We start from the raw sequence: 570709 nt of genomic DNA on the forward strand, positions 1-570709 counted from the left end.
GTGGTTCAACAGCCCGTTCCATGGGCCTCCCTAACACTGTCCCTATAGACTGTCCATCCAGAACATGGGCTGCCGTAGTGGGGACATGTGTCCCAGGTCTGCAAGACTAATCTACTGAGACCTATCTGAGAACACCTTCACATGACTTCATCTTGGAGTGACCTGAGACCAGGGATTCAGCTAGTCTCTGGTGTCTTCCGGTCCTGTAGCCTTAGAAGGCTGTGTTTATCCAGTTGCCTGGGGTTGGAGTGTAGAACTTCTCAGGCATCAGCCCGTTGGAGTGCAGGAGGGAACTGTGTATGTGTGCTATACTCATGTGCAGGACCTAGGGTAGATTTACACACACAACGAGCCTCCATTCATGAGATGCACTTTGGACCACAGGCCCATCCTGAGGGTGTCCAGCACCCTGCAGCCAGTGGCCCAGATAGATGGAAAAGTTTGCCTCCCTGTCTTACCTCTTACTGGTGAGTGCCTCTACCCTGCTGTTGCTGCTGCTGCCACAGTCAGACGTCTACAGTTCCAGTGCAAACTGAGGACCAGTGTGACTGACTCTCTAGAGATCCTCCAGACTTTTGGGGTAAGACTGGACCTGCTGAGACACATCCATGGGCTGAGCAGCTACCTGGTTCTCTGCCTCTTCAATGTGTGGACAGTCATTGCTGACTTACCCAGTGTGCTTCGGGTAAGCTAATCTAAAGAACCCCCCTTTTGCCCAGCAGTGGTGGCGCACGCCTTTAATCCCAGCACTCGGGAGGCAGAGGCAGGCAGATTTCTGAGTTCGAGGCCAGCCTGGTCTACAAAGTGAGTTCCAGGACAGCCAGGGCTATACAGAGAAACCCTGTCTCGAGGAAAAAAGAAAAAAGAAAAATGTCCATTCATTCTACTGGTTCTGTTCCTCTAGAGAGCCCTCACTAATACGCCCTCCACAACCAAACCTTTGACCATCTCTCCTTCCAAACCTGTAAATCTGCCCTAGGCCCTGCAGCGAGTGCATAAGCATACACACGTGCGCATGCGTGTATGTGCGCTCATGTGCGTGTTTGCCCGCGCGTGCACACACACACATACAGTTGTGTGCACACAAACACACATGCACACACACACTATCTCAAACTTCACTATCCCAGCTACACCTATTTCTACCGAGGAAGAACAACAAAAGCAAAGGAAGAAACAGCCTGCGGTCATGGTGCCCGAGGCTGAGGCTGAGGGATGCCTCTTTGGACCACAGGCTCATCCCGATGGTGGCTAGGCAGGCCAGGCTTTCCAGGTCTGGTTCTCTGGAGCTGACTCCACTTCTGATGGCCCCTGATTCTCTCTCCAGTCCAAGCCCACAGAGCCTGTTTCTGAGTCGGCAGAGGCCAGAGGACTAAAGGGAGGAGACAGCCAAGCAAGGAACAGTTTTAAAAAACCTTGTGTTGGCCAAACAGGCATGAGGTTGTCAGTTTTCAAGCCCCTGCTCAGTGATGTACATTTTTACAAGGAAACCAAGACCCAGAGATGGGCAGGGATTCACTCCCCGCATGCGTCAAGACAGACCCGGCCTCTATTGATCCTTCAAACCACCTCACCCTTCTTTTTTCAGTGTTTGCACCAAGGCAGGCTGCCCCTCTCTGTCTCCATGCTGTGGGATTTCCCCATCTCAGGCTGCACACGGTTTAAAGGGGGGGGGGGGGAGAAAGCGAAAACGGAAAAAACAAAAACAAAAACAAAAAACAAACAGAAAACAAAAAACAAAAAACAAAAAAAAAAACCCTGCCAGACTATAAATGAATGGGGTGCTACTGCCCCCCTATGGCCACACTGAGGAAGTGCTGGCTAAGTTTTTTTGTTTTGTTTCTGTTTTTGTTTTTTAAAAAAGCAATAAATTGTTTAGCAGGCCAGGCTGGACTGTTCTGATGAGCCAAACTGACCTTGTGTGGAGACTCGCACAATGCCCCAGTGATATATGACACTGAGAGTGTCATTTCTTCCCTGAGCCTCAGTTTCTCCAGTCAAAAGCAGTTGTGTGTGTGTGTGTGTGTGTGTGTGTGTGTGTGTGTGTGTGTGAGGGAATAGATTTCAGGGAATAGATTTCAGCAGTTTTGGCAAGGGTAGGACCAGGGCAGAACAAGGAAGCAGAGATGGGTGTGGCTAGGCCACCTCTCTCATTATTTTTTGAAGTTGTGAATTCAGAGCCAGGCTCTGGGATGTCCCAGTGGTTTTAACACTTGGGCCTCAGTTTCCCCATAGGTGAACAGCACATATCATGTGGCTGTGGTTCACATATGAGAAATGATTAGGCCAATCCATGGGAAGCCTGGCACATAGTAAGCATAGTAGTGCTGTGACCATCAAGGTGTGATAGTGTTAGTGTGTCCTGGCCTCACCCTATACCGGGAATCTGGCCCAAGCCATCCTGCCCCATGGCTTCCATTGGAGATGACTGGGTGCTAACAATGTCCTAGGTGCTCTACCCTCTGCTGCACTCTGGTCCCGACACCGTCCTTGACACCTTTTTGTGACAAAGAATTGGGGATGAGCTAAGAACCCTGCCCCCTGCTCTGTGCTAGGTAGGAATCAGGGATGCAGACCATTGAGGGCATGCACTGGGGTCTCTGTGTCTCCACTCTGGTGGAAGGAGGTGGCCGGGAAGGGTTAAATGATACTTCAGATAAGCCTTTCCACTCTCCAGGGTGACCTCTGCAGGAGGGGAAACTGAGGCAGGGAGGAGGTGATTATTCCTAGGTGTCCCCGGAGTGTCATGCTTTCACGATAGGGCTCCTTCCTCATGAAGTCTCTGGGTTTGCTTGTCAGAAAGGGATAAGGAGAGAGATGAGGAATGTGGTCCTGGGGGAAAGTATTTGGAGACCCAATGTTCTCTTCACTGTCCCCTAGTGCATCTCTGGGAGGGAGCTTGGTCCAATCCTGGCACTAGTTATGACTGGCTGAAACCGAAAAAAGTTGTTCCCTGGGGTCTTGTTAAACTCACTTTTTCCCCCTCCCTGAGGCAGCGGTGGTAGGGGGTTGCTATACCCTGGTAGTAAGTGAGTCCTCCTAGACTCATGGGGTTTGGTAGTCGAGTCCTTATTTGAGCCCACACACCTTATATGCTGTGTGGTAGTAGCAATCAAGTCTACTTGTAGAGCAGATGGAATGTCAAACAGCGTTACCCGCTCCTCATTAAGCATGGCTACATCGTAATTAAATGTTGTCTTGTGTAAGGACTTGCTGAATCCATTCCTCAGAATGGCTGGCTGGCCTCTGCACCCCTGATTGCTACCTAGCACAGAGCAGGCAGGTCCCTCCCCTCCCACTGCGGGGAGTAAAGGAACCATAAAGTAGAAATACTCAGAACCTGTGAAAATATCACGTTTTAAAAAACACCCTAAGCAGCTGCTGGGAGACGCTCATTGGGAGGATGGCGCTGTATCACCTGAAGGGGCTCAGGATATAAGCCCAGGGGTAGGGACCTGGCGAGAAGGCACCAGCACGCAATTCTCACCTGTGCCAGCAGGTGGCGTCAGTTCCCACACTCAGCCGATATGAATGTCAGGGGCGTCCCATTCCAAGGCAGGCTTTCTAGGGTAGGTGTCTGCTCTTAGCTTTCCCCGTCAGGGATCATCTGTGGGCAGCTCCAGGTGGGGCGATGAGCACTCAAGGGAGAGCCTGGGGTTGACAAGGCAGGGGTGCAGGGGCCAGATGGAAGGGATCTGAAGAAAGAGGAGGAGCCTGAGAAACACTTCATTTGTTTAAAATGGACACATAAGGAGCAGGGACAGGGTGGAGTCAGTTAAGTGCTCACCATCTGTGATGGTACACACTTAACATCCCACGCTAGGGAGGCAGAGACAGGGAGGTCTCCAGGGCTCACTGGCCAGCTATTCTAACATAACTAGCAAGCTCCAGGTCCCAGAGAAGGATCTACCTCAAAATAGCAAGGTGGACAACACTGGAGATTGTCCCCTGGGTGCCACATGCACACACCCAACCTGTCCATGCACAGACATGCACACATGCATATCCACACACAAAGCAGCAGAAGAATACATGTTTAAAATCATGAATACCTAAGATCTGGGAGGAAAGAAGACAGGCAGGCAGGCAAATGGGGAGCCCAGGAAGCAAGCCATACAACGGCAGAGAACAGAATATGAAAGCTCTATGTGGCTCCCCACCCCAGACGAACCAATAGTCTTAGTGCCGTGTATGTGCGCGCGCGCACGTGTGCGTGCGTGTGCGTGTGTGTGTGTGTACCAAGAGCCATTCATTACTCTGTGTGAGAGAAAATAGTCACCTAAAAATTTCCCCTAATCCAGAAAGGTCCTGGTCCTTCTAGAGAAAAGCCTCCTTTGGGGCTTGGATGGGTGCCCATGCTGGTTCTAAACTGTGCTCTGCCGTTTCAGCTGCCCTTTGAAATTGACGTTCAGTTGGGGCTTGGTCGCCATGCAGCCCAGGTAGAGCAAGGGAGGCTGATGTCTCCCCAGAACAGGACCAGAGCCAGATGAGAACAGCTGTGTGCCACCTGGAAGGTGGTAGAGGGTTGCAGTGCAGCTTGGGGTGTCCTGCTCCACTCCCCACATTGTGGTGATGCTCTGGACAGCTGGAGAAGGGCCAGATGGCTTGGGGTTCAGGCCTGTGTGTCTGTTTGGACACCGGGTGGGATCCGGATGCCAATCAACTGGCTCTGCCTAGGTTCCTCTGATTCCAGGTTCTGACAGTTTCCTGGAGACCAGCTTTGCAATAGTCCCCTTTCCTCTTCCATCTCCCTCCTTCCTCTCCCTCCTCCCCCCCCCCCTCTGCCTTGTCAGGAGCGTATAAGAAGAGTGGAGAGAGGGTTATAATTGCCCCCCGTGGAATTCACCTGCCGTGAAAGGGTGTTAAATAACGCGCAATTTACATGTCTTCCCTGTAGGAAATTATAGAATCAGAGCTTTCAAATTAGCAATAGATTTTTCTAATTGAATCTGTTTCCTGTAGGGCAGGTGAAGTGAGGAACCACCAGGTATTTCACTCTCCCTAGCAAATGGACTATCAGACAACTGTTGGCGTTCAGTGCTCATAAATACGCAGGGGAAGTTGACGCTGTGTTTGCAGGAGAGAACCCTGCAGAAAGAGACGGGGGTGTGCATTAGTGCCCGAGTGATCACTCTGGTGCCGGGATAGAGGGTGTGTGTGCCCCAAAAAGGAAAGCAGTTTTGGCAAGGGAAGGACCAGGGCAGAACAAGGAAGCGGAGATGGGTATGGCTGGGCCACCTCTCTCATTATTTCTTGAAGTTTTGAGTTCAGAGCCAGGCTCTGGGGTATCCCAGTGGTTTTAATACTTGGGCTTCAGTTTCTCCATAGGTGAACAGCACCTATCATGTGGCTGTGGTTCACATATGAGGAATGGTTAGGCCAATCCATGGAAAGCCTGGCACATAGTAGGCACTAGCAGACTTGGACACATTTTTGTTGAGCAACTCATCATTGTAACATATTTGTACACGCGTGTTCGAAGATGTGTTTCCATACATACTTGAGGACAGAGGGCAACTGTGGGTGTTGGTCCTCGGGTGCCATTTTTCTTGAGGCGGGGTCTCTCACCAGTCTGGAACTTTCTCATAAAGCTAGGCTGGCTGGCTCCCAGGACTCAGAGATCTGCCTGTCTCTGCATCCCCAGCATTGACTGGGGTTGTGAGCATACGGCGGCGTTTCTCGGTGCCTATATAGATGGAATTTAGGTCACGGTCTACTGATTGAACTATCTCCGTGGCTTTGTTATTGTTATCTATTTATTTTGGTCATGTCATGTGTATGGGTGTTTTTCCTACATGTATGTATGTATGTATGTATGTATGCATGTATGTATAGCGTGTGCATGCTTGGTACTCAAGGAGACCATGAGCCATCATGAGCATGCCAGGAATTGAAGTGAGTCCTATGGAAGAACAACTAGCTGTTAACTGCTAAACCATCTCTCCACCTTCCTCTTGGTATTGTTTTTAATCTGTGTTCCTGTAGATTGTCTCTAAGACCCACAAGCCTCGTTTATTCTGACATGGTTTCTCATTTAGAAGTCTGGGCTCCATTTAGCTGTGGCCTCTGTGTATGGATCTTTGCTGAGGCCAGCAAGACGGTATCAAAGACTCAGCTGGGGAAGGACCAGCCTTCTCATGCCAGTCCAGATTCAGCTCCTGGCCTGTTCCTGGCTATGTGTGCCTCTTGTCGTGGCAGCTTTATCCCAGTTAGCCTGGGATCTGGTCTCCTGGCTGGACAGAGGTCACACGCGTCTAGTTCTGCCTGCCATAGAATACAGCTATAGTCTGGCAGCCTTCTGCATGGTGTTCCCAGGTCAGAGTCAGCACAGGCTGGGCAGGTATATGTCACTAGATAGACTGTCCATTTCAAAATCAATCCTGCTCTGGGGAAACTTTCCTGCCAGGGGCTTGTGGAGAAGCAGATCTTCTAACTATGCTGAGAACCAGCGTGGCCAGAAACATTGCCACCATAGGAACCCACTGGGACGGAAGCTAAACAGACCCGGCCACACTGCTAGGAAGACAGAACCTTCCTGGGTAGAGCAGTGGGAAACTGTTCCATTGAAGACAAGCTCAGCGAGGAGAGGAGGGGCTAGGAGAGGGTTTAGTGAGTGAAGGGCTTGCCCGCAAGCATGAGGATCCGAGTTCAAATCCCCAGGGCCTAAATAAAACCACTCACCTCTAATCTCCTTGTTCCCTCAGAGACATGGGAGGTGGGAACAGCATTCCTGAAAGCTCAGAGGCTGGCTAGCCTGGAGTGCACAGCAGGGGACAGCAAGGGGACAGTCTCAAACAAGGTGAAAGATAAGACTGACAACCGAAGTTGTCCTCTGACCTCCACACGGGACACCACACGTCTGTATTCACACACATGGGTGCAGGGGTGTACACGTGCATGCATAGGCACACAGAAAGGGAAACCAAAACATTTCATTTCTAAATGTATCCACAGTGCTTGGGATTTGAACCCAGGGCCTCATGGGTGACAGTGCTCGACCACTGAGCCACACTCCCAGCCTAGAGGGGAAAACTGTCAACTAGACTTCACAGAGCCTCACTGCAACTGGGAAGCAGACACAGGGTCGTGAAAGCTGAAGGGAGATGCTGGGTGATCTCGGTAAAGGAGTCTGAAGAGCTGGCTAGTGCCTGTCACATCCCATGCTCTGCCACACCGGGCTCAGCTCTGTCACCTGTAGGACACCACCAGCTCATGGATGGCTCTATCCTTGACTCTCACTAATGTCCTGCTCCATGATGCATCCCCTTCCCAGGTCCTAATGGCTAAGAGAAAAAGGTTCTCGGGGGAGCCCTAGCAAGTGCTTTTCTCTTCTGCATCCCAGATCCCAGGTGTGGAGCTATGGCCTGGTCCAGAACAGAGATTCGGGGCATTTAGGACGGGTGCCTTACTGGGCTCATAAATGGAGACACGGGGCCTCAAAGTGCACCTTGCCAGAGCTCAGGAGACTAGAGCAGGCAGTGGAATGTGTGTGTGTGTGTGTGTGTGTGTGTGTGTGTGTGTAAGCAGCTACCCAACCCTGGGCCACTTAGGGATGCTGGGCTGAGACCAGTGCTGGGATCTGAGAAATGTCTATAAAAGGGAGGGAAGCCAGGCCTGGTGGCCACACACCTGCAAAGCAATCCCAGCTTCTGGGGTAGGGGTGGGGGGCTGGGGGAACGACTAAGCCAAGGCCCAGAACAGTCCAGATGGCTCAGCAAGACCCACAGCAGCGTCAGGTCAGGCTGGGGTGGAACTCCAGCTTCTTAGCATGTGCCAGGCCTTGGGTTTGAGATCCAGCACCTCCAACCAGAGGAGGTCTAGGAGAAGAAAGAAGAGGGGAAGGAGAGAGGAGGACAAGGGGGAGGAGGAGGAAGAATAAGAAGAAGAGGAGGAAGGGGAAGAGAAGGGGAGGGAGGGGAAGGAGGAGGAGGAGGGAGAAGAGGAGGAGGATAAAGAAGAGAAGGATGGAGAGGAGGAGGAGGGGGAGATGGGAGGAGGGAGAAGAGGAGGGAAGGAAGGAGGTGGAGAAATAAGAGGAAGAAGATGGAGAGGAGGAGGGAGGAGGGGGCCAGTGCTTTGGACACTCAGTGTGTGATTTGTACCTGACACTCACAGTAGGATACAGTTTTCACAACAAGCCCATTTTACAGACAAGAGCACAGGCTACAGGCAAGAGGAATGCAGGCCCAAGGCTGCTAATGGGCAAGCCCACCCAGCCCATCCGTTTCCTTGTCTCTAACTCCCCACTCAGGGACATGACCGCATATGGAAATCTCCCTTAGAGCCCTTTCTTAGGGATTAGCCCTTTCTCCTGGTTCTTCCTCTCATGAAAAGCGCTCTTGTTGTCTCCCACCCCCTGGAAACTCTTAGAAGGGTGCCCACCCCCAGCCCGGCCTTTGTACCAGGCCATAGCCTCCAGGCCCTTTCTCAACCTGGGCCCTGCCCTCCCCTCCCCCCCACCCCCCCATCTCAGGAAGCTGGTGAGGTCATTCCTCTGTCAGCAGGGACTCACAATAGGCCTGGCCTCCTTTCTGTGGAGAAGGGCCTGGGGTAGGGGAGAAGGAGGCAGGGGGCTGCAATTACAGGTTGCACAATGCAGCCTGCGCAGGGGAGGGGTGGGGAGGGGGATGCACCGGGTGGGTGGGCCTTGCCAATTAGCACTGCTGCTGCTGTGGCTGGGGGAGTCAGGGGAGGGGGAGGGGCAGGGACCGGGGCGGCACTGGGACATTCAGACCAGGTAGGCTCTGATGTCCTTTTTCCCTTCAGTGATCTGACACTAGTAAGCTGGAGCACCTACTATGTGCCAGGTTTCATGCTATGCTTCGTCAACAGAGGGAGTGAAGGATGCCCACTCATCTCGACTGGGCAGATGCTATGATGATGCTAGGAATAAACCAAAGAATACACATGGGAGACAAACATGAGTCAGCCATGCTGATGACATGGGTAGGGCTGAGACCTGGAAAGATCTGTTCTAGGCCGGGAAGGGCAAGGGGCGGGATGGAGAGGGCAAAGGCCCTGAGGCAGGGGCATGCCTGCCTGGCAAGTGTGGGAGGTAGAAAGGTGGCTGGCACCATAAGGTGCAGAGTGGAGGAAGAGAGAGGCTGTGGGTGGGTGGGAGGAGGGAAGAGACAAGTTCACGAAAGGCCATCACTTTCCTGCTGCCCGGACCTTAGGAGTGCAGGGTTATTGAGATGGGCACCAATTAAGTGCCTATTGTATGCAGGTACCTCCGACACTCTTTGTACCATTTCCCACGAGCTCTCAGCAAAGCAGCTCAGAGAGGCTAAACAACACAACGGAAGTCACCCAGCACTCTGTGACCCAAGACACGTGTGCCTGCTGGGCTCAAAGGCTTGGCCATGCTCACCCTTTGTCACACACTTCACGAGAGAGCTGAGTGTGGCCAAGAATGACAACAGGGACAGTGGCTTCCTTCCAAAGGCATACTGCAACTGTCCAGTGAATTCCATCTCCACTGTCCATCACGGTCCTGGGACATCATCAGGTTCGGGAAGTGGGCTCAGGACAGAGGCTCTTAGGGCTGCGTGCAGGCTATCCCTGGAAGGAAGGCAGGCAGGGCAACCTTAGCCTTTGTAGACTTCTGCTGCTCCCGCAACCTTTTCATTTCTGCCAGTTCAAAGATCCACTGTCCAGAGTTTTGAAGATTGCTCAGCTGGTAAAGTATTTGCCTTCAACCTAAGAGCTGGAGTTTGTATCTCCAAGCATCCAAGTGAAAAAAAAAAAAAAAAAAAAAAAGAAGCCACCTGTGTTGGGGTGTGAGCTTATAATTCCTGTGCTGGAGATACAAAGATTGTGTCCCCCAAGCTCGCTGGCCAGCCAACCTAGCCTCACCTGCAAGTTTCAGGCTAATGAGAGCCTCTTTCTCAAAAAGGCACATGGGCAGCTCCTGAGAAACAGCTTCTGAGGTTGACCTCTGCTTTCCACGCACTGGCGTGCAAACTTGCGCACGCTCGCGCACGCACACACACACACACACACACACACACACACACACACACACACACACCTCGCTCTCTGTCCTTCAGTACTGTGTCCCAAGGGTACTCCGGGCAGGGACCACTGGAAGAGGCTCTGACCTTATAGGGACTTCTGTGTTTGTGCCCCTCACCTGCTTGTGTGAAGGGTGTTGGTGACCTCATCATGGATTGGATTTAACCAGAGGGCCCAAGGGCAAAGGCCAGCCTGTGTGGCTACTGTAGCAACATTGTCCCCAGCCTACCTAGTCCAGTGACCCAGTAGCATGGGTGCTCTGATGGCACCTCAGTCTTGGGAAATACCAAGGTCCCTTTGAGGGAGGATACCTGGGCCTCACAGACCAATGGGAGGGCCAATGGCTGTGCCTGCTTGAGATGAGGCCAGAAGGCTGCCACCATCCCAAGGGACTCTGGAGTCATCTCTGTCAGGCTCTGGGCAAGCCCTGAAAAGCACGGGGTTCTCTTCTAGTCCCATCCACCCAGGCTCTGTAAAGCCCACGGGTTTCAGTGTCATGTTCTAACCTGTGGATCTCCAGAACTTTAGGATGGAGAATTAAAGGTAGCTAGAGAGTCATGCCAGTCCTTGGGCATCCCTGGGTCTGCTCCAGCGATAACAGACACCAATGACCCCAGCTACTGGGCTGTCTGCTGGCCCAGATTCCCGGACACTCAGTTTGAATAAGAAGGACACTGAATAGGTCAGTGGCTTGACCAGATGCTGTGGCTTGGAGCCCCATATTCTATGTTTTCTGTGTCTGTTGGTGGTTTCCACTCATCTCTGTGGCCAGACAATGCTGTTAGCCAAAGGACAGGGGATGATGGGCTGTGGTTTGCAGAGGACATAGCAATAGTGGTTAGTAGGGAAGATGCTGAGATAAAAGTGACCCAAGGGGCATGGGGCTGGCAAGATTGGGAGTGGTGTGTGTGTGTGTGTGCATGCATACATGTGCATGTGTGTGCATGTGTATCTGTAAACCGTCTTGATGTCTATTGTAGTGCTAAATGTGGGTCCCCAAGACCTGAAGTCTGCACGGAGACCTGTGTCCCTGACCCCAAATTATTTCTGTTTGGGAAATAAAGATGCCAATAGCCAAAAGCTGAGCAGGAGAGACATAGGTGGGGTTTAGATTTCCAAGGCTTGAGGTCAGAGGAGAACCAGGAGAAGAAAAAGATACATGAAGAAGAAGAAGAAGGAGAAGCTGCTATGGGTTAGGTGAGCCATAAAAACATGGCCCTAAGGGCTGGCCAATTGGATTTAAGAACAGCCCAGATAAAACATAGTAAGTAATAACCCGGGGTTATCCTAGCAGCATAGAGGGTAAGGATCTGCCCAGCTCTTTGTGCTATTTAAAGCTTATTGTAAATATAAAGGTTGCATGTGTTTTTTTTTTTGTTTTGTTTTGTTTGTTTTGTTTTTTATCTTGGAACTAAATGGTCAAAGGCAGGGCAGAAACCCCAGACTGGGATTTAAAATTTCTACTATATATACATATGTGTATGTTCACGAGTGCATGTATGCATGCTTCTGCGTGTGTGTGTGTGTGCGCGTGCGCGTGCGTGCATGTGTGAGCGTGTGTCTCTTGGCTGGAGCAGGGTGAGGCAGAGAATCGTCACTACATATCTCCAATAAAGTCATACTGCCTATACCAGTCTCTACCAGCTGCACTCCAGGCAGGAAGAAAACTCTGAGCAGGGTGCAACACCCTAAGAACACAGAGATCTAGAGAGCCTGCTGTCCCTACATAGTGTGAGCTTCACGTGTTAAAGACAAGCCGATTAGGCTGAGGCTCCGGGCTCGGTGGTAGGAGCGGGCAGATACTAGCACCTGGTGCCTGTACATCTCTGGTTCTGTACACATAGCAAATCCTGCTCCAGCCTCTGTTGACAATACAAACACTGGCTTTCCTGAGGGGTACTGTCCCATCCTGCCTGCCCTTCTGCGATAGTGATGGGGGCACGCTTCTTCTGCCTCCTGGGCCCGCAGGTGGCCAGTTGCTTTGAACATGGGCTTCAGATTGGCTGGTTGTGTGGCACCAATGGCTGCAGCCAGAGAGAAGACACTGGGACAAGGTTCCATGGGGGAGACAGGATGGCTGTTTAGCAGAGACGGGCAACAGCTCAGGGAAAGCCTTAACGCTTCTCTGTGGTTTGGGCACAGAGGCTATGTGGCTGTGTCAAAGTTAGAAAGACTTTAGGGACGTTGGAGGTCTGTCCCACAGTCCTGATGGAGGGTGAGCTCCTGTCTGTCTTTCCTTTCCACACAGATAATGGGTGAGGCCAGATATGCACAGGTCATCTGCCTTCCCTGCTGGTCCCCAGTCTAACCTGATCAGTTCCTTCCAGTCTCTTAGGAAGCCGTTCAAAAGACTTAGCCCCTATGATCACCACGGCAGACAGTCATCTACATACAGCCCATTCATTCTTGAGTAGGGCCCTGAGTCAAAGGTTCAGACTTATCCAAGGTCAAACAAGCAAGTGGTATGTGTGGGGATGTTGGGGGGAGGGTCAGGGGGGAGTGATACACAGCCAGGATGTGGACCAGGGACCACCACATTCCAGTGCTGGACTGGGGTGTGAACCCCAGGAAGCTACAGTCATACTTGTGGGACTCTCCCCAACTGAGGGCCACCCTGCCCTGAGACTCCTTCCTCAGTATGCGCTTCAGCTATCCCTGTCGTCTGGATGCTGGTGCTGACCAGTGAGAACTCCCACCCACGATATCACAAACCGCATAGGAGCTTACTCCAAGCTGATGCCTCCATATGAAGCATGCTAACGAGCCTGGGCCCTGCCTGGCTGCCTGGCCTCTCACCAGGCTGGGGTGAAGATCTCGGCAGAGGAGCGGCTCTGCTAAGGCTCCTGGGTCGGGGTGAAGGCCCCAAGGAGAGGGAATATAATAACCAGCTGCCTCCACCACAGTGCCTGTGACTCTCAGAGGCAGGAGAGAGGACTGGGGATGTGCCACTGTGACACCGAGTTCCTTGTTCACCGCCCCCTCCCCACCCCAGCAATGGGGTGTGTGTGTGACCTTTTTCTAGTAATGGTGCAGCCCCCTTCCTGATACGATTCAGAAACCCCTGCCCTCAGTGAACATGGGATCTTTGTTCTCAACACAACAGAGACTCACAAAAATTGTGGCAAGCAAGGGCTAGAAGGACACACCAACTCTGGCTGTCTCTCCCCCCCCCCAACTTCTCTTTCCAGAACTTCTCTTGTGGACGCTTCCTGGTTCTTCTGGCTACCCGTAACCTGCTCTCCAGAGCCTCCACTGTACATGCCAGTCACTTCCAAGTTCCTTGACAAAGCACGGGTCTCTCCTCTGGCTTCCCACCCCCTACCCTGCTTCACCCCACAGGAGCTCTGAGGATCCTGGAGCCTGCCCTTCTCTACCTGTTCCCACCAGCCCCGACCCCACTCACTCCCTCTTTCTTCCCATCACCTGTTCCCTGACCTCCTAGTCTCACTGCTCAACCAGGGGCTCCGCATGCTTGTCTTGTCTTCTCTGGGGCCTAGACCCACCTTTTCCCCCTCCTCGTCAGCAGCATACTGTGGCTATATCACTTTTGTCCAGGTTGGTTCAAAGGCCCTGGGGCATGCTACCTAAGGATCTCTGTTGGGGATCCTGTCTACCTCCCATCTGTAAAGTAGGAAACCTCCCTTTTCTGGACAGACTTGCTCTGTGTTGTGTGATGCTACCTCCTCTGTGGCTCTCCTAGTTTGCCTTCTATTGCTGTGATTTGGGGGAGGAAAGAATTTATTTGCCTTACAGATCTAATCACGGTCCATCCTTGAGGGAGGTTAGGGCAGGGACTCAAGGAACAGAGGCGAGAACCATGGAAGGACGATGCTCACTGGCTTGTGCCCCTTGGTTGGCTCATCGACCTTTCTTATACAGCCCAGGACCACCTGCCTGTGGATGACACCACCCAAGGTGGACTGGGACCTCTTCCATCAATAATTAATCAAGAAAATGCCACACAACCTTGCCAACGGGACAAACTGGTGAGGGCATCTTCTCAATTGATGATTCTTCCCCCGATGATCATATTTTATGTCAAGTTGACAAAAAACAATAGCAAACAAACAAACAAACCATAACCAGTACAAATAATTGGTTGAGGCTGGAAACCTGGCCAATGGGGTTTTCTCCAGCAATCCCATAGTCCAGTGGGATCCTCTCCAGCGACTCTGGCACCTGATGCCAGTGGCTACTGGCATCACTGGGGGCTCAGAGCTGCAGAGCTTTCTTCTTCTGATGCTTTCCTTGAACTCACTGTCCTCCCAGATGGCGGCCTCTTTTCCTAAGCTTCTTCCATGTGGTTCCTTCTCTGGCTATACGTTTTCCTCTGTCCAGTGGCTCTGCGTCCTTGCTGCTGGCTAGGAACTGAGGCAGCCCTAGACAGCTCCCTCCAGCAGACTCCAAGCAGAGTGGCTGTCCCCTCCCCTGACAGGCTACCCCATCCTGGTGCTGTCTGTCCTGGCACTGCCATGTTCTACTGTCACTCCCTAAAGTGGCAGACGGTGAGGAGCTTTGCCAAATGCCTGTGGGGATACAGACAGGGCACTCGGCTGCCCGCCTCCTTCCAAGGGCCTCTGCTGCTTTCTTATTGGGAAATGGAGGAGGAGGGAATTGGGAAGGGCTTGAGACACATCCCCCCCCCCCCATCACCTCCTCCTACTTATCACCAGTCTGCCCAGAAAAAATCAGAATGCATTCATTGGAGGAAGAGGTAAAAGCTCAGAGACAGAGGGACTGGATGCAGGGACCTTAGAGCCTAAGCTAGTCTCTCCTCATCCTATTAGCATAGCTATAGAACAATTTCAAGGCCACTGGGATCTCTGTGGGTCAGATGTCCTCCTGCCCAGCCCCCTCCCCGCCCCCGTGATGCTTCTGAGGGTCAAAGTCAGAATAGGGGCACCAGAAATCAAAACAGCCATTAGGAAGAGTCACCAGTATAAGAACAAGACCTTGAGCAGTGGCAGAACCAAGAACACCCTGTCTCTCATGGTCCTCAGCTGTTAAGTGCTGACCTAGGGTGACTGCTAGTGGGACTTCTCTGGGTACCGCAGCACCTGTGAATCTGGGCTGGGGAATGGGCAGATTCAAAGGGGAAGCTGCCCTGCCTGACCCCAAGTTCCCCAGCTGGTTCCACTTTAGAACTGTAGCGACTTCTCCGGTCTATTCTGTTGAGTCCTTGAGTTTCTACCCACTTTTGAAGCTTTTCCTGCAGACACGTGCCCAGGCTGGGTGTCTGCCCTGCTGGCTCTGGACTGTACAGTGGCCAGACTTGGGTCTGTGCCAGGCTGCTGCAGCTGTTCCGCCTTGGAGTGATGACAGTAGCTGATGGCTTGACAAGTGGCCCTTGGGAGGTGGCATCTCATCTGGGCAGTTGCCCAGCAGGAGGGCCATTTGAGGAGGAGAACAGAGCCCCGAGGGTAGGAGACTCCCAGAATTGACCCAAAGAGATTGGGAAAGTGTGTGTGTGTGTGTCCCATGGGGACCCCATAGAAAGTGTGAGTATAGGATTTGGAGTCTACCTCACGGTGAGCCTTGGCTTGTCACTGGATGGCTCTGAGACTGTCTTCGGACCTGCATAAGTTGAGGTAAGTGCCTTCAAGTCCATGGGCAATGTCTCTTATAGGACAGGTAAGTCCCCTAGGCTCCCCTGGATGTGAAAAGCTGTGTGGTAGACACTGGTGGGGTCTGTGAGCAGGAGTTTCAGGTCTGGCCTGAGTACAGCTGCCGTCTACCCAAAGTGGGTCAGCTCTGTATCTCTGTGCCCAGAGGTCGTCAAACAGACCTTTCAGCCAAGTGTTCTGGTATTCTGGGCCAGCTTTGAGTCTGATCCAGTTGAGCCAGAGCAGAGGGCAGTGTAGAATGGTAAGATTGTGCTAGAGAACCCTGGCCTTGTCAGAGTGCCAAGTGGTCCTTGTGTCCAGTGCCAAGCCCGTATAGTCGCTGCTGGAGCCCTGGGCAGGAATGATGATGGTGCCCTTGGTTTAATCGGAGAGGTTACAGGGATCAATTAGTGATGTCTGCTATGGACACCTGTTGGGTTTGTTTATTTGTTTCTCTTCCTCTCTCCCTTCCTCTTCTCCCTCCTCTTCCCACTCTCTTTCCTTCCCTCTTTCCTCTAGTGCCAGGAGACCTAGGGCTTGATGCAGGCTAAGCAAGCACCAAACACTGCCACAACCCTGGTACCTGCTCTTGGGTTTCTCTGCAGTCCCTGTCTGTGATCTCTCTGGTGCAGGATGAAGCAGAGAACTATAAGAACTCTATGGGGTACAGTAGTTCTAGCAGTGAGTGTTTCTCCAGACAAGGGTTCTAGACTCCCAGGATTGGGGAAGGGTGGGTGTGGTCTACGGGGAGTCCTTAGAAGGTACAAGTGAAGATTTGGAGGCTACTGCCCATGGCCTTGGGTAAGTCCATCCTCCTGGGGCCAGTGTGTCCTCTGCACCCTGGAGTTAAGGATGAGGATTAAGGCCTATGATAGGGACAGCTGAGGAGCTGCTCTGTGGTGGGCGGGACAAGCAGGCTGATTCAGTGGGGATTATGGCGAGCTGAGTGTCTCGTCCATGTGGTACCCATACCCCGTTTCTTTTCCCCTTCACTTCCCACAGCATCACATCAGGAGAACATGGGGTGGCATGGGAGGTTGTGAGGGTCCCCATGCACCCCATTCAACTCTATCACTCAGTCCTCTGACCTCATCTGTAAGGTTGGCATTATCTGTGTGAATCAGAGCTGGGGGCAGCATCAGGGCCCTTGAGAAAACACACATTTTAGCCCTGCCCCCTTGACATCTCAGGGGCTATTTGTTCCTGGAAAAGGAGGGCTTCTACCCTACACGGCTTTCTTTAACCGTGCCTCAGTTTACCTTATCTGTGTAGTGGGGGCTAGCATGGGCTGGAGTGCAAGGGTCTCTTGATTCCCATTTCTGGTGATTCAGATCCAAACCTGTTGCTAGGAACCCTTCAAACTAGAGTTTGGAAGACTACCACATGCCAGTTTGACCCAGCAAGGGCTGCTCTTGGTCTCAGCCAGCTACAGGTTGATGGCACATATCTCTCACCAGAGAAGACACAGACCAAGGACGTGTGGCCAAGTTAGTGAGGGGTAGCTGTAGGGTGGCTGAAGGAGTCCGGGAGCAAACAAACTCAGGAAGATCCCAGAACAGCATTTCAGCCCTGGAGGGGCTTTGGGCACCAGGAATGGAGTCCACAGCAGGTGTGTCTTGCAGGAGAGCAGAGGCACAGGTCTCCATTTGTTGTGGCTCAGCTGGACTTCTCTGGCCTCTCCTGTGTCCTCCTAGCTTTGCTGACCCTCCCTGAATAAGTTCTTTTTACCTCTCTCATTATGGATCAATGGCTGTCTATTAGACCCCATTTCACATTTCGGACACCTCTGGAAGTAGGGTGCTTACTGGGGCCCCCTCCTTGGGGAGTTTTAAGCTCACTGAGTACCTTCTGGGTGGAGGGAATGGAGTCAGGGGTCTGATAGGGACTAGCACAGAGCTGCTGGGACAGGGAGGGCTAGGCAGATCCTGCTGGCTCTCCTGGGGCCCTCCCTGTGGTGCTTGGGGGTGGGGGGAGAGCCTGAGGCAGTTCCGAATCCGTGCCTGGCACACTTGGCACAGACTATGAGACAGGCATCTTATTACAGGTGAGACAACACGAGAGTGCCTGGCCCAGGACCCAGAGGCAGGCTTGAGCCTGTCTGACACCTCAGGCAGGGTTGTCCCCGGCTGGTTCTATTGCCTCCCCCAGAATGGTGGTAGAAGGGACTTCTGGCAGGAGAGGGTGGGACAGCACTGTGCAGTGCAGGGACTGGCTCCAGGGTATTCCTGGTGACTGTCAGTGTTGGATGCCAGGCCAGCCCAGCTGCCCTCTTGGCTCTCAATCCCACTCAAGTCTCAGAGGCTCAGAAAGGGTGGATGCAGTTTCCCAGAGACTCAAGAGGGTTTGTGGCCTATATCATCTACCCTTAATATAGGGTTTAGTTTTGAAGATGATGGAGGATACTGAATCCTCAGTGTGTGTGCATGCGCGCATGCATGCGTGTGCACGTGTATGTGTGCGCATGTGTGTGTGTGAGTGTGTATACCCTCACTAATGAATAATAAACAGGTGGCCAGGTGAGCAGCAGCCAAGGGATGACCAGAAGGGGCCTCCCAGCAAAGACAAAGATGTCTAACACTGAGCACCTCAGCAGTGGCCACTTGACCCATGTGTCCTCCTTTGATCCTCTTGACTGCCCCATTGGCTCACCCTGGAGTGGAGCACAAGAGTAACCAGAGCTGGGGCACTGTGGAGTGCACAGCCTGCCACAAGCTCCTCCCCTTGGTTAAGCATCTTCCTCTAGAAAGAAGGAAAAAATCACTTTCTCCAGAGTCAGTGGGGTCACACGAGGCACAGCAGCCATGTGTGACTGGGGACATTTTGTTCTACTTTTGGAGCCTGCAGGTACTCACAGTCTTTCCCAGAGCAGCCCTGGGATCACTAGACCCCTTGTGCTTTTTCTCTGGAAAGACTGACTCAAGAGCTACCCCACCCAGAACCCAGAATCACTCTACTGCACCTCTCAGGCTGGCTCTCTCTGTCTCTCTCTCTGTCTCTCTCTCCCTCTCTCTCTCCCTCTCTCTCTCTGTCTCTCTCTCGGCCTACAACCCCAGGCACTCTGAAACCTCTTCTTTGCCCTTATTGTGTTCCCCAGCCAGTGTCCCTCACTGGTCAACAGGGAGTAGCAGCCACTTAGCTTCAGAGCGCCACACTATCCAGGGCTCCTTGTTCGGGGGCAGTGTAGTGCCCCTTTTCCTCCAGTTCTGTGTCTTTGCCAGGCCCTGAGGTTGTGATTACGGTTGGTCATGAGTTCTGGCCTGCTCTGGGTTGCTCTCATTTTTCAGAAATGGCTACCGAAGCCTGAGAGTCGAAGTGTTGTAGGGGTTGGCCCAGCCTCACAGCTTCTGGTTTCAAGGAGGCAGGTGTGTGTGTGTGTGTGTGTGTGTGTGTGTGTGTGTGTGTGTGTGTGTGTGTGTGTCTGTGTGTGTAGAAGAGAGACCAAGAGAAGTCTTTGGGGCAGGGCTGGGCTTAGCCAGGACCCTGGACAGCTCAGCTGAGACCCAAAGAACTTGACTGGGAAGGTTGGGGGCTTACAAAGAACAGGAAGGAGTTGCCTATCATCAGAATAGAATAAAAGGGATGGTGGAACAGGACCGTGAGACAGTGGAACAGGGCTGTGAGACGGTGGAACAGGACTGTGAGACGGTGGAACAGGACTGTACCGTGAAGGCTGTCCTCACAACTTGACTCTCTATTAGCTGGACAGGTTTTGAAACCTTTGGGGCACACCCCCCCCCAGTGTTTTTTAGTCCATCAACTGAGGCTTCCTCCCCTTTGTGGAGAGGCTGTCTCTTGCTGGGATCCATGCCAGACTGTTGCAAAAATAAGCTGTCTACAAGGCAGCTGGGAAAGTTCCTTAACAGCCACGGAGGACTCAGACATCATGGAGGGCCTGAGGACAGAAGTACCAACATTCAAAGCCATCCATCAGTGACTTGCAAGTGTGGACTCCAAGGGCATCAGTTGCCAGGACCTGTCTCCTTGTGAGCCATTGGATGTGACCTCTTAGTTTCTGTAGATGACAGGGGTGGCCTCCCGGTCCAGAAATACCCAGCTACTTCTCACCTAGCTTTACATGGGTCACATGAGGTTAGTACTATGGTATTGAGGGGACTCCTGTGGCCTGATGCAATCCTATGTCTGGCTGTCTATCATCTATCTAGTCTTTCTATCATCTATCTATTACCTATCTAATCTATCTAGTCTTTCTATCATCTATCTATTACCTATCTAATCTATCTGTCTAGTACGTGTGTGCACCACAGTGCATATGTGGAAGTCAGAGATGACTTGTGGGGATCAGTTCTCTCCTTCTGCCCACCACGCGGGTCCTTGGGCTTAGCAGCAAACACTGTTCCCAGCTGAGACGTCTAGCTGGCTCACCATGAAATTCTACCTAAAGATGACTACAGGGAGCCCCCAGGGTCTTTCCCCTACTTTGTCCAGTTCTCTGCCATAGCCCTTCCTCCTCAAGATGAGAACATGGAGATTTAGAGAAACAGCAGAATACCCAAGGTCCCAGACAAGTTAGCAAAAATCCGAGGTTAGAATTTAGATCCCCATACTTGGTACCTAAAGCTTATGGTGCAGCAACTGTGACAGGGTTAGGTGACAACTGCCTGCCAAGTGCACTGTCATCGAGGTAGAGTCCGTCGATCAACTGCACTGACAGAGAGATCAAAGTTCTGAGTCCAAGGCTTATTTCAGGAGTTGGGGAGTGGTCACGGCACAGTGAACTAGGCACAGGGAGGGGGAGGGTCAGGACTCCATGGCTATGAGTGCCCTTTCATTCTTGGCCTCTGAGCATGGACGTCTCAGATGAGGCCTGTGTCACAGCATCAGGATCTAGACAGACTGAGGCTAGCAGAAAGAGACAGGAGGTTACTGAGTGGGGTGGAGTCTACCTTCGTTTTCTTTCCTCTCCTTGGGTCTCCAGCACACAGTAGGCACCTAGAAAATGATTCCCTTCAGAAGGAACCTCCCTGGCTGGTTCAGCAGTGGGGATCCGGTGCTGTTTCTTATCACTCTCCATGAACAAGACTAACAAGTGTTAGTTTTCTATTACGCAGAATGTCTGCTGCTGTCTGCCCAGATGGGCTGCTCACTTAGGAGCGAGTCTGTCCTGCCCACTCCATGATCCTCATCCCTGCATCATTTAGAGCCATTCACTAATAATTAGTAGACCCTGTTGATACAGCATCCGATCCTAGGGCCTGACCAGGACTCCTCTCCTGGTTCAGCCTGGACCAGGAGAGGAGTGGAGGTTACCTAAGGCAGGGTGTGTTCAAGCTGAGTGCCTGGGTCTGAGGTGATGCAGGTGATGACGGGTTCTTGGTGGCAAGCTCACACTTGGTTCCAAACAGGCTGAGTGCCAGGCATACAGTGGGTGCTCAATAGATGCACAGTAAGAGATGGTATTCTGGGAACTGAGCTCTGGGAGAAATCCAGCCTTTGGGGGGACAACAGTCACAAGAATGTCTTCTGTCTCTGCTCTTGTCCCCTAAAGGCCATGCCCAGCTGTGCCATTGTTCTTGGCAGGCAGCAGGGAGAGCCTGCTGATGTCCTGAGCTGCAGCCTTGTCTCTCAGGTAGGCAGGGATGTTCTCTGAAGCACAAAGTGGTGTTGTAGTCTTAGGAGGGAAGGGTCTACAGGGTGAGTTATGGGGTCCCACTGGGAGAGAGCTCTGCACCATCAGTTTCTCCTCCTTAGCCTCTTCCTAACCAGACCTACTCCCTGTCTGGGATGCTGGAATGAGTTCTCTCAAAGCACAAGCTTGGTCATAGCAAGGCCTGGCCATAACCTTCAACGGCTCCCTAACACCCTAGCAAACTCCATGGGCTTAGCCAAGCGCCCAAGAACCTTACCTCCATTTCTTTTTCTTCTAGCTCCACAGAGCCTCAGCATCCCACCCTGCCCAGGACCCTGGCCTGTACCAGCCTCTATCTAGAAGGGTTTTTTTCCCCAGCCTGGGCATGATCTTACCCCATGTAGCATCTCCACTTTCAGGAAGCCACCCCAGGTGGCTGTCCCCTCTTCCCACACGTGCCATATCTCCCTCTGCCTCTCTCACAAGACTGGGTTCTCCTTCAGAGCAACCCAAGCCCCAAGTGCCAACTGAGGTGCCCTTGCGGGTCTGACCCTAATCATCTGAGAGAGATGGTAGGCTCTGTGATAAGCAAGTAGAACCCACAAATACTGGTTAAGGGATGTTGGGTGGACTTCCCTCCTAAGTTCCATTGTGGGGAGAGGCCCAGGACAGAGCTAGGCCCTGTGGACTCCTTTTTATCCTGGTCAGGGGTCGGGGGTCTTTGGCCTCTCAAACTTTGCACTGGAGAGACCTCTATGTCTCATTCTCTCTGCCTCCCGGGACAGGGCCTCCTGGAAACCTAGCACTAGGTCCTCTGCCTTCCAGACTGGCTTACCTGCCCGTACTGGGTTTCTAGGTGAGGCCACTGTGGGCCACCCAGGAGACCAGGCTGGGAGACCGGGAGTCAGAAGGGGCTCAACAAGAGGACCCTGGCCTGATCCAGTTGAGGGAGGGGGAGGTGTCCGCATCTCTCTATGGACAGAGACCCCGGTGGCCCCAGGTTGGGGTCCTAACCGCGGAGCGGGTGCCCGGGCACCGAGAAGGAGCCACGCATGCCCCTGCACGCGGTGCCTAGCGCGGCGCGCGGCTCCGGAGGTGAGGGCGCCCCGCCCCGCTCCCCTCTCCAGGCGCTCGGCGGCCGGGGCTAGGGGCTGCGTGGAGAGGGCGCGGGGCGGCCCCTGAGCGGCGGGATGCGGGCTCCCGGCCCGGGAGGGCGCCGAGGCCCCAGGCGCGGCCGGGGCGGCCGGGACCCGGGCGGGAGGGCGCGCGGGGCCGGGGCCCGAGGCCGCGATCGCGCTCCTGCGGGGCCCGGGCGCGCGGGCGGAGCGGCGCGGCGGCGCGCGGGGCCGGGGCGGCGCGGAGCCGGGCGGGGGAGGGGGAGGGGGCGCGGGGAGCCCCCCGCCCCGCGAAGGAGGAGTCTGGCTCCCACTCGCAGCCTCGGCCGCGCGGCGCAGAGGCCCCCGCCCCTGCGCGCCGCCCTCGCGGGAGCCGGGCCCCCGCCGCCCTCCGCGCGCGCTGCTGCTCGCGGCCGCCGAAGAGGAGCCCGGGGCCAGGTAGGACCCGGCCGGGCCGGGAGTGCGAGCGGGGCTGGGCGCGGGCGGCGGGCCGGAGGGGGCGCGGCTGGGACCCTGTCCCCGCACCCGGGGGGCCCCGCGGCGCCCGTAAAGTTACTTTGGCCGCCTCTGCCTTGCCCCGGGCGCGCGGCCCCGGGTCGGCTACCGCCGCTGCGCAGCCAGCGGGGCCGGGGCTGGCGGGAGGGGGCTCGGCCGGGGCCGCGCGGTCAGCGAAACTTTTCCCAGGCTGGTCGACTGCCGCTGACTGCTGTTGGAGTAGCCGGTGGGAGGAGAGGGCTGGTGGGGTGCAAGTGATGATGGGGGTGGTAACAATAGCCACCTCCTGTTGTGGAGAGCCTACTGTGTGCTGCCAGCCTCTGCTGACACTTGGAGGTGAGGGGTGAGAAGGGGACGGATGCTGGTCAAGTGGCTACTTTTGCTGGGTATTGCCGGGAACTTCACTAACACCCATGTGTCGTCCATTCATCCACCCATCTATCAATCCATCATCCTTCCTTCACTCATTCAACACACTTACTGCTCTCTGCTGTGCCCCCTCAGAGGCTTCAGTGACTAATCAGACAGCACCCAGTCCTTCAGGACAGTATTTCATGGAGTGCCCAAGCCGAAAGGTGCCTCTGTGTGTTTATTTTGGGACATGCTACGGGAGAGAGAATTCAAACACAGCCTTCCTGGGTTTAGGCAGGGGCAGAGGAGTGATGTTATGTGAAAGAGACTAGGAGGCCAGTCTTAGGGGTTGGAGACTCCATCCTCTCTTGACCCTCTGGGCCCAGGCTCAGTGGTTCATTGAGGTCAGGACACAGAGCACATTGGACCTGGATGTCCAGCTAGTCTGGCAGGATTGTCTCCTCCTCACTACTGGACTGTCCCCTCTCCTTCAGCATCCTTTCAGAATTGCAGCCCTCCCCCCCCCCACTTCTTCCCCTGAATGGCTGGGAGGAGAACGAACTGTTAACAATTATAAAATTAAACCCGGCGAACAAAAGTGAGGCACCATTGAATGGTTGGGCTCCTTGCCGGTTTATGAATGGTTGTGGCAGACTTGCTAGCAGGGATCAGCTACATTAGGGGGGTGTTGGGGGTGGGGATCAGTCACTAACCATATTAACACCCCAACTAGCCTTGGCCAAAGGAAAATTAAAACAACTTCAGTAGTATTTGGCACATGACTAAAAATGCCTTGGGGGGAGTCTGGACAGGCTTTGGGGTGACTGCTCCATCTCAGCTAGAAGCCAAGGCATTAGGAGACCATCTGGGTAGGGTACCCAGGCAGAGGAGAACACCAGGCTTTGGAGCTGGTGGTCACAGGGAGGCGTCTGGAATGAGTCGAGGCGCAGTCTGCAGGGGACTGCTCTGTGGGAGCATGCATACTAATCTGCGCACCACCCGTCTCCCTGCAAATTGGCTTTCCGAGTGGCAGCCCCTCAACACTTATAAAATCCCCTTTTGCTCAAGATGGATTTCAGTGAAATGGTTGTGTCTCTTCCAATTTCTCTGAGAGTTGGAACAGTGTTAATTGGCTCACGGCCGCTCAAAAGACGACGTTTTAGTCTTGAACATCTATGATCGGTGTGTTTGGAAATGGTTCCGAGTAGGGATGCCTTCTGATTCTGCTCCTCAGCCCAAGGAATTTGGGAAGATCTGGAGAGTGAATTAGATTCCTTCACGTTGATGAGGGTCGGCTCCGAGTGAGGTGTGTGCGTGACGCAGCTGAGGTGTGAGCCCTGTGTGGTGTGGTGTTTACGGATGCTCACTCTCACCCAGACTGATGCCTCAAATTTAGGCACCACTGGACCAGGTCTAGGCTTATGCAGGAGACGGCAAATGAGAGCATTTCTCCAAGGGCCCAGTTTGTATCAGGGAGGAGCCCCCCCCCCCCCCCCGCTAGATCCATGGAGCCCGCACTCAAGTAGAGCAGTTTTATAAAAATATTTGGTACACCCATGGGGCTGCTAAATACTTTATCCATCCAAAGTGTGTCCATTTATTCCCTCTTGAACTTGCTACCGTCCACCCAGGCAGTAGCAGCTGGTTTGTCTGTTCATCGAATACAGGACACATCTTCCTCCACTGTCTGAACAACTAAGGATGGAAGATGGATTTCACTGAAGGAGCACATGGAGAATGGGGTATGGTGGGGGTGGGTGGGATTAGCAGGTCCTGGACCTATGGAAAAGAGGAAGCTATTGCCAAAAGGTAGTCGGCCGCGTTTAATCTCTCTGAATGCCTTCGCTCTTCCAACCTCAGGCCTGTGAGTGATCACGAATAGTGGGGTAGAGGAAATGAATGGGCCAGGCAAGACTTCCAACAAGTAAATATGACACACAGAAAAACATGCAATTAGCGGAGGTTAGTGAATGCCTTTCAAGTCCCCAGTGCAGCAGTTAAGGGTGGAGTTTTCTCCCTCATCCCGGAACTGTCTGTCAAAATCCTTGAAGTGATAACGTGACACGTCTCTCCCACTAACCCTCCCTCACCAGAACAAAAAAAAGGGTCTTTGCATGTGGCCTCCCTACAGTATGTTCCTGTTCCTGAAATTCTTTCCATTCAACCTTTGTCTGCACCTCAGAATTGAAGGGGCCTGTAGCCCTGGCTTCTCTGGGGCTCAGGCCCAGAAATAGGTTCTTAGGCACGTCCTGATCCACAGAACAAAGTTGCTGGCCCCTCAAGGTGAGAGGCAGGCTTGCTCACAGGGTCTTCTTTTGACCACAATGCTTGCACCCTCTGTGGCTAGATACATCTCACACTCAGGGTCCAGGGAGAAAGGCAGGCAAAGATGGTACTTTCTGAAGCAAGGTCCATTTAGCATTGGCTAGACCAAACATGGGGTGGGCCATCCCCTGCATCCCGATGCCTGCTGTGTGACTACCCTCACATCACCACATCTCCTGCTAGCATCGTACAGAGACTGCCACTGATATTGTTCAGGTTGTGTCTGAAGAGGAGATTAAGAAGTGAGAAGCCGAAGCAACTCCTAGGGGAAGAGAGAAAAAGAAACAACCAGAAAGCGAGCCCCTCTTCGGAGGTGGCACCAGGCAGAAGCAATTTCCAGAGTCATTCAGCTCACTGTAGCAGTCTTGGTGACCTGGCTGGCCAGTATGTCCCTGGCACAAATGGTTTCCTTTACTTCAATTTTTTTTTCCTCTAATGAAAGAAGGCTTAATTATGCTCTGTTTCTATTTTTTCAACACTTATGGGGCAACCCCAATTTCATTAAAACAAAACCGAGAACAAACCCGAAAATCAACTGACAAACAAAAAAGACAGACAAACAAACAAACAAACAAACAAAAAAACCCTTAACAAATCAAGATTATATGTTTGCTTGGAACTCAAATAGTGACTGGAGGTTAGAGGTCTTCTTTGTGGGTTTCTCTTCCATGAACTTGGCCAGTAAAATGTCAGAACCTGGTCATTCAACGTATGTGGAAGCTTGCTCACTCTTGTACTCTGTCTCTGACCCTCTGTCTCCCTCTGTCTCTCTGTGTCTCTCTTTCTCTCTCTCCCCTTTCTGGTAGGTTGTGATCTCCAGGTCCCTGCATTTCCTCACTTAACCCTACAGATACCTGCATGATCACCTGCCTATTGCAGCCTCCCCCTGTCATCCCTTCTCCTGTGAGGCCTTGAGGCTGGGCACTGGTGCACGAGGAGGGACTTTGAGCACCACCGGGCTCGTTCCGTTGCTCTGAGGAGAAATGATGTCTGCTTCCCATTTCCAACAGGCTTATCACTCCCTTCCTCTCCATTTCGTCTTCTTGTCTTTTTTTTTTTCTTTTTAATGTACCGAGCTCCAGCCCGCAAAGCTGCAGAATGTACCACACCTGAGAAATGCAAGCCCTTTCCACATGGTGCCTGCTCCCTCCTCTGTAACAAAGTGCTTTTGGACACTCGGGCATCTGTGGGAAAGGTCAGTGTGCTCTCCCCTGACACGCCCACCCCTGGTTTCCTGCGTGGTCGGGGTAGGGGAGTGGAGAATGAAATTGGCCTTTTTGTAGGTTTGTCATTTGGGCACATTAGTTAATTGATTACACTTTAGAAGTTTAATCCTTAATTGTGAATTTCCAAATGAGCACAAAAAAATTAGACCCAAGCTTGTCTCTGAAGCAGCCCCCCACCCCCCAAAACTCCTGAATGGATCCCTGTCGGTGCTGACGTGGTGATTCCTCAGCGGCGTCTAATAGATTTCCACAAGAGCTTCAGTCCACACTTAATTTCTTCAGAAAGCGGATTTGTGTGTCAAGACACTAAGACCTCCGTGCCTCGCCTCCACCTTAGCCACGTATGTCCCCAACACCCTTAAGTACTGAGTGTGAGCTGTGCGTGTGTGAGTGTGTGTGTGAGTGAGATGCAGTGCTGACTATTATACACTTAACCTTGTTTTCTTTGTGTGTGTGTGTGTCTGTGCATGTGTTGGAGCCACTACCCAGCAGCTTCTCGCCACAGCCCTGCAGATGCTCAGGCTCTAAGAGTTCTGTTTTGATAACTAACACACAGCACTGTGTGGAAGGGAAGAAAAAAAATGAAATGGGTCCTCTCTCTGTTCCTTGCATGATTGTGAATCTGCTAGATGATATGGAAGTCCCGAGAACTGCAGTTGTTTATGGAGCAGAGCTCTGGTTTGTAGATGCATTTCTTTCTCTGCCTGGGCTTTGAGGCTTCTGCCCAGATCCAGGTCCCCATCAGTTCGGTGGGAGTGGAGACTGGTCTGGATTTGGAGATGAGGTTGGTGAACCCACCGAATTTGTGTCTCCAGCAAGGGGAATGAGTGAGTAGCTATTTGTGGCAGCCAGGACATGATCCAGTAAGTAGCGCTCTCGATGGTTCCGGAATAAAAGTACATAATTGGAAAAGGAAGCGTCACTGACTTGGGGGAGGGGCAGCGGAGGAGTTAGAAAGGCAGATTTAAAATCTCGTAGTCCTACGTTCAACAGGGGCCTAGCTAAAAGGTTTTTAAGTAGTAAATGCTTTAAAAAGTCACTTGTGGTTGATGCTCTCTGGAGTGCAGGGTCTCTTTTCCCTCCATCTGTGGGTCTTTGCAGTAGCTCAGCTCTTCAACTGCTCTGCCAGGCCTTGGATGCCAGTTGCTGGCCAAGGTTTCTTGTCAATGGAGGGATCCAGTGAATGTAAAGGGAGGCCAGACGCAGGCCCTGTTAGTTATTTCAGGACCTCGAGAGGCAGGCTCTGAGCTGCACCTCCCCTACCCCACGCCACCCTGTCACAGGGCTGTTTCTTTTACCTTCCTTTGAATTCTTCTGCCTTTTAAACTTATTATTATTATTATTTTATTTTTATACCCTCTATGATAATTTCAGTTCAGCATTAGTCAATGACATATTTTTAATGCTCAGACAAAATAAGGAAAGAATATACAGCCGAAAGTGATGTTTGAGCTAGTGTGGAGAGCACGGTTAAAAAAAGAATCCTCCCCAAACCTCCATGCCTTCTACTTAAAAAGAAAATTATTTATTACATTTTAAAATTTGCGTGTATGTGTGTGTACATGCCATGTCACACACAGAGGTCAGAGGACAGCCTATGGGAGTCAGTTCAGGCCTTCCAGAATGTAGAGCTGTGGGGCAGAAATCTGTTCATCAGGCTCAGCTGCAGGTGCCTATACTGGTGGGGCCAGTCACTCCGAACCCCTCAGGACTTTTCTGGTTAGTGTTACCGCCTGTGTGGTTTTTGTTTTTGTTTTGTTTTGTTTTTTGTTTGTTTTTTGTTTTTGCCTGAGGGCAAGGACCACAGGGAATGTTAGTATGTTTTTTGTTTCTTGGTTTTTGTTTTGTTGTTGTTGTTTTTTTTTTCTTCCTGTGACATTTGCTACATTCTAACAAAAGCCCGCACAAGCAGCATCTCTCCAGAGCCTGCTCTGGGTAGCTTTGCTCTGAGCCAGCACCCAGTGTGATCACTGGCATTTTGGGCTGGCTGGTTAAAGGGGTTGGGGGTGCTCCGCTGCCCTGCTAGCTGTGGTCAAGGCATGCGGGAGAGTAGTCCCGGGAAGATCGACTTGGAGTTCTTGTAGCTGCTGCAGCTGTGGTGACTGCTATATCTTGTTCAGCTGTGGGTGGTTGGCTCTTCTAGACTGGGCACCACTATACTGTCCTTGCTTCTGGTTTTTGTTAAAGGTATCCCTGGAAGAGGTACATTGGTGGCTTTCTGAAATGGTTGCCTCTGATTTTGGCCAGAGGCAAACTTTGCCTTCCCAATTTGAACACTTCTGGGACCATGGCACAGGACCTGCAGGCTGGAATCAGCACCGTCCAAGGGTCATAGACTTTGAGAGGCCATGGTGTAGGTCGAGGTGGGGACTTGAATGATGCGGCAAAATAAATGTAGCTCCAGGCAGTTCCAGTCCACTTGTCCAGCATCTTCCACCTGGCTTCACCAGTTAGGATGACCAGGCATCTCAGCTATAGCTGCTCTGTGTGTTTAGGGGACCCTTCTTGGCCTCTCTTCTTTCTGGTCTTTGGTCCATGAAGGTCTGTGAGCTTCAGAGCTGAGTGGAGGTTTCTCTCAGGCCACAGACTCTTTGCCTTTCGTGTGGGAGACCCAGGGCACCTGCTGCTCCTGCTGTCTCTAGGGCCTTGACTACCAGGCAGGTCCTGTATCCCCAGCTCTGCTATAAGACTAGGCCACTGGAGTCCCGCAGCTGGGTGTGCACTGGGCTGAGCAGTGCTCAGCAGTGCTAGAAAAATAGTCAAGAAGTGTGTACTGAGTGTATCTACCTACCTGCTCCAAGAGATAGAGCACTGTGCTGTGCATAGGGATGAGGGAGGAGAGATGGGCTCTGGGGCCCCCTAGGACTTCAGGCAGAGGAGGGAAGTTGTGGTCATTTGAATATCTCTGCTGAAGTCTCAGAAGTTCCCTGCAGAACTCTGGGCTTCATTGGAACCATCTTATCTGAACGGATGAGATGCTGAGTAAGTACCTACAGTGGGCTGGAGCCTCAGTCATGTGAGGGAGATTCAGAATCTGTACATTTGCAGGAAGAGCCCGGATCTAGAGTAGTGAAAGTTCATTTTAAACATGGGCTGTCAGATGCATAGGTTCTAGATGTCCATTCATACATACATACATCCATCTGTCCATCCATCCGCCCATGCATTCATCTATCCATCCACCCATGCATCCATCAGTTCACAGATTCATCCATCCATCTGTCCATCCATCTACCCATGCATGCATGCATCCATCCATCCTTGCACTCACTCATGTGTGCATCCTTCCATCTACCTGTCTATCTATGCACCCATGCATCTATGCATACACCCATCTGTATATCTGTGCATCTATCCATCTATGCATCTAGTTTCCATGCGTACATCCATCATCCACCTTTTTTTAATGTTGGTTCCTAATTTATCTCAGGTGCAGGACCAGGACCAGTTTTGAGGGCTTTGATCAGGGATGCTTTGTGGGCAGTGGGTGGAGGCTCTGATGTAGCCTAGGGAGGCTTGGTAGAACATCATCTCCACAGCCTTGAGCCAGGAAACAGATGGTCAGCCCCAGGGGCAGAGTGTTGTGAGAAGTGCCTGGGTGAAGGCTCTCTGCATAGACCTTGTGGCCATGAAAGTCCCAGTGGCAAATCTGGGGCTGAGGAGTGAAAGGAAAATGTTGTCCTTATATGTTCAGAGTTGCTGGTTTTCCGGGAGGGCAGCAGCTACTCCTAGAGGGCTGGGTATTCCAGAGGGAGTGGGGCAGAGTGAGTTTTGAGTACCCCCGGAGGCCGGTGTAGAGTGGCTGTGGAGAATCTAAAACCAGCAGAGGGCCAGGCAAAGCTGGGGTGCATTTGTAGGAGCCGAAATGGGACCTTTATTCTAGGAGTCAGCTTTCCATTCAGAGGGGTCTCAACATGACCTGCTTCCCGGTGTCCTGGTCAACACCAGAGAAAGGCTGTCTCAGAAGAAGACAAGACTTAAGCCAGTCCCCAAGTGGAGGGAATGTGTCAATTGGTGCTGGACTAGGCCCAGAACTGTCAAACTTGATTTTCTTACTGGGGCTTTATGGAGAGGAAGACAGGGGACTCCTTCCATCCTCTCTATTACTCCAAGGGGAGACTAGCACATACTAGGAAGTCTGTAGGTGATGTGCCCAGCATCCCACAATACAGCATCACCTGAACTCACGCCCTGTGACCTCTTTGCCCCAGAGACCTGTTGACAGGAGGACCATCAGCAATGTTCTGCTTCTGAGGACCATGGCAGGGGGCATGGCTGGGTCACTCACCTCTCCTAATAGGTGACATATTTGTAGATTCTCCTTTTGTGATCATGCAATGTACAGCACCCTCACTGCATGCTACCCCGTTTCTAAGCTCTGTTTTCTGGAGGCAGGCTACTGTCTGAAAACACATTTTCTGTTTATACATGCATTTACCACATATTCCGTGGGAATGGGACCTCTTTACGTTTTCAGTCTTTTCTGGAAAAGACTTTTATTTTTATCTATCTATCTATCTATCTATCTATCTATCTATCATCTATCGAATTTATTTTGCAAAGGGGTCAGGGACAGCAAGTTGGGGGTGGGGATGTATTTGTTAAATAAGGTGAATTCTTTCCTTCCTTCTTTCCTCCCTCCATCTCTTCCTTCTTTCCTTCCTTTCACCCTGCTTCTCTCTGCATCTCACCTCACCCCTAAAGTAGTCCTGGCAAACCCCCTTCCCCCTCTAGGACCTGTGAACTGCTTCTAGGTCACTCCACTGGACAGGGAGCCAGGACTCAAGCCAGTCAATCACCACACCACGCACACATGGTGCTCTGTTTTGGGGACCAGGTGTGAGCGTTTCCTAGCTAAAAGCCATTTCCGGGGAAGCTCTTCTCCCTCAGTGGACTGCGGAGCTGAATGCGGGTATGCTGGCTGCGGCAGCTACAGCCCCATAAACACGAGATGGAAGCTCAGGAGGAGGCACTGGGTTCCGGGTTTCCTTGGTTTCTCTAGGCAGGACCTTCGGTGAGTCCTCTTTATGTGAAGAACAGCATGGCACAGTAGGGTCGCCGCCTGGAACACTCTGCCTGCCTCTTCTCTCCGAATCTTTGGCTGCTAGGCAGCTTTCCCACTGAGGCGTCTCTGCTGACACCTGCTTCGCTGGGGACAGTGTGTGTGTGTGTGCGTGTGTGTGTGTGTGTGTGTGTGTGTGTGTGTGGTGTCCCTGGACTCCCCTTTATCTAAGCCCAGCCCAGTGTGGCCAGCACCCTGATGGGCTGATGGAATGGGGCCAGTATGGGAAGAGGACCAAGGCTCCTCAGACACCCATCCACTGCCAGGCCTGTGCTGGGTGCTAAGGAAGAATTCTGGCCAGATGCTGTCCATCCGTGCATGCATCTGCCAGTGTATCAGTCTCATCTCTCTGTCTATCCCAGCCACCCATCCATCATCCATCCATCCATCCATCCATCTATCCATCCATCCATATTTTCAACATCTTTGAAGCTTTGTGATGGGAGAGGCTAATGTGAGATCAGAACAGCTTGCCTTTATTGAGCACCTGCTGTGTGCCACCAGGCCCTGTGACAAACAGTTTACACAGGTGTCGTCTTGTTTACTAGGTTGTTTACTGAGGTTGGACTATGGGATTATTGTTCTCTTCATTTTGTGGGTGACCAGAAAGCCTATGGAAGTGTAGGACACACTAGTCACAGCTGGTGGCATACAGGGGTGACTCAGGGAGACAAATGCCTTCAACAGATACCAAGGCGTCTCACAGGACCCCAGCAGGAAGGTCCTTGTCCAAGGCCTTGTCTGCTCAGAGGTGAAGGGTGAGTGGCTGGACAGGAGGACAGTGACTCAGATGGGGAGAGCAGGGTGGGGTGGGGGCCAGATGCTTTGGGCTGGGGTTTCAGTTCTCTCTCACCCACTTCTCCTCTCTCTCCTCTCTCTCTCCCTCTTTTTCCTGTTCCCCCTCTCCCCCCTCTCCCCAACTCCTCTCTTTCCCATCCTTCCTTTTAAAATATCTTTTAAAAATGATTTATTTATTTTTATTATTATGTGCATTGATGTTTTGCCTGCGTGTATGTCTGTGTGGGGTTGTCAGATCCACTGGAACTGGAGTTATAGACAGCTGTAAGCTGCCATGTTGGTGCTAGGAATTGAACCTGGGTCCTCAGGGAGAGCAGCCAGGGCTCATAACTGCTGAGTCACAAGGTCTTACGTAGCCTGGAACTTAGTTTAGGGAAGCGTGATTATGACCTCCAGACCGCTTGTCTCTCCCTCTCCCTCTCAGTGCTTGGCTTACAGGTGGATCTCACCACATCTAGCTCTCCTGGTTTTGTTTTTTGTTTTTTTTTTTTGTTTTTTGTTTTTTTTTTTTTGAGATGAGGTCTGAAACTCACAACAATCCTCCTGCCTCAGCCTCCTGCGACTACAGAGGCACCCTACCTTGCCTGACAGGACTGCTGCCCCTTTCTCTCCATGTTTTGAGAGGCAAAGAGATTACTGCTGTTTTATTTTACCTTGTATGGGGATGATTGAGAATTTTTTTTTTAAGAATTAATAACCCGTTTCTCCTTGCACATAATTAAAATGTTCTCCAGTCTCTAATTTTTGTCATTTTTATAATCTAATTTGTTTTTGGAGTGTGTCGATTCCCTTTCCGAGCATAGAACAAGGGGAATTTTTCTTCCTTTAGTATGTTTGGGATCCCAGTGTCCAGGAACCATTTAAACTACATGATTTTCTCCTTGGTTAAATACAGTGCAAATGGGGCCATTGAAGGGATCTTAAAAGACATAACCCAAACAAACAAGGCAAAACAAAACAAAACAAAACACCAACCAAACAAAACAGAAACCAAACCAAGGCAAACCAAAAGCCCCTTCAAGTCACTGCCTGCTCACACAGTTAAAAAAAATTACTATGAACAGGCATGCGGGAACCGCGGTGTCAATAACCAGGCACAGAGCCACCAGGACAGGATGGTGTCTCACTTGCCGGGGCTGTGCCTTCAGGCTCCACACAGCTGGCTCAGAATCTGCTGCAGGGGAGTTTTAGTCCAATAAAATCACACCTTCCCACTGAAAGAAGAGGAAAGAAAGAAAGGAAAAATAAAAAAACAAGCCCCAAACTATAGAATTCTCACTGTGATTAAGCAGGTTCAGAGATTGACAGATCTGGGATTCCTGGGAGCCGGGCGGGGCTCAGTGTGAGGAGGGAGACCCTCTTACTTTAGTTTCCCTCCACCCACCCCTGGGGGCTACCCCTCTGCCTCAGCCTAGGAATTGCGTTCACGGCCACCGCTTGGAAATCCCCTTTCTCTGGGTGCATCTAAAAGATGTCTTGAAGCTAAATTTATGTTGAAGGAGGAATTTTCATCCCGCAGTCCCCACCTGCATGGGCTTGCTGGGGTGCGGCTGTGTGGCTGTGTGGCTATGTGGCTGTGTTTTGGGGTTTTATGTGGAGGGAATCCTTCCTGTTCCCCATATCTGTAAAATAAAAAATTTAACTTCCCTGTTTACAAAATACCAGCCATTGTCTCGTCCCTAGCTCAGCTGCTCTGTAGACTCCGAGAATCTTGTTGGAGGGGAAAAAAATGTCTGAAGTATTTAAACATGTTGGACCATGCACGCATCCGTCCATGGCATCTCGGCTTTTTTTCCCCCCATGGTCCCCTCCCTCCGTTCTCTCTTCTTTTTTACTAAAGTATATTCATCAAACTGCTGAGATGGAAAGATTTGTAATGAGTTTTTGAGCTGTGTGCGACTGTGTTTCCCCCCCCACCTCTCGTCCCCCCCACCCTCCCTCTCCCTCTTTCTAAATCTTCATCTGACATTAAATAAAACAAATCCCAAACAGATTAACTGTCGCATGGTTCTGCTCCGTCTCTTCAGTCTGTTCGCAGGTCTGGCGGGGGACCCGGCGACGGTCGTGGTGGTGGCAGCGGTGGCGCTGGGAGATGCCCACGGAGGTCCATGTGGCGCCCTAGGTGGGATCCTGGCATCCTGAAGGCTGAAGCCCTGGCCCTGCTCCCCTGTGGCCTGGGCATGGCGTTCTCTCAGTCTCACGTGATGGCCTCTCGACGGCACCAACATGGCCGACTCATCATCGAGGTGGACGAATACAGCTCCAATCCCACCCAGGCCTTCACCTTCTACAATATCAACCAGGGCCGCTTCCAGCCACCTCACGTGCAGATGTAAGTGCAGACGCTCAGAGACCGCTGGGTACAGGGACGTGGGTACCTCCTGGCTTCAGGTCCACCCACAAACACACATTCCGGGGCTCGTGGCCCCAAACGGCTCTATGCCAGGGGATCTCCTCGGCTGAAGTTGGGAGGGATCAGAGGGAAGCCCCAGACTGGTGGCCCCAGGGACCCATGTTGGCTCTTCGTCCTGTTTTATTGGACTTGGTGGATGCTGCAGAAATGTTTGAAAAATGATTGTACTGAGAGATCTAAGATTTGATGATGAAACCAGAAGTTGTGAACCCCCAGTCTCCCTTTTGGGATGGGAGCCAGGGTGGGGTGGGAGGGTGGGGTGAGGTGGAGATAGGGGTGGAGGTTGGGGGTTGGTGGGGGTGGGGTGAGAGTGAGAGGTTGGGGTGAGGGTGGGTGGATCTAGAGGCTGAGTTTCGGCTGTACCTAGGGGTGTGGCTCATGACTTGTAGTCTGACTTCCTCCAACAGGGAGACCGAGTCACAGAGAGGGAGAAGGTCTTGCTGTCAGCCCAGCAGTAGGTTAGGACTCTATATCTGGACTAACTCTCCCTTTGTCTGATCCCATGCGTCTAAATTATCGTATGGAGGGGGTTCAGGCTTCAGCACCCTCTCCTCTCAGTTACTCACACCTTCTCGGTGTCTCGGGTGCCTTTCTGCTCTGGGTCACAGTCACCTTGATCTCACACAGAGGGGAGAGAGAGAGACTAATGGCTTCCTACTGACAGAGCAAGGACACAGCAGCTACACAGGGTGACTGGGTGTTGTGGGGTTCCTAGAAACCCCTCTCCAGAGCATTAGGTTATGCCTGGGGGTGTAGACCCCAAGTCTCCTCTAGAGCAGGGGCCCTACTTCTGAGGAGTGAGTGTGTTTATGTGGTCCCAGCATCTGTCACTCAGGGACAGGGTACAATAAACGGGTGTGGTGTGCCCACTCCTTCCTGTGTAGCTTCCTTCAACCCCACGTTCTGTTCTGGGGAGATACTTCCCTGGGAGAAAGGCATTGACCGTGGCTGTTGTGTGGTCTGGAGGGGAACTCTAGTATGGGAATGCCTATTTTCCCAGCAGCCCTTGTTGGCACGATGCTTCTTTTGGTGGGGGTTTCATTCCACATGGTCAGAAGGTGTAGTTTTGGTGGATATCTCTCTGAGCATTGCCTCCTTCTTGGGTGTGTGTGCACACAGCCTGGAGGATTTATATAGGCTAAATGCCCTGTTGAGGGCTCTTCTTGGCCTTTGGAACCTAGCAGCCTGAGGCCTGGCTTGGCCTGCTTAGGCTCTCTCTTTTGTTGGTAGGACTGGAGAGGATACTGAAGTCCCTGATGCTGGACTTGAGCCTGTCCAGTGGGAATGAGGGACAGTCGCAGGCCCTCAGACAGAGCAGCAGGGGCTGCTGATATGTGTTTGTGTTTGTAGGTGCACACATCCTGGCCTGCAAACTGTTGCTCTGTGGGGCTACCGTGGAGGAGCCTTCTGCCTGGGTTGGGTAGACCCATGGGGACCCTAGCCTGAGAAAAAAAGCCATGTGGATAGGATGATGGGAGAGGAAAGCTGAGGAGGGTCTGTCAATTTTGGGGTGTCCAGGAATGACCTTCTGGATAAGGAGGATTCCACTGAGACTGAGGAAGAGGGGATCTTTGGGAAGGGGTGTTAGGGTTCCCTGAGCCAAGCAGAAGGAGTAGAAGGGTGGAGCCACAGGGGATGGGATGAGGAGAAGGTATCTGAGGATTTCAGAGGTGCCAGCTGGGTATGGGGGTCTGTGTAGGAGAGAGGGGCTAGCTTCAGGCCCTGAGGCCAGACTGTCCTGGTGAAGGGCAGAGAGGGACTGATAGAGACAGTGGCTGCTCCCATTTGACCAGTGAACTATGGAGGCCAGTTGCTGCCCCCCCCCCATTTGTTTCTTTGTTCAGGTTCCTTGGAAACAATTAGACAGCTTGTTGATTAGAAAAATAAGCTGATCTCCCTGGGTAGGGCTCATGTCTCTCCATGCCTCAGTTTCCCCAGCTGAAAAGTGCTGTTTGTAGTGGTGTCGACTGCGCGTTTGTCTTCATGCAGTGGAGCCACGTGAGTGGCTGGTGGTCATTGTCTTTGCTTGACTCCAGCCTGGGCGTGGAGCTTAGTGCTTGAAGTGATCTGAGGCAGTTGCCTGCACTCACTGGGCTTGTGCCTCAGGCACCTGCTGAGGAGGAGCAGCAGGTCCTATGAGCGTGTCAGTGTGGGACACATGTAACCCTAAAAGTCGTGGAGAAAAAGCATGGTGGCTTTCTTGTGGTTTGGCTGGTGTCCCTCGTATCTGGACCTCTCTCCTTTGGCCTGCTCTATAGGGATGCCTCCTCAGGCAGTGGGGGCCCTGGATTTCATGAGCAACGGGCCTAATGGCCACAAGGGTGTGGGCAGGGCTTAGCAAGGAGCGCAAGGAGGACTTCCAAAATCTGGGTAGGCCCTGGGGCCACTACCTCCTGTCCCTTCCATTTAGACTCTAGATCTGAGGTCCGTAGACTGTTGGGGGATTTTCCTGGCAAGTGGCCACTAGGCCTCCAGGAGACATATACAGGATGATTGCTGCTCCCTGCCTCGTGATTCATCACTGCCAAGGGCTTTGTCTCTAGGGGTGAGAGAGCAGTGGTCCTATTTAATAAATACACAATTTATATTTAATAATAACAGTGACAGTTCAACGTGGCCTCTGATTGAGCTGATTTACTCAGCTGCCCCTGAGACCCTGCTGGTAACTAGTCTGTCTTTGCCTGAGTGATGACTGTCTGGAGCTGGGGCCTGTAGCTATGGATCCTGGGACTGAGAAACCCCAGGGGCTTCTCAGGAGAGCACTCCAGGCATCAAGACTGTGGGCATGCAGGGGTAGCAGTGGGCAATGAAAGGGAGGGACGGGCTACTGGAGTCTGCCATGAAGTGTCTCTGGGGTGGAGATAATTGGTGTTAAGCAAACAACTCTTCCCCTCTGCCCTTTTGGGGTCACTGGAGATATGGAACTGACCCTTTAAATGTCATCTGGGCCCCTCAGGCTGTGCTGTGAGCTGGAGAATGTAGAGAAAGGATTGGGCGAGCAAGGCTAGGAGGAACCTTCTGTGTCTGTCCCTGTCCTGGCACTTGACTGGGATCGTACCCGATCCACTCTCTGCAGAGGAAAAAACCAGGACTTCTGAAGGGGAGTGCATAGAACCAGGACACCCACTTGGCCCTGTGCACTGAGCAAGGCCTGCTCACTAGCTGAGAGGAAGAGGGCTCAGCCTGGAACTGGGCAGGGGCCAGGGGCAAAGCAGGAGGAGAGGGCTCAGCCCTTTCCTGCATGCCTGGGCCCAGACACAGCAGCTGCTTCTGCTTCTTGAATCTTCCATCCTTCCTCCTGCTTCAGGTCTTGTGTGTGTTTGTGTGTGTATGACTGTGTGTGCATGTGTGCACATGCGTGTGACCATATGTGTGTGCATGTGCACGCATGTGTGCACATGTGTGTGATCAGGTGCATGTGTGCATGTATGTGTATGCTTGCTTGTTTGTGCAAGTGTGTGCATGTGTGTATATGATATATATGCATATTTGCACATGTGTGCCAGTGTGCATGTGTGCACGTGTGCGTGTATGTGTGTGTATGTGTGTGTGTATGCATACACATTGGAGGCCAGAGGTCAGTCTCAGGTGTGCCTCCTCAGGAGCTGTCCATCTGGATTTTGGAGACCTGGATCTTACCGCTAAGGCTAAGTCCATCCTGCCTCCACCTTCCCAGCTGGGATTACAGGCATGAACCTCTGTCTGCTTTTCCTTTCCCTCGGGTCCTAGGGATTGAACTCAGGTTTTTTTTTTTTTTTTTTTTTTTTGCTTCTGAGGCAAATGCTTTCCTGGCTGAGTCCTCTCTGCAGCCCTACCCTCAGATCTTTGCTTAGGCTGTTCCCTGGCTTGTATAGCCCTCGATCCTGTGCACTCCGTAGACATCCTGTGTGTGTCACTCTCCAGGAAAACCTCCAAAGCTCCCTGCCCTGCCCTGCCCCAGATGTAGATACTCTTTTCTACATGGGCTTGGTTGCTAGGCATCTCTGCCCCTGCTGTGCCTGGGCCCTAGTACAGCAAATGGGAAGAAGGAAGGAAAGGGGAGGGAGGATGCATCCTGAGGATCTAGGAGGGTCTGCAGCTCAGAGCTACAGCATGGAGGGCAGCAGAGTGTGCCATCCCAGCTGGAAGGACCAGCAAGCTGAAGGCTGGGAGGAAGCAGGAGGTACAGGCCACCGGATGTGCGTGGGCAGGTTGGCCAGGTCACCTTGGAACCTGCCCGTCTCAGGCAGAGCACCAGACAGAGACAGTCGGGGCAGTTGTGTGGCATGGAGCTGACCACTCACGGCCTGACCCGGTCTCCAGTCACAGGATTCATTTTCAGAATCCTCAAGCAACACAGCCAGTGCTCAGTTCCACGGCTGCATGCATTAGAGGAACCTCAGACTTCAGAGCACCATGTTTTTCTGGGGCAACTGAGGGGCAACACATGAGGCCTTTGTGGGTCCTTGACACCAGGTATGTGCTGTCCAGGATGGCTTTGGGAAACAGTTGAAGGCACTTTACCCACTGAAGCATCTCCCTAACCCCCTGCTTCCGTGGCAGAGACTGTGGGTGAAGTAGCCTCTCCCTGAGCCTCAGTTTTGTCATCTGTAAAAGGGGAATGCCAGCAAGAAACTGGGAAGAAGGTTGAGAGAAGGGGAAGAGAGCAAATGCAGAGACACTGCTCAGTCTATGCTGAGCTCCCAGACGCTGGGAGTGAAGCTTGCTCTCTTTTCTTGCAAGGTTGGGCAAACAGCTTTGCTGCAGAACTGAGCTGGGGAAAGGAGGCTTTAACGCGCTCTCTGGGGATCTCTAGGCTTCTGTCTTCACTGTGCTCAGAAGCCTCAGGGTGCAGGGAAATAAGGTAAAGTTAATTAAAGAGCTCTGGCTCCCACAGCCGCCCCTGTTGATGAGAGCCCTTGGCTGCCTGGTGGCCAGGTCGCCTTCTAAGGAGACCGCTGGATCCCACCGTGCTCCCAGTGTCTTCCCTCTTCCTTTCTCTTGATCTTTTTGAGGTGATCTTTATAACTTTATGGCATCTATAAAGTCTGTGTGTGGTATGTGTATTTGTGTGTGTGTGCATGTATGTGTGTGCTGTGGGTGTGTGCATGTATGTGTTGTATGTGTGTGTGTGTATGTGTAGGATAGGGTGTGGTCTCTGTGTGTGGTATGTATGTGTGTGATATATATGTGTGTGTGCATGTGTGTGTGTTGTGGGTGGGGTGTGTGTATGTGTATGTATGTGTGTGTGTGTGTGCATTTATGTGTGTGGTATGGATGTGTGCGTGTATGTGTTGTGTATGTGTGTGTTTGTGGGGGTGGGGGTGTGTATGTGTATGTATGTGTGATGTGGTGTGTGTATGTGTGTGTGTGGTGTGATGTGTGTATGTGGTGTGTATGTGTGTGTGTATGTGAGGGGGTGCATGTGTGCGTGCGTGATGGGTGGGAGAACAAATGGATTTATTTGGTTTACCCGAGTTCCTGTGTCCAGTGTGATCTGCTGTGGTCCAGTCAGCACTGTCAGGATGGGCAGGTGGAAACCTCCCCTGGCTCCCAGCCTGCTAGACTGCCTTGGAGAGAAGATGCTGAGTCCCAGAGGGCACAGGGAAGGTGAGAATTGCCAGGAGGTTTCCATTCTAGAGCTGTTCATACGCTGCCTCCTTCTGGACACTTCCAGGAACCCAGAGCAGCGGTAGTTTTCTCTGATCCTCAACCCTTCTGCTGCCCCATTACAACTGGGAACCACAGGGTCACATCCTAGTCAAATCGGTAGCTCTTGGTGGGCAGGATCCTAGCCTGTTCATCCCTCTGGTCCTCATTAGGCTTGGAGGGGGGAGGGATCCAATTAGGTCCTCAGGACTTGTGCTAATTGAACACAGGATGTGTGGATGGAAAGAGGAGACAAGAGCCCAGCTCCAACCCAGTACCAGCCCAGCGTCAGCCCAGCGCCTTCCTGGCGGCCCATTACTGGACTCATTTGGAAAATTTCTCTGTCTTCCCAGTCAGCTTAGCTCCAAGCCACTGGGGCTCCATCTAGGCTTAACAACCCCCAGAGGGGACCAAGGGTGCTTCCTCCTGTGGTGCCTGAGGGATGGGGAGAGGCTGGAGTGGTTCCTCCACCTGCTGCAGATCCAGCAGGAGGATGCTTCGTGCACATTAGCATGCTGAACCCATGTCTCTCATAAGGTGTTAATTAAATTTCTTCGAAGTATATTGTCTGAAAAAAAAAAAGGATAATTAGAAAGATGTCTTTAAAAGTATTTATGTAACTGATACGGTACTGCTTTTGGTTTGACGCATAATTAGATTTAAACACGACTCCTCCAGCGGCATACTCGTTTGGAGAGGGCTGCTTGTTGAAATGTCATCGTGTTGTTTTTAAGCGTTGGGAGCCTGGTGAAGTTACCAGGATGCCTGTACGCTCTGTGAAGAACACAGGATGAGTGGCTTATGGTGGGGTCCTCAGCCAGCTGCTGGGGCTCCTGGGAACCGGGATGTAGCTTGTGCTATGCTCTTTTCATTTCTGGAATGTTCTAGCTCAGGTGCAAACCCAGGCCATGGGTTCTGCTTGTGTCTAGGTGACAGTGGCTGAGCTGGATGTAGAAACCTGGTTTTCTGACTGCAGGGGTCTTTGTCTTGCGCAATCCCAGAAGGCTCTTGGTATCAAAATGACCGAAACTATCGCCGGTCTTTTGGGGCCCCTCCTCTGCTGTTCTTCTTGGAGATGGGACTTCTGCATTCTTTGCACTGTGATGAGTGCTGAACTCAGGACCAGTTTTCTTGAATGGATCAGGGATTTCAGACTACACAGTGTCAGCGCGGCAATAGTGCCCCTGGGGGTGAAAGATGGTTTTGAGAGGCTGAAAAAAAAATCTGACTTCTAGCCAAAGCAGAGACAGCTAGCACAGGAGACAGTGTTTCTCCATTGAAATCTCCATAGGCCCAAACGTTGTGAGCAAAGCCGGAAACGCTGCTTTCGTCCAGAACAGCTCGGCTGTAATTGTAGGCGCTGTATGTGGTCATGATGATCAGACACATTCATGGTCGTCCTCTGAGATTCCCATGTTGCTATGACAAAATAAAACCCCCCAAAACTCAAACAACAACAACCAAAAAAAACCCTCAAAAACAAAGAAACCAAAAAATAAAACACAAAAGAAAAGATAAAAGCAGATGAAGCAGCTTAAAACAGGAAGGGTTTATCTCGGCTCACGGTTCGAGGATACAGTCTGTCATGGCAGGGGGAGTGGAGGGTGGGGGATGGGAGGGGAGCATTGTGGCAGGAGCAGGATGCAGCTGGGTCACACTGTGCCAGATGCCAGATGACAACTGCTGCTCACCTCTCCTTTTTAAAAATCAGTCTGGAACTCCAGTGGAGCCCCCTCCATTCAGGATGAAACCTTCAGGGGAAATATCCTTGTAGGCCCTCTCAGGCCTGTGCTTTCATGGCGATCCAAAATTCCACCAAGTAGACAGCAAAGATGAACCCTTACACCACGGGACAGGGGAAGCTGAGGTGTAGGGGACAAGGACATTTTGCTGGGTCCTCTAGAAGGCTCATGTTCAGTTGGACAGTGATTTGATGGGGTGAGGAGCATGGAAGGGCTATATTCTGGAGACCCAGCACCTCACAGGCTCACAACCCTGTGACCCCAGTAACCTGCAGCCTCTTCTCTCCCTACAGGGTGGACCCAGTGCCTCACGATGCCCCAAAGCCACCTGGCTACACACGTTTTGTCTGTGTTTCTGACACTCACTCAAGGACAGATCCCATTCAAATGCCCTACGGCGATGTGCTGATCCACGCTGGGGACTTCACGGAACTGGGGCTCCCAAGCGAGGTGAAGAAGTTCAATGAATGGCTGGGTAGGTCTTGCATGCTGAGCACACTTGGTGTGCTTGGGAGGATGTTATATCTGGAGCTGCCCTCTCCTATCTGGGTCTCATCCCTGCCCTGCCCTGCCCTGCCCTGTCCTGCACCTTCTGGGTCTGGGCCTATCCACCACCTTGGGGAGCCTTCCCTGCCTTCTCAGACCCTTCTCCCGTCCCACCTGGGGCCCCCCTTTCCAACACTGATCTTGACTCTGACTTGTTTGTTAGTCTTCGGTCATGGAGACCCTCCTAAAGGGGCTTGGCTCCCTTGTGTCTGGTCCACATGTGTGTTCAGGCCTGAGTGCCTGGCATAGGTGCTCACAAAGCAACTGGTGAATGAATGAATGAATGAATGAATGAGTGAGCTGGTGAGAGGCGAATGGCTTTCTGGGGACAGTGATGCCAGGGACGGTTCTCTACTCATATGCTTGTGGTTCATCCTCCAGCTAGGACAGCCCTCTGCTCTCACATGGGTGAACCCATGTGGATATAGGCATCTAAGGCTGTGCTTTCTGTGGCCAGCAGCTGGTGTGTAGGCAGAGGCAGAGCCTGACCCTGCAGGTAATGGCGGGCACAACTTTGTCCAGGTGCTTTTTGTTTTCGCTAATAAAGAGATAACCTAGCATGCTCCTCTCCCAACACCTAGGGTAGGGACTTGGCATGTTGTGGAATCTGTGGAAAAGTCACAGTGAGGTGGCTCTGTGTCTGCCTTGGGGAGGGGTGGGCAGATGGATGGCTCCTGGGTAGCCTGGTGCCCAGGCCTGCTGTCCTGGAGAGGAGACTTAGATGTGTTGATCCTTCCCCGTGGGAAGCTCCCCTGTGACTGCGACTGCGGCTGCCAGAATTTACAGTCCTTTGCAGTCCCTGGGTGTGCCACGGTGCAGCTGGCTGGGAGCTGTGGAGCAGGGGCTGGCCATGAGGTGGGTAGCTGCAGCGAGTGAAAGGCCTGGCTCTGCCAGGGGAGACAAATATTTACAAGCAAGGCTTTGCTTCCACTTGGCAAGCTTGGCATTTTAAATATTGATTTTTTTTTTCAAATGGGAAATTTTAATCCAGCCTCATTTGGGCTGGAGACACGTGAAGGCTAGGGTAGGGGAGTGTGTAGCCAAGGCCAGCAACAGCCAGGTGTCTCCCTGGCCATGCTCTGGGCTGCCTTCTTCATGGTTCTTTATGTCCAGGTGAGTGCTTTATTTCTTTGCTATGAGTGACAAAAGATAAGAGGCTCTATTTGGCTGGGTGAGGATCACCGCAGGCCAGACACTTGCCATGTGCCAGGCCCTGTGTGGCAGACTCTTGTTTTGTCGAGATATTTCTCTTCGCACCCTGTCTTGACAGATGAGAATTCACGGACCCTGCAGTGGGGCTTAGATACTTAGCTGAGTGGTCGGTGGGTCTAGGTCACCAAGGGATCAAGGGAGCATGGGAGTGGGCTGTGGCTTTCTCCAGGGAAGGGAAATCTTCAAGGGGGGGGGCTTGGGTTGGAGGCTTGGGCCTTGATAGAAGCGTTGAGAGTCTCAATAGGTGTGGTCAGATGGTTTGGGGGCAAAGCATGGACCCTGAAGTTTTCCCTCCACAGGGTCTCTTTTCCTTGGCTGCCTTGAAGTGTTTGGAGAGCCCAGGACTGTCACTGTATAGGGTGAGCTGCAGACTGGAGAGCAGGGAGATGCCTGCTAGTCTTGATCCAGGGCCAGGGCCAGGGCCAGGGCCAGGGCCAGGGCCAGGAATTAGCCACTTGGTGAAACGGTTATTGGTTTCTCTAGAAGAGAGACTCCCGAGGGCTTGGAGATTCAGACTGGGAGGTGAGAGAGAGAGAGAGAGAGAGAGAGAGAGAGAGAGAGAGAGAGAGAGAGAGAGAGAGAAACAGAGTGCATGTGTATCTAGCACGTGTTTCCTGAGCATCTACTCTGTACCCTCCTGTGCAGAATCACCTCCTTGAGCCCTGATGACAGGAGGGAGCAGCTTTTGTTAGCTCCACTCTGTAGAGTAGAAACGAAGGTCCAGAGAAGCGAGGCAACTCGCCCTAGTTCACACAGCTAGTATGTGGCAGAGTTGGGAATCAAACTCGGGCAGTAGGACTCTGCAGCAAGGCTCTTTGCTGCCTCTCTCTCTTAGGAGTAGTAGCATGTGTGGCTTCACCATTTGCAGCAGACACCCAGGGTCTGCTTCCTGGGCCAGACCGTGGCAGCTGAAGGTCTTTTCTGACCCCAGTTATCCCATTTAGCATGGTGGTCGGGCTCCCTTTGCCTTGTCCACCCCCAAAGACAGATTGGAGGTGGGTGGGAGAGACAGGTGAGCTCTGTGGACTGGAAAAGTGCGGAGTGCGTGTCACAGGTGCTTCTGCGAACTGCAGTTTGCTATATCAAGACTCCCCTAGGACAGGAGGGGGGCAGGCTCAGAGGAGGGAGACTGTGCAGAGGTGAGCTGGCAGGGCTGGCTGTAAATTCATGTCAACCGTTTCTGAAAGTTCAGAGACTCCGTTTCCGAGTGTTGACGTGTGATCTCTGCAGTCAGCCGTCTCTGTAGACAGAGAACAGACCGCCAGAAGAAAGTGTTCTTCTGATTCATCCATAGGAAAGTCAGCATGTGTCAGGTGCAGAGACGGTGGAGAGGAAAGGTCCCCGGCCCTGCTCCGTCTGGTGGGAAGAGGGTTGACAGAGAGAAGCAGGAATCTGCTGAGGATTGACCTGGGGACCCAGGGATGTGGTACTGCAGGTTGGGCGGTCATGGGACATCCTGCAAAGGTGACCTCAGACTAGGTTGGAGGGTGAACAGAGAGTGGAGAAGGCTGTGGGCTAGAGGGGGCATGGTTGCCATAGGCTCTGAGGTGGGTCAGAAAACAAAATGGATGCAATTGAGGAGAGCTGGCAAGGAGGTAGGGCTAGGATTCTAAACGTGATGGAGGCTTTCTGATTTGATAGGGTGTGGCAGGGGGGTCCCCATGGCTTTCCAAAGGCAGATCTGGATAGTGAGTCAGGGCGGCAGCATCACGGGCAGAAACTCTGGAAGGTTCCAGAATTGCCATCTGGGTGGCAGGATCAGGAGATTCCCTTCTTCACGGCCCCGCTTTCTCCCAGTTCCTTCAGGGGAGCGAGCGCTATTCTGCAGCAGGTAAAGTCAGAGCTTCTGGCTCCGAGGAGACCTGGTCTTCCTGGTGGCTGGTGCTGTGTGCCTATCCAGGAGGGATGGATGGACAGCATGGACAAGAGTCCCCCCTGGCTATTCAGCCATCCCAATGTACCCAGAGCCTTTCTTAGCCTGCAGGCTGTGTTACCTCCCACATCCTGGACCTGAACCCCAGGCAGGGTCTTCGCCACCTGCTGGCCTCAGGGATAAGATGTGAAGTTCCATTCCAGGCCAGTTCCTGTTAGACAGGAAGGAGGTGTGAAGCTAGCACAGAGACTCAGTGAGACAGGCTGAGGTACCGCATGCAAGGATGTCTGTGTTTTCCTCAGGACGGGTATCCATCAGTGTCCTTGGAGCGGTGCCGTATTTCTTAACTGTCCCAGTCAGAAGTTAAGAAATGGCTGAGGACATTGCCTCAGGCAACTCCGTGATCAGCAGGCAGCACAGAGTCCCTTCCCTTCCCAAGGTTGGTTAGTTCAGAGTTCCCCGGGTGAAGACACCAGGCGGGATTCCTATTGGGAAAATACCAGCTCATAGCTGGGCTGCCTGGGACTGCCTCCTGGCTCCTGACTGGGGGCACATGGCCTTCATTCCCTTTTGCAGCTTCAGGTCTCAGCCTTGGCATGTCCTAGGGTGAGCAGCCCCTTCCTTCCCATCATCCCAGCCCCCAGCCTCTGCTCTGTGTACCTGGCACCTCACTGACACTCCTGCAGAGTTCTCCCTCCTGTGTTCTGGGTCCCCTTTGTTGCTTTATCATGTCGTTGGAACCCCATCCTGATCCATGGTGTGTGTGTGTGTGTGTGTGTGTGTGTGTGTGTGTGTGTGTGTATGCATGGGGAGGTTCCTTTGTTCTTCCTCTCAACCACAGGCAGTGCCCCAGCTCTTATCCCACCCAGACCAGTGGGATACTTCCAGCTTTCTCCAGGGCCAATGGATAGTTCAGGCTGCCCCAGACCCCTCCTCACAGGCATCACTAGGCCTTTAGGCTTGTCTTTACTTTCCAGAGCTCTGCCCCACCCCCATGCCTTGTAGAGCAAGCTGCATCTTACCACGTAACTAGTGGCTGGTGGCTGCCTGTCTGGATCCTAATGTCATCATCTGTCCTCTTAGCCCGCTGGCCTTCTCCACTCACCTACTGAATGGGTGTGGCGCTGGGTGAGCCAGCCCACCTGGCTCCTGTTCATCCTGTGGGCTCCTGTGGGCCCCTGAAGGCCTGAAGATGGAGACCAGGCTAGCTCAGCCAAGGCTGCTTAGTCTTGAGCATGGAGGCTAAAATCAGAACGAGGTTTGTGGCGGGCACAACGAACCAGCTGATTTAGTCACTCGGCCTCGGGCAAAGGAGGAAGACTGGGAGGGGGGGCTTAATGGAGTGTTTAGAAGTTATAATTAACTTTTCCTGGCACCCTGGCATCGAACGATAGAGAAGACAATATAAAAGGGGGCCAAGGATTTAGTTAAATAGAGCTCCGTCTTCTGCAAGGAAACCCTTAATTAAAATCTGCGAGGGAGGAAGTGGGGGGTTGGTGGGAGGAAGTCTAGATTTACTGCAAACCCGGGGTCTGGATCTCGCCTCATTTGCGATGTCGCTGTGACCGTGCTGAAGGCCCAAGGCCTGCACGTTTCTGTCTCTCTGCAGTTCAAGCGGGTGGAGGTGCAGGAAGGTTGGCCCTGCCAGCCCCCTGTATAGTGGGTTCAGCTCATGGTCTACACAATCTAATTATTCCTGTCGAAAAATGTTTCCGACGATGCTGTAGTTGGATGGTCCTCTTCAGTCACCCCTGATTGGCTGTCTCTGGTTAGGTGGTCCCTGTTGTCCCTCACCTCTTAGGAGGCCAGTCTTGGACTTGGATGGGAGGGGCTCCGTAGCTCACGGCTTCTTGACCTGAGAAGTTGGGCAGATTCCCACTTCCATCTGATTCGTTTAGTTCTTGATTTCTTATCTATCCTCTCTGTGTCTCCACGCCTCAAGACATGAGGCTCTCCACTCCCGAGAGTGCTTCTGATCTGTGTGTGCATCTGGTCCCAACTCCAGCATCTGGCCCTCATCTCTCTCCACTCCCACAATGGCTACCTGGTTGTACTTTATGGCCACTTTAGCCCAGTAGCCGGAGGGCATCTGCACTCGGGGCTCAGGTCCTGTAACTGCCTGTGTGGTAGCATGGTCTGGGCTCTTAGTGCTGGGGTGTCAGGATGGGTGGGCCTTATGCTTATGTCAGGACCCAGAGAACTTGAAGTCACGTCCCTGGAGCCACTTGTGGCTCTGTTCTAAGCAGTTGGTTGACCACCTCCCGTTCATATCAATCAAATGAGAGCCCTGAACCTTGGTTATAAGACTAGAATTTCCTGGTCCCATCCAGGATCCCAGTGCAGCTGGGGTCCACAAGTCTTGTGGTGTCTCCACCCCAGCGTAAGCTAGTAGAGGGGTCTGCCTCTCCCACCTCGCTGTGGAGACAGACAGGGGTCTTCATTCAGCCCAGTGGATTCATCTCCGTGCTCCCTGATATGAAGATTCTATGACAGTAACATGGAAGTTTTCCTTTTCACCCCCGAGGTTGTGACAGCTTACCAAGTGAGAGGGTGGAACCATTTAGTAACTGACAGAAGAAGACTCCAATCAACTCACAGAGTTGTGTTAGCTAACTGAGGCGGGGGCTGCCTAGAAGGACCCTCTGGGAGGGGCTGGAACTGAGAAAGATCTAGCTGTGAACTTTCTGCTGCTGGGAGCCCAGATGCAGGCCACTTGTCTGCAGTCTCTGGAGTTAAACCTTAGCTTCATTGAGGTCACCAAGAGCTTCTGAGGGAGGGACAGGCCACACTGTTCTAGGGATCTCCACTGGCTGCAGGGTGGAGATTGAATACAATGCAGGAGACAGAGCCTGCTGGGCCTGGGAGGCTGCAGTTAGTGCTGGCCAGAGGCCATGGTGGCTCAGACTGACCCAGCAGTGCAGAGGCCCAGGGCCAGGGAGGAGAAACTAAAGGTGAGACAGGAGAAGACTGATGCCTGGTCCTCGCATCAGCAAGGACCATTGATCAGATGCTTGCTAAGAGGGTAAGAGGATAAGATGGGATAAAGTTCCTGTGGGGACACATTAGTTAAAAAAAATAATCTAACCACAGTATGTGCTCAGACTCACAGCAGCTGCCTTTGTAAGCCTGCTCAAGACCAAGCTAGTCAACACTCTAGCACGGGGAGGGAGCTGGGGGGGGGGGGCTTGTTTCTGAAGGCCCCTGTCTGCATGAGGAGACATTTGTCAGCTGCAGGCAGGTGGGAAAGGGAGAGTCATTTTTCTTAGGGGCATGGCCCCTGATAGGTTGTAGTCACTCCAATAGATGGCCCTACTAAATGCATTTGGACAGCACTAGTTGAGCACAAAGGAATAACGAGAAAGCAATCAAGTAAGCAAGCAAGCAAGACAGACAGATGGTCAGACCAACAGACAGAAGGACAGATAGACAGACAGAGGGAGGGAGGGAGGAAGACGGGGGGGGGCACAAAGTTGAGCATAGGGGAATGATAGTGGGGCGATAGAGGAGGTATCATTAAAATTTATTTCATTCCTATATAAATATCTCAAAGAATAAATTTAAAAGAATAGCCGACGTACCTTCTTTTCTTCTTGAAAGCTAACAATAGTGATTGTTGAGTGTGTACCTTAGCTAGATAATTGGGCTCTAGTTCATTCTGTTGCCCACTACATCAGTGTTCAGACATTTTCAGGAGCTGAGACTCAGGAGTGAATATTACAGTTGTTGTAGTTCACTCTTGTTTCTTGTTGATTTATTTAATTTGCTTTTTTTTAAAGGCTTTTAAAAATGTCCCATGTCCACTTTGTCACATGAGGTCATTTTTATAAAAGTATGTGACGTGTGTTTTTTTTTTACCCACCCCCTTTTTTTACAATGCATATTATTCTGTGTGGAGAGGTTTCTGTGAGGTCACAGACAAGTTTGTGGGGTTGGCTTTCCCTCTCTACCTTTATGTGGTTCTGGGGATCAAACTCAAGTTGCCAGGTTGGTATGGCCAATGTCCCAGCCCCATGAACCATTACAGGGACCACTCTTTTTCCCACTGTGGCCTGGCATCCTCTCTGGTAGCTTTGCCGTCAGACTCTGTCAGGCAAGGCTTCTGATGGGGTCGCTGTCACCAGCTTGTGAGAGAGTGACTGATGGGCGGGGCCAGTCTAGACCACTAGAGTGTGCCTCATGCTGTAGGGGTTGGGATTCACTTGAAAAATAATTTTCTATATTCTCTATTTAAAAAAAAACAACAACCGTACAAAGCCAAACTGTATTTTAGGGGCTAAAAGGGAGAAAATTAACTTCTAATAAAGATGAAAGAGCTGAGATCAGAGGTTGTAGTGGGCAATTTTGGCTAGCCATAATTACAGTATTTTCATGTTAATGCATAAGCCCCTTGAAAGGTGTGCTTAAGCGCTAATTACCTATTTACAACAGAATGGTTTCTCAAATGAAATGAGACCGGCAATGGTGTGTGTGTGTGTGTGTGTGTGTGTGTGTGTGTGTGTGTGTACTGTGGTCCACTGTGGTATATTTTATGGTTTTTTTTAAGGACCATAATCTAAAATATCTCTCTTTAAATAACAGCAACAACAATTATAACAAAAATTAAGTTTGAATAAGACAATTGTATTCCTCTAAGAGCTCCGGACTCCCAGCAGTTCTAGTATGGCTTAGGGTTTAGTTTTTGCTTATTTGTATCTTGTCTTATGTCAGAGGGTTTAGGATGTCTTACGAAACCAATAATGGTGTAATAAAAACACTTCAGTGTTCATGATGATTTAAAAACAAGCACCTGAAACCTGAAGTATCAATGCTTGGGCTCTGTGAGTGGAAATTGGGGTTTGAGCTTCCCGGGGTTGGGGTGGGGCACAGTGGAAATGGGGATTTGCCAATGTCGGCCCGTGTGATGTCTCTTTCCACTGACATTTCTCATTTAGTTCTGGGTTCACCTCCAGGGTTCCACCGGTGTCTTTCCCTGTGGGAGGATCTTGGCAAAGGATTTTATGTTTGGATAATCACAAAAGTTTGTTTAGTGTTTTCTAGTGTATAAAACATGTCCCTTTCTGTCACTCATTTTGAGCTTCCTGTCCCCCACACCACCCCCGCTTTCTTTTGGACTGATTGAAGTCCCCTGCTGGTTTGGGAATTCTTTTTTACTGCCTCTACTTGGTTACTCATAACATCTTCACCTCCTATAGATAGTAAAATCAATCAGCGTGCCACCACTGTGCCCACAGATACCAGCCTCGCCCCTCCTGTCACACCCCTTTCTGCTCTGCCCCCTCCTGCCTCCTCCTTGCCACTCTCTCACAGGCATCTTTACTGCCCAGAGATTCCACTTCTTGGCAGTTTTACAGCCCATCCCGATGGTCACCCTTCGTACACATTTTCCAGTTTTCAGGGTCTGTAACTCAGTAGGCACTAGGTGAGCACCTTGTCTGGGTTCGACTCCAGACACGGGGGATTCAGCTGTGAGTCTCTGTGAAGCCAAGGGAGAGGGCAGAGCATGCACAGCCAGAGCTGTGAGAGAGCAAGGTGGTCTGGAGCAGAGAGCATCAGGAGAGTCTAGGACCCACTGAGATGAAGGTGGAGCAGAGTGGGTGGCATGGGTACTGATCCTGTCCTGGCACATTCTGGGCAGGTACAAGGACTAGGAGATCCACTGAGTGGCTGAGGGAACATTCAGGGAAGCCAAGGCCCAGTGAGGGTGGGAATGAAGTCCAGGAAGTGAAAGCTTCAGGCAGGAGGCACTTTGGTGGGCTCGGGCATTGGGTAGTGTTTAGACTGTGGGAGGGTAGGCTCAGACAGGTTGTGGGACTGCAGGGAACCTAAGACTAAAGCTTCTACACGCCGGTAGCCGAGTTTCCATTTCATCTAGTCTATACACACCTCCCTGACTCCACGGTTTGTGCTAGATTCTGAAGGATATAGTGGCAGGAACGGACTGAGACACCCACTCACCCCAGAGGCATTAAGACAAGAGGAAAAGAAGACCAGAGGATGAGAAGACAGAGGAGGGTGATGCTGGGACCAGGTTGGACCATTTTGACTTAAGACCTAACTCATCTGCCTCCTAGTTGTGGCATGGGGGACAGGTGACTGTCCTCTGCAGTGATAAATGTGTTGTTCTTCCGGTTGGAGGATACAGTGTGATCGTGACATGTGGTCTGACCTTCCTTCTCATGTAGGGCTCATCTACACTAGTTAGCTCTTGGTCAGGGAGTGTGTGTTAGTCAATGTTTTCTCAAGACTGACAAGAATACCTGACAAACCCAGCTCCAGGGAGGAGAGTTTCATTCTGGCTCACACTTCCAGGGCACAGTCCATCTAACAGGGAAGGCAGGGTGACCATCATGTGAGGCATCTGGTCATGCTGTGTCCACACTCAGGAAGCAGAGATAAGTGCTGGTGCTCAGCATGCTTTCTTCCCCCCAGGTTGGGACTCCAGCCTAGGGAATGGCACTGCCCAGCCTAGGGAATGGCACTGCTCAGCCTAGGGAATGGCACTGCCCAGCCTAGGGAATGGCACTGCTCAGCCTAGGGAATGGTACTGCCCAGCCTAGGGAATGGTGCTGCCCAGCCTAGAGAATGGCACTGCCCAGCCTAGGGAATGGCACTGCCCAGCCTAGGGAATGGTGCTGCCCAGCCTAGGGAATGGTGCTGCCCAGCCTAGAGAATGGTGCTGTCCAGCCTAGAGAATGGTGCTGCCCATGTTCAGGGTTGGTCCTCCTTCCTCATTTAAACCTCTCTGGACTGCCTTGCAGGCATATTCAGTTATCTCCTAAGTGATTCTGAATTGAGTGAAGTTGGTCGTGCAGATGAACCGTCATGATGTGGACAGAGAACTAGCCAGCTGCTTGTTCAGAGTCGGGAAGTGAATCTTGCTTGGATATGCTTCCTCTTCTGCACAAACATGGAAGGATGTGTTTGGATGTGAAATAAGCCCGTGGGTTTTTAAAATGTCATTTTCATATTGGATCATATTCCAGAACAGGAATAATCAGGAAGCCAGGAAATCCTGGCCAACACGGAGCTAAAGTCTCATGTCCCTGTGCAAGAGCTCTGAAATGCCTGGAAGATTTTCTCTCTCTCAGCGCCCCGCACCAGAATCTGCACCTGGGCTCAGCATCAGCCTCCTGAGAAGCTCTGGGCCTGGCTTCCTCTGGAGAAGGCTGTCACTCAGAGAGGTGGCAGGTGCTGGAGTCCTTGTTCTCAGCATAGTGCTGCCTCTTCTCAGGGGAGAGGTCTGCCATCCCAGTCTATTCACTGTGAGATTGTGTATGTTCTTCTGTATGTGTGTTCCTGTATGTGAGTATGTATGTATGTGTGTTTTCCTGTATGTGCATATGTATGTATGTATGTGTGTGTGTTCCTGTATATGTGTGTATGTATGTATGTGTGTTCCTGTATGTGCATATGTATGTATATATATGTATGTATGTATGTATGTATGTATGAATGTTCCTGTATATGTGTGTATGTATGTATGTATGTGTGTATGTGTATATATATATGTATATACATATATGTACATATATATATATGTGTGTGTGTGTGTTTCTTTGTGTGTGTATGTGTGTATGTGTGTGTATTCCTGTGTGTGAATGAATGTATGTATGTTGTATGTTCCTGGGTGTGTATGAGTGTATGTATGTGTTCCTTTGTGTGTGTATGTATGCATGTGTGTATGCATGTATGTGTTCTTGTGTATATATGTGTATATAAATGTGTTCCTGTATGTTTGTGTATACATTTATATATTTATGTGTGTGTTCCTGTGTGTGTATGTATGTATGTATCTATGTGTGTTTCTGTGTGTGTCTAAGATGCATGTGTATTCCTTTGTGTGTGTGTGTATGTATGTATGTGTGTGTTTCCTTGTGTAAGGTATATGTGTGTTCCTGTGTACGTGTTTCTCTGTGTAAGGTACATGTGTATGTGGCTCCTGTTGTGGGGGTGAATGTTTGTATGTGTTTCTGTGTTTGAAGTGTGTGTATGTGTGTGGGGTTCATGTGTGTGTACATGCTTATGGAGGTGAGAGGTCAGTCTCAGCTGCCATTTCTGACGTGCTCCTCCACCTTGTTTTTTTGAGGCAGGATCTCACTGATCCTCCTGGATCACTGGCCGTGGAGCCCCAAAGATCCTCTGGTCTCTGCCTCCCATACTTCAATTACCAGTTTGAGCCACAATGCCCTGCCCAGCTTCTTGTGTGTGTGTGTGTGTGTGTGTGTGTGTGTGTGTGTGTGTGTATGTGTGTGTGTGTATATGTGTGTGTGTGAACTGTTTCCATGCTTGTGTGTGTGTAGTGTACACTTTACCAATTGAGTCATCCTTCTAGTCCCTGGGTTTTGTTTTAAATCTTTAAAACCATCCGTTTGTTTATATTGTAGAAGGGTGGTCTGAAGGCCATGGCATGCATTGATGTCAAGACTCTCTTCTGCCCCACGAGGGTTTTGGGGGATTAAGTCAGGTGATCAGTCGTGGCTACAAGCCCCTTTACCTACTGAGCCATTTTGCCTGCTTGTGTTGGTTTGTTTTTGAGGCCAAGTCTTAATTTTGCACAAGCTACAGCCCAGCCTATTCTCAAGTGTGCCATCCTCCTGCCTCAGTTGAGATTATAGGCACATACCACTCTGCCTGGCTCTGGCCTTTTGTTTGCCTTCACACTGGCTCATCTCAGACTGTATTATCTGGCTCTCTGCTGGGCAGGTTCCCAGTGAACTCAAGGTTTCTCCTGTAAGACATCAGTGTTGCCCCTACCCCCATCAGGACCACACTTGAGTATCAAGGCCCTAGACTAGCACTTTCCAGAACTTTCTGAGGTAGTAGCAATGCTTTATACCTGCGTTGTTCATGGGAGCCACTGGACTCATGGGGAGTATCAGGCCCTTGAAATCCCAGTGTGACTGAGGAACTAAGTTTTCCATTGTACTTGTTTGTAATCAGTTTGAAATGAAGTAGCCACAGGAGCCCATGCCACCGGACAACACAGATGCACCTGGAGGGATGTGTGGTTACTGTCTTCATTACAGACAGGGAAACGGTTCCATTTAGCAAGATAGCTGTGATAGAGTGAAAAGGAATGGTGTTTTATTTCGTCAACGACAATGAAAGTCAAATCAAATTGAAGTTGCTGATAGGATTTGGGGATTTCAGCCTCCCAGGTTTCCTGTTGAAAAGCACATTTTTCTCCAAAGCCAAGTGGGAGTTCACAGGAGTTTAACAACAATGTCACAGTTCTCAGTCAGTTTCTTGTGTTTTCCTTTCTTCTAATCTGAGATGGGCAGCCCCAGGCCCGAGTAACACTGTCCCTACTTTACGGATGGGAAAACTGGAGACTGGGAGCCCCCATACTTCAGGGTGATGGTCTCTCTACAGAACCATGGACAGTGCCAGCCCTAGTAGGCACTTGATGATGTTATCCCTTAAGTCTAGAAGGCCTTCATTTCATAATCCAACAGTTCTCAACTTTCTGGTGCTGCAGCCCTTTAATACAATTCCTCATGTTGTGGTGACCCCAACCATAAAGTTATTTTCATTGCTACGCCATAACTTCAATTTTGCTATATTTATGAAGTAGTGAAAGTATCTGTGTTTTCCAATGGTCTTAAGTGGCCCCTGTGAAAGGGTTGTTCAGCCACAGAAGGGGTCGGGACCCACAAGTCTTAGCCCATGGTCCAAGTTCCAGGTGCAAGTCCCTTCACAGACACAGGTACTCTGGGCTTCTACCTAGGCCTCCCGCCCTGCCCCCAACAGTAGAACCCATTGAGGTTTCTACACATTGGAAAGGCAGTTGACTCCTGTATGTGGTCACCCCCTCCACATACTCCCTGCTGTGTGACCTTGAGCAGGATGGTGAGCCTCTCTGGAGGGAGAGGCACCGACAGGCCCTCTGTGAGCCTGAATGAGGCGGTTCGGAGGCTTCAGATGCGCAGGCAGGTGCAAGGTAAATGAACTCACCATTTTTGCCTCAGCTGATGTGGTGAGAGACAGGGACAGTGGCCGCAGCTGGGAGTGTGGGAGGGTTGGGATATATTGGAGCTGCTGAGCAGGTGGGGGCTGCTTATTGATGCCATGATTGGCAGAGCCCTGGGACCTTCCCAGGGACACCAACTGCTATGGGGACATGGTACATGAAGCAAGCCCATCACCTCAGTACAGTGGCCCTGAGACCAGGCATGTTCTTTTCAGCCTTGTTGGAAGCCAACCTATAAATTGACCCTGGTGGGGTAACCGACATCCCTTTCACACTGTGTATCTGAAGCCCAGAGTCCCTGAGCACCCCCATACTGTTAGGCCTTGTGGTTTTTGGAGGGAGCTGGGATGTGGCCATGTCTACAAACCCGGCTTGCATCATGTTCAAAATGAGGCCTAAGCTTTTGCGATGGGTTGGGAGATCCCCTCCCTGGCCTTGCCTGTTGGTGTGCCTCCTGGGTAGACCTGAAAAATCTTTACTTCCCTGCCGACGTCTGCCTCCACAGCCTTGAGGCAGCTGTATTGTAGGCTGCTGCAAGATCTGAACATGACAGTCATTAGGGGCTGCGGTGTGTAAATCCTGAGGTCCTCATGCCTCTGATTCTCAGCATGTGGTGTTGGATGCTTTCTGTCTGAGCTGCAGGTTTTTTTCTCTATGAAGGTGGCTGAGGTTGGAAGGGTCAGGGAGCAGCGAATATTCCAGGCTTGGCATGGGCCTGGTGAGGGACAGACGCAGTCGTAGTGACTGCGGTGGTAACTGTATGCACACATCCAGAGAGCCTGGGGTGCGGTTTAGTGGTGGCTTTAATTATTAATACCATCCAAGTGTGTAGCTTCCTTGTTTTTTCAGACATTGAAAAGTTCGGATTTAGCCCTTTGAAATTTGTTTTCAAAGAAAAGCAGATATTTGAAGCACCGAAGTTTGTTCTCTGATTTCTCACAAGGAGAATTTCACACCTTTCTCAGAAAGCGTGAAGCAAATGAGGACCTGCAAGCGTGCAGGGCCCTTTTGAGCTAATTCTGGGCTGGGTTGACAGCCGAGAAGCTGAAGGGGGAGCTGGGAGCTGACAGAGGAGAGCTGGATTCCGTCACATCCCCAACCCTCAAAATAGTCACTCCCCAACTGATACCATCATAGTAGCATTTGAAAAAAATGTATTGAACAGTGCAACAACCCCCTTAAGGTCCCCCCAGAGATTCCTTGCTTGCTGTGTCCTGATACCTGGTGTGAGGGTTAGCTTTGTCAACTTGATACAGCCTAAAATCACTCAGAAGAGGCCTTAATGAGGGTGTTTACATTGGCTTGGTCTAGGGGCGTATATGTGAGAGATTGTTGTAATGACGTTGATTGATGTGAAAGGGCACGGCCCACTGTGGGCGGCACCATTCTCTAAGCAGGAGGGTCTGATCTGGGTAAGAGTAGAGAAATCAAGTTGAGCAGAAGGAAGTCAATGAGTGAGCCTGGCTCCATCCCATTATTTCTGCTCTTGACTGTTGTTGTGACGTGACCAGCTGTTTGAAGTCCCTGCCTTGATTTCCCCACGAGGATGGACTACAATGTGGCATTATAAGCTGAAATAAACACCCCTTACCCCTAAGTTGCTTTCTGTAAGGTTGTTTTGTCACAGTAGAAGCAGTGAAACAGGACAACCTGCTTTGGTGGGACTTGTCTGGTACCCCCCCCCCCAGGCCTGGTTCCACCTCTCCCTTCATCCACTCTGGGCATCGACACTGTTGTCAAATAGGTTGCAATTGTTTCCCCCCTCCAGCCTCTCTTGTATGTGATGCTCTTCTGGGGCACCCCAACCTTTGCAGGGGGAGCTACTGCTTGGCCTTCATTGTTTCTTATGCAGACTCCCCCCCTCCCCGGCCAGAAAAAGGCCTCAGCTGTTTGCTTTTGCCACACTGTCCCCAAAACACTTAGGTGGGGACCTAGTCCTGCTGTCACTGTGAGGTGGCACCTGTAAGGGCCAAGGAAATGACTGTAGAATGAAGGACTGGGTAAACCGAGGCAGCAAGGCGATTTACTTCAGCGTGCCCAAGTGTCTAAGGTAATCATTCACCCTGAAGATGTCCCATTTTACAAAGAAATCTATTGGAAAATTTAAATCATCAACTTTTCTATTGTTTGTTGTGTATGCACGTGTGGGTGCATACATGTGTGGGTGCATGTATGTGTGGGTGCATACATGTGTGGTGCATGCATGTGTGGGTGCATACATGTGTGGGTGCATACATGTGTGGGTGCATACATGTGTGGGTACATGCATGTGTGGTACATGCATGTGTGGGTGCATACATGTGTGGGTGCATGCATGTGTGGGTGCATGCATGTGTGGGTGCATGCATGTGTTTAGAGGCCTGGGTTGGCATCGATGTTTTTGAGACAGTCTCTCACTGAACCTGGGGCTTACTGATTTGGCTAGACTGGGGCCAGCGAGCTCCAGTGAACCTCCTGGTTCCTTGCTAACAAGCGCTGGAGTTATGGACAGGCACCTGGCTTTTATGTGAGTGAGGGGATCTGAACTCAGGTGCCCATGTTTTAGAGCAGGCACTTTTACCTCAGAGCCATCCCCTCAGCCCCCAAAACATTGAGTCTTAATCATGTCCTGATAATTATTTCTGTTGCAGCCATAATGAACTTGGCTTTGGGTGAAACCTTTTCCCTTGTAGGTTGGCTCTAGCTGGGTGGTGTCTTAGGATCCTTTTGAAGCCCTGCACCTTCTGTAACTCCAGGAAGGCGGCAGTCCTGCAGACCTGATTCCCCCCAGGGGATGCTGTGCAACCTTCTGGTGGCGTGGAACCAAGGGCAGCTTTCTCAGAATGGCCTTTCTAGAACTCTGAGTGCCCGACACACTGGAGCTCTTTCTGCTGGGGTCCGGGCTGCTCACCTTTGCCATAATTTAAATCTATAAAAATTTAAATACAAGTTGTGGAAAAGAGCGCACGTCATAGTAGATGACACTTTAACATCTTTGATTTGTAAGTTTTGTTGCTGCTAGTTTTTAGACAGGGCCTCATGTAGCCCAGAATAGTCTCCGTAGCCGAGTAGCTTCCAAGTGCCGGCACTACAGGCTTGTACCACCACATATGGTTTAGGGAGTACTGGGGCTGGGACTCGGGGCTATGTGAGTGTCAGGCAAACACTCTAGCAACTGAACCTCTTCCCTGTCCCCAACTCTGTTTTTTTTTTTTCATTCTGAGTCAGTATATCACTATGTAGCCTAGGGTAGCCTCAAAACTCATGATCCTTCTATCCGAGACTTCCAGGTACCGGTGTTACACCCATGGGCCACCGTATCTGCTCATTTTCTTTCAGTTCACTTTTGTATTTTAAAACGAAGGTCTCATAAAGCTCAGGCAGGCTTCAAACTTGCTGTGTAGTACAGGCTGGCCTTGAGCTCTTAGCCCTCCTGGCTTTACCTCCTAAGTCCTAGGATCACAGGTGGGTATCACCAAGCCTGGCTTGTCTCGTGTTTTAATCAGCATTTTCATCGACATACTTCCGGTGCATCTCTGGCAGTGCCACCACATTGATCCTCTCAAGGGCTCTGTTTCACTCCTCACAGTTACGGATGCTGGGCATCTGAGATCAAGGTTTTAGAAGTTTCTTCTGGGGCTGCTCTCTGCAGCTTGTACATAGTTGTCTTCCTATTAAGCTTTATTTGCATATGTAGCTATTCTGTGTGTGTGTGTGTGATGTATGTACGTGTGCATGCCACGGCTCATGTTGGAGGCTGGGGTTGGAGGATTACTTTCACCTTCTCAAGGGTTGTTCTTTCTTGGAGTCGAGGCAGTGACTCTCTTATTTCTGCCATGTTGTGTACTGTGTGCTAGCCATGTGCTTCCGGTCGGTTCTCCCATCTCTGCAAATTCCAGGGATTGGTCTCAGTTTGTCAGGCTCTCAGGACAAGCGCTGTCCCTGTTGAGTTTCCTGGGCCTGACTATGGCGTCTTCTTGCTATGACCTTGCATGTGCCCCTTAGCCTGTGCCCACTCTCCTCTTCTTGTAAGACCCATGTTTCATGTATTAAATAGCCTCCCCTCCAGGAGCCTTTTTATTTTAATTACCTCTTTAAAGGCCCAGCCCCCAAATGCTCATACTCTCAGGTCCTGGGTTTCTGGGCTTTGACATAGGATTAGACAGCACACAGAGCTGTCAGCATCAGCACCAGAGTCATCTTCTTTCCCAGCACTTTCCCAAAACATCATATGTGCCTTCCCTCAGCAGTGCTTTTCAGCTTGATGCGCTGAGATCCGCACTTCCCCCACCACGCACCCCCTCCACCACGCACCTGCTCTGCAGAACTCAAGTCCACCCCTCTCTCCGGCTGCTTTGAAGACTATCGACTTTGGCTTCTGGTGTTGACTATTGCATTTATCTCCTGAGGCTGCTGTAACAGATTGCCATAACCTGATGAGTTTGACACAACAGGAATTGATCTGTTCCCAGTTCTGGAAGCTGCAAATCTAAAATCTAAATGTCAGCAGGGCCGCTGTTCCCTCCCCAGGGCTCAGGTGGGATGAGGGTGGAGCATCTCACATGGATGTGGCTGTTCACACGCTGTGGCATGGGGATGGAGGGCAGAGGGCAGCCTTGGCTATCAGTCCTCGCTTTCTGCCTTGAGAAGGGTCTTTTTCTTGTTTTCTGTGAGCACATGGATGTGAGCTTCCAGGAAGTCTCCTGTCTCTGTCTCCCAACTCTCTGTAGGAATGTTGGGATTTTAGATGCTCATGACACTGAGCAATCTCTCTAGCCCAGAGCATTCTGGGTGCCTTTATTCCTTATTCTTGCTCAGTTGCACTGGTTGGAGTCTCAAGTGCACTGCTGAACAGGAATAGAGAGAGTAGACACCCTTTGTCCTGTTTCTGGGCTTGCATCTTTTCGTTGTGATGCTTGGTGCTGTAATGACAGGAAACTTACAGACTTTCTTTGTGGAGTGGTACGGTCCCTTTGTTGTTGTCAAGTGCTTCGCATCATGAAGGTACATTGAATTTTGTCAGATGTCTTAATCCATCTGTTCAGAGGATAGCATGGTATGGAGTACTGTGCTGTGTTACATTGACTGCTGTGTATTTTTGGTTTTTTGAGACAGAGTTTCTCTGTGTAGCCCTGGCTGTCCTGGAACTCACTTTGTAGACCAGGCTGGCCTCGAACTCAGAAATCTGCCTGCCTCTGCCTTCTGAGTGCTGGGATTAAGGGCGTGCGCCACCATGCCCAGCTGACTGCTGTGTATTGAGTTAACCTTACAGTTCTGGGATAAATCCAGTTTGATCAGATGTAAATGCTTTCTGTGTGCTACTGGGTTTGGCAATATTTTAAATTTTATTTTATTTAATTTTTAAATCATATATATGCTTATAAATGTATATATGTAAATTGTGTGTGTGTGTGTGTGTGTGTGTGTGTGCAGGTGCCTAAAGAGGCCAGAAGAGGGCACTGGACTCCGTGAGTTGGAGTTGCAGCTGGTTGTGTAGTGCCTGATGCAGGTGATGGGAACCAAACTGAGGTCCTTGGGAAGAGTAGTACTTGCTTTTAAGCACTGAGACTTTTCTCCAGCCCCTGGTAGGGCTACTTAGTAGTATCTTATTGACACTTTGTGTCTACACTCAGAATAGATACAATCTGTAGTTTTCTTGTTATGTCCTTGTTTGATTTAATCTAAGGGCCACACAGTAGACTGGAAAGCGTCTTCTTCTTGTCTGTGTCTTGGAGATGATTGCCAGTGTCTTAGTCAGGGTTCCTATTGCTGTGATGAAACACCAAGACCGAAGAGCAGGCTGGGGAGGAACCTGCCTTTATTTGCTTTACCCTTCCACATCACCGTTCATCATAGAAGGAAGTCAAACAGCGCAGGAGCATGGAAGCAGGAGCTGATGAGAGGCCGTGGAGGGTGCTGCTTACTGGCTTGCTTCTCATGGCTTACTCAGCCTGATTTCTTATAGAACCCAGAGCTGTAAGCCCAGGCTTGGCAGCACTCATGATGGGCTGGGCCCTACCTCATCAATCACTAATTAAGAAAATGCCTTACAGCTATGTCTTATGGAGGCATTTTCTCAAATAAGGTTCCCTCCTCTCAGATAACTCCAGCTTGTGTCAAGTTGAGCTAAGACTAGCCAGCGCCGTCAGGATTGGTGTCAATTTCTCTTGTACTGTGTGCATCACCCGTGAGGCTGACTAGTGCATGGCTTTTGATCTCTACACAATCCTTTCTTCTCTCTAGGAACACTTTCTGTCCTAAGGGCTACTTGATCTGATGTTGGGGCAGCCATTTCAGTGTTCTTTTTGTTATTGATGGGTGGCATATCTTCTTCAATCCTTTCATTGTTACCTTCTTGTTTTTATGTTTTGCATTGAAACTGTCTTCTAGCCTGGCGTGGTGGCTCATGCCTAGAAACTCAAAATCTGGGAGACAGGCAGAGGGAATGTTATGAGTTTGGAGCCAGCCAGAGCTACAGAGTAAGACCCCCTACCCCCCAAACAATCAATCAATCAATCAATCAATCAATCAAGCAAGCAAGTAAGCAAACAAACATCTCTTATAAATAACCTGTAATTGGCTTTTAAAAGTTCTGTTCTTTTATCCCTGCCTTTTGATTGTAGTTTCTAAGCACTTCATATTTAATACAATCGCCCATGAGAGGAGAGGTTTACTATATATCTCAGTCTCCCGCTTGCAAACAGGTATTTTCTAATGAATCATTTCATAGCTGTTCCCTGTCCTGTGGTTTCCCTCACCTGCAGTTATGAGGTATCTTCATGACTCAGCAATCCTCTCAGTAGTGTGGCTGGGCCACGTGCTGGTTCTATCTTAGTTTCCCTGCTGATTTCCATAGCGACTGCATCGACTTACAACAGCAGTGTAGGAGGGCTCTTCTTTTCCATAGTCTCACCAGTATTTCTCATTATTATTGTTGCTTTAAGACAGGATCACTCAAACTTTGTTGTTATTGTTTTCTCTGTGGAGCTTTGGTTATCTTGAAACTTGCTCTGTAGACCTCCAAGATCTCTGTAGACCAGGTTGGCTGCAAACTCAGAGATCCACCTGCCTCTGCCTCCCCTGCCTGGGATTAAAGGTCTCAAATATTATAGCTCTGGTTCTCCTGGGACTCTTAATCCCTTCTCTCTGCCCCCCACCCCCCGTGTGTGTACCACCATGCCCAGATTATTAATTTTTAAAATAGCTGTTCTGACTGGGGTGAGATAGACTCTAAATGGAATTTTAATTTGCATTTCTCTGGTGGCTATTAAAGATGAATGATTTTCACATTTTATGTGTGTGTGAGAGAGAAAACATTGTGTATATGTGTATGCTATATGCACATATGTGCATGCCCGTTCTCATACCTATGCACAACTGCAGAGGCCTGAGGAAGACCTCGAGTGTCGTGATCTTTAACTCTCCACCGCATTCCTCTGAGACAGGGTCTCTCGCTGGCTCTGAAGTTAGGCATCAGCTATCCGCTGTCTCTACTTTATTCATAACTCCAGCAGTATAGACGTGTGTGTGCTCCTGCCCAGCATCTTATGTGGGTGCTGGGAGGGAGGGGTCCTCCTGCTGTGCAGTGAGCACTCCTGCCGCTGAGCCATCTCTCCAACTTGGTTCAAATCCTATCACTGCATATGTCTGTCTTTTCTTTGGGGGAAGTGTTGGTTCAGATCTTTCACCCTTCTATGAACCGGGTTGCTTTGCTGTAGCTATGGTTGGTTTAATCCTCTGGATATCGATTGTCCGTCTGATGAATGATTGGCAATGAGGACTCCTATCCTGTGAACCATCTCTTTACTCTTTTGATTGTTTCCTTCACTGTGAGAGGAGCTATATATTTTGTTGCCCACATCAGAATCTCTTCAGTGTCTCCCCTAGCAGTTTCAAAGCTTTATTCTCGGTATGTAGATGTCTGGTTTGCCATGGGTCTGTCACATTTGTCAAGAATCCAAAGGCTGCAGCTTCATAGGTTGTATTTGGAGCTTTTATTATGCTCCATTGGTTTTCTAGTCTGTCTTTGTGTCAGTGCTTGCCATTGTCATGAGGGCTCTGTAGTGTGGTTTGAAGCCAGGTTTTGTGATACCTCTGGCTGTGTTCTTTTTGCTTAGGGTTGCTTTGGCCATCTGTCTTTTGTGTTTGCATTTGAGTTTTAAGAGTGCCTTTTTTTTAGTTCTGTGAAGAAAGTCATTAAAATCTTTATGAGGATTGCACTGAATCTACCCATTGCTTTTGGTAATATGACCACAGAGCTGGGGGATAACTTTGTAGATGATGTGATTGCTGTGTAGTTCAGATCCTTGATGTCCAATATATGTAAATGCCGAGACAGTATGGTGGTCCATATATTCTCAGGAAGTGGAAGTGGGATCCCTGGAGCAAGTTGGCTAGCTAGGGTAGCTGGATCAGCAAGCTCTGAGTTCCAATGAGAGAGTGTAAGATGGAGAGAGACCAAGGAAGACTTGCCTCAGCCTCTGGCAACTATATATACATGTTTATCTTCACATATATGTGTACCTGCATACATGTCAACACATACATGTACACCATATACATATGCCTGCAATGTTAATGGAATTTTCATGAGAATAGCATTGAATCTGTGCATGGCTGTGGCTAGTGTGGCCATTTAAACAATATTGATCCTCCCAATCCATGAGCATGGGAGGTCTTTCCATCCTCTTGGGTCTTCTTCAGTTTCTTGCTTTGAGATTTCATTGTTGAGATCTTTCCAATGTACAGTTTTTTTTTAGGTATTTTGTTAGGGTTACTGAACAAAATTGTTTTCCTGGTTTTTTTCTTCTTCAGTGCATTTATTACTGGTGTATAGAAAAGTTACTGATTAAAAATCTTTTTTAGACTTATTTATGTGTGTGTGTATGTGTGTGTGTGTGTGTGTGTGTGTGTGTGTGTGTGTGTCTGTGTGTGTGTGTGTGTCTTTGCCATGGTGCATAAATAGAGGTCGGGAACCTGGGTCCTCAGACTTGGCAGTAAGTGCTGTTACCCACTGGGTTCACTTGCCAACCAGAGTTACTGACTTTTGCTTCTTGATTTTTTTGTCCTGCTGGCTTGCTATATTTGTTCACCAGTTTTAAAAGTCCCCTGGTGGAGTATTTGGGCTCCCCTAGGTACAATATATATCAACTCCAAACAGGGGGTAGCATGACTTTCTTGTTTGGTATTTTTATCCTCTTTATTTCTTCTTCTTGATTGATCGCTCTGGCTAAATCTTTAAGTTCCATATTAAGTACAAATGATAGGTGTGAATACTCTTGTCTTGTTCCTTTATGGTTTTAAGGGAATTTTTTTTTTCTGTTTTCAACTAACAGGCACGGTATTGGCTAAACATTGGCTTTGCATAGCTTCAATTATATTGAAGTATGGTTCTTCTTCACTTGGCTTCCCTCCAGCTTTTATCACAAGGGGTTATTGAAGTATGTCATAAAGCCTTTGGCATGGTCACGTGATCTTTGTCCTCGATTCTTTTTAATGTGCTGTATCAAACTTACTCATTTGCATATGTTGAACCATCCTTGTACCCGTGGAAAGAATCGCCTTGGTCACGGTGTATGATCTTCTTATTGTGCTGTTGGATTCAACTTGCAAAGTGTTTTATTAAGAATTTTTGTATCTCAGGGATATTGGTCTACAGTTTTCTTTTATGGTTGTACCGGTATCCAGCTTGGGTATTGTCTTAGCCATTGTTCTACTGCTGTGAAGAGACACCATGCGCATAGCAACTTTTGTTAAGGAAAACATTTAGTTAGGGCTGGCTCACCATTTCAGAGGTTCAGTGCCTTGTTGTCATAGTGAGAAGCATGGCAGTATGCGGGCAGACGTGGAGCTGGAGAAGGAGCTGAGAGTTCTACATCTGGATCCACAGGTAGCAGACAGAAAAGAGAGCCTCTGGGTCTGAATTAGGCTTCTGCAACCTCAAAGCCCATCCCCAGGGATACACGTCCTTTAACAAGGCCACACCTATTCCCCAAAGGCCACACCTCTGAATCCTTCTCAAGTATTGCCACTCCCTAATGACCAAACATTTAAATACATGAGTCTAGGGGGTCATTCCTATTCAGACCACTGTAGGAATCAAGGTAGTGCTGTTTTCTTGGATTGAGATTTGGAAGCACTCCATCCTTTCTGTTCTGTGGAGGAGTTTGAGGCACACTGCGGTTCATTTTTCTTTAAAGACTGAGTGGAATTCATCAGTGAATCCACCCAGTTCTGGCTTTCCTTTGTTGAGAGACTTATTAAAATAACAGTTCCAATCTTATTGCTTATTATCATTCTTTTTAGCAGTTTTTAATCCTCTTGGTTCGATTTTAGAAGATCATGTGTATCTAGAATTTTTCTCATCTTCTAATATAATTTCTCAAAAAGTATTCCTTAAAAGTCCTGTGGTGCCCATCTTTGCAAAGAACCAATTTTTTGATTCCTTGTGTTGTTCCTTTATCCACTATTTATTCCTTTTCTGATATTTGTAATCTCTTTCCTTACTGATTTGGGTATTGGTTTGTTCTTGTTTCTCGAAGATCTGGAGAAACATGACATGTACACAACAGAAAGACACCAGAGTTAAATTACCTGTGGAACAAATGGAACTGGGAGACATTGGTAGAATATTCCAAAGGCACAGGGGACACATTCCTTTAATTTGTGAAAAGAACACTATTTCAAAATGGATCATAATTTACTATAAAGCATCATCATCGCAAATACTAAACATAAAATAGTGTCTTGCGTCAGAAAACAGTGGAACAAAACTGTAACCTGGCAGCAAGAAAAGGGACAGCAATCACCAGAGGATGAGAGGGGCATTTGAATGACTGGTCATCGGGGAGATGAGACCTGTCCCCAAAGAATCAGACTACAGTGGAGACACAACCAACCAGAACTGGCTAAACACTGGCAGTCCTGTGTGTGTGTGCGTGCACGTGTGCCTGTGCGCATGTGCATGTGTGCATTCACGTGTGCACGTGTTTAGGCCAGAGGACAATCTTGGGAGTCACTCTTCAGGAGTCACTAACTTTATTTTTGGAACTGGCCTGCAGCTTGCTAATTCAGCCAGTGAACCCAGGATCCTCTCCAGACTATCTGTGCCTACCCAGTTCTAACATGGGCTCTGGTGATCAAAATCAGGTCCCCCTACTTCTATGAGCATCTTATTGACTGAGCCATATTCCCAGCTCAGCAGAGCCAGTTCTAAGAGGGAAGTTTATATTTATAAGTACATAAACCAACAAGACTATAGAGATCTTAAAAAAAAAATCAACAAAAAACGAACAAAACAAAACCCTTAAGTGTATGACACATCTTGGCTGTGCTGTCTCTAGTGGCTGCCAGACTGGCCCAGTGACAAGTTGTTTAGCTGACCACCCACCTTTGAAACTGGTTCAGAGCAATCCCAGGGTGCAACCCTCAGAATCACAGAGGAACCAGCCAGTACAGGTTCATATTTGACCTAACTTTACATCAGTGTGAACTGTGACACAATTAAGTTTAGTTGTGCTTTGTTTTGTTTTGAGAAGGTCTCACATAGCCCAATCCTTTAGTATTGTCTCCTGCTAGTGTGATAAAATACCCTGAGAGAAGCAACTTAAGGGAGAAAGGTTCAGTTCATTGTTCTCACAATACCAGGTTACATTTATCCATCATTCTGGGAAGTCAAGGCAGGAACTTGAAGCAGTTAGTCACACTACACATCCCATCAGGAGCAGACAGCAATGGATTAACACATGTGTATCTTCTAACTAGTGTGCTTTCTTCAGTCCTATGTAGCTTAGAATCTCCTTCCTAGGAAATGGTATCACCCATGATGGGCAGGTCTTACCGCCTCAATTTATGTAAGCAAGATAAGGCTAACCTGACACTTCTAGATTGTGTCAAGTTGACAGTTAAGCCAACCATCCCACCTAGGCTGGCCTCAGATTCCCTATGTAGCTGAGGATGGCCTTGAACTCCGGATCCTCTTGCATCCAACTCCTGAGTGCTAGAATTACAGGTGTGGTACCACCAAGCCCAGGATTCATTCTGACTTTTGAACAATAGGCAAAGCAGTTAAGAGATCAGTCTGTCTGTGGATGGAGTTATGAAGTAGATGAGGAACTTCTTTCTGGTTTAACTGAAATGGTGTTTGCTTTCTGGTAGTGCCACAAAGTCCCTCAAGTCTTATGACCAAGGCAGTGGCCCCTGCATGGCTCCTCTCCTTCCTGATGCTTACTCCCAGGTCCTGCTTCAAAGCATCTTTTGTTTACGTTCTAGTTTTGAAATTATAATTTGATGACATTTCTCCCTTGCTTTCCTCCCTCCTGACCCTCTCACGTATCCCCCAACTCTCCCTCAAATTCATGGCATCGTTTCATTAATTGTTATTGCATGCATTTATATATATATATATATATATATATATATATATATATATATATATATATATATATATATATACATGTGTATTCCTAAATATAGCCTTGTATGTGTGTTTTTAGGGCTATTTAGCACTGGACAAACAATTGATATGCTCTTTTTTGGTAAAGACTATTATTTCTCCTGCTTCCCTCAATTGCTATAGTTGTGTGTGTGTGTGTGTGTGTGTGTGTGTGTGTGTGTGAGAGAGAGAGAGAGAGAGAGAGAGAGAGAGAGAGAGAGAAGAGAGAGAGTAGGGTTGAGGACTCTTGGCATTTTCCCTGTTCCATTTGGAATGCCCATTGGTGATTGGTCATCTTAGTTCATCTCACGTGTGGGTGGTCATGCTGGTGAGATCTTGTGGGTATCTGATATTACTAGGAGACACAATCTCATAGCAAATTCTCTGATCTCCTGGCCTTAACATTTTTCTCTCCCTCTTCCAGAATATCCCCTGAGGGTTAGGAAGCACTTGTTTCTTTAAGGCACAATTGGGCACTGCTCATTTTAATATTCCTATTTCAGATATCACTGCAATACTTCTTACAGCTAGCAATGTTACTTTAGAAATGGAACCTCTCTGCCCTCATCTTGGGTTTGTTTGGATATGCTCTGTTAAACATCTTGCTTTTCTCAAAAGTGGCTGACTTCTTGTAGTTAGCACAGCGTAGCATCTGTTGAACAGGTGTAGTGATACTGTGTGCATTCGACACATGCACCGAGTGTCTATTGGGTACCAAGCTCCACACTGAGATTTGCCTTACAGCTTGAAATGTCTCTGGATGAAGTAGCAGGAGATGCTGGGTGCAGAGGCAGGAGATGCTGGATGAAGTGGTAGGAGATGCTGGATGCAGTGGTAGGAGATGCTGGATGAAGTGGTAGGAGATGCTGGATGCAGTGGCAGGAGATGCTGGATGAAGTGGTAGGAGATGCTGGATGCAGTGGTAGGAGATGCTGGATGCAGTGGCAGGAGATGCTGGATGAAGTGGTAGGAGATGCTGGATGCAGTGGTAGGAGATGCTGGATGCAGTGGCAGGAGATGCTGGATGAAGTGGTAGGAGATGCTGGATGCAGTGGTAGGAGATGCTGGATGAAGTGGTAGGAGATGCTGGATGAAGTGGTAGGAGATGCTGGATGCAGTGGTAGGAGATGCTGGATGCAGTGGCAGGAGATGCTGGATGAAGTGGTAGGAGATGCTGGATGCAGTGGTAGGAGATGCTGGATGCAGTGGCAGGAGATGCTGGATGCAGTGGCAGGAGATGCTGGATGCAGTGGTAGGAGATGCTGGATGCAGTGGCAGGAGATGCTGGATGAAGTGGCAGGAGATGCTGGATGCAGTGGCAGGAGATGCTGGATGAAGTGGTAGGAGATGCTGGATGCAGTGGCAGGAGATGCTGGATGCAGTGGCAGGAGATGCTGGATGCAGTGGTAGGAGATGCTGGGTTAACTCAGCCTTAACTCAGCCTGCTTTTCCCCTAGAGTGAGGCCTGTATCTATCTGGACTTGGCTTAGATCCGACAGAGTCACCATCCTGAGCCTCACTTCACCCTGTCCTCACCTTGCCCCATCCAGGTCTGGTGTCAGTCCCCCAGATTGGAGAGGGCTTACCTAGGGAAGACATCTTGGAAGGAGCAGTATTGATGGGCATAGCATGAATTAGAAAGAAGAGCTGGAAGGAAGAGGGTCTGAGGTACATGGGTTGACCAATACAGGTGACCCAACCACTTGGATGAGGAGCCAGGGCACAACCATGATAGTATATATATAGCCTCTTGCAAGTGCCACCATCATCAACTATGCTGGTTAGTTTTTTTTAAGTTGACACATTTGGAAACAGGGAACCTCAGTAGAGGGACTGGTCTGTAGGAAAGCCTGTGGTGCATTTTCTTGATTAATGACAGGTGTGGGTAGTGCCACCCCTGGACAGGTGGGACACGGTTGTATAAGAAATCAGGCTGAGCAAGCCAGGGGGACATGCTCGTAAGCAGCACCACTCCAGTGTTTGCTTCAGTTCCTGCCTCCAGGTTCCTGCCCTGCTTGAGTTTCTGCCTTGGCTTCCCTCAGAGAACTGTGACCTAGAATATGTGAGCCAAGCAACTTGCATCCCCCCAGATTACTTTTAGTCTGTGCTTTATCATAGCAACAGAAACCCCAAGAAAGATCCCCCGAGGTCATCACAGGTCTTTTGTGAATGTACTTGGGTACGTATTTTCTGTTAGACCATGGCTTCTGGGGGCACAGGGTCCCATAAACTTCTTTCCCCCGTGGGAAGCCTTACATACGGGTGTAGAGGCATGGGCATCCTTCATCCTGAAGTGGTCCACACTACGGTAGCACTGGAAACACAGTTGATGGCGCCTAGGACTGAATGTCCCTGTTTGAAAAACATTTCCCAGGCAAAACAAATGTTGGGAAGTTAAACATTTGGGCTATTAGCACAGAACAGAAGACGGATCGCATTTGCCTTTTAAATATGGGCACCAGCGTGGCACAGTGGTTCCAGGAGCCTCCCACGCAGGACCCACAGGAGTCGCTGAGGCATGCGGTAGGGCCAGCCTTTGCTTTAGCAGAGCCCCTGCTGTGCTAATACATGTCCATCCACAGTGATGTCTTTGCAGCAGGAAGCTGCAGGTGGGTATGGGTCCCTGAGCCTCTGTGTGCCCTGGGCAATGCTGGAACTTTTTGGAGCCCCTGTTTTAACAACCTCTACTGTCTTGTCTCCCATTTCTGGGCTGAAATCTCCAGAGAACCCCAGGTTGTGATACAATCAATTGAGGATCTGAGCCTTCGGCTTTTCTGTATTTTCTGTGTTTCGATGTTCTGATACCTTGGAATCTCCCTGGGCTGCAGGGACTGTGTCTGCCAGGGTCAGCAGCACGCCTTCCACAGGCAAGCCAAGCACACCACAGCCAACAGACCCTTTGTGGGGTGCTCAGCTGAGACCCCGTTCCATTTGCCTTGAATACCCAGAGTGCCATACGATGAGGAACAGCTCACATGCCCCAGGTCCCCCAGAGACACCAAACTGGTAGCCTTTAGCCTACTCACTTGCCTGTTTGGCTCACATGGTGTGACCCACTGCTGAGGCTCTTAGTCACATTTCTGCTTCACCTTCTGACCGGCTGAGCTCCCCTGTGGGTCCTGGGGTGCCATGGTATGCTTCTTGCTCTTAAGCGACTGAGTGCCTCTCCCCCAATGTACCCCTGTCATATACAGCTGATGGAACACGTCTGGAGAGGGAAAAAGTGTGACTTCCTGTGTTTGCTAGTACATGGTGAGCATCCAGGCTGCAGGCAAGGGTGCTGAAGGCGCTCCTCTTGAGTCAGCCAGCCAATAAGAGGTAGATATGGGATTGGGCTCTGTAGCCTGCTACCCTACTAGGTTGTCTTCCTCTGCAGACTGGAGGATATGGTGTTTGCTTCCAATGAGTGTCAAGATGTATCACATACACATTGCTAATCCTGGCACCTGGCCCTGGGAGGTCACTACAGACAGGACTGTAGGCATAGCCCATGCCTCCCATACCCTGTTCCAGGGCTCTTTTGCCTGTCTGGGTCAGACATGGATCCCATTCTGTTTACACCAACCGGCTCACATGATCCATGCTGTGTACATGGCCCTATGACTTGGCCACCGGCAGCTTGCTGCTGAATCTCAGAGCTAGCTTTTTCCCAGCGTTCCCCTAGACTCTGCGCCACGCTAAGCCGTCTGCTAACTCGAATCTCCCAGACATTGGCAAGCGTTTAAACACAGAACTGTCAACGACGCACTAAAAATGCAATCAGAGATCGTTACACCGTCTCTGCATCCCACCCCCTCCACTGTGTTCTGTGAGACAGGGAATGGGCAGGAAAAAAAAGCAGTAAGTGGGTACTTTCCTGATTGTCATTGTGTTTAGAGCATGCTAAAACCCTGCCGGGCTCAATGTGCCACTCTGGGACCAGCACGGATGGTGTAGAAATGTGTGTGCCTTTCACAGAGTGTGACAGATCAGGCTGTGTGGACCCAGTGCAGCCTGGGATGGCATAGAACAGGTTAGCAATAAAGATTAATAACCTCTTTGGAGGGAGATTAATGTCAGGACTTCACAGGCTCCCACAGGAGTCCCCCAGCATTCTGTGCATCTCAACTTGGCTGCCTTTGGAAGCTTTGCTCGGATGCTCCTGGACTCCATGCCTCTGGTAAGTGAAGAGGAAAACTCACCTGTCACCCTCATCTGCTCTTCTGATTGACAGTTCATGGTCTCTTTATCCACTGAAAAACCCATACCTAGGCAGATACCAGCATCTCAAGAAAGCTGGAGGGGAGTGTAGCTTCTAGGTAGATGGCTTAGTGTCACCATGTTGACATGGTAGGGTGTGCTTACCAGTTCTGAAAAGGCAGGGGTAGAGGCTGCCTTTGAGGTCAAGGGTTGAGGATCAGTACAGCAGAGCACCCTAAAAGGGCCACCTGGGACACCGCCCATTGTGGTGCTATGGAGTCCTTCAAACCACTATGTGTCACTGGGGCGGGCTTTGAGGTTTCAAAGGCCCATGCTAGTCCCAGTCACTGCCTTTGGATCAGAATGTAGAGCTCTCAGCCACTTCTCTAGCACTGTGTCTGCCTGCATGCCGCCGAGCTTCCTGCCATGATTGTAGTGGACTAAGCCTCTGACACTGTAAGCCAGCCCCAGTGAAACGTTTTCTTTTATAAGAGTTGACTTGATCATGGTGTCTCTCCACAGAAGTAGAACACAATAGTTCACTAAACTGCTCTCGCCATTTTTGGGGTCCTAAAAGAACCTGGGAATACAGCAAAGCAGACTAAGTCTTGGGCCTCTAACAGCTTCGACGAACACAGACACCCCCCCCCCCCAGCGTAGCATGCATTCGGACAGGCTGACCAAGGCCTCAGTTGAGACTAAGTCTTGGGCCTCTAACAGAGTACAGCTTCGACAAACACAGCTCCCCCCCCCGCCCCCCCCCCCAGCGTAGCATGCATTTGGACAGGCTGACCAAGGCCTTAGTTGAGACTAAGTCTTGGGCCTCTAACAGAGTACAGCTTCGACAAACACAGCCCCTCCCCCCCAGCGTAGCATGCATTTGGACAGGCTGACCAAGGCCTCAGTTGAGGATGTCAGGCTGGGAAAGTCAGAGAAAAAGAAAAGGCATTGGGACATGCCTGCCACCCTGAGCCTAACTGACTAGCTAAGCCATCCACTCACTCAAGCTGCCCTGGGCTGAGACCTTCCAATGGCTTCCTCTTCTGGTCTCCTGCATTTTCCATTCCTGGCTCCACAGGATGACAGTGTGACCTGGTCCACCTCTGCTTGTGAAACAGCCCCACCCCAGGGGTCGGGCTTCTGTCCGGGCACTGGAAGCAGCTGGGCATGGGGGTACACTCACTTCTCTGTATGCAGGTAGAGGGTGGGAAGGTGGTGCTGTACAGGATGTCTTACCACACTCAGAGATGTTCTGGGTTCTGGGACAGGAAGGCAAACCTGTAACAAGGGGCCACAGCCCTAAAGCAGAGGAGGAGGCTTTATCTAAGTCGGTGATGAGCAGGCCATTGAAGAGCCTTAGTCTGGCCTCCATACTCCCCGTCAGCTAGAGAGCAAGGAGGACCGGAGGAGCCTCACAGATGGGCAATTACATAGATGAAGGGGTAAGTCTGAAAGCCGTCTCCTAAAGGGAAGGAAGGATCCAGGAAGATGGAGACTCTCTTGATGTGAAGGAGACAAGTCAGCGCTACCAGGTGGATTGATCGAGAGGTGTATTCCTCCATCCGCCTCTCCGTTCAGCTCCCGTTGGTCTGTCCATCTTCCTACCCACAATAGCATGCAGGCTCATAAAAATCCATTTATACACCCTACCAACCATCTACCCTTACATGTGCTTCCACACACAGCCTGCCATTTGATCATTCATCTGTTCACCTACTCAGTTACTCTTTCACCCACACACCAATCCACTGATCCCCTCTTCCCCCTTCCCCCTACCTACCCACCCCCATTCACTACTCATCATCACCCACCCAGCCAGCCAGCCAGCCAGCCAGTCAACCACATATCCACCTATTCATCTGTCCGTCCGTCCATCCATCCATCCATCCATCCATCCATCCATCCATCCACATACTTACCCATCTGTCTGTCTGTCTGTCCATCCGTCCATCTGTCCATCCACTCATTCACCCTTCCTCCTACTTACCTCTCAATTCACACACACACACACACACACACACACACACACACGCTGAGGGACAAGGCATGGTGGTTCAGAATGTACCTCCATCCTGTCACAGGAGTGCCAGGATATTTTGTCACCCATGGTTTTTTTTTTTTAGCCACTCCTTTGCTTAGCATGTCTTATGCTTTTAGCAACCCAAATCATCTCCCTCAGATGTCAAAAGGAGAGAGGAATGCTTAGTGTCTGTGGAGATCACAGGCAGCTGGTGAGCTATCAAGTCCAATGAACCTCCCAGACAGATGGACACAGGGCTAGACCTTTGTCGTCTCAGGGATGGGGTGTTGCCTGTGACACCCACCTTGTTGAAGGGAACAGATATTTGAACCTGTCACCCTGGGAAGGTACAGCTCCCTCCTGCTGCCTGGCCTTGGGCATGGGAGGTGGTCCTTTGTGCTCTGTCATAATCCCTGGAGACTGTAGGTCTCAGCTCTCGTTGTCTGCCACTGGTAGAGCTCCTGAGGGGAGCTGACAGCTTCCTGCACACCCAGCCCCCACAGAGTCACTACTGCAGAAGCGTGGAATTGTGCAGTTGGCGTAATTTGCTGATTTACTTAAGTAGCACCCCCAGTTAGAGACATGACAGAAATCCATTAGTGTGGCCCCACCCCCTAGCTTCACCCGCACTGTGAACGGAAGCCAGGATGAATCAGGGATGTAAGCAGCCAGTGGTGGCCACCCCACCCATCCTGCTGGGCTCTCTTGCCACCTCCTGGACCAGTCCTTGTTCTGTGCTCGGGGAAGGACTAATGAGGCTCCCAGGCTGACTCTAGGGTCTTATGATGGCCTTGAAGGACTCTGGGTCAGTGACAAAGAGGCACCGAGTTAGTTGACATCTGCAATGTCACCCCTGCACCTGAGCGGTGGGGCTCCTCCAGTCTCCTATCTTCGGCTCAAGGCCCTCAGATATGGAGTGGACTTAATGATATCTACTTTGGATGGCTCTGTGGGGAATCAAGATCTCGGTGACACTAGGGTGCTGCTCCAGGAGCAGGTGGTCAGTTCAGCTCCTCCCTGCTGCTCTGCCCACTCAGTCCCCACTCAGTCCTCAGCTCTAGTGCAGTGCTCAGCTACAGTGGTGCAGGTGGCTTTGTTCACTAGACTCGTGAGGGAATGGAGATGGGTGGAGCTAACACGCCCACTCCCCCCCCCCCCCCGATTCTGGGATTTTCACCGGGACTAGTTGCAGTAAACCTCAGGATGGGGCTTGGGGACTCCATCTCCCACAGCCTCATTGGTCATCACTTACCTCCCACTGACCCTCCTAGGCCAGGGTGTGGTTACTGTAAGGCCACGAACCCCAAATGGCTGACAGTGGACCACATGTCAAAATGAGTGAACTATACTCTGTGAGATGGTAGGATTCCTCCTGTTCAAGGAGACGGATAATCAGCATTTCATGACTGAGCCAGAATCACCGAATGTTAATAACGACAAGATGATAATAACGAATACGATTGCTTATTTTTAGAAACCAAGAAGAATGAAGTTTTATTGGGAATCTCTCAAATTTTTATTGCTGGCAACAAATTCAATGAAAAAAAAAAAAAAACCAAAGCTGTAGCAAGCTGACTATGTCTGGGGCAGGGGTGGGGCTTGTAGCCTCTAGTTTGCAAACGCTGGCTCAGAGAAGCTCACTTCTTCTTCCTTTGGAATGTTGAAAGTTTTTGTGCATCCAGCGTGGTCTGCAGCACCAGAGATTTCTCACACGGGTGGAGTTCTCATGTGTGAGGAAGCTGTTAGCACATGGCAGGGGTGGGGGGGTGTGGCCACACAGGAGGTTGGAACTGAGTCTTGGGCTCAGACTTGTCCTATCACCATGGTTTTCTAGAGCTGATGATCAGGCTTAGAGACATTGAGTCAGTGTGCAGACCGGGGTTCCTTAGCTGTGCCCTAGCCAGGCTGAGAGTCACTGAACACTCACAGCCCTTTGCCTTGATGGTCAGGCATGTGGTGAAGCAGGTGGTGTAGGACTCAGGTGGGCCTGCTTGGAAAAGTGTATCACTGGCGTCTAGACTGTTCCATTTCATTGCTGTTAGGATGTGGGTTTGTCAGGGGGAGCTGGAGAGTCCTAGCTGGGTATTTCTTTCTTTTTTTTTTTTTTTAATCTCCATGCAGGAGAAGTTATAGCAAAGAACTTCAGGATAAGTCAGCCAGGAACAGAAGGCAATGTTAACATTTTGTGTGTATGGGCATGTGAGTGCAGCAACTACAGAGGCCACCAGAGGGCGTCAGGTCCACTGGGGCTGAAGTTACAGGCAGCTGTGAGCCTCCAGGTGTGAGTGCTGAGAACTGCACACAGGCTCTCAGAAGGGCAGAAGGCCTTGACTGATGCGTCATCTCTCCAGCTCCTAGAAGACATTTTGACAGAGTTAGTTTTAAGTATGGGTATTAGAGAGGAGGGAAGGGAGGGACTTGTAAAAAAAAAAAAAAGCTAGTATACACTACTGTACCCCATGTGTGGCTATGTGCAAGGTAGGGTGAGGGAGGGAGAGAGAAAAGAGGAATGGGGGAGAGGGTGGGTGAGGGAGAGAGAGTGAATTGACCTTAACATATCTCTAAAGGCTTCTAATCTCTCTCTCTCTCTCTCTCTCTCTCTCTCCCCAGAGGGAGCCTTTCTGAAGTCCCCTGGATAGGATTAAGGCTGATAAGGGTAAAGCAGTGGGGTCACGAGGGTCACACAGGGAGCCAAGAGTTGTTTTCACTGTGAACAAAGTTAATCGCCTTGTTAGTGAGATTCCCAGGAAAGCACAGGTCACACGTGGAAAGAAATAAGGTCATATTCCAGGCCTGCGCTCCGGCTTTGAGCACCGCCTGGTGCCACTCTAACATTCTGCTCTGAGATCTGTCTCTGTGAAAGACCGAGGACCTCCTTGATCCTCAGGCAGTGAGAAGCTTCATCTCGACTGAGGTGGGTGAGGGGTTCCTTCCCAGTCCCACAACCCCCTATATTTCACCTTTCCATCTTGCCTGGGTCATGCAGCAGTGAGTGAGCGCAGGGTGTCACATTGTATCACAGATCACAAGGCCCTGAGCCTGAGCTGCCCATCCTGGCTCTCACCTGAGGGCGGGAACAGGCTTCTCCCCAAAATACACATGGCGGCCGCATCTCAGCCCAGTTGTTGATTCTGATTCCTGATCTTTGAGCATCGGCTACCAAGAAGAGAGGCAGAAGACCAAACTTGGTTCTCCTAGGAACACTCACACATTGATTGATTTTGTGTGTGTGTGTGTGTGTGTGTGTGTGTGTGTGTGTGTGTAGACCAGAGGTCAATGTCCGTGTCAGTCATTCCTTAGGCATCTTCTGTCTTGATTTTTTTTTTTTTTTAGACAAGTTCTATCACTAACCTGGAACTCATCAGGTAGGCTAGGCTATGCCAGCAGGTCAGTGAGCCCAGGGACCCACCTCTCTCTATGTCCCCAGGACTGGAGTTACAAGTGTGTGCTACTAGACCTGGATTTAAAAACAACAACAACAATAGCAGCAGCAGTAGCAGCAACAACAGCCACAGCACGGGTTCTGGGGCTAGAGCAAAGCAAACACTTTAAGCTGTCTCCACAGCCCAACATTTTATTTTAAAACTCAAACCAGGGCTTCCAGAGCCATTACAGCTTCCTTCATGCAGCAACCGAGGCAGAGGGCTGGGCAATGTGGGATCTGGGCACTGAATGAGGGCAGGGTGAATGGCATTTTTCTGGGCCAACGGGGAGGATGCCCCGTAGGTGGGCACCGCTGGTCACTCTGAGGCTGTTAGCCTCCTGGGGTTTGTTTGTTTGTTTGTTTGTTTGTTTGTTTGTAACCTGCTGTGTGGTTCTTGGGTCTGAACCTTGCAGATGACATCAGACCATGGTGTGCAAAAGGTTGGGCATTCCAGAACCTTGTATTGACTGCAAATTCCATGCGGATGCTGCTGGGCACTGGGGTTTTCCCTGAGGGCAGCATTTCTGAAGGTTTGAACCGGGTTCTACCAAGAGCTTGCACGTGTAGGCTGAGGAGTGATAGCCTAAGGTGGAGAAAGCTGAGAGACTGGTGGCAGCTGAGGCTGATGGCCCTGGGAGGTTTTCTTCTAGTCAGAGGTAGACAGAAGGGAGGGAAGCAGAGAAAACTGAGGCAGCTTAGGTCCTGGAAGGATGCTGCTCTGTGCACAAGGACTGATGGTCAGTAAAGGCCAGGCAGGCTGAGCCTGGAAAATGATTGGGACACTGCCTTCTCCGATTCAGAGGTCAGGATGGGGCAGTGGGGTACCCCTGCCGAGGGACTCCAGTGATTGTCCCCAGCTATCTCCCTTTGGTGGCCCTGTGGCTTCCACAAGGGCCGCCAGCATCTCTGTGCATGCCCACCCCGCAGGCAGCCTGCCCTATGAGTACAAGATCGTGATTGCGGGCAACCACGAGCTGACCTTCGACCAGGAGTTCATGGCCGACCTCATCAAGCAGGACTTTTATTATTTCCCGTCCGTGTCCAAGCTGAAGCCGGAGAACTATGAGAACGTGCAGTCTCTGCTGACCAACTGCATCTACCTGCAGGACTCAGAGGTCACGGTGCGTGGCTTCCGGATCTACGGCTCCCCGTGGTGAGTGTGATCGGCCCCCACCTTCACCAGCTGTTAGGGCGAGGCAAGCGGGTGGTGGCAACTCCAGTCTCCTACAGGGGCATTGGGACCCAAAGTTGAGGCTCAGGGCTGGTGCAATGAGAACAGGAGGATCTGGGACTTGGTCTTGTCACTCTCACCATCTGTTTGACCTCAGGCAGGCTACTGTCACCCCCTGGGCCTCAGTTTCCCCATCTGGAACCAAGGAAGGGTAATCAAGGAAGGGTAATATCATCTATATTCTCTACATTTATATATATATATATATATATGTTGTCTTACATGCAGGCAGGTGGTATTGTCTCCAACTCACGATAAAGAAATGGAGCTGGGAGAGAGTACGGACCTTCCAAGATGGCACAGCTCAGCAGGGGAGGGCTGCAGCTGCAGGGCTTTCTTTCAAACACGCGCCTCCAGCACGAGGGAATCTTCCCTTTCTGCCTGTCTTCTGTCCTCCCACAGAAAGGCATGTGGTTGTTGGAAAAGACAATTGATCCACATAATTGAGGAAAGGCATCTGGGACCATCAGACGGTCCCATGGGGCACTTTCTTGTATGGGGACAGCAGCTGTTTAAAAAACAAATGCACAGGGAACCCTTATTCTCTTGGAGACAGTGGCTGACTGGGCCATTGCTCTGAACTCACCCTGCTGGGTGGTGCTCGAAGTGACCACGGGTCCAGACTTGCTTTGTGATGGTCACTGTGTCCTTGGCAATGGTAACTGACTATAACAGTGCTGCTGAGGACAGCGATGGTGATGGTGGAGATCTGTGGTGATGGTGATGATGATGTTGGTGTGATGCTTATGATGGTGATGATAACGATGACGATGAAGTTGGTAATGGTGTAGATGATAGTGATGATGGTTATGTTGGTGATGATATTGATGATGATGGCAGTGACGCTGCTGCTGCTGGTGTTGGTGATGATGGCAGTCGCCGGTGAGGCTGGTGGTAGTGATAAGGATCAGGTAATGAACAAGATGGTGGTGATTCTGCTGCCGCCTGTGGCATCATGTCAATAGTCTGTGGGCAGATCTACTGGCCCTTGCGTGGTCACAGGGTGTGAAGTGCTGGCAGGGTGAGAGGAAGCTCCCCAGAGAAGATGGATGACCTCAGCCTCATGGGAGGAGATGGGCGTGGGCAGGGAGGGAGTGGCACTGTGGAGGGCTCTGGGTGAGCTAAGAAAACACAACACATCTGGGGAACCCTGGGCCGTGGTGTTTGGTGTCCCCTGGTGATTTGAGGCCGAGGTGGGGATAGGGCCTGTGTGGATCTTATGAAGCCCCAGGGATGGGAGAGGGGCCAGCCTGACTCATTCTTCTGCCCCAGGAGGAGCCTGCTGTCTCTGCCTGGGGTGGTGATGCTCAAGGGTTCCATGCTCTCCTGCTGCCTCTGAAGGTTTTTGGACACTCAACGATGTGAGGGACTCGAAACCAAGGGCAAGGATGTGAGAAGGAGGCTGAGGCTGCCTGACAGGGTGCAAAGGCTGATCTGAAGCCTGCTCGTGTGAGAAGCTCACCTTGAGCAAAGTCTTGGGTCCTGAGGCCTGAACAATCTGGGCGGGGCAAAATAGGGTGGGGCCATCAGGATGAGAGGCGGAGGTTCCGAGTGTGAGGTCAAGAATCAAGACTGGGTCTCTTTTCCCTGTGGTTTACAACCTGCCCCAACACACACACACACACACACACACACCCCATATACACCATACACACACCACACACACACACTACACACCACACACAAACCATATACACATCACACACATACCTATACACACACACACACACACACACACACACACACACCATATACACCATACACACCACACACACACACACACACACACAGCTCCTTAAAAAGAAGGTTATAAAGGTTAGAGGCATGGCTTAGAGACCAAAACAAACAACCCCCCCCCAAAACCAAGAAACCCTAAGCTTAATTTTAGCCTCACATTTTGTGGGCTGTGTTGCCCTGGGCATCACTGGGTGACCTTCCTATGCCTTAGCCCACTTTCTTACAGAATGGGGTGGCAGTGTGCCCTCCTCCAGTGGTGGCTATAAGGTGTCAGAGGGCTCCCCTGAGCCTATGGCCATTGCCATAAGTGCTCAGAGGATGGAGACCTGCTTTGTTAGTGTGCCCTTCCTTCATGGTCTAGTAAGGAGGGCGAGGGGAATGGAGGAGACACACCACCCAGCAGCCAGGCTCAGGAGAGCTGAGTAACTCAGCGTCAGGGCTCCCTAGGTGTGCACTCCTCTCTCCAGGGAACGGCTCATCAGCCATCACTGAACTAGCCAAGAGGGTGAGGCTTGGGTGAGCCCAGCTGCCAGTTCAATCACTGTCCTGATGCTTGGAGCTCTGGCCACCAGTGGCCCCAGTGTGACCTTCACTGTGGACATGACTGGCCTCTCTAGTCCTGGCTTCCCCCAGGCCTTGCCTTCTTCTTGACCGCAGACCTGTGCCAGCGGAAGCCCAGGCTGGTGAGCAGAGTAAATGAGTAGGGTGTGTGTTGGGGGAGGGGGTAATCAGGAGGCTGTGCTGTGCTCCTGAGAGGGCACGATGGAATCCACGATGTTCCCTCCCCGCTGGATCAGGCTTTAGAACTAGGATAAAGGGAGGGTGGCTCAGGGGGTGGGGCACACACATCCCCAGCCTGGCTGTGCTTACACACCGTGCTTTCCTTGGCCTGATGACACAAACAGCCCCAAGGCCGCTCTGTGTGCAGCATTCTGCTTGTTTCTCTGAAGCTACCTGGGGCTGGAGTCAGGTGGCAGGAGGTGACTGGCTCTGTTTCTGTGGGGCCACAGAATTAGTCCTGGCAGCTGTCCCTTCCCCTCTGTGTGTTGGTGAAGCCCTGTCTCTAGCAGTGTGCCTGAAACACGGGATGCACAGATCAAGGCACCACCAACCACTTTGGGTAACTGTGGCAGCCTCTCTGGACCCACGGTGCCATGGGGAGATGATGTCACTGCAGTATAGCAGGGCTTGAGGTCTGTGTGGCTCTGCCTGGCACGAGGTAAGCACCATCAGTGGCTTGTGATCCTTGTAACTCATGATCTAAGGGGGCATGCTCAGAAGGGGTGAGCCCTATGCCAGATGAGGGGTAGGTTGACAACAACCCCATTCTATAGACAGGCAAGAAGAAGTCCAGGTGGGCACATGGTTCAGCCAGGGTTTTCAAGACAGAAGTGCCCCCAGACTCCTGGCCAACTCCTGGTGAGCTCTACCCTCTCTGGAGTCAGAGTCATGCAGCACTTTCCTAAGTACCATTTGCGTGTCCTAGGGGACATGGAGACCTGAGAATCACTCTCCTGGATCATCAGTAGATGGATCAAGCCGCCCATGAGAATTGCTGAGAACATGGCTCCCACCAAGCCCCATGGACTTGGCAGGAACTCACCATTGCAGTCATTGCTGTCCTGGGTTCCTGCCCTGATGGCAAACCACAGTCAGCAGCTATCTCCTGATTCAGGAAGAAGCCCTGGAAGTTAGGGTCAGCGAAAAGCCCCCATGGAGAGATCTGGGAACTGAAGAGATCACAGAGCTAAGGATGTGGGGAATGGAGTGGTTGTCACAGGCAAAGGCCAGGAGGCTGGACGAGGTGTCAGCCTTGTAGGCACTGTGGCACTACTTCAGACCCTGTATGGGTCACAGTAAGAAACAGAATCCATAGGCTGGGCAGCCAGAGCCTCCACCCCTGGGTCCTTGGCTGGCATCCCTGCCCTACCTTTCTCCCCAAGGTCCTGGAAACCAGGTTTTCCAGAGTAACATCCCTCAGGATCCCTCCAGGGATGGAGTACCTGAGGACCACATGCTTGGGACCTGCTGCCTCCCTGTGGCTCGTTTCCAGGAAAGCTTTGTGGATCCTGCCTCACTCTGCATCAGAAAGATGTTCACCCAGAAAGTGCATCGCTGCTGGGGATGTGCGCCTGTGGGTTACAGGTGACCTCCCCCTCCTATTCCATGGCTTCTGGAGGGCCTGGGGGCAGCCATCACCATGCTTCTGCTAATGAGGCCTCTGTGCATCTTGCCAATACATTCCTGGCCTGGTGATCCAGCCCTGTCACCCAGGAGTCAGGTCCTAGTCCTGCCACTGAGCTGTGGAAGCAGTGGCCAAGCTGAACAGCCTCCCCGAGGTTCATTGTCTGGCTGGTAAATGTGAGGTCTCAGTACGTACATTACTCTTCCAAGGAAGAGAGCCTTAGTGGCTGGTGTCCTAAGGATGCTAGAAACCACACACATGGAAACGGTATAAACCAGCCTTTAAAAATGTATTCATAGCTTCAGAACCTCGTAGCCTAGCTACAGACTCCACCCAGACCTGGTTAGGTGTGTGGGATGAACCCTTCCCCACAACCGTGTCCTAAGATTTGAGGTGAACACGGTCAATTTCTTGGCACCGGTCAGCTACCCTCAGGGCAGCTCATGGTGGGAGAGAGTGATGGATGGTTATTGAATTCAGGTGATTCAAGACAAGCTCCACAGACATACCTGTAGCTTGTCTCCTTTCCAGTCAGTCTGTCATTGAGTCTCCCTTCCCAGATGATTTTGTCGAGCTGGTGATTAAACTAACCAGCACACAGTGAGTGGTAAAGTTATTTCTTCTCTCTCCCCAGTCACATTGGCTGACACGTGGAGTTCAGATGTTTTCCCCAGCTTCAGAGCTGGAACTCTGTCATATACAGGATGGCAGTATGAGAGCCCATGTGGCTTTAACAGGTAGTGATCTGCTTGTCACAGGGGGGTATGCACGCAGGGCTCTGTATGCCAGCAGCGATTCCAGGTAGCCACCACATGCTCCCTGCTTTTACGTGTGTGCCGGGGATCTGAGCTCTTGCTCCTTTCTTATCCACTAGGGCTTTGTCCACTGAATCATTTCTCCAGCCCTCCAATTTCTTTGGCAAAGTCGGTTTGCCAAGTGATGTCCCCTGCCAGCAGTTGCTTACCTGTACCCCTGCCAACACTTTGTAACATAAGGCTGTAGGTTTTCCTTGCTCTAGAGTGGGTGCTGGTGCTGCCGTGAGCCTTGGAGCCTCTCCATGGCTTCTGGCCGCCTACATTCCTCCTCTCTGAAGTACTCAAGTCTTTTGCCTCGTCTGTTATCTGGGGGCAAGGAGAGTCTGTCTTTTGGTTGATTTTAGTGGTGTGGGGATGAAACCCAGAGTCTCAGACACACTAGGCAAGCTCCCTTTACCACTGAGCTGTCCCCCTGGCCAGCTCTGTTCTTTCTCTTTCTTACTGGTTTTTAGAGAGGCTTAGTGTGCTCTGAGCGGAACATGCGTCCTTGGTCACTTGACACTTGACAGATCGCCTTCTGTCTTCTTGCTCTGCCTTCTTACAGAGCCACGAGATGGGCAGAAGCCCTGGACTTGGGTGTGATTAGACGGCTTCACACTTTTCTTCCTGGCAAGTGCTTCCTGTGTCCCGCTGATGGGATCTGTGCTCCCTGGACCCCGGAGATTCTTTCCCTTGCCCAAAAAAGCCTGCTGCTGGCTTTTCAGGCTTGGACACTGGTGTCACTGGAAATGGGGGTACTTGGTGTGAGTGAGCGGGATGTGTGTGGTCCCACTTTGTGTTTTTCCTTGTGGACACTGTTGACAGGCACCGTGGATCTTCTCTGCCATCTTGTCTCCACAAGGGCCTGGGTCAGCCCTAGCCCCTCACTCCACCAGCTCGTTCAGAGTGGGACAGGAGTGTCTTATGTCACCCTAACAACGGGCTTCTTCAGTACCACCTCTGCTCACTGGAACACTTGAGACCAGGGGCTTCTTTTGCACGTAATCTCTCTCTTTCTAACTTCAAAGCCTGACCTGGCACCTGGCTTATGTTGATAGATGTTTCTCGAATAAATGAGTGCACAGGTGGGAGGATTCCAAGCAGTGGGGAGTCTACCATGACCCCTCCCTGGACTATCTGCCTGTATGCGAATCTTTCTGTGGCCTCCTTTTGACCCACGTCACCAACCCCTCACTCCCTAGGTTCCTATTCCACGCTGGACTCTGGACACGTGGCCTGCCCATGCCGCCTCCTGGCTCACCACGCTGCCCACTCTCACTAGTTCCCCGAGACCGAAGGCCAGATGCCTGCCTCCCTGTGCCTTTGACGTGGGTGGGCTCTCTTCCAGCATCTGGAGAGTAAAGATGGGGCAAAAATCTGGGGAAATCCTGCCTTCCTCACGGGCACGTGGTGACTCTGTGGGACTTTTGACACAGTTGCTGGTCCCCAGAACTAGAGCTGGGCATATATGTCCATGACCCAGGGCGGCTCTTGGATGGAAGTAACTGCAGGAAGAGGGAAGAGTCAGCTTTTGCAAAATCCTGCTTCTTCTTCTTTTTTTAATCCTGCATATATACCCTATTCATTTATGGGTTTTGGATGCATTTTTGTTCTCATTTAACTAAAAACGGCCTTGATTTAAAAGAGAGAGAGAGAGAGAGAGAGAGAGAGAGAGAGAGAGAGAGAGAGAGAGAGAGAGAGAGAGAGAAGGGAGTGAGGGGGAGAGCGGAGCTGGCACGTAGCAGGCCCATCTGCTCTAATTACTTGTGGTATTTTGAAAGAAGGGATCTAAACCCGCTGAGACGCTGAACTTAGGGAAGGGGAAGCGGCTTCAGGGCTGCGGGACCTGCGCCCCGGTGGCTGGGCTCAGATACGGATTCTGTGCTTGGCTGGATTGCCTCTCCTGTCAGGGCCGGACCCTGAGACCTAAGGAGGGGACTTGTCTTGTCTCTAGGAGCCAGTTGGGCACTCTACAAGGCTGGACTGAGGACCCAGCCTGCTGTGCCAGTGCCAGCAGCATGGCTGTGGTCAGAACTGTGGCTTTGTGCGACGGCGACACAGAGAGTCTCTGTATCACAGAGAATTCAAAGAGGCCAGATAGATAGATAGATAGAGAGAGACATTGCCTGGCACACAGTTGGAGTCTCATCGTGCTGCTGGCTGGCTGCGGCCACCCAGGGTTGAGAGCACGGATAATAAAGGTTTCTTTTACATAGCTGATAGCTGCAGACAGCACTCTCTGAGCCGAGCACAGAACAGCGAGTGCCTGGTGGCCTCTGGGGGCAAGCTGGGGGTGGGCGCTCATGTCCTCTTTGATGTCCCATTCTCTTACTTTGTACAGTTAAGTAGGCTTGCTGCACAGCCTGGGGCTGGAATGGAGCAGCCTGGGAACACTGTCTGTCTCTGATGGTGCTTAGGGAAAGCCAGTCGGTGTGACAGATGTGTGTCCTACCACAGTCCCCAGGACGATCAGTGAGGTTCCCACTACTCTCTCACTTTAGGGATCAAAGTACTAAGTCTTAGGAAGCAAGCTGACTTGCAATGAAGGAAGTTCCCACAAGGATCAAGGGGAGCTGGATCAGGGAGGGAAGCATGGCGCTCTCAGGACAGCTACAACAAGGTGCTACTAGAATGCCTTTCACCGGGGGAAGAGCATGGTATAGAATCACGTATCATCTGACCAGAATGGGTTCAAGGTCCTGGGTACTAGAGCAAGGAGTCTAGAGTATTGGTCTGAGCATCCTGATGCCCTGAGGGACTGCCCTGAACTGGGCCCCACTACTCTGGCTGTCACAGCGTCAGCTATGGCCGCCTGCTGGTGGGACACAGTGAGTCTTGCTGTATCTATCCATCCCTGCTTATGGCCCTGGCTACATCCCACCTGGCTTCCAGGAGCCCTTGCAGGTGTCTCCTTGTCGGCTAGCTGCTCTGCTGTGTGCAGGCTTGGGACCTTCCATCCGTCCTGTGTGAGTGATGGGCTGGTCCAGGACCTGATGTCCAACTCTTGGTACGACCCTTGCCTTTTCTCTTAACAAAACCTTGACAAACCACATCTGTGGTGCTTTTCTGCTGTGTGAGTGTGTGTGTGTGTGTGTGTGTGTGTGTGTGTGTGTGTGTTAGACTGTCTTTTGACATTAGCGTGTCTATTGTGGTCATGTCTATTGAGACTCAGAGGTCTGGGCAGCTCTGTTAGAAGTCAGAGTCCCGTTTGGTGCATAGCCCAGTGTAGGGGGTTGCCTGCCTCAGTCTGTGAGTGTGCCCAGCAGGAGCCACCTGATGCTCGTGTCTTGGCTTGGGGCATCCTGAGTGAGAACTAGGGACTTGTTGCTGGACGTCTAGGCTCTGCAGTCTCTGGTAGAGGAGCCTGGACTGGAGTCAGGGTGTGAGCTTTGTGGTCTATTTTTATTGAAGCCCTTGGGGGCCCAGCTTGAGGAAGGTTTGTTGAAAGCCCAGTCCTTTCCTGGCTTGGTGGCATCTTGCTGTCTTACTAATGTTAAGGTCCATCCCACTGAAGTCCCCATACAGCATCTGTCATGAGCTGTCCTGGATCTTTGGGTAGCTTTATGAGGTTACGGCCTTCATAGCTTGTTCAGGCAACTGAAGCAGACTTCCTCTCCTCAGGACCCAGACAGGCCCTGAGTGGCTTCCCTCGACCTGCTCTGTTTGTTCTGTGTCCTCAGGGGACAGAGAGGACTATGCTATCTTGTGTTACCAGTGAGTTGGGGATGTACAGGGATGCTGAAAGGACTGGCTGTGATCTCAGACCTGGGAGGAGGCAGGCATGTGGGTCACTCTACTGGGGCGTGTTAGCCTCAGCCGGTGCTGGTATGGGGTAGCCTCCCCCTGACACTGGCCTGGCTCTCTAGTGGGCCCCATGGACGGCAGAATAGGCTGGGCTTCCGCTCCTATCCCTCCTATGGCTGAGTCTTTTCATGCAAACGAGAGAGAGAGGCAGCTGCTGCGCATTGAGCCATGGGGGTGGTCAGCAAGGCCACCTAGTACTATCTGTCATTGTCTGCAGATGGCATGTAGTAAGGAGCCACCTGTCTGTTCAGGAAACTGCCTATATGACCAGCTAGGCTTAAGTCCTTCTCTGGGGGGGGGGGCAGCAGAAGACACAGCTCAGGTCCCCAGAGACCCTGCCTGAAAGTATGTCCACTGCTGTTTCACTACCCCTCCCTCTTCCTGGTTCTCAGTATCCCAGACCTGACACACTATGTCTATGATGGGATCTGAAACAGGAAGTATCCTTGACTTCCAGACCCTTCTGAGCTGATGGCGCACATATCTGTGCACACATGCACATTCAACATACAGGCCTACACACATGTACATATATTCAATAAACACACAAGCCTACCCACACATTTGTGATACACACACATGTCTGCGCGCACACACACACACACACACACACACACACACACATGCACACAAAGACACTCATATACCCACAGGCACAGGTGGACTAGGGAAGTGCACTGTTAAGGACACACACACACACACACACACACACACCACACTTCCTTCCCCTTCTCCCTCCTATCCTTATCTTCTGCTTCTCACCCCCAGCCACTGCCTCTGTACCGCCCCTGTCCTCTCTAGCAGGCTGCTGTGCGCCTGCTCCGTCTCCCCACTCAAGATTAACGTCTGAGACGAATCACTTGCCGTCTCTGCACAGAGTCCCAGCAAAACAAAAGATGAGCGATTCCACACATCGGAAGGGTGGGGGAAATTAATTAAGAATGACAAGGGACCCACTCTACCGCGCTGTGCCTTCTGCTGCTGACGTGGTGGCTGCTGTTGTGGCCCCAGTGGGTGTGTGAGTGACAAGCTTCTGGACACTGGGCAGCTGGTGGGTCCCTGCCCACTCACCATAGCTTTGGGCCATACTGCTTACTACCCCTCCACTTCCCCCCAACCCCTGGCCTCTGCATGCCAGCACCCAGGGACACAGGGGAGACAGCTGATTCAAGTTTCTGCCATAGTAGGAGGGGCTGTCCCCCAGAGGTGGGACATCTGCACTCTAGACCCTGGGCTTGGGAGCTGTGGTCCTATCCCCGGTCTCTCTGAGCCTTGGTTTTCTCTATTGCAAAAGGGGGGTGGGGGGATCACAGCCTAGTTGGGGGTCTGCGCCCAGTGACAAATGGCAGTTTCGTCTGAGACACTACTTAGCTGTGCTGTAGCTGACCCCTTTGGGAGTGGCTTAGGAAAGCCTGTCTTTAAGGGGACCAATGGGAGCATCCTACGGGTAAGTTGACCTGAGTCCACCCCCAGCATCAAGCTTTCTGAGCACCAGAATGCAGGTGGTGACACCAGGATCCAGGTTCCTTCTCGCACAATGGGCACACTCTGCCCCTCCCCCCCAACCCTCCCCCGCCTCCCACCCTGGGCTGGCTGGCTCCTGAGAGGGTGAGGATGATTAGCCAGGGGCAGGCATCCTTGTTAGAGCTGTCATTCTGAAGCTTGACTGGCAGGTCCTAGGGCGGGACTACCACTTGGAGGGTGCAGAGGGGAGAATACTAACCCGGAAGTTCTTCATGCCTGCAGCCTGACAGCGTGCCTGCTGGCTTGTTCCAGTTTGCATTCATCTTTCATCGCCGTTCTTCTTGAACATACCTTCCCTGAGGGCCACCCGGCTCAGTCCTCTTGCCAGGCATAAGAGACACAGGGGCAGATCTGAACACTGTGCTGGAGAAGCCTACAACAGACCATCGAGGTGGGGGTGGGGTGGGGGGGTACCTGTGCGAGAGGAGAGAGGTGATCAGGGGACACTTCTGGAGGAGATGGCTTTTGAGTTGGGCCTTATGAACATGAGCCTTGGTGAGAAGTTAGCGCCTCTGGATGTGGGGTGGCAGGAGACAAAGTCTGGGGGTAGCTACTAGCTTGGGCTGCTTACAGAGCAGAACAGGCACAGTCAGCCTGTTGGGGGAACTTCATGGGAACCTGGGCTGCATTGTCTGAGAGTCAGTTGGGGTAGGTTCAAGGGCCCTGTGTGCCAAACCACCAGGACTGTGTGTGTGTGTGTGTGTGTGTGTGTGTGTGTGTGTGTCTGTTTCCTGGAGACAGTGGGGGAGCCATGGGGGGATTTGGAGGTGACACAGGCAACCTGTGATGGATGCTGCCTCTTCCCTGATCAGCCAGGCTGAAGGCTCCTCCCAGGGAGCCTGTGGGGGCAACTCAGACAAGAAGCTTCTGTGTGGAAGGGAGAGCTGGTGCCTGGCTACCCCCAGGGGCCTCTTTGCATCAACCATTAGCTTGAACACGGGTTGCAGGGGTCTGGGATCCTGGCCCAAACCCTTCTTGCTCCTGTGCGTGCTCAGATATGCTAGCCTTCTCTGTGCTAACACTTTCAGTGCCTGAATGCGAAGCTCCCAGCAGTTTCCTCCCAAGAGTTAACTGAGCAACTAAATACAGAGGGTGTTACCATAGAAGGGTGGTTATTTTTATCGTTTTGGGTTAGAAGAGAGAGCCTGGCTCTGGACCAGCACTCTGGGTACCCAAGTGATGTACTCTGGCTATGTCACTTAGGTATGGCTCTACACCCTAGCTTCTGTGCTTGTGGGAACCATGATGGCAGATATCTCCCTGGGTGGGTGAGGGGCCCCTGAGCTGCCCCTCTGTGGATGCCCCTTCAGTGTCCCATAGGGTCAGTGCTCAAGCATGATCTCTGGCCTGCAAATACTTTGGGGTCAGGCCTCCACTGCCCTACACTCTAGACCCAGGAAATGGGTTTAGCTAGAAGGTCACTGTACCCTGGATGAACCTTGGGGAATATGCCCACTCTGGGGCCTGAAAGCTTGCTCTGGAGAAGCAGAAACTAGGGCCAGGCAGGCTCCATTTCAGCTGCTTGCTATAGAGGAGTGTCTGTAGCCCCATCAGCTGTCAGGGAACCCAACTTCACGCTTCATGGGGACCCTGTAATGATTGGCCATGAGGAGGTCATTTATATTGGCTAAGCGGGCCTAATTAGGTTTGATCTGAAGGTTAGCAGACGCACACAGAAAAGCTGTTAAGGGGTTAACCTCAGAGAGATTACGTTGTATTCAGTGCTCTGTTAAAGTTTGAATTAATTTTTCCCATGGGTTTGCTCACATTCTAATTTTCAACTAAATGAGACATCTGTTTCAGAAAAGGAAAATTTGCTCTCGTTGTCATGGCAACTATCATTCTGTAAGAAAATTATTCCAATGGTTACTTTAGAACAGAAAGACGGAGATTCAGGACATAAAGCCGCCTTCGGCTCAGTCGGAATTCTGATGGACCACCCTCCCTGGTTAAGAGATGCCATGGATGGTGAGCCCGGTGGCAGGTGGAGGTGGAGCCAGGTCCAGATGTTAGGTCACAGTGGAAGCTGGTCCAGGGGCTCTTGGGCACCCCAATATTATGACTTGATCAGTGCACCCCTCAAATAGCACTGGAGACTCCAGAGCAGACTGTACACTGAAGATGGTACCTCCTTTATCTCCTGGGCCTGAAGCAAGTGGTGGTTGCTCTGCCCAGGTCCTGCCCCTAAAGGCCTCAGTCAGGTCCCTGGAGTCTGCTCAGGCCTTGCCAGTTGACACAGCCATTTAGGCCTGCCCAACACCCAGGGAAACCCTCACTGACACTGCCTCAGAAAAATCTTCCAGAAACTTCCCTTCAGGCTCAGCCTCCCTCTGCTTCCCAATGCTAAGGCAGCTAGTAACATCCTGAGGCATTGCCTGTGTGGAAATACTTCCCTGAGGTCCCCGGCTGTCCTCGTCAGTCCTTCTTCCTCCATGTTGCTCCTAGCAGGACACAGCAGCTGCGCTCAGGGTCAAGCCTGGGAGAGATGAAGGGCCAGTGTGGGGCAAAGTCAGTATGGCTGACCCCAGGCCACCAAGAGCTGAAGTCCTGCTGACTGTTGCTCCCAACCAGGAGTAAGGCAGGAGCTTGTGAGGCAGGAGCTCGTCTGAGCCTGCGTGGGGAAGGAACAGCCCAGGGCTCTATGCCCTGCTGAGGTCTGATTGCCCACCATGCTCTGCATGGAGTGCAGAGTGGTGCTGGCCTGAGTGGCTCCTCTGGTTCTCCCCATGAGAGTCAGTGTTCAGTTTTTCCTCCAGAGTCAGGTTCAGTACTGCTGAGAGGAAGCCGGTTGGCGGCGGTGCTCCAGGCTGGCTTCCAGGGTCCGTGGGATATCTGCTGTGTTTTAGAAAGCTACGCCCTGCAGTGGCTCAGAACTAACGGGTACCTTTTCCCGTACTGATGAAACCTTGTTGTATAGGTATTTGATTAGGTTTTTGGAAAATGAAGCCTGTGTTTGGAAGACAGCACCAGACATACACTGCTCCCCATCCTGTCTGTTGCCAGGACATGAGTGGTTTCCACGCTGCTGTGGCCTTTCTGGCCCCTATTCCCACCCCTTCGGCTGCATAGCTCTGAAAATCCTAGGCAGTGATTCAGAAATCTCGAGCGAGGCCCAGGTCTCCAGGGTGCGGCAGGCACAGTCCAAGGAATCCATGAAGAGGAGCTGCCAGTCCCAACCAGGGCCATGACAGAAAAGGACCTTGTGACCAGCGCGTGTTAGGAAGGGGTGGGTGGGGAGGCACAGTTTAGTTAAAACTATCTAGCTGAAGTTTCCCTTCCTGCTTTCAACTTCTCTGAGGTCTCCTCTCCTGCAACCTCACTAGAAATACTCTTGCCAACCATCAAAACTGCAACTTGAAGAACCCTGCTCTAGACAAAGTCTTACACCCAGGCTTGGTGGGTGCCTCCTAGGAGGTGTCCGTGGTGATGGGTGTGATGGGGATGATGGTGGTAGCAGAGGTGATGGGGATAATAATGGTGGTTTTGTTGAGAAATGATGATGAAGGTGATGGTGACAGAGTTGAGGATGATTGCGATGGCCACATGGAGGTGACAGCAGTGACAATGGTGACGATGGACAGAATAGGGCTAGTGAAAGTGATGATGGCTGAGGTGGAGGTGATGGTTGCACCTGGGATGGTGGTTATGGCTGTGCTGATGTGGATGGTGGCGGTGCTGAAGGTGGCTATGGAGGTGACAGATGGTGGAGGTAACAGTAACATGGGGATGGAAGCACAGAGGCAGAGCTCTGAGTCCTCAGAACTCCCGGCACAGGGCTCCTGTGGATTCAGGTATCTTTCTGTCATGGTCACCCTAACTCTCTTAAAACTCACCCCTTGTTCAAGGTCACACAGGTAGCAGGTAGTGGACCATCTTAACCTCAGCCAGTTTGGCTCCAGGCTCCTTAAAGCTGTGTGGAGAGAAAAGGGGAAAGGGAAGGGGGGGGAGGGGAAGGGGTAGAAGAGGAGGAGGGGGAGAAAGGGGGAGGGGGAAAGGGGGAAGAGGGGAGGGGGAGAGGGAGAGGGAAAGGGAGGAAAGGGGAAAGCAGAGTAGAGGGGGAGGGGGAAACGGAGAAAGGGGGAGGGGGAAAGGAGTAGAGGGAAGGGGGAGGGGGAAAGGGAGGAGGGGAAGGGGGAAGGGAGAGGAGGGAAGGGAGAGGAGAAGGGGGAGGAAATGAGGGGGGGGGAGAAGGGCAGAGGGAGAGAGAGAGATGTTTTCCTTCAGGAGAATGCTCAGCTTTCTTCAGATGGACATGAGCAGGCTGGAGTAGGCATGTCTGAAGGAGGAGGCTCCTGACTGAGCCACCTCTGCCCTGTGCTGTTCTTTCAATGGCTGATTCCAGTCTAGCCACTGTCCCCTGATGGACACTTCCCATGTAAGGGAACCCTGTGGGAAAGGTGTCCATTCTGTGGCTGGGTCTTGATCCCTGGTTCTCCCTTTATGCACCTGGAGTGAGAATCATGACCCCCTCTGGCCCAGGGACAGGGCCACCTTCTTCACTGGCGGCTCTTGAGGCTGCTCCAGTGGGCAGAGGAAGCAGGTGGAGCCACACTGCCTCTGAATGCCTGTGGCTTAGCAGTCAGGACTGAGGTGGTGGTGGCTGGTGTGTGCTGCCTGGCTCTGGCAAGCTTTGCTGGAGGTCTGTGTGATGGACCAGCCTCTGCCTTGAGGTGCTGGCTAAGACATAAGGCACCAGAGCTGGTTAGTGCCCTGATTAGGCACCAGAGGGTCCTCAGCCCCACTTACACAGTACTTACCTGCCTTCAGGGCTGGGGTCTGATACAGGAAAAGGACCTTTGACACCCCATCCCCACCCTGAAGTGACCCAGGGTGTCCACCCGTTCTTCACACACCCAGGTCCCTCACTGCAAGCTTGATGATCAGAACAGCAGCCCTGTGTCACCTGGGCATCTTCCCTTCTTGTGTAACACCTAGCAAAGGCCTCAGTCGTACAGGCCAAAGCCTGCACGGATAAGGCTGGGAGTTCTTAAATGGGGTTCTGTGGAACCCCTGCGAATCCTAAGTAGGGGCGTTGGTGTCTGCCATTAGTGTGGAGCCCTTGGGTTTACAGGCAGGGGTGTCAGCCATGTTGGCCAGGAGTAGGATTCAGGTGGCAACTTGGGACCCATGATGGATTGTGAGGGCAGTGTCTGGCCTGATCAACTCACAGCGTATGGTGGTAGGCAAATTAAAGAGCTGGCTGCATCTGCTCCTGGGGTCTGTCTCGCCTAGGTCTGGCTCCATTGACGGCAGCCGGCTGTGGCTGCGAATGCAAAAGTCCCCCAGACTGTCCCAGTTTCATTCAGATTGAGTTGTCAAGCTCGCCCTCATGGCTGCTTAGCCCTGTGACCTGTATCCTTCTCTGTGATTGTGCCATGCTCCTGAGACACCCCCCTAAAGTGCCCATCTTCTCTCCTAGGCAGCCCTGGTTCTATGGCTGGGGATTCAACCTCCCGAGAGGCCAAGCGCTCCTGGAGAAGTGGAATCTCATCCCAGAAGGAGTAGACATCCTTATAACTCATGGACCACCACTGGGTAAGGTCTGGGGTCTCTGGTTTGCCTGGGCTGGGGGCTTTGTAGGAAGGGGTGTCTGGTGTCTGGGGCTGTACGCAATGAGCCCTGGGTTGGTTTGCTGGGTCTAACTTGCTGGGGTGCCACTCTTACCAAGCCAATGTCACCAGGGCTGAGGGCTCTATCTCCCAGTGTTGCTCCTGTCTGGTGCACCCCTACTCTGGTATGAGCTGAGGCTGTGGCTCACCTGTTGCCCTTCTAGAATCCACTGGCTTCCTGCCTGGGGCCCCTCAGCCTGTCCCAGCATGCCCCAGCCTGTCCCAGCCTGTCCCAGCCTGCTCCAGCATGTACCAGCCTGTCCCAGCCTGCCCAGCCTGCCCCCTCTGCTTTCCTTCTAACCTGCCTCCCAGGTCCTTCCTTTTCCTGGTGATGCTGGATCTTGTTTAGCCGCCGTAGCCTCCTCACTGCACTCCAGTCCTGGGTACCTGCTCCTGCCCCATTTTCAGTGGAGGGTGCCCCGAGGTTGGGGCCTCTGCTGGGACAGTACAAGAGGATGGTGACTGGGCTTCTGCTCCTCCCCCACAGGGCCTCCAGGCCAGTGGGCCAAGTCCTTCCTCTGTGGCCTTCCTGCTCTCACCCTAATTCCTGCTCTCCTTTCTTAATTCCTCCATCTTATTTCCTTCCCACTTTCCTGACTTCCTCTTCTCCTCCTCCCCTTCTGTTCTTCTGATTATCTACCTACCCATCTACCCAACCATCCATTCATCCATCCACCCATCCATCTTCCCATCCACTTACCCATCTGTCCATCCATCCATCCATCTGTCCATCCATTTATCCATCTATCCACCCATCCATCCATCCATCCATCCACTCACCCACCATCTCTCCATCCATCCATCCATCCATCCACTCACCCACCATCTCTCCATCTATCCATCCATCCATCCATCCATCCATCCATCCATAAGTCATCGCCTTTGGTCTGCTTGCTCTCCAGATGCCCTGCCCCAGCCACAAAGCACACTGCACACCTGCTTTGGGAATGCCCACGTGCACCATGCCGCAGCAGGTGCTAATGTACTTCATTTCAGGTTGTAGTCATCGGGGTAGCTGGGATGCTAGAGACCCCCACCCCAGTCCTGTCTTAGCCATCACTGCCACTTAAGGATGGGACTATGTGCTTCCAGATTCTAGGGCAGCACTTATGTCTGCTAGATGAAGCCAAGGCACAGAGCTGTGAACCCGTCTGCGAGGTGGAGGAGGAACTATGGAGACTAGGACCTAGCTCTACTAGGAAGCCTGGTCCTACTCACCACCCACTGCATGTCTGTCTCCTTCCCTCCCCTCTCTCCTCCCCCTGCCTGGCTGTGCTCTGGTCTCAGCGCCTCTCTTGTGATGAAGCTTGCTGGGCACACTCAGTAGAAGCTCTCCAACCCTTGCTGGCAGCTCTGGAGCTTCTCTCACCCACCCAAACAGAGAGGGGCCGGCAGAAACCTGATTGCTCACTCAAGTCATTGATTATTTTTCGTTTGTGTAGCCATGGAAAGATAATAAGCCACCACCATATGGGGCAGCTCTGGGAGGCTGGCGGCCAACAGACACAGTGGGCACCACAAGAGGGTGTCTCAGCCAAGAAAACTAGCTTCCTGCTTCTGTGCACCGCCTCCACTCCCATGTATCCCAGGCTGGGCTCAAACTTCTGATGTAGCCAAGGATGACCTTAAACTCATGATATTTCTGCCACTACCTTCTCTGTGCTGGGATCACAGCCATACCCTAACACATATACAGTGCCCCAGAGCTTCATGCCAGATAGGCAACAACAGAGCTAGACCACAGCTTCCGTGGGTTTTGTAGAGAAAGTTTCTGAATGGGAAATTCTCCCTCGGAGGCTATGGAGGCTCCATTTTGCTTCCAGCCACTGGGATACCATGGACTCAGTTTGCCCTTCTACAATTGGGTAGCTCCAAACAGCCCCTGCAGCAGCTGCAGGCTCAGATCTGTAGTGGTTCTATGCACTTGGACCCAGGTGCCTGGCCTCCCGTGGGCTCTTGTAAAAGAGTCTCTTAGCCCTGCCAAGGAAGAGAGATTGTGCCTCCAGGAGCTGCGTTGTGACAGGCTTTTCTCTGAGGCATAGTTCTGGAACTTGCTGTACCGGGAGAGAGGATCTATGCTGGGACTGGGGCATGACTTCAGGTCCCACCCAAGTCTGCGCTAATCGATGCCTGAGGTGCAAGATTCCCGCTGACCCCCTCAACGCCTTGTCTCCCCACACAGGCTTTCTAGACTGGGTCCCCAAGAAGATGCAGCGTGTGGGCTGTGTGGAGCTGCTCAACACAGTCCAGAGGCGGGTCCAGCCACGGCTGCACGTCTTTGGCCACATCCATGAAGGTGAGTAGGTGGGCAGGAGGGCAGGGAATCTCACATGGGATGCCTCTACCAAATCCTGCTCACTAGCTCCCTCTCTGACTTCTGCAAGAAACAGCCCAGCTCTGTGGCCCATGCATAGCCTACTTCACAGGCATTGCTGCTGTGGTTAGCACCTCAATGCTGCTGGCTAGCAGGTGTACTCACTGAAGTGGTGGGGATGTCCGCACCATGGACAGGTGGCTCACAGTCCTGGCTGCTCACACTGCCCCCACCCCCAGCCCATCCCTGCTCATCAGCTTACCTTCTTAGTCCTCAAGTGTTCTTCCTGGAGCCCAGGTTCAACATCTGATGCAAACCCTTGCTGTTTACTGGTCTGCTCACCCTGTCTGTGGGGTTGGACCATGGTACCTGGGACTCCACGCTGCGTTCATCTAGTTCATCTAAGAGTTTTATAACTTGGAAGTAAATAAACCCTGGCCATTTCTTGAGCACCTCTGAGCGCTGTTCTTGGGTGTCAGGAGAGTAGAGCACGTTTGTCTCTGGACATGGTCTCAGATGGCTGGGCAGCAGGCAGCCATCAAAGGCAGAGCACTGGAGCTCCCGGGGAAGCTCAGGAACAGTGAGTTTACAATGCTGGTTGTCTTCCTGGGCTCTCTTATGGGCCTTCAGGGACAACCTATGAAAGGTTGCCAGTGACCCAAACACCACCATGCATATTTGTATCGGCAAAATGGTACTCCAGAGAAGAAAGGGAGAGCGTCCCTTCTGGTGTGAGCCAGAAGAAGGGACTTCAGCAAGCAGAGTTGGTGGAGAGGGCATGTAATAAAAGACAGAAATGTGACAGTGGTCACCATGGTGATTGTGAGGAGAACAGAGATGATAATGAGGAGGAGGATCACAGTGGTAATGATAGTGGTGACAAAGATGGTGGTGGTAGTGACACTCAGAAGATAGTGGGTATGGTAGTGATGTCATGGCAGGGAAACACTTGTAAGGAAGAGGGTCTTGGTGATGGTGATGGTAGTGTGGTGATTGTCACAAGGATGGTGATGACTAGTGTTGATGGAGAGATGATAATGATGGTGTTGACAACAGTGGTCATGAAGAGGTAGTGGTAGTGTTGACGGTGGTGATACTGTAGATAGCGATGATGATGTTACCATGATGGCAGCGATGATGTCATGGTGATGATGGCAGTGCTGGGGATAGCAACAAGGATGGTAGTGATGTAGTTCAGGGCATAGTGCTGCTGCTAGGCATGGGGATGATGATGTCATCATGATGGGGATGAAGATGTCATGATGACATCAGTGCAGTTCGTGGACATAGCACACGAACACACCTGATCATATCTGATGAGATGGTGATACTGGGGACTGTGGAAACCAGGTGCCTATACCTAGTCACATCTACTCTGCTGACAGTGGCCATAGAGACCATGCTGATGACACCTGCTGAGGAAGACGATGTGAGGATAGTGATGACTGACTTGCTATGTGCTTTTCCTGTGATGTGCACTGGCTTAAGCACTGCATTTGGGCGTTGAACTTACTTGGTCCACCTGGCAGGCTCAGAAGGACCTATTATCGCTTCCACTTGACAGATAAAAAGACCCAAGAATGAGAACTGTTGTAGCTTGCCCCAGACATGTCCCACCCGCTATAGCAGAACACCTGTAGCTGCCACAGCCACTCACCAGAAAGCTCCAGATAATGGTCTGACAGGTGCGTGCTTACTTTCCAGGGTATGGCGTCATGGCAGACGGGACCACCACCTATGTGAACGCGTCGGTGTGCACTGTGAACTATCAGCCTGTGAATCCCCCCATAGTCATCGACCTGCCCACACCCCGGAACTCCTGACTGCTACCCACTCCAGTTCTGCCTACCCATGTCAGCTCTGTATGTCTGGCCAAGAGCCTGGATCCCCTAACCCACTTCCTCCCATGCAGAACAGCCTGGACAGTCCATTTGGCCTCGGGACCAGCCAGCAACGAGTAGAATCCTTGGGATAAAAGAAATCGCCTTTGTCAGCTTTCTGCCGCCTGCTGCTGGGACCTTGAACAGTCCCATCAGGGCCACCAGGCTCATCTCTGTGTTCTGTGTGTGCATCTGCCCCTTTTTTCTAGAGCCTAACACACTCACAGCCCTGTCTCACTTGGGAAATGACAGAAGCTCGGTTCGAAAGACACCCTCCGGCTTTGAGAAGCCGCTGCTCTCGGATGGAATTTGGGAAGTTTTATACAAGATGTCTAGCTACCCAAGTGTGTGGCTTGTGAGCCCCAAGGTTGCGGAAGTGTATGGCCTAGGCTCGGGCAGCTCTTCTCTGGCTGGAGGAAAGGAGATAGACTTGTTCCTTACGTGCATGGGTCTTGGGAATGTTCAGGGACATCTCAGGAATTCCGACAGCCCCCGGCCAGGCCTAGAGCAGATGGCTTGGCTTAGTCCCCCATTCCTTCCTCAGGACCCTGCTGCCAATGTGGACAATGGCTGAGTGTCTCCAGCTTCTGGCTCAGAACCTGGATTTGGGGAGGGGAGCTTTGTTCTTCTGGGTGGCCAGAACCTGCTGGTTACTCATCACAGTGAGGCCATCTTAGATCATCTGGGACCACACTACTTTGTAGATCACGATGGCCAGGGGATTCTGTGGGCTGAGACCTATGCCTGGTCATGTACATGCCCCATGTCTGTGGCATGTGTGTGCTTCTCCAAACCTAACCAGGTTGTTAGCATCTACAACGAGCTCCATCCTCCATGTGATTGATTTTTCCTTCCGAGGGTTCCAGGAAGCTTGTCAGTACCACCAGTAACCGGGAGGTGGCGCAGTTACAGAGCCACCCCGGGTGCTGATGGCAGCTCCACCTCTGGCTGCAGCCTTTCTTGAGCTAGGCCTGGGTGAACCCATCTGCAGAGGACAGAGCCAGCGGGCCCTGAGTCAGGGGGAGGCAGAGTCCATCACTGTCTATTTAAAATGCCCATATTTGTTCTTTGTGGACTCTTTTTTGCACTCATTCCGATTCTTAGTAACATGTCACTAAAATAGTATTATTTGTCCCGACTCTTGATGTTTTACACCCTTTATGTCATGCATCAGACACGAGGGCCTCACTTGCTTGGCCTGGTTCCAGCCTTGGGGACCAGATATCCTGGTACCTTTACTCGGTATAATTTTGTTTTATCTACAGACATTCCTGCAAGGTAGGTACTCTTGCCCTGTTACAGAGATGAGTCCACTGAGAGGAGAGGTCACTTGCCTGAGGATGCACAGCACAAAGGGGGCAGCAGTGGGATTTGGGCCTCCATCTCTGGCCTCACACCCTTCCCATCACCACTGGAGTTCTCTCCCTGCAAAGCAGGGCCTGGGTGGAGAGTCTCGCTTCATTTGGAAGGGTCCTTTTCAAAACTGGCTCTTGTTCATTCTCAACCTCGAGTCCCTCAGACCATCAGGAATCCTGAGCTTTTGGCTCAGCATCCCAGCATCCTGTGAGGCCCACTCCCAATTCTTTCTCTGCGGGTGAGTGAGCTGGGCTCTGGGATGCATTCCCAGGCCACCTTTGGTGCCCTACGTTGGCCAGGGGCAACTGTGCCCCACAGGACACAGGGCTGCAGGAATCTTGCTTGGGCCAAGTGGTCCTGGTGTGTGGGACATTTTACAAGGTCTCTCTTCGGTGCCTCAGATGCATGGCGTGTTTGGGGCAGAGAAAAATACATCTCCCATGTGCTTTCTCAGCTCCACAGTTTCTATATGGACCAAGAACTATAAACTTAAAAAAATTTTCCTAGGGCATCTTCAGAATGCGGCATATTTTTATGTGGAGAAGAAAAGCTGTGGAGGCAGCTGTCTTGAAGAGAAAATTCATTGGAAGTCCTCAAGATTTGAAAGATGGCGGCCTGCTCCTCAATCATTTTGGCATAACTTGATTGTGGCTGTAATTTTTTTTGTCAAGCATGTCAGACAATAAAGTCTTTGTAAAAAGAAAAGGCTAAGTCCATCTGGCTGCTCGTCCTGTGGGTGTGTCCCTGAGTTATGAGGGGGCAGAGGGAGGAAGAACTCCAAGACCTAGTGGCTAAAGACCCCCCCCATGTGACTACTCTCTGCTTGTCTCACCCCATCCCACCCCTCATGGGCACAGGGACTACAGACATCATGGGCAGGACTGGATGTCTGAGCTTCTAAACAAAGCATTGTGGTGTGGCCGAAGTGCTGGGTTTTCCTGAATATGACATGGCCAACCCAGCCATAGGAAGGCAAAAGGTTCATGGGTTGCCTAAGAGCAGCATCCTGGTCTCAAAGTCGCTCCCAGCTACAAAACTTCTACCATTTATTGCTAGCTGTCCATCCAACTATTCATCTTTCCACAGTCAAACACTTACCTGATGATTCATACTTTCATATGTCCATCCATCTACTCAGTCAGAAAACAAGCACCCATCCATCTGCCCACCCATCCATCCACCCATCAAGCTATAAAGCCAGACAGCTAGCCATCTATTCGTCCACAGGACTATCCATCTATCTGTGCACCAACAAAGCTGTCCATATATACACTCATCTGACCATACACTATTGATGAAACCATTAATTTACCCAGCCCCCTCAGGATATCACTCTATGTATCCATCTACCCACCCACCCACCCATCAAGTCACCCATCCTTCTGTCCTTCCATCTGTCTTACATAACCCCCCATCCAGCTCTGTATGGACCCCTCCACAGCCATTAACACTTCCCAAAGAGTCTGGCTGGCTTGGATGATGGAAAGGCTGGTGGTGGCTGTAACAGATTTAGGAGGGAAGACTGATAAAGGTAGATGTGAGGATAAAGGCTCCAGAGAGTCCAGGACAGCAGTAGATGTGGCTGCTGGTCACTGGAAGGAGTTGTGGACATAGAACAGGTGTCAAGAAAAAGGGATATGACTGACATCATAAAGCCACGGACCTGGGGCAGAAAAGGCCTGAGGAGTGGCCTGGGGCAGGTGTGCAATAACAATGTCCCCATGACCTCAGACAAGTCCCCTGCCCAGGGACTCATAGGCCTGCAGCATCCTGTCCTGGGACCTTAACTTCTGAATCCTGGTCTGTCTGAGGAACCCCACCAACTTCTACCATAACCACTGGAACCACAGTAGGGTTCCTGCACAGGGCGTGGCCCTCTGAAGCTGTCACCTCACAATGTCACCACACTGCCAGAGCTGCTTCAGTACACAGTCTCTGGGGCCCTCCTTCCTTCCCCCTCTTCCTTCCTTCTCACTTCACACATGGAGAAGGAAGGCACTCTACTACTGAGGTGTACCCCTCTGCAGCCCTGCTGAGACAGTGGCAGGGAACCAGTCTCTGGGGACTCACCAGAGCACGTGGCTGTCTTGGGCCTCCTTTCCCCGCCTCCTAAGGGCTGGAATCACAGGTGACTACCAGGTGCAGGGAGCCGTGGGGGTCAGAACCCTGCTCCTCTTGCTTGTACCATGTGCTTTAACCACCAAGCCATCTCTCTGGCCTCTTGCTGATCCTATTTAAAAATCTCTAAATATTCTAGAAACAAGTCTCTTTTTCCTGTCTCTGGGTTGGTCTTTTTAGTCCCATCCTCAGAGCAAATGTTGAAATTTTTGATGAAGCTTGATTTCCTTCCTTCCTTCCTTCCTTCCTTCCTTCCTTCCTTCCTTCCTTCCTTCCTTCCTCTCTCTCTCTCTCTCTCTCTCTCTCTCTCTCTCTCTCTCTCCTTCTTCTTCTTCCTCTTCTTTTCTCTCTCCCTCCCTCTCCCTCCCCCCCCTCTCTCTCCCTCCCTCCCTCCCTCCCTCCCTTCCTTCCTTCCTTCCTTTCTTTTCTTGTTCTTTGGATATGGTTATCATTTGAGGCAGGTGTTTCCCAGAGCCTCACGTATTGACAGGTGGTCATCAGCCATTGGCTGGACTGGGAGGCAGGGTCTAGGAGGAGGAAGTTAGCTCACTGTAGATATATAGTTGAAGCCGGTCTTGGGAACCCAGCTACGGTCCTCCTTCCTGGCTGCCACAGGTAAGTAACCTCCCTCGGCCATGCCACATGCCCAAAGCAACCAGGCCAATGGACCCTCTCTGAGCGAGTGAGCCAAAATCAACCTTGCTTTCTTAGAAGGGCTCCTTCTTGGGTATTTTGCCCTGTTGAAGAAATGCTGACTCTGCGGGTGATGCTTTCAAACTTGAGGTTGAGTGGATTGTCTCTCACTTATTAGTTCTGCTTCACACCCCTGTGCAGTCCCGGCCTCATCCTTTGGTGTGAGGTGTGCTAAGGTTCACATTTTACACACAGATACTGTTCCTCTAACCCACTGTACTGACTGGTTTTATGTGTCAATTTGAGACAAGAGTCATCAAGGAGGGATGAGCCTCCGTTGAGGAAATGCCTCTATGAGATCCAGCTGTAAGGCATTTTCTCAACTAGGGATCAATGGGGGAGGGCCCAGCCCATGGTGGATAGGGCCATCCTTCTCCTGGGTTCTATAAGCAAGCAGGCTGAACAAGCCAGTAAGCAGCACCCTCTGCATCAGCTCCTGCCTCCAGGATCCTGCCCTGTGTGAGTTCCATTCCTGACTTCCTTTGGTGATGAACAGCAATGTGGAAGTGTAAGTTGAATAAACCCTTTCCTCCCCAACTTGCTTTTTGGTCAAGGTGTTTCATCCCAGCACTAGAAAGCTTAAGATACCCACTGTCTTTGTCCACATTGGAAATCAGCTGGCTGCATCTATGTGGTACATTTCTTGGTTCCCCATTTTGTTCCATCACTCTCTTGCTGACACCATATTCCTAACGACTGCGCTTCCAAATGTACCTTCAGAGGAGCCAATGCGAGCCCTCCATCCTATCTTGTTTTGTTTTTAAACTTTTGAAGGAGGGTAACTTCTTTTCTACAATACATTTCTGGGTTAGCTGGTTGTTTTGTTTTGTTTTGTTTTGTTTTGTTTTTTGTTTTGTTTTTCAAGACAGGGTTTCTCTGTATAGCCCTGGCTGTCCTGGAACTCACTTTGTAGACCAGGCTGTCCTCAAACTCTGAAATCTGCCTGCCTCTGCCTCCCGAGTGCTGGGATTAAAGGTGTGCGCCACCAAGCCCGGCTGGGTTAGCTGGTTCTTGTCTACCAAAAACACTGAGATCCTGGCTGGAACCGTGGAGACTGTGCAGGCCTGGCAATGGCTGAGTGGCTAGGGACACTTGCTTCTCTTGCAGGAGAACAGAGTTCAATTCCCAGACCTACACTGGGTGGTTCACAACCACCTGCAACTCAGGCTCCAGAGGATCCAGTGCCTTCCTCTTCTGGTCTTTGCCAGTGCGCACACACACATGGCAACACAGACACATACTCACACATACAATAATATCAATCTCTTTTTTTTTTGTTTGTTTGTTATTCAAGATAGTGTTTTTCTGTGTAGCCTGGCTGTCCTGAAACTCTCTTTGTAGACCAGGCTGGCCTCAAACTCAGATATTTGAACCCCAAACCCCAACACTATTGCTGATGCCAAGAAATGCTCACAGACAGGAGACTAGTAGGTCTGCCCTCTTGAGAGGTTCTGCCAGCATCTGACTAAGACAGATGCAGAGACTCACAGCCAGCCATCAGACTGAGCTGGGGACCCCAATGGAAGAGTTAGGAGAAAAACTGGAGGAGTGGAAAGGGATTGCAACCCCATAGGAAGAACAATATCAACTAAATGGAGCCCCCAGAGCTTCCAGGGACTAAACTACCAATCAAAGAATACACACGGGGGAAACTCATGTCTCCAAATACATATGTAGCAGAGGATGGCCTTATCTGACATCAGTGAGAGGGGAGGTACTTGGTCCTATAGAGGCTTGTTGCCCCAGTGTAGGGGGATCCTAGAGGGGTGAGGTGTGGGTGGGTGGAGGAGCACCCTCTTAGAGGCACTGGGGAAGGGGTTCGGATGAGGGGGTTGCAGAGGGGAGGCCGGGAAGGGGGACAACATTTGAAATGTAAATAATAATAAATAATTAAATAATAAAAAATAATTTTAAAAAAGGAGAAAAAAACCCTCAGCGATCTGCCTGCCTCTTCCTCCTGAGTACTAGGATTAAAAGTATGTGCTGTCATGCTTGGCTCAATAATACAAATCTTAGGGGAAAAGCACAATTGGGAAAGATGTGTCCATAATACAGTCTTCCCACCCAGAGGCACCACACAGCCTTGCCCTGATTTTGATCTGTGGTCTTGTTTTTCAGTGCTACGTGGTCTACCACTGCACAGGAGGACCTGTGGGGAATTGTAGGTTTCTGTCTACCTGGGCCGCTGGAGGGGGCTGTCCCAAGTGGTATTGTTTGAAAACTCCCGTTGCAGTTGTGAATGCTAACTGGAGGTGCCAGTGACTTTTAATGACCTGATGGCACACTTCCTGGCTAATTCTAGGCACATTTTGACCCTTAGGAGTGTCCTGTGCAGACAACCATGCTGTTGGACAATTCTTTTTTTCTTCACTGTTTTGACTGCTGAGAGACATTTGTGTGTGTGTATGTGCACACCTGTGCATGTGTGCAGATACATGTATGTGCACAGGTGTGCCTGCATGTGTAGGGTGCACATGTGAGTGCACGTGCGTATGTGCATGCATGTAGACCAGAGATCAACCTTGGGTGACTTCCTCAGGTCCTCTCCACCTCATTTTTGAGCCAGGACTCCACTGACCCTGAAGCTCACCCAGCAGGCTAGGTGAGCTAGATGGGATTTACCCATCTCCACTTCCCCAGCGAGATCCCAGGCACAAGCCCCCAAGCCCTGCTTTTAAATGTGGGGGTAGGGAGCCCACACTCAGGTCCTCAAGCCCGGGTGGTGCTCCCTCTTCTGACAGCATGTCCTCCCCGCCTCTGGTCTTATCTTTGATTCCATTTTGATCCCCGTTGACTGATTTGTACTTCTTATACAATTATGCAGTCTGTTTTTAGTGGTTGCTTTACAGTTTGCAGGGACATCTTAAAGCACCCTTGTCTGTCTTTAGATAGTCCTCCTTGTCACTCACAGGAGCAGACCCTACCCTCTCAGCACAAGCTCGGCTCTGTGTCCTCATTCTTTGTGAAGCCATTGTTGTATCTGTTGTACTCAAAGCAATACGTGGCTATAAATTCTGAGACATTACCTTTGAGGACAGTCGTAAGCACACAGGATTTTCTTTTACTTTCAGTTATTTCATTTCTGATGTCCTTCATTTCTTTGAGCCTCTGTGTACTGGCAGGTTTTTGTGTATCAACTTGACCCAAGCTAGAGTCATCGGAGAGGAAAGAGTCTCAGTTGAGGTAATGTCTCCACAAGATCCAGCTGTAAGGCATTTTCTCAATTTAATGATCAATGCAGAAGGGCCTAGCCCATTGTGGGTGGGGACCATCCCTGGGCTGATAGTCCTGGGTTCTATAAGAAAGCAGGCTGAGCAAGCCATGGGGAGCAAGCCAATAAGCAGCACCCCTCCATGGCCTCTGTATCAGCTTCTGCCTCCAGGTTCCTGCCCTGTTTGAGTTCCTGGTCTGGCTTCCTTTGATGATGAACAGTGATGTGGAAGGGTAAATCATATAAATCCTTTTCTCCCCAACTTGCTTTTTGGTCATGGTGTTTTGTCCCAGCAATAAAAACCCTAAGGACACCCTGTAACACTGTTTTTGAAAAACATGTCACCAACTATTAATTTTTTTGTTGTCAAGACAGGGTCTCTATAGCTCATGCTAGCCTTGAATTAATGATTTGTCTCCTGATTACAGGTGTGTGACACTGCCCAGATCCAGCCTTTTAAGTTTTTGGTGCGTGTATGGTATATGTATGTATTTCTGTGTGCATGTAGATAGAGATCAGAGGGTAATGCAGGTGTCGTGCTCCTGCTGTATGTATATATGTATGTATGTATGTATGTATGTATGTATGTATGTATTTTGAGACTCTCTTGGTGAACCTGAGCTTGCAGGTTATCTAGCCTGGCTAGCCAGCAGCCCCAGGAATCCTCCTGCCTGCCTCCCCAGGGCTAGGATCACAGTAGAGCACCATTATGGCTGGCTTTCACATGCTTGTGAAGCAAGCCATCTACCCACTGAGCCATATCTGCAGCTCCTTGCTTTTTTGCCTCTCTATAAAGCTGTGTCCCTGCCTTGGTTAGGTCTTTAGTGAGCTGCGGTGTGTTGGCCCTTATCTTTGGCCATTGTGGTTTCTGGGGAGAGGTGTTCAGGTTTCCCCTCCCTTCTGCGGGAGTGCATCTCTTCTCTTGCACCATGGCTGTGTCTTACGGGATGTTCCTGGGTGAATACTACCGCACCTGTGTTCTTCCCACTGTGGTTCAAGTGTCTTCAACAGGTTTGTGGAGGCTCTCAGCCATTGTATACTCAAATGCACCCATCTGGGTTCTTTTCCTCCCCACTCCCCCCCCCCACCGCACCCCTTTTCCCATCCTGTAGCTCTGGGCCAAGCCTCCCATTGATTTCCGCACTCTTCTCTCTGCATCTATCCACACTGCTGAGTGCCCCATGCCCTTTCATTCTTCCTGTTGGCCAATAATCTGCCATTGTCACTGGGGTCTGCATTTTCAGCATTGTCCCTGAGCCCTCCGTTTTCCCCTCTGCCAGAGTTTTCTGTGTAGTCACGTTTACTGTGTTCTCCTTTTCCATTGCAACAGGCACGCCTGCTGCTTTAACCTTGGTTTCCAAATCCACGTTGCATCTGAAGCGGATGCTTACCCTGCAGACTGTGGGTTTTGGAGGATCAGGTAATATTTTTGCTGAAAGCTGGGGATGTGCGCCAAAGGGGTATCCCCCCAATTCCATGCAGGGACAGGGGATGAATATTCTGGGCGTCATGGGCCACCTGCAGAGCTGCCTACCTCTCCTGTTGCCACACCCTCTTTTTCCCTGAACAGTGGTAGAGTTTCAGCCACCAGAAGGTCAGGAGTTGGCTCTTGGCTCTGAGAAGGGAGCAATAACAGAAACCGTGGGTTCTGAGTTCAAGGTTGTGTGAGAGCCAGTGTGGGGGAAGATAAAGGCCAAGGTGCAGGATAGGAGGAAAGCCAAGGTCTAGGCACAAGGTTGGGCACCCATGACCCCTCACTCGATCCTTCACACTGTGGCTTTAAATAGGTTACTAAAAACAAAAAAACAAAAAAAACAAAAAACAACAACAACAACAACAAAAAACATGCAGGGACCCTTTTGGTTTCTGGGGTTAGAGTGACTCTGACCAGATCTTCTAAGAGCCCAGTGTCTCCTGGTGTCCCAGTGTAAGTGAGGGGCTGCAATGTGACCCGATTGCATGTGTCACATTGCATATGTCACATTGGGCATCTGGCTGGCAGTGCTGGGGAGCTAGGGATATGGCCAAGAAAGCAGGTGTCCCTGAGCCATGAAGTCCAGCACAGTAGATCCCTGGATCCAAGCCACCCAAAATGCAGCGTCACTTTCTTCTTCTCGAGAGGGAACCAGAGGCCGGCCAGTCCTGGTTAGAATAGAGATGTCTACCAAGTGTGGGTGCAACAAGCAGGTCCCCATTCTTACTCTACCAGTCGGGCTTTGTGCCCAGTGTTCCCATGAAGAGTGGAGGGATGAGGGTGGCAGTGTGTGCCCTGCAGCGTAAGGATATCACCTCTGACTGCCTTCCTCAGGGCTCAGGAGAGGAGCCCCAAGCAGTGACCTTAGAGCTGGACCTTGGAAGGAGAGTGGGACTCAGCATTAGAGGGTAGGGGCAGGGATGTTGTTCTATATCCACTGCTGTATAAACACAAGGACCAAAACCAATTTGGGGAGGAAAGGGTTTATTTCATCGTACAGCTCCGAGGTCACACCCCAGCACTGAGGGAAGTCAGGGCAGGAACAGAAGCAGAGGCCACAGAGGAACACTGCCTACTACCTTGCTCCCCCTGCTTTCTTATATGACTTAGGTCCACTGGTCCAGGGGTGGCAGTGCCCACAGTGGGCTGGAGCTGGGCCTTCCCACATCAACCATTAATCGAGAAAATTGATTAGACTACAGACTTGCCTACAGGCCACTCTGGTGGAGGAAGTTTCCCAGTTGAGGTTCCCCCTCCCTCAGATGACTCTAGCTTGGGCCAAGTTGGCAAAACAAACTACACAGGACACACATGGCCTCGGAGCTACAGCTGTCCTCCTATCCAAGACAGAAAGTGGGTGCGCAGAGGCAGCCTTGGCCCTCGAATAATGTGCAGGGGGTGCCCTGCGGGCAGTCGTGAACAAATCCCCAAGAATCCCAAGTTTTAAAACATTTTATTAGTCATAGTTCTTTTAAAGTCTCAAGAGTCATTCCCCACAAAGACTATTTTTATTTGCTCAAATGATTGAGAGCGCCCGAGGCCAGCGGCCGCCCTGTGGTTGCCCAGGGAAGCCTCAGTGAGGGGTTGCCCAGGGAGGCCTCAGTGAGGGTTAGAGCAGGAGCCTGCGTATCCTGAGAGTCTCGTGATGGGTAGGGTAAGGTTCTGAAGCAGCTCTGGGGGAATTCACTAAAGCCCTCCATTGTCTGGTATTGACTAGTCTTGGGGACAGACCCTGATGCCCCATCTGTCCCAAGTGCTGCTCCGCCTGGATGCCTACTGCAGGAAGGCACGCAGGAAGTCATTGTAGGAAATCTTCGAAGACAGTGATTTGTCATAGTACTCGAGCACGTGGAAGAACTCCTCCTCTGACAGATTAATGCTGTACTGCCGCAGCACCTGGGGGCCAGGAGACCGGTGAGCAGTGGTGGCTTCGGGTCAACCCCCTCCTCCTCCATCCACAGGCTCAGGGCGTGGCTCGGCCCTGGCTGAGGATGCAAGGTGCCCATGGCTGTCATCTCTTTCCTCCCAAGGGAAGGGGCCACGCCTTTTTTTTTTTTCCAGGATGAAGGGGACACTCCACGAGCCACCTTGGACCATGAGGTGGTGGAGGAAGCTGGGTGCTGAGGGTGGCAGGACTGGATCTCTGACCCCCACTGCTGTGCCAGCTCTGTAAGCCCCCCACTCTATAGACTTCTCCACAGGAAGAAAGAGATTGCCTCCTGAAGCTGCTCTTGCCTTGTTCACCCTCACAGCCCAGACAAATCCTGTTAGAGATCCCTAGCAATGTGTAGCAATCAGGTTATAGGTCTCTCCTCTGTGGCTGATGTTAGCATTCATTCCTAAAAAGAGATTGTAACATGGGCTGAAAGTCTCCAGGGCACCCTGGATTGAGGCAGTTGGTGGACATTGGGCCCAATGGGAGGAAATCAGAAGAAAAAATCTGTTCCCCACCTCTGGCTCTGCTAGAGATGTTCCCATCTTGCCATCTTGCCTCTCCCTGGGTCCCTGAGAACCTTCTCTTATTCCCCCACCCCATCCTTGATGGACGAAGACATCCCAGGGATGGTCCCAGGGTGCATGGGAAGCTGGAGCAGGGTATGAGTTGGGTTGTGGGTAGGGAGCTGAGGGTGGCAAGCTTCAGAGTTAGCTGGCACCCAAGACTGGCTGGTGCCAAGGGGCACCACTCCAGTGTGTACTGTGGGGTGGAGTGGGGCGGAGTGGGGCTCCCTGTATGGGAAGCCTGTATCAACCTGATAGAACAGAAGAGCAGGTCTGAGGCCTGGATAGGGGCCTCTCAACATATACACACACCCCTAGAAGTTTCCAGAAACCTTTAGGGAGAAGACACTGTAGTGTGCAAGTAAGGGGCAAGCACAGGGTCCCTGTAGAGCGTCCCATGCTGCTGGCCTTTCGTGCTTGCTATGTGCTCCAGGTCCATAGCAGACGAGAGCAGAGAGTCTCACCTTCCTGAAGTCAGCCACACTCAGGAGTCCCGTTCCGTTCTTGTCGTAGGTCTTGAAGGAACGCCGCATGGGCCTCCAGCAGTGAACGATCTTAGGCTGGATCCGTAGCAAGGCCGAGTAAAAGGAAGGTGTCTCCATGCCAGCTTCTTTCTAAAACCGAGATGGAGACTGAGTGTGCGAACTGGGGTGGAGGCACTGCGCCCTGCCTCCTCAGCCAGAGCCTGGCTCTGCTCCGCCTCTCTGTAATGAGGGCTGCTCAGATCTACCACACCTCAGGGATGTTGAGTTCCCATGACCTGGGGTGAGGGTGGGCAGGGGAGGGAGCTGCTTTCTCTCTTCCCGTTCTCAGGTGGGAACCTTGAGGCTGAGAAAGGGGACCATGATCCCAGCTCTGATTCGGCCACAGCAGGTCCCATTCGCAAGGACAGGTCTGTGTGGACAACTAGGCCAATGTCAAAGCCATACAGGGGGTAAGACAATGACTCAGCCTTCTAGGAGGCTGTTAGGATGGAAGGTACTTGAAAAGCCACAGCGTACAACTGCGTGTGGTAAGGAGAAGTCTCTCAATACTGCGCTTATTCCTTTGGGTGCTTACGGGATGAGGACAGGATGTCTCAGGAAGGCTTAGCTGCGACATGGTGCTCCCTAAAACAGACTAGTGAGGTTAAATTGCTTTCAGTTTATATCGCACTCAGCACCTGGGGCAGAGACACTCACGTGCCCTAGAGTCTTACAAGCTGCCAGTCTGCCCACCTGCCAGGGCCCTACGGAACCTGGCTCACCCACACCGATGCCCAACCCAGCCAACCCTGTCACCTGCCTGTCTCTTGACCTGCTTCCGCATGGTGTGCCTGTCCCTGCTGTTGAAGAGATAGTTGAGGGATAGCTGGGACAGGAGGAATCCAGTGAGTGTGTTCTGGGGCAGCTGCCAAGAACCCAATCTCCTTGTGCCACTCAAACCCCTCATTGTGGCCCTCCAGACTCTCTGGGGGGGGGGAGATCTGAGGCTCCCTCTGTTCTGGACAGTGCATCAGAGGGCTCTTCCTCACAGAGACCCTTCAAGCTTGTTTCTAGAAGGGGAAACTGAGGCCAGAGGAGCAGAACCAGACTAGGGAGAGAATTTGCCAAGAGAATCCGAGAAGGACCGGAACAGCCTCTCCTACCTACCCGGCTGGGCTAGCTTATGGTACATTTGGCCGCCTCCTGTGGGTAAGCGGCATCGGATGCTGGATCTCACTGGGAACTTCCTGTGAGCAGCTTCCTGCATGGGTTTTAGAATGGCCCTCTTGCCCCAGTCCCTCTAATAGCTGCCCAGGAAGGTGGGTGGGTGGGAAGGATGAGGTTATTAGCCTCCACTGAGCTATAAGGAGATCGGAACTGGATTTGCTTGCTCCTGGGCCTTGTGTGAGCTATTCAAGCCTGCTCCCCACTCTGCCGCTGAGCACCGTTCCCGGCCCAGCTGAGCTCCAGATCTAGGTCAGACCAACTTGACTCCCTGTTACAGACAATGGAGCCGGAGCATAGAGCACACTTTGTGGCTTCACGCCCTGGAGAAGTTTGAGCGGGCCGAGGGTATGATTGTGAGCTAGAGTGGTGCTGGGTGGGGCTTTGTGACTATTGCACAGCTGAGGGTGAAAGGAGGGGACCAGGGCTGTCCCCCATGCTTGGGTCCTGGTGTCTTCCAGGTCCTTTGAGGGCACAGTTAAGCACTGGTGGTGAGGCAGGGAGACTGCCAGGGAGTTTCAGGCAAGCCTGGGCTATGTACAGCAAGAACCTCGTCTCAGAACGCTTCCGTCCACCAACAGAGAGAGAAAAGACAAAAATAAAGAATGAAAGGAAGGCAGGAAGGACAACCACAGAGGTGGAGTGTGGGGGTGGGGTGGGGTGGTGGTAGTGGTGTGTGTGTGTGTGTGAAAGAGAGAGAGAGAGAGCGCACACACACACACACACACACACACACACACACACACACACGAGCTGCTCAGGCCCCAACCACACTCAGCCCCAGCCCCACCCCTGGCTGTACACTGGCAGCCACGATCTGAAGGTTTAGTTTAGCTCTGGACCCTGGGCCTACTTTGTTCTCTTTCAACCCTCGGGGCACCGTGTGAGAGTTAAGCACTGCCCTACCCTGGATCGTCCAGTGTTTCTGGGACTCTGGGTGGATACCTGCCACCAAAGACTGTTAGACCCCATGCTTCAGCTCCCGGGCTGTATCTCTAGAGCCTGACCCCAGAGTTCCAGAGGCAGAAGACTTCTTTCCGTTACTTTAAGGAATTTAAGCTCCTGAGTCATCTTAATGTCCACAGTTAGCTCTGTCCCCCAGGTCTCATCTTTACCCCCTTTACCCTATCCTACCTGCAGGCCCACACCTTGACACACTACCCTAACTGACCTGGTGGCCACCTTCCCCTGTCCTGACCTTCAGCTAGTCAGAGAATGAAAGCCTAAGGCCTTGGAAGCCAGAGAGACAGATCTGAGGGATTAGGCTCTGACCAGCAGTACTTGGGGACCCCAGGCTCTCCAGGTCCCCCCTGTGCCTCCAAGTGAGGGTTGCTGGGTTCAGGGCCCCTTAGGCTCTGGGCTGGCCCACCTACCATCTTGTCCGCATTCTGGATCCTCATCCTCCGCATCAGAGAGGTCTCCTTGGCCTTCAGCAGCAGGACGCAGCTCTGGATGAAGTCGCAGTAGGCGAACTTGCCGTTGTTCTTCAGGTCGTACTTGACGATGAGCTGCTGGCTCTCCTCCCTGCTGATGTCCAGCTTGAACTTCTCCACGAGCGCTGAGGACCAAGCAGCACAGTTGGTGGGGATGCACTCCTTTCTGCCCCTCACTTAGCGGCCAGCCGGCCCCACCCATAAGTACCCGCAGGTCCCCACCCCCACCCGCCCCCCTGGGGGCGGGGCCACGAACCCAGGAACTCAGCTGCAGAGATGGTCCCCTGCTTGTCCGTGTCTTTCTCCTTGCACTCCCTCAGCAGCTCCCGCCAGCAGCCCTGGATCTGTTTGCGGAGCCGGCTCTCGATGGGCTCGCAGTTCTGTAGGGGTGGGGTGCCCACTGGGGTCTGTGGGGAGAGGGACAGAAGCATTCTTTCAACTGGTGGGTCTCATGGGGACGGTTATCCCCACAGAGAGGACTTGGGACTTGCAGGTCAGCTGTGCAGGTGGCAGAAAGGAAGATAAGTGTACTTTCTCTAGTGGGCCATCTCAAGCCGACACATAATAGTCAACTTTGGAAATATGTAGCTATGTTTTAGAGGACAGCCCTTCTCCTTGGCTTGGGGTCCCTTCCACCCTCAAGGCCAGCCTTTCTCAGGGGTCTCTTCTTAACATTACACTCATTGCCCCCAGATTTTCTGTTTAAAGCCTTTGGGAGCTGCTGGTCGTCTCTCTGCTCAGATCTCCACTGGCCAGCAGCCGAATCCTCCTCAGTGAGGGGAGACTAGCAGGTGGTGGTTTCTAAGGTGCTTCTGACATGTTCTATGCCACCTCTGACGTCTCTGTAGACCATAGTCACTGTCACTCAGATCTGTGACAATATACCTCTGTCCATTTTGAGCTATAGCCAACACCCAAGTGCACATAGTAGGTATACAGGCAGGAGAGAGTGCTGTTGATTCGTTCAACAGTTCAGGGCAATAGGTCAAACTGAGGACTGAGGCCCAGGAAGACACCATAGGCCTCATCTGGCTCAGGTATAAGAACTGGGAATACATTCATCTGTGAGGGTGGCGCCCAAGCTCAGGGGGCTGTCCTTGTCAGAGCCAGGCTTCCTGCCCCTCCCCAACCCTTCCTCAAACTACCCTCCCTTGCCAGAAACTGACAGTGGAGCATCCCCCAGGCTCGTGAACCCAGTTTCTCCATCACCTGCAGCCTGTCAGGAGAAATCCTGGGGCCCCTGTGTGCATGGACCTGCCTGGAGGTGACACAGGGGGCACATGTCAGGATGGGCACTCACACAGGGGTGGCTCCGTGATTTCAACCCCACTCTGGAGTCCCGAGGTGGCGAGTAGAGGTTGGACCTGGTCCCTTGGGAGAACTCAGGGGCGCTGCTTCCCCGCTGGGCCATGGTCGATTCTCCAGAGTCGCCTGCGGCCATGGGCGGCGAGGGCACCCTCTCGATGCTCAACTTGCTGAGGAAGTCCTGGTACTTTAGCCTCCCCTTGGCATTGACAGGCAGCTCGCTCCACAGTCTGTCAAACTAAGGGCAGCAAGTCAGGCCCGGCCCCCAAGGGAGTGTGAACCCAGCCAGGGGCTCTCAGGAGTCTTGGGGGAGTTGGGGTCAAAGGTGAGAGGAGGTGACTGCAGACCAGGGTTCATGCCAACTCAAAAAAGAAAGGAAAAATCCATTTGGTCTCAGGATAGACGGCTCTAGAAGACTGGGAAAAAAAAAAAAAAGGCAAGACAAGAGGATTATTCATGACTTCCGCAGGACATTTTTTAATTGAATTGGGTCCTCAGTGAGCAGTTTAAGGCCATTAAATCTTGTGATTAGTCACAGTGACCGAGCTGTGGTGCATAAAAACATTTTAGGAGAAAATGCAAATCAAAACAGGGACCTCCTGGGGGGGGCCCCAGGGGAAGATGCAGCCTCACTTCTCAGCACACCTGAGTCACAGCAGCTCACGGGTGCCACCAGCCTTCACTCCAGAGGTAAGAAACATCCTTGCAAGAAGAGGAAGAGGCATTTGGAAAACTGGGGAGATGTTTATGGCTTTGCATGGTGGTCGGCGGATGCCACAGACCCTATCAAAACTACACACCATGGCATGGGGCCAGGTGACAAGAGGCCTCCCATGAGTGGCCTTTGGTTACAGGGCCTTAGGGCTCTTGCCCCCCCCCCCACCCAACCACTTGAAAAAAGTCCCCAGCTGATAGAGCTGACTGTCAGCCTCCAGAGGGAAGAGGGACAGAGGCCAGTAGGCTGGGGACAGTTTCCTGCTCTCCTTGTCATCTAGAGGCCTCTAGAAACTTAGTTTGCTGTCCTGTTTTATTTTTTTTTCCCATAGCAAATAAAGTGAGCAGTCTTGGCCACACCAGCCTACTCTTGGGATCAGAAAGGTGGGTGCCTCTCTGGAACTGGAGTTAGGGTACCGTTAGGTCTGCACCACCCTGACGTGTGTGTGTGTGTGTGTGTGCGAGCGTGCACACACACACACTCTCAGGCAGGCAGGCAGCTGCCGTGTGGGGGATTTACAAACAGGGGCTTGCTCGTACCAAGCATATTCCCAGAGGGTGGTGTCTGGAGCTGGGAGGACTGCAAGTCATTGAGAAAATTAAAAACAACCCATGATGGCTAATAAGACTCCACACAGTTGATGAGCATGGAGGTGGACTAGCCCAGGGCTTCTCCAGCTCCAGCAAACAGAATCCCTTGGGGAGTCTGCTAAGCCCTGCCCACGGAGTTCTGATTCAACTTCAGAACCTACAGGAAGATTGGGAAAAAAAATATTGAAAATGTACAAGATTCTGCCAAAAAGCAAATGAAGTGGGTTAGCTCCTACCCCAGAGACTAAAAGGTCCCCAGTGTTCTGCCAAGTAGCCTCTGCTTCACTTTAGGCTAGGCCTGGTCTCTGGACCCCGCCAGCATCTTTTAGAAGCTGTGAGTCTCACAGTGTCCGTCCATCTTGCCACCACACAGACACAGCCTCATCTGCCAGCTGGGATGCTCACTCTCCTGAACCGCTTGGCCTCAGGCCTCCCTTCTGTCTCTTAGCCTCAACTCTTCCATGGTGTTCTGAGGAACTCTCTCTGTCCTCACAAAACCCACATCCTCAAGCTCCCTCTGATCCCGGCTCTGAAGGAAGCTGCTCCTGCGGATGATGGGAGTCTCCTGTGTGTGGCGCAGAGGTGGCTGGCTCCTCTGTGTGCCTTTCAATATGGATACTATGTGTCCCAGGCTCTGGGTTCACCTCTCAGCATGGATATAATGTCTCCCGGGCTCTGGTTTCTCCTCCCCTTGTCTTCTGCTGTCATCTTTGGCCAATGCATTCCTGAAGACAACTGGAAGGTTCCTGCAAACCCCGACTCTTTGTTCTTAATGTGGTTTCTATTGCTGTGATAAAACACCATGACCACTCTTTCAATGTTGAGCCTGGGTTAGCCACTCAGAAGGTTGCTCCTAAGACAGCATGACGGACTGTGATGCCCCTGGAATCTTTTCTCCAAGCACTGTTCTCTCTGCCCATCCTGTTTCCAGACCCTTCTTGAACCATCTGCACGCTCGCCTGCCTTTTGCTCTCCTGTGTCCCTCACCTGACTCTCAGGTGCTCACTGCCACCTCTCCCTGCACTAAGCACTCCTGAAAAGTTGACTTTGTAACTAAATAGGACAACAGTGTAACAGCCCCCAGATAAACTCAGCCTAGCAATGGCTTTCAGAGAAACAATATCACCACATTTATGAAAGAGAAAATCGCCAAGGACAAGCCAAGGCTGACTTGTGTCTTCAGACAGCAGATAGCGGATAGAGATCGGTGGCCATAACTGATCATGTTAAAATCAAGCACTGAAGACATGATTGACAGACAAGGAAAATAAAGTTCCTTGAAATGAAAAATGTGATCATTGAAAAAAAAATACAAAGCAACCAATGTATAGATTAATAACAGGCCTGGGATGGCCAACGAGAGCACTGCGCAGTATGCAGGTGGGCTGGTGAAAGTCTATAACCTAGCAGAAGAGCGCAGCTGGGTCCCACAGAGCACCAACATGCAACTTGAAGAGCAGCAACAGAAAGCAAAAGAGAGCCGAGTGAAAAACTGTCAATTAGCAGTCACCTCGTCTTTGAAAACTTCACCATCTTTTAACCATAAAAATTATCTTTCTGAAAATGCCGAAATAAAGGCATGTTTACATAAAAACTGAGTTTATCCTTTACAGACCCTAATCAAAGGTCTCTGGTGGAACAGGTAAAGAAAGCAACACCAAACAAACACCAGTGGGCTCAGTGGACCATGGGGATTTAATCTGTAGAGAAAAATCACAAGAGAAAGATAAAATACTAGTAACAGTAACATGAAATCCAAGGAGCTCACCGAGTCTCGGCAACTCACTATCCTCATAAACCACAGAACAAGGAAACCTGTTTTTAAAAACGGGAAAACTTAAGGGTAACAGCTAGTTATTGACTAAGAAAGTATGTAACTTTTGCTTTGTTTTTGTTTGGTTGGCTTCCCCCCCCCCCCCAGTCAGGGTTTCTCTGTATAGTCCTGGCTGTCCTGGAACTCACTTTGTAGACCAGGCTGGCCTCGAACTCAGAAATCCGCCTGCCTCTGCCTCCCAAGTACTGGGATTAAAGGCGTGCGCCACCACTGCCTGGCAGTATGTAACTTTTGACAACTATGTTAGAAAAGGTGTTTTTAAAAGCTCAATCCAAATTATGTCAAGAAATTACATTTTTCAAATATAAAGGAAATGAGCATGAGTGTGGTGGGGAAGCTGGGTTCTGTTGATAACAGAAGTAAGTGGAGACAACAGCAACAACAATAAATGTAAATGTGCCAAACACTCCATGTAAAAAGGCAGGGATCACTAGAGAGGATGTTTAAGAATCTGTTTATGTGTTGCTCATAAAGCCTGCATACAGAACAAAAATGTCAGCCATGTAAAAGATTTACAGAAATTTAAATAGAAATACCAAACAGATTCTAAAGGAAAGAAAGGCCCAGAGACCATGCTACTGTCACACTAAATTGACTTTAAGATTAAAAACTATTTTTCTTAGAACTTGATGCATCTAACACCAAGTTGCAGATATCCACATCTCTCAGCTGTTGGTGGACCAAGCTAACCGAGAGAATACTTTTAGCTGAGGCTAAAAGTAACAGCTGGTTTCAATCAGCAGGTGTAGAATGCTTCATAATGCTCCATTCAAAACATACCGTCTAGCTACAAATGACACATTTATAAAGAATGACCACACATCCAATCTCAGATAATTCTAATAACTGATAAGATCCAGTACCATTCTCTAATTAAAATCATGTTCATTTATAAGTTAATAACTCTTTAAAAACACATTCATTCAGGAACAAAAAAAAAAAATCTACCCGTATTTCTAAATCAAAGGACCCAACATGGGAATAAGAGACTAGGAGCTCCATTATAATTTTACAACTATGTATCAAAATTTGGATGCAGCTAAAGTAGTAATTAGACAGAAATGTACAGTTTTAAATGCCTATTATGGAAGGAAGAGCAGCTGAAATTCAAAGCCTGCATCCAACCTATGCCAAGGCAGAGAGAACGAGAGAGAGCAGCAATGCGGCAGAAGCCCAGCAAGCTGAAAGACGATCCTCAGAAAAGATTAAGCAAGCAGGCAGGGCTGTGGTCCTCCTTGGCCTGTTCTGCCCAACACCAGTTCCCAGCTCTGCTGCTGCTCACAGAGCACACCGCCACTTTCACAATTTACACTGTCATATGATGTGGGATTCAGCTTTGGATACTCTCAGCACCTCTCCTGGTCCTCTCTGTCACTGGTCCACCTTGTTCCCTGCCCTTCCTCCCTCTATCTCCACACAGCAGTCAGAGTGCCACTGTTTAAAACCACTGATCAGGCCAACTGGAGAAGGGTAAGGACAGCCCTCTCACACCCCTGAGAAAAGACAAAACTCTCCCAGTTGGCTCCCATCCTACAGGACAGGCTCCAGGCTTGGGCTCATTTCCCACTGCCCACCCCTCAAAGCACTGGACATCTGTGAACGGCCAATCCCATTATAGCCTTTGCCATCCATGTCCCCTCTGCTCCCAGATAACCCTACCTACTAGTCAGGACTTCATTTCAAAGCTACCTTCTCAGAGAGCCTTCCCAGCCCTGCTGGTAACAAGCCTGCCTCCTATTCCCCGTCTGTGCCCTTTTCCTGCCCTTAAAGAAACATATAGCACCATCACTGGATAAGGCACTGTCTGTTTTGCTTAGTATGCTTACTGTCTAAACGTTCTCTGGGAAAGCAGATCCTTTGGGGACAGGGTGGGGCTGCTTTACCCTCAGGCTGCTGGCAGCAAGAGTCAATAAAACCTGCTGCTCCTGATTCGGGGTACCCTTGTCTGCACTGCTCTATTTCCATGGGCTTGCATCCTGTTATCAGGGAGGCCACGCCCCCTGTGGATACCAGGCCATGCCCTCTCAGCTCCCACTGGCTCCTTCCCAACAAGCAGGAGCCTGCACTGCCTCATGAGCCACGCTCCACGGGCCTCCATGTCCCTCCTCTGCTGGAATGATCAATCCTGACTTGTCAACTTGGCAGGGTCTAGAATCACACAGGAGATGAGCCTCTCTAATTTTTTTTGTGTGGAGTTTTCTGGATGAGACTAATTAAGGTGGGAGACACAACTAAGTGTAAGCAGGACCATCCAAGGAGCTGCAGCCCCGAGCTGAATCAAAGGTAGTGAGTGACCAGCTGCCATCTCCCCCTGCTTTCTGGCTGTGCATACAACGTGGCCATCTGCCTCCAGCCTCTGTTGTCGTGTTTCCCCTCCACGACAGACCTCATCTTCAAACCATGAGCCAAAAGGAACCCTTCCTCCCCCAAGTTGCGTTTGTCAGGTATTATGTCACAGTGGCAGGGGAAAAAAATCTGTCTGTTGACAGCAGCCCCACCCTAGCACGTGTGCACAGGTGGGCTTGCTGGCTCTGTACATTTGCCGCACATCAAGGTTGGTGGCTATGTACCCAGAAACCTGCTCAGAGGCCAAGGCTGGAGTCAGGGAACCAGGGATATGGGAACTGTGAGGATGGAGGGAGCTGGAAGGGCCAAGTGGAGCTGGGGAAAGCCTCCTTCTGCTTAGAATCTAGGAGTAGGAGGCAGTAAGAAATGCAGGGGCCAGGGTCCTGGCAGGGGCAGAGAAGGCAGCTGGCTAAGGAGAGAAGAAGGGTGCCAGGAACACGGTGGGAAGCATACAGAGATGCCAACCGACTTTTCTGAGTCACATAGCTGGACAGGTGCACAGCTGGTCAGGTGCAAAGCTACCCAGGTGCACAGCTGGTCAGGTGCAAAGCTACCCAGGTGCACAGCCCTGAGTTATTTTTATTATCTGCAAGCATCTTTCTTACTTGCTAGGGGTGTCTGTTCTGGGGCAGGGGTGGAAATCACAACGTACTGAGAGGTCCTCCATCACGATAAGGCTGAATGCAGACTTTCCCTAACTCCACAGACCTGCCTGTAAGGAGAGGCTGTGGTCTGTCACCTGAAGCAACAGCCAGGCAGACCGAGCTCTGATGGTAGATAGCTAGCAACACATTTCACACAGAGCCCTGACAGCCCATCAGCGCAAACTCAGCACTGGCGCTGTTCTCCCGCCCCTCGGCACCCCCCTCCCCCTCTCTCTTGGAGGGTGGACTGTACCCACAGGTGTCCAAGCCGTGTCCCCTCCCCCCGATCACGGAGCTCGGCACCCCCCTCCCCCTCTCTCTTGGAGGGTGGACTGTACCCACAGGTGTCCAAGCCGTGTCCCCTCCCCCGATCACGGAGCTCGGCACCCCCCTCCCCCTCTCTCTTGGAGGGTGGACTGTACCCACAGGTGTCCAAGCCGTGTCCCCTCCCCCGATCACGGAGCTCTGGAGACCTGGATTCCTCTGTGTGTGAGGTAAGTTTTTATCATGTGGGTGAGCCAGGTCGTGGAAACAAGATGGCGGTTAAGTGGTACTTAGTGCTCTTGAAACCATCGCCAACATGACTGGCATGGCATGCTGCCCCGGGATACAACCCAGAGAGGGAAATTGATGTCAATCATTTCTGTACCAGATGATTGCAGATGCAGGAGACTGGGGAGCTGGGATTCATTTTAACAGCAAAAGGGACACAGAGCTCACCGGGACTGAAATGTTCACAGTTGTTACAGTAACAGAGGCTTCTGTGAGTTTCAGTATGGTTTACAACAAACTAAGACCCCAGCAGGGCGTGCAAGCTCACACAGGTGCTCCCAGCAATGGGGAGGCAGAAGAAGATCAACCCAAGTCCAAGGTCTGTTTTCTCTACAAAGCAAGTTCCAGGTTATTAAGGGCTATCTAGGGGTAGCTTATGGATGAGGGAGAAAGGAAGGAGAACGGAGGAGGAAGGGGAGGGTGAAGGAAGAGAAAGAAGGAGGAAAAGAAAGGGGGAGGGGGAAATTACCTTAAACATTAAGAAAAAAATAAGTGCAGTGCAGGACTGTCTGCTCTGATACCTGCTTGGGTGAGTGGCCGCACTCTTACCTGCTCGTCTGTCAGGATCTGTATGTGGCGGGTGCAGATGGACCTGAACTCGTCTCTGGAAACCGTGTTGCTTTTCAGGGTGTCGAAGTTCTCAAACTCCTGGACAATCGTGTGGTAGTGAGACGCTACTGCCTTCTGCACTCGTGCCACGATGTCTCTGTGGGCTGTTTCTTTGGGGGACATGGGGGGCGGGGCCTTGGGCATGTTCTCTGCCCAGTCGTCAGCAGTCTGCAGAGAACAGAATGAAAACTGATCAGCTGGGTGAACAGGAGGACGCCTCTTGTCTCTGGGTGCAGGGAGGCAACGCTTAATGGGAAAGAGAGGAGAGCAGATGCGTCATGATTTCTAACAACAGGTCAGTCCAGCTGTGTGGAAGTCCAGGCTCACTTGCCAGGAAAGTGGTCCCCAGGGTGACACTCTGCCCTTGGAAGGTGGGCTGAGAAGCCCAAGGGGGCGAATGCACCATAAACTCTCTCCTGTTCCCTCTTGATGACTGTTTCTCTGGGTTCGTTTAACACATCCAAGGGCTGGGGGACTTGGCTGGGTTAGTAAAATGCTAACCACATTAGGTTAGCAAAAGGACTGCCCAGAAAGCTCATCTGTGAGTGGAGCTGTCCAGGGTGCTGGGGAGCCTAGCATTGATGTACAACCTGGGCCAGGATCAGGGATTTCCTGGCGGGAGGCAAAGGCTCATTATAATTATAAGCAAGTGAAGGACTTGCAGTTGGGGCCCTCACAGGAGGACTGAACCCTACGTTCAGTGTATACCACTTCACTATGGGGATAAATGGACTGGATAAATGGACACTCACGAAATATCATCAAAGGGGCTGGGAAAATAGACAGGGACTCTCATTTTATTTGGGGGGCTGGCGGGGCAGGTCAGGACTCTGGGGAGACTGGGCACCATGCTTCAGCCAGGCTTGGGAGACCCAAAAGGTGAAAGTGTGTGTTAGTAAAGGTTTTAGCCTCCTGCAAGGAAGGAAACAGCTTTGACAAGTACCTCCTTGCTGAGTGTGCCAAACCTCCTGAAGCTAGGTAGGCCTGGAGGCAGAAGTTGATGCTCTGCTGGCAAAGGAGACCTGGCCAGTGATAGCCAAAGGGCAAGAGAATCCAATGCTGGCCCTGACCCTGGCCCTGGCCCTGCTGTATCTTGATGACGGTCTTATCACGATCCTTGCTTTGACACTGGCTCTTACTGTGGATACCGGTACTGTGCAAGGCTATCAGCAGACTGACAATGCATGCTCCCAACTAGTATTCCAACTTGGCCACACTTTAAGTAACCCAGCAGTGATGTCTGCACTTTGTTGCTGCTGGGCGGCACCTTTTATGAAACTAGCAAACCCCAACAGCAGCTGGGAGTGTCTCAGGAAGCACAGACCACGCACCTCCACTCGGACCCCAGCCCCGATCACCCACAGGTACCAGAGTCGTCCGCATGCAAGCTCCCCTGCCCTTCCATGGCGGGGGGTGGGGTGGGGTAGGGGGGTGGCGGTCAGCACCCACAGAGCAGAGGGCGGAGCCCTGCCTCCAAGCCCAAAAGCACACTTGAAACACTGTGAGAGCTTAGTATGAGAGAAAGGCAGGCCCGGGGCTAGCCTCTACTGCACTCCTCCTCTGCTGGGCTGGGAGGCCCTTCAAGAAAGTCTTGCCCGTGAGTTGCCTGTCTCCTCCTTTACTGACGGGGAATAAAACTGACCCAACTGTGAGGTGATGGTCGTGAATCAATGACTCTGGGCAGTTGCTTCTCTCCTTCTACCTTTACACGGGCCCCAGTGACTAAATTCGGGTCTCCAGGCTTGAGCTACATTGGCCTCTGTCAGTCTTAAATAGTCAGGCTTCATTTCCTTATTTTGTGACCCATCTATGTAGCCCAGGCTGGCCTCACTCAGCATCCCCATGCCTCAAGCTTCTTTGGGATGGGGTGGCAAATTTGTACCTCCATGCCTTACCTACTATACCCATTTTTAACAAAACCTGCTTCTTGAGATAAGAAAATGGAGAAGAACTCGCTGGAGACATCGCCACTGTTAGACAGACAGGTGGACTAGAAAAGTCTCCAAGTGATTTAGGCAAGTGGTCCAATTTGAATGCAAACTGCAAGAGCCATACCTGCCCCTGAGAGGCACTAGCTGTGACAAGTTACAAGCCCAAGTGAGGAGCGTTCCGATGACAGGCTACTGAACCCAGGGGTGAGAGATCCTGAGAGAAACGGAGCTTCCTGAAAGAAATCCGCATTTACTGCGACTGGGATGAGTGGACAGCGAGGCCATGATCCTGATCGAGAGAGTCGGATTCAAGCCACAAGCCCCATTCAAGTTCCAAAAAAATAAACCCTCTCTGGGGCCTGGGGAGAGAGATCAGAGAGACCGCTCAGTGGGTAAAGTACCTGCCACAGAGGCACACAAGGAACTGAACTAGATCCTCAGGTCTTACCCTAAGAGGAGGGAAGGATGGTGTGCCCCTACAATCCCAGAATGGGGGAAATGGGGACAGGGGCACCCCTGAGGTTCATGGGTCAGCCAGCATAGCATACCATAGACTAATGGATTCTCAGGCCAGTGAGAGATCCTATCTCCAACAAGGTAGATGGCTCCTAAGGAATAATGGCTGAGGTTGTACACACAGTCTCCCTCTCTCCCTCCCCTCCTCCTCTCCACACACACCTTCACTGGATAGATATATGGGGATGGGAATCAATAGACATTTTGACAATTACAACAATGACCGAAATAGACGCTGTCATCACTTCTCAGCCTTTTGGCTAAGGTCAAGTGAAAAATACATTGTCATACACTTTTAGAGAAGGCGTGACCACAAGAGACTGAAGCTGGCTGTACCTGTGACCTAGTGAGAGTCACAGAGCTTGGCTGAGACTCGTCCACCCTGTGTTGGCGGGCATTGGCTTTGCCCACTGGTGACGGAGCATCAGCCCCTTCCATTGGAGCCTTTGATCAAGAGGCCTGTTTGCCTAGACAGCACTATAGACAGCAGTGCGGCTGCCTTATGTAGACGGCTTCAGTGAGGGGCGGAGCTCAAACAAGGCTCATCAGTTTCATCAAAGATGACCCTTTCCCCCTGAGCATCAAAGCGTGACCCTCTATGGCTTCTGCCTCAGCTCCTGGGAGCTCTACATTCAGCCCCCAAGGCCTGCAGCCGCCGCCTGTGCCGACTATTTGCTGACTTCCATCCACGTCAGCTCAAGCCCTGGTCTCACCTCACTCTGATAGTCTCTGGAGCCCATGTTCGGGTATGCTCCTCTGAGCAGGCTCTTTGCCAGATGCATTGGCCTGATCAAGGCCAGACCCTTATGAGCCCCAGGACAAGCTTCACAATGGGCCCTGCATTCTGTGACCTCACCCACCCTGTTCCAGCTGAGGGCTCCTGCTGGCCCAGGGGACACCAGAGCTACCGCACTGCCCCGGGGAACTGCGTACTTTGTCTCCATTTCTCCTCCAGTCTGTGGCATCTTGGAGCCTCACCCACCCATACCCTCCCTCATCAGTTTCCTGTCACACTTCTCTCTGATGCTCTCTCCACTCACTTTTGCTCTCTCACTCTGACTTCGCAGAGAGCAAGGGCCCCTTGTCCTCTGTCTCCCAGGGGGAGAGTTCCCCAGGAGTTAGGGGAGTTATTGGGGGCACAGGGGAACCAAGGAACAAGCAACAGTTATACAATGATGCCTGCATTGTCAGTGGTCTAATGAGGGGGTGGGTGGGATTCTGCCTGCTCTGGGTGGTGGTCGGGGATCGACTATCAGGAGGCAAGGAAACGGAAAAGCAGAAAGACTCTGCTTTAGCCAACTGGAAACTCTGATCATTTCCACGCTAGTGAGAAGGAATGTAACCAAACCAGAAAGCATTCCTGCGGATCCTCTTTAGAAAACAAAAGAGAGAAAATTAACAAGGTATATAAAGCTTCGGCAATAATGAGTAACCTTATGTGCCTGGTTAGGGGCAACGTGCTATTTCTATAGATGCTAGATGGTTCCAAACAAACACTTAGCAAGAGAGCATCTATAATGCAGGAGAATGAATGGAAAGGGACCCACCAGATAGCTGCATAAGGAATAGTCACACGTGCACACCTGTGAGTACTGTCATCCACAAATGTCCCACGTTGCCTACAGTCTGAGTGGCTGTGCCAAGGCAGGGCGCTGACCAGACTCATGTCTTGGATGTTGACCCAGATCCCCTGCTGTCCATCTGTGTAGCTCCATCCAGAAAGCAGTGGTCAGAGTGACCAGTCCCAGCCTCAGGAGTGGATGACACACCCACCTGAACCATCCTCTCAGGGCAAACACACAGTGGGCCTCCACCCTGGGACAGGCAGCCACCTGCTGAGCTCTAGACACACCTACTTCACCTGGGGGCCCAGGTAGGGAATGGCTCTCCATGCTCTGCTCATATGGAACTTAGTGTCTTGGGGGAGAGGCCAAGTCCCCTAGGTAAGGGGGAGAACCCTCAGGAAGAGACATGGCTCTCCTGACACACTATCATGAAGGCACAGAGCCGGAAGAGTGACACATTCTAACCATGTACCGGCCAAGCATGTCCCTCCCACAGCCAGCCAGACAACAGGACACTGTGACGGTGACATCATCCACTCTTACCAGAAAGTTGGGGGTGGAGGAAGGAGGAGGAGGACCTCAAATACTGTCCAAGATGGCACCCAGGGACTGAGTTGGCGGAAAGGGAGATGGGACCCCCGGCTGACGTAGTAACTGCTCACTCCAGCTAGAGATGTGTTTGTCGGTGTACCATAGTTATGTGTACAGTTGCGTGAAGGTCACTCAGAAAGCCCAGAGAAAGCAAGGCCACTGAAAATCCCACCAGCAGGGACCACTGCTGTCACCACCTCTAAAGCACTGGCACGAAGGTCCTCAGGCCACTGGCAACTTCGTGGTACTGTTGCCCCCATATATACACCAATGCCACCCAGAGATCCCATGCAACCGTGGGGGCAGAGCCAGGTTTCTGTGGGCTTTGCGCAGAGCCTGCTGGGCTCTGGCCTTCTGGCTCCCCTACCTCATCTCAGCCCCCAGCAGCCTCATTGAGCGCCCGTAGGAGCCAAGAAAGAACAGATGGCTCGCAGTCTGACGCTTTTGTGCCCCCCATCTGAATGGGGGAAACTGTGCTTTTTTTCCTATAACTAAGAGGGATGTTCTTTCTAATCGGAGAAGACACCACTTCAAATGCAGACACACCTTCCACCAGCAGTCAGCTTTATAGCAAAGGTGCCTGGAAACAGGAATCACGGGATATGGGGACAAAGAGGGGTGTGTGTGTGTGTGCATGCGTGCATGTATGTGTGTGCATGTGTGTGCACATGCGTGCATGTATGTGTGTGCATGTGTGTGTGTGTGCATGCATGCATGGTGTGTGTGTGCATGTGTGTGTGCATGCGTGCATGTATGTGTGTGCATGTGTGTGTGTGTGCATGCATGCATGGTGTGTGTGTGCATGTGTGTGTGCATGCATGCATGGTGTGTGTGTGCATGTGTGTGTGTGTGTGCATGCGTGCGTGCATGTGTGTGTGCACGTGTGTGCGTGCATGCGTGTGTGTATGTGCATGTGTGTGTGCATGTGTGTTTGTGTGCATGTATGTGTGTATGCATGCATGTGCGTGTATGTGTGTGTGTGTGTGGCCTCAGGGTACACTTGAGAAAGAACAGCCCAGCTCCTGGTGACGTTTATACTACTGAAGTACCTACAGTACCAGAGGTGGTGGTAACCTTGCCCTAGAGCAAGCAGATTCAGACAAAGTGGTTTAGAGAGGTCCATTCCAATGTTGCCTTAGAATCCCATTGGTGTCCAAATCTACTACGAAGGTCAGAGCTAGCTCATTCAGCCGTGCTTCATAGAACCGGCTCTGCTGTCAGGACTCAGAGACAACCTACAGCTTTGCCCACAGTTCCCCAAGGTGAGGAGCCCCTGAAAACCTCATCCACTAGAACTCAGCAGGTAGCAAGAGGCTTCTAATTAGAAACAGCACCGGACTCGGCACTTCCTGCTAGAGAAGGTTAGAATTAGTTCCAAAAAAATTGAAAAATTGCTTCATTCGATCAAATATTTTGATTAGCAGGGAAATTAATTGTACCGAGCCTTCATTTATATTTACAGTGGGTAAATGAATCTAAAAATAATAGCCTGTCCAGGAAAAAAAAAAAGCATTGAAAACTTAGATGAAAATGAAGTCTGGGCTCTGGGAGGAGGACGCTCTTGCTCACCAGTGGTGCCTGCTCAACACAGAGGTGGAGGCAGGAAAGGCGGTGCTCACGGCCCAGGGAAGACTCCTGGACAGGTGTCAAGACCTAGGAGGCATGACATCACCACCCCAGGTGCCATCCCGAGTGTCCTGGTGGGGTGGACTGTAAAGTATCCCCACAGGCTCCCGTGTTTGACCATTTGGTCCCCAGCTGGGAGACTGATGGGGGGGGGATGATAGGAAGTGGGACCTAGCTGGAGGAAGTATGTCACTGGCCTCTAGATTCCTAGTCCAGGTTCTTGTCCCCTTCTCTGCTTCCTGGTCCTTGAAGATGTGGGCAAGTTGCTCTCAGCATGGAGCTGTGTGCAGCCTGCTGCCTGCCACCATTCCTCCTCCACCATGGCGGGCTGCAGCCCTTCACATTGTGAGTCAAAATAAATTATTTCCTCCTAAGGTTGCTGATTACAGCTGTGCATGTTGAATTCCTGGCTTCCACAACATCTCTGGGCGGGCCCTGGTAAGCTGCTGGCCGCGCTGCCTTCACAGAGGGCAGGCTAGACCCAGTAGAGTCTCTGAAATCCTCCCACCATACTGAGCGGCTGGGGTTCTGAAAGGTGGGACTTATGGTGTCCTTGGGCTCCCCCTGCCAGTGATAGATCTCACAGCAGTCCCACTCGAGACACACAGTAGGCTTGCATGATGACCCCCTCCCATAGCCAAGCCTCCTTGGGAGAAGAATCAGGAACTCAGCAACACTACAGGGGAGTTGCCAGGAACTGTCCTAGGGCTGTGACTGAGAGCCCAAAACCTCTTGCCCCAGAGGACATTCAGAGATGCCCACAGGGTGGGAACAGAGCTTGCGGCCTTGCCCACAGGGCCTGCTGGCTGCCTCTCCCATTCTCTGTGCCCTGACCACACCTGACGTGTGCTCCCTCCCCAGACTTGGGACTACACAAAGTGCTTCTCCAGTGTCTCTCCCCCTGTGGGTCAGAAAAGCATTCCTGCCTGGGTCCTAACTCTCTTCCCCACTCCCCTGTCTCCTAGCTCTCCGGCTCATTTCAGGCGTGCGGTGGGCACTTACACAGAATCCGCCCAGACCCTGTAAATTCCCATCTCACAAATCCTTCTAGAGTGTGAAATTGACAAAGTTCAGAGAATCAAAGCTGCTCCTTTGGCTCCTTGATGACCCAATAAACTCAGGGGCGAAGTCACTTATAAAAAATGCTAATATAAATTCCCCCACTCAAATAAATTCTACACCCCATCATCGCCAAACATTCAGCACAAACTCGAATAGGTTAGACTATAAATAATAACGCAGTTATTTGGTGTTGGCTGGGCCAAGGATCCTGTAAAGCCGTGTCAACCACAGGGCAAGGAATCTAAGTCTTAAGGGCAGATAGTGGAGCAGCTCTTACTTTACCAAGGGGTAAGGCAAGGATGTAAGTCCCCAAGCTGTGTGATCTTAATCCCAGCCCTGGACAGCTAGCTTTGGGCAGGGAGAGGGGGATGCCATGGCTCTCTGAACCTTGGTTTTCTCCCCTGAAAGATGATGCTGATATAATGTGCCCACCACATGCAGGGTTATAGAGAGGACCAGCGAAGGGATGTGGCTGGCTCATAGCACCTTCCTGATGCTCTCCTGACTGGTGACATTTGATTGTGGTGACAAGATGATGACTGTGGCTGGCCAGACACAATCACCGTGTGAGCAAGTTGCTCTGCCTTCTTAGCACAGTCCAAATTCAGGCTTCCACAGGAGTGACCATGCCCAATTCAAGTGACCGTGCATCGCCCAGTGGGGTCCTCTGAGTGCACCCCCTTGTCTACCGCACACCTGGACCCCAAGATGCCCAGTTTGCTGGATGAGGAACTACGGAGCACTACTCAGCAGAAGGGGAGGGGGGGAATGGACCACTGTATCACAGCCATTCTCAGCAGGACATCCTTGACACAGTGACCCTGGGGTTGGCTCCTGGTATGGCCAGCTGCTGCCAGTGATACCACTGAACTGAACTGAACCCATCTCTGTTACTCAGGAGATCCAAAACTACACTGAGCAGGCAAGATAATGCTCAGTCTTTCACAAAAAGCACTTGGGTGTGGAAAGCTTTTCCGGAGCTGAGGATGGTCAAGAGCATGAGGAGGGGCCCGTCTCTTGCTCGCTTCTTTGTCCTGTAACATTTCTCCTTCCTATTGGATGCTGGAGAGGTCAATCCCTAATGGTGAGGGACACTAGGGTCACCTTCCTCTTCATGGGCCCATTGACCTCTGCAACCATGGGGCTGATCTTCCTGTGTGAGTAGGCTGTGCATGGGAAGTGCCTCAGGCCTGGCTCTCAGGTGGACTCCTGGGCCTCCCCACCGTGGGACTCCAGCCTTGGGTGGGCTCATCTGCCCTGACCCTGCTCTTGTGAAGCACTAACTTACACTGGCCACTCTGGAAGCAGGAGCAGCCTAGAGTAGAGCAGCCACAGTGTGGAGCCAGGACCCAGGATGCTTCTCCTGAGGGAAGGGCTTAGTCCCATGTCCCTGCACAACGGCCACAAGACGTGCGATCGTAAACGTGCCTGAGAAGGGATATTGAGGTTCACTAAGCACGAGAACTGGGTGGAACCAGATGACAGTCTTCATTCTTTCGGTACACTTGAGGTCCCTACTGAGGGAGGGCATGAGTACAGTTCTACAGCCCAAGGATCAAGTAGCCTTGGCTGGGGGTAATCTCTGCTGAATCCCTCCGCGAGGAAGATGCTGGCTTCTTTAATTACACTTCAGTAATCTCTTTTTAATTACTTGTCTCCCCTGTGTCCCTAGAGGGAGAGAATGCCTGGTGTCCCCTTAATGAGCTGAAGTGACTTTACCCAGCCCTACCACTTCTGACTTCTCTTCCCTCCTGGTGATTAAGCTGTAGCAGGCTGAGTGACAAAAGTCTATTCTCCCCCAGTTCCCCAGTCACATGGAGTGGGGAGTCCCTAGCCATTCGAGAGACATTGGGTGGTCTCTGTGTCCCTGCTTCCTGCCCTCGTCTGCGAGTAAAGAGGACAAACTGAACACCCACATGGCACCTTGCTGTGTCCCCCTTCACAGGGGACCTTGTGGTGCTTTAAACCTGTGGTCCCTGACTCGGCTTGTCAGTCTGGTAAACGACAATCTCTTGGTTCACCTGGACTTAGGTATGCTCTCAGCCAGGGGTCTTCGGAACTCTGGGAGATATGCAGGACTGGGGTTTTCGGCTACCTCTCTGGTGTACCCCCGTAGACCAGTCTCACGTTGGTACAGTCACTCCCCGATGAAGGAAGGTGTACAGAGGGTGGGAACAGCTGCCTTTGTGGCCTTGGCTCTTCCCAGTGTTCCCCTGATGAGCACTTTTAACATCACTTCATTGGCCATTCTTCTAGAACCTTCACAGGGTGTTGGGCAAAGTGTGTCTAGAGATAAGGTTGACTCTTGTAAAGAGAGCCCATAATACAGCGGTTCTCAAACTGTGGGTCAAAACACCTTTGGCGGTCACATATCAGATATCCTGCATATCAGATATTTAAATTATGATTCATTCTAGTAGCAAGATTACACCTATGAAGTAACAAAAATATAAGTTTATGGTAGGGTGTCACCAAAGCAAGTTGGCACAGTATTAAAGGGTTGCAGCATTAGGGAGGTTGGGAACCACTGCTGTATCAGCTAAGGTGAGGGGCTCCAAGTGCCTCAGGTAGAGGCCTAGTGGCATTTGCCCCCTGCTGAGTCCGGTGTAAGGACATAATGGCACCCAAGACAGGACACTGCAGATCCCCCCCCCCCCAAAGCGGCCCTCCCCCCAGGTAAGGGCTCTTCCTCTTCTCTTTTGTTGTATTAGCCCGAGCACACCTGGACACTTCCACTTTCCATCAAGTTACTCAAGAACTGTAGGACCCCAAGCCTGGCAGAACCATGACAGCCTTCCCTGCAGGGCTTGCCTCCTCCCACACACCACTGACTCTATGCTGACATGCCTTGATCACTCCTCTCTCTGGGAAGGTCCTTTCCCTCTGAGCCTCCCTCTCACCCAGGCCTGTACCCAGCTTCCTACTTGTTTTGCAGTAGGACACCCTAGTATCAGACACGTGACCTAGGCCTTGTTCCCTGTCCCCTAGGCTGGAGCAAGCACTTTGGAAGGCAGGGAGTATACACTAAGTGATTTATAACTTCCTGTAACTTTAGCTCCAGGAGATCCCACACCTCTAACCACTCTGGTCAGTGTGTATACAGACACCCCAGGCACATACAAATAGACATGATTTTTAAAATTAAAAATAATTTGAAATCAATCACAAGAGTCCTGAAATCCTCTAGCAGACCTCAAACCCTGTTGCAGAGAGTCTGGCTGGAAAGGCTCATGGAGAGGGGTTGGAGAGAAGCCATATTGCCGAGCAGAGAGACAGTCTCAACTCTTCCCTTGAAAGCTATGAGTTCAGGCTAAATAGTGTATGATGAACACAGGTGTTCCCTGGAGCCATATGCACTGTCTACATCCAACCACCTTCAACAATGATGATTTCAGCTGATGTAATATAATACACAGAATTGTTTTAAAAATATCTTATGGGGAGTTGCTTTCGAGATCGATAAAGATATTCCTGCTCTTTCACCCCAGATATTTTTGCTCTGGGATTCCACAAAACGTAGACATAGGGTCTGGGGGTTGTGGGTTGTGAGAACGTGTCTTCTACATACGACAGGGAAGCTGCAGCCATGAGACCTCAAAAATACAGCTGCCCAAACAAGACCTGAATGATTACATCGGTGGACATGCCACTATGGGTGGGGGAATCTCACAAGACTCCACTCCCTAGGTGACAGGGTACAGGCAGTTAATGGCTGCCAAGAGATGGGAAACCAGACTTCTCCAAAGATGAGCTCCATAGGTTATCTAATCCCAAGCAGCCATCACTAAACACATACACACACAAGCAACACCAAATGGACTCAACATGCCTTCTCCCTCTGTCTCTCTTCTGTTTCTGTCTCTGTCTCTATGTATATGCATATACATACATGTAACAATAATTAAAGAAGAAGTCATGAATTTGAGAGGGAGTGGGAAGGACACGAGGTTGAGTAGGGGTGGAAAGGTTGGAAATTATGTAAATATGGTACTTATGAGATTTTCTCAAATTTAAAAAAAGGAACAACAACAAAGTGGGCTGGTGTAGTGACCCACCTATGATATCGCCCCCCCCTCCCAACCCCGGGAGACAGAAACTATGTAAGCTGGCTAGCTAGACTGGCTGACCACCAAGAGACCCAACCATAGGAAGTACAGTGGAGAGAAATTGAGGGCGACATGTGTTATCAACCTCCAGCCACCACGTGTATGCACACACATACACATGTGCTCATATATGCAAGCACGCACACACACACACACACACACACACACACACACACACACACACATATGAACACACTGCATAGACGTTGAAAAGTGTAAAATGTGGACATAGATTTACAAAGGAGAGTGTTTGCTGAAGAATACATCACAGTGGCCAGAGTGGGAATGCTCTAAATGCTCAGGAGTAAGAGCGACAATGGGAAGTTCCTAAAAGTGGAAAAGGCCAAGACACCCAGTTACATCTTCAGCGTCATCTCTACTCTGCATAGCTCCAAATGCATTCAGAACGGGAAAAGCAGTCTTCAGGGAGGCACCTAGGCGTTGGCTTGGAAACTGCCCTCCTAGCAGGCAGGACAGGCTGGGGCAATACTTGGTGGAGCCAATCTGTCCATCTCCCTCACCCTGTCCCATCTGGAGCTCGCTGCTTCCTTGTACTGACAAGTCACGGTCACTGGGGGGGGGGGGGGGGTGTCACATGAGTATTGTCTTTTCTCCGCTTTGTACAACAAACAGTCTTATAGGACGCCAAAAAGCACAATCACGGGGGAGAGCAACGGCCACCATGTGTGAAGATTAAAATCATGCCACAGAGCAGGAGGAGGTCCTTATAACAGCCAGGGGACAGAGGGCCTAACATCACAGCCTGACTTCATTAAAACCAAGGCAAGGTTAATATGGCTGAAAACAGGGCTGGTGGGGCCATGGAGCACCAGGAAGCCTAATGTGCCACCCACAAGAGTGGGCACTGCATAGCCACCTAAGAGACTGCAGGCAGCATCACATGGAGCAGCAGTGTGTGTGCATGCTTGCACATGTGTGTTTACAGACATGCATCCCATATGTGCATATGTATGCATGTGTGCCACAGGACACAGGCACAGGGGGTTGTCTATTGTGGAAAAAAAGAAAACCTACATGCTCCCACAGGAGGATGGGAACACATGCAAGAATACTAGCATGCTCTTGACGGAGTATTTCCATTTAACATGGAGATTAGCTTTATAACAGATTATATGAATGAACTAAAGCTGACATATTAACATGAGTGAGAAAGCTGGGCATGCTGGCTCATGACTGTAATCCCGAGACTGGGAGACTGCGGCAGGGGATCACCCAGTATCTCTGGGCCAGAGTCCTCACTTCTCAAATTGGCCTATTATTAGGAGGTGCCTAACCAGGTGGCTATGACTGAGGACAGTAAACAGCTAGCCCCAGCCAGTGCGAACTCTCTGTGGAGTATCCGCTGCTTCCCTTTGTTCCTCCATCAAGGGCAGGGCCACAGCAACTGTGCCCCCCCCACCCTCTCTCAGTACAGACTGCCCTGTGGAATGGTGTCACCTAGGCTAGAGCTGTTGTCAATGACACAGAGCCACTTACATAGCATAGGAAGCAGCCTGCCTTGCTCTCCAGGGGACTTTCTACCTCCACCTGTGCATCTCTCTCTCAGGACCACCACACCTCCATGTTCCACTCTGCCTAGGGCTCTGCCTGTGTAGCCCTTGCCCCAGCCTCAGTGGGCCTCACTTCTCTGGATGCCAGATCTTGTTCTGAGATCTAAGGTGCTCTGAATGCTAAAGCCAGCAAGTGAAAGCAAACTCCCAGGCTTCTTTAAAGCAAGAAAACACAAAGTAGAGGACACAATTTCCCTCCCAGCACTCCACACAGTCTCATCACGGATTTTCACTTGGGTTGCTTTAACGACGACATTCGAAATCCGGCTGTCCCTGTGAGCTGCTTTGAGGGAGGGCGCCTTACCTCGTCCTGGAAGGTGCTGAAGTTCTCCAGGAAGTATTTCCAGTGTATGTTGGGTGTTAGGTGGAGCCTTAATCTCCTCAAGAAGTAATGATATTGGTTATCCGTTAGCTTTTGGCATACGCTCCGCAGGACATCTCCAAATTCCATAGCCTTCACGAACCCTGTGTCCTCTTTATCCAGTGCAGAGAAGGCCTGAAACATCGCAAAAGCAGAGGAAAAACTGGCAAATGCTCCTGGCCAATGAATGCCCCAGCCTATGCGTGAGGGGCTGTGCCCACGCCACGAGTGGAGCCGTCATCCTGACACTGCGGGTCGAAGTGTGCAGGAATCATGACAAACTGTGGGTCGAGTCGTGCAGCCGTCAACGGCAAAGGTGTAAAAGTGTGCTATAAAAAGTATGCACACACTTCTCCATCTGTCGAAACAAAATCATTCATTCTTATTGCACAGGGAAATATATATCAGGGTGGTAGATTAAGATGCTTTCTTTTAAAGTAAAAATTTAATGTGCCTGCAGCCCACGAGCCCAGCTCTCCTGAGCTCTTTTTTTTTTTTTTTTTTTGTTCTGTGCAAGCTAGGCACACCTTGGTGGAGCAGGGGGTGTATGTAAGCAAAATACCACAGAGCTTTTTCAGGCAGCCATTGAGGCAGCAGGGCACAGCGGGGCACAGCGGGGTACATCGGGACACAGTAGGGCACAGAGGGGGCACAGATGGGCACAGCAGGGCACAGAGGGGCAGTGCCTGGCCTGGGGTTGTTCAGCTAAGTCCTTGTTCTCTCTCGGCTTCGGCACATTCTCTGTCAAGGTGGACCTAGCTGAGGGCGGTTGTGAGTGAGTCTTTGGCTGGGAAGTACAGGGATGTGGGCACCAGGGGCACAGTCGTCTTGGAAGAAGATCCAAGCAAAAGGAGCTTTGTGCTGTCAGGATGCTAGAAGCCATGTGATATGGGGAGATGATACCAGGATGTCCTGGGAACCCAAGAAGCAACGTGAGTCCAGCTACTCCTAGGGTCTGGGCCTGAAGCTCCCTGGGGTCTGTGTATAAACTCAGCCTGCTATGATGTGGAAGCTAAATAGGAAAGGGCTTTGAAATCTACAAAACATTGTGAGGGTATAGTATTGTGATGTTGTCTAGAAACAAGACAGGTGTGTGGCATCTGCAGTGGCTTTTAGCCATGTCTTTGCATGTCCTGTCCCGTCCCCTCTGGTGGCCATCCTGAACCAGCCTCTCTTCCCTACCCTTAGCCTCCACCCACCCCTGCAGCTCACCTGCTGTACTCTCCACTGTAGAACCTTGAGCCACACAAAGAAGAAACCACTGTGGTTCCTCCCTGAGGCCCATGGTCCCTAGCTTCACAAACATCCCAAGAGATGCTAAGCTGTGTCACTTGAGACCCAAAGAATAAGCAACCCTGAACATGAGAGCTCTGTTCCTACATGGTGTTCCAAGGAAGGGCCCATATAAGGAAACTGGGAGACTTGGCCAGTCCTGAGACCAACAAGCCTGAGAACACCAGGCCTCCTGTAGCTCACAGGGATACTGCACCACGAAGCTGCCTTCCCCTTTCCTTCTGGTTAATGACCTTGGATGCTAAGTCCTCACAGAGAGCTAGATATTGGCAGTGCGTGTTTTATAGGAGAGAGGCCAAGTCCTGGCGCATCTCCCAGCTGGCTAGTCCACACCCACCTTTCTGCTTCTTTCCCCATTGCTTCGCCCCTTTTTGGATCCAAGCTCCCACATTAACCCCCTTACACTGAGGGAGTAGGTGGATCTCGTTTACCAAACCAAACCACGTCCAAATTTAAATCTAAATCTAGAGGCGGCCTTGGAAGCCTCTGTGTCTGTGAGGGCTTTATAATCTAATTTAACCTTGGTGGTAAGCAATGTAGTAACACATCTCAGGCAAACACCTCCACAGACCTTTCCCAGAGGAGACAGGGTTCTTTCTACATAGATCACGCTAGTCTGTTACCTGCAGCCATTCTCCTGCCTCAGCCTCCCAAGCGATGTGACAACTGGCATGAGACAGCATGCCTAGCTAGGCTTCCCAGATTTGGAGAAGAGGGCATGGGCTGGTCCCTCTCTGCTTCCAGCCACATTCAGAGCCCTGTGACCTGTGAGGCTATGGCAAATTCACTTACCCTCAGCCTCAGTTTCCCCTCCTGTAGAACAGGAAGAATGACCCCCAACCTGCACACTATGCTCTGGGAGAGATAAAGTCCACGGGGGAGGGGGTGGCACCCCACCAGAGATCCTTGCAGGCAGAGGCGTGGCTGTCTGCAAAGCACTGGAAGCCTCCATCAGCACAGAACCCTCCTGGTGTGGACGCAAGACACTGCTGTGTGTTGTGGGTGGGGTGGGGGAGGGGAGGGGAGGATTCTTCCTCGTGGTTCCTCGTGCACGTGGCCCATGCTGCCTCTAACAATCTGTTAGTCTGAGCCGACTATAGTCACCTTGGGTTGGTATGCCCACCTCAAGCACCCACCTGTGAACCAGGCTGGGGACACACTTTCAGAAGCGTAGTTCCCAACCACTCTTTCCAGAGACACTGTCATGACTCAAGGTACCCCATCAGGCACATGGGGTCACCCATAGGACAGTGGGTAGAACACCCTTCACCTCAGATGATCCATGGCCTCTGGGTGCCCCCCCCCAAACAGTCTCTGTAACACAGCCTGTCCTGTTCAACCTCTTGACGGCCACTTTGATGTCACTCATCCCCATGGGTCACTTGCTTGAGCACACTGAAGGCTCCTGGGTTATATGTGTGTCACCATCATCCAGTTTCTCTGTCCTTTAAAACAAATTATCTTTGTCTAGGAATGTGGGCACCTATGTGTCAAAGTGCAGGTAAGGACATAGCCAGAGGTTCTGGCCTCACCTTACCCCTTGCATAAGACCGGGCGTCTCTGTCTCCTTGGCCTGACCTCTGTGGCCTCAGCTTGCCTGGTGTTTAGTGGACCCACATCAGTGGGCTGGACAGAGCCAGGGCAGCTTTTTGCAGAACAACAGTGGAGACATAGTTGCTCCAATCAGCAATCTCATCTAAACTCAGTAGATGCCCAGGAGACTGGAGAGAGGTAGTGGGGTCACAGGGGTCGGAGCTTGGAGTCCCCCCTTACCCGACCCCCAGGAGAGGGATGGAGATGTGAGTTTTACAAGATGGGGCTCTTTGCAAACTGTCATACCTCCACCAAAGCAGGCTGGGAGGACTCCACCACCTCCTGCATGGTCTTTATCACCTCATCTGGGGTCACCTTAGAGAAGCTGATGGGCGGTGGCGAGCTTTCCTCCTTCTCCTTTGGGCGAGCTTTGCTGGCCCAGCTGATCTCAAGCGCTCTCAGGAATTCGACAGGGTCGATGTGATTGTTATGCACACTGACGTCCAAGCTTCCCCACAAAAGAAAAGAATAGAGTCATTGAGAAAAAAAAAAGTTGCTTATTCATTCAACAAACAGTTGCAGAGGATAGAGGCAGTGTGGGAAAGACAATGATTCAAAGAGGTTGGTGCCCACCCTGCTGGGACATGCCCACAGGTGCTGCTTTCTGATGTGTATACTTAAAATGTCACCACAAGGAGGAACAAAGGAGACTGAGGGATGCCCCAGAGGGGAGGCCACGGGTTGCCCGGTCCTGAAGACACAAGACCTGATGGCTGGGCAATAGGGCTCAGAGCTTCAGAGAGCAAGAGGTAGCAAGGGTTGCTGGGTAAAAGATGGATGCCAGTGCACTGCTGGGGCATTTGTGGGGAGGACAACCTGATGAGGATAGTGGAAATAACGGGGCAGCAGCCAGCTGAGCTACAAGCTGGACAGGGAGTCCCTGACACAGCAGAGGCTTTAACTAGGGGGTGTGCAGGGAGGGGTGAAGTGGGACTCGGAAGGGAAGTATATCAGAGATGGCACACGGCTGGGGGAACTGAGGCAGAGACACTAAATTCTTCCCCAAGCCTGGCTGAAATGAGTTGTCAAGCCAAAAGCTCTCCCAGGGTATTGTGCAAACGCTATCTGGCTTAGTATTTCCTCTATTAAAAATTCCATCTCAGCATATGTCCCCACAAGGACATCCGTGCAGCAACGACAGCCCCTTCACGCCCTCAACTCAGACAGAGAAACAATTCCCTCTAAATTCCGAAAGGATAACTTGAGTTAGGTCTAAGACTTCTCCGTGAGCACTCGGGGGTGTTTGTTAAAGACGCCAGAAGTCTCATGCCTTCATGGTCCCCGCTCCTGGGCTGGGGAGACGGTTCAGATGGGAAAGTGCTTGCCGATAAGAAACAGATTTGATTTTGGTCCTATACCTGTATTTGTTTTTCTTTTCTTTCTTTTTGTTTGTTTGTTTGTTTGTTTTTTAAAGGGCTAAGTGTAGAGATGGAAAAGACATGGATGTGTGAGGCTTGCTAGCACAGCCTACTTGGTGAGTTATAATCCAGTTCTCCGTCTCAAAAAAGAAGAGGTAGGCAGAACATGCATGTGTATGTACACACATGTATGCACCGAAACAAAAGGTTGCTACTAATGTGATTACATTTTTGGGGGGCCCCTGAGTGCCTGCATTTTCTGTCAGTTGGATGGGAGCGAGCATCCAAGGAGAGAAGCTTAGAAGCCGGGGTAGAAGGGAAGTTTCCAGTGACTGGGATGCTTCTAAAGGAGAAGAGAGCCATGCTTTGCAAGCTGCAGCTGCGGAGCAGCCTCGTCTGCCTGCGTTGGCTTGGATCACGTGACAGGGACACAAGGACACAGACAATCAGTGCTGCTTCATGCGCAGGGAGGAGCTGCCAGCTCAGTATTAAGATACAGCAATAAAGCAGACACATGCGAAACTCCTTGCTAGGGCTTAGAAAAGTCTATTTTGGACCTAGGAAAGAATAATCCACACGTAATTACCAATAGCAAGATGTTTATCATCAAGGGGTCTTTGAGGAGGAACAAGCGACTAAGTGATGGATCCTTATTAAGACTTCCATGCGCAGGAAAGTTGATCACCCATTGAAGGGTGGAGAGCAGAGAGTCTGGGGTCTTTCTGTGTGGTTTATAAAAGTATCGAGTCTAACTACACTTTAACAAGACACTCTTGGAACCATTTAACTAATTACTTATCTGTGTCTATTTTCCCATGATTTATTCATTGAACACATGAATTCGTATTCAGCTGGAAATAAATTCAGAGAGAAGACTCTTAAAGGAGAGAACACGTGAGTACTTCAAGATGGTCTGGATGGACCTCCATTCCCACATACATCTACCACAGAACATATGCACACACTCCATACATACACACACACTCCATACAAACACTCCATACATCCCACAAACATGCATACACATACCACACACACATGCATGCATGAGGCAACATACACATTCCATACATAGCATACATGCATATATATATTGCACACATGCATATACTATATATACCACATATACACCCACATGCATACAGACATGATATACCATCGCAGTATTTACTACATATATCATAAACACACATGCATGCACATATCCTATGAAACAGTTACATACTATAATACACAACACACACATATATATAAAATACACTCTATACACATGTACACACAATACAGACACATGTGCAAACACACACACTCAAAGGTTTCTTACACACTGTAGGTTTCTTACAGCTTGCACATAACAAAGCAATGTCTTCAAAACCAGAAAATTATTTTCTTCCTGGATTCCAGATGCACACAAGCTGTATGAGGGACAGTTAAAATGTCCCAGAATGAAACAATTCAGGAAAATATAATTTTGTCTACCTTTCTAGAAAATTACTTCAGGAAGGACTGACCCCAGCGAAGAGAGAATGGAAGCCAGGAAATCAAAGGCTGGGTTGAGTGCAGGCCCCCAGTCCAAAAAGGAGAAACTGAACATAGTAAAAAGTACGAAATACAAAATACATGAGAAAGCTCGAAACCAGGAGGGATGGAGTCTGGGCACCTGGTCAATAACAGGAGCTACGTCAAGAGAACATCCCAAAATCTCAGGAGATAAAAACAGCGTGCCCTAGGACACTGAACACACTGGATGGAGAGAGACGTTTGTCCCAGGGTGGGCTGGGGATTTATCGGCAGTGACAAGGAACCAGGACGCTGAGCAAACGGGAGTAATAATTGCCATGACCCCGGGGAATGTACTACGTAGAAAGGAGAATGACAGCTAACCGTGCTAAGGTGGATTCTGCTTGCGGACCACCCAAGGCCAGGGGCGGCGGCTCATGGTGAGCCGTGCACCAAGCTCTACGTGCTTGTGCAGTAGACACTGGGGAACGAAGCTTGGCGGGAGACAGTGGAGACATGGACTAAAGTCCATGAAAGTCAATGACATAAGTTAGAAAGAAAGAAAGAAAGAAAGAAAGAAAGAAAGAAAGAAAGAAAGAAAGAAAGAAAGAAAGAAAGAAAGAGAGAAAGAGAGAAAGAAAGAAATCAGGAAGTGTAGATCTGAGCTTGTCATCTAGAAAAGGACACATTCTGCTCCAAGGCCATCAGGTAAAAGCCTTGAGCTCCTGATTGTGGGGGTGGGAAGCAGCGGGCCGGCAGGACAGGGGCAGAGGGCTGCAGCTTTCAGTGGGGAAGCCCTGAACTGGGCGCTGAGAGAAGTTAAATCATTGTCAAAGGGGTCTCTTTGCTTGTGGCTGAAGCACACAACAGCAAGCAGCAATGGGAGGTCGCCTCGGGGTCAAGGCTGTGTGAGAAGACTGGGGAGAAGGGAAAAAACCCAGGATACCAGCCTGTTAGCCAGTACAGAGAGGAGCAACCAGGATACCAGCCTGTTAGTACAGAGAGGGGCATACTAGGAGGAAGGAGAGAGGAGGGGAAGAGAGGGAGGGAGGGAGGGAGGGAAGGGGAGGGCAGGCAACCTCTTCAGAAGGCTGATGAGCTCCTCCTCCTTCAAGGGACACCCACATTCCTGTAGCACCTTCTGCACCCTGCAAAGGGCGACGGGCTTGGATTTTTCCATTGCGTTGAACGCCTTGCTGATCTCCTCATAATGGTTCATGAGTTTCTCCCTGGAAGAGATGCCACCTCAGACATGTAAGTCCAGGAGAAAAGCGACTCTCGAGACCCACTCTACTGTGACAACCTGACCCCTCAGCCAAGAGCTATTATGGAAGGTATTTTGCAGGGCTGGAGAGGTGTTTGGGTGAAAAGGCAGGTCCCAGAGAAAAGCTATCAGCCTCCGCCGCCTGTCAACAGCAGCAGGACCACCCTGGAGAACTGCCAACCCTGTTTTCTGTATTAGAGTTGGTACTTTTCAAAGGGAACCAAGAGTTTAACACAAGGACACTGCTGGTAAGAAAATGCCTCTGCCCCTCAATAAATGCTTGTGTGTACCTACTGTGTGACATGTGCTGCTGTGGATGCTGGGCACACAAGGGCCTCAACCAGGCAGCAGAATTAACATGGACGTGGGGGACAAGTCTGGGGATATGGGGAGGATTCGTGCACAGCTCAATTGGTGGGAAAGGAGCTGGAGAGAGGACACACCAAGCCTCACAGTGGCAGTAAATTGTTGTTCTAAATACTGGTCTCATAGGGACACTAGCTGGCCAGCACCAAAGTTGACAGGACTGGAGGAGGACAGTGATCAAGGGCTGTGGACAACGCATCCTGGGACACCTCATCTTGTACTCATTTACAATCTATTGTCCATGTTTTGTAATTTCTAAATGACGTGCTTATACATGCCTAGATGTGGGTGTGTGCATGTGAGGGTGGGTATGTACCCCCTTGGAGGCCAGAAGAGCATGCCAGATGCCCTGGGGCTGGAGTTCTAGGTCGATATGGCTAACCTAGGGTGGGTTCTGGGAGCAGAACTCAGCTGAGCTGTCTCTCAGCCCCGGCTTCACATTCTGGTCAGGTGTGTCCACTTCTAGAAACAGAGCCACCCCACCTGTGCAGAACCCACAGCACAGAAGCCAGCGTCCCAGAGTGTGCTGACACGAAGGATCTTCTTAGTAACCTTGCCAGGGGCCCCAGCCTGCTGGGTACATGAGGACAGAGTGTGGGCTCAGGGTTGACTTTCTTGCAGCCTGTAGTCTAGTCTCTATGGTTTACTTCGGAGGGAGACTCTTCCTGACTTTAATGGACTGAAACAGTATGGAGGGGACTTGCTTGGTAGAGTAGGTGCACCTGAGTTTGATCCCCACCGTCCATGGGAAGAAGACAGGTGTGGTGGCCTGGCTTGCAATCCCAGCACCAGGAAGGCAGAGATAAGCCTATCGCTGGGCCGGGCCTGGCCAGCCAGCCCAGCCTGACCGGCAAGCTCCAGGTCACTGATAGGCCTTGTCTCAAAGGAAACAGAGGATTGAGCTTGAGGCATCTCACCTGAGGCTGGCCTCCACATAGACAGCACACAAACAAAACAAAAACAAACAAACAAACAAAAACATCATGACCAAAATCCAAGTTGGGGAGGTAAGGGTTAATTTGGCTTACACTTCTACATCATGTCCGTCAGTGGAGGAAGTTAGGACAGGAACCCAAGCAAGGCAGGAACCTGGAGGCAGGGGCTGATAGCAGAGGCCATGGACGGGTGCTGCCTACGTGGCTTGCTCAACATGGTTTGTTCAGTCTGCTTTATTATAGAACCCAAGACTACCAGCTCAGGGATAGCCCCACCCACCATGGGCTGGGTCCTTCCTCATTGATCACTAATTGAGAAAGTGCCTCACAGTTGGGTCTCATGGAGGCATTTCCTCAACTCAAGCGCCTTCCTCTCTGATGACTCTAGCTTGTGCCACGTGGACACACCAAGCCAGCAAGTTCTAGCTACCTAGTGTTGGCCCACTAGGTCTAAACTGCATCATCTCTATTCTTGCACATCTCTTGAGCATCTTCCTGCTAAGCCACTGAGGAAAAGGCCTATCCCACGGGGCTCAGGCAGCATCTTGGTTCCTGGTTGTCCCTCGGGGCACAGAATGGGTTCTCGGTTTCCAACAGTGGATCTGTTCTGGTTCTCATCCAGCATTTCCACTTGGCATTTGAGGGATGGCTTCCTAAGCAAGCCTGGAAGTGGACCACTGAACCCAAACTGTCGGAATGCAGGAGGGGGGCAGCCTGCTGTGAGGCACCGGTCAGGTCGGCATTGAGAGAAGCTATGGGGAGAGATCCAGGCCCTTCCCTTGTGGGATTCCCATCTGTAAGGGGCTGGGGAATCTGACATCTAACCCAGGTGAGGCTGCTGGGTGTACCGACAGTAGCTGCCTTGGGATGCTAACAGTGTCCTGTGGAGCCAGCCGCAGGCTGCGTGCAGAGCCCCTGCTTCTCATCACAATTCTCCCTCACTTAGCTCTTCAAAATGAAAGCGGGTGAAAGCGGAGAGAATCAAAACAGTTTTTTGGAGATCCATATTTTTAGAAAATTGAGGCATTCAGCGTTTCTTGGACTGGCTTCTGAGCGGCAATTATTTCCCTTTCAGGGTAAACATGTGCACAGAGTAAATGGGGGCTTGGAGCAGAGACGGACGCATCCCGCCAAACAGAGCTGCTGTTGGCCCACACTGGGCTGCGGCGGCATCCTGGGGGTCACGTCCTCTTCTGGCTCGGGCTGGTGACCCGGTAGTCACCGAGTCCTGCTGACTTCCTTCTCTGCCATGCTTACCTGCTGCTCCCTTCTCCCCATGCCTCCCCAAGTGGGTCTGTGCCAGGTGGCCACTCGCTGGCTTTTCTCCTTCTCAGTCTTGAGAGCAGAATAAAGGCCAGGAGATGAATGTAGGCTCGCTTCGCTGGCAACACGTGCTAGGGCGACTCCTAACAGAGCTAACTCCTTGGGATGGAGGCGAACATCTCCGCCCCTTCAATTCATCTACCAGTGCGATCTGGGTTCATGAAGCCAGTCTGCCTGATGGGCAGTCATTATTTAATGACGCCTGCAAGCCAGGGTTTCCTGCGTGTGCAGGTGTGCGTGGAGGCCAGAGGTGGTGCTGCTAGGTGGTGTGTAGGTCCTCGGGAGCCACCATTTTGTTTTGTTTTGAGGCAGGGTCTCTTGCTGGCCTGCATCTTTCCAGGTTAAGATCAGGTGACCAGTGAGCCCCAGAGGAACCCACTTTTCTCCACCTCTTTGGCCCCGGGGATTACAGGCAGGCGCCACTGTGCCTGGGCTAAGTTTCTTTGTTTTGGAAATGGAGCAGCTTGGGTCTTTGTCTTCTCCAGTGAGACTGTACCACTGAGGCAGGAGGTCACGTGAGTGTGCATGAGTTGTCTGGTCCCAAGGGTCAGAATGTAGTGTGGCACACAGATCTCTACCTCATCCTTGCGCTGTCACCAGCAGAGAGTAGAGAAAGTGCGTGCATACCAGAAGGGCCAAGGGGCCTCATTACTCACACATGGGAGGCTGGGTGGTGGTGGTGGGGGGAGACAGGCATGAAGACCCTCGTGGGTAATGAGGCCAGCCCTGTCTGCTGAAGATAAATTCCACTTTTCATCAGTTTGTGGCGTATTTGATTTATATCAGCCTTGTGTGCATTTTACACTGAGTTTCACAAGCTCAATTGTCTGCCGTTTCCGTGGGTGCGGTAAATTCCACATAATCCAGGGGTGCATTTCACCTGCTTGCCCCGTGTCTCCCTTGTTTCTTCAGCAGCTCCTCTCCCAACACTACCTTGGGTGTCTTGATGGGGGGGGGGAGATACTGATGATGAGAGCTGAGTCCCACCACTTGAAATGGCAAGCAAGGGACAGCTGCACACAGGTAAAAGCAAGAGAAGCCATGTACGCAGTAGCTTGCTTTTACTCAGTGTCTCCCTGTCCTTGCTTAAGCAGAGACATCCTGGCTTCTACATGCAGACATTTCAACCTCTCCTGGCCCAGGGTCCATGGTCACACCCATCCCAGCGTGTGCCTCAATGGTTTCAATAGGCAGACACCAGGTCATACGTATTCCCTGGGGATGGGAGAGTGTTTCCTTGGCTGAGTCACCTGCTCCAACTGCACACAGCTTTGGGCTATCCTTGGGATAAAGTCCTCGAAGCAGAAATGGTGAGTTAAACCACACACCCATCTATTCCTCCACGCATTCATTTAAACGTGTTTATGTGGTGCCTGTGGGCTATCACAGACATTGTATGGTGCCTGCATTCCAGATGGGCCACTGCAGGGTGCAGGCGCCACGCAGTGCCCAACTAGGAAGGGCAATGTTGAACGGGAGGGGGGTGGTGTAAGATACGGAAGAACGTGGTGTGAAAAGTGGCTGTCTCGGGAAAGTCATGGGTAAAGCTTCCTGTACCATGGCTCTTTAGCAGAGCTGGTTTCTAGGTTCAACAGCGTCACATGATATTGTTGCAGCCTTACAAGAGCCCTGTCAGCCCTGTCAGAGCAGCCTTTGCTGTCTGGGTGAATGCAGGCAGAGCCCAGAGGCGGCACCCCACGCTGACACACCCACCTCTCACTGATCTGCTGTAGCTCCTGGATTTCCTCCTGGACCTGCTTGGGCTTCGTGAAGTGACCCAGGAAGTTGAAGTAGTCTTCCTTGTAGGGCCGGTGGACCTTCGGGGAGTATCGAATGCCCAGTCTGTGCAGGAACTCTTGGTACGTGATATAACCCCTTCCCTCGGTGTCATAGCTTTAAAGAAACAAAGACAGTGCTGTCAGCGGGTGGTGTGGAAAGCGAGCTGGCACACAGGGGCCAGGACCACATCGGCCATTTGGGGGGACATCTTCCTTGTCAGGTACAAGCAAGGCCAGGAGATATCACAAACGCAGTCCCAGCCTATGCCTCTGAGCCTCTCTGCACCTAGACTTAACAGGGCCGTTAGGTGATCCCCAGACCCACTGACTTGACAATCAGGGACACACCCTAAGAGAATGGACCCAAAGCACACATCTACCATGCTTTATGGAAACACAGTGGCAAACGCAGAAACTGAACCCCCCCTCTGCACACATTTTTTAGTCGGGTACCTCAGTGTAAATGGAGTTAGACTAAGGGTTAGAAGAAAATCTTTCAGGAAGCATATTCCACCTCGAAGCCTCAATAAAGGAATAGCACTTGATTCAAGGATGTTAAAAGCCCCCCATCTCCACTTTGAAGAGCCGACAATTACACATACCCAGCAAGAGAGCCTAGAAGGGAAACAAGATAAGAACTGTGTGCTTTGTGCCTTTTAAGTCATTTTCTGTTATCAAGATTTTTCTGAATTATAATTCATTAAAAAGGGAATAATGGAGGTTTTATCTCCTGATGCTATTCACATAGAATAGAATTACTTCAATAAAAATTTGAAGGCAAATGGACCATCTTCTTCTTCTTCTTCTTCTTTTTCCTTTTTAAAGCATTTGTTTTTTTTAACAGAAAGGTCTTGGTCTACAGGTAACCAAGGAAAAGGTGAGATCTGTAGACCGTGCTTTTCCTGGACTAATTCAGGAGCTCCAAGGGACAGCATCTTCTAGTTGAGGCACTCGAGCCTGGCTCCCCTGAGGGGATGATGCTGGGTTTGAGAGGCACTGCTCTGGGTGGCACTTGAAGAGATCCCTCCAGAATGGCCACACTGTACCCTGCCTATGAAGGGGAGTCATCTGTTCCTCTGAGAGTGCTCATTCCTCCTCACAGGCATCGCTGTGGGCAGAAGGCCAGCAGCTGGGGCAGGTGTGCCAGCTCTTGTGCGTCCACTTCGCAAAGAATGCCGGGAGTCAAAATGGCGCTCATCCTGCCCCAAGCTAGTGGGCCTGCCTGGATGCCTATAGATGCAATATACAGCACAGGTCCCACTGCACTCTGTGGACTTGCGGCTTCCCTTTAGACCTGCCTCTGACATGGGTGAGGAAGTCACCCTCTGGTGGCTTCTTTCCCTCAGCTGAGGGAGCTTGGGGTATGCTGGTATCTGTAAGCAAGGCCCTGCCAACTTCCAGGAGCAGTGGTAGCCCTTGAGGATAAAGGCTCAAACAGCTGCTTTATATTGGCTCATTATCACTTATGACTGGCCTGAAAGCCTTTCCCAGGTGTGTGTGATCAGTGTGGCCTTCATACCATAAACCAGGAGATTACAGCCTGCCTTTACCTGTGAGTTTTGCATTTTAAACAATGCACATGGGGATTGGAGAGGTAACTCGGTGACTAAGAGCACTGACTGCGTAGGATTATCAGCCCCATATGATGGCTTGGAACCAGCCATAACTCTAGTTCCAGAGGATCTGATGCCCTCTTCTGGCCTCCTCAGGCACCAGGCACACATGTAGGACACACACACATTCATGTAGGCAAAACACCCACATTAAGTAAATCTAAAAAAAATACATTAAACAGAGCAAAGTATCAAAAGGGCTCCTGTCTAACCCCAGGGCTAACCCTCGTCTGACACCAGAGTGATACATCATGGGACTCAAGGAAGACACTCTGGACAATGTTCCCAGGACCCCCAATCCCACAGGAGGCTGCTGACACTCTCAGAGGGCCAACCACCCATCCCTCTCTGTGTTGGTCCATCCCATCCCAGTGAGAGGTTTGGAGTGCAGGGGGGACCTTTTCATCCTCCCAGGTTTAACATTCCATGATCCTGGCTTCCTTTGGACTCTTAGAGGCTTCTGGGGCCTGCATTTGCTGTTGCTATCTGCAAGTCAAGGGTGCTGGGTCCAGGTCATGTCTCCTGTTACAGGCAAGCTTCCTGAGACACCCCTGTGCCTTATCCATTGCTCCTGACTCTCAGATCCCTGAGGCAGGCTTGCCGCAGCTATGTGCCCCTTGTGTGTGTGTGTGTGTGTGCGTGTGCGTGTGTGTGTGTGCGTGTGCGCGTGTGTGCAGACGGTGCACTTCTGAGGCACAGATTTCCCACACAGCTTGCTCTCTGCCGTGACACTTGGGCTGAATGAAAAGGCACTTCTTAATTACTTTATTAATGAAGATGGCAAACAGGCTCTTCTCATCACAGAGACGTGGAAGAGCAGATTGCACAGTCGCAAAAAAAAAAAAAAAAATACTGCGATGAATGTGAATAATCGTAGAGCTAATTCTGCTTACATAACCTCACCCTTCATTATGCAATCCTCTGTGTAACATTAAAAAAAAAAGCCAACTGTCTATAAAGGTTGAATTTTAAAACCACTGAGCAACAGATACGCCAAGGAAAACGTGTCCTGAGCAGAGGCCCCAGGAAAGCTTTTGCATGTACACACAGGAGTGGTCACGAATTCAAGGTATAGGCAGGCGACTCTGCCCATGTGCTATGCAGTGTGATCAGAGTCGCACACGGGATCTGCAGACACACACATCCAGCACTCAGCTTTGCTGAGAGTCTTAGTCCTCTGTGCTATTTAGACAGTGGATTCTTGCATGTATCTCACGAGGACCTTGGAGGACCGTGGCCCCGGAGGTAAAGGGCACGGTCAAGGATATGGAACACAACCTACAGATGACCCAGACCATATGGAAAGGGACCAGGAACCTTGTGCAGCTGGGTTGGGAGGAATTCTCTATGGTGCCATCTTAGAGAGTGGTGTGATGGCCCAAACATCTGCTTTTGGGAATGAAGAGTGGCCAATTTTCTAAGCTGGTGCCCGCTAGGCACACATAGCGAATCTTGACAGCAATAGGTGAGGTGGTCTCTGCTGTAGTTTCATCTTGTGTAGGCCACTTCTGCTCTCCTAAGCATAGCACTCTCGTCATGGGACATAAGGCTACTCTAGTGTCTCATGGAGTTCTTCCCCATTCCGACCTTTGACAGGGTTTCCAGGCTGAGCCTCATGATTGACAGGTCCCCCACAGTGAACCTCTGTTCCCGTGTGTCTGCCCCAGCCAATCTTCTTTCCTAAGGGGCAGGCCCTACTCACTCAGCCTGTCTGTCCTGCACGCCCTGTGCAGACATCAACCAGTCGGCATCTAAGGAGGGCATTGCCTATGATAGAAGCCACCTCACTTCCTGTTAATGGAGAACAGGGGTGACAGCCTAGAGGGTGGCTTCTTTGTCAGAGTTCTTGGTCAGATTTGAAGAATGATATACAACACTCGTACTGTAGAGTACTGCTTTAGGAATGAACATCAACCAGCACTGTGAAGCTCCCAGCATCTGGCTGGGGCCTCCTGGCTGGCTGGTGCACGCATGCTCCTGCGGGTCTCCACAGATGCTTCTGACCCAGCAGCTTTCTACAGCACGCCCTCTCTATGCACATCCACGACATGTTCTCTTCAGTGTCTCCAAATCAGCAGAGTCTCACTGGAGGCCTCAGAAGGCCAGTTACTCCAGGAGAGGCCCCGCCCCGCCCCACCGCTGTGGGCCCTGGGCAGGCTTTTTCCTTAAAAGCTGCACATCCCAAGCTCCTGCCAGAGGCTCTGCTCATGGAGCGCCCTTCACCCATCCATGGCTCTTGGGTTCAGTGGCTGCCAATTCTGATGCAGTGGAGGTGTCCTAGAGCTGGTGAGTGGATACTGAGAGTAGAGCTGCCTTCAGCTGGGAACCTCAGGAGCCAGTCAGAGTCTCCAAATGACCCCAAGACTGAAGGGGAGCACACCTCCCATGTGGTCAGGGGTCCTCGGAGGCTCCTTTGCAGCCTAGCCAAGCAGGGTGCTCCTGGGTGCTCGGGCTCACAGCTCCAGAGCTGGCTTCAGTGGGCAGCTTCCCTCTGTTCCCTGTATGCCAGCCCTGGTGATGGGGAGTGCCCATGCGTGGACCTCCAGCTCTACAGTCCCCACCTCCTGAGTGAGCACCCACAAGAGAGGAGGAAGCTGTGCCCTGGAAGCTGGCTGAGTCTTCCTCGATTCCTGGGAGGATGACACGTCCTCAGGAGCCATCAGGCACAGAGTGGAGTTTGGATGAAGAGGAAAATATGGAGGTAACTGAACCACTGAGATTTGGGGTCAATGTATTAATTTATCTCCACAGCATAAAGCAGGTCCTTCCAGGCTAATCCACAGCTCAAGGAAATGCACTTCAGAGTTGCCAGTGAGTGCTGGGTGAACACTGGGTAGTGAAAGCCTCTTCCATCTAGATCTCATATTCTCATACTCGGGCTGTCAGGGGAAAGCACACCACTTTCCTCTGCTTCCTGCTGCCTCCCTGTTCTGACATCTTTGGGCACACCCAGACTTCCTGGGCTAGAAGGCATCATGTGGGTCCCAGACTTCCTGAGCCCCTTTACGGGAGCAATGGGGTACCCTACCTCCTTTACCCATCAGTCAGCCCTGGGCCGCTCACCTGTCTCACTGCAGCTTTCTAAGGGCAACCTGATGTTAGGAGAGCCAGAGGGGAGGCTACAGATGCCCTGAGAACCCCTGAGAGGGCATCCTCACTGCCCACAGCGGCCTCTGCTGTAAAAACAGAAGGCGGGCTTGTTCTCACCAGCAGCCCTGAGGGGCAAAGCTAGGATGGGAGTTGCTGTGGATGAGGAGGTGACAACCAGTTCACACACCTGATGTCTGCTCCCCTTGAGCTCCCCTGAACAATCAGAACCCTTCCTAATCTGAATTTCCCTTTGGCTGACTGTTGTGCCCTCGGGTGCCTTGTGTTCTCCACACGCATCGCACGGGACCCTCACTGTCTCTGATGGAGCCCAGGGTCCCCGTGGCTGACTGTGTGAGCTGCTCTGGGCATCATCACATCCCAGGCGCTTCTGCCTTCCCACACTGCCTCACAATCCAGGCTGCTAAAGGCTGGCACCACCTCCTCAATCCTCCACGCTTCTCTCCCTTTTCCCCTCCGGTCCTCCTAAACAGCCTGTAGCATTCTCCTACTTGGCACCAAGAGCCCCTGTTGGCCTCCGAGCTCCAGGGTGGTCTCCTGCAGCTCCCTCCCTCCCTGTGTAGCTCAAGGAGGCTTTTACAAGTGGGCATGTCCACATTGTTTTCCTACTGGTCTCTAGGCTCTCAGGACAAGGTCCACTGTGACATGGCCTTCATGGAGTTCAGCTGCCATGCATGGCCACACCACACCTGCTCTCTGGAAGTCCTACTGTCTTCTAGATGCCCTGGTGTCTTAGTTAGGGTTTTATTGCTGTGAAGAGACACCATGATCAAGGCAACTCTTAACAAAGGATGACATTTAATTGGGGCTGGTTCCATCCATCATTGTTATGTCCAGGCAGACATGGTGCTGGAGAAGGAGCTGAGAGTTCCACATTGTGATCCTCGGGCAGCCAGGAGGAGATCGGATTCCACACTGGGCAGAGCCTGAACACAGGAGACCTCAAAGTCCATCTCCACAGTGACACACTTCCTTCAACAAGACCACACCTCCTAATAGTGCCACTCCCTATGGGCCAAGCATTCAAACACATAAGTCTATAGGGGCAAAACCTATTCAAACCACCACATTCTACTCCCAGGTACCCATAGGCTTGTAGCCATAACATAATGCAAAATGCATTCAGTCTAACTTCCGAAGTCCCCATAATCTATCACAGCTTCAACAATGTTTAAAAGTCCAAAGTTCTAAGTCTCTTCTGAGATTCACACACTCTCCTAACTGTATCCCTTATACAAAATCAAGAAAGCAGATCACATACTTCCAACGTATCACGGCACGGGTTATACATCACCGTTCCAAAGTGTTGGGAAGGGAGCACAGTAAGGCAATCCTGAACTAAAGCAAGATCAAAAACCAACTGGGCAAACTCTAAACTCTGCATCTCCATGACTGACACCAAAGTGTTCTTCACATCTCTAACCCCCTTATTCTTTGCTGACTGCAGCACACTTCTTTCTCTTAGGCTGTTCCCAATCTGTGTTTGCAGCTTTTCTGGGTAGGTGTCCCATGGCTCTGTCATCTCTAAACTCTTGTGGGTCTCCAGGCCACTCCAGGCTGCACCTTCATGGCTTCTGGAACACGGCTTCTGCTGCTGCTGTTCTTGGTGGCCAACCCATGGTACAGGCATCTCCAAAACAATGGGGTCTTCTGCTGCAACTGGGCTGCACTTTCACCAATAGCCTCTCATCGGCTGTCTTCATGGTGCCAAGCCTCAAATTCTTTGTATGACCCCTTCAGTCCTAGGCCATCAACTGCCACCGAGGCTGCACCTTCACCCATGGCCTCTCTTGGCCTCTCACAGTGCCAAGCCTCAGCTGCTCTCCATGACTCCTTCATGCCTTCAAAACCAGTACCTCCTGAGTGATTCTTACATATTACCAAGCCCAGCAGCCAACACAAGATACAACCTTGGCTGCCTCATACAATGGCCTTTCTGGGCCTCCATTTAGGGACACCCCTTACATAATCCTGGCTTCAGCACTTTCTTTAGTAATAGAGGGAAGTTCCTTCCTTGATTCTAAAGCCAGAACCACATGACCAAAGCTGCCAAGTTCTGCTGTTTGCTGTGGCTGGAACATGAGCCCTTGTTCAATTAGATCTTCACTAGCTTTCAGTTTTCAATGCTTCCCTATTCGGCCTAAACTTGGCTTTTCTGGAACTAGCTCTAGAGACCAGGCTGGCCTTGACCTCAGAGACTGCATGCCCATGTCTCCCGAGTGCTAGGATTAAAGGCATGTGCCAATCTGGATCAAAAGATGTGTCATCCCACCTCAAGGTCAGGATCAGAAGCCCATGTCTTCCAGCCTCAAGATCCAGATCATGGTGTGCCCTCCATTTCTGAATTATAGTTCATTCCAGACACAATCAAGTTGACAATCTAGAATAGCTATCACAATACTTACTTAGAATAGGTTGCCATGTCCCTTGGGGACCATCTTTTTTATAAAATGAAAGCTTGGCTGAATAGGATCTTGTCCAGAGGTCATTGTTCCCTTAATTTCATTTAATATCTTTAATCTGTTTATCTCCATGAATAGGTTTAGCTCCATTCCACTTCCTGGTGCCACTTTATCTCTTGAACCACACTTTTTGTATTGTTCCGTTGCTTGCTAAGTTTCATCAAAATGTTCTTCGTAAGGTCCAATGAACCCACAGGACAGAGTCTACACTGAGCTGTTTTGAGATCCCCTTTGCCAATGCAATTAATCTAAGTCTCTTCACCTTAGCCTCAGGCAGACTCTTCAAAAGGGCAAAAAGCAGCCATATTCTTTACCAAACTATCATAAAATAATCTCTAGGTAGTATATTAAAATTCTTCTCCTCTGAAGCCTCTTGATCCAGGCCCCCACAGTTCAAATCACCCCCAACATCACTGTCTCCCATGTTCCTACTGGTATGCTCCACTATACCCCACTTAAAGCATGATTTCCTAATCAAAAGTGCCCAAATCTACATTCCTTCAAACAACAGCATGGTCAGACCTATCACAGCAATACCTCAGTCCCTGCTACCAATTTATACCTTAGTTAGGCTTCAATTGCTGTGAACAGGCACCGTGACCAAAGCAACTCTTATAAAGGACATTTAACTGAGGACTGCTTACAGTTTTAGAGGTTCAGTCCATTATTGTTATGGCAGGAAACATGACAACATCCAGGCAGACATGGTGCTGGAGGAGATGCTGAGAGTTCTACATCTTGATCCTTGGGCAGCCAGGAGGAGACTGGATTCCACACTGGGTAGAGCTTGAGCATAGGAGACCTCAAAGCCACACCTCCACAGTGACCCATGTCCTCCAACAAGGCCACATCTCCTAATAGTGCCACTCCGTATGGGCCAAGCATTCAAACACTTGAGTCTATGAGGGACATACCTATTCAAACTGCCACCACACCTGGCTTCCAGCAGCAGCTGTCCTGGAAAGTGACACCCTCCCACGACTCTCCCTGTTCATCCTTATGCACGACCCCTCTGTCCCACTCTGCCATTCCAGGGAGGGTGATCCAGACCAATGGATGGCAGGTGAGCTCGAGAGTCCTGCTGGGACAGTGGTGGTGGCAGCTCCTGCTCACTGACAGCTGGAACTCTAGCAGTTTCTGGGGCAGCACCCAGATATGGCTCATGCTGGGGTGGAGACCACTTTCTGATCTGTAAAAAGCACCCACCCTGATTTCCCCTGGACCCTGACACTAGAGTGTGGGGTTGAGTTTGGGACTGAGTAGCCCCTCCTTCCCCGGTTCCTCCTCCTTGGCTCCTCCTGGTCCCTAAGTAACATGGTCCCCTTTAGGCTTTCAGCTCTTCTGACATCTTTGTTTCTACATGTTAGAAGCCTTGCATGGAGGCGGGGGAAAGTCAGAAAGTGGAAGGTGTCACTCAGTGATCACGACCCCAGTGAGTGTGCAAACACTGATGCATGCCTCCTGGGAACCTGAGGGTCGATCACCACGTACTGAAGAAAGAGGCCATTCAAAGATAGAATCAGAACCCTAAGCTTATAGCTCACTGCACTGTTAGCCCAGAGCTCACGGCACTGTTAGCTCATATTGTTAGCTTACAGCTCACTGCACTATTAGCTCAGAGCTCACCACACTGTTAACATACCGGAGACTTAGGCATCATCACACGGAGATATCATGATGGGACCTGGTTCAAATTAGCTAAGTCTAAAATGTATTTGAAAAAAATGGCCCTTACATCAAATCCTGTTCGGTTTAAGAGCACCCTGGGAAACTGCTCCAAGTTGTCATGGTGAGCTTATTTCCTCAATGAACAACTTTGGCAGCAGCGACTGCCACCTCCTGGCATGGGCCAGACTGCCTCTGCCTCTGCCACCTCTGCTGAAGGAGAACCCTGAGATCTGCTGCAGAGTAAGCAGGGCCTGAACTATGACCTCTGTAAACATCTTCGCTTGGTACTGCTGCTGGGATACCCACTTCTTCAGAAGCCTGAGGTCCAGCGTGTCCACCCACAGCTGCACTTCTACCAGGAAGGAGGGAGGAGGACATGGGATCGGATGCAACCAAAGAAACCCATCTGCAAGCCCCGAGTCCCCCGAGACCCTGGTGAGAAATTGCACTGAATTGGCCAGACACACAAGAGCAGCCCTGTTACTGACAACACTTACTTTTGCCAAAGCTTCTCAAATTCTCTTGGGGTGAGGGGGATGTCAAAGCCATAGAGCGAGTTCTTGATGTCCCTTCGCCGGAGGATGCCGTTGCCCTCATTATCCGTTTCTATGAAATTCTACAACAGAAGATGGTATTCAGTGATGTACAGACCTGGAGACTGTCCACGGCTTTTGGAACACTCTAAGGTACTTCTCTATGTGGTTGTAAGTCTTTCCGTGTCTGAGGTATGGGGGTGTAGGAGCACGCACGTGTGAGAGGCCAGAGGTCAAGCTCGGGTCCCATGCCAAGGTGCTGTTTGCCTTATGTTTTTGAGATGGGATGTGAGGCTCCCTGAGCTAACCCCAGGGATCATCCTGACCACAAGTCCCCCAGGCACTGAGATCACAAACATGGACCACCATGCCTGGCTTTTTAAAATGTGGGTCCTAGGTATTTATGGTTGTTTGTTTGTTTGTTTGTTTGGAGACAGGGTCTCACTATGCAGCCCTGGATGGTCTAGGCCAGATTGTTCTCAAACTCCCAGATATTTACCTGCCTCTGCCTCTGAGTGCTGGGATTATAGGCGTATGCCACCATACCTGTTAAGCGGGTACCAACTGTGTTCTCTCCCCAACATTTAATATTTTTAATGGAACCAGCTAGCCAGATGTATCCATAAAGGCTGGAGAAGCAGCCCAGCAAGGGAGCATCTGACTATATTTACACTAGGGCCTGGGTTCGATCTTGAGCACAGCAAAATTTATTAAGGTGCATTCATAAGTTACAGCAACTAGATGGGTATACAACCGGGACCAGGACAGAAAAACTGACCATTGGTCAGATGAAGTATTCACAGGCTCTGTGGGAAGGATGTAGGGTGGAGATGGAGCTGCTGGTACTGAGGGAAAGGTGGACCAGGGACACCTGATCGCCCTGCAGAAGAGCTGAAGGCAGGCATGCCCACGGTACACACCTGGTCCTCATCTCAATGTGAAGGTTGGCTCTGATCCCTTGAGGAAAACAGGAGAAGAACTTCACTGAGGTCGAGGTGGGATAGCAAAAGCAAAAAGAGCCCAGCAAGCATCTCACAGACAGCCCGACGAAGGAAGAGCCAAATGAAAAGATGTCTGGTCTCCTTAATCACCAACGAAGTGTGAACTGCAACTGAAGGAGACAATCGTACTCCTTCAGGAACGACAAGCTCCAATGTGAGGACACACTGCTGCAGAGGAGAGCCGAGAAGCGACACACCATCTAAGAGACATCTATTTGGTTGCTGCATTGGTGTGTTGCCAGACAGCCTAAGATAATATTCTACTTCTCTGTCCGGATGTAAGATGACCCCTTTAAGTCCCTTTCAATGACATGTTTGGATTCTATGACCCCCTACCCCAGCAGTCACAGCTTAAACACAACCAAGCTATCAGCTAGCTTGGGCCTGGCCTGCAGGAATCTTGGGAGGCACTGCCCTGTCCCATGAGCGTGAGCACAGCCGAGCAAACTGAACCAGCGCAGGCTGTTAGATTTTTAAGAGTGAGGCCAGGGGCAAGCCATTGCCTAGTGCTTGGGACACACGGGTGCAGCTTGTCAGGGCAGACAGCTGTGCACAGACAGCCTACTGTGCCAGGAAGACAGAAGCCCCAAGAACCCTTCCTTCTTCCCTGACACTGTGAGCGAGACATTCAGACGGTGCAAGCGTGCACCAGCAAGCCGTGGCTAAGAACTGGATAAGAACTGGGCCAGGTGGGATTCACCAGTCAAGGCATGCTCAACACTTGAAAATCCTCCAGTGTGATCCATCACACGGACAGAGGAGGAAACAGTTACTGGATCATCTCAGCAGCCGCAGAAGCACATAACAAACCCTGACCTTCCCCGATGACGTCACACTCAGCAAACCGGGATCAGGATGGAGCTTCCCGAGCTACCCAGCCCCAGAGCTGGCAACTGTACTGGGCCGTGAGGACCCAGGAGCTGCCCACTAAAAGCAGAATGGCCTCGGCGGACAGAAATGGGTTAACTCTAGGTCAGAGCAATGTGGAGGAAGATGGAAGGGGGCTAGCCTGTCACCTTGGAGGGAGGACGATGGCAGTGAGGAGGAGGGAGAGGAAAGGAGGGTGCAGCCCTGCCTCGGTGGGCCACAGCATACTTGTTGAGGGGGCAGTGTGGAGAAGAAGCAGGCCCAGGCTTGAGGGAATCCAACAGAACTTGGCCTGAGGCAGGAGCCAAAAAAGAGCCAATGGGAAGGGCAGATGAGAAAACCAGGCACAGCAAGGTGACCCTTAAAGACAGAGGGAGAGAGCACTGCAGCATGCAATTGGGACTGTGGTGGTTTGTATATGCTTGGGCCAGAGAGTGGCACTATTAGGAGGTGTAGCCTTGTTGGAGTGGGTGTGGCCTTGTTGGAGTGGGTGTGGCCTTGCTGGAGTGGGTGTGGCCTTGTTGGAGGAAGTGTGTCACTGTGGGCATGGGCTTTAAGACCCTAGTCCTACTGCCATATCCAGGGATCCACCCCATAATCAGCATCCAAACGCTGACACCATTGCATACACTAGCAAGATTTTATTGAAAGGACCCAGATGTAGCTGTCTCTTTTGAGACTATGCCGGGGCCTAGCAAACACAGAAGTGGATGCTCACAGTCAGCTAATGGATGGATCATAGGGCTCCTAATGGAGGAGCTAGAGAAAGTAGCCAAGGAGCTAAAGGGATCTGCAACCCTTTAGGTGGAACAACATTATGAACTAACCAGTACCCCGGAGCTCTTGACTCTAGCTGCATATATATCAAAAGATGGCCTAGTCGGCCATCACTGGAAAGAGAGGCCCATTGGACTTGCAAACTTTATATGCCCCAGTACAGGGGAACACCAGGGCCAAAAAGGGGGAGTGGGTGGGCAGGGGAGTGGGGGTGGGTGGATATGGGGGACTTTTGGTATAGCATTGGAAATGTAAATGAGCTAAATACCAATAAAAAATGGAAAAAAAAAAAACCCTAGTCCTAGCTGCCTGGAGGCTAGTCTTCTCTTAGAGGCCTGCAGATGAAGGCCTCCTCCCACACCATACCTGCCTGGATGCTGCCATGCTCTCGCCTTGAGGATACTGAACTGAACCTCTGAACCTGTAAGCCAGTCCCAATGAAATGTTATCCTCCTAAGAGCTGCCTTGGTCGTGGTGTCTGTTCACAGCAGTAAAGCCCTAACTAAGACAGCAAGTGGCCTTCTTTTCTGAGGGAGGTCACTGTGTCCATGGTGACCCCACATCCTAGACTCAGGAGAAACTCTGTGCTCATTCCACCCTGTTGTCCCGAGGTTTAGCTGTCCCTGTCCTTGTCGGATTGGCTCTCCATGACAGCACAAGCTATGAGACTGCTCATGGGGGCATGTGTCTTGGAAAGGGACTTCCTGTCATCTTGTGAGAATGTGGAATAACAGCTCCTACAGTGCTGTTGGCTGTGGTGGGAACCATGGATGGCTCTTACCCTGACTCTCCCTTTAAACTTTAAATCTTCCCGAAGCCTGAGCTCTGGTCAGGACTTGCCCACAGGCCCCGAGTTCCACACGGTTCTCGCCAGTGACTCTGAGAGTAAGACCTTCCTTGGGAAGAATTTAGCGGTGTGTCTTTGGGGCTGTTTGTTTGGTTTTTGTCTTTTTTTTTTCCCCTGTCTTTTTATCAACTTACAGATTTTTTTTTCTATTTGGATTAGATATCTAAATGATTTTTCCAGGCCAGTGCTCTTCAGGGACATGGAATTAAAATGATTCATTCTTTTTGGAAAAGTCTCACTCTAGTTTAGATTAATAAAACAATTCAAACATTTGAAAACCATTAAAAAAAAATTGCTGTTCTTTCCCTCCTTCCTCTGCAGTGTGTGATGCGTCTCAGGTTGCTCTCAAACTCACCCTGTAGTTGAGGCTGGCCTTGAACTCCTGATCCTCCTACCTCCACCTCTCTAGAGCTAGGACAATAAGTGTGAGCAACCATACCTGAGTTTCCTTTTTTGTTTTTGAGACACGGACTTCCTATGTAGCTCAGTCTACCTGTGAACTTTCAGGGCTTTCTCTACCTTGGCCTCCAGAACGCTAGAATGACAGGCACATGCCGCCACGAGCAACTTCTTTCCTCCATATCTCTGTGCACAGCTTGCATTCCATAGCGCACAGGGAAGGTCAAAGGATAACTTGGAAGAATCGTTTCTCTCCCCTTCCTCCATGTGGGGTTCAGGGATTGAACTCAGGTCGTCAGACTTGGCAGCAAGCTCCTATTCCCACTGAGCTACCTCACCAGCCCTTTACTGTGTCTTTAAACATCTTTGATAACTGCTCATGTTTCAAGGAAAAAAAATTTCTTCTTTGAGTACATTCTCCTTACTTGTTGAAAGTAGAGATAGAATGTTCTCGGTCTCTATAGTTATGCCAGCTCTATTACTTAGCGATGATAGAAATATCCAAACAACTTCATCATAGCTGCAGTCACTGATGGTGCTTTGGTTAAAGCAAAGCCAAGACAGGTCACTCAGAGTGTTAGGGACCAACACTGAGGGTACCTGGAGCTGTGTCCCCTTCTCCACACTGCTCTGGCAGTGGGGTTATCACAGCGGTCCTGAACTATGGAGGTAGGCTCCCCCCACCCCCTTACCTTGGACAGGTCTGCCCATCTGGTTTTGGCTTTCATGATGAGGTACTGATGAGCCTGCTCACAGGCTAGCTCTGAATCTGCAACTTTCTGTTTACATCTGAAGAGAAGAGAATACACAACCGGGTTTAGAAGTGATGGGTTAGGGCTCTCCTAAGGGCCCCCACCCCCACCCCTACCCCTGATGCTTCAAAGGTGCCATTAAAGTCTGTGGTTTCACATCTGGACCGACTCAGTTCTTACAACACAGTCTCATTTCCCCAACTGCATGCTGGGGTGGGGGAAAGGGGTCTTCTGAAACTTTATTTTCAGATTTAAGAAAAAAATTATCCATAACACGCACCCCTCCCCCCAACCAGCACACGAAGCTCATAGGGCCCATTTCTTCCCCAAGAGTTTGAAAAAGCAGAAGGTGTGTATAATAGGACATTAAGTGCCTTAGGAAGGGGCTTCAGGACCTTTTAGCTCTGATTTTGCAAGTCCCGATTCAACTGAGGTACATAACAAAGCACGGAGGTACATTACAAAGCACGGAGGTCCCTTCTCCCAGCCCCAGCTACTTTTAATTTTCAAGTCTTATTATTTTTCTTATTCCTAGTGATGTATAGGTATGTGGGGGCAGGAAGTGTACGTGAGTGCAGGTTTCCTCAGCGGAGCTGCACGGCATGTGGTTGTGAACTGCCTGACAAAGATGCTGGGACCTGAACTTGGGGCATCCCTAAGAGCAGGCCATATGTTCCTAACCACTGAGACATGACACCCAACCTCTACCATGGCGAATTTTCAAGAGTTAAGCTGTATAGGACTGATAGATGATCCTTATTCCATTATATTTACTTACAGATGAAGGATACTTAAGGTACCTTAGAAAGGCCCTAGATAGGCCTGCATGGGGCACAATGGCTGTGGCTAGACAGAGAAAAATGGATGTCTGGGCTGCTCTGCCCACTAAGCAGATCAGGAAATTGTGGACAGTTGAGATCACAGGTCAGTGGTTGCCTGTAGGACCAATGTCTTGGCCTTGGGCTCTCTCTCTCTCTGGTTCCCAGTATGAACCCTTCTTGCCTCTCCTACTTAATGCTTCTGGTATCCCTGGCTTCACCCCCTCTACCCTCCGAGCAATGCCACGAGTGTCTGGTCTCACCCATGTTTCTTCGACATTTCTCTCCAACTGCCTACTGGCCTCCTCAGAATCACGGAACTTCATGGGTGGCAAAGGATCCGCTGCCCTGCCACCTTGGTCTCTGTGGCTGTGGTCCCCACGGGGGGCCTGGGAAGGGTGGCAGGACCCTGTGGTGTTCTTCCCCCCTGGCTTGTAAGGATGGAAGCCCCGTGAGGTGCTGGGGAGTGGAGGCTTTTTGGCAGCCTCGTCCTGTGTCTCCACTTCCTAATGCTGCACGCTAGCCTGCGGTGCTTTAAGCACGGAGATGAAAGGAGACTGCATCTTGTTTACACAAGTAAACAACCCCCATCTGCCAGCACAGCAGGAGCGACAAACTGGTAAATAATTTATCTGTGCCAATAAATAACACCACCTGTGAAGAGGCGGGATCCTATCAGAAATGCCAGGCACGTGAGCTTATCTGTCCTGCCAGATGTAGTCCCTCACCTGGGCCTATCAGAGGAGGACCTTGAGATGAGACAGGGTAGGTGCAGAGATCAGCCACCCGATCACCTAGAAAAGCTGTCACAAGGAAGGGCCCTCCTCTGTTCTGGGGCTGCATCTCAGATGTAGGTTCTCATGCTGTGACCCACGGCCCACTTCAAACTATCACTCAGAGAACAGCCTGCTGTGCCGACCTGCCCTTGACGACCTTGTGCCCTGGGCAGTCTAGCTCTGGAAGTTATAGAAAGATGGGCCTGTCCCCTACAGATACTTGTCCCCTACAGATACTTACTGCACAGGATCCTGGCCTCCAGCTCAGGCCTTCTGAACTCATTTGCCCTTTTGAAGACACTCTGTGGCCTGTACTTAGACTGGTGTCTGAGAGTTCCCAAGACTGGAGCAGAAGCTACATGTGATGGTGAGCGTGTGATGGTGAGCGTGTGATGGTGAGCGCGTGATGCTGAGCGTGTGATGCTGAGCGTGTGATGCTGAGCATGTGATGGTGAGCGTGTGATGCTGAGCGTGTGATGGAGAGCGTGTGATGCTGAGTGTGTGATGTTGAGCATCTGTAATATCAGCGCTCAGGGGCGGAGACAGGAACACTGTGTGTGTTCCCAGGCTGGCATGAGCTCTACAAAGAGATTCCATCTCAAGACAATAAAAGCTAAAACCCGCACAGGGACTGAACGAATAACAAGCTCATCTCCAATGGCCTTGGGGGTCAAGTGCAGTGAGGAGCATTTGGTACAATGTAGGGAGCCGCCCTCACATTCGCCGTTGCAAGATGGCGCTGACATCCTGTGTTCTAAGTGGTAAACAAATAATCTGCGCATGTGCCAAGGGTAGTTCTCCACTCCATGTGCTCTGCCTTCCCCATGACGACTACTCGGCCGATGGGCTGCAGCCAATCAGGGAGTGACACATCCTAGGCGGAGGATAATTCTCCTTAAAAGGGACGGGGTTTCGCCATTCTCTCTCTTGCTCTCTGGCTCCTGAAGATGTAAGCAATAAAGCTCTTGCTCTCTTGCTCTTGCTCTTGCTCTTGCTCTCTTGCTCTCTTGCTCTCTTGCTCCTAAAGATGTAAGCAATAAAGCTCTTGCTCTTGCTCTTGCTCTCTTGCGCTCTGGCTCCTAAAGATGTAAGCAATAGAGCTCTTGCTCTCTTGCTCTCTGGCTCCTGAAGATGTAAGCAATAAAGCTTTGCCGCAGAAGATTCCGGTTTGTTGCGTCTTTCCTGGCCGTTCGCGAGAACTCGTGTAAGAGTACAACTAAGGCAGCTTGTGATCTCAGGACTGTTAATAGGTTCTGGTACCCCAGGAAGACATAAATGTGCCATCTGCTACAGGCACAGGTATGGCTCAGAGGCTAACACTGCCACTGGGCCCTGCCTCCGGGAGTGTACCAGTGTCCCTGGAGCAGAGCTGCAGTGACTTGCATAACTGGATGAATCGTGTAGCCTCGGGAGGAAGGTTGGAACTATCAAGCTAAAGAAACTAAGAGTGTGAACAGCTGGCAGGGAGAGGCCAACCAGCCAACATGCCTCGAGAATTCTAGCAGGCCCACAGTATCACAGTGCAACAACGCAAATGCCCAGGACATGGCCCCAAATTCTAGTAAGGAAAACCAAGAAAATCTCATCAACTATCAAGATAAAAGATGGACCAGTGAGCGTGATGCTGAAGCCATGAGATCCAACAGTGGCTGCTGTAGCCCAAAGGCCTGCCCGGGAGAAAAGGGTGAGTGGGTCCTTGAGAGGGAGGGCTGGGTACATGGAAGTTCTAAGTAAAGAAACAGAGATGGGGGAGGAGGGGATAGGCAGGTGGGAGGAAGGGGATTCCTAGCACCTACATCAGGCAGATCATAACTACCTGTAATTCCAGCTTCAGGGGACACACACACAAGTAGCACACAGACAGAAGTAAAAATAAATGGCTTAAAAAGAAAGGCAAATCCATAATAAGAAGAGAGCTGTTTGACAAGCTTTGCCATGACCTTGTCTTTCCAGTCCCTCACTGCAGAGTCCGGGGTTTCACTGTCCCTTTAAGACATCTCTGCCACCCCTCTGTAGGGTTTGGTGAGACCACACACCATTCTCAGATGGCTACAGGATGAGAAATGAGACAGGAAGGAGTTTTGGTGTCATCAGAGAGTCAGATGTGGGGCAGTCCCATGGGAGACACAGATCATAGGAATGAAAGTGTGCACACAGTGAACGGTGTCTGAGGACAAATGGAGACCTGGCAGGCTCACTGTGTTGGTTACCCAGCAGGAGGGATTTGAATGCAGTGTCCCTTGATAAGAACCTGCACAGTCTACCTTGTTGACAAGGACCCATGGCAGTCTATGAGTGTGGTGCTGTGTTTAATAGGTGAGTGGGAGACAGGTCCCTGGGCCAAGTCATTCCAACTGATGTCCACAAGGAAAGACACAGTGTGTAGTGTAGCTATGAAGCAAACAGGAGGTCACCTCTCTTCCAAAGAGCAACAAATTCTCAAAGTCAAGGGCAGTGGGGGCTTAAAGAGTAGGGGGCCCAGCCAAGGGGCCCAGGGGTTTCCAGAAATGGATGGGTATCCGGTGGCTCTGTAGAATGGGCAAGGCTCCTCTCTGCCTTTCACCTCTCCTTAGGGTCCTTAGGACACAACACCACCTCAGGGCCCAAGGGGTCTCCCGGCACACCGTCTGGCTGGGAAGTCAGACCTCTCTAGAGCCGTGTCTTGCTTCCAGTCTCAGAGCTGCCTCTCCCAGATGCCTAGAGACCTAGTCCTGTCCTACTAGGATCCAGCCTCTGCTCCCTGAATTCATCTTTTACTCTGGGGCTGCTGACGCATCTTTCTAGAGTACATCTGATTCTTCTGTCCCATGGCATGTAAACCTACCTACCTGCTGGAGAGGGGGAACCCTGCCACCCGCGTGGGGCTGCTTCATACTCAGCTCCCCCCGCACCCCTTCCCACCGTGTCTCACTGTGGAGCCGCACGTCTGCCAGCAACTTCCAAATGTGCTCTGCGATGTTTTACCAGTGTTGTTCTCTGGCCTTTAACAGCCTTCCGTCAGCTGACAGATTCCTACTCACACTTCAGGGTCCCACTCAAGAGTACCCACTTCTGGACACCTGTCTCCACCCTCCTTGTGCCTCAGTGTGGCTCTTTACTCCCACGTCATCTCGGCCTCCAGCCTGAGTTCCTGATGCAGCCTTGAGCCCTGTTCACATTGGGTCACGAAGGCCCACGGCGATGCCCAGCACTGAGTTAACTCACTGCAAATATCCAGTAAGTAAACAGATACAAGCAAGGACAAACCACTAGATGGCTAAGCCTATGCTCTGGTGGTGAAAGTTTCCATGGCCATTCTGCGCACATTTTCCAAAGTATTCTTTGGCAGGATTTTTAAGTTGTCCTTTTAACTTCTGCATCTGCGCGAGCATGTGTCTGTGTTCAGTGCATGTAAGTACAGGTGCCCAAGGTGGCCAAAGATTCAGATCTCTCTGAAGTTGGAGTTACAGGTGGTTGTGAGGAGCCTAATGTAGGTACAGAGAACCAAAGCTGGGTCATCTGTAAGAGCAATACAGGTTCTTAATCTCCCCAGACCCCCAAGGTTTGTTTTTAATGATGGGTATGTATATAGGTGAGTGTATACATGCAGATGCCCCTTTGACGGGGGAGGTATTGGATCTGGAGTTCTGGGTGATGTTCATAGGTAGTGAGTGACCCTAACTCTGATCTCAAGAAGGTCAGAGACACAAATAGTGAACCCAGAGTGGACTGGGACTCTCCTTCTGCCCAGGGTGAGGCCTTGTGGGCTAGGCAACGGGGTAAGGGCGTCACTTTCTGGGACAGGCTGACAGCAGGCCCTGCATCTCCTAAGAAACAGCCATAGATAGGTCTGGGCCTTCCTAAATTCTCACCCATGGCCCAAGTGAACATCGGGAGCTGAGGAGGAGTTGGGGGCACACCCTGTTCATGTGAACAGTTGTTGAGTTTACTTGATGGGACATTTGAACCTTGGTCCCATTCAGCCCCCATCTTCCTTCCCTGGAGTGGCCTCAGACAACAGAGGCTATCCAAAGTTTTCCAATGCTTCAGCCTTGAAAGGCTGAGCAGAAAGTCACGCCCCCAACTCCATGCAGAGACATGGACAAGAGAGTACGTGCATGCACGCATCTGTATGTTTGAGAAAAGGCCTGGTAAGCAGTGAGCTCTGAAGTCACATCCCCACGGTGGAACCATGGGCGTCTTATCTGATTGTTCTGCCTACCACGTGGCGTGCACATGTACAGGTGTGTGCGTGTGTTTTCTAAACTCAGAAAAAGGGGGGAGGAGAGGTGGCTCCAGGGTCATTTTTGTGTGCCACCGTGGCTGCACCAGAACTGCCCGGTCTTCCAGGTGGAGTATCAGGCACGCACCGATGGCTCTGACCACACTGCCTTCTTACCTGATGAGCCTTTGAGGTGCCTCATCTGATTTCCAGGGCCTCTTCTCACACAGGTTCTGGAACTCTCGGAAGTTTAGAGTGACACTAAGTCTCAGGCCCAGGAGGCTGAGGAAGCGCTCAAACTCGAGGTCGACCATGTTGAGCTGTAGGTACTGCAGCAGTCTGTGAAAGTCGTGCATGCTTATAATGCCATCCCTGTCCAAGTCTATTCTAAAGAAGGCGGAGTACACGTCCTAGAAACAAAACACACAGGTCAATGCACTTCCCTTCCTGCCTCTGTGCCACTCACACACACACACACACACACACACACACACACACACACACACACACGTGCGCAGGGACACAGGTGGACTACGGACCTCTCCCGGAAGTGGGAAACTTAAGGCGTTGGGAGAGTGTAGACAGCTTGGGATACCTGCATGTTCTGTGCCTGCACTGTACACGGAGTGAGGAGAGTAGGCGGCGCTTCCTGGAGAAGGCAAAGCTCTCCCTGCCCCTGAAGTGTTTGGAAGGTCTGACCACATTTCTTTTCTGATGAGCAAACCCTAAGGCCAGGCTTCACAGCCAGGAGCCACCTGCGCCAGGGCTCAGTCTGGAAGGCTGGGCAGCAGCCCTTTGCTCTGTCCATGGTGCTGCTCAGAGGCCTTCATGATTGGCATATAAAGAAACAGGTTCAAGAGTCACTGGGTGCTGGTATACCCCAAAGCACTCTAGTTACTCACACCCTCTTACTATCAGTGTAACTTTGGGCAAGGCACCTGACCTTGCCACCCTTCCCCTTCTCACCTATAAAATTGCTAAAGAATGTGCCACACTTTGGAGGCCATTTGGCGTGTTCTGTGAGTATCCTAAAATGCTGTTTGTCACTATGTCTGCTGCTTAAAATCAGAGAGCAAGGGGACTGATACCTGCCTGTGGCCACAATATGCACAGTTCTCTGGCTCACAAAGCTGACATGGTCTTAGCGCCCTGTTCCCAGGGATCCCTTATGCTGCCCTCTCCTGGGAACTTGTCTGGAGTCTTGAAGATCCCACAGTGCTCCCTTCAGGCTATAGCTCCCCAGCAGGAGTTGTTTAGAAACCTGAGGAGCCTGTTTCATGTTAGCATCTAATTAGGTGCTTTGGGTTTTTGTGGCAAGTTTTAGCCAAGATACTTCACTGATTCAGTCACCAGACATTCCTATGTGCAGCAGTCACCATGCTGAACAGCATGGAGATATTTTAGATGAAGCCGGCTCTGCCTTGGAGTCACTGCATGCAGAGGGGAGAGGGCTCTGCCAGTAGGGCTGCAGACTCATCCCCGTTCACTGGTTCCCTCTAGCTCTGGCTCTGAGCCTCTCATACTGCAGACTCACTGTGCAGATGGCCAAAGGCAAACGTCTTGCTCAATCCTCACAGGCCTCTTCCTTGGCAGATGGAAGCTTGCCCTTGCTAGTTGCTCAGAACACATACTCAGAGTCCCAAGTCCTCCTGTTTGTGTCTCATGGATGTGTCACACATCAGCCTTGCTCCCTGCACCTAGAACCTACCCTTCTCGCTCACCTGTCTTTTTTTTTAATTAGGTATTTTCCTCATTTACATTTCCAATACTATCTAAAAAGTCCCCAATACACTCCCCCCCCCACTCCCCTACCCACCCACTGCCACTTTTTGGCCCTGGCGTTCCCCTGTACTGGGGCATATAAAGTTTGCAAGTCCAATGGGCCTCTCTTTCCAGTGATGGCCAACTAGGCCATCTTTTGATACATATGCAGCTAGAGTCAAGAGCTCTGGGGTACTGGTTAGTTCATAATGTTGTTCCACCTAAAGGGTTGCAGATCCCTTTAGCTCCTTGGGTACTTTCTCTAGCTCCTCCATTGGGGGCCCTGTGATCCATCCAATAGCTGACTGTGAGCATCCACTTCTGTGTTTGCTAGGCCCCGGCATTGTCTCACAAGAGACAGCTATATCTGGGTCCTATCAGCAAAATCTTGCTAGTGTATGCAATGGTGTCAGCGTTTGGAAGCTGATTATGGGATGGATCCCTGGATATGGCAGTCTTTGGATGGTCCATCCTTTCATCACAGCTCCAAACTTTATCTCTGTAACTCTTTCCATGGGTGTTTTGTTCCCAATTCTAAGAAGGGGCACAGTGTCCACACTTTGGTATTCGTTCTTCTTGAGTTTCATGCATTTAACAAATTGTATCTTATATCTTGGTTATCCTAAGTTTTTGGGCTAATATCCACTTATCAGTGAGTATATATTGTGTGAGTTCCTTTGTGATTGTGTTACCTCACTCAGGATGATGCCCTCCAGGTCCATCCATTTGCTTAGGAATTTCATAAATTCATTCCTTTTAATAGCTGAGTAGCACTCCATTGTGTAAATGTACCACATTTTCTGTATCCATTCCTCTGTTGAGGGGCATCTGGGATCTTTTCAGCTTCTGGCTATTATAAATAAGGCTGCTATGAACATAGTGGAGCATGTGTCCTTCTTACCGGTTGGAACATCTTCTGGATATATGCCCAGGAGAGGTATTGCGGGATCCTCTGGTAGTATTATGTCCAATTTTCTGAGGAACCGCCAAACTGATTTCCAGAGTGGTTGTACAAGCTTGCAATCCCACCAACAATGAAGGAGTGTTCCTCTTTCTCCACATCCACGCCAGCATCTGCTGTCACCTGAATTTTTGATCTTAGTCATTCTGACTGGTATGAGGTGGAATCTCAGGGTTGTTTTGAGTTGCATTTCCCTGATGATTAAGGATGTTGAACATTTTTTCAGGTGCTTCTCTGCCATTCGGTATTCCTCAGTGAGAATTCTTTGTTCAGTTCTGAGCCCCATTTTTTAATGGGGTTATTTGATTTTCTGGAGTCTACCTTCTTGAGTTCTTTATATATATTGGATATTAGTCCCCTATCTGATTTAGGATAGGTAAAGATCCTTTCCCAGTCTGTTGGTGGTCTTTTTGTCTTATTGACGGTGTCTTTTGCCTTGCAGAAGCTTTGCAACTTTATGAGGTCCCATTTATCGATTCTCGATCTTACAGCACAAGCCATTGCTGTTCTATTCAGGAATTTTTCCCCTGTGCCCATATCTTCGAGGCTTTTCCCTACTTTCTCCTCTATAAGTTTCAGTGCTTCTGGTTTTATGTGGAGTTCCTTAATCCACTTAGATTTGACCTTAGTACAAGGAGATAGGAATGGATCAATTCGCATTCTTCTACATGATAACCGCCAGTTGTGCCAGTACCATTTGTTGAAAATGCTGTCTTTTTTCCACTGAATGGTTTTTGCTCCCTTGTCAAAGATCAAGTGACCATAGGTGTGTGGGTTCATCTCAGGGCCTTCAATTCTGTTCCATTGGTCTACTTGTCTGTCGTTATACCAGTACCATGCAGTTTTTATCATGATTGCTCTGTAGTACAGCTTTAGGTCAGGCATGGTGATTCCACCAGAGGTTCTTTTATCCTTGAGAAGAGTTTTTGCTATCCTAGGTTTTTTGTTGTTCCAGATGAATTTGCAGATTGCCCTTTCTAATTCCTTGAAGAATTGAGTTGGAATTTTGATGGGGATTGCATTGAATCTGTAGATTGCTTTTGGCAAGATAGCCATTTTTACAATGTTGATCCTGCCAATCCATGAGCATGGGAGATCTTTTCATCTTCTGAGATCTTTAGTTTCTTTCTTCCTTCCTTGACCAAGGTATCATTGAGAAGAGTGTTGTTAGTTTCCACGTGTATGTTGGCTTTCTAATATTTATTTTGTTATTGAAGATCAGCCTTAGTCCATGGTGATCTGATAGGATGCATGGGACAATTTCAATATTTTTGTATATGTTGAGGCTTGTTTTGTGACCAATTATGTGGTCAATTTTGGAGAAGGTACCATGAGGTGCTGAGAAGAAGGTATATCCTTTTGTTTTAGGATAAAATGTTCTGTAGATATCTGTCAGATCCATTTGTTTCATGACCTCTGTTAGTTTCACTGTGTCCCTGTTTAGTTTCTGTTTCCATGATCTGTCCATTGGTGAAAGTGGTGTGTTGAAGTCTCCCACTATTATTGTGTGAGGTGCAATGTATGCTTTGAGCTTTACTAAAGTATCTTTAATGAATGTGGCTGCCCTTGTATTTGGAGCATAGATATTCAGAATTGATAGTTCTTCTTGGAGGATTTTACCTTTGATGAGTATGAAATACCCTTCCTTGTCCTTTTTGATGACTTTGGGTTGGAAGTCGATTTTATTAGATATTAGGATGGCTACTCCAGCTTGTTTCTTCCTACCATTTGCTTGGAAAATTGTTTTCCAGCCTTTCATTCTGAGGTAGTGTCTATCTTTTTCTCTGAGATGAGTTTCCTGTAAGCAGCAAAATGTTGGGTCCTGTTTGTGTAGCCAGTCTGTTAGTCTATGTCTTTTTATTGGGGAGTTGAGTCCATTGATATTAAGAGATATTAAGGAAAAGTAATTGTTGCTTCCTTTTATTTTTGTTGTTAGAGTTGGCATTCTGTTCTTGTGGCTGTCTTCTTTTAGGTTTGTTGAGGGATTACCTTCTTGCTTTTTCTAGGACGTGGTTTCCATCCTTGTATTGGTTTTTTTTCTGTTATTATCCTTTGAAGGGCTGGATTCGTGGAAAGATAATGTGTGAATTTGGTTTTGTCGTGGAATACTTTGGTTTCTCCATCTATGGTAATTGAGAGTTTGGCTGGAATTTGTGTTCTCTTAGTTTCTGTATAACATCTGTCCAGGCCCTTCTGGCTTTCATAGTCTCTGGTGAAAAGTCTGGTGTAATTCTGATAGGCTTGCCTTTATATGTTACTTGACCTTTTTCTCTTACTGCTTTTAGTATTCTATCTTTATTTAGTGCATTTGTTGTTCTGATTATTATGTGTCGGGAGGAATTTCTTTTCTGGTCCAGTCTATTTGGAGTTCTGTAGGCTTCTTGTATGTTCATGGGCATCTCTTTCTTTAGGTTTGGGAAGTTTTCTTCTATAATTTTGTTGAAGATATTTGCCGGTTCTTTGAGTTGAAAATCTTCATTCTCATCTACTCCTATTATCCGTAGGTTTGGTCTTCTCATTGTGTCCTGGATTTCCTGGATGTTTTGAGTTAGGATCTTTTTGGATTTTGTATTTTCTTTGATTGTTGTGCCGATGTTCTCTATGGAGTCTTCTGCACCTAAGATTCTCTCTTCCATTTCTTGTATTCTTTTGCTGATGCTCGCATCTATGGTTCCAGATTTCTTTCCTAGGGTTTCTATCTCCAGTGTTGCCTCAATTTGGGTTTTCTTTATTGTGTCTACTTCCCTTTTTAGGCCTTGGATGGTTTTATTCAGTTCCATCACCTGTTTGGTCTGGTTTTCCTGCAATTCTTTAAGGGATTTTTGTGCTTCCTCTTTAATGCCTTCTACCTGTTTAGCAGTGTTCTCCTGTATTTCTTTAAGTGTGTTATTAAAGTCCTTCTTGATGTCCTCTACCATCATCATGAGACATGCTTTTAGATCCAGGTCTAGCTTTTCCGGTGTGTTGGGGTGCCCTGGACTGGGCGAAGTGGGAGTGCTGGGTTCTGATGATGGTGAGTGGTCTTGGTTTCTGTTAGTAAGATTATTACGTTTACCTTTCGCCATCTGGTAATCTCTGGAGGTAGTTGTTATAGTTGTCTCTGTTTAGAGATTGTTCTTCTGGTGATTCTGTTAGCCTCTATCAGCAGACCTGGGAGGCAGGATCTCTCCTCTGAGTCTCAGTGGTCAGAGCACTCTCTGCAGGCAAGCTCTCCTCTTACAGGGAAGGTGCACAGATATCTGGTGTTTGGACCTCCTCCTGGCTGAAGATGAAGGCCCAAAACAGGACCTTTCCCAGAAGCTGTGTTGCTTTGGCGGGTCACAGAAGCTGTCAGCTTGTGTGGTGCACACTCTCACCTGTGCAGACTATGTTCGGTGGAGTCCCAGAACCAAGATGGCTACTGCCAATCTAGATGCAAAAGCCTCCCGGGCCGGGTGGACACCTGTCCTCTGGCCAGGAAGGTGGCCGGATATCTGGGACCTGAAAAGGGTGCTGCCTCAGTAGCTCTGTGGCTCCCGCCTGTCCCAGAAGCTGTCAGCTTCTGTGGTGCACACTCTCACCTGTGCAGACTAAGTTCCTAAGTCCGGCGGAGTCCCGGAACCAAGATGGCTCCCGCAGATCCTGAGGCCAAGGGCTCCTGGGCGGACACCTGTCCTCTGGCCAGGAGGGTGGCCGGATCACCTGAAGTCTTAAGATCCCGTAGCTGGTGTTGTGAGTAGCTGGCAAGTGTCAGCCGACTCTGCGCCCTAGCTACCCCGGTGCTGCTCAGACTGGAAGGGGCTTGTGCCCCTACTCAGGCCGGGTTTTCTGCTTCCCTAACTAATGCAGTCTCAGGTCCCACGTGATTGGATTGGAGTAGACGCTGTGTTCCACTCACCAGAAGTCTTAAGATCCCGTGGCGGGTGTTGTGGGTAGCTGGCGGGTGTCTCGCTCACCTGTCTTAATCCCACCCAAAGCCCTGATCCCTCGGGAACCTAACAGAATCCTGGTCATCAACCTATCTACATCAGGCAATGCCTGTTCTCCAGCCTCTCATGCTGCCCAGCCACTGTGCTCTCCCTTATAGCCCAACTCATTAACCCTCATCTCATTCCCCCACCCGCCCCACCCTCTGATACCCAAGGATGCCCCGGGTCATGTTGGTGAACTCTCTCTCCACAGTCCCAGTGCCTACAAAGCTTATTTCTACCTCACTTGCCTCTGCTTGCATGCTGACTCAAGGAGCACAAGACTGGTGCTCCTATCTGCCTGGCTCCAGCCCCAGCTCCTAGAGCAATGCCCTGCACATTATGTGATGAAGCTTGTTGGGTAAATGAGGCTGAGTATGCTCTGGGTACCTGTGAGGTGCTAAACTCTTGGTGAGGATGGAAGCACAGCCCTCTCACAGTCTGCCAGGGAGTCAAACATGGAGCCAGTAACAGCACTCCAATGTGACGTACACAGCAGCCATGGGTGAGACCAGTCTCCCACCAACCCTCACTGCTGTGCTATAGGTACAACTTAGATGCTGAGGATCCAGTACCCAAAATCCTCACAAGTGTACAAACTTCAGTCTCACAGTCCCCTTCCCCAGCATGACAATCCTGGGTAGCATCACCCAGGACTTGCACCTCAACAGACACACTCTAGTTTCTGGCTATTGCAGCCAACAGCTGTTGGGCTTTGGGTAAGTTTCCATCTCTGACCATCAGCTTCCTCAATTTCTACTTGATAAGGTGGGTAGAGAGTAAAGCAAGTGTTACGCGTGTGCCACCTGGCACGCAATGAGAACCTTCACTGAGTCGCCAACTAAGCAAGCACGGATCACAGTGTGTGGCAAGCAGGTGGTAGTGGTGGTGGGTGGAGAGAGAATGATGGGATTGTGGTTCAATATGCTTACAATGGCACATAGGCTGAGTCCCCAAGAGCCAGCAGATCCATGTGGCTCACATGAGGGGCTTAAAGAGGGCCAGGGAGCATCCCAGAGGACATGGAGCATCCCAGAGGACATGGAGCATCCCCAAGGACAGGGGGCATCCCAGAGGACAGGGAGCATCCCAGAGGACAGGGAGCATCCCAGAGGACAGGGAGCATTCCAAAGGAGTGAAGTTGCCTAGGAAAGGAACAGATAGTGCAAATGAGAAGAGGGCCATGCCAGAGCAGAGCCAGAATGAGGAGTCAGAGTGAACAGGCGGCTGGGCAGAGCCCCGTGTGGGTGGAGCACCCTGCAAGATCAGAATCGGACTGTGCGGTGGAAAACGGAGCATAGAAAGGCAGCTCATGCCATCTTCCTGTGGTCCTGCTTCATTCTGCTCACTGTTTTAAAAAATGGAATGTGGCACAAAAGCCCAGCTCTGCAGATGCAGGCAGAGGCATGCTCCTGCGCCTGCACTTGCCAGCCAGGTGACCAGGTTGAAGGTCAAGGCCATAGGAGCCACAGAGGACCTGGATGTGGCTCCTACCAGGGCATGTCCTCAATTCACCAGAGTCTCTGGTTCTCCTGCCTTCCTCTCTACCCACCTGCTGCCTCCCAGCGGTCTGCCCATTCACCCATATTCCTGAGCAGTTAGGATGGGCCTGCTATTCCCCCCAAAGTCAAGTGCTCTGTTCTCACACAGACAAGATTGCTAAACTCATCTTTCTTCTTCTCTAAACCCTTCCTACTTCTTACCATGGAGTTTGTTGGGACCATTTATCTACGTTGTCCATTGAAGGTCTCATGTGCAGGGAGTCCATTCTTGTGCCCTGCTGTTTGCCTTCCCTTAGAGAGTGTTAGTTCCTGGCCAGCTTGAGCTAGGCTTCTTGTCTGCCTTCTCTTTTCTTTTCTACCAGAATTGGACTTGGGCTTCAGACCTGGAGCAGGGGCCCCTTCATCCTCTGGACTAGTCTGCCTTAAAGGGTCCTGCCTTGTTGTCCCTCCTCAGCACCTAGCCACAGTGTCTATGAGTTGCCACTCCCTGTCTGTGTCTTAGACTCCAGGCAGTGCACCCCAATATTTAGTGCAGACTCTGGAAGGCAGTGAGCATGCATAATTTGGTGCGTAAGCGCAAGTGGGCCCGTGCAGGATTCCAAGTCTGCCGTCCCATGCATGGCCATGCTCCCTAGGAGGGGTTTCTTTATTTCTGCCATCAGTGTTGACTGTGCATCTCAGAGGGCGGGGATCACAGTTAGGCTCCACAACCTAAGGTCAGTGCCTATCTTTCTATGTCCCCTGTAGCTACCAGGCCTGACTGGATACCAGAGCTCATGCACGTGTGAGCTGTGGAGTCGGAGCAGGGTGGAGCCTTAGAGGAGCTACGATGTAGAGAGTTACATGTTACCCGGAAGGATTCCTTCAGTTTCTTAGGGAAAATTCTCAGGCATTCCTCGGCAGATATGAAGTGCTCATCCATGTTCGTTCTTGAGGCCGTGCGGGACTGCAATGGGACAGTTTCCAGTCCGCTCAGCATACAGTCTAAAAGGGAAACAAGTGGGGAGTGTCCGTGAGCTCTGCAGCCACACCTCTGTGACTACCTCACGACCCGCTCCTTCCCTTCTGAAACCTGGTTGAGAGACCCCCATGGGGCATGGCATCCCCATGGGTGCAGCATAGCACTGTTCTGTAAGGGTCTGCCTCCCTCACGTCCCAACGCTTCTTTGGAAGGCTCATATCTCAAAGGGAGCTTGGTTCCCACAACATGGGGACACACGGCACATAGTACCTTTGGCGCATACACCTGCCCCATGCTTCTCTCCTTCCTTGGTCCATCTCCTGATTCCCAAGGCCTCTCCCTTGTCCTTGTTCATTAAGTCAGCAGGCTTTCCTCACCATGTATCCTTGCCACAGGGCACCACTAATAACAGCGAGTCAGGGGAGCACCACAGAGTTCACAGCCTGAGACTATAGAGGGGCTTCTGGTCAGGGGCCGATCTGCACTTAGCAGAGGCTCTGGCACATGGCGAGCATGCGGTGTTTGTGTTTTGAATAATGGAGTAGGAATGAGTGAGTCTAAGCTGTCTCCATCAGCAGTTGGTATGCCCCTAGCAAAGAGGCCTCCTTACCTATCCCTTAACGATGGCAGAGCAACTCGGGAGAGGGGTCTGAGTTAGATCCCTCCAACTACATGAAGAGCTAGAGTTACACACTCCCTTTTGGTGCAAGGAAGTGTATGGTGTACTAGAAATTGGGTTCATGGGGACCCTGGCTGTCCAGACAGCACTCAGGATTGCACAGCTCGACCTTTGACAGCCATTTATAGCCTCATCACTCACCCCATGCTCACCAGGCTGGGGTCATTAGACTATACATTCTAGGACATGGCTGCGGTAACATGTGGGGTCTTTGGGGGGTGGCAGGGTACCCTGACTTCTACTCTCTCCATCTCAAAGTAGGGGCTGATTACTGCTTGGCAGATCATCGGAGCTGATCCCTCCACAATGAGCAACACACACACACACGCACACACAAATACACACATATCCACATACAGACAAACACACACACACACACATATATACACACATAAACATATACATTTGTACACACACACATATACAAACACATACACACACACATATATATATATATACACACAGATACACATACACAAACACACTCAAACATATACACATACAAATACACATATCCACATACACACAAACATATATCCACATACGTACACACACACAAACACACACACATACACACATAAACATATACATTTGCACACATACACATATACAAACACATATCCACATACATACACACACAAACACACACATACACACATAAACATATACATTTGCACACACACATACACATATATACAAACATATCCACATACATACACATATGCACATAAACATATACATTTGCACACATACACACACATATACAAACACATATCCACATACATACACACACAAACACACACACATACTCACATAAACATATATATTTGCACGCACACACCCTAGGGTCACCAGAGTATGACTTTCCCTTCCTGAAGCATCTGGCCCTATAGGGCCTGGTAGAGGAGAGCAACAGCAGGCTACTGAGAGACAGGGAGAGGCCAGGGAGAGGAAGGGACCAGCATGATCCTACCAGAACTCAGGAAGATGCCCAGAGAGGGCTGCACCTGCCCAGCAGATGTTCCTCAGAGCTCTACATCCTTCAGGGGTGGCAAACAGACAGGAGGTGACAACATTCTAAGCTGTCCCTCATGCCCAGGGCCTCACTCCCACACAGGGGTAGCACCTGTCTCTTGGTGTGTAAGAAGGGGTGCTGCTGGGGAAGCTCTCTAGAGGTGATGAAGCCACCCCTCAAAGCCAGTGACAGGGGAAGGACATGTGTCCAGGGTCACTGGAGTCGCTGCCCAACCACCCTGCAGGCTTCTTGCAGCAATGACAAGTGTATCCCTAGGACTCTGTACAGGAAGCTGGTAGCTTTGTCAAGGAGCTGGACTCTGCGAGAAGGTGATGGATGGCCCTGGGGTTTTCAAAGGGCCAGAGGCCCAGCTGTCCCTGCTCTTCTGAGAGACTGAGGAGCAGAAGCACAGGTGGCCAAGTGGGTGACTCAGCTCTGCTTACCTCATGACACAAAATATGCTCCCTAACTTTTTAAGGACCATTTGGGATGGGCCATGACCGGCCTCACTAGTCTTGCTTGGGTTTACCACTGAATCTAGACTGTCTGCATCCCCACCAGTGAAGAGGGAAGAACAACACTTGCCTGTAAGCCGCATTGCTAATCATAGAAAACCATCTTCTGATTTGAGAGAGAAAGAGAGAGAGAGAGAGAGAGAGAGAGAGAGAGAGAGAGAGAGAGAGAGTGTGTGTTTCCCCCAGTATTGCCAGTTTGAGCCCACAGCCTTGTGCCTGCCAGGCAAGAACTCCTACTTGGGCTATATCCCAGCCCTCAGATAGCAATCTTATATGGAGGAAAAGTCTTAAAGACTGTGCTGTGGGTTTTGGGACCATCAACTCTGAGTCTGTAGTCCGTTCACAAAGTCCTATTGAACTTGGTGAAAGGGCTAAAACACAGATAAGATTAGGCAAAGGTGGCTTCTGTCTCTCTGCTGGGGTTGCTGACACAGGAGCCAACTGGCGGCACTGCTAGGAAAAGACCTGTGGTGACACATCAGGCCCCATCGTGGGCGAGACACGCAGACACCTGCCAGCTACCTTCAAATCCCATGGTGAAGTCCTGATAGCTCATGCCTTCTTCGTTCTTGAAGCCTAACTTGGAAGCCAGCATCGCATACTGGCAGTCATTCATAGGCATTCCACTTCTCTCTAGGACCTAGCAGGGACGAGGGCAAGAGGGAGAGAGGCATTAGGGTGGCTGTCCCAGATGCCACTGCTCTTCTGCAAGGCTCTGGCAGCCATTATTACTTGTCTGCCCCCAACCCCGCCCACAGCTGCCGAGGGTGGGGCTGGCCTTCTGTATCCCTAGATAGAGGCACTGGCTTGATTCTTGGGGAGGGGGCTTGTGAGTAAATAAAGGAGGGGGGCTCAGACAGTATGACACATAGACACAGCCAGCTCAGCAGCTCTTCGTCAAGGCCCTGCCAGCTAAGGTACCCGGCTATCTCTTGCCTCTCAAGCGACTTCTGGTCCCCGTAAGCTAGCTTCTTCACACATTTTTCCCCAGACCAAAGGCACAATGAAGGCAGTTTCCAGAGGGAAAGTAAGACTGTCCTCCGGTTTCATCATGACCCACAGAGGAAAGCTGTGCAGCTGTCTGATGGGAGGGCATTTGGAGGCACCAGTTGGCCTCTCCCTGTGAGGGTTCACTCCCTGAAGATGGTTCTGGATCCTTCACTCCAACACAGACACATGCTCCTGTTCCATTTGTGTATATGGCGTGGAGTGGGGAACAAATATGTGTCCCTCGGTGACAAGCACTGGGGCAGAAGTGTTCCCCCAAAGCCACCTTCCTAGGAGGCACTGACTGGCTGAGCTGCTGTGGGCAGATGCCCTTGGCTCCATGGTGGTCATGGACAATCTGGAAGCTGTCTGCCTGGAGGGTGCCTCCCACAGAGAGGTGCTGGGGGTGGGGGTGGTCAGCGCAGGTGAAAGAAGATGTATTCACCTTGCTGCTTACCCGGTGTTGGATGAAGGCTGTAGACTACAGGTTCAGAATGGAGCTGTGCATCTAGCAGGATGGCTGAACTAAGTAGGGACCGAGATAGAAGGCTTGCTGAAAGCTTATTGGGAATTGAATGGTCAAGGTTGTAGGAAGAGGAGTTGCATCTGCAGCCCGGCCACACTGGGACAGTGGATGTGTGACTAGACTGGGGAAACCATGCATGGTGACATGGGAGTATAAAGTTTATTGGAACTCACTCCCAGGAGGGCCCATGGGTCCACAGAGAAGACAATGGCACTCCCAGGAAGGCCCAGGAGTACCAGCTGGACAATGCAATCTGTGTTGTGTTCTTTATGGTGCCCTATACTGGCCAGTACAGGGAAGGGTCCACAGGCCTGATGCCATAGCACAGATATCAGCAGTAGCCAGCTGTGTTCCTGTGTGCCTCACTCTTGGAAGCAGCTGGCATGGGACATCAGGAGGAGGTGGGTACTCTAGTGGACTCGAGCTTGTCATGCCCAGACTCTGTGGAACGTAGACTCCATCTGAAAGTCCCTATGTGGCTCAACAAGCCTGCTCCCAACACTCCCTTAACTCAGACTGAGCCTTGGCAATGAATAGAAGCATTCCAGGAGCCTGGCATTGGCCTTCTTTTCTCAAGATCACACAGCGGGCAGGGGTGGGGTGGGGGGGATGTGGACATGAGTTGACACAGTTGGATTGTTCTGGTGTTGCACAAAGCCCAGAACACAGGGCCAGTGGAGGCCAGTCTGGGGTATAAAGCAGGGTGCAGGGTGGGCCCCACCCCATCCCCCATCCCGTGGGCCCCATCCCCCATCCCATCACCCTCACTGTGAGATGCTGCTCTCTGACTGCATGCCCTGCACTGTGCGAGCTCTCTATGGCACCCAGTGCCTCTCATTTCATCCCCTCAGAAGCTCAGAGAAAGAATCTCTCAGAAGCCTGTACAAACAAATGCTACTGACTTGCCCTGGTCACCTGGCCTGTTTCAGATCGCAAACCACCTCATACCATTGGAGTGAAGAAACTAGGCTGGAGAAAGAGTGGGGCATTAGAAGTGAACTAACTGTACTCACACAGGTCTGCTATGGAACTCTGGTCCTCACACGGGGAAAGCTAACCGGAGTCTTGGAAAATACCTTGTGGCCCCACCAGTTGGGAGACTGCAGGAAGCTGCCAAGGGGCTGTGAACAGGCTCTGTCTCCTGTGTCTGCATCTTCTATCTTCCCAGGAGGCTTCAGAAAGCAGTTTCTCCTCCCCTCCCCTTCAACTGGACACAGTCTGTAGAGCCTTCAGGCTCTGCCTCCTCCTCACTTGGCTGAAGACTTTGAACCCCTTGAACAGCCTAGATTTGGCTCCGTGCACAGGAGCCACCATTTATTTGTGTGTGTCACATGTCCCTTCTGGGATGCAGGAAGAGGATACAGGGAGCTGAAGACAAACAATGGGAAGATGGTGATATATCCTTCCTGGTTGGTGGGGCAGGCCGTGTGTGTGTGTGTGTGTGTGGGTGTGTGTGTGTGTGTGTGTGTGTGTGTGTGTGTATGTGTGTCTTTATGTGTATGCATGTATACACATATGCCTGTGTGTGTGTCTGTATGTGTATGTATATATACACATGTGCCTGTGTGTGTGTGTGTGTGTGTGTGTGTGTGTGTGCATTTATATCTATGTGCATGTGAACCAGCCAGTACACTAACTGCAGGACCAGGAGCTGCAGGCCTGTGGCATTCCTGAGGAGCAGTGTTGAATTCCAAGGCCATCCTTTGACTGGGGATCCCATGCCATCTGTGTCAGTCTCTGCCTGTGTTTCCAGGGCTAGCTCTGGAGGTTCCCGTCGTAGCATGGGGTGCAATGAGTGTTTAGATAGAAAGCTGCAGCCCACACAAAAGCACCCAGAGGCAATGGGGTCTCAGCAATGAATAGATGGGTTACTCACTCTGAAAAATAACCTCATATTTTGAAAACAACCACACATGAATTATTCATTGCAAAGTCCTCCTGCTTAGTCCTTTCACAAAAACATATGCAATGGATGGGAAGAAAATGTCTGCAGGCAAATGTTTCCGAGCCCTGGAGGGTTGTGAAGCACAAGGGAGACACGGGAGCCTTACACAGCCTGGCCAGTGGGCTGGGTGTGCAGTTCCCCGGGGGCAAACAGTACGATGGGACATGCTTGGCCTCGATGGCAGGCTTCTCAGAAGCACTGAGCTCCCCCAAGGCAGTGCCCCTCTCAGCTGCAATGAACACAGCAGCAGATCCAGAAGACTATCATCAACACCTGCCTCCAACTCACGGGCAGCAGGGACTCAGCCACAGCCTTGGGGACAGACTGGAAACCCTGCATCCATCCTGTCTTTTCTGGAAGACTCTGTCCTGAAAGTCCATTGAAAAGTGACAAACTAGTATCAAGTCCTTTCCTTCTTTCTTTCCTTGGTTGTATGTATATGTACACATGTGTGCATGTGTGTACACATGTGTGCATACATAGGTGTGCATCTGTGTTTATACATGTGTGTGTTTGTGTGTGTGTGTGTGTGTGTGTGTGTGTGCTTTGCTTTTACTCACTAAGCAAGGTAGACTAGCTAACCAGCGGGTCCCAGGAATCTACTGGGATTCTAAGAGTGCACCGCTGTGCGTTCTGGTAATCCAATTCAGATCCTCGGGCTTTCAAGACAGGAGCTTTACAACTGAGCTGTCTTGCCAGCACCTCGCCTGACACTTCTAATGCGCCAAATGACCCTGCGTGGAACAGACGTCACTGCAGAGAGCCTTCCTCCAAGCGCCGATAACATACTGACTTGATGTGGGACTTTCGGTGCTCTGAGTGGCGAGTGCCCAGTGGTGGTCGCTGATGGGACCCAGGACTTTCTTGGGGCAGAATGGTCACATCTGCTTATGTGACATGCTTACTGTACCTCTGTGTCATGTTTTCTCTTGAGGACACACTGCCATACAGTTTATCTAGAGGAATACTGCATCAATCCACACACAAAGAAACCCTGAGGCCACTAGGGGACCCTGCAGTCCTTTCTGCCACGCTGTCATCTGTTTAGACAGGGCAAACTCTGCAAGGCATGGCTGTAGCTTTCGGCCTCCTGCAGTCCTGTGCTTCCTGCTCTCTGTTTCCTTGTGCATGTGGGGCGTGTGTCTGTGCAGGCACGAGTGTGTGAGAAGCTGATATGAGTATCTTCCTCGATTCCTTTTCCTTGAGGCAGAGTCTCTTAATCAAACCCAGAGCACACTGATATATAGCCAGTCTTGCCACCCAGCTCCCTTTGAGGTCTCGTGTTTCTGCCTTCTAAGGCAAAAATGACATGTAGCCATGCCCACCCTGAATTCATGTGGGATTTGAATGCCAGCCCTCACTCCTGCGTGGCAAGAGCTTTAACCACCGAGGTGGTAAAGGCTCTAGCCATTAGGCATCCCCTGTTGACACTTCTTGATCCCCTCAGGGGTTGCATCTGAGTCTTCCCAGCATCTTATTCCCTGAGTTTGGGAACTTCCCATGCTGTGGTTGGTACTGGAGACAGGTTCGCAGTAAGTTGGCATTAGGGCTGTGCCTTCCTCTTTCACTCTGCCTGGTGTAATCTGAAGACATCCATGTGTTTCCATTGTAAAAGGGAGACTTCAGACACACAGTTCCAAGCTGATGTGGCTCTGACTTTGCGCCTACGCTCACCTCCAGTGCCTAGTGTCCCACTGTCCTCCAGTCCTGACATTCTTGCTGAGAGTCAGGCAGCTGCTCAGAGCATGGCTCACCCCACTCTGATTTCAGCACCTTGAGTTTATTCTATGTTGGATTTTCTGAGTTTCTTATATTTTTGGTTGTGAGCCTAGCCTTTAATGGCTGAGCCATCTCTCCAGCCCATGAGTTTCTTAAAACCATAAATTTTAGCCTTCCACCAAAACTGTAACGTTCAGCACTTGTACACCCACGTGTATACACACACACACACACACACCCGATTGATTAATTAATTAAAATTAATCCTGATCAGGAATCCTCAAAAATTAGCCATGGTCCCCAAAAACAATGGAGATAATAATAATAATAATAATAATAATAATAATAATAATAATGTAATAATTAGTACAAGGAAAGTCTGGGAAGTTATCACAATTCAGAGGAGCCTCAAGAATGGGTGACTAAGTTTAGCATGGTGTCCTGAATACATTCTGGATAAAGAACCTTAAGTAGGCCGGGCAGTGGTGGCACACACCTTTAATCCCAGCACTTGGGAGACAGAGGCAGGCAGATGTCTGAGTAAAAGGCCAGCCTGGCCTACAGAGTGAATTTCAGAACAGCCAGGGATACACAGAGAAACCCTGTCTCAAAAAACTGGAAACAAAACAAAACAAGAACCTTAAATGGAAAACTAAGGAATAAGGAACTCCAAAACACTAGAGTGAGCTACAAGCAAATCCTCACGAAATGATGTACAAAGGGAGTGCTTTAGGCAGATTGAAAAATGAGTCTAGTTTCAAGCAAAGAGGAGAAGAAAGGGGAGGAGTACATAGTGACAAATATGTTATGGACAGGTTGCACACACACACACACACACACACACACACACACACACAATGTCTCCTGGGATTTTAGATTATATGTAAAATTGAAGTATGTGGTAAACAGTACTATCAAAGAGATTATAAAGTACCATTTGCCATAAAACCCACATCTCTCATCTTAAAGAGAATAAGAAGTAATTTACTCTAAAGCCATTTTGAGTGACCATGCCCCAGAAACACAGTTTCCGTTACCCCAAATTCCACGTTCCTACATGGAGGCAGTTTTGTGAAGATTTAATAATTTTATGGTGGAATGAGAAAGTCGTCAATCAAGGCAACTTTATACGAACAGGGACATCAGAGAAATGGGTATACTGAGATGGGGGGGGGGGGCTATCCTGTAGGCTCCAGATACTACCTGATGACACTCTTTGATTTTGGATTGGTGGAAGGTCATAATCTGCTAAATTAACTGATTCCACAAGGTTCTAATCTATTTGTCACAAGATGTTAGTTCCACACAGAGGTGGGCAAGGAGTGGCTGTCCCAGAAGGCTAGGGCCCAAGCTAAGGTAACCAGCCTCTGGGCCTGCAGCATTCCAACATCTCCGTGGCACTGGATCAGAAGACCAGGAGATTGGCCAACCGGTTTCTGCACTCACAGCTCCTCTCCAGGAGTTTTGTTCATAGCACTAAAGCACCCCATGCTGCTAAGAAGGTGCAAACAGTAAACAGCAAATCAGCACAGGCTTTACAACAGCACCAAAACTGTGTCTGTAATGGGACATGGCAGAACACAGAATAGCAGTATCAGACAAGTAAGCTAACAGCGAGAACTGTCAGAAAAGGAACCACGTGATGTACAGGCTAGAGAAAAGGCTAAGGCACTCAGCTACAGAAAAGAGAGCTGGATGTGTCCATAAGAGACTTGCTGCAGATGCCCAGAGTCTGAAAGTCAGAGAAGAGGGCACCAGCCCGATGATCCTCAAAAGAAAGCAGAGGTAAGCGGGCCTGTACCTGCCGGAGTCCCGCAGACACACAGGAACCTCAGCGCTTTTGAAATCTCTTAGCCTTAGGGTGAATCGTGCAACATTAGCAGAAGCAACATTAGCAGAGCACAAAAGAACCTTGCAAACAAACCCACAGACACTGAACGGGTGCCACACTTCCTTGCACACCTGTGGAATGAGCCGGGGAGACCTCCATAGCAGTACAGGACTTCTAAACAACTCAGGCAGCCCAAGCGATGACCTTAGGAAACTAAGCCTCCTTCCCGCTGACCCTAGATAAGGGTCAGAGAGTCAGTTTGCTGCTGCTGGAGCAGGTTGGGTGTGGCATTATGCTGAATCCTGGAAGGCTCTGTATTCAGCTCATGGAGAGGTCAGGCAGGCAGGCAGGTAACTTGCGAGGCTGGAAGCCAGGAGAATCGTGGTCTGGGCTTTGTGCTAGGAAGCCCATGGCTTATTATCAGCAGACACAGAGCTCTAAGATGGAGAACCTGCCACTAAGCTGGTGGCTATAGATGCACAGAGCAGCCAGGTGGGAACAAGGGTCCAGGCCAGCCTTCACAGCCAGCCCTGCAAGGTCAGCCTTTGCTCTGTAACAGCCCCCTGCTGCTCCTCTTGCTTTCTGAATGGTCATGGGTCTATGAGCTGATCGGTGGACACAGCACTGTGTACGACAATTGCTTCATACGGCTAAGTGTCAGGGATGGGAATGGGTGCTGGGTACACAGGGTACCATCAACAATCTGGGGCAAGGTGCCTTGTGAGTCAGGTGGCTGGTACCCATTTGCCCTGCGGCCTTTGCAACCAGCCTCCCACAGTTGCTCTCATTCTTCAGAGATGTTCTTGCCATGTCTTCAGTGACTGCCTGTCTCCGTCCCAGGTACCTTCTCCATTGCTGTATAAAACACTGACCAAAAGTAACTTAACAGAGGATAGGGTTTATTTGGCTTACCGGTCACAGACCATCATCGGGGAAGACATGGCAGAGACCCAAGGCAGGAGCTTGAAGCTGAAGCCATGGAGGAAGGTTGCTTACTGGCTTGCTCCCACATTCACAGTCAGCTGCCTTTCTTACAAAGCCCATACCCACCTGCCCAGGGATAGTACTACTGCAGCAGGCTGGGCCTCCCTACATTAACAATCAAGACAGTGCCTCACAAACAGGTCCATAGGGCAGTCAGATGGAAGCAACCCCTGAAGTGAGATGCCCTTTTCGGAGGTGTGTCAAGTTGGCAACCAACATCAGCCATCATACCAGGCAACCAGTCCCAAGCCGGGACGCTGGAGCCACCTGAACCTTTTCGCTATCCTACCCCTAATTTCTGAGCATGACTCAACTATGCAGCCCTTAGTTTAAGTATCAGGCCCCAGACATCTTTGGTGTACACGTGGGGCGGTGTGTGGGGGGTGCATGCTAGAGGGTGGGGATACATATATATGCATGTAGAGGCCACAGGTGACCACGAGTTTCTTCTGGTGCCATCTACCTCACTGTTGCTGCTGTTGTACTTTTTCAAAGGTAGAGCCAGAAACTGGTACTTGACAATCAGGCTTGATGGCTATTTCCATCACCATCACCACCACCACCACCACCACCCACCCCACCCCCCAGTGGTGAGATTACAACTGTGTACAAGGATGCCAGGCTTGTTGCCTGGGTGTTGGGGATTGTACTTGGGTCTTCATGCTTGCGTGGCAAACTTACTGACTGAGCCTTCATCCTGACCACTGGACATCTTTTGTTTGTTTTGTGAGGAGAGAGGCAGGAGTGGTTTTCTCTGCTCTCTGACCTTACCTAAAACTCCCAGTTCCCTCTCTCCCACCACCAGCCTCTCCTCTGAGGTCCTACTGAAATGCCACTCCATGTGTCTCAGCTAGCACATGCTAGGAACCTATTATAATGCCTGGCCTGGAGGCAGACATCAGGCAAATAGCAGGCACTCGAGTACATATTATCTTCTTAGAAACGGATTCCACTGCTTTGTAGCCTATCCACATGGACACTACAGCAAATTAACTGAGATGCCTTTCAGAGGGACGGCCAAAGTGCTGCTAGCTGGAGTGCTCGTTGCAGGAATCTTAAGCATCCGTGTAAATTAACTCCTGGAGCCTGTGCAGGGCCCTTCAAGCTGAGACTTTTCTGGCACAAACCTGCTGGTTCCACAACCACCCCACCTCTCCCAGATGCCCTGTCACTCTGTGTGTGTGTGTTTGTGTGTGTCTGTACACTCGCACACGCATGCACGCACACGAGTGTGCGTACTCATTTGTAGGAGACCAAGAAGCTCTGTACTCCCACCCTCCATGGTGTTCCCAGTGCACAGAACCAGGTACATGTGGCCAGCCCAACAGTGCAGCAAGAAAAGCTGTTTGAAAGGTTTAAATACCCAAGCCAAGCCACAGCCATACTGGAAGTACTGTCAGAAGGAATTTGCTAAAGCAGATGATTTGAGGCCCTCAGAGTCCTCCAATGCTGCTGAGTGACACCTGGAAATACAGTGGCTCTGTTGCGCTGCAACCAGCTCCCGTGCAGGGCTATGCTGCTCACCTCTCTTATCTTACATAAACTGGTCTTTTTGGTGGCACCACCTGGGAATTCTTCTACTGTGCAACCAACCCCTTCCCTACCATGAAATAAATGAGCAGCAGCAGTGAATGAAGTGTGTAAGCCAGTAGGATGGAGGACACGGACGAGGGCAGGAAGGAAGCCCCACAGCGGACAGCATTGTACCTTCCGGAATTCCTCTTGGTTGATCTTTACATCAGGTTCCTTGCTGATGCTAAGAAACTGCTTTCTGAATACTGGGTCCTTCTGCTGGATCCGGTGCTTGAGACCGTCAATGACTTCTTCCTTGGTCATGTTGTTGATCTCCGAAGTTTTTTCCCCGGAGGGCTGGGTTCTGAAATCACAAGTAGACACTGTGATCCCCATCAGCTGACACAACATACCTGCTCACTCATCCTGAGTGGACAGGCATGCTCAGAGAGTGGGGCTTCCTTTCTGCGTTTCTCAGCTGCAGAGCCAGGCCTGCAGTCCAGCATCACCATATCTACAGAGAGGACCCTGATGACCATGCATGGTGGCCAGCCAACGGGAAAGGACAGAACCGTCTTCACACTAAGACCCTCAACTTGGAGCTGGAGGGAAATAGATCAAGGCTGGCCAAAAGATTAGTGTTGTCAGCCAGACAGGATCTAGAACTGCCTAGAGACAAGCCACCAGGAACACCTGGGAGGGACTGACTTTGGCATGCCCTTGAAGATTATGTTGACCAGGCTAAATGAGATGGGAAGACCCACGCTAAAAGTGGGCAGCACCATGCCCTGGGCTGGGGGATTGAACTACATAAAAAGGAGACCATGAGCTAACACCTGCATCGTCTTTTCCTGCTTCCAACTGTGGCCAGCTATTTCACCTTCCTGTGGCCTTGACTCTGCCACCACAAAGGAACGGCATGTATGGCTGAAAACAAAATACTTTCCCGTACCGGGGAAACAAAGTCAGGGCCTCCAGAGAGGCTTCAAGCTAGACAAAGCATTTGGGGCCATCTGTGGTAGATCAGAGAAGCCGTGCTTCACCTGCGTAGCTTTGTAGAATCAACTTAATTCACAAGATGTATTATGAGAGGGTGTGCAGTTGGAAGATAATACATTCCCCTCCATCCACAGTCTCCTGGGCCCTTCAGAAAGCACGGGACAGACATAGGACAGTCACAAGGAGCAGAGTTCCGGTCCTCTCTCTGGGAAAGCCTGCTTTATGAACAGATAAACTGCCAGTATTCCTTCGTCTGGCTTTAGGGAGACATGTTGCCAAATATTTAAGCTTTCTCTTAAAAGGCATACCCGTCATTCCATGCCCATGGACCCTGAAATACAGAAATGACAAGGTGGCACTTGCTGGGTGTCCCCACTCCTGCAGGCATGATATGCCAGGAACAAGCAGCTTAAAACCACGTCTTTTCCTTAGACTGATCTGGTGTCTGAATGTCCATCAGTCTGGTCCTCTTTCCAATCCACTCAGTGTGTTCTGGTTGCCAGTTCAGGCAGTTCAACCTGGCTATCATTACAACAGCTCCACCATCCATATTAGAAACTGTTAGCTGTGTTAATGAGCATGCTTTATAATAAATGTTAAGCTATGGGGAAGACTCCCAGTTCTGTGAGAGACAAGACGGGGGAGGAGGGGACATGCAGGCACAGAGCACTTACGCTGTCCGGGAGGTGAAGTCCAAGGTTGTCAACACAGGGACAACCTCAGCAAGTCCCCAGCTCTGTGACTATCCTGCTTCCATTTCTAAAATTAGCAATTGGTTTCAATTACTAGCGAGAGCTCTAACTGCTCTAACGATGCAAGCTAGGGGACTGTCCTCTCTAATTGACCACAACTCTGAAGATACAGAAGCCACATATACTGACAGAGTGTCTACTCCAGCCAGGCCTGTTTTCTTTTTTTTAAACCTTTGCTCATATTTACCTCTCATCCTGCTGGCCCGGCTCCTCAATTTGAAACTGGTCACTTAGCTGAACCTTCGGAGAAGACAGCGGGGGTGTAGGTGGTGGGATACCCACACCAATGGATAACAGAAATTTCTTGTACAGTATCCTTCCTGAGCCGGCTTCTTGGAACTTACTGGAGAATCTAAAGATGAAAAGTTATCAGAGTATGCCCTTTAAAAGACTAACATTGTGAATTTTTTTAAAAATTATGTGTTGATGGGTGTGTCTAGGTACACATCTGTTTGCATTTGAGTGCAGGCACCTGCCGAGGCCAGAGGCACTGGGGACCCTGAAGTAGAGTATTTGTGGTTGTGAGCAGCTTGTTGCTGGTGTTGGGAACTGACCTCAGGTCCTCTGTAAGAACAATAATACCCTTACCCTCTGAGTCACCTCTCCAGCCCAAGGTTAAAAAATTAAATAGCTCAATCTCAAGTGTCCAGGAGAATGAGGAACCTCCACAGGTATTGTACTCACACACATAAATATATACAGAGACACACTTGTACACTTACAAATTTAATAAACAAACAAACAAATAGCAGTAGGAATAGCCAGTGATCCCAGAGATGCAGACAGAACCTGTGTCTCCACGCACTGGGGACACTCCAACTTCTCCATCCATCCTCTTTTAATGGAGGCTCTGACTAAATGACACAGGGTAAATTTTTAGTCCAGCGCTCGTGAGGCCTCAGCAGACAGTGTGTGTTACTGATATTATTCATGAGTGTCACAGAGCAGGCTGTGGGGAAGCAGGGTATGAAGGACCTGTGAACTTACCTTACTAAGTGCTCATTTGATAGATATGGGCAGAATACACGCATGACTTTCCTGAAGTTATTTTTCCCTATGGTCCCCGTGTCCCTAAGGTCGTACGACTGCAGCATGCTGTAAAAGGCCTGGAGGTTCCTGGTGATGCTGTCCAGCACCAATTCCTCTACCTAAGACAGGAAAGAAAGACATCCTCCATTCACTGCACGGGAAACCAGCACGCAGGTGCCCTCAGAGCACACGGGGATGGTGCCCACCAAACAGAAGGCAAATGGTACTTACTGAATCCCAAGCCACAGGCAGAGGTGTCTTGGTGTCTGTAGAAGGGGACATTTTTCTCACCTAAGTGCACGAAAGAAAGTTTATCCTTCCTGAGGCGCAATCAGGAGCACAGGGCTTGGGCTTGAAATCTGGCTCTGCCTGGCTGATTCAGGTTGGAGCAAAATTTATGAAAACAAACTGCATAGATCCTAACAAGGGAGGCTGTGCAGTGTCCTTTAAAATTAGCTAGTGAACTTCACTGTGTTGAATGTCACTGATGGCTCAATGAACGATGACAAACTGCAAAGCCGTCAACATGAACTTATTTGTTGGTAAAGTCAGGTACAGTGTATAAGAGCGTATATCCAAACCCATCACAATGTGCACTTGTAGTCCTGTACTCTTACAAAAGCATCATTTATATTCCAATATAACTGCTTATGATAAAAGAAATTGTGTGTGTGTCTATATACACATCATAGGGTTGGAGGTGTGTGTGCTTATACGTATGATGGGTTTAAGTGTATGTGCACATATATATGACAGGCTTAAGAGTGTGCACATTGTGTACATCTGAAAGGTTTGTGTGTATACACATACATATGACAGGCTTGAGTGTAAATGCATATATATGGTGGGCTTGTGTGCTTGTATATGACAGGCTTAAAAGTGTACACATATAATATAACATGTATACACATATAGATGGTAGATTTGAATGTGTGTACACATATATGACAGGCCTGAATGTGTGTGTGTGTGTATATATATATATATATATATATATATATATATATATATATGGCAAGTGCACTTATGCATGACATGTTTGTGTGTGTGTATACATATATGACAGGTTTTAGTGTGTGTGCAGGCTTATATGGTGGGTTTGAGTACATGTGCACATACATATGACAGATTTGAGTGTGTGTGCCCATGTGTCACAGCCCAGGTTACATCAAGGAGAGACTGTGTCCCCTGCATCACAAAGTCTGCCTACATGTCTTAGTTTGCTTTGGTTTGAAGATATGCAGAGCTGCAGTGACATCCAGAGGTAAGAAGTCCCGAGCACTGGAGCACTGGGCTGAAACAGAACTACACAGGGGTTTGTGAACATTCCTGAAAACTCTACACCTCGCTTTTGAAGCAGGGTTAAGAACCACCAGTGGCTTAGCGTGTGGGCAGTGCTTGTGCAGGAGACACTTGGGCAGTCATCAAAATGACTGAGACTGAATATGTGGAACCAGTGTGTGTGTGTGTGTGTGTGTGTGTGTGTGTGTGTGTGTGTGTGTGTGTGTGTAAAGCCATGGATATATCTATACATTTTGAAGTGTGAAGTACTAAACGTGTGATGGTCTGTGCTCAGCACAGCAGTGTCCCTCCACAGTGAAGGCGAACAGCAAAACATTCTGACAGCAAAGCCATGCATGCAACTGACCTGACTTTTTAAATGATCTGGAAGATTGCCAGTGCTAATGGCTGCCACGGAGCCTCTTCTAATAAAACTTACTATTTTTCAATCAAGAGCAGCAATGACTGCAAGCTACTGCTACGAGCGGCCACCCACGAAACCATGTCAGCTCAGGACATGGGACTTCTTCCCAAATACCTTTCTGTTGTAGTTGTTTACATTTTTTTTTTTTTTGAGACAGGGTCCATAGCACAGGATAGCCCCGAACTCACAGTACTTCTTTTGCCTCAGCCGGTCCAGTGCTGGGGCTACCACAGGGTACTCTCAAGTGCTCTTTTGCAAGACCTGGCTGTAACTGGATCACCTGTCACTTCAGGACTGATTTTTTGTTGTTGTTGTTTTTGTTGTTGTTTTTTTCAGAAATGTCAGGTGACGTCCTTAATACGCTTTAAAAAACAAAACTGAAACCAAACAACAAGCACTTAGCTGTACCTTGAAACCTCGTGGGAATGTGGGGTCGCTGTTTTATCCATCATCTTACACTGTCTTTCGCTGAGCACACTTGACTGCCTGGCTTCGAGAGTTACCCAGCCAAGAGCCTGCTGCTGGGGACCTACCTTAGTGCTGTCATCCAGTACATCCAACAGGGAGTTGACCCTCACTGCTCCAGTGCCCTCGGGGTCAAACGTCTGCTTCAGCTCACTGAATTCTGAGTCGTTTAACTTCGCAACCATGCAGTTTAGAATGTGCCGCAGTTCTTCCCAAGTTATGTGTCCGCTGGGCGTCTGAGCAGGAGAGCGTAAATAACATCAGGAATTTAGAAACTGTATATTCTCAAAGGCAGGAAAAGCTTTGTGCATTCTCAGCATCAGTAAAGCATCAACTTCAGCCAAGCTGGGTCAAGACTTGACAACAGCAGCCAGTGACCACCATGTGACCACATGTGATAAAAGCAGGGGGGAGGTGGGAGCCACTAAGACTTTCTAAGGCTCTTCCCAGAACGACTCCCCTACCAGAAAACAGGCAGGAAATAGTCCAGAGGATTGAGGGCCTTTTAGGAGGCACAGGCCAACCCCTTCCCAGGGGTCTCCACCTTCCAGTCCTGCCTGTTGGCTCAGAATTTCCCAGCATTTCCATGGCAGCTTGCCAATTTACTCAGAATATTAGTCGGATGTGTTTCCTCTATCACCAAAGCCATGGATTATATAGATGGGCAGTTGCTGATAAAGAACTTTCTTCCATCTTACACAAAGCAAACCCTTCTGGTCCTGCACATTCCCACAGAATGGAACACTGTCGCTAAGTTAACTAAAAATGAAAACCAAGAGACCCTGTTTACTGGAAAAGAAGACTACAGGACCCCTAACTCAAAAAGGGACATTCTGAGTGTCACCAGCAGCCATCACTGACTGCCACAGTGTGGTAAATGTGGGTCTAAAAGCTGAGAAGACTGCATGGTTCTTATTTGTTTAATTTATTTTTATATGTGTTTGTGTGAGAGCCCATATGTTTGTGTGTGTGTATGTATGTGTGCATGTATGTGTATATGTGTGTGTATGTATATGTGTGTCTGTGTGTGTATATTTGTGTATGTGTGTGTATTTGTATGTATGTGTATATGTGTGTATGTATGTGTGTGTGTATGTGTGTATGCATGCATGTGTGTATGTGTGTTTATGTATGTGTGTGTGTCTGTGTGTATGTGTGCATGTGTGTACGTATGTATATGTGTGCATGTGTGTATGTATGTGTGTATATATGTATGTGAGTGTGTTTGTGTGTATAAGTGTATATGTGTGTGTGAGTGTGTTTGTGTGTGTGTTTGTGTGTGTGTATATGTGTGGACCTGGTGTCCTTGGTGTCAGATGCCCCAGAAGAGGAGTCATAAGAAGTTGGTTGCTCTGAAAGAGCAGCAAGTGCTTTTGAGCACTGAGCCTTCTTTCTAGCCCCTGAAGGTCTTATCTTTATTAATATTTTCTGTGTACATGTATAGTGCATGTACACATGAGAGTACAGGTATCCTGTGTCATGTGTGAAGTCCAGAGAAGGTTATCAGGTGACCTGATGTCCCTCTACCTTATTGAGACAGGGTCTCTCTCTGAACCTGGAGCCAGGCTGGCTGCCATGGAGTCCCTGAACCCCTGTCTTCTTCTGGATGGCACAAGGGTTAGAGGTGCACAGCCATGCCTGGCTCATTACCAGGGTGATGGAGATCTGTAACTCAGCCTCTCCTGCTTTCACACACTGGGCCACCCCAGGTCTGGAAGTCAGCTTCTCTGAAGTACACTGAACCAAATATGCCTGGTTTGGATTTCGTTTAAAGTGATAATCCGTCTTCAAACATCCAAATTAACAGACAACGTCTTACTGACTTCTGCCATGTGCCCGACATTGTGTGGCCTCCATCACAGATACCAGAACCTTTGCATCACCCCCAAACCAGCCTCCTGAACATCTCTGCCCCCCACTTCAACCAATCCCCACATCTATTCCTTTTCATTCCTGACTGGTACTTTACCAACATGGTACACACTACTTATCTGTGTCTGGGTTATCTCTAGTCTGAACATAACAGCGTTGCTTGCAACATGTATACACGTGTCTTTGTGAGGAAGTGCCTCTGTTTCTCTTGGCTGATACCTAGGAATCACTGGGTCACACGGTTCATCTTTTGATCTTTACAAAACCCAGGACACTCTCCTTCACAGCAGCTGTGCAAGCTTTCATCCCCACAAGCAGCGCATGAGAACTCTAATGTCCTTACATCCTTGTCACTAGGACCCTTTGGATACTGCGTCTTCGTGGACAGGAAGAAGCCACCTGACCGTCTTTCTACTCATTGGCCACACTGAGTGTTAACTTTCCTACCTCCCGTGCGTCTTTCCCAGAGAAGGGTCCAGGTCCTTACCGAACTGATAATTAATAAGGTCTTCTTCAGGGCTGTATAGCGATCCTCTGAGTACTTGAATAACTTCTTGATGATATTTTCCTTGCGAGACCGGTTTCTAGCTTCAGTGCTGCACAGGGGGCAAGAGAAACACAGGAAGAAGAGTGCACCTCGGACTTGTTCTTAGAGCAAGGACTGGCTTCGTGGGGCTCTCTCTTCAAAAAGGGTAGTATATAGGGGCAGGCCTGTTTGCTTAGAGGGAACGCCTGACAGAAGACTGTTCTGAAGAGACGTTGACAGGCATCCATGAGCTGTGGCTCCAATCCTGACCAACCCTAGTCAGACAACTTTCAAATCCAGGAAGGAAACCAAAGATTGCTGGCCAACAGCGCCCTGGGGTCTCACAGCTGAGGGAATGGGAAGCCCCTGCCCTCCAGTGACTATGCCAGGGCCACTTGCCCCCTCAGGACCTCTTGTCCTTTCTTACCACTGACTCTTCACCCTGATGTTCCGTCAACTGTATGAGTGTACTTGGAGGCCATGGCCATCCGCTTTGAGAGCCGAGGCTTCCTTGTAAACTCCCATCAGAGAGGGAGACCCAGCCCCTCGTATGGGACTTTGAAGAAAAATGGCCTATCTAGTCTCACATATTTGAGTGCTTGGTCCCCAGGGGTTGAACTATTTGGGAAGGATTATGAGGCATGGTCTTATTGGAGGAGGTGTGTTGCTGTGGGTGGGTTTCGAGGTTTCAAAAAGCCTGTGTCATTCCCAGTTAGCTCTCTGCCTCCTGCTTGTGAATAAGGATGTGAGTTCTCATCTAGGGCTCCAGCACCTCCATCCCTGCCTGCTTGTTGCCATGCTCCCTCCCATGATGCTCATGGACTCTAATTCTCTGGATCCATGAGCCCCAAACAAATGCTTTTTTAAAAAATAAGTTCCCTTGGTCATAGTGTTTTCTTATAGCAACTGAAAAGTAAGATACTTCAAAAGAAAGCTTGGCTGTAGGCCTCCCATCCCTCACTACCTAACAGACATCCTCTGCTCCCACGAGACAGGGCACGAGATGAGATCATTTACCTGCGGGACCATTCCCATGCCTGCTAGCGATTTGATGCAATGTCTATTCAGCGCTGCAAGAACATACCTACTACCCCTTTTCAGAAATGTACTCACTCTGGCGCTGTGCCTCAGGATCACGTGACTAACGGGAAGAGGTTGTCTCTCGAAAGTGAGTATTGGCACAAGCAGATACTGTGTAAGTCATCCCTATCTGCCTACTATCGAGGATACCAGGCACAGTGACAGGGTGTTCTCCATTGTAAGAAGACCTCTTGTGCATCTTGGCTCCTTACCACAGACTATACGAGGCATCATCACACCCACACGACAATAAAAATGTCCTGTGACATTGGCAAGGGCTTCCTGGGAGGCACAGCTCCCTCACTGGAGGACTGCTGTGTTCAAGCCAATGAAAGCCAGCAAGCCGCTGAGCATGGTGGTAGACACCTATAATCCTACACAGGAGGCTAATGGGTTCAAGGTCAGCCTAGGTGACACAGTGAGACCTTGTCTCTAATGGAAAAAAAAAAAAGGATGTTACAAATATATAAAACTTTAATTTTATTCTGGACAGCCCTACACGAGGTGCTGTCAGAGAAGAAAATTGTAGGAAAATGGAGGTGACTGCTTATGATGTGGGCTCACGTGAGCAGGGCAGAAGGACTCTGGACACTTGGAAAGATGGTAGCCAGTGTGGTCATTAAATATCTGAGTCCTCAGGCAGGGAAGGTCCCAGGGACACAGTTCCAGAATTAACTCTGTGGTGAATTTTTGCTTTACAACGTGTATATATACACATATATACATATATATACACATATATACACATATACACACAGACACACATATATACACATACACACATATATACACATACACACACATATATACATATATACATATATACACACATATATATGTATATGTGTGTATGTACATGTATGTGTATATGTGTATATGTATGTATTTGAATATATATATAATATGTATATATGTGTGTTTTTATATATATGTGTGTGTGTGTGTGTGAGAGAGAAACAACAAAAAATACCTTTTCTGTTTAATTCTTGGTTCATATCAATAAAGATCACACAGTAGTATAAACCAGAGACTCCTTGGAGCTAAAGTCTAAATTCTAAACAGCCGTCTCATTCCTTCTGTTTTATTTTCTGTTTCTGAGTTGCCGCTCCAACTTCCAGTTGGAAGTTACGACAGTCATTAGACAGGCATTAGCAGCAACAAACACCGGGGCCTGAGGGAAGAGAGTGACTGCAGCATACAGCAGAGCCGCAGCAAAGCGGCTTAGTGCATCTTTCCCCTTTCCATAAAACACGCAGCAAGTGTGTGCTTGCACACCGTCTCCCGGGGACACGCTTGGAGCTGAGGGACTCCTGTGAGCAGGTGTGTGTGCTGGAGGGGCCTTGAGCTCTGGGTATGTGGCCCCATTGGTATCACTCAGGCAGGTGTTTGTTTGTTTGTTTTTCTCTGTAGAAATGACTAGGAATGCCATCTCTACCGCTTAGGGAAACTTTAAGCAAGAAAAATGAATGCAAAATCAAACTGTAAAGTGCCAGGAAGACGTTGACAGTCAGTGAAGACAGTTGGCCGTTGAATAAATGAAAATATATAATCTAATACATACCGTGTGAAAAAATAACCTAATACATACTGTGGCTTGTAAACTGGGGTTTAAAGGTACCTGCTTCTTTTTTTCAGGGGAAGTGTCTTACTGACTTCCAACTTCTGCCGCTCATAAATTGCTGTAAGAAACTGCTTCCAGTTGATTTTCGTGCTGGTTTTAAGTCCAAATCTGCATGAAATGAAGACAACAATATTAAAAACAGGGTCCCCCTCCCTGTAATACCATATGGATTAGATACTTAATATGGAGTCAAAACCAGTAGCTATGAATTCTTATGAAGTTTCAAATCTAAGGCAAACAAAGTCATTTTGCAAAATAGCATCAAAGAGTGATTCCTTAAAAGCGAGGAGAAAATCGGGATTGTACCACCCTGTGTCACCATGTTCTGTCAGTGGTGGCGAATTCTGAATGACGACACAAAGGAATTTGGTTAAAATTCTGATGTCCATGAAATAGTCTTTTCAAACTCATTACTTGACGAACTCAATTACCTCGGTTGGCAGGAATAGTGGCTCTTAAAAGTACTGGTGACCTCAACTTGGAGGCCTGTGGCTGTTCACTGAACATAGCAGAGGGGACCGTACAGTGATTTAGGGCAGAGCTTGTAGGCTGGGGTATCCCTCAGTGGAAGGGTATTGAATTAGCATCGCAAGGCCCTGGATTTAATCCCTAGCCCTACAAAATAAACAACAGTAACAATAACAATGAGGGTGGGCCTTGAGATGGACGGGTACCCTTGGTCATACGGGTGGCCCAACCTGGCACATGAACCCTTATAAGTGGAGAAAGCCATGGGCAGGCAGGCAAAGTGTGTGTGGGGGGGGCACATTATCACTCGCCTCTGGGTGTTTTCTTTCATTACTGTCTTCAGAAATGCCTTGAGGACTGTCGGCCCCCACACAGTGTGACAAGAACAACCTGCGGAGTGACTGTCTTTGTCCCTGAGATTTGCAGACCAGAGAAACATCTGACGCTAGCAGGTCAAGATCATGTGCATCTCTCGGCTTGGCCCCAAACCTCCACTTGTGATGAGGTATCCCTCAGTCTGTGGTCACCATCCCCTGCATGGACTACAGCTAAATCCGAAAGGATGCTTCTTTAGGACAAAAAAATGCCTGCGGCATTGTCCCATCAGCTATGGTGCTGTCTGCAGATCTGTCTTCTGCCAGCTCTGCCTTCCTTCCACTTGTGCCATGTGGCAGCAGGCTGAGCCTGTGTGCAGACAACAGTCCACTGCAGAAAGGCCATCAGACATTGGATGACTGGTGCCTGTCTCCACAGAAATCCTCCAAGTGAGAGTGGGGCTTGCTGGCCATAGAGGATTGAGGTGTCAGGGGAGGGTTACGGGTTGGCTTGAGACAGGGAGAGCCAGCCCTCAGAGCCCCCATTCAGGGTTAATTATTTCTGATAATGCTAATTGCATGTTGAACCTATGATTTACACACACACACACACAAATCTTAGTATGTCTTGTTTTGTGCTTTTCCTCTTTGAACAATTTGAACTTCGGGGGACAAGCCACCCAGTCACTTGAATCTCGCCCCATGCCTCACAGCTGCAAAGGGGAGCTCTAGCCAAGCAGTCCTTTGGAAAACAGCTGGACTGCCTCCAGGAGAGCTAGCTGTTCACATTCCACTGTCACTCCAAGGGACACTTCAATCCAGCTGTGAAGAACATGGGAATTGACATCAGATCTGGCTCCCAGGAGGCTCTGTTCCAGCCATGACGGTGTCAGCCATCAAAAGCTCTATGCTGGACCACGGCTCTTCCAGAAATGGTCCAGGCCCACTGGGGACGATGGAGACACCCATCCTAGTAAACTGAGCAGCTAACAAGTTCCAGGCCCCTCTGTTAGACAGCATTGCTGGACTATCCAGATCATAAGGTGTAAGAACCCATTTTAACAGATACTCCTCTCGTTCTATGGTTTAGTTCCCTTAGAGAATCCTATGAATGTATCAACAGTGCCCATGTTCACTTCGGTTTGTGTTTTCTCTAATAGGCTGATGCAGGAAGGCTATAGGTCAGCCTCACGCCATACAGAACTGAACATGACAAAGCTCAACACACATGGTAAATGGAAAGCAAATAAGGAAGGAACACATGCCTACGAGTTGCCCTGTGACCTACCCATGCACACACGTACATGTGTACACATGCATGCGCGTGCACACACACAAGCATGCACCCACACTGTAATGAGAAATGAAAACATCAGTTGTGATCAAGAACAGGCAAATCAAAACAAGAAACTATACTGCTGACTATCAAATTAGCAAGGACTCAAAGCATCCGTGTTAAGTGCCTGCCAAAACGCTCTTGTGAGCCTCCCTTGTAAGAATAAATTAGCACCTTTCTGCGGTGCATTTTAGCAATATGTAATATAAACCTTAAAATGGTTCAAGCCCTTTGACTTGTGGAGATGGCAAGATGCATTTCAGGTTTTTAAAATAGAATTAAAATGTCTCTGATGCAATCTTCTGTGAGAAAACAGACCATAATTATATCTCAGACATTTCCAGCTATGAGTCTCTGTGAGCTTGTATATGCGAGTGTGTATATTCACAGATCCTACAAGAAATAGAAAACGTACTAACAGCAGCTATCCCTGGCTACATCAGCAGTGGCTACCTCTGCCTATATTAGTAGCACTGTTTCTGGCTATATTTGTAGTGGCTGTCGCTAACTCTTATGCGAATAGGTAATCCACTTTCTCCTTTATCGTTTCCTTCTTTTTCCCGTTTGGGACACACGTGACTCTATAAGTAACATGACTAAGCACGGCTTTTAAAAACAGCACGGCTTTTTAAAAATTCTTTCCCTAGAATTTCCATAAACAGCACTAGTAACTTAAGTCATAATGAAAGAGTGCCCTCCACATGGGACTGGAATCAAACCCTGGGTCTTGTGGGCCATCTACCTGTCTCTTGTCCTCTCTCCAGCACTCGGGGACCCTTTACTATCCCAGATGACCCCTACTCTGCATCCCTGAGTCAACATCCTGCCTGCTCCCTGTGTCTTCCCCACCCTAAGAACCAGGGTGGAGACTTGCAGCAGAAGAAACGCCAGATGAATCATATTGTATATGGCATGACGGTGGCTGCTGTCAAAGGAGGCGACACAGGGTGGCAAGAACAGAGCTCAGTCATGGTGGGTCCAGGATCCCAAGAGCTTTGCTAGAAGGACACAGCAGGAATTCCCTACAGAGTGTGGTGCATGCTGCAGCGGTGAGGAGGGCAGGAGGAAGACTCAGAGGTGAGGACAGAACTGCCATGGCTCACACCGCCCCCTCCTCAGTGCCTAAAGCTTCAACTTTGTCCTGATTCCCCTCTCCAGCCACTGTCACCCCTGGGCAGGCTTACCTGTGCCTCCTGCCTGCTGAGCCATCATACAGTCTGGGTGTTGGGGGGTCTACCCCTGCACTGCTGGCCTTGACGCCTGCTTTTCCCAGCTGCAATGGCAATACTGTGGTTTCGTTCTAATGAGCATCCAGAACTTGGTGCGTGAGAAGTAAAACTCTTAGTCTGACCCATTCCCTCTATTGCCTTGCTTGAACTCCACTGAGCTCCCTCCTATACATGGCAGGCTCTTCCCTCTACAGTGGGCCCAGCCTAACTGATGCCCTAAGGGTACACAGGGCCTTCTGCCTGCCCCACTGGCTTCCCAGCTCTGTGCTCTCTCTCAGGCTGACTGCCAAGTGGCCCATCAGTGGGTAGTCCTCTGGCTCCTGTCACGTTTTCTGATAGCTGAGCATGGGATGAGAGGCCCGAGCAGGACAGCATGTATTGCTTGGCTTCACTGTCAGGACAGAGACCATGGTTCTCTGCCAAGGTCCAAGCTCCTTCTGGAGCACTCCTGTACTTGTGGGCTAAAGGAGTCAGCATACACCACAGAATGATCAGAATGCTTCGTGCATGTGAGGATTTGCAGCCCTAACGAAAGTATCCATGGGGTGCTTGGGTAGAACCAAAGTGCAACCAGGTACAACCGGTTCTGGAGATCCATATTAAAAGCCCCAGTATAGTGAATAGATGCCAGAGTTGAGCCTTTTATGTGGAAATTCATGGCCTTTGCCTAGGACACAGACACAGCCTAGCAGTCATTCCAGAGCTCCTGGATCAAGGACAGCCCTGGATACTCACAGAGAGCAAGCTTGCAAAACAGCCAAGGCTACAACTAAGTTTCCTCCCAGCCTGCTCCATGTGGTTCTCAACCTGTGGATCGTGACCCCTTCTCAGGGATTATATATCAGATATTTATGATCCTAACAGAAGGGGGGTGTCACCACAATGTGAGGAGTGTATCAAAGGGTCACAGCATTAGGGAGGTAGAGAACCACTGCTCTAAGGCATCTCATTCAAGCCAGGCAGGTCTGTCTGCCACGGGCCAAGATGACTTCGATAAGAACTGACATCCCAAGCAGTTGGGGTGTCGGCAAATGGGGCTCTGAAGAATGATGGCCATGGGAAGCCACAGGAGCAGCAAGGTCTGTTGGGTAGAGCACGGGTTCACAGAAGTGATGGGTGAGAGCCGAGCCTACTTCTCAGAGGGACCCTAGGGATTACAATCTCATCCTGTAGCTGCTTCCCCATCTCCAAATTAAGCCATGGAGATGGGGCTGTTGGTCAGTGTGGAGCCCTTGCACTGACCGGTGCATGAGGAAGAGCCACAGTGGCAGAATGGGCCCGGGTGGGACAGCAGCTCACACCAGGAAATGGAGGAAGTCCTGCTTCTCTGTGTTTGCCTAGGGTCAGGGAAGACTGTGGCAACTGCTACTGAGAAAAAAGATGTGGGCTGGTTCCTACCATATTTCCACTGAAGTCACTGTTTGGCCAACACAAAAGCTACCTGGGCCTGGGACGATGGCTGTGGATACCTATAACACACGTAGATCCACACAGCCCTGGCATTTCCTTTGCAGCTGTGGACAGAGTGATTGGCAATTTTCCAGTGTCTCACAGCAAAGGTTCCTTCACATGGCAGGACAGCAGTAGAACTTCAAGTGGCATTAGGACTGTTGACCCGCTTGCTTTTGGGGGGAACAAAACTCGAAAGGACTCTGACACAGAGTTTCCTCCGGTGCCACAGCCACCACACTGGACACTTATAAGAATCAAATCACTGTAGGGGACATTTTCAGTATGAGGTGCACTCAGAACTCACCGGGAGTCACAGACAGGCAGGAGGTACCATGCTCCTGTCTTCCCTGGCTGGCAGCTGGCGCCTGTTTCTCTAAGCACTGTCAGTTTATCCTAGGGTTGAAAAGTTACAGGCAGTCTACTGTGTGACAGTTCCTGGGTGAGAAGGTGGGGTGCTCTCGAGGCCCAGGATATACACTAGATAACGTTTTGAGACCTTAACCAATAGGCTAAGAAATCTGGGGTGATGGTGATGGGGTTTTAGACACTGGGAAGATTGGATCTTCCTGAATAACTCACGAGGAGTTCAGGCTGTTGGGCCAGAGTGGCTGCTTATCCTCTGCACAGGCTCGGAAACCCCATCTCCCCTCCTTCCAAGAGCCCCGCCCACACTGAGAAAACTCCCCGCCCACTTGGAGAGAACTCCTGGCTAACAGTCACCACTCCTTGTCTCCGAGTTTCCAGCAACCCACCCTAGAGTGCCTGCTCAGGGGCTCATTTTTTTGAACCTGTATGGACACCATCCCAGTTCCTAGCTGCCATATCATCACGCCTCATCTCATCATGCCTCTATAAAACCCGCTTGCTCTAGCCCAGATGTGTGGCTTCAGTGACCTCCACCTGTGAGATCAGTGAACCTACCTGAGAGCCGCCTCCCAAGAAACCTGTCTTCACCTACTTTTAATCTGGTCTGATCTGGCCTATATCTGCATCACCCCTATACACGGAGGGGGCAGAAAAATGCAATTATGAATATAGACCCATCACTGTGTGCCAGACCAGGCCCACCAGCCACGTCTGCCTATTCTCTAAGATGAGCTCGACCTTGCAAGGTCACAGAGTAAAGGGCTTTGCTTTTGCCACTCTGCGTCTCCTGGACTCTCTCCTGTGAAGTAAGTGCTCTCACATACTGATTACGGTTTTACAGTCACTACATCTAGAAGAATGAAGGAAAAACAGCCCTGGAGGCTGTGGAGAGAGAGACCTGTGAGCTCAAAGGGGAAGAGAGGATGCCAGGAAAATCAAGGGCTCCAGTCCCTGCAAAGTCCCTGCAAAGTGCCTAGGGGGTTGGGATATGGAGGTCTGAGTCCTGTCGGTTGGAATAGTCTCTTTAAAGGCTGCTGGTCCTTGAACCACCCATCACCAACACATGCATGCTTGCATGTGGTGCCCTGGATTGGTCCAGTGATTCTGATCATTTGCATAAGGAAGCCATCGTTGCTGCAGATGGTCTAGGCAGGAGGGAGCCTGCTAACCCAAGACACCCCATGCTGCCTTCCATTTGTTTCAGGTTAAGGGTGACTCTGAATAGAGCAGCTGGGACCACTCAGGGACAGGTGCTTAGTAGGCAGTGAAAGCCAGACAAGACCTGCCCATGTTAAACACAGGCTGAGGTAGTAAGATCAGGACTATTAAGACTATGTCTGGTTTCCCGTGATGCTCTGAGTCTACCTACAGCAGAGAGCAATTAAGGACACCTTTGGTTAAAAGAAAGAGAGGTGTGTTTAGAGGGCTGTAGAGACAACCCTGTGGACAAAGTGACCACAGTACTGTTCCTTGCAGGCACTCATGACTCTCCACTCCCAGCTCAGCCCCAGTGCAGGCTGCTCATCGTGGGATCTGGTAGGGCTTCCCTTCACGAGGGAATGCCATCCTGAGTCTTCAACATTCACCATTTAAACTGGAAAAAAAAAACACAGTTAGGAACAAGTAACTGACAGCTCAGGGCACCAGCATCCTCTCTAAAGCCATAACGGAGAATAAACAAGTTGCCTTTATTCAGTGAATGGGCCACTCCAGACATGATGTACAGAGAATGGTTTGTGCACAGTAGAAATCCACACAGGGAACACAGGTTGGGTCAAATTATGAGCAATCATTTAAGATACGGCAACTCAGACATCAAAACCAAAACCAGCTGGGTAACAGGGCTTGCCTTCAAGCCTGGTAACCCAACCTCATGTGATGGAAGGAGAGACCTGATTCTTGCAAGTTGTCCTTGGACCTCCACACGTGTGCTATGCCATGAGCATGAACACATGTAAAGGTAGGTGTGAGGCACGCGTGCGCACACACACACACACACATGCACGCACACACACATGCATGCACACACATGTGCACACACATGCATGCACACATGCATGCACACACATGTGCACACACATGCACACACACATGCACATACACATGCACACACACACATGCACACACATATGCATGCACACACACGCATGCACACACACAAATGTAAAAAAAAACTATGGATAAGCTATTTTTATAACATTGGGGAGAGAAATGGTAGCTTAATAAACAGCAACTGAAAAATAAATCATCCATTTGGAAAAAAATTAATTTGAACATCCAATTTATATTACAATGGATTGAAGTGTTTAACTTTTAAGAACGAGACATCAGCTAGAGCAGAGCTTTCAGCCCAAGCTGGGCAGGAACGACGAGTGACAAATTTAAATGACAGAAGACAAGGAAGGAAGAGAAGATGGACGAGTTTGATTATACTAAAACACAAACTTGAAAAGACTGAGTAGCACATTAATGGAAAGGAAGAAGCAAGCAGAGAGAGAGAGAGAGCTCTGACGAGGATCGTGTTCTCTTCGGATGCACACGTGGTTATAAAGAACTAAACCTGGAGGTGATAAGGTTCACTTTAACCCCTTCTGTTTGAGCTGACAGCTTATTAGGATGTGAGGAAGATCCCCTCCCAGGGAGGCAGAGTCACAGCAGGCTGGTACCTGGAGGCAGCCAACCTCAGTGTCAGCCCCGCAAAGACAAATTAAGACAATTACGGGGCACCACTTCATGCCTCTTACACGATCAATATTTAAAATGTTAATGTGCAATGCGGGGAGGGAAAGTGAAACTGGATCACTCACAGTGAGTGATGGCAACTCACACTGCTAGGGTGTTGTTCTGCGAGGACAGCTGTGCAGTCCTGCAGAAGCCTCACTTCAGCGCAGCAGAGCGCAAGGCCAGTGGCTTCCCTAGCCTGCAGGAAAGGTCAGCCAGTGTGCAATATGCGCTGCCGTGGCAGACACATGTGTGCCCTGACATGGGGGCTGTTGTGTGAGATCGTCCTCTGGGCCACACACTACCATCTTGAGGAGTTCAGCTGTGCTTTCTTGCAAAAGATCCTCTCAGCTGGGCTTACTGACTGTTTACAGCCTCTCTGGAAAGGGTGGGAGTTTGTGAGACCCTCACCTGTGCATCCCCCCCCCCCCTCCATCACCTATTGTTTGCAACTCTGCCTTAGCTGCACTTGGCCATGGGAAAAGCTAGAGTGTATAAGTCTGGAGAGACTGGGGTGGTGGGGGGGGGTGTGGTTTCCATCTATGTTGGTAAGGGGATGTCCTCATTCCTTCTGGGTAGAGTTGCCTGTTGGGGTAGGCACACCCACGCACCTACATCATGCAACCCCTCACACCTACACTCTAGGAAACCCAGCAAACTCATTCGTTTTGCAGAGTGAACTCTGGCGGTATCAGTATCGTGCCTCTGTCCTTGGGGCCTTAGGAGAAGGGGAGAGACAGCAGGAATGTAAGCAACATGAACACAGAGAGGGGGTGGGGAAGGAGAAGAGAATATCTCCCATCTCCAACATCAACAATCTTACACCAACCCAAACACAAAAACTACTAAAGAAGAACAGCAAACACAGTATCAGTGGCAAAGATCAGAGGAGAAAGACATCAGAGTCTAGAAAATGATAGAAGATCATGAAGCTAAGAGGCAAGCTTTTGAAAAGTTAAACACACTCATGGTTAGCTAGAATAAGGAAAAGAGAACACGCACACACACACACACACACACACACACACACACACACACACACACAGTCTTTCTTGGAAGAAGGAAGCTGCACACTCGATGGCTGTCACAAAAGCTCAATAGATCCCTAGATTATTATGCCCCAAAGAGGGGTGCCCTAAAAACCAGGGTCTTCCCAGACACATGCAACCCTACCATGGCTAAGTTACACAAAGACAGAAAACATAAAAGGATGGCAAAAGCTAGGCACAGTGGTGCATCGTTACAATCTCAGGACTCAGGAAGCTGAGGCAGGAGGATTCTGAGTTTGAGGCCAGCCTGGGAAGCTCTGTGAAAACCTGTCTTTAAAAAACACCTTCTTAAAAAGCTGGCCAGTAGAAGACACCTGGCAAAAACTAGTTAGAAATGTACTACAGTATTTCAATATGTTGCTCTCCAGGGGATTCTGAGTGGGGACCAAAAAACAGTGGAGGGGGGATGCTCAGAAACTCTGGGTCCCTGAAGAAGAGGCTCCACCAGGAGAACACTGTGGCTACCCGCATCCCCAGTGTGTTCATCCCGTGAGCCTGGGGCACTCCTCACTCGGCATGCCTCCCTGGCTGGAATCTTCACCCTCTACTTTGGCATGTTCAGCACCTAGCACAATGCCTGGCAGAGGAAGGTGCTCGGAAAATGTTAGCTGAGTGATATCCCATGTGTTCGTCATGACGCAATAACTTCCAAGAATATGAAGCAAAGGTGTCTAAGACAGCTCTTTCTATTTTTAAAGTCAAAGCAACACCATACGCGTGCCTAGCAACACGTGAAAAAGTCTTATGTGCATTGCCGAGGGTGTGGAGAGATGAAGAGCGTTGGGCAAGGGGGAGGGGCATCTTCCACTTGTTTCTGTGATCTCTATTACATGACAGTTATGATTTTGAGACCAACGAGGGTTCTATATGGCTGCTAGCTATCCAAGAAATAAGTCCTGAGGTCAGTCAGCAACCAAGCTGTTTTTTTGAACCAGGAGCACAGACTGGATGCGGACTGGGCCTAATTTACTTCTTGCTTTGGAAATCTTGGGTCTGGTCGTTCTCCACCATGCATGGTGCCATGAACACGCCCCAGAGTGAACCTCTGCAGTGTGGCGCTGCTCTTCTGTGACTCTCAGCGATCTTCTCAAGAGGACCTCAAAGCAGCCCTTGTCACCGAGAGTTCCACAGGACACTCCATTTGCTTCCATCTCGTTCCCATGAGAGGAGGCTCTTTGGGGGGACTTGGACAAGAAAACAAGACAATGTGACCAGTGTTTTGTCACATTCTCATGTGGGGGGCACAGAGGTTCCTTCCAGAGATCAGCAATCCTGGTTGTCAGCCAAGAGGTAGAGGACACTGGGGCATTTTATCATATCAGAAAGCAAAAGGTTTTCCAAAGACCACAAGGGGCCCAGCAACAGGACACAGTCACCAGCTGGCGAGGAAAGGCCACACCTCCTAAAGCGAACACAAGTGCCTCCCTGTTCAGCAGTCAGTAAGTCCAGGGCTCTCCGGTTTAGGAGAGCAACTGCTGCTAAGGAGGTTATCTGGCGTTGAAAAGACTAAGGCTGTCTGTAGTGGAGGCCCTTGCCTGGCCACGCTTGTCTTGGAAGTCATTGGCCAGATGTTGTGTTTGGACAAGGGCTGCTCCAGCTGTTCCTGCCGCACCCAGAGAGACAGCGAGACCCAGTCCGATGAGCTGAGGGATACAGATCTCTCCCTTTTTTCAGCTTCCTCCCATCTGCAAGGTAAGTTCTTCAGGTTCGGAGAGATAAACCAGGGGAACAATTATCACGGGGTGGTGGTGCAGGAGCCTTGGAAAGGGGGATTAATACGAGCATCTGTAATGCCTTTTCCCCAGAGGAAAACAGGAACCCCAGGTGACTGTGACATCTGGACATAATACATCCAGTGACCCCAGCACTCAGGAGGCTGAGGCAGATAGGATTCAAGTTCAAGGCCACCCTAGGCTATAAAGTGACACCCATCTGAAAATATTAAGGAAGGAGGAGAGAGAAGGAGGAAGGCAGGAAGAGAAAGTAACTGTAATGAATCCGAACATATGAGATACATTTAGATTTGAGGGTTCATAATAAAGAAGGGGTCATTAGGAAAAGATTCCCACTGCTCTCTGCCAAAGAGGCTAGAGAAAGAACCAACCCCTTATTTTGAGAAAATGTAGAAGAAGGACCAAACCAATAGCCTTTTCTTTGCAGTTTGTACCCTGGCTCCCTTGCTGCTGTTTTGATTTGTCTGAGGCAGGAGCAGGCCAACGCACATCTGCGGAACTTCAGTGACAATTCCTGCATTCCACCTTCTTGTAGACAGACCCCCCCCACCCCCGTTTGTGGCTGCATCAGGCCTGAGCTTGTCCCAGGGCTCTCCGGTGAGCTCCCATCTCACCGTGGTAGTGCTGGGTTACAGATACAGGTTACTGAGTCCAGCTTTACAGGGTCCTAGGGATCTGGATTCATGTCCTCATGCTCACATGGCAAGGGCCTTCCCACTGAGCTGTCTCCCCAGTCCCCAACTCTCTGATCTAACTGTGGAGAGGGCACATTCTCATCACAGAAGTACTGTAACACAGCAGAAGAACAAACAGGATATTACCACCTTCTGGTCTCTAGGGATTTAGGTCTGATTGACAGTGACAGCTAACACGAGCAGACAGACAGGCTGCCCACACGTCTCACCAGTCTGTGGAGCTGTCTTGCTTAAAGGAGATAAATAAAACCATATCCATGAGTCTTCGGAGGTGCCAGTTCAGGGTGGGGAGCTACAGGAGGAACGGGGGGAACCACAGACAATGGTACCGTGGGTTATAACGAACAAATCCAGGTTATAAGAAACTCCAAGCAACATTTAGTCTACCCAAGTATGAAAGGAACAGGTAGAAAGGAAGCCTGCTGATTAACAGGGAATCAAGGTACACATATGGTTTTATGTATACTTAACGTAAGCTGCCGTCATTTTGGAAGAAGGGACTTTAATTTAGAAAATACCCCCACTGGACTGCCCTGTGGACAAGTCTGTGGGGCATTTTTCTTGACTGATGTAAGAGGACCAGTTCACTGGGGGTGGCGTCATCCCCCAGGCTATAGGCTGAGCAAGCCATGAGGACCATAGCCTCTGCCTCTGTTCCTGCCTCCAGGTTCCTGCCTGGGCTTTCCTCGGTGATGGAATGTGACCCAGAAGCTTCAGATGAAATAAACCCTTTCTTCCCCAAGTTGCTTCTGGCCATAGTGTCTTATCATAGCAACTAGAAACCCAACTAAGACACGAGGTAAGCCACGGACGGCAATGTGCAGACTCGATTTAGATCCTGACTCTCAGATACTGAGAAAGAGAACAGGAGCCGAGCAGCACGGCGAACCCTAGACAGTTATTTATTAATAACGCTGACAGTCCTGTCTGGTGCGAAGGTTGTCTTGGCGTTATAAAGAGTTGGCATCTTTTGGAGTCGTGCTCAGAAATGAGAGGCTTGAAGTTTATTCTGCCAGACACCAGGGTGGAGGCAGATGAACACAGGCTCAGAGGCAGTGACCAGCCTGGGCTGGTGGCCCTCGGAGCTGGCGAGTGAGCTCAAGGGTGGGCCTGCAGCGCTTTTGTCTCTGCCTTGGCGTATGTAGGGAAATCTCAGAGGCACAGAGTTTAAAGCACTAAATAAAATATAAATAAGGCTCTGTCTGCTGTGTTGTCCCGGCTGACGTCTGGGGGGAAACCTGTCAAGCAACGATTGGATTCTTACCTTCTTATTAACTGGATAAAAATTCTCCTCGGTAGCCTGTATATGAAGGTATCAAGGACAACCTTCAGGTAATTCAGAGAGATGTAGCCACCTTTGGAGGGGTCTCCTGCGCTGAGGGCTTTCTCGATCTTTTCATACGACTTCGAAAACTGCAAGGAATTAAAATTCGAGGGTTGCCTTCAGTCGCGTGAACATCCTGGAGCCTCCCAACCATGCCATGTTTTCGTTTCTGTTAAACCGCAACCTCCTCACATCCCATCTCGGAAAACTGATCAAAAAGGTTACCGTGGCATGTACTGAGCCTCAAATGTTTAATTGATGAGCTCACTACAAACAACAAACACACTGCTCACAGCTGACAAGTTTTCCAGGGAGGGACCGAGAGGACGATAACGTTACCTCTGACTGCAGCGCTAAAAATAATCTGCAGCTCTGCTAGTGTGGCGCATCTTAATATGCTTCCCGTGTTCCCTACCGTGAGCCCACATCATGCACTTCTGATTAAGTCAAGCCATCAGGCTCACAAGCTGGGGGCATTTTATTAAAAACAGAAGTTGCTTTTGTGGTGTGGAAATTGATTAATACGAGGATTACATACACACAATAGATACCGGACACCTTGTAAGTCACGGTTTTAAAGGGGAGGTGATTCCAAGAGAGTAAACCAGTTCTCTTCTGGGACTCCGAAGACCCAGGGACGTTGGTTCAAAGCAGTTTTTCATGACTCATAAAACCACTGTGGACACTGGTCATCATTTGTGGAACATTGCTACTTCTTAGTAGCTGATAACCACATTTCTTTCCAGCCATCTCAGTTTGTCTGGATTCAGTTTTTTCCTGCTAACTGGGAAAACATGGGAAACTGATTAACCACCAGTTTGGTGTAAAAAGGAGCTTTCCTTAAAGGTGTCTGGAACATGGATGAACACACAGAGGAGTATCCTCCATCCAGGGAATAAGAAGTACGTTTAGAGATGCTCCTGAGTGGGCACAGCAGTACTGGGGATCTTTAAATATGGGGAGGGACTAGAGGGCCAGGGTGATGGCTGTTTTTTAATGAATCCCCCTGGCCAGAGTACAATTCCTAACACCCACATAAAGAGCCAGATTCTGTGACCTACACCTGTGATTCCAGCACTCCTACAGTGACGTGGGAGGCCAAAGTCATGAGCCAGAGTCTGGAATACACAACACAGTGATGCACACCACACTGCGTTAATAAGGTGGAGGGAAGAAGCAACTCCCATATTGTCTTCTGACTTACACACACACACACAAACACACACACACAATTTTAAAAATCCTAAAAATATTTATTGATCCAAATCTCTTAGAAAGGGACTAAACTCCCAAGAAAGAATTAACATACTCTTCCTCTAAGCTTTCCTGTGTTTGTTCCATGAGAGGGGGTGTCATCTGAGCCCCTGCCTGGGGGAAGACTCATCCAGAGAACTGACAGCCCTATTTGACATGTCGTATTCATGTATTTGCCAGGCTAATAAAAATCTTTGTTTGTTTGTTTGTTTGTTTGTTTGTTGGAAATTGGGTCTCATTAACTATATAGCCCTGGCTGGTCTAGAATTCACCTTGGAGACCAAGCTGGCCTCGAACTCCCAGATATCTGCCTGCCTCTGCCTCTCTCTCTCTGCCTCTCTCTCTCTCTCTCTCTCTCTGCCTCTCTCTCTCTGCCTCTGCCTCTCTCTCTGCCTCTGCCTCTCTCTCTCTGCCTCTCTCTCTCTCTCCTGCCTCTCTCTTTCTCCTGCCTCTCTCTTCTGCCCCTCTCTCTCCTGCCTCTCTCTCTCCTGCCTCTCTCTTTCTCCTGCCTCTCTCTTCTGCCTCTCTCTCTCCTGCCTCTCTCTCTCTCCTGCCTCCTGCCTCCTGCCTCTGCCTTCTGAGAGTGAGGAGTAAAACCTTATGCTACCACGCTCAGCTAATGGAATGCATTTTAATACTCTGAAGGCGCATGGGCTTCAAGAAGGCTTTTCACGTGGCTTCTGCCGTGACCAGGAGCTTCTAGAAAAGGAATAATACATGAAGTATTTCTAGGTGATGTCTGGAACCTCCAAAAATCCCCGTTTATTAAAAAATGTAAGGCTTCATGTCAGAAAAACACAAGCAATTCAGCAAAGCACACAAAGGAACCAGAGGTAAGGGATACCTCGAGTCCCCAGCTCTGCACACTGAGAGCTCACAATGCAGCCAGAGTTACAAAGATAAATTTACAAACAGGGAATCATGCCACACTTTCAGGCTGGTCAGATGTTTTCCTCACTTAGCAACGTGTGTTGAAACATGGAGTGCACGTCGGAGCCCGTGCACACCTGTCTTGTACTTTTAGGTGACACGTGGCATACCATGACATCAGTGATGGACTGGCAAAAGCTATGCACATTCATGGTGGGACCTGGTAACACAACCCAAATGCCACCACAGGAGAATGTGGAACCTATACAGTGTTCAGAGGACAGACAATGTGGGGGGAGGTGATACACAGCACAGGAGGTAATGACAGACACTGTGCAAAAGGAGGTGACACATATACTGTCCTGGAGAGGTGACAGACACAGTGCAGGAGGAGGTGACACACACACTGTGCAGGAGGAGGTGACACACACACTGTGCAGGAGGAGGTGACACACACACTGTGCAGGAGGAGGTGACACACACACTGTGCAGGAGGAGGTGATGACACAGACACTATGCAGGAGGAGGTGACACACACACTGTGCAGGAGGAGGTGACACACACTCTGTACAGGAGGAGAGGACACCGATACTGTGCAGGAGAAGAGGACACAGACACTGTGCAGGAGGTGATGACAGACACTGTGCAGGAGGAGGTGACACACACTTTGTGCAGAAGGAGGTGATACACACACTGTGCAGAAGGAGGTGACACAGACACTGTGCAGGAGGAGGTGACACACACACTATGCAGGAGGTGACACACACATTGTGCAAGAGGAGGTGATGCAGACACTGTGCAGGAGGAGTTGACACAGACACTGTACAGGAGGAGGTGACACACACACTGTGCAGGAGGAGGTGACACAGACACTGTGCAGGAGGAGAGGACACACACACTGTGCAGGAGGAGAGGACACAGACACTGTACAGGAGGAGGTGATGACAGACACTGTGCAGGAGGAGGTGACACACACTAGGTGCAGGAGGAGGTGACACACAGTCTGTATAGGAGGAGGTGACACAGACACTGTGCAGGAGGAGGTGACACACACTTTGTGCAGGAGGAGGTGACACACACTCTGTACAGGAGGAGGTGACACACACTCTGTACAGAAGGAGGTAACACAGACACTGTGCAGGAAGAGGTGACACACACTTTGTGCAGGAGAAGGTGACATACACTCTGTACAGGAGGAGGTGATACACACTCTGTACAGGAGGAGGTAACACAGACACTGTGCAGGAAGAGGTGACACACACTTTGTGCAGGAGGAGGTGACATATACTCTGTACAGGAGGAGGTGACACACACTCTGTACAGGAAGAGGTGACACACATACTGTACAGGTGACAAAGACACTGTGCAGGAGGAGGTGATGCAGACACTGCAGTGGAAAGTGACGCAGAAACTCTGCACAGTCCTTGACAACTTTAGACTTCAACGTGAAGGTGAAGTGCAGCTGCATTTGAACATGGGTTTATCATATCCTAAGCACAAACAGTAAAAACAAAGCACTCTGCCACTGTGCCAATACACCACAGAGTGGGCAGAGCAGAGCACAGACAAGCACACAACCAGCAAGACAAAGGATGTGGCTTGTGTGGGACATCAACAGATCAGCACCTTTTGTGAAAATGTCATGCAGGAAAAACCAGATTCTTTACAAGGGTAAATCATCAAACAGTAAGAGAGGAGGGGGATGTTAGAGCCGAGGCCGTGACAATAAAAATGACTGTATTACAAGACATAACAAAATCACAAACAACAGTGAGAAGATGGGGTCAGAAGAGCACTAATGAGGGGCTAGGGGGCAGGGGATGGGGCGTGGGAGAATCTCAAAGCAGAGAAACATAAGACGAAAGGATTAACGGGACCTGGAGCAGGTAACATGGTGGCCATCAGGGCAAGATAACCCAATAAGAGGTGGGAACAGTACTGAGAGCGAGGGAGAGGAAGAGAGGAAGAGAGTGGGACAAGGTGTGTGTGGTTTTGTGTTACGACCCAGGATATTCACAGGGTCTGTGAATCCCTGAAGTTAAACATCTAAAGAATGGGCCCATGTTCCAAGAGGTGTTGTCAAAATGTTCCAAGCTAGGACATAGCTCAGCGTGGCTTTTACGTTTCATGGGTCCACAGAAGGACGTATTTGGGATGCCTGAAATCAGCAGCAGGGAGCCATCCGGATCACCTCTGAAGCTTCAGAGCAGCAGCAGAAGCCAGAAGGCAATGGGGGAAACATGCATTCAGTTATGATGAAATGAAACCTAGTGCAGCCATGCACAGCCAGACTCTGCTCAGCTCTAACTGCACAAGGCACATGGCTTCCCAGGTGTGGGTGCAGGAGAAGCGGGAGCACCTGTGAGCCTTTCTTGAGGAAATTACCAGACAATGAAACCCAGCCAGGCCAAAAAAAAAAAAAAATCAGAAATAGAGAGAGAGAAAAATGCCCAGAGCACCGAACTCCATTGGTGACCACCAAATATAGCTGAGGATGAAAGGAAGGCCAGCCATCTGGGGATTGCCGTAACTGTACAGAATATAAATGTTACCAACTCCAAGAACACAACATAGACACCAAGATCTGTGGGGTGGGGGCTGGGCAGAGGAAGCACAGCAAGTGTCAGTCAGTTGTCACTTGTCACCAAGCTCCAAGGCAGCGAGCCAGCCTCTTCGCAAACATCACCACCTCTTCAGCTCTGCCTGATTCTCTCCATCCCTTTCACGGTGTGTTAATGTCCCTTCAGGGACTTAATATGTCGTGTGGGAAACAGACATCCGAAGTTCCAGGGCGTCTTCCTGTCGTTTGTGATTGACAGTACTGAAGGGGGTGGTGACAACTGGGACCCCAGATCTACACTGCTTGGACTTGGGACACATTATGTACCCTCTTTCTGCCTTGGTGTTCTCACAGTGCCTATCATGTGGGGACTGAATTGGCAATTCCAGGGCACCAGGAATTTGGCCTGGTGAGAGACAACCCATGGGCACAGTTAATCTTGATGTCACATGACACTGAGGCTTGATTTACTCCTGGTAAAGTCAAAGACATTTAAATTAATTCAAACCCCACACCTCCACACTCCCACATTCATACCTTACATCTCATACTTCATACTCCCAACACATATGCCATACCTAAACCTACTCACCCTACACCTACTCACTCTATACCCACACACCCTACACACACACCCTACACACACAGCCTATACCCACACATCCTACACCTACACATCTTACAGTCACACCACACACCCATGCCGCTCACACTCACACCCCACGCCTACATATCCCCACGGCCACACCCCATGCTCCCACATAGAATTAGCCTGGTCACTGTCGGCATCATCAGTGCATCCTGAGGAGAGGTCCCAGGCAGTCTGAGGAGTGCAGCTGAGAACAAACCAAATCTGCAGAGTAACACCCCGACAGAAGCGGTCTCTGGGGTGGTCGGCTTGCCTGTGGTCACGCCTCAGCTCTCACCTCTTGGCAAAAGGTCTTCTCCAGGTCATCTAAGGAGTAGTTCTTCCAGACATCCTCAGACGACCCGGTGTCGAGCAGCCTCTTGCCATTTTTGCCTTGTTGAGTCTCCCTTGAGAGTTCTGCTAAGAAAAGACCATGTGTATTATTCACACTGTCAAGGCCATTGCTGGGCCATTTGCTTTTGATCACCACCTACTTGGTAAAAATTAAGATGAGTGAAGGGAGCAAAGGATGGATCATTGCATTCATTACACTGAAATAGGCTGATGAGTGGGGAGAAAGGGAAAGGAAATTAGCCTTCTGTGTGTTACTGTATGCCGGGATAGACCATGAAATGTGGACTAGCCTTCTGTGTGTTACTGTATGCTGGGATAGACCATGAAATGTGGACTAGCCTTCTGTGTGTTACTGTATGCCAGGCTAGACCCTGTGGGCTAAACATGATGAAATTAGAACTGTTTGTGCAGTGGAAGGAAACTATGATCATTCCGTATGGCACCGGCTTCACCAGAGACACGTCAGGAAAACCATCAAAGCCCGAAACCATTCACTGCCAGGCAGGCTCCTTGCAGAGAGCAGTGCAAGGAAATCAAGCAGGGAAAACTTCGACTCACACACAGAAGCAGGAAGCCCGTGCTCGGCCACATCTGTGATCCCAGCGCTCAGCAGGCTGAGGCAGGTGGGTTCTGAGTTCACTGGCAGCCAGAGCAGATGAATATGAATATTCAAAGGCTAGCTATGGAGAGGGGCATACAAAGAACTGAAAAGTATAGTAAATGGATAAAAAGTGTCCAAACCACTCGTAATTAAAAAAAAAATCTACTTACAACAGCAAGGATAAACTACTTATCATGGTGAGGATTAAGAAAAAGGATGAGAACAGGGAGGCTGAGGGGCTCAGGGCTAACGTTTGCACAAGAGGACCTGAGTTCAAATCCCAAGCCAGGAATGGCTCTACACACCTATAACCCAGTTCTGGGGTTTCAGAGAAATGGGCAGGTATCAGGGGCTGAAGTGATAGGGCCCAGGATCAGTGGGTGTTCCTGCAACTAAGACAGAGAGAGACAATAGAGGCAGATAGCTGAATAGTCCTCAACTCACACAGGAGGATATACCTGCACATATGTGTACCTAGACATGTACACCACACACATTTACAAAGAGATACACACATGAACGTGCATGTGTACACACAGAAACATCACACACACACACACACACACACACACACACACACACACACACTGATATAGGGCAATGGCAGGAAGCAGCCCTCACTTGGCATGGAAGCGATTCATGTGCGAACATTTCGAGCTCTGAGCTATAGTGCTCACTGTCTGCACCACAGAGGACCACCCAGCAAAGGTGTGCATGTGAGGACACTTTCTGCAGTGCCAGAGAGAGCCAGATGCAAGTCTCCCAGCGGTGCACACAGGGAGCCCATGGATGTCGCCAAGGCTATGCAACTGTCAAACACAGCTGTCAAAAACAAAGACCTGGGCTGGAGAGATGGCTCAGCCACTAAAAGCCCTTGTTGATTCTGATGAGGACTCAGGTTCAACTCCCAGCACCCGCATGGCAGCTTACAACTGTCCCTAAGTCTAGTTCCAAGGGAACTGATGCTCTCATCTGACATATATGAGGTACACAAATATATATAGCGAAAGACACACACAATAAAGTAAATAAACAGTAAAAAACCAAGAGACACCTGTCTGCGACACAAACATGACAGTTTCTTTGCTATATACTCTTTCATGAGTTAAAGGACACTTAACATAATTTAATTTTCATTTTCTCCTTTATTTTGTATGTCCTGTCTATCCATCATCTACCTATTTATGCATCAGAAAAAAAATAATTTGGGAGGATCTGAGCCAGCAGAGGTGTAGGGTTCGTAGGTGTGTGACCCAGGGTCAGGGGTTTGGGTTTTTTGGCCGGGGGGCAGGGGGGCTGGGAGGTCTTTATGTATCTGGCTTTTGTTCAACAAGCCTGTGAGCTTCTCATAGCAGAAGAAGATGAAGTGTGTCTCAAGTGTAGCCATCTTCTCTCTCGGCGTCGGATGTGAAGAGGCACAAATGGTTCCGCAGATTTATTTCCTAAAATGTCTGCAAATAAGCCACAGCCAAATGAAGCACGCGTGCTTCAGCAACAGCTAACAGGCTGCCATTCATCTGGAATCCCACATCTCATCTCCAAGGGAGGGAAAGGAAAAGAGAGACCCTTCCCCAGGTCCCTGTGAGCTACATTAGAGACAGAGACAGCCTTTCTAAATGAGTCTCACAGTGTCTCAGAACAGACTGGGCTAGGCTCTGATCTAGCTAAGGGGGCTCTGGGTTCCCAGCACGCTCTCTGGTACTTCATCTGATTCTCTACTTTGAGATCCTGGAACTGAAACACACAAGAAAACATATATGCATGCATACAAACATTCACATACTACACACACATGCATGCACACATACACACATACATACCCATGCACAAACACATACACATATACACACATCACATCACATCACATCACATCACATCACATCACATCACATCACATCATCACATCACACACAAAGCCAGGGCAGCCCACATGTCCTCTATTTGAACAAAATGCAAGGTCCTGTGGGCTGCAGAGGGTGGTGAGGCAGGAGGCCTGCCCATGAGGTCTCATCTCCTGAGACACTCTCTCATCCCAGGACTCGTTCTCCTCTTCTGCTCTCTCTCACTTCCCATGATTTTTTTTCTACAGAGTTCGTTTTCTCATTGAGAGGGCTAGGGTGGGACCCAAGTCTTTTCCATACCGGGTAAGATCTACACTACAACATCCAGAGAAGTGCACACATTAAAGGGCTCTAGGCTGCCCCAGGAGCAGCAAACAGAAACTGCCCCTTAACCCACTATGTGACTGCCTCACATGCCCAGACAGATGGTGCTCTTGACATGCCAGGCAGCTACGGAGGCCAGTGTAGCCCAAATTAATAGAAACTGTTGTCCTGTATTCAGAAAAACCAAAGGGAACAACTTCTGGAACTCAGTCCAGAGGTAAGAACAGCACTGAGCCCAGGAACTGCTGTTTCATCAACACGTGAGCATGTTCTAGCAAATTCCATCCCGTAAGTCACAATTCACAGTGGAAGGTCACAGCAGAGGCAGGGTGTGAAGAATCAAGTGGACCCATGCAAACAACCCTTACTAAACTAAATAGGTTATTTTTAAAGAATAATATAAAACAGGCATGCATGCAGGAGTGGGTAGGGAGAAGGGTTCTAGAAGTGGAGGGATTAGGGAGGGGAGTGGGGTGGACAGGATGGAAATCTATTATAAATGTGTATAAAATTGTCAAAGAGGAAGTGAAAATTATTTTAGAAAATAAGTTTAGAAAATTTAGAAAAATTTTATATGTGTGTGTGTGTGTGTGTGTGTGTGTGTTACTATTCTTAATCACAAGACTGAAAATTTAAAACAATGCAAACAGACATGGGTATTATTTCATTTCTTAGACGCCTGAGAATGTCTTCCATAAGCACGACACTCTATTGTATATAAGACTGTTACTGGCAAGGTAAGGATGTCACACCAGAGAATTAGAGGTAACAGAGTGGGGACTGCAGTGTCTCAGGAGGTTTTCCCCAGCGGGAGTTCCCAAGCCTGTAACAGCCAGGACCTTGGACACAAGGGGCAGACCATGCTCAAGAAACATGCCACCCGCTGTGACTGCTCTGCCCGACCTCCTTGGACTACTGTTTCCTCCCTAGCAAAATGAAGGGGGAGGGGTGGCATCTGTCATGAGAGTGCAACACATCAGATGAGTTCACCCTCGTGTGACTCCTTACGGATTCTCAACAGGTATCAGTTGTCCATCAATTAGTAAGAAACTTCTTCAGTAGGCAGAGACCAGAAAGAAGCTTCCAGCCACAACAGGAGCTCTCGGGTGCAAATCAGAAGGGAAAACCACGCCCAGGATGAATTGCAGTGCTATTGGCTACTGACCTCCTGTGAGAGTTGCTGAGAGGACAGATGTTAACTGTTGCCACCACATACCAAAAAAAATGTCTGGGTAAGATCACAGATGTGTTAATTAACTTGACTGTGGTAAATCATTCCACACCACATCAAAACATCATCGGGGTTAAACATAGCTGTTGATTAGTCTCCAATAAAGTTGAGTTAAGTGTTCACAGACTGAGGAGGCAGCTGAGCCCTGTGGTCCCCTTCCTACACTGCCTGATCCACCGAGGTGTGAGCATGCACCCTGCCCCCAAGCGAGCCTCCTTTGCCTAAAGGATTGTGTTCCCTGAAAAAGACCAAAATCAAGCCTTTCTCTCTCAAGTATTGTCAAGTGTTTTGTCAATGCAAAAAGAAAGAGAGAGAGAGAGAGAGAGAGAGAGAGAGAGAGAGAAACATACACAAATCACCACAGACAGGGAGATTAAACTGAAAGGAACACAGAGCAAATAAATATAACAGAAGAAAAGAGTAAAATAAAGATTATATCAAGTAAGAAGGAAGGGTGGGGAAGAAGGAGAGAGGAGGAGGGAAGAAGGAACTGGGGGAAGAAGGGGAAGGAAGGATGGGAGGGGGAAGGGGTGGAGGAAGGAGACTTAAGAAAAAGCAATGTTTTAGGAGAGAAGTCATTTTTAAAAAAAGGTCTAAGGCATATGTAATATGAATAACTGGGAAGAAAATCAAGCAACGGAATAGAACAAGTATTAAATATGGTGACTCACACAATTATCCTGCAATTCAAGCCTTAACACAGGATGGACTTGGGACATCGATCATTGGTGTCTGTGACTGGGTTTTAAATTTGTCTTGGTCTTCATTGTCTGCTTGACTGGGTCTGGAATCACCTAGGAGACACACCTCTGGGCGTTGTCTGTGAAGGAACCTCCAGAGGTATGCCAGGAGGAGGAAAACCCATTCTTAATGTGGGTACCACCAACCCATGGACTGGATCCCCAAACTGAATCAAAAGAAGTCACTAATCACTGGCATTAATTTCTCTCTGCTTCCTATCAGTGGATACAATGTAGCCAGCTGTCTGTTTTCTCTGGTCTCACGCCTTCCACCATGAAGGGCTATATGCCCTCAAATCAGGACCAAAGGAAACCTTTCCTTCGCTAAGTTGCTTCTTTCCCAGTATTTGGTGCTGAGGAATGAGGCCGTTGCTATGATAAGCATGCCTTTGGAAACAGTTCGTGCAAATGCGGAAGTTTGGAACTATCTTGAGATGCTCTAGAGCTGTGAGTGGAGTGTGGGGCTCAGTGGATTGGTCTAGTGAGTGCTTGGAAGAACAGAATTCGAGTAACAGTTCAGATGGTGGGGATGTGCCCGTAAGGATTCAGAGAGGATCACACACACAGGTACCCAGGCAGGCAGGCAGGCAGGCAGGCAGGCAGGCAGGCACACAGGCATGCTGGGAGGCAGGCAGGCAGGCAGGCATGCTAGGAGGCAGGCAGGCAGGCAGGCATGCTAGGAGGCAGGCAGGCAGGCAGGCAGGCAGGCAGGCAGGCACTCGCGCATGCAGCTGCTTCCTACCCACATCCTGAAAATATGAGGCTGAATTCAAGAGTGATGGACTAATTGGTTTGGCAGAGGACATTTTAAGAACATAGTGTTTAGGCTGTGAAATCATTACTGATCCCTGCTCTTACCCAGGGTCACAGTAAGAAGGAACAGAGAGCTGTGGACAAAGCTGTGGGTGAGAGGGTGGAGAGGAAGCAGCTGTAGTCGATTCAGGAAATCGGTACAATAAAGGAGAAGCCTACCGCTCTGCACTGGGACAATGGGCTTTGTCAGCAGGCCCTCACTCATCAGAGTCCAACTTGTGAATATGCAAGTTCATTTGAAAGAAGAGACTTGGGGTGTAGGAATGCCCCGCCCCCAGAACTCCTGTTTGAATCCTTGGCCTATAAGGAGTGGCACTATTAGGAGGTGGCTTTGTTGGAGTGGTTGTGGCCTGTTGGAAGAAATAAGTCACGATGTGGGTGGACTTTGAGGTCTCAGTATCTCAGTTCGCTTCCTGCTGCTCATGGATCCAGCTACCTCTGCAGCATATCTGCCTGCAGGCTGCCATGCTCCCCACCATGATGACAATGGACTAAACCTCTGAAACTGTAAGCCAGCCCCAATTGCATGTTTTCCTTAATAAGAGTTGCCATCATCATGGATTCTCTTCACAGTAATAAAACCCTAACTAAGACCAAGACTGGGCTTGGACTTCCCAGCTGAAGGAGTTCCCTGCCTCAAAACAACTGCCTGCGGCAGTGTTGCCCCAGGTTCAGCCCCAAGGCACACAGAGCCCTCTGTGCTATGGAGAATGGGCCAGACCACATCTGGAGCTGGCATGGATCTTGACACTGTTGGCAGCATGGGGTCGAGTTTGGAGATTTGCAGGAGACTTGCACTCCTGCTACAGAAATTACTGAGGCTGGACAGTGTGCGGCAGAGCTGGATTCGTGGACAGGAGATCCTGAGATGCCACTGTGAAACTAATGCCTAGGTCACAATGGAGCTATCGGGACCATGTTAGGTCTCCAGTGGATTGCCACAGGCATGGGCTGGATCTGGCTCAGGAGAGAGGCTGTATGTGCTTCTGGTGAGGCAGGGGTACCCGTGCCCGCTGGAATCCAGGTAAAACCAGCAGGAGACTCAGATACTGGGCATGGCGTTGCAGGGCCCAGGGCTTGTCTTGCTATGGCCATTCTTGCTTGTTGCTTCTCCAGTCTAACCCTTTGGGAAGGGAACACTTATTCTATCTGTATTGGAAGTATGCAACCTATTTATTTTAGACTTAAAAAAATCTTGAGTCTCAAAGGAAAGTCTGGGCTCTTGACAGTCTTTTAGAAAATTTTAAATTACATTGTATTCATTTTTTTGGTTTTTTGTTTGTTTGTTTTTTGTTTTGGTTTTGGTTTTTGGTTTTTGGTTTTTCAAGACAGGGTTTCTCTGTGTAGCCCTGGCTGTCCTGGAACTCACTTTGTAGACCAGGCTGGCCTCGAACTCAGAAATCCACCTGCCTCTGCCTCCCAAGTGCTGGGATTAAAGGCGTGTACCACCACCACCCGGCCTTATTCATTTTTATTTAGTCATTTTTGCTCATTTATTTTGTATACATGAATGTGTGTGAGAGAGAGAACACGAGAGAAAGTAAGTGTGTGTGTGTTCTCTTCTTCCACCACATGGGTCTCAGAGACTGACCTAGAATCATCAAACTTGTAGCATCCACTTCCCCAAATGATTCCACATCTCAGTGGCCTGAGACTGGGATTTTGAGCAGTGCTGGGGATATTAAAGAGTAGGGGACTTGTGAAGTTAGGCTAAATGAGTGATGGATTGTGTTATGGGATGTCCATGCCCTTCTGAGGCTAATGTGGAATGTTATGATCTAAAAGCAATATGTTTGGATATCAGTGTGACAAGGTGTCTTAGGGTTTTACTGCTGTGACCAAGGCAACTCTTCTAAAGAAAAACATTTAATTGGGGCTGGCTTACAGCTTCAGAGGTTTAGTCCATTATCATCATGGCAGGAAGCATGGCAGCGTGCAGGCAGTATGGTGCTGGAGAAGCAGAGACTTCTATATCTTGATCTACAGGCAGGAGAAAGAAACTGGTGTCACACTGGGTGAAGCCCCTCTCCACAGTGACACACTTCCTTCAACAAGGTGACACCTACCCCAACAAGGCCACATCTCCTAATAGTGTCACTCTCCATGGACCAAGCATTCATATATGAGTCTATGCGGTGGTGGTAGGGAGGGACCATTCCTATTCAAACGACCACACAAGGTACATACTTAGAATTGCTAAGCAACTTGACTATATTCGGAGTCAACTAGCTTTAAAACACTTTAACATTCTTTGATATTCAAAAAAACAAAACTAAACAAAACAGTGTTTGAGATTACTTCAATGGGACAGAAGCCAAAGCAGTGTCCAGAGCCTGCATCCTTTGCAAAAGGGCAATGTGAGAGTCTCTCGGGGCAGCTGCTGCTAAGAGATCCCTGTCTCACAAACTCAGCACATGCTAACCAAGCACAGATTCTGACTAGCAGAACTATATAACAGAAACCCCAGGACAAGCACAAACAAGTGAGCCATACAGTGGCAGCGTAAGAAGTGACATGGGATAAAATACGCTCGACTCACCCAAGTTCCTCAAAATCATTTCGAACACTATGGAGAGAGGAGGGGCGGAGTGAGAGCGAGGGACACAGGGAAGAGAGACGAGGATCAAGGATCCCATCAGTGAAGATGTGGAAAAGGCTCTCGCTCGAGGTGATCGGGCTGAGAACACAAGCCAGTAAGACCAGGGCTTGGTGACATGAAAGTAGAACATAAAAGCTATATGGGAAGTGACACAACGAACCCCAGAGAGCTGATGAGTCGGGTAAAGGCAGCAAAGGGAATGCTGGGCCTTGGCAAAAGCCACACTGTATGGAAAACACAGGCTGCCCAAGGAAAATACGGCTCAGAAACTGGAGAGCAAGCTCGGGAGAGAAGACAGAGACGTGGACAGCAGAGACGGTCCGACATAAGGATACAAGTCACTGTATCCCTGACATGCCAAACCTGGAATATGAAAGACTTATTAAAATATATCAAACTACTACAAAAAAAATCCTTTGAGGAATTAAATTTGCAAATAGAAGATTCACCATGTTCTAGAAAATGTCTGCAGAAGGCTCAAGGCTAAGACATATCCTGCTCTGTTATTGAAACTCAGCGTACTAAGTTCTACAAGAGGCCGGAGAAAGCCAACCATCACTAAGAGGAAGTAAGCAGGCCTCGGGTTCACAGACACAGGGCGGGGACCGGAGCAGGTGGCCTTTAGAAAGAGAAACATGTTATTCTCTCTGTTGTTCCATGCAGCCAAGGTGGAGCCATCATTTCCTTGGGTTTGTGTGTGATTTTTAGCCTGCTGATGTTCCCAAGTGACAGTAAATTCCTTGTAAAAAATAGCCTACGAGCTCATCTTTACAAGAGCTCCCTCGAAACCCCTCTTTGCTATCCAGTGCATGGGAGGGTGCCAGGGTGAGGCTGACGGTGTTTCTTTCTGAGTGGTGCCATGGGTTTGATGGCTTACTCCAGCTTTTGGCTTGTCGGTGAGTGCCCAGTGGGGGCTTCCGGAGATGAAAAGAAATGACAAAATCACGCTCAGCAGTGCCTGGCACCTGAGTCCAAAGAGCAGAGTCCTGGAACCAGCTCGCAGCAATCTGTGTTAGCAGAACCAGGGAGAACAGAGCCTGAGAACAATGGTGGTTCTGGCTTGCTAGGAAGGCAGTGCTCTGTCACAGGTGTGCTCTGAGGGGATTTGCTAAGCCTCATTAAGACAAGACCAGATAATAAGAACAGGTTATAATCCAATCACGGGGGTGACCCCAGGTCAGGGGACAGAGGAAAAACCCCAAGTGACCTGAGTATTCAGTTATGTGACTCAAACATTCTTCCCAAAGAAGTGGGCCACGATTCTGTTCAGGACCGGTAGCAGATGGACAGCTCCAGGCACCATGTTACTGGCCGAGATGGAGACTCTGGGCAGGTGGAGAAGCTTCCCCTTTGAGGACTGCATGCAAACACAGATGCTGGCTTTCTGCATCTAATACAGCCGCAAGCTCCTCTACTCAGTCCCCTCGAATTGGTTTCTTCGCCAAGTATGGAAAAGGCTTCACCACTCAAACTCTTTAAAGGTCAGAAGCAGCAGAAAGAAGGACAAATGACACCCAGGGACAGTCTGTGAGTTCAGGGGGACATCCCAGTTCCAGTCCTGTGCTGACTCCATACACATTTCCTTTGTGAAGCTCATTGTTCTCAGATATACACGTTTCTGTGTGGGTCCATGTGTCCGTGTGTCCGTGTGCGTGTGCGTGTGTTTATTGTTTGTGTGCAGTTACCCACAGAAGCCAGAAGACAGTGTTGGACCCTCTGGAGCTAGAGTTAAAGGCAGATGTGAGGCCCCAGACAGGTTCTGGGAATAGAATTTGGCTTCTCTATAAGAGCAGTATGTGCCTTTAACCACTGCCCACCCCTAGCCCCTTTCTTTCCTCAGCCCTCACAGTTTTCTTATAAATAATGGCATCATGGGTATCTCAGCAGTGGATACATTTTACATATTGGGATATAATTCCTTAGGGAAGACCCACAAAGGAAAACAAACAAACAAACAAACTATAAAACCCTTAGCGACTGCTTGGGAAGTCCTTACCCGCATTGGACAGTAGGTATTTAAAGCTGGCATCATTTTTAACACTGAGATTCTTCAGGAAAGCATTGTAATCCACTGCAGTGGTTTTGTCGATGTTGTACTGTTCCAAGAACCTGAAAGATAGACATTCCCTGAAGTCAGGCAGAGCTGAGGCAAGTCTGGACAGACAGACACATGCTTATTACAAGCTCCGCTTTATATGGGGCCAGCGCAGACTTCAACGTCTTCCTAGCTGCTGCTGCCTTTAACAACATGATCATGGGAAATACTGCTGTTGGGACTCTTAAATGCAGATGGCTGGGGCTGGGGCGATGGTTCAGTCAGCAAAGCACTTGTTATGCTAGGGCAAGGACCAGAGTTCCATCCACAGCACCTACACAAAACAGAACAGCCTGGGTATCTGTCTAGAATCCAGTGACGGAGAGGTGGAAGCAGTTAGACTCCTTGGGTCATGGGTCAACCAGTTTATCCTCCTTGGGAGTTCCAGGTCAGAAAGAGGCCCTGCCTAAAACAAACAAACAAACAAACAAAAACAAACAGAAATAACAAACTGTTTTAAAACAAAAACAAAAACAAAATGAAAACCACATAAATAAAAGGTAGGCAAGCCCTGGGTCTCCAGACGCACACAAGCACATATACATACACAGACTAAACATGCAGACACTTGAGAGAGAACACTATCAGCCTGCAGAGAGACACACAGAGAGAGGGACTGGACGTCCAGGCCCCTTCTTGAGAATTCTCCAGACACAAATCATACACTTTTCTTCTCTTCCTTGTTGGAAGAGGGAGGACAGCAGATCCCAGGACCCAAGAGGCTCCCTCCTCACCAGACAGCAGGAGCAATGAGACCTTCCTGTAAGAAGTACAGAGACAAGGATCTGGCTAGTGAGCAAGTGAGACTCACATTTCTGGAACCAGGAACCCTAGAGTGTGGAGGGTGGGGGGATGGTAAGCAGGTGACTCTTATAACTGACAGAAGCCTATCACCACAGGGGACTGAAACCTTAGCCCACAGACGCACACAGTCTTCAAAGAGCAAATGACAGAGGGAGTCCAGCTGTTCCAGAAGCATTTATGATGTTTACATATAATAAGACTTATGTTTTCTGTTTATTTTGAGACAGGGTCTCGATATGTAACCCAGGCTGGCCTTAAACTTGCTATGTTCTAGCCTTGGTCTCCAAGTGCTGGAGTTATGGGCTTAGAACTACCACACGCAGCTCAGAAGAAGAAAATGGAAACACACACACACACACACACACACACACAACACCTCTGTGTCTCTACAATACACCGAGATAAACGGGCTGCTTTGGTTTGTAATGTGTTTCCTATTATTCAGATCTGTGTGTGATAAACACTTTCTAGATGCTTTCTGGGTTACTACATTTCTAAAAGAATTCACAGTTTTTAAATGTTTGGTTATAGTCTCCCCATATGTGTTGGTTTCTATAATTATCTAATTCCATGCTTTCTCAAAATTTAGTAATTAATACTTAAAGTATTTGTTATTTTTCTGGTTTCCAGATTGCGCAGGGAGCACCGTGGATCCCTTCCCCACTGTTCCTCTCTTCCACTCGATGAAGCTTCCTACTGTCCTAGTAGGAAAACTTATCCAGAGGGATGACGGCTGCCAGATGCTAACTCAGAAACTCCCTAAACAGCCCCTGTCTTCCTCTCAGCCCTGATCCTGTGAAAACATCCCAGAAGTTCCAGACCTGGGAGGAAGTACCTGCCAGTATCTGCCTAAGTCCTGCGAGCCTGCGAGGCTGCTGGCCAGCGTGCTGCTCAAGCAAGGCAGGGGAGCTTGGTGAAGGCTCACCCAACACTGAAGACTCCTTGCAACTGCAGTATCCCAGCAGCCAGGGTCTGCCTACAGGAGAACCCTGGCTTGGGCTAAGGACCTGGAGTCCTAGGTTCAGGAACCTGCTGTATGCATGTGGGGGACAGATGGAAGCCCATGGTAGTATGCCCTGGAGAAAACACTTTAGAGACGAATACTGGCCCTGAACAGAAAGGCAGGGTCTCAAAAGGCTTTCTGCAGGGCTGGGGGGTGGGGAGGGATAGCTCAGTCTGTACAATGTTTGATGTGCCAGTTGAAGATATGACTTTGATCCCCAGAGTCCATAACCACAGAGCTGGGAGATGGACATAGGTGAGTCCTTGGGGCTCACTGGCCAACCACTCTACCCTAAGTAATGAGCCTCACCAGCCAGCCAGTCTACCCCAATCAGTGAGCCTGAGGTCTCACTGAGAAATTCTCCTTCAGAAAACAAGGTGGTCAGTTCTCGAGGAACGGATATGACTGGCCTCTGGCTTCTACAGGCATGTGTATGCACATGCAGGCACACCCATGTCATCACACACACCCCCTCGCAGACATACAATGTCTAAAGGTTGTCATAGAAAGCGCTTAGACGCTAAGCTGTTCTTACAACACTATCCCAGGGACTCCAACTCTAGGCAGCGAGGCCTGGGGTGGGTACACAGCCTGAAGAAAGCAGCAGGCAAGTGGGACTCACAGGAGGCTAAATTTAGAAAGAAGGGGAGGCTCGGGGGGGGGGAGGGATCCCAGTGAACCTTTCCAGCATCGCAACCTGGAAAAACACCTTCCAGGCAACCCTAGCACAGGCTGGCCTTCTACAGTTTGATGGATTACAGGGCTGCTCAGAAATGACTTCACACAGATTTAATAGATTCATAGACCTGATGGTGAGGTCATCTTGGGCCTTGGGTTTTGCACAGGCTGAGAGATACCCAGCAGGTGACTGTCTAGAAGTTGTAACAGGATCCCAGGTCATCAGGACTGGGACGCTGCCCACCGAGATGAACACCTGGCACATGTAAGCATAACACAGGCGTGCTACACACATTATTACATCATGTCTTCATCCCCATGCTGTGGGGTGGGCTTCTCGGTACCTAGCCCATTTCCCACATGTGCATGCATGTATATGGGTACATTTGTGTGTGTGGGTACGTGTGTGTGTGTGTGTGTGTGTGTGTGTGTGTGTGTGTGTGTATACGCACATGCGCATGCATGCATCCATGCATGCGGATGTGTCTGTGTGTTTGTGTGCATGTGTGTATCTGCACAAGCGTGCTGGTGAATATGGTTGGGTGGGCACATGTGTATGGAGACCAGAGGACAAGCCCCTCAGCTATTGTTCCTCACGTGCTATCACCTGCTTTTGTTGTTTTGTCTTGCTGGCTGGAACTCCGCAAGGAGGCTACACTGGCTGGCAGGTGAGGCTCAGAGATCCACCTGTTTCAACCTCACAAACTTTGGGGTTACAAGCACATGCAACCACACCCCCTGTTTCTTTTTTCTTTAATGTGTTTACTGGGATCAAACTCAGGCCCTCTTGCTTGCAGGGCAGGGTCAGCACCCTGTAGTCTGAACTATTTCCCCAGTCCCCCACCCCCTCAACACCTACTTCTTTAAGAGAAAATGGAGTCCTGGTAACACCTTGATGTTCCAGGAATGGGGATCCAAGCACGGCCTTGACTTCAGAGCCTGGATATTCTTACCACACGAAGTGCCCAGTGCAGATCTTAAACAGAAGGAAGACGCTAGACCACACTACTGAAAAAGGCTGTGTGCACCTTGTTCTGAACTGCAAAGGGCAAAGTGGACACCAGGAAAGCCACAGAGTCCCAGTGTCCTCTGGGATTTCCCTCGAGGAAGGCATTAAAGCCCCAGCAGAAATCAGCCTCTGTGTGCGTCCACAGAACCAATTCTATTTCGGAACGTTGTTCAGGGCTGCAGTGACAAAGCACCATTGTTTTTGAGGCTTGAAAGGAATCTCGAATAAAAATTTGCGGAGTACTTTATTATTCAATACTTAAGAGATGGGGAAACAGACAGTAACTTTTTTATATATAGATTTACTAGGTTGGAGACTGCGGTGCCAAACACAAGGTTTATTGTCAAATAAAAGCCCGCTTTGTTTCTGACGGCCTGTTTCAGAAGAGGCCTGCCTCCGCTCTGTAATTGCACGCACAAAATTATTTAATTTGTTTTGTTTGGATCTTATTCTGGACACTTTCCCAGCCAGAAAGGATATAAAAATTAAAACATCTATTATGCCTTTTATATTCTGAGGTAAGTTATAAAGAGGAAGAAAGAAGAACCCATATTTAAGAGTGGGAAGGATCCATTTATTTGTTTTAAGTCTCTGGTTGCAAGCCCCCTTCGGAGCTACCGGCACATGCCCTCTGTGTTTGCTTGCTCTGGGCAAAATCCCTCTGCTGCCTGCAGCCCCGATCTTGTCTACAGGAAAGTTGTCAGAAGCCGCAGTGACCCCCTCCTAACAGTAACCTTTAACTCCAGAGCCTTTAACTTATCTCTCTGCCTCTGCAGAAACAGTAGAGGTTTGGAAGCAGCCTGCAGGGTCCAGGCATCCCTGAACCACTAGGACATGAGCCAAGGTCCACCAATCCCATGACACTAAGCCGCCTATCTACGTATGTGCACACATGAGTGTGTCCATAGTATGTATTAGGTTTTTCCCTATTAATTTACAAGCACAGTGAGAGGCCAACAGGAATAAGTTAAGGGGACAAGACAGCATACACTGTATGGCGGAGGGTACTCAGAACATGGACTGCTTATTTCAGGACTCTCACTGAGCAGTTTTGGACCAGTGAACTGTGGATAACTGAGACCCCAGGAAGCAGAGATAAGGCCCAGGGCGGGTGGAGGCTGTGCTCAGAGAAGAGATTGGGAAAAGGGCAGGAAGAGGGCATCCTCTCAGCTGGGCACTTCAATAAAGAAACACCACGGGGCTCTCCTCCAGCGCGTCCTACTCAAACCTCACACAGAGCAGGAGCCAAGCATCTGGCCACCCCACCCATGAGTGCTGTGCTGCAGCCAGAGTCAGGAGCAGGTGGTGGCATCTGGCAATTGTCAGGAAACAGATAAACACTTTGTGTTAGTCCCTATCCTGTCACAACCTGCTGCCCCCAGGAACAATGTCCTCTAGGGAGAAGAACGTTTGAGCCATTACGTGAAGACTCAAAGATTCCACGGCAGTAGCCCACAGATGAGTGAATTTCAACACTGGTCCCTTCTCCTCTTTGCCCCAGGCCTGGAGTCAAACTCCCAGTGAATTGGAAACACACAGGAGGGGGGCACACACAGGAGAGAATGGTGGCAGGGGACGGAGCAGCAGTAACCCACCCACGCAGATACACAAGCTGGATAGCGGTGCTCACCACTCCCTCCTCAAGGAATAAGAGGGGCTGGGGGCTTTTGAGAATTCATGGTCTCAGGAGGAACGTGGCAGTGTCCAAAATGAAGCCTAGGAGAGAGCTACCGAGGGAGGGAAAGGCCCAGCAACCTGCCACTGTCATTGGATCTTGCCACTCACTTCTCATAATCACCATCCTGCATCCGCAGGCAGAATGTCTCCAGAACGCGCCTCAGCTCCTGGGGCTGCACCAGGCCTGTGTTGTTGACATCCATGACCTGGAAGACTTTCCTGATGCTCCTCATGTTCCGGAAGATCTGCGGAAAAGAAGAGGGATTGGGAAAAGTCAAGAGGCCCGAGGCTAAAACCTCAAATGGCAACCAATGTGGAGAGGCTTTCTTTCTTTCTTTTCTTTTTTTTTTTTACTACTTCTTGTAAAATAAAATAAAATGTTTTCAAAGATTCACCACAGTACACATTGCACAATGACATCTTTGGAAGAAAAAAAAAAACAACGACGAAAGAACATTTTGCATATATTGAGAGTTTGCAAGGCAATTGTCTCAGTAAATGGTCTTAGTAAGTTTGTAAAAAAAAAAAAAAAAAAAAAAAAAAACTCTTTTTAATGTAAAGCAGTAAGTCTCATACACAATTCATTCCATTTTAAGGCTGTATGAAAAACTCTTTTCTGCTAATTGATGCTGAAAAACTAGTCCTGGCATAGCTGGACTTGTGTGATTTTTGCTTTTCATGGCCATATGCGAACTATTTTTACTGCGAGCTGGAAAATCTGACGGTCTATTTCAACCTCTCAATTTTTTAAAATTTTTTTATTTTTTTTTAAAGATACCACAGAAAAGTTTTACAACGATCTCTGAATTCTGCAATGAGTAGCCGTGTGAGATGTTTGGCAGGGTCCTTGAAAAAGATGCAAGGATGGGGAACTGGGTCTCTGTGCCAATTAGACTTCTATGGGGTCATTTGAGTGCTCAGAGCCCTGCCAGCAAGTGCTCCCATCCCACCATGCCCTGCCAGCAAGTGCTCCCGCCCCACCAAGTGCATCTTCAGATATAGTAACTGAGATCCAACAGGGCCTTACTGACTCAACAGCTCATGGCTAGACAACACGATACCATCTTTCAGCTGCAGCCTGTCTTTTCATGACCTTCCCCTGAAGGAAGGCTAGACACGCAAACACAGTTGTCACTAGAGGAGAAGAGCAACTGGGAGTAAGAGTCAGATATGGAGTGGGCAGAGGCATGGGCCTTCAAAGGAATATAAACACTTCTGGCTAGTGTGGTCTGGGAGGCTTCCTGTAGGAGGTGGCACTGAGCCAGCAGGAGTGACTGACTACAGAGGGCACTGCCAGGAAAGAGAGAGAAAGAAGAGAGAAGCCTGGTTCTAGAGGAGCTGATTCCATGGTCAGAGGAACAGATGCAGCCATGTCTAGCCTGGATTCTAAGGAACTTTAGCAAGCCTGGGAGTGGAGAGAAGCACTAGGCAGCAAGTGGGTTCCCCTTTCCTCAAGACTTTCTCCATAGGTTCCTAGGCTGGTGAAGCCTGGCCTATCCATATGACAGTCCCTCTTGCAGCCTCTCCAGGTCTCTTCAGTCTTTGGGCGCTCCTGAGTCAGGAGCTAGGTAGGGTGAGTGCTCTCCTGGAGCCACTTCCAGTCCTTGCCTCTGCCTCACCCTGGCCACTTGTCCTTCCACCCACTGCTTTACCCCTCGTGCTGTGGGTACCAGGGCCACATGAGTCCCCGTGTTTATGCCAACCACCCTTCTGACACCTGAACTCCCTTCCAGAAAACCACCGTTCTTACTCAAGCTTTGTGCTGTGCTAGTACCGACGGCCACTGACCCTGCAAAGCCAAGGTGTCTGTCCCTCTGCTTTCTAGATCACTCCCTCCAAAGCCCAAAGCCCACCAGCCTCTGTCCCTGGGTCCCCTGCTTACAGGTCGCTCTCCTCTGCGATCTCCTTACCTCTTCTTCCTCTGAGCACCCCTCAAATGTGTCATCCCCCCTTCTCCCTACACCTCCTCAACCCTGAATGAATCCTACCCATGGTCTACTCCAAAGTAAGTGTGTGTTGCAGGGGAGGGGGGGATACTTAAATGCAGGCGCTCACAAACCCAAGGATTACCAGATCCCCTAAATCTGGTACAGGCAGTTGTGAGCCGCCTAATATGGATGTTGGGAATCATCCTCCAGTCCCCTGCAAGAGTACTGCAGACTTTCATTGGCTGAGCCAGCTTTTCCGCCCCTTTCCTATGCCCCCACAGGAGGCCTGATGCACCTGGAGAGAAACGTGCTGGTGAGTGCGTCCTGTTCCCTTGACCCTGGCCCCTCATTCCACAGGACTGGGCACTGTATTCTGAGTCTTCTCTGCCATGGTAGTGTATACACACATACATGCACATGCACACATACCACACACACACACATGCACACACAACACATACACACCACACACAGATGCACACACACATACCACACATACATATCACACACACACACACACACACACACAACACATACACACCACACACAGATGCACACACACATACCACACATACATATCACACACACACACACACACACACAACACATACACACCACACACAGATGCACACACACATACCACACATACATATCACACACACACACACACACACACACACACACACTTGGGGTGGGAGAAAACATATGCATTCATGAACATACATATGCACCCATACCCACGACATTCAAATATCCATTTCACCTTTAACATTTTTGTTGACAGTGCTGGGGACAGAGCCCAGGAACTTGCATACACTAGGTGGTGTCCCCACTGAGTCACCTCCAAGCCTATTCCTATCTTTTTCCACTTCCCAGTCTTGAAGTCCTGCCCCACCTTGCCAAGCTGGCTGCTTGCTTTCTGGAGAGCACAGCTGAGTCCAGAGAACACCCAGCTGCCTGTGTGTCACCTGCCAGTGACCTCTCAGATTTCCCAGACTGGAACGGCTCTCCCTCCACCCTCCCACCTCAGGAATGGCAGATCCGCTGCCTTTTCTCTGGTCCTCACTCTAATCCAGCCCATCTGGATAGCCCCTCACACTTCCCTGATCTTCTACAAGCCTCCTCAGAAGGTCACAGGACCCTTTTTGTCCCAGCAGTCCCTCAGAACACATTAGCTACACTGCAGGAGATGCTCCCTGCTGGGCCTGGTCTAAGCGCTAAGTGGAATGTTCATGCTCGGGAAACATTTGCTGGAATAAGTGACTCGATCCTTCCTGGCTGCCTGAGGGAAAAAAGCCATATGCTAGGGAAGCCTTGTGGCCTGGCTGCACGGGTCTCCTCCACCTGACCAGAGCTCTGAGGGCTCTGTCCCAACTAAAAGATGTAGTCCTGGCATTTGCTTGGTGTTGATATGATGACAACCATCACAGGATCCCTAGCTGACAAGTGTGAAGTCACATGCTAAGGACCGTCTTCTAATAACCAGAGCACACAGGTGCCTCTGATCACATCCCAGGCTGGTACTGGAAACCAGACTAAGCCAGCACATCCCTGGGTCTAAAGATGGAACCCTAGATACCCACAGCAATTGCACCCAGGGGCCAGAGAAACTACAGTGCCCGCTCTGCCGCTAAGTCCTTGTCCACTTCTTCTGGGAACGTGGAGGAGGACAGGAGCGACACTCTGCTTTGCAGTCCCATGGCAACCCAGATGGGTCCTCTGCGTGGAGAGCCTCGAGCCGCAAACCTGGCACAGAGCTCTCGCCCACCAGAGGTACCTCTCCAAGTTCCTTATCACTTGTCAGACGCAAGTTTGGCAGCAGCCACAGAAGGGAGCTACAGATGGCGAGACTTCGCAGAGACATCAGAGCGAGGGTCCTGGTGAGGGGGACCGGTCGGTACAGGGTGGGAGAGAACAAGAAAGGAATGAGAAAGTAAGCGGCCAAGGGCCCAGCAACAATGACCAAGTCTATTCACCCTTCCCTGCTCCCACTGCCACCCCTAGCCTGCCATTGTGAGAGACTTCTCTGGTACTGGAATACTACCCTGGATAATCCCAGCCTCTCTCTCTCCTTCTTCCTCTGTCCCAGCTGTGAGCCCAGCCTTAGCCTTGCTTACAGTAGCAAGCCAGTACACACCTCTCCAGTTCTGGTGTTCTGTGCTAGCCAGGCCCCTCCCTGCCTTCACGCACGCCTCAGTCACACTGAGCCTGCTCAGAGGGGAGCCAGAGCACACCTTCAGCCTGTTTTGACCACTCCCCTTGTTTCTCTATTTACCCACTGACAGCCTGTGTCCCAGGCTTACCTCTTGTGTGGAATATGGCCCTGGTCTAGTCTAAAGTGATGTCCTGGGAGCTCAGAACTTCCTGGGCTGAACAGGCTGTAACTGTTGCCCAGAAAGCCCTTCCCTTGCCCTCTGCTCTCCAACGAGCAGGCTTTGCTTTTCTGTTGCCTTGGGAAAATATTCGGACCAAAAGCTACTTAAAGAGGAAAGGGTTTATCTCAGTCTCTATTTCCAGGTCCCAGTCCATCATTGAGGGAAGTCAGGGCAGGAACTGAAGCAGAACCACAGGGAAAAATGCTTACTGGCTTGCTCTCTGGATCATGCTCAGCTGCCTAGGGATGGTGCCGCCCACAGTGGACTGCGTCTTCCCATGTCAGTTATCAGCTAAGACGACTGCTCACAGACATAGCCACCGGCTGATCTGATTCAGACAATTCCTCCATTGAGGTTCCCTCTTCCCAAGTGGCTCTAGGTTGTGCCAAGTTAACAATTAAAAACTAACAAGGGATTTTAGGAAAAGGAATCAAACTTACAAAAAAAAAATGTATTTTTATTAGTTTAAGGAAAAACTAACAAGGGCAGTCTGGTACCTTCGCTCCAACTTTCCTAACCATCCTCCAGTTAGTCACTGTTCCCTGATACTGACCTTGGGTTACTCTGTTTGCCCCCCTTGGGAGAAGAAGGACCATGGCCACCCCCTGCCTGACTCGGTTCTGTTCTAGCCTTTCATAAGTCCCTGGAGTTCTTGGAGGAGGAGGGAGGAGGAGAAGGAGGAGGAGGTACAAATTACAAAAGCGGGGGTGCTGATCCTAGCTGCCCCATCCACACCCAGCATACTTCTCAGAAAGGAAGAGTGTAGACCTCATATCTGCCCCAACACTCACCTTCCTCTGGCTTACCTCTGTGCTGGCCTCCCTCCCTAATGGAAACCTAACTTCCATGTAGGTATGGGAGCCACTGCCCACCGCCCAGTTTGACATACCTGCAAGCTAAACTTGACTTTAGAATTTTTAGACAGTTGTGAGAAAATCAAAAGAAGAATCTTCATGCATGTCATGTGAAGTAACGTGAATTTCAAATTTCGGTATTCACAAACAGATGTGAAGGACTCAGCCATGTCCGTTCATTTCCATATTGCTGGGGCGGCTTTTCCCCACCAGGACCCAGGCAGCAGACAGGAAAGATCCTGGGAACACAAAGACCAGGTACTGTGCAGAGTAAGACCACTGGACACTCTGTTCTCCTTCCCACACCTCTCTTGCAGAGTAGTGAAGCTATTTTGGGGAAGATGCAGCTACAGAGAGTATAAAACATTTAAGCAGACAGCTGAAAGGCAAGTATGGTAGCGTTCCAGGGGCTGAGGCAGTGGAGTGCCACAAGTTTGAGATCAGCCTGGGGTATGTACTATCTTAAGAAAGAAAGAAAGAAAGAAAGAAAGAAAGAGAGAGAGAGGGAGGGAGGGAGGGAGGGAGGGAGGGAGGGAGGGAGGGAGGGGAGAGGGGAGAGGGGAGAGGGGAGGGGGGAGGAGAGGAGAGGAGAGGAGAGGAGAGGAGAGGAGAGGAGAGGAGAGGAGAGGAGAGGAGAGGAGAGGAGAGGAGAGGAGAGGAGAGGAGAACAGAGGAGAACAGAAGAGAACAGAAGAGAACAGAAGAGAAGAGAACAGAAGAGAAGAGAAGGGAAAGAAAGAAAAAAAAACAAAAAACAAAAACAGACAAACAAAAGACCAAGCAGTAATATTTTTGCCACTCTCGGGGGTCCACACCTGTAATCACAGTACTTGGAAGGTACAGCCAGGAGAGCCAGCATTTCATGGGCTATGAAGAAGAAAGACCCAAACATCACTAGTTACAACTTGAAGTCAAGAGTGTGGAAGGTAGATATCCACCTGTGAGGTTGTACCCAGATGCTATCCCCCACTGTTCCCTTCTCACCACTCATTGTCCCATCCCCTGGGAACAGACCTCTTCCCAGCTCCTCCTTAGCTCGCTGAGGCCTTTGCAAAGCAGCATGCAATCAATGGGCCTGAGTTTGTGCTGACCAATAATTTTTCCCCCAAAGGAACAGAATTTAAAGTGCCATATCCTATAAAGCACTTAGATGACTTTTAAGCAGTCAAAGGAGCTGTGGTGGGAACTGCTGATCAGGGTGAAAGGCTCAAGACAAGGTGCTAAGTGACCAAGTAGCATGCTCTCACATTAAGGAACAGAAACCGTCTGGTCTGGACCAGTAAGACACTGTTCAACCCCCCCCCCCCCCATCTAACACAGCAGAAGCCTAGAGGAGAAGAAAGGTTGGAGCGGATGAATGGTGGCTGGTGTGTGAGTTACTTGTCTCGAGGCTACAATAAAACGTCTGACAAACAATGCAGGGAAGGAAATGCTTATTCTGAGCCACAGTGGAAGGTGAGGAAAGTGTGAGGATGCTGGTCACACTGTACCTCTGAGAAGCAGGAGGGCATGAATGTTGGTGATTGGCTGTCTCCTTTCCATTCAGTCCAGGACCCCAGTCCACCGGATGATGCTGCCCACAGTCAAGGTCTTCCTGCCTCATTAATCTAATCCAGACAGGAGCTCATAGGCAGGCAGGCCCATAGGTTATTCCCCAGGTGATACCAGATCCTGTAACGCGCATAACCAATAGTAACCACTAGAGATAGTCAAGGGGGTGGGTAGTGGCTATGTAGGCATAGAGGCGGACAGATTGGTGGGTAATGGCTGGCTGGCTGGACAGATAAATGATGGCTGGGTGGTAGCTGGGGTATGTAGGCATATAGTGTGTAAGTGGATGGATTGGTGGATAATGGTTGGCTGGCTAGACAGATGAATTACAGATAGATGGTGAAGTGGGTAAATAGGTGGATAGGTGGCTAATTGGCTGGCTGGATAGATGTATGGGTAATGGATAGATATGTAGATATATTAATAGAGGAATCTATTGGTGAAGGGACTGATAGGTAAATCTGACTATATGTATGTATTACATATGGATATATAGGTATATAGGTGAATAATTGGTTAGATTAATGGATTGTGGCTAAATTAATAGATAATGGCTGTTTAGTTAGCTGTTGGACAGATGATGGATAAGTGGAGGATGGATGACAGATGAGTGTATGGGTAGGCGGATGGACAGATGGACTGGTAGCTGGGACGATGGACAATGGCTGACTATATGTATGTATGTGTGCATGTATGTATGTTTGTATGTGCATGTATGTATATACGTATGTATTATGGCTTAGGTAGGTAGATAGGTGAACAGATGGATTTGTGGGTAGATTAATAGTGGCTAGCTGCCTGGCTGGCTGGCTGGCTGATGGATGGGTGTGTGGGTGGAATGACAGGTAATGGCTGGCTGACTAGATAAATGGAGGATGGATGGATGATATACAGGCAAGTGGATGTACTGGTGGATAATGGTTGGCTGGCTGGCTGACTGGCCAGATGGATGGATGAGTGAATGGGTGGGTGATGGGCAGGTGATTGAGACACACATAAGGTATAATCTGGGTGATCTAAGGGGATCTTGGAGAGGTGTGTGGCAGACAGGCGTTTTACTTCCATTACGGGGATCTGCCCAGCATCCTCTGGTAGAGGAACTGAGGGAAGGTCTGGAAGAGGGGCCCAGTAATGCAATCTGTCTCCCTGGTGTGGACGGTATGTGCACACCTGAAGTCTCTGGGTTGAGCAGACACCAGGAAAGGTGGCAATCTGTGCTGTGCTGCTCCTCTGGGACTGCAGGTCACATGAGGGTACCAAGCATCAGGGGCATATAGGGTACACCACCAGGCATGGGAGGTGAGGAGGTCAGAGAGGACAGGATTAGGCACCCACACTATTTTGAGGCTCCCCAAACAAGACCTGAGAACACGAGGAACACATGTGAGAGACAGGACAGGCAGAAGCCAGCCCAGGAGGGCATCCTGAGCTGCTATGTGACCGAGACCTCTAACTCCAGGGCCTGCACTGGCCTGGCTTTTGCCTCCATGTGATCCTGCCAAAGGCATCCCTCAGTGACAGAAAGGGGAGCTCTGTGTGGGCCTGCAGAGCAGCGTGAGGAGGAAAATCCAACTGCTTCCTATTTGTCCCCCACTGAGCTGCGACAGTTCCATAAACTGCCTGCAGTGGATGCGTTATTACTCGTTATTACTCTGCGGGGCTTTGTTCCAAATGCTTTGTACACAGTATGAGCTCTGGGAAGAAAAGCCGCAAGCCCAAATAAATACGGCCACCCAGACTTTAGTGTGTGTGAGTGTATGAGTATGAGTGTGTGTGTGTGAGAGAGAGAGAGACAGAGAGACAGAGAGAGAGAGACAGAGAGAGACACACACAGAGAGAGAGAGAGAGAGAGAGAGAGAGAGAGAGAGAGTGACAGACAGACAGACAGAGAAGAGGTATGGAGAGGCCAGAGGACACCTCAAAGTGTCACTACGCAGGAGCCATTCATTTTGGACTTTGAGAAAGGGCCTCTCACTGGCCTGGGACTAGCAGGCCCATGAGCCTGAAGGATCCACCTATCTCTGCTTGGCCAGGACTGGGTCTACACGCACATATCATCCAACCTAGCTGTAAGCACCCAGACTTTCAGGGGCAGAGAACAGAAACTTTGCTTTCTGAAGCCTCGACTCACTCTACCAGCCTGGTTATGAGGAGGCCATTCTAGAACAACACTGGAGACTACTGAATCCTTCCCAGCTCTCTGACCTCCTGGCCAACAGGTCCCTCTGCTGGAGACACCTCCTCCTGCCTAGCTCTGACAGAAGGGGGTCAAGAACTGCATACAAAGAAGCACGGAGGCACACACACACACACATACACACACACACTCATAAGCATGGGCGTGAGGGGACAGCCTGCAGTCTGAGCCCCACAGCAGGGAGCTGCTACTACCCCAATCTTGGCTCTCTGCAGAGTGCAAGAGAGTGCTCAGCAGCCACTGCTGTCTGTCTGCCACCTTTCTGTCACCGCCACCAAACTCGTTTCAAATTGAACAAGTGAACATTTTGAAATGAGACTCCACTCCACCCCACCCCCCCCCCCAACAAAAAAAAAGGATGCCTCTCACAATAAACACATCAATGCTCATTTTCCTTATTATTCTACTTTTGGCTATTTTGTATAAAATCTTTAATTAAAGTTTTTCTTTGAAATTGTCATTATCAACCCAGAAGAAAGGACGGGGGAAGAAAGAAACAACACAGCTGTGCAGCTATGAAGCGCTACTCGGGGCGAAATGAACTGGAACGGAGTAGGCGCTTGACTGTTATGTTCGGAGTTTTGGCTCCACGTTCTCAGCCACGCAGTCTGACTTGTCACTTTATATGGGTTCCATCTGTTTACACTCTGAGGAGTATTGGCTTCCCACCGTGAACATTTCCTATTTACCAGCTGGTAGAGATGAGCCAAACCAGATAGGAAAAAATTAGACCGCATTCAGAGCCTCATAAACACAGACTCTCGACTCAGGGACGTGCGCGCGGGGGAGCAGCGGCCGGCCAGGCATCGCTCACCTCTAACAAAGCCCTCCTCTCTCCCTGCCTGTCTGCCTGAGTCCCTGGGCTCTGCTCACTCTGGCGATCACTCCCTCCTCCCTCCTCCCTCCTCCCTCCTTCCTCCCCCCACCCCCTCGCCCCACCCCCCACCGTGGGCCCAACACGTTGCATACCCTGATTCTACCCAAACTGAACAAGCTTACATAAAAAGACATCTGAATGGGATCCACGGAAATGGAGAAAAGAGAGCAGACAAAAAGAGAAACGCAAATCAACGAAACCCAGAAGTTGCAGCTCCTCAGATGGAACAAAGACCTGGTTCTGGGTGTCCCCATAGAGGTATAAGGAGGGAGGCTGGAGGCCATGCACTCTGCAGCCACGCACAGAGCCTGCACTTCATCTCCATTGCTAAGGCATTCACCCAAGACGATGGCTTGGAAGACCCATGACAAGAAGCCCACGCCTGTCTACCGAGGGACTCCAGGGTGCCAGGTCCCCAGGAAACATTCCCCCTTTCTCTTCTCTTTCTCTTCCTTCTCCTTCTTTTAAAAGGTTGTTGCTGTTGTTTTTGTTGTTGTTGATGATGATGATGTTAAAACACAGTCTCATTATGTAACCCTTGGCAGGCTTGTAAGTTGTAATAGAGACCTGACCTTGAACTAACAGCAATCCCCCTGTCTCTGCCTCCTGAGCCCTGGCATTAAAAGCAAGCACCACTATGCCTGGTTTCCTTTCTCACCATGCCTACATTTAGGGTAGTATCTCTACCCAGGCAGAGAACCCCAGCTCATTCAGGACACAGCTTCACAGCATGGCAGACTGGGCTGCCACCATACTGGCATCCACTCTTGGCAGCGTGTCATTGGAGAAGGCTCTGCTCAGAAGCAAGCAAGCACACCCAAGGGGGCTCTCGGGAAAAGTTTGCTGATGGGGCCAGCACTGGGTGCTGCCAAGACTTGAGCCAGTCTAACGTCCTGAATATGAGAAGTTCTGAATCCTGTCAAGAACAGACAAGGACAAGCCCTGTCACCTCCCCCAGCATGTCCAAGCAGTTCCTCTGCCTGCCAGCTCCTGGGCAGCACACAGAAAGCAAGAGTGATGCCCAGGCAATGCCTGGGTCTCTGCAGTGATGTTTGTGTCTCTGGAGAAATGCCTGGGTCTCTACAGTGATGCCTGGGTCTCTGCAGTGATGCTTGAGTCTCTGGAGAGATGCCTGGATCTCTGCAGTGATACCTATGTCTCTGCAGAGATGCCTGGGTCTCTATGGTGATGTTGGGTATATACAGAGATGCCTGGGTCTCTGCAGTGATGTTGGGTCTCTGCAGAGATGCCTGAGTCTTTGCAGAGATGCCTGGATCTCTGCAGTGATTCCTGGGTCTCTACAGTGATGTTGAGTCTCTGCAGTGATTCCTGGGTCTCTGCAGTGATGTTGGGTCTCTGCAGAGATGCCTGAGTCTATACAGTGATGTTGGGTCTCTGCAGAGATGCCTGGGTCTCTGCAGAGATGCCTGGGTCTCTGGAATGATGTTGGGTCTCTGCAGTGATGTTGGGTCTCTGTAGCAGTTTCTTGAGCTGCACCTTGCCAATGTCACCATGAACTCATAAGACTCAGACAAACCTCCGTGAAGAAAGAAAATATGGCAGACTCAGGGGACTGAGCCATGGACCAGGTAAGAGCTAGTCATGGGGGATGAAGGGCAGGAAAGGCATGGTGGGGCCCTGTATCTAGCATAGGGAGCTGGATGGACAAGATGAAGGACATGGAGAATGGTGTAGAATAGCTGGTGCATGATCCTAGGTTCACCCAGGGCACACTGGGCTGGGAATGCCTTTGTCGTCTCCCTTTAGCCCCATGGATACTTTTTTTCTAGATAAATGTTCCAGGTAACGTCTCCAAACCACAGTCTTCCTTGCTACCTTCTTCCTGTTTGTTCAGGCTGAGGAGCCTGTGGTAAGTAGAGGGTCATGGAGTCTTACTCTTCTTCAGGCCAGGCACCCAGTGGTAGTGGTCTTTTTCCCTCTGGCAAACCCACAAAACCCACTGTCCTTGTCCCCAGGCTAGCTTTCACATACCAACAGACACTGCTTTATTCAAAACTAAATCTTATTCAAGCTGATGTGGTGACCAGCGGGGGGGGGGGGGGGGGACAGAATAATACCCCTCATCAAGGAAATTTCTCTTTGCAAAGGACACTTCAGAAAGCCAGAACCAATCAAAATGCAGAGTTGTGGAGCCCAGTTCTAATTGACATATCCACAGAGCAATTCCTGCACCCAAGGCTCAGGGACATTATGGAAGAGGGGGCAGGAGGAGTGTAAGGGCCAGAGGACTGGAGAGTTTGCTGTGAGACTGTGTCTCCTTGGAAGGTCAGATGCTACACCCATAAAGTTTCACCAACATGATTGCCTGGACACAAGCCAAACAAGGATGACTCCAATAAACTTGCTCATGTCGACAGGGAAAGCTCACAAGGCTACACCCCAGACAAGCAAGCATAGGCAACAAAGGAAGGAATGCTGAGAACAGGGGACATAGTCTTCCTCTGGGAGAAGCATACCTGCTGGTTATCCATAGCAAATGGTCAGCCCTGAAAACATACACACACACATGTAACATTATACAGATGGAGCAAATTGTACTTATGCATTTGGAAATCTAAGTATATGTATATATGTATATGTGTATATGTGTGTATGTGTATATGTGTGTATGTGTATATGTGTATATGTGTATATTTGTATGTATATGTATAATGTGTATGTATTGTGTGTGTATATGTATGTATGTATGTATGTATGAATGAATGATTAATGAATAAAGAGGCCATGAATTTGAAAGAGAGCCAGAGAAGGTTTGGGGAAGGACATGAGAGAAATGTAGTTATATTATGATCTCAAAAACAAACAAACAAAACAGACCAGCATCCTCTATCAGGGCTGTTCTTGCATCGACTTCATGTATCTGGGGGATAAGGATTGAGTCATAGTGTCACATTACTGGTCACTGCCTGGTCCCCATACACCAGCACACACTGAGTCAATACAGCCTGGTGAGAAAATGTGGCTGTCAGCTTCAAAGTCCTCCTCATAGGCATCCCAATTCCAGTTGATCACCCGAGAGGTTCCCCTTAATACCACACACAGCTACATCTACGCCTTCACACCTCTCCCTGCAGGGCCATGCCCCCATAAGACCTTCAACACAGTCCCACATTAGGGCTTACATCTGGCCTTCAACTACTTTTCCCCTAGCCTTGATTTTGAAGCAGACCTGCCCCATCTGCCTGAGATCACAGGCTGCCTCAGAACAGCCACAGTTTTATCTTCTCTCCTCCCAACCATGTCTCCACAATGCCCCAAAGCAGTCTCCTGGGCCATCTTGTCCCCAAAGGAGCTACCCATGTCCACACTGACTCCTGTCTGCTTTCCTCATCAGTTGTCCCTACCCACTCTGAGCGATGCAACCTGGTCTCCATAACCGTAGCATCTAGTCAGCATTTGCTGGCCATGTGTCAGGTGCCAGGTACAGAGGCACCTGATGTGGTGAAGGCGCCACAGCCGTGAGACATATGTCCATTCACAAACAAACCCTTGTCAGAAGGTCGAGTGTTGAAGGCATGGTCTCAGCATCTCTGAGACGAGTTCATGAGGAGATGGAGAGATAGCTCAATGGTTCAGAGCACTTGTTGCTTTTCCGGAGGACCAGGGGGATTCCCAGCACCCACATGGCAGCTCATAACTATTAGGAACTCCAGTTACAAAGGATCCTCTGACCTCCATGGCATGCATGTGGCACACAGATTCATATGAAGGCAAAGCACTTATACACATTAAATAAAGATAAATAAAACTTTTAAGAGGGAAGAAGTGAGTCACTCAGAGCTCTTCTGACTATGGGTGATGATTCGAATAAGAATGGCCCCCATAGGTTCCTACTGTAATGAGAATTTTGGTTTCTTAAAACGAACAAACAACAAACCCAGAAACAGGAATGTGGTATTACTTCAATACCAGGTTATGGGGACATGGGGCTGCTTCAGATTGTCCACAGCAGCTGACTATGATTTGCCTCGTGCTCTGGCAGGGGCTTGGTTTTGCCAGCTGCAGATAATTGCTGCAACTGTGTGACGTTTGGAATTCTATGGACTTTTCAGAGGGTATGTAAATGCTAGGGCCTCGAGGTGAATTGTTGGTTAGCTGTTGGTTGGTTGTTGTTGGTTGCTGTTGGCTGAGGCTTGTTAAGTAGTTGTGTACAAAGAAGAAACAAGAATAAACTAGACAGCAAAGATCAAAATTGACCCAAGGAAAGTTTGATGGTCCTATGACTCGATTTGACATCCCTAACCAACAGGAAGTAGTCTAACAATACATCACACCCTTTCTGACCCCTGACTTTATGCAGTGTTAGGGACCTGATAGGGTGAAAGAAAAGGGATGGAAAAGGAAGAAAGAACAGAGTAGCAAGTGCCCGGCTACATCATTTAGTTCAGCTCTTAGTCATCAGGGAGTAGAACTCTGATAGGATTAGAAGAACTAGGCGGTGTGGCCTTGTTAGAGGAAGCGTGGGGCTTTGAGGTTTCAAAAGCCCTTGTCAGGCCCAGGTTCTTGCTGTCTCTCTCAGCCCATGGATCAGGGTTAGGCTGTCAGCCACTGCTCCAGTGCTGTGCTCCCTTCTGACTCTGTGAGCAAGCCCTCAATTAGATGCTTTCTTTCTTTTATAAGAGTTGCCTTGGTCAGGATGTCTCCTCACAGCAATAGAACAGTGTTAAGGTTTGTGTATGCTTGGCCCAGGGAGTGGCACTATTAGAAGGTATGGTCCTGTTCGAGTAGGTGTGGCCTTTTTGGAGTAGGCGTGGCACTGTGGGTGTGGGCTTTAAGATTCTCATCCCAGCTGCCTGGAAGCCAGTATTCTGTTAGCGGCCTTCAGATGAAGATGTAGAACTCTCAGCTCCTCCTGCACCATGCCTGCCTGGATGCTGCCATGTTCTTGCCTTTGTGATAATGGACTGAACCTCCGAACCTGTAAACCAGCCCCAATTAAATGTTGTCCTTATAAGAGTTCCCTTGGTCAGGATGTCTCCTCACAGCAATAGAACAGTAACTAAGACACCATGCTTCTCAGTTGAGTCAGTGAACAAAAAGGAGGAAGGCAGAACAGCCTAGTGTGGAGGTTTGGAAGTCTCCAGGAAGAAAACTGCCCAGGGGCTAAAGAGAAGAGATGAAGACTTCCCCAGCTCGGTGGGTTCAGAATGACTTAAGGTTATCACGTGTTCTCCCTGGGGAGCAAAACCCATGGGCATCCTTGCCCGCAGCCGAATGAGAGCAGATCTGTGGCTCCAACAGTAACCCTGGCTCTCTGCAGCTCACAGTGCTAAAGAGTAAGTGGAGGGGCAGGGCAGGCAGATGCGGACGGCTGAGCAAGACAGGCTACTGTGATGCTTCTCCTCTGGACAGCTGCAAGGCTGGACTCCAGAAGAGGTAAATGTGGGTTCCATCAGCATGGGGCCCGCTCCCTGCTCCCCTCCCCCATGGCTCTAAACCGCATATTGTCTCTTCACTTCTCACTTGAGAACTCCTGGTGTACCTTCCACCTGTAAATGCTCCCTAATTTTCTAGCCATCTCTATGAGCCTGGCAAACGACAAGCTCTTTTCTCTTTATCCTCTCACAGAAGCACTGTCTAATGACAGCGTTTCCTAGTTTCCCAGGTGATCAACAATCCCCAGGGAGACCAGCTTGCTCTGTGCCACTCAACATTGGGGTCCAGATACCCCACTCAGGCTGTCCGGTTCCCCACTCTGCGCAAACGCTTGACTATCCCCCACAAACTTCTGTCTGTGATGTTGGCTGGCCATGTGTAGGCTTAGTAGCTTAAAAGTCAACAAGATAAACTTCATCTGAAATAACTATAAATGCCAATTGAGTCCTTGATACAGTTTCCTCGTGAAGCTTCAGTAAATTAATAATAGATCAACCAAAAATAGCTTCTGGGCTTGACGTACTTTTGGTACGAGTTTCCGATAGAGCGGCAAGCGGTGGCTTTGTGGTGTGAGTTGAGCGTGGAAGCACTGCTCTTCATTTAGCTGCACGGAGGCACGTGGAGGAAGCTGTGACATTATTAATCACTATATTCGGTTATGATTGATGGGCTTTTCTGCGGGGAGGAAGAAGTGCCTCAGATACAATCTGTCCCAACAGCCCTGCGATATGCTAATATTTTCTTCAGATGAAAGAGGAGATGTGTTCAAATCCCTGCCATAGCCGGCGATTGATACTGAGAGCCCCAGAGGGGCCAAAGAAGCTGGGAGTGGGAGGATGGGCCAGGTTAAGCAGCAACTAGAGAAGCCTGTGGGTTTAGCAAATGGCCTCGGTTTCAGCTCGACATGGCTTTCGTGTGTGTGTGTGTGTGTGTGTGTGTGTGTGTGTGTGTGTGTGTTTATGCAGGGGGATTAGTATGTATGCAGGCATGTGAGTGTGCATGTGGAGGCCAAAAGTCAGTTTCAGGTAGCCTTCCTCAAGAGCCACCCATGCTTTTTTGAGACAGATTCTCTCACTAGGACCTGGAGCACACCAATAGGCTAGGCTGACTGGCCAGTAAATGCAAAAACAGCCTTTCACCTGCCTGGCCCTGGGATTTGCAAGCATGCATTACAGTGATCGGCTTTTTTACATGGATCTAGGGACTGAACTCAGGTCCTCATGGTTGCAAGGCAATCTTGCTTCTCTAGATGAGCCATCTCCCCAGTCCTAACTGTAACTTTGTAAATGCCCTTTTAAAGGAAAGCTCGCCTGCCTAGGAAGGATGCCCTAGCCCTGACTCTGTGCCTCCTCCTCTGGTGTAGCGAAGAACAAGCAGTCAGCTCACTTGAATGATTCACCAATTACCTCTGAAATGATGCAGGCTGCGTCCTACAATTCTGAGGCACCAGGGTAATCTCATCAAAGTTGTGTGGGATCACTCGGTGTCCAACAGACATGCTAGTCACAGCTGACTGGGTCGACCAGATGTTCCAGCATCACGGATACCCAAGTCCTGGAATCCTTTCTACTTCTGAGAGTTTCTTTAACTTGGAAAGCCACACAACGTGAACAGCCGGGGCCTTTGCCTGTTTTTTCCTTTTATGCCTCCTTAACTGTATGACATATGCTTGAATTCCAGCCTTCAGTTCAGAGCTGTTTTTGCGTGTGGCAGGTTGAGAAAGGTCTGGAGTCCTGTCTGTTCTTACTGTGTGCCTGAGCAAGGCAGAACCCTTTGGGGCTTCTCAGCTATCCTCTATACACGGCTATTAGTGCTTCTCACCCAGGGGTAAGGTGAGGTTTTCTTCTTATCTTAGCCTCGTCTTCTATCCCTACCGCACCTCATGTGGGGGTCCACAGATGACAAAACAGAGCAAAGTCTGACAATGTCCCTAGTCTGACCATGCACTGACATTTCCCTCTTTTGGTCCTACTGGAGCCCTGACTTCAATATTATCAACTAAGTCTAAGGTCTTGGACTTATCCAGCACCCCAGGATGGCGCTGGGACCTGGAGGACAGACTGGGGCAAGGGCACAGGTAACTCGGCTGGGAGGGGGTGGGAAAGGGCCACATGCCAGAGAAAACACAGGGGGAAAATGACTGCTTCGCAGACAGGTGGTCTCATGGGCAGAGCAGCTTTGTCTACCACTGTGGTGGAAGCAACAGAGGCTGCTCTCTGATGAGGAGTGACCCTGGCTAGGGACTTGACCAGGTGTATGTCTGCTGAATGCAAAATCAGCCACAGCACATTTGCTGAGAGACTCAGAAAGCAGGGTAGCTCACGATGGTGATAAGGAGGCTGGAGTTGGGGCTTCTTCTCCACCACAGCTGTGTTCCCATGGCCAGGCTGCTCACCCCTTTCTCAGTTTCCCCCAGGGATGAGAGTGGTGTTTCTTTGTGAGAATCTCTGGAGACAGGTTCAATAGAATGAAGTGCCTAGAACAATCATAGTGAAGGCTCGGCCTCTTACCCCTACTGTGACTAGAGCTGGCCAAAATCACACACTGATAAGAGTCCCAAAGAAAACCAACCACTGGGCACTTCCCCAACTCATCCCTTCTCTCCTCCCCCTCAACAACTTTGCCATTCTCTTTGCTGTGGTTTTCCTAGGTGGCCACCTGAGCCACAGAAGGGAGCCTGCCACCACGTGAGAGGCCACACAGAGCTGGTTTAGGCTGCTGGTGGGGACCAGTTTGTTGCCAGGCTGAGGGTGTAAGTGGCTGAGAGGAACTGTGAGTCAGAGGAAGACACTCCCTGTTGTGTCCTAATTGCTTTCCTGTTGCTGTGATAAACTGCTCTGATCTAAAAGCTACTTAAGAAAGAAAGGGTCTGTTTGGTTCCCAATTCCAGGCTGCCGGCCACTACTTTAGGGAAGTCGGGGCAGGAACTCAGGAACTGGTCATACTCTTTGCCCAGTCAAGAACAAAGAGACTAAACACACTCTTGCCTTTGCTTCTGTTTGGCTTGCTTTCTTCATTCCTCCTTGGTTCAGGGCCCAGCCCAGTGGAATGATGCTGCCTCCTACATTCTATGTGTGCCTTTCCACCTCAGTTAACATCAAGGCAATCCCAGATAGACATGCCCACAGGCCAAGCTGGTCTAGATAATTCTTTTTTTTTAACTCTGTGTAGCCCTGGCTGTCCTGGAACTCACTCTGTAGACCAGGCTGGCCTCGAACTCAGAAATCTGCCTGCCTCTGCCTCCCAAGTGCTGGGATTAAAGGCATGCACCACCACTACACAGCTCTAGATAATTCTTAAGACTATCTTCCCGGGTGATTCTAGGTTGTAGCAAGATCAGTTCAAACCCAACCTGCACACCTTGCTTTGGGGCAACTCATTGGAAGAATGGAGGAAGTGGCTTTGAAGTGTTTCACTTCAAGTTCAAGAGGCAATTAGATAGAGTTCTCTCTCCTCCCTCCCTCTCAGCCCCCCTCCCCCTTACCTCCTTCTTTACTGCCCCCCTTGCCCTGTCCTCTCTTCCTAGTATTGAGAAGCAGAGGTTAACTGGCCCTCATCTAGAAAAATATCACTTATCTGTGTGGCCAAGAAAGTGCCACCTAGTATCCCATTAAGGGTTTGACATGGAGAAACGGCCTCTCTAGTCATCAGAGGCAGGGAACATCCATCCACTGGTCATACTAGGGTCTCCACTTACATTACTCCTCTTGTTGTTACAGTGCCATGGTGAATCTCAACACGGAGACAGTAAAGCAGGGCAACACCCTCCTCCTCGAGGAAACCACCAGGCTGCCTGTAGCTCTCCAGAGCCCACTGCCTCCCTAGTCTTCAGGAATAGGGAACCTGAACACTAGAGAGATACAGGGGAGGCTCAGTGACACACAATCAAAGGGCTTGCGTGTGTGCGGTCCAGGAAGGATTCAGGGTGAGTGGAGTGGCCCTGAGTAATGACTAAATTTGAGCCCAGACTAGGTAGAATCTTCTGAAGACGCCCTGAGAATGCCCTCGGCTGACATGGGAGTGGTACCTCTCCACACAAAGCCATCCAGTCAATCACTGAATTGAGACGGAGCTCGGGAATCATCCAGCCGAGAGTACGATCTGGCTGACAGATGAAGGCAAGACCTGAATGCCCGCGGGGTCACTGGATAATGAGGGTAGCCATGAACATACTTTGGAAAGTCTGAGTCAGAAGGCAGATGTTGACAAACCAGCTATCAGATCACCTTTACGATGGAAAATAAAAGGGCATGCCGGCCCTGGGAGCCAGCTAGTCTGCCCAGTTGTCAGATGCTGCTTTCAGAAGGTTAATTCATTTGCACATGAGCAAATCTGACCTCCAGGTTCAGAGGCATGTGCACATCTTCTTGGTTCTCATAAGCCATGTGTGTCTATAGTTAAAACATGGGTGTGCTTTCATTCCAAACCTTCTCTCCCTCAGCCCTAGAAGGGAGGCACAGTAAGTATCTAACTCCACTAATCCCATGGCCATCTTCTTAGGCTAGTCTAGCACGATCAGGTAACCCCTACCAGGATTCAGGGAACTGAGCAAGGACTTATGGGTCAGCGGCTGGGTCTGCTCAGTGTGGTGGCCCTATGTGGAGTGCACAGTGGAAGAGATGCGTTATGTGGTTTTCTGGGCTCTGTCTCCCCTCAGAAAGAAGCTGTGGCTGGCAGCTAGCCTCCACTCCAAGCTGCATGGCTTCCTCATGGGTGGTAAATCCTTCAAGGTGACCACTGTTGCCTCAGTGACACACGATTAAACTTAGTAACAAGGCCTTGCCTGAGGCCACCTGGCTGGAAGGTGGCAGTGCCCTAAGAGAGGAATTGGTCCAGGATGGAGTCTAAGGTTAGTTTCGCTTGGTACAGTCGGAGTTGTAGATAGAACTGGAGTGGTGATGTCTCCTGGTGAGAACACCTGGCCAAATGTCCCCAGCACTCCTGGAATGGAGTATGCTGTCTGGCTTTTATTTTACCCTCATAACCTAGTCCAAACCCATAACAGCGTAGACTCACTCATTCATAGGCGGTTTCCATGGGGAGGAAGCCAGACTCAAAAAAAGCCAAAGGCTGGAGAATGCAGATCCCCGCTTTCAGATGTGACCACAGGATGGGGGTGGGGAGATTGCTGTTGATAACTGACAACCCCCACCCATGTCCACAAACTATGGACCCTTGGTAACATCTCCTATGTACCCAAAAACTGTCGCAGTAGGGATGACCATCCCAAACAGTTGGCTTTCCAGTGAGCATTTTGTGATAAATACACCTTATGGGGAGACAAATAAAGACAAAACCAAAACAGATACTCCTAGTACCAAGTGCTTCTAACAGAATAACCCACAGGCTGGCTACACAGGGGTCCGGGCCAGGCTCCAACTCATAACAACTCATGCGACTCAGGTTTGGAGATATACCGTACCCTGAAACAATCAGTTACAGTACTCTTCTGCTGTGCATGGGACAAGCCAGGGAACTGGAAGCCAACATTTTATGGGCCCTCTGGTTATTTTTGAGTTTGAAATATATGGAAGTCTCAGAAGAGTTCAAAAAAGAAAGAAAATGTGTCCAATTTCAAACCAACATATTGAATCAAGTAAATTAAGCCACGATTCTCAAACTGCTCACGGAACTGACAGGCTCTGATGCATTTTAAAAAGGCGTCTCAGCTCCAAGCCTGGTATGGCATCCCCACCCCCACCCCGCTATCCTGAGGCCTAACCAAGTGGCAGAGTGGTTCTAACTCCTCCCGACAGCTCACACAGTAGCTTCCAGGGCTGAGTGACCTCTCACTGGAAAACCCCCATGCTTGGCGCTGGCTGGTTATTTTCTCCATGCGGCCATTTACAGCTCAGAAAAGTTGTGTCCTCATCCTGATGAGAAACTCAAGTCTGACACAGAGCAGGACAGGCTGCTGGCTGACACAGGTCCCTGAGTTAACACAAAGAGACAAGATCACTGTCAAGAGCCACAGCGCAGCGTGGCAGGTGGGGGCGCCAGAGCGCACACATGCCACCTTCCATCAGAGAGCCCGCGTGACTAGAAGCCCTCACTAGGGTCACCAGACTGGACCGACCGAGTATGGAGTCAAGCATCTTTTTTAAATCCCTGTTACCTTTTCAGTGAGTTGGACTTCTTTGACTGTTCGTCTGTTATCTACCTCGTTTTCATTTACCCTTGAAAATAAAATAAAAATAATTTTTGTTAACATTTTTCCCCCTGAACAGATGCTGACATTGGACCTGCATAGCACTAAGTGGCAGGCTTTCTGAGTCACTTCTCCAGGAGCAAGGGCATCCCTGAGCCTCAGTTTCCTCATCCTGTACCGCATCTACGGGATCTATCATCTTGGGGGGGGCGATCTTCGGGAGGCGGGGGGGGGGGGGGTGGGAGAACTTGATGCACACCAGGATTCACTTCAGCTGAGCCCACAGCACCCAGCCTGGATGATATTGCACTTCATCCTGACTATAGTAAACTCCAGTCCTCTCTGACCCCAGTAGCCTCTTGGTAAAGGACTTCTGGGTCACCGTGTGCCTGAATCCTACTTGGCTCCACCTGCCCTTCCTCTCAGCTCTCCTGGGGTCTGCAGCATCTGTGTAGCTACTAAGCTTTCTTTAAGACTGACTGCTGGGGTCGGGTGCTGAGCATAGAACAGATGAGTCAGAGCCTGGGCCCCTCTCCTGAATACCAGTTCTCCATCCCCTCCTACGCAGCCAATCCAGGCTGGGGTGATAAGCAGGACACCATCCCACCGAGTGACAGCCACAGATGGAAAAACAGGAGTGCGGAGTGGTTGGGTACCAGGGAGAGGATAATGGGGGGTGGGAGGAAGCTGGAGGCTGGACAATGGGTAATCTTTGGGGTGAAGATAATAAGAGGCTTGTGCTCAGGTGTCATGTGACCAGAGACCCTTGAGCTAAAGGACACCACAGCTCTCCTGGCCACACAAAGGGGACATCAGGCATCCCTGGGACAGGTGCTCAGCACACAGGAGTCAGCATTGAGCAGTTGGAGCTAGGTGGATGGGTTAAAGACACACAAGGGAAGTTTAGAGACAGTGGAGGAGACCGTGGGGTGTTGTGGGCCATAAAAGGGAATCTGGACTTCTATCTGAGGGACAGTGAGGTCCTTGGAGCATCTCACATCACTTTATGTGTGTAGGAGGAAGCCAGTGCTGAGAGCCATTCAGGTCTGTGCCCACGTTAAAGTCAGGATGGGTCAGCAACCCAATTTTGTGTTAACTGTGTTAATGCAAGCTTAAGACGGCTTTAGTGGCATATTCAGTTGATGAAAACTACTGTTCATAGGATGTGCATAAGAGTTAAAGAATAAATATCGATAAGGAGCATAGAATAGCACAACTTTTAAAATCCTTCCTCTTTTCCCCTTTCTGTGTGCCTATACCTAGGTTTTCCCTAACTGGAACCAGAGTCAATCTTTGTTTTTTAAGCAAAACGTTTACACTGATTAAGTCTTATAACACACGTTTCCTATAACCGGCAGTTACTCTTAACTCTCTGTGGGGAGAGGATTTCCATCTTTTCTCCTCAACTCTTTACCCTTCTACCAAAGCTATCTTCATTTTTAAAAGCCAGTAGCTGGGCTCTATCCCACCTGCAGTCTCCACCCTTTACCTGAGGGTTTATGCCCTGTTACATCACACATGCCGTACATAAGAGTTTGGGGCTGACAATCTGCTTCATGCTCTTTATTTTTACCACTTGTTCTAGATTTCTCTCTCCTTTCTTATTTCTAGGTTAAATGTTTTAAAAAATCATTTCCTTTCCCCCTGTCTGGAAATTAAACATTTGCATCTATGGTCTTTCAGCTGGCCTAACGGTCACAATGTACAGATGTAAGACTTCTATGTATAGACTTAAAGCACTCTTGTCAGAAACAGGCAGCGCTCAGATGACTCTGACTCAGTCCATCCACTCTGTCTCCCGCCTAGTATTCGAACTTCAAACCTCTTATTGAAGGCACAGACATGCTGGGGCCACTTGTCCAGCCAATCCTGTTTCCTCTTACTCGGTGTCACAATGGTCACTGTTTTCTGTACTGTCCCTAAAACCTCAGGCCTTCCAGCCTGATCATTTTTCTTTGGCCTCTTCTATACTGCTGGGCCAGCATCTCAGATTAGCTGCCCATCTTCACAAATGAAATTTAAACTATTTTTACTTGGCCCCAAGTCTTTATTTTGTAACATGTTTCCCACTCCCTTTTTTTCTTGAGACAGCGTGTTATAGGAACCCGAGTGTCACCTACTCCTGTCCTTCCTCCACCTTAAGTACTAGCTCCATCTCACCTGCCCAGACTGAATTGGCCTTGGAAGCATTCAAGTTCAAGAAATGCTCATATAGCGGACTTCCTTTCCTCCACACGGGCCCCTCTCCTGATGGATCTGAACTGTGGCCTCTGCGGCAAACAGCCCATCTTCCCTGCAAGCCCCACTTCTCTCAGCCTTTGTTCTTCACGTCTTCTGTGGCAAGGCTACCTCCCTGGAACCAAGTATGCATCCATCTGCCCTTTGAATCTGTGTTCTGCTAATGCTGCCTGCTTCATCCATTTGAATCTTGGTTGCCTGAGTGGGGAAGCAACCCCACACCATGAGACCTATTCCCTGATAGGGAATTCAGCTTCAACGTAAGGATTATACTCCAGAAACTTCCTCAGAACTCTGTGGTTAGTCGTCAAAGGTAGCGCTCAGAGTGCTTTTTAAACATCACCAAGATCGGGGTGGTGTTATACGTGGAAGACCATTACAATTTATCCAGTCAGCACAGTGCCAACGCCATGTGGATCAGTCACCACACAGACGCAATCACAGTGGTTGTATTGGCTCATCGTAGCTGGGCATGTAGCTCACGGCAGAGTTTGCCTAGTGTGAGCAAGGCTCTGGCTAGTTCCCCTGAACCCCCCATAAACCCATGGGAAGAAAGGTTAACACTACCTCTCTTTTAGTAAATCACTGCACGAGTGTTTCTGTAGGATGAATGGTAACAGTGTCCATATTAGAGAACACAAGCTCTCCCACACTGGAGACAGTAATCCCCCAATTTGAATGTAGCATAGACTTAAATCACCCAAGGGTTATAACTGCATCTACAGGCAAACTATCCCATCCTGATGGGGCCTCCACTCTAGTCAGCTTGCCACGGGACACCCAGGAGCTCCGGTGGTCATTTTTATATGTGGCAGGTTTCGATGCAGCAAGAGTGGACAGGGCAGGAGAGAAGTGATGTAAAACAGTCTTTTTTTTAAAGATTTATTTTATTAATATATGTAAGTACACTGTAGCTGTCCTCAGACACTCCAGAAGAGGGAGTCAAATCTTGTTGCGGATGGTTGTGAGCCACCATGTGGTTGCTGGGATTTGAACTCTGGACCTTTGGAAGAGCAGTCGGGTGCTCTTACCCACTGAGCCATCTCACCAGCCCCCAATGTAAAACAGTCTTTCTTCAGCATGCCAGTGCATGAAGTGTGGCCTCCACAACTGTCTCTCCAGGAAGGAGTTACTGTGGCCACAGTAAGTCCCACCTCCTCCGCAGCAGAGACTTGAGCTGTTATTCTGCTGCTGCATCCCCATGACTGGAAGTTAAGCAGCAACAGCAAGCTGCCCCTGGCTTTATGTGAGTTGAGATGGATAAAGTCGTCCAGAACCTGGCTGGACACACACTGGACTGAACACTAGAAGCAAAGGTGTGCTTCTGCAGTTCCCAGTGATGGATGATCAACTCCTGGCATGGGACGTATCAGAACTCCACTCAACAGCCTTCCCAAGCCTATCCCCCACCAGAGCAGGCATCGAGGCATGCTGCAGACCATGAGTGGCTCATCCCTAGCCGACCAGAAGCAGCAACTCCCCGCTGCCCAGCATCACGAGACAGCTGTACCACACACCTTTAGCTAGCAGAAGACTGGGACTCAGAGACCACATGTGATCACGTGGCCCCCACTGCATGTTCACAACTTTCACGTAATCTTAGTGATCTTCTTAGTGGTCTCCTTGCAGTGATGAAATGGAGGCTCCAGCTGCCAGGGGACAAGTGGTAGAACAGAGTCTGTTCAGCCCATGGCAGCTTGTAACATAGAGGAGTTTCAGTAAAGTGCCAGGGTAGAGAGAGCTTACAGGGTATACTGCCCTGTCCCAATGAGTTTGTTCCTCAAACCAGACTGCACCTTCCAAAGTTTAATCACAAGCTGACAGTCTACTCCAGATCTCAAGCCAACACTGGCTAACCCATTCATGCAGGCAGAGTCCTCATTATCCAATCGATTCCCCAAAGCCCATCATCTGTCAATCAAGGCCCCATTCATAAGCCTATAGAAGACAGTTCCTAGTCACACCAGCGCACAGCATCTTAAGATCAAAAATCTGTAAGCTGGTGTCCTAGTCAGGGTTTGTATTGCTGTAATGAAACACCACAGCCAAAAAGCAACAGAGAAGAGAGAGTTTACTCGGCTTACACTTCTATATCACTGTTCATCATCAAAGGAAATCAGGGCAGGAGCCTAGAGGCAGGAGCTGATGCAGAGGCCATGAGAAGGCGCTGCTTACTGGCTTGCTCCCTGTGGCTTACTCAGCCTCCTTTCTTATAGCACCCAGGACCACCTGCCCAGGGATGGCACCACGCACAGTCGCACAGTGGGCTGCCCTGCCCCCATCAATCACTAATTAAGAAAATGTCCCAGAGGCTTGCCTGCAGCCCCATTTTTTTTTTTACAGAGGCATTTTCTCAGTTGACATTTCCTCCCTTCAGGTGACTTTAGCTTGGGTCATGTTAGCATAAAACTCTCCAGCACAGTCAGACAACCACAGTAATGGGCATCGAGCTCTGGCATCAGTTGCTGGGCACACTGTGGCACTGTGGCAAGGAGAGAGGGCGGTATTGCACCCTGCAGGGGAAAGACTTGCTTTCATTCTTACCAACTGCATAGAACTCTGGGATTGATGAGTGCTCTCTCACTGCCTTTGTACTTCTCTGATTTTTAAACATTGATTAATTTACTCCCCCCCCTCCCCCCGCATCATGCATGTGGAGGTCAGAGGACGACTCGTGAGAAACTTCTCTCCTTTCAGGGACTGAACTCAGCCTTTACCCACTGAGCCATCTTGCTGGTGCTCTCTGAGATGCCAACATTCTTTGTCTTTATCTGGCTTGAGCGTCCCAGCTGTTGCTTCTTTATTCCTGTGCACTCTCTCTGTCTCTCTTTGTCTGTGTGTTCTCCCCACTCCCTTCCATTTCTACAGTTTGAATGTCCCCTCCAGATTTTGGTGTTGTGTACTACACCACCAAAGGGCTTAAAGAAGTAACCCATGACCGGATAGCTGGTACTCCCACCCCTTGCCTTCCCTGTAGTGCAGGGGCTTACATCTTGGACTTCCTGGCCTCTGGAACTCTCAACAATAATTTCCATGCTTAGAAATTACCCAGGCTGTGTATCCTGTTATAGGCATATGATTACCCAGGCTGTGTATCTTGGTACACAGAACAAAGCAGGACAGATCTTCCTGGAAGAGCCATTTCAAGTGCCCTCTTCCTCCCAAACTTTGTCCTGTGCCTGTCCTCTCTGTGTCTTTCTGCCCTACATCTGTCAGAGCTGCCTTCCAGGCCACTGGTATTCTGTTCAGCTGTGTTTACCCTGTTGTCACCAACCTACTAAGTCTATTCCTCGAGTTCCCAGCATCCTGAGTTCCCAGCATCCCAAGTTCCACTGTGCAGCAATGTTACCAATAGGCTCTTCTCTCTGGGTCTCCCCACTGTGGTAGCACACTTGGCTTTGCCTCTTGTCTTCTTTACTTCAGATAGACAACAAAACTGAGCATGGGAATTCACTAGGAGTGGACAGGAATTCACTAGGACTTGGCCAAAGCCCATAGAACCAAAGTCAACTGTACAGAAAGTAACCTTCTCTGGATTCCCATTTTTATTTTATTTTGGCCTCTTCAAGGAGTCCTACTCTTGACAGCACACTAAGACATTAAAATGCCTGTATATATATTTGACATTTTATCCAGCATTTTCATTGTGTTCCATAGAAATGCTGTTTATGGTACATGACCTGCCATATCCGTGGGATGAGACTTGATCAGAATGCATGGTCTCCTACCATCAAGAGGATTCAGCTTCACAGAAAGACAGCATCTTTCAAATCGAGTTTAAATCATTAGCCTTTTATGGTGAAGAAAATAATTTCGGGTCCTTCTCATCTCAAATTATCAGTCTAAGGTTTCATAGTAAGATGCACACACAGATCTCTTGCTTTCTGTTTTTCTAGCTCTTTAGGGTTTGGTTTTTGTTTTGTTTTGGTTTTTGTTTTTTGTTTTGATTTTTGTTGTTTGTTTTTATTTGTTTTGGTTTTTCTAAACAGCTTTTTAGTTTTTGTTTTAAACAAAGACTATTTAAATAGGCGATGGTACACCCAACAATATTATCCATAAATGGGTCAAGAGACTAGACATAGTCTGTATAGCACTGGTTGTTCTTCTGAATGACGGGAAAGCACACAGTTGGATGACTTATTCAACATGGAACAGAGTGCCGAGGCCTCCCAGCCATGCACTATGTATTAGTATGTTTCTGGTACTGTGGCATAATACCCAGGTCTGGGCAATTTATAATGAAAAGAATTGTGTTAAGGAGTTGGTTAAAGAACTGGAAGGCCAGGGTCTCTAATGAAGGCCTTGTGCTCTTTCAGCCAGTGGCAGAAAGTGGAAGAGCAGGTGTGTGTGGAGGAACAGGCACACATGGAAGAAGGACCCTGAGAGCATCCTGGCCCCACTCCTGAAGGTAAATGATCTAGTCCCATGAGAATAAGAACCTACTAGCATGAAAACATCTTTTCCCCCAGGCTCTGACCCCAAAACCAACTTCTTTCCATCACACTCCACACCCAGCAATACCAACCAGTCAGGGAACTAAGGTGACCATGTGAACTTCTGAGATTTCACTTATTTTTTTCACTGAGATTTTTCTTATTGTGATTTAATAGGGGGAAGGCCATAAAATTTGTCTTTATGAATTGGGGGTACAGCTCAGTGGATAAAGCACCTGCATGGCATGCGTGAGGCCTCTGGGGTTCAATCTCTTACTCCCACAAAAAGAAAAGAAAAAAAAGAGAGAGAGCCACTGTACCATTTACACAGTTCAGTGTGTTCAGCATATGCAATATGTTGTACAAGAGTCTTAAGGGTCACAGATCCTCACCACCCCCAGCCCCCTGTCAGCCAAGGCTCCCCATTGCTCCCGGCTCCCCATCACCCCTTCCTTCTGTTACAGTGGTACTTGTGCCTAAGCGAAGGGATTGAGATAGGGACTCAACTGTGACTTTTAAAGTGCAATACTGAAAGGTTCTAACTGCACAGGATAGCTTTTATTTTTATTTATGTGTATTAGTATATATCCATGTGTGTCTGTGCCCATGAATACAGTACCCATGGAGACCAGAAGGTGGCTTTGGATCCCCTGAAATGAGAGTTAAAGGCAGTTATGAGCTGCCTGACATGGGTGCTGGGAACTGAACTCGGGTCCTCTGGAAAGATCAGTGTGGTGGTTTGTAAAGGAATGGTCCCCATGGATTCATGCATTTGAATGCTTAGCCATAACTAGTGTCACTATTAGGAGGCGTGGCCTTGATTAGGTAGGTGTGGCCTTGTTGGAGGAAATGTGTCAGTGTGGGCGGGCTTTGAGGTCTCCTATGCTCAAGCTCCACCCATGGTGGAACACAGCTCCCTTCTTCTGCATGCTGATCAAGATGTAGAACACTCAGCTCCATCTCCAGCACCATGTCTACCTGCATGCTGCCATGCTTCCCACCATGATGACAATGGACTAAAGCTCTGAACTGTAAGCCAGCCACAATGAAATATTTTCCTTTATAAGTGTTGTCGTGGTCATGATGTCTCTTCACAGCAACGAAACCTTAACTAAGACAAGCAGCAAGAGCTCATAAGCTGCTGAGTCATCGCTCCAAGCCCCAAATTTAATTATTGCAATTGTTTGTGACACTTCATAGAAAATGAGGCTTATTTGCAGAATCAGATAGGCAGGGCAGAATTTTCTTACTACTAAGACAGTATTTTCTAAACCATAAACTGAAACCCAAACCTGCTGACAGAATCATTGAATGTTGTGTGGCAGCGCCCACAGGCTGCAGTGAGCCTGTGAACCCCACATTTGTGCTAAAGCCCTGAAGCACTGGGGTGATTTTACAACACCTCTAATATCCTGCTTCCATCCAACTAAACACTCGCTTTCCAGTGAATGGCACAAAAATGTACAAAAGACAATGCCTTTCAAATCTGGCATTAAAGCCTGTTATTTCCAGATTTAAAATACATCATACAAGAAATATTTTAAGCGTGACTTTACTGGCTATATTTATGTTCTATTACAGCCTTATTCTTCCTTCTAAATAAAATTCTGACAGGAATAATCCATTAAGTATTACACAAATAAGCTCTGCCCATGTGCTTTCTAAAGAGATGCAGATATAAGCCAAGCGTGGTGGTGCAAACCAAAAGCCCCAGCGCCTAAGAGGCTGAGGCAGGAGGATTATGAGTTTAAGACCAGCATAGGATACACAGCAAGTCTCAGTCTCAGAGACAAAGGAAAGAGATATAGACACAGATACAGATGTATTGCTAGGCCTGACTCTAATGACCTGTGTCCTGACACTATACATCATTTCAAATATCAAGTGTTAATATGGGTGAGAGAAAAAGGCTTACCTCTTTATACCATTGATGTTTATATCAATTCCACCACCAAACCTGGAGAGGAATTCAAGGTACGGCACGTTACCCAAGCTGCTGATCGGGATCTACGGTCAGACAGGAAGAACGACAACATGTTAGAGAGTTGAGACCCCAGCCACAGACAGCACAGCAGGTCCCCGTGTCTGTAATGTTGTAATGCCAAGACACTGTTAGACATTTGCAGGTCCTTGCTAGGAGTCAGAATCCATACATGGCTTCAGAATGCAAGGAGCGAGGCTAGTCTGTATCCATGGAAAAGCCAACATGTGTTGACAACACTGCCAAACTCTTGACCTGAGATAAATCTAACATGGACATAGAAATCAAGCAGAATCGGGGGAAACATTTCCTGTGCATCTGTGTAACTGTTAGCTGAGTGGAGGGCAGAGATGCTCGTCTAGTTTCAAGGCAGAAACTGTCTCTATTTAAAGCTATTTTCTAATAAATTTCTAATGGTGGTTATTGATTTCTTGGAGAAGGGACTGCATGCCACAGTGTAGGTGGGGAGGTCAGAGGATGGCTTGTCAGAATCAGTTCTTTTATACCATGTGTGTTCCGGAGAATGAACTCAAGTTGTTAGGATAATGGGCAAGCGCCTTAACCCACGACTGAGCCATCCCACTGGCTCAAACGTTCTATAAAAGTTACTATTGGATCAAGTGAGTCGGCATGAACTACAGATTAAATAAAATGATTTAATCGACTGAGATTGACACTGCACTGTGATTATGTGAGAAGTTAGTCCTTGTTGTTAAGAATTAAATGTCCTGAGGTCAGAATGAAGAACTGTGAGACTATCAACTTCCTTGATGTTCGAAGACTTTTCTCCAGAAAATGAAATGTTCTTTTGTGTGTTGAAGACCACACTAGAAAATAGGAAGGACCTCCCATGCACACCGATGAAAAGAATTAACCTCACAAAAGAAGCTGCACTCCTGAAAGTGACCTACAGAGTCAGTTCAATCCCTGTCAAATTCCAGTAATATTCTTCACAGAAAGTCAAAAACAAAAAACAAACTAAATATCATATGGAAGTACCAAAGACTCAAATTATACTGGAGATCCATGGCCACAAACCTGGCATGGTGCTGACATAAACACAGCCACCAAGGAATAAGACAGTCTGAAGGACGCGGAAGGACATTTACACACAGTCACCCGCTCGCTCGTTCTCAGCCAGGAACACACACTGAAGAGATGTCAGCCTCCTCTAACTCTGAAAACACAGGACAGCCAGAGGCAGAAGACTGAGACTAGATCCCTGGCTCGCCCTGCACAGAAACTGAATGCATGGAGGACATTACTGTGAGATGTGAAGCTCTGAGAGCCCTGAGGGACAATGCAGGAGCAATGCTCAAAGAAACAGGCACAGTCAAGGGCTTTCTGAGAGTACCCGCAACACAGGGAGCACAGCACACCCGGCAAAGCAGCTCTGCAGCAAAGGACCAATGGGCAGAGAGAAGCAGCAGGCATGTGGCGGGACAAAAGCTCTGCCAGCCAATCATCTGACAGGGGATTAGTATCCAGCATATATAAAGAGCTTGAAAGATTCAATACTGATGGAACAAATATCTGTAAGCAGGTGAATGAATGGAACAAGATGCTCTCAAGAGTTTAAGTGGCTAATAAATATACAAATCAATACATGCCCAACCTCCCTAGTCATCAGGGAAATGTAAATTCGGTCTACAATGTGGGCCACAGGGGATGGATGGTTCAGTGGGTCAGAGTGCTTGTTCTGCAACCAGAAGGACCTGTGTTTGAATTCTCAGCACCAATGTTAAAAAAAAAAAAAAAGAAAAATCAAAAATACCTAAAAAAAAAAAAACAAAAAACAAAACAAAAAACAAAAACAAAACAGGCCTAGATACACATGCCTATAACCCCAGCACTGGGACTGGAGGCAGGTAGATCCTAAGAGCTGCCTGGCCAACCATTCCAGACCAAAACAGTGAGTGTCCTGATCAGTGAGATCCTGTTGCAAGGCAATAAAGAGGGAATCCAAGGAGGAAGACGCTGATAGCTTGCTCTGACCTCTGCATATGCATATATGGACGTGTACCTGCACACTGGCATGGACACACACAGATAGATGCATGCACTCGCACACACCCACACAACTAAAATTAAAAATTTAAATGACATAGCTCATCTCCAATGTATTTCTATCCCACTCTGGTCATTTAAAAGAATTTAAAAGGCCGATGGAAATTAGTATAAGCATCACAGAAATCAACATGTGGCGTGTTTACAAAAACTAAACACATAACTGCCCTGTAATCCAGCTGTACCACCCCTGCGTACATAATGAAGGATGCTAAATCTGCACACCACAGAGATATTTAAGCACCTGTGTTCACCACCACAACATTAATAACCAAGCGAGGGGTGCATCCTACACATACACTCTTCATTCTGAAGAATGAAACTACGTCATTCTCAGAAAAAAAAAAAAGGATAGAACTGGAGGTCATCATGTTAGGTGAGGTAAGCCAGATGCCGGCAGACATAGCAAACATGCTTCCTCATAGAGCCAGCCTAAACTTAAAAATAAAAGACATGTCATTTCTCAGCCTTGTGGCCGAGATTAAGTGTAACATAATACATGTGAAAGTAAAGGGAGGACTGCTGGGAAAAGGGAAAGGATGAAAGGGAGGACTGCTGGGAAGAGGAAAAGGATGAAAGGGAGGACTGCTGGGAAGAGGGAAGGGATGAAAGGGAGGACTGCTGGGAAGAGGGAAGGGATGAAAGGGAGGACTGCTGGGAAGAGGGAAGGGATGAAAGGGAGGACTGCTGGGAAGAGGGAAGGGATGAAAGGGAGGACTGCTGGGAAGAGGGAAGGGATGAAAGGGAGGAATACCAGGAAGAAGGGAGTGATGAAATAGAGGACTGCTGGGAAGAAGGAAGGAATGAAAGAGAGGACTGCTGTGTAGAAGAGAGTGATGAAAGAGAGGACTGCACAGAAGAAGGAGGGATGTTATGAGTGATGGGGGATGAACGTGACAATAGAGTGCTACCAACGTGTGTGGAACAGCATGGTGAAGATCTGGTTTTGTACAGTAAATCTTTACTGATAAAAACCCATGCCCTGGGCTGCTCTTTCAGCTAGGATCAGGTCCCAGCACACACATGGTGGCTCACATCCATATGCAGCACCAGTTCCAAGGAATCCGATGCGCTCCTCTGGCCCCTACAAGCATGGCGCACACGCGGTAGACAACCATACACACAGGCAAACACACATACACATTATTATTATTATAAAAATAAATGTCTTGTAAAAATAGGCACATCGTGCACATGTTGAGTGTATTGCTAATGAGTGCACGCACACGAGCACGCACACACACACACACACACACACACACACGCACATGCACATACACGCACATGCATGTACACACGAGATTCCAGGAGAAGAAGGTGAGGGGAAGGCTGTGCCTCAGACAGCTCAACGAGGAGGGACCTAAGGATTCCTGTGCCATGAATGCTTTTAGTATCATTCTTAAGGGAAATTTTCAGTTAGGTTCAGATTTATTTCTAATACAAAGTTGAACTTTTTAAAATGAAGATAATTACCCAAGAAGGATTATGGATCTAGAATTTATATACAACCAAGAGAAATATGTTATTAAAGTCTCATCCAGGTTAACGTAACACACCATCCTTCACAGCTAATGATTCCAGAGACTGCACAGCTGAGTTGGTATTTACCTTGCCTTGAAGTGGCAAAGCCTAGCGTGGTTATCTCAGTGTTCCCCACAGGATACATTTCTCTTCCCAATTTAAAACATGTGTAACTAGGAAACGAGGCCAGAGGGATGTGGGCTTATGGCATGCCTGAGGAGAAGCGTTGCCTGCACGGGGGCACCTGTGACTGCTGCTTCTAATGCTGCGCGTGCTCGCGGGACAGGAGAGCAGCAGGTACGTCAAAGCTCTTCTAACCTGACAGAGGATGGGCAAGCTGGTGTCAGATGTAGGGTTCAGGATTGAATATTCTGGGTGATAAGATAAAAGGGGGAAAAAGGGGACCTGGGGGTGGGGTGGGGGTGGGGCATCAGTCAGTAAAGTACTTGCAAGGACCCAAGTTCAATCCCCAGAAGCCACATTTAGAAAGCTAAGTGTGGGGACACGTGCTTATAATCCCAGTGCCGGGAAGGTAGAGAGGGGCTGGTCCCGGTGATTAGCACACTACACTGGCCAACCAGCCTGGCCAGTGAGGTAAATTCCAGGCCAATAAGTGTCTCAAAAACAGGGTACACAGTGCCTGGGAAGCAGCATTACAGCATTTAAAGTTCTCTTCTCTAGTCTTCACAAGCACACACACACAGAGAAAGAAAGAGAGAGAGAAAGAGAGAGAAAGAGAGAGAGAGAGGGAGGGAAGGAGGGAGGGAGAGAGAGAGAGAGAAGAAAGAAGACACACTTGCCAGGTTACACCCAATAAACGGGCCTAGGACAACTTTCAGGGCTTGACAGGAGCCACCCTGAGCCACCTTCAGAGTCCTTTTCCACAGTTCATGGCCACCCTGTATGGTGCTGCTGCCAGTCAGAACCAGAGGTCTGCCACTCCAGAGCCTGAGCCATCCTATTGTACATCCTACTGGACAAAGGCTTCAATAATCTCAAGAGTCCCTGACAGTACATTTCTATTCTGACTGCAGATGCAGCCTACCATGACTGGTGTCGACAGCTAAGCTCCTTGGACAGAGACAGGAAGGCTCCGCTCAGCACTGAGCTTTTCGGGATTTAGGGACCTGCTACAAGTGTTTAAGATTCACAAGCATCCACACCCAAGTGGACTGCGGGAAGCAAGCTCTTAGGCTGGAGATGAGGGAGTTCCACACACAATCTGTGTCTGGCTGGCTGAGAATTTCCACAGCCTCGTTCTCTCTGTAAGAATACCACAGGGGCCGCACAGAACTTCATTCTCTGAAACCCATTTGCTTACAAGATTTTGTTAGTTCTTTAAATGGCCTACGCCTAGGCTGAGGAGATGGCTTGCAGGCTAAAATGCTACACAGGCAAGAAGGCCTGAGGTCAGACCCCACACACCTACGGAAAGACGAGGCATGGAGGCATGTACCTGGATCCCCCTGGTGAGGGGACAGAGAGACAGGTAGGTGATGGGGCTTAGTAGCCAACCAATCTAACCAATCAGCGAGCTCCACGTTCAGTGGAAAACCCTGTCACCCAAAATAAGACAGGGAACAATGGAAAAAGGCAGCCAAGGTTGAACTCCTGCCTCCACAGGTGGATGCAGATTCGACAGGGGAAAGGGGTCGGGTGCAGGAATCCATGTTCGTACTCAGAGGCTCCTCATGGAAGCACAGAGCGGGCCGCCCCAAAGGCCAGGATGCTCCAACATTAAAGCACCCTCATGTGGCTCTCCAAAAGAACACTAGGGCTAAAGGATATACAGACGGCTTCTGAGACTCTAGTCTGACACGTTAGGCAGATGACTATGAAATCTTTTACTGGTTTTATGAGTTTCCAACCGTGCTACCGACGGAGGAGGAAGGGTGTCACTCATTCAGCTCGGCCCAGGTACCACACTTGAGCTCCTTCCCAGGACCTGGGCCCCTGTGACTGAGCACGGGTCCCTGAGGAAGTGTGCCTGATGCTAGGGGGAGAGAGCCAGGATCTTCTCTTTGAAAAGGTCACCCAGTGCCCAATAACTTCTTCTGAAAATGGTTGCTTTTGACGACATGTCTAAGCCGAGGTTTCTGTACTTTCTCTCCTCCTGCATAGCTGCTCAGCTTGGGGAGATTGTCTCTACTGTTAACAGACATCACACTGTGGCCATAAGAACAATACACGGATCCCAGCACTTGGGAGGCAGAGACAGGTGGATTTCTGAGTTGCTACACAGAGAAACCCTGTCTCAAAAAAAAAAAAAAAAAAACAACAACAACAAAAAGAAAAAAGAAAAAAAATAAAACACAAACAACAAACAAAAAAGAACAATACACGGTTTGTTTGTTTGTTCCTGAGGCATGACTTCTCTGTGTAGCCTTGGCTGTCCTGGAACTGGCTCTGTAGACCAGGCTGGCCTCGAGCTCAGAGATCCACCTGCCTCTGCCTCCTGAGTGCTGGGATCAAAGGTGTGCAACACCAGGCCCAGACAAGAGATTATATTTTAATTCTCCTTTTGGTATAAAGTGTTTGTCACACATCAGGCTGCAGAGGAGACACCCAGTGTTTACAAGGTCAAATGGCCTTCATATGTCAGAAATATTCCCATGTTAGAGCCACCCCAGCCTCAGCAGGTCCCCAAGAGAGTAAGTCAGTGTTCATCACGGCCATATTCACAGCCATTAGAGAGCAACCTGAAGATCCCAAAGGCTGGGGAGTTTGGCACATGCGTACGTGGGGCCTGGCAGACAGCTACAGAAAGGCTGTCAGTGCTGCCCAGCACAGCACAGGGGAGCCCGGCTCATGCCAAGTGAAAGTAGCCCTAGTATTGGAAAACACACGGGCTGTGGCTTAGTTAGGGTTTTCGTTGCTGTGAACAGACACCATGACCAAGGACAACATTTAATTGGTGCTGGCTTACAGGTGCAGAGGTTCAGTCCATTATCATCAAGGTGGGATCATAACAGTGTCCAGGCAGGCACAGTGCTGGAGAAGGAACTGATAGTTCTACATCTTGATCTGAAGGCCACTAGGAGAAGTCTACATCTTCCAGGCAGCTAGGAGGAGGGTCTCAAAGCCCACCCCCACAGTGACACATTTCCTCCAACAAAGACACACCTACTCCAACAATGTCAGACCTCCTAATCGTGCCACTCCCTGGGCCAAGCATACTCAAACCACCACAGGCTGTGACCCCATTTATATGAAATGTTCCACATTGCCAGGTAAGGTCACACATTCCTTTTAAGCCCAGCACCTGGGAGGCAGAGGCAGGCAGGTAATCAAGGCCTGCTGCATCTCCACAGTGAGTTCCAGGCACACAGGGATTATACAGTGAGCCACTGGCAAAAAGGAAAAAAAGGAAGAAAGGAAGGGAGAAAGGAAAATAAAAATAAATAAATAAATAAACATTTGGCACCTTCAGTGTCAGTGAGTGGATTAAGTCGCTCCCAGTAGATGAAGGGGTCGGGGAGGATGGCTCCTAACGAGAACGGGCTCATTAGGTATTCAGGGCATATACATTCGATCTTAATTAAGCTGCTATTAAAAATGTAGACAGCAGCCAGTCTCTCTGGCTCAGCATGTGACGCCCTCTGTTGTCAGGTTGCTGTAGGAAGACCCTGAGAAAAAGTGGGGCAGCCTCCAAAACCAAGAACAGGTGCTGGGGATAGGAGCCACGTAACAGAAAGGCAGGGCAAGGAAACATGCTAAGGATGATGGAGTCCAGATTCCTCACTCATTGAGCAGGCAGCTATAACGCTGGAAAAGGAAGGGGCAGATGCTCCCTAGAATGCTGGCGGAGAACTGAAGACATGGGCTTTGTGTCACATAGAAATGGAGGTACTGTCAATACAGGGAGCCACTCGTGTGAACCAATGGACTCCTAGAGCTGTGCCCACAGAGAAGGTTCTGGTGTTGGCTCCCAGAGATGTGAGCCACCCGCTGCCTAGACCCTGGCCTCCTGGCATCCTACTCCATTCACACACAGTTAGCAGAGCTCTGGAGAGACCTGCTCTAGCATCTCTAGCGTCTCTAGATCTGAGACCCTGAGAGTCATCCGATTCTAGGACTCAAGCAAGGGGGATACAGAAAGCAAACAAATCCTTATAGTAATGGAATTGTGTCCAAGGCTGTGGAAAGCAGACTAGAGGGGCTCCTGCTGGCTGAGTAGGGATGATTTTAAACACTGGGGTGAATAAATAATGATTCGTAACCCACTTACGAGGAGACCTCAGGTCCCTGCGAATATGTAAACAGAGAGTGAACAGATTGAAAGTCAGATGAGAAGCGGAATATTTACTCATCTCAAAGTTTCCCTCATGGAATATTAACTACAAAGTGCACACCCTGGAAAGCCTGACAGATTTCCCTTCTGAAGTGGCCAAGGCGAGCGTCAGCAGCTCCCGGACACAATGGCATCAGGGGCAGCCTAAGCAGAGGAGGAGGTTGCTGGGACACAGCCATGGAGACACAGCCAATGCAGGCTCCCGAGGAAACCCTAGGCAAACCCACACAGGGACTCCTTCAATATCCAGAGGCAGAGTCAGGGAAAGATGGGGGAACTGGCTCAGACTGACAGGGATCAAATGGGTACCAGAACCAAGGGCAGGGGCTGACTGTGACCTGGACCTACAGGGTGGGCCTGGGGCAAATGCAGTGTTGTCTGAGGCTAGCCTGGGAGTAATGAGGCGAGGCTGGGTTGTGGTTGATGGGGCAACAGCCCTGGTTTGAAGGAAATCCATGGCACAACACCTGTGGGTAACCACGCACCTTTTTCTCAAATGGCGTAAGAAAAAGATGTTCTCTGCACGCTACACTCAACTTGCCCATGACTTTGTTTTCAAAACACAAGGCTGTGACTGTGACAGACCAACAGTTCTGGGGAAGAGGGGAAAGTAGGTTTTAGAGGGAGTTGAACCCTACAAGGGGCGGGTGGGGGAAGAGCTTCCAGTTCTCAGTGGTGTTAAGCTTCAGGCCAGGTCAAAGTTGCTACTCAGCACAGATGACCTAAAACCCATGGGGGTTGGGAGGAGGGGAGCAATCTTACTCTGATAAATGCACATTGTGTCAAACTGCTCTTGAAATTGGTACACCTAAACCCACAGACCTCATCAGAGAAGTTTCTCTGAGCAGTGGATGGTGGGTAAGGCAGAAACAACCAAGCACTTTGACCTCTTTTCCAAGTGAACAGAGTAAGTGCCATTGGAGTGTTCATCTACAAATGGCACATCTATATCACACACACACAAACACATGCATACACACACACAATATACACATGTATGTGCACACACACATGCACATAAACACATGCACATATATACAATAAGTACAACATATGCACATATACACACATACATGTGTACATACAAACACTAGTACATACAGAGATATGTACAGTATTATACACACACACACAGCTCAAAGGCCATAGTGGAAGAGGCGGTGAATGGAAATCTCCTAAGAGCCAGAGGTTGGAGAGGAGCAGAGAAGAGCAAGCTCTTTTGAACATGACAGATCCACTGCACTCATGAACTCATGGCAGCGTGATGGAAGCACATCTGTGCATGATCAGGCCAGCCAACCTTCTGGCATGGAGGAGGATGGGCCCCATGAGGTCCCACTCCCAGCTGGGAAGCTGGGGCCAGTCTGTGGCACATGGGGAGGGAAAGACAAGTTGTGAGTCAACCACGGTCAAGTGGAAAGTCACACTCACTAGTGTGTGGGCAGCATGGACTCGACTTAGGGGCTATTAGAAGATGGGAGGATGTGACGTTGGAGGTCGATGGATCTGGGAGGAGCTGGGGAGAGCTAGGGGTGGGTATTATCAAAATACATTATGTACATATTAAATTCCCAAATAATTAATAAAATAGTATATTTAACAAGACAGAGAGAAAACTGTCTTTCTGGCCTATGGGACCAGAAATATGCAGAAGCAAAAATGACTACAGCACCTGAGGAGGGGGTGGCCGGGAAGACATTGGCTTTCTAGCTATAAGATCAGTCCAAGTGTCAAGCTGACCTCAGGGGACCACGTGTGCACAAACGTCAAAGCGATCCAGCTGAACATCAAAGATCTAAACTAAGGCATGAGCTCTGCCCTGTGCAGGCAAGACAGAGGGATGCACAGAAGCCATGTGCTCCACGGCACATGTGGTTGCCGAGCACTGGAGATGTGGTCAATGAAAGTGATGGACTGCTTCTTGCTTTACTTAGTGCTAATTAACCTAAATATCAAAAACTCCATTGGTTCTGTTATTGGAAAATGTCCAAGTGTGTTTGCAAACCGGGGGTGTTAATCTAATGTTTCAAGCATAAGTTCCATGATGTCAGAGTCAGTCAGGTCTGTGACACTGTGGTTAGCTGTGGGTGCACACCATGTTTAAAGACTTTGGATGTTAAAAGAAGGTACAATAGGAAACAATTTCATACATACATGATTGAATAAAGCCACTATTAAAATTAATTCCTGGACCAGCAACATAGCTTGGGAGGTAGTGGGGCTTGCTGCCAAGGCTGGCAACCTGAGTTCAATTCCTAGGATTCACACGGTAGAAGGAGAGAACTGACTCCCACAGTTGTCCACTGGCCTCTATCATGTCATGCACACACACACACACAACCAAATAAAGAAGACATGAAGTTCATTTTAGCCCATTATTATTATTGTTGTTGTTGTTTTTATTGTTATTATTATGGGTTTTTTTTCGAGATAGGGTTTCTCTGTATAGCCCTGGCTGTCCTGGAACTCACTTTGTAGACCAGGCTGGCCTCGAACTCAGAAATCCGCCTGCCTCTGCCTCCCAAGTGCTGGGATTAAAGGCATGCGCCACCACCACCTGGCTATTTTAGCCCATTATTAACCCTTTAAGGTGGCTGCTAGAGAGTCTACCTGTATGGCTCACACAATCTTTCACTGCAGAAGTCTGGTCTGTGTCATTACCTAAACATACTCAAATATGAGCAACCATGAAATATAACCCTTCTCAGCAGATAAATAAGACCATCCGTGGGGGCAACTCAGAGAGGAGCAACGTGTTAGGTGAACCAGGCAAGGGCTTGAGAGCAGCTCTTTCCACTGTGCTTAATGAAGTAAAAAAACAGAAGAGGGAAATCGAACAAGCAGAGAGAGGAGCCATGTGACATGCTGGATGTTAAAACACAATGTCTAGTGCTGGAGAGATGGCTCAGCAGTTAAGAACACTGTCTGCTCTTCCAGAGGTCCTGAGTTCAATTCCCAGCAACCACATGGTGGCTCACAACCATCTGTAATAGGATCTGATATTCTCTTTTGCTGTGTCTGAAGACAGCTATAGTGTACTCATATACGTAAAATAAATAAATCTTTAAAACAAACAAACAAACAAACAAAAACACAGTGTCTAAAGTGGCAGCTTCAGAAGATGATGGATCAACAGCAACCCCAGGAGGGTAAGGGAAACCTAGTAGATTGGGGAATTGGTAGACGCCTGATATCCACTCTGAAAAATACAGAGAACAGAATGTTTTCAAAACAGAGATCTGTGGTGGCCCACAGGGACAATACCAAATGCCTGAAAGAAGATAGAACTAAATATTACTTTGACTAAAAATGGTTGAGCACTTCCTGAAAGGCAGAACTGAACAAAGGAAGAACCATGAAATCTGCACAAGAAGAAACAAAAGTCACAACACTCAATAGCCCAGGCTGGCTGCCAGCTGGCTATGTAGCCCAGGCTAGGCTGGAATGTGAGATCTTCTTGCCTTAGTTTCCCTAGTGTTGGGGTTACAGTGCGTTCCACCACACCCCACTAAATTGCACATTTTTTTATAAAGTCAGCAGGAGAAAGGTGACGACCTCCTGGGGCTGAAACAAGAACCAGGTGACATGTACCATCTACTGTGTGTTCATAACACTTCATCCCTTGTGTTAACCACATGCAAATCGGCCTGGGGGCGGTGTAGACATCACATTCTAAAATGAAATAGGCTTTTAAAAGCACCAGCATAGCATGAAGCCAGACTATGGTTAAGAAGGAAGAAAGGCCCTTTCCAACTTGGGCCGGGCAGAATGGCTCCTGCAAAGAAGGGTGGCGAGAAGAAGAAGGGGCCATTCTGCCATCAATGAGGTGGTGACCCGAGAATACACCATCAACATTCACAAGCGCATCCATGGCGTGGGCTTCAAGAAGCGTGCTCCTTGGGCACTCAAAGAAAATTCAGAAGTTTGCCTTGAAGGAAATGGGAACACCAGATGTGCGCGTTGACACCAGGCTCAATAAAGCCATCTGGGCCAAGGGAATAAGGAACATTCCATAGTGCAGAAAACGTAACGAGGATGAGGATTCCCCAAACAAGCTTTACACGCTGATAACTTACGCGCCTGTTACCACATTCAAAAATCTACAGATGGTCAATGTGGGTGAGAACTAACCTGCTCAATGTCAAATAAACTTGCAGAACTGCCTTCAGAAAAAAGAAGAAGAAGAAGAAGAAGAAGAAGAAGAAGAAGAAGAAGAAGAAGAAGAAGAAGAAGGAAGAAGAAGAAGGAAGAAGAAGAAGGAGGAGGAGGAGGAGGAGGAGGAGGAGGAGGAGGAGGAGGAGGAAGAAGAAGAAGAAGAAGAAGAAGAAGAAGAAGAAGAAGAAGAAGAAGAAGAAGGAAGAAGAAGAAGGAAGAAGAAGAAGAAGGAAGAAGAAGAAGAAGGAAGAAGAAGAAGAAGAAGAAGAAGAAGAAGAAGAAGAAGAAGAAGAAGAAGGAAGAAGAAGAAGAAGAAGAAGAAGAAGAAGAAGAAGAAGAAGAAGAAGAAGAAAAGAAGAAGAAGAAGAAAAGAAGAAGAAGAAGAAGAAAAGAAGAAGAAGAAGAAGAAGAAGAAGAAGAAAAGAAGAAGAAGAAGAAGAAGAAGAAGAAGAAGAAGAAGAAGAAGAAGAAGAAGAAGAAGAAGAAGAAGAAGAAGAAGAGAAGAAGAAGGGAAGGAAGGAAGGAAGGAAGGAAGGAAGGAAGGAAGGAAGGAGGCATGATTACATGTGTGTGTACACGTGTGCACAAGTTCAATCCTTGAGCTAGAAAGAGTGTTCCCAATATCCCGGCTGAAATCTCCACTCTTGTTGTAGTCCTCATAGACTTACTAATGTTGAACACCCACCGACTTTATCTTCCTTTCCTTAAGGGCCCTGAGGGCTTGAACCAGAAATTGTTTACTCTTTCCACTGCCCTGGTTGGGGCAGACTGGTGATTGACCCAAGGCCCCTCACCACGTGCATGCCTCCCCAGGCCCTGGCATCCTCCCAGCTGCACACCACCCATGGCTCCTACAGTCTGAAAGAGAACAGACTGTCCCCTCAGTCTGTGCATAACGACCTTCTTTTCTCTATCATTTCACTAACATCAACTCCAAACTCAACAGCGGAGAAGTTAAATGTCCCTCCCAGACAGTCTTCTTGGCGTCCCAATCTCAGTAACAGACAGCCTGCTCCCTGTAAGGACGGTTGTCCCGGGCCTTATTAAACTCCATGTCTCCTGAGCCACGAGCCCCCAGAGGGAGGAGTCTGGCCTCCATCCCCAGCCCATGCCCAGCACTGCTGCAGCACCTAGTAGATGCTCCTTAACCTCGTATTTATTTATTGTGTGTGGGCATTCATGTGCATATTGTGTGTATGTGTGTGTATATATATATACATATATATATATATACATGTGCACATGCACGCTGAGGCCCCCTCTATCACTGGCTGGCTAGAGAGCCTCTAGATCTGCCTGTCCCTCCCCCTCCCCTCATTCCCAGTCCTGGCTACAGATGTATAGCCCCATGCCAGTTTATATGTGACTCTGGGGACTCTTGTTTGCACAGCAGCCACTGGACCCTCTAAAGCACTTGCCCAGCCCTGGAGGTCACCATATCCCCACCTAGCAGCTGAACTCAGCATGCCTGACCACCAGACTACATGGAAAGCATCATAAAGTTTGATACAAAAACAAGGGCTGAAATATTAGGTTCTAAAATAAAAATTGAGGGGTTCGGGAGTTACCAAAGTATACAGCTCCTGCAGAGAACCCCAATTTTGTTTCTAGCACCCGGATCGGGTGGCTTACAACCACCTGTAACTGTAGCTCCAGGGAATCTGATTCTCTCTTCTGGCTTCTGCAGGCACTGCCCCCCCATATGCACATACACCCCCACACGTGCACTCAAACACATAGTCTGAAAAATATTTAAGCTGGTCCTGGAAGTGCATGCCATTAATCTCAGCACTTGAGAGACAGAGGCAGGAGGAGCTCTGTGAGTTCAAGGGCAGCCTGGTCTACGTGGTGAGTTCCAGAACAGCCAGGGCTACAAAGTGACACCCTGTCTCAAATAAAAAAAAATGTAAAAAGTAAGCAAACAAAGCAATCTGTATACATATAAACTGACCAGATACTTTTCTATAAGAGTTTTTGAAAGGAAAGAATGACAATCGTACCGTCGTGTGCTATGAGCACACAGATACTGATCATGCCATCCAAACTGGCCAGGACTCAGTGAATTGTGGCCGATGAACAACGCTCCAGCTGCTCATACAGGACAAGGCAGTGAGGAGAAGACAGAGCAGGCCACACGATCCTCTGCCACCCCCCCCCCCCGGCTTTTCCAGAACAGTCCATACCGAGGGTCACTCATACTACCTGGGCCAGCAGGTCCTGGAATTGATCTTTGGTGAGCGGAATGAGGAAAGCCGTGATGACTCTCTTCAGATCTCCCTTCGTCACCATCTGGTTGTGGTTCCGGTCGAGTATCTGGAAGACTTTCTTTATGTCATCCCTTCTGCTGGAAATCTTCTGAGCTAGAATCCGTTCAATGTCTAAGTAGGACAGAACTGGGTTGGCGATCGCGGTGGCTGTGGATGAGACAGAGACACCCGGTGAACGCACTTAAACCAAGATGCAGCAGGGCTTCCTAGTCACGTGTCTACTCACTTAATGCCTCGGACAAGGACAATCGGTTCCCACCGCAGGAATATGGTCAGCCCGGGGTCACATCCATAAGGGAAGGAGGTGACGGTGGCCTTCCTTTACAAGGACACGGGATATGGGAAGAAAGCTTGAGTGATGGAAGAGATGTGTCTCATAAGTCCATCATTCTTCTTACAAGTTTCTGTGTGTGCTTGTATGTGTATGTATGTAGGTGCTAGAGTGTTCACGCGTGTTATGTGGACGTCAGAGGACAGCTCGGAGGATGGGGTTTTTTTCTCTTTCTATCTGTATAGCCCGGGGAACCAAACTCGGGTCACCAAGCTTGACAGCAAAATAAATGTCTTTACCTGCTGAACCACCTCAACAGTCTTCACTGAGACTCTGTGTGTGTGTGCGCGCGCGTGCGTGTGCGTGTGTGCACATGGATGGGTGCATGTTCACGTGGAGACCAGAAGCCAACAATGGATGTCTTCCATAATCTCTTCTCTACTTTATTTTTTTGAAACAAGGCCTTCATCAAACCTAGACCTAATGAGCCAGCAAATCCCAGGAATCCTCCTGCCTCCACCCCCTTAGCACCATTCTTGGTAGGTGCAGGGGGCCCTAACTCAAATCCTCAGGTTTGCCAGGCAAGCACCTTATCCACTGAGCCATCTCCTTGGTCCTCAAATCAATCTTTCCAGCATCCTATCTTCCTTACATGAACGTGACAGGGTTTTTGTTTGTTTGTTGTTTTTTTGTTGTTTTGGTTTTTTTTTTTTTTGCAGGGAATTTTTTAACTGGCTGGGGGCCTTTTCCTTCCCCAAGGCTGGAGATGTGAACAGCCTGGCTCTGGAGAGGCAGCATGAAAATGCTCACATCAGCAGCTTCAACATCCTGGGGATGAAGAGTCCCAACTGATGCTTCAGGCCTCAGAAGTCCAGGTGTCATCCATGAGAGGTAATAGGTTATAGACCATCCTGACTTCAATCACAGACAGGGATTGTGGAGAGAAATGTAGTAAATTCAGAGCCCCAGGGCACCCATCAGGTCCAGTGTGCAGGCCCTGAGTGCTCTGTCTGATACTTTGTAGCTGACTAAGAGGCTGAGCACGGCAGCCTGGCACACCCCTCATGATTAGCAGATTCTGGTCTTTGGCAAAGGCTTCATTAAGGTCTTGTCTTTTATACTCACAGGGTAGTCAGGGAGCCCTGAATCTAGCTACTTCCTTAGAATGTGCGCTTTTTATAAGCCCTGAGGAGTGTGAAGGCTTTCGCCCCAGGTGGCCTAGGCCAGAGCCCCTTCAGAGGGCCCAGGAAGATAGTCCAGCAATGAGAAAAGTACAAAGACAAGCTTAGATAACCTCAGGCCATTGAAGACCTAGACATAAGCTGGCTGCTCTGAGATGACATGGTCGCTTTCTAGAAGAAAGTGGCGGTGCTGTTTGGAGAGGCTGTGGGACCTTTCAGAAGCAGAGCCTACTTGTTACATGCTATAAGCAGATCACTTAGAGGGGGGACTTTGGAGGTTATATCCAGTCCCTTGTGTGGTCCTTCTCCCTCTCCCTCCCACCCCCACCCTCTCCAGCCCCACCCCCCCTTCCTGGTCTGCTACTTTGTAAACAACTTCTACCAAACACTCTGGTGAACTGAGCTGTTCCGCCAGGATGGACTGAAATCTCTACAACAGTGAGCCTGAGACCTTTCTCCTTTAAGTTGCTTCTGTCAGGTACTGGGCTTACAGTGACACCACACAGCTGCAACTGGATGCCCCTGAGAAGGAGCAGCAGGGAACAAACAAGAGGAGTCCAATCAAGGCAGCACAGCTGAGAACCAGGGATGGTCCAGACCTGGGGCCTCATGGGGTTATGGGATGTCACCATGACATTTCCATCAATAGAACAACAGAACCCAATGTCCTTCCTCCACTTCCCTCTGTTACCACGTGGAGGAGGGAGGGCAAGGAGAAGGGAGGGCAGGGGAGGAGGGAGGGCAGGGGAGGAGGGAGGGCAGGGAGGAGGAAGGGCAGGGGAGGAGGAAGGGCAGGGGAGGAGGAAGGACAGGGTGGAGGAAGGGTAGGGGTGGAGGAAGGGCAGGGGTGGAGGCCGATGGTGTAGAGACAGTCAGGCAATCCCCGCTGCTCAGAAGCATGCTTTTGGAGTTCTATCTAATGTGAAGGTCATAGAACAGAAAGTAAGAGTAAATTAGCAAAAATTCGCTAATTTAAAATTTAAAAATTTTTTTTAAATTTAAAATTTTGAAAATGGTGGCGCACGCCTTTAATCCCAGCACTTGGGAGGCAGAGGCAAGAGGATTTCTGAGTTCGAGGCCAGCCTGGTCTACAAAGTGAGTTCCAGGACAGCCAGGGCTGTACAGAGAAACCCTGTCTCGAAAAAAACAAAAAAACAAAAAAACAAAACAAAGCAAAACAAAAAAGCAGAGGCCACGGAATGCTTGATTTGATGAGTCTTGAGAAGTAGAAAAAACAGTGAAGCCTGACAAGTGGTCATGGCCTCCATTCAGCGGACAGCAAACCATTCAGTAGATGAAAGTTTCCAAGATGGCCATAGTGAGCCCTTCCCTTTATGGGCAAAAGAACGTATTTGTCTCTCCATCACGGGTTACAGTCTATCTCCATCCCAGGTTACAGTCCATCTTCATCCCAGGTTACAGTCTATCTCTATCCCAGGTGTAGTGGCTATTCCTGGTTGTCAACTTGACTATATTTGGAATGAACTACAATCCAGAATTGGAAGGCTCACCAGTGACCCTTATCTGGAGGCTTGGAGATCCTTATCTGGATCTTGGTATGGAGATCTTGAGCCATAGTGGCTATGGATTCCAGAAGATTGAATCTCCGAGTTTAAGGAACACACTTTTAATCTGGGCTACACCTTTCATCTGGGATTAAAGGTGTGGTGGAACACACCTTTAATCTGAGCTACACCTTCTGCTGGAGACAATATAAGGACATTGGAAGAAGGGAGTCTAGCTCTTGCTCCTTTGCCTGCTTGCTGTGTGAGACTGAGTAACTGCTAGATCCTTGGACTTCTATTCACAGCTGCGACTGAACAATTGTTGGGAATTGGGCTGCCGACTGTAAGTCATCAATAAATTCCTTTACTATCTAGAGACTGTCCATAAGTTCTGTGACTCTAGAGAACCCTGACTAATACACCAGGGTACATTCTATCTCTATCCCAGGGTACAGTCTATCTCCATCTCAGGGTACAGTCTATCTCTGTCCCGGGTTACAGTCTATCTCCCGGAGAAGTCAAGGCACCCAGAACTTGAAGCCATGGGCATATCCCAGCCTCAAGGGCAGGCAGCAATGGACTGATGCCCTTATGCTGTGCTCAGTTTGCTCTCCCCTTTCCATGAAACGGTGCTGCCCACCTTTAGGGTGATCTTCCCACCTCAGGTAGCCTGATAAAGAAAACCCCTCACAAGCCTGCCCAGAGGATGATCCAATCCAGACAACTCCTCAGGAAGCCCCTCTCCCAAGTGACTCCAGATTGCTTCCGGTTAACAAAATAACCATCCCGGTCACACCGTCCCTCCTTCTAGTAAGAATGGGCGGAGTTTTCTCCCCATCTCCAAATCCTGGTTATATATGGCATTGGCCACACCTGTCCCTGAGACTAGCAGCACCATGCAAGAAATATGCAGCCATTGTCCTTTCAAGGCACTGAGTGTGGGGCTTCGTCCCCTGCCATTGATACCTGGGGCAGAGGAGGCCAAGGCTAAAGAGAGAACTCCTGAGTTCAGAGTGGAGCGTCTAAGTGTGCACGCCCTCTTGTCGGCTGAATCTACAATCTGGAAATCAGAGAGGCTGGGGTAGGGCAAGCCATGTGGGAGCCAGAAGCCTGCAGCATAGGAAGCATGGAGTTGGGGGCGGGGCAAGGAAAGAAGGGATATCTAGGAAACCCCTATTTTGCTGGAAGTGGGATTCTCCATTCCAGAGCTACTAGCAGGGCACCTCTCACTATCGGCCCAGTTCCTGGTGCCAAGAACACCACATTGGGCAAACAGGTCCAGCCTACCATCTGGAGGGGACAGGACAGACAAGGGCAAGCAGCCAGTATGTCACCGGGTAGTGACAGATGGTGGTGAACGCAGCAAGAGTGGCAAGAGATCAGCAGAGTGTGGGACGGTGCCACCAAGGGCTGGTCTAGCCAGACAGGTGGTCTAGGATCCCTCCTCAGGGAGTTTGGGAGCCAAGACCAAAATGTTAGAAATGAACCACCAGTTAGCAAGCAGAGGTGACTACATTCCAAACATAGACCAGAGTGGCCTTGTAAGAGCTTTGTATGGGAGCAACCTGAGTCTGTCTGAAAGAACGAGGAGGCCAGAAGCAGGCAGGACCAGAGAACACCAGAGAAGCAACAACAATATCCCATTCCAACCGCTACAGAGGCTGTCCAGAGAGAATGAGAAACCAGGGAAGGAGGTTGGAGAAGATGTCATGCATCGGGACCACAAGGAAATGGGCGTGGCTTGACCCTGGTACCATCCTGAATGTAGACATCAGACTGGCAAACTTAGACATGGTATGCTGGCTCTCGCACTGACCAGGTCTTGCAGACAGTGTGGCTCAGGGATGGGCAGAGACTGGCGAAGCAGATCAGGACCCTGCCACCTCGCTCGATGTGAGAGCCTAGACCGACTGTGCTACTGGCTGAATACTATGGCAAAGGGCTTTGTGGAGCTTGTGTAAGGTGTCTGGAAGCAAGGTGCAAACAGAAAGCCAGACAGACAGACAGCAGACATGTGACCTGGAACTTAGTGGGGAAATCAGTAGAGAACACGTTACACAGTCAGCATGTCAGGCAGGACATGGAGCCAGGGAGGGACAGGGGGCAGAGGACCAAACACAGAGCCTGAAGGCAGGACCTCTCATCAGAACCCTAAGGATGCTCCGCAAGGCAGGGGCTCGTCACTATCCCATCTCTCTCCCAACCGCTGAGATTCTCAGCAGCAGCTAGTTCTCACAGAGGAGCTGTGTGGTGCAACTCGGCTGGAGTGCACAGCTCTTCCTGGGGCTGACGAGTGTCACAGGGGACCCCCTTGGCAGTGGACGTCTCCACCGTGAGATCTCTTCCCAGACTTTTTGTATACTTTTTAACTGCTTTCCTAGAAACCCCAGCTCGGCAGTCAGAGCGGTGATTTAGAGGCAGCAGACAGTATCCGCCAGAAACTGTGGAAGTACTTAAAAACAGCTTCTGGTTTTACAAGTCCAATGCAGCCCCTCAGACACAGGCCCAATGCAGCCCCTCAGACACAGGCCCAGTGCAGCCCCTCAGACACAGGCCCAGTGCAGCCCCTCAGACACAGGTCCAATGCAGCCCCTCAGACACAGGCCCAATGCAGTCCTCAGACACAGGCCCAATGCAGCCCTCAGACACAGGCCAATGCAGCCCCTCAGACACAGACCCAATGCAGCCCCTCTGACTCAGGCCCAATGCAACCCCTCAGACACAGGCCCAATGCAGCCCCTCAGACACAGGCCCAATGCAGCCCCTCAGACACAGGCCCAATGCAGTCCTCAGACACAGGCCCAATGCAGCCCTCAGACACAGGCCCAATGCAGCCCCTCAGACAAAGACCCAATGCAGCCCTCAGACACAGGCCCAATGCAGTCCTCAGACACAGGCCCAATGCAGCCCTCAGACACAGGCCAATGCAGCCCCTCAGACACAGACCCAATGCAGCCCTCAGACACAGGCCCAATGCAGCCCCTCAGACACAGACCCAATGCAGCCCCTCAGACACAGGCCCAGTGCAGCCCCTCAGACACAGGCCCAATGCAGCCCCTCAGACACAGGCCCAGTGCAGCCCCTCAGACACAGGTCCAATGCAGCCCCTCAGACACAGGCCCAATGCAGCCCCTCAGACACAGGCCCAATGCAGCCCCTCAGACACAGGCCCAATGCAGGCCCTCAGACACAGGCCCAGTGCAGCCCCTCAGACACAGACCCAATGCAGCCCCTCAGACACAGACCCAATGCAGCCCCTCAGACACAGGCCCAGTGCAGCCCCTCAGACACAGGCCCAGTGCAGCCCCTCAGACACAGGCCCAGTGCAGCCCCTCAGACACAGGTCCAATGCAGCCCCTCAGACACAGGCCCAATGCAGTCCTCAGACACAGGCCCAATGCAGCCCTCAGACACAGGCCAATGCAGCCCCTCAGACACAGACCCAATGCAGCCCCTCTGACTCAGGCCCAATGCAACCCCTCAGACACAGGCCCAATGCAGCCCCTCAGACACAGGCCCAGTGCAGCCCCTCAGACACAGGCCCAATGCAGTCCTCAGACACAGGCCCAATGCAGCCCTCAGACACAGGCCCAATGCAGCCCCTCAGACAAAGACCCAATGCAGCCCTCAGACACAGGCCCAATGCAGTCCTCAGACACAGGCCAATGCAGCCCCTCAGACACAGACCCAATGCAGCCCTCAGACACAGGCCCAATGCAGCCCCTCAGACACAGACCCAATGCAGCCCCTCAGACACAGGCCCAATGCAGCCCCTCAGACAAAGACCCAATGCAGCCCTCAGACACAGGCCCAATGCAGTCCTCAGACACAGGCCAATGCAGCCCCTCAGACACAGACCCAATGCAGCCCTCAGACACAGGTCCAATGCAGCCCCTCAGACACAGACCCAATGCAGCCCCTCAGACACAGGCCCAATGCAGCCCTCAGACACAGGCCAATGCAGCCCCTCAGACACAGGCCCAGTGCAGCCCCTCAGACACAGGTCCAATGCAGCCCCTCAGACACAGGCCCAATGCAGCCCCTCAGACACAGGCCCAATGCAGCCCCTCAGACACAGGCCCAATGCAGGCCCTCAGACACAGGCCCAGTGCAGCCCCTCAGACACAGGTCCAATGCAGCCCCTCAGACACAGGCCCAATGCAGTCCTCAGACACAGGCCCAATGCAGCCCTCAGACACAGGCCCAATGCAGCCCCTCAGACACAGACCCAATGCAGCCCCTCAGACAAAGACCCAATGCAGCCCTCAGACACAGGCCCAATGCAGTCCTCAGACACAGGCCCAATGCAGCCCTCAGACACAGGCCAATGCAGCCCCTCAGACAAAGACCCAATGCAGCCCTCAGACACAGGCCCAATGCAGCCCCTCAGACACAGGCCCAATGCAGGCCCTCAGACACAGGCCCAATGCAGCCCCTCAGACACAGACCCAATGCAGCCCTCAGACACAGGCCAATGCAGCCCCTCAGACTCAGGCCCAATGCAGCCCCTCAGACACAGGCCCAATGCAGCCCCTCAGACACAGACCCAATGCAGCCCCTCTGACTCAGGCCCAATGCAACCCCTCAGACACAGGCCCAATGCAGCCCCTCAGACACAGGCCCAATGCAGCCCCTCAGACACAGGCCCAATGCAGTCCTCAGACACAGGCCCAATGCAGCCCTCAGACACAGGCCCAATGCAGCCCCTCAGACAAAGACCCAATGCAGCCCTCAGACACAGGCCCAATGCAGTCCTCAGACACAGGCCCAATGCAGCCCTCAGACACAGGCCAATGCAGCCCCTCAGACACAGACCCAATGCAGCCCTCAGACACAGGCCCAATGCAGCCCCTCAGACACAGACCCAATGCAGCACCTCTGACTCAGGCCCAATGCAACCCCTCAGACACAGGCCCAATGCAGCCCCTCACAATAGAGCATGTGTGAGCGTGTGTGTGCACAAGTGTACATGGGTGTGTATGTGCGTGTGTGGGAGTGTGGGAAGGGTGGACATATACTAGGGTACTAACAGTATCTTACCCTTGGCCTGGAGCTCACCCACTGAACAAGGCTGGATGGCTGGTATTGAGGTCTAGGGATCTGCCTGTCTGAGACTGCAGGCAAATGCAATCTGCCTGTCTGAGACTGCAGGCAAATGCCCACCGTGTCTGATTTTTCACGGGTTCTGGGAATCAAACTCACTCATGCTTGTTTGGAAGGTACTTTGCTGGCTGCGCAGCCTCCCCTCCCCTATAGCCATAACTATAAAAAAGAATTTACATTTATTTATACACTTTATAAATAAATACATTTTGTTATATATAATATAAGATATATTAATATAACCATATATATCATATATTAAAAATAAATATGTGTTTGCTTGTGTACATGTATGTGCACCACATTAGTGCTTGGTGCTCCAAAGATCAGAAGAAGGCATCGTATCCCCAGTAGTTACCATGGTTATGAACTGCCAGACGGATGCTGGGAACCAAACCCAGGGCCTCAGCAAGAGTAACCAGTGCTCTTAACAATTGATCCATTTCTCCAGCCCAAGAAATAACTTTTCAGAAAGACAAAACACATCAATAAAATCTTTAAAAATATACCTGGCAAATATGAGAAACAAAGGACTAAGAAGTAGCAGAGTTGAGGCCAAGGCGGGTCATGGGTTGCAGCTCTGTGGAAAGAACAAGAGTGCCCACTCGGGACAAAGATCAACAACCTGCTGTACGGAAACGGGAGACGGATGGAACAGGCAACTCATGGAGCCAGGAGGCACCGCAGCAGAGCTGAGAAAGAGGACTTCACCCACCACTGAACGAATGTCACTGAGGGCCTTAGGAGATGGCGCAGAGGATAAAGCTTGCCGTGCAAACATGACTCAAATTTGGCTTCCAAAAACTTCATGTAAAGCTGAAGGCAGGGGCAGACACCTATAACCCCAGCATGCCCATGACACTCAGACAGGACTTAAAGACATAATCCCCAGATGCTCGCAGCCCAGCGAGCCTGGCCTATGAAGCAGTGAACAGGAAGGGGCCGAGCATAACTAAGGCGGGAAGTGAGGCCTGCCACCCGAGGTTGTCACACCTGTAGTACATGGCATTTGAGTATATGCACATACACACTTTAAAAAATATAATTAAAACTTAAATGTACAGCTGGTGAGATGGCTCAGTGGGTAAGAGCACTGACTGCTCTTCCGGAGGTCCTGAGTTCAAATCCCAGCAACCACATGGTGGCTCACAACCACCCATAATGAGATCTGATACCCTCTTCTGGTTCATCTGAAGACAGCTACCGTGTACTTATGTATAATAATAAATAAATCTTTGGGCCGGAACGAGCAGGGACTGAGCAAGCAGAGTTGACCAGAGCGAGGGGGGCTGACTGGAGCGAGCGGGTCCATCCGGAGTGAGCAGAGGTCCTAAAATTCAATTCCCAACAACCACATAAAGGCTCACAACCATCTGTACAGCTCCAGTGTACTCACATACATAAAATAGATAAATAAATCTTTAAAAAAACTTAAATATAATTACTTCTGCTAATGGACAAGATCTTACAAGGTAATATTCTGTTGTGAAACTTATAAACAAATGCCTATTATATTCTTTGGAGGAGGCACACGTACCAGTTTCTGGGGGACTCTTTCAGTAGCATTTGAGGACTCTGAGAGAGGGGTGCCTGGACTCAGTAGCCCCTCCTCACAGGTCTATTTGCTCTATAGGTTTGTCAAGTGCACTAAGGCCTCCATCTGGACTCTTTCATAGACACAGAGCTATAAGCTCTGATCGGCCTACACTTTACTGTGCAACTGTTTTCATTGGAAGCCGCTCTTCCTCCTTAACAGCAGACCCCACGTTAGGGTAAACGGTGGCCATCAGAAATCAAGCCTATCTCTCCAAGCTCACTGGTAGACACACAGGTGTGTTGGCGTAAAGTCTCACAAACTAGCAAGCATGTGTCCAGGGTGATGAGTGCCTGTGTGTGCTCACGGGGCTCGCCCATTTCTCCTTCACAATGCCCCCCACTCCATCCTGCATCCTTTGGGTTTCAAGCCTGAGCCCTCACTGCAGTGAGCATGCTTCAGTCTCTGTGTTCTGTCTGCTTCACTTTCCTGCTCTCTGGCGGCATTCCTGCAGAGCCGGCCTCTCGGGCCCAACTCTGTGCTCAACACCTGTCAATGGGTGTTCATCCCAAATGCTACAAATAAGTAACAAATGTATTGAGGAGGACAGAGTAAAGATCTAAAGATATGTAACTTGGGGAAACAGTAACTGATTTTTTTTTTTTGCCTTTAAAATGGAATGAAGAATCTGAATGGCTTAGAGACTTACATCCCCACAAAAACTACTCTGCAAATATTTACAGCCGTTTTCTCATAATTCCCAAATTTGGAAGCAGTCACGTGGGGGGGGGCAGGTAACAAACTTCTGCAAGGCATATGATAGACAGTGAGGTAACTCAGCTAGTAAATTGCAAAAACAAGGAACAGAGAGTCTTAGCTAATGGACATCCAGTGTGAAGTGAGTCTAGGGCTGGGGGGCGTGGCTCCGTGGCTACAGAGCTTGCCTAACAGGCAGGAGGCCCCAGGTTCCATCCCAGGCACTACAGAAATTGGGCATGAAGCACACGCCTATGATCCTGGAGCTCGGGAAGTGGTTACAGGAGGATCAGAACGTTTAGGGTCATCCGTGACTACATCGTAGGTTGGAGGCTAGCCCAGGCTCCTCAAAAAAGGAGAAGGAAGAGGATGAGAAGAAAAATCTAGATGTAGACCTTCAACCCTCCATAAAAACACATAGTCTAGACATAAATCTCAACTATGACATCAGAAGGTTATGTAACGGAAAACCTAGATGGCTGAGGTAAAGGTTACCTGGGAACATCTGATACTTTCTATTCAACTCTTCTGCAAATCTAAGCTACTGGTGGACAGGCCTGCTCAAATGTGTGCATCTGTCACTTACTGAGTAATACAACCATTAAAGCTGACAGAATCCAGAATCACACACCCCAAGCTCAAATCCTTACCACCCACTTAAAAAGTACACACGACTCTGAGGAAAGTGGCTTGAGGGCCCATTTCTGCACTCCCCATAAAGATCTCAGAAGGGTATGGGAGTCAACCCATGCGTGTTCTCAACTGCACTCACAGCGGGCAGACAGTGAGTGGTATCTGTAGACAGTGTTGTAATCACTTCTGAGTACTCACTTGATGAAGAGGGTCTGCATAAATCTTGGAAGATAGTTCTCTGCATTTTGCATGGCGAGGAGTGGGGACGGGAACATGGCAGCTTCCGGGTGTTAGAGTACAAGCTATGCCATTCTGGTATAATCGACATTTTGTTCATTAAATCCCTGTGAGAGGAAAGAGGGCAGATTACACCATCTGAACCGTGTAAACATGGCCGACCCGCTGTTTGCCCCTTTCTGACCATTCTTAAGGGGAACACTGAGTCGTGTTGAGACTGTTTTCAGCATGTCCAAAGAACAGGAGGGCAGAATAAAGATTAATTAAGCATCGGTTTTCTTCCTGTACATAATCACTGGCCTAACCTTGTTATTTCTTCCTGCTGCCTCCCAGCTACAACTCTCCTCCTCAAGTCTCAAGTATTTCCTCCCAGTACCCTTGGCAGGGCTGGTTTGCTGGCCATTCCTTCAACCTGCTTTTCTTCGACAGATAGTTTTGCTGGGTATAGTAGTCTGGCTTGGCATCTGCCGGCTTTTACTATACAGTGTATCAGTCCAAGCCAGTCAACATCCATCACAGACAGGGGAGGACTCATGAGGCCCCTCCCCTAGCTACCGGAGCTACTGGAGCTAAAGGAGCTACTGATGGCTGCTGACGGCTGGGGTAGGGACAGTCAGTTGTCTTGAGAAGTGTGCTTGGTAGGTTGTCTGTGCTCCTGTAGGTGGCCCTATTCCCATGCACATACACTAAAAGTGGACACGGTGGGGAAAAAAAAAAAAAAACAGAAGATATGAAGGTGGGCAGGAGCAGTAGGGAAGTTCTGGGAAGACTTGGAGGGGTGAGTATGATCCAAACACTTTGCCAATGTGTATGAAGTTCTCAAAGAATAAGGTTTTTTGTTTTCTTTATTAAAGAGGCTTTAGCACTGCTGACTAATCTCAGGGGAAGGCAGTAAGAGGTTAAGAAGTTCCAATTCTTGTTGGATGTGTTGGTGCCTGCCTGTGACCCAGTACTCATGAGGCTGAGGCAGGCAGCAGAGGGTGAATACTCAAGAGTCTCGAGTGGTCAGGAAGAGCAGCACTGTAAACCAAGGCAGCAGCAATGATAGTGACAAGGGCTCTGAACGTTCCACACAGTACCCATGGGAGTCTCCAAAGATGGCTGGTGCCACCAAAAGGAACCACACAGCAATCTGATAGCACTGATTCACAAAAAGAGCCAGATGTCAGGGCTGGCAAGAGGGCTCAGAGAGTGAAGTCACTTGCTGAAAAGCCAGAAACATGAGTTCGATTCCCAGACCCCATGTGGTAGGAGGAGAGAACTGATTCAGTAAATTTGTCTTTTGACCTCTACACACATACAGGGAGAGAGAATGGGAATCAAGTCCACGCACCCTAGAAGCACAACCTGATACAGCAGAAACAGACATTTTGGCAGCCATGGCTGGGGACTCCCACACCCACCAGTAACAATGGCAGAACTACCTAGAAGCTAACCAAGGCCTGGAGAGATGGCTCAGAGGTTAAGAGCACTGGCTCCTCCCCCAAAGGACCTGGGTTCACTTCCTAAGACCCATATGCAGCTTACAACCCTCTGTTGTTCTGATTCCATGGGTTTCAACGCCCTCTTCTGGTCCGTAGAGGCATTGCACATACACGGTGCACAGACACACGTGGAGGCAAACACTCCTACACACAAAGAAAGGACCAGGCTTGAGAGTCACTAAATCCCCCAAAGAACTTAGAGACACGTATAGAACACCTCCTAGTCAGGACACAAATTCTCCTCAAACGCAAAGGGGAGCATCCTCCTGATAGACTACATCAGAAGATAAAACAACCTCACAGGAATGATATCACAAGTCAGTAAGAGACGACAGCTGCATCACTCACAACTCTGTGGTAAGAATGTGCTTGTCAACAGCCAGAAGGTCAGAGGAGCCCAGCAGAATGTGCCCGGTGGGAGATGACGGGACAGCTCACAAGCGTTTGTGAAGTAACTCTTGACATGAGTGATATATATACCTGTATTTAATTATTTTACACCATTTACTTACACAGTGTGTGTGTGTGTGTGTGTGTGTGTGTGTGTGTGTGTGTGCATGATACAGCTCACATGTGGGGGTCAGAGGTCAGAGGAAATTTTACAGAGTCTTTTTCTCTCCTTCCACTGCTTGGGCTCCGGGGCTCACATCCTGGTGGGTCAGGCTTAGGAGTAAGCGCCCTTACAGTCAAGCAATTTCGCTGGTCATGGATACCTGTGGTTATTGTTTTAATCTCGAATGAATAAAGTAAGCTCCTTCCTTAAGAAAGGGGAAGAACACCAAAGTGAGCAGACGGAGGGAAACAAAGAAGGCTAGGGCCAAAAAACAGCAGAGAAAAGCCACTATTTGACAGTATCAGCAAAGTTGATCAATACCAGGAGGACTCGGGAAAAAACTAGGAAACATCTGAAGTATTAAAATTGGAAATGGAGAGACATTACTACCCTCCTTCCAGAAGTAAGGATTATAAGGGAACACAGCACAAATGGGCAACCAAGAGAAATCTGGGGCATTCTGAGGAGGACGATGGGACCGGAACGAAGGAGGAAGTGGGCACTCAGGAAGCATGATGACAAAGAAAGAAATGGACTCAATATTCAAACCTGCCACAAAAAGTCCAGTGTCAGATGGACTAGCCAGGGAATTCTACCAGACGCTCAAGGAATAATTAGAAGCCAGTCTACCACAAACTCTCTAAGAAGTAAGAGGGACAGCTCACATGGCGCCCAGTGACTGAGTGCTTGCCTGGGATAAGAGAAATGGGCTGAGGAGGAAAGTCACCCGTCCACACATCTCTAAAACCAGAACCAGCCTGACAGAAAGCAGATGATGTCACCAGAAATCATGGCCAAAGACCAATGTTCTATGTGGCACAGGGACACTAGCAAACTAAACCTAACAGCTTTGTTAAGACAACAACAGCCCAGCCCGGTGGGATTCCTCCTGCGAGTGTACAGGTGGTTGGCACAGAGAGGCTGACCAAGGCTGGGGCTTGCTCAGCAGCAGAGCACTCTCACTTCTTGGGAACTGATACACAAGCTGCTAGGATAGTCACATACACACTTGTGCATGGTCATGTGATTTGGGTCACTTGTGAATGTACCTGGGAACAAGCCTGCTTGGTTATGTAGCAACTTGGGTTTTGGGATTTGGGGGCTTTTTGGAGGGGGTTGTTTGTTTGTTTGTTTGTTTGTTTTTGGTTTTTTTTTTTGAGGCAGAGTCCAGATTTACATCATAATTCTCAGAGAGGCCAGGCATGGTGGCGCGCGCCTTTAATCCCAGCACTCAAGAGGCAGAGGCAGGTGGATTTCTGAGTTCCAAGCTAGCCTGGTCTACAGAGTGAGTTCCAAGACAGCAAGGGCTACACAGAGAAACCCTGTCTCAAAAAAAAAAAAAATCTCAGAAAGTTCCTTATTTGGTCAGCCTGCTTAAAGTTAAATGCACGTGTTCAAAAACAGATGACCATTGATCTAAAGAAATGGCTCAGTGGTTTAAAAGAGCACTGGCTACTCTTTTGGTTTGGGTCTCAGCACTCACACTGCCTGGACCATAACTGACTGTAACACCAGCTCCAGGGAGTCTGGAACCCTCTTCCAGTCAGTGTGGGTAAACGCACACACATATACACATATACACTCACACACACTCACATATACAAACACATAACACACACTCACATACACACACTGACATATATAAACACATAACACACTCATATATACACATACACACACTCACATATACACATACATAAACATACATACAAATTCACACACACACACACACACACACACATATATCCCAAAGACAGAGCCCCCACTAAGTAATAACTCTGCACTAACCCCCTACTCTTTTTATTTTTTTCGAGACAGGGTTTCTCTGTGTACCCTTTGCAGTCATGGAACTCACTCTGTAGACCAGGCTGGCCTCAAACTCAGAAATCCACCTGCCTCTGCCTCCCAAGTGCTGGGATTAAAGGCATGCGCCACCACTGACTGACCTAACCCCCTACTCTTAAGGGTCCCATCCCAGTAGGGACTAAGTTTCTATCTGTGATCTTCATACTCCATTAGCATCAACACCACAGCACATGGCCTGGCCCATCAGAACCTCAGAGCCCCAGCAAAGCTTGTCTTCTAGAGCTGGCTTATTCCAGTTGAACTGAAAGCAGGGGACCATAACTACTGTGGATAAGCTTCCAGAATCCTAAACGTGCTCTGAAACGTGGAGCTTATATGTTTACAGGGTAAACATACAGTTATTAACCTCCTTCTAACAAGTCAGGTACCCACAAACAAAGCAGGTAAACTCCTGGGCCTCTCAGACACGACCCTGTAGCAATGAAAACGGAAGGTAGAGATGACAGCAAGGCTGTGAGGATGTGGCTTGATTGGCAGAGCACTTGCCCAGAATGCACCAAGCCTGGTGTTCATCCCCAGCACCATCAGGAACCAGGTGTGGGGCTGTCCTAGTTTTCTCTCTATTACCGCACTATAACACTAACCAAAGGCAACCTGGGGAGGATGGGGGTTATTTGAGCTTACAACTTGTAGTGCATCAGCCAGAGACGCCAAAGTAGGAAACTAGAAGCAGGAACTGAAGCAGAGGCCATAGAGGGGAGCTGCTCACTGGCTTGCTCAGCCTGTTTTCTTTTTTTTTTAATTTATTTATTATTATAATTAAGTACACTGTAGCTGTCTTCAGACACACCAGAAGTGGGTGTCAGATCTCATTATGGGTGGTTGTGAGCCACCATGTGGTTGCTGGGAATTGAACTCAGGACCTTCGGAAGAGCAGTCAGTGTTCTTACCTGCTGAGCCATTTTGCCAACCCTCAGCCTGCTTTCTTATACATCCTAGGACCACCAACCCTGGAGCAGCACTGCTCATAGTGGGCGTGTCCTACATCAGTTAGTAATCTGCCTCGCAGACAGGCCCACGGGCCAATCTGATGGAGAACATTCCTCAATTGTATGCGATTCCCTCCTCCAAGTCATGTCTAGATGTATGCCAAGTTGTCAAGACCACGACATGGTGCACACCTCCAACCCCCTCACTGGAGAGGAAGGCAGGAGGATAAGAAGGCCAAGGTCTCTCTTGGCTGTACAAGTTTGCATTCTAATTGAAGACCAAGGCTGTCCTGTGAATTTACAAGATTACTAAGTTCCTGGAAGACTGAGGGATAGGGGTGTTGTGAACGGAACTCGGGATCTCTCCTCAGGCACGACAGAACATCCGCAATAGCACAGCCCTTGCAGTGCACGCTGTTGCACGACCCGGGGTTTTTATTTTCCCCATAAATCCCCTTCTTAATAACAACGCTGCTTGCCCAGGTTTTGGCCTCATGCCTTACTGTGCCACCTGAGGAGTGAAATAATCAGCCTGAGGTGTGCTTTATTACTTCAGTACAGAGCCATTCCATTCAGGAAACACTTAGCTGAAGGCAAGGGGGCGGGGGACAGGCAAACAAACAAAAGCACCATCCCAGGAAAAGCAATTCCTCCGGATGCAGCTGAGAGCCTGGCAAGGAATCACCCTTTCTCCCAGGGGAGGATGGCTGGATGACCTGTGTGACCTCTTGCAACTCTCCTTCCTACCAAAGGCAGGCTGGCATGACTCCGTTACTACACAGATGGTCCAAAGGGCTGACCGGAATGGTTCTGAAAACAGGCCCTATTTGATATTCAACCTAAGCATGCATGATGTAAACATATTCCAAACAGGTATGCGCTCAGCACAAGCCACAGGCAGGCCACAGCGGCGGTCTAGAGAGGGAGAGAAATGAACGCCTCTCACCTTCCTGCGTCTTCCCATCTAAGTCAGGCGGTAGACGCACATTGACAGGAGGTCATAAAACAGTAACAGGGCTGGGAAGGTGGCACAGTTGGAGAAGTGATTACTCCACTAAGCATGGGGACCTAAGTTCAAGCCCCAGAACCTGTGTAAATAAGATGATCATTTAGCCACCCCAATGCAGGGAAGGCTGAGACAAGGAGGCTGTCTGGAGCCCTCTGGTCAGCCAGTCTAGGAGACTTGGCAGGCTCAGTAAGGATTCTACCTTAAAAAATAAGGAGGGAAGAAAATGTCTTTGCCTGCTATACACATGTTCATACATATGGACTCATCCATAAACATATATACATACAGGTTTAGGAACAAGGGGCCCCTCCGCCTCTAACAAGAGCAGTGTAGAATACAGGGACAAGGTGTTGCATGGAGACTGAGTTGATCAAATAGAAGACAGTGGAACAGAGAGCCTGGAAGCAGGTGGGGCACGGGCAGCGGGTGCAGCTGAATAGAGAAGCGACCCTTTAACATTCTATCACACAAGAGGGCAATTTCCTTTGGCACTGAGGACATTTCAAAGCCGCTAATAGAGAGGATGCCGATGCCGAGTGTTCCAGACACCAGGAGATGCGGAGTGTTTGAAGGGATGAGTAAGCTCTGTTCCTTACAGGCAGAATCCATGTATCCGGACGGTGTGTGGAGGCTTGAGGACACAGCGCAGTGGTACACCACTTGCTTAATATATAGATGGCTTGGATTCTATCCCCAGCACGACCAAAAGTAAAAAGGGCAAACAATATTCTCTAAACATATACAAACTACTATATCTATTAAGAATAAAAATACACATCATAGAAGCCAGAGCAATGGCTCAGCGATTAAGAACACTTTCTGCTCTTCCACAGGACCTAGATTCGGTTCCCGGCACCCACATGGTGGCTCACACCCATTTGTAGCTACAGTTTCAGGGCATCCATCACCCTCTTCTGGCCTCTATGGACACTGCACATACATGATGCACATACATACAAGCAGGCAAAATGTTCAAACACAAAAATTTTCAAAAACCAAATACAGATAGGTAGACAGCTAGATATTATACATTCTTATGTATATATTAAAGAAACAGAATATAGTGTTAGAGAGAATGCACAACTGGTAAAGTACTCCCTTGCAAACAAGGGACCAGAGTTTAATCCTTAAAACCCATGTAAAAAAAAAGTCAGGCACAGGCTGGAGAGATGGCTCAGAGGTTAAGATCACTGGCTGCTCTTCCAGAGGTCCCAAGTTCAATTCCCAGCATCCACACAGAGCTGACAGCTATTTGTGACTCCAGTCCCCAGAGATCCAATGCCTTCTTGAGACCTCTGCAGGCACAAAGGACATGTGTGGTGCACAGATATACAGGCAAATACCATAGAGATGAAATAAATAAAACAAACCAACGAAAGCCAAATGTGTGTATCAACCCAGCACTGAGAGGTGCAGACAGTGTTCCTGACCCATCATGTCAGCCTTCCATGCCTTCTCTTGGAAACACACTCTCGGGTGACCCCAAGCTGGGCTGAACATACTTGCCCACTGCTTTTAAAAAATATCCTCAGAAAGGAAGGATAAACATAGGCCATGGTGCTTTCTCAATGTTCACACACACACACACACACACACACACACACACACACACACGAGTCAAGCCAATACAAAAACCTAGCAAAGCTTCTGCCAGCTTCAAACGCAATGCCAGATGCCTACATCTCTGGCTGCTGAGTGTCTAATTATCAACTTTGCACCATTACCTGTGTTTTTCAAAAAATTAAACACTAGAGAAAAAAAAAGGCCAAATTTACTGGGGCCCTAAGGCTGAGACCCAAACTCGCCTATACTTAATTCCCAGCCGGTTACACACTTGCACCAGTGTGTACTTGTGTGTGTTTCATGGGAAGGCCAGGCTGTCTCCATCTTAAACTTCGGTGTGGGGCTGCAGCAAGCCCCAGTTCACAGTTCTCAACATAGGAATTAGAAGGATGTGAGCTGATCTGCAAGCAGCTTCTAAATGATAGGTTGTCTTAAAAAAATAAAATAAAATAAAACAATTTAGCCAGCCATCTGAATTGAATTTAGCAGAAACAACAGTGCTTATAAACCGGACTGGCCTCCATGATGGCAGCCTCCTGTCTGAATCCCAGCCTCCTTCATTGGAGTCTCTCATGTCCCTGCATAGCCCCCCTCCTTCATCCTGAAGCCCAGCCTGAGAAATGCTGTTGGGGTTTCAAGTCTCCCCCACCTCCTCACAGCACAAGACAAACCCCATCAACCCAACATTCAGACAAGCACAGCTCCTAAAGATAATGTGTGTTAATGACCTGGAAATGGTGACTATAGGAATATATAGTAACATAATGCACTTAGAACAATGTAAAGAGGAGGGCCCAGTTGAGCACGTAGTCCAAACGCCCTGATATAAATACCTGCTTCCTCATGGACGGCACGGAAAAGAGGCAACAAAAATAGCTATGCTGGGAAGGTGGAGCCTGGGTCCTTCTGTTTCTGATGCTCTCTTAGAAGTGGGTCACACGCACTGGCTCCTGCCCACCCTGTGCCTCCCACCACCAGCTGCACCTTCCACTCCTAGCAGAAGCTTCCCTGCCATTCAACGTCCCTTGGACACCAGGACCGACTCTGCACTGCACCCACCGTGATTTGAAACTCTACTTTTATGTGGGAAATTGTAAGTTAGACTAACAAGCTTCACAAAACCAAGCTGCTTCTCTCTTTCACCCCACATACGCCACACAGGCACTCAACACACACACATGCACCACACATCATATAGACATGTACCACACATCATATAGACACACACCACACACCACATACACCACACATCATATAGACACACACCACATACACCACACAGGCACTCAACACACACACATGCACCACATATCATATAGACATGCACCACACATCATATAGACACACACCACATACACCACACAGGCACTCGCCATACACACACACACACACAAACCCCACATACAACACACACATTCACACTCACCACACACACATACACACACCACACACATACATACACACACCACACACACACATATACACATACACACACACAAACCCCACCTACAATATATACATTCACACTTACTATACACATACACACCCCACATATACCATACACACATTCACCGCACACACACACACAAACACATGCCACAACCTCACCATACAGGCACTCCTCACACATACCACATACTACAGTACACATATACTACACACACCATACACTCTCACCACACACATGACACACAAAAAACATAGTAATCATACATACTTACTACACATACTTACCATACAGTCACCACACACACTTACCACATGCTCAGCATACACACTCCTGACGCGCATCACATACACTTGAAGCACATGTACACACCACATGCTACACCCACCCCTCACACCATAACACATACTTCTACTATATACATACCACGCAGGTACATACACACTACAGACATCTGCTCAACTCCCTAAAACATACACACCACACGCATATAAGACCCACACACTCACATTCCTTCCTTCCATGCCTAAAGATCACCCCCCTCCCATTTCCACACCATCCATGACTCCTCACTCCTCCGCGCTACTGGGAAATAGGAAGCATTAGTAAAGTTCCCACAGGACCACAAGTCTCATGAATTTCCATGTGTCTTTCCCCAGGAGACCATGACTATACACCTAGCACATCGGTCCTCCAAAGAGTGGTAAATGAGGCAGGCGTGGCGGCACACACCTTTAATCTCAGGACATCGGAGCATCTCTGTGTGTCTCAGGCTGTCTGTGTTCTGCTTTCTCTGTCATGGACATAATGATCTACCCGGTGGATTTCTCAGCGCCCACCCCCACCACGCTGACAGACACAGACAAAGGAAAGAGGCAGGACCACGGTCGGCTGCTGCAGAGCTGTCCTGTTCTCAGCACTTCAGAAGCCTAAGAACTGGAGACAACTCTCTCCCTGTCCAACCAGCAGACACAGTGTGTTTGGCATATACTATTTATAGTCCAGGCATGTCCCCAAGTCCTCAGATGTAGCAGGCAAAGTTTCCAGGGTTTCTCTGCTTCAGGCAGAGCAACCAAAAATTTGCTGCTGCTGCCACCTACAGGAAGAGGGAAGTGCTGCAGGAATCCTGAGCGGTCCAACTGTTTGCATAGTGCGCTCGAAAGTCACTGTGAGTAACAAATAGTGGCTGCCCCGTTGATAATCAGCTTCAGGCCACTACATGTCAGAATGCACCAGCCTGGGCACTCCTGTTACATGCCAGATGAGCGGCTGACACACACTAGTGGGGGTTGGCAGCAAAAGCCTCCCCAGCTTCGCAGGCACCCTCCCAGCAGGTCTTGCAGCAGGCAGCATGGAGCTGGGCATGGCAGCGACTCACCTTGCTCTTGTGCTACCCGACTTGGTGCTGTTGGCTTTAGCAAAGTTTAGCCTGGTGCCGTTGCGCTTCATTTCCTTCTAGATCAAATACTTGCAAATTTGTGAATTCTGAGAAAGAAGAGTTAGCACCCAGTTAGCACCCGAGAGCTCAACAGTTTCCTTGGTTCTCTGAGCCATACGTGAAGCTAGTCTGTGAGCACTGTAGGCACATTCTCCTCCTCCCAGGTTCCCGCCCAACACACACACACACACACACGTGCACACACATACACATATACATGCACGCGCACATGCACACATCCATACACACACAACTTGCACACACACACACTTCCATACAACAGCCAGAACAATAACTTGAAAGCCCTGTGGTGTCCTGTTTCTTCCTATCATTGTCACTGTCCTTCAGGCCCTGGGCTTTGATACCCACAAAGACAATGCATCAACCTGTGTCTTCCAGCAGCTGCCTCCCACTCCTGCTCCCACACCTCCACCACGCTGGCCTCAGGTGGTCCCTGAGACATACGAGGTCTCTTCCACGCAGACACCTTTGTCCTCACATGGGATCGCCTCTGCCTTACCCACCCACACTTCTCCCTCTCTGCCTCCTGAACTCTCCTCGTCCTGGAGATCACTGGTTCTCGAGCCTCAATGTCCCTCAGAGTCACCTGGAATCTTTCTTAGAAACAGGTTCTAGATTCTGGAATCTAGGTCTCAGTTCTAGATTCCGATCGCCATGAAGAGTGGGCGGGAACTCAGAATGCATGACTGTCCAAGTTCCTGAGGGCTGGCTGCCGCTGCCTCCACAGGCCCCAGGCATCACTCTGGAAACTGCCGCCCTGGATCTCAAAACTAATGTCACTTTCCTGAGAAGCCCTTGTGGAAACCTCTGCGCAGACCAGCCTCCCTTACGCCGTGACAGGGACCTCGGCCATCCTTCACCCACTTTGTGATGATGTGTCTATTGGTGTGAGACTTTGAAAACTGAAACCATGGAGCTGGAGAGATGGCTCGGTGACTAAGAGCACTTCCTGCTCCTACAGAGGACTTGAGTTCTATGCCCAGAGCCTACACTAAAAAATAAAATAAAATAAAATCCGAAATGGAGGTACACACAAAATCCCGGTGCTGGGGAGATATGAGGCAGGAGAGTACCGGGGGCATTCCTATGAAATTGATTTGTAAAAGGCAGAAGACAGCATCCTAAGGATGACACAGAAGATTGACCTCCTGCTTCCACACTCACATGCATCTCACACAAAAATAAGACAAAAAAATACAAAATTATATTATTCCATTCTTAAAAAGTAGATTGCCAGCAGAGGAATGGGTGGTGGACACTAATCATCCTACCAGAGGGAGGATTATGGCCAGTCTGGACGACACAGAAGACCCTCACCCCGCCCCCCATTCACACACACCTCAAATTACTACAGCCTATTAATGTTCTAACAAATGCTGCCAAATTATACTGTTAAGCTTCAATAAAAACTGTCCTGAGATATGGGAGGCATGGGGGCTCTTAGCTCACAGATAAGCACTAGTAGACTCATGAGTGCTGAGCACACACAGTTGTCTCTTCAAGGGGAGAGATGTATAACCTGTTTTCTGTCCAAAAGACTGGGAGCGAATATGGTTAATGACCTGGTGACCTTCATACTTCCTTAGGAGTCAAGACCTCTCCAGACCCTTCTCACGAGCTTGTTTTTTCTCAGTCAATCTATAAAACCTAGCTTTATGGAAGATGTGAGGTATATTTTACAAAGTTCCAATACAGTCAAGCCTTTGGCTTCATTAAGCCTCCACGTACTGCAGTTCCCACGGAGGCCTGTTGGAGGTGCTAGACCCCATGGAATTGAAGTTGAGGACCGTTGTAAGCCATGGACCATGTAGATGGTTGAGGGGTTGTTATCACTAGAAAAAAATTCACCAAATTGTGCTGTACTTAAATTCGCCAAAAAGAAACAACTCAGGGTCAGACTCTTGATGTTTAGGTTAAACCAGCACCTGCTACTGAGTTGTGTTGAACAGAACTTCTGGGCTTCTTGCTTCTTGTAAACCATCACTCTGTGGACCGAGGTCACCTCAGAGACCCCCACAACGGGCGAAAAAGAAAGACACTCCTGAATCCAAATAAAATTTTAAACTCTCCGTTCAGTTAATTTGACATGATATTCACGCGTGTGTCCCAGTTTTGAAGACTGAACTATGGTTATTCTGCGAACGGTATCACGGGGCTTCGGGGAAGGGAAAGCTGGAAGTACCCACCACCTCTTTATATCAGTTTTCTCAACTTTTATGCAAATATTTTTTTTAAATTAAGTATCAAAGAGTGTAGTCTCAGTTGAAGACATACACTCAAGTTTTGTTTTGTTTTTTGTTGTTGCTGTTTGGTTTTGGGTTTTTGTTTTTGTTTGTTTGTTTGTTTGTTGTTGTTGTTGTTGTTGTTGTTGTTGTTGTTTTTGAGACAGGGTTTCTCTGTATAGCCCTGGCTGTCCTGGAACTCGCTCTGTAGACCAGGCTGGACTTGAACTCAGAAATCCATCTGCTTCTGCCTCCCAAGTGCTGGAATTAAAGACGTGCACCACCACGCCCGGCTTACACTCAACTTTTAAGAGCAACTTGGGAAGGAAAAAGTCTATTTGGCTTCTAGTGTATATTATCAAGGGAAGCTATGACAGGAGCGCAAAGCAGAAACTTGGGGGCATCAACTGGATCAGAAGTCATGGAGGATTGCTGCTCACTGACTTGCTTGCTCCAGCTCAGCTACCTTTCTTGTACATTCCAGGCCCACGTGCCTAGGAATGGCACGGCCCACAGTGGATGGAGCAGCCTTCCCCCCATCAACTAGCAATCAAGAAAACGGTCACGGGCCAATCTGATGGGGACAATTCTTTAATGGAGAATTGATTAATTAAAGAATTAATTCTTTAATCTTTGTCCAGGTGTATCAAGCTGACAACCAAGAACAGCCATCACACTCCTCGTCTTCCTGGCACAGTTCATCTTTCAAGATAAAAGACACAGAGCCAGGCCTGGGGCACACACCTTTAACCTCAGCACTTGGAAGGCAGAGGCTGGCATATCTCTGTGGTTTTTAGGCCAGTTGGGTTTATAGAGCAAGTTTCAAGCAAGCCAAAGCTACATAGTAAGAGCCTGTCTAAAAATAGGGGAGGGGGGAGGTAGAGAGATGGCTCGGTGGTTAAAAGCACTGACTATCATTGCAGAGGAGCAGGGTCTGATTTCAAACATCCAACATGTGGATACAGTGGCTTACAACTGTCCTTAACTTCACTTCCATGGGATCTAGCACCTTCAACTGGCCTCTGTGGGAACTGCTTGTGCAGGGTATACATACATACATACATACATCATACATACATACATCATGCATACATACATACATCATGCATACATACATACATCATACATACATACATGCAAGCAAAACACTCATACACCTAAAAATAAATATTTTTAAAAGATTAAAAATATGATGCTTCTGTCATGAGGCTGCCAGATCAGTCATGTCTAACTTAGGCCTGTGAGTTTATATTCTGACAACTTGGCTGATAAAGAAAAAGGTACAAGTCCCAGAAGCACTTGCAGCTCCGTCCCTGTGTCAGGGCCACAGATGGGGCGCGGGGGGGGGGGGCAGCGTGAATAGAATAATTCCCTGTCTGTTCCTCTCGCCGCATCTCAACAGTCACCAATTTCCTGCTTTTAGATTTTCTGTGGATCCAAAGGAAGTTGCTAGTCGGCAAGGCCCTCCAGCAGGGGAGAGCCCATGGGCTTTCTGGACCCATTGAGACCCGGCCCAGGACGAGCCTGCCATTCCCCTTTGTTCAAGATGGGCCACAATGAACACTTTACACTGTGATGGTAGACGCCTGGGATAATGTTACCCTTGGTCTTGAAAGCAACAGTGTACTGAGCAGGACAAGACATTGTGACAGATTCTATACATCTCGTCCCTAACTACATCATCATTAGGTTTTTCCAAGAAGAGAAGAGTCCTGAGACAGTCACAGATGCAACTATTCAGAACCTGAGGGCAGACACTGACAAGGACTGGAAAGCCAGTAATTTGCTGACTATACCCTTTTCCTACTCTTTGGTGTTTCATTTTGTTTGAGACAGGCTCTCATGTAGCCCAGGCTAGCCTAGAGCTCCTATAAGCCAGGGGACTCCTTTTTTTTTAATTTTATTATTATTATTTTTTGGTTCACCAGATGCTCAAAGTTTATTTATTTATCAGACAAATCAATAGGTCAAACTGCAATGATAGATGTCAATTATTATTGAACAGCAACTGAAATCCAAGTAAAAAAGGATCAGGTTTCCCAGTTTCCAGACCAAGCCTAGTTCCCATATCAAACACACTCACAGTGTCTTTGATAGTGTTTCTTAGTGTCATGGAGCCAGAGAACTAATCCTCCTGCCTCTGCCTCCCTGCCTGCCTGGATCAGGGGAGGAACTGAGCCACCACATCCAGCTCCAGCTACGCTTCTTGCCCACAGGCAAAAACTGCCATGTGGCAGCTAGTTCCCAGATCTATTTGTTCGTCTGCCAGAGGACTGATGTCCAGTTTTTAGCAGATGCTATTTATAACAGAATCCTAACAAAAGTACCATCCGTCTGCCTTGGCACCTAGAGAAACATAACTCAACACAAGAATAAAATAGACATGTAGCCAACAGCAATGGCATCAGGAACAAAAACTGTTGGTTCTGGCATCCCACGGGGTAGGGGGAGAGTGTTTGACTAAACTGGAAAAAGATCACGAACCGAACCTCACAAAAGATGTGAGCAGCTCCATCCACATATTTGGGAGAGCTCTATTGGACCATCAAGGGAGCGTTCTGTTCTACCTGAGAACATGTACATTAAAATGGCTCACCCTCCTCCCCTCCTCCCATCCCATGACCTTCCACAGACCTCCATACACACCTGAGCCACCAAGAATCTTCACTTTGGGACAGTGGGAAAAACGTGGGGTGTAGGTCAGACTGACTCTGCCATCTACTGTGCAATCTTGCAAGTTGATTCTTCTCCTGTCTGAGAATCCTCATTCGAAAAATGGAAATAGCAGCCCCCCTTCAAGTGCTCTCAACCTGGATCCCAAGGGAGATGACTGACCGTGTGTGAGCTCTGCCAACTCCCAACCAAATGCAAAAGTGTGTGCATCATGGGGAGTAGGTCAGAGGGATGATCTGATGCCAGAGCCTACAAGATGACTTAGCGGTTACAGGTACCTGCTGCAAAGCCTGATTGTGTTCGGTCCCCAGAACTCACAAAGTAAAGGAGAGAACCAATGCCCTCCAACCTCCACGAACGAGCAATATTACCCATGCCCTCCAAAAAACAAATAGATAAATCTCCAAAGAGAAATTGCTAAAGTCATTGATCTCAGAGCTGGAGGAGGATCACGGCTCATCTCAGGGTGAGTGTTCACCAGTGAGTAGAAAGATAACTCAGACAACAGGTCAACAGCACCATCTCAAGGTATCAGAGGGATAATCAGGCAATCAAACCGAACTCAAGAAAAACTACCTTGGGAGTGACTGTGAGAAGGCCAGGCTGATTCCATGACAGGCTTCAAACTGGCCTAAATCTCTGAATTGGGCAAGTTCAGGCCTCAGAAGCTGCCCTGCCACCTGGCCTGAGGCAAGGACATTGGGTCAGCTGCAGTTTCTAGACCTCCTCAGCTACTTCCTCAGCAACAGTTTCCAGACCTCCCCAGCAAGTTTCCAGCCCCACACCCCAGTAATGGAATATCCATAGAGATGGACCCAACAGATTAGCATAGAAGTCACTTACCCCAGAATTCCCTAATGTGCTTTAAATTAGACCTGCAAGCTCATTTGGTTGTCTCTCTATCCTGATGATGGGAGACCCCAGCATGCTGGACTTCTGCAGAATAAAACACTCTTTGCGTTTACATACTATTTGAGTCGGGGGTATCATTCTCCAGTGAATCATGGGCCCTTACAACCACAGTGCAGAAGCTAGAGGGATATGGAGCCAAGGTGGGAGTGACAGCTGTGCCATCCCCAAAGCCCAGACAAGGGTCAGCACATGGCAGGCACTTTTAAATCACTGAGAAGTAAATGAGCAGAGAGAGCCAACCCAGACACAGGATAATCCCACTCACCAAGTCTCAGAGGGGAAACTTTCAGAATGCAGTACTGGAAACTTATGATTCAGAGTTCTTTAATTTCAAATATTTAGTTCAAACTGAAGCACATCCTCTCCCAAAAGCGAGGGCACTGAGCCTGTGTGCTTGTCATTCGGTGGTTATCCAGAGACCCATCTCAGCCTTGCCTGATGAATGCCAGGAAGACCCTCCCTTCCATCTAAATGTGAGGAAAAAAAAAAAGTCTTCCTGGAAGAACGGAAGGCCTTATTTTCCTGGATCAAATACATTCCATTTTGAAGGTGCAGGAAATTGAGCCTAGGGCCTCACGCATGCCAGGCAAGTGCCCTACTGCTGGGTTATATGCCAACCACTGATTTCTAAGTCTGCTTTGCCTTGACAAGAAGCTCACAGCTAATGTCAAGGGCCAGTTTTACTGACCCAAGACCTGACCATTCTCTTTCCTCCCCATGATTTCATTGTTTGTTCTAATTTTCTTTCTGGAAGTATAATAGTTTGTAGATGCTTGGCCTAGGGAGGGGCACTATTAGAAGGTGTAGCCCTGTTAGAGTAAGTATGTCACTGTGGGTGTGGGCTATAAGACCCTCATCCTAGCCGTCTGGAAGTCAGTATCTGCTAGCAGCTTTCACATGAAGATGTAGAACTCTCAGCTCCTCCTGCACCATGCCTGCCTGGATGCCATGCTCCCACCATGATGATAATGGACTGAATCTCTGAACCTGTAAGCCAGCCCCAACTAAATGTTGCCCTTTATAAGACTTGCCTTGGTCATGGTATCTGTTCACAGTAGTAAAACCCTAACTAAGGCAGGAACCAAAAAGCAATGTAAAGAAGGAGTGGGTTTATCTGATTTACACTTCCAGGTCACAGTCCATCACTGAGGGGAAGTCATGGTAGGAACAGAAACAGGAACTTGAAGCAGAGGCCACTGAAGAACACTGCTTACTGGCTCATGATCCTGGCTATTTACTGGTTCATTTTCAAATGGCTTTCTTATACAGTCCAGGCACACCTTTCTAGGGAATGATTCTGCCCACAGTGGGCTGAGCCCTCCCACATTAATTAACAAGCAAGACGGTCCCCTACGTTGACAATCCTTCAACTGAGACTCCCTGCTCAGAGGACTCCAGGCTGTGACAAGGTGGCAGCTTAAGCTAGCTAGGACACAGTATTTTTTTCTTGTGATGATTTATATGGCTTAGCTGAGTGTGGGTAGGTGTTCACACATCATCCAAAGCCTGCCTGGAGTTCAGGTATGAAAGTGGACACCTGCTTGCCAAGAACACAGGTTCTACTATCATACACTATAGGAGAAAAGACACACTCTGCTACTTCTCAACTTTGTGAAGTGCCTTAACCTGGCTCGCCCACTATAGATTTCATAGCTGAGAACTGAGGAGTAAATTTAAAAGGTATATGAGGACCAATAAGATAGCTTATTGGATAGAGACACTTGCCACGAAGCCTGACAACTTGGATTTGATCTCTGGGATTCACGTGGTGGAAGGAGAAAAGTGACTTGTGCAAGGTGTCCTCTGATTACTATGTGTGCTTGCACTAACATTCTCTCTCTCTCTCTCTCTCTCTCTCTCTCTCTCTCTCTCTCTCTCACACACACACACACACACACACACACAAATACACACATCCTCCACCACCACCACCACCACCGCCAACAACAACAACAACTGAATCTAATAACACTTTAAAATCTATCTCAGGTCCTCAGGGATGCCTGACACAGCAAGTGCTCAGTGCCCCCTATGGGAGCAGAGATCAAATCACAGACAACAAATGGTATCTGAAACCAGATAAAACAGAACAGCAGTAAGGGTCCAAACCTAGGACAGAACAAAGTGGAACTGAAGCGTGTGCATTGAGAGGGTCCTGTAGTGGAAGCAATGCATGCTGCCGGGGTCCTGAGAGTCACAGGTCTAGCCACCACCATGGGGTTCAAAAAACACACCCCTTCCCTTCTCAAGTTCTCTTCCTAAAGAGCATCCTAAAGAATACTATACAAAAAGTGAGTTAATGCTTTAATATATTATGGGAACCACACGTGTATCACCCTGCGGACCCACACAAAGTTTTTTTTCTTCTTTTTTTTTTCTTTTACAGGGTTTCTCTGTATAGCTCTGGCTGTCGTAGAACTCACTCTGTAGACCAGGCTGGCCTCGAACTCAGGAATCCACCTGCCTCTGCCTCCCGAGTGTTGGAATTAAAGGCGTGTGCCACCACACCCGGCTCAAAGGTTTTTTTTATACATGCATACTTTACAAAAGAAATTACATGAAGTATGTTAAGGGAAAAGGTGGCTGTTGGTGTCTTTTCTCCCAGTTACATCATCTACCGTCTATGGCTTACCTGTCAGTCCTGGCAGGGGGAGGAGCCATCAGGAAGTCACCCTGTGACTCTAAGCATCTATGACAGTGGTTCTCAACCTTCCTAATGCTGTGACCCTTTAATATAGTCCCTCATGTCGTGGTGACCCCAAACCAAAAAAACTATTTCATTGCTACTTCATAATTATAATTTTGCTACTGTTATGAGTCATAAGGTAAATATCTTAGGGTTTCTATTGCTGCCATGAAACACCATAACCAAAAAGCATGCTGGGGAGGAAAGGGTTTATTTGGCTTATACTTTCACCACAGAAGGAAGTCAGGACAGGAACTCAAGCAGGGCAGGGACCTGGAGGCAGGAGTTTATGTAAAAGTCATGGAGGAGTGCTGCTGTGATGGTTTATATTCTTGCACCAGGGAGTGGCACCATTTGGAGGTGTGGCCTTGTTGGAATAGGTGTGACCTGGTTGGAGTAGGTGTGTCACTGTGGGTGTGGGCTTAATACTCTCACCCTAGGTGCCTGGAAGTCAGTCTTCTACTAGCAGCCTTTGGAAGAAGATGTAGAAATCTTAGCTCTGCCTGTGCCATGACAGCCTGGATGATGCCATGCTCTCACCTTGATGATAATGGACTGAACCTCTGAACCTGTAAGCCAGCCCCAATTAAATGTTGTTTTCTAAATAAGACTTGCTTTGGTCATGGTGTCTGTTCACAGCAGTTAAACCCTAACTAAGACAGCTGCTTACTGGCTTGCTTCTCCTGGCTTGTTCAGATTGCTTCCTTATAGAACCCAGGACCACCAGCCCAGAGATGGCCCCACCCACTCTGGGCTGAGCCTTCCTGCCTCTGATCGAAAATTAAGAAAATGCCCTACAGCTAGCTGTCATGGGGGCCTTTCCTCAACTGAAGCACCTTCCTCTCTTGACGATTCTAACTTGTGTCAAGTTGACCCACAACCAGCCTGGATAATATCTATATGCAGAGTATCTGATATGCAACCCCCGGGTTGAGAACCCTTGCTCTATGAGCTTGCTACAGACCAATGAGGTAGCTTTATTAGAGTAATTACTTCATTAGCATCAAGTGGCTGAACAGGTCTGCAGAACTGGTTCTATTTGGGGGTGCTGATTAGCTGTCAGGGTCACAGCATAGGTGCTCAACTTCTGTATGGCTGGAAATGGGTGGGGGACACAGAATACAAAGTAGAAGTGCAAATAAAATTAGCATGCAAGATAACAAATATAAGGTAAGCTTTGTGGGTTTCTTCATTTTGAGACAGGGTTTCAGGTAGCTCAGGCTATAACTTGAGATCCTCCTGCCTCGGTCTCTCAAATTCTGGGATTGCATGTGTACACCACCATGTCCAGCTTCAGTAAGCATTTCTTCTAAATTAAAAAAAAAATTCCTACCTTAAACCAAGCACGAAAATGAACGTAAATAAAGCCAACACACAGATGACTCCAGTGAATTCTTTTTCCTCCCATTCATAGGCTGGACAGAAAACACCCATTCACATACACCCAAGGAGCCAACGGCAGGTTCGTTTTCCACTCCCTGGAGCTTAGGCAAAGAAATGTTTATTGAACTGAAGGCAACGGATTAAAGACCAAAATGAAGTGTGGTTTGTAAAGATAGGATTTATTTACCGTATTTCTCTAAGTTCACTATTCAAGGATAGATACAATTTAAGAGAAATAGGTGTTTTCCCCAGGGTGATATAGAAGCCCTTTGGAAGAGGCAGACTTGTGGAAAGTAAATATTTTCAGGAGGAGGAAGGTCATTTCTGTGAGGTTAAGGCCAGCCTGGTCTACACAGCAAGTTTTAGGCTACCCAGGGCTACATAGTGAGACCTTCTAAAAATAAATAAAACAAAACTTTTTTTTTTTTTTTAGGAGGGAAAGAAAAGGGAGTGGAAGGGTGAACTGGGGGGCCAGCCTTCAGCCTGAAAGCTTAGAACATTTCACGAAGTGCTTTCTTTCATATGGAATGTGGGCAATGGGGTTAACTGATATAGAACATGGCTGTGGAAGGCAGCGTTTGCCTGGAAGCAGAGTGAGGCGGTTCTGCCTTTGCTACTTGCTACTTGTGTGGTTAACAGGTCTTTCACCCAAGTCCTCCTCAGGACTAAGCAGAGAACGTTGTGTTCAGGATCTAGGTGGGGCGCAAATGAGCAGGGTAAGGAACGCTGCAAGCCAGGAGAAATCGGAGACCGAACCTCCCGCGGGGCCCGCCGCCCGCGCGCTCCCCCGCGCCCCTCGTTTCGCTCCTCACAGCCCCGCACTGCCCTGGTCCTCCGGGCCCCGCGCGCTCCCCCTCCTTACCCGGCTTGGTGGTCACCAACTCAGCCGCCAACTCTCCTGCTGCAGACCTGGCCGCTGGGTCCCAGAAGCAGGCATGAGCCAAGTCTTCAGGACGCTGTTGCCCCAGCAACCAGGGTACGTCCCAGGTGGATGGTAAATCCCCGCCCCCGACAAGTAGAGGAGTTGCGATTGGCCAAGGAGGCGGAGCCAGACAAGATTCGGGCCTAGGAAGGACTTCCTCCGGAAATGCTGTCCCTGGGAGAGGTGTGGGGTGTATCCCTCTTTTCTGTTTTTATTGTTATTATGTTGGATTTCTTTGTGATTGAAGCCGTGTCCCATGGACCTGCCCCACCTCTGAGAAGCAGAGTTATTTATCTTTACATTCTTATAGCAAAATATTCTTGTGTTCTTTTTCTTGTATAATTGCTATATTCATCAGAATTATATAAGCCTATTTACATATGCATATATAATCTGTGTGCGAATATGCACTTACTCAAATACATTATCGTCTCAAAAATAGTTATGTTGCAATTAAAAATAAGAAAGTAATGTTTAATTTTGCCCTCAAAAGATTACATTTATGTGTTTGAGTATGTGTCTGCCTGTGTGTTATGTGTACCGTGTGCATGCAATGCCCACAGAGGCCAGGTGAGGGCGCTAGAGTTACAGGTGGTTGTGGGCTGCCATGTGGGTGCTGGGAATCAAGCTGGGTCCTCTGCAGGAGCAGCAAGTGCTCTGAAGCACTGAACCATCTCTCTAGCCCTTGTGGATAATGAATCCAGCTTCCCCATGCCATACTTTCTGAGTGCTAGCTGGATGTCTGGTGAGCAAGATTAACTTAGAATTAGCATGTCTGGCAGAGGCCTATTTGTCTACTGTAGGGCATGACTCTACAAACACAAGACCTGCTTGCTTTGCCTACCACTATCTTTGGACTCCACCTTGTGCCAGTACATGGCATGGTATACAACCATAAGGCCCTCACAAATAAATTAGTACCAAGAGTACCCTAGACCTAGTCATCACGAGGGATGACAGTACTGATGTCATCAGTAATGGTCCTTCTCCCTGGCTCTGTGGAGTTCCCTTCTTAAGACACTGTCAGAGTTTGTATTCCTACACAAAACATCATGTCCAAGATGGGGAAGAGAGAGAGTTTATTCAGCTTACACTTCCACATTGCTGTTCATCACCAAAGGAAGTCAGATCAAGAACTCACACTGGGCAGGAACTTGGAGGCAGGAGCTGATGCAGAGGCCATGGAGGAATGCTGCTTACAGACTTGCCTCCCCTGGCCTGCTCAGCTTGCTTTCTTACAGAACCCAGGGATGGCACCACCCACAATGGGCCCTCCTCCCACCCTTGATCAATAATTGAGAAAATGCCTTACAGCTGGATTTCCTCGAGGGAGGCTCCTTTCTCTGTGATAACTCCAGCTTGTGTCAAGTTGGCACACAAAACCAGCCAGTACAGACAGACACCCGTGTAAGTACTTTATGTCTAGTTCAGTCTGCTCCACAGGACGCTGATGAGATAGGTCCAGTGGAAACACACACACACGATATTTTGTCCAAGGATTCACAGCTGATCAAGTCAGGTCCAGAACGAGAATCCACAGACCTGAGTCCACAGGCCCCACTTACAGACTTCCTGACTTCTTATTTGGAGAGGAAGTCACAGCCTCATGGGTAAGATACCCAGCACATATCTTTGCCAGCAGGTGAATTAATGAGTACTGTGCCCTATGCTGCACAACTGGACCCTAAGTAGCCCCTGCCCCTGGCCTATTTAAGGAGAAAGCAATCTCTCCTGCCCACTACCAGGCTGACACATTTATCCCTCTAATTGAATGACCAGGCCTCCCGTCATTAGGAAATAGCATCCATACACCCCTGACAAACATGCCATATGTTCATAATTTCTTTGACACCTTCTCTTGTCCCAAAAGAGAACTGCTTTTCAGAGAGTCCAACGCCTGTACTGGTTGTCCTGGGTCCCTTCACAGAGGGCTATGTGTTAGCCTTTTCAGAAACCTTTGCTTGTGTTTGTAGCCTTTTCAGAAGACATTCAGTCAAAACTATTTCCTCGTGGAGCTAAGACATTACTGGATTTTTTTTTTTCAATTCTTCTCACCTAAAAGAAGCTCTGCTGGAGATAAGATCAAAGAAGATAAGAGAATCCAGCTGCCTGCTAATAAACAGATTTGCAAAAGCCTTCTTATGTTGTTGTTTTGGGAAGTATTATTTTCATAAACACTTAACACACACACACATCCACACACATCCTGGAAATTTCTAGAAGTCTTTAGGGAGGAGAAGCTAGTCTGCAAATAAGAGGCAAGCAGGCCACAGCCTGGACCTTCGTGGGCAAACGCAGGGTCCCTTTTGAGCTTTGTACACTACTGGCCTTTTGCTTGCTATGTGCTCCAGCTTCGAGATCCATAGCAGAGGGCAGGGTCTCATCCCTGATGGGACGTGTTAAACCTAAACCTGGAGATTTGCTCATGTTTGGTTTAATTTTTTGTGTTTCCCCCTCCACTTCCCCAATCTTTACTCTGTAAAGTATTTTCCTGCACTGGCAATTTCTTACTTCTGTGTGAAGAGTTGACTATTTTTTTCACAAGAAGCTAAATTCAGCTTACGTGTTTATTGCCCAATGAAATCATAACACCTATTAGTGTGGGTTTGATCTCTGTCCAGACAGAGCAAGCTCTGTATCAGAGACAGTGGCCCCAGGGCAACAATTTAATGATTGTCATTTCTTCTGGGAAAACTTTCCAAGCACCCTGCTGGTTCCCTCGGAGTGCAGGACGCCCTGCAAAGGGCTACTTTCAAAAGGGTGGGGCCTGGAGCCGGACTGCGGTGTTTGTGTCCTTCCCCATCCTCCACAGCATCATCTACACCAGGAACTTGAGGGGCTCACTATTGGCTTACAGACAACTCCAGCTAGGCTCCGCCCAACAGCTACCCGCCCACCGCCATTACTACCTGCCCTGTAGCTGCCAGGTGTGGCCACATATAAGAGGACTGCTCCCTACACCATCTCTCCTCTTCCTCCTCCTCCTCTTCCTTCCTTCCATCTCCTCTCCTCTCCCCCCCTCCCACGTGTGTTCCAGACCTCTTTCTCTCCTGTCCCCCTCTGTCGCTCCTTTCTCAGTCCCTACCCCTTTTGCAGGTACCCGCTCCCCTCCCTTTCCACAATAAACCTCCTTTTGTACTAGGCCTGTCCCTGTCGTATGACGCGATTTCTCGGGGGGTGGGGACACCTTGGCAGGGGCCCGCCAGGTATTCCCTCACTCCCCACCCCCCACCCCCCACCCCCACACCCCTCCACATTACTCTGCTTTATGTTTCCTAACCCTCACCTCCCAGGAAACTTACTGCCCACACTTTCCCATCCACCACGTGTATCTGCTGCCCAAGCCCTCTGGTGACACCCCTGAAAAAGACTCAGAAAAGCTGCAGTGAAGGCCAGGGCTCCCCTCCGATATGTGCAGCTTAGGTTCCATCCTCAGTACTGCCACACACAAAAAAAGGAAGGATGGAGAGAAAACATTTTTACAGTGGGGCAAGTCAACAACAGATTCCTCATTCCCTCGGGAATCAAGAAGACAGACTGCTGCACAGCCTTAACCCAGGCCGCCCTGCAGGTTTGGGCATTCACAGCATCCTGCTTCCCAGTAGCATGTCTGAGAGAAGGGACGAGAGCGAGCAGCTTGTCACCGTGTCAGTCCAGGAAGGGGGCAGGAGAGACTATATACCTTTGCATTGAAGACAAGCAGGGGCAGTGACCAAGCCGGGAGGAGCTGGGCTGCTCGTGCCCTCCCCCACCACCAAGGCTGGGGGATTAATTCCACCACATGGATACAGACTAAGAGCATCGTCAGGAAGTCTGGACGCTATCCTGTTGGTGGTCTTCCAAATGGAGACAAGACTCTACTCAGCTGTCCTTAGGAGAAAAGAAATTACTAAGAAATCAATAAGGGTGGGCGGGTGTTGGTGGAAAGATGGCTGAAGAGCACTGGCCACTCATTCAGAGGACATGGGTTCGGTTCCCAGGACTCACATGGTAGCCCACAAGAACCCAGAACTAAAATTTCCAAGGGATCTGATGCCCTCTCTGGCTTCTGTGGGCACCAAGAATATACATGGTGCACATACGTGCACGCAAGCAAAACGCCCATATGCGTAAGATAAATCTAAAATAATTGAAATTAAAATAAATGAGGTGTAAGTAGCTCCTGCTGCACTTATTTTTCTTCACTAAAAATAGTCCTCCCCACCTCCATCTTCTCCCTCCCTCTCTCCCCCCTCCGCTTCTGGATATTTACCTTGACAGATGATAGGCCTGCTCATTTTAATTCCATCAGCCAGAAACGAAATCGCACATTTTAAACACTGTCACCACCAATAACTGACAATAGCCTGTAAATGGGAGCTATTTCCTAGAGCGTTTCGGGATTCTACACGGAGACTGAGCAGCTCCGAGCGGTACCTTATCTGCCCCGCCCTCCCTCCCCCTACACACGCTGATGTTCCATTGAGACCCTCCCCTGCTCCCCATTTAATAGTTGCTGGCTATCTTCTTTCATAGAAACAGGCAGCAAAATCCACTTATCTTGCTCCTGAACATTGCTCCACACAATGAAATACACTGGGATTTCGAATTTCACGAATCCTTACCCCCCTCCCCCAACCCCCACTCCATCACGCTGCAGTTCTCTTAGAAGGCCGGGCCCCCTCGGAAACCTGCAGTTAGAGAAGAGCAATTTCAAGACTCATCCACCTGGGTAGCAACAAACCCCGGGCAATCACCAGCCGTTCTCTTTGCTAAGAGCGGGGATCTTGCAACAGCTTGTAATTAGTGCTGTTTAGCATTTAATTTGCCTTTAGTTAGCTAACAAGCACTATTGATTACCTGATAGGAAAGGAATGCTACACGGAGCAGGCTGGGAGAGTAAGGCCTCCTCTCCACTTCCGGTCTCCTGCGGGCTGAAAACACCCACTTCGGGAAGGAGACCGGAGACCGGGTTAAGAAATAGAAAACAGTGTCGAGTTACAGAAAATTCTCCCTTTCATCAAATTCGGGGCCCTAAGTCCTGGCATGTTTCCCTCAACCGGCAGACACCTGTAACCACATCTTGTCTCAGGATGAGGCTAGGGTCTTGCGCTTGCTCAAGCTCAGGCTAAAGCAGTCTTCTGCCTTCCCTCCCTCTGTAACAGTCACAAGTTTGATCGGGACCCAGGACAGCGACACAGTCACCAGCCTGTCAGCCTCACTCGCTGATGCTCTTAACTGTCTCAGGTAAAATGGCATGTTGGAGGGAGGGACCCAGGCAGCAAGCAAGCCAAGACTCATCCTTAAGAGTGTATTTATGATGGGTTTGGGGTGGGAGACTGGGACAAGCAGCCCTTAGAGGGGATGGGTGTGGCTGAGGGGATACATGTTCAGCCTTTGAAGGCCTCTTGGGTTCCATCCCCAGAGAAGCAGGAAAAATTTCTAAGAGGATAAAATGAGAGAGGCCAACGTGAAGTCAAAAGTAGCAAGTGTAGAGAACCCCAGGGGACGCTGGTGGCAGAACACTGCTGGGGGACCCCGGCCAAGCTGAATCCTATGAGCAGTGGACTGAGCCAGTGGTCATTTAACTCATTCGTTTTTATTTCTGGATGGTTGTGTGTCTGCAGAAGCTGGAAGGAGGCACTGGACCCCCTGGAACTGGAATTACAGGCAGTTGTGAGCCATCTGGGAACTGAGCTGGGGTTCTCTGCAAGATCAGCAAGTGCCCTTTAACCCCTGAGCTGTCTCTCGGGTCTCACTCTTGCTAACACCAAAGATTCTTTAAAAAAAAACAAAAAACAAATAGTATTTATTTATTTTTACTTATATGAATACCCTGCACCAGATCTCACTACAGATGGTTGTGAGCCACCATGTAATTGCTGGGGATTGAACTCAGGACCTCTAGGAAGAGCAGCCAGTGCTCTTAACCGCTGAGCATCTCTCTAGCCCAACAACCAAACATTCTTAACACCAAGGGAAGTAGGAGACATTGGGCCCTGGCCTCCTGAAGCTTTCCAAGCAGGAGTTCACCGTATCCCAGCTATGTTACAGAAAATGAAATGTCCACCAAAAATAAGCTCAAAGCCTTCATGCTCTGTACCACTGGACTGAGTCCCTGGCAGAGAAGAGTGAGACACAGGCAGCAGGTCCCCAGTAGAAGAGCTTCCTCCCTCTTTGGACACCGTAGCTGACTGTGAGAGGAGAATGTGCAGGGACAACAGCCAGATGGCTGTAGCCATTCACCAGAGATTCCCAATGGAAACAAGGGGGTGTGTGTGCCGCCACAGAGATGTCCTGTCATGGGGTCTGTTCAACTTCCTCACATCTGGTACCCAACACCACACATCAAGGTAAATGTTATGATCATAAAAAGAGAAAGGGTATTAATATATGTTCTACCTGGATGTGGGGGAAGGGGGTGTCTTGGCAGGCTCATGCCAAGGCATCCCTTCCCCCGAGAGACCAGCCACATGATGGTATAGTATAGAATAGAGTTTATTCAGGGCATGGGGAGGTGGGTAGCAGAGGCAGTTAAGAGGGTAGTAGAGGCAGGAAAGGCAGAGAGAGGGAGAGAGTAGAGAAGTAGAGGCCAGCCATGGCCACGTGGTTGAGAAAGAGGGAAGAGAATGGGGAGAGGAGGGGGAGCAAGGGGGCAAGAGAGTAAGAGAACAAGAGAGACAAGAGAGGCAAGAGAGAGAGGAGGGGCCAAGCAGCCCCTTTTATAGTGGGCCAGGCCTACCTGGCTGTTGCTAGGTAACTGTGGGGAGGAGCATACCTGGAGGCTGCCAGGTAATTGTGGGGGTGGAATCCAGACAGAATGCCAACAGTAAAGATGGTGGCTTCAAAAAATACAAGATGCTGGGGACCAGAGAGATGGCTGGATGGACCAGAGTCCATAGAGTGTGTGCGTCACAAGCTTGAGCACCCACAGCCCATATTAATAGACAGACAGACAGACAGACAGACAGACAGACAGATAGATTAAAAAAAGCCAAGTGCAGAAGTGGAAATAGCTGACTTCGTAGGGCTCTTCTGGTTCCTCAAAAACCATTGTTAACAGAACACGAGCTCCCTCCTGTGGCAGGATTCAGGGCTACAACTCACACTCAGAGTCAACACCACGCCAGGCTCCAAGCTTAAGCCCGATTGTCCTCTGATGTGAGGAGCTGGCAGAGGACCAACATGCCTCAGAGACCATGACTATGGCCACATTGAGTGGCAGATGTTTCTGGGACTGGCTGTCTCCTGCTGGCCCCATCCCCACTGGACAGCCGTTACAGTCCTCACGCTCGGCTACCCTCTCCAGACCACTGTGCCAAAGTCACAGGAGACTCCCGGGGCTGCACATTGGGACTCTTTGTCAGAGATGAAAGTTTTCTCCTTGTGGTCCCAAGAGTGTTGGAGAGACTACGGGACTCTAGGGGGTAAGGGAATAGCATCCTCTTGTTTCCCTAGGCTGTCCCATTCCCTGCTGGCTCACCCGTTTCCAGACTCTGCTCCTGCCTTTTGTTTACACCCAACAGTATCTCCACCCTCCCAGAGGTTGCTAGTTCTGAGCCTTCAAGGTACTTGCTCTGTTCCTCGCTGTGGCTCTTCTCATCTGTTCCTCGAGGAGTGGTTCTCAACCTGTGGGTCGCCGTCCCTTTGACAAACCTCTGTCTCCAAAAAATACGTACATTGCAACTGATAACCATGACAACAAAAATAATTGTATGACTGGGGGTCACCACAAGTTGAGGAACTGTATTAAAGGATCTCAGCGTTAGGAAGGTTGAGAACCACTGCCCTAGAAGAACAGAGAAGGGGATTGGAAGTGAGCAAGGATCTAGAGAGCAGAATGGCCACAACCGTCCGCAGCACTCAGCCTTACCATAGCAGGTGCTCCGCAAAGGACTTGCAGGGGAAGGGCTGGAGGCAAGAAGGACCGTGAGTGGCTCCACAGCACTGAGTTCTGGGCGGAGACTTGGGAGGAGGGGCACCAGGCACAGGCTCCACCTACAAGGATGGGAGGGTCTTCCTTGGTCATTGGGAAGGCCAGGAGCCAGCAGCTCGTTCATCCTGGGCCTGAGTTAGGAACTTCAGCCTCTACCAGCTCAACAGCAGCAGTACAGAATTCTGGGCTCTGAGATGTGACGATATTCATTCATCAGCTGCTGGTTAGGCAGCGCATCCCTGCTCCCAGGGCAGTCGCGTCCACGCGGGAAGGGGGATGCCAGGAGGTGATGCAGGTGTTAGGAGGCAAGCAGGGGTAGAAGTATAGAGGAACCAAGGAATCAATCCAGTGTAGGAAGGGATGCTGCCTTGGTGGAGGTGCAGGGCTGGGCAGCTCAGGGGAGGGAGGTGAGGATGCTAAGGGTCGTTCAGGCCGTATGGGGACATCGTCTGCCAGGGGGATACAAAGGACTCCTCTGAGTTGAGGCGTTGAAGACATGGGAGCACTCAGTTTCTAGGGTCAAAGGTCATTCCATGGCTATACCCAGACTGAGGTGCCACCCTGTCCTAAAACATGCCGTATGCAGTGTACAGTGATGGATAACATTCTGGGAAGGGGATACCAAGCTCTAAGCAGGGCAGGGCTGACTAGCTACACAGAGGACTTCCTGCGTAGGAGCCACACACCCTCCGCCACTATTAACAAACAAGAAGGTGGGTAAATCCATCTCCCAGGAGATCCCTAGGATGGGACCTGCTCTTAGTGGTGTATGTGACCACATAGGGTGGTGGTGTCCTTCCCACCCGACTCCCACCTCTTGGGCTGTGAACAAAACCACAAACTAAGCCCAAGCTGTGAGATGACAATCCCACTACAGCCACCAGGTGGCGCTGGCTGGCCTGCAGTTTGGGGATGGGCAGAACCTGCTAGGTAAGGGTTTTCCTTTACTTTTTGTTTGTTTGTTTGTTTTGGATTTCAGAGAGTCTCAGACTGGCACTGAATTCATGAGCTTCCTGCCTCAGGCTCCCCACTGACGAGCTGGCGTGGGGGGGGGGTGGGGGGGGCGGGGGGGCGGGGGGGGGAGACACAGTGCCGGGCCGGGTTTAGGGAAGGTTTTCTGTATCGTATTCAGCTTCCAAAGTGGTCCCCCTCCTGGTGGTGTTCCAGGCGATTGCAGAGTGAGCAAGATCATGCCTTAGTAGCTGACTATATAAAGTATGGAAGCCTCTTAGGGGCAGAGAAGCCCGGCACACCAACCAAACTGGTGAGGCAGAGTAGGAGAGAGCTCAGGACTCCTCGGCAGGAGAGCTGCAGCCGCCTGGGCTTCCAGTCCTTAAGGAAGAGCTGACACCTCTGCTGCTCCCCAAAAAGACTTTCTGGGGACTTCCTCTGTGAACCCAAGTCAGGCTACCACTGACCTGCACTCCGGGCCTTACCACAGGGGAACAAAGGAGGGTCCTTCTATAAATACTAGCCTGTGGCTCCACCCTTCTATTTGTTCTGCTCCTTAATCACAGTCGAGCTCAACGCTCCGACATCAGCACAGCCCTTCTCCAAATCCACTCAAGGTACAAGGAACCTCTAAGACACGGGCCCTGCCCTTACCCTCCAGCCTGAGTGGTACAGCTGGGGTGAGGGGCCCGCAACCTCACAGGAAACTTCTCAGCAGCCAGGGAGCCCTAGAAAACACCCTCCCGGTTAAACCTCCCGGGGCTTCCCCAGGCTCTCATGCTCTAGGGGGCGCTCTGTAAGCCGATGTCTGGCTCACCTCCATACAACCCCTGCGCAGGACATGCCCGCCCGGGAGCTTGCCAGCCCTGCTCTCCCCCAGTCTCCTAAGCCCAAGTCCTCCGTGTGAACTTACCGGCTGTGACATCAGTCTTTTGGGAGCTGTGTGTGTGTGTGCGCGCGCTGTGGTGTGCATACATGTTTACATGCATATGTGTGTGGGTGCACGTGTATACGTGGGGGCAAATGGTTGATGGCCGGTGTTCTCTTTGCTTGCTCCCTGCATTATAAGTTAAGGCAGTCTCTCACTCAGCCTAAAGCTCACCAATACAGGCTGGCCTAGCTTATCCTGTGAATCCCATCTCTACCTCCTAAGTGCTGGGATGACGGGTGGCTGCATTCACATACTGCTGAGTCCTTTTTGGTACCCCACGGGCTCTACCCACTGAGATATCTTGATCTCAACAGCCCCATGACATCGCTCCCGATCCTGAACTAACCCTTGATTCATTAATGAGTCTCCTTGACTCATCCCTGACTGGAACTAAAGCTCGGGGAGGCTGGGTCTTTTCTTGCTGGCACAGCCCCACGGCAGCGCTGAGGCCCCTGCATAAGCTGAGGGGTGATAGGTAAGGCAGGAAAAGGGCTCTATCACCCTGCTTCCTCAGGGCTCCCTAGTGTGTGTGCGCCAGTTTGGAAATGACTTAAGGACAGATCTTCTAAGCACAGCACGGGGACACAAAGATGACTATCCGGAGTTTGCATTTGCTCCCATAAGGCTGGGGAAGAGAGCCAGGAAGGACTTGATCAGTCTCCATCCCACCATGCCCTGGGCTGGAGCCAGAGGCAGACCCAGACTGCAGAGGTGGAAGAGATCTACAGGAACACCGGAATCTCTCACCCTTACTTTCACTTCCAGGTCAAAGGTCACTGAAGTAGTATATAGGCTTCAACTCTCACTGAAGTTTGCCTGGGGTAAAACAACCAAATTCTGCCTCATCAGAACCCACTCCTGGCGCTTTCCCACTGTAGCCACGCCCAGGGGACAGGGCAGGAATGGGGCTCACACTCCTTTGAGGAGAACGCTCAGGGACCCTCCCCCCCTCCACCCAGCACACAGACAAAACACACAAACAGGGGAGGTGTCTTTTATTAAAGATGCAGGCAAGCAGAGATTACCATGTGTGGTTCCAGAACATCCGTACAGTACTAAAAATAGAAAAATAGAAAGAAAATTTCACAGAAAGCAGCCTTCCTCCCCAGACACACAGGAAAGGCGCTGCCGCCATGCCCACCCCAGAGAACCATGCACCAGACCTACACAAGCTTCTCTCTGGACAGAGGTAATGCCACGACAACCAGACCCGCTTCAGAGACGGCCCAGAGCAGGCCCCTTCCACAGCCTCAGCCTCCCACTACCACGTTCTTCCCAGCCTGGTGAGTAACAGAACAAGTCGGTCCCCACAAGCAGCGATCTCCTGGTCCACCGCTCATCTGGTCAAATTCAAGCCCATAGGTGTGGGGGTGGGCAGCACACAGGATCATGGCTCCCCCCAGACACTCTTGAGGTCTAAGGTGCCCCACTCACACAGGTGGGCTTGCCAATCCTATCTGCACGGAGGACGGTCAACCTGCAGACTGGGTCTCCTGGGTGAGAGCCTCGCTTGGCACAGGTGGAGCAGATGGGACAGCGACTAGGGACTTTAGAACCATGCTATGTCCTGTATCTCTTGCCAGCAGGAGTGTGTCAGTCGCTGCCTTGGGGAGCACGTGAAGGCTGTGAAAGATACTAATTCTTGGTGCAGTCTGGCATCTGTGGGGCCTCTTCCACACCTACCAGTGCCTTCAGATGCCACCCGCAGCCTCGGGCCAGCTTCCCTGCCGAAACATTCCTTGGGCTCTTCTGTGCTGGGGCTGAGAGAGATGCGCGCTTAGAGGTGTTTCTGAAAACGGCCTGGGACAGGTCCTGGCTTGGTATCAGGATGGTTCCAAAAGACTGAACTCCACAGGCGACACCAACCTCTCCAGCTCACCCCACCCCCCAAACCCGTTCTTTGATCTCCGAACAAGGTAGGATGGCTGTGCCTAGAGAAAAGACTACAAAAATTACAGTGACCCCTGAGAGCTTCCTAGCATCCCGGCACAGCACGCTCCTGCTCCCCCCTGGAAATGCACTTGTATTTGGCTGACAGATATTTATTTCCGCTTTCAGTGAAAAGCGCTATAAAATAGTGAATAACACGGGGTGTGGGGCAGACATTTGCACTGCCCGTGCGTGTGGTATTGGCCACCATGTGGAGACTCAAAACACTATGGGCCAGGCCAGGCGGCTGCTGTAGACAGCATCCTCTCACTCCTCCTCGGCTCTCTCCACCAGGCTCGCCCCCTGCTGTTTCCAAGCAGCTTCCGGAAGTGTGTCCAGCGAGGAATAAAAGAACGCAAACAGGACTTTTAGCTAGTAGAGCGTCCGGGGACCGTGAGCATGCAAGTTCTCGGATTCTGGTATTATAGATAAAAGTCAAACGTGAGGTCACACTTCCCCATCTTCTGTTTGTACACTAGATCAAACTTCTCGTTCATGGAGACGGTGAAGATGTCCTTCCACAGCCCAACTCTTCCTGCAACACAGACCAGAATAGAGCTGGCTGCATCCACCAGTTTCAGAACAGAAGGCAGCCTCGGGACTTGAACTCTGAACTTGGTCTGCCAGGTGGGATGGACTACTTGAGCTAGACCAGTCTTGCTTGTGGTGAGACTCAATGGAACCAACTGCCCTAAGTCGGGGAGGGGGGTTGGTGGGAGAGCTTTCCTTCTGTCTCCTCCTGTCAACTACACCCCAGGCACCACACAGATCAGCACCTGTGATCTGAGAAGGACTTCACCTCCTTACTCCAGGTTAGCTCCCAGAACCTACCACAGCAGGAGTTCCTGCCATGAACCTGCCAGAGAGGAAGTGCTGTGGGCTAAGTTCACGCTCTGAGGAGTGCTTGACTAACTGCTGTTGGGTATTATTGGTTGCCTCTGGAGAATTTGCAAAAGTGAATATATATATATATATATACACACACAAATATAATATCATACCAAGGGCCAAGAGGAAGCTCTCATGAAAGCATCAAGGGTGGAGATTTCTAGAAGCCTGAGTTAAAAATAAGTTGGGGAAGGATTAAATGAATGAAATACCCATGGCATGAGTTGGCTTTCCAGGTTGGATACAAAAATGTGTCACTCAAAGAAAGAGTGAGTTTCTCCATAGCCCCTACTGCTGTCCTGGGCTGCCAAGAGCTGGGGATGAGGAGTGGGTGGGTGGGTGGGTGGGGTAGGTAAGAGGAGTGTGTGTGTGTGTGTGTGTGTGTGTGTGAGAGAGAGAGAGAGAGAGAGAGAGAGAGAGAGAGATTAGGAGTTTATATTCCAAACCTCCCATTCACAGGAGTGGTGAGCAGTTTGTGGGCTGGCTTTGTGCTTTTATGTAAGTGGGATTTAGGGGAGGGGAAAGCTCTAAAGTCAGAACTCTGTCATCTCTAACAGACAGCCCAGCATCGAATCTATCCCAGCAGGACTTCAGGTCTGCAGCCACAGTCCTCAGTAGCTGAGCTAAAACAACTGACACACCAGGACTTTCTCTTAGCTAAGGAGACATCATCTGTCGGTGTTGGAAAAGTAAAATAGAATTCTTCTTATCACCCTCTAACGATACCAAAGGGACCAAATTAGAAGCTTCTAGACCAACCACACTATAAATATATTTCTCCGTGATTATTATTTTTTTTTCCCAGCTGAGAGCTTGTCAGAGGAGTCACCCACCTGGTGCAGGATTTGGAATCAAGACAATTTATGCTGTGACATGAACCAAATCTAAGCAATGCAGCCGGCTCCCCGAGCCCCTGCATCCTCGCCACCTCAAGGCGATCTTCTGAGTAAAGAGGCAATGTGCTAAAAGAAAACAAAACCACAGAACTGAAATAAAGCAAAACCAAGGCCGACAGCGACAGAGCAGACGCCTCTGAAGGAGTGTGTGGGCGCCCAGCGGACCACACGTGACCTGGCGAGCTACACACAAACCACACACTCACCACGTGCAAACAAAGGGGGGGGGGCTGAGGAGGTGCTCCCAGAAAGGGTTAACAAAATATGGTGAAAGCAAAACCAAAGAATGGCAAATGAAACAATAAAAGACACAGCCATGGGGCAAGGGATGTGTTCTGGTGAGCTGCTCTCTGGAGGAACAGAGCCCATCCTCCTACAGCAAGGCCCAGTGTACTTGGCCCCTCGCCACTGCCTGTGGCCCCTCGCCACTGCCTGTGGCCGCTAGCAACTGCCTTTAGCCCCTAGCAGCTAGAACTTACAGGAACACCTAGAACGCACAGCTGTTCCAGGGCTGATAGAAGATACATACCTGGAGGCAGCCAGGCTGCAATCAAAGCCCAGCTTCTCTCTCCACCTCAGGCACCACCCAACGTCCTAAGATCTCCATCCACAGCTTCTCACCCTCTAGAAGTGTCCAGTTCACACTGCCGACAGCTGGCTGCAACCCTACCTAGAGCATACTCACCTAGAGTGGGCTTGTGAAAATGTCCACTGCTCTGAGACATCCCAGGATTTCAGTACCTGAGCTGCCCCACCAGGCAGCAGCTAACATATGCCTTGAAGAACTGGGAAACTGACTCAGTGGCCCTGGGAGGACTCCTGTCTGGAATATCACCCCCAAAGTCTGCCTGCCCACCAACTGTTCCTGCTACCATGTATGTGTCCTGCCTATATCTGGCTCTGACTACCCACGCTTGGCTGCCCTCAGGCTTAGCCATTTTGTCATGTGCGTCACTCAAACCCAGAAGCAAAGCCCCTCCCTGGATCAGCATCCTCTGGGTTAGGAAGGGAAGAAGGCATCTCTTCACATGGGCTCAATCTTCTAATCCATCATAGGTTATGACCCACAGCCACCAGGAGGAAAAGCTGCTAAGCCGCTAACCTGCCCTATATTGCAAAACACCACAGCCCAGCCTTAGGTCTCCTCTGTGGGAATGGCTCTGCGTAAACACACTTTGTCCAGAGCCTGAGCCAGCCCCAGCAGCTGCTGCCCCTTTGAACTGCAGCATCACGTGTGCAGGTGGGCAGAGCATGCCCTTCTCCTGGAGCACCATGCCCTCAATGGGCACTGGCCAGCCAGCAAGAACTGCTTCCCAGAGAGAAATTAATCCAGAAGGTTCCAAGCAGACACATACCCCGACCCACAGGCAGGGCCTCGGCATTGCAGCACTGATCCACCAGCTGGTGACAGTGCTCGATCAAGGACTCCAGCTGGGCCTTATCACAGGACACACCCAGGAATCTGGCCAGCTGCTCCACCATGGTCACCAGGTCCTGGAAGACAAGAAGAGAGAGCAGAGCAGTCCTTTAGAGGCAGCGTCCTCGGCGCTCAGGCAGCCAGTCTGGAAATCAACCAGGAGGGTAAGATGCTGATGGCACCACTCAACTCAAAACCTGCGAGTCTGGGATTTGAACCTATGGCTCTGGGAAGAGGAGGGAAGTGGGGGTGGGGGGTGGGATAGACATAAGAAGTTTTGAGAGCTGTGGCTCATTTATAAACAGCAATCAAGAATATCCCATCACTTGCAAGATCTAGCTGCCACCCAGCTTCTGAAATCCTCTGCACCCACAGGTGCCCCGGTGGCCCATGCCCCAGCCACCTCACCTACAGGAAAAATGAACAGAGGAAAATCAGTCCTACAAAGTTGCACACTGGACAAAGAACCACTTACAGGTCCCACAGTGCCACAACTGAAATCAGAACACAGCTGAAGAAGACACAACATGTCTCCCCATGGCAACCATGTTCTCCCTGGGAAATCCCAAGGAACCTCCTATTCCTGGTGGGATCCCTGAGCTGTCACTCCCAAGTCCCCAAAAGCCCACTGGCAGCTGCCTTGTTCAAACATTACGAAAATGCTGGAAGTTGCTTCCAGCCTTTATAGAAGGAAATCAGCACCTGGAGCCTCAGACAGGTTCCAGTTAGACATGGTGGCGTGTCGAGTGTGCTAACACGAGCAAAGGTGTGCCAAGGAACCCATGCCTCAGACCCGCAGAACCGCAAAGCCTTCCCCTGGTGCATTAGAGGATTCGGACATCCCCTTCCTCCTCCTTCTTCCGTCCTCCTGGATGTTTATGTCTGCATCCCTACAGAGACCCCTACCAAGATTAGCTAAGCCTGTCTGCTTGTTCAGCAGCATACAATAAACCCAATGAGTTTCTGCGTGGCTGTTTGTGCGGCACCATCAGAGTGCACCTCCCACCTGACCCAAGATTGTCTGCCTGTCTGTCTGTCATTTCTTCATTCCCCATCACGCCAGTTAGGTCAGTCCCTAACACTGTGCAAGGTCACAGCACACACTGGTTAGCTGACTTTTTTTTTAACTTCAACAGGCTGTGGGGGAAGTATCTGCTTCTCCATGGATTCCCGCAGCACCCACCCAGCGGTCTTGATCCTTGTGTCCCCACTCCTCTCTTCTCTGTCTCCTGGGAGCCGGGAGGCACATAGACACACAAACACACACACACACCAAGCTCTCAGACACAGGAATGGCATGTGGGCTACGTGAACAACAGATGTCAGAACAAACACAAAGTAAATAAGACGACACTGCACCTACCAACCCTGGCATTTCAAAGGAAAAAGAATGAGAGAAAAATAAAACTTGGCCTCAGAAGAGAGCGCCCAAGGAAAGGGCTGCAGCAGATAGCCGGATAGTTAGGATGCTCTACGGGATGGCTCCAGGCAGCTCGGCATCCATGCAACACCCTTCTGGGAGGATGGATGGACCAATTCTGCATCTGGACACACATTAAAGAAAACTGTTGGATAACTGCCAGGCCAAACTTAACTGTACACCTTACTCATCTGAGATGCACTTTCTTTCCATCCACAATCAGGGACAGGAGTGCTGGCCAGCCACCTGTCATTATCAGGGGAACCTCACTAGTGACAGACTACCTCTCAGGTTGACTGTGGGGATGAAGGGGGACCTTAATTGGGGCAACTTGGCACAGGCCACCGAGACAGGACTGTCAGCCCTGAGGCAGCTGTGGCACTAAGGGGGAGGTGGGCAGGGGGCTAGGGGATAGCCCCAAGAGGAAAGCATTTGCTACGCAAGTGTGAAGACCTGAGTTCAGATTCCCAGAATCTGATTAAAGCTGGATGTGGATCCATGCAGATGCAATGCCAGCGCTCTTACAGAGAGATGGGAGGCACAGAGGAGAATCGCAGCAAGGTCACTGGCAAACCAGCCTGGCATGCACCACAGAGGACAAAAGGCCCTGTCTTAAACAAAAGGTAGGACCTGATGTTGTCATGTCGCCTCCAAATGCGCAGTGCAATGCACACACCTCCATTTATTAACATGAACACACTCACAAGTACATGTACACACACACACACACACACACACGAAGAGGATCACCCAGCTCTGCCTCCAACACCAAGACAAAAAACATGCCCACCTACTCCACAACTAGAAACTGCAGATGCTCTCTCATGGCTAGGTTTTCTACAGTAAAATGAGAACTTAAATTCCTAAAAGATATAATTTTAGGGGCTGGAGGGATGGCTCAGTGGTTAAGAAAGCTTGCTGCTCTTCCAGAGGACCCAGGTTCAATTCCCAGCACCCACATAGTAGATCACAACTATCTATATAACTCCAGTACCAGGGAATCCAGAACCATCTTTTGGCCTCTGCCGGTACTGTGTCCAAGTGGTACACTGACATACATGCAGTCAAAACACTCATACACATAAAATAAAAAGGTTAAAATTAAACAAAAAAACGTAATCTCAGGCAGCAAGCACATGGCGGCACATGCCTTTAATCCCCACACTCAAGGCAGAGGTAGGCAGATCTGAGTTTGAGGCCAGCCTGGTCTAAAGAGTGAGTTTCAGAACACCTAGTACTACCCAGGAAAAAAAAATCCTGTCTCAAACAAATAATCTTAGCCCCCTAGTCTCCATCAAAGACCTCAGTAGCTACCAGTGAGTTTCTGGAAAAATATGCAATGCAGATTAGACACTAAAGCAACTGACTTCAGTGAGTGGTTAGAGGTGAGTATACCCCGTCAGGGGGCTCCTGTTATTAGCTGCACCTTCGGGGTGATGCTGATGCACCCTAAAAGGCAGGACACAAAGACCAGAGAGATGGTTCAGCCATCAAGCATACACACTTCTCGTTCAGGGGACTAGAGTTCTGGTCCCAGTACCCATGTGTGACAGTTCACAACTGGCTGTGACACTAGATCCAGGGGGGATCTGATGCCTTCTGACTTCCATGGGCACCTGCACCCATGTGTACAAACCCATAAACACGTGCATAATTAAATGATTCAAAAAAAAATCACACAGTAGTCATGTGTCTAACTAAAATAAGTCCAGGTACTGATGCTTGGCCCCAAGCTGGGGGTGCTGTTTTTGGAAATAGAATCATTATGAGGCCTGGCCTGGCTGGAAGAAGCCATCACAAGCCGTCACTAGGGGTGAGCCTTTGAAAGGAATCTCCCAACCTCTGGCCCCTCTTGGTTTCCTGCTCTCCATAGGGTAACTGATCCCTGAAGCATGCCCCCCACCCCACCTGAGAGTCAGAATCGACAAATCACAGATGGACTATGGACAGAATCCTCTGAAATACACCCACCCCCTTGTGGTTCTCTGCAAACGGGCATCTAGGCTACCAGGAATCTTCCCTTGGGTATGGGGATAAAGGTCAGGCCTTATTACCTAGGGATTCTCTCAGCCACCAGCAGCAGTTAGCAAGGCTGTAGCCTAATGCCCACTGCACCTCCTACAGATTTTCCAGCAGGATGGCTGGGTCCCATCAGGTAGCCAGCACCCCTGGGTAGGCAAGCCCCATGGCACAAACCTTCCCTCTACTTCTTCCCCTACGGCATGCTCTCTGGTACTCATGGACCCCCAGTGCATAAGCTCAGCCCAGAGTCAGTGCAGAGGGGACATCCAGGATAGCATATTAGGAGATAGGGTGGACACTACATCACCACAACCTCTATCCAGCCCTTTCCAGTGATCAGGAGCCATTGTCACCCAGGTCCCTTCACGAGCCCCTCACCTCCCCCCCAGCGCCTTCCAACAGGTTTCCAATCAGATTTCCAAGGCCATGTGCAAGTCCACATAGGCTGCCACGCTCTAACACACCTCCAGTCTCTCTGACCTCTGACCCAGCTCCTCCCATTAACCATCTCACTCCCCCGACACAGTGGACAGTATGGCTTGGCCCTGGTCAGCCCTAGTTCAGAACTTCAAGAGGACACTTGAACCCAGGTCACTGCATCCCAGGCCTGTGTACCCTTAGCCTTTTCCAGCAAAAGGCCTGCACATGCTTTTGACTCTCAGCACCTCAGCCTTCCTGTGGAAAGGGTGCATAGGTGTCTCCACCCTGCGGGTCACTCTCTCTCTCTCTCACTCTGAAAGCAGTGGCTAAGCTCCTGAAACCTGTCAGTTATTGATTTGAACACATGAGCACATACACACACACACACACACACACACACACACGAGGGAGGGGCCTACTGACAAGGTGGCCTAGGAGCAGACAAGACAGAGGTGAGAGGGCAATCCACGTAGATACACGAAGAACATTCTGGATGGCAAGAGCAAACGCACAGGCCTGAAACAGAAGCAGGGAGACAGGATCAAGTAATACCAAGGCAGTCAGGGAGGTTAAGGTATCCAGGAATTGGGACGATCACCCATGGCCACATGGGCTGTGACAAGATAAATGATGATGAAATTTCAGCACCAGTAGGCACAGCCCCTGTGATGAGAGAACTTGGTAGAGAGGCCAGGAAGGAAGCCAGGAGTAAAGACTCAGATTATAACTCAGTAACAGGATGGAGAGATGCAGGCATGGACAGAAAGACAGGCAGACCTGGGCACAACTGGCTGGGTAAGTGTGAGGATTTAAGCACAGAGCTAACAGGACTTGGGACACAGATGCACTGTGTGAAAGAGACATTGGGACAAATACAGAATTCCTCCTGAGCAACCCCAGAAGGCAGAGCAGCCTGCCCTGAACTGAGATGAGGGTTAGGGAGAGCTTGGTCTGGGTGCATCAAGTCCTGGGTCTCCCTTGGACAACCACACAGACATGTGTCTCGGGATGCCCACAGCCAGCTGTGTGCACAGTGGCAGCAGAGCTCCAAACCTGGCAAAGGAATGACACCACAGGAAGTGAACAGAAGAAACGATGAGAAACAAGGCCTAGGCTGAGGCCTGTGCTGTGTGAGCATCTGTGGCATGCGAGCATCTGCAGTCAGGACATGGGAAAACAGCAAGAGATGCCGGACGTGGGGCTGGAGAGGCAGCCCAGCAGTTAACAGCACTTGGTGCTCTTGCAGAGGACCCAAGTATGGTTTCCAACATAAACACAGTGGCTTACAACCATTCCTAACTCCAGATCCAATACCTTCTTCTGACCTCTTTGGGCACCAGCATGCACGCGCTACACATACATACATGCAGGCAAAAACAAAACAAAACAAAAAACTCATAAAATAAATCTGAGAGAAGGGGACCATGGGAGATGAGGGTGTTATCTTGGCAGCCAAATGAGGAGGGAAGGGTCATCAGAAGGCTGGGTTACAGGAACCCAGTAACCATTACCTGCTGTAGCAAAGTAGGGAATCACTGCAGACCATGACAGAGCAGCTTGGGAGTTGTGGGGCCAGGTAACGAGGGGCCTGAGACAGGAAGGGAAGGGTCTGCAGTGAAGTGAAGATAAGGGTAAGATGCTGAGAGGGAGCGAGGTCAAGGCCAGGTTTGCTCTTGGCCTGAGAGAAACCACTGGGAGATGGTAGCACACACCTTTAATCCCAGCTCTCAGGAGGTGGAAGCAGGCGGATCTCTGAATTTGAGGCCAGATTAGTCTACAGAGTTAGTTTCATGACAGCCAGGACTACACAGAGAAACTCCACCTCCAAAAACAGAGAGGGGGTGGAGAGAGAGAAAGAGGGGGGGAGGGAGGGAGGGAGGGAGGGAGGGAGGGAGGGAGGGAGCGAGCGAGCGAGCGAGCGAGAGAGAGAGAGAGAGAGAGAGAAAATATGCAGCTATCAAGGCACCCAAAATGCTCACACACCCAGTGCTCCCACAGCCATACCCAGCAGACCTGCACAGAGTAGGGCGTCACATCCACACAAATCAATAATGACCTCCTTCCCTGAGCACCAAGAAGAAACAGGGAGGGGACACCACAGGCTAACACACAAGGTCACAAGCATCCCAAAAGCTGACGCAGAAGGCAAAGGGACTCAACTACCCCAGCATACTGCCCTCACAGTCACCAAGGTGATGGTTTTGAGACAACAAATGAGAACGGCCAAGGTCCTGCACCTGTCGCTAAGGCAGTAAAGCCAAGAAACGGGCTTTTCCATGACATCACTGGACACCAGCCTGTCTCAAAAGATGCCCAACAGGGGCCATGAGCTGGATTAGGGACGTAAGACCACAAGCATCTCTGGGCACGGAAGGAATTGTGCAGATCCCTCCGTTGCCTCCACTTGGTGCTGGCACCACGGACAGCTCCAGGCCATGGACAGCGCCTCTCGGCAAGGACGACTCAGTAACCTACCCCCAACTACTCACCCGGTGCATGTCTTCATACTTAAGGAAAAGCACGTTGGCATCCATTCGATGTTCCCAGAATTCCTGAACATGCTCAAACCAGGAGCCGTAGCCCACTGTGGAAACAGACAAAAGGGCACAGCTGGGAAGGGAACTGTGTAGGTGTTCTTGCCCCTCCCACAGGATGCCCAGCTCCTGCCCAGCTGCTGGGAAGGAAACTACGGGGGTCTCCCGGAAGGAAGAAACCATTAAAGGCCCTCACCCCTCCTGCTCTTGTCAACGCTCTTCACCCCTACCCAGCCTATGTACTTCAGGATGCCCTGAAGACCTGACACAGCAGGAGGCGCTCTGAAGATAAGAGGACACAGTGCATACGCTAGTGCCAACGAGAGAAAACAATGCTCAGAGGAATCAGAACAAAAGAGGCAGGTGGAGTAGGCTGGGGGTGTGAAGCTCTGAGAGAGTTCCAGAACAAGGCCCCGCCCCATGACTTCTGAATGACCCCAGATACTGTCAGAGAAACCTGCGATTAAAGAGAGGTGGGAACCCTGGCTGTCACACAGACAATATGTGCCACAGCATGGCCTCACCTCGCCACGGCACCTCAGGTCTGGGCTAGGCATGTGGCAAGTATAAGAGGACTCGGTCCAGTCTGCAAGCTATGTCACAGCCTTCCTAGTGACAAGTTCCGCTGTGCTCCCATCTTTTTGGCTGAACTGTGCAGCCCTGTGATGGACTTCGTGCCATGCTGCCGTGGGGGATGGCAAATGGGGGGGAGGGGGCTCCATGAGATACTATAAAGAAGTGGTACCCGAACCCTTCTCAGGAGTAAGAAGATACAGAGGCATGGATGGGGCTCCATCCTCAGGGCCACCCGCAAGCTCCCTGGTAGAGGTGTACTAGGGCACCGTGGACCTGCACAGGTATAACCCAGTCAGACACAACCTAGCACACCCCACTCAGACACACCTGTTTGACCCCTGCAAACCCATCTTGGCAAATCTATTCATTTTACAGAGCTGAGTCTCAGGAAAGGACAGTGGCAGGCCAGGTCACAAGGGGACAACTGCCGTGGAAGCCTGGACTCTGGTCTGGATCTGTGCAGCTCAGTCCCAGCAGATGAGGTCCTGAGGCAGGAGGAAGGCAAGCAGCCTAAAAAAGACAGGGGAAAGCTCTCCCCACTCCCAGAGAAGGCACAGGACTTCCAGACAGCCTGGACCCCATTGGTGACATGACGCTTCACAAGAAAGGCCAACCAGGACCATGAACCAAGCAAAGCATGCTGACTGCTACCAGGGAGACCAGGAACACCCCACTGCCTCTGTACTTGGGGCCACGGAGGAAGGAGATACACACATGCTAATGGGACCTGAGTCTCCAGAGAAGGATCTCTGTCCCACCCTCTGCTTCTCTCCATACCTCACTATGTTAAGACCATGAAGCCACTTACCCAAGGCCTGCAGGATGTTATAACTCAACACAGACCCCACCTAAGGAAGAGGCCACCTCTGAAATACTTCCCATGCAGCACAGGTCAGTGTCTGTCCACAGACCACTGCCAACACAACATCTGTGAAGCGACCCTGTCCACAGACTGCCCACCATGGGCTTCTGCCATAGGAAGACTGCCCAGAGCGTGCACATATTATACCACTGGCCCTGCCCAAAGCTCCCACAGGCATGTCACTTCACCTGGACATCCCTTATCCCAGCTCTGGAGTCTCAGGCCACCAGCATTCTTATCCTCACAGTGCCTGCTCCATCCTCTGCTCTGTCCTATGCTGGGGACATCAAACCCAGGGCCTGCCACGCTAGCCAAGCACACCTGCATCCCCAGCCTTCTCACTGCCTTTCATTTTGAGACCAAGTCTTATTAAGTTGACCAGGCTACCCTTGAATTCACGCTGTAGCTCAGGCTAGCCTTGAACCTACACATCTGCCTTAGTCCCTGAGCAGCTGGGGTTACGGCCCTGTGCCACCATCCTGGCCAGGAAATGTTTTAATGCCCCTTCCCTTAGCTGCCACTTTCTTTTGAGCTTTAGATAGGGAAGAAAGATCAGCATGCTGTGGTCACTGAGAGGCTAAGAGTGGAGCTGGGGAAGCGAGCACCCAAGTCAGATGCTTTGAGTAGGATACAGGCCAGAGTGCATAGCCTTGAACCTGTGGCTTTGAACTGTGAACAGGGAGATTTTAACACCTCTGGCTGAGAGTACAGAAACTGATTGTGGCAGACTCTTGCTGTCACGATGGTGCTATTCCTGAGCACCTCTGAGGCCAGAATGGGCACTAGGACTGGAAGGTACAATGCTGTGAGTCAGGAGGGGGCTATCCAAACACCTGAGAATCCCAAACGGGGTACCCCAATAGTGCACAGGGAAAGAAGCTGGGTGGGAGCCTGCGGCAGGCTCAGGGACTCTGGGGAACAGGTGCTGCAGTTTCCCACTGCACATGGGAATAAGGTACCAGCTCTGGGCACAGGGCATGGCTAAAGCCATGTTTAACAGAATTGGGCCCCTGTGGGTTTCCTTCCAATTGCAAGTAGCCCAGTGTGCCTGCCGCAGCCCACTCTACAGGGTGTCTGCATCACAGCCTGGGTAGGAGGCCCCTGGAGGCTGCCCTGTGGTCTCCAGTACTTGAGGCTTCACTGTTACCCACTCCGTTCTCATTGTGACTCACAACCTCCCTTCAGGACCCCTGGGGAGCCACACTGAGCAGTTAACGTGTTTTCAGACTCAGGGAGCGGACAGTCTCAGTGTAGACCAAGGAACCCGTGATATAACCCCTTCTTCATGACTGGGTGCACACCACACTGTTCTTTACCAACCACAAGACCCACAGGGGTGAAGAAAGACAGAGTTGGGGACAGGGCTGCTTCCTCCTATGGTCCCTGACTTCCTAGAAGGCAAGTGGAGTGGGATAGGGTTGGGTGGAAAGGTCCTGTTCCCTCTACCCCAGGCAGAAAGGAGCCAACAGGAAGTATATATCCTAAACACCCTGCTCTGCATCACTGCCAGCCCCTGAAGTCCAGCCCCTGTGACGACTCACACACAGTGGTGGCCTTCTCACTGCTCTCTCTTCACGCTGCATTCACAGCATAGAGACACGGGCCTCCGAGCTCACAGTTGTCATTCTCACCTCACTAAGAACCCAGGCAGGAAGGCCAGATGTGTAACTGGAGAACCCGCAGGGCGGTGGGGAGCAGGATCTGCACCACCTCTAAGACCCACAGCTCCCCAGCCTCAGCGCCTCCTCCATTTGACGATAACTGAAGCCCCATCTGCACGGGGCAGGTAAGGTACCGTTACAGACAGGGCTTCCCAGGAAGCCCCAGCTCCGGCTGGTAGTTATAGGGTAGAGCACACACACCCTGTGGCACTTACGTTTGTCATTCATGAACCTCCGACAGAACTCCTGGAAGGTGCCTCGGTAGCTCATGGTCCGCAGCGAGCGGTGGAACTGATAGTAAGATACCACCAAGTCCTTGGGGTTGCGAGCCATGTAGATGACCTGCGGGAGGCAGAGTGATGGGTCACCCCGCTTCCTGCTGGCCAGGTGTCCCCTTGCTCATTCCAGGCACAGATGGGCCCTGGCCCACAGACTGAGTATCTGGGTGAGCATGTGACTGTTGTACTGCAATGCTTTATGTGGGCACGACTGCAATCTGTAGGAGAAGGGTGCCTGGCAACTTTGTAACTGAGGATGGAGACAGGAACAGGGAGCACAGGTGCCTGGCAACTTTGTAACTGAGGACAGAGACAGGAGCAGGGAGCATAGTGGACTGCATCCTCCAATGCTCAACTGTGAGAGAACACCCGCTACTACCTCATAAGCATGGAGAGGGTACTACCTCGTAAGCATGGAGAGGGTACTACCTCGTAAGCATGGAGAGGGTACTGCAGACATCATCTAAGAGGGGCCCTGGGCCAGGGATAGTGAACAGCACCTGGAGCTGGTTCAGAGGCCTAGGGTTCTTAACGAGGAGGTGGGGGGATGAGAGATATGATGTAGGTTACCTTGGAGTCCCCATTGTGGAGGTCAGAGGGCAGGAAGCGGTACGGGAGGTGGCTCTTGATGAGGCGGGGAGATGTCAGTTCCTGCGGGAAGATGTGTGGTTGTTATATTCATGTACATGTGTGCACATGCATGTGTGTGAGCACACACACACACACACACACACACCTCTTCTCTCCTCCCAGGGCCTTTATAACAGGTCTGGGAGGATCCTGACCAATCAGGACTTAGTATATGCTCTAACCACGTAAGCCATCTGGACCCCAAAGCTGTAATGAGAATCCCTGTCCCCAGCCTGAGGGATCGATCCCTTACAGCCATAGGGGTTGGATTTAAGTGGCTGAGAATGAGGAAGGGTCTAACGGGGCAGGGGAAACACGGAAACACAGGCATGAAATAGTGCCTGTAAGAACATAGAATGTCCAGCTTTAAAGCATCCAGCTATCCTCAACTCTGACCTCCCAGAAGCCCAGGGAATCATGGAAGGAGCTTTGGCTCCCTCAGCCCTCTGTGCAGAGACCCGCATCCTGTCAGCTTCCCCTTGGACCATGAGTCTTGGGGCGCTCAGTCCCTCTCTTCCTTCTGGATGTCCTTTAGATGTCTGCTGCCTCCTGGTGCACCGTCCCCAACTCTGTAGCCATCATGACTTCCTGCCCTATGAGGTGGCAACTGTCAGTTCACTACTGTCCCTGAGGCGGGAGCAGTACCCACATGTGAGGACACTTCAGAGAAGAGGCACCCCACACTCCCAGTGTTTCCTGGGGAGGAGTCAATGTGACCAGCACAGACCTCAGACAGGAAGACAACTTCCAGATGACAGGTAAAGTCAGAAACAAGCTCACCAAGAGCAGGAGGCATCTGTCACTGGGACACGAGGAGTGGGGCTCTCGGAGATACATCCCACAATGCTTACTTATCTAGCAGAAAGGCAGGTAGGTGAGGTGAGGGCTGCAAAGGGGGCTACAGAGGGAGCCAGGGATGGAACGGAAAGAAAGGTCCCAATACCTCTAAGAAACAGAATGCACAAACCCTCTTACTGCTGACACAGGATCTCATCACGCAGCCCAAGTTGGCTTCAAACTCATGTTATTCTCCTGCCTCAACAATCCCAGTGCTGGGGCATTAGGTAGAAGCTACCACACCTAACTAATTTAATTATTTTTTTAAAAAAAGATATATTTACTTTATTTATATGAGTACACTGCAGCTGTCTTCAGACACACCAGAAGAGGGCGTCGGATCCCATTACAAATGGTTGTGAGCCACTGTGTGGTTGATGAGAATTGAACTCAGGACCTCTGGTAGAGGAATCAGTGCTCTTAACCACTGAGCCATCTCTCCAGCCCACTAATCTCATTCTTGGTACCAAAGATTTTATTCAAACACATCCTTCCCGGCTCCCTTGACAGATGAGGAAAGGAGCAGGACCCGCTGCTTCATTCCCATGGTCCCCCAGGCCATAACCAAACACATGGATGTATTTCCTCTCCACCTCATAAACTTCCTGCCACTGACATCAGTCATCTGTACCTGACTGGTCCCAAGGTCACAGTCAAAAGCTCAGACCTGTCAGTCTCTTCCTCCTGGCTAGCTGGAACTGCCTGGAGGCCCTCAGTTGTCCCATGAGCCCTCAGGAGCCTATTGAGAAGCCGCCGTTACTGAGTAGGTGTAACTGTGAAGGAAGGGGGTCTCGAAAGTACCTTGATGATGTCCAGCCCCGGCTGTGGGTACTCCAGCACCGGCAGCTGCTCGTCAATGTTCATCAGGCCGATTTCATCAGGGTCGGCACCCTGGCTCACCAAGTAGACCACCTCTTGCAGCAAGCTTGTACCTGGGTAGAGAAGCAAGGAAGGGTGCTCAGAGGAGCCACTGAGCCAGCCCCACAGTCAACGAAACTCCTGATGCCTGAGAAGTGGGCACAGAGCTCAGGGAGCAAGAGGAGCCTGAAGAGGAACCAAGAGAGAGGCCTAGGCAGGACGTGAGGCCTGAGCCCACCACAGCTGCCAGTGACCAGCTTGCAGCTTACCTCAGCCTTCACTTGGGGAAGGACAGCTGGGAAAACGAGCAGAATGTTCCTGCCACCCACAGATGGTGGTGGGGACCAACTTCAACTGAGGCTCCCAAGAGCTGAACTTTCCACCAGACTCAGAGGTGTAACCTCAGCTATCTTCATCTGCCCAGGGTCTGCTAAGCCAAGCACACATGCCGCCCATGTTCCTCAAGGGAAACAAGCCAACAGGAACGTCCCAGATCATTCCTTCTGGCTTTGTCATTCATTTTTGCCTGAAAACACTGGTGGTCACATGATGAGACACACGTGGCAAGGAAGGACAGACACGAAACACTCAAGGTGGGGAGGACCCAGGACCTTGGTGCAACTCTGGCTGTTCCTTTGTGAAAGGAGCTGGGGTGATGGAGACAAGTCCACATGAAGTGGTCACTCACTCAGAGCCATAAAGAGAAGCAGGGTCTCAGGTCTCTCGCTGCCCCTCCTGGGAGGCATGTGGAAGTTGCGATCACAAAGAGAAACAGATCACTTCTGCCTGCAGCAGCCTGCGCTACACAGCCTGCTCCACAAGACAGCAGGAGATGGCCAAGGCCAAGGACAGAGTTCACACATGAGCTACGTGATACAGAGAGGGACCCACCAGGAGACATGGGCAGAGTGGCACAAGGGGTTAAGAACCTGTGAATAAACCCCCATCTTCCCAAAGCAGCATGACACAGATCGGTCCCTTGCTGGATTTGGGGACCATCAGTACCCTCAGATCGGATACCACTGTCTCCAACCTCAATTACTTCCACAAACTTTCCCCTTGTTCACAGGCACTCAGGTTCAGGCTTAGCTTCCCTCCTCACGAACTCAGCCTCTCAGGTGGTTACAGCATCTCCATCCCCGAAGCCTGCCTTCTCAGAAGCCCTTGGACACTCAGAGCACACACTGCCATTCAGACCCTCACTGAACTCCCACCATGCTAAGCCTGGCCGCCCCCACTGCATTCTAATCCCCGTGCATGAGTCACATCCAGCAGGATGCCTGGGTGATGCGGGGGCACACAGTCTGAGCTAGGGCCTCAGGGCCAGGCAGGTCAGCCAAGCGACAGCAAGGAGACGAGAGAGGCAGGCAAGCTTGTCTGGAATTCTCCAACCCCTGTGCCCTCCACTTCCCAAGGCATGGCAGCAGGTACTTCCCAGAAAGCTTGGCTAATCTCCCAGGAACTCAAAGAAGAGAGGTGAACACATTCCTTCTCTTTGAGCTTTGGTTCCTATAGCTGGTCCTTCTCCTCTGGCCTTCCCAACCATGCAGACACATCCACCATAGGCCAGGCCTTGTGGATAATGCACACATCCCACCAGGCCAGTAGAGATGGAGTCTCATTCACAGCCCTTCTCCAACACCTCAGCAATCCACACCTTCAAAAGCTGTTCACACCGAATCACCTCACCTTCATCACACCTCAGCAAACCCTGACCCCCACCACAGGTGTGACCAAACCTGAGCTTTGCTACCCATATCGATACTGTCTCCATGGCTAAACTACTTCCTCAAAGGCCACACACCTCTCTCAGCGGCTGTCCGGTAAACATGCCCCACATGGTTTCAAGGTAGCATAGTCAGAGCTTAGGCCTGGAAGCCAAATCACACTGCCCATCTATTTCCAGGGGTCTTTGCACTTCATAAAAGTGAGAACTCGTGGGTGGGTAGGGGAGTGGGAGGGTATGGGGGACTTTTGGGATAGCATTGGAAATGTAAATGAGGAAAATACCTAATTTTTTTAAATCTATAAAAATTTTAAAAAAAGAATTAAAATCCCTTTACAAAGAAAAAAAAGTGAGAACTCAAACCATGTCTAGACACACACACTCACCTATAACCCAACACTGGGGAGACAGGAGACTGGGGCAGGAGGATTGAGTTGGAGGATAGTCTGAGTTACACAGCAAGATCCTATCTTTTAAAAAAATTTTTTTTAGTTAAAAAGCAAGACTTTAGCCAGGCGTGGTGGCTCATGCCTTTAATCCCAGCACTTGGGAGGCAGAGGCAGGTGGATTTCTGAGTTCAAGGCCAGCCTGGTCTACAAAGTGAGTTCCAGGACAGCCAGGGCTACACAGAGAAACCCTGTCTCGAAAAAACAAAAAAACAAAAAAGCAAGACTTTACAAAGCCTTAACTCTCTCTCTCTCTCTCTCTCTCTCTCTCTCTCTCTCTCTCTCTGTGTGTGTGTGTGTGTGTGTGTGTGTGTGTGTGTGTGTGTAAGAGAGAGACAGGCAGACAGACAGACAGACAGAAATAGAGAGACTTTTCCCCCTTACTCCTTGCTGTTCCTCTGTAAAAGCCCTTTCTCCCTGCCTTCTCCCTCTACCTATCTACCAACTGTCACCCATCAAGCAAAGGCCTTCTGCTCTGTCTTTCATGCTATCCCTGCTGTGCCAACAACCCAGAAGCCACACACCCGAGGCCAGATCTTAGCTATAGCCAGAAAGCCAAGATGCTTTGGTGGTCCATCCGTCGCCAAGGGCCTGCCATCTGAACACAGCTCACACTGAGCTGCGCGTGACAGACAGGAGGCAGCTCAGACACCAGGAAGCAAAGTCACCAGTGAGGAAACGGCCTTCAACACAAGGCTCTTCCACAGCTGGAAGAGGAGGGCCTCACACACACACACACACACACACACACACTTACAAACGAGGCTGAAAGGCCAGAAAGTGCCAAGGCCCTGGTGAGGCCAGCTTGCCTGCCACTTCTGGTGAGTACTGTCCACTCAGGTTCAGCTAGTTTCCAAGAAAGGCCCTGAAATGGGTCTCTCCTGGTCAATCTTCATGATCTATTTTTAACAGGCTCTATCCTGCCTTCAGCCCTCATGTCCCAAACAGACCTGAACTGTACTTCAAATCCACCTCTATCTGTAAGTCCAGCCTTGCCTCCACTACAAATCCATGCGGGAACAGCAACCTCCAGAGCCAAAACAGCTCCCAGCCACCCCATGCACACAGGCAGCACTAATGAACCTCAGTAGGTTGTTTATTTAAACGCCGTGAAGTTGGGAGGGGGAGGCACTGAAGGACCCAGAAAAGACTAGAGGGGGAAACAGAGGACAGATATGACCAAATAAAGAAAGCAAACCCTCCCTTCTGCAGAAGACACAGAAAGAGCCAGCAAGTGACCTGCTTGGGTCAAGGCTGCTCAGTGGCTGATGAATACCAAGTATGCAGATTGTGGGCACATCCTCCCGCTAGGACATCCATGCCTAAGGACCTTAAATCGCAGCCCACAACAGGCTAACAGGCTGGGATAGCTCCTGATTAAGATCCTGTGTGGGTCCTCCAGACACCAACCCTGGGCTCCAGAGCAAGGTGTAGAGGTACCTCTCTCTCAATGGGTCACCAAGTGCAGAGTGGCAGTTAAGGCCACATCAGAGCTGGAAAGAACAGGGCCAGGGGCTACAGCCAAACCCACACAAGAACTTGGGAACAAGGGCAACAGGGAAGTCCGAACAGGCCTTCATGCTGCTGTAGTGGCCACCATCATGCTGGGACACCTCGAAATATACAAAAGACATGGCCTCCTGGAGGAGACCTGGAGGAGGGAGCCCCTGAGCTACCAGCCTGCTGCACCCCAGCACGCACAACCTACAGGGGAGACAGCTGTCAGCTGGGAAAGCAGCCAGACTCTCCATTGGCTCTGTGCACTGGTGGACCAATGCCATGCACAGATCACTTCGCTGACAGAGCCAAAGCTTGAGTGACAAAGTACCAATGTCCTGGTGGTGGCTGACAGGACGCTTTGACCTGAGTCCTAAGTCGAGATGTATGGAAGATCCTGGAATTCAGGAGTGGACCCGCCCAGGAATCCGGGGACCTGCAGCCTGTCAACACACTCAAGGAGACCAGCAAAATCGTCCCAGAATTCTGGAGAGAAGATGCTAATGGGAGCAGGGCCAAGCACCCCCAGGTTTCTGGGGATGGGACCTTTAATTTTCATTGATAGCGTTCACCAAAGCCACACTGCTATCGAGTTTAACCCACCTAAGTACAGTAGAATGTAGGGAAGAAAATCCCATCTCCTCCCCTAGACCCTACTCCCAGAGGCCAAGGCTCAGCTGGCTCACCCTCCAAGTAATGCGTTATCATTCACATCCTGTATCTCTCAAATGATCTACTGCTCTTCTCACAGGACCTCAACACATCCCCTCCTCCCAGAAAACCATAGCACAATGTGGATCTAAACGTGCTTAAGGCAAGAGAGGAGTACTGTACTTCTTAGGGACATACATACACATGCAGACAGACAGACAGACATATGTACACCTACCTACTCCATGTACAGTACATCATTGTCTTAGAGTTTCTATTGTGCACAAACATCATGACCAAGAAGCAAGTTGGGGAGGAAAGGGTTTATTCAGCTTACACTTCCACATTGCAGTTCATCACCAAAGGAAGTCAGGACTGGAACTCAAGCAGGTCAGGAAGCAGGAGCTGATGCAGAGGCCATGGAGGGATGTTTCTTACTGGCTTGCTTCCCCTGGCTTGCTCAGCTTGCTTCCGTATAGAACCAAAGACTACCAGCCCAGGGTTGGCACCACCCACAAGGGGCCCTCCCACTTGATCACTAATTGAGAAAATGCCTTACAGCTGGATCTCATGGAGGCATTTCCTCAAGGGAAGCTCCTTTCTCTGCGATAACTCCAGCTTGTGTCAAGTTGACACACACAAACCCAGCGAGTAGAACTGATCCCTTGTCAACTTGACACACAAACACATCACTTTTAAGCCTCAGCCCTTACTTTCTTACTCATCCCCAAGATCTAAATAACTTTAAAAGTCCCACAGTCTTTAAAATTCTTATCTATTAAAGTTTCAATCCCTTTTAAATATCCAATCTCTTTTAAAATTCAAAATCATTTTACAGTTCAAAGTCTCTTTAACTGTGGGCTCCTCTATTTCAAACTCTAACCATCCAAAGTCTGGGATCCACACATGATTTTCTGGGCTCCTCTAAGGGCTTGGGTCACTTCTCCAGCCCTGCCCTTTGTAGCATACTACGGGAAGTGGGTGCAGCCGCGGCCGCACGGGCCAAGATGGTTACGGCCTTACCCGAGCATGCGCAGTGAGGCTGCATGTGTGGGCTGCCTGCCAGGCTAGACTATCCCTCCTGATCCGGACCTGTCAGCCTATCGGTGACCGACCTGAGCTCGTGCCTGGAGCGTGTGTGAATTCTGATTGGATGAGGTGGATGAGCTAGATGAGGTCAGTTGGCGTGAGTATAGGATAGTTGTTGTTGTTGTTGTTACCCTTGCCGAAGAAGGAGAGAGTTGTAAGAGAGAAAGCTGCAAGAAGGATGGAGGAAGAAGAAGCTGCTGAGGAAGAGAGCTGTAAGGGGAATAGCCCGAAGTAAAGAAGGTGTTGCGTGAACCCGCCTTGCTGTCCGTGCCGTTCTTGTCCGCCGGAGTGGAGGTGACCTGCAACAGCATACAGCTTATCTTCTAGGCTCCAGCTGCCTGTACCTTACTGCTGCTGTTCCTGGTGGTCATCTCATGGTACTGTCATCTCCAGAACACTGCTGTCTTGCTGCAACTAGGCTTCGCCAATAGCCTCTCATAGGCTGTCTTCATGGTGCCAAGCCTCAACTCATTGCATCACCCCTTCAGTCCTGGGCCATCAATTGCAACTGAGGCTGCACCTTCACCAATGGCCTTCCATGGCCTCTCACAGTGCCAAGCCTCAGCTGCTCTTCATGGCCCCTTCATGCCTTCAAAACCAGTACTACCTGAGTGACTCTTACACATTACCAAGTCCAGCCTCAGCACGAGGTACAACCTTTTGGCTATCTCTGGAATACAACCTCTTTGTGCTCTCAGAAAACTTCCCAGATTTCACCTCAGTAATGCTGGTCTCTTCTTAATCACCACTAATTCCTTAGTTCCAGCTAACCAGCATCAATAGTCCCAGTGATGCAAAGGTTTTGCTTTAGTAGTTCTGGTATCTTCTTAATCACAGGCTGATTCTTCAGCTCCAGCTAACCAGAACCACAGAATCTTCACAATCAAAATAGCAATGGCCCTGATAAGAGTCTTTAATCTTCCCTCTGCATTTCACAAGCCAGGCCTCCATCTTCTGCACTGTTCTCAACAACTTTATCTTCCAAGCTCCTACACAACATCCCACAGAGCTCTTAACACCGAGTGGATCTTCTAGCCCAAAGTTCCAAAGTCCTTCCACAGTCCTCCTCAAAACATGGTCAGGCTGTCACAGGAATACCACACTCTGCTGGTACCAATTTGTCTTAGTCAGGATTTCTATTCCTGCACAAACATGACCAAGAAGCAAGTTGGGAAGGAAAGGATTTATTCAGCCTATATTTCCATATTGCTGTTCATCACCAAAGGAAGTTATTAGAACTGGAACTCAAGCAGGTCAGGAAGCAGGAGCTGATGCAGAGGCCATGGAGGGATGTTCCTTACTGGCTTGCTTCCCCTGGCTTGTTCAGCTTACTTTTCTATAGAACCCAGGACTACCAGCCCAGAGATGGCACCACCCACAAGGGACCCTCACCTCTTGATCACTAATTGAGAAAATGCCTTACAGCTGGATCTCATGGAGGCACTTCCTCAGGAGAGGCTCCTTTCTCTGTAATAACTCCAGCCTGTGTCAAGCTGACACACAAAACCAGCCAATACAATCATGAAGTAATTGTGTATCCTGTCTCATACAATACCTTGGTTTTCCTGTGTCTGGCTTTCTATAATCATTAATTCAGGTCTAACAAACACTCCCTGTATGGTGAGAGGCCTGGGCATCCTCAGTTTAGTCTACAATAGACAACCTTGCCCACAGGGATGCATTCGAAGCCCCAGCAGGCTTCCAAAGCTGTGAGCACTGAGCTCTACAGATTATTTTTTTTTCTAATACATAGACAATTATGATAGAGTTCAATTACAGGAAGAGATTAAGAGTAACTTATCCTATCGGTGTGGTTGTGAATCCCTTTAATTCCAGTACTCGGGAGGCAGAGGCAGGTGGATGTCTGAGTTCAAAGCCAGCCTGGTCTACAGAATGAATTCCAGGGTAGCCAGGGCTACACAGAGAAACCCTGACGAAAGAAAGAAAGAAAGAAAGAAAGAAAGAAAGAAAGAAAGAAAGAAAGAAAGAAAGAAAGAAAGAAAGAAAGAAAGGAAGGAACTATAACTACATGCTGTAATAAAAGTTATATAGGGCTGGTGAGATGGCTCAGCGGGTAAGAGCACCCGACTGCTCTTCCAAAGGTCCGGAGTTCAAATCCCAGCAACCACATGGTGGCTCACAACCACCCGTAATGAGATCTGACTCCCTCTTCTGGAGTGTCTGAAGACAGCTACAGTGTACTTACATATAATAAATAAATAAATCTTTAAAAAAAAAAAAAAAAAAGTTATATAAATGGTCCCTCTCTCTCAAGATGCTTTGTGTATGTGCATGTTCCAGGTGTGTGTGTGTGTGTGTGTGTGTGTGTGTGCACATGTGTGTGCGCTTTAAGCACATATGTGTGTGTGGAGAATCTTGTCTCAGAAGGATGGAAAGGACAAAGAAAGGGAGGGAAGGAGAGGGGAAGAAAGTCTCAATTCTTCCTTGCTCTGTAGAAATGCTCTCAGACATGTATGGGTGTGAATAACTGAAATTAAACCGGGAAATCACTGTATCTCTTGAGGACATTCTGCAGGACACTCAGATCAGCAGTCCCACCTGGTGACCTGACCCTGAAGCACCCTACCCAGCTGTCGCCCTGGAACCTCCCTCTATCTCAGATGCATGCTGCCCCTCACCCGTGCTCCCTCCTCACTGGCTCTCTCCTCTTGCCTTCTTCAGACCTCAAATATCTCCACCATGAATGCAGGACCAGCAGTGGGGCTGGGCCCAGAAGCTCAGGCCAGAATCTTAAGAGTCTGAAGGTGCAGCTGGTGTGCTGGTGTCGCAGGCCGCTTCCCAGAACACGACCTTAGCACCTCCAGCATCGAGCAGTGGAGCCGCTCTGCTCTACAGCAGCATGTCCATAGAGCCACTCGCTCTGAGCCCAATGCTGACGGCCCAGTTCTGAAAGCCAGGGTCTTGTCAACCATCTCTGCCCCACTCTCTCTGCGCTCTCTTCTGGAACTCAGATGTCAACCTTCCAAGTCACTTATCTTCCTGCTAACTGGCATCCTTTTATAAAACTTCTCTTCTACTTCACGGCCATTTCCTCCGCCAGATCCTGCGGCTCAACACTTTCCATCCCAACTCTTGGACTTGCCCTCTCCAGACTTTCTGGAACCCAAACTACTCCTGACAGTCCCTCCTCCGTGCTGCTCTCGCTGAGAAGGTATTGCCCTCACCGAGAACAAACACCATCAGGATGTGGGAGAGGACACTTAAGACAACACTCGGTGTCTTTTTCCTGCACGTAACTGTTACACTGCAGTGGCGATTCTCAACCTCCCCAATGCTGTGACCCTGTGACACAGTGCCTCCCAACCATAAAATTATCTTGTTGCGACTTCATAACTGTAATTTTGCTACCGTTGTAAGTTGTAATATAAATATCTCATACATAGGATATCTGATAATGTGAACCCTGCGAAGGGGTCACGACCCACAAGTTGAAAACCACTATCCTCCAGGAAGCCTTGCTACCTCGGCTAGGAGCCTCCCATGTTGGGGTGGGAGGCAGAAGCAGCTGGGGAGGAGAGGGGGGAGTCCAGGTGTATGTGCACATATGAGATGGGGGGGGGGGGGGAGACAGGCAGACAGACACACACAGAGGGGGAGGGAGGGACACAGATAGGCAGTCTGATAGAACACAAGTCATCTATCCATTTCCCTAGAGAGGACCCATCACTTCTCTTCCCCTTGGATCTGTACTACCCCACAGATCAGTTCTTTAGTGTCCATGTTCCCAAAGATGACGACCTCCAACCTCTGCTGCAGAGCTTGTACTGGGGTCCAGGTATCCCGTTAAGGACAGGTGGGGCTGGGAACCTCACCTCTCAGGGTACACCTTCCGCTGACTCAACTGCTAACAAAACCTGCGTTGGGTCCAAGAGGAAGTAGCAGCTCCAGTCCCCTGTGTTAACGTGCTCCTTCTATCCGGGCAACACCACCTTGCCACACTACAGAAACCCCAAGAACTGGAACCCGGTCCACAGTCGTCCTGGTTTGCTTCAGTTGTTAACTCATACAGCCCACAGTCATCTGAGGAAGTCTCAATCCAGGGACCAGGCAGCTCACACTGGCCTCTGGGTGTGTCTGTGAAGAATGGTCCTGATGCGGGGGTTCCTGCCCCGCCCACTGTGGGCAGCACCATCCCTAGGCAGGTGGTCCTGGGCTGTGTAACAAAACTAGCTAAAAAGCATGAGCCAAGGTGAACCAGCATGCAGTGTTCCTCCACGGTTCCTGCCTGCAGGCTGTCTCAGATTCCTATCCTGACTTCTCTCAATGATAGACTGGGACCAGAAATCATAAGCTGAATAAACCCTTTCCCCCTCCTAGTTGCTTTGCTCAAAGGAGTATTTTATCAAGACAAGAGAAAGCTCACCCGGATACCCAGCCTGATCCTCCATTGATTCTGGGAGCTAAGGAAAGACATCACTCCTCTGGGCCTCAGTTTCCCCACAGTGCCAACCTCCAGGGCCTGCAGCTCTCTTGAGTGGACACTCACTCAGGTGGAGGATATCACTGCTGCCCACTGGTGCAGATAGCACCTTGCAGCCTATTAGCTGAGTACAGAACCCCATGTGGTGACACATGCACCCCTAAAAGAGCATGCACTAGAAAACACTGGGCAGATGCTCCTGGAGGAAGAACTAAGGACAAGTGGGGACACCAAGGGACCTCATGAGGGCACAGAGGACACCTGGGTGCAACTCAGCTACTCAGCCGTAACAATTCTGCTGTCACTCTGGTAGAACCATCTGACCTGCTGTGGCCAACACAGTCTTCTGGCTATTCTCTATACGTCTACCACTGTGACGGCCTTCCCAGGCTGGGCTGTTCATCCCAAAGCCAGGAGATGGGAGTAGGTGGGGACAGGCTTGGCTATACGTGTCTGGAGCAAGCCTGAACAACTTGCAGACACACGAGCTGGCTCCAAGTCCAGTTTAGACAGACTGGAAGCTGTCCTCTAACTAGGATCAAACCTAGGTCCTCACAACCTGCCTTCTTCCAGTAGACAATGCCTTTCAGCCACTAGGGGTCCCTGACACTGAGGTGAGTGGCTCCTTGATGCATGGAGGTGCCTGGCCTTAGCCCTGAGCCAGCCCTTCCCTTAAGGAGGCTTGTGTTAAAATAACAGCAACACACACACACACACACCAACCCCTGAGCACTGGGACAGGATTGGGGAATTGCCAGTGACTGCCACCTCTCTCCCAAGGCAAAGAACCTGAGATATGTCCACCCTGTCTCTCCAAGGGCCCTGCAGACTGGGCAGAAGGCTACAGAGGCTGTCTTTCTCTGGTCTTGTTCCTCTCCTCTCCCAACTGAGACCACTCCCCTGCCTGATCAGTGCTGGGCTCAATCCTGCTGTCAGGCCCAGACTCAACCCTGGAGGTCAGTGGATCCAGGAAATGCCAGGAGAGCTAGGGGCAGCCAGGCTCAAACCTGACAGTGGCTTCTCTCTGGGAGGTAAGGTGAGTGGCCCCAGTACCCTGCTGGGCACAGCATTTGGCACCTGCAGCAGCAATGTTGGTGCCAAGGCAACTGACCCCAGAGTGACCCAGAGGCTGGTCACCTGACTTCTGAAAAGAAAGCTTTCCTCCCAGCAGAGCCCAGGGAACCTGCCACACAGGTGACTACTCAAGCCACAGCCCCCACCTGTGCTGTGGGACTCCCAGTCGAGCCTACTCAAACGTCATGGGTGAGGTTGAGGAGCTGAGCCAGCACAGAGCCTGGAGGTGGCTCCTTGGTTCTTCCTAACGCAACTGTGCTCTAGCACAGTGGCCTTGAGGAGGGAGGGACAGGGAGTGGCAGGGGCATCCATCAAGAAACACCAGGACATAGACTGTCCCATTCAGGAAGGCGGCTCCCAGGATGTGATGGGGAGGGCAGAGTTGGGATCCCTGAAGCACCCCTGGGGTCTTGTTGCTAGGGAAGGGGTTGATGCTTTTACACCAACTCTGGCCCATTCTTCTCTCTGCACTTGGTACATGCTACACCCAGGACACGTCTGCTACCCAGAAAACCAGCATCCAGCCAAGGGTGGAGGGTGAAGGGCTCCTGTAATGCCAACATTTGAGAGGCTGAGACAAGAGGATCGCGAGTTCAAGGTTAGCCTCAGCTATACAGCAAGTTCAATACCAGCCTGTGCTACCTGAGACCCTGTCTGGAGCAACAAAAAAACTGTCATCCTGTGGGGTGACTGTGATAGTATACCCCAACAATCCCAGAACTGGGAAGGCTGAAGCAGGAAGACTGGAAATTCAAGGCCAGCCTGGGGTACACAGAGACTCTGTTTCAAATATTTATGCACGTATGCATGCACGCACGCACGTACGCACGCACGTACGCACGACGCATGCACACATAGATGTTTCCCATCCAACTCCTCTCTGCAGTGTCCAGGGAGCTCCCCAGAAGCCACCAGGCTCCTGCACAGGGTTTGTCTAACACTCGCCAGCCCTCCCAGTTCACAGCTGGGCCTCTAGCCTGGCTACTCCCTCAGGTATCCCGGGTCAAAGGCCCTCCCCAGCTCCTTCCTCAGTAACCCAGGCTCTGGCCCTTTCCTCCAGGAACTCCATTACAATCCCAGCCACACCCCCTGGTCCTAAGGGCTCTGAAAACCAAGTCTCCCACAATTCCAGGGTCTAGGGAGGGAACTAGAATCTTCTTTTACCCACGGGCACATTCATACCCTTTGTAGCGAGGACACAGCCATGATGCCTCCTTAAGTACCACCCTGAGGCTGGGCACCCAGCTGAGAGGCAGGGCATACATGAGCCATAGGGCCACAAGGCCCTGGGTTCATCCCAGGCACTAAACCAAAAAAGACAACACCAGGTACAGCCACTAACCCAGATGTGGAGCACCCAGCGGAATGACCAGCACATAGAGAGTTCTCCAAAAGGCAACCCTAGCTAAAGCCAGCAGGGACCCAGGGGTGGGACTGTGGGGTGGTTGCAGCCTCACTCAGCCTGGCTTGTCTCCTGACATGCCTTTTCAGGACAGCCCAGCTGGCTGTATGCCCAGTGGTGGGTCAGTGCCTACACCTGGACTTGACCCCAGGGCCTTTGCACCCCAACTCCTCCCCTGAGAGCGCCCACCACTCTCTGTGAGGATGATGGGCAGCTGCCCAGGAAACCCGGACTCCACCCCGGGAGATGCCCTGCTTATATTTTCTCCTGTAACCGCCTGCTTGGATACCTCGGGGTGATGGACACCTTCTCAACTACCTGAGCCTGCAGGACAATGGTCACAAGGACGCCCTACAGGGACAGGAGAACCGGCTGAGCTTGTCCTACAGACCCCAGAAAAGGCACCACACAGCCATCTCTACACCAGGCCTGGAGAACTGAGTGGCTCAGATCTCAGCCCAGCTGTGTGACCTTGGACAAGCCTCCTCCCCTCTCTGATCCTCTGCCTAGAAGCTCTACCTTACACGGCTGCTGGGGACCCAGGTGCCCAGGTCCCGCCTGGTGACAGTCGGCCTGTAAACAGCATACAGGGGCAGCGGAGGGCGGTCCCATCCCCCACAGAGCCCACACTGGAGGCGCGCCCACTGCCCTCATCACACGGGGAGCCGGACAGGACTAGGGCACAGAGAGGCTGAGCGACCTGCCCAAGGTCACACAGCCGCGCGAGCGACCGGTACGGCGTGGGGTTCCCGGCTCACCTGACTTGGGGTAGGTGACGATCCACACGTCGCTGGGCCGCACGGGGAAGTCGGCGATATCCTCCATCTTCCCGCGGCAGAAGGGCGGCAGCCGCACGCCATGGAACTCGAAGTACTTGCTCTCGAACTCGCCCGGGGTGCCCGGGGTCTCCGCTTCGCTCTCCGCCATGCCGCCGCCCGGCCCGGCCCGCAGCTCCAGGGCGTGACGTCACGGCGCCGGCGCGGGGCTCCGCGGGCATGACGTCATGGCCGCACCCACGCACGCCGCGCCCCTGACGTCGGTTGCCGAGGCCCCGCGCCTGCCGCAAAGGTGCGTCGGGTCCGTATCACTGCCTGTCAGTCATGCGTGGCAGGTCAGGGTCCCCACACCCTAGAGCAAAAAAGGAGGCGTCTGCGCAGACCCAGGGCGAGCCTCGGGGTCCGGGAAGCCGCACCTCCAGAAGCTTCTGATGCCAGAGATGGAAGAGCCCGCATCAGAGCGCGGCTGACAAAGGCAGCGTTTAGAGAGCCTGCAATCAAGTGCCAGAGAGAACTCCCCCCAGGAAGAACCCCGGCAGAGAGGCCCCAAGAAAAGAAACCCAAGACAGAAAACCTCCAGGCAGAGAGGACTCCCACCCCCACCCCACAAGCAGAGAAGACCATCAGCAGAGGATTCCCCTTGCAGATAGAAACCCCAGAGTGGGCCCTTCCAGGCAGAGACCAGACGCTTGGCAGAGAAATCTCCAGGCTGAGAAGAGGCCCCCTCCCCGAGGACACCCCAAACAGAGGCGATCCCCCCTCCTCCAGAGAGGAAACTCCCATGCCGAGAAGACCCTCGGCAGAGAGGAACCCAAGAGTGGACATCCCCGCCCCCAGGCAAAAAGGACCTCAGGTAGAGGGGACCCCAGCAGAGATGCGCCCTCAGGAAATCCCCCAGAGAGGACCCTCCAGGTGGCGCCCGCCACCTGTCCAGGTCCCATCCTTGACAATGGGAATCCTATTTCCAGGAGCCACATCTGGGGAAAGCAGCTAACAAGAACCCAAGGGTCTGGGAAACCCCTTAGGAGTAGAGCTCCTCCCTCTCGGGAAGCCCTGGGGTCAGTTCCCCAGCACTGGAGAAAAGGGAAACAGACAAACAAAAGTTGGGCTTGCGGCACACTTGTGATCCCAGCAACTGGAGAGTGGAGACAAGAAGATCAAGAGTTCAAGGCCAGCCTCGGCTACATCGTGCATTTGACGCTAGCTTAGGATACATGAGAGCCTAAGAAAGGGGCAGAGAAAACTGTCTCCTTTTTCTCTCTAGCACGGGAGATGCACAGACCTGTCTGGATACAGAGAGTAGGTATGGGACCTTCTGGTTTTCCACACTGAAGGGCATCTTGGGGGAGCAGTTGGGGTGACACAAAGGGGCTCTGGGCCCCAGTAACATTGTTTCAGGTGCGATCCCTGAGAAGTGAAGAGTAAGAGGCAAGGAAGAGCCCCTCTGAGTAAGAAGAGAACATATAGACCGGAATTCATGGTGCTAAGAATGCATCCTGGAGCTGACAAGATGGTTCAGTGGGTAAAGCGCTTGCTGCCAAGCCTGACAACCTCAGCTTCACTCCTGGAACCCACATAGTGAAAGGGGAATACTCCCACAAACTTACCTTTGACCTTCACATACACATCAACTTGCATACTAACGACACACGAAATAAATGTAAAATGTGTTGCTTTTTTTTCTTTTTTTTTCCTTTTTTCTTTTCTTTTTTTTTCTTTTCTTTTATTTTTTTTTTTATTTTTTTTGTAATTTTAAAGAAAGCGTCTTGGCTGTGTCAGTCACGGCTTCACTCGGTTTCAACGCAGTGGACAAATGCTGGAGGCATCTGAGGTGTTAGCAGTGTCCGCACTGAGCAGAATCCTGCCACAGAGGGGTGGAGAATGTATTTCTCATGCGTGATGAATGCCCTAGTCTGCTCCCGTTTGTTTATTTATTTATTTACTTACTTACCTGTATGGGTGTTTTGCCTGGACATATTCTGTGCACCTGGTATCCAGGAGGAAAGAGGATACACTCTGGAGCTGGAGTTACAGACAGTCAGGAACCCCTATGTGGATGCTCGAAGCCACACCCAGGTCCTCTGGAAGAGCAGCCAGTGTTCTTAATCACTGAGCCATTGCTCCGGCTCCCTGATTTGCCTTTTTATTACCGTGTTGAATGCCTGACCCAAATCAGCATGGGCAGGAAAGGGTTTATTTCAGCTCACAGGTCCCAGACCATCATTGGAGAAAAGTCAGGATAGAAACTCAAAGGGGAAACCTGGAGGCAGGAGCTGAAGCAGAGGCCATGGAGGAGCGCTGCTTACTGGCTTGCTCCCGATGGCTTGCTCAGCCTGCTTTCTCTTTTTTCTTTTTGTTTGTTTGTTTGTGTTTTTTGTTTTGTTTGTTTTTCGAGAAGGGTTTCCCTGTATAGCTCTGGCTGGCATGGAACTCACTCTGTAGACCAGGCTGGCCTCGAACTCAGAAATACACCTGCCTCTGCCTCCCAAGTGCTGGGATTAAAGGCGTGCGCCACCACTCCTGGCCTGCTTTCTTATAGAAGCCAGGACTACATGCCCAGGAGTAGCACCACCTATAATAGGCAGGGCAGGGTCCCATCAACTATTAATCAAGAAAATGCCCCACAGCCTTGTGTTCAGGTCAATAGGATTGGAGGCATTTTTTTTTCTTCAATTGAGGTTCCTTCTTTCCAAATAGCTCTAGCTTGTGTCAAGTTGACAAAAGCTAATCCGCACACATGCCAATCCCTGATAAGCTGCCATCTCAGTGTGGAGTGAAGAAGCCCAGGCACACGAGACAGCTGGTCCCGTGTGATTCCACACACAGTTCAAACAGAACCAGAGTCCGCAGACAGAAGTTTAAGGGTATTGACTTGGGTAGTGCTGGCCTTGAATACCAGGCCCTCCTGGCTCAGCCTCTGACAGGATTACAGGGGTTGCCTGGTTCTTCCTACACGCTCCCTGCTTGCCTGGACTTCTGGTCACGTCCCACCCTTAGCGCCTCCCCTCTTCTCCCACCCTCCTCTCCCGCTCTTGAGGAAACTTTGATCCCTGACTCTGAGATATTCACCTCAATGCCCGCTTTTGATTCTGACATAGTGCTACTCTAACGAATTCCCAGGTAGAGGGTGGGCATCGTTGGAGGATGGGGATCCTGCCTTCTGCAGTGGCAGTAAATTTTTCAGTGGTTTAACTTTTTTTTTTTTTTTTTTTCAGAATAAGAATGAAAAGGAACCCTCCTCAACAAAGACATTCCTAGGAATATTCAACAAACAAAAACCAGTGGAGCTAAGAAGTGAGTTTAGTAGATTCTGGGTAGACATGGCCACTGAACCAAAGTCCATTCTATTTACACACACTTGGACAAGCACTTCAAGTCTAACGTTTGGGTAACATTTATGTAAAATTTAAAAAAAAAAAAAAAGTCCTTCAGACAAAGATAAGAAACCCCATGCAAGCATTTTTTTAATGCCAAACACTGTACAGATGTGAGAAAAGAAAGCTTAGTGAAACAGAAAGAGATGCTAGGCTCTCGGGGTGACTGCAGAGTGCTGAGAACCCGCTGTAGGTGTAGTAAGCCTGCAATAATTAGAGGTGCATGGATGAGACCTCTGTGCTCTGGGAGCTGCTGATGGAGAGGCACAGCGCCGTGTCGCTGTCCACGGTGCTGAACGCCCGAAGCTTGGGCCCCCGCGCCCCAACCCCCACCCCAACGCCTAGCACACAGCAATCCCGCTTCATTTACATTGTTTTGAGGCATATTCTCCTATTTCCTTGTACCATTAAAAACCTTGAGGTAGGGATGGCAATATGTAAAGATGTGACCTGATTTTCATCCCCAGAACCCGTGTGGTAGCAGGAGAGAATGGATCCCTCAAGTTGTCCTCTGACCTCCAAATACCATACACACAAACACACACAAACACATGCACACACTCACACACACACACATGCCACACATACACAAATGCACACATACCACACACACCACATACCACACACACACATGTGTGTGTTCATGTGCGTGCACACACACACATTAAAGAGATAGATATTTAGATACAAACGTACATACATACATAGGTTAATGGGTGAATAAATAAAGGTTTGAGTGAGAAATGTTATTTAAATTTATTTAAATTAGTTGGCTTAAATGCATGTAATTTAAATAAGTAAATAACTTTTCCTTGGGCTTGAAATTCCAAACATACAAAATATAAGAGAATGAGATGGTGTGTATGCACTTGTCACATCTCATCACGCAATGTCTATGATCAACACATGTTTTATCAGCTTACATACGTGCATATGCATGCACACACATGCACACACACACACTAGGGTGTCTGTGCATTAGCTCATTCATGCATATTTTCGTACAGATCACTAAGAGATAAGAACTCTCAGGGCTTGGAGAGATGGCTCAGCGGTTAAGAGCACTGACTGCTCTTCCAGAGGTCCTGAGTTCAATTCCCAGCAACCACTTGGTGTCTTACAACCATCTGTAATGGGATCTGACACCCTCTTCTGATGTGTCTGAAGACAGTGACAGTGTACTCACATACATAAAATAAATAAATAAATCTTTTTTTAAAAAAAAGAACTCTGAAACTCTGAAAACTCACTTCCCAAGACAGAGACACAACCTATAAGCAATTCTCAGGCTATCAGTAAGGGATAGTGTCACATGCCTGTCACCCGGCATTTGGGAGCCTGAAGAAAGGAGAATCAGGAGTTTAGGTCATCTTCAACTACACAGTGAGTGTGAGTCCAACCTGGACTACTTGAGATTGTCTCCGAACACCAAGGACAGAAGTGACCGTGGGAGATGGTAAACACACCTGTTTCACTGTAAGCTCCAGCTCACTCTGCATCCCACAGCACAACAACATCATTTAAAAGAAGTAAGAAGGGCCAAGGAGATGGCTCAGGGGATAAAGTTCTTTCTGTGCAAGCATCAAGTCATGAGTTTGAATCCCAACACCCACATAAAAAAATGTGGTATGAATGTGCATGCCTGTAATCCCAGCACTGAGAGTCAACACAGGCAGGTCCCAAAAGCACACAAGCTGATTGGTTTATCCAAAAGGATGCGTTTCCACTTCAGTCAGAGATTCTGTCTCAGGCAGAGGGGAACAGAAGACACCCAAAGTCTTCCTCTGACCTCTGCATATATACATGCATGGAACACACAAACATACACATATTCACACCACACACACACATGCCATATATACACACATACCACACACAAACACACACTACACACATACACACACATACCACACATGCATGCACACCACACACATACACACATACCACACACACACATGCCATACATACACACATACCACACATGCATGCACACCACACATACCACACACACACATGCCATACATACACACATACCACACATGCATGCACACCACACATACCACACACACACATGCCATACATAAACACATACCACACATGCATGCACACCACACATACCACACACACACACTCACACACACACCACACATGAAGAGACTTGGATGTAGCCCCATTGATAGAATGCTTGCCTAGTGTCAGTAAAGCCTTGTGTTCCATCCCCAATGCCACTACGTGTGGTGGTTACACCCAGCATTTCTGTCATCCCAGAAGGTCCCCTATGGGGAAGGGGGTGGCATGGTGAGGCTGAGCAGCCTTTAGCACAGAGGATGTGCCCATGGTAAGATACAAAGGACAGGAATGAGAATGTTCTCGTGGGTGTCAAGTCCCCTAGGCCAGAGCCCCAGTTGATCAGGGTGAAAAAAAACCCTCAAACTAGAATCTGAGAGTAGGGGCATGGCAGTACCCCCAGCTCAGTCGAGACAGAGCATGACCTTCTGGAACCACCTAACCCCAAGAGGAACCACTCCTCCCTCCTGTAAGGGATCAAGTCAGTGTCTGGCCCACCTGGGAGACATGAGAGACCGTGAGGAGGTGAAGCTGGCTCGATCCTGGCACTGCCAGAGTGTTGAGAGACTCTTGCTCCCGCTGTCTGCTCTCGTCCCTTCAGCCCTGCCCTGTCTGTGTGTCACTGGCTCACACCTCTGAGGTTTCAGGGCGAGTGGGATTAATTTTTCTCTTAGATGTGTTTCACTGTGTAGCCCAGGATAGCCTGGAACTTGGTATTTTCCCCTGCCTCTGCCCCCTCACTGCTGGATTATAGGCCTATACCCCAAACCCTTCATTCATTACTCCAGCCCCTCCCCTGATCCAAACTCCCTGTTGATGGGGCTAGTGAGAAGGTTCACTGCTCCTGTGGAGGACCCAAGTTCCCAGTATCCTCCTCAGGCACCTCACAGACGCTTAGAATTCTAGTTCCAGGGGATTGGATGCCGTCTTCTGGCTTCTGTGGGTGCCAGCACACAAGTGGTGCACATAAACTCACACAGAATACACACACACAATAAAAATAAAGAAATCTCCAAAGCCCTTGGTGACATAGCCTTGCTACCACCCCTGCCTGAGACTCTCAACATGCCGTCCAATCTCTCTGCCACAGCTGTGACCATGCTATGACATGGGCATCACTCAGTTTGCCAGACCTCTGTACCTGGTTCTCCCTCCAGGGCCTTGCATAACATCTGGCCTCTTCTCAGACCTCAGCCCAACAGCAGCCTTCTTGGAGCAGCCTCCTGACAGTCTGGTCCCTGTCTCTCCACTTGGCTTCATATTTTCACTCACTGTGTTCCTTTCTAAGCACCCCTGGGAGGGCTCATGGAAGAATTTCGCACCTATGTCCCATCTGAGGAGCCAAATGAATGAATGAATGATAAATGGTAAATAAATGAATGATAAATGAATCAATCAATGATAGAAGAATAACCAATGTACATATAATCAATCGATGAATGAATGAATGACACATCATTTCTTCTGCCCAGCATTTATTACATAATCTCTTCTCTCACTGGCACCTCCATTTCTCTGCAGTCCCATCTCCACTTGGTCTGAGTGTCCCCTACAGTCTGGCTAGGTGCACTGTGTTGGTTCTTCAGGGGTAGGAAGAACTGAGACCCCAGAAGAGACCAGAGGGGCTTTGGTATGTATGCCACCCAGAAATCTTCCCTAGCCTGCAGTGACAGTGGGCTTTATCCCTAACAGAAGTATCTATAATCAGGATCCCCCCCCCATGGATTCCCCAGCCAGCCACCTTCCATCCTCACTATCACAGGGATCAATCCCTCAGATAAGTGTGGGTCAGAGAAAGGAGCCCAGTTAGAGCAGTCAATACCATGATCAGAGCCCTGGGGCACCATCTCCAGTTCCAGCCTAGTGCAGAACACACCTCTGCTAGACACCTGGCTGTGTCTCTCACATGAAGATCCAGAACTGAGGTGTGTCTCAGCTTGTTGTCTTTTCTTCTCTGACAAAACTGACAAGAAGAGAACAGTGGCCTGAGCACACAGTAGGCTGGAAGCATCCAGAGAGGCCTTGGAGATCAAGGTCCCAGGAACAGCTGCAGAGGGTGGGCTCTCAGTCCATGCCAGGAAACCACCTGTCCACACAAGAAGCACATGGCCTAGCAAGGACAGGAAGAGGTCTTTTGCCAGTAATTCAGCAAGCTTCCTGAGTGAGGAGTTGAGCTCAGAGATCCTGGGGGCTGAACCTGACAGAGGCCACCTGCCAGAGTCCCTACAGCCAGAGGGCAAGGACAGAGTTCAGAGGGTCACATATGAGGTTGGCCTAGCCCAGTGCGCAATCAGCGAACCTGTGGTTCAAGGGCCTGTTCCCAGAAGGAGCTGTCCCCCGCTGCTGCCGGAGGAGACCGGAGTCTGCTCGGGTGCCAGGTGGGCTGTAGAGGGAGCAGGAATCGTCTGTGAGTTCAAGGACTGGATTTTGGTGAAGGTAGAGAGCATCAAAGGGGGCAGCCCCACAGGGAGCAGGCTACTTCTTCCCTGGCCCTCTGGAGGAAGTCTGAAGCCCTCAGCAGGACCAAACAAGAGAACATCTGGACCAGGGTGGCTTTCCTAAGAGACTAGGGATATCAGTCAGAAAAGAGGCCAGCATCCCTCAGCCACATAGTATCAGCCTTGCTGAGGCTCACGAGGGGGTGGGGGAGGGAATGTATTCCAACCACAGAGCCATGATAAAGATCCCCAGCAGACTGGCCAGACTGGCTAGCGTGACTAGATCCCAGATACCGGATGGCACACACAGCACCCTCAGGTGGACAGACAGAAGGACATTGCATGTGTGCTGGGTACTGTGTGTTAAGTGCGGGACACTAGATGGATACTGTGCAGTAGGTGCTAGGTTCTGAGTCCTCTGATTTCGGTGCTGGGTTCTGAGTGCTGGGTAGTGAATGTGGGCATCATGCAAATACTCCAGCCCCTCTCCACATGACCCCCCCTCCCCTGCCACCTCACCTGCCCAACCTGAGAAGCCATGACTTGGCCATGGAGTAGACCTCGAGGGTGGTACTCTTCAGGATGCTCCTCATCCAATCCAAGTCATCTGGAGCCTCGGGTAGCCACTCCATCAGCCTGTGGGAGAGGCAATGTCAATTTCCCAGGGAGCCGTGGGATGGTGCCAGATCAGAGGTGAGAGGGGAGCAGGGCTGAGTGCCCAGGTTGAGCAAGATCATCTCAGGATAGCCTCACGGGGAATATGCATGGTAGGATGACCTGAAGTAGACTTTGAGCTTTAGGGAGGGATGGGGCTTGGGGTCAACTTCCACAGAGTTCCGGTGGGAAGTGTGTGGTGTGATGTTAGGTTGGAGGCTACTCTGCTCTGTTGCCTAGAGATTTAAAGGACCTCTCTGGGGCCCAGCTTTGCTCGCCTGCCAAATGAGGACCCTCTGCCGAAGTCCCTTCCCCTACTTATCTCTATCCATCCCTCTTCCTGCCCCTTGTGGGTCATAAGAAAGCAGAAGGGCAGACGCAGTGTGTTCTGAGCTGTCTCTGGCAGGCTCACACCATAGAGATGGCTAGATTTTACATTCCTTCAGCATCATTTCATCAGCTCGTGGCTTTAGCCCACAGCTCTGTGCAAGGTGAGTCTGTCAGCAGGAAGGTGTCCCCCAGCTTTGGGCGACTGCTGACCTGATCACTAGCTCCAGGCAGTACAACACAGAGTGCTGGGACTCACCATCACAGACTTCTAAGGAAGAGGTTTTTCAGAAGCACAGATCTCGGGTCTAGGGTTGGGGCACATGGCTAGAACCCCAGGCAGAGGAAATCGTGAGTTCAAGACCACTCTGGATTACAAAATCCTCAGGATTACAATACCACTCTGGGTTACAAGATTAGAAAGATCCTTTCTCCAAGAAAACACCAGACCTCCCTATAGCACCTCTGTGTCTTGCTGACCTCGTGTGTCTGTGTGTCTGGCCACAGTCACTCTCTAGCTTTCCCTATACCCTCCTCCCCTTGGGTTCCTAGGGTATGCTTGACTCCCTTCTGCCCCAGGACCTTTGCACGCACTACCCTGTCCACTTGGAAGGCTCTTTCTTCTCCTTTGCCTAACGGACTGTAGCTCATCCTTAAAACTATAATACAGATGTCATTGCCTTCCTTCCCTGAACAAACAGGTCTGAGTATGTGCCAGGCTAGCTCTGTGCTAGTATGGCTCTTTCTTAGAAGCTAAAATGCCCAGGTGATGTGGCCGGCTGTGAGCTGTGTGCTCCACCAGGCCAGGAGCCAGGTCAAGGTCAGCCTGCCTCTCTTGCCCCAAGCTCACACCTAGTCCTAGGTCAGCCTTCAGCAGCCAGTGAGTGAGCAAAGGAAGCAGCGTAGGCCACTAACCCAGCAGGGATACAGCTGCAGCCAGTCTGACCTGAAGGAACCCTGTTATTTAGGAAACATGCTATGACTTAGAGAGGTCAGGAGAGCGGGCCCACACCACACAGCCAATCTGAGGTAGTTCAGCTGAGAGAGTTGCCAATGGCATCATCACATTGTCACAGCAACTCTACCACGGATCAGAGGGCAGAAGGTCACAGAACAGTCTAAGTACTAGCCAGAATTCTGGGTAGCCAGCCACATCACCTCCCTTATCAGTTCTTTTGGTAGAGCCTACTCAGGCACTCCATGGGCCAGCCCGTGGCAACTAGTGCGGGGAAGGCAGGTACCTGCCATTTCTAGCCACCTACCCACCCTCCCTGGTCACAACCTCCCCCCTCCCCAGCCCAGGCTATCTCACCTCCTGCTCCGGAAGTAGGCATACTCGAAGGGCAGTGTACAGGGCAGTAGCAGGTAGGCCAGCACCTTCCCTGGCACTGAACACTGGACACGGGTCCAGAAGTCTCTCTTGCATGCCTTTCTCAGTGCTGCAAGACAGGAAGACACCCACGGCTCCTTTGTACCCTCAGGCTGTGAGGTTGTCTCCCCTAGCCAGCCCAGGTCACCCTGGAGCCACCAAGCCTTGTGGTCCCAGAAGATGAAGATAGTATGTGAACCTCAGCATCTCCATATGGATGGAGCCATAGCTGCCAGCAGGGGTCACCCTATACACACTCCGCTTAACCCACTGAGGCCCCCCCTACAGAAGACGAGACCAAGGTTCAGAGTGGTAGTTCAGAAGTGCCCAGTGAGAGTCTCTTCCACGAAGAGGCAGAGCCAAGACAACCTTGAGGCCTGCCAGGCTCTGGTTCTGAGCTCCATTTTCCTGGCCTCCTACCGGGAGAAGTCCATCACAGTGCCTTGGATAAACAGGCATCCCCGGGCCTTTCTCACAGCAATCGCCTCAGAGCAGCTGTGACCACAGCATCCTTGTTTGCCAGGCCCAGTTCCTTTATTTACCATGCTAAGCAGAGTGCTCCCACCCTGACTGATCAGGGCAAGAGCCAGATGGCCACTCCAGACTGCTGGTAACTCCTATCGCAGCTCTGATTGCAGGCAAGGAGACAACACCCAACTCCATCTATGCCCTAGTCATGGGAAGTGGGTCCCAAGCAGAACACTCCTCTAAGGCAGTGGGTGAGAACCTATGGTGTCTAAGCATCAGACTTACTCTCCCATTTCCTGCCCCAGCCAGCTGCAGTGCACAGGGGCAGTAACCACACCCCACTGATCCCAAATTCAGAAGCCTGGATGTAGGGCTCAGTGCAGACCAAAAGCCTTCTGTATATAAATTAATCTCTTACTTCCTCAGTGTCTCTTCTTGAACCTTCACTATCACCTCAACCTCTTTGGCCACTGCCCTCCCTCATTAGCTTCACTGCACCCCAGGCCTCCCCCCAGCTGTGGTTTGAATGAGAATGGCCTCCACAGGCACATATATTTGAATACTTGCTCCTTGGTTGGTGGAAGTGTTTGGGAAGGATTAGTGGGTGTGGCCTTGGAGGAATTGTGTCACTGGGGGCAGGCTTGAGATTTCAAAAGACTCCCAACAGGCTCTTGAAATTTGAGACAGAAGATCTTAGCTGTTTCTACCAGCATCACGGAACTATAAGCTAAATCAAACACTTCCCTTTTTTGCTTTTGTTTTGTTTTGTTTTGTTTTGTTTTGTTTTGTTTTGAGACAGGGTTTCTCTGCATAGCCCTTTCTGTCCTGGAACTCACTCTGTAGGCCAGGCTGGCCTCGAACTCAGAAATCTGCCTGCCTCTGCCTCCCAAGTGGGATTAAAGGCACACCCAGCCAAACACTTCCTTTTATAAGTTACCTCGATCATGGTATTTTATCTCAGCAATACAAAAGTAACCAAGACACCAGCTCTCTCCTCCTGCCTACCCAGTCATCCCCAAGTTCATGTCTGCCATCTTACCCTAACACTATGCTATGATCCCAGAGACCCACCAGCTCAGCCTCTCCAGCCCCAAGGCCTTTGCCCATGTGATGACCTCTGCCCAAACTCTCATCCCTCCTTCTTTGGCTAGCAGCTCCCATTGAAGTGTCTCTGGGATGCCACCTGCCATGTGTGCCTGTGTTCATCCCTAGGCACCTCAATGTGGCCTGGACACAGACCTGTCTTTCCCAGGCACGGGCTTGGGCTCAATACCCTAATGGCAGATAGGAATAGCTGTTAAGTTCCTTCTCTCAGGGCCTCAGTTTCCCCACTGATGAAATAGGTTGCAGTTAAGAGTGGATGACACAGAAAAAAAAAAAACCCCAGCCACACTTGACATTTGGTAAGGGCTTGGCAGATATGACCACGCAGGCCAGCGAGGAGAATGAGAAGGGGCAGTACCCGCCTCCAGCTCCGGTGACAGCAGCTCGAAGTTGGGCACATCCTTGACTAGCACATTGGGAATGTCCCACCTGACAGTTGGGCCAGTCTTCTGGCCCTGGTCATGGCCAGTGCCCCTGGGCCCCTCCACGAGGGCTGGAGGCTCCTTAGATACCAGCGACCACAGCACTGGCTCCTTGGTAAGTCCTGGATTGAGAAGGAGAAGATCTGATAGTCGGCACAGTGGCAACCTCCAAAGGAACAGAGTTTTAACTACCCACACGTCTCAGTGCTCAAAAAAAAACCTCCAGGACTCGGGCTGCAGGATGGACCCCAGTGGGCCCTGCCCTGCTGTCCCGCATGCCTAGAGATAGAGCCCTGTTCTCAGATTCTGTCTTACTCCCACCTGCCAGCCATGTGAGCCTTGGCACTTCTGCCTCAGTTTCCCTCTATAAAAAGAACTTAAAGCCTACTGTCATGAGAGTTAAATGCAGTACTTTCAAGCTCTGGCCCAGAGTAAGGCTCTGCAGGTTGGGGTGGAGCACTGGGTTTGAGGATAGGTCTAAGGTTTAGAGCCTGGGTTCGCCTCTCAACCTTGCTTCAGAGGATGACAGCCATGCTTTCCACCCCTGGAGACCACACACCTCCTGCCAGCTGACATACCCCTTGGAGCACAGCTCCCCTCCAGCCGTCTGACTCTGTCTTCCCATCCCAATCAGACACTCTATAGTTGGTCCTGATCCAGCTCAGCCACCACCTCCAGGAAGTTCTCCCTGCTTACTCTCCCTACCTCAGACCACGATCTTTCTCTGCTCCAGTTTGTCTCTGGAAGTGCCCCCCCATCACCCCCTCCCATCTCTATCACCGTGCTCCAGTCTTTGGAAGCTCTAGAATAGGACCCAAATGTCTCCCTTATAGACTCCCCTCTGTGGTTCAGCCACACGCAGAGCAGGCACTGAAATCCCAGGGTTCAAATGCCAGAGAGGCAGAGTCCACCTGACATCATCCCATTACCACCCTCTGCCACCTACCCCGTCTCTCCAGGAACCTCAGGGCGTCCAGGTAACCTTGTCGGCAATGGTCAGCTACCACCTGGGACACAGGGCAGAGGAAGGATAGAGCTTGGGGCTCTCTAGCTACAAGCCATGGACTGGGGACATGTCAGCAGATGGACACAGCCCAAGCACAGCCTGCTGCCCCAGTGACCCTCCACAGGGCTCGGGAACTCCAGAGACACGATACTAGTCAGGGAGACCCAGAGCGCACAGGGCACAGATCTGATCCTGACGTGCCCTCCCCTTGGGCAGCTCACTCAGCTTACCTAGAACTCAGGCACCTACCTCCATCTGAGATCTCCCTCCAATAGACGGGGTGACCAGGCCTGGGTCAGGGTCTGAGGGGTCTCCACCTGGATCCCCACAAGCCCAGGACAGCCTCTTCCTTTACCCTTCGCAGGGATGTGGCATGGTGTGAAAGTGGAGCTCAGAGGACAACTCTGTGGAGTCATCTCTTCCCTCCCTCTCTTTATGTTGGTTCCTGGAATCAAACTCAGCCACTAGGCTTGCACACCAGGTATCTGTTTTACCTGTTGAGCCATCTCACTCTGTGTGTGTTTGTGCGGGCGCGAGAGCACATGTATACTGGCTGAAGTCTTGGAAGTTTGCTGTCAAGACCATATTGGACTAACAGAGTAAATCTTAGCTCTCCCATTTCTGGGCTCTGTGACTGGATAAGTAGTTACTTAACCTGCCTGAGCCTATGTCCTCTGTCCTCTGAGAAGTGAAGCTCCCTGGAGGTTGGGGGCCATTGTGGCACACACCGTTCACAGAGTACTTGGGGTACAGAGGCAGTCAGATCTAACCTGATCTACATGGTGAGTTCCAGACCAGCCAGGGCTACATTGTAAGACTCTGTCTCAAAAAGGCAAAAACTGGTGAGATATTGAAGAGATCACTCAGCAACGGGAAGCCCTGGCTGCCCCTGCGGAAGCGCACAGCTCAACTCCCTGCAGTCATGTTGGGGGGCTCACAACTGCCAATAATTCCAGTTCCTGGGGGCGGGGGTCCAATGTCCTCTTCTGGTCTCTGTAAGCACTGCATTCACATGGACAAATACATACACACACACTACATGCACACACACAGATGCATAAAAAAGATAAATCTAGAAGAAGGAATGGAGGGGGCTGGAGAGATGACTCAGTGGTTAAGAGCACTGACTGCTCTTCCGAAGGTCCTGAGTTCAATTCCTGGCAACCACATGGTGGCTCACAACCATCTGTAATGAGACCTGATGCCCTCTTCTGGTGTGTCTGAAGACAGCGACAGTGTATTTATATATATATATATATATATATATATATATATATATATATATATAATAAATCTTTTTAAAAAACAAACAAAAAAAGGAATGGAATTAACTGTCTCTGCTTATGGAGCCTGCCAGTTGAGTGTGGACCACAGCTGGACTCCAGGCCTCTCCCAGGAAGGGACAGAAGGAGGGTCAAGTTTCTGCTCCAGGCCTTGTGTGACTTGAGGCTGGGCAGTAACTGAAGTTGATGGGTCGTAGGCAAGGACCATGCAGGGTGACCTACCTCAGGCTTGGGGGGGAACACAGATTTGAGCCCCCTAAAGAAGTTCCTGGTAGAGATCTGGAAACTGGCATTGAAGGCAGTTAGCTCAAAAAGACTATGTGATATGTTCTGGGGACAGATGTCCACTGTCCCGTTGAAAGGAGAGACGGTAATGGTGGTGGGGCAATCGGAGAAGGGCAGGTTGTTGCTCAGAGCCCCGTCAATGAAGCGCTGGAAGGCAGAGAGGCATTAGCCCACACCATCTTCCCCTCACTCTCCCCGTATCAATGGAAGTCCATTCCTTCCTCTAGCCTAGCTTCTGAGCTCTCTAGCTAGAGCTTTCTAGCTCTCTAGGAAGGGGAGGCTTGACACACAGTAGGTGCTTTAACATCGGGTGGCCTCCTCATTCCTATCTCCACCTCTGGACAAGCCCTTGTCCTAGCTGCCTGGAGCCCAGAGTGGAATGCAGACAGGGGCCCCCCTGGATAAACTCACCTGGCCTCTGAATGCCGGGGGGATCACCCCACAATATAAGGGTAAATACAAGGTGCAGATCAGAGCCTGGAAGAGAAGAGCATAGCCCTCGCTCAGTGCTCACGTGCTCTCTTGTGCTCAAAAGAACGCATGAGCGCAGGCATCCTTGAAGCCACCTTCCTCTCCCTGCAGAGGGCGCCCTAGCTGCCTGGAGACTGCAAGTCTAATCTATGAACCAAGACACCAGTACCAATTCACACACACATACCCCAGGTCTGGCAAGGAGGTGCCACCAAAAACCTCTGTGTGTTTTCCCAAAGAGTGTTTTCAGAGGTGATCCAAACAAATGCACTTCTGAGGAGGAATGTCAGGCTCTCTTTCCCCACATCAGACACTATCTCCTAATAAAAGCCCTGACAAGTCTTGCTGATGTTAGGCAAAGGTGGGGCCGGGGGATGGAGGATGGGGTGGGGGAGATGCTTCGCTTACAGACTTATCCTGTGCTGGCCTTGTGCTGTAAAGGGCTGTGCACATTGTCCTGTGTTGCAACGTGCTTAGCCTCATCTCTGGTCTGCATCATCATCCCTGGTCTTATGCCAGCAACACGCACAGGCACGTGCAGAGGGTGACAGGCAAGGAGAGTTCCAGCGTGGCCAACTAGGCTGGGAGGGGCAGGGCTGGGCAAGTACTGTAGCTCCCAGGGCACACAGAGCCTTCCTGACCTGACAACCCTGAAGAGTATTGCTCCCCCTGTCCCTGGGGGAAGCAGACACAGGCCTGGCTCCGATGTTTGAGATGTGAATTTCCCACCAATGCCTGCGGTTCGTGACAGCTGAGATTCGCTGAGCACCTTGTCCAGGTGAACACACCAGGACAGCTCTGAAGTGCCTCCCTGAGCATCAGCCCACAGCAAGTGACACCCCCTCAGGTACACACTGACAACCAAACACCTATGTTCCAGTAGACAGGGGCCCTCCTGAGTCAGACTGTCCTAGAGTCGGGGACAAGGCACCAAGATGAGAATGAGTCTATCTGGACCTCAGCATCAGGAGCAGATGGGACAGATGCCATGACAGGAAGGGTGGGCAGAGCTACGCTGAGGGACTCCAGGACTCTACACAAGGAGTTGAGGCCTTCCAGTATGGAGACCCATATTCCTTCAGAACTTTGGCCCCACTTTCCTTACCCCCTAAACCTATCAAGTCAGAAAGGCTTCATTCCTTCCCTGCCTTATTCTCTTGGTTGAATTTCACATAGGCCCTTTCCCAATCCCTTCCCAGGAGGTAGGCTCAGTAGGTATAAGCCCTGAGAAGGTAAGGTGTTTCAGATGTGCCCAAGCCTGGCAAAACCCCGCAGCATACAGCAGTGCCCACACATATTAGATGCTCTCAGGAAACAGTTTGCTCTGGCAATCAGAAAACGCTTAGGAAAGAGGGGTGAGCAGGACAGGGCAGACACCTGTGGACCGAGCAGCCTTAGAGGTCCTGACTGTGAAAGCTCCTCAGTCTACCCCAGGTCTGACAGCACCTCGGGTTCCTCTCCACCTCAGCCTCTACAGAGCCTTGGACTCAGGCCAGTCTTGGATACAGTCTAGCTACTGCTCCTCCCCCTCTACACACACACACACACACACACACAAACACACACACACACACCCCTAGACTCAGTCTATTATTATGTGGACTGTGTTCCCCAAGCCCCAGGTCCCAACTGGCTCACCTGGATGAATTCATCCCGAGTGGCAAAATCGGTGACTATGAAATTCTTGCCATCAGGCCATCGGGTCATGGAGATGCCCAGCCTCTGGGAGGCTAGAATATGGCAGTTGTCAGGAAGATTTTCATACAGCTTTTTCCTGATGTGTTCAGCGGGTCCGTAGGCCGGATGGAAGATGCCCAGGCTCAGCCGCTCCACAAGTTTCACCAAGTCCAGGAGATTGGAGCAGGCAAAGTCTGCAGGGCAGTGGGAACTAAGTAAGACCTCAGTGACCTGGGACCACTGAGGGCCACCCGTACCCACCAAAAGTCCACTTCTCTCAGGGATGCCTGGGAATCAGTTCTTTAACATCTCTGCCCAGTCCTGGTAACCAAAACTCTCAAAAACAAAACAAAACAAAAACAAAACCAAAACACCTTAGGGGTAGTACCCCAAATCTAAAGCCAGGATCCCATCTTTAGAGATAGAAGTGACTGCAGGGGTCCTCAGATTCAAAGGCTGTAAAGCCCCAGGGACACATCCCTCAGCGCCCTTCGGGAGTCCTTAGACCCTGAGAACTTCCTAAGTACCTGCAGACTTGCCAAAGACAATGGCCATGGCATTGAGTGCCCCTGAGGAGGAGCCATAGAAGCGGCGGGCACCCTGGATGAGGCGAGGCGCTCGCTGTCGCAGACACTGGGTGACACCCACGTGGTAGAGGCCCATGTAGCCAGAGCCTGAGAAGGACAGGTTCCAACCTCCCTCTGCCTCCAGGAAGTCCATAATAGGGTGCTTGGGACGCGGGGCTGCAGACTCCTCAGCTGGAGCTCAAAGGAAGGAACTGTGCACTAGGGCCCCAATGTGATGGGACTAAGCCGGGATGGGGATGGAGCTCCGGGAGGCTGAGCAGAGTGGCTCCGCCCTAGGCTGTCAGCTGTGGCCCTAGCAAGTGAGGGGTTGGTGCAGCCACCCTCTCCACGTGTACACCAGGCATTACATTACAAGCCTACACGATTCCCAATTACACTCACCTAACCTCCAGGTGTCTGCATTTTGAAAGAGGGAAAGAGGCACAATCAGGAAGGACTGCACCTAATCTTCAGGCCAGAGGTCAAGGACCAGCACCGTAAGTGGGAGGTGAGAGGCCTGGGATCTAGGCTCTGCAAGGAAAGGTTGCTATAGAACAGTGCCTTCAAACACACAAGATCTCTCCTCTCTGCAGTCACGATGGGAAGTCGCCTGGCATGGACCAGGCTCTCAAATGTATATTTCTGAGCAGGTGAGATGATAGGTGCTACACAGCCAAGTCATCATGGGGAAGTCAAGCCAGACATGCCATGAGGGTCAGGGGAAATGAAGTGCACCCCAGGATGCCAAGAAGAGGAAGATAGCAGCAGTATGTGGGGTAGTGAGCAAAGAGGACTCCAGTAAAGAAGTGGGGTGAGTGGAACTCAGCGGGACACACACTGAGCATGGGAGACTCTTGCAAGTAACCAATAAGGAAAGAGAGCATCACACTGCATGCTGCCTGGTGCAAACATCCCCCCTACAGGCTCGCCTTCCAGCCACGTGGCTCATCCGATAACAGCGCAACCAACCCTGACCACCCCAGTTCTACCCCCCCCCATATCCATGGCCAAAGCAAAGTACTGGCTCCTGTAGGTTGTTCTCTGACCTCCACACATACACCGCCCACACACACTAAGATAAACACATTGCAACTTAAATGCAAACCTCACTCTGTGGTGTAAAAATAATAAATGTAACTATTAGAAAGGTCGCAGGTGAAGTGTCCTAGAGGGCGTGACTCTGGGGAGTCCCCGGTGATGGGAGGTGGAAGGAGACCTCACTGTACCCAGGGGCTGACAACAGGTGGGTGCTTTGTGGCTGAGCTAGGCTTAAGCTCCATTCAGGGGCTCCCTGCACCAGCCCCATTCCAGCAGCCAGGAGGGGGCAGCAGGCCTATGCCCGTAAGTCCTCTGCAGGGCAATGTGATGTAGCCACCTGGAAGGAGCACCTGGAAGCTGGTTTCCAGGTGAGAGTCTGAGGACCAGGTGGGTCAGGCAGTGGTGGCGCACGCCTTTAATCCCAGCACTTGGGAGACAGAGGCAGGCAGATTTCTAATTCGAGGCCAGCCTGATCTACAAAGTGAATTCCAGGACAGCCAGGGCTATACAGAGAAACCCTGTCTTGAAAAACCAAAAAGAAAAAAAGAAAAAGAAAAGAAACCAAGGATCAGGTGGGGCTGGAGGGCAGAGGTTAAGGACACACCTTTGCAACTGTACACTGTGGCTGTGGTGGTGTCACCTGCCAGCAGCCTGAAGAGGTTCCTTCCTGTTTAGGGACTCCTCGCAGATAAAGCCAAGTCCTGATTTCACCACAACAAGCATTTCAGAACCAGATAGAATGAACCGGATTAGTGAGTTTATTAAGTGTTGAGACAGAGTCGTGGAAGAAGAGGACAGTGTGCACAGAAAGCAAGGAGGGGGGCAGTTTTTTAAAGCGTTTAATTTGTGTGTGTGTGTGTGCACGCGTGTGAGTGTGTCTGTGACTATGTCTGTGTCTGTGTGTATATGTATGGGTGCGTGTACTATGGTACACATGTGCTTCTGAAAAGACCGTCTGTGGTAAGGAGTTGGTTCAATCCCCTCCACATGTGGGTCTGAAGGATGGAACTCGGGTTGCAAGGCCTGGTGGGAGGCACCTTCGCCAGCTGAACTTCAGGAAGATGAACACCTGCTTTGGAGGTAATTTGGCTATTAGTGGCTCGTGGTCCGATTCTGGAGTGAGGGGCTCTTTCCACCCCATTTCCCCCCCTGTCTGCCATCTTTCATTCCTTACTCATACATTTTTCCCTGGCTTTAGGCTGAGGCCTTCTTGGTAATACAGTCTCGTTTCTACCACAGCCCTGAGAGATAATAAATAATACCAGCCCCATTTTTTTTTTAACAAATGGAGGAGCAGAAACCTAGACGAGGAATACAGGAGAGCCCATAAGCCAGGCTAACTGGGGTGACAAAGAAGAAACTGAGGGGACCGTGGAACCTGAGTTCCCTGCTAAAGGAGAGGCTGCTTGCAGATGTGCAAGGGTGGCTCATGGGTGGGGGAAACCCCACTGAGGTAATGTAGCTTAGCAGCATTGCTTTTGCCCAAAAGAAAAAAAGATGCAAGAAAATGATGCATACTCTAGAGTCTGAGACAGGAGGATTGCAGGTTCAAGGCCCAGTTGGGCTCCAGAGCCAGAACATGATCAGCCTCTGTGACTTAGTGACACCCTGTCTCAAAACAAAAAGGACAAAGAGAACCCAGGCTGTAGCTCAGTGCAGGAATGACTGCCTAGCATGAGCACTGTGGGGTGCAAGGTGGAGGAGGGGGAGAAAGTGAGGAAAGGAAAGAAAGTGGGGGACAGGAGATGCTGGTGGTGATGTCATAAAGAACAGATTCAAATGACTAAGGAGCTGGGAGAAGTATCAGTGAGTGCAGCCCAGGAGGGTTCCACTCAGGTCTGCTTAACACCTCAAGTGGACCCTCAGAGATTAGAAACATCCTAGATAAAAATATGGTTACATCACCTAGCCGGCCAAATCTTGCAGACTATGGTATCTTTGTGGCCTATCTAATGGAGGCGTGGAGGAGGCGTCAGAAAGGACACCATTGCGACAGTCAGAGTGTACTGTCCAAGCTGCGATCACATCACAGGGCTGTGCCGATGGCTGATGTATGGATGCATCCTGAATGCTCTAATGTGGGTATATAAGGAGCGCTTCTCCGCTGGGCAAGGTGGGGCGCTCCTGTCATCCTGGCACTTGGGAAGCTGAAGCAGGAGGACTGCTGCGAGTTCAAGGCCATACTGAGTGCTAGGCAAGCCTTTCTTAAAACAAACAGAAAAAAAAAAGCATGCCTTGATCCTGCGAAACAGGCTGTAGTATTTGTGAGCATTAAAGTGGCTTTGAAGACCCATTAAGGGAGAACTGTTTCCTCTTGGTCAAGAGAATGGAACCTTCCTAAGGCCTATCTAATTACCCGAAATATGAGTTAATCCATCAGGCCAGTCAATCAGCTGGCTAAGGGATTCTCTTTTCCCCCTTTTCCGCCCCTGGCTGCAGATTCACCTAACACCATGCTGGAGAAAATGGAGGAATACTTATTCTTTTAATGAGATACTATATTTTCCTTCCCAGAATCCTTTGTCTTGTGTTCTTGCTAGGGAGCCACCATGAGATTCTGTGAGCCTTGGTGACTTCTTTTTCCTCTTTCTGCCTCAGATAGGGTGTGAGTATACTTCCTCTGGCATTTTGAGCTTTTTTCGGCTCTTTCTCTGAAGCCACTCCCCTTTTGACGTGCGGCTATTTGCAACACATCTGGGCCTAGCTCACAAGCACATAGCTTTTCATCTTCATCTTCCTCCTCCAGGCAGCCACTGAGATTTACAGTTTGCCTGCCCTGGGGTTTCACTTTCAAATACGAATAAAATTTCTCCTCAAGACTCCTTTTGAACATTTAAATTCATCATGATTTTGAAGAGGAAAAGATGATCACCTTAGCCGATAAATATGCTCCCCATCTTAAGAATGCTTCTAATATCCCCTGTCTGTCTGTCTCCTCCCAATCCCACTGAACCCTGACCTCACAGACAGCAATACTAATCCCACTTGACTCCCTTAGGCCAGGGTGGAAGTCCCTGCCACCACACCTTGCCACACACACTCTGTGGCACAGGCATCTCCCCAGCGCCTTCCTCCAGCCCCTGACTTCCTCTTTGCCTGCCCAGCCTGTCCCCTCTCACCCAGCAGCTGCAGCTACCTCCAGCTATCTCCTGCTTCCAGCAAGATGGCGCTGTTCCCAGTTTCGCAAACTTCTCCACCTCCTCCCATTGCCACACTGGAGGGTGGGGGAGTGTGGGGAGGTGGGGGCGTGGGGGGTGTGACCTGAAAGCCCAGCCCTCTTCAAAGGGGACTGTCACCCTTCTACCTACCCGCCTGCCTACCTACCTGCCTGCCTACATCACTGACAGCCAGCAACAGGCTTTTCGAACAGAAGCAGAGGCTCAGAGCAAAGAACATCTCAACCCTTGAAGGGAATGAATGGATCAGCAAATCGGAACAGAACCAACTATGGTACTGACAGACTGACAGACAGAGGCGGCTGGGGAAGAGCCTTGCACAAGCCGGATAGTGTGATAGGAACCCCAGAGTCCCATACATCTGTGAAAGGCAGCGTTTGGTGGGTTTGGGGGATTTATTTGTTTGTTTGTTTGCTTTGCTTTGCTTTGTATGCTTGTTTGCTTTTTGTGGTCTCACTTTAGAGCCCTGGCTGGCCTGGAACTCTCTTTAAGTCCAGGCCTTAAACTCACAGTAATCCTCCTGCTTTCGTCTCCTGAGTGCTGGGATTATCGGTGTGAGCCAGCATTTCCAGCTTAAGTCACTGGTATCTATAAACAGGGTATTCAGGATGTAAACTGGGGGACTCTTGCACTTCTGGAGGTTGGGCTTCCTCTCCTTCCCAGCCCCTGGCATTAACATGGCTCCTTTAAGAATCTGCCCATTCGCCGGGCCCCTGAGATTTCTTAGATACCTAGCTTTGCAGACAGGAGGAGAACTCACCGACCTTAGCATGCTCGCCACACTGGGTGCCCTCAGCTCTTGTGTCCATGACAACATTGTCTGGGTGCACTCCTGTGGTGATTCTTTCTTGCCTCAGTTTACTCTTAAAATGGGGGCAACAGACTGCTTCCTCCGTAGACAGATGCTGAAGAGGAGCAAGTTCATACAGCCCAGATGTTGGGACAGCACAGCACAGGTGGCCCTGCACTCAACAAACTCAATGCCATTGTTCCGGTGACACCAACAGGGTTAAGACATGCACCTGCAGGAAGTGAGGCTGGGTGAGTGGCTATGAGCTGACGACCATTTTTTAAAAGAAAGGACAGAGAGAGGGTCTGCTCCCATGAGTATCCTCCCTTCTTGCCTGGCCCAAGGTCAGCACACTTGTGAGGCATATGGGCCAGGTCAGCCTAGCCCTCTTCACAGTGAGGGAGTTTATGGGGCTTCGTGGTTCCTGAATCAGGGGCCATGTCCTCGCGCCCGGAACTGGGCAACACTCACTCACTTAGACATCCTGCCCCCTCAGTTGCAGGTGACAACTGGAGACTTAGTTTAGGGGTTAACCTAGTATCACCTATTCCCACAGATGTCTCTGTGCCTAGATTCAGGAAGACCCCAATCTGGACCCCAGGGAACAGACATTAAGGACTTGGCTCATCAACCCCTCAGAGCTGAGGCTGGGGAATGTCCTTTTCTTTGTAGAACAAGTGTGACCAGGAAAACCTACCTCCATGCTTGGCTTCAGCTGGGGACTGAATCCTACAATCCTCAACACCGGTGTCTCAGCCTGAACCCAGCAGGGCCTCTGAATCTGTGTGGTTAATGCTGATGTCTGATGCCACTCCCATACAGAAGCCCCAACTTCAGGGAAAGCCACAGCGAGAACCTTCACCTCCCTCTTTACCGGCGCTTGTGCCTGTTGCTATAGCCTGAGTCTCAGCACCCACTAGGCTGGACTGACACCGCAGGCTTCCCCACACCAGATCCTCTGTCTTTAACCTGAATGGCCTTTTCTTCTTTTAGAAAGGCCAAACTAACTGAATTGGAGACTAAGCCTGTCCCATAGAAATAGAATTCAGGATTTGGACCGGGGTTGAGCTCTGTGGTAGATTGTTTTACACAAATAGAAGCTTTAGAAAGCATAAGGAGAAAAATATTTTATTATTCCTTATATTGATTCCAAGTTGAAATGAGATATTTTAATATATTGAATTGTTTAAAATAGTGCATTTTAATCTTTGTTTTAAAGATTTATTTATTTTATTTATATGAGTACACTGTAGCTGTCTTCAGGCACACCAGAAGAGGGCATTGGATCCCATTACAGATGGTTGTGAGCCACCATGTGGTTGCTGGGAATTGAACTCAGGTCAGGATCTTTGGAAGAGCAGTCAGTGCTCTTAACCACTGAGCCATCTCTCCAGCCCCAGTACATTTTAATCTTACTGAACATGGGGTGGTAGTGTACCCCCATAGTCCCTGTACTCAGGAAACAAGCAGGAGGACGGCTGTTATACGTGTGAGCCCCTGGGTTCATTCCCAGCACGTGCCCCACACCCCAAAGAACATATGGAAGATCCAAACCTTGTCTGTTACTTTAAATCACCTGGCCATATTTAAAAGCTAAAAAATAAATGAAAAATAAAAAGCTAGAAAGCTAAAAAGACAGAAGTGGGATAGATCTCAACAAAACATCTTACTTACTGATATAAATAAATTTCTCCTCTTATTTCTAGACCTTATGTTAGTACAAAACACCCTGATTCAGATGCTCAGTTTCCAACCACGAAGGGAAATTCTGATGACACCGTAGGGACGGCTCCCTAAGGTGGGTAAGTCGTCCACTGTTCCAGTGTCAGGACCAGAGATGGATTCCAGCACCCACATAAAAGCTCCTGAGGGGAGGAGGCAGGAGCAGAGCATCCTGAGGCAAGATGGCTAACTAGACTAACTGGCAAGCTCTGGGTTCAGTAAGACCCCACCTCAGTGCATAAGCTAGAAGCTAACGGAGGAAGAGAGACCTAATGTCAACCTCTAGTCTCCACATACATGCACAGCCACACATACAGGAACACACACACACACACACTCCCCTCTCTACAGCTAAGTAACTCTACTTCCTGCCCCTGCCCCCTGGACACAGCCCCCTTTCTCCCTTATAGGACTGTGATGTGTTTTATAAAGCTAAGGATTATGGTGTGGTGGGAGGGGGTACCTCAGCAGGCCCATGCTGAGGCATCCCTCCCCCCATCCTGAGGTACCAGCCATATAGAATAGTATAGAATAAAGTTTATTTGGGGACATGGGCAGAGGAGTTGAGAAGAGAGTAGCGGTAGAAGGGGGGGGGTAGAGAAGAAGGAGGAGGAGAACTAGAGAGAAAGAGAAGGAAAGGGAAGGGAAGAGAAGGGGTGAAGCCAGCCAGGAACATGTGGAGAGTGATAATGGGGAGGGGGAAGAGGAGAGAGGGAGAAGGCAGTAGGGAGAGAGAAGAGGGTCAGAGAGTCAGAAAGTCAGAGAGCAAGGGAGGCCAAACCCTTTTATAGCAAGCCAGGCCTACCTGGTTGTTGCTAGGTAACTGTTGGGCCAGAGCCTAGAAAGAATGCTAAGGTGCTAACACTCTGTGTCCCCAACTCTTTCTGTAAGCAAAGCATAGGCCCTGATCCCTCACTCAGCTCTGCAAGACTGGAGTCCACGCCACAGAACACATCTCCATGTATCCTTTCCCAAGCCTAACCTCACATCCCTGGCCCGCCAACTACTCAGGGCAGGCTTCACTGGACAACCTATTCCTGTAAACAGCAACTGGCAGAACCTCCCTCACAGCATTACCATGGCTTTAGAAAGCGTGGCTCTGGTGGGTAAAGGCACTTGCAACCAAGCCTGAGGACCTGGGTTCGGTTCCCCAAGACCCACATTGTGGAAGGAGAGAACCAACTCCTATGAGTTGTCCTCTGACCTCCCCATGTGCATACATACACATATATACACATATACATATGCATAAAACATGTGCATAAATGCATAGAAACATATATGAAGTGTAAAGGGTGGCGTGCACGGAACATTCAGTCTGGCCTTAGCATGCCTTCAGCGTGTTGTCCTCCATCACTCCGATATCTGGGTAGAGAGGCTCTGAACATCTGCTCAGGTCTTTTTATTTATTTATTTTATTATATGTAAGTACACTGTAGCTGTCTTCAGACACACCAGAAGAGGGCGTTAGATCTTATTAAGGATGGTTGTGAGTCACGATGTGGTTGCTGGTGAACTCATGACCTTTGGAAGAGCAGTCAGTGCTCTTACCCGCTGAGCCAACTCTCCAGCCCATCTGCTCAGGTCTTAGCCAGTGGAATTGTGGGTAAGTGGGACTCAATCCAGTGAATCTGGGAGACAGGAGCCTGTCAAGAACTGCTTAGAGCACAGTGTTCATAGCCAGTCAGCAGCCTCCGGAAGGGAAGAGAAGGTGTGAGGGTGTAAGATGGCTCCTGGTGGAGGCCTCCCCTTCAACTCTGTTCCTCGGGAGTTCCTGGGAATGTGGGCATTTGGTGCTACTCACAGGGAGGGAAGACGAGCTCTCTAGCGATGGAGAAGCAGTGCGCATGCGCTTCCTTTCAGGTCGCAGTGCATGGGGCTGCAGAGGCTGAGGCTGGGGAGCCAAGATCCGGATGGGGAAGAGGTTCCGCAGGACATCTGGGATGGCTGCCAGCAGAAGGGCCGAGGGTGCACTTCTGTGGGTGAGTCCTGCAGATATCAGGCGCCAGAGCAGGGTGCTGGCATCAGCCCTACTGAAATGAGGACAAAGAGAGAAGGGCGGGGCCAGAATGGCCTGAGACACTCAGGCCAGCCTCGGGCTCTTAGATAGGGTGCTGAGCCTCAGAGAGAACGCCCTGCTGAGGTCTTCTGAGGACTGCATGCAAGGTTCTCCTGCTTGTTCCCGTTGACCCATCCTGGGGATGATAAGGAACTCGCTCTGTGCCCACTGCACAGGGATGCCCAGAAGCCCCAAGGTGCACAGCCCTGAGGCCATTCCAGAAGCAAATATTCAGAAGGCGAGGGGGGTCTGTGGCATTGGAGATATAAGCGTCAGAAGTCCCAATGTCCAAGTGGCTCCCCTGGGCAATTCAGATGGGCATGAAGTGACCGGTACTGTCAGGCCACACTCCTGGAAGGGCAGGCCCCGTGACAGCCGGCCTGGCTCCCATAGGCTGAGCCAAGCCTCACACCCATTCCAGGACCTAGGCACCCACCCCACCCATGTCCCAGTCTAGAATGTCTCCGGTCACCTTGAACTTAGGCCAGGAATGTAGGCAGCCAGCTCTAGACACTGCCAGCTCCTGGGTTCCTCCAACACCGGGGTAAAGGCTGGTAAGGCCATCATGCCACCCTTCCTGGAATAGCTGCTTCTTCAGGTCACACTGGCCTTGGAGGCTCAGAACTCAGCTTGGCCTGCCTTTCCTTCTCAACCTCTCCTACTTTATTCCCACGGTGATGCGGAGTCTGCTGGTCCCTCTCGAGAATCTGAACCTACTCAAGACTCCCTAACAAAGACTATGCTCCGTTCTCCATGTGGAAGGAAGAAAAGTCTCTTAACTAGAGAGACAGGGTGGGTGCTGAGCCCTCTACACCCTATAGGGTGAAGAGGTGCCCAAGGTACCTGGCCTGAAAAAGGCCAGAGGGACTAGAGGGTGGGAGGTGCCAGGCTCACAATGATCTGGGGACCTCACGCCATGGCCTGGACGGGTGACCCAGAGAGCAAAGAAGAGCCCAGAGGACAGAAAGGAGCAACTGAGGGGGACAGGGACTGGAAACTATGGCCTTTCACCTCCAACCTGCAGGGATTTCCGTCAGTCCTGACACCTGAGAGAAGCCCTGCAGCAGTCTCTGTCTCTGTCTCTCTCTCTTTCCCTCTCCCTACCCCAACGTGTGTGTGTGTGTGTGTGTGTGTGTGTGTGTGTGTGTGTGTGTGTGTGTGTGTGTGTGACAAATCTCATACAATCCCATACTGACCTCAAAAACCCTACATATCCAAGACTGGCCTCAACCTTCTGCTCCTTGTGACTCTGCCTTCTAAGTGCTAGCATTAAGGCATGTGCCACCATCTATCTCACTTTCCCTTCTCAGTCTGGAGTCCCTCTCCTTACTCAGGTATCCAGGAGCCCAAACTCCTCCCTTAAGCTGAGTCTCTACCCTTCTCTGGAACACCAACAAACAGAACATCCACACCATCCATCCCAGCGGATGGTGGCGCACGCCTTTAATCCCAGCACTTGGGAGGCAGAGGCAGGTGGATCTCTGGGTTCCAGGCCAGCCTGGTCCACAGTGCGCATCCAGGACAGCCAGGACTACAAAGAGAAACCCTGTCTCAAAAAACAAACAAGCATCCACCTCGTCCTATATTCTCTCCCCAAGAGGCTTCCTACTGTTATTAATTCTCCCCATGAATCGTCAAGGAAGAGCCAGTTTTAAGTATGGTGAATTCTCAGACTCCAAGGTCACTGGGAAGGTGGGTGCTGAATGGATTTAAGCAAGCTGTGTCCCTGGTCTCTGGTCCCTGGCTCAATACAAGTACCCAGGAGGCCAGTGCGCTGTGGCTCCTGCCTCTCTAGTTACAGAAATACCCCCACTTCAGGGCTATTTCTAGAGGCAGTACCCAGCCAGGAATTCTGAGCCAGTGGCCCGCACTGCCCTCATATGAGGCAACTGTTTGTGTCCTGTGCAGGGTGGCCTGGTGCCTCACATCTGCCCTGTTCACTGGATCAGCCTGAAGTCTGTCCTGCCAGAAAGCACGACTTGTTCCTCTTCCACTTAAGTATGGGGACAGTCCCAGCTCCACCCTGAATTGCAATGATTTGCGACCAGCAGGGATCCACCAACCCCATCCACAGCATTGACCTGGTTCCCACAGAGGAAATGAGCCAGGTCCTTAACCCATACCCATCCTGTAACTGGGGTGCATGATCTCTCTCTCTCTCTCTCTCTCTCTCTCTCTCTCTCTCTCTCTCTCTCTCTCTCTCTCTCTCTCTGGGCTGGGAATTCAATAACCAAAATCAGGGTAGAAACCCCAGGCCGAGATTTTAGTATTTTCCCCTATACCACCCCTTCTCTCTCCACCCCCTCTTATCCCTTATTCACGGAGCTCTCAACATCCACATTCCAGCCTCTCTGGCCTGTGACCTCTTTAGATGGTCTCATCCTGTATCACTCCCTTTGTGATCCAACTATCAGAATAATTGTTCCCAAGAAATTCGAGGTCTCTTGGGGACCTTTGCTATGAGGAAAGAACAACACTGAGACAACACTGGGTCTAGCCAGAGGATGGGTTTATCTCTGGGAGAAAATCCCAGTCAGTGGACCTCACAGGAGGAGGGAAAACAGTGAGGGCTCAGACTACCCAAGGGCCGTCCTGCTTAGTTACGCATATCTCTTGCTTTCTATTTAAACTCAAACCTCAGGGCTGGAGAGATGGCTCAGTGATCACGAGCACTGGCTATCCTTCCAGAAGACCCAGGTTCAGTTCTCAGCACCCACATCATAGCTCACAACTGGCTGCATCTCCAATCCCAGAGAATCCAGATCCTTCTTCAGACCTCCATGGGCACCAGACACACACATAGTGCACACACATAGTGCACACACATACATGCAGACAAAACACTCATATGCATAAATCACAGTAAAATAAATTTGAAACCCAACCCCCATATTATGACCTGGAATATGGATTTGTGGGGTGGCTGGATCTGTCTCTCCTCCCATGTAGCCACATTGAATAAGACTCTTTTTTTTCTTTCTGCATTTCACTCTAAATCTGGTTAGTTTAATTGGCTCATGGAGGATGGGTGGCTGAACCAGGCTTGTGGACTCTGCTGTGACCCTATGACCAGTAATTGCACCTGGGTCCCATCACATCTGGTCACTACCAGCAGCTGTTCTGCCCTCAAAGTCAGAGGCCCTGCCACAATCCTCTGGTCCCAGGACCCCAACGTGCTCCCCCACAAGCTACTGTGATGAAAGGTTTTTCCTTCACACCCCCCACCCCCAGGTTCCATGATCAGGAACGTGCCAGCTAACAGACAGTAGGCAAACTGCGAGAAGAAACAAAGCTCGTGTATATATGTACAGTAACAAATGCCCGAGGTGAAGATTTACGTACAGGACTTTTAAAAATGTTTATATTATTCTTATTTATGTGTGTTTGTGCACATGTGTGCAGGTGTGCATGGATTCCAGAAGAGGTCATCAGATCTCCTGGCAGTTGTAAGCCACCCACAGTGCTGAGACTCCCGACTCCAGCTTAGAACCCAGCCACAGCCCCTTGTCTGTTGCTTTGAGCCACCGAGATGGCTCAGCAGTTAATCTCTGGGTATGTCTAAAAGGGAGATTCCAGAGGTTTATCTGAAATGGGAGGACCCACCTGAATGTGTCCTACACCATGCCTTGAATAAGACAGAGACAGTGATCTGAGCACCAGCATCCATCTCTCCTCCTAAGCACCAGCATCCATCTCTTTCTCCTTCCTGACACTGGCTGAAATGTGACCTCTGGCTTCATGCAACTGCCGTCATGCCTTCCCTGCTACGGTGGACTGTAAACACAAACTGTGAGACAAAACAGGCCCTTCCTTTTCTTCCCTTTTCTCTTTTTAAGCAAGATTTATTTATTCTCATTTTATATGTATTGATATTTTGCCTTGCATATATGCCTAAGCACCAGGAAGATGCAGTACTGGAAGGGGCCAGTAGATGGCATCGGCTCCCCTGGAGCTAGAGTTAACAAATGGTTTTGAGCCACCTTGTGGTTGCTGGGAATGGAACCCAGCTCCTCTGGAAGAACAAGAGCTCATAACTGTGGCGCCATCTCCCCAGCCCCAAACCCTTCCTTAATCAAAATGCCTTGGCCGGGTACTTTGTCACAGCAACAAGAAAGGTAACTCAAAGGCTGGTGAGATGGCTCAACGGGTAAGAGCACTGACTGCTCTTCCGAAGGTCTTGAGTTCAAATCCTAGCGACCACATAGTGGCTCACAACCACCTGTAATGAGATCTGATGCCCTCTTCTGATGTGTCTGAAATCAGCTACGGTGTACTTATGTATAATAATAAATAAATTTTTGGGCCTGAGAGATGACCGGAGCGAGAGGGGCCAACTGGAGTGAGAAGGGCCAACCAGAATTAGCAGAGGTCCTAAAAATTCAATTCCCAACAACCTCATGAAGGCTCACAACCATCTGTACAGCTACAGTGTACTCACATACATAAAATAAATAAATCTTAAAAAAAAAAGAAGGAAGGAAGGAAGAAAAGTAACTCAAATAAACTAAACATAACAGCATGTATCTGGTCAAATCTCAAATGTTCAATGAAATAAGCATTGACGGTGTCTAGATATCACCAACCATAATGTGTGTTAAGAGTTGCAGAAGTCTGTGGCTTTGGGCTAAAATCCTGTGCTAGGCCCTGCACAGGCTCAGGAGAGGTCAAAGAAATGCCCTCTCTGTTCTGGCAAAGACTTAACTGAGACAAAACTCCCTTTTAAAATAAAGAAAAGAAAAAGGGCTGTAAAGAAATTGCTGTCAGGAAGTCGGATTCCTCCAGGGTCAGTGCTTCTTGAAGTCAAAATACACAATGCTCACCACCTGCACTACAGTTACAAAACTCAGCCAGTCACAAACCGACGGGAGACTGAACCAACTGAGATCATTCAGAGTGAAGCCCAGGACCCCTTTGTGTGGGGAATGCATGGGAAAACGGGCAGGCTTATCAGCACACAAAGGGAAGGACATACCATCGGTGCCTGTAATGCAGGCACTTAATATATACCACACACCCCTCTTGCTTTTTTATGATCTTTTTTTTCCTATAGGGAGTGGGGGAGGATGGGGGGAGGGATAGAGAATTATATAGAAATGAGGAGTGATCTGTAGATGGGCACAGAGTATGTCCATACAGTGACCTGGGTCAAAAGCTGTTGGCCCAAAGAACAGGCAAAGGCTTTGTAGATGATTCTCTGCCAGGCAGAAACAGAGGCGTTGGTGTGATAAGAATCTATGCTCACCGAGCTCAGTCTTCCCTCCCTCTCTGAGTTCCCTTTCCTCCTGTGTGACCTCTGCACATGAAGATAGGAGGTGGCTATGTTCTTTGTTTTGGGGGGTGGGGGATGGAGCAGGGGGGCAGTCAGCTAGGATGAATGAGGGAGCTCTGAAGAAAGCTGCCGCCCAGCAGGGCACAAAGGGGCCTTGTGGGGATTTGAATGAGAAATGGCCTCCATAGTCTGGGGACTTGGTTCCTGGTTGTCGGCACTATCTGGGGAAGTCTAGAAGGTGTGCCTTGCTGGAGGAACCATGTCACTGAGGGTGATCTGTGAGCGTGTCAGGAGCCTTCTAAGAGAAGCTAAAGGCACATAAGTAAGTTTTCTGGAGAAGGCCTACCAGTCTTACACGGCCTGTGATAGGTGAGCTCGGAGAGGCAAGGTCCCAAGAGACTTCGTCCTGGGATTGCTTTTTACTGCTGATATGCCTTCTCTTATCACTATCACATAGCCCAATGGTCCCTGGGCATCAGCCCACCCTACTGAGCAAATTTCCTGCAGATCAACATGAAGATGAACTTTGACGAATTAGTCCTGTTTCGATGAATTAATGATTTTATAGAATTCCTGCGTTGATTCAAATAATTTTAGGAAGAAAGTTTTTGGGAAATGGTTTTAGCTGTTCTGCTAGAAAGATGTAATAAAGTTAGAATCAAGCCTAGAACATGCCCTCTCTTCATAGAATATTAAGTAAAGGCTGCATAGTAAGGAATACAGCGAGCTTTCACAATTACACTAGAAAGAGAAATCGGCTTGAGACAAATTTGTGATCAAGGAAAAACATTCATTCTAGGTCAGGCCCAAGGATGAAGCCACAGGTGCGCACTATGATAAAGCCAGGCCATGGGAAACTGTTGCTTTAATTTTATAATGAGCTTACAGAATGGAACACTGCTTTGAACTTACTATGGACATTCTTCTGTAACTCCCTTTTATGTAACACTTTATCTATGAGGTAACTTTCTAAAGAACTTTTGTGTGAGAAGGAATAGGAAGGGCAGAGAAGAGGAAGAAAGCGTGACATCTGGGGCTCTGCCCCATCCACCAAATGTATATATGTGTTTGTCTATATATGTGTGTGTATATATACACACATCTGTAGGTATGTATATAATTATATACATAAGTATGCAGGAACACATGTGGAGCTGATAAGGCAAGTGCTTGGGCCCGACTAGAATGTATGTATGTGTGAATGTGTGTACGTCTGTGTATCTTGCCTGACAAATGATTTTTTTTCTTCTTCTCTTTTCTCTCCGCCAATGAGAGGTCCTTGAGCCAGAGAGAAAGGAGCCCTAACACTTAAGCTTCTTCTTCTTTTCAAAGCCCTTGCTAACAGAAAGGGTTTATTAGCAGAAGCCAGTGGCTTCTGGCCTTAGAATGGCAAAGAGTTATAGACAGGAGAATTGCCGAGAATAAATACATTTTGGTCTACACTGCTAACTCCTTACCTCTCGCAGGACACCGGCATGAGAGATTGAAGCTTTGCCCTACTTTACAGTTCACTAGCTCTGCTTCTCACATTTGTTTGGTTCAGATGTGATCTTACAGGTCCCAGTTCTGTCTCCACGACTCCTGGCCATGACTGACTCTTATCCCTTTAGAGCAGTGGTTCTCGACCTTCCTAATATTTCCACCCTTTAATATAGTTCCTCATGTTATGGTGACCCCCCAACCACAAAATTATTGGCTACTTCATAACTGTAATTTTGCTACTGTTATGAATTATACTGTAAATATCTGATATGCAAGATATCTGATACGTAGATGGTCGGTGGTGGCGCACGCCTTTAATCCCAGCTCTTGGGAGGCAGAGGCAGGTGGATTTCTGAGTTCGAGGCCAGCCTGGTCTACAAAGTAAGTTCCAGGACAGCCAGGGCTATACAGAGAAACCCTGTCTCAAAACAAACAAACAAACAAACAAAAACTTTAAAAAAAAAAAAGATTTCTGATATGTGACCTCAAAAGGGGTCACTACCCACAGGTTGAGAACCAGTGTTTTTAGCAGCATTAGCCTAAACAAATTCTTTTTGTTCTATACATTTCCTTGGGCATTGCGTTTTATCACAGTAGCAGCGAGGTAACTAACACAAACCTGGACTGTGAGGAAGGGTCCAAAGCCTGTCAGCATGCCCCTGCTCCAGGCTTTGTGGTAGATCTCCTTCTGAACTCCAGCAGACTAGGCTCAAAACCAAAACGCACTCAGACATGCTAAACAAGCACAGGGTCAAGACGTATGCTGTTTATCTGATTAGAGAAATTAACAGCACAAGCGTCCTAAACAGGTCAGTTCCAGTTGGCATGATAGTGGAATTCTCCATCTTAATCCTTACACAAAAGAGGCAATTCTGTGTTAGATAACCAGGCATTTTTATATTATTCTGTCCCCTCACCTTGCAAGATATGGTATTTCCTTTTCTCCCCTTTTCTTCTTTTGGGGACAGGATCTTATGTAGCTCAGGTTAGCCTCCAGCTCCCTGGGTAGCGAAGGGTAACCTGGAACTACCAATCACCACACCTACCCACTTCCATCTCCTGACTGCTGGGTTGCCAAATATACATAACGTGCCTGGTTTCTGTGGCATGGAGGATGGAAGCTAGGGCTCTGTGTACACAGCATGCACTCTGGTACGCCCCTCAAGTGAGACTTTGAGGCCAGACTCTCCTTCTGTAGCCTAGGATGACCTCAGATTCATGGTCCTCTTGTCTGAGTCACGGAGGGCTGCTAAGTGGTTTTGAAACAACCAATCTGTTCTGCATTTTTACCCCCAAACCTTTTCCCATCTATAAAACCAGCTCCTTCCCCTTGGCTCTTTAGAACATTTATTCCAATTTACAGAGTTGTTGCCCAATTCCAGAACAGAAATTAGCCAATTAAGATTGCTAAACTACGTTGTTGCAACTTTGACCTTTGACAGCAGCATAGACATGTATGGTTCTTGTCCGGGACTGGTCCGAAGGCCCTGCTGCTGATGCTGATCACCCTCTGCACTGTTGTGTGAAGGAAATACTAAATTCTCATTAGAGGTGGCGAAGGTGGCAATGCCACTGACTTGCTGAATTCTGTCCATCAGTCTCTGATGCCCAGACCTTCCTGATTTACAAACGAGGGCAGGTCACTTTCCTAGTTAAACCTGTCATCTCTCCATTGCAGCCAAGAAAAATAGAAAGCTAGAATCCTTGCCTGTTCCTCTTGAGCCCTCTTGCCAAAAGCTCTCTGTATCCTCCCTTCCTCACTACCTTCTAGCCCCAGGAGCCTTTGTCTGGGCTTCTGGCTGGCTCTGATTGCTTCTAGGCAGCTTTGTTTTGGAGAGGGCAATCACATGTGCTGAGGGAAGAGGAGGGAGCTTTAAGTGCCATTAATGCTGCTTAAGGAGTTGTCTCGTGGGAGTGGAAACATAGCTTAGGGTAGATTGCTTATCCATCATGCCCCAGGTCTAATCCTAAGTACAAAAAACAATGAGAAAAACATTTTATGTGGCTTCCGATAAAGCACCCCAGAGAAACCTGCCAAAATCACTGAGTCGCTCCTACAGAAAACAAGCCTTGCTGGTCACGATGGAAAGTCCATCGCAGAGCGACATTGCCAGTCACCTTTTCTTGTGCGTGTGCTACATGACCTCAGACTGAGCCTGCCAGGGAATGGACCACACACACTTCCAGTAGTGATGTTGCCTGCATAAATGTGTGTAAGTGTCTCTAATAAAGGGCCCTGGTGAGGAGAGGAGAGGAAGAGACGGCTTGTTGAGTATGGTGCTTGCAGAGAATTAGAGTCAACAGTCAACAGCCTCCTGCAACTCCACTTCCAGGGATCTGATGTCACTGGTCTCCATGGCCACTGGTCTCACCTCACAAGCGCGCGCGCGCGCACACACACACACACACACACACACACACACACACACGGAGAGAGAACGTGATATATCTTTAAAAAAAATAGAAATGGAAGAGCTGGAGAGATTGGAGAGGTGGCTCAGCAGTTAAGAGCACTAGCTGAGATACACATTCCAAGGGCTTTAACTAACAGGCACAAAAATGAGCCAAAAATGTTAGCGGGTGGCATCTGAGGCGAGTCAGGCCACTGAGGTGCAGCTGGCAGAGCTCGCCAAGAGCTCATGAGGCCCTGGTCTAATCCCCAGCCCAACATGAACAGGGAACAAAGGGCTCAAAGGAGGCCCCAACTTTCCTGCCATGTGGCAGATGCCCTGAAATAGTTCAGTAGACCCCCAGATTTGCTTAAAAGAACAAACAAAACAAATCAAAACAAAAGCCTCTGCCCTGACAAGACCTGCTCGTCAAGTGCCATTACTGGTAGATTATGGTTTTGTCCCTTTAAGACATGGACCACTCTAGGAAGTCAGACTTCATAGCCAGAAGAAATCAAGCCATATCCTTTCCTAGATCTAACAGAGCTAGCTAATCCTCCCTCTCAGAGGATTAAATTCATGCTGGCTTCTGCAGGGAAAAAGCAAACCCAAGATAAAAGATAAAAGATAAAGCTCTCCACGGAGCTTGAGAGGTCAAAGCTTTTAAGTTCAGACTCCATTTCAGGGAACCTGACCTAGGTTTGAACTCAGGTAAACTAACAGGTACCTAGCATTCATTTACAAGTGTGCCCCCCCCCCCAACAAAACCTGAGCCTAGCTCCAATCTCCAGGCTAATCCCCAACAGGACCAGAGTTTCCAGGTTACACCCTCAACAAGACCAGTGTCTCCAGGTTATTCCCCCAACAAACCTGCACCCCCAGGTTCTAAGCCCACCCCCTGCCTAAGGACCACTAGTGCAGAGGGGAGCAGAAGTTAACTTTATGATATAACTTCCAGCACCAGCCAATTATGTCAAAGAGCACAATACTTTCCAATTAGATGCTTGCTGTCTACTATAAAATCTTTCCCCATAGACATTCAGGGTTATCCCACCACCAAGATCGTCCTGCATGATGGTGGTACATTGGGGGAATGGGGGAGGGGGGCAGGCTGAGTTAGCTCGAATATAATAAAGACCCTGCTGTGAGTTGCATCCGATTGGCTCCTGTGTGTGTTTTGGAAATCACTAATATTTCTCTGGCACAACAAGCTCTGACTCCAGGAATGGCAGAGTGAGAGTCTCCAACTCTGCAGGCCCTGACATGGAGTCACGGTCAGGTTCCCAGTACCTCTTGCTTGCTCCCTCCTCTACCACCAGTTGCTATTGAAGAACAATCTTGCCTCCGTCTTAGGCTTAAAAGCCATCTTATAGTAAAAACAAACTAGGTTCGTTCCTATTTATGATTAAACTTCCATTTCTCAAGGATCGGGCTATGCCCCCACCTGTAACCTTAACCACAAATGGTTCTGCACTGCCGGTTCCAGGAGTGCCAATCATGTCTTTATTTCAAAAAGTTGTTTAGACTCATCTTGCAACCCTAATGTTTCAAAATATGTCCGCCTATGACTACCTTGCTATGAATACCCGTGGTTAGGACTACCTTGTCATACCCACCTTGTGACCACATCTTTGTTTCAAAAGGGACTATCGTGTTATGCTTATAACCGAATGCTCCTGTAATCTTGCCTATTTTGCCTGTCAAATCCCCCATTTGGAATCTCTCTACCTCTAAGCTATAAAAGCCTTCTCTTCCTTGAATCCAATGCTGACCTTTTAAACCCTGCCTTAGAGAGAGGCAGCCCGCATACTTGAATAAAAACAAAGCTTGCTTTAATTAATTGATTGTTTTAATTAATTTGACCATGATGGTTTTGGTGGGTGGTCTTTCTTTCTTTCCCCCTCCCATCGTTGGGATTAACAGCTATGTCTCTCTATTTAACAATAACACCGCAATATTGTTCAACTAAAGAACCCTGGACGGCAAAGCCAATCACCATATGGCAACCCCCAAGTGGTTCAAAAGAACCCAAGAACCCCAAATTGCTCAATGGAGACAAAAGGCACACAGAAAGCAAGGCCTGGGTGCCACTCGTCAAAGGCCCAGCTTTCTTGAGAATCTGAAACAGAGTTGAAACCCATTTTCCTCCTTCACCAGGGGAGTAAAGGCAGCTGAGGGAGGCCGGCAGAACTGGGTGAGGAACATGTCCCTGGGAAAAACCACTCCAGCAGCTGCTGGGAACTTCCCAGCATCCCCTGCACCCGGGGTCAGCTCACTGTGAATGGCACCCACCCCTGAAATGTAAATGTATCTTTTGTCCGTTTATGGTCACTTTGCTATCAAACTTGGGGGTCACAACCTGTTCCCTGAGACAGGTTCAGCTACCTACCCTCAATAAGTGAATGAAAAGAGCCAAATGAATAGTGGAAAAAGCAACTGGCAAGAGTGGTGCATGCCTTTGATCCCAGCACTTGGGAGGCAAAACCAGGCATATCTCAGTGAGTTCAAGGCCAGCCTGGACTACAGAGCAAATTCCAGGACAACCAGCACTGTCCTGTCTCCAAAAAGAAAGGAAGGAAGGAAGGAAGGAAGGAAGGAAGGAAGGAAGGAAGGAAGAAAGAAAGAAAGAAAGAAAGAAAGAAAGAAAGAAAGAAAGAAAGAAAGAGAAAAAGAGAGGAAGAAAGAAAGAAAAGAGTGAGAGAGAGAAAAAAAGAAAAGGAAAAGGAAAAAGAAAAAGAAAAAAGGTAGATGGGAGTATTAGAGAGATGGCTCCCTGGTGAAGAACACTGGCTGCCCTTCCAGAGGCCCTGAGTTCAATTCCCAGCAACCACATGGTGGCTCACAATTATGTATAATGGGATCCGATGTGCTCTTCTGGCAAGACAGGCATTCGTTCAGACTGAGCCCTCATATACAGAAAATAGGTAGATAAATATATCTTTTTAAAAATAGTGGGAAAAGGAGATTTATTCAATGGTCACAGTAGAAAGACAAAGTGACCCAGAACAAACTCCCTAAGTCTGTCTTGGGGGCCCTGAAGTGAGGTTAAAGTTTAAATGGAGTCAGGGTTTTGTGCATCTAAACAGTCTGAGTTAAGATACTGCCCCAAAGCCCCAACCCATTATTGTATGGGCTTCACTCTGCAAGGTTGGCTGGCAACTTGTTAGAAAGCTGTGAGGTTTCTCCCTTGGAGTTAAAGTGCCCCTCTGGCCGAGGCCTTTTCCTCCTTCCAACATGAGATTCCTAGAGAAATTCCCATGTCTGTGGGGTCCACTGTTTCCAACTCGTGGTAGTCTAATTGAGAGACACAAAAGTCCTTTTAGAATATCTTCCTTTCTTCCAGCTCTACAGAGTGAGTTCCAGGACAGCCAGAGCTATACAGAGAAAACCTGTCTCAAAAAAAACCATAAAACAAACAAGCAAACAAACAAACAAACAACAACAACAAACAACAAAAACAAAGAGACAAAGGACATCATTCCCTTATCCTGCACATGCTCCCCACACCCCAAGTCTCCCAGGGTTTAGTGGTCAGAATCCTCTGGTCACCAGTGACAGTGGGCTCTCCTCTTCTCAGCTTGTGTACCTCTTTTAGCTTCTTCAGGATGTCCTCAGACTTCTAGGTTGGAGGTCTGACTCTAAGGGTCCCAGGACACCAGATTCTGCCACCTATCACCTTGAGAGTCTAGTCAGGGACAGATAACAAGGCAAGAAAGGAATGTGTTCAGTATGGCCCACATGGGGAAGGAAGAAGGGCCAGCATGCTAAGCCATCCATGTGGAGAACGTCAGGATTGTCTAGCGGAAGAATAAACGCAGGCAAAAAGCAAGCAGAGTGGGCCAGAGAGAGGAAAGCAAGCAAAGACACTTGCCACCAAGCCTGACAACCCACGTTTGATCCCTAGGCCCCACATGGGAGAAAGAGAGAGCTGACTCCCACAGGCAGTTCTTTGGCTCCACACAAGTGTACCCTGTCCCCCAGACACAGGCGCAATACAAAAGTATAAACTGTAGAGCAAGGAGCACAGTGCAAGTGAGGTCTGGCTGATGTTGGCCCTGGGGCCAGCCCCATGGGACCCAGCTAGGGCTCCCCCATGGGGAGAGCAATTTGTCCATGCTCATGAGATGGCTGTAATGGGCAGCCTCTGGTCTGCCGTCCTCGGGATGTGAGAAAGGCTGGGACAGACTCAGAATAATATAATAATATAATAATAATATAATATCCAGGCAATAGAAGCAGAATGGAGTCAGAACAGGGACCAATCTTTTACCACTACGCAGGCAGTGCCCTTTGGCCATCCAGGAGATATGGCCTCTGGTGGCCAAGGTCTGAATTCTAAGCTTCATCCACAGTGTGACAAGAGCCACCTGCAGGTTCAGGGCTCACAGGAGCTGTGCTCATGAGAGCTTCTCTGCTAAGCACTGGACAAGGTTTGTCTTCTTCTGATAGAGCTCGAAGGCTCAGATGCCACAACATGTCTAAACAAAATAGAGCTGTGCACCACTCTACTGCCCCATTAATGGCTGTGTTTTACAGGAATCTGGGCTTCCTTCCCTACCCAGCATCCAGCATGAGCAGCTTTGAGGATCTTGCAGAGACTACTATACTGTGGGGAGCTGCCAAAAGGAGAGCTGTCAAGGGGGGGAGGCGGTAAAAAGAAAAAGGAAGAGTCGCAGGGGTCCTGCTGGGGTTGCCAGCATGCTGAATGTCTCCTGATGCTAAGGAAATGGAGCAGGGAGAGGGGGCCAGCTAGAGGATGAGCCATGGCAGCCCCAAAGGCCAGAAGTGCTGAACACACAGGTAAAAGGCTGAAGCAGAGGAGTGGAAAGGGTCTTCCTGCTCAAAGGGCCGCACACCTCTGGCTTTGCCTTCTACCCCCACCATTCTGTTCGCTTCCCTGGGCATCCAAACCTGTGATAAACCAGTCTGCCTCAGTCTTAGGTTTGAAAGCCATCTTATATTAAAAACAAACTAGGTTCACTTCTGTTTATGATTATAAATCTGTCTCTCAAGGTTGGGCTATGTCCCACCTGTAACCTTAACTACAAATAGTTGTATACTGCCTGTTCCAGGAAATGGCAACCAGGCCTCTGTTACAAAAAAAAAAAAACGCTCTTATGACCACATTGTCATGACCACAATTGTTCTGATCACCTTGTTATGGCCTCCTTGCAACCTTGTTTCAAGAGGTTGTTGTGATCAACTTGTTACGCTTATGTAACTCCTTTAACTCTGCTTATTTATTTATTTATTTGGTTTTTCCAGACAGGGTTTCTCTATGTAGCCTTGGCTGTCTTGGAACTCACTCTGTAGACCAGACTGGCCTCGAACTCAGAAATCCGCCTGCCTCTGCCTCCCGAGTGCTGGGGAATGCTGGGATCAAAGGTGTGCGCCACCACCTCCCAGTGTAACTCCATTTATTTGCCTATCAAATCCCCACTTTGAAACCCTTTTACTCCTGAACTATAAAAACTTTATCTTCACTCTGTCTAATGCTGATCTCTTGAACTCTGCCGTAGGGACAGACAGTCCATGTACACGAATAAAAAAAAGCTTGCTTTAATTATTTTGGTCCTGCTTTGGGCTGTTGTCTTTCTTCTGGAATCTGTGAGATTAACACCTGCAATCTGGCCTGGACTCTTCCACTCAGTTCTCTTACACGCGTTCGCGACCGGCCAGGAAGAACGCAACAAACTGGAATCTTCTGCGGCAAAGCTTTATTGCTTACATCTTCAGGAGCCAGAGAGCAAGAGCAAGAGCTCTATTGCTTACATCTTTAGGAGCCAGAGCGCAAGAGCGCAAGAGCTTTATTGCTTACTTCTTCAGGAGCAAGAAGCAAGAGCCAGAGCGAGAGAGAGAATGGCGAAACCCCGTCCCTTTTTAAGGAGAATTATTCTCCACCTAGGACGTATTACTCCCTGATTGGCTGCAGCCCATCGGCCGAGTTGTCATCACGGGGAAGGCAGAGCACATGGGGTGGAAAACTACCCTTGGCACATGCGCAGATTATTTGTTTACCACTTAGAACACAGGATGTCAGCGCCATCTTGCAACTGCGAATGTGAGGGCGGCTCCCCACAGATCCCCCTTTTCTTTTAATAAGAGCAATAGGCCACCCATATTAATGAGAGTGGAGATAGAGGTCAAATCCCCAGTGTGCAGGTAAAGGAGCCATGTACAGGATTAGCTCTTAGGCTCACAGGCTTTTACCCAGAACAACCCTGACCTGCTCCCGTGTCGTTTTACCTGGGGAGAAGGACACTTGAACACTCAACCTTCTTGAAAGATGACATGTCTCCCTAGAATAGGCTCATATGTGCCGCAGAGCCCTTCTACTGCAGTGCTTAGCCGTGCAACTCTCTCGGGCTGCTGAAGCACACTCACTCTATCCCGTGCAATGAGACTAGCCTCGTGAGGTGCAAGAGCTGAATGGCCAGCGACCTATTGCTTAAGCATAGATAACCATATATCAGGGGAAGCACCATGTTCTAGAGCTGCAAGTGCCTGGGCAATAACCACCTTGTCTCTCCTAGTTTAGGCCTTAAGCTTACAGACCAACCAGAGAAGCAACACTAATCCACAGCAAAGTATATCTCCAAATAATCTCGATCTCACCCATTCTTTAAAGAAGGAAAATGCTGAGGAGATCCAATTGGGTAATCCTTTGGTCAGGGACAGGTCCAAGCGCGTGGAGTTGACCTGAAGTCTCAATTCCCGAAGGGTCTGTTCAAATTCAGCCGTCCAATTCTGTAACATATACTGAGAAAGACTTTTTGACAAATTAGCTGCCCTAGTAAATTTCTCATACTGAATGGAAGTAACGCACAATCCCAGAAACTTTTGTTCACATCCCAGCTAGGCTATTTGCCATAATACATCTAGTTGTTCCTGGACAAGATCTATGCGTTGATTCATTTCTGCCCATGGAGCATTTTTGGGATTGGAGGATGGCGGCCGCTAAGCCTGCATTGGTGAGAGGTCCCCCAAGCTCCCGACAAACCCTGAGCCAGTCTTGTAAGCCTTTGTTCTTTCTTGGGGCTATGGCCGCTCTGCATTCCTGCGTGGCTTGCTCATAAATGAGCTGTTCTACCAGAGGTGCGGCTTGCTCTGAATCTCCAAAAATACGCTCTGCTGCCTCTGTCATTCTGGCCACAAAATCTGAGAAGGACTCCTGAGGTCCCTGGACGATCTTTGTTAGTTGTCCAGTGGCTTCACCTGCGCGGGAGAGCGCCTTCCAGGCCCTAATAGCCTTTTCATCTGATTCAGAACTACTAAGAACTGGCTCCTTGAGCTCATCTAGTGATGAGTATAGGCTCCTTCTCCTAGAGACCTCCGCTAATTGATCTTTTTTCTTTTCTTTTTTCTTTTCCTTCCTTCTAATCTCTCCCCAGGTATTCTTACCTGACCTAAACTTTTCCTCGGGTTCAAGACCCGTGGAAAGGCCTGTATACTTATTTTGTGTACCATATTTCCTCTTTGCTCCTACTCTCTCTCCCCGCTTTACTTCTGATAGATTGCCCTGAATTTTATCCAGAATTTTCAGCCCTGCCTTAACCGCTTGATAACATGTGAAAAGGAACAAAAAGGCTCCTAACACTAGAAAAAGTTCAAGGCCAAACATACCTTGTAAAGCTATTTCCCACTTTACTTCTGATAGACTGTCTTGAATTTCGTTAGAAAGTTCAAGACCAGACTTACCTTGTAAAGCTATTTCCCACTTTACTTCTGATAGACTGTCTTGAATTTCGTTAGAAAGTTCAAGGCCAGACGTACCTTGTAAAGCTATTTCCCACTTTACTTCTGATAGACTGTCTTGAATTTCGTTAGAAAGTTCAAGACCAGACTTACCTTGTAAAGCTATACTTACGGGTACCCTGTTCCCCAGCTGAAGAGTTCTGAATTCACGCAGTTGAATCCTTCTCAACAGTCTGTGTTGCGGGAACACTTCATTACCACCGTTCCCCAGCTGAGGAGTTCTGAATCCAGGCTGGATCCTTCTCAACAGTCTGTTTTACGGGAACACTTCATTACCATGACCCGCAGTTCTGGTTCCGGAATGAGGGATCTTCCTTGCACCGGTGATGGTAACCGTCCCGGGTTTTCTTGTCCCGGGTTTTCTCGTCCCAGGTCTTCTCGTCCCGGGTCTCAGCACCAACTCTTACACGCGTTCGCGACCGGCCAGGAAGAACGCAACAAACTGGAATCTTCTGCGGCAAAGCTTTATTGCTTACATCTTCAGGAGCCAGAGAGCAAGAGCAAGAGCTCTATTGCTTACATCTTTAGGAGCCAGAGCGCAAGAGCGCAAGAGCTTTATTGCTTACTTCTTCAGGAGCAAGAAGCAAGAGCCAGAGCGAGAGAGAGAATGGCGAAACCCCGTCCCTTTTTAAGGAGAATTATTCTCCACCTAGGACGTATTACTCCCTGATTGGCTGCAGCCCATCGGCCGAGTTGTCGTCACGGGGAAGGCAGAGCACATGGGGTGGAAAACTACCCTTGGCACATGCGCAGAATATTTGTTTACCACTTAGAACACAGGATGTCAGCGCCATCTTGCAACTGCGAATGTGAGGGCGGCTCCCCACACAGTTCCTCCCACAAGCATCCTCAGGTAAAGTCCTCCTCCAGCACTTCTGTTCATAGGCTACAAATGGTCTCTCCCCTCCCAACCCTTCTTTCTGTCCACTCCCCACTCTCCAAGTTCCCTTTCCCTTCCTTCTCTTCTTTTTTTCCCCTTCCCTTTCTCCTTCCCCCTCCTTCCTTCCTTCTTTATAATGTAAAAGACCAAAACTAAGGCCTCACATTTTGTGTTAATCAGGTTTTCCATGTTGCAACTAACTGGAATGGAAACAAAAGGAGAACTGTTTATTTGCCGCCCTGCTCCCCTCTCAGAGATCACAGTCTGTGGTGGTCAGATGGCTCCAGGTCTCTGGGTCTGTGATAAAGCAGAACAGGGAGGCTGCAAGGCAGGGTGGAAAAGGCTTCTCACCTCAGCTCCTTGAAACCTGGAAGCCGGGTGGGAGGTGTGGGATGTGGCAAGCACCTGGGGTCAGCGTATACCTTTGCAGGGTTGCACCTCCAGGGACCTCCTTCCTACAAGTAGGCTTCACCTCCCTATTATGTCATCTTTTCTAGAAGCTGCCAAGGGTTAAGTCACAACGTGGTCTGAGCCCTCAGAGTCCAGTCACCTCTCAGTGACTGGATTTGCCAGATGGGGACCAAGTTTCCAATACATGAGCTATGGTGGGGGGGGGTGGGGGAGGCATTTTGTATTCCAGTTCTTAGACAAGCACCCAATGTCTCAGAGCCACAGTCCCTTGTGGCTCTTGCACCTTTTAAAATCAATATTGTAGGAGAGAGTAAAAACTGAGCCCCCCTTGTCTTTACATTGTCTGCTTGCTCTCTCTCACTGCTAGGATTAAAGGCATGCGCTACCACTACCCGGCCATCCTTTGTCTTGTTTGGTGGAAGGAAAGGCCAACTTTAGGAGGATTGCAGCCCCAGGGAATAACTGAGGGCTGAGGACTTGAGGGACAGGAGGAGGAAGAGAAGGGCTGGTGTGGGTCACAGAAGGATCAAGCATATGTGTTCTGTCCACACAATGGAATATTATCCAGCCTTAAAAAGGCAGGACATGGTGAGGAAAGGTTGTGTATAGGCAGAAGGACACAGGGGTCATGAGGACGACGCAGAGCTAAGTTTATCTCTAGTCTCAATTCCATCATGGGTTTTGTTTGGTAGGTTAGTTGGTTGGCTAGCCTCTGTCGCAATATTTTTTTTTAAAGATTTATTTATTTATTACATGTAAGTACACTGTAGCTGTCTTCAGACATTCCAGAAGAGGGCGTCAGATCTCGTTACAGATGGTTGTGAACCACCATGTGGTTGCTGGGATTTGAACTCTGGACCTTTGGAAGAGCAGTCGGGTGCTCTTACCCACTGAGCCATCTCACCAGCCCCTGTCGCAATATTTGAATTCCACTTTCTGTGTATTGAAGTAGCAAGAACTGTCTTTTTTTATTTATTTATTTTTATTTAAGTTTTATCACATTATGATGAGAAAAGATACATAATTTCAATTATCTGAATTTGTTAACATTGAAAAACATATTTTGGCCGGGCAGTGATGGTGCATGCCTTTAATCCCAGCACTTGGGAGGCAGAGGCAGGTAGATTTCTGAGTTCGAGGCCAGCCTGGTCTACAGAGTGAGTTCCAGGACAACCAGGGCTATACAGAGAAACCCTGTCTCGAAACAAAACAAAACAAAACAAAACAAAACACATATTTTGAGTAAATAGACTTACATCACATTCTTCTTTCCCTTGTGTACCCCAACTCCTCCCGGAACCCCCCCTTCAAAACCTGCAATACCTTTCGTTTTTTATCATAGTCTTTAAAATTTATAAAATATGATAACAATAATAATGAGTATTATAAAAGTTGTTTGATATAAAACAACAATCAATTGAACAGTCTTATGCAGATGTTTGCCTACAGCAATACTGAAAATACATACATTTTCTCAATATAAATTTCAAATATCTCCAAATATATTAACTGCATGATATTTTAAAATAATATATGGCTATTAGTTTTTTTAATGAACATAAATAGATAAAGTTTTTTGTTTGTTTGTTTTGTTTTTAGTAGAGCTTAAAATCTTTGTTCTTACTGTGGTACAAATACAAAATAAGAACAATTTTTGGACATTGGAGTTCATTGTAATAAGGCTGTACTTCAATGTCCCTCATATCATCAAAGGATTTTACCTCCATAGTAGATAAGCTAAGAGTTGACAGTTCTGCTGTGTCAAGGAATAAATTGTAGGCACAATTTTGGATACAGATTTCCTGCTACGGTCAAAGCTATTTGACTTGAGTGATTGTTGTCATTCTCAGCCCACAGGGAACAGGTCACATTCATTTAAGAAATGGTGTGTGTAGTAAGACGGTCTATCCATGAAGCCATTCATCAACTGTTTCAGTGAGCCATGGCTCTGCTTGGAGGGTGGCACAGACGTTAGGTGAGGGCAAGATTCTGGTTCATTGGCTATGATAATTTTGAAAAGCATTCACCTCAGAATAAGAGTAACTTATAAAGTCCTCTTCTTCAAAATTGATACAATAATTATAAATATCAGACAAAGCCTTCAGTCTCACTCTTTGCTGTTCTCTTACAAGCCACCTCCCAAATTAATTGTCTACATTTCTTTTGGCTGTATAAATAATTTTGAAATATGTAAGCTGTTCTGAAAACCATAGTATAGTGTAAAAACATCAAATAAACAATCCTACTAATAAAGAGACTGAGATAGGAAAAGCATGATATCAAGACCATTATGTGGCACACAGCAAGACCCTGTCATGTACAAACAAGCAGAGAGTGTCTATGGATTATACAATATTGGACCTATTTCTCCCATTACCAAATTAGAGAGACCACGTGATGACAGCTGACAAATTTCTTTCTTTCTTTTTTTTATAGATTTATTTATTTATTATATGTAAGTACACTGTAGCTGTTTTCAGACACACCAGAAGAGGACATCAGATCTCATTACAGATGGTTGTAAGCCACCATGTGGTTGCTGGGATTTGAACTCAGGACCTTTGGAAGAGCAGTCAGTGCTCTTAACCACTGAGCCATCTCTCCAGTCTGAGCTGACAAATTTCTAATTCCTCATATTTTTGAATTTCAATCAATTGAGGTATGTTGGTAATATTAATTTTCATATTAAGAGATATTAATGAAAAGTGATTGTTACTTCCTGTTAAGTTTCTTGTTAAAGTTGGAATTATGTTTGTGTGGGTTTGTTGAAAGATTACTTTCTTACTTCTTCTAGGGTATGGTTTCACTCCTTCTGTTGGTGTTTTCCATCTATTATCCTTTGTAGGGCTGTATTTGTGGAAAGATATTGTGTAAATTTGGTTTTGTCATAGAATATCTTGTTTTCTTCGTCTACGGTGATTGAGAGTTTTGCTGGGTATATTAGCCTGGGCTGGCATTTGTATTCTCTTAGGGTCTGTATGACATCTGCTCAGGATCTTCTAGCTTTCATAATCTCTGGTGAGAAATCTGCTGTGATTCTGATAGGTCTGCCTTTATATGTTACTTGACCTTTTTCCCTTACTGCTTTTAAAATTCTTTCTTTGTTTAGTGCATTTGTGTGGAGAGCCGTGCCATGAGCAATCGCGTGCATGCTGCCAGTAATCGCTGTGGAGAGCTGTGCAGCGAGCAATCGCCATTATAAGATGGCGCTGGCCTCCGCTGTGCCTAACTAGTAAACAAGCCTTGTACGCAGGTGCGAGAGTGAACTCACTCCTAGTCACTCCTATTCTCGGGGTGTAATAGTGGGGTGATGGGCGAGCAACAAATCAGGAGCTGTCACGCCATATCAGGTGCTGAAACGTCACGCTGTGGGCTATAAAAGCGGCGCCATTTTCCCAGTTCAGGGTCTTCCTGAAGAAGTAAGCAATAAAGCTTTTGCCACGGAAGATTCTGGTTTGTTGCATCTTTCTTGCCAGTCGAGTGGGACGCAATACATTTGGGTGTTTTAATTACTATGTAATGGGAGGGATTTCTTTTCTGGTCGAGTCTATCTGGAGTTCTGTAGGCTTCTTGTATGTTCATAGGCATCTCTTTCTTTAGGTTAGGGAAGTTTTCTTCTATAATTTTGTTGAAAATATTTACTGGGGGGCTGGTGAGATGGCTCAGTGGGTAAGAGCACCTGACTGCTCTTCCGAAGGTCAGGAGTTCAAATCCCAGCAACCACATAGTGGCTCACAACCATCTGTAATGAGATCTGACTCCCTCTTCTGGAGTGTCTGAGGACAGCTACAGTGTACTTACATATAATAAATAAATAAACAAACAAATAAACAAATCTTTTTAAAAGAAAAGAAAGAAAATATTTACTGGCCCTTTAAGTTGGGAATCTTCACTCTCTTCTATAACTAATACAGGAGAACACAGGTAAACAACTAGAAGCCCTTAAAGAGGAAACACAAAAATCCCTTAAAGAGTTACAGAAAAACAAACAGGAAAGGAACAAAACCATTCAGGATCTAAAAATGGAACTAGAAACAATAAAGAAATCACGAAGGGAGACAACCCTGGTGTTAGAAAACCTAGGAAAGAGGTCAGGAGTCATAGATGCAAGCATCACCAACAGAATACAAGAGATAGAAGAGAGAATCTCAGGTGCAGAAGATACCATAGAAAACATTGATACGGGGCTGGAGAGATGGCTCAGCAGTTAAGAGCACCGACTGCTCTTCCGAAGGTCCTGAGTTCAAATCAAATCCCAGCAACCACATGGTGGCTCACAACCATCCGTAATGAGATCTGATGCCCTCTTCTGGTGTGTCTGAAGACAGCAACAGTATACTTACATAAACAATAAATATTAAAAAAAAAAGAAAGGAAGAAAGAAAGAAAGAAAAAGAAAACATTGATACAAGTGTGAAAGAAAACACAAAAAGCAAAAAGCTCCTAACCCAAAACATCCAGGAAATCCAGGACACAATGAAAAGACCAAACCTAAAGATAATAGGCATAAAAGAACTGTCTTTACATTTCAGAAGAATACAACACATGTGTGAATTTTTTTTTTGGGGGGGGGGGGGCTTGGGCCAAGGAGTGGCACTTTTTGGAGGTGTGGTCTTGTTGGAGTGAGTGTGGCTCTGTTGGAGTAGGTGTGGCCTTGTTGGAATAGGTATGTCACTTAGGGTGTGGGCTTTAAGACCCTCATCCTAGCTTCCTGGAAGCCAGTCTTCTCCTAGCAGCCTTCAGATGAAGATGTAGAACTCTCAGCTCCTCAGCACCAAGCCTGCCTGGATGCTGCCATGTTCCCACCTTGATAATAATGGACTGAACCTCTGAACCTATAAGCCAGCCCCAATGAAATGCTGTCCTTATAAGAGTTGCCTTGGTCATAATGTCTGTACACAGCAGTAAAGCTCTAACTAATACAATGTGTTAGTCTTTTGAGGCAGTGACTGTAAAACTTGGGCTTCCTTTGTAATTCCATTGGTCAGTAGTGAAACAGCAACTAGACAGATAGTCCATACATTTATTGAATTGACCCATTTAAAAAAGTGATTTAGAAAAATAAAAGCTTGTTCTTGCCCGGCGTGATGGCCCATGCCTTTAATCCCAGTACTCCAGACAGAGACAGAGACAGAGGCAGAGGCAGGCGGATCTCTGAGTTTAGGGCCAGCCTGGTGTATGGATCAAGTTCCAGGACAGTCAGGATTACATAGAAAAACCCTGTCTTGAAAAACACAAAAACAAAACAAACAAGTTTGCTCTTGTGGGATGGATTTTGCAACTTGAAATTCTCCCAATTTTTTTTTAAAGGCTCATTTTATTTACATACATATACATATGTTTGTATATATACATTTATATGTATATAAATACACACTCATGCACATGTGCATGCACACACACACACACACACACACACACACACACAGTCTCTGTGTGTGCTCAAGAAGGCCAGAAGAGAGCATCAGATCTCCTGGAACTAGAGTTATAGGTAGTTGTGAGCCACCTGATGTGGGGTGGGAATCCAACTTGAGTCCTCTGGAAGAGCAACAAGTGCTTTTAACAGCAGAGCCATCTCTCCAGTCCCTAAGGTATGGCATCATTTGTTGTTGTTGTTGCTGTGAATGACAAGAGAGAAGCAGTGGAAGGAGAGAATAGACTCCTGAACGCTGGCTGTCCTCTGACTTCCACATTCAAGATGTGGCATATGTGTGTCTGGTTCCACACACTCATCACACACACAATAATAATGAATGATGGTGATGGTGATGGTGATGCTGCTGCTGGTGGTGATGATGATAGTGAATCACTCAGGAGATGGAGACAAGATAATCAGGAATTCAAGATCACCCTCAACTATAGAGAGTGTTCGAGGCTAGACCGGACTATCTGATAGTCTGTCTGAACAAAGGGAAGTACACTGTGCACTGTACACAGCTCAGGACATCTTGCTAATTAAGCAGATCAGGTCCACACATGTGAGCCCAACTGCACAAGGGACAACGACTGCCATGCTCGCCTAGGTCGGGTTCTTCTTCAGTAAGAACAGTGGCTCTTAGCCCTGGCTGGCCTGGAATGAATCCTCTGCCAACACAGCAGTTGGGTCCTCTGAGAGAAAGTGCTGAGGCAGGTGACTCTGCCCTGTGGATCTATGAGTAAGACCGTCGGTCCAGCACTAGTCAATCAATTGCTTATCCACACAAATACAAAATGATCACCGGTGGCCAAATCACACTGAATCCCATCAAAATCACCGGAGAGAAGTCAGGCCAGGAGCTTGCAACACACTGACAGATGATGTAACCTCTCACCCCAGAAAAGGACATGAAATCCAGGAATAAGGTAGCACCTGTCCACCACATGAATGGGCAGGTGATAAACTCAAATCAACTGGGGCTTGATTCAGTGCAGCACTCTGTATTTGGTTGGCCTTTTGGAACCTTCTGTTAGAACCTGTTGGGTACCTTGGCAGCCCCTGTGGGAACAGCCCTGGACTGAGTGATAAGGTCAGTCCCTTAGCTGACCAGTTGAGGGCTAAGTGAGGTCAGCTGACTTGTATCAGGTCAGCCTCTGGTTCGGGGAAGCTTCCAGAACCCAGTGCTGCTTTCACCTTCTTTCAACTGTTCCGCAACCCATGTTTAAGAGTGGAGTGGGGGTGGGGGGTGGGGGGCAGGGCTGGTGAGATGGCTCAGTGGTTAGGAGCACTGACTGCTCTTCTGAAGGTCTTAAGTTCAAATCCCAGCAACCACATGGTGGCTCACAACCATCCATAATGAGATCTGACACTCTCTTCTGGTACATCTAAAGACAGCTAGAGTGTACTTACATATAATAATAAATAAATCTTTGAGCAGGAGCGAGCAGGGTTGGAGCTAGTAGAGGTCCTGAGCTCAATTCTCAGCAACCACAAAGTGACTCACAACCATCTGTACAGCAACAGTGTACATAAAATAAATAAACATATACATAAATAGACATAGAATAAATAAACAAATCTTAAAGAAAAAAAAGATTGGGATGGGGGCCTGGAGAGAGGGCACAGCCATTAAGAGCACTGGCTGCTTGCTCTTTCAAAGGACCCAGGCATGGTTCCTTTCTCAGGGACTCACAACTGTCTATAATTCTAGCCCGAGGGGATCCAACACCCTCTTCTGGCATCTGCAGGCAAAACACCCATATACATAAACGTCAGGATGGAGTACAGAGATGCTGATGGGCAAGGCCACTGTTGCCAAGCATGCTCACGAGAAGGCAAGAAAACGGAAAGGCTGGCCGATTTGTCATTTTCTGGCACCGTGGAAAGACACACGGTGTCTACCTCTGTTAATACCACAGCGGCACACAGAAGGGAAACAAAGCCATCTGTTCAATGCACATGAAAGATCCTAACAGAATGTAAAAGGTCACAGAAGCCCTGAAATTGGCAAAATAGATTTTATTGTTAGTAGAAGTAGCTTCATTGATTTAGAAAAATGAGGTGCACAATGCTCTGGCCACTCCTTGAACCTGTGTGTCTGCCAATGTTCTGACCATTCCTTGAACCCAGGTGTGTGGCCACTGCTGCACCTCACTGCCAGGTGTTTGTGATATTGGTTGCTAAGATAGAGTCAGAAAATCTCCCCAGCAACCACAGCTGGGCCAATCCAGAGTTGCTGCACCTGCACCAGACTCTTTCCTTGTACCCCTCCCATACCTATTTCTTGAGAATAGACATTGTTCAGATCTGTAAAACAATGTAAGCCATTGTTTTACAGAGCAGACCTGGGTCCCACCCAGATCAACAGCTTACCTCATCCAGAATTCACCGCCATAAATCAAACCATGGATTCCCTGCGCCTTCTCCTTTCCCCCCTGAGGGCCTATAAAAACTGGGACCCCTTCCTCCTCGGGGTCAACTCCTCTACCCCTGCATGGGATATGAATCGTCCCCAGAGCTCTGGCTTTCCCCGAATAAAGCCTCATGTGGTTTACATCAAGCTTGGTCTCTCGTGAGTTCTTGGGGGTCTGCTATTATGCCGGGGCCTGAGTGAGGGGCTTCTCTGGGAGTCTTTCATTTGGGGGCTCGTCCTGGGATTGGCGCAACCACCCACATCTCCTAAGACCCACTTAGAGGTGAAATTTTTTGTCTAAAAATATTTCTGTGAGCCGGTGAGGTTCAGTGCTGAAATTTGCAGCCCTACGTTTTGTGAGAAACGGAGACCTGTGCCTCGGGATGAGGCTTCTGCTTGCTCTGGGGGATGCCCCAGAGCAATGGGAAGTACTCCAGGAGTCCGTCTGGGCCAGAAGTGAAGAGTTGGTAGTCTTCCTAGATTGGAAGACTTACACGCTTCCCTGACTTTTTTGCATGTCTGAGTTGGTTTTGTTTGTCCGTTACAAGATGGGCATTTGTCAGTGTGTGTGTGTGTGTGTGTGTTGTGTCTGTTTCGTGTTTTCTGTGATATTGGACGATAGGACAGACTGTAACGACGCCCCCCCCCAAGTTTGACTTTAGACCACTGGACTGAAGTTAGATCAAGGGCCCATAATCTTTCAGTAGAAATTAAGAGGGGACCTTGACAGACTTTTTGTGCCTCTGAGTGGCTTTTAATGTAAAATGGCCACCGGAGGGGACTTTTGATTTGACTCTTATCTTTGAAGTTAAAGCCATTGTTTTACAGAGCGGACCTGGGTCCCACCCAGATCAACAGCCTTACCTCATCCAGAATTCACCACCATAAATTAAACCATGGATTCCTCGCGTCTCTCAGTGGCGCCCTTCCCATGCTGCTCTCATGTGTGCAGGTGGGTCAGCACAGGGCCCTCACTTTCTGCCCTAAGAAGCAGCAAGCACAGGGGCGGCGGTGGCAGCGGCAGCAGCAGTGGCAGTGCGGACCCCGCCTAGACCAGTGCGCTTTCTGGCCTGGCTGTGAGATGCCCCACCAATTTGGCTACAGTAAGAGAGGTGATGAAGGGCCCTAAGAGCCCCGTCTGTTTTTCTGGGAAGATTGATGGAAGCTTATAGATGCTCTACTCCTTTTGACCCAACCTCTGAGGGTCAACAAGCCGCGGTTGGTATGGCTTTTAAAGATTACATGCCATGGCTTTACAAGATTTAGTCAGGGAGGCAGAAAAGGTGTATCACAAGAGAGAGAGAATAAGAGAGAGACAGAAAGAAAAAAAAGAAGAGAGGGAGAATAAAAAGGATAGAAGACAGGAGAGGAACTTAAGCAGGATTTTGGTTGCAGTAGTAGGGGAGCGTAAAGGAAGGAACAGGCCTGAGAATTAGACAGAGAGGGTACCTGGGCAACAGAGAACCTAGACCTAGAAGAAAAAGACATGTCCAGAAGACTTTAGAGAAGGATCAATGTGCCTATTGCAAAGAAAAAGGACGGTGACTCAAGTACTGGCACCAGCTACTCTAAGACAGGTGAGAGAATTCTTGGGCACCCCTGGGTTCTGCAGACTTTGGATACCTGGGTTTACAACACTGGCTGCCCCCTTGTACCCCCTGACCAAAGAAAGTAGAGAATTCAGATGGATAGCAGAACATCAGAGAACCTTTAAAGAGGCCCTGTTGACTGCGCCAGCCTTGGCATTGCCAGATCTAACCAAACCCTTCATCCTCTATGTTAATGAGAGGGTGGGGGTGGCCAGAGGAGTTCTTACTCAGGCTCTAGGGCCATAGAAGAGTCCTGTGACATATTTGTCTAAGAAGCTGGACCCAGTGGCCAGCGGATAACTTACATGTTTAAAGGTGGTTGCTGCAGTAGCCTTACTCACTAAAGATGCCAACAAATTAACTTTAGGACAGCAAATAACTGTGGTAGCCCCCACTCTCTTTTAAGCATTATCCGCCAGCCCCCAGACCAATGGATGACAAATGCCCGGATGACCCACCCTACCAGAGTCTGTTGCTGACTGAACGGGTCATGTTTGCTCCTCCTACTATCCTCAATCCTACTACCTTGCTGCCTGAAACGGACGACTCCTTGCCTGTTTACTGCTGTGCGGACATCCTTGCCGAAGAAACTGGGATCCATAGTGATCTACGTAACCAGCCGTGGCCAGACGTTCCAAACTGGTACACAGAAGCAGCTTCCTAGTAGAAGGCCCTTCAGATGGCTGAGGGGCGGCCCATCAACATCTATACCAATAGCAGTTTTTATAGATACCTTTTCAAGATGGGTATAGGCCTACCCAACAAAAAAAGAAACTGCCAATGTTGTGGTTAAGAAGATCTTAAAAGAAAATTTTCCAAGGAATACCTAAGGTAATAAGGTCTCACAGCCTTTGTTGCCCAGGTAAGTCAGGGACTGGCCATCCAACTGGGGATTAATTGAATTTTACATTGTGTTTATAGACCCCAGAGTTCAGGATAGGTAAAAAGGATAAATAAAAAGGAGACCTTGACTAAATTGACCTTAGAGACCGGCGAGAATGACTAGACAGTCCTCCTTCCCTTTGCCTTGTTCCACGTCAGGAACACACTGGGAAAATTTAAGCTCACTCCATATGAAAGCCTGTGCGGGGGTGGGGGAGACCTCCCCTGCTCACTGAAGTGGGGAGAGTGTTAGATCCTCTAAAATTTAACCCTGGTCCTTCATTGTTTACACACATTAAAGCCCGTGAAGTGGTACGAAACACCACCTGAGAGCAGCTCAAAGAGGCCTACGAACCAGGAGATTTAATGGCACCACACCAGTTCCAGGTGGGAGATAAAGTTCTCATCCGACGACATTGAGCTGGGAATCTAGAACCTTGTTAAAAAGGCCCCTACATCGTGCTGCTGACCACCCCCACTGCTGTCAAAGTAGAAGGCATCTCTGCTTAGATTCATACCTCTCACGTAAAGCGAGCTCCTGAAAAATAAATCCCCTTGGTTGACCACCCTCATTTCTATTCTGATGGGCCCTCTAATAATTTTGCTCTTACTGCTGATGTGTGGCCCACTAATTCTTAATAAATTGGTGACCTTTATTAAAGAAAAGATTGGTGCCGTCCAGCTGTTAGTACTAAGACAACAATACCAGTCTCTGCAGAATCTTGAAGAAGAGATTGCAGTTTAGTTCTAAGGTTAGAAGTAGTAACTAGAAGAAGTGGGGAATGAAAGATCCTGACAGAATGTAAAAGGTCACAGAAGCCCTAAAATTGGCAAAATAGATTTCATTGTTAGTAGAAGTAGCTTCATTGATTTAGAAAAATAGAGGTGCACAATGCTCTGGCCACTCCTTGAACCTGTGTGTCTGCCAATGTTCTGACCATTCCTTGAACCCAGGTGTGTGGCCACTGCTGCACCTCACTGCCAGGTGTTTGTGATATTGGTTACTAAGATAGAGTCAGAAAATCTCCCCAGCAACCACAGCTGTGCCAATCCAGAGTTGCTACACCTGCACCAGACTCTTCCTTGTACCCCTCCCATACGCATTTCTTGAGAATAGACATTGTTCAGATCTAGAAATCCCCTACTCCCCCCTTCTCCTTTCCCCTCTGAGGGCCTATAAAAACTGGGACCCCTTTCCCCTCGGGGTTGACTCCTCTAACCCTGCATGGGATATGAGTCGTCCCCAGAGCTCTGGCTTTCCCCAAATAAAGCCTCATGTGGTTTACATCAAGCTCGGTCTCTCGTGAGTTCTTGGGGGTCTGCTATTATCCCAGGACCTGAGTGAGGGGCTTCTCTGGGAGTCTTTCACACAGGAATCAGACAGCAGAGTAGTGATTCGTGGGGGCTGCCGGAGGATGGACAGCCAGTAGGGACAAGGTCAATGTGTGGAGACTGGAAGAGTCCTGGAGAGGGACAGTGGTCATTCTGCACGCATGGGAATCAAGGGAATTGAGATTCACATTCAGAAAAGGTACGAATTATACTTCTCAGGCTATGTATGTTTTCAATCGAAAACAGAGGCAGTAAGACTGTGCAGACCAGAGCCTGTATTTCTATTCCGAGGCATCACTGAGGGTTGGATAAGGTGGGCGCAGGAAGATGAGTAGCCAGTCTGAACCTGAACTGTGTGTAGGACTCAGGGTGCAGGCTCCAGTCATAGATGTTCTAGGCCACACATCCCAACACCACTATATTCCCTTTTCGTCTCAGGCTGAAGCAGGCCTGCCTCCCATTTGCAGAAAGTCTCCTGGAGGATGATCAAGACATCTGACAAGTTGGCAGAGAACTGATAGCCTCCAGGCAGTCAGGCCCTGGGCGCAGGGTTGGGTAACTGGGTGAGGGAGGCTGGCACGTGGTACCCAGCAGGGTGAAAGGAAGAGATTTGCCCTCCACAGCCTCTCACCACCATCTGAACTCCGTGTGGTCAAAGCAGTATGCTTGCTGTATTTCCAGCATCTACCTCCCTACCTCCGGAGGTCAGCTCGGCATGTAGTACCTCCTTTCCTTTCTGCAAGGCTGGAGAGTGAACTCGGGGCCTCACATACACAGCGCAAGAACTGGGCTTCAACACACAGTCAGTTCTGACCTCCACTGATGAAAACTAGCCAATTCCAAATCAATACACAGTCACATTTCTGCCATTTCTGTAAACCTCTTGTTGCAAATAAACCTCCGTTTTTATTGTTGTTGTTTGGTTTGGGGTTGTTTGTTTGTTTGTTTGTGTTTTGTTGTTGTGATTGAAACAGGGTCTCACTGTGTAGCCCTGGCTATTCTGGCACTCGCTCTGTAGACTAGGCTAGCCTCAAACTCAGAAATCCACCTCTGTCTCATGAGTGCTGGGATGAAAGCATGCACCACACACCCTGCAAACAAACCTCTCTTTATGCATCTATCTTTTTTTGTTCTATCTGCAGCCCCTCCTCTTTAAATCTGTTCTGGTTTTGTTTGTTGACAGGGTGTCTTGTAGCCCCAAGGGGGTTGATAATGGCCTTGAACTCCTGATCTTCCTGCTCATTTAGCTGTGTTTTCTCTGTAAGACACATCCCAGGCTTCTTGCTCCAAGGAACCCTAGGCAGAGTTTCAGATATGGAACGGGCCATTTGAAGCAGTCAAAACACTGAAAAGAAAGACCCCGGTGTGAAAACATGGCTGTCACCAGACCAGGAGGACACTGTTAATAGCAAGAGAGCCAAACAAGAGGGCTTGCTGTTTCCATTCAGACAGAAATAGATGGATTGAGGAACCCACATTTGTATTCATCTTTGTGTGTGTGTGTGTCCACAAATAGCACACAAATGATGGTTTGTGTGTTATAATTAAGTTTAGCAAACAGGCACTATAAAAAATGCAGAATCCATGAATACTAAAAGAGTCACAGTGACTCTGTTTCCCAGTCTCTGGGCCAAGGAGTTGGATATCTCCTGCCCAGTGATATTAACCTTCGCTAAGGTTTCTTGGAGACATGCTACAGGCTAACAATCTATCCCCGACATTTGTAAGACCCTGATCTAGGAGTTAGAGCTCCTCAGTTATCCTAGCATGTCTGGAGACTTCCTGCAGCAGGAGCCACTGCAGAAACCAGGAACAGACTTGGTCTCTGTCAGTTTCTTGTCCTGTGGTTGTGACAATGATATCTGGTAAAAGCAACCTAAGGAAAGAAGGGATTATTTGTTTTCATTCATTCTTTCTTTTTTAAAAATTTATTTAATGTATATGAGTACACTGTAGCTGTCTTCAGACACACCAGAAGAGGGCATCAGATCCCATTACAGATGGTTGTGAGCCACCATGTGGTTGCTGGGAATCTCTCCAGCCCCATTTGCTTTCTTATTACATTATTTTGGTGTGGGGAGAGGGAGAGAGAGAGAGAGAGAGAGAGAGAGAGAGAGAGAGAGAGCGCCTTGGCAGAAAGTGCGCTTATCTGTAGGAAAGATTTATTCCAGCTTCAGTTTGAGGGTAAAGCCATCATGACTGAATGGCACGTAGCAAGATCAGGAAGTAGCCTTTTGCATTGCAAACAACCAGGAAAGACAGGGTGGTGTGGGAGTGGGGTGGGGATGCAGGTGCCTAGTTGCCTTTCTCCTTGTGGTGTGGGACTTCAGAGGGACACCATGGGTGTCCCAATGTGGCACCCGAATTTGCTCTGGATCTTCCCTCCTTAGGTAAATGAAAACTCCTCACAGACATGGCCAGAGGAAAGGCTATTAGGCAGTTTAGATTGTATATAAGTCGATAGGCAAAGTTGACCACTGTAGTCACTTGAAAGATTACATAAAAATAGTGTGTGGTTGTTTTTAAGTCTCTCCAACAATGCAAACTCTTATTTTAAAGAGATGTGCTTTGTTTGTTTGTTTGTTTTTGTTTCTGTGCATGTGTGAGTCTGAATGAGTATATACATACCAAGTGCATAAAAGGGCCCTGGGAAGCCAGAAGAGGGCATTGGATTCCCTAGAACTGGAATGAGAAATGGCTATGAGCTGTTATGCGGGGTCTGGGAATTGAGCCCCTGACCCCTGCAGGCTGTAAGGGTCTTAACAGCTGAACCATCTCTGGAGCTCCCAAATAGTTTCAAACCTAAATGACTTGACCTAACTAAATATTAAAACCTTATTTTGTCTATCAAAATAAAAATATTTTCAAATATATGATGTCTTCTGTTTCCTAGGCATCCAGTTGTTACAGCAAAGGCATAATAGCTTCTATCGGTACCACATAGACTCAAGGCATTGTGAACTGCTGCAGAGAGGAGAAAGACCCAGCTTTCAGGCCCAGTTTCACTCAATCCCACAGTGTATTTTGAGGTAAATACCAGAGTTGTGGAGAAATGGATGCTTTTTCTCTTGGGAAAGAATGGGGCGTTATTCAAGCTTGGACAGCCTCCCTGCTATCATGGAGATCTGACATCCCATCCTGCAGACCTGCAGAGAAATGTGTGTGGGGGGGGGGGGGACACAGCCGCCACAGGTCTTGTTTGAAGGGGCACAAAATACATCCAGACCCCAAATTCTCAGTACAGAGAAGATTTACTACTCCAGAGGGACAAGCAGGTTAGATGGGGTGAGGGGTAGGGGCTGCCTGTGGGTCTGACAAAGACAGCAGCAGGAATTTCTTCAGGAGGGTTTTTTAAGGAGAAACGGGGGAAGCCTGTGTTCGGATGACTTGGTGATGATTGGACATGTTAGCCGGTGTAGCCATATAATGAATTTTGATAGCTGGACCTTGGAGTTTCAGGCATAAGGAGGTGGCCAAAATAAGAGAACAGCCCTTGGTGGCTTAGCTTTAGAAACATGACCTGTTTAGAGAGGGAGAGAGGGAGAGGGAAAGGAATAAATCTATCAGCATCATGTTTGCGATGCTTGGTTCTGTTACAGAGCCCTTCACTCTTACCATGGGCAGAGCTGTCACATGCTCTTGTGTGAACCGATGGTGACAAATGGGGAAACTCATTCAGCACAGGAGATGTCACCAGCCTACCACACTGCCAACAGAATAGTGGGTCGTGGTTATCCAAGGGCCAGGTGAGGAGTTTGGTTGTTAGGCAGACACAGCCCTGGGATGAGGGAGAGGGAAGGGCTCCTAGCACCGTGCTGACTGTGATTCATGCTTAGCCTCACCTGAACCTCATGCTTCTGGTTCGGAAGACTGCTTCCGGGTCTCTCTCAGCACACGAGGATAGGCAAGAAGACAATGTGTGGCCAGTGGGCCCTTATATTTTTCTAAAATTCAGACAGGAGACCAAGAGAGGAATATGGACAAACAGACACATGAGCCATGAGAAAGGATGTAAAGCCATCTTTTCCCCCCTAGATTCAACCCTGTCACAGTTTTCACCCTCCATAATGGAAATGGGGATTCTGTTCTCTGGATATTGAAGTACCAAGGACCATTCTTGCCATGCAGAAGATTCCAGCCTGTGTTGTTCCTTTGAGACATGACTGGATGGGGTAGCTTTTGAATCCTACGCAACATTCATGCAGAAGGAATCACACATTTCACATTACTGAACACATGTGTTGTGTAGCCCTGGTCATCCTGGAACTCACTCTGTAGACCAGGCTAACCTCGAATTTGGAGCTCCACCTGCCTCTGCTTCCCAAGTGCTGGGATTGAAGGTGTGTGCACACTGCCTATCTCAAGAAAGTTTTTTTTTTTTTAAAGAAATTTGTTCTAGCTGGGCGTGGTGGCGCACGCCTTTAATCCCAGCACTCGGGAGGCAGAGGCAGGCGGATTTCTGAGTTCGAGGCCAGCCTGGTCTACAAAGTGAGTGCCAGGACAGCCAGGGCTACACAGAGAAACCCTGTCTCTAAAAACCAAAAAAAAAAAAAGAAATTTGTTCTGTGGGGTGAGGGATTTTGTAACTTTTCTTTTGTTCTTTTTTCTTCTGCCTGAAACAATAGCAAACCATTCTACTAGAGGCCTGGAGAGATGGTTCAGTGGTTCATATGTTGCTTCTCCATAGGACCTGGGTTAGGTTCCCAGCACCCATAGAGTGATTAACAACTGTCTGTGACTCCAATTCCAGGGATGCCCCAGCTGGTAGGACCCAAGTGTGTGTGTGTGTGGGGGGGGGGCATTCCAAACCAGAGTGCCGGAGTGGGCTGGGAAGAAGATGCTCAAGAGTCCAATACTCTCTCCTAGATTTCATGGGTACTAAACCTGAATGTGGTACACAGCTATGCATGCAGCCAAAACACCCATACACATAAGAATATTAAAAATAAATTTTAACTAAAATATTCTATTAAAGAGTAGTGTACAGGGGCTGGTGAGATGGCTCAGTGGGTAAGAGCACCGACTGCTCTTCCGAAGGTCCGAAGTTCAAATCCCAGCAACCACATGGTGGCTCACAACCACCCGTAATGAGATCTGATGCCCTCTTCTGGTGCGTCTGAAAGACAGCTACAATGTACTTATATATAATAAATAAATAAATAAATCTAAAAAAAAAAAAAAAGAAAAAAAAGAGTAGTGTACAAATTGTATTGCTATACTTGGTCAAAGATACTTTGTAGTCAGAAGAGGCACAGACAGGACCACAAACCATCTAGCTCCCAGCTTTCCTTACTCCTGCCTTCATTGGCACCGGCCAATCACATATTTTATTTATAAGTGACACTTGTACATGGAAACTTCAGGTCCTCCCTGCCTGGTGTTGTCTTCCTGTAGTCTTAGTTACTTAGGAGGCTGTGGCAAAGGGGCCAGAGGCTGAAGTCCAGGCTGAGTCACTGAAGGAGGCAGCTGGTTAAAAGAAAAAGGAACCCAGGGCAGCTCAGTGGTAGAGCCTTTGCCTAGCATGCAGGAGGGCCGAGGTTCAGTTCTTAGTACTGTAAAATTAAACAAGGCGCTGAAAGGATGGTTCAGCGGTAGAGGCCACAACTACTCTTACAGAGCACCAGAGTGGAGTCCAAGAATCCACGCGATGGCTCACAATCCTCTGCAACTCCAGTTCTAGGAGGTTTAACGTCCTCTTATGGCCTCCTTGGTCACTGCACACCCATGGTGCATAGACATACATGCAGACAAAATACTCATAAACATGGGGGCGGGGAGCCTAAGTATCTTTTTAAGAGGAAGGAAGGAAGGAAGGAAGGAAGGAAGGAAGGAAGGAAGGGAGGGAGGGAGGGAAGGAGGGAGGGAGGAAGGAAGGGAGGAAGAAAACCTCTCTCCATGAATTAAAAACGAACAGAAAGCAAAATAAATAACTGCAAAAACAGACACCCTACATGAAAATAAAGGAAAGACAGCATGTGGATGGTAGCATCTCTCGTGTAATAAAGAAAAGGAGAGAGTGCCACCGGCGTGCCATCCAGAACCTGAAAGAAAAGGGTATTCAAAGAGCCATTCTGCCCAGCAAGCATCCAAGCCTAGGATTTGGGAAAGCCCACGCGGGAGGGACATGGGGCGGGGCATGAGTCCAGTACGCCCATTGGGCCTCCCACTGGCTTATTTGCATGGTCCTAGTGGGGCGGGGCCTCAGCTGACGTCACCCGAAGACAGCTTAGGCGGCTGCGGCTCTTTAAGCTCAGAGCAGCAACACCGGGAGCAGAGCTGAACTGCAGCGCCGCCCGGAGCTTCAAGCACCATGTATGACCCAGAGCGCCGCTGGAGCCTGTCGTTTGCAGGCTGCGGCTTCCTGGGCTTCTACCACGTCGGGGCTACGCTATGTCTGAGCGAGCGCGCCCCGCACCTCCTCCGCGATGCGCGCACTTTCTTTGGCTGCTCGGCCGGTGCACTGCACGCGGTCACCTTCGTGTGCAGTCTCCCTCTCGGTGCGTCCACGGCCACTACCCAGGCCCCGCGTGCGGGGAGGGGTTGCTACACCTGGGGAATCGGTAACACTTTCCGGGGTGCCCGAAGAAACCTGTCCGGAGAGCTCTCATCCTTCCCGGTGCCGTTGAGCACTCAGCTGGAGACCCTGGGCCTGTCACCTGGCGTGGGATTTCCCGGGGCCGGCTGGAGCAGACGCGCTCCGAGCATCTTCTTCCTGACCCGCTCTGGCGCCCTGGTCCTGTCAGCTGGGTCATCCCTGAGCAGCAGGGAACGACGCAGGTTTGCCGGGTCCTCTGGTCCCTGAGCCGCAGAAGGTTTGTCCTGTGTGGCTCTGGCTAGTGTCCCATGGCTGGTGCCGCCAGGAAGGGCAGAAGGCACCCAGACTAGAACACCCTTAGTGGCAGTCCAATGCTCCGGTTGCCTTTAGAGGTGGCTGGTGGGGGCGGGGTACGTGGATTAGAGAAATATTTGGAACACTCCCTAGAAGCTGGAATGGGTTCCCAGACAGATCCAGTTCCACTCTCTCCTGTCTTCACTAGCCTAGATAAGCGGCCCTTCCCAGATCGATGTCACTGACATTCAGGGCATTTGAATCTTGGCCTAATTAAACATTTGCCCATGCACCCATGAGCGAGAGGAGGCGAGTACTCTCCTCTCCCCCACTAAACTACTAGGATGTGATGCCTTCTCTTCCCAGTGTCATAGCCGGATGCTTTTGGGGTTGTGGGCAGGGCTTGGCTAAGTGCCCACGGGGGGGGGGGCGGACTGCTGACACCCAAAGGTCCCCAGGCTGCATGACAATGTCCCACATCAACCCTCTTTGATCTGGGGCCTCTTTAACACTTTACTCTTTGCTCTCTGCTGGCCACAGCCAGCAGGGAGAGACTTTGGCAGGCAGGGGAAAGCCCCTGCTGATGAGCGGAGCTCTGCCATTGGATGGGATCGGTGAGCAGACCCTGAGCCGATGAGAATCAGGGATTAGAAGACAAGCAAATCTGGCTGTGTGCCTGCTTGTCTGGGTTTCCCAGTGAGGAGGGAGCCAGGAGTAAAGGGCAGTGAGAGTGGCCTCTGGAAAGACTAGATTAGTCCAGTGGCCATTGCACACCCTGGGCTTCGGCACTAAAGGCAGTTAGTTCTTAAATGGAGGGCTCTGAGCCCAATAGCGATGGATGATTATTGGGACATGGTTTAAATGCATTGACTCCAGGAATCTTAAGTACACCCACTTTCATATAGAGCAATGGTTCTCTCAACCTGTGGGTCACAGCCTCTCTGGGGGTCTAATGACCCTTTCACAGGAGTCATCAAAGACCATTGGGAAACAGATACTTATGATTCATAACAGCAAAATTACATTATGAAGTATCATCGAAAATAATTGTATATTTGGGGGGGCAACCACAACATGAGGGACTGTATTAAAGAGTTCCAGCACTGGGAAGATTGAGAACCAATGATAAAGTGGGGTGTTTGTAACTGCTCAGAAGACAGGGACAGCCTGGGGCTATCCTGTCAGGTCACAGAGAGGGCACAAAATTACAGATTATCTCTGGTGGGAGCTGCTAAGGTGCATTGCCCAGGGCTTGGAACGGGCACAGGTGTTTGGGGCATCTGAGCATTTGGCTGGACTTGACAGAGGAGGTAGGTGCAATTGGCTACCAGTGTGTGAGTTCACCCTCAAGCCAGGCTCAGCAGGCTGGCTTGGGGTAGGGTTTGCTGGGAGTGAGAGTTAGAGTTGGATCAGAAAAGGCTGGGATATGCCTGGCCTCATGGAACCAGGATTCATGTTGTCATAAGTGCTAGGGCAGAGTGGATTAGTCAAAGAGGGCTGGTCTGGAGAGTGAGGGCAGATGGACTGTGAATACTACTGTGTACCTACTGTGCGATCTGGGAAGTCTTGGCTTAGAGGTTTACACGGAGCCTAGCCGCTTACACAGTCTTTTCTGGACTGAGCATTTTATAGACCTTATTTTACACAATCCTTTCTGCCTCCAGAAGTGAATCCATTTTTACTCTCCTTGAAAAAAGGCAGTCGCTGGGCGTGGTGGCGCACACCTTTAATCCCAGCACTCGGGAGGCAGAGGCAGGCGGATTTCTGAGTTCAAGGCCAGCCTGGTCTACAAAGTGAGTTCCAGGACAGCCAGGGCTACACAGAGAAACCCTGTCTCAAAACCCAAAAAAAAAAAAAAAAAAAAAAGAAAGAAAGAAAAAGAAAAAAGGCAGTCTAGCAGCTGGAGAGATGTCTCAGTGGTTAAGATCGCTTACTGCTCTTACAGAGAACCAGCTTGGCAACTTACTGACCACCTATAATTCTAGATCCTGGGAATGTGATGCTGTCTTCTGGCCTCTGCAGGGTTTTGCACACATGTGGTGCCCATAAGCTCCTACACACATATGCATATATATATAATCGTTTGTTTGTTTGTTTGTTTGTTTTAAATTAAAGTCAATCTGTGGTATAGACAGATGGCAGAGTGCTTTCCTCTGTAAGGGGCAGGGGTGAGATCTACATTTAGGTCCAGGCCTACATTATTTCTTCTGTGCTGTCTGATGTTGAGTCCATTGTGCCAAGGCTGGAATGCTGATGTGTTCGTGGCTTGTGGCTTTATAGACAGGCAGGTGGAATTCTCATGAGCATGCGTCACCGGAAGACCTGCCCCAGCACCATCCAGGAAATACCTTATACAACAGGCTATTATATATATATATATATATATTTTTTTTTAGTTGCTCCCTTGAATAAAGTTAGACAAGGGTGAAATTGATTTTTCTTTTTGAGTCATACCCAGAATATTACCACTTTGTAATGACTGTTAATTACTGTTAATGAGATAATGTCACCTAGCAAGCCTTTGGAATATAGGGTGTCACCTCTAGCTACCTTGAATGTACCCAGCTCTGAGCAAAACACAGGGTGTGCTTTATGGTATCTTAATTGGCCACAGTTCACGAGTTCTGCGTCTGCCTGGTTTCTGTTCGCCAGTGTGGTACCCTGTTCTATGTGTTTATATCTGTCACAGGCCGTATAATGGAGATCCTCATGGACCTCGTGCGGAAAGCCAGGAGCCGCAACATCGGCACCCTCCACCCGTTCTTCAACATTAACAAGTGCATCAGAGACGGGCTCCAGGAGAGCCTCCCAGACAATGTCCACCAGGTCATTTCTGGCAAGGTTCACATCTCACTCACCAGGGTGTCGGATGGGGAGAACGTGCTGGTGTCTGAGTTCCATTCCAAAGACGAAGTCGTGGATGTAAGCCCTTTGCCTCTCTGGGTGTGGTCCCATGAAAGCACAACAACGCAGGGCTGTCATTGTCTCACTGGACTGGGGCCATGGGAATGCTATACATTCAGGGACTGTGTCTGTTAACCCGGAAGCCTTACTATGCCAGGACTCTTGAATTCTCTTCATTTTTCCAGTGCTGGGAGAGGAGAGAGGGCCTTGGTCATATCAGGCAAGGACTTGATGGTAGGGCTGCACCCTACCACAAGTTTTTTTTTTTTTCCCTCCTTTAAGACTCAGAGAACTGGTTCTGGGTGTGCCCCACACCTCAATATGCATGTTATGCAGTAATGTTGGCTTTTTGAATGAGGCTTCTCCAGGGTGGATCCATTCTTATTTGCTTCTATCACCAGATCTTGCACAGAGAAGATCATTTGTGCCATATCAAAATGCCACATTTGGCGCATACACACACACACACATATACATATATATTGTAGTATATATCCTTTCTATAGTTCTTGAATGAATGGCTGCATGTGACTGAATGTGACTCCCTGTGAGGCATCCTGTGTCCAGCATCCCTGCAGGCAGTCTGGGCCTCCATTTGAATTTCTAGTAGCTTCTGAACAGCGGACACCTATCTGTTCTCAGTGGACAGTGTGCTGTTCAGAACAGTGGTTCTCACAGTGTGCTCTAGGGAACCACTGTTCTATATGACCCCTAACTGGCTTCAGGAGAGCTCTGAGGGAGGGCCCAGGTCCGTGCTTCCTGTAATGCCTGAGTGAGATGTGTGATTCCAGCTCCCTATGCCACCAAGTCAACGGTGTGGTCAACCTGGGGGTCAAGGACAGCAAGATTGAACTGTGCGATTAGTAAAGCTAAGGACCTGCCATTGCTGCAAAGACTTATGAGCCTCAAATACAAGCGTGAGGGTCATTCATTCACTCAGGGATTAAAAAAATAAAATGGGCTGGAGAGATGGCTCAGTGGTTTAAGAACACTGACCACTCTTCCACAGGTCCCGAGTTCAATTCCCAGCCACCACATTGTGGCTCACAACCATCTGTAATGGGATCTGATACACTCTTCTGGCGTGTGTCTGAAGACAGCTACAGTGTACTCATATAAATAAAAATAAATAATATTTAAAAACAAAAACAACCTACTGTCACCCAGGAGGCAGAGGCAGGCAGATCTCTGTGAGTTCGATTGCCAGCCTGGTCTATAGAGCAAGTTCCAGGATAGCCAGGGCTACAAGAAGAAACACTGTCTTGGAAAAAACAAAACAACCAAACAACAATCCCCAGCCCCCCGTGCCCCCCCCCGCCCGCAAAAAAACCCCTACTGTGTGCAGAGAAGCATCTCACTTACACTGCTCACTTGGGAGGCGCTGTGCCCTGTGACTGACTACTCCCTTTTTTCTCACAGGCCCTGGTGTGTTCCTGCTTCATTCCCCTCTTCTCTGGCCTAATCCCTCCTTCCTTCCGAGGCGAGGTAAGTGTTGGGGGTCGTTGGGCAGCTGAGTGTTTGGGGCTGCTATTTGTAATGAGCTGGGGTCAGGTCCCCATGACTGTATCTAACTGCAGAGCTGGGATCTGAGTCTTGAGGACAGAAGCCATACATCCCCAGCAGACTGACCACAGACTTATACCCCCAGGAGTTTCCTCACCTCCTGCCTGCTGTCTGTTGGATACACTGGCCTGGTTCCCTTAATCTGGTCCTGAGCACCCTAGGGAGCCTCCTGGTGGCCTAATTAAAGTGTAAGATGCTTAGGAATTAAATTACTCTTGTTAGGTAGTTGATTTTCATGAGAATACAGGCTAGCTGTCTATTTCTTTTTTAATCTTTTAGACAGGGTATTACTATGTGACTTTGGCTAGAATTCTCTAGGTAGACCAGGCTGGCCTTAAACTCACAGAACATTTGCCTCTGCTTCACTCTGCCACCTAAGTACTAAGACTAAAAGACAAGTGTCATCACACCCAAGAGTGAAACAATCTACATTTTCTTTTGTTGTTGTTGTTTTATGTTTCTTGATAAATATGAGGATATGCCTGAGTGTACAAAGACCCTAGCGATTAAGCACATCTTTGATCTTGATACTGGTCCCCAGTCTTCTTGTGATGTAATTTAGGCTAAGTGGAAGGGACTCGGAGCATTATGGCGATGTCCCTACACTCCCTAGAATGCACGCCTAGATTTTCCTCTAGACAGGAGAGTCAAGAGTTCAAGGCCAGCCTTAGCTTCATAAGACTCTATCATGACACAGTGACTTTCACAGGTAATCCCAGCAATCAGGGACTGAGACTGGAGGGTCATGAGTTCAAGGCCAGCCCGTAACCCCCTCTCCCCAAAAGAAAAGTATTGCCGGGCACTGGTGGCGCATGCCTTTAATTCCAGCACTTGGGAGGCAGAGGCAGGTGGATTTCTGAGTTTGAGGCCAGCCTGGTCTACAGAGTGAGTTCCAGGACAGCCAGGGCTATACAGAGAAACCCTGTCTCAAAAATCCAAACACCAAACCAAACAACAACAACAAAAACAAACAAAAAAAAAACCCAAAAAACAAAAGAAAAGTATTACAAGAAAACAGGCTCAATTGAATATCTTGTCCTAGATCTCCAAAGGGAGTCTGGTTTTGAACCTATGGCCATGTGTCTCCTTGGTGCAGGGTTCATATCACATACTATCCCCAGTACATGTAACACCCTTCGTTTATATGGCCCCTTTATGCATACAGTAGCCACTCACCTATGGGTGACCACCCGGCATTAGGATGTAAGAAGCACACCATGGAGTGGACTCTCATCTCCATGTGTCTTTGCCTGGCACTTTTGCATGGGGGGCATCCTTTGCAACAGTACCCGTAACCTTGAAAGTCAGGAAGAAACTCCTAGAAGGGTGGTTCCCAGACCACCATATTGGCTGCAGTGTCTTGTAAAAACACTTAAGCACGGCCTCCTCCCTTTCCCCTTCCCCACAGCGGTACGTGGACGGAGGAGTGAGCGACAACGTCCCTGTGCTGGATGCCAAAACCACCATCACGGTGTCACCTTTCTACGGTGAGCATGACATCTGCCCCAAAGTCAAGTCCACCAACTTCTTCCACGTGAATATCACCAACCTCAGCCTCCGCCTCTGCACTGGGAACCTCCAACTTCTGACCAGAGCGCTCTTCCCGTCTGATGTGAAGGTGAGCCAGGTGCTAGGGTGCCACTCTCTGCCCCTACCCCCAGATAGCTGGGGATACCAGTTAGTCCCTCCATGAGCAGACAGAAATAGATTATGCCATGATGGTGACTTAGAAAAGGTTGCTATCGTAAAGCTGAGTAATCACGCCATAGCCTTTACCAGGGGTCACACGGACAGACCCCGAGTTCAGACTCACCTTCTAGGGATTCGGGGCTAAGAAGTCAGGGGTAATGAACGGTGTCTAAGTTTCTTTTCCTGTTGTTAAGATTTTCTTTTTAAAAAAATCCTGACAAGGGAAAGTTTTCTGAAAAAAAAAAAAGAAAATTTATTCAGGCTCACAGTTCAAGGTACAGTCCACGATAGCAGGGAAGCCAGTTGTCGGGAGCTTGTAGCAAGCAGTTGGTCACATGGAGCCCAGAATCAGGAAGCAGGGTGTGATGGATGTGAGCTACAGCCCAGCTCCCTTTCCCACAACATGTAAAATCCAGGATGCCGGCCAGAGAGCGGAGCCACTCACAGTGGGTGGGTCTTCCTGCCCCAGTTAACGCCATCATGATAAACTCCCACAGGCATGCTTAGAGGTCCATCTCCTAGGTGAGGCTAGATGGTATCAAGTCAACAGTTGGCACTACCCACAGAAGGGTAGGTGGGGGTGGTATATACCTGTATTCCAGCACCCAGGAGACTGAGGCGGGGGGATAGAGAGCTTGAGTTGAGTCTGGGCTTTCTAGAAAGACCCTTCCTTACAAAACAAAAAACAAATAAGCAAATTGTGGATGGAGAGATGGCTCGGCAGTTAAGAACACCGGCTACTCTTTCAGAGGTCCAGCACCCACATGGCAGCTCACAACAATAATAGGATCAGACACCCTCTTCTGGCATGCAGACATACAAGTAGGCAGAGCACTCATACATAAAATACATAATAAGTAAAGTTTTAAAAAGCTTTTAAAAAATTAACTAGGAAGATGGCTTAGAGGTGAAGAACATTCTCTGTTCTCGTAGACGACTTGAATTTGATTCCTAATACCCATACCGGTACAGGACTGCTTGTAACTTGAACACTAATGCCTGTGGCTTCTGTGACCACCTGTATACACATGAACATACCTATATATGCTGGGCAGTGGTGGCGCACGCCTTTAACCCCAGCACTTGGGGGTGGGGGTGGAGGCAGAGGCAGGAAGATCTCTGTGAATTTGAGGCCAGCCTGGTCTACAGAGCTAGTTCCAGGACAGCTAGGGCTACACAGAGAATCTCTGTCTCAAAAACAAAACAAAACAAAACCCAAAACAAACAAACAAACAAAAAAGTAAAACAACCCCCTTCAGAGAAAATACCTATATAAATTAAATAAATAAAAATATAAAAAATAAATCTTAAAAACACACCCACAAACAAGGTGGGTTTCTTTAATCTCAGCTCTCAGGAGACAGAAGCAACTAGATCTTTGTGAGTTTAAGCTAGGGCTATAGAAAGAGACCCTGCCTCAAAAACAAAAACCAACAAAAACCTATGGGCCCTTAAGATGGCTCAGTGTGTAAAGGCTGCCAAGCCTGAGGACCCAGCTCATTTTTGGGAACCCACAGAGCAAGAGAAAGTAACAATTTCCTATAAATTGTCCTCTGCTCTCCATGTGCACACGTGGACACACACATATGCACACGCACACACATTAAATATTTTGAAATAAAACAGCAGCATGGCCCCGCCATTTGGATTTTCTTTTTTTGTGTTATCGAGGATGGAAGCCACGGCCTCAGGTATGCCAGGCAAAGAGAGAGCATTGAATCATGACCCCAACACTCACTGGTGGATTATGGGTAAGGCCTCACAGCCCAGCCATGCCTTCATATCCTCACTGGTGGGTTCTTGGCAAGAGCTATACTGATGAGCCATGCCCCCAATTCAGAGCTCTTTTAATTTTGGTTCCTGACGTGATTCTGATTAGCACCGTGACAAGGAGTCACCACAATCGGGGGTTTCCTTTTCTAATGGGTCTTTTAGTGCAGCGACCGTGTCTCCACAGAGCTATTGAGAGAACCTGGCCACCTGTACCCGAGTTGCTCACCAATCATGATGCTCAATGATGATTGGCCAGGGACAGGGTAGTACTTTGTTAGCTACAGTGACAAGGCTGAGCCCCAGGCCGAGGCTGCATGAAACACTGCTTCTGCTGGCAGAGTGTCTGTAGAGAAGACATTGGCGCTGAGACCTGGGGAAGCACAGAGTTAAGTGGACCCTCTCAGGGGGCCTCCAAGTCTTGAATGTCCTAGGTCCTCAGAGGGCATGGCAGTTGCAGCCCCAGTGGTTCACCTGCCCAATTTGCTCACTCACAGGTGATGGGAGAGCTGTGCTATCAAGGGTACCTGGACGCCTTCCGGTTCCTGGAGGAGAATGGTAGGTCCTGGCTGGGGGGTTACTACAGAGTCTTTCAGTTCTGTCATCCAGACTTGTGGCCTTCCCAGAGCCTCACTTCACCTGCTTCTCAGCCCTGTGGAATAGGAAACCTTTGCCCATGTTATAGATGGCTGGGGAGGAGAGGCCAGCAGGGCAGGGGCAGCCATCATGATACAGAGCTGGGATTTGAACCTGGGAAGCCTGAGAGCACCGTGTCGTCATCCCCCCCCCCCCCGCACCTCCCCCCCCCCCCGCACCCCCCCCCCCTGCAGGCAACTTGCTTCTCTTTCTTTGAGCTCTCTTGCGAGCCCTTAGCATAATGAGCTCTTTGACAGGGTTCAGGGCAGTTTCCAGATTAGGGTGTCAAAATCTGCTCCCTAGCCAAATGTGGGTTCCACCCAGACGAGACTTCTTCCCAGCAGGTCCTGAGTCATCCAAGCTCACCTGGCAACCAGGTTGCGCTGTGCATACTTAGTCACACAGTGGGATGGCATTTTGACATCATGACTGTCTCAGTTTTCACGGGCACATCCTATAATCACTCGGCGAGGAAAGCTAGCCCTTCTTAAAACATGCCCATGTCATAAGCTGAGCCTGGTAGCATGGTCCTGTCGTCTCAGGTACTGGGGAGGCCGATGCAGGGGGATTGCAGTTTAAGACCTAGCTTGGTTGCCAGCCTGGGCTACTTTGCAATGTGGGGGGTGGGGGTGGGGGGAGAGCTACTTAGTGAGACTTTGTGTGTATGTGTGTGCGTGTGTGTGTGTGTATATATATGTGTGTGTGTATGTGTGTGTGCACGTCTATGTACGTGTGTGTTATATATATATGTGCATGTATGTATGTGTGTTATATGTTTGTGTGTGTTGTGTATGTATGTATATATATAGCCATATACATACAAGGCTAGGGCTATAGCTTAGTGATAGTGCTAGTGTGTGTGCCTAGTATATAGAAGGCCCTGGGTTCAGTCCTCAGGCCCATCAGGAAAAGAAAGGAAGAGAAGAAAAAGAGGGAAAGGAGAAGAAAACAAAAAGAGGATTAGTAGAACATTTGCCCAGCATGTGTGGCTAGAAGCACATTATGGAGACAGAGGAGATACTTTTGTAAGGACAGATGTGCATTCGTTACAGAAAGCTGTATGCTGAACCAGATCACTACAGGGCCATGGCAGGAGCCTTTGCAGCCTTAGAGCCAGCCTGAGCTATATAGTGAGACCTTGGCTCAAAGGAAAGAAACAGAAAGCACAAGAGAAGAAGAAAGACAAAGTCAAAGAGAGAAAACCAGATGGGAATTGGATGTGTCTCTGCCGGCCTCTTGGTGCTTGACAGCCACGTGACAGAGGGTTTTATCTTGGACCCCAGAGCTGGCTCTGCCAAGTAATGGCTGTGTGACTCTGAACGAGCATCCCGTGCTTGTGAGTCCTCAGCTGACAGTTGTCTTAGTTGGTGTTTTATTGCTGTGAAGAAACACCGTGACCATCGCAAGTCTCATGAAGGAAAACATTTAACTTCCTTCGGAAAACATTCTGGTTTTCTGAATTGGCTTGTAGTTCAGCGGTTCACAGTCCATTATGTCATGGCAGGAAGCATGGCCACTGTCCAGGCAGACATGGTGCTGGAGATGGAGAGGAGGTTTCTACGTCTGGATCACCAGGCAGCAAGGAGAGACTGTCACACTGGGCAGTGCATTGCTTGCACTGCCCAGTGTGACATATTGCACTGAGCATATATGACCTCAAAGCCCACCTCCGCGATGACATACTTCCCGTAAAAAGGGCACTCCTACTCCAACAAGGCCACACTCGTGTCACACACCTGAGTCTATGGGGGGCCGTTCCTATTCAAACCACCACACAAGTAGACCTGCTGATTCCGGTACCTGTTGAATGGCCACTGACTGCTGTTGTTCGAGGCCTGGAGTTTGTGCTCATCCTGTGAGAGGAGAGTTATTGGTTCACTGTAGTATTTTCCTTTAAAGCTTATGAACAGTTGCAGAGAGACTCCCACACAGCTAGAGAGTGAGCTAGCGATCTGGGGCGGAACCACAAACCACACTCCCATCTCTGCCTGACTGCGCACACCGCACTCCTCATCCTCTCTGTTCTGCTGAGGAAGGCCAAGCACAGATGCTCGTTCAGAGTCGCACAGCCATTACTTGGCAGAGCCAGCTCTGGTGTCCAAGGTGAAACCCTTAACCCACACCCTGCATGGGATCATAGCAAGTGTGAAGTGCTGTGTTGGCTCACCTTCCCCGCTGTCTCCCATCTATCTTTCCCTTCACGGGTATCTCTGTGTTCTCTGCAGGCATCTGTAACGGGCCACAGCGCAGCCTGAGTCTGTCCTTGGTGGCGCCAGAAGCCTGCTTGGAAAATGGCAAACTTGTGGGAGACAAGGTGCCAGTCAGCCTATGCTTTACAGATGAGAACATCTGGGAGACACTGTCCCCCGAGCTCAGCACAGGTACTGCTATTCTGGGGCAGGATGAGCTCAGGGCATGCCAGCCAGTGCAAGGGACTGGGCCACCTGCTGTTTGTCATGTATTTTATCTCATTGGCTGTTAAGTAGATTCTAAATGTTCTTTATGTCTGTGTCCCTCGAAATTCCTGCACTGACAGCAGAATGGGGGGAGGGGTGTCCTTAGGAGGTGAAGCCAGGGGTCCAAGGCTAGCCTCAGCTACATAGTGAATTCTGATGGTCAGCCTGGGCTACATGAACTCCTATCTCAGGAACAAAAATAATTCTCATACTGAAATCCAAGCCCCCAGGGGGATGATGTTGGGAGGTAGGCAAGCACTGGAACAACTCCTGAGGGCAAGGCCTTCCAAATGAGATTGGTGCAGTAAAGAGCAACCCATCCAGGCGGTGGTGGCGCACACTTTTAGTCCCAGCGCCTGAGAGGCAGAGGCAGGGGAATCTCTGATTTCAAGGCCAGCCTGGTCTATGGGATGATTTCTGGGACAGCCAGAGTTATATAGAGAAAGCCTGTCTTAGAAAGAAAGAAAGAAAGAAAGAAAGAAAGAAAGAAAGAAAGAAAGGAAGGAAGGAAGAAAGAAAGAGGGAGGAGGGAGGGAGGAAGGGAGAGAGAGAGAGAGAGAGAGAGAGAGAGAGAGAGAGAGAGAGAGAAAGAAGCCAGGCAGTGGTGGCGCATGCCTTTAATCCTAGCATTTGGAAGGCAGAGCAGGCGGATTTCTGAGTTCCAGGCCAGCCTGGTCTACAAAGTGAGTTCCAGGATAGCCAGGGCTACACAGAGAAACCCTGTCTCAAAAAAAAAAAGAAAGAAAGAAAGAAAGAAAGAAAGAGAGAGAGAGAAAGAGAGAGAGAGAGAGAGAAAGAGAGAGAGAAAGAGAGAGAGAGAAAGAAGAGGATCAGTAGATATCCTCCAGTCCTTCAGCCCACAGAGATGCAATCTGTGACCAGGGCCTCCACCAGACACCAGTGACTGCTGGCACCTTAACACTTGGCCTTCCAGCATCCAAGTCTGTGAGGAGGCCGTGTTTTTTGGTTATAGAAGTGGCTGGGTAACGGTGTGACAGTGGTCTGATCCACCAAGTCAGACAGACTAGTCCACAAACCAGCTTCCTGCTTGGCCCAGGACAGATTCAGCCATGAATGGGACCCAGTGTCTGCCCTCCAGGCAGTAGCTGTTCAATTGGAGGTATCCGGAGGTCATCAGGGGAAGAGTGAGCCAGCTGAGGAGTGCGGGTGTTGTCAGGGAAGCTGTGTGCTCCCTCAAACTTATCTGGAAACACTGAGGAGTCATAGACTTAAACGTGTGCCAGGATCGGGGAGAGGGGAGAGTCTCACCGTGTAGCTCACACTGGTCACAAGGATCCCAAGTGCTGGGATTAGAACCACCACACTTGGCTTGAGTTGGACCTCATCACCCTCACTGTGGGAGAGACAACTCACAAGCCCCAGCTGCCTGCCCTTTGGCTCCAAGCTTCCTGTATTTATTTCAAAGCCCATCTGCTCGAAGGGCTTGAACCCTGGTGTTCTCAGGAGCCATTCGGACTTGTGGTTCCAAACTGCCTTTTTTCCCCCCAGCTCTGAGTGAAGCGATTAAGGACAGGGAGGGCTACCTGAGCAAAGTCTGCAACCTCCTGCCCGTCAGGATCCTGTCCTACATCATGCTGCCCTGCAGTCTGCCCGTGGAGTCGGCTATCGCTGCAGTCCACAGGTGAGCATCAAGGCATGGTGTGATAGTTCAGTGAGCTGATGATAGAGGCTTTAGCCCAGGCTGGCCGCAGGCCACAAGATGGAGCCCCTGGGAGAGGCTTCCCTTTGTAGAAATTGAAGATAAGATTGCCTGTGAGGTCCTGAGTGTGGAGTAGTGGGCTCATGTGTCCAGTTCGCAGGGGGGATTTGTTTGCATGTTGACTTCCCTCGTTGGAAACTTCAGAGGGTTTGGTTTTGTTGTTGCTACTTGGGAATTCGGGGTGTTTGCACAGGCTTACCAGTTAAGCAAGTTCAAACAGGTAAACATCTCAGACGTGTTTTGAGCATCACACCAACGCTCAGAAGGCTTCTGACTTTTACACTGGGTGTGGCGGCACACACCTGTGGTCCCAGCACTGTGGATGGAGGCTGAGGCAGAAGAGTCAGGAATTCAAACCTATCCTGGGCCACAGAGTTAGTCAAGGCCAGCTTGGGCTTTGTATAGAGACCATGTCTCATAACTAAGATGTGTCTGGGGACGTAACTCAGTGGATAGTTTGCATGGTTCAATCCCTGTGCTACCATTAGGAAGGAGAAGGGAGGGAAGGAGAAAGAGAGGAAGGGAAAGAGGGAAAGGGGGGAAAGAGAGAGAAGAAAGGAGAGGGGGAGAAGAAGAGAGGGAAGGAGAGAGGGAGAGGGGAAAAACAGAAAGGGCAAGAGGAAGAGAGTGAGAGGGAGGGAAGGAGAGAGGGAAGAAGGGGGAGAGGAAGGGAGAAAACAAGAGGGGAAGAGAGAGTAGGAGGGAGGGAAGGAGGGAGAGGAAGGAAGGGAGAAGAAGGAAGGGAAGGAAGGAGAGAAAAAGAGGAAAGGAGAGGGGAGAGAAGGAGAGAGAGAGGAAGAAGAGGAGGAGGAAGAGGAGGAGGAGGAGGAAAGAAAGAGGAGGGTGTGTTATCTAGAGGCTCTGGATGTACCTTCTGCCCTGGACTACTCCTGGTCTCCTTATCCTGTCCAATCTGGGCCCATGCCTCAGGGACATGACCCAGCCCTGCCCTTCCATTTCTTTGCACCCTCTTTTTCTTGGCACTCTCCCTTGTTTTTCTGAAGCGAAGCCTTCCTAAATCCCCAGGGAAACAGCAGCCTGCCAGCCTCCTCAGAGCCTCACCTGTTCCTGCACTGGCTGCTGGGCAGCTGCTCGCAGGCCTGCGGGCACAGTCTGTCCTCTGAGAGCCTAGCTGGGGCTCCGTAAGATTATTTATTCACGACTTCCACCTGCTCTTCTCCTCTGTGGCCTGTAGGTTCTTGGTCTTTCTTTCCACCGACTGCTACTTTCTCAGTCAAAGGCCCTCTCTCTCCTGGTTTGGGGACATGACCATCTGTAATTAATGCCTGTAGTTTCGTCTTTCCTGGGGCTGTTTCTTCTCTCTTATGAGACTCTTGTGAGATGCTTTGCCTGGAACTCTGTAGACCAGGCTGACCTTAGACTCACAGAGATCCACCTGGTTCTGGCTTCTGAGTGCTGGGGTTAAAGGAATGCACCATCGTTGCCTGACATAGAAACTTCTTTATTGGGGCAGATGGGAAATGAGAAACAGATGTCTTCAGGGTCTGAGGGAAAGCCTAGAGCAGAGAAGCCTTCATCCTGGGAGAAAGAACAGATCAGCAGCTTATGAAGTTGTTAGGGAGTGCCCAGGGGAATGGTGAAGGAGAGGTAGTCCCCAAGAGCGCCCCAGCGGGGCCGGTAGATCTGGAAGATGGTGATCCAGGTGGTGAGAATGAATGATCACCAAGAAGAGGAAGCCCACAGCTGAGCGCCAAACATAGCCTTTGATTTGGCTCTGCTCTGTGTAGGCTGGGGCGAGGAAAGCCTCTCTAAAGAACCAGAAAATGTTGACCAACCAAAGAAAAGGCAGGAACGCAAATCCACCAAGATAGTACTTCCGGCACAGGTTCAACTTCTCCTCATTGGATACCCGCTCCAAGTTCATAGTTGCGCTGGAGCCCGGTGGTCCTAAGGGTCTGCAGAGCAAGACCCAAATGACAGGCGCAAGATCACGAGCAACCACGCCCCAGTGCGGTTTATCCCTTCTGCCTGGGATTCCTTTGTGGGAGATTTGCGGGAGATGCCGCAGTTTTCAGTGGAGTTTGTTGTCGCTTTATTTTTTTCTTCTCCTGCCCAGCCCCCCTCGCACCCCACCCTCTCCGCCAGTTTTCAGTGGAGTTTGTTGTCGCTTTATTTTTTTCTTCTCCTGCCCAGCCCCCCTCGCACTCCACCCCCTCCGCCGAAACTTCTCTTTCTTACATATTTCAGCCCTTTGGCTTTTTGCCTCCAATCTGAAGTCTTCTCAGCTTTACCCTCCAGTTCTACCCTTCGGGGTTTTAACATTAGCAGCATGAGTGAGCATGCTGGTCCTTTCTTCTGGTTCCTTTACTTGAGCATTCTCAGCTTGGTTTGTGGGTGTTGGGAGAAGTGTATTGGGGGTGTGTCTGTGGAAGTGGGTGTGTCTGTATGTTGAGGGGTATTTTTACTTTTATTTATGTCTGTGTGCACTGATTGGTTGATTGATTTTGTGTGTGTGTGTGTGTGTGTGCGCGCGCACGCACACACACACAAACTGTTTGAGCAGACAGGCTAGCCTTGACTTCTAGATCCTCCTGCTTCACCCTCTTAGCACTAGGATAATAGATATGCGCCTCTGTGCTTAGGTGAGTGTCCTGCCGTCCTGTCTTTCTTTCCTGGCTATAGCAGGGCCACAGCCTATGTGTGGAGGTCAGAGGACAACTCTCAGAAGGAGTTGGCCCTCTCCTTCCATTTTCTGGGTCCTAAAGATCAGACTCAAGTTGTGAGACAGGGCAGAAAACGTCATTACCCTGTGAACCATGTCTGCCTCCTGTGTAAGTACTTCTGAGACAGAATTCTAGTTCTGTAGCCCAAGCTGGCCTAGAACTTACTGTGTAGACCAGACTGACCTTCAACTCAAGTCGGACCTCTCCCCTGCATGCAGGGTGTAGGGCTTGATTCACCCCTCCCCCATCCCACTCAAGGTCTTGTATTAGGGGCATCAGCCTAGCTCCCAGGCAGGGAGTAGTGCTGAGTCAGCCTGCTTCTGGAGGAAGAAGGGCTCCCTTGTGAGGGTGGGGGTGGGGGGGTGCTTCCTCCTTGTCCTTCCTGGAGGATTAGACACAAGGCCAAGTTTGACTGTAGTACCAGTGCTTTGTGGTGTCTGGCTCCCTCCCCTCTGGCTGAGGCTATGGGATCTCATAGCCAGATCAGTAGTTCACACTTGCAGCCAGCTCAGCTGCTTAGGGGGAAGCCCAGGAGGTCTAGACCAGCCTGTGGAGAGAGACTCCGTCCTCCCTGCTCCCCGTCACTGTGCTCCCTTAGCATGGGAGCACCTCTGGATAAGAGGTGCAGCAAGCTAGGCTTAGCTTGTCCTCACCCCACCCCACGTCCTCGAATTTGTATCTTAGCACATTGCACAGGCCCAACCTTTAGTTTCTCTATCCAAACCCTGGGGCAGCTTTACTGATCCAGTGTTCCCCTTCAACAGCTTCCCCACCGACGTCATGATAAATCGAATTAAGTCGAAGTTGTAAAAAGTCAGGTTTATTGGGGCAGCTCTGGGTGGGCTCACCAATGTCACAGGAAGGGGTCAGCAAAGTTGTAGAAGTTGCCGGGCTGAGCTCCAGTAGAGGCTGCTGGGGGAGTGGGGGAGGGGAGTCGTGAAGTGATGGTTATTCATTTGGTAAGTTTAGGGCCCTGTAGGTGGGTCTTTAGGTCCAGCGGTTACTTTGGAATCTGGAACTGGGAGCTGACTTTGTCCAGTGTTTTAGATGGGCTTTTGCAAGCATGGGCGCCTGGTCAGAAGAGAAAGGGGGTAGGGTCTCTTGGCCCATACCATCTTACCGGTGTTCCAAACTTCCAGTCTGCCACCCCTCAAGGGAAGTTCTTACCAGCAACTTACCTCTTGCCAGAGTCTACAGAGGGTTTTGGCCCCGGTGGCTCCAGTTGGATTCCTAGTGGCCCTGCACCGCTGGCTTCTATGGAGCCTAGGCCTCGGCCAGCACTTGCCCTCAACCCTTGAGAAATTAGGTAGACCCACCCCACGCTGCTGCCTTTCCCGTTCATTCCCAGGAGCTTTCTGGAACCTTATATGGCCTGTGTGCTTTAAGAGATATTCTCAGAGGTTCACCTTTGTGCTGATATCCCACATATGCCTTAGGGAAGGTATCAGATTGCGGTTAGAGGCGATACAGGCAGCTCACTAGGATTAAGGTCGCGGTTGTCTAGTTGGTTGTGAGCCACCACTTGGTTGCTGGGATTTGAACTTAGAACCTCTGAAAGAGCGGCCCGTGCTCTTAGCCACTGAGCCATCTCTCCAGCAATGGGACTGCTTTTTATTGCAGTGTTGGCTGCTTTTTATTGACCTCTTTTTTTTTTTTTTTCTGGTTTAATCTTTACAGTGAACCCTTGTGTCCATGTGATATTTGTGCACATGTACATATATCTGCATCTGTGTTTCTATGTGAAGTATACATGCATGGTGTCTGTTATGAAAAATAACACAGGATTAAAGGGCCACCTGGAGGGCCCATGCCAAGGTGTCTCCCTGAGAAATCCCACCATGTGACAGACCTGGCTGGTATAAGGGAGGTCTATTGTGGGGCAAGGGAGGGGAGACAGAAAGGGGGAGACAGAGACAGGGAGGCTGGCAGGGAACATGTGGGGACAGAGAAAGAGAGAGAGAATAAGAAAGGGGAGATAGAGAAGGGGACCGGGGTAACATGGTCCTCTTACAAGCTCCCAGGCCACCCACACCTGGTGGCAGCTCAGGTAGCAATGGAGGCAGGTGATGACCTAAGCTGTTGCTAGGTCTCTGTTGTTAGGTCCCTGGGAGGAAACCAGAATCACCTGTAAGCCAATAGTGTCCTTGGCTTCCTTCCCACAGGCTGGTGACATGGCTCCCTGATATCCAGGATGATATCCAGTGGCTACAATGGGCGACATCCCAGGTTTGTGCCCGAATGACGATGTGCCTGCTCCCCTCTACCAGGTAAATACTTGGGCCCAGGGTGTGTGGGCCAGATAGGCATCCCTCCCGGTTGTTCCCAGAGCTCTTAGGGTCAGAGCTTGGGTGGTGACAGCCTTAACAAGCCAGGCTCAGCCGCCTGTCCCCAGCATGCCATTAAAGAAACCGGTAGCAGAGAAAGCAGGTTTATTCGAATATAAAAAGGTTCAAGCCCCCACCCGGTTAATCTTTAAGATACCAACAGGAGGCTTAAGTTTAAACAGAGTTACACATAAACAGTCTGAATCAGGGCGTGGTCCTGCCCACCATTGTCTGGGCTTCAAGGTTCCTTCTTTCTCTCCCTAGCATGAGATTCCTGGGACAATCCCAATTCCTTGGCCTCCATTGTATCAAAGGGCTGAAAACCAAAGGGAAGGCACAGCTGTCTCTTCAGCATGCCTCTTCTGCCAGAACCACTGCAAGGTTTGGTGCTCAGGCTGTGCAAACATTCTAGCAATGTTTGACTCAGTGTCAAGCAGGTGACAAGGAACATGGTGCTGTGTGGGGGGAACCCATGGCCCAGGTGAGGGCTTATTGGTGGGTGAAGCTGTGGGTGTTCAGGTGGTGGAGAAGGCCTTAAGGGATGGGACTGACACCTCAGCACTGAAGGCAGGAGGAAGCTGTGGCTCTGGGTTGCACCCCTGCCTGGCTCCACCCTCTCTGGCATCTGTAGAAGTTACAGCTGGTTCTTCCTCTCAGCCCCATGCTCCCAGAAATAAGACTCAGACCCAAATTATAGTTACAAATACCTTGGCCATATAGCTAGGCTCTTCTCAGACTAGCTCATAACTTAACTCATTAATTTTAACCTCCATCCTGCCACATGGCTGGTGGCCTGTGCTCAGGTACCATGAGTCCAGCTCTTCACATCTTTCCGGATGAATCTTCCATAATTCTTTCTGCCTCCTGGATGTTCCACCTTCTATTCCACCTTTTCCTATAGGCCATGGTTTTGTTTTTGTTTTTTTTTTCCAAATTTAATTTAATTAATTAATTTATTTATTTTTGGTTTTTCGAGACAGGGTTTCTCTGTATCGCCCTGGCTGTCCTGGAACTCACTATGTAAGCCAGGCTGGCCTCAAACTCAGAAATCCGCCTGCCTCTGCCTCCTGAGTGCTGGGATTAAAGGCGTGCGCAACCATGCCCGGTGTGGTTTTTTTTTTTTTTTAATTGACAGGTGGATGCATCTATATAATCCATAACATATTCTCTCTACAGGTATCTATTAGGTTTTGGGTGAGGTGTGGAGTTCTAGGGAACTCTGAGAGAAATTCCTGGGGAGTAAGTGGTTTATCAAGTTGATTGGAGGAGTTTTTAATGCTATGGACAGACAGACAGAAGGACAACAGCATAGTCGGGGCTACCAGGGAGTTCAGGCCCCGGCATCGGAGATAGAAGCAGGATGGGGTCTTTGAAGAGATTCTGAGCCCACACAGCAGAGGAGGGACTCTCTCTTTAGAGCTTTTGAGGATGAGGGAGGTTGACTGCAAGAGCCTACAGCCAGGCTCGAGGCAGGCAGGGGGTGGGGAGCAGGATGTAAACCCCTTCGATGCTGACAGACTCACTTCTGGGGTAAAATATTATGAGATGCCTGTCAGTGTCTGTGAAGAGACCTGAGCAGAGTCTGGATTCTGACATCAATCATGTTCTTACAATACTGAAGACCTGAGAGCCTGCAATCTTGGTTTGTAAATTGCTGGTCTCCGTGCTTCCAGTGAACTTGGACATTCTTCTCATGGTTGGTCCAGGAGAGGCCAAAGCTGAGGGCACCCTGCCTTCCACCCCCAGTCCAGCTTGACCTTTTATCTGGAGCAACAGTGTCTAGATGATGGGTGGGTGAGGGGTGCTATACTGTCTGTCCCTCTGGGAAGGGTTCTGTTACTTTTGGAGGCAGCTAGGAAGTTTCTCTGTGCAGCTGCCCCCTGGTGCTGTGTGGTGACCTCATTGCCTGTGACCCCAGGATCACAGGATCTGGGCTAAAGTGGTAGTCCATAGAAACCAAAGACAATGATTTGGTGTTTAGAAAGCTACTCTTGGTCTGGGTGAAGTCTGGTGCTTAAGGGCTATCACAAAGAGCGTGTCAAACCATCTCTCAGCCTGTGAGTCAGTGGGGAGCCCAAGGGCATCAGTGTTTGGAAACTGGAATCCAAACCGGGCAATCTCGGAAGGAAACTGTTTAGGAATTGTGATGGGACGGGCCGTGGCTGTCTCTGAAAAGGGCCTGCCAGATAACTTATTACTTTTAAGGACACCTTTGGCTCTTACTAATTTATAAAGCATTTTATATAAACACACCAGGGAGTGCATGGTGAACTACACGTATGATCAGTTAAGTGGGGCTAGAATTAGGTAGGGAGAGCATCGGACCTCTGCCTCCTCAACCTCAACTTGCTTGCTTTCTCCACTGGCTCCAAATCTTTGTATAGTCATCAGCCATGACCACCTCTCTCCCTCCCCATCTACTACCAGCAGCGTTAATGGGAATAAGTACCCACTTCTCTCAGGTGTACTATACAGCTGTGGGTGTGGTGTGTGTTTCCTGTAATTCACACTTTAGAAAGGAAACAAGCAAACAAAAGAAACCAGGTGCTGCCCATACTCCTAAGTGTAGACAGTGAAGGTGTGTGTCTCCCATGCCTGAGTCTCCTGGAGGCCTAGTGAGCTCCAGGTTCATGCAAGCACATCAGGAGGAATCATATAATCTCAGCACGGTTGATCCAGATGGGATAAGAAAGGACTCTGGGAGAGAGAATGTGGTTCTAGAGACAAAGTGTCTAGGCTACACAGAAGATAAGACTGTCCCAAGGAAAGAAAAGAAACCAGGAACTAGGGTGCAGCTCAGTTGTCAGAGGACTTCTCTAGGCTTGAAGCCCAGAGTCCAATCTCAGCACCTTATAAACTGTGGAGTGACAGGCAGTGACATCGGCCTGTAATCCCAACACTCAAGCAGTAGAGGCAAGAGGATCATAAGTTCAAGGTCTTCCTTGGCTATTTAGGGAGTTGGAGGTTAGCTCTGGCTACATGAGACCCTGTCTCAAAAAAAAAAAAAAAAAAAAGTAGAAACTTCTGCCTTGCTTTGAGCTGCCCCTTTCTGGACGTTTCTCATCAGTAGAGAATATTCCTGCCACCCTATCAGACAAAACTCCCACTGGTTTGGAGTCTCTCCATTCTCAGGAACACCTCAGGAGTCAGACAGTGAGCAGCAGGGAGCAATGTCTTGACTTGTAAGCCCCTTAGCAAGGCTGGTTCATTTGTTTATTAAAAGCAGGTGTGGGTGAATTTATGCAAATGAGTATGCAAACTAGTGGAACAGCAGAAGGATTGAATGGATACACCAAAAATAACCACAACTGTTTAAGGGAAAAGGGTCCATAATAAATGTGGGGAACAAAAAACAAATAAATGTGATTTTTTTTAGAAAAATGTATTCTCTGTCTCTTCTGCCTCTCCTACAACTAAAAGGGCCTGTGGGACAGCTTCCTCTATAAGTTTGTGTTCTTCCCTGTAGGCGTGCAGGCTGAATGTCCTCCACACTGCAAAATGACTGGGTTGGTGCTGTATAGCCCCGGCTGGTCTGGAACTATGTAGTTCAGGCTCACCTGCTTTTTCCATTCTCCTGCCTCAGCCTTCCCAGTACCATGTTCACACACAACCACATCAGCTTGGAATGTGCATTTCTAGGAAGCGTTGGGAAAGGACAATGGCATAGTCTCCAGAACCACTGAGGGAAAAGTCTGGAGCAAATAACTGTGACAAAGGGCTGGGTGCGCATGTGACTCTCTCTGGCCACAGGTGAGGCCAGCCCTGAAGATGACAGGAGCACTCAGGCATCCAACACACAGGGATAACCCGAACACAAGCTTGGATCATGGGCAGTGTTCAAGGCTTCAATTTTCCCCAGTGTAACACCAACAAGGGGGTAGGGCAGGGATCGTTTACTGATGAAGAACTACACTTCCCAGCTTCCCCTCTGATGGACTACATTTCCCAGTCTCCTCTTGTGAACTAGTAAGTCATTTCTACCTCTATAGAGGGCTTCTCCTGTGGCCATTTTGGCCACCTGCATGTGTGGGTGACAAAACGCTCCCTCATTGTTAATAAACATGATCCTACCTAAGGTCAGACCAAGGCTTGCTCTGTCTTCTCTCCCTCTACAACTGCTTTTTAAATAATCTAACAGGGAGAACATATGAGGGCTAAAGGTATGTTTTAAGTTTAAATTACTGTGCTTAAGAGACCTATATAAAAAAAAAGCCTCTAACCTGTAAGTCCCACTTGGCCCAGGACAGATAACTTCCTGGATTGCTGGAGGCTGTTGTCCACGTAAGATAACTTCTGCAAACAAGCTTGGTGGCCCCAACTGCACAGGATGTGATGACCACATATAGGTGAGAGGTATACTTGCCTCCAGTGGATGAAGGCAGAAAGTACATAGCCTTGTGGGCTTTGCCTTTGTAAGCAATTTGATGCCATAGTCTGGGAATTCTGGGTATGGACCTAGCTAGTGTCTATTGTCCTGGCCATTATTTATTAAAGCTCACTTCAAATTTGTCTCAAAAATTGTGACAATGGTCCTATTCCTGACCAGTGGCACTAACAGACATTGTATGTGCATGATGGGAGAATGATTCTGGGCCCTTAGGGCTTTTTTGTTTTGTTTGCTTGAGACAGGGTCTCTCTGTGTAGCCCAGGCTGTGCTGGGGCCATCTATGTAGACCAGGCTGCCCTCACCCAGCTCTGTCTTTGGGAAGGAAAGTAGCTAAGTACCCTAGATTGCGTTAGGATAGGAACATAGCAATTATTCATGAATCCCTGCATGGTGTCAGGCTCAGATTCACGGGAACATGGGCCCCATCTTTGCAGATGCTTAACGAGAAAAAGGTCAGGAGTGTCCCGGAAGGAGGGGATGGAAAAGGAAGCTAGGCTTCAGTGGTCAAGTGCAGTGGTGTCAGGTTGACTGCAGGTCAGAGGACAGGAACCCCACTCTATCTTTAGTAAACTGCAGTTCAGAGCTACCAGTGGCTTTTATTACATTATTCTTTTGAGGCACAGTAACTGTTTCTGCTACCAAAACACAAACGCACAGCTGTCTTTTTTGTTTATGTAACCGTCCTCACCTGAACACTCAAGAGAGCTCCATTCATCTTTTAAAAAATATGAATCTGGGGCTGGTGAGATGGCTGAACGGTTAAGCGTGTCAACTGCTCTTCCAAAGGTCCTGAGTTCAAATCCCAGCAACCACATGGTGGCTTACAACCATCCGTAACGAAATCTGATGCTCTCTTCTGGAGTGTCTGAAGACAGCTACAGTGTACTTACATATAATAAATAAATAAGTATTTTTTAAAAATATGAATGTGGGTGGTGGTGGTCCATGCACCTTTAATTCCAGCACTTGGAGGCCAGGGGCAGATGGAGCTCAGTGAGTTCGAGGCCAGCCTGGTCTACAGAGCAAGTTCCAGGACACTCGGGCCTACACAGGAAAAACCTTTAAATGAAATATAATGTCGCCAGGCAGTGGTGGCGCACGCCTTTAATCCTAGCACTTGGGAGACAGGCAGGCGGATTTCTGAGTTCGAGGCCAGCCTGGTCTACAGAGTGAGTTCCAGGACAGCCAGGGCTACACAGAGAAACCCTGTCTCATAAATAAGTAAATACATAAATTAAATGTCATACACATTTCTGAGGAGTCTGGGAAGGCGAAATTTATTCACTTCTGAGAGTCTGTTCGCTCCTAACACCATGTGGGTCTGCAGGATTGAACCAAGCTGTCAGGCTTGGAGGCAAGTATCTTTACATACCGAACTCTCTTTAAAGACGCCTCCACCCCATCCTCAGCCCAGACCCTTTTTACTGGACCCGTCGGTTCCCGGAGCACACACTCTGTCTTCCTTGCGCCCTTCTGCTCACACCTTAGAAGTGGAACTGAGGCTCCAAGGACTAGACCGGGGTAAGCCCCCATACAACGAGGAGCTCAGCTCCGTTGCCTTTTCACGGGACCAGCTCTGCCCATAACCGCAGCTTTCTGGGCGTCACTGAACGCTCCACGCTTGCACTGGGCTTCCTGGCGTTCTTGTGAACATCCGGGTCACTCTCTCATACGGACCAATGAGCGGAGGGTCTTGAGTCAGGGGGCGGACCCTAGGTGGTACAACATGGCGGCGCTCGGCACGCAGCTTCCGTGACCTGTAGCCGAGCCTCTTGTGTTTGTAGCTGAGTTTGGTTGGGCGCGGGCACCGCCTTGGGGCAGCAGCCGGAGAGGGAGCCATGGGGACAGTGCACGCCCGGGTGAGAGGCCCCCGCGGCGGCTGGGCGGGACACGCGCGCCTGGGGCAAGGGCGGCAGCGAGGGTGTGGGAGCTGCTTTGGGCCGGAGGCTGTCTGTCGCGGTCGGGAGGGCAGTGGTGACTTGCCCAAGGTCATTCAGCGGAATTTCCCCAGGTGACCTTACAGCACCAAGGCTTGGAAGAAGGGTTTGTCAGAAGACAAGACACAACAAGTTATTTTGCAGCCTTGTTTTACAGTTTCCAGTTACTATTATGTGCACCAGTGTGTGCGCGCGCGCGCGTGTGTGTGTGTGTGTGTGTGTGTGTGCGCGCGCACTTTGTGTGCATAGCCCGTGGAGGCCAGAAGGGGGCAATTGATCCCCTGAAACTGTAGTTCCAGAGAGTTGTGAGCCTCCTTATAGGTGTCAGGAACCACTCTGGTCCTCTGCAAGAGCAGTACCTGCTGAACCCATCGCTCCAACCCAGCACTATTGCTTAAAAAGGGGTGTGTGTGTGTGTGTGTGTGTGTGTGCATGCATGTGGAGGTCAGAAGACAACAGCTGGAGTCAGTTTTCTCCTACTTTGTGGTGTGGAAACTGGGGAATGGAACTCTGGTGATTAGGCCCTAAGGGGCGAGTGCCTGTGCCTGCCGATCTGTCCTCACTTTTGAGTTGGCTTTCATTGAGTTGGCAACCTGGAATTGGGCAGAATGAGCTCCCTCCCCATAAATGGGCAGAGCAAACTATAGAAGACCCTTGTGCTGTCTCAGCATCTCCTCCATCCCTATTTCTGACTTTGGCTTTGTAGCCCAGGCTAGCCTCATATTAGTAGTCTTGTCTAAGCTTCTGACGAGCATGTGTCAGTATCTCGGGCAAGCACTCACTGAGCTATATCCATAGATCTCTTCAACTATTTTCCTTCACTAGGCTGTCAGGGCCAGCCTGGAGCTCAGTCTGTAGTCCAGGCTGGCCTTGAATTTGGAATCCTTCATACCTTTGAGTAGCTGGGCTTATAGATCCAGTAGCTAGGCATGGCACTACACACCCTTAATCTCAGCACCCAGGAGGCAGATACAGTGAATTTGTTGTGAGTTCAAGTCCAGCCCTGTCTATGCAGTGAATTTTAGGCCAGCGAGAGCTATATAGTGAGGCCCTGTCTAAAAACAAAACAAAACAAACACTACGTAGTGAGAGAATCCCCATTGGTAAACAGGTCCTGGAGGATACTGAGCTGTGGCAGAAGTGTGAACCACAGTGACATCTGCCCTCCAGATTGTGGGGCTGGTGGCCTCTGGAGGACTTTGTGTCATGCTTTGCCATCTTAGGAGGGACCATTGGAACTTTTTAAATAATAGAATGCAGACTTTGCCCTTACAAAGCGGATTTGCCAACCGTTGGATTACACATGGATCCACATGCACATTCCTCCTCTGCCTGATGTTTTCATACTTGGCAGACGTTAATAGTGATTTAAGATTACTAACAGCAGGAACCCAATGAATAGTGACGTGAAATGATGTCTTGTCTGTCATCCTTGGTAAGTGCCCATATTAGCGTGGAACCATTGCCAGCCCGAGTACTAGGGCTCTAGGCATGCACCTGCCTTTTTCTTTTCCCCTCACTTAGTAAAAGAACAAAAGAAAATTGCATTTAATCAGTATCCCATGAATAGGAATTGAGTACCAAAAAAGGGAGAAACTGTCTGAAGTCACAAAATTCTAACATTTAAGAGGTATCCCTTTGGACCCGGACATGGTGGCTGTAATTCCAGAAAGTTGGGAGTTGGAAGCAGGAGGTTTAGGGCTTCCAGACTGTTCTTGGCTATGTAGCGACTATGAGACCATCCCTGGGTTTGTGAGAACTTGAGTCTGACCCTTCACACATGGGTATTCTCTTTATTTGTGTGTCTCTCTGTAGCACGCACACACACACACACACACACACACACACACACAAAACCACACAGAATGGTTCAGAGGGGATATTTAGCATGGCATGGTGGCTCGTGCCTATAATTGCAGCACTTAAGAATCAGAGGCAGGAGAATCACAGTAAATTCAAGGCCTGTGTTCCTGTCTGAGTACCTCACCCCCTCCAAAGATAGATAGCATTTAAGGTGGATCTTCAGACGATGCAGGCAGCCAGCATGGCCTCGTGATGGAGGCACTTATACTGGCTTGGAGTCTAGGTGTGTCTCCACATAGGTCCTCTGAAGACCAGTCTTCAGGGCAGGTGTGGAGGAGTTGTGATCCTCTTGGGCTCCTTCCTGACACTCAGAACCTGTGTGCAAGGTGCGTGTGGCAGAAAGCCTTCCGGGAGGAGGAGGAGGCAGAGGCAACCCCAGAGTCCCCTTGCTCCGCACATATCAGTGCTTGTGGGCACCGTAGAGGGGCCTGACTGCAGGAAGCAGCCAGATACTGCCTGCCTGTTCTTGAAAGTCCCCTGAAATGTTGCTCTGAGTCCACTTCAAGGATGCTTGGAAATCTCTGCTGCCAAGTGTTCCAGTGACTTAGGGTTCACTCACGGGAACAGATTACATGTTCCATGTACACACAGATAAAGCACTGTAGTATGTGTGTGTCATGTATCTGTAATTGTGTTTTCCAGTCTTCCCAGTCCTGGTTACCCAGCCCCAGCCCCAGAAGCTCATTAAGAAGTTGCTCTAGTGATTATTTATTTAGTGGTAGAATGTCTTCTCCTCAGCCTCCCGGGGCTGGGATTATAGCCATGTGCCACCGTGGTCGGCTCTGTGTTGTTCTGAGGTGGTGGCAGTTCATAGTACCACTTGGAAGCAGGGTGGGCTCAGGAGGAGTTTCAAAGAGAGCCTTGGCTACACAGGGTGTGTGAGGAGAGACCCAATCTCAGAAAACTAAAGAGAAGTAGCAAACAAGGTTGGGAGTGTAGCTTGGTGGTGTAGACACTGCCAGCATTTGGGTTGTGTAAAGTGCCTGCTTCCTGGCCCACTGACAAGCATGTACAAGGGCTTCCTCCCACGCCCCCAGGGTTTCTCTGTATAGCCCTGGCTGTCCTGGAACTCACCTTGTAGACCAGGCTGGCCTCGAACTCAGAAATCTGCCTGCCTCTGCCTCTGCCTCTGCCTCCCAAGTGCTGGGATTAAAGGCGTGCACCACCACTGCCCGATGTACAAGGGCTTTTTGAAATCTTTGTTTCACTTACTAATTACCCAGTGAACATGCTTATTAAGCACGGTCCCCAGGACCTGCACCTGCCCACTGGCCTACACCAGCCTCCCTATGTATCCCATCCTGTCCCCAGCTCCTCATCCTCACAGGGAGCAGCTGTGCTGGAATTCGTGACACCACCTGAAGCCTAAAGGTGGAGGCCTGGCTCCTTTTCATTGTAAGCTCCTCTGTCCCTTGCAGAGTCTGGAGCCCCTCCCGTCGAGTGGAACTGACTTTGGAGCACTGGGGGAGGAAGCCGAGTTTGTGGAAGTTGAGCCGGAAGCGAAACAGGAAATCCTGGAAAACAAAGATGTGAGTATTCTGTGGAACATCTTGATGCTTTTCTGGAATGTTCTCTTGGTAAGGCCCTCTGGAAAGTGAAGCAGCTAACATGTCACCAGGTACAAACAGAGAACCTTGACTTGAGGACAGTAGCTCCTTGTTCCTTAGGTTCTCCTGGGTGACAGTCGATGTGGCTGGTTTAGGCAAATACATTTGTTCCTACTGAAAAAAAAAAATAGAACAAAAATTGGTTTTTCATGGTTGGAGAGATAGCTCAGACGGCCTAGGTTTGGTTTCCACTACCCGTATGGTGGCTCAAAACCACCTGTAACTCTAGCTCTAGATTCTAGAGTCTAGAAGATCTGACAGCCTTGCACACATGTACAGGTACATACATGCAGGTAAACACTCATACATCTAATAACATTTAAAAAGTTTTTCAAAGATAGACTCAAATTATGCTTAAGTCTATATACATATATATGTTTAGATGGATGTATAGATGGATGGATAGACAGGCAGATAATATTAAGGGCGTGTCACCAGCAGAGGATGGCATCCCAGACAAGTGCCCTACCACAGAGCTACAGCCCCAGCTCTGGAGTTTTTATTTGTTCCTTTTTCCTAGAAGAGTCAAGGTCATTCATCCCACATCAAAGGCAAGTGTGGCCCAGATTAAGAAGGCCGGGCCTCACTGCTTGCTAGGGTGATCCTGGGTTGTTTGGCTGGAGAGGCCAGAGCTCATTCATTTACTGCCAAGCAGTACATACTTGGCAAAAGCTAAATCTTGAAATAGGAGTACAGGAGCTGACAACAAAACAAACAAACAAAGAAACAAAGAGTACAGGGCGGGAGAGATGGTTCATAGGTTAAGAGTGCGGCTTTTCCAGAGGACTTGGATACCAGCACCCACATGGCAGGTCATAACCAACTGGAACTCCAGTTCCAGGGAATCTGACACTGTTCCAGCCTGTGTGGGCACCAGGTACTCACATGCTCCTCAGACAGACATGTAAGCAAACACCCATACAAGGCAAAGTTCAAAAAGAATGGAGTCAGGAGTAAGACAGTTACTGTACTTGAGAAGCCCTTGCCCCCGTCTCAGACCCTGCCTCTAGCTACAGTCCCAACCTGCTTCCCGTGCCAGACGTGGTGACCTCTGTTCCCTTGCCACATTTAGGTGGTGGTTCAGCATGTTCATTTTGATGGACTTGGGCGGACTAAGGATGACATCATCATTTGTGAAATCGGAGAGGTCTTTAAGGCTAAAAACCTCATTGAGGTGAGTTTGTCCTCTGTGTGGCACACTTTGCCTGTGACTTCTGAAGAATCTGAGACCCACAGCCCTGCCCCCAGCCAGCCTCTCACTGCAGAGCGCCTCCCAGAGCTTACATAAACTGTCGGCTCTCCTTACCTCTGTTCATCCTGAGGAAGGACAAGTCTGTCCTCTTATCTGCTCCGCCTGCCTGTCCTGCACTCTTCCTGACTCTCAGCATCAGCGTTGTCCATCCCTGGGTTCCTCTGTACAATCCTCCCCACACCCCAGGCCCGTGCTCTGTTGGTCACATTGACTCTTTCCTGTGCTGTAGGAGATTGTCTATCCTGTGGCTCCCTCTGTCCTGCCTTTGGACCACACTGACCAGAGGTTATCAGTGGTGTCCTTGTGGCCCAGTTACCTGGCTCCTCTCAGCCTCTTGCTAACCTTGGGGCAGGGTCAGCAAAATAGCAATCACAAGTTTGTGTTTTTAGAGCATAAGGTGCTGTTTTAGGACAGTTACATAAGAGGTGTAACTCACAGGTGGAGAGCGTGTTGGTGTGAATGTGCACACTTCCTTGTCACCACCATTCCCCGAGGCCACCTGGGCTCCTCCTGGTTCTTCCCAGTGTCTTCCATGAGGATGAACCCAGGTGGCTGGCAGCGCTGGGCTTCCCTTTTGTCACTGTGAGGGCAGGCGGGCGGGCCTGTCTGTTAGAACATGTGTGGGAAGCCTCACTGCAGACTCTGTGTCGTTGCTGTGTCTCTCTGTGGATGGACATTAACTGAGCTGAGTGCTTGGCTCTCATGGATGGCTGTGTCCTCGGTGTCCTACTGTTGTGTCGCAGGGTGCACAGTGCAAGTAGGGTTACTACGTCGAAGGGCACATTGTCACTTCAAGGGTCAGCAGATTGGTCTCTAAGGAGAGCCACCATTCTACACCCCTGCAGGGGGATGGGCAAGGTCCACTCCCCAGAGCTGAGAAGCACGTTCTCTAAGGTCTTGCCATCCGTTGGACATAGAGTGTGGTTTCACTGAGCCATCTCACCAGTCTCAAATACTTTTTATTTATATATTTATTTCCATCCCTCTCTCTCCTGTTTTGTTTTCCTTTTCCCCCCTTTGTTTAGATATCCTCTCACTGTGTAGTCCAGGCTGGCCTCCATCCTTAGCTCTCCCAGCCTTAGCCTCTGAATGCTGGGATTACAGAGATGTGCCTATTTTCCCTCATTCCCAGGAGCTCTTTGTCACTTTGTTTCCAGTGTCCTCCTGTCTGTTACCTTTTCTTCCTGCTCATCCTTGGCCTTTTCTGTGTCTGGGCGCTCACTCCCTGTGCTGGCTGCTGGCTGTCTCAGTCAGGTTCACCTCTTCCTCGTGGGACTTGACAGGCATTTCCTTCTACACACTTCCCAGTGCAAGCATTTATAGGTCACATGGCTTCAGTGCTCCCGAGTCTTAAGAGAGCTCACTCTCTGTCGTCTGTCCCTCTCCCAGGTAATGCGGCGATCTCATGAAGCCCGGGAAAAACTGCTTCGCCTAGGAATTTTTAGACAAGTGGATGTTTTGATCGATACATGTCATGGTAAGTGTCATGGGGAGTGTCCTTCTGATGCCATCCTGTAGCCTCCAAGGTTTCTCAAGCAGGTCGCAGAGTTAGCAGTCTCAAAAGCTACACCTGTGAGTTACGTTGCAGTCCCTGCTGGACATGGCCTTGCACTGGTCAGCTCCTCGCCTCTCTCTGTGACTCCAGCTCTTACCCGGCTGCACCATAGAATTCCCAGACAGCAGAGGCTAGCTTAGGGCTTTGTAAGCCTGTCATTGTGCATGTTACACTACATGTCACCGACCCGACTGGGAGTTGTGGGCTTGAGGGAATGGTCATTATGAGTGTGTGCTTGACAGTTGTGACAAGTGAACCTTGTGAGTGTGAGGTGTTTAAAGTGGCACGTGTCAGAGTAGTAAGGGTTGAAAAGAGGGTTGGTGTGGTACACACCTTCAATCCCAGCACTCGAGAAGCAGGGGTGCGGGGGGTTCTCTGTCTATGTGGTGAGTTCTAGGCCAGCCAGGACTGCATTGAGAGACCCTGTCTCAAGAACAAACAAATACCAGACCAGCACCAAGGCTCCTCCCACCTCAGCCCCACCCTGTGTCTCCTGCCCCCAGCCTGTTGAGACCACTGGACATACCACAGCTATGTAGCAGGAACACCCAGCAGGTGTCCTGGGTGGAAGGCTTGAGCTACCCCTCCTCTGAGACCACACCCTGCAGGGTTTTGCCTCACTCTGCAGAGAGCACCCCAGCCCTTGGCAGGTTGTGACGTAGAAACCTCCATTGCAGACACTGCTCACACCCCACTGGATGGGGGACGTTTAGCTGTACTGTTATAAAATCCTTACTGTCAAATGAATCTGAGCTTTGATGTTGGCTGCCTGGGACTCAGAGCATTTTCCAGGACCTCCCAAGCGGTGGGCCCATTCCCAGCTGAGGTGGTTTTCAGGACAGAGAGCCTAGTCGGTGTTAGGTTTAGAGGTCTGTTTTGGTTGTGTGTATGCATGTACGTGTGCAAGTATGTGTCACTCGGAGGACAGTTTCCAGGAGTCAGTGGGTCCTGGGAACGTACCCAGCCTGGCAGGCATGGTGGCAGTGCCTTTACCCCCGAGCGGTGTTGACCCTTTTGATACTTACTTCTTTAGGTGAAGATGCCCTGCCCAATGGGTTAGATGTCACCTTTGAAGTGACAGAGCTGAGGAGACTGACGGGCAGTTACAACACCATGGTTGGAAACAACGAAGGCAGTATGGTAGGGTGTGGCTCCGTAGTTGTTGTCTAGAGCTCTGAGTGTAAGCTTTGAAACGGGCCTGTCAGAGAAATGCAGTTGCTCTGGAACCTGCTGGCTTTGGACTTGCAGTGCTGTTCAGTTTTCCTTCGGCCTCCTAGGACTGGTCAGCCTGAGCTGGGGGTTCTCTGTAGCCATCATAACCCCTGTAATAGGACAGATGTGCGTGCTGGTGGTCTTGTTTAGATTCCTGGTCGGGAGGTTTGGGGTTGGGGCAGGAGACTTCTGCCTTCCAGCTCCCCAGGTGCTCAGTGTGGCCCTCTTCCAGCTGGTCAGCCTTTGTGGGGTGGCGTGCTGTGTGCTTGGCAAGGGTGTCCGTGGGAAGCAAAGCCTGTCTACCCGGTCTAGTACCAGCTTCATCCTTTCCCCTCCCTTAGGTACTCGGCCTCAAACTCCCCAACCTTCTGGGACGAGCAGAAAAAGTCACTTTCCAGTTTTCTTATGGAACCAAAGAAACTTCCTACGGCCTGTCCTTCTTCAAGCCACAGCCTGGAAACTTCGAGAGAAAGTAGGAAGCCAAGCAGGTCCTTGAGCTCATTGGCTTGGTGTAAACATTAAAGTAGATGGCTGGTGTGTGAAATGACACCTGGCAGCCAGCCACCTCCATCGAGGCCACTGTCCTGAGGATGAGCCCCTGTGTAGCCTAACAGGGCCTGTTTAGCTGTGCGTAAGCCTTGTGTCTCACTGTTAAAGCTCTGTCTCATTGCCTCCTAGTTTCTCCGTAAACTTATATAAAGTTACTGGGCAGTTCCCGTGGAGCTCACTTCGGGAGACAGACAGAGGAGTGTCTGCAGAGTACAGTGTGAGTATAGCAGGCCCTGGGGTCGGGTGCGGGGCTGCACAGACAGTGAGTTTATTATTGACTAGAGAGGGAAATGGGTGGCCTTCTCTCTAGCTCCTCTTCGCTAGCTAATGCAGGTAACCACCGGAGGGACAGAGCTGGCCGGTGTCCACACTGGTAACATGGTATCTGTGCTCCTGACTGACTGGCACCCAGTGCTTTCTCCCGTCTTTCTCCTCTGTCTCCCCTTTTATTTCTTTCCTAATCTTTCTAAAGAGCACACTCTGAGAGTCAAAGCATAGTGCTTCCACCTGGAACAGTAGGTGTGAAAGGAGCTGGAGTGCAGAATGGTGTGGGGTGGGTGTGGGTGCACTGGGGAGGGACATACAACCTGCAGCCTCTAAGGCAGCTGTGTGAAGGACAAGACTGGGCAGAGCTTGCTGTGTCTCAGGTCACCCTAAGTGTAACTGGGCACTGTAAGGGTGCCCCATCTGCCGTGAATCCTGTCGGTGACTGTGGAGACAGCAGTGTGTTGCCCTGTGGAAGCGGCTTGCTTTCTAAGAGCTGCCCTGTGTTCAAGGAGAGAAGGTAATTGGGAAGCTCCCCTTCCTGTAGGTGTCTGGGGAAAACATGAGCCTTTGGGCCCTTATGCAGAGTGGCTGCTGCTCCCTGACTTTCTGTAGGCTCCTCAGGCCTGTGCGCTGCCCCTGTGTGCTGAGCTGGACACTTTTGGGCCACGCTCTTGCACACCAAGGGTGCGGACTGGGCTTCAGTTGGTGTCTCCTCACCCCTGGTGGCCTTGTGTTTTCCACCAGGCCTGCGGGCTGCAGAGCTTGCTGGGATGCTCTCTGGGGAGCTTGGCACCTGGTGTCCTTGCTAGTGAAGTCACAGCTACTCCCAAAGCTCCCTGACATCATGACATTCAGAGAGAATGGAGCTGTGAGCTAGAGTCTAGGGCAGGCTGTGGGCAGACCTGCTGAGAGGCAGGAGGTGGGTTCCTTGGACCTGGCCTTTTTTCCCTCTGGCTGTGGGAAGAAAACCTTTGGCCCCATGTGGCTTGGCCTTCTCATTCTTCTGGGTCATATGCAATCCAAGTGACAGCTCCCTGGGCCTGCCCTGAGCTAATGTAGGGCTCAGGTGGGTGCGCCATGTCATGGGTGTGTCTTACTGTGATGAGACTGATACCCCCTGTTGACAGTCACCCCCAGTTTTTAGGTATGGCCCTGTCCTTTCACCAGCAGCTCAGAGCAGCACTACTTTGGCTCAGTTTACAGTCCTCCCCCTCTGCCTTCATGAGTTCTCTTCTGTTCCTCTCCCCCCCCCTAGTTCCTCTCATCTAAAACGGTTTGTCTTCAGGCTGGGCCTGAGGCTCGGGGAAGATCCCTTGCCATTCCAGGCCTGATCCATCCTTGGTGCTGAGGAAAGAATTTATCAAGTGTGTTCCTCAGAGATGCCTCATTTCAAAGGATGGTTTGTAGCAGCTTGTTCCCGTGTGGACGGAGCAGAACAAGGCTTCCTTCCCTGTCTTTACAGTTTCCCCTGTGGAAGACCAGTCACACTGTCAAGTGGGAGGGTGTGTGGCGGGAGCTGGGCTGCCTCTCGAGGACTGCGTCGTTCGCTGTGCGGAAGGAAAGTGGACACTCACTGAAGTCGTCTCTCTCGGTAGGACTTGCTCTCGGGGTGGAGAGTGTGCTGACAGCCCTGTGACTCATTGGCCAGTCTCTGCTGATGTGGGGCTGACTGAGGTGCCAATGAGACTGGCTCCACCTCCACTGCCTCTTAATAGTTTTTGTAAGTAACATCAGTGGAAACAGAAGTTAAAAGAAATGTAATCACCTGGGGCAGCTGCTGGGCTCTCTGAGGGGACGAAGCTGGTCGGTGTCAGTGGAAAACTCCCTGGTGCCTCTGGGTGTGCCATCTCAGAACTTTAAGCTGTCCTGGGAGGAGAGGACAGGCACAGATGCAGGGCTGTGGGCATAATCAGCACAGCCCCAGACCTCGGTGCACAGCAAGTGGTGTTGTCCTGGAGCTGCCTGAAATGAAGATGAGAATGCCCTGCTCCTTTCTTTCAGCATGCCATGGTCATCGACTCTCGAAATTCATCTATCTTGCCAAGAAGAGGGGCCTTGTTCAAAGTCAACCAGGTAGCCTCTCGCCACAGCAACTCACTGGGGAGCCAATGCACTGTGCATGGGTAACATAACGCTTTGCCTGTAGTTGGCAAACTCATCCAGTAGTGTGTGACTCAGTAGTGCACTGGTCTACTGAGCCCACCTGAGGGAGGCCCTGGGTTCCATCCCAGCAGCACAGATGGGAAAACCACTCTAGGATTGCCTGCAAGGGTTGTTGACTCCACCCTTAGGGCTCCCGGCCTCCGAATCAGCCCTTGTTCCTTGCAGCTTATCTTGTGTCTTCCCCCAAGGCCACAGTGGTTGACATGACAGCCTCTCTGGTGGTGTCGTACAACAGCCAAGAACTGAGTTGGAGGACCAGCAGTAGGCAGGACTGTCATGCAGGGGCCTGCAGGGCCAGTTGAGGGCAGTGCTGGCGCTGATGCCTGTGGGGAGTAGTGTTAGTGCCTAAAGGTGATGTGGTCAGTTGACCTGCAGGCATGGGGGACCTGGGTGACACTGTGGCTGTGGTGGTCCACCCAGTCTCATCCTGCTGCTTCTAGTGCTTGTGGTGAGCAGGACCCTGGGGTGCCTGTCTCAGTCATGGTTTCTATTGCTGTGATGAAACACCATGACCAAAATGCAAGTTGGAAGGAAGGGGTTTATTCAGCTGACACTTCCATATTGTTGTTCATCACCAAAGGAAGTCAGGACAGGACCTCAAACAGGTCAGGAACCTGGACACAAGAACTTAGAGACAGGAGCTGATGCAGAGGCCTGGAAGGGTACTGCTAACTGGCTTACTCCTCATGGCTTGCTGAGCCTGCTTTCTTATAGAACCCAGGACCACTAGCCACCATGAACTGGGCCCTCCTGCACTGATCACTAATTGAGAAAATGCCTTACAGCTGGATCTCATGGAGGCACTTCCTCAACTGAGGCTCCTTCCTCTCTGATGACTGACTTGTGTCAAGTTGACATAAAACCAGCCAGGACAGTGCCCAATCTTCATTTTTAGGGGAGCAACTAGTGGTGAGATTTGTATGTAAAATGTTCCTGTCATGAAAGCAGCTCACTCTTCAGATGCTGAGCAGGCCAGTGCCTTCAGAAAGGCAGAGACAGCAAAACTGTCATTTTGTGGGCAAGGTAGTGCTTAGTAGCTAGCCCCTGTGTCCCTATGACCTGTGGCTTCTTCCCTCAGGAGCTGGCAGGCTACACTGGAGGAGATGTGAGCTTCATCAAGGAAGACTTTGAGCTTCAGCTGAATAAGCCGCTCGCCTTGGACTCGGTGAGTCTGCGGCCTCCGCTGTACCTGTGAGACACTGTGCCTGTGGAACCCTGAGCCCGGAGCAATGGTATTAGCCCAGTGCTGTGGTGCTTTAACCCGTAGGACTTAAGACCCTCCAGTCAGGCCTGCCAGGCTGCACTGGGTCCTCACTCTCAGGTACCACAGAATTCCATCGTCCTCTGCTGCCCCTGCCTGTGCTGTGGAGCCGTGCTCTGATTTCCCTGAGCCCCTTCCTCCCATCCCCGAGCCGAGCTCCCCGAATTGCACACCTTATCCACTGCTTCCCTGTGAGTTTGGACTCAAGAGTGGTGCTCGGAGCACCTTGATCTTCACAGTTACACCCCTCCACCCGCCTGTGCACACAGGCTCTGTCAGAGAGGTGGGGCTCTTCCTTCACAGGCACGAGTTGTGTTCTTCTTCTTCCTCCTGCTGCTGTAACGTCCTTTTGTTACCTGTCCATGTGGCTTCCTGCTCCAGGCTTTTAGGAGTTCGGCACAGGCATGTCTCCAGCCACCTTCTCTTCTCTTCCAGCCTGGGGGGTTGAGGGGTGGAGGGCTCCACTGTACTTATTCTGTTCTTCCGTTTACCTACCATTTCCACCTACCCACGCACCTGTCTACACATCCTTCTTCCATCTACCCATTCTCTTACCCACCCATTTGTGTGCTCCCCACCTGCTCCCTGGCTGCCAGACACTCTAGGTGCTTATATCAAGAGGTGGGAGTAAGGAGGTCATCGTAGTTTGGGTTTCATTGCTGTGATGAGACACTGTGACATAGCAACCCTTATAACGAAAACATTAATTTGGGGCTGGCTTACAGTTTTCAGAGATTTTAGTTCATTTTTATCATAGCAGGAAGCATGGCAACTTGCAGGCAGACATGGTGCTAGAGGAGCAGAGTCGGCAAGCAGCAGGAGGAGACTGTACCACACTGGGCATATCTTGAGCTTATAAGACCTCAAAGCCCACCTTCACGGTGACATACTTCCTCCAATGAGATCATACTTCCTAGAAGTACCATTCCCTGTGGTCAAGCATTCAAATCCATGAGCCTATTCAAACCACCACAAGGGTAGAACCCAAAGAGAACAGGAAGGACTAGTGGCTGAGATGGGCAGCGTTGGGGCAGGCAGAGTGTAGAACAGGAAATGGCAGAGACGCTAGTGAAAGGAATGACTTAGAGCAGGTGGGACCCACCTGTCTCCTGGAGGAGGAGAAGCATCAGAGCAGTTAGTGTGAGTTCAGCAGGCAGTGAGGAGCAGGGGGTCCCTCAGCTTTGAGGTGAAGCCGGCTGAGGATGAACCTCTGCCAACCTAAGGCCACTTCAAAATAAAATGCTTATTTTAAGAGATGGAGAGGAGACAACGGGGAATAAAACCCAGCAGGTGCTCCTTTGAGGCATCCAGGAATGGGGGGGGGGGGCATAAGATGGGTGGGTGGTAGATGGATGGGTGGGTGAGTGGATGGATGGATGGATGGTAGGATGAGTGGACAGGAAGAAGGTCGAAGGCTCAGGATGTTTGGCTCTGGCAGGAAGGAGCTGGGACTTTCTCTGCTGTTGGGAACATAGAATGTAGATGCCTCTGAGTGGGAGCAAGTGTGGGGCGAGAAGGAAGGAAAACAGGGGCCTGGCTCTTCTCAGCTGCCTTCCAGGCCAGAGGTAGTGGTGTGTGCAGGAAGAGCTGGGGCAGAGGTGGGAGTCTTTTGATGCTCTTGGTCTCCAAGAAGCAGAGTCAGGCCTCGTCCCAGAGGAAGAGCAAGAGTGGAAACATGAACAGTCAGAGCATGAGTCCCATGCTGCCAGCTCTGTCATCACTGGGCCCAGTGATGAGAATGTCAGACTAGAGCTGTGCCTCTCGACTTACTTCCTGAGGGCGCCACTTCCTAGGAAACCTGCTATTGAAAATGTCTGAAGGGTGGTGTCCTGCTGAAAAGCTTGCTCAGTCTGTCCAGTCTTCAGACTGGAGGCCTTAGCCTTCCAAAGTCTACTACAAAGGTGACTTCAGACAAGTGTGTGGCTTCCAGAAGGCCATACAGACAGGTGGGCACATGAGTGTGCCGTTAGGCAATGGTGAAATTGGGAGATTTCACCCCATTATTGCCATGTGGGGACTGTCCTGTGTGCTGTGTGGCTCTGCCCATGCTCTTCCACTCTATAGCGATAGCCCTTCCCACTGAAGCATCTAGAAAAAGACAGCAGCTATGGAGTTTATGAGGACTGGCCAGTCCGACACATGAGGGCCTGGGGTTGCTGAGAGAGCCTCGAGCTTGGCAGGGAGTGTTCAGGAGAACTGAGGGGCGACCTACACGCTTTGATGAGGGTGTCCTTGAACCTCCTAACTGGATGCTGTTGCCCCAGATGGGGAGCTAGACTCTATACTGTGTGACTGCATGAGTGGTGTAGCTCATATAGACCTTCAGCCTGAGGCGCAGACCTCAGTCCCCTCATGTTTTGGGGGTCTGAGCAGATGTAGGGTCTCATATCCAGGGTTCTGACTGTCTTCCTCTATCAGTCCTGTGGGCCAGACTTCTCATGCAAGAGGGTTCTGTCCTGGCAGGATCACAAGCTAAGTTCCTACTGCACCTCTGGGTGACTTTGACTGAATTTAAAGTGGCCTCTGACTGAGTTCTTCAACCTCACCACCCCTGGTCCCCATGGCCCTGCTATTGCTCTACTGTGCTTGCCAAGAGCCTTCAGAGACATGCAGAGTAGAACCAGTTTCCTGTTGGCTCCCATGGAGACAGAAAGAAACACTGTGTTTGCCTTTGCACAGGTATTCTCCACGTCTCTCTGGGGTGGAATGCTGGTGCCCATCGGTGACAAGCCATCCAGCATTGCTGACAGGTCAGTGCGGCAGACGCTCCCCACCTCCTCTGGGACTTTGGGTTGTTTTTATTTTTACAGAGGGGAGCAGTATTCACATCGCTCTGGATTTTCATGTGGAATCAGATTTTGAAGTATCCAGTACTCATACTTCATTGCTTTTTTTTTTTTAAGATTTATTTATTTTATGTGAGTACATGTCGCTGTGTTCAGACATACCAGAAGAGGGCATCAGATCTCATTACAGATGGTTGTGAGCCACCATGTGGTTGCTGGGAATTGAACTCAAGACCTCTGGAAGGGCAATCGGTGCTCTTAACCAGTGAGCAATCAATCTCTCCAGCCCCACTATGTTGCCTTTTGTTGTGAAACTTTATTATATTAAATTTTCCTCAGGCGGGCATGGTAGTGCAGGCCTCTAATCCCAGCACCTGGGAAGCAGAGCAAGGGCTGACAGAGAAACCCTGCCTCGAAAAATAAAGAAAAAAATTTTCCTCTTTTCTTTTTTTTCTTTTAGTTATCATGAGAGAATTTGGTTAGTACTTGTAGAATTGAAAATAAAGGCACGTTTAAGAAAGTAGGATGCTTAGTCCTCCTTGGTGATAAGCCTGCCTCACCCCGATCTGCTTCCTTTTGATCAGTTAGGAGTGTGTTTGTGTACAGAGAGTGAACTGTGTCTTATATGCTGTGTTGTGGTTTTTTGTTTTTGTTTTCTTGTTTTGTTTTTTCTTTTGAGACAGGGTTTCTCTGTGTAGCCCTGGCTGTCCTGGAACTCACTCTGCAGACCAGGCTGGCCTCGAACTCAGAAATCTGCCTGCCTCTGCCTCCCGAGTGCTGGGATTAAAGGCGTGCACCACCACTACGCATTATGGATCTTCACCTAATGACATGACACCTGTCTCTTTGCTGCAGGTTTTACCTGGGAGGCCCCACGAGTGTCCGAGGATTTAGCATGCACAGCATTGGACCCCAGAGTGAAGGTCAGTGAGCTTAGACTTGGAGGCATTCGGTACTTTCCTCCTCTGTAGGCTGTCATTTGTAGGGTCCGAGGTGATGGGAATAGCAGCTTGCAACAGTGCGAGCAGTAGCACTTCCATTCAGTGTGTGTAAGGATAGATCCATTTCCAGCAGCTCTGCCAGCTCCTGCACTTCGTGGGCAACCTTTGCTCAAAACCCAGCAATCCAAGTAGCCCTGTGCCCTCAGATGTATCCCTTTCTCTGAAGACTCTGCATTCTTTGCTCCAGAAATATCTGCAGGTTTGCTGGATAATTTGTCTCACCAGGTAGAAACAATGTAGCTCAGTGACTGTGAATAAGACTTTTTCTTGATATTTGTTTTGTTGCTTATTTTAAACAGACAGTAGCTCTATCTACGATTGCAATAATCCAAGTTCAGAAGTTATCCTGAAAACATCTACTTTTCTTTAGTACAATTCAAATTTTATTGTTGAGTAATATTTTCCTTCACTTTTTAGTATTTGCATTTTTTTGTCAAGATAATATAAAAGCTTCTTTTTTTTGTTGTTTTTTTTTTTTTTTTTTTTCAAGACACGGTTTCTCTGTGTAGCCCTGGCTGTCCTGGAACTCACTCTGTAGATCAGGCTGGCCTCGAACTCAGAAATCCACCTAATCCACCTGCCTCTGCCTCTCTGCCTCTCGAATGCTGGGATTAAAGGCATGCGCCACCACCGCCCGGCTCTTTTTTTTTTTTACTTACTCACTTCACATCCTGCTTGCTGCCCCCCCCCCCCAGTCACCTCCTCTTACAATCCTTCCCCTATCTCCCCTCCCCATCTCCTCTGAGTGGATGAGTGCCCCACCGGATCTCTCCCACCCTGGCACTTTAAGTCTCTTCGAGGCTAGGCAAATTCTCTCTCACTGAGGCCAGACAAGACAACCCAGCTAGAAGAACATATCTCACAGACAGGCAACAGCTCTTGGGATAGCCCTTCCTCCAGTTGTTCGGGACCCACATGAAGACCAAGCTGCACATCTGCTACATGTGTGTGGGGAGGCCTAGGTCCTGCCCTTGTATGCTCTGTGGTTGGTGGTTTAGTTTCTGAGAGCCCCATGGGTCCGGGTTAGTCGACTGTTGTTCTCCCGTGGAGTTCTCTTCTGGGCCAGGAACATTTGCTTTTACATGCATGCACTTTGATTTCAAATCAGGCATGCCTAGTAAGACTTCAGCACTCAAAGAGTTAAAAAAACAAACATGAAAAGCAGCAGCTGCAGCTTTGCTACTCAGTTGCACTCGGTAGGAAGTGTTAATGGTAGAAATAGATTAAACTTGGTCTTGTTTTGTTTTAGATGCAAAATGACAAGTGAGGGGCTGGAGAGACAGCTCAGCGGTTAAGAGCACTGACTGTTCCAGATGACCCGGGTGTCTAGCACCCACCTGGCAGCTCACAACCATCAGTAGCTCCAGTTCTGGGGTCTGATTGCCTTTCTCTGGTCTCTGCAGGCAGGCACTGCACTCATGTGGTGCACAGAGACATACATGCTGACAAGTATATGTTTGGTTTTGGTTTTATTTTTGTTTTATATTTTAGCTCTGGCTGTCCTGGAGCTCAGTATGTAGACCAGGCTGGCCTCAAACTCATAGTTAGCCTTCCTCTGCTTCCCGAGTGCTGGGATGAAAGGTGTAGGCCTCCATGGCCTGGCTGTCATATACATTTTTTTTTTTTTTTGGCCTTAAGCCTAGCTTTAGCAGGATTCATCTCTCCAGCTCTCATACACATTTCCAAAGTGACACGTGACAACTATGTGCATTTGGAATACATTGGTAGATTGATGGCAGCTCAGCTGGCTTCCCCTGGGTTCCACAAGGCCTCACAGCCCTCTAGTACTGCCCACATTCACACATGCTATGCTGTTTAACAGTCTCCCAGAAACCCTTGCTTCTCTATTTTCTTACATCCCTTCCCCACTGGCGACCAACATAGGATTAAGAGAACTGAAGCTTTCCTGCCATGTCAGCAGGAGCCCCAGGGGCAAGGAACATGGGGCAGCTCAGAAGAGCACCAAAGTAGCAACAGAAAGGGCGGAGGAGCAAGGCCGAGGCACCTGATGAGGAGCACTACCGAGGCTCTGGCTTCAGGGCCTGCAGAGGCCAGATACTTCCTTCCTGAGTTTGAGTAGCTGCAGGCTGCAGGGCTCAGATAAGAAAGTCACCCCAGCACTTTTCCTCTCCTGGGTCACTCGAGCCAGTGACTGACTCCAAAGGAACTTTTCTCCAGGCCTGGTCTTCACCATTGAAACCAGGGGTTTGGGGGAAAGCCTGGGCTCCGGCAGCCCCAGCAGGCTAGGCTCAGACACCATCTCCATGGTGGTCACGGAGGCTCAGTGTGGCCACTGGAGGAGGAGGAGCAGGTCGCTCCTTCCCTCCTGGCCCTGCAGACAGTGCAGGCAGCAGCCTCATTCCTTTGGGGTACCCCGGCTCCTCAGCTGCATCATGGAAGGATCCTGTAAAGGAGAGAGGCTGGCCTTGCCCTCGCAGTTTGTGGAGCAGAACTGGAAGCAGGAGCCTTAAGGGCTGAGTCAGCAGGTTCTGTTCCCTTCCTTAGGAGATTACCTGGGCGGCGAGGCCTACTGGGCTGGGGGCCTGCACCTCTACACCCCACTGCCCTTCCGGCCAGGCCAGGGTGGCTTCGGAGAGCTTTTCAGAACTCACTTTTTCCTCAATGCGGGCAACCTGTGCAACCTCAACTATGGTGAGTCAGCCCCGGCCACGCATCCTTCCGATTCAGAACGGTGCCATCCCTTACAATGCCGTTATGTAAAGGGGAGGCTGCGGCTTACTCTAGAAACAAGCTTCAAGTGCTTCCGGGGCCCAGAGCTCAGCACAGCTCTGTCCAGAGGATGCTCACAGGGCACTGAGCAGTTGGGAGCCCTGGGCCCTCTCTGAGGTGTGGCATGGGCCCCGCTGCTCTGCTAGAAGAGCCTTTCTAGGCCAAGGGGCAGGGTAGCCAGGCCCAGAGAGTCGAAACCTTCAGCTGGCTGTGGAAGAGTCGGGTGCCCATGATGCCAGCCCCATACCTGTCTCCACCAGCTAGATCCAGCTGTAAGGGGCCCTGTCAGGGAGGGCCACACCTCTGCTCACCACCTTCACTGTTTCAGGTGAGGGCCCCAAAGCCCATATCCGGAAGCTAGCTGAGTGCATCCGCTGGTCCTATGGAGCAGGCGTCGTCCTCCGACTTGGCAACATCGCTCGGCTGGAGCTGAACTACTGCATTCCTATGGGCGTGCAGGGGGGCGACAGGTGTGTGGGCCACTGTCAGCTCTGCAGCTCATCGGAGCTTCTGTTGCAAGTGGTTCCGAGATGGCCACTTCAGTATAGGTCTGAACTTAAAGAGAGAATGGAGTCAACTAAAGAATGAGAGCATGCGGTCCGCTGCTGAGCTGCTCTTAGTTGGAGGGGGAAGGGAAGACCCACCCCTTCCCTGGAGCACTGCTGCTCTGCCTCAGGGGCTAGCCAGGGGAAGTGTTGACCCTGCTTGCTGGATGTGTAAAGCAGGAGAGAGCTTCCCTGTGCCAACCCTGGCCTGGGGCTGCCCACAGCTTTGCTCTGGGCTGGAGGACTCCACCCATGGACATGGAGCCATGTCTGTGTTCCTTGGGTGGGTTAGACCAAGGGCCATTCAGGGTTATAGAGAGAGCCTTACATTACCTTGTAGGCATTGTCTGGAGGCCCAGAGGGATTGTTATGAGCAGGGAGCTTTAGTAACAAAGCTCGGAAAGTCAGAGGTCCAGACATGATGGTGGGAGGCAGTTGCTAGGACACTGTACCTGGCTTCCATGGGACGGGCCACCTGCTGACAGGCAGGCAGCCTCACGGGGAGCCAATGCAAGCACCTGGCCTCTCATGGGCCCCTCTCTTGTGCCTTTATCCCAGACAGATCAATTCCCACGGGCCACAAGGCCAGATGCCACCTTGCCTTGTGGTAGGGCCTGGAATAGGTTACATAGCTACTCTGGCTCTGTTTTCCTGTGCAGAGACTAGAAGGCTTTGACAGACAGCTCTGAGCTTTCAGGGGAAATGTTGCATGTCCGAGCGGCCCTCCCGCTCTGCTTTTGTGTGGTCTGACTATGGTGTCTGTCACTCCCATACTGCTGTGTTGTACTGGCCCACTGTTCTTGTCTCTCAGTGTCTTCTGTCCACCACGCCTGCTGCCTACAGTCTGACCTGCCACAGTTGCTGATTGCACAGTGCAGTGAGGAGAGGAGGGCTGGGCCCTGGTGCGCAGCAGGTGCCTTCTCAGCCTGGGTTAGCTCTGTGCAGCCTACCATGTAGGTGGAGCTGAAGCGGAGCTGTGGCCAGCTGCCTTCACATACTGTGTTGGGGCCAGGTCACAGGGGTGTGGTGGGCTCCAGTGCCAACCACAGCTGCAGCAGCTCTCTGAGCAGCTCACCTCTTGTGGCCCATGCTGCTGTAATACTGACAGCAGCCACAGGGTGGCAGTGTGCACCAAGCAGTTCCTTCGCTCTTGAGCTTCTTGCTAATTGGCCCTTTAGCGAGTGTTCTTTACAGCTCAGGACCCCTCAGCTGCAATGAGTTAAATCCAAGAAGCATGTTTCAAAGATAAATTGAGAACATACCCTTCAGGAAGAAGAAGTCTGCTGTGCTGAAGTGGGGAAGACCCTGGCCCGGGTTTGCCTGGCAGCTGTTTGCCATTGTGATGGTGGCAGGCAGGTGTTGGCTGTGGGTAGTGAAGGCTGTCCAGGGTCAGCCTTGAACATAGAGATACCTTCCCTAGTGTGGTTTGCCTTGCAGCTTTGTTGGCAAGAGTGGAATTTGAAAACATTTGAGGGAAATGACCTCAATTTTATCATGTTTCTAAAATTAGGCAGTTGGCAGGTGGACAGTTGTCTGTAGCCCCACCCCCAGAGTTAAGCCAGGTGCTCTGAAACTGGCAATTGTGGCCTTTGCAAAGGGTGACAGTTTGAAGTGTTCTGACTTGTGTCCTGAATGATTTCTGGCACAGTCTTCTCTGGGACCTGAGTTCTGTCACAGCGTGACTCCTCAGACCAGGTCCCTGGAGACTCAGCAGTGAGTCAGCCCCGCTCCAGCTGTTCCTTGAGCTTCAGGAGGGACAGGACACCATCATTGCAGCTGGGGAGGGCATCCTGTATGTGGGTACAGCTGTCCTGGGGGAGGGGTATAGTATGGGTGGACAGAGAATGTGGGGTTGCTGAAGCCTTAAGGGAATGGCTTCTCACAAGTGCGCCTCTTTCTATTCTCCTCCCCCTCCCCCTCCCTTCAGCCTTGTTAATGTCTTCCTCTCTGTGCCTGTCAAGGGCTCTATTTGGGGCCCACGAGTGCTGTTTGCCCACACCTAGCACACCATCCAGGGTGGAGTGTTTGGGGGTTAAGAGAGGGTATCAGTGGACTTCTCGGATGACCCCTGCTAGGCCTGGTATAAGGGTGAGCACTGGCACCATGCAGCAGGAAGGCAGCCTACACCTGGCCTAGAGGTAGAGGCTGAGGAGGCCAACGGGGTCTGCAGAGCACTGATGGGTCCTGGCCCTGTAACTCTGGATGCCACCTCGAATACTCATGGGCATTGCTCTGTGGTGTGTGTCATAGCACAGGCATCTTTGACTTGCTTATCTCAAAGCTTACTTCTCTGAGGCAGCCGTGGTCCCTCTTATGTAGGCCGGGGCTGAGGGCACAGGTGCACTGTGCAGCTTGGCTTGGGTCTTCAGCCTCCAGAGATTCAGCTTCCCTCCAAGCAGGAGGCTCCTCCCCAGGGCAGAGTGACTGCTTCCATTTACCTGTGCCTTGACATTCCAGTATGGCACAGCACTCAGAACTGGGTGTTTGGTGCCTGCAGCCAGTCCTGAGAAGGCCCACACAGGACATGGTTGAGCTAAGCTCTCCAGAGAGCACACCTGAGGTGACCCTTTATGTATGTCATCCTGGGTCAAGAAAAGGGCTGGCTGGTGGCTGGCCTCTCTGAGGCTGGGTTGCTTGGTCATTGTGAGGCCCAGGCTCTACTTGCTGTCCTGACAACAGGACAGTGCACCTTTGGGTGGGATGGAGCAACAGAGGGTCTTGGGCTCTATTCCTGTCTTTTCTCCTTTCTCCAGGGGCTAATTCCTATTAGCCTAGGGAACTGGGGGGGGGGGGGCAGGGGCAGGGTAGGGGTGCGTACAGAGCCTCTCGATGGTGTAAGGAGCGTCCTGTTGACCTCTCTCTTTCTTTTTAGGATTTGTGATGGTGTCCAGTTTGGAGCTGGGATTCGGTTCCTGTAACTTGAGTCCCAGGGGCAGCTTGGATGAGAAACAGGCATCTCCCAGGCTCCAAGCCTATTTGGAGGTGACACGGTTGAGTGCTTCTGGGCCGGAATCCTTATGGGAAATCACGTCAATAAATTTTAAACGCTCAGCGGTGTCCTGGATGTGGTCTGTTTTTCAGGCCATGCGTCTTTATGGACACATGCTTTTCCTGAGGACATGTGACAGTCTGACCTGTGCTGTCCTGGGCCTAAGGGCTTTCAGGTGACTTCTCAGAGCCTTTTCCTTGTAGACTCCTAGAGTCTACTGTTGGGACCCCACTTACCAGAAGTAGGGCTGAGCTGTGGGGTGGCCCTGAAGGACACTGACCTTGTCATGTCACAGGTTACCACCTCAGTGCAGCAGGACCTGCCAGTGCTGGTATGATGCTAGGATTCCGAGGCAGACGGGAAGTGCGCTGTCTGCTGATAGCCATGGCTGCTCCTGCCTGTCATGCTTGTGACTCAGGCTGCACAGCTATCGTCTTACAGGAACCTGCGATGTCCAGTGGGCCATAGGCTCAGGTGCTGCTGGGCAAGACTGACTGCTAAAGACCTCTGTGCTCTCTCTTCGGAGCTGGCAGGCCAGACTTCTGCCTCTGCTCTTTTAAGGACAGTCTTGTAACATGAGGTCCCAGATGGACCCGATAGCTGCATTTCAAGGCTAGCTGGTGAGCACACCCAGCTCTGCCTGCGCCCTGCTCCTTTCTTGCTCCAGCTGTGTGGTTGTGATTCCTCGGTCTTTAAAGGGGGGTCTGTTGGAAGCCACTCCTGTCCCCTGCTTGGATGCTGGTATCCGCAGATACGCAGGGCTGTCAGATACCATGTTTCAGGATTGCTTTGCAGGCAGGAGGCAAAGGTCTTACCCAGGCTGGCCTTGAACTCTCAGGGGTCCTCAGCTCCTCATGTGCTGGGGTCACCCGTGTGCACACCACATCAGAGTGATGCCGGGCATGTGCACACGGCTGCCTCAGGCCTGTGTTACCTCCAGCTTACAGTGTGGAGGCTTGGGCCAGAGGGGCGGTTCATATCTGTGATCCCAACACTAAGGAACCTGAAGCAGGAGGATTACCTTGAGTTCAAGTACAACTTGAGCTATGGAAGACTCCATCTCAGAAAACTTACTAAAGATGTTGTACTGAATTGTCTCAGGATAAAGTTAAGTCTGGATGTGTTTAGGATAGACACAGTTGTTGTGGGTTTTACTTTGTAGCCAAGGGTGACCTTGATCCAATCCTCCTGCCTTCCCCTCCCAAGTGCTGGCATTCCAGGCATGTACCACCATGTTGGATTTACACAATGCTGGGGATGGAGCCCAGAGCTCCGTGCCTGATGGGTGAGCACTCAACAACTGAGGCACATCCCTAGCCACTCCTGAGTGCTGTCCCTCTGCCAGGCTGAGAGCTGGGAGGTGGCGCCTAAGGGGATGTTAGCTAGCCAGCATTGGGACATGGGAGTCTGTCTATTCTGATGGAGGTCTCTGTAAGTGGTACTTAGGGGATAATTTTCTGTTTACTATAAGATTTATTTATTTATGTATATGGGTATTTTTGCCTTGTGTATATATGTATACCACATGGGTACCCTGTGCCTGTGGAGGTCAGAAAGAGGGTATTGGATTCCCCAGAATTGGAGTTAAAAATTGTTGTGGGCCACCCTGTGGATGCTGGGACGTGAACCCAGGTCCTCTGCCAAAGCAGCCAGTGTGCTTAACTACTGAAGCCCCTTGGGGGATATTCTTAGCTTTAAAAAACTGACATAAGCTGGGCAGTGGAGGTGATACTCAAGAGACAGAGCCCAGCCTGGTCTACAGAGCCAGTTCCAGGACAGCCAGGGCTACACACAGAAACAGAACAAACAAACAAAAAATAATAAATGTATTTTAGAGTTAATCCTCCTCTGAAGTCTTTGAAAACAGGATGTGCCTGGGACCTCTGCTCCATGGTGTCTGCTGACTCCCCCCACCCCCATGGTCTCATGCAGACCAGCTCCTGTCCTCCCTGGGACCTTTTGTTTACTGAATAACTTTGGGGCTTGGGGAACAGCCTACACACACACACACACACACACACACACACACACACACACACCTGTCCCTTGCTCCCTTACTACCTTCAATGGAAACTGGTGTTTGCTGAGAATAAATTACTCCTTTCAATGGTTGGAAATGTCAGTCTGCAGTTACTCATTGATGATTGGAACCCACTAAGGACCTGGTGTTCAGAATGGGGATTGGGAGCTGCAGAAACTGACACAGATTTGCAGACTCCATGACCTTTGAGAACCCAGGGAAGGCACTTGTGAAAGTCTGGTTTTAATCAAGACTGGGCTGCCCCCGGTGCTGCCTTGGGCTCATTAATGAAAGCCGCTGTCTCCAGCGTGGCCCGACCTGTTTGATTTTTCAGGCTTCCCTGTAGGCTGCTCTTGGGTGAAGGAGGTGGGGCAAGGTGGAAGGTCAGGGTGAAGGGGTGAATTCTGTCCCTTTCCAGAGGGTTGTGGTGGACAGACCAGAACCAGTTGCCTGGGAGTCTGAGAAGGCTTTAGGGAGCTTGGGTAGAAAGCTGAGGAGGGCAGGCAACTCCTGAGTCGGCCTTGGCCCAGATTCTTTGCAGCTTAATGCTTCATTTCCCCTCAGCATGCAGAAAGATCTAGGCAGAGACAGAGTTTGAGATGTGTTTAATTAACCTTTGCTCCACTCTGTAAGGGAGCAGTCTGGTAGCCAGCCTGCCTGTTCTACAAGGACACCAGATTCCTTGCTTGGAGTGTGCTGGCGTCCTGAGCAAGGCTGTTTGTCCGGAACCTTACCTTGATACTGAGGGAAGAGCCTGTGTTGTGGTGGTGGTGCCCATCCCCCAGTGTATGGTCCAAAGCCACTCAGGAGCTGCCAGCCTTCACTCTTAGCTTTCTGTCTCGAGCTTGCCTCATTTCTGATCTCCGTGGAAAGCCCTTTGAGGCTCTGGTCTCCCAGGCTCCGTCCTGCACCATCGCAGTGGTCACTGGGGCATGGGGGTTCTTAAGTGATCCCAGTCTTTCAATGCTGACATGTCACAATTACCCAGAATAAAAAGATGACATTAATACCATCGTCGATTGTGTCATAAAGCTCCTTGGAGACTGGGAGACTGCCAGTGTGACAGATATAAATGCCCCAACCCAATTTCTCTTGAAAGCTCACATTTCTATTGGCACCGAACACAGTCATTTGCTTTCCTTGATGCTTGCTGATCGATGTTCCTGTTTTCAAGCAAATGGCTGCCAGATCCCCAAGTCCTGGAACCCCAGTGCTAGTTGCCAGTGGAGGGCCTCGATACCAAGACCCTGGCAAGCAGGCAGGGATTCAGTCTCCCTTAAATGCAAGTGTGGGAGGATTTGAGCAGAGGGTCTTCTCTATTGAACGAATCACAAGTTCCAGTGACTTGCCTCAGGGTAGCCCCCCGAAAATCAGTAACATCTGGGAAATATCCCAAAAGTTCCCACGTTACCACCACCACCCCCCCCCCCCGAAAGAATTCAACCAGTCACCACCAAGTATTGTTTTGTGTCTTGTATTTGAGAAAGAATCTCACCATGAAGACCAGGCTGGACCTGATTCCCCCATGCCTAGCTCCAAGGCTTGTTGGGGTCCTGTTAGCAAGCCCCTTTTCCAGCCAAGTATAGTGGTGTATACCTTTACGTCCAGCACTCAGTAAGCATAGGTATGGAGAGGCAGGGGGATCTCTATGAGTTAAAGGTCTGCATAGTGAAACCATGTCTCCAAAAAAAGCAAAAGAAACAGCCCCTCTTTTCCTGGCTTGTAAGAGGCCTTGCATTTGATTCCCACACCACAACAGAGCAAAAGCCTTTTATCATCTAGTGTAGATTCTCTTTACCTCCCAGTCCTGTGAAATGGGGAGTGATACAGTTATAGCAAGAAACAGTTGTGGGATGGGCAGGAGGCATGGTCCCCAGTGGGAGCCCAGAAGCCCCAGCTGCTGATTGGTGAGGCTCAAGGTATCAACAGGAGGCAGAACCAGGCATCTGGGCGGGACTGGGGTGGGGGTAGGAGATGGGAGAGTAGAAAGGGCTTCTCCCATTCTAAAGAACCCCAAAGATTAAAGTCGATGTTCGATTTTGAGTTAAAGGTTGGCATCTCCAGGGCAGACTTTGGTTTGAGGAACCGCAGGAGGCTGTCTCTCGCTTTCCCAGGAGGAAGCTGTGGTGGATGTGCTCTGCCCCAGAGAGGAGTGGGACTCGGGGTAATTACCGGCAACTTGTCTCAGTGCCAGAGTGTGGCTTCAAACCTGGCACTTTCCCTGACACGTAAATTGCAGGATTCCCCGACAAATCATTAGATAACTTTTAAGAAGAAAGAAGGAGCAGGCAGAGGGAGACGCTCCATCGCCGTGCTAGGCAATAAATAGCAGTCGTTTCTGAAAAGAAAGTACATTCGACGAATTTGACCCACTGAGAAAATTACAGCTTCTTCTCCCCGCCCCGCTTCGATCCATCCGTCCCTAATGGAGGAAGTCTTCCTGTGTTTGTCGAGGTGGAGATGGGCTGGTCAATTAGAGTAGTATGCCTCGTCTCGTGAAGATAATAGCAGGCCCGGACCCATCCATCACCGTGGACTGGAATGTGACCTCCCTATATTGAGTCAGGGCCCTGAAAGCAATCTCCGGGGCTCATTATCATAGCCAAGAAATTACTGCTCTGAACCTGATTTCCCTGAAATACCAAGCCAGCAGAGTGACTGCTGAACACATTAGAACACAATGTAGTGACGCTGTGGCCTTGATTTGGAACGTGGGCCTGAAAATAGATGTGTTGCCTGACTCAGAAGAAGTGAAACTCAACGGGGCAGGGTCTGACATGACACCTGCCTGGCTGGGTGGACCCATCGCCACCTGATATTAAAGCAGAAACACACCAGAGCTGTGTCACCTCCAATTTGACCCTTCCTGTGAATTTCCACCGTCCCCAGCCAGGGCCCTCAGTGTTTCCTGTCTGTCTGCACAAGCTCTCTCACAGCTCTTCTGGGGCAGGAAATGGAAGCCATATGGAAGGGGACGATCAGGTGCTTGGGCACCGGAGCTACTGAACTTGAGCGGTCTTTGTTTGTTAACATTTCCATTCCACACAGACCAGACTCTGGCCAAGTGGAAGTTAAGTGGAAGTTGTGTGTGTGGCTTCCTCCCTAATTCCAGAGCAGAGGGGCCTCCCTCCTGTAGCACAAAGACCCTGTGTACATCTTTGCTTACCCCAGTGCCCCTCTCTGCAGTGACTCTCAATGGGGCAGTTGGGGTGTGGCCTAGGGATACAAGATTTTCCTAGCATAAACAAGCTCTGCATCCAAGTCCCAGCTCTGAAAAGAGTTGGTGTGTGTGCATTTATAATCTGAGAACACTGGTATTACCCGAAGAGCACAGTTTATTCCAGTTTCCTTAGAGTTGTTGTTGTTGTTGTTGTTGTGTGTGCTTAAGACAGGGTCTCAGGCTAGTCTGTAACTCACTGTATAGCAGAGGATGGCCTTGAAGTTCTGACCCTTCAGCCTCCCACTCCAGAGTGCTAGGATTACAGGTACGTATCACCACACCTGATTTATGTGCTGGGCATCAACCCCGTGCATGCTAGACAAATCCTACCAGCTGAGCAGTGTTCATCCCCAGCCTTCCTTAATGAAGACACTGAATGCTGCGCTAGTGGTGATTTCCCCACCAAACTGTCATCTCATAACCTGTGTGAAGGGACTGATAGGCAGGGAACTCTCTACTGTCCTAGGGGCTTCAGTTAAGCGTGGCAAGATCTGCTGATACTCCAACTACAGCTGCTGTCCATCCATCTTTCCATCAACTGTCCATCCATCTGTCCATCTATTCATCCATCATCTATTGGTCATCTGTCCATCCATCTATCTTTGGATCATCTATCATCCCTTCATCATTCATCCATTTGCCCATCCATCCGTCATCCACCCACTCTTCATCAATCCATCATCCATTCATCATTCCTTTACTCATCCATCAATCACCCATCCGTCATCCATCCGTTTGTCTTGACCCAGTCCTTCACCTCATCTCCATGGTCCTGAACTTCTGCAGCCCAGCTTGACACTGACCCCACAACAGCTCTGAGCACAGCCACATCTGGGTTGTCAGTATCTTACCTGCCTACTTCAGGACTCTGCATCCTCCTGCCTGGAGGGCATCTTTAACTCTGTTGTCATTCTGTCACAAGTGTGCATTACCATGTAACACATGCTCTGCCAGCATTACTAGCTGAGACTGCCAGTGGCCAACTGTCGAGGGAACTTGGGACTAAGTTGATAAATTGCTACTGGTGTAGCTGTGCAATTGATTGTTATTTAATAAAATCTGAGGAATCAAAAGGTAATCATCTGTCTGTTTCTGATATCTAAGGATTTATAGGCTGTGCCACCAAGACTGGATTCAAAAAGATGCTTTTGATCTGAGGATGTTTGAGTCTGAGTCCTGTGAATGATGACTGCTGTCTTCCCCCCTCTCTAGCTCTTGTTGCTCACAGCCTAGTGAGTACTTCTCAGAGTTCACTCAGGAGTCTTAAATACTACCCCCCTCCTCTAGAACTTTTTATGTGTCTGTATATGTGTGTGCAGGTGTCTTCAGGGAGCCAGAAATGAGAGTCAGATTCCCTGGAGCTGCATTTACAGGTAGTTGTGAACCACCCGACATGGAGCTGGGTACTGAACTCTGATCCTCTGGAAGAACAGCAGGTGCTCTTAGCCACTCCAGCATCTCTCAAGCCCTCACCTCCATAAACTCACACTCCTTGAACAACAGCCCCAGATACCTCCACTTGCTACGTTCTCTTTCCTGTCATATATAAAGTAGCAATTTGTCTTTTGGTGACAACCTTTTTGTTCTTGTTTAAAAAAACAAAACAAAACAAAACTGAGTTCCACTCAGTAGTTAAGACCTCTGGCTAAGAGTGTGGTAGCTACACCCTTAATCCCAGTACTTGAGAGGTAGAGGCAGGCGGATCTCAAGTTTGTGACCAGTCTGGTCTACAGAGTGAGTTCCAGGACAGCCAGGGCTATGCAGAGAAACCCTGTCTTGACATATCCCTCCACTAGCACTCTCCAACCCCCAATGGACCTCAGTTTGATTCTTAGTACCCACATGACAGCTTAAAACCGGCTGTAACTTCAGTCTCTGGCAAGCTGATGCCCTCCTCTGGCCCCAGAGAGCACTGCAGGTATATGCTACACAGCCATTTGGGCACAAGACAACAAAAACCTTAAACCAACTATAAACAAACTGATCCCAAGTCACACAGCCTGGGTCAGAATCTCTTGTGTATAAGATGTGGGTGCCACATCTGGTTTGTCCCTCCATGTGCTAGGATGTTTGAGTTACCCGTCCTTCAGGCACTTTTCATGATCTGTCAGAAGTACCTGCATCCCTACATTGATGAGCCATAAAGCTCTGAGCAGTCTCTCCTTGGCATTCTTCCTCTAGGTCAAAGCACACCTTCTGTCGGGAGGTGGTTTGGACTGTGGCACGCTTTGGTCGTCTTCAACCACACAGCTGGGAATGATACTGCTGAGATCTGCACAATCTGCTTCCCTAAAGCTACTCTGTCCACTGTTCCATGAAGAAAACACTAAGTTTCATATGTCAAGTGCTAGATAATAAATATTCAAAACCCACTGGTGTTTGAATAGTCTTCCTAAACCTTGCATTTTACTGATTGCCTTGGGAATCTGATATGTTGACGCTACTGGGAGAATTCTTGGCACCAAGTTGGGCTATGTCACACACTTGTGATTCAAGAGTGTCTCCTGCTCACATAGCTGTTCAGCAGTCAGCCTCTACCAATGGTCCACTGTGGTGTCTGTGTGTCCCTGTGTGTGTGAATGTGCATGTTTTTGTGTGTCTATGTTGTCTGTCTGTGTGTGTCTGTGAGTGTGTGTTGTGTGTTTGTGTGTGTGTGTCTGTGTGTCCATGTGTGTGTCTATGTGTCTGCGTGAGTGTGTGTATCTGTATAACTGTGTGCATGTCTGTGTAGTATGTCTCTGTGTGTTGTATATCTCTGTGTGTGTATCTGTGTTGTATGTCTGTGTGTGTATCTGTGTTGTATGTCTGTGTATATGTGTGTGTGTCTGTGTTGTATGTCTGTCTGTGTGTATGTGTGTCTGTGTTGTATGTCTGTGTGTGTGTGTGTGTGTCTGTGTTGTATGTCTGTGTGTATGTGTGTGTGTGTCTGTGTTGTATGTCTGTGTGTGTGTGTGTGTGTGTGAGAGAGAGAGAGAGAGAGAGAGAGAGAGAGAGAGAGAGAGAGTGTGTGTGCTGAGGAGACGCTGACACCAGGGATGAAGCACCCCTTCAGTCAGGCTGTGCTTTCAGTCATGATGGGGCTGTGCTTATCTGGGTATTCATTTTCCCAATCAAGACACATTCTAATTGGTTTTGAAATCAGGCCTGTTTACTCTTCATAAATGTGTTTCTTAGAGTTCTTTTTTTTGCATCAGCAGATGAAAAGGGCTCAAACCAGCTGTGTCACCTAGACAAACTATTTCAAGGTTAAAGATAGAGCTTTCAGACCCAGGGGGAACTTAGCATGCAGGGTGCCCTGTACTTCACCCCTGGCAGTCCCTCCGGAAGTCAGGCTTCCATCAAAATACACATTTGTGTTTAAAACCTGTTGGTACAAGCTGGAGAGATGCCTCAGTGGTTAAGAGCACTGGCTGCTCTGTCAGAGGATCCAGGTTTGATCTCCAGCACCCACATGGCGGCTCACAACCGTCTGTAACTCCAGGAATTGAATGTCCTCGTCTGACCTCTGAATTCACCAAGCATACATGTAGCACACAGGCACACATGCATACAAAACACCCTTACACATAAATAAATATTTTTAAAAATTGTTATTATTGGGGATGCACATGTACCAGTCAGCCTGTAGAGGTCAAAGGGAACTTTTCAGGATTCTGGAGGTCAGTCTTTACCTGCTGGGCCATCTGGCAACTACACACACACACACACACACACACACACACACACACACACACACACAGACATACAACACAGACACACACACAGACATACAACACAGACACACACACACATATCTCGAATGTGTCTGAAAACAGACACAAACTTTTCTTGATTTCACAGTCAACTCTACAGCAAGCTATTACTCTCTCCCCCTCCTGCTCCCCCTCTCCCTATCTGTGAGTCTGCCTGTCTCTGCCTGTCTGTCTCTGCCTGCCTGCCTGCCTGCCTGCCTGTAGCTCTAACTGACCTGGAGCCTTCCATGATTCTCCTGCCTCCGACCACTAATGTGCAGGTGTGGCCCAGCACCCTCAGCTCCCCCACAGCAGGTCCTGTTGGAGTTGGTCACTGCTGGAGTCACATGTAAAGCTTGCAGGACACTCACTGAGCCTCAAGGCTGGCTAGAGCATCACTGACAGAGCTCTGCTCTGCCATCTACTGCCTCCGGGTGTTTTAGCAACAGACTGCTACTCCTGAGGTAACCAGCCTTATGGATGGAGCTGCTCCAGGGTCCTCAGCAGTCAATGATCTTAACCGCTGAGCCATCTCTCCAGCCCCCTGCTTCTGCCTTTTGAGTGCTGGGATTTAATGTGCGCCACCACGGCCCTGCCCACGTGTTCCTATTTCTAACCTTTGGGACAAACACAAGGAAAGTGTTGGTGACGCAGGAAGCTCAAATGATCTCCTTTTCTTTCTTCAGGAGTAGTTTCTCTGTACACAGCCCCGTGTGTGCGCATCTGTGTATGTGGCCACACGGCTATGCTCGGGTCTCCCATTTATCATTGTGAAGAGGAATGTTGTACCAGACTGCACTAGGCTATTCTCATAGGCCCTGCCCTAGACCACACCCACCTCCAGCACCCAGGGATGGTTTCCCAGGTGCTTTGGCTGCCTGATCTCCAGCAGTCCAGAGCAAGCTCACACCCCAGAACTCACCATCCCTCAGTTCTCCCCATAACCTTTCATCACCCACCAAAACACTGTTCTCGAGAGAGGTGGGAGGAGAGAGAAAAGCCTCTGATTTTACGGGCAAGCGATAGCGATATGGATGTGGCAGATGAGGGGCAAAATAAATTCAGACTAAGGTGCGAATATTTATCAGGCAGGGTACTTGTCTTCCTACCCACATAAAAGGCATTTGTCATTTTCATTTTCTTTATTGGTGGAGGGGTCCTGAGAGTAAGGGAGACACATTTAAAGGGGCTTGCTCGTCTATCCTTTAATAGCCAGGGGAAGTCTCTTCAGGGATTGCCACGGAAGACTGGGTGTCAAGTTAGTCACTCATTGCTCATCTATAAAATATTTAAGAGCATGAAGTGTGTCTGTGGCTTTAATTGCCTGGTTCGCAAGAGGAAAACGCAGAGGGCTTTGCTGCTAAATGCAAATGCATGCAGCCCACTGATGCTTCTAGAGTCATTTGGATGGAAGGCTGTAGGTCTCTACCACTTGCTCTTGAGAAGTTCCCCCCACGGCTCACTCCTGGTGAGGGAGAGAGTTAAGGCAGTTTGAAGATTCCAGTCTGTCATGGTTGTCTTCTCCGTGCACTTAGCCTTTCCAGTGAAAATCACAGATGACTCTCCTGCCAAATCACTAAATTAGCAAACTGATTAAATAACATGGCTCTGAACGCTAGTTTAGAGGTTCTGATTACGGGAGGCTCCGGAACGCCACCCCGAAGTGCAGTAAGATTGCTTCCACAGTGTAATCTGGGGAATCAAGCGTTTTCTCCACTAGCAAATCCATTAGCTCTGCCTGCCCCTTCTCGACACACTTCTAGCGCTGCCAAAATTGCTTGGAGGTTTGGAGGTAAGCAACGTGAATGTCTCAGGGTGTCAGATTTCTGCCGCTAGAGGCTCCTCTCCTCTCCCCAAACCTTTAAAAGCTGTTTGTATAAAATGTGTGTGTGTGTGTGTGTATATATATATATACACATATAGATATTTGATATTTGATATATTTTCAAATATATATATATACATACATATATATATATATTTGAAACTTTTTAGTCATAGGAAAAAGAAAGAAGATGAACTTTGCAGGTGTGGTGGAATGTGTTGGTTTGGATGTGAAATCTTCCCACAGGCACATGTGTTTGCATACTCGGTCCCCAGTTGGTGGCCCTTTTTGAGAAGTCCTTTGAGAAGTTGGGTCTAGATGGTGGACATGGCTCATGGGGGGCAGGTTTGTGTGATTTCTTTTTCTTTTCTTTTCTTTTCTTTTCTTTTCTTTTCTTTCTTTCTTTCTTTTTTTTTTTTTTTTTTGAGACAGGGTTTCTCTGTGTAGCCCTAGCTGTCCTGGAACTCAGAAATCCCCCTGTCTCTGCCTCCCAAGTGCTGGGATTAAAGGCGTACACCACCACTGCCTGGCAGTTTGTGTGAATTTCCAGGTCTGGGTTGGCTCCCTTTTTTTCTAGTTCGCTTCAGTGATGTGACCTTGTGTTCTTTTTAACATAGACAGAACACCTTCCCTGCCATCAATAGGTAGAAACCCTATAGGTAGAATGGTGGGCCTTAAGCCCCCTCCCGTGGGCCTAGAGAGATGGCTCAGCGGTTAAGAGCACTTCCAGAGGTCCTGCGTTCAATTCCCAGTGAGCACATGTGGTTCTCCACCATCTGGAATGGGATCTGATGCCCTCCTGGCTTGCAGGTGTCCATGCAGATAGAGCATTCATATACATCAGATACACGAGTGAATCGAGTAAAGGAATCCACAAATAAACCTTCCGTCTTTAAGCTGTTTCTGTCAGGTATTTTGTTGCAGCCACGTGGAAGGTGGGAAACTGATGACACAGGTCAGTAAGCAAAGGGCCCAAACGTGAGGGAAGTGAACTGTAGCTGCGTTGAGCTGGCACTCGCAGAGTGAAGACGTCCAGCCACAGCCTGCAGGTTATCTGGCAAAGGGATGCCACCCACTGAGCTATTTTCAGCAAGACATTATGGAGGTTAATTTATGAGCGTGGAAAGACCAACACAGTGGGGCATACCTGGGTAACTTCTCCCTTTGAGTGTATACACCTGTGAGATTCTCTCCTGGGTCGGGCTAGGGAATGTGTGTTCAGCAGAGCTCACTGGCGCTCCCGCACCAACCCTTCCTCCTCCCCATCCCCCCTCCGGCACCACCTCAGTGGAGAATGGGGATGACCTGGTCTTAGCTGCTAGTGAGGATGTTCGTGCAGGCAGAGCTCTTTTGTGTGCTGGCTTCTTGTTGTCCATCAGGGTACAGATATGGCCTTGATGGAAGAAGTACGGTACTGGGGGTGGGCTCCACCACTTGGACTCTAACCCTCTGGAACTGTAGCCTGAATAAACTTTTTTTCTAAGTTGCCTTGGTCATGGTGTTTTTCACAGCAGTAGAAAAGCAGCTAATATATACTGTCCCTGAGCCCCAGCCCCAGCCCCAGCCCCAGTCCCAGCCCCAGCAGGGGCATGGCATATTCATTCAGTGAGCTAGCATGGTATGCAAACGTTTGCGGGCTGCGTTGGCTGGCTGCTCATCCTCCTTCATACCGCTAATCTCTGCTCTGTTATGCTGAGGTTTGGGGCCAGGTGAGAGGTGCGTTTGAAACACCGCCATCTGGGGATTCTTGTTCTCATAACATAGCTCTCTTCTGGCCCCAGAGAGGGCCCTCCAGACCGAGGGCCATCTGTGTGTATTGCCCTGTGACTCTGGGTTTATGGAGAAGGTGACAGGAAGGTAGGTAACAGGTTTGGTGGAGACCACACAGTGTGGAACCCGGTGCGGAGCCACCGTGCAGTAAGAGCTCTTAAAGTGTGTGTTCACGTCCTTCGCTTAGCTTATAGGGACCCGGCGTCTCTGGAAGCCACAGATCAAAAGTCAGTCAAGTGGATTCTATGACAGGAGCAGCTGTGCCTAACCCGATTTTCCTAATTATCCTCTAAATGGGATGCATCCTCGGAGCCACGCAGGCTATGTGTGCTGCATACTAAGAGGCAGCAGATCATGTCTGCGGAGATGGGAGCAAGGTTCTCATTTATGCATCCCGTGAGGTCCTCTCTTTAGGCAAGATTAGTGTTTATGTTCGCTGAAGTCTGGCATTTTGGAAAGCCTTCCTTGGGCCATGCCGCACAGATACACAAGCCAGCCGGGAGGGAGAGCTTAAGGGCCAAGAGGTGGGCAGTTAGGCCAGCATTTTTTCTTTCTCTCTGGAAAGAAAAGGCAGATTAAACTATAGTCATCAAAGTGTGCATGCACGCTTGAGTGTGTGTGTATGTAGGTGTGTGTGTGTGTGCACGTGCATGTGGAGGTCAGAGGTCAACCTCAGGTACCATTCCTCAGGGCCCATCCATCTTTTAAAACATTAATTTTTTTCTTTACATGTATATATACATGCACACACACACACACACACACATACACACACACACATATATATATATATATATCCTCTTTTGGAGGCCAGAAGTTTCTGCCAGATCGCCTAGAGATGGAGTCTTAGGAAGTTGTGAACTGCCTCCTGGATGCTGGGAACCAACTCAGGTCTTCTGCAAGGTGCTTTTTCTTTCTTTCTTTTTTTTAAGATCTATTTATTTATTTCATGTATGTGAGTACACTGTTGCTGTCTTCAGACGCACCAGAGGAAGGCACAGGATCCCCATGACAGATGGTTGCGAGCCACCATGTGGTTGCTGGGAATTGAACTTAGGACCTCTGGAAGAACAATCAGTGCTCTTAATCACTGAGCCGTCTCTCCAGCCCCAAGGTGCTCTTTTTTTTTTTTTGTATTGTTGCTTGCTTTTGTTTGTTTTGTTTTTGAGATAGGGTTTCTCTGATTTGCCCTGCCTGTCCTTGAACTTACTCTGTAGACCAGGCTGGCCTTGAACTCCTAGAGATCCATCTGCCTCTGCCTTCCAAGTGCTGGGATTAAAGGAGTGTGCCACCACCACCTGGATATAGCCAGTGCTCTTAACCGCTGAGCTGTCTCTGCAGCCCACCCATCTGTCTTTTTTTGTTTGTTTGTTTGTTTAAAGGAGGATCTCCCACTGGGATGGGAGTTTGCCGAGTAATCTAGACAGGCTGGACAGCAAGTCTCTGGGATTGGAGGAGTATCTTTGCCTCCTCGGTGCTGGGATAACAAGCGTGCACCTCCACACACAGCTCTAGATATGGATGTGGGGGTGGGGGTTGATCTCAGGTCCTGCAGCTGTGTAGCAAGCCATCTTCTCAGCCTCTGAGGCTGCTCTCAGTTGCTGTCAGCGGCATTTATGGGCTGAAAATCCATTTCTAACTATGGCAAGAGTCTGAAATCATCGTCCAAACTGCACTGGCTAGAAAACCACCTCATCCTGCAGCAAGCGGTGCATGAAGAATAGGGTGAGCATGCGGCTCTCAGCCCTCACCAGGGTCCCTCACCAGGCAAGGATGCTACAAACTTCACCAAGAAGCAAGTATTGTATTATAGACTTGTGTTTAACATTGGATTCTGGTTTCTGCAACTCACATGCCAGGACCCCACTGTCCTGTAGAGCACGTGTCAGTTTTCCTGACAACAGATATCCTGTCTGTGGGTTTCTCTTCTTGAAACACAGGGGCCCCTGTCAGGAGCTGGGAGTCTGAAGCTTCTTCGCGATGTATGGCATTTTAGAAAGTGGGAATAGGGTTGGAGAAACGGCTCAGCTGCTGAGAATACAGACTGCTTGTCTTAGTTACTTTTCTATTGCTGGAACAAAACACTATGACCAAGGCAACTTATTGATTTACTTATAGTTTATGTGCTTCAGTGTTTTGCCTGCATGTGTGTCTGTGTGAGGATGTTGGATCCCTTAGAACTGGAGTTACAAACAGCTGTGAGCTATCATGTGGGTGCTGGGAATTGAACTTGGGTCTTCTGGAAGAGCAGCCAATGCTTTTAACTGCTGAGCCATTTCTCTAGCCTCTGACCAAGGCAACTAATAATAAAAGAAAACATAATTTAGGGCTTATATAGTTCAGAGGAGCATGGTAGCATGCAGACAGGCATGATGTTGAGGCATCTGATGTGCGATCATCACACACGCGCACACACACACACACACACACACAGAGAGAGAGAGAGAGAGAGAGAGGATTACATGGAATGGCATGGGATTTTGAGGCCTCAAAGTCATATCCCAGTGACACACTTCTGCCAACAAGGCCACACTTCCTCATCCTTCCCAAACAGTTCCACCAACTGGGGTCCACGCATTTCAATATATGAGTCTGTGGGGGCCATTTTTATTTGAACTACCATGCTGCTGTTATAGAGACCTGAGTTTGGGTCCCGGTACTCACACCAGTGATAACTCCAGCTCCAGGGAATCCATACTTTTCTTTTGGGTTCTGAGGCACCTGCTCTCATATGTACAAACCTACATGGACACTCACACATATACGTAATTAAGAGTAGAATAAATCTTTTTTCAGAGGTAGAATTTGATCTGTCTTTACAGTATTCAAAGTAGAAACTAACAAAGGAATTTGAGTCTTCTGTGAGCTTGCTGGTGTCCGATAAAATAGTCACATCAATTTTTGAGTCAATGGCCTCTCCCTGTGCCCAGAACAGCATCTGAAGCCTGCATCTCAAACCTTGGCCGTTCTGTACCCTACCAGGACCAAGACAGCTCTCTTCCATTTTCTTTCTGGTTCCCGGGTCCTTCTCCTTTGCTCCATCCTGGTCAGTGATCCTCCATCTAGAGTATGCTGGGGCCTCCCAAAACAGTATGCATGTCTTGTGGGAATTCCTCTAGTGGGTTCCAAGAAGCCATGGGAGCTGGGGATGTATGATGGACAGCTTGCGTCCAGCTCTCAGGTCCCACCGTCTCTGTCCTCACCAGCTGTGTCCCCATCTCACAGGGGTGTCAGGACCTACATTTATGATCTTTCAGTGTCTTCCCAGCTTGTTAGCAAATTCTGTCTTGAGATGGAGATGCTTTCAAGACCCCTTTGGGCCTTTCTGTCCCTAACCCTGGCATACCAGGAGTTTGCCAATATTATCTGAAAGTTCTCTTCCTTCTGTCCCCCTTCCCTCTGACATGCCTTTGCCATGTATATTAGTTGCTTTGCCTGTTACAAATGCAACTTAAGGAAGGGTTCATTTTGGCGATTTGAGGGTACAGACTGTCAGACTGGGGAAGGCAGGATTCTACTCAGGTCATTTTCTCCTGTGTGTGTGTCCTTTTATGTCCATTATATAGCTGCTGACAGAAGATGTGACCCAGATCAAAGGTGGATCTTCCCACCACAAAAGATCTGAATTTAGGATGGGTCTTCCCCCCTCAAATGATTCAATTAAGAAAAACCCCTCCCAGGTGTGCCCAGCTGCCAGTTAGGTTTTAGTTAACTCTAGGCGTAGTCAAGTTAACAACCAGGAATAGTCCTCACACCTTTTTATTCAGTTTGGAGCCCAGCTCCTGGGACTGGGGGTGGGGGGTGGGGGGTGGGGGGTGGGGGTGGGGTGCTGCCCACGATTGAGACCTGGTGTTGTCTGTCCCTCCTTAACCCAAAGGAGATAGATAATCCTCTGGGTACATCCAGAGCTTTGTTTCCAAGGTGATCGGAGTTCTCCTCCGGTTGACAATCAGATTAACCACTGTCACGTGGGATGCAGGGAGTTTGTATTTCTGAGATTTCCGGGATCCTGGGGTCTCAGGCTCCCTGACAGTTATGAGAGGGAAGTCAGCCTGGGAAAGCCAAGTAAATGTCCCGTGCTGCCAAAGAGGGGTGTGCTTTAGTAGAGATAAGAGCAGCCAGGAACTGGGCCAGGGTGAGAGATGCCTGGCCCAGGTCTGTGAGTTTTCTTCCTATCATAGTGGAGGGAGGCAACACTTTTATCTTGGTCTTTGGAAACCATCCTTCCCTAGCAACTCTCTCTTCCCTATTTCTTCCCAAATCCTGGCCCTCTCTGATCCTTCTCCTCCTAAGGGGATCCCCACTGTGCCCATCCCACCCTTGGCTTGTAACTCTTTAGATACTGGGCACCCCATTCTCCATGACAAATCCCAAGGAGAGCCCAGGCACATCCTAGCTGAACAGCCAGCTTGGCTACACCCCTTCTGCCAGCGTCAATATTTCCTGCACTGAACTGAAACCGCTCGCCAGAAGGAGCGAGGCTCTGAGCCAGTACAAAGGGAGAAGGAAGAAACACCTCCCCCTCACACACACCCCCCTCCCAGCAGATTAGGTGCTGCCTGCGCCCCGGCCCTGATAGCTCCTATCTCTGCTGAGCCACGCAACCACCCTTCTGCTGGAGCCACAGGCCATTTGGTTTTCCCTCTGCCTACGCCTCAGTTCTCATGCTGCCTCTACCCCGCAGCGTCTCTAGAAACACGTTCATTTCGCTCCTAGTAAACCTCCCTGCCTGGTCCCATCCTTGTTCATCATCTACTGTTCCCAAATCAGCAACAATCAATTTTGTGCAACACAAACCTGGTCATGGCTGTTAGCCTAGCATCCTTCCCTGGGGCCTGCGCTCTTCCTCCGGGTGCCCATGCTGCCCGGATTCTTCCAGCCCGTGGCTCCCATGGAACTCTTTGGCTGGGCTTGCCTTGGGGGAAGGGTCACTGTGTATGAGGCTACTGTCCCACAAAGGCACCCACTACACCCAAAGCATCGACTCAAGGGATGCCCTAGTCCTGCGCCAGGATTCTGGCAGAGACTCAACATCTGACCGTACATGTTTGTGGGACTAATTGATTCTGGGCTTCCAGCACGGTGAGGCTGCACAAAAGGGGGCCGGTCGTGCCTGGCACTACGCGCAGGGTCCTGCTGTATTGCGGGCGGGGGAGCTCAGCTGCAGCACCGGGACCTCGGGGTCAGTAGGCAGGGGCGGGGAAGCCGGGGCCGCGCCCTCCTGGCCACTCCCCGGCCGGCGGTGGGTGGCGCGCACTCGCTTATGTCCTCCGCGCCACCACGGTCGCCCACCCCGCGGGCCCCCAAGATGAAGAAGGACGAGTCTTTCTTGGGCAAGTTGGGCGGCACACTGGCAAGGAAGAAGAAGACCAGGGAGGGTGAGTGTGCCCCTGCGTCCCTTTGGCGCCAGCCGGGTGCCAGCGGTGTCCCCCGTGTGTCCGCTCCCTGCCCGCCTCGGCGGCGCCAATGAGCCCTCCTGTCGCGCTCAGGCTACGCGACCTTTGGGACAGGCCGGTCCCTGTCCGTAAGACATTTGCAGTGCTGGCCCAGTGCATAGGACGTGCGTTCTGCTCTGGACACAGGCCTAGCAAGCTACTGTTCCTGTGCTCATCCTTGTCGTGTGACACTCTCGTCACAGTGATTGGACACATGCTGGTAGAGAGGACCGGCTACTGTTTGCGTGATGCCTGCAAGCATGGCTCCGTCCCTAAGCTGGGAGTCAATGAAAGGGCACAGGACACACAGGCCAGGAGCCTGGGGAAGCCTGGAACCAGTGCAAGGGCAGGGGGCGGGGGGGAGGGGCGGGGGGGGAGGTCATGCCCCCTGCGCAGGAAAGTAATTTTAAAACGACTTTTTACTTTCAAAACTTTTAAAAAACAAAACTGCAAGGGATGTAACTTCTCCGCCTCTGGCCAGAGCCCTAAGGTACCGCAGTTCCCTCCCCTCCCCTCGCAGAAACATTCCTGAATTTTCTATTGTTTTGTCCTGGAGGCTCTTGCCCTTGGGCTGAGATTCCGGCAGCTCACGAGGAATGGGAGGGGCTTTCTGAGAAAGGACAGGTAGAAAGAAGCTTCAGAGACAACACTTCCTGGGGACCCCCAAGTTAGGGTGTGCTGAGGGTCTCCTCCAGCCACTGGAGCCACACTGACTCCCAGAAAGCCTGGGCCTCCAGGGCAAGCCCTGCCTAAGAGGTGACTGATAATCACCCTGTGGGCCCAAAGGACCGGCGTGAGGTATTTACTCATAAAGGGACCTCCAGGTCCTAAATTATGGGCAGACTCATTCTGGCCTTTCAAGGTGTCTTGAAAGGCAGGGCATGTGGGGAAATGCTGAACTTCTTTGATAGAACCGGTGAAGACACTGTGGGTCCCACATTCTGCCCAGACTTGCCTTCCCAGGCCTTCAACCCCAGAATGCCCTTTACCAACCTAGATTGTCCAGGGGGCAGGCAGGCCTGGTCTTCTTCCTAGGGTTTATTGCTAATCAAATGGGCTCTTCCCCTCTCAAGTCTTCCATTCCAGACCCTTCAGGTTGGCCTGCATCTCCATCAGTATCCTAAATGAGACCGAAGTCCTTGTCTCCCTTGGTCACCCACTGTTGTCTTTGGTTTCTCAGTGCCGACGTTGCCATCCTGCCTAGAAATCTATTTTCTTTTCAGGAGTTAGGACAGTGGCAGACCTGAGTTCTTTCCATCACCTGTTTTGTTTTGTTAAATTTTGTTTTTGTTTCTTTGTTTTTATTTTTAGTTTTTTTGAGACAGGGTTTCTCTGTGTAGCCCTGGCTGTCCTGGAACTCACTCTGGAGACCAGGCTGGATTCAAATTCAGAAATCGGCCCGCCTCTGCCTCCCAAGTGCTAGGATTAAAGGTGTGCGCCACCACCGCCCGACAGTTTTTGTTTTTGAGCTGGCGTTTTGCTGTGTCTGGACTCAGCCCTGGGTTCAAGTGATCCTCCTGCTTCAGTCTTGCCTGTGTCAGGAACTGCAGGTGTGTGCCAGCCTTTTGTGGCTTACCATATGTGTGACTATGATGTGGCGTGGATACGTCAAGGCCTTGGAAAGAAGGGGAGAGGCTCAGTCTTCCAGGGCCCTGGGAATGGGCGCCACAGTGTGGAAGCCTATGGGAATCCCCATGATCCTAAGCTGTAGCTGTCAAGAGGGCCCGGGAATGGGGGGTGGCGATGTTGGAGATAAAAACCTAAGAAAGAAAATCTTTCATAGAAAAGCATGCTTAAGAGTATGAATGGTTACAGCTGCTGTGTGTTTCATGTGTGTGTACACGCGTGTACAGGCCAGAAGTCAATGGTGGGTGTCTTCCTCGGCTTCTCACTATTATCTATGAACCCATCATCTATGTATCTACCATCTATGTATCTATCATCTATGTATCTATGCATCTATCTATGTATCTATAATCTATGTATCAATGTATCTGTCTACGTATGTATGTATATATGTATCTATCTTCTTTTTTTTAGATTATTTATTTATTTATTTATTTATTTATTTATTCCATGTAAGTACACTGTAGCTGTCTTCAGACACACCAGAAGAGGGCGTCAGATCTTGTTACAGATGGTTGTGAGCCACCATGAGGTTGCTGGGATTTGAACTCTGGACCTTCGGAAGAGTAGTCGGGTGCTCTTACCCACCGAGCCATCTCACCAGCCCTTGTATCTATCTTCTATCATCTGCCTATCTGTCATCTATGTATGTATGTATCTACTATCTATCATCTATGTATGTATCTATCTACTATCTCTCTCTCTCTCTCTTCTCTCTCTCTCTCTCTCTCTCTAGCTCATCTTTCTACCTACCTACCCCGGCTGGCCTGGAACGACCAGGATGGCTTGGCACTTAAGAGACCTGCCTGGTGTTGCCTTCTGTGTGATGGTATTAAAAGTGTGTACTTCTACACTGGGTTCCTTCTTGTTTGTTTGAGGCAAAGTCACTCACTGACTGGAGCTCTTTGACTGCAATCAGCAAGCCCTGGGGTCCTCTGTCGTCACCTCCCCTGACTTGAGATTACAGGCGAGCAACACTTGGCTTTTGACTCTTTTTTTTTTTTTTTTTTTATCACCAGTGCTGGGGATGGAACTCTGATCCTCATGCACGCACTTTGCCAACTGAGCTGCCTTCCCAAGCTGCCCCTGTTACAGCTTTTCTCAGGTGGTACTTACACTATTGGACCACAAGGGCGGCACCAGTGAGGTAATGAGCTGGCCTCAGTTTCCAATTGTTAGTGCTTCTCTGCTTTGCTTTTATGAGATCTTGTATGACCCGGAGATGGAGGGATGGGCTGGCCCAGTTTAAATGCACCTGGAACCCCAAGCAACACCTTCCCTCTGCTTGCTGCTTCTGCTGGTATTGCCATCCTGTGAGTTGGCTTGGCCCTCTGCCTCAGTTCTCAAGGTTAGAGAGCCTGTCACCCCTATAACCAGAAAGCCACAAACCCTAATTGGTCTCTGAGGCAGGGATGGAGGGAAGGCTTAGCCTGGGAAGGGCTGAGTAGCTTCCTTGTGGTCCTCTGGGGAATGGAGGGGCTAATGTGAATACTGTGTAATGAGGTCTTGAATAATTGAGCACTGAGAGCTGCCAGTATTTCTGCAGACCTGTTGCCTTGGAAACTGGCCCTCCTGACTGCTCTTGGCCTTGACTTTGGGCCATAGGAGCTTAAGTACCGATGCCTACTAGGGAATGACCAGTTGGAGGGCATGGGGTTTCCCAGCCTGCCCGTCCAAACACTTAGCTGTGTTTCCTCCTTTGTTAGAAAGTCCAGGGTGGACTCCGGACATTTCCTGAGCTGAGGACACCGGAGGGGGGGGGGGCGGGGATGGCTGGTGAAATTCAAGGTTTGGGGACCTATGGGCATTTGACCCCACCCTGCCTTGCAGAGTGGCAAAGAGGGGAGGGACCAACTGGGACAAATGCTTTGTCCCATTCCAGGAGGTGGGGGTAGGATGTAGGGTGAGCTAGGATACCCAGCACAGGAAGTGTCTAAGAATGAATAGGGCGTGATTCAGCCCAGCGGAGACATTGTGGTGTCACGGGGTGGCCTGGTCAGAAAAGGGAAGTGTGACTAACTGTGCACATTGGAAAACGGAAGGGAACGCCTACAACACTCAGGCCTCCCTATGGGGAGTCTGAGCCCGGGCCCTGTGAGGTCAGGAGCCAGCTTAAACCTCTGGAGGTCAGGGTGTGTGTGTGTGTGTGTGTGTGTGTGTGTGTGGACGGACTAGCTATTGAAATCTACCATCTATCTGTTCTATCAATTGTGTATGTATGTATCGTCTACGTATCTACTCTATCAATTGTCTGTCTGTCCATCCATCCGTCCATCCATCTGTCTTTCCATCCATCCATCCATCCATCCATCCATCCATCCATCCATCCATCCGTCTTTCCATCCATCCATCCATCCATCCATCCATCCATCCATCCATCCATCCATCTATCCGCATGTACTTTTGTTTCCTAGCAAAATTAGCAAAATGGAGTGAAGACTGGAGTTTGCCCTCCCTACCTCCATTCTCCCAGGCACTGTGGAACTTCATTTCAGTTCTAAACCAGCTTAAGAAGTTTTTGTCTCCTATAGCAGACAGTAGGGCTGCTCTCACGGTGTATAATGAAGGGTCCCTGCTCCATTGCCTGTCTGGCTCTCCCATTCCCAAGACCCCCAAACTCTTGGATTTCATTTATTTATTTATATGAGCACACTGTAGCTGTCTTCAGCCACACTAGAACAGGGCACGAGATCTCATTGCAGATGGTTCTGAGCCACCATGTGGTGGGAATTGAACTCAGGACCTCTGGAAGAGCAGTCAGTCAGTCCTCTTAACTGCTGAGCCATCTCTCCGCCCTGGTTTTGTTTTTTTTTGAGACAGGGTTTCACTGTGTAGTCTTGGCCATCCTGGAACTCAACTCTGCAGATCAAGTTGGCCTCAAACTCACAGAGATCTGACTGCCTCTGCCTCCACCTCCCAGAGTGTTGGGAGCCACCCCTGGCTGGTAACGCTTGGATTTTTTTTTTTTTTTTTTTTTAAATTTTTAACAATCTCCACAGTTTTGCCTTTTCCTAGAATCATGAACTGGAATCCTAGTGCTTGATGTGAGGCTTTTCATACTGGCCTCCTTCACTCACTGCCCAGCTAAGTCTCCTCCCTGTGTCTGTGGGCCACTGCGCCTGGCTCATGCAGTGCTGAGAGTCCAATCCTGCACCTAGTGTATGCTAGGTGAACACTCTACCCACGGAGCTATATCCCCAGCCCCGAACCCTGAACTTCTGAAATTTACTCAGTGCTGTGAAAGAAGAAAATATAATGCAACCAACTTGTCAGATGTCCGGGGGGAGGGGAAGGGGGAGGGGGGGTACTTGTAGGAAAGGGGGAGGGGAAGCTAGTGTCCCCTGAGGAGAAGAGTTGCTCCTAGATCTGAGGGCATCAGGAAACAGGTGGCAGACAGCTGGCTGTGTACAGGGGACCTCAGGAGCCAACCTGGCTCAGGCCTCCTACTCGGGACAGCTCCTAGAAGCCAGACCTGCCTGCCACAGTGGCTCGAGCCCTCCTGCACCAGTCATCAACCCAGACCTCTCACAGACAGGTCAATCTGATCAAGGCAGTTAGTTCTTCAATTAACGCTCTCTCTGCCCGGGTGTGCCAAGGTCGACAATGAAACCTAACCAGGACATGACTTTGGTTGAGAATAAAAGACGGCTGTAATTAGGCAGAGGAAGGGGAGAGTGTCCAGAGAAGACCCTTTAAGAAGGCCCGTTAGGGGATGTGCAAGGGGGTGCCTTGTGTCTGGGCTGTGGTTTAGCGTGTGGGGCCACAGTCAGCCACAGAGGGAGATCCCTGGGGGGTACAGCAAGAATGACCTATTTGGGTGACACTCATTAGAGGCCTCGAAGGCCACAGTTTTGAGGCCAACTGATGTGGATGGAGGAGAAGTCTGATTCACCGCTGTAGCCTCAGTGTGTGTGGGGGGGAGGGAGCAGGTGGATGTCAGCAGGTGAGGAATGGGGGGGCATATGCGCTGTGGTTTCTAGAATGTTCTGGTGGAAAGGGGAACAGGGAGCTGCAAGGCTCTAGAGACCTAGGCAACATAGAGAAAGAACCTGCTCCACAGAGCCTTTCTCCAAACCTAGACCTGGGTACTGGGGATGGAGTCAGGGCTGGGTCATGCTAAGCCCTTGCAGTACCACAGAGCTGAGCCCCAACCCTTTTCTTCCCTGATGATCATTAAGGAGGCCATCTTGCTGGGAAGCAGGAGGCAGCTCCTGCTTCATGAAGGAAGGTCCAGTTAGGTGGACCAGGCTCTCATGCCTGTGCCCTCAGGCACGCCTGCTATCCCTTTGCTGAGCTGAAGTCCCCAATACACAGCCAGTGCTATCTGTCACTTGTTTTCCTGATGCTGTCAGATCCAGGAGCACTGCTGCCCCTGGTGTTTGGGCATCTCCTGAGAGGACACGAGGGGGATTTGTATGGGGGCTGTGTGTGTGGCTTCATCAATTTTCTCGTCGTTACTTTTCTGACCATAACATCAAACCCAGGGATTGCTTCAAGTGTCCTGTTGAGTTCTGTGGTCCCCGGGGAACATCTGGATCGGTAGTGGGTGCTTTTCTTGGCCGCCTCTTAAGACTTCAAAAAACCAGGCTTCAGCTAAAAAAAATAAAATAAAAGGTGCCTCTTGGCCCTGAGAAGTTCGCCTCTTTCCATCTCTACCTCTCAGACCTAGGCCTTTTCTTCTATTCTAACACCACGATTCTGCTGCCTACTGGTCCCGGGTTTCCCCAGAAAGTCAATCAGCCATCACATCCAGTGATCCTTAGGAGCACCGTGCTTTGAATTCCCATCTCACCTCTCTGGAATTAGTGTTTACTGAACACTCCGAAGCTGCTCACCCGGTTGCTCTCATGCAGTCCTCAGAATAATTAACGGGTGTTTAGACAGTGTAATGGTCCCGCACCTGCTGAGCGCTGGTTCTAATGTGCTCCTTTGATCGATTCCACCCTGCCGTGCCTGGCCGAGGTCAACTCCATGCACCTAGCTATTTTCTTCTTGGCAAATATGAGATTCATCACAGGAAAAAGAAAAAAAAAAAAAAACCCGCACTCGAAGAAAACGCGTTTTTCTTCTCTTTGCATTGGCTGCGTGTTTCACTTTTTAGGAAAGCGAGTGCCTAATGAGTGCGTTTGGGCTGGAAAACATCCCAGTTGTATGAAGTGGAATATAAACTCAGCTTGGCTTAATGGTGTTAATCTTGTCTATGCAAATGGCTGTTGGGGTAAGAGAGTGCAGACGTGAGCAATCCATTGCTGGCATCTGCGTCATTAATTCTTAGTAACACATCCTCAAAAGAGGGGCTTCTGGTTAGAAGTAAATACAGACTGAGTTTGCATCTCGAGCACGTAGCATCAGCCACGTGCCCAGACCAAGCCCAGACCAAGCCCAGACCAAGCCCAGACCAAGCACGACTGTGACGTGGGGACCCACACTCCATGCTATGGGATCTTATCATTCTTCATTCTTACCGGGTGGGGGCGGGGCGGCGCGGGGCGGCGAGGCCGGTGGAGGTAAATGAAAACTGTTGGCAAAGGTAGAATTACTGCCCTGCTGAGTTGGTTCTAGTTGGTTTGTAGAGGTGCAGCTGTTGGACCTCCAGGATAGCACTGTGGGGGGCGGAGGGGGGGAGGTACACAGTTTACAGCCTGGCTGCAGAGATCTGTGACTTCATCTCTAGGAGATTCTGTGTCTGCCATCCTGAACACAGTAGCCTCTTCCTTAGGATTTGAGGAAGGAGCCACCAAGCCTTGTCAGCATGGGATGGCGGCTGAGAGGTGTTAATTACTGATGGATACTGATAAGTGGTGCTTTGGTTTGGTGGTGGAGCAAGGGGTCAAGTGGACTTCCGCTTGGGAGCAAACTTGGCTCGATAAAAGAATTCTGAGGGTGTGTCAGAGCCTATGAGAAAAGAATGCTGGGAACCCAGGGTCTCCCTACCTGTGTGAGTGGCCTTGCTGGAACAGAAACCTTCCTGGGCTCAGATCAACTCAGTAACCCTGGCAGCGCTGTCCTTCAGAGCTCCACCGGGCTGCAGGGGGCTGGATGCTGAGTTGCTAAAATCTTTGCCTCAAGGAGTGCCGGGACCCTTACTCTATTCTAGTCACATTTCTGTTGCTCTGGGAAACACCGTGGCAAATACAACAGAAGGACCCATTCTAGGTCACAATTGAGTTACAGCCCTCACTGTTGGGAGTCAAGGCGGGGTCTTGAAGCAGCTAAGGGCAGAGACGCAACACCAGCAGGCTTGGTGTTTTAGTCAGGGTTTCTATTCCTGGACAAAACATCATGACCAAGAAGCAAGTTGGGGAGGAAAGGGTTTATTCAGCTTACATTTCCACACTGCTGTTCATCACTAAGGGAAGTCAGGACTGGAACTCAAGCAGGTCAGAAAGCAGGAGCTGATGCAGAGGCCATGGAGGGATGTGACTTACTGGCTTGCTCAGCTTGGCTCTTATAGAACCAAGACTACCAGCCCAGAGATGGCACCACCCACAAGGGGACCTCCCACCTTGATTACTAGTTGAGAAAATGCCTTACAGTTGGATCTCATGGAGGCATTTCCCCAACTGAAGCTCCTTTCTCTGTTGATAACTCCAGCCTGTGTCAAGTTGACACAAAACTAGCCAGTACACTTGGTCTTCAGCTTTCTCTTGTTAATGGCTCCAACCAGGGAGTGATGGTATTGCCCACTTACAGGCCGGGTCTTCCCACATCAATTAAGGCCACCAAGACAATCCCTTACAGCAGTGGTTCTCAACCCTTTATTACAGTTCCTCATGCTGTGGTGCCCTCCAATTATAAAATTATTTTCGTTGCTACTTCATAACTGTAATTTTGCTACTGTTATGAGCCATGATGTCAATGTCTGTGTTTTCCCAGTGGTCTTAGAGGACCGACTCCTGTGGAAGGGGTTGAGCAACCCACAGGTTGAGAGCCGCTGTTCCATGGGACTAGCGTGATGGCTCAGTGGTTAAGAGCATCAGCTGCTCTCAAAGAGGACTGGGTTCTCAGCGTCCTCGTCTGCAGCATCTAACCACCAGTAACACCAGTTCCAGGGGTTCTGACGCCCTCTTCTGATATCCATGGGCACCAACACACTTATAAACATGCAGTATCCCTTGCACCCCCCCCCCCCCCAGACAGTCCCCTACAGACACACCCACAGGCCAATGTCGTCTAGAGAATCCCTCACTGATACTCTAACCAGGCAATTTAGAGTGTGTCATACTGACAATGAATACTAAACATATGACCCCCGGGCACTCTGACCCGTAAGCACTCTCTTCTTGGAAGCCCTTGCTCAGTGCCTTTGATGTGTGCCGCAAGCAGCAGATACCCAAACCCTGTGCTGGGTACCACAACTTCTGGCTGGTGCCAGGAAAGCTGGAGGCATTTGCTCCAGCCTGGCTCTCCACTGGGGTCAGCCCAGCCAGAGGGTCAGGGAGCCTTAGCAGACTCGGGGTTATTTCCTGGGCTTGTGTGTTGGTTGTGGAACCCAGGGGTCCTCAGGCTTAGCTCTTCTGAAATACCGACCTCCGCTTGGCTTGTTATTTGAACTCTTCCTTGTTGGCCGGCTAGCACATATCCTTCATATGGGTTTCCCCAGGCAGTGCCCCCTTGGGAGTTAATTCTTTTTAAAAAGTGTCGCTCTTTAGGAAAAGTTAGGTCTTTTTACACTTCTTGTTTAAAAACGTACAAATCCCAAGAATCTAGGCTTTAATGCCAAGTTATCGAAAAGTTAAAGAGGCCACAAAGACTTTTTTATATCTCCTAGGGCTTGTGTGTATCACGTGCTTAAGTCTAGAGGCTTCTGCAAGCAGCTGTCTGGTTCAGCGACCCAGAGCTGCCTGCTCGGTTGCCTAGGCTCAGGTTACTACAGGGAGCTGGAACCCCCCAGGCCTAAGCTCTAAATATACGGATGGAGTGGCCTCCAGCTCAGCCCATGTGGTGTGGGTTAACTGTTTTAGTATCAATGGGATTTCAGGGACATCTTGCCCAAAGCTTAATTTGTACTTCTTCTTCTTCCTCCTCCTCCTCCTCCTCCCCCTCGACCCTCCTCCCTCTCCTCCCTCTCCTCCTCCTTTTCAACATTGTCCTTCAAAGTGAGGATTATAGGTGTCCATATTTGAAGTGTGAGTGTGTGTGTCTGTGTATTTGTGTATGTATGTATGTATGTATGTATGTATGTATGTATGTGTTTTAGTTTCATTTCTGTCACTGTGATATAAATACCATAACCAGAAACAATTAAAACAATTCAAAGGTTTATTTATTTATTTATTTATTTATTTATTTTGGTTTTTCGAGACAGGGTTTCTCTGTGTAGCCCTGGCTGTCCTGGAACTCACTCTGTAGACCAGGCTGGCCTCGAACTCAGAAATCTGCCTGCCTCTGCCTCCCAAGTGCTGGGATTAAAGGCCTGCACCACCACCGCCTGGCTTCAAAGGTTTATTTGACTTATAATTCTAGAAAGTTTCCTAATTGTGTGGCAGCCAGGATAACTGGCCACATCACGTCACATCACATCACATCACATCACATCACATCACATCACATCACATCACATCACATCACATCACATCCACAGTCAAGCGCAGAGAGAGAACAAATGCATGCGCACTTAGCGTTCAGCTCAATTTTTTTATTCTCATACAGTGCAGGGCCCAATTCTAGGGCATGGTACCACTCACAGTGGACTGTGTCTCCTTACATCGGCCATTACAAACCACCGCCACAATGTGCATGTATATAAGCTTGTGTATTTATGCTTATATGTATAAATGTATGCATGTGTGTTTGTGTACTCATTTTTTTTATTTTTTTACTAATTCATTTATTTATGGAGACAGAGTTTTTCTCCGTAGCCTTGACTGTCCTGGAACTCACTCTGTAGACCAGGCTGGCCCCAGCTCACAGATCCACCTGACTATGTCTCTCGAGTGCTGGGATCAAAGGCGTGTGCTACCACCACCCGGCTTTATTCTTGATAGAAGAACCTAAAGCAGGAGAGAAACAACACATGAATTCAAAAGCAAAGCAAGCTGAAACAGAAGCCACGTGTGCAGTGGGCAGTCACAGTGACAGGGCCACTGAGACTCTGGGTCCCTTGACATTCATGGTCCATGCTCACCTTGTGCATGGTGCCTTGAGTTATTCTACATGTCTGGAAAGTGATACTGTGCAGTGATTCCTGTCTTGTGGGAGAGCAGAGGCTGGGTGAGGTGAAGGTCTCTCATCTCTCCTCAGCATGGCTAGCTGGGAATGTACCTTCTCTTTTACTTGCTCCAGCCCTCTATTTGGGTGACACTTAGCCCCAGAGTCAGAAAGATGCTATGGAGGAGACTGACTGCTTGACTGTATTTTTTTCTCCTAAAAAGATTTATTTATTTATTATGTATATATATATATCTTTCTGTCTGCATGTATGCCTACAAGTCAGAAGAGGGCATCAGATCTCACTACAGATGATTGTGAACCATCAGGTAGTTGCTGGGAATTGAACTCAGGACCTCTGGAAGAACAGACAGTGCTCTTAACCTCTGAGCTATATCACCAGCCCGATTGACTGCATTCTGTGCTGAGTGATGTGGAGGACTGGACCCTGGTGGTTTCATTCTGCTACGGGCTGCTGCCCGAGAGGGCCTGGTTTGGTCCTGCAGGCCCCACAGTCTTCCTGGTCTCAGAGCCCTGACTGTCCTGCCCTCTCTCCAGAGCTTTCTGTCTTGTCATTTTTTTTTAAGTTTCATTTTTTTTTTAAAGATTTATTTATTTTATGTATATGAGTACACAGACACACCAGAAGAGGGTATAGGATCCCATTACAGATGGTTGTGAGCCACCATGTGGTTGCTGGGAATTGAACTCAGGACCTCTGGTAGAGCAGTCAGTGCTCTTAACCACTGAGCTATCTCTCCAGCCCCTGTCTTGTCATTTTTATGTCACACCTTCTGTAACATGGGACACTATGATAGCATCCTGACAATGTCTGCCTTCATGAGGGGTTGGCTTGAGACCTATGTTCCCACTAGGTGAGGTCATCTGTGTCACTAGGAGGCCATGATGGGACGTACTCATCCATTTCCATCATTTGTACTCATCAAGCCCAATCCTGGGTTCTGAGAAATCTCAGGAGGTGGCCAAGAAAAGCACCCACCAGATGCTCCCCGGGGACCACAGAACTCACCAGGACACTTGAAGAAACCCCTGGGTTTGATGTTACGGTCAAAAAAATAATGATGAGAAAATTGATGAAGCCACACACACAGCCCCCATACAAATCCCCTCGTGTCCTCTCGGGAGATGCCCAAACACCAGGGGCAGCAGTGCTCCTGGACCTGACAGCATCAGGAAAACAGGTGACAGATAGCACTGGCTGTGTACTGGGGACTTCAGCTCAGCAAAGGGATGGCCAGAGTGCCTGAGGGCACAGGCGTGAGAGCCTGGTCCACCTAACTGGACCTTCCTTCATGAAGCAGGAGCTGCCTCCTGCTTCCCAGCAAAATGGCTTCCTTAATGATCATCAGGGAAGAAAAGGGTTGGGGCTCAGCTCTGTGGTACTGCAAGGGCTTAGCATGACCCAGCCCTGACTCCATCCCCGGTACCCAGGTCTAGGTTTGGAGAAAGGCTCTGTGGAGCAGGTTGTCTTTGTTGGCTAGGTCTCTAGAGCAGGTCCACAAGAAGGTTCTTGTTGGAGGAGAGTGAGAGGTGGCAAGCAGAGAGGGGGCTATGGAGGGTGCCAGGAGCTGAAATGAGGAAGCCAGAAGCCAGAGTACCTAGTGGTGTCCCATGCCTGTTCCATCCCCTATCTCAACCTCCCCCTGCTCCCAGCCCGGAAAGCTTCAGCTCTGTAGACAAGTAGTGTTTAGTCTTCTGACATCCAAAACTCCAGGTTTTTGTTTTTTGTTTGTTTGTTTGTTTGTTTGTTTATTATTATATGTCAGTACACTGTAGCTGTCCTTAGACACACCAGAAGAGGGCGTCAGATCTTATTATGGATGTTTGTGAGCCACCATGTGGTTGCTGGGATTTGAACTCAGGACCTCAGAAGAGCAGTCAGTGCTCAACTGCTGAGCCATCTCACCAGCCCCAGAACTCCAGGTTTGCAGGTCTGTGTGGTTTTAAGTCTGATCATTTCTCAACCTAGTCACTGGACACCAGTGACTGCTGACAGGCTGATGGGTGAATCCAGAGCCGGGAGCTGGGGAATATGTCAACCGTGGCCTACTGCAGAGGGCGAGGGAGTCTTCTGTGTTCCTACAGGCTGTGGATTTTAACATAAGGCTTTGCAGGGAGGGGAGAATGTCACATGAGTCACCCAGGTGCCAACATCTTTGTGTTAGCATTTCACCCTCAGTCAGTCCAGTGCCACCCCTCCCCATCCAACAGAGAAGAGGTGCCAGGAGAGAGGAAAGGCTGAGCGGCAGTCCTTGGAGGGAAGCCATAAAGATACAATGGGACCACCCGGCATGGCGCTTTTGGGTGGCTGCTTTCCTGTGGGAAGGCTTGAGTGTGAGGGCTGAGGACAGAGAGCAGGAGCTGGGTGCCCAGGGCTCATCTCTCTCTGCTTTCTCCTTCCCGGGATAACCGTCTCCAGGCATGTGCGCGCTTCCACAGAGACAAGGGGAAGATGTGTCTCTCTTGGGGACATGAGGACGTCCTTCAACTTCCTGTGTGGCTGTTTGAAAGCCCTTTGCCAGTGGGGGAGAGAGTGTTGTCCTGAAATGTATGCAAGAGACTTGTTATTAGTATAATGAGATTTTAATGATTCGAGATTTTGTTGGAGCAGCACACATGGAATTCTAATCTTGTTGTAGGCAGCTGCTGGTGTTTTTGTTTTATTTGTTTGCTTGGGCCTCATTGTGAGGATGCGTTTCTACAATTATTATTTAGTTATGCTCTCACAGAGATCTGCTTTTATGCTGCTCTTAATGTTCATGTTGAGAGAGTCTTGGGGATGGGAGGAGAATATATACTTAAAATTGTGTATATATATTATAAATGTATTTATGTTATATATAAAACATATATAAAATTACATATAGTCTTTTTAAAGCTGGGGGCTGGTTTGACAGAACTGAGATGTGAGGGTTTCAATTTCTGTTCCTTATTCGTAATTGCCACAGAGTAGAAACAACCCCAGGGCCATTAACTGATCGTGGGGAAATAAAATGTGGTATAATCACAAAATGAAATAGTCTGTAGCAGTGAAAAGGGAGGGCTACAGCATGGATGAACCTGGAAGATGCTAAGAATCTGTTCACAAAAGGATGAACATTGTGTGATGGAAAAAAAATCCAGAGTAGTCAAATTCATGGGTCCCAAAGGTGGACAAGTGGTCGCTAGAGGCTGGGGGTTGGAGAGTGAGTGCTCGCTCGTAGATACTTTTGGGGGTGAGGTGGATGTTTTTAAGTTGAAGGTGGTAATGGTTATGCACTCTGAATATTCTGAAAGTCACTGACTTGGGTCTTCAAATAGGGGAATTATACAGAGTGGTGTGAATCCTGTCACTGTTGAGCAATTAAAATGCAGAACAAAGACGCGGAGTTCTGGCTTGCTAGCATCTTTCTTCAGCTGTGTGTGTGTGTGTGTGTGTGTGTGTCTGTGTGTGTGTGTGTGTGCACATAGGCACATGTGTACAGAGGTCAGAGGTGTCTTTCAGGTGTTGTACACTGTGTGTGTGTGTGTGTGTGTTTGTTTGTTTGTTTGTTTGTTTTGAGACACGGACAGTCCCTCTGGAATCCACTGATTGTACTAGGCAAGCCCTATGGATCCTGTTGTCTCCACCCCACCTCACCCCATCCCCCAGCTGGTGGGTGTTTTACACTAGCCAGAGGCTAGCCTTGATGCTGAGAGTGGATGATAATATTCACTTAGCGTGTGGCTTTAAGCAGACGTGATGTTCTCTCTGGGGTCTCAGGACAGAGAAACCCCAGACATGACCTGCTTCTTCAACTCTGTGCTGGTGGTCAGAAACTGTAGGTTCAGCACTCCATCAAATATAGACAGTGGCTGTCACCCTCCTTCCCTGGGGGCTCTAGAGCTTATGCTGGAGCACAGCAGAGCTTGCCTTCGAGGCAAACACCAGACCCCGAGCTGCATCCCCACCCAGGGACCTAGCTTTTTTCTTTTTTTCTCTTTTCTTTTCCAAAAAATGATAAATCTCAAACAAACAAAAAAATCTTTTCCAATCATATATTTATCTAGGTCTGTCTGCGGAGCCCCGCCAAGTGCAGAGGTACGTACGTACCTTAATCCCAGTATTCAGAAGGCAGCAAGCTGGGTCTGGAAGCTTCCCTCAGGCCAGGGGAGGGTGGGGACTGTGCCCCAGCTGCAGTGGGTACAGGTCTTGCTCATTAGACAGATAGGAGTCACGGAGAATATGGAATTAGCCTCAGGAGAGGCTGACCAGAGAGGGAGACAGAGGCACTTTCTTCACTGGACAGGGTATCCAATTCTCTGAGGAATGAGCTAGAAGGGCCTGTCTCTTCGTGGGTAGAACGAGGCAGCATGGCCTTCCTGGGTGGCCATTCTATCTCTCTTGTTCCTCTGGACATTTAATTTTTTATGTGTATGGGTGTTTTGTCTGTCTGTATGTCTGTGTGCTGTGTGCTGTGTATGTGTGTGTTGTGTGTGCAGTACCTGTGGAGGCCATAAGAGGGCACTAGATCCTCAGAGACCGAAGTCACAAACAGTTGTGAGCTGCCATATGGGTGCTAGGATTTTAACTCAGGTCCTAGGGAAGAGCAGCCATTGCTCTTAGCCATGGAGCCATCTCTCCAGCCACTGCTGTGGGATTTTTTTGGGGTGGGGTGGGGAGGCAATGGAGCCTTTCTTGGTTTTGGTGCCCTCAACCCAGAGAGCTAGATAGTAGACATTCACCAAAGATGCTCCAAGCCAGTGGTGTCCTGGTTTGCCTGATCCTCAAAAAACAACTCTCCAGGGTTAAAGAGTGATCAGCGATCAGAGTGAGATTTATTAAAGTTAGAAGTTCCAGGAGTAGGAGGGGCCTTAGGGAGGACTGCTGAGGGACTGCCGGACCATGGCTTTTAAAGGTTTGCCGCAGGGATTGGACTGTGGATTGACTGTCTTCAGGTCTTTATTGAGATTAGTCAATTTGGAGCACATCACAGGCTGAGTGAGTGAGGAGTCCATGTGTCCTGTGCATGCTCTCTGAGACCAACCGGAGTGGTGCCCCCATTGGGGATGGGGTCACATGCATTATGTGACTAACTCATGACCTCCCATGGGCCCTTGGCCTTCACTTCCTATAGGATGCTAACTCCTATCTGAATATGAGTCCGGCTATTTGAAATTTTCAGAGAACCAATGACATATTTAAGGGGTCTTGGGAATCTTAAGCATGCCTACCCTCACTTCCCCCTCTTCTCCCTCCTCTCCACTACTGCCTGCTGTGGAGCCCAGCTGCCAGTCTAGGCCTCTGGTCCAAGTTCTTTGCTGCCTTCTTCAGCCTGAAATGAATCTCATTTTACAGATAGGGAAACTGAGGCCTTGAGAGAGGCAAGAAGCCCAGTCTCTCGTTGCGTGATCTCACAGAGTCTTGTCCCCAATGGAGACTTCTGTGAGGGGTCGGCGGTGACAGTGAAGGACAAGCAACTGTGACCTCAGGCAGCATGGGCACTCAGTCTGAGCCCAAGTTTAGCCTCTGTCTGATAAATTGACACTTTGGAGGGGATGGCTGAGAACTGGATGGGGGCTGTCACACAGGCCAGCCAAGCACCAGGACACTGAGCTGTGTGCCCATTCCATGGGTTCTACTTTTTTTTTTTTAATATTTATTTATTTATTATATGTAAGTACACTGTAGCTGTCTTCAGACACTCCAGAAGAGAGCATCAGATTTTGTTACGGATGGTTGTGAGCCACCATGTGGTTGCTGGGATTTGAACTCAGGACCTTTGGAAGAGCAGTTGGCGCTCTTAACCACTGAGCCATCTCACCAGGCCGGGTTCTACTTTTTAGCAGGCGTATTTACCCACTGCATGATGGTGGTGAGGGCCACACAGGGTGAGCGTGTGCTGAGGTTGATGGGAGAGATTGGATTCTTCTAGCAGTAAAGAGCCCTCTGAGGCCGTGTCCCTGAACGGTCAACCCTGTTTGCTGGTTATTATTTTCCTTGTGTTGGAGTGATCTAATTTTAAAAACTGTTTCAGAGCACCTTCTAGGGAGCCCAAGGGGCCCACAACAGCCCTAGGAAAGGAACTGGAAATCAAACCCAAAGTGGCTCCTTGAATCTGTGAGTGGAGACAGGTGGCTGCCTGGGAGGTGGCTCATCAGGGGCTTAGCCATGCACAACGAAGAAGGATGAGTGTTGTTGTTGTTGTTGTTGTTGTTGTTGTTGTTGTTTTTCCTACACTAGAGATCATGCACCAGGCTCTCGTGCAAGTTAGGGAGCATCCGCACCATTGAGCTGGCTGCCTCCTGTACTTTATTTTGAGATAGGATCTCACCTCATTCGAGGTAGTCCGGGCTGTCCTTGAACGCCCCTGTCCTCTTCCTCAGCCTCCTGTATGATGGGATCGCAGGGGTGTGCACACCTCCTGAGCTGAGGGGGCGTGGGCAGAAGAGTTAGGAAGTTTGCCTTTCCATCTGTTCCACCAAGAACCACCCCATTGGACCTTTGGGGTTCTATTTCGTGTGTGCTTTGGCTTCTAGTTTACACACAAGGCCCCAGGAACCTGCCAGCTTCTGGACTCCCTGATTCTCCATGTGTGTAGTTATCAGTGTGAGGACAGTCGATCTCACTGGATTTGCCTCTGGGCAGGGTGGGACTAATCAAGAGGTGGTCTCAAGGCCGTGCCTTCTTAAGTTTATGTTGCTGTAGATATTGGCCTGTCTTTTTTTTAGCTCAGCTTCTTCCTTCTTTAGTCTTTATCTACAGCTGGGGTCTTCTGTAAAAGATGCAATCTTCAAAATGCATGCTGGCTCTTTTGCTGCCACTGAACTGTGCTGTGGCAACCATAGATGGTGTGGAAACTGAGGAGTCTGGCTTTGTTTCAATAAAGCTTTATTGACAAACACCAGCTGAGGGCCAGCTGCCCTGAAGCATCATCGGCTGAGTCTTGGTCTGAGCCATAGTTTTGATGCCATAGATCAGAGGCTCTAGTTAGTCCCCTCTCCTTTTCAGTGTGTGTGTGGTTCCATCTGTCTGTCTCTCCGTCTGTCTGTCTGTGTTTCTCTGTGTGAGCCTGTGTGTGTATCTCTCTCTCTCTTTCCTTCTCTCTCTGTGTGCATGTGTGTGTGTGTTTAATACTCCTACCTGTGTGTGGCCAGAGATCAATTGCAATCTTCTTCCTCTACTGCTTTCCACAGTATTAATTAATTAATTAATTAATTAATTTTTAAACGAATGTGTGTATTGCCTGCATGTATATCTTTGCAACACACGTGTGCCCCGGTGCTTATGGATGTCAGAAAAAAAGCCTCTGACCCCCTGGGGCTGAAGTTACAGGTGCTGGGAGTCAAACCTGGCTCCTTTGGAAGAACAGTTAGTGCTCTCAACTCATGGTCATCTCCCCAGCCCTCCACCTTATTTTTTGAGACAGTCTTTCACTGAATCTGGGCCTGGGTGTTTAGGCTGGGCTAGTCGACCACTGAAAACCCAAGATCTTCCCGTCTCCTCCCCTAGCAATGAAGGAGTGTTGTGTGAGCCAGCACCGGCTTTCATGCGGTTACTGGAGATCTGAACTCAGGTCTATGAGCTTGACAGCAAGCCTTTTATCAACTGAGCATCCTCCCAGAGTGTGGGTACTTTTTGTGGATTGTCTTCAGTAATTCCAAGGCTTCTGTGTGAGTCCCCTGCCTGCTGCAAGCATGGTACGCATGATCCTTGGTTAGAAGTTCAAACCATGCAGGGCATGGCATGCAAGCATGAGGACCTGAGTTCGAATCTCCAGCACCCAGGTAAAAGCCAGGTACCACTGTGGCATGTAATCCTCTGACCCACTTCCCAGCCACCTCTATCCTGCTCACCTAGTTTTTAAAAATAAGTTCCGACAGCTCTATCCCTCACACTGTTCTCCGAGGCCTCACGTATTCCAGCCTGCTGGCTCAGTGATCTAGGTGGGGCTCAGTCTCATTCCACCTCCCTCGCCCTTGGTGCATCTTTATTTGTTGTGTCTGGAGACAGCCTTACCATGTAGCCCAGGCTGGCCTTGAACTCACAACCCTCTAGCTTCCGCCTCTGAGTGCTAGGGTCAGAGGCTTTCCCTCCAACATTATCTCTTTTCATTTCTTTGCTGCCTGTCTCAGCACAGCAGCAATGCCTGGTTTCGGAGTGTGTGGTTCTATTATGAGAAAATTAAACACATTTAAGAGCAAATTAAATTAGAGGATTCATGATCATTAGCTAAGTAAATTATTTATTTTTTTAAGTAATGAGCCAGGCAGGGTACAGCGTGCCGTGGCATGCTCAATAAGTATTTGTTGGTGGGAGCGATCGTAGCATGAGCCTATCAAGTTGCACTGGAGGGAATTATTTCCCTCTGAAACTAATGGGATAGCTGAGGGGCAGTAACGGCTACTAAAAATACCCCGTGTGTTTATAAAGCCTCCAAAGACAGAGCGCTCCATGCTGGATCTTGGCCAAGGGAGAAGTCTGGGGACAGCTGGCACACTGAGCCCGTGTCATCGAAGTGGCTTTGTGACCTTGGTTGGGGCTGTCCTTGCGGCCCTTGAGCATTTGTCAGTATTATGAGCAGACTTAGCCCCGCAACGGCTCTCCCTTGGCCACGCAGGGACAGAGCTGGTGGCTAAAACTGGTGCTCTGGAAGGAGGAGGTAGTTAAAACTGTGTGATAATTCATATATGGGGCAGAGCCATTCAGAATCAAGACCTGTCTGGTAGAGGAGGGAGGTCCGGGGCCAGAGAGCCTGGGGTTGGGGCTTGCGATCCCTAAGACCATAAGTTTAGGTTCTAGGGAGTCACAGTGCAGTCAGATGTGTGGTGTGAGGTAGGACCCAGAATGGTGACCCTTCTGTCCAGTCTCCCTATTGCCCCCTTGCCTAGGATAGGGGTCATTCTTGGCTATATAGTGAGGTTAAGGCCACTATCTTTCAGCTAACTGGAATCTTGAAAATAATAAGTTTAGTCAATCCCAGTGAAGGGAACTGAGGCCCGAGGGTCACCACAAGTCAAAGCCAGCCTGCGCTACACAGTGAGTGCTGAGGCCGTCTGATCTACACAGTGAGAAATCCAACAGCAACCACAAAACCAGCCTGGGGGGTTGCACATACCTATAATTCTAGCTCTCGGGAGGGAGGCAGAGACAGGAGAATTAGAGAAAGTACAAAGTCAGCCTGTCTACGTAGTGATTTCCAAGTCAGTCTGGACTGGGCAGCGAGACTTTGTCTAAAAAACCCACTGATGTATAGGCTGGAGAGCAGGCTCAGAGGTTTTAAGAGGACCTGGGTTCAGTTTCCAGCACCCATGTCAGATGGCTCACAGCCTCCTTTGCTTCTAGTTCTAGAGGGATCAAGGGCTCTGGTTTCTGCAGGTACTGATACTCATGAGTACACACCCCTCTCCCACATCCACATAATTAAAAATAAAACAGGTCTTTAAAACAGTGTTTCACAACCTGTGGAGTTGAGACTCCCTTGACAAACTTCTTCCCCCCCTCCCCCAATATTTACATTGCAATCCATAACAGTAGCAAAAAATAAAAAAATCACAGTTTTGAGGTAGCAATGAATATAATTTTATAGTTGGGGGTCACCTCGAGACACCACGAGGAACTGTATTAAAGGGTCGCGGCATTAGGAAGGTCGAGAAACACCTCTTAAAAAAATCCACAAGAAAAATAACAATAATTAGAAAAATAACAAGACATTATTAGCTCTGCATTAGCACCCAGCACTGCTATCTGGCTTGAAGAGTGGGGCTCGCTCCATTCCCCCTTCTGCGGTGACCACAGCCCAGCTATCCAGGGAGAATTCTTCCTGTCTCTTCCAGCTGCAGCTGTTGCCTGAAGTCTGCCTTTTTGTGACATGTCTTCCCTGTGTACCTCTGCCTCTGTCACGATGTGTCTGTGTGTCTTTTGACTGTGACAGACAACAACTTTCTTTTTTTGGGGGGGTGGTATTTCTTTCAGCCCCACTCTGGCCCCGCTCGCTCTGGTCCCGGCCATATTTACTTCATATATGTGGGTACACTGTCACTGTCTTCAGACACAGCAGAAGACAACATCAAATGCCCATTACAGATGGCTGTGAGCCACCATGTGGTTGCTGGGATTTGAACTCAGGACCTCTGGAAGAGCAGTCAGTGCTCTTAACCACTGAGCCATCTCTCTAGCCCCAAAGGCCTTATTTTCAAATGAGTAGATTCTCAGGTCCCAAGTGGACGAGAGTTCCAAAAGACATTTACTCAACTCACAGTGACCAGGGCTTTGTTAGTGACTAAATCAAATCACTCCCAACTCTAGTGTAGCCAGGATGGCCTTAAACTCACAACAAAGCCAAGAGTGACCTCCTTCTCCTCTCTGCCGCTCCATAGGTTGACAGGTACCTATTGTCACGCTCCTGCCTTATTATCGGTTTTCTTGCTGTTATTACCCACAGGCGAGGGAATGGTGGGAGATAGAGATAGTCAAAACAGCTGCTTATAATTATCTGGGTTCTGCGCCCAGTGGTTCGTTTCAGACTCTTGGGCTCCAAGGGGAAGGAGAGGGGATTTGCCCTTGTCTAATGAGGAAGACTCAGAGGCCCTGTTTGCATTCACAGGGCCCAACCACAGATGCTGTTGGGTTCTGTTAACTTCCCACCACTGTGTTGTTCCATGGGATATGGTTTCAGCATCTGACATGCACGCTGTTAAAATGAAGAGCATCCATCTCGAGCCTCGGGGATCTGAAGGAGGTTAGGATACCCCTAACCCTGACATGAGGGTGTTCCCTGTTGAGGGCTGAGTGCCACGCACTGCACGTGGATGGCCTCAGCTTAAGACTTCGTGAACAGCTTCCTCTCAGAAGTCTCACTGAACTTCTGAGAGGTTGTTTGACAGGCGCAGCCTGGGTGTCATTAAACATGGGCGAGACCTGCTGTCGTGCGGCTTTAAATAGCGCTTGACATCTTGTCCGTGGCATGCATGCTGAGCAGAGGGGAGGGGTAGATGTGACATCCCATGACATACTTTCCTCCTTTCTAGCCTTCCTCTGCTTATCCTGTTGGAAGCTCTGTTCTTCCCTGAATCATAGAGGGGGGAAGAATGGTCAGAGATACACAGAGCTCAGAGTTAGGACGTCATGGCTGAGTGTCATAGAAGCGTCATGCCAATATCAGGCTAAGAGGAACTGCACCAGGACTGTTATAACCAGCAATCACCAACCCAAAGCACAACATGTTCAAAGACCACGGCACTAAGGAGGCAGTGACGTGGGTACTTTCTTAGAAGTAAAGGCTGAAAAGCCAGGAGGCAGAGGGTGTCCATTTGACTGTAGTGGGGTGCTTGTACCCCAGGAATTTAAACTTCCTGATTCACTGCATGCTCCCCAGTGACTGACTAAGTACTGTGAGCATGCTTCTTCATTCAGCCTTAGGGATTTTTTTTTTCTTTTTTAGCGAGTGGGTTTGTAAACTCAAAACTCGCAGAATGATTTGGACAGCATTTGGCCAGTTTGATGGGAACTTCAGGAAAGCCACTGCACGGACAGATGGCTACACATGGTTCTGTGTCTCTGTCGCCACGGGGAGGTGTGTGTGTGTATCTCTTACCACACAAAGCAGCTCTCTGGAGACACCACCAGCACGTCCTCCAGCTCACTGAGTTCCCAGGGAACATCAGAGCTGAGGGCTGAGGCTCAGCCTGCAAGTCCACCCCACTTCCACTTCAGGCACAAGCGCAGGCTTTAGCTTGTGACGGGACTGCTGGCACTTGGATTGGGTTCATTTGTGGAACCCTGGGAAATGGTTCTCTTTGCTTTTTTTCTATTAATATTTTTTTAAAAAATTGTTTATGTATATAAGTACACTGTCGTTGTCTTCAGACACACCCAAAGAGGGCATCAGATCTCAATGCAGATGGTTATGAGCCACCACCATGTGGCTCCTGGGAATTGAACTCAGGACCTCAGGAAAAACAGTCAGTGCTCTTAACCGCTGAGCCAGCTCTCCAGCCCTTCTTTGTTTAAGAAAGATCAGGATGAGCAGGGGAACGAGGAGGCCCTGCTGAGTCACTAAACATCCTTTCTTCTGGAGTTCAGACAGGCCAGCGTCCCAGCATCAGGGTGCGCCTTGTGTCTTGTCAACCAGGGAGCCCTCCCAAACTGCCACACAAAGACGGGACAGGTGAGGACCTCGGGCCCCAGTTCCTCTCCTCTCCAGAAGACATGGGGAGCTGGGGTTTCCGAGTTTCTAGTGCTTCCCTGGTCTTTCTAGGACCAGGAACCTCCACAAGTTGCCTCCTTAGAACAACAACAATAACAAAATGCTCCTGTTGCTTAGGGAATGCCAAGGGTTTTAGGAACTTGGGTCAGGAACAGGTACAGACTATGTATTAAGGCAAAAGGGGTTTTATCACAGCATCAGGGCACAGCCCTCCAGGCTCTGCAGTGCCTGAGCTACTGCTCCCAACCTTGATCTTGTGCAGGCTAAGGACGCCGTAACCATCCTCCCTATTCTTCTCCCCCTCCCCCACGGCCAACTCATGCATTTCTCCTCTGGATGTTGTGTGTAAATGTTCTCATTCCACCAACAAAACCCCTGATAGGCAGCCTAAGGTAGGAGAGGTTTATGTGGGCTTGTGGGGCAGAGGATTTTGTCCACGGATGAGGGAGGTTGCAATTGCTACCTTGCATGTCTTGGTGGACTCTCCCACCCTGGTCCTGATCTGCCGTGATGCTGCTTTGGACCGCCAGTCCCGAAGCTAGAGGATGTTGACCTCCCCGAGGGGTGGCTCCCCCTCTGCTTGCTGAACCTACCTGGGCTGTGGGGCATCTGAGGAGCACTGATAGCCTGCTCTAGGCTGACAGGCCAGAAAGACCCTGCAGCTGTTACGGTGGTCCTCATGGTGTCAGAGTGCGGCACTCCTTGGCATCTGGGCAGACCCCATGTGGGCAACTCCCGCTCTTCCAGTGGGATGACCACACAGCATATGGTCACGTGTGATGTCATCGAAGTTCTGTCAATGCTGCACTTGGGTCATTAGTGCCGAGTGTGTCTGCTGATCAGGGACGGCTGACTGTGAACTTCTGGGGGCGACACTGCAGCCTAGTGTGTTTGTCTAGCATCCTTTGGTGGCTTTGGGAGATCATGTGGAGTAATGGATCCATGATGCCTAGGTGTTCCTTAAGCGTGGTCCTCAGTCTGAAACTGCCCACCAGGGTAGGGAATACACACCGCTGTAGTTATACTTACAATCAATAGCATCTGGCAGTCTTCTGAGATGCCAGGCATTATATGAGTTCATCGGTCACAGACCGCCCGAGAGGTGCATGGGGGGGGGGGGGTGTTACCATCTTCACTCTACAGTTGGCTGCAGAGTGGCAGGAAGGGCTCAGAGCCCAGAGTTTTCTGCGACTGCAGAAAAGCGGATATATTGCAGGCGAAGAGCGTAGAGTTCTATAGTGGCTTCCTCTTCTCCACTTCCAGAACCTTCTTTTGCAAAAGACAAAAGCAGAACCAAGAAGCCAGGACTGCTGGTACATACCAGTAATCCCAGGCTGAGGCAGGGGGATTAGGAGTTTCGGGCCATTCAGAGTTTATATAGCGATCTGTCCCCACAAAAGCAAAACACAAAACAGGCAGTTCTGCTTGGCTTGAACTGCTGCTCAGATTTGATTTCTGTTGTCCTGGTAACGAATGACAGGCGTTCAGCACCCTCTAGTTTGGTCTTCTGTGTACTTGACAACCAGGAGATGCTTGCTGTCTGGCTCTTCGTGCCTGTGTCATGTCACCTTCTATTGGGGCTCATAGAGCTGTCCCTGAGATAGGACAGACCTCTGCCCTTCCCCAGCTTGCAACCCAGACCCCAGGAGACACTCAGAGTTGGGATTTTCCTGTTCACTAGAGTTTGGTGAGTCTCAAGCCACCCCATGGTGCGATTGGCCCTCTCCATACTCAGTGCCACTGTGGGCTTATGGGGCCAGTGGGTGGAATTGCCACTGTGGTTCTGAAGTTGCACATGATGTGGCCAGTGGCCCTCACTATCTTATCAAACAACCCTGGCCTCTGTGGCTTCCTCAGGGGCTCCGCGATTGCAAGTCATGGTGATGCCCTGGGATCCTTATATGGTACATGTGCATCCCCCGTGCCTGGGCAGTGCCAGTAGCTGCTTGCTGTGGGTCCAGAGAGTACTGACATCCCCTTGGCTGCACGATCCTGACAGTGAGTTGTCCTCCTCCTCAGCAGAGGCCTCAGCCTCAGCCAGCCCTGCTGTGGCCCTGGTCTGTGGGAGTTGCTTTGCAAGAATGGACCCTGGGCTGACCTTTTCCTGGGAAGGTGGTGGGATGCTAGGGTCGGGGTGACGGGGAAGGAGGACCCGTGGTCTCTTGTGGCACCCAAGGGAGATGAGGACCTGACTTGTTGGCTGAAGCTTTTGTCACTCGGGTGGGCCATGTGGGTCTTTAGGGCGAGAAGAATGGGAGTTGGGACATTGTCAGGGACAAGTCATTGTTAGGATGACTCTGTGTGTGTGCATGCTACCACAAGCATGTGGCAGTCAGAGGGGACTCTGTTCTCTCTACCACAGAGGTCCAATAGACAGAACTCAGGCTTGGCGAGTACGACATTCCTCTGCAGAGCCATCTTTCCAGTCCCATCTTGTCATTGGAGTAACCAGTGGGAGGCATTTAGGAAGGGGTGCAGACCTGAGGAGAAGCCTGGCCTCTGGTCCCATTGTAAAGTAGCCCAGCATTTGTGTTTTTTTTTTTTTCTTTTAATTTTGGATGTGTGAGAGTTGGCCCAGTTGATGTGCAGAGCACTCTGAGACCTTGTAACAGTTTTTCTTTCACAGTAGAGGAAACTGGAACCCAGAAAGGTTAAACAACCTGACTCAGGCCCCTCACCAAGTGGGAATGGGGGAGTAGGTGCTGGTTAAGCTAACTGGCTCTCAGGAGGGGCACCAAACTTCCCTTCCACCCTGAACCCAGGCTGTTAGCCTGTTGTGTGACTATGCCTGCTTGGCCTATGAAATGCTTGGTGTTCTTGTTGCTGCTTCGGAGTCCCTGACAAAAGCCACTCAAGGAAGGGTTATTTTGAGGGTTCAGTCCATGATGGCAGGAAAGCACCCATAGGCAGGAAGCAAAGAGAAGTACTCAGCTCTTACTTGTTAGGATGTGTGTGTGTGAGTGTATGGGTGTATGTGTGCGTGCGCGTGCAAAGGGACTTCAGAACTGACTTGGCTGAAATGAGGGTCAGCACTTCCCTGCCTTCCCTGGGCACATCCCTGCTCCCTGTCAAGTGGCCACACTCTTCCAGCCTGCTGCAGTCAATAACGCAGAGGAAGTGGGTGGCAGGCTTGGATAGAGAGGTCTGCTTCCTGCTCCATGGAGCTGTCCCTGAAGTCTCTGGCCTCTCCCACAGCATCTCTCTGGACTGGGGACTTACTTCCAGCTGGATGCTGAATGGGACCAGATGAAGAAAGAGGAGAATGAAGATGGGCTAGCTTTCTCATGGGGACGACGGAGGAGCAGTACTTCCTGTCCCTGGTTTATAACACCCCTGCAGGCCACAGGCCCTTACATCGAAGGATATGTTTGCCAGGTTGTTCATAAGTACCCCACATGGCAGAAACAAAAGGATGGAATCTCATCTTCCTGGCAGGCCAGCCACCTTCAAAACACGGCTCCGGGGCCACCTCCTCCAGGGTCTCACAGAAGCTAGTGGCTTGTGTGTGGATTTGAAAATGTCCACAGTTCTCAAGAACTTGTTACCCGGGGAATGGAGCAGAGGAGAGAATATGCTTGCCCTGTTGGTCAGGGGCCAAGGAGGTGGCCTTGGGGACAAAGCAGAGAAGACAAAGCTTCAGGAGGAGGGCGGCTTATGGGGCTCAGCTGTGGCTGCAAAGGGCAAGCAATTAGCACACCTCCGACTGCTCCTGTGAAAACTATTAAATGGCCAGGCAGTGTGGAAAGCTGGAGGTAGCCTGGTCCCCAACTGCCTTCAGGCCAAGGCTGCTGGGTAAACCTTCGGAGAGGCTAGCTCAGGGGAGGTGGCTTCAGGTGCTGCGGGTGGCCGTCCTGTGGTGTCTGCCCATAAAAGCCAATGCCTGTTGGGAAATCTGTTTTCTAGAAGACCCCCCACCCTGACCTCTGTGTCAAGGACCAGTGGCTGCCTTGCTGTGTGGATCAGGGAGGGGCGGTGCTCTCTACAGTGAGGTCAAACAGCTCTTCCTTTCTGTCTAAAGTTCTGCTGCTGAGTGACCCAGGCTTGTCTCTTTCAACAGCTCTTGAAAGGCCAGTGGGAGAGTCTATCTGGATGTGCAAGGCTTCTGGTAGCCACCCTCCTTGTTTGTTTTTTTCCTTTCTGTCTTTTTGAGACAGGGTCTCTCTATGTAGCCCTGGCTGTCTTGGAATTCGCTGTGTAGACCAGGCTGGCCTTGAACTTACAGAGATCTGCCTGCCTTCGGAGTGCTGGGATCAAAGCAACGTGCCCCCCATGCCCTTGTTTGTTTCTGTAGGACTGTGGCAATGAGGCACCAGAACCTCATTAGTTAGAACGGGAGTCTGTGTGTTGCCTTACAGCCCTGAACGTCATCAGTCAGGATCAGGGCTGGGCTTTCCAGCCTTCTGGAGGCTTCGATGAGTTTTCATCTCTGACCTCTTCCAGTTCTGAAAGGACCCGTGCTGTCCCCGCCATCCCCCCAGCCATCAGCACACTGCATCTCCCAGTCTGTCTCTGTTCCAGGCTTCTCTTCCTGCCTGGAGACCCCATGGGGTTGCTTGTACTACCCAAGCTAACTTCAGTATACATTCATTTTTTTCATCACAGAAGGGGAAGCACCATGCAACCATAAAAGATGTAGGAGAAAGAGGTCCAGGGAGTTACAGCGAGAATCCCCAGGCAGGAATGATGGCAGATGCCTGTAATCCCACTCAGCAATTGGACCAATGAGGCAGGAGAAGGCCTGTGAGTCTGAGGCTAGCCTGGGCTACGTATCAAGATTGTTCTCCAAAGACCAAAATAGGGAAAATAACTGCAAATAAATGATTGATTAAAGCTGCAGATTGCTGGCCCAGTTGCTCCTGAACTCACTGAGGATTAGCCAGCTGTTCTCTGAGCAGTTTGCTCTCTGCCTGATGCCCTGAGGAGCCAGGAGACAAGCAGGTGACACGCCTGCCCTTTACAGAAGTGATGGCAGCTAAACCTTTGGCGCAGATGTGCCAAACTGTGACAATGCCTCGAAGAAAGGAGCTGTCAAGGGAGGCCAATGTGTTGGGGAAGTGCGTGGGATCCGTGGGTTCCAAGAGTGTCAGGGGCAGGGAGCGTGTCTACATAGGCTCTTAGCCCTGGCTCCTCATCTGCCAAGCTTGCAGAGTCCAGTGCTAGTGTTCTGAGCACCCCTCCCCCCGTCCCCGCCCCCCAACCCAGGTCTTTGCTTTTTATCTCAGCCAAAGAAGATTAAACTGGACCTGCCTCCCGAACGAAGTCTCGTCAGACAGCCATAGTACAGATGACCACTAGAGGGCGCCATGTACATAGCGTTCCTGCTCTCAGCCCAGTTTGGGGGCGGGGGGAGTGGTTCTCCCCGTGGCAGGTGTACAGTAGAGCTCTTTTGTTGTTGTTGTTAATGGCTTAATGATTTAATCTTCTTATTTTCTCAGCAGAACCGCTTTGGACTTCTGGGTATGTGGGAACATTACCGATCAGATTAATTACCGCTGGTTCCACAGCTGGGAAGCGGGCCTCGCCGGCTCCGCTGAGGAGTGACTCTCCTGCTGCCATTTCTGCTCTCATTCCTGTTCTACACAGTGCATTTCTCTATCTGTATTGAGCTTGACCAGGCTTGTTCTGCCGCTTCGAGCGACCAGCAGATTTCATTCCCAGTCTGCCTTGGTGAGCAAGCAACCTGTATAGCTTTCTCAGAGGGATGGCACGATGTGTGTTCACCACCGGCAGGGAAATCTGCATTTTGCTCTTTTGCTGTTTATTTGTTTGTTTGTATTTGGGGTGTTGCACGCTCTTCTCTCTCCGAATTCTTCTGCACCTCCCCCCAACCATGATTAAAATCACTTGTCGAAAGGCAGTGGAATTGATTGAAAGGAAGTGGGATCAAAAGCAACCCTTCCTAAGTTGGGGACTCCAAGGCTTGCGGCAAAAGGCCTGCTGTGTGGCCTGGGGTTAAGAGTCATTGATCATCAGCACCTGAGCTGAGGGTCTGAGCCAAGAGAACAGATGATGATCAGGGGAGCCCTTCTGTGCGGGGCTGGGGTGTAGGGTGCAGCTTCAAAAGCAGGGAATCAAGTCATAGGGCTGAAGTCCTCTAGACTAGCCAGTATGCTGTGTGACTCTGCAGTGGTGACACTGGCTGGACATGGTGTCACATACTGTAGTCCCAGCACTTTGGGAGGCCCGAGGCAGGAGGATTGAGAGTTCCAGGACAGCCTGAGCCACCGGGCTGGCTAGTTTTATGACAACTTGACACAAGCTATAGTCATCTGGGAGGAGGGAACCTCAATTGGAAAAAGGTCTCCATAAGGTTGGGCTGTGGGCAAGCCTATTAGAGCATTTTCTTAATTAGTGATTGATGGGGGAGGGCAGTGATTAGTGATTGTGGGCAGGGCCATCCCCAGGCTGGTGGTCCTGGGTTCTATAAGAAAGCAGGTTGAGCAAGGCAGGGGAAGCAAGCCAGTAAGCAGCACCTCTCCATGGCCTCTGCATCAGCTCCTGCCTCCAGGTTCCTGTCCTGCCTGAGTTCCTGTCCTGACTTCCTTCAGTGAGGGACTATGATCTGGAGGCATAAACCAAACCAGCCCTTTCGCCATAGCAATAGTAACCTTAACTAAGACAGTGTCCAAAAGGAAGGACTAGGGACGTAATTCAATGGCAGAGCATTTGCCTAGTGTGTGTGAGTCCCTGGGTTTGACCCTAGCGGCAACCTGGGGTACCTGAAGTTGAGGTTCCAGCAGTCTCTGACCTTCCCCAGTGGCCTGTGCTGTTTGCTGGCCCTCACTGCTCCATAGCTGTGGTCCACACTTCCTTTCCCCCTGGACTGGGCCTGCATTTTCAGCTTTACCACAGCCCTTTGAGCTTAGATGGCCCTGAGCCTCCCATAGGCACTGTGCTGGTTTGAGTCTGACACCTGCTCTTTGCAGGGACTTTGGAGGGCCTGTGCCTCTGCAGCGTCGTCTGCAGCCAGGGATGAGCCATGCTTCATCCTGCTTATTCCCGTAGCCTTGGTGTGCATGTGCGGAGATCTTACAACCCACACCTCAGGAGCCTGGGCAGAGATTCCAGGAGCTTCCGAATTGGTTGAGCCTCGTCTTTAGGGTGGGTGTTTGACATCTGGGTCCTTTGAGAATTGGTGACGTTGGTACCTGCTCTCCGAATCCCCTGAGCATTGTTTGGTGAGGTCCTCTGCCCTTGGCACTGGCTTCCAAGCTGAGCCTTCCAGAACATGGATTTGACTCAGTTCTCTTCAGGTGAGCTCAGGTGAAGTGAGTAAGTGCCCAAATGTGGCCCAGCTATGTGATGGGGTGAGGAGTAGGGGCAGAGAGACTTAAATCTTATCCTTAGCCACTCTCCATGTAGCGGAAAGTTGTTACAACGGCCCTGTGATCCTGCCTACCTACTATTATCTGTCCCCTGTGGTAAGAGATGCGGTGTCCACAGCTGTTCCGTGAGGCTTTCCTCCCTGTTTCTCTGTCTGGATTGTAGGGACCTTCAGAACTGGAAGATGACTTCCGGGCATGCATAGGCAGATGGGAAATTCTGGATGCAGTTCCAACAGTAACTGTGGGACGTGGTGCCAGGGAGGATGCCCAGGCTGAGTAAAGGCACCGTGGTCTGAGCTCTTAGGGGAGGCAGTGTCTGCCAGAGGGGGCAGAACAAGAGGTGCTAGAAAAGTCAGTTGGCTGGGGACACTGTGGCAGGTGTGGACCGGATTCTGGAGGCAGAGGAGGACTGTGCTGGGGGGATGGACTGGATGGGTCAGTGGTTAGGGAGCACACTGGCTTGGGTTAGAGGAGGGCAAACCCAAGGTGTTAGAGACCAGTCAAAGCTCACATCTGGCTGACAATGGGCTCACCTCCAGAATTCTCCCTGTTGTGTTTAGGGCAGTGGTTCTCAACCTTCCTGATGCTGCGACCCTTTAATACAGTTCCTCATGCTGTGGTGACCCCCACCCCCGCAACCACCAAATTATTTCATCGCTACTTCATAACTGTAATTTCGCTCCTGTTATGAATCATAATGTAAATATCTGATATGCAGGGTATCTGATAATGCAACCCCAAAGGGGGTCTTGACCCTCAGGTTGAGAGCCTACAGGATAGAGGGTGGATTGAAGAAGCCCATGAGGTTTTGCATGTGAGGAGACAGCTAGGCTGCCTTTTATCCTTCAAGGACCGTGTTCTCTGTGAGCGAGGCCGCCTTGGCTCTCCCACCCCTGATTCAGCCTGCCCAGGGAGCCTATATGGAAAGCTTGACATTTTATTGTGAACCCGGAAACCTTCTTCCTATTGAAGTTATTTTTTCTGTAGTTCTAAAATTTTCCTGATCACCCTGGGGGACAGAGGGGAAGAAAAAGACTGTGTGAGGGCTGAAGGAATTGTCTGTTTAACCCTAGCTCCGAGCTTCAGCTTCACACACACACACACACACACACACACACACACACAGAGAGAGAGAGAGAGAGACACACACACACACATGATATCAGGCATTGTGCACTCCTCAGACCTAGTTCCTGAGACAGATGCATTCTGCCTGGCATGGGGGAGGGGAGTGTCTCTGTGTCAGGGAAACCTGTGTGAATACTTGGTCTGCCCTTCAAAGTAGAGGAGGCTGAGGGTGGCTCAAGGCTGCCTCCCCTGCCCCCACTCAACCCCTAATCTCCTGGCAGCATCCTTCCTCTTGCCTCTATAAGACTGTGTTGTGGTAATTGGGTTCTTGGTGACCCACGACTGCTGGGCTAATGTGAGCCTTAATGGGAGACCTCTTTTCCATCAGTGAAATGGCCAGAGGTGATCTGTAGGTGACAGTCACTGTCTGTGCTCTGGGTAGCTATCCCTGGCTGAAGTCTCTTTGCTCTCTCTACTTGCCATGCATCCTCTGTACACGAAGCCTGGGCCTGGCTTTGTGCTGGATGCATGACCACGGGGATGATCTGAGGCCTGGTCCTGGGTATGAGTATGTCCCCAGGCTAAGAGTTTGCCGCTGTCACATGAACGGTGAATCATGGGAACCTAGAAGAGTGGCCCTAGTTCCTTCCAGGGTGGCGGGTACACTGAGAGGGTATTCTAGGCACTTTTAAAGAGGTAAGATAAGAGAAGGCCTCTTCCAGGGTCCGCCAGTATCGGGGTGTGGTCTACAGGACCTGGCTCCAACTGGCTTTGAGGAAGGTACAGGGGTGGGGAAGGAGGGGATACTGCTAGATTTATGGAAGGCCAGTCTCTCATCAGGAATCTCTGGGAACCCCCAAGGGCTTTACTCTGGAGCTCTCCACCCTGGGCAATGACTGGGACAGCTTGGGGTGCTGAGAAGATGGCTGAGTCTGATGGGATCCCCTCTGTTTAACATGATAGTTGACCGAAAGGCCCAGAGTGTCCCGGTGTCAGGTATGGCTCTCACAGACAGTTACATCACACTGGTACCTGTGGAGTGAGCCAGTGCAAACTTGGCTATTGGAGCTGGAGTATGATGGCAGAGAGTGGCCATCCGCAGGTGAGCTGGAGGCAGGCTCCACCCTCCAACAGCCTTCCTGGATCCCAGAGGCTCTCGGGATCTTACTTAGACAGTCTCAACTGGGCGCATCTGCAGCAGTGGCTCCTGATGTGGGGCCACTGGCCTCCTTTTCAATGTACCTCATTAAGATGCACACACTTTTATTTTTAGTGTCTGAACCTATTTTTTTCTTGTGAAGTAGAATGGAACCTTATGCCCCAGCAGAACAAGCTCATACATCAATGGTTCAAGTCCCCGTTGCATCCTCTTCCTAGACCTTGCCAACGCAGTGTGGAAATTACCCCCTCTTAGAAATTACTGAGTTAACACACTGGAGTATCCTGTGGTCACGATCTGTGTGAGAAGACCGGACCCATCTCTCATGAGCAGCAGCAGTCCAACTGGGCCTCTTGATGGTGAAGAGGCCATTTCTCTGATGTTTACCACACAATGATTAAACATCATTCCTTCTTTGCCGTGTCTGGGTCAGACGCTCTCCCTGGGCTCCTAGCCTTGCCCCAATTCACGCTGGGTGTGGCCTTGTCCATCCTGCCTGTTGTCCTCACGTTTGGCGCTGAACCTGGTGGGTAGAGAGCAGCCTCGTGCATCAAGGTCTTCTCGTGTGCAACTGTCAGGAACAATTCTCCTTCTGGAGTCCCGTCCCTCACCCTTGGCGTGTCTGTGGATGCCAGGAAGGTCACCAGCAGCAGTCAGCCCCAGCTGCCCAGCCTGATGGTATTTTCACTCTTACTTAGATCTTATTTAGGTCAGACCTTGGCTTGTCTGAGCTGGAGGAGCCTCACGAGCAGCCCAGTTTGATTGCTCTTCAGAGCCGCTTTGAAGAAGCCCTTCCTGGATGGTGAATTAGAACGTCTCCGGAGTTAGAAAATTCACGGCAAACTCTTGTTTCCTGGGCTTGTTTATCAGAGGTGTCCTGGGGTCTCTGCTGCCCGCTCACAAAGCGGGGGGGGGGGGGGGGGGGGCACTGCGCACCCCTTGCTGAGAGCAGAGATGGACAATGGGCTTTTTGTCCCCTCCATTCTTCTGAGGCTCCCGTAGAGTGCTCTGTCTTTGAGCAGATCTGTGCAGGGCATTGCTGGGCGCCAGCCTGTGGTGGGCTGGTTAAGTGGCCCAAATTGAGGCAGCTTTGCTACCGGTTTCAAATTTTTCTTTTGATGTGCGGCAGGTGTGGCATGGCCCTTTTTGTGAGATTTTTTTTTTTTTTTTTGCTTTGATCCTGGCTTAGAGTGGGTTTGCTGAGATTTTCCCTGCCATGGTCCTTTGTTCTCTGTGGACACCAAGATGTGTTTATATGGGTATACAAGGTCCCAGTGAGATGAAGTTGCTACGTGGCCCATCAGTGAATGGAGTCACCATGGCTCTGGTTCCCAGGTCCTGCATTCCTGAGCCCCCTTTAGGCTTTTGTGTCCTAGTAGACACTTCCTTCCACAGTGAGGGTCTTGTACCCCACTTCTCCCTTGGAGTGGAAAGCTGAGAGCGGCTGAGGTGCTGGCCTGCCGACGTTTCTCCTCCACCTAGAGGGAGGGAGGCTTGTTCCTCAACCAGCCTGCTTTCAAAGTCCTGTTTTCCTAATAATGTCAAAAGGAAACAAAAAAGGCTGCACCCCCCCCCCCCAAAAAAAAACCCTTTTTTCTTTTTCCTTAAGAGCCTGGGTATAAATAATAAATAAATAAATGGAGCTACACAAAGAGAAGGATAAAAAAAATAAAATCAAAGCTGTAAGCTCTGCACTTGGCCTGAGGTATAAATAGCAGGCTCTTAGGAGGCGCCTGGGTGAGCGTCTGAAGTCATCTCTTCCGTCAGTGACTGCAAGTCAGGAGAGGCGGCTTTTTTTCTTCTTCTTTTCTTCTCCAGGTTGCTTTCTTTTAAGTTTTAATTAAGAAAAAATTGAGACAGGGTCTTCAGTAGCCCAGGTTAGCCCCCAACTCATTCTGGGTCTGAGAATGACCTTGGGCTGACCCTTCTGCCTCCATCTTCTCCACGGCAGGATTGAAGGTGTGCATCCCCCACGTCTAACTTTTTGCTTTATCAGCCTTGCCAAGTCTTTGGATACCCGTGGGTAGACAAGGGATTTGTCTCAGTCACACTCTGGACTCTCGTTTCTTCTCTGTCCTCCCCTCTCCCTTCCCTGGCCTCCAAACTCCATTCCTCTCTGGCCCCCATCTCCCTCCTAGGTTCCTCCTTTTGGTCCTCAGCTGGTATTTTGGTACAACCAGCTCTCTCCAGGCCCTGGAGACTCGGTGCAGTAAGAGGGCCCCTTGGCCAGAAGGAGTTCGTTGGTACCCACTCCTCAGCTCTGGCTGCTGGGTTGCTCGTGGACAGGACGCTCACCTCAGAACAGGGAGGATGCTTGGTGAAAGCCAGGCCAGCAGGCTCCTGTGAGTGCCGTCATTAGCCTACCTCAGGACTGGGCCTGGGCACGGCCAGCAGCATCTCGCATCCTTGAAGTGTGAATCCTTCTGGCATCTGGACCATAACTTGAAACATCTCAGCTTTCCCGGGATTCGCTGAAATCCGCCAGCTTGTTGGGCTGGTTGCTGATGGGGTAGAAGGCACTGGCTCCTGGCGGGTCCTCTGAAGCTGCCCATTGGCTTAACACTGGAAACTGTTCAATGCAGCACGGGAGACCTGGAAGATACAGGCTGGGGCAATGGACCCTTCTACCCTTGGTGTGGGTGGGTCCCTGGGCTGGGTCCCTCCCACCACACATTGCTCTGTAGTCCCTAAGGCTGCTCCTGCTTCTGGCCTTCTTTCATTCATTGGATTCATTGGGTTCATTGGATGCCTCCCCTAGGGAGTTTCCCATGGTTCTCCTGCATGATAGGCGGGCACCTCTTCCTTGTTCTTCCACGGCAGTGGCTCTTCTGAGCCTCTTTGGGTACCCACCATCAGTCAGAGCTGACCCTCCAGGTTATACCATGTCTGTAACCTAAGGGATTATTAAAGGCATGCACCACCACTGCCCAGCCCTCTAAAGACTCTGTGAGCAGGGACTTCTCCCGCCTTTGTGTTCTGATGGGGAAACTGAGGCTTGGTGAGGTGAGGAGGCCTGGCATGTGGCAGAGTGAGGTTTGAGCCGGGACTTGGTGGGTTTGGCCAAGTTCTTAGTACTTTTCCTGGACTCTGAGTCTGTGTTTCCCCAAGGCCTTGAACAGGAAGGACCACCCCAAGGAGAGCGTGTGTATCACAGCCTGGCAGGCTCTGGAGTGTTTATTAAGGTCACGCACGCAGTCCCTGGCCCTGTTTAGTGTTGTTTTTGATGTTCAAGGGCAGTGTGGAAATTTTTGTTTTCTGTGACCTAGTTTCGGTGCTTTGATAATGGCATTCCATTGCACCCCACCAACTCTGAGATTTCCCAATCAGGGTCACAGTCCCACCCATGCACCCCCCACTCCCCAGCCCCAGGCTTCCTGCCCCTGCCTAGGTAGGGCGCTGATGCGTGTCATAGCTCGAGGGTCTTTGTTGCTGTTGCTTTAAATTTCATTTGTGTTCCTGTGTTTGGGCATGCACAGGTGCATATGCGCTTTGAGGGCCGTCCATCGGCCTTTGAGGGCTTTTTTGTGATGAGGTCTCTCACTGGGACTGGGGCTGGTGGATTAAGGTAGGCTGGCCTGTGAGCTCCAGGGATCCACCTGTCTCTGCCTCCCTAGTACTAGGATTACGGGGGCCATCATGCCTGGCTGGTTTTGTGTGTGTGTGTGTTTTCCCCCGGAGATAGAGTTTCTCTGTGTAGCCCTGGCTGTCTGGAACTCACTTTATAGACAAGGCTGGACTTGATCACAGAGATCTGCTTGCCTCTGCCTCCTCAGTGCTGGGGTCAAAGGCTACCACTGCCAGCTACGCCTGGGTTTTAAGGTTGGGCTTAGTCCCTCCTCATGGCTTCTCAGCAAACACTTTGCCCACCAAGATAGCTCCCTAGCTCCCTAGCCTTATCTGGGAGACCCTTATCCCAGGGTCTTTCTGAGAGGAATGGTGGGCTCCTTCATGTGATTCTCCTGTGTGGCTCACTGACGTCTCTCTGGACGGCCTTATTCTCAACGGAAACTGTCTTTTATTCTTCTTTGACTGTTGCCCTAAGCACTGAACATGGCCTCAGCATAGGGGACCCGCTGTAACTCTGAGAAGTTAGCTCGATGGACTGGGGAAGAGCTGGGCACCTAGCTGGTGTGGAGCTGAACTTCCCTGGAGAGTTTTCTTCCTTCCGGACACTCTCCGTCTCACCTACGACATGCAAGGATTTGCTGGAATTTGGTCCGTTTTCTAAAGGAGCCTGGTGCCCCAGGATGGATCTTTGGGAAGTGGGACAAAGGGAGTCCACAAGCCCTTGGTGGTCACCGGCTTGTGAAGCTGTTTCATGTCTGTGTGCTTCCTTCTAGAGACGTGGCGAGGATTAGGGGATTAAGAAATGGCTCAGCGGTTAAGAGCCTTTTTCAAGACTGAGTCACGTTTCTGGATCCCCACGGGTGTGGCTGTCACAGAACATTTGTGTTGTTTATCGCTTTTGGCTGTTGTGAATATCATGGCCTTGAACATGGGTTTACAAGAGGGTGTCCTTTTCCAAAAAAACCCTGAACATCTACATCTTTGATGATGTTAGGAGTCAGCATCTGTCCTTTGGAGGCAGAGGACGGGTTGTCCCCAGAGTTGCATCCACAGTCGTGCCAAGAGCCTGTTGTGTGTCCTGTTCCAAGCTGGGTACTGGTGTTCTTCAGCCTGTCTGGAGACCTAAGAGAACAAACAGGAAACACCACCTGAGGCAGTAGGTCAGAGGGCTTAACCGGACTGGCTTGGGGTCTCCCAGGCAGCAGGGCAGGGGCTCCTGTCCCGAAGCCTTTGTGGTATTCATGACACTGTCCCTATCACCTGCTGTTGTGGGTGCTGGGTGACCAACACATAAGGTGCTAAAGCGTTGAGGTGACTGGTATTCCGGGAAGAATTTAGAGGGGTTGTCTCTGTATAAGTTCCACTGGGAAATCACAAAGTCGTGGGACACTTGGCCCTGGAGAGATCTCCTCAGGCAAGATGTGTGGTCAGCAAGTGACAGCTCTCTCTCTCTCTCTCTCTCTCTCTCTCTCTCTCTCTCTCTCTCTCGGCTGTAAGAAGTGGCAGGTGGTGACCTGTCTCTGTCACCTCTGGATCTGGGGGGCTAGAGTCTGGAGACTGAAGTCCAGTGGTATAGAAGCCATTATTTCTGGTTTCAGGGCTTCAGATTAGGTGTGGGGTGTGTGTGTGTGTGTGTGTGTGTGTGTGTGTGTGCTAGAGATTTATGTAAGCAGAAAAAAGCCAAGCCCTGCATCTGTACAGGCTCTTGTGTCACATTGGGTTGCCCCCCCCCCCCCGCCCCCATGGCTGTGACCAAGGGCCATCAGAGTTTCTGCAGAGATGAAGAGCTCCTGTGTGGTGCCATAGGACTGGGGTACACACTGACTGAACCCCATAACTACTCCCTACCCCAGCCTATAAACCTACTGCTCATGTGCAGTTAGCAGTCTCTGGGCCCATAGACTGTCAGCATGGAATCTGGGCTCGCTTCCTTAGTCTGTTCTTTTTCCTACTGGCCCTGATCCCAGTCCTGTTACCTTCTATAGAGATTTAAGATCTTAGGAGGAAGCGCGCCTGTCCAGGGGCCAGGAGAGACAGAGATGGTAATAAAGATTTCGTGACTTATCACCAGGAGCCCATGTGTGTATATACCTGCAGAGTTTGTAGAGAATCTGGGGAGAGGGAGGGCTGTGGACCATGCCTTTGCTGGGTTCAGGTCATGGTCCAAGCAGACTTCCGTGCAGGCCCAAGTCTCAGCAAGTGAGGGCTGGTTGTTATGAATCTGTGGTGTCCAGGTGGAAAGTGAGGCGAGAGGCGACATCCAGGCTGTCTGTGGATGGATGACCTCTGGGAGGTTAACTATTCCCAGGGCAGAGAGCTGAAAGGGTTGTGCCCAGCTGGGAGGAGGCATGTGTCCAGCTGAGCTGGCTTCAGGTCTGAGACTCTAGCCTGTTTAAAAATAGATTCGAGGAAAGTGCAGGATGTAAGAGTTCACCGAATCTTCATCAGACTTCTGTCCCAAAGGACATGGCACACTTTAAATTCTGATCACCCATGTATGCAAGTGGGCCTGTTTACACCTCGAGTCTAGATGTCCCCCCACCCTCGGGACAGCTCTGCCCGAGAGAGATGGAACTTCCATCCATCTTCTGGGGTCTAAGCCTTGTCTACCAAAGAAGCCTCAGGCAGGTCTGGAAACCATTAGAAACAACCAGAAGCTTCTGGAAGCTTCCATGTCTCAGTCACATGTTCTAAAGAACAGTGTGGACGGACTGGTCACGATTGGGAGGCATCAAGAGCTGCTTGATGTCAAGAAAAATGGCAGGTGTTCTGGGCTGGGAATACTTTCCCCAGCCTCTCTGGGCTGCCCAACATGAAGGAATGCCAAACAAGTGACATGTTCGACACATGGGACTTTTCTCTTGGGTTCCCTGCATACTGACCTGGTCTCTCTTTGCTCAACAGTGACTGACTTACAGGAAGAAGGCAAGAGCGCCATCAACTCTCCAATGGCCCCGGCTTTGGTGGACATTCACCCTGAAGACACCCAGCTAGGTACTGTGGCCACTTGGCATCCTTCGGTGTCTGTCCCTGGTGTGGCACCCCACATGGGTGGGTGGTGTTTGAGAACTGGAGTCTTATTCCAAGATCTCTAGGGAGAAGCCAGCTTCTGCCCCAGTCTTCCAGTGCAGATTTGATTGGCATCCAGGTATAGATGATTAGCATTGGGAACGTGGCTGGTTATCGTCACAGATCCAGGGAGTGGCTAAGCAGGGCTGAGCAAACAGTGGAGGAGACGGAGGAAGAGTTGGCTTGGTTACTGAGCTGAGGACTGGATAGATGACTCTAGGAGCTCCAGGCACAAGGTTCTGGCTTGAGATAGCTGATAGCTGGCCTAGAAGAAGAGGAAAGATGAGTATTGGCTCAGGGTGTGGACCCCAGTAGTCCCCTAGAGGAGGAGGCTAAGGGACAGCCTCCCCTGGAGGACAGTTTCCCTGGGACGAGTGGGCCTGTCTCAGTCAGGGTTTCTATTCCTGAACAAAACATCATGACCAAGAAGCAAGTTGGGGAGGAAAGAGTTTATTCAGCTTACACTTTCCACATTGCTGTTCATCACCAAAGGAAGTCAGGACAAGAACTTACACAGGGCAGGAACCTGGAGGCAGGAGCTGATGCAGAGGCCATGGAGAGGTGCTGCTTACTGGCTTGCTTTCCCTAGCTTGCTCAGCTTGTTTTCTTTATAGTTATTTCTTTTTTCTTTTTTGTTTTTTCGAGACAGGGTTTCTCTGTGTAGCCCTGGCTGTCCTGGAACTCACTCTGTAGACGAGGCTGGCCTCGAACTCAGAGATCCGCCTGACTCTGCCTCCCGAGTGCTGGGATTAAAGGCTTGCACCACCACTGCCTGGCTCAGCTTGCTTTCTTATAGAACCCAGGACCACCACCCACAGTGGGCTGGGCCCTCCCCCATTGATCACTAATTGAGAAAATGCCTTACAGCTGGATCTCATGGAGGCATTTCCTCAAGGGAGGATCCTTTCTCTGTGATAACTTCAGCTTGTGTCAAGTTGAATACAGGGCCCTAAGGCCCCAAAGTATAAAGAAATTAATAAACTAGGCACACCCTGTATATCTCCTTGGCTGCCACAAAGATCCATCCATGCTGGGCCTGCGGCTGGCCATGTGGGAACTGTGGTTGGGGAAGACCCCTGGCTCCTTGCAGGTTGATGATAGGGTGTCTGTCCGCCAGGGTACTCACTCTTTCCTGGCTCTGTGTTTTGGCAGCAAGCCAATGTGGAAGAAGTCAATGTGGAAGGCATGTTTGGGACACTGCTTATTTCCAAATCCTGGTTCAGAGGGAGATCCCTGTCTACCCCGATTTGCCATGACAAGGCCATTAAGGTCTCGGGGTGGAATCAGGAGTGGCCCAACCTGTGGCCCAGAGATGGCTTGGTACCCAACACCACTGGTCCGTGATGTCTTTTCCCACAGAAGGGCATGCCCCTCTCACAGCTTCTGCAGGTGCTTCCTGGCTACTCTTTGCCTAGGAAGCCAGACTTCCCAGTTCCCCACTGTGGTCAGCGGGCCCACGGCATCCTGGCTTCTGTGGGCCACTGGTCTTTTCTGTTCTGGCTCCTGTGCCTTCATTCCCTCCTCACCTTCCTGTCCCGCTCTCCCTGTGAACTTCACTGGACTCTTGTCTGTTAGAACCAGACATGGAGGGGAAACACACAGGGGAGATGGGTAAAATGTCACCTCTCTGTGTGTTTTGGCTATTTCTAGTACTTCTGTGCAGATACTGTTTTGTATATGACACTGCCTGCCCATCTGTTTCCTTGTGTGTCCCGAGGCCCCACACGGCCTCCTGTGGATTGGTGAATGGTGTGATTCAGTTGCTCAAAGCTCTCTTCAGCCCTCTGGTTCTGGCAGGGCACTTTTGAGAACACTGTGGGTGCAACCCTGTGTCTTTTTTCTACCCATGCCATCTTGGCTTAGACTTGCTGCTAGAGCAATTGGAGTCTAGCTTCATCGCCTCCTGCTGCCCTGTGTGATTTATCTCTGATCTTGGTGTCTGGCTGACAAAGCTGTGTGAGCTGTTCTCACAGAGAACATGATGGTCTCTGCTTTTCCACCAGCTTCCTGACTCATGTGAGAGAGCAGGGAGTCCTCCACTCCTAGCACCCCTGTCGGCCTCCCCCAACCCCCATTCACGCTGATCCTTTCTGTCTTTGGCAGAGGAGAATGAGGAGCGTACCATGATCGATCCCACCTCTAGAGAAGACCCCAAGTTCAAGGAGTTGGTCAAGGTGAGTTGTAGTCTGATGTGGTCGGAACATCCCTGTTGGTTCCAGGTCTTCTTCTGGGGGGAAGCAAGATTCCTGTGGACACAAGGAGGACCTGAGCCTCCAGGCTCCTGAAAGGGCCATTGAGGCTACATTAGAAAGGGGTGGTGAGGGCTGGTGAGATGGCTCAGCGGGTAAGAGCACCCGATTGCTCTTCCGAAGGTCCGGAGTTCAAACCCCAGCAACCACATGGTGGCTCAAAACCACCCGTAATGAGATCTGGCTCCCTCTTCTGGACTGTCGGAAGACAGCTACAGTGTACTTACATATAATAAATAAATAAATCTTAAAAAAAAAGATAAAAAAAAAAAAAAAAGAAAGAAAAGAAAGGGGTGGTGAGGGGTAGAGTGGGCTGAAGAATGGATGGAACATGAGTCTTCTAGGTGCTTCCATGTGCTAGGGTATGCTGCCCAAGGCCTTTATGGGCTTCACATGGTTTTCACAAGAGCTGTGTTGGGTCTGTTTTGAGCCAATATACCTTACCTATATGCATGGTTGTCTGTAGCTTCATGGGGTGTGGATTTAAGTAGTTTTGGGGAGGAGGTTGTTGTCTCCCTCTACTATAGCCTCATCTGAAGAGCCTTTGGTGTCCTAGTTAGCTGTAACTGTCAACCTGACCCAGCCCTGGAGCTACCTGAAAAGAGAGTCTCAATTGAGGGATTTCCAAGATCAGACTTGACCTGTAACATGTCGGTGGGAGATGGTCTTGGTTGTTAATTGATATAGGTAGACACAGCCCACTGTGGGCGGCACCATTCCCTTGGCAGGCAGTCCTAGATTATATTAGGATGCTAGCTATGCTCAAGCCAGTGAGTGATCCAGCAAGTAGTGTTCTTCCCAGGTTTTTGCTTCAAGCTCCCTCATGAGTTTCTGCCCTGAGTTCCCTCGGATGGACTGAGCTGGTAGTGTAAGTCAATAAACTCTTTCCTCCCTTAAAATGCCTTTGGTCAGAAAGTTTTCACACAGTGACAGAATGAAACTAAAACACTTGAAGACCATGTGTGGTAGTGTGACTATCAGCCAGGTAGGAAAGCAAAAGGCTTTGTTCTCAAAGGTCACAGTCACAGGCAGGTGGGTTTGTGACTCAGTGGCTGCCAAAGATACCTGTCTCCTCTTTAGCACATGGCTGATCCTGCCCAGGGGCAGCCTGAGGCTTTGATTGCTCAGATCTAAGCCACAGTCGGACTCCTGAAGGCCACCCATCAGAGACAGAGGCAGGCAGATGGTATCCTGCCTTGGAGACCCAGAATTGGCTTGGGTGACCTAGGTGCTTTGAAATGCTGCAGGTGACAGACAGTGTCCTGAAATAGATGGCTCTCTATTGTCTGTCCTACCTTCACTGCAGCAGAGCCTGCAGCCACCCCCTTGTGACCGAGCTTTCATAAGGGCTGATTCAGGGGAATCAGAGTTGCTTGCCAGCTCTGCCCTTGTAGAAACATATGGAAATTTCTGTTGCAGTCATCTAAAGACAGAGATTAATTTTTCTTTTTCTTCTTCTTCTTTTCCTCTTTCTTTCTTTCTTTCTTTCTTTCTTTCTTTCTTTCTTTCTTTCTTTCTTTCTTTCTTTCCCTTCCCTTCCCTTCCCTTCCCCCTTCCCTTCCCTTCCCTTCCCTTCCCTTCCCTTCCCTTCCCTTCCCTTCCCTTCCCTTCCCTTCCCTTCCCCCTTCCCTTCCCTTCCCTTCCCTTCCCCCTTCCCTTCCCTTCCCTTCCCTTCCCTTCCCTTCCCTTCCCTTCCCTTCCCTTCCCTTCCCTTCCCTTCCCTTCCCTTCCCCCTTCCCTTCCCTTCCCTTCCCTTCCCTTCCCTTCCCTTCCCTTCCCTTCCCTTCCCTTCCCTTCCCTTCCCTTCCCTTCCCTTCCCTTCCCTTCCCTCCCCTCCCCTCCCCTCCCCTCCCCTCCCCTCCCCTCCCCTCCCCTCCCCTCCCTTTCTTTCTTTCTTTCTTTCTTTCTTTCTTTCTTTCTTTTTTGACAGGGAGAAAATGAGTTTATTTAGTTTGCAGTTCTTGGTTACAGTCCAACACTGTGGGCATGCCAAGGTGGCAGGGTCTTGAAGCAGCTAGTCTCATCCACAGTGAGAGCAGAGAGAATGAATGAATCAGCTTGCCTGATGTGTGCAGCTGCTTTCTCCACTCTTATCCTATTTGGAACCCTATAGGTCTAGGGGCTAGTGCCACCCATAGTGGGCTCAGTCTTCTCACATCAACTAATGAGATCCTCACAGACATGCCCACAGGCCAACCCAATGTAAGCATTCCTTTCAACTAATTCTCGATTGTATCAAGTTGATAATTAAGATTAACCAGTGCACTGGGCGATGGTGGTGCATGCCTTTAATCCCAGCCCATGGGAGGCAGAGGCAGGCAGATTTCTGAGTTTGAGGCCAGCCTGTGTTTTAGAGCAAGTTCTAGGACAGCCAGAGCTACATGGAGAAATCTTGTCTCAAACAAAAACAAAAACAACCAAGAGAGAGAGAGAAAAAAAAGACAGAACAAAACAAAGCAAAAACAAACAAACAAACAAAAAAAAGTCAAACAAGCAAGAAAAGACAGAATAACGGTTGTGCCTGTGCAGAGGGGCCTAGGCTCTCTGCAATCGGAGACGTCAAGGAAGGGGGAAGCAGGGCCCCAGCTGCTGGATTGGATGAAGGACGAAAGCTGTGTGCCAAAGTCTGTGGGAGCTTCCAGAAGCTGGAGGAGGTTGGGAAGCAGGTAGGGTCCTTTTAGAGTCTCCAGAGGGGCCAGTTCTCCTCTCCTGACATTTGACCTCAGCTGTGTAACAGGACAGGGCTTCTTGCCTCCAGCATATGAGAGAGTCCATGGGGTGGTTGCAAGCCACCAGAGTTGTGGAAGTCCCTGGAGCAGCCATAGGAAGAGAAGCCTCCCCATTGTAGCTGACCATCCACACGGGCCAGGCAGAGTGTCTCCACACCCGCAGCAGTGCCTGAGTTCCTACAACCATCCCGTTGGCTGCAGCTATACACACAGAGACCAAACTTCTCGAACCAGCCTGAGATCTCATCTCAGAGCAGGCTGGTCTTGATCTAGCACTTTCTTTTTTTTTTTTTAAAAGACTTCTTTATTATTATATCTAAGTACATTTTAGCTATCTTCAGACACCCAGAAGAGGGCATCAGATCTCATTATGGATGGTTGTGAGCCACCATGTGGTTGCTGGGATTTGAACTCAGGACCTTCGGAAGAACAGTCAGTGCTCTTAACCCCTGAGCCATCTCTCCAGCCCGATCTAGCACTTTCAAATATGAATGTAAATACCATGGACAGGGGGAGCAATCTGGGGACTTGGGGGACTCATCAGCTGATTTTGTGGCTATGCTGGAGGTTGTACAAAGTGTCAAACTTCTCAGCCAGGGAGGGTTCTGAGACACGTGTGGGTATAGGGTTATACCCCTAGGTATAAGGTTAGAAGGGACAGTTTCCTAAAGACCCCCAGGCAACTTCAGGGGGCCCATGCTATCTTAGGGTTGACAATTCACCAAAAGGATACCAGGCCCCACAGGAAGCTGTTGTCCTTAAGGTCACAGTTATATGGGGGCTGGGGGGAAGACATGCTTGGGACCAGGAAATGGATTGTGGGAGAAGAGGAGAAAGGGTGGGCTCTGGGTAATTGCTCCTCTATGCAAATGGTTCGAGAACTTTAGTGCCCAGGGTCATCATATGCGTGCCAGTGTTTCAGGACATTGTCTGTGCTGCAGACCAGTGACCCAACTTCTAGAGGTTCTCTGTGAGGATCCCCCGTGGGGATACACTGTGAGGGGGCTGTTCAGGAGCAGGTTTTGTGTTTTGTCCCTTGCCATTTCCTACAGCTGGTGGTGGCACCCAGGACTCGGCTCCATGGCCGAACCATATGCCTGTCCCTACCCCCAATGTATTTTAAAACTTAAACCTGTCTGGTATGTTGGCCTGAGCAGGTCAGAGGATGATCTAGCTGGCAATCTTGCCTTGCTGGACACTCAGATCTCATTGTGGCGTCTGTCCTTCACAGACTCTCCCAGTCTTTGGGGCCAGGGCTGAGGTTCTGAGGAAGCCTGGCTGACCTTGTTTCTCCCCTTCCCGGTGTCTGCCCTCTCCAACTTCCCTCTGGTGTCTTAGTGGCCTTTTCTGTCGCCCACTACTTTACGATACATCTTTGCAGTGCTGCGGGCTGCCCTCTGCCTTTTGTCTGAAGTCCCTGGCCCTGGCTGGGCAGGCACTGGAATGAGGTTGACTATTAAAAACTATTTTGAGCATCTGTCGTGCTTATTGGGCTATTAAGGGGCGAAGGTCCAATCCCAACTCAGGGGAAAGTGGAGTGCCTCAAACCACGGCCATTCATTATCTGATGATGGGCACAGAGAGGGACCAGGTCTGGTGGGGAGCTGCACATTGGCCAGTTGGGCATCACTTTAGAAGTGGACCTGTATTCTGCGGTCCCAGGAGCCTCCAAGACCCTGGTGTCCTTTGCTGGGGTTTCTTCCTGTGGCCATTTACTCTAGTGTCTGCTGGAATCGACTAGATTCCCTGTTGGTGGACAGTGTATTGGAGCTCACAGCTGAGATACTTCACGTTCACTGGTCTGTTAAAAGTGTCCTGCACTTTTCTGCCAGGGAGAGGCCTCTGTGCTCAGTGTCTGATGCGGAGTGCCGTTTGGACCTTGTCTCCAGGGTCTGGCACAGAGCTCTGAAACTCTCAAAGTTATCCGAGCGTGAGATCTCCTCTACAGCACGCACACTCTTGGCCACACCTGGGTCACAGTTAATGAGGGCATTTGGATAGCCCCCAGTTAGCTTCCAATGCAGGAGGATCCTAAGGGGACCCACCCATGCATGGTCAAGGGCTCCACACTGTTGATCTCTGGGAGGGTGGTTCTTTTTTTCTGATGACCAGTGACTGAGCTTGTAACCTGGGTACTCGACTTTGGGCAGTGAGTGTCACAGCGCTCTGACTACAGACCCCTGAGGTCAGAGAATTGCTGTTGGGGTGATGCATCCTGGAGCTGGAAAGGAAAACTCAGTACAACCACACCGCCCTTAAATGAAGCAAACTGGCCAGAAGCATCTAGATGCCTCATGCTGGGGTGAGTCTCCTTCCAAAACCAGATTTCACATCTCACTCTTCAGTTACTGGGCAAGGCTTACCCTTGTCCTGACACTGTTTTCTCCCCTTTGGGTCCGGGTCCTGTGGAGGGGCTCTGCCCTGCTCAGGTCTCACAGACTCCCACCCCCTTCACTAAGGCGCATCTCCATCCCCTTGGGGACAACACAGCCAGGTCTCTGTTTGGAAGTGATTAAACCGTAACTGTCACGGCCCTGGGGAAGACAGACTGCAGGCCCGATTATAATTCAGAGGGAACTAAGGGGAAAGTAATTTTTTATTCTGGTTAGAGCAAGCTCACAGAGCTGGCCATGATGGAGTGCCGTGTAAGGATGTAATTAATATATGTCCTCCTTATTCGCCCGCAGGACTCGGAGCTCGCCGATGAGCGCGTCCCTAAAAATAATGGCTGATGCTATCTTTAAAAGCTCTTTTGTAAAATGAAAGATTAAGGAGGATGGCCGGGAGCAGAATGATGAGGTGATGGGTGGTGTCCCCAAGTCAGCTCCACCTCTTCAGGGTTGGCGGTGACCTGAGAGCCTGGCCCGTTGTGTAGACTTTTTTTTTTTTCCTTTGAGCTTTTGGCCTTCTGTTCTTGCTTAGAGCAGGTCAGAGATCTAGCTTTAGGGATTTTTTGTTGTTGTTGTTCGTTTTGTTTTTCTTCTCTAAGTTTTGGATTCTCATAGAGGAAGCATTCTCTCGAGATTTCCTAGCAGGACCGAAGAAGGAAGCATCCGGAAGCAAAGTCCTATAGAAAGGTCTAAGCCCTTTCTAGATGTGAATTTCCCCAGGCCGTTCTTTGGTTTGTTTGAGACCTTGAGTCTGCTCTTGTTGTAGCCACTGGGGACAAGTGCCGAGCCCAGCAGCTCACTCATCAACTCACACAGTGTACCTGGGAGAAAGGCATGACGTGGGCCAAGTGAATATGCAATGTAATCAGGTGGCAAGGAGGTTTCTCCAAGCCTCACGCCCTTCTGCCATTCCCTGCAGAGAAGTCAGGGAGGTAGCATTTAAGCAGACCTGGTCAGGACCGAGGCAAATACCATAGCCAACTGCCCAACAGCAGGTGCAAAGGTCCTGTGGCATACATGCTTGGCATGTTCTAGTGATTACTGCGATGGGTAGAGTGACAAGAGCCTCGAGCATGCCGGGGAGTGACCAGAGACACGGTGGTAGATGTCCAACGTGTGTACCTTCCACATCTGCACCCTTCTCAGCCTAACACCCATGACGGGTAACTGCCCTTGTGGGCAGGGACTGTACTACGTCACTCTTCATCCTTACTGCCCAGCGTGGCACCTGGTGTGGACACTCATTCATGTTTTATCCTCAGGGGAGACCCTGGCAATGAAGGCTCAGCAGCGTTCGCAGCTGGAGGTGGGGCAACAAATCAAGCACATGCTACCCCGCCCCCGCCATCTTGGCAACAGGCTGAGAAGATTCATCCTTCCCCGACGTCTGAGGGTTTCTGTTGCTGTGACGGACACCATGACCAACAGCGTCTTTGGAGAGGAAAGGCTTACAGCTTGTAGTCATTATCTAGGAAAGTCAGGGCAGGGACTCAAAGCAGGAACCTGGAGGCAGGAGCTGATGCAGAGGCTGTGGAGGGGTGCTGCACCCTGACTTGTTCAGCTCGATTTCCAGGGCTACCTGCCCAGGCGTGGCATTATTCATAATGGGCGGGGCCCTTCCATGTCAATCACCAATCAAGTAAACATACCACAGGCTGGTTTACAGGCCAAATCTAGTGGAACCATTTTCTCTCTTGCGGTTCCTCTTCCAGGCGACTCTGGCTCTGTAAGTTGATGTAAGTCCAGCCACCACAGTAACCACGGCGACCTCATCACACCATCATTTTTTTTCATTCCTTGTGAAGTTGAGATCTTACCGTTTTTGTGACTTGGAAATCCTTGCTGTGGTTTGCAGCCCCCAGTGTGAGAACAAACCTTAGACCCTTGAGCATGAGGACAAGCAGGCATCCAGGATGTGACCCTTTGCAACCTGTTTTCTCCAGCCAGGCCTGGCATCCTGGCTTTCATCGCCCACTGGCCAGAGAGCACAAGCCAGACTGGAGCCCAGTCAGCCAGAGAGCTGGAGAGGGCTCTGACTCTGTCTCCCTGCCCCTTGTGCTTGGACACTGGGGCTTCAAGGGTGGCCCTTTACCCCAGACACGGGTGAGTCATAGGCTCGGCACTCCCTGTGAGTGTCGGTCTGGGCCAGTCTTCTGTGGTCACTTGGAAGCTAGTCAGGACTTGATGGGTCAGGACTTTGTGACGAGATTTTTCAGGTCACTGCTTCGGGGAGTCATGAGACACTGCTTTTGGATTTTGTGCACTTTGATTCTTCTGAGAGTGGTCACAGATCTCCCCCGCTCAGGGGCTAAGGGGTCCGATTAGGTAGCTTAGTTCATTTTGCTGGCAAGGAAAAGCCACAATCTGAGTCACAGCGGCACCCTGGGCAGGCATCTGCTGTATATTCTGGGTGTTGACAGTGAATGGGTAGCATCCTTGGGAAGCCCCTGTCCAAGAGACACTCGACAGTACAGGTGTCTTGCTTCCACAGCATGACTCCCAATGCACGGAGTGGAAAAACCTCTTAAGAAAAGCCTTCTGGTGGTGGGTCTGGAAAGATGGAACCAGACACTTTGACCAGTGTTCACAGCAGTGTGATGGACAGAAAGTGACAGGACCCCCCAATGGTCCGGCGGTGGGGAAGACAAATAAGATATACCTACGTTTGTGTCATGCGGTGGTAAAGCATCCTGGCAGAAGTTGGGGGAAGGTAGGGTTTACAGTGGAGATGGGTTTCAAACACTGTGCTAATGGAGCAGCCAGGCGCGAGGGAGGAGTTGCATACTGTGTAATCTCATTGACTACAAGAGAGAGAGGGGAGCAGAGCTGTGGGGGGACAGGCCTGAACTCTCTACAGGGACAGGAGACAAAGTGGATTGGGGCGACCATCGCACAGCTCTTGGGATCTGAGGGGTGCAACAGGTTGATTTGACATTGACCAAATAGTCTACAGGGTGCGTTGAGCAGAAGCCATGCTGGGACTTCTTTTATGAGCCTGGAACCCTGGCTGGACTCAGGGCTGCTAAAGAGCAGGCTAGGAGGGGACAAGAGGGGGGGTAATGGCTCATGGTCCCCTTTTCTCTCTTTCCCCAGCACTTACTCATTTAGTGCCTGTAAATGGAATATCTGTAATATAAATATTAGCGGTTAATGAATCTGGCAGGTGTATTTCTTTACCTCATAGTATTCCCCAATAATCACGCAGAAAATCCAATATTTATTTAAAACTGCACCTCAATAGCTGAGCAGTTAAATGGTGTGATCGAAACTTATATGCTAATCTGGCTATTTCCTAGATCCATCCCATGATACTTGCATATCATTATTGATCTGGCTCTTTGGGCTTCAGGTGTGTTTCCATGATCTTTCTCCAGACCTTTTCCTTATGGCTTCAAATCCTCCATCCTAGCTGATCTGACTCTTCCTCTCTTCCTCTCTCCTTCCTCTAATTGATGGACATCCCACCCTATTCTTAACTCTGCCCACCCACTGGGGTGATCAGCATTTATTGACAAGGCAGAGGATAAAAGATAAGGATTGTTTACACAAACTTGAGACAGGAGATGTTTGGTGTAAGCATTACAATGCTACGAAATGGGATCTGAGAGCAGAGAAATCAGCATTTGAATAACCCAAGGGTCAACTCAACCCAGTGTACAAGAATATGGCGCCTCCAAGCGCCCACTGCTCGAAGGTGCACCTGCGAGTTCTTCCGCTAGGAGATAGGTGTCATCCTCTCTACCCATGCTCTCTGCAGGTTCCCAGCCTACCCGGGTTCTGCCAGGCTCTGCTGGGGGCTGTTAGGAAGTCCTAGCTTCATGTATGGATCTAGTTCTCCACTCTTACCTTGGCCACGGACCAAGAGACACCTGTTGTCTTCCGTGGTCACCAGGCAGGTGTCTGGTAGCCCCTGTGCGTTTGGGCCGCTGCCCACCCGAGCCTGCTCTGACCCTGGCTTTATTTAGCAACTCTGTGACAATGCCTCTCACCTGCCCCAGGTACTTCTGGACTGGATCAACGATGTGCTGGCAGAGGAGCGCATCATTGTGAAGCAGCTGGAGGAGGACCTGTACGATGGCCAGGTGCTCCAGAAACTTCTGGGTGAGTGCCAGGACCCCGCCATGTAGCACCATCCTTCCTGCCCTGGGGCTCTTGGGAACAGACCCAGAGCTTGGCGTACACCTCCTGCTGGCCCCATCTGGGGTTTCATTGCTGTCCGTATCCATGGTTTCTTTGCTGGCCAGTGCATACCCAGCCTTGGGGCTGCAGCAGGTCATCTCGGATGCTCATGCAGTCATGGACCAAAGAAACAGCGTTCAGTGAGGATTCAGGCCCCTTATCTCATCTCTCAGGCCACCCGTGTTTCATCTAGTTATAAACACTGTTAGGATGGGGTGGGAGAGAGGGTTGATCTCCAACAAACCCATCTGAGAGGACATGTCCTTGTCCTGATTCAGAACATGTCATTGTCCTCATTCGTGCTTCCAGGCTTTATTGTCCCCCCAAGTTCTGGCTAAGGATGATTGAGTGTGTTCTCCAGAGAGATGGGTGGAAGGAAAGATGGTCAGGTGGACAGCCTCTCCATCAAATGATCCTGAGCCTCCCTGAACACTGGCTTCTAGGTCAGTGAGTCACGAAGCAGACATCGATCTACCCCGCCCTTCTGGAGCTGCAGTCTGTCTGAGCAGACAGTGACAGATGCTGTGGGTCTCAAGGGTAGTTAAAGGCCATACAGGTGCCATATGGCTAAAGTGGGTGGCCTTACAAAGCACTGGGGTCTGAGCCTCAGGGGGAAATGAGGGAAGAGTGGCTAGGAGAATGGAGAACAGAGTCGGTGGTGAGGGGTGGCAATGTTCACGATGCCTTACCCTGGGGCAGTGATTCATGCCTGTCATCCTACACCTGGGATGCTGAGGCAGGAGGATTGCTAGTTTAAGGCTAGCCTAGCCTACATATCAAAAGCCCCCCTCTCTCTCTCAAAAACAAAAACACCCACAATGGATGACAGTCTCAGGACCAGCTCTGATGGTGGCTGGCCCTGTTGTGAGCATGTCTTGTAGGCTATGCTGTCACCTCTGGCCACCTCGTTGCCAGAGGGAGGTGGTGAGGTATTGGCTCTCTGGCTTCCGAAGGCTTTTCTCTCAGCTGTTTGTCAGGTGCCTTGGGCACAAGTCGTGTTCGTTCAGGTCCTGTTTTTCCTTACCTTAGCAACCCAAGGGCGGGACCAGGGACTCAGCATCTCCAAATGCCTTTTTATCCAGGGCATTTTGCCCTGTTCTTTTCTGACTTCTTCCAACACCCCACCCCCACCCCCTTTTCTCTTCTGCCTCTTGGCTTGGGCATCTTGACCACTCTTCTAATTTTCTTTTTTTAAGCGTTTATTTGTTTTGATTTTATGTCATGAATGTTTTGCCTGCACGAGTGTCTACCACTTGCATGCAGTGTCTGTGGAGGCCACAAGAGGGCAACAGATCCCCTAGAACTGGAGTTTATGGCCGGTTGTGGGCTGTCTTGTGGATGCAGGGAATTAAACCCAGATCTCCTGAAAGGCAGCCAGTGCTCTTAACCACTGAGTCACCACTCCAGCCCTGAGGTGCTTTCCTTAGTGTTACCAAATACGCCTTTGTGCCAGGACTGGTGCAGAGTCCATCACTTTACATTGCCTAAAGTGCTAGGTTATCGGTGGTGATGGGGAAGGTCATGTCCTTAGACAAGGTGATGGCTGGCAAAAGAGGTGCTGAACATCTGGGTGGCCATGGTAACCCATCCGAGAAGCTTACGGTCCAGCAGAGTTCCTTGTACAACCTCAGAGGCAGAGGGTCTGTGGCCAGGCAAGCAGGATCCAGAGGCTGAGGCAGTTTTGTGAGCAGGGAAGGAGATTGGATCTAGAATTTGGCTGGGCTGGTAGACAAAGGGTTTCCTTCCAGTCTGTCACAAGAGCCACTAGGGGTTTGAACAAAGCCATACTATGACCTGTGTTTACAAAGGTCACTTAGGCTTTTGGGTGCAGAGTGGGTAGGATGGAGGGTTTGGGGTTGGAGCTGGGTGAGTGGTGTTAGCCGAGCCCCAGGCTTCAGAAATGGCCAGAGTGGAATACAGAGGTAGACTCAGGAATGGAGTGTGGAGGCCAGAGATATGGACGGGGCAGCTAGTGAATGGTGGGTGAGGATTTGGGTTGAGTCTAACTGTGTGGAGCCTGTTGCTGGGGCAGGAGTGCTCCCACCGGGGAGCAGCCACCTAGAGCTGGCATTTAGCACCATGGGACTAACCGTTCCCTGGAGTGGGGTTTCAAACTCCTCAGTGGGCTGAATACCAAATAGTCAAGAGTGAATGTGGATGTTTGGTTAAGAATACCAGACCTTAAATAAGGTTCTGTGGCTTAAAAATGAAGCTGATGAGATGCTGGAAGGGTGCTTGCCCTAAGCTGATGGCCTTTGATGCCTGAGACCTACGTGGAGCAAGCGGGGAACTGACTTCTGAAAGCTGTCCTTTGGCTTTTACATGCATGCTGTGGCACACATGCCTACAAAACACAGGCTCTCCCACACCTAATTAATTAGTTAATTTGGGGTGGGAGGTTGAGACAGGGTTTCTCTATGTAGCTCTGGCTGTCCTGGTACTTGCTCTCTACACCAGACTAGCCTCGAACTCAAAGATCCGCCTGCCTCTGCCTCCCAAGTGGTGGGATTAAAAGCGTGTGCCACCACTGCCCAGTTAATAATTTGATTTAAAGAATACGGCTGGACCATGAGGATGGTTTTGTAGACACCTAGGTTTTATCACGAAAACGTCAGAGCTCGGCTTTGCTCTACAGGCACTGGTGTGCTGGATACTGTGGTACACTCAGGCTTGGCTCTGTCTGCTGCCAGCTGCTTACCATATGTTCAGACGGAGCATCTGAGATGACTGACCCCCAGCTGAGGCTAAGGCTGCACACTGAGCTCTGAATGGTGTGCCACAAGGTCACAGTGGATGGGGCGGCTACCCTGGGTGGCCCACCTGCCTCCTTTCCAGGGCTTGGAGTGTGGCACCAACTTAACTTTTTTCTGACCCTTGGACATGGTGATTGGGATGGTGATGGCAAGGCATGCGTGTGCGTGCGTGTGTGTGTGTGTGTGTGTGTGAGTGAAGGTCAGAGGTCAGTGTCAGATATCTTCCTCAGTTGCTCTCCACCTTCTTTCTCGAGGCACAGTCTCTCACTGACCCTGAAGTTCACCAGTTAGGCAAGATTAACTGACCAGTGAGCTCTAGGGAGCCTCCTGTCTCCACCTCCGCAGGCACCCCCATCTGTGCCAAGATTACAGACAGGCATTGCCACACCCAGACTTTCCTCCTGGAGCTGAGTTCAGGTATTTTTGAGCCACCTGACTTGGGTGCTGGAATCTGAACTTGGTCCTCATGACTGAACAGCAAGCACTCTCAACCTCTGACCCCCATCCCCATCCCCACCCCACCCCCGCCAACTCACATGGCAATGCCTTTTCATTGGAGCAATCCTCCAGTTGGTGCTGCATCTCAGCATCACAGGGCATGCTCTGTCTTTGTGTCTCTACTACTGGCCATGGTTGAGCATCAACAGCATTGATGTGTCCCTGGTCCATCTTTGAGAGCAGGTGTTGGTCACCTCTTGGGCACATCTTTTTTGGTTCCGTCTTCTGCTTGCCTGGCAGATACAGTACTGGCCTGAAGCTGAAGGGGCTGTGAATCCCACCCTGTTGCTTCTCCGGGCCCTGTAAAGTGAGGCTCGAGGCTTGCCCAGGCTCTGCTGTCCTTGTATTGTGAAGTGGTTGTTATTCCCTCTCATTTGAATATCTCCAGTCGGTACTTGAAAGAAGCAGCTTGCAAGCCTCTTATGTCAAGTGGGCTGGACAGAGAAAAGGACAATGGGAAGAGTATTCAGGGCTGAAGAGGACATCGGTGCATCTTTGCACGGTTGTGTGGGCAGCACTGTTTCTGACAGGATGCAGTGATAACTCACAGGGCCCCCGGAGACCAGAGATTCCAGAAGTGACCTTGATGTAAGTGGTGGCGTCTTGGGCTTTCTGAAAGCAGAGCTAGATCAAATAAAGTGGTGCTGGCCGAGCAGCAGGGCCACAAGGCTGATTTCAGTGGTGGAGCCAGGCCTGGTCAGGATGAGGGGGTAGCCAGCAAAGAAGTCCAGTGAGATCAGCCTGTGGGAAGGGACCCCGAGGAGTGTCACATGGGAGGAGGAGGAGGAAGAGGAGGAAATATTCCTTAGTTATTTGAATTATATATTTTTTTGCATGGGTGTGTACATGTGAGTGTGGGCATGTGGGTATCATGGTGCACGTGTGGAGGACAACCTCAGGTGCCATTTCTCCTTCCTCCTTGGCTGTGTGACACTCATCAAGGGTGAGCCGCTAGGATACCAAGAGGAGCCCCTATTCTTGAGAAGGAATGCTGGAAGCAACAATTCCTGTGGCAGGCCAGGCATTAGGGTTTTACCTCAAGGCCGTAGGCTGGGTGGGATGTCTCTGTAGAATGCTGAGGGGCTCCGGGGCCAGCTGGTACTCACTGGGACATCTTTAGTCCTTTCGAGTTACGCTATCGCCCTCGGTTGCATGCTGTGCTCGAGCGTCACCTTAACCTTTCACTGTCTCTTCTGGGTTGGAAGATGAGGCCGTGGCACATCTACCGCCCCAACCACATCATTATGTGATTGATAGGCAGAGAACTCTCTCTGCCCTGTCTTGTGGAGTTACGGCATCATGGACACCTAGGGCAAGACAATGGGGATGCAAGACCGGCTTTTAGGGCTAGGTCATATCCTCTAATCCCACGTTCGTATATTGACACCAGTGCTGGCTACTTTTTAATGTCAGCTTGACACTGGGTCGAATCATCTGAGCAGAGGTGCTTCTGTAAGATTGGACTGTAGGCAAACCTACAGCGCAGTGGTTCTCAACCTGTACCTTGTGACCCCCAGCAGCAAACTTCTAGCTCCAAAAAATATTTACATTGTGATTCATAACAATGGCAAAAATCACAGCTGTGAGGTAGCCATGAAAGTAATTTTATGGTTGGGGGGTGGGAGTCACAGAATAAAAAGGGTAGCAACATGAGAGAGGTTGAGACCCCCTGCTTTAGGACATCTTCTTAATTAGTAAGTAAGGTCTCCAGGGTCTTGCCCTGTTTGAATTCCGGCCCTGAGGGAGGACTATGATTGGGATGAGTAACGAATAAACCTTCTCCTCTCAAGCTGCTTTTGGGCTTTACCACAACAATAATAGCCTCAACTAAGGCAACATCCAAACCCTCAGACCTTAGAATGTGGCTGCATTTAGAGACATGCCTTTAATCCCAGCACTCGGGAGGCAGAGGCAGGCGGATCTCTGAGTTCGAGGCCAGCCTGGTCTACAGAGTGAGTTCCAGGACAGCCAGGGCTACACAGAGAAACCCTGTCTCAAAAAACCAAAAAAAAAAAAAAAAAAAAAAAGAAAGAAAGAAAATCTCTTAGCGCTGCTTCCCTGCACTCACAGGCTCCCTTCTCCCCGTCTCTAACATTTCCACACAGTAAGAAGTTTGATTGGAGATTTGCTGAGTTTGTGACTATGTCATTTCTAAGAGCAAGCAGGAAGAACTCTGGTGAGAATTGTCACATTCACTTCGGAATTCAATTACCTGGACGAGACCCAGCCGCCTTCAATTTCCTTTGGGAATGGGGGAGGCAGCAGGTGAGAGCAGGCAGCCAAGATGCAGCAGCCAGCGCTCCTGAGGCTCCTGCTCTGAGCAAGGAGCCCTGTTCCCTCCTAGTCTTTAATTCTAAGATGTGATGTTTCCTGACAGGTCTCCTCTGCCAACCAGCAAAGGCCCAGACCCAGGGTGACTGGAGGCAATTTCCTAGAATGTGATTACCGCATCCTTAGTCGAGGATGCACGCCTGCCATCAGCCCCATTGTCGCTGAGACTGTGAACCCCATGGAGGTCACACAAAGCTCTGTTCAACTCATGTTAACCGGGCCCAGGACTTCAGTGTCTTTGTCCCCGAATTCTGGCTCCTGCAGTTAGCAGGGTCAGCTCTTCTGCTGTCTGCAGGATGCAGCGGGCGGTGGTGGTGCTCGCTTTTAATCCCAGCACTCAGGAGGCAGAAGCAGGCGGATTTCTGAGTTCCAGCCCAGCCTGGTCTACAGAGTGAGTTCCAGGACAGCCAGGGCTATACAGAGAAACCCTGTCTCGAAAAACAAAACAAAACAAAACAAAACAAAGCAAAGCAAAGCAAAGCAAAGCAAAGCAAAGCAAAGCAAAGCAAAGCAAAACAAAACAAAACAAAACAAAACAAAACAAAACAAAATGAAAATCTGCAGTGTGGGACCTCACTGGGACACCCCACCTCCCCAGCCTCAGGATCTGCCCTCTGCAGCCAACCCAGTAACTTCCTCTTTTGCATCCCTCACTGCACCTTTGACTTTGGTTTTAAAATTATTATCAGTAGTAGTGTTATTGTATGGTGTATTAAGGGAGTGTGTGTGTATACCTGTAGAGGTCAGATGACAACCTTTTGAGACAAGGTTTCACTGTGGAACCCTGACACACCCAGAGTTTGACCTTAAACTCACAGAAATCTACTTGCCTAAATTGTTTTGTTTTGTTGTTTTGAGAATTCTATATATATGAGTACTATCTTCCTTTTTAAAAGATTTATTTATTTTTCATTTATATGAGTACACTGTCACTGTCTTAAGACACACACTAGAAGAGGGCATCTGATCCCGGTACAGATGGTTGTGAGCCACCATGTGGTTGCTGGGAATTGAACTCAGGACCATCTGGAAGAGCAGTCGGTGCTCTTAACCGCTGAGCCATCTCTCCAGCCCCCACATGAGTTCTATCTTAACATCATTTCTACCTTTCCAACTCTTCCCATGTCCCCCAGTCCCTCTCGAGTTCATGACTGCTTCTTTATTATTTTTATCCCCGCTCCCGGTCTCTGTCTGTCTGTCTGTCTGTCTGTCTCTCTGTGTACAACCTAATGAGTCCATTTCCTGCTGTTTGTGTGTGTGTGTGTGTGTGTGTGTGTGCACATGTAGGGCTGACCACTCGGTACTGAATAATCAGGTAGGGGGAATCCTCCTTCCTGGAGGAGACTGGTATTCCTTCTCTCAGCAGCCCATGGTTCTTCATCTAGGGGTGGGTGGGGCTTTGAGATGTCTCCGTCTGTGTTGGCATGTCACCTGGCGTTGTCATCGTTGGGTCATGAGGCTGAGGTTTCCCGGGCCCAGCTTTTCAGGCACACCTAGAATGTTCTAGCTAGCAGCAGGCCAGAGGACAACTTTTGAGTCATCTCCCTCCTTCCACTGTGGTTTCTGGTGCCTGGCTGTCACCACGCTTGGTCCCCATATACATCTTGAAGGTTTCTTTCCCACTTCTTGCACATAGGCTGTTCCCAGCCTCCATCCTTATCGTCCCCTTTCAATTGCAGCGTAACTTTCTCCCAGTAGAAATGGTCTCTCAAGTCAGCTTCCTGGCTCAGCGTAGCACCACTGGCCCACGAGTGGGCTAAGAGGCTGGATTCCTAGTGCCTCTGCTCCAGCCAGGGTACAGGTGGCTCCAGTCCCTCCTGCTCTGACACTCTGCTTAGTGACACGTGTCCTTGTCTCCACAGAAAAGCTGGCGCACTGCAAGCTGAATGTGGCAGAGGTGACGCAGTCCGAGATCGGGCAGAAGCAGAAGTTGCAGACGGTTCTGGAAGCCGTGCAAGACCTGCTTCGGCCCCATGGCTGGCCGCTGCGTTGGAATGTGGACTGTGAGTGGCCTCTGCCTGGGGGTTGTCACTGTGGCCGTTGTGTCCCAGGTGGCCTGGTGGTTAAGAACCAATGCATCCTCTTGACCTATTCTACCAGAGCCCAGGTGGCAGAAGAGAGGTCTGGGAAAGCTTGGGTGGGGAGCACCCAGTTAAGGGCACAAACACACACCAGTGCTCAGTGCTCCCCACCCACCCCCACCTTCAGAGGCACAGCTCTAGGAGTTGTTTGTTTTGTGTGGGTCTGAGTGCACATGCGTGGAAGGTCAGAGGTCAACCTCAGACAGCATTCCCCAAGAAGCTTGCCCCTTGTTTGTTTTGGGTCAGGCTCTCTCACTGAGACCTGTAGCTTACCAGTGCGGCTGCCCAGCGAGCTTAGGATCCTTCCACTGCCGACTCTCCAGTGCTGGGATTATTAGGCTGTGGCATCACAGTTGGCTCGTTTTAACCCCAACATGAGTCCTCGTGCTTGTGTGGCAGGCATTTTAGGAACCTGAGTCGTCTTCCCAGGACTTGTTTTGGAGAGTCTCATGTAGCCCAGGCTAGCCTTGGACTCAATATGTAGCCAAGGCTGACCTTGAATTCTCGATTCTCCTGTTTCCACCTTCTGGAGGCTGAGATTGCATGTCTAATCCAAGGAATTCTTGTTGGGACTTGCCACCAGACACCCAGTACATACAGTTGTACAAAGCGAACCTATCTGGCCCATTGTGGGTGGCCCACGGAGGCAGATGCCCAGGGACCCATGATAGCTCAGGAATGTTACTTGCCAGCTGGCTTGAGGGGGCTGTGTCACCACAGAGGGAGCAGGAAGGGATGAGTTGACTAAAAAAGCCGATGGCTTCTGTCCCATGTTCCTACCTCCTCTGGTTCTTTGCAAGGCAGGTGTGATGTGGTCTGGTGCCCGAGACTGCTCTTCAGGGCTAGGGCTCTGTGGCCTGCATAGAGAACCCAGATCTTGGCTGTGGAGATGGGGCTGGTTCTGTCCTTGATTTCTTGGCATAACTTTAGATCGACCCATCCTTTCTCCCCAGGTGCTGGGCCTATGGGTAGGAGATGTCCCACCAACTGCAAAGATTTGCTCCAACTCAGACTGAAACTTTACATTCAGAGAGCATCAGGGCAGGCAGCCAGGACTGACTGCAGCCTAGAGCAGTCCCTATCCTTGTCACCCATCCCCATGGGGACAGCCGATTGCCTAGGAGCAGAAGTCAGAAGTTAGCCCAGTGCCAATGATAATGGCATGTGTTATTATGGTGGATATGTGGCTGTGACAGGCCCTTTTCTCTGCAACCTGCAATTCCCCTCTTTAAAAGACAGTGCTCTTAAAAGTGGCTACCAGGGCCCTGCATGGTATCATACACTTTTAATCCTGGCCCTCAGGAGGCTGAGGCAGGTGAATCACTGTGAGTTTTTAGGCCAGCTGGTATTGGCCTGCCAGGGCTATACAGTGAGACCCTGCCTTAAAACAAACAAACAGACCAAAACATAAAACCATGGTTGTCAAGTTGCCTTGGAGCAACAGGAAAAGAATAGAGAGAGGTCAGGCATCAGCAAGCAGAAGGCCCCTGGGACCTTAGCATCCCTGTCTATCTGAGGTCTCTTTGTCCTTCCCTAGAGATCTTCTTAAGAGATACCCTTGAGGGCTGGCAAAATGGCTCAGCAGGTAAGAGCACTGACTGCTCTTCCAAAGGTCCTGATTCAAATCCCAGCAACCACATGGTGGCTCATAACCACCCGTAATGAGATCTGACATCCTCTTCTGGTGCGCCTGAAGACAGCTACAGTGTACTTATGTATAATAATAAATAAATCTTTGGGCTGGAGCGAGCAGGGACTGAGCGAGTGGGGTTGACTGGAGTGAGTAGAGGTCCTAAAATTCAATCCCCAACAACCACATGAAGGCTCACAACCATCTGTACAACTACAGTGTACTCATATACATTAAGTAAGTAAGTAAGTAAATAAATAAATAAATAAATCTTGAGGGGCTTAGAGAGGTGGCTCAGCGGTTAAGAGCACTGACTGCTCTTCCAAAGGTCCTGAGTTCAAATCCCAGCAACCACATGGTGGCTCACAGCCATCTGTAATGGGATCTGACGTTCCCTTAAGTGAGTCTGAAGACAGTGACAGTGTACTCATATACATAAAGTAAATAAACCTTTAAGAAGAAGACATACCCTTGAGATGGGTCCCTTGCTCGCTACCCCGTCTGACCTGAGGCCTCTGTTTGCTACCCCCCCCCCCCCCCCCGCAGCTATCCATGGGAAGAACCTAGTGGCCATTCTGCATCTCCTCGTCTCCCTGGCCATGCACTTCAGGGCCCCCATTCACCTTCCTGAGCATGTCACCGTGCAGGTGGTGGTCGTTCGGGTGAGTACGCAGGGCCATTGTCTCTCTGTCCATCTCTGCTGGCGAGGCAAGCCGACGTTTTCTTCTTGTAGTTTTCCAGCCTTTTTTTTTTCCCGCCCCCCTGCATCCCAAGAGCCTACCTTTTATTTTTCCCTCTTGATAAAATGCATATCTCACCCTGGTGCTTCAAGAAATGATTGGAGCAGGGACAATGGCGTTGATTTTGAGAGCGGCACACGGGCGTTGAGGTTTAATTTCCCAGATTTCTGGAGAGAGCGTTCATTTCTTCCCAAAGCCACCGAGTCGGAATTCAATCCCCTTGAACGTGCTTATTACTCACTGGAGGAGGCTGTGACCGGCAGAATGAAATAGACGCCCAAATTAAAGGCTCTCCACATTTGCTCCGTATTATAAGCCATCATCCTCCATTATTTCTTTTTTTAGGTTCATTTCTCTTGATTTACTCAGAGAAGGGAGCCAGGACCTGGGGTCCTGCTAACGGGGGAGTGGGGGACAGGCATGGATCTGCTGTGAGGACTGTCTTGTGTTTTAGTGTTCAAGCACACAGGTGCTGGCCGGGTTTGGTTCCTGTGCACAATTTTACCAGGAACCACGTATTAAGCACCTACTGGGTGCCAGACATTTGCCTGAACTGCTGGGGACCCTGGGTGAGGATAACCAGTTTTGGCCTGGAAGAGACACCTTATCTGCCAAAGGGCTGAGGTCACACTTGGGACCTGTATGTCGGTGTTTATGTGTCTGGAGACATTCAGCTACACTCTGTTCTCTGGATTTTTAACTTATCTGTTTTGTGGTCTGTGGTCCACTGGGACCTGGCTGAGCCTGTGTTTTCTGAAGCCATTCCGACCTCTCTACTGCCCTGGGAGCTTAGTGGTACCCTGCCGGGAAAGCCCCGTGTCTGACATTAAGCGGAAGGTCACCTGCCATTTCTCCCTGCTTCCTTCCCCATCAGGATATTTGTGGTCAGCGAGAGTGACGCAAACTCAGGGGGACCATTCCTGCGGCCCTAGACTTGGCTGCTGGCTCCTAGGCAGCGGGCCGGGAAAGTCTTCCCAAGGACACATGGGAAAACGGTTCCTAAACCTACCTACGTCAGTCCAGGCCTCAAGAGTACTGAGCGGGCTCACCATCTGGGTATTTTCTTTCAGTCTTGCACACTGGTCCAAGACAAGCTGGGGGTTTTTTGGAAAATCTGACTGCCCTTGCAAGCCCCCTCCAGCTTGCTGCGCCTTGACTGGGATTCCGGGGTTGTCTGCATTGAGTCCAAAGGAAAAGAAACTGGGCAAGGAGATTCAACTGGATGGCAGCCTCTCAGCCTCCCAGTGTCTACTGCCTCTCCTGAGGTCCTCCAGACTGTCTGTGTGCTCGCTCGCTCGTTCGCTCGCTCGGGTGGCCCACCAACTTATTTGAAATGAGGCCATGCGAGGCTGGAAGGCATGAGATCCAAGCCTTGCTTACCCCCCCACCCCCACCCCAAGCCTTGCTTAGCCCCCCCCCGCCCCCCCCCCCAGCAATGGAAGGATTTCTCATGGCTGCGGTGATCGGCCTACAGACTCGGAGTGATGTTGCTAACCTTTCAATTATCCGGTTCCCAGTTTACCAAAGCCCGGCAACCAACAGGCACCTCATTCATGCCTATGCAAATAAGCGAACCCAATACCCAGAGTCTTCCTTGGCAGGCTCTGTTGAGTGCCAGTCAGAATGAGACTGGGATGAGCCATATGACGTCCCCAGTTGCATTTACTTGTTCACCAGGACCAGTCTACAAGATCCCTAGAGCCAGCTCAGGGAAGGGTGAGAGGGCTGCCTGGATAGGACTCAGGTTCCTGTCCCTCAGGAGCTTCAAGCAGGGACCTGCGGTTATGGCTACTTTGGCTGGCCTCTGGGAACTTCCAGTGTATGCGGGCTGCTATCTGCCATCATCTCTGCTGTCCTACCACTGCCCCGTGTGCCTGCCAGAGTTGCCGGGATGAAGGACCACTACTAACTGGAGCTTCCAATGGCGGGTGGATTTCTCCTCCCAGCACTTCCGGACTTTAGGAAAGCAGCTCTCTTTACCCTGTTCTGTTTCTGCCAAGGCTGGCTGTGTTCAGTGTCCATGTTCGTGCACTGCCACGGCCCTCTCTGTTTCTACTTTTTCCTTTTGGGGTATCCCACTCACCCCAGCTGCAGAGCTCACCACTATGTGGCCATTCTTAACTAGTATTGGAAGCCGAGAAGGAAAAGCAGGTTCCAACATCCTGGGTAGACATGTTTGGGGGATCCCGTTTGAGCAAGTGCCCACATGTTCTTTCTCTGGAGTCCTGTCCCCCCACCCCCACCCCACATGACTCATGAACTACCCATCTCTCCTGCCTCAACCGCAGAATATGGTCTCTAGTTGGTGTTTCTTGCCTGGAATGTTTCTCCCAAGCTTTGCTTAGTGACCATATCCCAGGGTACCACGGAGAACAATGTGAGGGTAGTCCCTCGTGTCGTCTGGAGTATACCCGTCCAGGCGTGAAGTGTGCACTGGGGCACATGGTTCTCCCTTTCTAGGCTGGCGTCCTGCCCAGGGTCACCATGAAGGGATTTCCCATGAGATCAGTGTTTGTCCTCTGTGTTGCCCCTGCTCCGTGGTCTGTCTGTCTTGATGATTTGTTTGCTTTGGGGTTTTCAGAAGCGAGAAGGCTTGCTGCACTCCAGCCACATCTCAGAGGAGCTGACCACGACCACAGAGTAAGTGGATGGCAGCCGCTCCTCAGGGTTCTGTACCTCAGGGACCCATGCCTCATGCAAGGCCTCAGGCCCAAGGCCCTGGCTTCAGCCCGGGACACTAGCCTGGGGGAGCCTGTGTTCATTCCTCCATACTCTTTAGTCTTAGTGTGTGCTTTTTTTGTGGAGTGACTTGCCTGCCTTCTTTCTCCACACAGTCCCTCTTGGGCTTCCCATGTCCGTCTCTCACCTCAAAGAGAGTCTCTCATTCCTTATTTTAGGAGGTGAACTGAAGGGATGGGTTAGTCAGTGAAGTGCTCACTGTGTGAGCATGAGGGACCCGATACTCAGCACCTATGTTAAACACGCGCGCGCGCACACACACACACACACACACACTCACACACACACAATTCAGGGACAGGGTTATGTATCTATAACTCCATCATGGGGGTGGCAGAGACGGGTGGATCTCTGAAGCCCATTGGTTAGTCTTTCTACCCAAATCAGTGTGTCTCAGGTTCAGTGAGAGACCCTGCCTCAAAAATACAACTCACACACACACACACATACAACACACACATACAACACGCACACACACACACACACACACACCATATACATTATACACAATTAAAAAAAAATTAAAGGAATGTCAGGGTGCCAGGTGTGTTAGCTCAGGATAGCCACCGAGACTCACGCTCACACTGGCCAGTCAAGTCCTGCTTGTTTTCTAGTTTTCCTCTCCCCTTGTCTATCAACAGTTGCTCTCTTAGAGGGAGCTACCATGTGATCAGTCAGAACTGTCCTAAGGTGGACACTGTTGAGTCCTCTGGTCTCTTTGAGCAAGCCATACTTTTCAAAAGCCTAGAGAAACTTGATCCTAATAGCCAACCAGATAGTGTACCATGTGTGAGGGCCCACGGTACCCCAGGATGGACCGGAGGAACTCGACACCTCTGATCCTTCTGAAGAAACCGGTTTCAGTGTTTAAAACATGGACGGTGTCAGCTAGCTCACCAATTCTGTTCACAGAGACGCTAAGACTGACTGTGTATTCAGTATGGCCTTTCCACAGCTGACTGGAACAGAATCCATCAGGCATGGAGAGTGGGCTGACAGATAAGCTGAAGACATGGCAGTGTGCTCTGGGATGTGTGTGTGTTCTGTTCCATGTAGTTCCCAGGGGAAGGCAGATAGTTGGGGAGGGGGTTGGGATTGGGGGTGTTGGGAGGAACGACAGGCTGGTGTGTGTTGTGACAGCACCGTGGGCCTATGGCTGCAGAAGGGCAAGTTCAAGGAACAGGGGGTGGGGTAAGGACTTGGTGGGGGCTTGGTGGTCTGTCTCGTGAGACATCACCCCTAAGTTCATTTCCTTTCCTCACAAGCCCGCACTCAGCTATGAATGGGCTCAGCCAGGCAGTTCTTGCTGTGCCTGGTCCTGTGATATGTACATCTGAGGGCTTGCTGGCGTCTGACGGACCAAGGTAGCCTCTCTTATATATTACTAAGGCCAGATGCCAGCCCCCAAGGCAGCCTCTGGAACACAGCGTCTGTGGCCTTGAGGAGACATTTTCCCAGATTTCACCTTAATGGTGTTGGTGTCCTGTTTATCACAGCTGATCCTTCGGTCCCAGCTGACCAGAGTCACGGATTACTTTAAAAATATTGCATAAATAGCCCCATAGAGTATTTGAAGGCCTCTTAAAAATCCCCTCTGAAACTTCACCAGCCAGGTTCTTCCAGCCTGTTTTCCAAGTTCTCACAAATGCTCATTTATCGTTAAGCATTCAAATGGCTTTTCAAGCCGGAAGTTCCAGACTCCTTCCACATTAGCCCTCTATCTCAGTGGTTCTCAACCACACTAATGCCGAGACCCTTTAATACAGTTCCTCATGTTGTAGTGACCCCCCCAACCATAAAACTATTTTTCGTTGCTACTTCAAGATTGTAATTTTGCTACTATCATGAATCATAATATAAATGTCAGATGCAGGATATCTGATATGTGATCCTGGGGAAACGGTCATTTAATCCCCTAAAAGGATCTCAGCCCACAGGTTGAGCAACGCTGCTCTATCTGCTGGGCGTGGCTGCCAGAATCAACAGGCTCCCAGTTCCCACGATGCAAATGATGTCCTCTCTAAATGATACACCAGGGTGGTCACTGTGTTGGGAATGAGGGTAGTTTGCTGTCACTCTTGTGCTGATTAGTCGCCTGCACGTGTCCCTCACTTTTGTTAGGCTAGAGCAGGGTGTGTGTATGTGTATCCATTCCTATTGGGGGGTGGGGGGAAGGGGGCTGAGTGCTAGGGTCTGGTTGGCTCTGAGACTTGGTCTAAGTGTCCATCTGACCCTTTCTTCTTGTTCACAGGATCATGATGGGCCGGTTTGGTAAGTACCCTGGTTTGGGGTGGGACAAGGTGAGATCCCTGGGTATGCACCATCCAACACAGAAAGCTCTGCGGTTCTCAAGGTCATGCGTGTGATCTTGTGAACTTGGGCAGGAGGAGTGAGCTTGTAGGGACAGAGGGGCCAGCCTGGAGAACATCTCTAGCTTACCTGCAGGGGAGGGAGTGGGAGGGGAGAAAAGAAGGTAATTACTCTCTCACCTGACCCTGTCCCCTGGGCAAGAGAGGACAGACAAAGAGATCAAAAACCTACAGCTTTGTTTAAATTCTCAGAGGTGATTCTGGCTCCCTGCGCGGGCTGGGAGGGAGGCTGATGTGGGCAGAAGTTTAAAACAGAAGGAAGTGGAGAAGGCTGAGGAAAAATGGAAGCCAGATAGAAGCTCCCAGCTCATTTCCAGATACATGTCTGACCCTGGGGAATCCTTGGGGGCGGGGCCAGTGCCACCTCCAAAACCCAATGCCCTTCTCTGACCTGGAGGTTGTAAAGAAGGGCTGAAGGATGAGCATGCAGCATGCTGAAGGATGAGCATGCAGCATGCTGAAGGATGAGCATGCAGCATGCAGCACGCAGCAGTTCTGACAGTCAGGAAGGTCTTGAGTTTGAGAGAAAGCTGTGGCCATGTAGCCCCTGAGCCCTTCTGATGGACAGGTGTTATGCTTGCTGGGAAAGTTCCCAGGGGAAGTGGGGTGGCAAGCATGGGTCATGTGGGACCCCTGCTTGGGGTCCAGGTGCAGGCTAGTTTAGAGATATGTATAGTTTAGAGGCTCTGAACCCCTGGGGATCGCAGAGGCGGGAGGATGACGAATGGGGACCTGAGAGTGTGGCGTGGTAACTTATGAGTTTGGGTTGGCTCTGTTTCAGGTTCAGAGGATTTGAAAAGAGTTGGCTTGGCTGGGGGCGTGGGGAGAGGGAGGCAATCCTGGGCTCGGTTGGTATCTTGGGAGCCCTGACAGCTGGGAAGGACACCTGGTCAGGTACACAGGGTGTGTCTCCCAAGGGGAGAGCCAGGTGCACCAGAACTCAGTCACGGTGCTGGGGACATCTGAGGCCACAAGAAACCTCCTCTGAGGCTGTACTCACTTCACTTCTTGCAGGCTCTGGCGTAAGATGAAACAGGCTATTAGCTAGTGACAGGCAATTAGTTCCGCCCCCGCCTCGCACTTCTGCTGACGCAAGGAGGTCTCCTGGTTACGCGGCTGACAGCCTTGGTTTTGGTGCAGTGAGCCCCTGGGCTCCCAGGCATCCTCTTGGGGGAGCAGCAGATGGCTATCCCAGGATTTCTGGTCACTTCTGACCTCACTGCCCCGCCAGGGTCTGGTCACACTGGTTCCCACCCAGCATCTACTTTCTGGCTTCAGCACAAGCTTTGCTGAGGAAGGTCAAAGCATCCCTTGTCACGTCTGTTTCCTGTCCACAGTCCAGGATGCTCCAGACATCACATCCCCTGTGGCCTTGATCTCTCACCTCCTGAGTGTCCAGGTCTAACCCTGCCCCCCCTCCACCCCCACTTCCACTACTCTCGGCCTAAGACACCCTCCTGCTAAATTACCCAGGGTTCCCTCCTGCATTGGCTCAACTGTCACTCACCAGGGATCCCCAGTCACAAACCAGCATGCACCCGCCCTACTACCCTCTGGTTGTCTTCGTTATGTCTAGAACCATCTGACAAACCTGGAGCCAGCCCTGCTCCCAGGAGCCTCAGGGTTTGTGTGTGTGCTCCCCTTGACCCGGAACACTGGTGCAAGTGCTATGCTTGTAGGCACACCCATGCCTTTTCCTTTGTTCAGGGATCTCCAAGTATCCTGGAGGCAGCCGCTCACCCCAAGCCTGTATGATCTCAGCAGCCCTCCCTGCACCACTGTCAGGCGTGAGGAGGTTCCAAGACCTGAGCAGGCTGAGTCTCCTAGGCTGAGTCTTGCTTGAACCCGTTCCCTCAGCCTCCTTGGCCTTCGAGTGCTGTGCAAAGGTGGAGCGTCTCCTCTCTGGTCACTCTTCCCTAAGGCCAGCAGGTTGAGGGGTGGGTACCCAGCCTCTTCCCACCAGCGTCTTGTCCTGCCTGAAGTATAAGCTGGTTTTTCTCTCCCTGGAAACCAGTCTCCTGGGAGCTGGGAGGTTAGAGCCTGATCTCCATAGCAACGCCTTTGCCAGTTGCCTTTTCTCTAGCTAGTGGCCCTTCCTCCCTGGTTCCCCCTCCCCACCCCCGACTCAGGAGCCCTTTCTGGTGCTGACAGGATTGGGTGGGCAAGGGTGGAGTCCCCCTCCTAGTTCCAGGCTCAGTTTGCTGAGACCCAATCTCTCCCATTTGCCTTCCCAGCAGAGCCTGTGTTAAATTAAAACTCTGACCTGACGTTCACACCCCTGGTCATTGTGCACGAAGGCCACTGCACTAAAGGACTCAGCTCCTGTCAGCCTCCCTCCCAGACCACCCTGCTCTTGAATCCACTCTGGCTCCCTGTGTTTCTCTTTGCATGTTCTCTGGCTGCAATGCCCTTCCTCTTCTCATCTCTCCAGCCAGCCTGGCTCAGACGGCAAGCCTCTTTCTTCCAACCTCTTGTCCATGGCTGCGAACTTGGGTGCTGCCAGAGACCAGCCGGACAGAGTTGCTCAAACCCCAGAAGCTGAAGGTTATAGGAGGAGAACTGTGGAAAATAGGAGCCCCCCCCCATCCTTGTCCTGGGGGTGGCACCTTGATGCCAGGTGCCCTGTAGCTCACTGTGGCCCCAGCCTCTGCTTTCAAGAGTTGGAAATGTAGATTAGGGAAAACCTTCCTATTCTAAATGAGGCTGAGTTAGGCTCCAGGTACAGACCTGGGACCCTCCTGTCTGTGCCTTTCCAAACTAGTGACTTCTCCAGTACAGGAGGGAAATTGATGGGGTCCCCAGACATGGGAATTGGGCTTGTCCCTGTGTCCCCACCCTGATTCTTGATGCTCACAGAGGCGGTGGGGAACAGATGTGGTTCCATTTAGCTAGGGAAGGGACCTAAAGTCTGTGGGCTTTCTAGTCACACAGTGAGGATTTGAACCCAGCTCTGCCCTGTCCCCACCATCCCTGGTCCTTCCTCTTGGCTATGGAGCCACATTTTGTGTCCTCTAGGCCCCAGGTAAGCAGCCAGCGTGGGAGGCGCCCAACAGCCTCCCACGCGGCACTCTGCCAGCCCAGCAGTGGCCCAGCTAAATAAACCGGTGACGTCAAGAGCCTGAGCTCTTGGGGCTTTGCCTAAGCCGCTTTGCAGGGCTGCACTTCTTCTGAGAGGAGTAAAGCTCCTTTTGCCCCTTTACAGATTGTTTTCTGGGGGATAATCTGACTTAGCTGATTATGGAAGTGAGTGACATCTGGTGCTAACTGAGGGTGGCTTTTTGTCCCCACCAGTCCTTAGAGGGAGGCACTGCCTTTCCCCCCTTCCCTAACCATCCCCCCTCCCCCCAGACACAAAAGGTCCCTTCTCTCTGTTTAGCCTCTCACCTTCCCCAAGGCTGAGGAAGAGGCCCCAGGTTGGATGGAGCTGCCTCCAGAGCCTGGCTGGAATCTCTGGCACCTTCATCTTGGGGCTAGGTTGGTAGGGGGCTAACTTTAGACCGTCCTGTTTGGCTCTTCTCCCCAGAACCCTGGCTCTCTCAGCTCACCCCAGCCTTCTTTGCTCTCCTCCTTCCTCTTCCTCAGCAGCCCCTGTCTCCTGAGGTGGGGGAAGCCCCCCTGTGCCTTACCCCTAGAACCAAGAAGACAGAAGTCAGGGCCCGGGTCCCACTCAGTGCCTCCCCTCCCGCTGCAGCACTGTTGGCCCCAGAGCCCCCAGGCCTCTACTTGACCTGGGCTATAGTCATCTATCCCAACAACTTCTGTGCACCCAGTCTTACAGACGTAAACAGACATTTGGGTTCAGAGGGCACCTCCAGAGGGATTCCAGGTTCCTGTGTCCCTGAACGAAGAGCAGAGCAGAGACACACAGTCGCAGCCAGAGCAGACTAAGGAGCATCCACTTCTGAGGGAGAATGTGCCGCCCCCAAGTGCAGAGCTGGGCTTTCACCTTAGAGCCTGGCTTTCCCTTCCTTTGCATAGTGAGGATATTTTGGTTCATTTGAATAGAGTAGGCTTTTCTGAGTGTGTGCTATTTGTCACATGTAGTTCACACAAATTCATGTGTCAGCATGTCTCATTAGCATCTTAAATTTGCCCCTAGGGGTGTGCCACACGGTTACAATGAGTCCCAGGCCACCCGCAGACACTTTGGAGTGCATGTGTGTCCTGAGCCAGTGACACAGGCACATTTTCATATTTGGATTTGTTTTCCTTTGTCAGCCCTGTTGGGCTGGAAGGTGTCAATTGTGGTTGGGGGGGGGGTTGGGGGTTCCAGTGTTCCTCTTTGCCAACTTGTTCCTTTCAGATGCTAATTTTGCAGAGGCTTTCTGTTCTCTGGTGGCCTCAAGTAGGGAGGGATGGGGACTTCTGTGCTGTTTGTTTGGGTGGCAGCTTGCACAGATGTGAGCAGGTCAGAGTGAGCAGGTCGTGGTTCACCAAGGAAGAGGGAGGTCATGGGCTACCTCAGGTTGAAATAAGCAGCCTTCAGGCTTCCTGCCGAGGACACCAAAGGCTCAGGTGCCTTCCCCCTGAGCTCCTCCGCTGAGCTTGCCCTGTTGCTGGAGTCAGAGGCAGGGCAGGAGTAGGAGAACCATCCATCTCTCCCAGAGAGTTAGGAGCTGAAGGTCCAGCAGACGGTACTGCGGGGGGGGGGGGGCAGTGAGGCTCTGTCAAAGGCATGTTAGTGCTTGAGGGATGCAAGTGTGCAGAGAGGCCATTTTGTAAAGGCTGGGAGATGTGTGGGAGCGTGGCCATCTCATAGCCACGGGAGAGAGGATGGACCACAGTCTAAGAGCCGTGAGAGGTAGGGGTTTGAGGGGCCAGTGGCGAGAAGTTGCCCAGTTGCACATTCAGAGATTCTGGATGCTGAGGGGGAGGAGGCTGGTGGAGCTAGATAGAGGCTGTGGTCATCCAGAGGTAAGAGGAGGCATGGGGGCAGCGGAGCTGGCCAAGAGTAGAAGAAGGGGGAGTCACAGTCAGCGATAACGCTTAGGGAAGGAGAGTCAGGGATGCTTCAAATGCTTAATCAAAACTTGCAGGCACCCAAGTACGACCTGGTATCCCATACCCAAAGCGTTACTGTTACCAAGGAAGCCCCACGCAGCTGTTGCTCGTTAAGGCAACCCTCACGCCTCCTGCTGCACTCCTACGGGGCAGTGTCAACCTGCAGGCTCCTCTGCTCTGGCAGAAACCAGGGGGATCAAGCAGAACCCCAAGGGAGAGCAACCAGAGAGGGCTATTTCTAGAACTGAGAGCTGAAAGGTTGGGAATCAGGGCCGCCAAGTCCTTTCTAGAACTCTCTGTGTTCTCTCTTGCATGTCCTGCAGAGCGGGACGCCTTCGATACTCTTTTCGACCACGCCCCGGACAAGCTCAACCTTGTGAAGAAGGTAGATTATCTCCCTCCCTCCCTCCCTAGCCTGCTCCCCACCCCCACCCCCGTGCCTGGTGCCTGTGCAGACTCTGTCTAGACTCTCTGCAGACCCAAGGCAAGCCGAGATGGGGATGAGAGACATTTGGAATATTCTAAAGTGTGCCCTTGTGTATTGAGACCTCTCCCAGCAATGTGTGCTGTGGCGATGCTCTCTTACAATACTGTGCTATTAACTAGAGCCTAGAGTTTGACACAGCCTTTTGGCGATAGCCATCAGAGGAGGGTTTGGAGTATGCCAGCCTGCCATATTGGGGGCTCGGGTCCGGGGGGTCCGGAGAAGGTTGCTGGTGTAATGTTGTCTTTACCTCTCTGCCTTGACAGTCTCTCATCACGTTTGTGAACAAACACCTGAATAAGCTAAACTTGGAGGTGACTGACCTGGAGACCCAGGTAGGCAGGGCTTCGGTGGAGGCTCCCTCTGGCCAATGCTTCTTGCAGCTCTCAACTCAGGTGGGGTGTGGGAATAATCAGGACCACCTTGTTTCTCTCAGGAGAAGCTCCCAGAGTGTAGCTTGTGGTATTGCTCCAGCCCAACCAAGCTGGCTGCTTAGACCCTTCTCTGTGTTTCCTGTAACTGTGGCAGACAGAGATGGAAGGCTGAAGCCAGGGTGGGAGTCCAGAGTTACAGTGTGGGCGGGCTGGCTCCTTCCCACTCTTGCTGTGGCTCCTGCTGCGTTTCTGCAGGCAGGCTCCGGTGTTCTTGCATCTGTAGATATATTACTTCCATCTTCTGTGGCCTCCTCCTGTGTCTGCATCTGAGTCTGCATGTCTGCGTGTTGCCCAAGGCTCTCTGTGCCCCGTCTGCTTCCCAGAGCTAGAGTCTAGAAATGGATGCCTGAGAGCAAAGAAATGACACGCTGGAATAGAGCCCACCCTGATGACACAAGGACAACTGAGACCCTTTGTCCAAGTGAAGGCACAGGTTAGGATTCTAGCTTATTTAGGAGAGAAACAATTCAACTTTTAGTGCCCACCCCCAAGACTCCATCTGACCCTGCCACTGGCCCTTTGTTGTGCGGGTCTCTGGGTCTAGAACATTCTGTGCCCTCTGCTTCAGTGGTGGAGACATGGCAGCCTCACATTTGATCCCATGACAATATAGAGACAATGTCCCATCCAACCTGGGCCCAGCAAGATGGCTCAGCTGGTAAAAGTGACTGCCAAGAAAACCTGATGACCCGAGTTTGATCCCGGGGGACCTACATCATAGGAGACAAATGGCTCCTTCAAGCCGTCCTCTGATTACATAGGGACTATAACACTAACCTGATGCTCCGCCCTACACGTCATACAAATTACAGGAATAGTAATAAAATTAGCATCCGTTTGGGGACTAGGGACAAAACTCTTTTGCCATCTGTACCTCAAACACTCCTTCCTCAAGCTAGAGTGCCCTTGTAGTGGTGACAGTCTCTAAGCACACAACATGCCTTGAAGGCCCAACTGAATTTTCCCCTGGCTTAGTTGTGTGGTTGAGTTTTGGGCCGGAATCCTTGGTGCAGACATCCCTAATACGCAGCTGATCCATCCTAAACCCCTGGGCATTTTCTTCTATTGCTTTCTCTTTCTTTAACTTCTTCTCATTTGCTTTTCTAATTAAAAAAAGTAATTCAGGTTCATCGTAGAAATGTCTAAAAATGAAGATAAGGAAAATAAACAAAAGTTGCCCTAATCTATCACCCTGAGGGCGCTGCACCCTGGGCTTTGTTCCATGTACTTCTGGGTATTCTGGGTGTAGGCAGTATAGTCTGCTTTATGGAGCGGATTTTGTGTGAGTGTGTGAGTGTGTGTGTGTGTGTGTGTGTGTGAGAGAGAGAGAGAGAGAGAGAGAGAGAGATTGAGAGAGAGTGTGTGTGTCTATGTGCACATACGTGTGCGTGATTTGCAAATGCATCTCTTATTCTTGGCTGTTTGTTCATGCAGCACGCTTGCCGGGTGACACTTTAGATTTCCTGAAGCTCCGGAAGCTAAAGTGAAAAGCTGCTTCTCTCGCTCCCTGATGTCCCCCACCCCCAACTCCGCCTGGGTCTCTTTCAAAGTGCTCATGCATAAAACAACACACTCCCTTTAATAACAGTCGATCACACTGGACAGCTGTTGTGTAATTCGCTGTTATTTTTTTTTCTCCCTAAATACATGGGCATCTTCTTGAGAGAGATGGATATCTCTGTCTGAAGCTATTTCGCTTTTCAGTCTGTCAGAGGGCTCCTCCCTCCCTCCCTCCCTCCCTCCTTCCATCTCCTCCAGACAGGGGATTCACCTTTGCCTTAGATTCACTTTGTAGCTTAGGCTGGCCTTAAACTTTTGGTCATCCTCCTGTCTCAGCCTCCTGAGTGCCAGGGTTATAGGCGTGTACCATTATGCCTGGCACTGGTCTCTGTTAACCCCAACCTTCTTAGGTTGGGAGGTGCGGCTCAGTAGCATAGCCATTTGCTGAGCATGCTCAAGGCCCTTGGTCCCTTACCCAGCACTGTTAAAATCATTCCCTTCCCTTCAGGTGTGAGGCTGCATTGGCGTTAAGCGGCCCTGTGATTAGACCCCCTTCCTGTTCCTGTGCATGCTGCCTAGCAGGTGCTCTGCCCGTGGCTATTCGTGCCCCGTCCGTTTCCTCGGGGGGGCGGGGGGGTTAACATCTAGAAATGAAATCAGACATGAGGTTGTAAGTACAAAGCAGCATGCACCATGCGGCCTGGGAAGGTCTGATCATGGGAGCTGGCACCAGCCATGTGGGCAGCTGACCTGTATCTGCTGTCATCTGCCTTTCTTTTTTTTTTTTTTTTTTTTTTTTTTTAAGATTTACTTATTATATGTAAGCACACTGTAGCTGTCTTAGGACACCCCAGAAGAGGGCATCAGATTTCTTATGGATGGTTGTGAGCCACCATGTGGTTACTGGGATTTGAACTCGGTGAACTCAGGATCTTCGGAAGAGCAGTAGGCGTTCTTAATCACTGAGCCATCTCGCCAGCCCTCATCTGCCTTTCTTATGTGATCCTGCAAAATACACAGCCAGGGCACCTTAGATCAGGGGAAAACCTGCATTTTTGCTTGTTTTGTTTTGTTTTTTTTTCTTCTGGGCTATCATACAATGTATAATTTAATTGGATGGTGCTGGCATCCAATTAAATCTATGCTTGGTGGCTGGTCTCCCTAAAAGGCCTGCCACCCGCTAACAAATGACCTGATGCCCTTTGCTTGTTAGAGACAATCTCCCCACCCCCACCCCCCGATCCCGGTTTTTAAAATCAGATATTTCTGATGTTCCCTTTTCTATGTAAGTCTCCAAAGGGGTGTCTGGCCTTCTTCGGTCTCATTTACATATTTGGAGTTGCTAGTCTCTGCAAGCTGAAGGCCTCCAAGGCTTCCCATCCATCCCCTTACCTCTCCAGGAGTCCTGCCTGGGAATCTCAGAAGACTGGTGGAGGTCTTCTGTGGACTTGCCATTCACTCCTGCCATCGCTGGCCATGTGTACAGAGGTTGAAATATGTCTGGTACCATTGGAAGCTACCTTTTGTATTTTAGTAGGTTTTTCAAGGGCCAAATTCAGGGCTCAGCAAAATGGTTCAGAGGATGAAGACGCTTGTCTCCAAGCCTGACAACCTGAACTTGATCCTGGGAACTGCATGATCGAGGGAGAGAACTGACTCCCCCAAAGTGTTCTCTGACATCCACATGTGCAGCATGGTGTGTGTGTGTGTGTGTGTGTGTGTGTGTGTGTGTGTGTGTGTGTGTGTATACAAATAAATAATGTAATTAAAAGAGAATCAAGGGGCTGGAGAGATGACTCAGCCGTTGAGAGCAGTTGTTGCTCTTGTAGAGGAAGGACCTGGGTTTGGTTCCCCGCACCCACATGGTAGCTCACAACCATCTTTAACTCCAGTTCCAGGGGATCCAATGTACTCTTCTGATTTCCATGGACATTAGACATGCACATTGTGCATATACGTACACACATACGTATATACATAGGTACACACATGCATTTATACGTACATATACACTTGTAGATAGAACGTTCATACACAAAACATCTAAAAATTTTTTTTAAATATTCAATCTCAAGACTTTTGACTATTACTTGCACAGTAGTGATGTTATCAGCTGTCTTAGTCAGGGTTTTACTGCTGTGAACAGACACCATGACCAAGACAACTCTTAAAAGGACAATATTTAACTGGGGCTGGCTTACAGGTTCAGAGGATCAGTCCATTATCATCAAGGTGGGATCATGGCAGCATCCAGGCAGGCATGGTGCAGGAGGAGCTGAGAGTTCTACATCTTCATCTGAAGGCTGCTAGCAGAATACTGACTTCCAGGCAACTGGAATGAGGGTCTTAAAGCCCACATCCTCAGTGACACACCCACTCCAACAGGGCCATTCCCTGGGCCGAGCATATACAAACCATCGAGCATATACAAACCATCACACCGCTGTCTACTTTGAGAGGTGATGACATATAAATCGCCACAGTTAAGATGGTTAGACAGGGGACAAAGTCAACAGAGGTTGGGATTGAGAGGGCAGGTGCCATGTGACCCCCATGTGTGAGATCCCCCAGGAATAAAACCCCTAGAGACAGAGGCTGATGGCGTATATTCCTATTATCAACTCCCAGTACCCACACAGCGGCTCACAGCTGTATGCAACTCTAGTTCCAGGGTATTCAATACCTTCTTTGGACCTCTGTGGGTACATGCGGTACACATACACATATACACACATTCATATAAAATAAATCTAAAAGAGCATTCAAGTTGTGTTAAGGGGGTTAAGTTGGTAAATTTTGTGTAATATATTTCAGGCACTCATTGCTACCTCTGCAAACAAAGCTATTGCCTCTTCCTTTCTTGCTCAAGGAGGAACAATAGGTGTCAAGAATGAGGGTCCTTTGTTCTCTACCCCTGATCCCTTCCTGTGGGTGACTAGGGCACCAGCCTCCCCTCCCCTCCCCCTTCCCCTCCCCTCCCTTTCCCTCCTCTCCCCTGTCCTCCCCTCCCCTCCCCTCCTCTCCTCTTCTTTTCCTTTCTTTTTCTTCAATGAATTTATTTATTTATTCATTTTACATCTGGATTGCTGCCCTCCCCCCTCCCCTCCCCTCATCCCATGGCCTTGTTTCTTGAGCTCTGCTAAGGGTTCACAGGACAGGGTTGGGTTGCTGGATAAAGGTGAGGTCCTGGAATGGGCACTGCAACCAATAGAGCAGCCCCACATTTTCCTGCACACACGCAGGGGGTCTGTCCACTGCACACACACACAGAGTGTCAGTCTACTGCACACACAGAGGGAGTCTGTCCACTGCACACATGCCCCAGAATTGCCATTGAGTTTTCTCTGTAGTTTGCAGATGGTGTGTACCTAGTTCTACTTCTGGGCCTTCTTGAAGACTACTTTGTCCCCCTTCACAACTTCTACCTGACTCCTGACAGCTTTGACCAGAAGGTAAGTGCCTTATTTCCTGGGAGCGGGCCCAGCCATGCTGCCTGGGGGAGATAGAAGGGATGTCCCTTGGTGCCGATGGGCAACTTCAGCTCCTCAGTGTTCTTTAGAATGTGAAGCCACGTAATATCTGGGATTCTATCTGAGCTCCTCGGAGCCAGACTGAGAAACCCCTTAGTAGCATGCATGCCACTGTATGAGGCAAGTGTGTCGCTTGGTCATGCCCCCGACATGTCTTTCCCACAGGCTAATATTGTTTTTAATGACGCTGGTCGCAGCACCCTGGGTTTCTCTGTTTTGGGAGCCACTAAATGTCATGTCCCGGTATGACACACGTGTGGCTTTGCAGCGTGTGCCTCCTGCTTCCCGAGCCTGGCTACGTCAATTTGCTTCTATTTTTCCTCCTGGCACATTGGGCTTTTTCTCAAATATTTACAATAGTTCTTCTGACTCTGCTGGGGACGGGTTCCAGGGCCCCCTTAGGTACCGAAGCAGGCAGATGCTCAAGTCCTACATGTGAAATGTCGTATACAGCACAAAGCCTACGCATTTCCTCCTGTAGATGTGAAATCCTGTCTGGTGGCTTATGATACTTAATGCAAATATGCAGATGATATGGAAAGTAGCTGCTTTCTGTATTGTTAGGGAGCAATAGTGGAGGGTGCTTGTTCAGTATGCTACAGAACCCCCAGACACGGTCTATTCAGAGTTGGTGTCATCTGAAGCTCTATGTGTGTGTGTGTGTGTGCGCACACGCATGTATGCACACTCGCGAATGTGCATACATGCTCATATTTGTGTGTGTTTATCTGTATGCATGTGTCTGTATGTATGTCTGTATATGTGTATGTCCCACTCTGTGTATACATACATGACTGTATGTATGTCAGTGTGTGTACTTATGTGTGTGCATATGTATATACATTTATATGCCTGTATATAAATATGTGTGTATGTGTATATATATGTGTGTTTGTGTGTATATATATATACACATATGTATATGTATATATGTCTTTATGTTCATGAGTGTACACATATAAACATGTATGTGTATTCATTTATATAAATAATGTATGTTTATGTATGTGTGTATATGTGTTCATGTATTCATGTATGTGTGTATGTGTCCTCATATGCCTGTGTGTGTATATATATATATAGATATATATGTGTGGGTGTGTGTACATGTGTGTGTGTGTATGTATATGTTTGTGATTGTGTGTATACATGTCTGTATATATGTGTGTATGTACATTTTATTTCTGTGCCTGGTTTTCTAGAACATTCCTTCTGCAGAAGCCTATGGGCTGGCCCTTGAGTGTCTCTGCTCATCCTGTGCTCCCTGCAGTTAGGTCTGTCACTGCAGAGTTAGTGCCTCACTTCTGGGGACTTGGCAAAGACTAGCCTGGGTTGCTTGGGACTCATGGCACCTGCCACTTTATTTTTCCAAAGTGCGAGGCCCATGAGGCACGGAGGCAGACGGTGGCAACCGCGGTGGGAGCCAGGGTGACAGCAGAGAACGGGCCAGTGTTTATCAATCTGCCGGTTCCTGGCACCAAGCAGTCTGTCTGCTTGTGGCCAAATGGCGTTCCTATCGTGCCTGCAGAGATAGAATTGGACAGATTAGAGGGGTCTTGGCATGCTGGAGTCCACACTGGGGATGGAGGGAGAACGGATACAGTGAGGAATGAGCAGTACAGAGCTCGTTAGGACCATGGAGCTGCTGGAATTGCAGACACCAGAGGTTAGACTGTCAGAGGTGAACAGGTTTGTGCATATCCAGGCCCCTATGTGGCTGTATTATCTCCAGGAAATCGTGTCTTTCTTTAAACTAATAAGAAGGCCGGTGAGAACAGTGGATTTAATCAGTCGAACTGGGTCTTTGTCCAAACAAGGCTTTGTACAGATGGCAGAAGTCCATTCCTCAGTTTGGCTTTCTCTTTGAAACCAGGATGGACATCTATGCAGGCCACTGCCCTGACCTACAAATCAAGGACACCTTTGGTGACGAGCACACAGCGAGAGGGTCCTCCCACTCTCCAGGGAGATGGGAGGTCAGGGTGTTGGACTCTGCAGGCACCTGGGGCCTCCTCCTCAGGCAGGCATGGGAATTGGGTCCCTTTCTTACATATTCCCGTGTTTGTTCTGACCTTTTCCTCCTCGGGGTAGTGGTGTGGGTCGTCACAGCAGTGATTGCCACGCCTCTATGAACCCTGACCTGTGTATTTGTCTCCTAGTCGTAAGGGCTGGGAGGACCATGCCCTGCACTGAAGCAGGCAGTGCCTCTGATCAGCTCTGTGGCCTGAAGCTGAGGCTCCTTTGCTTTGGTCTCGGGCATCTTGGTGACATCTCAAGAGTGCTGAAGGAGCAAAGATTTGGCAAGCAGAGTAGGGAGTTGTACAAGGGGGTGCTCCCTCAAGCGTAGCAGAAGCAGGTATCTTTAACCAAAGATATCAGGCTGGGGAGTGTTGTTCAGTTGGTAGAGTGCTTGTCTCGAAAACACACATTCTGGGCTCCGTCCCTGGCAATGTGTAAGCAGGCACAGTGATAAACACCGGTGACTGGTGGAGGCAGGAAGATTAGAAGGTCAAAGTTATCTCCCTATACTTAGAGGATAGCCTAGGCTAAATGAGACTGTCTCAGACAAAGACAAAAGCAAACAGTATTAGGTTGGAGGACTAGCTCAGAGGCAGAGCTTGTGCCAACTGCACAGGGGTTAACTCTCAGCACTGGGGTGGGAGTGGGGGTGGGTGGGGGTGGGGTGAGCCACAGGACTGGGCAGCCCGGACCCTGTGGATTCCTGCCTTCTGTTAATTCATAATTGACATTGTAAGGGAGATTATCGCTGGCATTCCTGGCTCACTCATAGTGGAGTGGCAGACAGTGCTACTACTGGAGAGACGGTTGGTCACTATGAACCCTAAGGCCCGTCCAGCTGGCGCCTGCTATGTCCTTGCTGGTTTGATGGTCCATCTCCCCACCCTCCTTGGCTCAGGGCAGATGGAGGCTGCACATGGTTTGGTTGGTCTTGACCCCTGTAGACTTTAAGTAAGACAAAGAGGATCCCACTCAGAGCTTCTCCAGCAGTTAGCAGAAAGGAAGCCTCAATTCCATGGGTAGGGTAGGGCAGGGCAGGGCAGGGCAGGGCAGGGCAGGGCAGGGCAGGGCAGGGCAGGGCAGGGCAGTCAGGTAGGCAGATGTTAGTGGCCAGGGCCAGGGACCTCCATGCTGGCCCTTGAGCTAACCTCAATTCCAACAGGGTCCCCCAATTGCCTGAAGGACAGTGTACCCCACAGAGACACAGTCCAGGCATGCCCGGCTTGCCCAGCTCCTTGGTTATCTGACAAGGTAGCATGAAGCTGCCCTGTGCTCAGAGGAGTACCCTCAGGGGCTGAGTGCCTTTGCAAGGGACTTGTCCTCCCTCAGACTCAGTTTCCCGATCTGTCATTTCTCACCATGTAGTAGATGCTGGCTCAGAGGCAGCACTTGGATCTGAGTCATGTGTGGAGGAGGGCAAACTGGGAGCTGCCATTCTTACATCATTCTTTCAGGTCCCTGGCAAGGGGAAGAGGGACTGTTGTGTGGTCCCCATCGACTCCCTGTGCCCTGTCCTGTGTCCTAGTGGGCTTTGTACAAAGAGGAAGAGTCAGTCCTTTCTATACAGAAAAAAGGATTGTGTGGACATGGCCGGGTGTTAGGGACATGGACCTTACTGGCGCTGACCCTGCTCCTGTCTTGTCCCTGACAGGTGCACAACGTGGCCTTTGCCTTTGAACTGATGCTGGATGGAGGCCTCAAGAAGCCCAAGGCACGCCCTGAAGGTAACACACCACCAGAGCAGCTCCAAGCATAAGACAGGGACAGCAGGGGTCAGGGTCCCAGGCAACCTGTATGTCCTGTGGATAGATAGGTGGCAGGCATCTTTCTCCTACGTGGGTGGCAATAGAGCCTGTAGTTCCTGGAGTCTGGCCTCTTCAGTCAATGCTGTTTCTTTTTGCAGATGTGGTGAACTTGGACCTCAAGTCCACTCTGCGGGTCCTTTACACGCTGTTCACCAAGTACAAGGATGTGGAGTGACGGAGCAACTGATCCTCCAGGGACAAGTGCTAGGCCAGAAAAATGGGTGTATCCATCCACACAGTCCTTGCTTTCCCAGAAAACACCTCCCTGGGGAGGCCTCAGGCTTCCCTGGCCTCTGCTCCCTGTCCCCTGCCTGGTTTGGTTTTAACACCCCCCCACCCCACCCCCTTCCGCCGTGTGGTTCCCTAGCTGGTTAGGTCATTGAGAACTTGGTGCTTCAAATACCCTCTCCCGTTTAAGTTTAAGGCCTCACTTCTTCTTTTTCTCTGCCTCCCCTCCCCCTCCCCCCCCCCCCCCCCCCCCGGAGAAAGATGAAAAAGAGCAAAGGCCCAGCCTAGCCCTCGGCTGGAGAGGGCTGTCCACCTGTGCTCCAGCCCACAGAGCAATTACTGCAACAGCCCTGGCTCCAGGGACTCCGCCCCATTTGTCCTCAGGAATCCCCTGGGCTGGCCTCTCCTTGGAAGCAAGGGTCTCAGTAAAAAAAGATCCTCTCAGTTTTTCACTCCTGAGTCTCAGAAGATTTAGACTCCTGATGTGTGTCTCCACACACCCCATCCCCATCCGTCTTGCGGTTTGCTGCTTTTAACGGACCTTTTACATGAACTCTCAGGACCCAGAATGCCTTGGGGCCCCGGGGTAGTGTGTACGGTGCATGTCTGGGTCTCTTGCTGGCTCTGAATGTGCAGCTTCAGAGCCGGCTTGGAGTAGGAACCTCCTGTCTCGGAGGCCCTGTTAGGGAATGGACACATTTTTAGAGACTTTACAAGAAGGTAGGGATCCATTACAAGGGCTGCCTGACCACAGGCTACCAGCGAGCAGCCAGAATTACAGAGGCCGTGTGTCTGACTGCTCTGGAGGCTGAGGGTAGAAGGTGGAGGTGCTGGCAGGCTGCCTTTCTCTGCCTTCACACCATTCCTCCTCCTCCTCCTCCTCCTCCTCCTCCTCTATTTATCTCCTCTTCATTCCACAGTGGAACCATCCCCTGCATGACCTCGCTGACCCCATGATGTCAGCAAGCCACCCCTCCCTCCCCCCGCCCCCCAGTCGCCAAATGCAGCCTCCCTCCGACCAGCCAGGAATTGGTTTGTGGGCTGTGTCTCAGCTGGCAGTGGGACCTAAGAGATGTCCACATCCCTCCTAGACACTGCTGGTATCCCCTACAGCATGACCTATAAGAGAAAATCCTGCTGCTCCCTCAAGCCCTTCACCACCCACTTCCCTTGACTCTGGAGGTGGTGCCATGGCCGGCTGGCTCCTTGTCTCAGGAATCCTGCTTCTGTGGTTCACCCCCACCCCCACCCCCTTCTCACGTTCCTCCTGCCTCTCACCTGCCTTACAGCACTGTTCATGGCAGCTTACAGGAAACCTTCCTTTCCTGATTCCCACCTTACCACAAGACCCAGGGCTGTGGGGTGAGGTGTTGCTACCGAGCTGAACGCCAGCAATGATGTTCCAGAAAACATTTTAATATCTTCCCTTGGTTCCACTGCTGCTAAGCTGGGGACGGGTCTTGGAATAGCCGCTCCGGTGGAGGAGGCTTCCCAGCAGGGGAGAGAGATAATTAAAATGGCATTACCGTGTCTCCCTGTGGGATGCGGTGACATTAAAGAGCCACACTGACAAAATACCCGGGACTGGAAGGTTCTGTGCTGCCTTCCTCGCAGACACAGAACCACAGCAGTATCTGGGAGCTGCTGGGACCGCTTTGCTCTGCTCACAGGCGGTCTGGGGCGGGGATCCTAGATGCAAAGACCTACCGTGCTGAAGGGAGGGAAAGAATTGGTCTGGGACGGGCGGTGGCTTCCTGGGGTTCCCTATCTGGAGGGCACAAGTCCTGCTTGGAATGTAAGCAGGCTCCTTTGCCTGAGGCAGAACTTGGGAAGCCAGGGTTCTATGAAGGTGTGACCTCCCCCATTGACTGAGCGTGGAGGTGTGGTTCTCACACACCAGTGAAGGGCTGGCCTTACCGTCCCTTCACTGCGGAGCTGCCATTCATACCATAGCCTGGACAAAGGCACCAATAACTAAGATGTCTAGGCCAACTTCAGGGCCACCCGCGTAAGGCAAGGCTTTCTTCGTAGAAAAAAAAGAGAGAACCCCCACCCAGATGACCTCAGGTGACCAGTGCCCACCCCCAAACTTTCCCACAGTTCTCTGGGTGGGGGGCTGGGATACAAATACTTCTCTTTGAGCTGTTAATTTGAGGGCATTCTGGAACCTTCTACTGCTTGGATCTTCATTCTCTCCTGATATTGTTGAGAGGTCTGGCCACTAAAACTCTTAGAAATGTCATCATCTGTCACTTCCATGGGGTCTTGAGGAAGGGGCAGGCAGGTCTGCACCCCCTGCCCCCAGGTCTGCAGGCCAGGACTGGGTTCCTCCCTTCTGCCCTGCCCTGATTGGCACATCCCCTCCAGCTCTCCAGCCTTCTGTGGACCTGCAGGCAGCTCTTGTGCCACCTTCACACTCAGTTGTGCAAGTCCTGAGCTCAGGCCCCCTGCATCCTTCCTCATTGGCTGACCAAGGGGAATCTTATATCCAAGCAGCCGAATCCGTTACGTCCCCTGTGCGGCCGCGCTTTATTGTCTTTTTAATTGTTTGAAGTAATGTGTCCTTTGGATTTCTGGATATTAAATAAAAACCACTAAACCCCCGGCTGTGCTTTGATCAGACCCTCCTGGCAGACAGCAGGGACAGCGTGCTTGCAACAGCTCAAACTCGTGGCTTCCTGTGCCAGACGTTCAGGCGGGAGATGAAGCTGGGGGTGTCACAATGTGCTCTGACTTACGCTAGTTATGAGCTCCGATACATACCAGCTGGCCTCTGGCTCCTTGCGGGGCTGCTTCTCACACATTTCCTGTCCGTTCTCCCTGCCCAGAGCTGGGGCTGCATCATTTCACATTGCCAGGCTGGCTTGAACTCTCCCCTCTGATGCTACCACACAGAGGCTGAAGGAAGAGACTGGGGAAGAGCAGAAGGCCTGGGGGCTGGGCTCCCTTGCTCTCTCTGTGGAAGGAGTAGGAAGTCAAAGCCATTCTGTGATGGCCACCTCAGCTTGGCATTTTGTGCCCCCCCCCCTTGAAGAAGTGCCACGCTTCTGGTACATTTTCTCTACAGAGTGAGAGCCAAGAGTTCAAGGGCAGCCTGGGCTACATAGTTCAGGGTAGCCTGAGCAATAGAGTGAGAGCCTGTCTCAAAACAGTTTCCCCTACCCATGAATGCATAGCTGGCCTGGATAGGACTCAGTGATGCTATTTAAACAGACAGACTAGGGTTAGGAGATGGCCCTTGGGCAAGGTGCTTGTTGGGTAATTGGGAAGACCTGAGTTTTAATCTCCAGCTCTGTCTGCTGGGTGTGGTATTAGGTGTCCACAATCCCAAGTAGAGACAATCTCTGGAAACTCAGGGGCCAGCTATCCTGGGGAACACAGCATTGGAATGTCAACATCCTCAAGAGCTGGCACCTGGGGTTGTCCTCTGACTGCTACACACATGACATGACATTCGTGTGCCCTGATTCACAACAAAAGAACATGTGTGCATACGCATAGACTTTTTTTTTTTAATGGCTTGCTTAAAAGGACAAAGTGTGGCTGAGAGGGATTTAGGCATTGGATGGGCTCTTGGGCTCCAGCCTCGTTTGGTTTGTCAGTGACTGCTGGTAGGTTAATTTGCCAGAGCCTTCCAATTCAGAGGGAGAGAAACCAGCCATCTTCAGTACTGTGTCCCTAGGCTATGTGTTGTCATGTCTGGATTGGTTCTCACATCTCTGAGCTACTAGCCTGTTGTGGAGGCTTGGCTTGCTACTGACATCCTACAGCTCACTAGACAAAGAAGAGTTAGTGTCTCCAAATGTTACCGTGCTCAGTCTGGGACACCCTGAGGTAAACTACCAGCTCCTGGGGTAGTCCGTAAATCTCTCCTTGGCAGCTAGGGCCACAGATCAGTTGGTAAAGTTCTTGGCTAGATACTCCAGGTCTTTTTAGGAAGCTGAGATAGAAAGAGCGCCTTGAGCCGAAGAGTGGACCAGGGCACTACATCAAACCCCAGCACTACATAGATCACACATGGTGGCATAGGTCTATTGCCTCAGCACCAGGGGGATGGATGGAGTCAGGAGGATCAGGGATTCAAGATCACCCTCTGCTATACAGAGCTATATGGGACCCTGTCAAGGAAAAATGTGTGTGTGTGTGTGTGTGTGTGTGTGTGTGTGTGTGTGTGTGTGTGTGTGTGAGAGAGAGAGAGAGAGAGAGAGAGAGAGAGATGTCTTAGTTTGCTTTCTATTGCTGTGATAAACAGCAGAGCCAACGTGGAGAGGAAAGGATTCATGTCAGCTTATACTTTTACATGACACTCATTCACTGAAAGATGTAAGGTACTAAAGCCAGGCAGGAACCTGGAGGCAGGAACTGAGGCAGAAGCTACAGAAGAATACTGCTTACTGACTTGCTCTTCATGGCTTGCTCAGTCCTCTTAAAGAATCTGGGACCACCAGCCCAGGGGTGACACTACCCACAGTGGGTACATCAATTATGAATCAAGAAAATGTCCCACAGGCCAATCTGGTAGAGGTGTTTCCTGAGTGGAGCCTCTCTCTTCCCAGAGGACTCTAGTTTGTGTCAAGTTGACTCAAGAATGTGTCAAGTTGGGGAAAAAACAAAAACAAAAAAAACACCCTAATTAACACATACTAGACACCAGTGTTTTAAGACTAGCTGTGACATGTGATCCCTCCAGAGACCTTCTGATTGGTTCTTCTCAATGGGTCTTTTTCTGGGGTTTGGGAGGTGGGTCTTAATTGATCAGAGCCAATGGAGTGACTGAGTTCTGGATCAGGAGACTTCTGGTAAACTAGGGTGACAGGGCATAGCAGGGTATGGTTGAACATGTATAGGAGCTCAAAGCCAGCTCAGAGGAGAACACAGAGCTGAGGGCTCCATGGGCTGCTCAGGTCTCTGTACCCCTTATTTCTCACAGAAAGGTTTTGTTCCATTATCCTGGGCTGACTGTCAGTTGTCAGGCCCCCGGTGAATCCCCCCATTTCAGGGCTTGTGTGGGGTCCCTCCTTCCTTTGTTGCCAATCTGGGGATTGTGGTCACAGGGAATTCAGACAAGGAAGGGGCCACAAGCTGGGACCTGTGCAACCCTCTTCAGGCTAGAGCTGGGGCACTGCAGCCTGGGGAGAGCTGAGGTGAGGCCTGTTGTGGAGACCCCATCTTTGAGCTTCAAGAAGTTATTGTCAACACCATCAAGGGTGGTTTTTGCACTGGGCAAGGTATGGGGACCCCCTATGTAGGCCCTACACAGAGGGAATTGTTTACTGAGCATCTACTCTGTCTCGCACTTACTCATGAACTTCACATCTGTGATGAAGGATTGTTGGAGTCTGGCCCCATGTGCATCTCTCCCCATTGACCATGGAACATTTTGATTCACTGGCTTTGTGGACTGACATATCAAATGACCCACAGTGCCTGGTGAACAATTCAGAGTCCATGATTTCTTGGGGGGTACTGTCTTGGTTTTGTTTTCTGTTGCTATGACAAAATGTCTAAGACAGTAATTTATAAAACACAGAGGTGGGTTTGGCTCCTGGTCCTTGAGGTTGGGGAGTGTATTCTCCGGCGGCATTGACATTGGTTATGGACTTTCCAGGACAAGAGGGCAGAGCACATTTATAGAGATGCAAAATAAGAGTTCTAGCTTGGGTCCCCCTTTTTCTTATATATATATGCTATAGCACTGAGCCTGAAAACCCCACTTTCAGAATTTCATCCAATCCCACGTCTCTCCCTTAAGCCCCGCCTCCAAACATCATTAGCATGTGACTAGGGATCAGTCTCAACTTGTGAACTTTTGGTAAGGGACACATTCAAACCACAGCCTGTTCAGGTTTTAGCCTATACTAGGACTGCTAGCAAGCTGTTTGGGGCTGGGGGTCGAGGTTCTCAACTGGAGGGAGTTGTGATATAATTGGGCACCATTGTGGCCACAGCTCTGAAGTCAGGACTGAGACATCTCCATAGCCCACTGCCCAACATCCTGGTGCACTTTGCCTACAAGGAGCCTCTATGGAACCACTGGCTCAGAAGATCCAGGTGCCTGAGCTGTGGGCACTACCGCTAGGGTCAGGTGTAGATCTTCTCTCCCCAGTAGGCAGTCTTGCAAGCACTGAGATCTGGGCATGGCATACATGAACTTGGCGTCCAAAGAGCCTCTATCACCAAGCACTCGAGGCCTCCTCCTTAGCTGCAAGAGAAGGGTCAACCCCTACAGTTTCATTTGGGAGGGATTGTCCTTAGATTTCTAGACAAATAGATCTCCAGAGGGCCATGGACTAGCATATAGGTGTCCCCACAAGACATCTAGAAAGGGCTGGCCACTGTTGTCATGCAAGAGGATTTATGAACAGAAATAGAATGTTCAGGGTACACTGGATGGGTGGATAGTCTCTCCTAGGTAGCAAGGATGAGCCTGAACACGCTGACTGTCCCGGGCATCAGGGGGAGCCATCCATTAGTACACTACATGCCATGCGTGGGAAGCTGACCTGCAATGACTTGCCCACTGGCTCCTGTTGACTTGATAGTACAGCCATAAGGGAGAAGAGCCAGGTGTCTTGTGGATGATGCCAGCTCCGCTGCAGCCTCTGTGTGTGTGTGTCTGTGTGTGTGTCTGTGTGTGTGTGTGTGTCTGTGTGTGTGTGTGTCTGTGTGTGTGTGTGTGTGTGTGTCTGTGTGTGTGTGTGTGTGTGTCTGTGTCTGTGTCTCTCTCTCTCTGTGTGTATGTGTGTGTGTGTGTGTATGTGTGTGTGTGTGTGTATGTGTGTGTGTGTGTGTGTGTGTGTGTGTGTTGCCTGCCCAGTCCGAGAGCTCCTGATTACTGGGCCGATTTGGATCAAGAGTCCCACTTGCTGACTGAGCTTCAGATGAGGAGCTATGCTCTGGTAAGATCGTATAGAAGCAGCTGAAGTCCTTGGAGTCCTCCTGGTGTGGTCCCTTCTCCATCTTTCTCTGCAGAGGCTGTAGGTGCGCCCTTGGAGCTTCAATTTGCTTTTCAGATTGGGCAAAGATGGAGATCTCAAGGCCTGAGCAAGGCATTCTGTGGACCCTGGTCTGGGACTGGTTTGGTACGATCCTCTGTCACAGCAGCTGCCCACAAGACTGCTAGGCTGGCTTAGCTTTCTGTGCTGTTGAATCCTTAGTGGGAGGTCATCTGTTTCAGTGCTGAATCGGTTGTCCACAGCCTGATGGCTCTAAACTAGACTGTGTTGAGCACAGCCCTGACCCTGCATCTTACCACAGTGCCCAAGCTCATTTCGGTGTCATTGGTAGACGTGCTACAGTGATCTCCGACCCCCCACCTCCAACGCCCTACCCTGCCCCCATCCGTGCCCTCGGGTAGCACCTTCCTGTGCCGACTCTTGCATTGGCAGTCTGGCTTGCTTTGCCCAAAGGGACAATAACAAAAGTGACACTAGAGGAGATCTGAAGAGTCTCTGGGCTCTGTCTTCCCTGCTGGGGATGAAGGTCATGCAGTCAACAGCCATAAACCCTGCTTAACAGGAGCCTGGAAGCGAAGCTGTTATAATCAACTGCCAACTGGCTACAGATGTGCAGAGAGCCAGCCAGGGCCACACTATCCAGCCCAGCCCAGCTCTGCTCAGCCTACTCAAAACCATACAGTAAAGAGGAGGGATACGGGGTTGAACCTCCAGACAGCTTCATCCGCTCCCAGACTGGATAGTTCCTGGAAGTGTGGGGTTCCGGAGTCTGGAGGGAGGAGATTGGCATTCTCTGTAGGGCAGGCACCTCAGATGGTTGCTGGGGCTTTCCAGGGCGAGCAGGGTCTTTTTCTGTTGTTCTGGGGTGGGGCTCCCGGTTACAAGATCCTTCCTCGGATTCGGAATGTTCGGATCCTCTTTTTCTGTACACAATGCCCTTCCTTCCCATGGGGACTTCATGGACTGCGACTTTTAGACTGTCACAATCCCACGGTTCACGGATTGAGGTTCTACATCGGTCTCTCAGCTGCATCCACCCAGCAACCCTGACACAGGGACACCTATAGCACCATTGTACGTCTCCTTGGTGTGCTGGCCAGAGCTCAGCTGTGACGGTGTAAAGCCTGGACTGGTTCTTGCCATGTGTTAAATGTCCAGGTGCCCCCAAGAGCAGGCCCACCACAGTGTTGGATTAGCCCCACCCGTGGTATTTTGTGCAGAAGCCCCAGTTGAGCCAAGGCTGTGGACTAACCCACTCTTGGCTGTAAGTGATTCCCGGGGATTATGTCACCACATCCATGGGGCTTCACCCAAGATTCTTCTCTTTCATGGCTACTGGATTCTCATGCTTCTAAATCCCCCAAAGCAAGACCCCCCCGGCTCCCCCCTGTGTCTATTTCTAAAGACACACAGCCTGTAAGTGAGATTGACAGCATATTCTTTAAGGACCCAGTCCAGTCCTAGGAAGTCTGTAGTGGCCATGGAAGGCTGGGGGAGGGGGGGGGTGTCGCTCTGGGGAGAGGGCAGGCTGCAGGTGGCTCCTGTCAATGAATGGCACCAACTGCAGAGTCAGCTCCTAGACAGGAGCTGCCAGGGCCAGGAAGCCATGATGGCCACTGCTCCTGTTTGCCCTGCCCACCGGCTCTTTGTACCCATTCCTGTTCCCTGTCCTGACCCCTGTGAACCGCATTGCTGGGCTTTCTTGGGGGAGAGGCTGTTGGCAGGGGAAGTGTATGTGGTGGATGTTGGGGGCATGTTCCTCTTTCTGTGCCCTCTACCAATCACCATGGGTGGTCATTTTCCTAGCTCAGCCTTTCTCCAGCGATTGCCATTGGTCGCTTGCTTTCTGGGCTTCAGAGTCATCCCCCCCTCCCATCCCCCACCCCCCTCACCTCCCTACCCCCGCCCCCCAACTGCCAAACTGGATAGTGTCATCCCTTCTGGTGAGCCCATCTGTGCTGTGTTTCCTTCATGAAACCATGGCACACACTCCAGTTTCCATGCTAGAATGTGCTGACTGCAGGGTCAGCGGGCTCAGAAACCACCCAGGACATCAGACCTGAGTTCTGGACAGAGCTACTGTGCCGCCCAGCATCACACATCCCTAACCATGGCTGCCTTCTCACTTCCTAGGAGGGTCTGGACCAACTTTTATGTTCTCACACCTTTGGGGGCTGGCTCACCCACATCTTTGCCATCAGGGCCAGCTCTCATCAGTGTTACCCAGGTGAGGTGCAGAGCTAGTTCTCCCAACTGCAGCAGGTGCCAAGGGGCAAGGGAAGGAGGACATCACCCCTGCACCCACACCACTGTTGTGTTTTATAAAAGAGAAAAAGAAGCCAGGGTTATGTTTGGTGTGGGGGATGGAGGTGCCTCTGTGGGCCCATGCTGAGGCATCCTTTCCCCCTGACGTACCAGCCACATGATGGTATCGTATAGAATAGAGTTTATTCAGGGTATGGGGAGTGGAGTTGAGGGGTTAGTAGAGACAAAGAAAGGGAGAGAGAGAGAGAGAGGGAGGGAGAGAGAGAGAGAGAGAGAGAGAGAGAGAGAGAGAGAGAGAGAGAGAGAGACTGGCCATGAGCACATGGGGGAGAGGGGGAAGGGAATGGAATGGGGACAGAGGGGAAAGACGGTAAGAGAAGAGAGGGAGGAAGGAGGGTTTACCTTTTATAGTGACTCAGGCACACCTAGCTGATGCCAGGTAACTGTGGGGCAGAGCCTAGAAGGAATGCCAACCACCACTTCAAGGCAGATGAATGGCAGGGCCAGCTCTCCGGAGCTCTCACTCTCAGGGCTGGCCCACCTGTGCCCCCTCCATTGTGTTGGCTCCCGCTGAAGACTGGCCATGTGGATGGCCAGCCCCTGGGTGACATCGTCCATCCATACTTCGTGGCATGGTAGCAAGATGGTCTCTACAGTCTGCTTGTGCCATGTGCCCTGGAGCTGGTCTGTGGGCAGCATGGTTCTGCAGGTCTCTGTCTTCTCCCTCACACACTGGGCTCCACGGTGGTAGGCAGGCTCTGGGTGTCTATGGCCCACCCATGCTGTGGGGCAGAAGTCATGTCGGGGTGGAATGGTGGAATGCAGGTCTCTGTCTTCCTTCTCCCATGCTGTGCTGCCTGGATTTGGTTTGATTTGATTCGATTTGATTTGATTTGATTTGATTTATATGTCCTAGGCATAAAACAGCTGTGGTCACCAAGCCAGGTATCAAGCTAGGGTGCACTAAGGACTGCCATCTGCTCTGCCCCTGACTGATATAAGAACAGCACCAACAACAAGGTGTCTCTTTGCCCAATGCCAGGGGGATTTTCTTTTTCTTTTTTAAAGAGAGTGTCTCATGTACTCTTGAAGTCTAGGCCGGCCTTGAACTTCTGATCCTCCTGCCTCCAGCTTCTGAGAGCTGGATCACACATGTCCTCTCCCATGCCTAGTTTATGAGGTGCCGGGGATTGAACTCGGGGCTTCCTGCATGCTAGACAGACACTCTATCAATTGAGCTCTATTTCCAGCCTCCATCAGGCATTTTGTCATAGGACCAACACAGTCCTTTAAGCAATAACAGCCATCAAAATATGCTCATTGATCCCATTTTGTGCCTGGTGCTATTGTAGGCACTGACTTTTAGTAGTGAGTGGGAAAGATGGGTTCCAACCTGTAGAGCTCCTGGTTTGATGGTGAGACAGCTATCAGGCACCAGCCCATGTCATCAGCTGATCTAGCATGGCTGCACACCGGGTGTGATGGCGCACGCCTTTAATCCCAGCACTCGGGAGGCAGAGGCAGGCAGATTTCTGAGTTCGAGGCTAGCCTGGTCTACAAAGTGAGTTCCAGGACAGCCAGGGCTACACAGAGAAACCCTGTCTCGAAGAAAAGGAAAAAAAAGGATAGTTTTAGCATGGCTGCAAGCCCAAGACCATTGTAAAAGAAAAGGATGTTGTGGAAGACTTCCTATAGGAGGAGGTACCAAAGCTCATGCCAAGAAGGAGTTGTGAGCCATGTGAAGAGTTGAGCAGAGCTTACAAGACATGGGGACAGGCATTGTGACATCAAAGTAAAAGCCTGAGGCACTGGCAGAGAACAGGCAGGTGTTGTGCGGTTTATAGGGAGAGGATGGGAGGGCTGGGGAAGCTGGGGAAAGTAGCTTGTGGGTGCAGAGACTCGGGCTGAGACCTGGAGACTGGCTTTATTTAGGAGCCTTTGGCTGGGTGTAGTGGCTCCTGCCTGTAACTCAGATATGTAAGAGATGGAGGCAGGAGAATCAGGAGTTGAAGGACCACCTCAGCTTGGTGACTTTGAGGTCAGTCTGAGCTACATGAGACTGTCTTGAAGTTAGTCCATCAGCAAGTGAGAAAGCAAGCAAGCTTGGTTGGAGCAAGCAAGCTTGGTTGGAGGGCCGCTCAGAGGGAGGCAGAGGTGCAGGCTGGGCACCATGAGAAAAAGGCAGTGGAGAACACAGTTTGCTGTTGGGGTCCTATCCTTGCTGTTATGTTTCAGACAGTGATTGTCTGGATTGATGGAGAGGCGGGGGCAGGGAGGGAAGTATGAGAGACCCCGTGATGCCATGGAGTCTTGGAAGACTAGGGGCAGGGGTTCTGGCAGTCTTTCAGTGGATTTAGGGTACCTCGCTCATCAGCAACTTAGAGGAGGAAGCTGTCTGCAGCCACCGGGGTGGCAGAGGAAGTGAACAGAAGCCCTGCCTTCCACCTCCGGAACCTGTCTGCGTTGGGAACCTGGTCACCCTCTAAGCTAGTGGGCTCCATTTCCTGATTTGAAAAGAAGCAGCGGGTGAGTGCATCTAATCTTTGGCCTGTGGGGTCCCTGAGCTATTAGAATCTTCTACCTGTTCACATGTCCGGGTAGTGGACCTCAGAGAGGAAGGTGGAGAGGTTCCTTGAATAGAAACCCAGAGGCACATCTCAGCTGGGAGCTCACAGTCAGGGGGATCTGCCAAAGGGGAGCCCCACATCCAGCCACGTTGCTGAGGCCATTGCATCATTTTACTGAGGATCTGTGAGACCCGTCCCCACAGGAAAGCTCTGACTACCTCCCCCACAGCCAGATGAGCAGTTTTCAGACCAGAGCCACTCAGAGCTTTACCGCATGAGAGAAAGCCGAGTTCCCCACCATGAAGAAACTGCTGTTTGGGGCAGGGAAGGAACCCACCTGGGACCGGTCACCAGAGGCAGTTTCAGGTCTATGTGTACTTGGCTGGACACAGGGTCTAGCTTCTCCCTGTAGAGTTGCATCAGAGTCAAAGAGAGAGCGTGCTGGCCTATAGTCACCCAGTCTGAGTAGGAGGAGCTGGCTGGGGCCCAGGCTCCCCACCCCAGCCCAACTCTCTTTTCTCTTGCTCAGTTTGTGGGGTTTGGAACTCATTCCCAGGGGGCTCTGGCCTTTTGCTCCTGGCTTCAGGGTAGGACTCAGTTTCCCAAGGTTCCCAGGCTGTAGCCAGTTTGAGGATGGTGGCTCTCAGCACCGCCCCCCCCCCCCCCCCAGTGCCTCTTCTTCAGCACAACTCTCAGGTTCCTTGTTGTGAATTTCCTTCCAGTTTGACCCCAGACCTCCAGTATCCCAGTGAGCCTGGGAATCCCAGGCTCGTGCAGAGGCTGAACGAGGGACATAAGGGAAGAGTCAAAGGTGGCCATGCGGCAAATGAAACTTCCAGAGGGGAAGTGTGGGCGGAAGAACCAGAAGTAGGTTAGGGAACCAGAAGGGGGCCATTAGCTTCTGAATCTGATCCTTGCTGGGTACGGGCAGGCCTGACAGTGCTCATCACGAAGCTGGCTGTGGGGGATGGGAAGGTGGGGTGGGATGGGACTGCTGGTCTCAGTCTCAGGCCTGACACTGCGCATTGCATTGTGAGGCTGGGGCGGGGGCGGGGAAGACACGACACACTGCTGGTCTCAGGCCCATCACGAGGACGAGGAGGGACTGCTGGTCTTTCACAAGGAGCACGAGCTCTGGGCTTCGTGAGCAAAAGCCCTGACAGACCACACCCCAAGTCTGGGGGTGCGGAGCCAATTGGCGAAAGACTCATTCAAAACTGGAGGCTGGATGGGCCAGCCTCCCTCTGTGAGGCAAGCTAACATGGATTGGGGAACACGTCTGGGTGGCTTTGGCCTTCAGCCTGGTCCACCCCATCTACATCTGGGAGAGTCTGGTCTGTTTTTTACCTGTCTTGGATTCAGGGACCCTGAAGGGATGGATGGACGGCCACTTCACCCCACTGGTGGGTGCTTACCCTCATACAGATTAACCCAGAGCTCCCTTCCCACACTTGTCTGATGCTCTGTGGAAACTGGGGTGCTGACCTGGATGTAGAGAGAGGGTTGAGGTTCCTGGCCAGGCTTCCATGTGCCTGGCTGGCAGGGAACTTGCTTGCTTCCCAAGCTTTTGCCCAGGCTGTGCCCTCAGCCTGTGCGTTTTTAACCTTCCTTGTCGTGAGAAAATATCTTGACAAAAGGAACTTAAGAAAGGGAGGTTTTCTTTAGCTTCCACTTTGAAAGCACAGCCCCTTCAGAGGGAGCAGGAGGCCACTGGCCAAGCTGCATCGGAAAGAGGAGAGACAAATGAGGTTTCTCAGTTTGTTCTCTTCAGTTTCATTCAGCCCAAGATCAGCCCATGGGACAGCACTTTCCTTCTTACACTGAGGGAATCTAGGCATGCCCAGAGCTTTGCCTATCAGGTGAGTCTAGATCCTGCCAAGGCAAAAATCAGGATAAATCACCACAGCCAGCCTGGTAACTTGTCTGCCCCTGCAAGGTTTGGTTGACTTCAGGTGTCTCACACCAGGCTTCATTCCTCACACTTGGCCCTCAGTGTCTTGCCCACTCAGTGTCGGACTCCCGTCCTCCATCCATCTCTCCCAGTCTGAATGAAAGAATGAACACATGGTGAGCCTTGGCCTTAGAGACAGTAATGCACTCTCCTGTCTCTTCCAGGGAAGGCAAGGAAGAAGATGGAGTTAGAGTTCCTCTATGACCTGTTGCAGCTCCCAAAGGAGGTAGCTCAGCCCACGGAGGAAGAGCTTCCACGAGGTCCTGGTCCTAGTGGGACAGAGTTGTTGGATCAGGGGAGGGGGATAATGTGTGACCAGCTAACTAGAACAAGACAGGTTGTATCTGGTGACCACTCATGTATCCATCCATGTATCCATCCACCCATCCATCCATCCATCCATGATCCTTCCATCCATCTACCCATTCATTCATCCATCCATTTATCCATCCATCCATCCATCCATCCATTCATCCTTCCATCCATTCTTCATCCATATATTCATCCATCCACCCACCCATCCACCATCCATTCATCCATCCACCATCCATCCATCCATTCACTCACCAGCCATCATCCATCCATCATCCATCTACTATCCATTCATCCACCATCCATTCATCTATCCATCCATCCACCTATTCATCCACTCTCCATCCATCATCCATCCACCAATCCATCCATCCACCTTCCATTCTCTATTCATCTTGTCCACTCACTCATCCATGAATCACCCATCCCTTCATCCACACACCCATCCACACATTTATCCCTCCCTCCTTTTTTCCTTCCCTCCATCCCTCCATATTCACTCACTAGCTCACTCGTGTCATCAGGAGCTGACCCCAGGCCAGCACATGACTGCAGTGCTCTATGTCTTCTCCCACCAGGAGTGGGTATACTCCAGGTTTTGGGAGATCAAGCGTCTAGTAGGTCACATAGCAGGTTACATTTTATGAGCTTGGGCAAGTCAGTCCATTCCCTGACTCAGTTTCTTCAATGTTCATTGAGATCAGTTGACCCACAAAAGCCCCTCTGGGGCTGATGCTTTCTTGGTTTTACAAATTTAAAATGTGGAGACCCTGCTGACCAAGGTCTCAGGGAAGGGAATGGCCAAGCCAAAGGGGGCACAGAGGGGCCCCAGTGATCCACTCTGGCCAGAGGTGCTTAGCAGCATAGGTGATGCCTACCTCCGCCTGGCATGCCCCTTGCTCTCTTGGGTTGTTTTTTACCCTA

The 570709-nt window shown here is 50.0% G+C and overlaps 8 protein-coding genes, 8 long non-coding RNA genes, 2 other non-coding genes and 2 pseudogenes across 53 annotated transcripts in view, besides 1 other annotated feature; 10 read left to right on the plus strand and 10 right to left on the minus strand.

The window, feature by feature from the left end:
* The first annotated feature begins 22121 nt into the window (after window positions 1–22121).
* On the plus strand, window positions 22122–101137 carry Mpped1 (metallophosphoesterase domain containing 1). Of its 9 annotated transcripts, none has more exons than XM_006520819.2 (7): window positions 22122–22299; window positions 34604–34908; window positions 42653–42834; window positions 78923–79148; window positions 94690–94805; window positions 97062–97175; window positions 98898–101137. In XM_006520819.2, the coding sequence occupies exons 2-7, from the start codon at window positions 34685–34687 to the stop codon at window positions 99014–99016; spliced, it is 981 nt and encodes a 326-aa protein (XP_006520882.1). In that variant the 5' UTR covers window positions 22122–22299; window positions 34604–34684; the 3' UTR covers window positions 99017–101137. The 9 variants fall into 9 exon arrangements, 7 of the variants coding, with proteins under 7 accessions (XP_006520882.1, NP_766198.1, XP_006520880.1 ...); NM_172610.3 differs by lacking the exon at window positions 22122–22299 and adding an exon at window positions 22673–22757 and having other exon boundaries at window positions 98898–101124; XM_006520817.4 differs by lacking the exon at window positions 22122–22299 and adding an exon at window positions 22981–23150.
* On the minus strand, window positions 73716–78912 carry Gm52172. The gene is made up of 3 exons (XR_003951469.1): window positions 77636–78912; window positions 74876–76925; window positions 73716–74152 (listed from the first exon to the last, which is right to left on the minus strand). It is a non-coding gene; the product is annotated as a predicted gene, 52172 (long non-coding RNA).
* Window positions 79131–98799, minus strand: Gm41370. 3 transcript variants are annotated; one of them, XR_003951468.1, is made up of 7 exons: window positions 97456–98799; window positions 95181–95313; window positions 93104–93180; window positions 89470–91746; window positions 79813–80114; window positions 79449–79614; window positions 79131–79361 (listed from the first exon to the last, which is right to left on the minus strand). It is a non-coding gene; the product is annotated as a predicted gene, 41370 (long non-coding RNA). The 3 variants fall into 3 exon arrangements; XR_003951467.1 differs by having other exon boundaries at window positions 79449–79734; XR_003951466.1 differs by having other exon boundaries at window positions 79449–80114.
* A 692-nt stretch (window positions 101138–101829) lies between the features above and the next one.
* Gm41372 lies at window positions 101830–110105 on the plus strand. Its single transcript, XR_875516.3, has 3 exons — window positions 101830–102557; window positions 107782–107871; window positions 109987–110105. It is a non-coding gene; the product is annotated as a predicted gene, 41372 (long non-coding RNA).
* Window positions 109362–317675, minus strand: Efcab6 (EF-hand calcium binding domain 6). 11 transcript variants are annotated; one of them, XM_006521531.2, is made up of 32 exons: window positions 317655–317675; window positions 315824–315948; window positions 286825–286970; window positions 275579–275790; window positions 261277–261368; window positions 252658–252718; window positions 231472–231608; window positions 226094–226206; window positions 215893–216014; window positions 210223–210371; window positions 197593–197703; window positions 194856–194964; window positions 192565–192732; window positions 190558–190617; window positions 190285–190445; window positions 189485–189649; window positions 187742–187910; window positions 178565–178682; window positions 175723–175856; window positions 166879–167111; window positions 160847–160943; window positions 156228–156346; window positions 146815–146994; window positions 142293–142442; window positions 138602–138803; window positions 135413–135604; window positions 122081–122308; window positions 114846–115088; window positions 113802–113952; window positions 113486–113670; window positions 110889–111038; window positions 109362–109821 (listed from the first exon to the last, which is right to left on the minus strand). In XM_006521531.2, the coding sequence occupies exons 1-32, from the start codon at window positions 317658–317660 to the stop codon at window positions 109699–109701; spliced, it is 4611 nt and encodes a 1536-aa protein (XP_006521594.2). In that variant the 5' UTR covers window positions 317661–317675; the 3' UTR covers window positions 109362–109698. The 11 variants fall into 11 exon arrangements, with proteins under 11 accessions (XP_006521594.2, NP_084222.4, XP_017172280.1 ...); NM_029946.4 differs by lacking the exons at window positions 315824–315948; window positions 317655–317675 and adding exons at window positions 297093–297199; window positions 307912–307999; XM_017316791.1 differs by lacking the exons at window positions 315824–315948; window positions 317655–317675 and adding exons at window positions 297093–297199; window positions 297580–297759.
* On the plus strand, window positions 272966–273390 carry Rpl31-ps22 (ribosomal protein L31, pseudogene 22; annotated as a pseudogene).
* Window positions 317676–318746: 1071 nt separating the features above from the next.
* Sult4a1 (sulfotransferase family 4A, member 1) lies at window positions 318747–348404 on the minus strand. 2 transcript variants are annotated; one of them, NM_001356515.1, is made up of 8 exons: window positions 348081–348404; window positions 334940–335070; window positions 333242–333322; window positions 332609–332735; window positions 329250–329344; window positions 322837–322975; window positions 321419–321547; window positions 318747–320232 (listed from the first exon to the last, which is right to left on the minus strand). In NM_001356515.1, exons 1-7 carry the CDS (start codon window positions 348247–348249, stop codon window positions 321447–321449), a joined length of 843 nt encoding a protein of 280 aa, NP_001343444.1. In that variant the 5' UTR covers window positions 348250–348404; the 3' UTR covers window positions 318747–320232; window positions 321419–321446. The 2 variants fall into 2 exon arrangements, with proteins under 2 accessions (NP_001343444.1, NP_038901.3); NM_013873.3 differs by lacking the exon at window positions 321419–321547.
* On the plus strand, window positions 347491–352690 carry Gm46526. Its single transcript, XR_001781726.2, has 2 exons — window positions 347491–349401; window positions 351314–352690. It is a non-coding gene; the product is annotated as a predicted gene, 46526 (long non-coding RNA).
* Window positions 352691–355270: 2580 nt separating this feature from the next.
* On the minus strand, window positions 355271–365825 carry Pnpla5 (patatin-like phospholipase domain containing 5). Its single transcript, NM_029427.1, has 10 exons — window positions 365571–365825; window positions 365005–365237; window positions 363307–363372; window positions 362833–363042; window positions 361268–361328; window positions 360258–360443; window positions 358271–358397; window positions 356497–356613; window positions 355839–355922; window positions 355271–355625 (listed from the first exon to the last, which is right to left on the minus strand). The coding sequence occupies exons 1-10, from the start codon at window positions 365761–365763 to the stop codon at window positions 355604–355606; spliced, it is 1299 nt and encodes a 432-aa protein (NP_083703.1). The 5' UTR covers window positions 365764–365825; the 3' UTR covers window positions 355271–355603.
* Window positions 365826–369927: 4102 nt separating this feature from the next.
* Window positions 369928–375861, plus strand: Gm33432. Of its 4 annotated transcripts, none has more exons than XR_875517.1 (4): window positions 369928–370203; window positions 370722–370864; window positions 372320–372415; window positions 374199–375861. It is a non-coding gene; the product is annotated as a predicted gene, 33432 (long non-coding RNA). The 4 variants fall into 4 exon arrangements; XR_384287.3 differs by having other exon boundaries at window positions 372320–372411; XR_003951536.1 differs by having other exon boundaries at window positions 370726–370864.
* Window positions 375862–407508: 31647 nt separating this feature from the next.
* Gm33530 lies at window positions 407509–408480 on the minus strand. The gene is made up of 3 exons (XR_384288.2): window positions 408056–408480; window positions 407829–407919; window positions 407509–407733 (listed from the first exon to the last, which is right to left on the minus strand). It is a non-coding gene; the product is annotated as a predicted gene, 33530 (long non-coding RNA).
* Window positions 408481–410425: 1945 nt separating this feature from the next.
* Window positions 410426–432171, plus strand: Pnpla3 (patatin-like phospholipase domain containing 3). Of its 5 annotated transcripts, XR_003951345.1 has the most exons (10): window positions 410429–411025; window positions 413732–413964; window positions 415366–415431; window positions 416918–417127; window positions 419466–419526; window positions 421504–421707; window positions 421830–421985; window positions 423570–423702; window positions 428627–428731; window positions 429053–432162. XR_003951345.1 is itself a non-coding variant. In XM_006520346.4 (9 exons), exons 2-9 carry the CDS (start codon window positions 413740–413742, stop codon window positions 429198–429200), a joined length of 1104 nt encoding a protein of 367 aa, XP_006520409.1. In that variant the 5' UTR covers window positions 410426–411025; window positions 413732–413739; the 3' UTR covers window positions 429201–432169. The 5 variants fall into 5 exon arrangements, 3 of the variants coding, with proteins under 3 accessions (XP_006520409.1, XP_006520408.1, NP_473429.2); XM_006520346.4 differs by lacking the exon at window positions 421504–421707 and having other exon boundaries at window positions 410426–411025; window positions 429053–432169; XM_006520345.4 differs by lacking the exon at window positions 421504–421707 and having other exon boundaries at window positions 410426–410710; window positions 429053–432163.
* On the plus strand, window positions 410920–411027 carry Mir6392 (microRNA 6392). Its single transcript, NR_105816.1, has one exon. It is a non-coding gene; the product is annotated as a microRNA 6392 (primary transcript).
* On the minus strand, window positions 425241–425883 carry Gm20369 (predicted gene, 20369; annotated as a pseudogene).
* A 2718-nt stretch (window positions 432172–434889) lies between the features above and the next one.
* Samm50 (SAMM50 sorting and assembly machinery component) lies at window positions 434890–458733 on the plus strand. Its single transcript, NM_178614.5, has 15 exons — window positions 434890–435034; window positions 438394–438504; window positions 439655–439756; window positions 441224–441311; window positions 442423–442529; window positions 442943–443073; window positions 443280–443367; window positions 444880–445008; window positions 445419–445490; window positions 446659–446745; window positions 449521–449591; window positions 450483–450550; window positions 453134–453280; window positions 453687–453828; window positions 456776–458733. The coding sequence occupies exons 1-15, from the start codon at window positions 435014–435016 to the stop codon at window positions 456819–456821; spliced, it is 1410 nt and encodes a 469-aa protein (NP_848729.1). The 5' UTR covers window positions 434890–435013; the 3' UTR covers window positions 456822–458733.
* Window positions 458734–459136: 403 nt separating this feature from the next.
* On the minus strand, window positions 459137–459920 carry Gm52212. The gene is made up of 2 exons (XR_003951633.1): window positions 459647–459920; window positions 459137–459489 (listed from the first exon to the last, which is right to left on the minus strand). It is a non-coding gene; the product is annotated as a predicted gene, 52212 (long non-coding RNA).
* Window positions 460187–463363: an enhancer, noted in NCBI's record as "VISTA enhancer mm91". NCBI's record gives its function as "enhancer in: branchial arch[5/5]" and the evidence as "EXISTENCE:transgenic organism evidence [ECO:0001131][PMID:17130149]".
* On the plus strand, window positions 474693–558339 carry Parvb (parvin, beta). Of its 3 annotated transcripts, XM_030248364.1 has the most exons (16): window positions 499774–499855; window positions 501053–501232; window positions 503080–503162; window positions 503296–503524; window positions 513881–513970; window positions 516149–516219; window positions 525412–525514; window positions 533037–533177; window positions 535432–535547; window positions 538207–538265; window positions 540616–540635; window positions 546058–546119; window positions 546485–546553; window positions 551503–551604; window positions 555353–555425; window positions 555605–558339. In XM_030248364.1, the coding sequence occupies exons 5-16, from the start codon at window positions 513925–513927 to the stop codon at window positions 555679–555681; spliced, it is 939 nt and encodes a 312-aa protein (XP_030104224.1). In that variant the 5' UTR covers window positions 499774–499855; window positions 501053–501232; window positions 503080–503162; window positions 503296–503524; window positions 513881–513924; the 3' UTR covers window positions 555682–558339. The 3 variants fall into 3 exon arrangements, with proteins under 3 accessions (NP_573395.1, XP_006520595.2, XP_030104224.1); NM_133167.3 differs by lacking the exons at window positions 499774–499855; window positions 501053–501232; window positions 503080–503162; window positions 503296–503524 and adding an exon at window positions 474693–474836 and having other exon boundaries at window positions 555605–558259; XM_006520532.3 differs by lacking the exons at window positions 501053–501232; window positions 503080–503162; window positions 503296–503524 and having other exon boundaries at window positions 499760–499855.
* On the minus strand, window positions 480146–482619 carry Gm33723. 3 transcript variants are annotated; one of them, XR_384292.3, is made up of 4 exons: window positions 482454–482619; window positions 481985–482122; window positions 481355–481729; window positions 480146–481112 (listed from the first exon to the last, which is right to left on the minus strand). It is a non-coding gene; the product is annotated as a predicted gene, 33723 (long non-coding RNA). The 3 variants fall into 3 exon arrangements; XR_384291.3 differs by having other exon boundaries at window positions 481312–481729; XR_384290.3 differs by having other exon boundaries at window positions 480146–481729.
* A 7519-nt stretch (window positions 558340–565858) lies between the features above and the next one.
* Gm22890 lies at window positions 565859–566002 on the minus strand. Its single transcript, XR_003951678.1, has one exon. It is a non-coding gene; the product is annotated as a small nucleolar RNA SNORA48 (small nucleolar RNA).
* An 822-nt stretch (window positions 566003–566824) lies between these two features.
* Window positions 566825–570709, plus strand: part of Parvg (parvin, gamma) — an 18804-nt gene continuing 14919 nt past the window's right edge. The window contains exons 1-3 of one of the 4 annotated variants that reach the window (XM_011245706.3): window positions 566825–566993; window positions 567296–567481; window positions 569638–569733. In XM_011245706.3, the coding sequence (XP_011244008.1) occupies window positions 569655–569733 (79 nt within the window). In that variant the 5' untranslated portion in view covers window positions 566825–566993; window positions 567296–567481; window positions 569638–569654. Of the gene's footprint in view, window positions 567482–568768; window positions 568926–569637; window positions 569734–570709 lie in introns of those variants that run through there. The other 3 variants (XM_006521241.4, NM_022321.4, NM_001162500.1) reach the window with 3 other exon arrangements.

The sequence above is a fragment of the Mus musculus genome, chromosome 15, assembly GCF_000001635.26.
Source record: "Mus musculus strain C57BL/6J chromosome 15, GRCm38.p6 C57BL/6J".
NCBI classification, from domain to species: Eukaryota; Metazoa; Chordata; class Mammalia; order Rodentia; family Muridae; genus Mus; species Mus musculus.

Bases quoted from the DNA above. Each gene is read 5' to 3' on its own strand.
- Mpped1 (XM_006520819.2), top strand. From the start codon at position 34,685: ATGTGGCGCCCTAGGTGGGATCCTGGCATCCTGAAGGCTGAAGCCCTG. The intron at 79,149-94,689 runs GTGAGTGTGATC...CTTCTCTCCTAG, and splicing joins CGGATCTACGGCTCCCCGTG to GCAGCCCTGGTTCTATGGCT. The intron at 94,806-97,061 runs GTAAGGTCTGGG...CTCCCCACACAG, and splicing joins AACTCATGGACCACCACTGG to GCTTTCTAGACTGGGTCCCC.
- Efcab6 (XM_006521531.2), bottom strand. The intron at 197,704-210,222 runs GTAAGAATCCAA...CATTTCATGCAG, and splicing joins TTTATCCAGTTAATAAGAAG to ATTTGGACTTAAAACCAGCA. The intron at 167,112-175,722 runs GTAACATGTAAC...TTTTGTTTCTAG, and splicing joins AACTGAAGGAATCCTTCCGG to GACGTGTACTCCGCCTTCTT.
- Sult4a1 (NM_013873.3), bottom strand. From the start codon at position 348,249: ATGGCGGAGAGCGAAGCGGAGACCCCGGGCACCCCGGGCGAGTTCGAG. The intron at 335,071-348,080 runs GTGAGCCGGGAA...TTCTCTACCCAG, and splicing joins CGTCACCTACCCCAAGTCAG to GTACAAGCTTGCTGCAAGAG. The intron at 332,736-333,241 runs GTAACCTACATC...TGCCTCCCGCAG, and splicing joins TCCACAATGGGGACTCCAAG to GTCATCTACATGGCTCGCAA.
- Pnpla5 (NM_029427.1), bottom strand. From the start codon at position 365,763: ATGGACTTCCTGGAGGCAGAGGGAGGTTGGAACCTGTCCTTCTCAGGC. The intron at 361,329-362,832 runs GTAGGTCACCCT...CCTGTGTCCCAG, and splicing joins TGTTCCCCCCCAAGCCTGAG to GTGGTAGCTGACCATTGCCG. The intron at 358,398-360,257 runs GTACTGCCCCTT...CCTGTCTTGCAG, and splicing joins GTCACCGGAGCTGGAGGCGG to CACTGAGAAAGGCATGCAAG.
- Pnpla3 (XM_006520345.4), top strand. From the start codon at position 410,524: ATGTATGACCCAGAGCGCCGCTGGAGCCTGTCGTTTGCAGGCTGCGGC. The intron at 413,965-415,365 runs GTAAGCCCTTTG...TTTTTCTCACAG, and splicing joins CCAAAGACGAAGTCGTGGAT to GCCCTGGTGTGTTCCTGCTT. The intron at 417,128-419,465 runs GTGAGCCAGGTG...GCTCACTCACAG, and splicing joins TCTTCCCGTCTGATGTGAAG to GTGATGGGAGAGCTGTGCTA.
- Samm50 (NM_178614.5), top strand. From the start codon at position 435,014: ATGGGGACAGTGCACGCCCGG. The intron at 439,757-441,223 runs GTGAGTTTGTCC...TCCCTCTCCCAG, and splicing joins AGGCTAAAAACCTCATTGAG to GTAATGCGGCGATCTCATGA. The intron at 453,281-453,686 runs GTGAGTCAGCCC...TCACTGTTTCAG, and splicing joins CCTGTGCAACCTCAACTATG to GTGAGGGCCCCAAAGCCCAT.
- Parvb (NM_133167.3), top strand. From the start codon at position 474,722: ATGTCCTCCGCGCCACCACGGTCGCCCACCCCGCGGGCCCCCAAGATG. The intron at 513,971-516,148 runs GTACTGTGGCCA...TGTCTTTGGCAG, and splicing joins CCCTGAAGACACCCAGCTAG to AGGAGAATGAGGAGCGTACC. The intron at 546,554-551,502 runs GTAGGCAGGGCT...TTTTCTCTGTAG, and splicing joins TGACTGACCTGGAGACCCAG to TTTGCAGATGGTGTGTACCT.